Source organism: Peromyscus leucopus, chromosome 2, assembly GCF_004664715.2.
Source record: "Peromyscus leucopus breed LL Stock chromosome 2, UCI_PerLeu_2.1, whole genome shotgun sequence".
Classification (NCBI taxonomy): domain Eukaryota; kingdom Metazoa; phylum Chordata; class Mammalia; order Rodentia; family Cricetidae; genus Peromyscus; species Peromyscus leucopus.
Genome location: NC_051064.1, coordinates 23,614,084 through 24,190,799, shown reverse-complemented (window position 1 = coordinate 24,190,799; position 576,716 = coordinate 23,614,084). Strand labels below are relative to the sequence as shown.

The following is a 576,716-nucleotide window of genomic DNA, read 5'->3' as shown; positions in this document are numbered from 1 at the left end:
GAAAGTTCATTGAGAAGAGCCACTTTTTTTTTTTTTGGTGGGGGTGCAGGGAAAGGGTAGATGTCTGGTCCCTGGGACTCCTATGGGTAGGGCCTAGGGGCTAGAGACCTGATCTGCCAGTCTGGAGATTGGGGCTTACCTGTTCCTGGTTGGTGTAGTGTAGGCTTATGATTCTGGTGATCTGGTTCGGTGGCTGGGTGGCACCTTCTTTTGTGTTCTCAGGTCACATTTTGCTCATTCGTCAACTCCTCAGCTGGTCTTGTTTCCTCAGACTGCACACTGTAAGATTCTGAATCCTCTTCAGAATGTATCTCAGCTGAGCAGGTTGTTTAGTAGGGTAATCTCACCAACACCTCCAAGTTGTTGGGTTTCACAGGATCGGCAAAAGAAGAGCCACTTTTAATCAGAAGGATTACTTAGGAAATGTGTCTAATTGATTTTACTATTGACAGTCAAAAACCTAGTACACTAGATAAGTAGTATTGGTCACAGCCCCGACTTTGACAAGCACATCTATGCTGGTATATTTTGCAGTTGAGAATATCCATGTCCACACTGCTTCTGAGGTTAGTTATTGTCAGAAGTATTGCACAGTTTTTTATATTCACAGTTTGTCCAGTTCTGATCACTAATATTAATTAGATAAAAATATGACTCACCTAGATAATATTAGCCTTACATCAAATTAGCAGTTTTTTACCCCTGAAAACGTGGGCCAGCAAACAAAACTTTTCTTCTGATAAGCTGATTATCTCAGATATTTTGTCACAGTGACAGAAAGCTAACACAAACATGCAGCTAAAATGCCTATTGCTAGAAAGACACTAATGCCAGTAAGGTGTTCAACATTACCAAGTGTTCTGAGCACGTATGCTCAAGTGCTGAGAATTGTATAGTTTCTATCAAAATCCTTGAGACTGCTATTTTTTTCTTGTAAAGTAAACCATGACTCATATCATCTGTCTTTCTTTATTTTTTAATAAAGTCAAGGTTTCTCAAAATATACAACTCCTCCCAAGTATTATGTAGTGAATTTCATTTTATTCTGCTTTTCCAAATTCAGATGCATGAGGTATTTGTAACACTAATCTTGTATCATGTGTCTTTGATTTATTTGAAATGACCATACATTCACCCTACAAAAATTTTGAGGGGGACTTTTTTTTTCTATGAACTATACTAGGCTTTTTCTTTTGGGCCACCAACCAGCTCCCAAATCATGACACAGAGACTTATTAGTTATGAATGCTCGGCCTTAGCTTAGGCTTGTTTCTGGCTAGCTCTTTTGACTTGAATGAACCTGTTTCTCTTTATCTACCTTTTGCCTCATGGCTTTTTACCTTTTCCTTCTATATATCTTACTTTTCTGCTGTCTCTATGTCAGACTGGCTGGCGGCTGTCTGGTTTCTGGCCCAGGCGTCTCCCTGTTCTCTCCTCTCTTCCCCCACCTCTCATTCTTTCATATCTCAAGCCCAGATTTCTCCTCCTTCTTATTCTCTTTGCCTGCCAGTCCCACATATCCTTTTACTGCCTAACTATTTGCAGTTCAGTTCTTTATTAGACAATCATGTGCCTTAGTCAAGCAAGGTGAAACAGCAACACATCTTTTAGTAATTAACAAATGCAGCATAAACAAATACAACACAGCCTTATATCCTTAAAGAATGCAGCAGAAAGAAATGTAACACACCTTCACATAGTTAAAGTAATATTCCACTGCATAAACAAATGTAACGCATGTTTCCATAAGTATTTGCCAACAATGGCTGTCACATAGGACCAGTAAATGCACTGTCACAGTTGTTCAGACCTTGTGGCCACTCTCCCTTTCACCACACTGTTTACTGTGCATGATTCAAACTCCACAGGAAAGGGAATGAGTTTATGACATGTATGAGTAGTATGAGTATTCTAAGAATAAATTTTGAATTTCACTTAAAACATCTGGTATGGGGCCAGTGTGGGAATATGTTAAAGCTACAGCTTTGTATATCACCAGTGAGCAGGTGGCCATAGCTTTATATATCACCAGTGAGCAGGAGGCCACAGCTGACCTCACTAGTGAGCAGGCACAGGAATACAGCAGTTTTCTCGTGTGCGATACTAGGTACAAGGTTTTTTATTTTTTAGAATTTGAGCACACAAAATTTATAAGTACTATATGACTGAGTGTGTATCCAAAGGAAATGACCTCAGGATATCAAAGGAATTCACACTTGCATCAGTGTGTGCATTCTTCACAGCAGTAAAGATAGGGAGTAACTGTGCTGTCCATGAACAGATGAATGGATGTGTGTGTGTGTGTGTGGAGTAACTGTGCTGTCCATGAACAGATGAATGGATGTGTGTTTGTGTGTGTGTGTGTGTGTGTGTGTGTGTGTGTGTGTGTGTGTGTGTTTATGCGTGTGTCCAGCACATTATTATTCAGGGTCTATCCTTTTGAAAGATTTTGATTTGTTTCTGTACTTTACATGTGAAGCATATCCTCGTAAAAACCAAATCCCCTGATTCTGTTCCAGTGCTAATGTTTCATGTACGGTTTTAGGATAGCCCTTTCTGCCTCTTTGGAACAAAGTAGACCATGAATGATAAACTACTTAGTGGATCTGTGAAGATAAATGCTTGCTTCCTCTCTGTTATGAACACAGGATATTCTTTTCTCTTGTAGAGGGTGGAATGGGATAAGAATAAAAAGTATTAAAGCAACAACATGGAGAATTCTCAACATTTTTTCTTTGTCATCCGCCTAACTCATAGTGTCAGAATATGCATTATATCCCATCATTTTGACAACTAAGAATGCAATTGAATCCCAAACCTGTGGTGTTTTAGCATCTGCCTCAGATTCTCAGCTCACATCTTCAGTGAACAGCCAATGAGCAGCCGCCTCTCCAAGAATGGCAGCTGTGATGTCTGTCTGCCTGACCCTTGTATTTTCTGCTGTGATGTCACTGACAATGTTTTAACAAATACTAACTTCAGAGCACAAAACTGCCCTGTGGAGGAGGAAGGGGCTACTTCATAGTGAGCTCAAGCCAGAGCATTTCCTCCCATGAGTGGTTGCCAGAGTAACAAGCACTTGTGCTAACTCTGATCTGGACCTAAGAGATTAACAGTGGAACTGTGTAACTTTCTCACTTACAAAGTATCCTAACAGTGAGAATAGAGAAGTTGTCTCAAAGCCTTCTCTCAAAGCAGCATATTTCATTTATTCTAACTGGATGCATTTTCTAAGTCCTTAAATTGTCTATTGATGGTAATTATACAATGATGACATTACTGGGCTGACTGCTCTCTGGAATAGAAAGAAAGAACACCAGCAAGGAGAATGTAGTTGCTCCCTGGTATCTGTAGGGCTGTGCTCTAAGGACACCAGAATAGCAGGTGCTCAGGCCCCCCATCTGAAATGGTATAACATGTATATAACACATATATCCCACTGTATACTTTAAATTGTCTCCATGACTTAAAATGCTTACAATAATACAAAATATCACATAATAGTTGTACTGAATTGCTTAGGAAACAATAAGAAGAAATCATTAATGAATTTTTATTATAAATGTGTTTTTAATGAATATTTCAATCAACAGTTGGCCTAAAAGACATGTACAGAACCCATAGATATGGATGATTGACTGTATAGCATCTATAGGATTATTGTATTCTAATATCATAACTCAGAGAAGTGACCCTGAGCTTCTAGTAGGCAGTACAGAAAAAGGCTTGGAGAGTAAAAATGCCATGCCATACTTAGTTAAATCACATTTTCGTTTTTTGCACGATAAGCCAGGCAAACTTGGTAAAGCTCTTTGAGAACACCAACAGTGGTTTCCAGAAAGTATTATTACCACAGATGTTACTGCGAGATAATCAAAAGAACACATCTGACTCGGGTAGAGAGTCCTTGTTTCTCTTGCTGATTCTATCATTTGAAGCTTTCAAAGCTGAAGGCTTTCATGATTAAGCACATATTATCCTCCTGGAAGATATTTCTTTTTTGGCAGATGAGATAATGGAACAGATCCACTACTTGTCAAGAGGAGTTACTGTGTCATTAAAAAGCCTTTAGCACAATGTTTTTCTCTTTCCATGCTGGTTGAAAAGATTTGAATGCAGAAGCACAGATATAACAATAACAATACAAAACCTAAATTGTCCATGGAAAAGCTTAAACCAAGTTAAAATTTTCCATTTGCCAAATGTTCTTCAGGCAATTTAAATGTAATTCAAAACAGGCATTCAGTAGCCACAGATGTGTGTTGTATCAAACGGCCTTTGTCTTGGTTGCATACATCCAGTTTCTTTCTGAAGATGATTGTAAAAATTACCTCTATTACCACAGAAGAAAGTATGCACAAATTCAATTATAAAATTTATACAATTAAGTTTTTTTCTTATTAACCCCAGAAAGTATTTTCACCCATTTAACAACAAAGTTCTTAGTTGTAGGCTCTTTCAAACCCGGGAACAGTTCTATAAAGGTCTTTTGCAGTGCTAGCTGAATTTACTCCATTTGGGGGCTCTGAATTAAAGAAGTAAAAAGAAAACCTCTTCATTTGGAGAACATAAAGAAGAACTGTTTTGCTTATCAACGGTGAGACTCTCACTAGAGAACAAAACTGGACACTGAGTATTTATCAAAGGATACTTAACCATGGACAGATGCAGCCCCGCCCCTGCAGTGTGCTGCCTCAGATTCTGTAGGAACTGTGATGACCTTGGGAAAGCAAATGAAGTCATGAAAGGTTTCTGGGAAGTTTTTGAATGTTAATGAAAAGTTTCTGTTATGAAAAACATGTCCTCTGAGACCTCCACTTAGCACCTGGGTTCTGGGCCTATGTAGATGCAATGTGTGATAAGACTGCCGTGAGAGAAAGATCTAGACAGGAAGCTCAATGGGGCTCTTCTGTACACGGCATCTGGGCTCTCAGGAGAGAACTCCTGAACTTCTGAATCATATCGTTCTGCAGTTTTGCACCTCAATGCGGAGAGAATGTTGCTGGAGTTTCCAGCCTTTGGTTGGCTGGGTAAAATTGTGGTTCCTCATTTAACTGGGGTATGTAACTTCTCTGGCTTTCATGGATGCTCTAAGAACATTAGGATACACCCAACAGGGCTGAGAATGTGGTGAGATTTTACATTTAGCATAACACCTGGCACAGAGTGAATGCTCAGCAAATAGTGGCAAGTGGCAAGGGCAGCAAGATCAGTGGCATGAAGGTCCATTCTTAGTTTGTGGAAGGAGGACTGGCACCCAGACAGAGAGACTTCGGAAAATTCTTAGTAAATAGTTATGAAGAATAAGAATACACTGTTTCTGCTGTAACACCTATGCCAATACACCACAGATTCCATTTAGATTGCCAAGGCAATGGTGGTTAGAAATCATGAGGTCCACTCTAAATCTCTCCAGTGGATTTTGGAGATTTCCATTCTAGAGCCAATCTTATTTTTGTTTTGTTTTGCTTCAAGAGAGAGTTTCTCTGTGTCCTGCCTGTCTTGGAACTTGCTTTGTAGACCATACTGGACTTGAACTCACAGAGATTTGCCTGACTCTGTCTCTCGAGAGTTGGGATCAAAGGCATGCACCACCAGTACCTGGCAAGAGCCAGTCTTACATTGTGAAATGGGAAGTTCCTCAGGAAAGCAGTGGGTTTGAAATCCATTCTCTTCCTCTCCTACCCCTCATACTCTTCCTGTGAATATCTGAAGGGTAGTTCTTGTAGACAGCTAAGTGTTTTTAGGCTGTACTTGTTGAGGATTGTTTGTAGTAAGCAAACAAGGGATTTCCAGATATGAGAACTTGCTTCCTAAAACAAGGCACATATGTATGCCAGGTGACTTTTGTGTATGGAATGGAAAAAGCATGCCTGAGGCAGCTGTCTCTGCAGAAATCACATTAACCTCATTTGCAAGTCAGAGATTGCACATGATGGTGTGGCCAGAGCGTGTCCACATTAACCAGGGAGGGAAAGGTCCCCGGTGTCTGCACTGAGGGCTCCAGAAACTGCCCTACTTCTATGGTTCACAGTGACTTTTGACTATTGTTAGAACTAGATGGTATGTGGGACTTCCCACTATGATGTTCCTGTTGTCTGAGCCTATGTTCCATGTAGCAAGGTTAAGGGATATGGAAATTCTATTCTTAAATTAATGCAAACCCTACAAAGGACGTAGTAGCTGGTATGTAAACATATTTTCTGTAAATATTTGATGAATGAGTGGAAAAAGGAATAAGAGAATACAGGGACAATCATGGGTGAGTGGGGACTTATTATCTTTTATAACTCTCCAGAAGATACTTACTAATAGAAAGAAAATACCAGACAGTAACTTCTGCATTTTCAGGAATTTCGGGCAATATTGGCTGAAAGAGAGAACAGAGGGTTCATCAGTTGCTCCCGAAAACCTCTAGAATCCAACTTGTGAATTTGTTTTCTATGAGTTATTTTAGCCAAGAAAATCTTAGTATGTTTTCAAAAGATATCCCCAAAGGAATAGTCTGGATATATGATGAGTAACAACTGGCCTGATTACATGTCATATGTGATAGGATTGTAGGGAACATGTCACGAAACATGTGTCCACGGTGACTTTATTGAATTGAATAATCATCAGAATGCACAAACTTAGATGCTAGAGCCTGGCCTATTTGACTCAGCCTCTTGCTTCTATGCCATAAACTTGCACAACATCTTTCTGTCCTAGCAACTGCAGAGATTTGTGCAATAAAAATAGTGGTCAAAGGTTTGACCATGGGTTAGATCTCCAGCACTGATTATTTTTTTTCACGCAGTAGCACCTTTCAGCACTGTGAAAACCAGTCAGTATGGATGAATCCTCTAGGTCTGTACCAGCTAGATTTCTCCATGTTCTATGACTCAAGTATGTGATGTTTTCAGGGATAGGGTCTTACTGTTGAGTTCTAGAGACTAAGAAACAGCAACGGCAATTATCTGTAATATTTTAAGGATGATGGGACCTCATTGACTAACAACTCAAAAAGAGGTAACTCATTTTTAATTTGTTAGCATGTGGTGTCTGGTTGGGGAATTGTCCCCTAGTTATATGGTAACTCCATTTAAACTCTTTATGTATGTATATGTATATATTTTATGATGCTTCTACAGTAGTAGATTCCTATATGGCTTTTTAAAAAGGTCTTTAATCATAGTTACCACTCTCCATCTTCCCTCCTCTGCCATACCCTCCCATACTCCATCACACTGAGTCCTTTTAGAAGGTTTTGGGGACAGAAGCATACAGAGACTATCCATACCCTCTGATAACAGTACCCTCTGTAATCCATCCTGAAGACTCATCTGAGAATGTTCCACAGTCACTTTTGACAGAAGTAGGAGAATCACAAGGAAGTTGCATGAAAACAGTACAGTAAACACAGGAACCAGTGATGATAGTCTATATTGTATATAACTGTACCTGTGCCAAAATTTGTAGGACTGGCTTTGCAGTGGTTTTTTTTCACACTGGCACCACCACCAACAAACAGGTTATATACTGCATTTAGACCTTATTGCAGTTATAACATATGAGGTCATAGGACATTTTCTGCTGCATGCTAATGGGATGGGACCACAATCCTCTTTGTGTTCTGCCACTGGCTTCAGCTTTGTTACCCAACACACAATTTTATGTAATCCTGAGTCAGCAGGATGTTTACAGATTAGCTCGATAGCAACTGATTTTAAGGAGACAGTATATGGAACCAAGCAGTTTATTATAGCAATAAACAAAAAGAATTGATATTGTTATATATTATATAACATAATATATTATTATGCCCTGTATGTAAAGTATTTATGTATTATACATTACTTTTATACTATAAATGCATATTAAAGACAGCAATAGAGAGAGTGCTTAAAAGAATTTTTAGGGTTCATAAAAGCATGAACTAGTCAAGACCTACTGAATATATTTTGGCATTTGAGACTCTGATAACTAGATAAATAACTAGATAAAATAACTAGATAAAAATTTAAACATCAAAGATTTTTCTCTTGGGCCAGTGGGGTTTTATTCAAATGAAGCCAAGTATCAATGAGTGAGACACTGTGGATCTTACTGGAGTGAATTTTGGGGGGAAAGGACTGATGTGTACACACACCCTGGGCTCCTGGTAGTGTTTTCAGTACTAAAGCTTGAACTATTGGCATGTCAGACGAATATTCTGCTTTACATTCATCTCCTGAAAGTGACTTTCAAGCCCCCATGTATGGTCTATCTGAAAGAGCAGGGTATTCATAACATCATCAAGTCCTTAGATGCATGGTACCATCAAGTCCCTAGAGTACAAGAGTCTACTGCAGACCTCAGCCAGGACATTCATGGTTCAGGGCATTGTATTTGGTACTATAAGGAGCCAGAGCTAAACTGGTAACACTTTATAAACTAGATATAAACAAGGCAATTGAAAATCCTCAAACAAAAACAGTTACCGATGCAATTGGTCGTGTTTGTTTTCCTCACCTTTGTCCTGTGGTTTTGTATGGTAGTTTTTTTCTCTTTTTTTAGTCATGGATTTATATTTTTTGTTTTCTTACTTCTAACTTTTTTTTCAATTGAAAATAGATTTATGGTGGTATTTTATTTGTACTGAAATGTGATTTTAATTGTATGTTAATAAATAAAGTTGCCTGGGGGTCAGAGCTATTAGAGCCATAGAAAAAGCATGGCGGTGGTGGCGCACGCCTTTAATCCCAGCACTTGGTACGCAGAGCTAGGTAAGTCTCTGTGTGTTCAGGGATACAGCCAGCATTGGAGACACACACCTTTAAAACCTGGAGGGCTATACTTACAGGCAGTGATGAGGCAGTCACGTGTTTGGGTTTACAACCAATGAGAGGGCAGAACAGAAAGACTATATAAAGACAAACACACAGGAAATAGATCTCTTTTGGAGAGATAGGACCACCACAGGAGGAAGGGTAAGATTTTAGCTCTGAGCTCTGACCTCTTGGCTTTCTCTTTTACATTGGTTCTGTGTTTCTTATTTAATAAGATGGTTGGTTACATCTACATAGATTCTTCTCTCATATAATACACTCCATCCAGAGTTTCCCTCCCTCTATTACTCCTAGCTCACACCCACTTCCCATGTCTTCCAGATTCACTCCCCTTCCGTTACCTTGTCAGAAAAGAGCAGACTTTTAAGAGACGACATTAAAAGAGGACAAAACAAGATATAAGACAAGGCAAAATCCCTTTTATCAGGCAGGGCTGGACAAGGCAAACCAAAAGGAGGAAAAGAATCTCAAGAGCAGGCTAAGGAGTCAGAGATATACCAGCTCCTATTATTAGAGTCATATAAAACACCAAGCCAAGGGTGTAACATATACACAGAGGACATGGTGTAGACCTATGCCTGCTGCTTCAGTCTCTGTGAGCCCATGTGAGCCCTGCTTAGTTGATTCAGTGAGCCATGTTCTCCTGGTGCCCTCCATCCCCTCTGGCTCCCATGAACTTTTCTCCATGTCTTCTGGGTTCCCTGATCCCTGAAGGGAGGGACCTGATAGAGACCTCCAATTTAGAGTTTCTGATAATGTCAGGTTGTGAGTCTCTGCACTCATTCCCATCTGCTGCAGATCTGTCTGCAGAATATCATTAGGAATCATCTCATTGACTTTTTTTGCCAGTTGTGTTTGGTCCTACCCTAGTCTTTGGGCTATCCAGCCTCTGGTTCCACGCCATTCAGGCAGTGTATGGCGTGGGCTCCTTTTCATGGTGTGGGCTTCAAGTTAAACCAAACATCGGCTGACTTTTCCCACAAGTTCTGTACCACCATTGTCCAGTACACCTTGCAGGCAGGACAGATTGTAGGTGGAGGTTTTTGTAGCTGGAATGGTGTCTAGGTTTCTCTTTCCCTAGCCTGCAAAGTACCTTCTCATGCTAATGAGTCTAGAAAGTAGAGGTGAAGGATCCAAGCCTGCACTAGCTCGACTTCCCTATGTTCAATGAGCTGTGTGGGAGTTGTGCTCAGCAATGGGGCCCTGATGTCAGTTTTCAGAGAGTGTCCTTCTGTCCTAGCATCAGCTTGTGTTGTTTAGGGATCTCCACAGGACTCCTCAGTAACAACTCAATTGAATATAACCCCATCCCACTACTGAAAGACTTGACTGGCTACACAAGATGGCCAGTTTAGACTCTGTACTCTCCAATACTAGGAGTCCTCACTAGGGTCATCCTCATTGATTCCAGGAAGTTTTACTGCACCAGGTGTCCACACTACTCCCAGAAAGGCCTCCAATTTCAGCTGTCTCTCCCCACACTCTCTCTTTCCACCCCCTACCTGATCTCTCCTTCTCCTGTCCCCACATGCCACCACTCTACCTGCAGAATATATTCTGTTTCTCCAACTGCTCAAGATCTGAAAATGCAAGTATGGTATACTTCTTGACTTGTGGTAAGGATCAACTGATGTCTAATTAAAGTACACAGTAGCTAAACCTACTTGTTTTTCCTCTAATATTTCATACTTCAAAATGTTTGTGAGCCAGGCCTGGTATTGCAAACCTGCAATCCCAGCTGTTTGGAAGGCTGAGGCAAGAGGATTGTGAGTTGAAGTTCTCCCAGGGCTGGAGTGAATTCAAGGTCATCTTGATAATTTATTAACATGTTGCTTCATAATAATAAGCATTTAAAAGAGATGGGGATGTAACTCATTGATAGAGTATTCATGTAGTCTATGTGAGGGTCTAGGTCCACTCCCTACTATAAAATAAAGAAAAAAAAGTGACTATCAGACACTTGTAGCCTCAGTCAGTCTTTCTGTCCAAAGCCCTGTGATTTGGAAGCAAGAATAAAAAGCTGCATTTGTTTATCTTCTGTGTTTGGTCTGTGTTTGTGAGAAATTTCACAGGAGTCTATAAGAATCTGACTTTGCCATGGAAGCTTCCTACCACCAGAGGATGAGTTAAGGAAAGAATCTTGTAATTGTGTCAGCCAGGATTTTAAGTAGACAAAGCGTCATCCCTCTAAAGTGTTTTGAAGTAGAGACATATTGTTGATTTGTTCCACATTGAACAAATAATATAAACAAGCAGATTCCTGCCTTTTGTCATATGTCAGGCATTCTGTCCTCTGTAAGACTAGAAACTTCATTGGAAAACACATCTGGTTTCTGAGCTCAGGCCTGTCCATCAACAAAACAGCCGATCTGAAAGCACCAGAAGGTGGGGCTATGCATTGGGCTACAGGCATTTTTCCCAATCTATTGCTGCCAAGTAAAAGCAGACCAGTCTCTGTGAATGGGGGAAATAATAACCAGCACTAGAAGAGAAAGCCACACTATGGAAAACTGCTATGGAAGGTTAAACATGTGGTGCTGAGCTACAGACTGTAATAGCAGTGAAGTTAGCAATAGGGAAGGGATTATTGGAGAGCACATTTTGGAATGGGAATAGGGTATGAAAAATCAAAGATCCCCATCATCAGAATGGGTGCTGACCATCTTCTACTGGCTGCCTCTCTGCTGGCACACAGTCCTGGAAGAGGGTACAGGCAGTGTGTTCTCACCCTCTATGAGGAAAGGGTTCAGACTGACATATTTTATTCATGCAGTACTATTTCTGAAAAGCTAAAAGTAACCTTCAGGGTTTTATCAATTTTAAAAAGACAAATCTTTTCTGCAGAGTTTTGGAAGCTGATGGGACTACTCAAATTTTTAAATATTTGTTTTTGTAAAAAAGAAATGACTGCTATCCAGTATGACTGCTAGTTTTTTCTCTTTCTTGATCTGTAAGAAATTATTCAAGGACCAAAGTAATTACTACACCTGGGATTATACATTATTAAAGTACATTCAAACTTGATCTCTCCTTTATTTTAAGCATAAATTAGAGACACTTAGCAGTTGTGTGGAAGGAAGATAAAGTCTCCATGCAGAAGAGGCCAACGCATTTGCTCAATCTGATTCAGTGAAGGAAAAAGAAGTCAAAAGTAGTGCTATAGCATTAGAATGTACACAGATACACCAACAAAAGAAAAGGAAAACAACGTCTTCTCATGTATGCTCCGTGAGCCTCACATATTCTCTTTCTCATTCTGTGGAAAAAGTATTTGTACTCCCATTTTACAGGGGAGAAAAGTACGATGTTTGGAAGGTTCTGGGTCTCAAAACAAAACAAAAAACAGCAAGTGCCAGACGTAGTGGCACACGCCTTTAATCCCAGCACTTGGGAGGCAGAGGCAAGTGGCTCCCTAAGAGTTCGAGGCCAGCCTGGTCTACAGAGCGAGTTCCAGGACAGCCAAGGCTACATAGAGAAACCCTGTCTTGAAAAACAAAAACAAAACAAAACAAAACAAGAACAGGAAGCAATAATGGAACACAGGAAGGTAGCAGGGCTTTTTGATTCATTAACCATGTTTTTTTTTTCTTTTAGAAAACTGTTATTGTTTTATCTTATGTATTCAAAAGTATTACCTATATACATGACTGTGTACTACATGAATGTCTTCAGAGGCCAGAGGAAGGTAATGGATTCCCTAGAACTGGAGTTACAGATGTTTGTAAGCTTCCATGTAGGTGCTGGGAATCAAACCTGGGTCTTTTGGAAGAGCAGCCAGTGTTCATAACCTTGAGCCATCTTTCTAGCCCAGTACTCATATTCTTCATAACCTCACTTGGCTTTATTATTTTCTGTGTATGAGTGTTTTGCCTCCATGTTTTATGTGTGCCACATGCATACCATATGTGCCTGGTGCCTGAGGTAGTCAGGAGAGGTGTCAGGACCCTTGGGACTGTAGTTAAGCTGGCTGAGAGCCACCACATGGATGCTAGAAACCCAACCTGGGTCCTCTGAAAGAGGAACAAATGCTCTTTTTTTAAATTTCTTTTTATTCATTTTATATACTAACCACAGATCCCCCTCTCATCCCTTCTCCCACTCCCCCCACCAACAAATGCTCTTAACCTCTCCAGCTCCAACGTTATTTTTATTAACAATAGTATATGAGGTGTGACTATTAAAAGTGCCTCTTAAGCATGTGGTCAGCTTTGGTAAAGACGATCTGGTCTATGAAGCTGGAATAACTATATCCTAGTACTGTCCTTGATTCAGGACCAGGTTAGGGAGCTCCAAGAATAAAGTTGTGTGTTTTGTGGTTCTTCTGATAGCTATCACTGGGACGTATTAACTAGGATTTTATATGACAAGTCTGAACTGTCCTTTGTGGTATTCTTAAACAAATGTGCTGAGTCTAGTTTTAAAGCCTGTTTTGTGTTTGTTTATTTGTTTACTTTTTTCTGTTTTAGAACAATACTTTACTCATTATTTTAGAGTAAAGTGGAATAAGTTGGTCATCATAAAAAGATCAGAGCTAAATAGTTTATGTTTTTATGTACAGCATGCTTCACATAGGGACTTAACTGGCCACAAATTTGGAGCTTGTTTTCTTTTCCCACCTGACATCAACATGAATATACAAAACAAAATGAAACCAACACCTCTTCCCATGTCATTTTTCTTTTTTCTTTTTTTAATCTCAGGAAAGTAGCAGATGCTAATTGAAATGCTTTGTCTTCCTTTTACCATGGTACTTTATTACAGTCCTAATATTACATAAGACAGAAAATCTACACACACAAACATTGCTTATGAGTACAGGGAGCGCTGGATGTGTTTTCATGAATATGGAGCATTTGGCTTTGCATTGGGCAGCATTGAGAAAAAAAATAAATCCAGCCCTGCCTCTAGAATACATCCAGCTACCCTTATCATTTTAAGGATGTTGATAATTATAGGCGCTTTCCAGACAGCTGAATATGTATGTATGTATGGTTGAGAGCTTACTGATAGTATTTTCCTTAAATAACTTCTTAAAGTTAGAGAGCATTTGTACCGGGCACACTTCTAAAAACACATGAAAGAAATGTCAGTAAGGGCCTAGTTTGGTCCCATGCAGATTCCCTGGCTGTCAGTCCAGAGTCCGTGAGCTTCCACCAGCTTGGCTCAGCTGTCTCTGTGGTTTTCCCCATCATGATCTTGAAACCCCTTGTTTATATGATCCCTCCTAACTCTCTTCAACTGGACTCCAGGAGCTGGGGCTAAGCCCTGCTTTAACTTGGTTTGCCAGACTTTGTTGACTACCTAAGGGAGGCCTTACCCCCCTCTGAGGAGTGGATGTGGGGGTGGAATGGGGGAAGGTGAGGGGATTGGAAGAAGGGGGAGGGAGGGAGAACTGTAAAATAAAAAAAATTCAAATAGAATAAAAAAAAAGAAATGTCATTGAGGTGTTAGGAGCCACATGTAGCAATGTTTCACTGTGGAGTACACGTGTGGCAATGGATCACTCTGGAGCTGCTGCTCGTTTAAAAGCTGGGTCAGATCTTGGGAGCTCATCACTGTTGTCCTACAACCTAGACTTCTATGCCACTGGCTCCTTTTCTGTTGGCCTCATGCAATCCACTTGATTCCTGGTAAGATAAGTGTAATATCTTCACTGAAATTATACTGCAAAATGATTCATCTCAATCATCATTCTCTGGTTTCATGAGGAGCTTGTAGCTGTGAAATCTAACAGATATTTTCTAAGCACTTTCAGAAATCTCTTCTCTGATTTAATGTTACCCAGGCACACTGGAAAACATTGGATGGCAACAGATGATTTGGCTTTTAGTACCGATGCTTCTAGCAAGCCCTGGGAAGGCCACCGTGGTCCCGCATTTTGTGACAGTTACCCACTGGGTGAACTTACCAAGAGAGAGTCATGTCTAATTGCCCTGTCCAGTTCCATTTGCTTTTGTTGCCACCTTGAAGTGTTGTTCTGGCAAGCCATTATTTAAGTCATTGATCTAAAAGAAAGCAAGGTACTCTTGTTACAAATCTTTTCAACCTTCTACTAAACATCTAAAAGCTGAGTTTTCTATGGTAATTTGAAGTTTTTCATATGATTTTGACTAACAAGAAAGAGTTAAAAAGGGCATTTCTTTGCTTGTCCATAGGCTTTTATCTCCACATATTAATTTAAATATCTTTAACTTTTTGTCCTTTTTTAATGGTTTGTTCAAGTTTTACTACTCTTCTAAAATCAGTTGCATATTTTAATTTTAGGTTTTAATGTATTTCCTTTTTACAAGGATAAATGATAACAATTTTTAAAGGGTGGTTGGATGAGAAGTATAGAATGCAGACATTAAGGGTTCTAGATCCTATGTTTTAGAAACCTCACCATTTTCCCCTTCAAAGAATTGTCTAAAGGGTTTCTAATCTTGAAACAATATTCATAACATTCAAGATCCACCTACTGCCTACTTTCAGGGTATCATCTTACGATTTCCATACAGGCTAGGACACTGAAATGGCCTTCCCAGTGCCCACGTGCAGCATGCACTCTGGCTTCTGATCTCACCATGCAACTATCACTGTTGTCCCTTGTATTATCTATCATAGGCAAACAGAGAGAAGGAGAAACCTCAGTGGGACAGCACTTCATATCTATTAGGATGGCTACCACAAAAATATTGCTAACAGGAGTTATCATGAATGTGGAAAGAGGAGACCCATGTGCACTGTTAGAGAGATTGAAAATGGTATAACCACCCTGGAAAGCAGCATGTAGAGTCCTCAAAAATTAAACATAGGATTACCATAAGCTCTCATAATTGTACTTGCAGGTGTAGATATAAGAGATTTGGGAGTAAATATTAATATCTTCCTATTCATAGCAATAGTGTTTTGAAAACAACCTGAAAGACCCCCGAAGGTAGTCTTCCCTCTGGAGAGACCCTCGCCCAGAGATCACACCGAGACCATAAGTCAGATGCAAACAGCAAGAGGCTTTATTCAGGAACACGGGTACCCGGGGCGACACAGTCCCTCAAGAGGCTCAAGAGACTGGCGCGCCGACGGGCTGGAGTGGAGGGTTTTTATAGGGTCTGGCAGCAGGGCACGAGGAGCATGGTTTACAGGGTTCTGATTGGACGATTCAAATGAGGCCAGGTTCAAGCTCAGGACAGTTCGTGGTTTTTCCCCCCCGAGCTCGACACGCCCGTTGACTTGGTTACAAGTTGTTTTTCTGACCTATAGTACCCTGTTCTGGGGCCAGGTGGCCGGCCTAGACACTCCGTGCTTTTCAGACCTTACTTGAAATGGTGTTAGGCTAAGCTAGTATGCTGGGGTCTTTCATTCCCCCATTTTCTTATCTCAGGGAATGGAATCCTCCATTCATGGGGAAGAATAGGGATGTGGCTCCATTTCCACCTGGTTGAGTCGTTGGTATTGTTGGGTCAATACCAAGGTCTGAACAATAGAAACACGTTCCCTGATAAATTGGACAAGTCTGTTTAGGATGCAGGGCCCGAGCGTCAGAAGGAGCAATAAAATCAGAAGGGGTCCTATAAGGGTGGAGATGAGGGTGGTGAGCCAGGGGGACCTTCCGAACCATCCTTCAAACCATCCTTGCTGTTCTTCAAAGAGTTTTTGTCTTTGTTCTAATCTCTTTCTTAATTTAGCCATGCTATCTCTTACCACCCCAGTATGATCCGCATAGAAGCAACATTCTTCTCTAAGGGCAGCACATAACCCCCACTCCTGCAGGAAGAGGAGGTCTAATCCCCTCCGGTTCTGCAGAACTACCTCAGACAGGGAGGTGAGTGACTTTTCCAAGGCACTCACGGATTCCCCAGTGCCTGGATATCGGTATGCATGGCAGCCTGGAGGTGTCTGAACTGGTTGGTTTCCATGAGGGCAGTGGTACCTGTGCCTATTCCGGCGGCGACTCCTCCCATAGTTAATCCACCTAGTATCAGGGCCAGGGTTAGCGAGACTGGCTCTCTTTTTATGCGGGGGACCCCTGTTTCATACCGGGCATAGATATCTTCAGGTGTACGGTAGACTATCTTGGGGTACAGTTCTATGAGCACACAATAATCGGCCGTGTTGGCTAGTATTGAGGGGAGATGCATGGTGTAAGTCCAGTGCTACAGGCCCAGTAAGTCCCGTTGGGAGCCACGAGATAGTGGGGTCCTGGAACAAGTGCCTGGGTGTGATTACACAGGTGTTGGTGGGTGTAGGGTACTGTCCCCAGACATAGTCCTTGTCCTGACACCTCGGAGATTGTGAGCTTATGCTGAGGTGTCGAGGCACATCCTGACGGGGGTGAAGAAGAATTGGTGAAGCTTCCGACTACGGCCACCCCCTCATAATAGGGAGGTGTGGAGACTAGGCATAACCAGCACTCCTGAGTCCGATTTGGGTTGGTAACATTGAGGGCTGAGTAAGCGCCCTCTATAAGATTCAATAGCCGGTCTCCCGTACCGGGCCTGGGTGGCTGGAGGGTGACTGGGGTTACAGTAGCATTCGGAGCCGTGCTTGGGCGAATGGCCGAATTGGGTCGGGGGGTAGCCCTCGGGGGTGCCGGAGCGGGTAGAGAGGGGCGCTTTTGGTCAGAGAGAACCTGGTTGGGACCTATAGAGGCGGAGGGCTCCGTGATTTTAAGCTTAATCGTAAATACGTCTCCCTGGTCCCGTCCCGTCATGTAAAGTCTAAGTCCCCATGTTTTACCTTTAATCCAGTCTTGTGTTATCTCCCTTCCCTTCTGAGTAAAAGATATATTCAGGGGGTTGCAGGTGAAATTTACACAGGGCCCCCCCCTTCCAGTAAGTGTTATCTCTTCCTGACGTGACAGTTCCCCAACAACGTCCTTGGGTAAGGGGACGCCATGAATGGCTTTCTCCTTGGGTAGTCCTTTTTACCCTAATGAGGTCCCAAGTGGATGAAGGCTTCCAATAGGTATTACCAGTTGTTTCACATCCCCATGCTTTACAGAAGTAACTTTCATAACCCCCACATTGTCTAATCATCTTTCTGTCCCTGTCTCGCTTCTTGTCTTTCTCACGTTCACGCTCCCGTTCTCTTTCTCTTTCTCTCTCTCGCTCTCTCTTTCTCGTTCCCGTTCTCTTTCTCTTTCTCTCTCTCTCTCTCTCTCGCTCTCTCTCTTTCTCGTTCCCGTTCTCTTTCTCGTTCCCGTTCTCTTTCTCTTCTTCCAGTTTATCCTATTCCTTGTTACTTTCCAAGCTGAGTTTCATCTTGCATTAGTCACCATATGATCTCTTGTGTGTGTCTCTGAATTTGCTGATCTCTCGCGATATCAAGTCTCTTTTGTCTTCTTCCATTTTTATAGCATTTATATCCTCCTTGGTGATGAGTGGGTAAGGGATCAATGGGGCCACTGGAAATCTACGAAAAATGTCCTCCTTCTTTTTCTTCTTTTTCTTCCTGGGGTGAGAGTCAGATTCCTGTGAGGGGGCATTTAGCTCACTGGAGTATTCACGTATTAAAACTTCAATAGCCCCTTGCACTTGCCGAAGCACTCGTGGTACACGCGGATGCTGCGCTCAGCTCCAGGCCCAGCGCCAGGCTGGCCGCCAGCTCCTTCTTGCAAGGCGGCGGATAGGCGCCGCCGTAGAGCAGCGCGTTGCACAGGCGCTCGGTGTCCATCTTGGTGATGAGCCCGCACGAGGGCGCGGAGAAGGGCAGGATGCCCATGACTTTGAGGATCTCCAGCTTGTCGGCGGTGCAGCGTGAGCAATAGATGTGCAGCTCATCGCAGACTGAGTTGATCTGCTGCAGTGAGAAGTCGCGCAGCACTGAGTTAAGGATCTGTGGCAGGCACAGACGCTTCTCACCTCCCACTATGAAACAAGAGATGGTCTCCCCTTCCAGCACGGTCTCACAGCGCTGGTGGAGCGATCCATCGGCATGAAGAAGGGCCCGGGTAGTACAGGCGGCGGCTCCTTTATCACAGCTTGGCGCCCTTGGAAGGTTTTGAGGACTGCCGCACATCTGTCCACTCCTGCATGGTGTTCTGCAGGGCCTGGGTCTTCTCTTTATCCACTTGGACATAGTCTACCTTCTCATCCGATGTGACAGATGATGTGGATGGCTTGCGGTGAGGGCTCGGGGAGCCTGGCTGGAAGTCCAGGGCTAGGTAATCCACACTGCCAGTACTCTTCTTTGGAGCTGGGCTGTTGGTGCCACTGGGAACAGGGGATGAGGGACGTAGTTCTCCTCGCTGTCTCCCGAGTCTGTACTGGTGGCGGCAGTACTGGGAGGAGCTGGAGTTAGCGGTGTGGTTGAGCCTGGACCAAGACTTGGTGAAGGGGAGCTCATCGATGACAGTGTTGTTTCTCAGGTCCAGGGGTGTTGGCTTTGCTTTCCGGTCAGGCTTGAGGTTGCGATTGACCGGGGTGGCTGGATCTCACTTCCTCGGCTGGGACCTCTATGGATAGGAAGGGCTGTGGATGGGTAGCCAAGCGGGTCAAAGTGATGGGGCCCTGGGCTCATGGGGATGTAGACACTTTGGGAATTGTCCCCTGCTCGTTCCATAGCCAGCAGGGTAGAAGAACCTGGGTTCATGGGCACATAGTTGTCATCAGAGCTGGCACTGTCTGATCGACCCACGATAGTCTTCCCTGGAGATTCAGCAGACCAACTGGCACTCTCTCCGCCTCGAGTTGGATACTCATAGGTCTCACAGGAAGAAGCTCGGTGGAGTCGGCTGTTGTCCATTGCGGGGAGGGTATTGCGTCTGGGGATAGTAGCAGCTACAGATCTACTATGTTCGCTGATTGGAGGTCTTTGCTGAGGACTGCCCCACCGAGGTGTTTCTGCCTGACTTGGCTTGGGGGGCGGGTGGGGGAGCTATGGCTGAGTCTCCAGGAGTGGCCATTGTCATGGTATTGTGGTTTTTGTCCAGTGTGAATGCTCTAGGGATCTGGTAGGCTGAGAGAGGGGTGGTTGGGACATCCATATTGTCCACTAGGAGGTCTCCAAACTCCCGGCACAGGGTGTTGCTGGGTGTCTTGAAGGTGTACACATCCTCAGTATCTGTCTCGGACCCTGTGAGGCTGCCCTTGGTGTGGCCATGTGAAGCCAGGCTACGGGGGAGGTCGTAAGTACTGTCTTTGAATTCTGTATTGTGTCGGCTTGGCTTGGGAAGGCTATAGAAGCCATGGACTTGACCACTGACTCCATTGACACAGTGTCCATTGCCCTGGGCAAGTTTTTGCATGGCTGTATCACTCTTCTGCCGGGTGCCCTGAGAGAAGCTGGCACTCCTCGCATTTTCTGTCCTTCGGCTTATGCACTGGTGCAAGTAGAGATACTCCTGAGGTGCACTGGTGGACAAGGCAGGCTGGATGTGGCCTGACACAGGGGGCTCAGACGTGAACAGAGTGGGCTGGCCAGAGTGTGAAGGGGCGGAGGACTTCCTTTCTCGGAGCAGGTGCTGAGTGGAGCTGCTGACCTCAGCTGGAGAAGAGCGGGAACCATGACTGGCTGAAGAAAGGTTTCTCAGGGAGTCTGTGCTCTCCCCAGCCTGATTGAAGCCGCAGATCTGGCAGATGCTCTGGACCCACTTATTCATGTCGGCCTCTGTCTCAGCCACCAGGTAAAAAGTACGCTCACTGGTCTTGATATCGAACACAAAACTGTCCTGCAGCTTTTTCTTGTTGAAGGTCAGGCCTGTATCCACCTGCTCACACAAGTTCAGGTTGATGATCTGCAGGGGTTTCTTGGAGTGCTCGTTCTTGTAGTATTCCAGAACATCTGGGTCGCCACTCATCCGGCCGCTCCGCAGTATAAACCAGCGTTTCTTCCAGGCATAGCGCCTCAACTTCTTCTCGGGAGGCGATTTCCTCAGCCAGCCGGTGCACACCACGTCGTCGCCGCCGCCGCCGCTCATGGTGCACGCCGTGAGGGCTCGAGGGCCGGGCACCGGAGGGGTTGGTGGAGGCAGTGGACGCGCTCCGGGCACAACTGCCACACACAGCCCACGGGAACTCGCAGATTCCCTCGACGGGGCGGGCGGGCTCCGCGCGCCCTGGGTTGGCGGTCGAGCCTCTCTTCTGCAGATCCGCGGACCGAAGTGGAACCCGAGCGGGAGCCGCGGGGACCAGAGCTGGCTGGCCTTCTTTCAGTGCACCCTCCCGGCCGCCAGGCGCGCCGTCCCGCCGCCTCGGCAGCAGTCGGGCTCGGCTGGGACTCTGCCGGGACCCGGAGCCGGGAGCTCGATGCCCCGCACTCCGCCCCTTGGGGACGGGACCTCCCACGAGCGCTCCCTGCTGCGGACCCCACGCTGCACGCGCACACACAATGCCCGCGCGCGGTGTCCGCTCCGCTCCGCCCGCTGGCGCTTTCAGTGAGCGGGGCTCTATCTTTTCCTTCTCCCTGCTCCGAGGAGGGAGCCCGGGAAGGCATACGGTGTCCCGATGGCAGCGGGCGCAGGGACAGCACGAGGACTGGCGGCGAGGCGTGGGTCGTCACCGGGCGTCGGGGAGGTTGTGGGTCTGCGGCGGGAGGGTGGGTCTGCGCTCCAGTCTCCGGCGAGGGCGGGGATCAGCACAGGGACGAGGCGCAGGGCAGCTCTGCTCCGGGGGGGGGACCCCTCTGTCCCGTCCCCTGCGCTCCTCCCCCACCCGGGGGCGTGCGGCGGGTTCGGGGGGCGCGGCCGCTGGGGAGGTCGCAGCCGGCGTCGCGACTAAAGCCGCCGCGGCCGGCACCGCAGCAGGGGCCGCCGCGGGCACAGCCGCCGGGCCGGAAAACCGCGCAGCCCCGGCCGGGGAGAGCGGGGAGCGAGGAGGGGAGGCCCCCCCAGCGCCGCCCCGGACCCCCGCGACCGCGCCGCGGCCGCGGGGACAAGAGGAGGCGAGGGGCGCACCGGCGCCCGCCGCCGCCACCATCGGAGCGGCGGAACGCGGGGAGAGGAAACAATACGCTGGTGGAGGGGTCAGGAGGGACGGGGAGCGGGAGAGATCCGCTGATCCGGCTTCCTATGACTGTTTCTAGGAGGAGAACGGTTAAACAGAAAACAAAAAAAGGCAGACAAACACAAATGAGACTAACACACGCTGTGCGGCTTCGGTGTAAAACCGAAAGCAAAAACTCAGATGGGGACACGGAGTGTTTGAATTCTCCGTCCCTTACCAGCACCACGTATTCTTCTGATTCGGGGGTGGCCCCGAAAAACCGTGCCCCAGAGGGGACTTCAAACCGTGCCCCAGAGGGGACTTCAGACCGTGCCCCAGAGGGGACTTCCCGAGCCCCAGAGGGGACTTCAGACCGTGCCCCAGAGGGGACTTCAAACCGTGCCCCAGAGGTGACTTCCCGTGCCCCAGAGGGGACTTCAGACCGTGCCCCAGAGGGGACTTCCCGTGCCCCAGAGGGGACTTCAGAGACCCGTGGAACATCTTCCAGGGTCGCAGTGGCGAAGTCCGAGCTCGTCAGCTCCTTCAGCCCCACTGACTCCAGACCGATTCAGGCGCGCAAACAGACAACATTCAACATTCAGACAAACCGACAACACTCAGACAGGACAGAGATGACATACACCAAGGCCGGCCGGCTTACCTCCTGACAGTGGGTCGGTGGTCCCGAGGTGGGGGGGTCTCCGATCCCGGACGAGCCCCCAAATGAAAGACCCCCGAAGGTAGTCTTCCCTCTGGAGAGACCCTTGCCCAGAGATCACACCGAGACCATAAGTCAGATGCAAACAGCAAGAGGCTTTATTCAGGAACACGGGTACCCGGGGCGACACAGTCCCTCAAGAGGCTCAAGAGACTGGCGCGCCGACGGGCTGGAGTGGAGGGTTTTTATAGGGTCTGGCAGCAGGGCACGAGGAGCATGGTTTACAGGGTTCTGATTGGACGATTCAAATGAGGCCAGGTTCAAGCTCAGGACAGTTCGTGGTTTTTCCCCCGAGCTCGACACGCCCGTTGACTTGGTTACAAGTTGTTTTTCTGACCTATAGTACCCTGTTCTGGGGCCAGGTGGCCGGCCGTAGACACCCCGTGCTTTTCAGACCTTACTTGAAATGGTGTTAGGCTAAGCTAGTATGCTGGGGTCTTTCAAACCCATTGTGGCTGTCTTCATAATACCCAGAAATTGGAAATTGCCTAGATGCCCATCAATTGATAAGTGAATGATGAAAATGAGGGACATTTATACAAGGACATTTTACTAAGCTGCTAAGAAAAACAAAATTATAAAATTTGCAGGTAAATTGATGGAACTAGAGAGGATTGATTACTCAGAGAGAGGTTCACACAGATGCAAAACAAAAAATATTTCATTTTTTCCCTTAAATGTTAGAGTTTAAACTTTAAAATTGTGTATTTCCGTCCAAATAATTATAGATGTTAGGTAGATAGTAAGGCACTGGGGTGAAGGAAAGGATCTTCCAAAGAACGATAAATAGAGGTAAGAAATGAAGAGGAAAATAGGATATGGGGATTAGATGGGAAGGGGCTGGGAGGACATGGTAAAGTAGAGAATGTGGAGAGGGACAACTAACACTAAAGGCCTTTCAAAAAGCCACATGGAAGCCTAGTATGCAGAAGTTTCCTTAAATATATGCATATATGAAAGGAATTAAATGTAATCACCATAAAGTGGAGGAGAAAGTGTTCCAACTAGATACCTTATGCTTCCAGGCAAAACTTCCAGTGACAGGAATGGGTTATATTTTGTTCAGTCTTTGGCAAAAAGATCCCCATAGACTCCACAGACATTACAGGCTACTGCCAAGGCTATTGATTACTCTCCCCAATCTGATGGTATAGTCATATTTCTGATGACATAATTTCCTTATGTCAACAAACATGGAGAAATTGCACGGGTGCCCAACCTGAAGCTTCACTGTTGTCAAACTTTTCTTTGGGTTGCCAGCACACACACACACACACACACACACACACACACACACACACACCATGGAGATGTATTCATTATGAAAGCTTGGCCTATAGGTTAGGCTTGTTTCTAACTAGCTCTTATAATTTAAATAACCCTATCCATCTACATGTTGCCATATGGCTCATAGCTTTTACCTCTCCTGCATGTCTTGCATCCACCCTGCATTCCTCTATGACTCCCTTCTTCTTCCCAGCCTCCTCTCTGCCCCCCAAATCCTGCCAAGCTATTGGACATTCAGCTTTTTATTAAACCAATCCAAGTGACACATTTTTACAGTGTACAAATTATTTCACAACACTTCACCCCTACTGACTAGCATAAATGGTGCTGAAAGGTACTTTGAATGTTACCAGAGAAGAAAAGTAACCATAGATTTCATGCAACTACACACTTTGTAACCTATGACAGTGACCTGCCTGCAATGATTCACTGGTACAAGAGTGACACAGATGTTTTGGGAGTCACCAGCTACTCTCTGTAGTAATCTTTCTTGTCAGACTGTCTTTGGACTGCCAACCTGCAAATAATGACCTGGAGACTTATTATTAATCATGAATATATGGCCTTAGCTTAGGCTTTTTCCAAACTAGTTTTATAACTTAATTAACCCATATCTTTAAAATTTATGTTCTGACACATGGCTCCATTACCTTTTCTTAGTACAGCACATTTGACTTGCTCCAAGTTTGCTGGCAAAATTTGAATGCCTAGATTCCTTCTCCAAGGACTAGCCCCCTTGCCCAGTCCTTGACTAGCTTTTCAGACTTTTTTGGAGGGCCTGATAATGGCACCCCAATGCCAGCTCGAAGCAGTTCCAGAAAAGAATACGTCGTCCCATATTCTTTGTTCAAAAAAGGCTGAAATGCTGGGTCAAAAGAAAACTCCCTGGCATATGGACAAGATGGCTAACTATACATGGACTATGCATGGCCATTACAGGCCATGAGTTACTAAAATAGGCCATGAGTTACTATGTGTAATCCCATAATTTTAAGATTAAAATTTGCCAAAAAGAAAATGGGGGAATGAAAGACCCTAACCCTTCAGGCTTACACCCCCAAGCCCCAGGAAATAAGGAACTAAAAAGAAAACTAGTTCCAAGGGCTACCTGACTCAGCCATTATTCAACTACCTCTGCAACAATGTAACAATGTAAAAAGATTTCTGTTAAGAGATGTACTCAACTGTGACTGGGATAGTTGCAAGTGTTCCAGGAAGGACCACTGTGGCCTTTGTGTAAACTCCACTCCCCTCCTGATACCCCCCTTGAGGTTTCAGGAAGAATGTACATGCGGACATGACTGTACCCACTCTGTAATCAGACCATGATCTTGTGAAATGAAATTGTCTGGGAATTGTAATCTTATGGCTTTCGTGGGTTTTTCCTTTAAAAGCCCCCATGGGACTGTAGTAAGATGCAGCTCTTGCTCTTAGGAGCAGAGTTTGCCCATCTGTACAGTTGCTTCAATAAAAACCTCGTGCTGTTGCATCAACTGGACTGGAGTCTGGGTTCTTGGGGCGCCCACTCGAGACCCTAAACCTCTGGGGTCCAACATTATAGCCTTAAATACACAGAGACCTTGCCTACTAAGTGATTGGATTAAGGTTATGTGCTGCCTGACTTCTTGTTTACTTAAAATGGCTGGCCTTTTCCCCATGATCTCCAGACAAGCTTATTTATCAAAGCACAAATAAAATATCACCACAGTATCTATAGCCTCATAAAAAGAGTTTGGCAATGTTCCTTCTGCTTCTATTGTGTGGAACAATTTGAAGAGTATTGGTATTAGCTCTTCTTTAAAATTATGGTCAAATTCTGTGCTGAAATCATCTGGTCTTGTTTTTTTGTTTTTTGTTTTAGTAGTTTTTTTTTTATTAAGAGATTTTTCTATTCATTTTAAATATCAATCACAGATTTCCCTGTCCTCCCTCCTCCCACCCTCAGCCTTCCCCCCAACCCATCCCCAATCTTACCTCCTACAAGGCAAGGTCTCCCATGGGGAGTCAGCAGAGCCTGGTACATTCAGTTGAGGCAGGTCCAAGGCCTCCTCCTTGTACCAAGGCTGCACAAAGTGTCCCACCATAGGCATTAGGCTCCAAAAAGCTGGCTCATGCACTAGGGACAGGTCCTGGTCCCACTGCCTGGGGGCCCCCTAAACAGTTCAAGCTAAACAACTGTCTCACTTATCCACAGGGATTAGTCCAGTACCATGGGGGCTCCTCAGCTATTGGTCCACAGTTCATGTGTTTCCACTAGTTTGACTAGTTGTCCCTGTAATTTTTCCAATTGTGGTCTTAATATCTCTTGCTCATAGAATCCCTCCTCTCTCTCACCAATTGGACTCCTGGAGCTCTGCCTGAGACCTGCATGTGGATCTCTTCATCTGCTTCCATCAGTCACTTGATGAGGGTTCTATCATGGCAGGGTATTCAGCCTTCAGATCACCAGAGTAGGTCAGCTCAGGCACCCTCTTGACTATTGTCGGTAGTCTATGTTGGAGTCATCCTTGTGGATTCCTGGGGACCTCCCTAGCACTCTGCTTCTCCCTGTTCCCATAGTGTCTTCATTTATCATGGTATCTCTTTTCTTGTTTTCCCACTCTGTTTGTGGTCCAGCTCAGACCTCCTGCTCCCCTAAGCTGTCATTTGTAGCTGAATTTTTCTCCACTCCTGCCTGGTCCACGGTCAGGACAAATCTTTCTCACCCACCAGTCCCGCAGCTGCTCAGACCCAACTCAGTAAACACACAGAGACTTATATTGTTTACAAACTGTATGGCTATGGCAGGCTTCTTGTTATCTAGTTCTTCTATCTTAAATTAACTCATTTCTGTTGATCTATATGTCATCATGTGTTCTGTGGCTTTACCTGTTGCCTTTACATGTTGCTTCCTAGATGGCAGGCTGGCATCTCCTCCCACTCCGACTTCCTGATTTCCCAATTCTCCTCTCTGCTAGTCCTGCCTATACTTACTCCCTGGCTACTGGCCAATCAGTGTTTTATTTAGCGATCAATCATCCACAGCAGTCATTTCCCTGTCTCTTGTCCTCCATTACACTCCACCCCTATTGTCAGTTTGCTCATGAAGATCTCATCCATTTCTCCATCGCTGGGTGATCCCTGTCTCTTTCCTAGGGTCCTCCTTACTAGCTAGCCTCCCTGGATCAGTGGTTTGCAGTCTGGTTATCTATTGCTTTAACTCTAGTATCCACTTATGAGTGAGTACATACCATGTTTGTCTTTCTGAGTCTGGGTTACCTCACTCAGCATAATATTTTCTAGTTCCATCCATTTGCCTGCAAATTTCATGATGTCATTGTTTTTCTCTGCAGAGTAGTACTCCATTGTGTATATGTACCACATTTTCTTTATCCATACTTCAGTTGAGGGGCATCCAGGTTGTTTCCAGGTTTTTGCTATTACAAATAATGCTTCTGTTGAGCATGTATCCTTGTGGTGTGATTGAGCATTCCTCGGGTATATGCTCAAGGGTGGTATAGCTGGGTTTTGAGGGAGATTGATTCCTAATTTTCTGAGAAACCACCATACTGATTTCCAAAGTGGCTGTACAAGTTTGCACTTCCACCAACAGTGTAGGAGTGTTCCCCTTGCTCCACATCCTTTCCAACATAAGCTGTCTTCAGTGTTTTTTATCTTAGCCATTCAGACAGGTGCAAGATGGTATCTCAGAGTCATTTTGATTTTCATTTCCCTGATGATTAGGGATGTTGAGCAATTCCTTAAATGTCTTTTGGTCATTTGATATTCTTCTGTTGAGAATTCTCTGTTTAGCTCTATAGCCCATTTTTTAATTGTATTGTTTGGTAATTTGATGTTAAGTGTCTTGAGTTCTTTATATATTCTGTATATCAGCCCTCTGTCAGATGTGGGGTTGGTGAAGATCTTTTCCCATTCTGTAGGCTGTCATTTTATCTTATTCACCGTGTCCTTTGCCTTACAAAAGCGTCTTAGTTTTAAGAGGTCCCATTTATTAATTGTTGCTCTCAGTGTCTGTGCTACTGGTGTTATATTTAGGAAGTGATGTCTGGTGCCAATGCATTTAAGACTGACTCCTACTTTCTCTTCTATCAGGATCAGAGTAACTGGGTTTATGTTGAAGTCTTTGATCCACTTGGACTTAAATTTTGTGCACGGTGACAGATATGGATCTATTTACAATCTTCTACAAGTTGACATCCAGTTATGCCAGCACCATTTGTTGAAGATGCTTTTTTTCCCATTGTACAGTTTTGGCTTCTTTGTCAAAAATTATATATTCATACATGTGGAGGTTAATGTCTGGGTCTTCAATTTGATTCCATTGGTCCACATGTTGGTTTATGCCAGTACCAAGCTGTTTTTATTACTGTAGCTCTATAGTAGACTTGAAGTCAGGGATCATGATGCCTCCAGAGGTTGTTTTATTGTACATGATTCTTTTGGCTATCCTGGGTTTTTTGTTTTTCCATATGAAGTTGAGTATTGTTCTTTCCAGGTCTGTGAAAAATTGTGTTGTTATTTTGAAGGGGATTGCATTGAAACTGTAGATTGCTTTCAGTAATATTGCCACTTTTACTATGTCAATCCTGCCTATCCATAAGCATGGGAGATCTTTCCATTTTCTGACATCTTCTTAAATTTCTTTCTTCAGAGACTTAAAGTTCTTGTCATACAGGTCCTTCACTTACTTAGTTAGAGTTACCCCAAGGTGTTTTATATTATTTGTAGCTATTGAAAAGGATGATGTATCTATTATTTCCTTCTCAGCCTGTTTGTATATAGGAGAGCTACTGATTTTTTTGAGTTAATCTTGTATCCTGTTACATTGCTGAAGGTATTTATAAGCTGTATGACTTTCTTGGTCGAATTTTTAAGGTCACTTATGTATACTATCATGTCATCTGCAAATAGTGAAAGCTTGACTTCTTCCTTTTCAATTTGTATCCCCTTGATCTCCTTATGTTGTCTTATTGCTCTGCAAAACTTCAATACTATATTGAATAAGTATGGGGAGAGTGGACAGCCTTGTCTTGTTCCTGATTTTAGTGAATCGCTTTGAGTTTCTCTCCATTTACTTTGATGTTGGCTGTTGGCTTGCTGTAAATTGTCTTTATTATGTTTAGGTGTGTTCTCTGTATTCCCGATCTCTCCAAGACCTTTATCATGAAGGGGTGTTGGATTTTGTCAAAGGCCTTTTCAGCATCTAATGAAATGATCATGTTTTTTTTTTCTTTCAGTTTGTTTATATGGTGTATTACATTGATAGACTTTTGTATGTTGAACCACCCTTGAATCCCTAGGATGAAGCTTACTTAATCATGGTGGGTAATTGTTTTGATGTGCTCTTTGAGTCTGTTTGCCAGTATTTTATTGAGTATTTTTGCATCAATGTTCATGAGGGAGATAGGTCTGTAGTTCTCTTTCTTTGTTGTATCTTTGTTTTGCTTGGAAATCAGGGTAATTGTAGCCTCATAGAAGGAGTTTGGTAATGTTCCTTCTGTTTCTATTATGTGGGGCAATTTAAAGAGTATTGGTATGAACTCTTCTTTGAAGATCTGGTAGAATTCTGTGTTGAAACCATCTGGTCCTTGGCTTTTTTTGGTTGGGAGACTTTTAATGACTGATTCTATTTCCTTGGGGGTTATTGGACTATTTAAATAGTTTATCTGGTCTTGATTTAACTTAGGTATGTGGTACCTATGCAGAAAATTATCCATTTCTTTTAGATTTTCCAGTTTTGTAGAGTAGATGTTTTTGATGTATGACCTGATGATTCTCTTGATTTTCTTAGTGTTAGTTGTTATGTCTTCCTTTTCATTTCTGATTTTGCTAATTTGGATTCTCTCTCTCTCTCTCTCTCTCTCTCTCTCTCTCTCTCTCTCTCCTCTTCCTTTTGGTTAGTTTGGGTAAGGGCTTGTCTATTTTGCTGATTTTCTCAAAGAACCAACTCTTTGTTTCATTGATTCTTTGTATTGTTCTCTTTGTTTCTATTTTATTGATTTCAGCTCTCAATTTTATTATTTCCTGGCATCTATTCCTCCTGGGTAAGTTTGCTTCTTGTTCTAGAGCTTTCAGGTATGCTGTTAAGTCACTAGTGTGAGATTTCTCCAACTTCTTTATGTGGGCATTTAGTGCTATGAATTTCCCTTTTAGCACTGCTTTCATAGTATCCCATAAGTTAGGGTATGTGGTATATTCATTTTCATTGATCTCTAGGAGGTCTTTAATTTCTTTCTTTATTTCTTCCTTGACCCATTGGTGATTCATTTGAGCATTATTCAGTTTCCATGAGATTGTAGGTTTTCTGTAGTTTTGGTGTTGTTGAAATCTAACTTTAAACCATGGTGGTCTGATTGAACACAGGAGGTTATTCTAATTTTTTTGTATCTGTTGAGATTTGTTTTGTGGCCAAGTATGTGGTCGATTTTAGAGAAGGTTCCATGGGTTGTTGAGAAGAAGCTATATTCTTTTTTGTTAGGATGGAATGTTCTATAGATATAGATTAATTCCTTTTGAGTAATAACATCAGATAAGTCCTTTAACTTCTCTGTTAAGTTTCGATCTGGCAAATATGTCCAGTAGTGGGAGTGGGGTGTTGAAGTCTCACACTAGTAATATCTGGGGTTTTACATGTGATTTAAGTTTTAGTAATGTTTCTTTTACATATGTGGGTGCCCTTGTGTTTGGGGCAAATGTTCAGATTTGAAACTTCATCTTGGTGGATCTTTCCTGTGATTAGTATGTAATGTCCTTCTTGATCTCTTGATTGATTTTAGTTTGAAGTCTATTTTGCTGGATATCAGGATGGCTACACCCACTTGCTTCTTAAGACAATTTGATTGGAAAGACTTTTCTCAGCCTTTTATTCTTCGGTAGTGTCTATCTTTGAATTTGAGGTGTGTTTCTTGTATGCAGCAGAAAGGTGGGTCCTGCTTTCATATTCATTTTGTTAGTCTATGTCGTTTTTATAGGTGAATTAAGTCCATTGATATTAAGGGATATTAATGACCAGTGATTGTTCATTCCTATTGTCTTTTGGTGGTAGTGTGTGTGTGTGTACTTCTCTTCTTTGGGCTTTACTTCTGTGGGATTATCTATTTCCTGTGTTTTTGTAGGTGTATCTGACTTCCTTATGTTGGAATTTTCCTTCTAGTGCTTTCTGTAGGGCTGGGTTTGTGGATATTTATTGTTTAAATCTGGTTTTGTCTTGGAAGGTCTTTTTCACTCCATCTATAGTGATTGAAAGTTTTGCTGGGTATATTAGTCTAGGCTGGCATCCATGGCCTCTTAGTGTCTGCATTACATCTGTCCAGGTCCTCCTGGATTTCAAAGCCTTTATTGAGAAGTCGGGCTTTATTCTACTGGGTCTGTCTCTATAAGCCACTTGGCCTTTTTCCTTTGCTGCTCTTAATATTCTTTCTTTATTCTGTATATTTAGTGGTTCAATTATTATGTGGCAAGGTAACTCTTTTGGGGGTCTAGTCTGTTTGGTGTTCTATAGGCTTCTTATATCTTCAAAGGTATTTCCTTCTTTAAGTTGGGAAAGTTTTCTTCTATGATCTTGTTGAATATATTTTCTGTGCCTTTGAGTTGGTATTCTTCTCCTTCTTCTATCTCTATTATTCTTTGGTTTGGCCTTTTCTTGGTGTCCCAGATTTCCTGGACATTTTGCATTATGACTTTTTTTGGCATTGGTATTTTCTTTGACTGACGAATCCATTTCCTCTATTGTATCCTTTACATCAGAGATTCTCTCTTCCATCTCTTGTATTCTGTTGGTTATGCTTGCTTCTGTGTTTCCTGTTTGTTTACTCAGATTTTCTATTTCCAGCTTTCCCTCTGTTTGTGTCTTCTTTATTGTTTCTATTTCAATTTTCATGTCTTGAACTGTTTCCCTCACATGTTTAATTGCTTTTTCATGGTTTTCTTGGCTTCTTTTAAGGGATTTATTGATTTCTTCCAATTTTTTTATTTGTCTTTTTGTCTTTTCCTCATTTTTTTATTGATTTATTCCAATTTTTCTTTGTCTTTTCCTCAATTTCTTTAAGAGAATTTTTCATTTTTTCTTGAAAGGCCTCTAGTATCCTCATGAAGCTATTTTTTTTTTGGTCTCTTTCTTCTGCTTCTTCTACATTGTGATTTTCAGGTCTTGCTGTTGGAGGAGAGCTAGGTTCTGGTGATGGCATATTGCTCTTTATGTTGTTGTATGTGTTTTTGAATTGACATCTGCCCATCTCCTCCTCTAATAGGTATAAGAGTTGCCCATGTCTGAGGGAGTTGCTATTGGTCCACTCTGTGCTTGTTGTGTCTGTGTCTCAGGCAGCCCCTCTGGGTCCAATTTTAGCTCTTGGTCTAATTGGAGCTAGCAGATTCTGTATCTCAGGGAGCTGCTCTTGTCTCAACCCAAGCTAGTTGATTCTGTGACTCATGGAGCTGCTCCTGGTCTTATTAGGGCTCCTAGTCCAATCAGAGCTGACATATTCTGTGTTTTAGAAAGCGTCTCTTGGTCCTTTGAGAGCTGGCAGATTCTGTCTCTGAAAGTCACTCTTGGTCTAAGGAGGGCTGGTGGATTCCCTGTCTCAGGGAGTTACTCTTGGTCCAGTGAGAGCTCTTTGTCCAATGAGAGCTGGCAGTTTGGTTCCAGGAATGACTTGGGAAATTACTGGGGTCACAAGTGGATGGATATTGGGGCAGGGTGTGTAGATTGCAGGGTCTGATAGGGGGTTTTGGTGGTGGGGCTTCCCACAGGAGTTTTCCCTGCTGGCTGGCAAGTGGAACAGAGTTGGGTGGGGGTTTCTGGGGACTGCCTGTGTCCCAGGGCCTGGCTGGGCTCTTTTTTGGAGGAAGATTTTTAATGACTGTTTCTCTTTCCTTAGGGGTTATAGGTCTATTTAAATGGTTTATCTGGTCTTGATTTAATTTTGGTATGTGTTACCTATCCATAAAATTGTCCTTTTGTTTTAGATTTTTCAATTTTGTGGAGTACAGGTTTTTGAAGTATGACCTGATGATTCTCTGGATTTCCTCATTGTCTGTTATTATGTCTCCCTTTTAATTTCTGATTTTGTTAATTTGGATGTTCTCTCTCTCCCCTTTGGTTAGTTTGGATTGGAGTTTGTCTATCTTGTTGATGTTCTCAATGAACCAACTCTTTGTTTCATTGATTCTTTGTATTGTTCTCTTTGTTTCTATTTTATTGATTTCAGCCCTCAATTTGTTTATTTCCTGGCATCTATTCCTCCTGGGTAAGTTTGATTCTTTTTGTTCTAGAGCTTTAAGGTGTGCTGTTAAGTTGCTAGTGTGAGATTTCTCCAATTTCTTTATGTGACCATTTGGTTCTATGAATTTTCCTTTTAGCATTACTTTCATAGCATCCCATTAGTTTCGGTATGTTGTACATTAATTTTCATTGAATTCTAGGAAGTCTTTAATTTCTTTCTTTCTTATTGGTGTTTCATTTGAGCATCATTCAGTTTCCATGAAGTTTAAACTTTCTTTAGTTTTTGTTGTTATTGAAATCTAAATTTAACCCATGGTTGTCTGATAAAATACAAGAGATTGTTCCATTTTTTGGTATTTGTTGAGATTTGCTTTGTGGCCAAGTATGTGGTCAATTTTAGAGAAGGTTCTATGGGGTGCTGAGAAAAAGTTATATTCTTTTGTATTAGGGTGAAATGTTCTATAGATATCTATTAAGTCCATTTGAGTCATAACAGTTGTTAGATCCCTTACTTCTCTGTTAAGTTTCTGTCTGGCTGACCTGTCCATTGGTGAGAATGGGGTGTTGAAATCTTGGAATTTTGGACTTTTATGAGGAATTCCAGAAATAGCAAGAACCTTTCTAAACTCTGTTTCTGTGGATATAATTAATTTAATACTAATTAACCCGTAAATGTAAAGCAGAGTCAATGAATTTTATAGCTCCATTTATAAACAAAATGAATTATAGAAATTATAATAAATTCAATTACTATCTCATTTTTGCTTTAACTGTCTGAAAAATATACTTATTTTCACACATGGAACATGCTTAAACAGTAATGCATTATGATCTTTCCCACATGGTGAGAAATGAATTATTTGTGATCACAGATGAAAGAAGTGGTGTAGAACTGAGAAATAGTTTATAAAAGTAAAATGATTATTTTGATTTGTCTTTCAAATGAGATGTGATGGCTATTCTTTGTTGTTGTTGTTTTGTGACAGGATTTCTCTGTGTAGCTTTGGAACCTGTCCTGGAACTTGCTTTGTAGACCAGGTTGGCCTCAAACTCACAGAGAGCCTCCTGCCTCTGCCTCCAGAGTGCTAAGATTAAAGACATGCACCACTATCCCTTGGCATGAAAGCTATTCTTGTTTGTCAACTTGACTACATCTGGACTCAACTAAAACCCAAATGACTGGACGCACCTGTAACAGATTGTTTTTTAATCATTTGAAGTGGAAAGATCCACTTCTATTCCTGATCTTTGAGGTGGAAAGACAAATGTTTAATCCATTTCTTTTGAGGTGGGATATTGGTGAAATTATTAAGGCCAATTTATGTAGTTAAGAGGAAGATTTATTTAGTGGGTAACTTACAAAAAAGGGAAAGGTATGTTGTGGGGTCTGGGGAAGGTGTATCAAAGTCCAGCGGTATTCTCTGGAGCTAGGTCAACCTCCACCATCAAGGGTCCAGGAACCCAGAGAGCACTCACCCATCCAGATCTCGGGTCTCTCGGTGCCTCCTTTGGCCCCACTTTGTAGGCGTGACAGTTGCCGAAGCCTCAGTGGGGGTTGGAATTTCCAGATCAAAGCTGGAATGGCTACCCACTACAGTGGGAAGATCCTCTTTTAACCTGAGCCACACCTTTGACTAGAAGCCTATATAAAGGACATAGAGGGAGGAAGATCTCTCTTTCTCTCTTTGCCTGCTTGCTCTTACTTTCACTACCAAGTTCATTCCTTCACTGACATTAGATCCTACATTTTCAAGATTCTGGCATATACTGAAGGTCAGCTGAGACAGTCAGCCTTGTGGACTGAATGACTACTTCATTCAAGGACCTTCCATTTGTAGACTGCCATTGTTGGACTATCTTCATCACAGCCTATAAGCCATTCTTATAAATCCCATTTACATATATATTCATTCTATAAATTTCCTTCCTCCAGAGAACCCTGACTAATACATAAAGTAAGATAAGGCTTTTCCATTCTGTAGAAATGCAGCTAATATTTAAGGAATGCCTAGAGAACAACAAGTGCTCATCATGATAATGGTATTTTTCTCAACACAGCCTGAAAAGAAGGAATTATACAACCTACTTTACAATGAGGAAAGACTGCTTAGAAGAACTGAGCAAACTGCCTATGGACAGATGTGGGAAGAGCTGGAGAGAGTTAGTATTTGTCTGCAAAGTAGAGGGACCACATAAGCAGCCAGCCTGATGCCCAGAATGCATCCAGCCAGCTCAGCCAATCACTTGCTTGATTTGTGTTTACATTGTATAAATTGGCAACTTAATTAAATGTTCTGGATCATGGAATTATATTATTTTGGGATGACAGGTTTTTTAATTAGAAAATGATAAAATACATAAATCAACTTTTAAGGTTGTTTTTCCATTAAAAATATTTTGGGGCCTGGAAGTACAGTTCCAGGCAGCAAGCTCCAAGGAGCTGCCAATTCCTTGCCAACAACTGCAGTCAGTGGGGTCAGAGTCATGCATTGCTATGCTTGGCTTTTTCATGGATGTAGGGATCTATACTCAGATCCTAGGTATTTATGTGGCTATTAGTTTACCAACTGAGCCATCTCCCCTGCCCCTGAAAGTATTTCTTAAGTTAAATAGGAGTCAATGGCTTGTTGGAGGACTCTTCCAAAGGGGAAAACAGTGTAATATCAAATGTTCTTTCTTGATACCCTCACTATGGATTTGTTCCAGATTAAGATATATCAGATTTTACCAGCCAAGACCCCTGAAAGGTCTCTGATGGCACCATGGCCCAGATGATCCAACATCCAGAATGGTTTCAGGGCAACTGGCTCAGACAATGCAGCCTCACAGACTTTCAGTCAGGACTTGACCATAATTCTTAATTTTCTCAGGATCCCCATAAGATTACCAGTACCCTCTATCAGCAGGCAGTAGCCTAGAAAACTTTGCCCACATTCCCAAAAGGTGGATTATGGATGCTTGTCTTTGTTTTGGTTGTTAGTCACAAATTGTTCTTGGTCATAATCAATATCTTTCTAAAAAAGAAGGGGATACGATATAGATATATAGGATATAGCTATTATAAGATAAAAGGGTAGATTATTGAACCTACTTTTATAGAGCAACAACATGTTAAGTTTTCTAGGTATATATACATATATAATTCAGTGAGGTAAGTAATCTTCAAACACTGCAGAGACCTAAAAAATATAACATTTAAAATGTTTTAAAAACTTGGACTTTCCTGGACAATGAGACATGTCTGTTCCTGACAACACCAATTTACTTCAGAAAAAAAAAAGATGGGCATTGAAGATACTCCACTTGGAGTTTATCTTCTTTTTGACAAAAATAGCCATTTGGGCAAGAAACTGTTCTTGCCTGGACTGCTTGACAAAATGTATCGACTGGACATACAGGACCCAAAAGAAGGTGACCACTGAACTTTGCAATTCAAAATGGTCCTTCAGGTTCCTACTTCACAGAAAAAACTGCCAGATAATCTCCCAAACACACAAAAAAACTGACTGAAAAACTCAAAACCTATGGGCTAAAAATGGATGCCCCAACATTACAAACTTTAGGTAACTGTCCAGGTAGCTAGCTGTCTCTGTCATTCTAGATTTTTGGAAGTTGCTTACAATGCGCTTCCTGTTTACTTTGGTAATATTATATCCTTCTGAGGTCTTTGATGTAGTTAAAGACTAGATAGTTATAATTATGGTTTTCCTTGAGATAAGGTAGATGTAAAACTTTAGACTCACAAATATAGTATAGATAGAATATTTTTTAAAAGTTTACAAATAGACTAGATATTATAACTGTAATTCTTGCTTGATAACTGTTTTGTTATATGTAATTTTAATAGGTTAAAGTTAAAACCCTTATTTGTTTAGACAAAAAGGGAAAAAGCCTGACACAATGTCTTTCTGTATGTTACAAATATGTGTTGCTCTGATTGGTTGATAAATAATGCCATTTGGTCTATGGCAAGACAACTTAGAGACAGGTGAAAAATTCAAAAAAAGAGCCAAAGAAAAAAAATACAGAGAGAAACGCCACCGAGCCACCCAAGAAACAACATGTAATGGAATGCAGGTAAAGCCACGAAACATGTGGTGATACATAGATTAATAGTTATGGGATAATTTAAGATATAAAAGCTAGCTAACAAAAGGCTTGAGCCATGGCCATACAGTTATAATTAATATAAGCCTCTGTATGTTTACTTGGGGCACGCCAGTGAGAGGGATTTGTCCCAATTGCCAGCAGGCTAGGATGTAAAAAATCTTCTGACTACACCTGAAAGTATTTCTTTTTTTTCAAAATTTATTTATTTATTTATTTATTTATTTATTTATTTATTTATTTATTTATTAAATTACACTCATGATATTAATCACATTTGTGGTATTCATAGATTACATTTGCAGTATTCATTCAATTATATATATATATATATATATATATATATATATATATATATAATTTTAAATGTTGAATGTCATTTCTTGAAGGGGATAGGAGGTCTTAATTACAGGCTTACAGCACAGTGGGAGGACCCCAGAGGGCAGAAGTTTGCTACTGATGTTTTACAATCTTGCATCTAAGCTGTTAACGCCCATTATTCAGGATACACAGACAAGGAACTTCCCTTAAGCATTCAGGAGGGTGGAACCAGGCAGGGAATTAGCATTGGGAGGATGTCAAGGTCAAGGTCTGCAAGCAAGGCAACAGTTACCCAAAACGGGGGCCAGGGCCCTACAGGTCCCCCTTTTATTAAAAAATGAGCTTCTGACTTGGGTTGCATGGGACGTCAGCAGGTAACCTTACCCATCACGGAGATGCCTGCCCAGGCCATACAGGTGCTCTGTCTTAGGTTGGTGAGTGCCCCCCAGGCATTACCCGTATCTGAATACTCATTATCATACCAGCTCAATTGTGTGTGAGCTGCATGGTTAATTGCTGCCAAAGATCTCAAAGTGGCACTGGGCTTGCAATCTGTGTGTTCAATACAGAAAAGACCAACAGAGGTCCTATCTCACCCATAGCTAGTAGGCTAAAGGCAACTGAGCCATTCCCTTCCTTAATGAGCCATACTGTAGGTTGGAGTCCTTGAGTTTATAAATTTATAATTTTCATAGCCAATCGAGATGTATATAACTACTGAATTAAATTTGTCATGCCCAATATAATGAACAATTAACTAACTGTAGTAGTTACTTTTGTTGCCAGGGTCTCCACTGTGCTAGCTGTAGTAAGCAATTATGAAATGGTAATCCCAGAAACAGTAGCAGCGGTGTGCGCCATTGTTATAACAACAACAGCAGCAGCAGCAATGTCAAATTCTCTTCTGTATTCTGTGGACATCCACTGGCATGGATACAACTCTAGGAACACGAACAGCCAAGACCCATTTTTCTTAATCTGAGCATGACTTTGGCTGGCAGCTCTTCTGGAGAATCCAATCTCATGGCTACAGTTCCTAGGCTTACATTAATGCTTGCCAAAGCTGGCCAGATTGGGCTCTCAATCTCCATTGGCATCAGAAGGGTAGATTTTTTCATGATGACCCATTAAGTCTCTGTCATGTTGGGCTTCAGCAGCAGCCACAGGGTGCATTCAGTGCTCAGGAATCCAAAGAGGAACCTTATTGTCCTGAGGAAACACATAAACCAAACTCCGGGGCCGGATTAACACTAGATTGGGTCTCCTCCACGTGCTAGGAAAAAGATCCTTCCATCGCTCCAGAGGGTGATTTGCAACAGGAGCCCTCCAGTGCATATCTGCATCGGATCCTCCAGCAGAATCCACTGATAAAAAAATTAAAATATATAAATTAAAAATATAAAATAAAATATATAAAATATATAAATTAAAATATATAAAACAAGGGAAAAAATAGAATGTGGAGAGGAATGATGAGTCCCTAGTTCTCCCTTTTTTTAACTTTAGTAAAATGTTTAATATTTCAATTTTTTCTATTTTTATTTATTTTTTATTGTTTAAAATTAATTAATTTATTTATTTTTCTATTACCATCTTGATAGAGTATGTATTCTTATCTTAATAGTGAGATGTTTCATTGAGGCTGGCTCAGTAATTGAGTAAAACCAAAATTTATTATAAGCACAGTCATCCTAGGGACCTCCATGCTATATATATAGCCTCCATGGTTCTATGGGTTATAGTCTGATTGTTCTTTATTTTATATCTAGAACCCACCTATGAGTGAGTACATACCATGACTGTCTTTCTGGGTTTGGGTTACCTCACTCAGGATGATTTTTTTCTAGTTCCATCCATTTGCCTGCAAATTTCATGCTTTCATTGTTTTTCTCTGCTGAGTAGTACTCCATTGTGTATATGTACCACATTTTTTTCATTCATTCTTCTGTTGATGGGCATCTAGGTTGTTTCTAAGGTCTGGCAATTACAAATAGTGCTGCTATGAACATAGCTGAGCATGTATCTTTATGGTATGAATCAGCATTCCTTGGGTATATGCCCAAGAGTGGGATGGCTGGGTTTTGAGGTAGTTCGATTCCTAATTTTCTGAGAAACTGCCATACTGATTTCCACAGTGGTTGTACAAGCTTACATTCCGACCAACAGTGGAGGAGTGTTCCCTTTGCTCCACATCCTCTCCAACATTGGTTGTCATTGGTATTTTTGATCATAGCCATTCTGACAGGTGTAAGGTGGTATCTCAGAGTCATTTTGATTTGCATTTCTCTGATGATTAAGGATGTTGAGCAATTCTTTAAATGTCTTTCAGCCATTTGTGATTCTTGTTTTGTCAATTCTCTGTTTAGGTCTTTAGCCCATTTTTTAATTGGACTGTTTAGTATTTTGATGTCTAGTTTCTTGAGTTCTTTATATACTGTGGAGATCAATCCTCTGTCAGATGTGGGGTTGTTGAAGATCTTTTCCCATTCTGTTGGCTGTCTTTTTGTCTTATTGACTGTGTCTTTTGCCCTGCAAAAACTTCTCAATTTTGAGAGGTCCCATTTACTAATTGTTGTGCTCAGGGTCTGTGCTGTTGGTGTTTTATTTAGGAAATGGTCTCCAGTGCCAATGCATTCAAGAGTGCTTCCTACTTTCTTTTCTATTAAGTTTAGTGTAACTGGATTTATGTTCAGGTCTTTGATCCACTTGGACTTGAGTTTTGTGCATGGTGACAGATAATGGATCTATTTGTAATCTTTTACATAGTGAGATCCAGTTATGCCAGCACCATTTGTTGAAGATACTTTCTTTTTTCTATTGTATAGTTTTGGCTCCTTTGTCAAAAACCAGGTGTTTATATGTGCATGGATTAATGTCAGGGTCTTCAATTCGATTCCATTGATCTGTATGTCGGTTTTTATACCAGTACCAAGCTGTTTTTATTACTATAGCTCTATAGTAGAGTTTGAGGTCCGGGATGGTGATGCCTCCAAGGGTTGCTTTATCGTATAGGATTCTTTTAGCTATCCTGGGTCTTTTGTTTTTCCATATGAAGTAAAGTATTTTTCTTTCCAAGTCTGTGAAGAATTGTGTTGGGATTTTGATGGGGATTGCATTGAATCTGTAGATTGCTTTTGGTAAGATTGCCGTTTTTACTATGTTAATCCTACCTATCCATGAGCATGGGAGATCTTTCCATTTTCTGATATCTTCTTCAATTTCTTTCTTTAGGGATTTAAAATTCTCATCAAAAAGGTCCTTTACTTGTTTAGTTAGTGTTATCCCAAGGTATTTTATATTATTTGTGGCTATTGTAAAGGGTGATGTTTCTCTGACTTCTTTCCCAGCCCTTTTATCATTTGTGTATAGGAGGGCTACTGATTTTTTTGAGTTGATCTTGTATCCTGCCACTTTACTGAAGGAGTTTATCAGGTATAGGAGTTCCCTGGTAGAGTTTTTGGGGTCACTTATGTATACTATCATATCATCTGCAAATAGTGAAAGTTTGACTTCTTCCTTGCCAATTTGTGTCCCTTTGATCGCCTTTTGTTGTCTTATTGCTCTAGCTAGAACTTCTAGTACTATATTGAATAAATATGGGGAGAGTGGACAGCCTTGTCTTGTTCCTGAATTTAGTGGTATTGCTTTGAGTTTCTCTCCATTTAATTTGATATTTGCTGTTGGCTTGCTATAAATTGCCTTTATTATGTTTAGAAATGATCCTTGTATTCCTGATCTTTCTATGACCTTTATCATGAAGGGGTGTTGGATTTTGTCAAAGGCTTTTTCAGCATCTAAGGAGATGATCATGTGATTTTTTTCTTTGTTTGTTTATATGGTGTATTACATTGACTGATTTTCGTATGTTGAACTACCCTTACATCCCTGGGATGAATCCCACTTGGTCGTGATGGATAATTGTTTTGATGTATTCTTGGATTCGGTTTGCCAGTATTTTATTGAGTATTTTTGCATCAATGTTCATGAGGGAGATTGGTCTGTAGTTCTCTTTCTTTGTTGCATCTTTGTGTGGTTTGGGTATCAGGGTAATTGTAGCCTCATAAAAAGCATTTGGTATTGTTCCTTCTGTTTCTATTGTGTGGAACACTTTGAAAAGTTTTGGTATTAGTTCTTCTTTGAAAGTCTGGTAGAATTCTGCACTGAAACTATCTGGTCCTGGGCTTTTTTTTGGTTGGGAGACTTTTGATAACTGTTTCTATTTCTTTAGGGGTTATTGGTCTATTTAAATGGTTTATCTTGTCTTGATTTAATTTTGGTATGTGGTATTTATCCAGAAAATTGTCCATTTCTTCCTGGTTTTCCATTTTTGTGCAGTACAGGTTTTTGAAGTATGATCTGATGATTCTCTGGATTTCCTCATTGTCTGTTGTTATGTCTCCCTTTTCATTTCTGATTTTGTTAATTTGGGTGCTCTCTCTTTGCCTTTTGGTTAATTTGGCTAGGGGTTTGTCTATCTTGTTGATTTTTTCAAAGAAACAACTCTTTGTTCCATTGATTTTTTTTGTATTGTTCTCTTGTTTCCTATTTTGATGATTTCAGCCCTCAATTTGATTATTTCCTGGCATCTATTTCTCCTGGGTGAGTTTGTTTCTTTTTGTTCTAGAGCTTTCAGTTGTGCTGTTAATTCATTGGTATGGGATTGCTCCATCTTCTTTATGTGTGCATTTAGAGCTATGAATTTTCCTCTTAGCACTGCTTTCATAGTGTTGCATAAGTTTGGGTATGTTGTGCTTTCATTTTCATTGAATTCTAGGAAATCTTTAATTTCTTTCTTTATTTCTTCCTTGATCCATTGATGTTTCAGGTGGGCATTATTCAGTTTCCATGAGTTTGTGGGTTTTCTATAATTTTTGTTGTTGTTGAGGTCTAACTTTAAGGCATGGTGGTCTGATAAGATACAGGAGGTTATTCCATTTTTTTGGTATCTGTTGAGATTTGTTTTGTGGCCAAGCATGTGTTCAGTTTTTGAGAAGGTTCCATGGGGTGCTGAGAAGAAGGTACATTCTTTTGTGTTAGGATGGAATGTTCTGTAGATATCTATTAAGTCCATTTGAGTCATAACATCTGTTAGGTTCTTTATTTCTTTGTTAAGTTTCAGTCTGGTTGATCTGTCTTTTGGTGAGAGTGGTGTGTTAAAATCTCCCACTACTAATGTGTGGGGTTTGATGTGCATTTTAAATTTTAGTAGTGTTTCTTTTATGATTGTGGGTGCTTTTGTATTTGGAGCATAAATGTTTAGAATCGAGACTTCATCTTGGTGGATTTTTCCTGTGATAAATATGTAATGTCCATCCTGACCTCTTTTGATTAATTTTAGTTTGAAGTCTATTTTATTAGGTATTAGGATATCTACACCAGCTTGTTTCTTAGGTCCATTTGCTTGGAAAGCCTTTTCCCAGTCCTTTACTCGGAGGTAGTATCTGTCTTTGAAGTTAAGGTGTGTTTCTTGTATGCAGCAGATGGATGGGTCCTGTTTTCTTATCCATTCTGTTAGCCAGTGTCTTTTTATAGGTGAGTTGAGACCATTGATATTGATGGATATTAATGACCAGTGATTGTTAATTCCTGTTATTTTTTGTGGTTGTGTTGTGTTGTCCTTCTTTGGTGTATGTTGGTGTGGGATTATCTATTGCTTGATTTTTCATGGATGTGTTTAGCTTCTTTGGGTTGGAATTTCCCTTCTAGTGCTTTGTGTAGGGTTGGGTTTATGGACAGGTATTGAATAAATCTGGTTTTATCCTGGAATATTTTGTTTACTCCGCCTATGGTGATTGAGAGTTTTGCTGGGTATAATAGTCTGGGTTGGCATCTGTGGTCTCTTAGTGTCTGCATAACATTTGTCCATGACCTTCTAGCTTTCATAGTCTCTATTGAGAAGTCTGGTGTTATTCTGATGGGTTTGTCATTATATGTTACTTGGTTTGGTCTTTTCATGGTGTTCCAAATTTCTTGGATGTTTTCTGTTACCACTTTTTTGTCTTTAGTGTTTTCTTTGACTGACGAATCTATTTTCTCTATTGTGTCTTCAGTGTCAGAGATTCTCTGTTCCATCTCTTGCAATCGGTTGGTTATGCTTGTTTCTGTAGTTCCTCTTCGTTTAGTCAGGATTTCTATTTCCAGCATTCCCTCAGCATGTGTTTTCTTTATTGTCTCAAATTCATTTTTCAGATCTTGGAATGTTTCTTTAATCTGTTTAATTGCTTTTTCTTGGTTTTCTTTGATTTCTTCCCATTTTTTGTTTGTTTTTTTCTTCCTTTTTTTTTTTTTTCGAGACAGGGTTTCTCTGTGTAGCTTTGTGCCTTTCCTGGAACTCACTTGGTAGCCCAGGCTGGCCTCGAACTCACAGAGATCCGCCTGCCTCTGCCTCCCGAGTGCTGGGATTAAAGGTGTGCGCCACCACCGCCCGGCTTTTTTTCTTCCATTTCTTTAAGAGAGTTTTTTATTTCCTTTTTAATAGATTTTTTTATTTCCTCTTTAAGGGAGTTTTTTATTTCCTCTTTAAGGGAATTTTTTATTTCTTCTTTAAGGGTCTCTATCATCTTCTTAAAGTCATTTGTAGGATTGATTTCTTCTGTTTCTTCTGTCTTGGTATGTTCAGGTCTTGCAGGTGTAGAATCACTAGGTTCTGATGTTGCCATATAGGTCTTTATGTTGTTGCCCATATTTTTGCACTGAAGTCTACTCATCTCTTCCTCTGCTCGGTGCAGGTGGTGTCTGTGTCTGAGAGTGCCTCTCTTGTTCTAATTTTTAGTCTTGGTTTAGTAGGAGTTCTTGGTTAAATTGGTGCTATTGGGCTGTTTCTTCAGGAGCAGCTGATCTCAGTCGGTGAAGTATATACTTATGACTCTGGTGATCTGGTTTGGTGGCTGGGCAGGGCCTTCTGTGTTCTCAGGTCACATTTTGTTCATTCATCAACTCCTCAGCTGATGTATTTTCTTCAGATTTCAAACTGTAGGGATCTGAATCCTCTCCCGGATGAATTTCAGTTGAGCGGGGTAGTCTCACGAACACCTCCAAGTTGTTGGGTTTCACAGGATCAGCAGCTGGGCCCTGGGTTGGCCTCTGATGGAGTGTTCAGATTTGTTCTGTTCCATCCTTTGGAGATACCTTCTTCCCCGGGTGTTGGGGTTAAAGGTGTCCCTGTTCCAAGCTCTTGATTAAGAGCTTGTTTTCTCTAGCTCTTCAGCAGGTAATAGCTCAGTTTCTGTTCTTTATTGCAACTGTGTTTCGGCCACCGCCTGCTGGGCCTGCCTGCCTGTGCACCGGGCTTGTTTGCCTCTGCCGGGCCTGTATGTCTCTGCCAGCTACCACCGGGCCTATATGTCTTTGCTGACCGCTGCCACCAGGCCTGTCTTGAAAGTATTTCTTAAATTAAATAGAAGTCAATGGCTTGTTGCAGGACTCTCCCAAAGGGGAAAACAGTGTAACATTAAATGTTCTTTCTTGATACTCTCACTCCATTTACTAAGGAGGAGATATTCCACCTGGTTTCCTTACCTTGAAGTTCATCTCCTTTGAAGTTTCATTGTATGGTACAAGTATGGCAAATACATGTCTCTGGCAGACAGTATTAGTAGATGACAGTACCCACAGAGACCACATGTGGTCTGGAACCCACTTTAGCACAATGCAGGGTGGAGTAGCCTTTACTCAGTGACTAAAGGAAATTCAGAGTGAGAAAAATGCCTCTGTAGGTTTATAGCACATGAAGTGCTGTACTGGAGGTCATGAGGCACTCTGTGACTAGGGAGCATTTATTATGGGTGATTGTTTTGGATCACTCTAAGCAGTCAGGTTTTGCATTTTCTCACTAATGATCCACTTGGGGTTGTGTTCTAAAGGAGGGAAGGTCTTAGGAAGAGTTATTGTCTCACCTTCTCATGGGTCCCTGCTAGGATCACTGAATCACTTAAGTGATAATGCTAATACAAGTTCGTCTATATAGCTAAGAAAGATATCTTGGTTTTCTGCTATTTATCTGCTTATATTATGGCATTTTTTCTCTCCTTCGAGTGACACATCATTTTATAAATTTGAGAATCATTGTCTTGTAACACACTAATTGCAACCTTGGCCCTTTTCACAGACCTCCATGAGCTAAAGAGGGTAGGCATCTTGAGACAAACCTTCTGACAATCTTCAGATAATATCTCAACTGAAGTTCCCTTGCTTCTGAGTAGAAATAAACTTGTGGATTACCATTAAATAGAAATAAAGTTTCTCAGCAGGGAAGAGTCATCACCAACAGAATGCACCAGTATTCTATTTATACCTCTGTGAAGGTTCATCATGTGGAAATGTAAATAAAACACCATCGATTTGGCTTTAAGCATTCATACATGAAATATTGATTTAGTCTACTTTTAACTTGAAATGTAAGATGAACATAATTGAACATGTCCATCAAATTCACTGATGGGCAGTGTACAGTTAGAGGCTCCAATAGAAATGTGAACAGGACACTGAATAACATTGCAAGAATATGGGGTACATGGTGGCTGTTTATGTTCATTTGGCTTGAGGGTGGATGGCTTGAATTACAAAGAACGTTGAACTCTTTGTTCATATATACACCTGAATGCTATACATATTTTCTTCCATGTAAACCTAAAGCAATGAAAACATTTTTTGGGGATTTATCACATGGCATCTTTCCTAGTGTTTCTGTTTTAGAAATCTTTCTTGTCTGTGTTACTCTTACTTTCTATTAACCATAAACATGTAGCCTGTGTGGGTACCGTTAGTCTCTCAGTGCTGAGTACCTGCACAGTCTATATCTGTAGCTCAGGAAATATTTGTTGAATAAATAAACATGTTGCATTTGGGGAAATGTTACTCTGGTATAAGGACTTCTCTCATTATTAATTTGCTTCAATTCCTAGACAGCTTAATTTTAAAAAAATCAGTGAATTCAATTGTCTGTTCTCCATGAAAGATCAGCTTGAGGAGAGATAAGTCAGCTCTCTTTATCCTGAGTTTTGGCACTTCTGGGAATGAACCAAGATGCTGCAGATGGTCCATAGACAAAACGATTAAAAGGAGCCAATGTTCTCACCTCTGATTTCTATGTGTTCACCCTTAAATTGTACTTGCCTGAGTGCACATGCCAAGCCTCTCCACAGCCATCATATTCCTTACTCTTTATCAAAGAAAGTTTCTCCTTCTAAATGCTGATTGTCACATTGCCTGGAGTATACAAACTCAGTGACCACCCACTCTGCCATTTTCACAGGGGCATTCTTGAGATTGAAAGTCAACTCTATCAATAACCAACTTAGGACAGTGTAATGTAGACAAGGTGAGCCAAAGATGGCACTGTTACAGACCCTGTGCTCTTGTGGTTATACCAGGTTAAAAAAAATATGATGCTAAGCATTTGGAGAGCAGGTAATGGGAAAAAAGTTAGTAAAAATTTAAAAGCATTCTTTACAGAATTGGTTAGCTGAGTATGTCTAAAGAGCTAAAGATTCCTAAAAATAACCAAATAAATAAAGACACAAAGACCAAACAACCAAAAATAGCATCATATCAAGATATGTGCTGATAAAGCAAATGACACATACAAAGATCTTTATACTAGCTATATATACAATATTTCTAGGATGGATTATTCAAAATCTTCAAGTATGGAGCAGCTAAATTGTAGTTTATTCTCAAAATGGAATTGTATATAGAAATGAAAAAGAAGAAGCCAATGCTTCATGTATTAGCATGGAGGGCTTCCAAAGACATAATTCAAGGGGATTCTGTTGTATGATTCCACTTTGAAGACTATTAATAGATGAAACTGATGCATATGTTAAGGATTAAAGTGACAGCTGCTTTGGGGGAGTACAGCCAAGGAAGGAGACAGGATAAATTCCGTGACTATCTGACACCTGATCTGGGCAGCAGTTGATGAGTCTGAATGCATTTAATATTCCATCAGGCTATATACTTAAGATTTACCAGCTTTGAGCTCAGTAGCAAGCTTTTGTGCAAGTGTGAGGACCTGAGTGATAATCCCCGGAACCCATGGGAGAAAACCCTGTACTAAAGAAGTAGGGATGCAGATAGTAGGTCCCAAGAGTGAGTTGTATGGTCAGCCTGGCTGAAATGGTGAGCTTTGCACTCAAGAAACCTGTCTCAAGGGAATAAGACAGAGAACAAGAGTGGGACACTTGATGCCTTTCTCTAGTCTGCACATGTGAGTGCATAGGTGTGACCCTTACATGAACAAACATGTATTCATTACATACACATCACACATACATACCAAAAGTTTGGAGTTTGGGTTTAGGAAGTTGTGCATGGGAAGATTTGCTGCTTAGCATATGTGAGGCCCTGGGTTCAGTCGCCTGTACTTGAAAAAAAAATGTATCTATTAACTTTAGAAAAGGTGCATCATAATAAGAAAGAGAAAGGAGCCAGACAGCAGTTAGAGGAATTTTTCTCAGTATTCTCTGGTGACCCAAGTTTCATTCCTACAACCCACTTGTTGAAGCACAGCACAAAGATCCTTACACCCACAGATCTTCAGAGAACCCAGGAATGTTAAGCACCCAGGATTTTTCGTTCAAGGGGAAAAACATCTAGCCCATTTTTTCCAAAAAAGCTAGACATTGGAAGTGATTGATAGCTTGGTGGTCTGCATTATCTGTTGTTCCAGGCTGTACCAAGCTCCTACAACTGGGACTGGAGATGAAAAGTAATCTAAATGACCTTTACAACCAGGGGATCCCCAAGCTCCCACAACCATGAACAGAGATGGCTAATAGCGCAAATGACCTCTAAGCTATCTATGTGATCAAGACCAGGCCATATCCTTCCCTAGGTCCTTTGGCTAATACAAGTAGTCTGGCTCTAGAACCTATAATCCTGGAAGAAATGACATATACTTAAGTCAAGTTTCAATGTAATTATGCCTATTTGTGCACCAAGGGTTGTATTACATAAGGAAACTTTTTTTTTTTTAAAAATTATACTGTGTTTAAATTTGCTGGGAATAAACTGCCTGGCATCAGACTCTTTAGAAGTCTTGATCCAGATTGATGAAGTCAATCTGAATAGAATTTTTATTCTTATCTTCACAGTTTGCTTCCCTGCCTGGACACCTGTGGGGGTCTCCATCTCCATATAAAGGTAGAAGAAAGAGAGTCAACTTAACAGAGCTGATCTCTGATCTCCACATGAACAATATGGCATGTCCATGCCCCCCGCCCAGATATCACACATATGTGTGTGTGCGCGTGCGCGCGCGCACACACACACACACACAGAATTAATAAAAAGTAGAAACTTAGCCGGGCGGTGGTGGCACACGTCTTTAATCCCAGCACTTGGGAGGCAGAGCCAGGCAGATATCTGTGAGTTCGAGGCCAGCCTGGACTACCAAGTGAGTCCCAGGAAAGGCACAAAGCTACACAGAGAAACCCTGTCTCGAAAAACCAAAAAAAAAAAAAAAGTAGAAACTTTTTTAGAAAGAAAAAAAGGGAATCAGGCCTGATTTCTAGAGTCAATAAAGGTTTGCTGGTGCTAAAATAAATGTTGGTGTTACAATAATGAATGGACAATCCAAAATTTTATAGGCAGGAGAACCATGTCTCATCAGGTTTTTTTTTTGGCCATAATTAGTGCTGTCTTGAATTCTCAAAAATTTCCTGTTCTCTGAAAACCATGCATGTAACAAATTACTCTGAAAACTTAATTAAAACAATTTAAACATAGCTCATGATATTTTGCATCAGGAATTCATGCAAGGCTCCCCTGGGCAATGTTTCTATTTCCATTGGTCCTCAAGGATAAAGGCAGCAAATGAGTTGGTTTGGAGGGCACAAAGATGTTTCACTCATGAATTCTGGTGCTTTGGTGGGGATGGCAGAAGGCTGGGTTCAGCTGTGCCAGTGGGCTGAGGCTCATGCATGAACTCTCTCCACAGTAGAGTCCTGTTGTACATGACTGTCTCCTGAGGCAAAGCAACCACCATCTTGAGTTCAACTGTGCTCACGTTTCAAGAGCTCATCCCAGCTAGGTAGATGGAGTCCCCCTGGCATTGCATAGGGCCTGAGATTCTTTCCTGAGTAGCCAGTTACTCCATCTGTCTGGCTACAAGAAAGCCCTCATTCCAGCTTCGTAAGGCTTTTCAGATGTGGCCAGTTGGGGGAGAGGTGTCCACAATTTTGTAAGTAACCCTTCCCTTAAGCTATCCACTGATTTTCCAGAGTGAACTTTGGTAGAATCATACTTCAGTTTGTCATTGAGACCTTGGAAAGAGGGGTAGATATTGCTCTATGTCTGTACCAGGACAGGAATTTTGGCAACAAGATCTTAGGGCAGTCAGACCACAAACATGTTCCCAGACAGGTAGAAGCAACTTGGACTTTTAGGATGTACCATTCACAACCACATCATGTCTTTCTGCTTTATTCTGCTGGTTGAAGAAGAGGTACATGAACCTCCTTTCTCAGAAGGAACACTGTCAAAGAATTTGCAGCCATATTTCATAAACTACCATGCTCTGCTTGGAACAGATCCAAGGAGAGCTTACAGCAAGTATGTACTCTTGATACCTTCTGTCTCAGGTTCATCTCACACCTCTGCACTGTGTGATAATAATTGATTCACTGTTCTTGTGTTCATTTTGTCTTACCAGTTGCTGACTACTGCCCATCTGTTTATCCTTTTGCTAAACATGTTCTAAAGAATCTCTGTTTGTTTGATAACAAAACTCATACTTCTTTGCCTGTCATTCAACAGCCTTTACCCCTGACTCTAACTTAACTTTCCTAACATATCTTCCAAAGCATCTAGAGCCAGATGCCATTCTATGAGACTCAGGAAATAAATGAACCACTCCTGTCTGGAAAAGCTGAAATTTAACAAAATACAATTCACAAGCTTTTCCCCAAAGTCACAGAGCAATAAAAGAAAGAAGTAGAAGAATAAGAATAGGAATAAAAAAGAGGTTGAATAAGAATAAAAAAAAAGAAGAGGAGGAGGAATAACAATAAGAATAAGAATAAAGAAGAGGAGAAATAAAAACAAGAATAAGAATAAAGAAAAGGAAGAAGAAAAAGAGGAGGAGGAGGAGGAGGAGGAGGAGGAGGAGGAGGAGGAAGACCCAGGGAAAAGAGATGCTCTGATTTGTCCAGCTGCCTGGAAACTTTGCAAAAGACTCCAAGAATACAAGTTTTTTAGTCCTCAATTCAGTAACAGCTCTGACATGTTTTTCATGCTGCTCTATGTAATTCCTCACCATGCTGCTATAAGTGACCTCCTCCCAGTAAACTGATTGGTTTGTCAGGTTGGACTTTGGTGGGGTTGTCACTTTGGTCTGTTTTTTGGTTCCTTATGTGGAATGCATAGATGTTTGTTCATGTCTCTCTAGTAAGAAACACAGCATGCCTCTAAGATGTTCATTCGTTCATTCAACAACCATTTACTGAAGGGCTGGTTTTTCATGCCCTTTGAGTGGCTGTGGAAACCAGTGGAAAAAGAGGCAGAAATATTCCTTACTCTAAGAAAGCTGACAGGTTTCTGTTGTTACTCACCATATCTCTTGACCTTCTCATGACAATTCACTAGTTTCTTTCTTATAGTACCTCAGAGCTTATGTAAGTAGCTAAACTCATAAGACCATGAAACTGTGTGACCTTGACATAGTTCTGCTTTGGAACTCAGGAGTTTTTTTCTGTATAGTGGGTTAATAATACCTCTCAAATAGGCCTATGATGTTAAAATTTTTATTAAATATTAAAAATTAAGGTAAAGCTCAGTGAACAGTAAACAATAAATCAGTGTTACTAACTATTGTCATTATTCTTAAAGAATTGTTCTTCAGAATTCTTACTGTATATGTACCCCCTTAGGCTGCAGAATTGGTGTACTGAGGCTGAGCAACATATCTTGCATAGTGAAGCTGTGCTGGAAGGAGTGGGAGATTCTGGGTCAGGTGGAATAGTTGGAGTCCTGCTTAACAACCCATTAGTGGAACCTCTGGCTAACTTCCATCTCCATACTTTGCTTTTTTAGATTTTGAGGTCTGCATAATGATATCTAACACACAGTTGTCATAGGGGCGTAATGAGGTCTGATTTGTAAATTGCCTAGTTAAGTGTCTGATGCATGGTACGATTGCCCAAATGATGATGATAATGATGCAGAAGAGTGTAATGATGATGGTGAAATGATAACTCTGACAATTCTTAGAATCCCTTCTAGTCACTCTGCTACACAATTCTGTAAGTGTCCTTTTGGATATCTTAATGCCATTATAATCATAGTTTCCCTAATTAGCATTATATCATATTTAATTAATCTCCTTTTTTATAATGTACTGTAAATGGTTTATGTCTTCAAGTTTCAGACTGTACAAATTTGCTTCACTTTTGAAATAATTAAGGTGCTTCTTCACACATGTTCACTACAGTTAATTTTAATAGTGCCTTCTAGAATAATCATCAAGGGTTTCCAAATTTTCCTATTATGTACCAGGGCATTAAACAAGTGAACTAAATTGATGCCTTTCCATGCTTATGTTATTATTTCCTTAAGATAAACTACTTGTACCAAGGAAATATCCTCGAAGATTTTTATGCATGCCCAGCTGTTTATTCTTATTATTTCTCTTACTGGTATGTTGTCAGTGTTTGTGTCCCCTAAATTTGTATGTTGATAACAGTCACCACTGTTCCAACATTAAGAAATATAGCCCTTGGAGCTAGTTAAATCATGAGGGCAGAATCTTTGTAAATGGGATTAGTGCTATTACAGCATTGGTCAAAGGGGATCCTCAGCTCCTTCCACCATGTAGGCCCATGAGAAAGTATGTCCATTAAATAAGAAATGAATCCTTACTAGCCATGGATCTTCTAGTGTCTTGATCTTAGATTTTCAGCCTCCAGAATTATAAGAAGTATATTTCTGCTGGTTCTTAGTGTCCTCTAACCAGATCTTATGGCATTTTGTTATATCCACTTTAATGGACTAAGACACTCACCAGTTAGAATGATCTGTTAAAGATGGCATTGCTGGAACTACACTGCACATAATCTTTGGCAAGGTTTGTTTTCTTCATTTGCCCTAAGAAAATTAATAGATATATCCATAGTACCATGGGCTTGTTTAAATTCTTCTATGTCTTCCATGGGGATTCCAACAACTTTGATATTGTCATATGTCATTGTCATCTGTCAGGTTCATGCTTGAGAATTCTACAAAACAAATAAACAGTGTAATAAATCTCATAATGTTTTAAGTAGGTTTACAATTTTTGTGTTGGGTCACATTCTGTCGGAGGCCAGCTCCCACATTTTCCAGGGTTCCTATGAGGAGGATTGAGAGGGATAAGAAAATATTAGATAGAAAGTTAGTGAAGAGGAGAAAGACAGAAACACAGGATAACTTTCAGGAGGACTTGGGTCAATACCCAACAACCCCTTCTGCTTCTTCAAAGGAGCTTTTTATAATAATGCCAAGGAACAGGGCAACAGACTTCCCCCTTGCTAAATCAAAGCATACTGCATAGCCAAGTTTAGACCTTTCCAAATACCTAGTAACCACACCCATGCTCAAATCATCCCCTTATGCAGCCCTGCTGGGTAAAGCAAGTTCAGATTCTTGAATGCTGAGTAAGTTCTCACAAGGAAGCCTCTGTAGGTTTCTACAGCTCTCCCTTCTTAATACTTTAAAAGGCTCCTCAGACCCATCAGACAGATAGGAGGTATGTGGTTGGGTTTTCAACCAATGAGAAGGCAAAACAGAAAGTCTATATAAAGACAGACACACAGGAAGTAGGTCTCTTGGCTGAAGAGGATAGCTGCAGCAGTGAAGGGTAAAGCTCTTAGCTCTGACCTCTTGGGCTTTCATCTCAGCATTGACCTTGTGTTTCTTATTTAATAAGACGATTACTTCTACACTCCCCTGTCCTGCCTGTGGTCAAATCATCCCCTTATGTATCCTTGCTGGGTAAAGCACACTCAGATTCTTGGACCCTGAGTAAGTTCTCACTAGAAAACCTCTGTGGGTCTCTACAACATTCATAACTATCTTTGGGTATATGTGGCCAACATGTCATAGATTGGACATGCTTTCTGGTATGGTGTTCCTTTGTTTAAAAATTATCATGCATTAATTGCACAAAATAATACAAAATAATGAATTTCTTTGAGATAATTTAGTACTTGTACATAACATAATTTGACTGTATATGCCCTTTTATTAGAATCTTTTACTCTTCCCTGTCCCCTCTGTCTCCCTACTAGTTCCTAATCTACATTTTTAACCCCCATCCACATTCCACACATAAGAGAAACCATGAATACTTGTTTTAGCAAGTCTGGCTTTTGTGCTTTATTTGATTACCTTCAGTTTCACCTATGTTCCTGCTCATGACATAATTTTATTCTTCTTTGTGGCTGGATAAAATTCTACTATGTGTACTTACTACACATCTATTCATTTATTGAGGGATGTCTAGGCTGGCTCCATATTTTGGCATTATGAATAGTGCTGCAATGAAGATGGCTGTGCAGGTCTCTCTGGGGTATAGAATTTCATTCCTTCAGTTATACACCAGTGATTGGTGTAGCTGGATAACACAATAGTTCTACTTAAACTTTTTGAGGAACCTTCCTGTTTATTGCATAGCGGCTGAGCTAATTTACATTTCCACCAACAGTCTGGCTTCTTTAGCAAAGTGAGCCCCACACTTCTGGTAGTGTACACCATTTAATGAGTTGCTTCTGTGGAATCCTCAGAAAAACATTTCTCTGCCCATCAGTGCTCTTCAACTTTAAAGATGATCAAGACCTTCAGCCAAGCTGCCTGTTGACTTTTTAAAGAGTAGATAGGAAGGTGATGGTGCAAAGTGACTGGAAACCAAAACTTGCATCTATCAATTACTTTCATTCCAAAACAAGCCTTTTTAGGGTCAGGGGTTGATATTTTCCAAATATGATGGACTTGGAGAATATAAGTTGAGAAGAAGCATACTTTACAACTGAAAAGAAAGAAAGAGCCAGATGAAAAGGAGAGTCCTAGAGACAATGTAAAGGACCATCCTGGCCATCAACCCTGCCTCTTAAGATTCTATCCCACTGTCTCCTAGCAGTTGGAAAGGAGTCAAAGGTGCCGTTAGGTTGTTCCAAGAAAATCATCATGGGGCAGAAATGAGAAAGTGAGGTATGACTACTGTTGATACTATTGAAAGACTTTGAGGGTCACCAGGAGAAAGGTGCAGTTTCAGTGCAGTTGACCCTCCATATCTGTGGGTTCTGCATACACCAAATCAACAAACTGAGGACTAACATGATTTACAAATTGAAGGCTTAGTATAGAACAGTTGCATACTATTTTTCATTGCCCTTTCTAGGCAAACAATACAAACAGCTATTTCCATAGCATTTCCATTGCTTTGGGCATTACAGTCAATCTAGACATGATGTAAAGTACACAGGAGGGTGTGCATAGGTTATATGCAAATGATATGTGATTTTATGTAAAACAGTTAAGCATCTCCAGAGTTTGGTCCCTGTGAAGGTCTTGGAACCAGTTCTCATGGGGCACCAAAGGCCAATTGTATTTTTAATTTACATGCTGGTTTTATGCTTTATTAATTAAGAAAATAGTATAAAAATAATGAAAAAGCATTGTTTTCACAAGCAATATGTGACATGTTGAATGACTACGGATTTCAGTACTCCAAAGACTGACATCCTAGGTATAAATACTGACATTTAGCATTTATACAGTAAAAAGCTTCAAAGTGGATGAGTCTGAGCTCTACTCAGCCTTTAGATACATTTTATTTGTGCCATACAAAATAGGCCAGATAATGTACAGTTTTTTTTTTTCAGTAGTTAGCAAGATTTGTAATTGGAGACAGGCTGGCTATTCTCCAGACTATACCTGCTTGTCCCTGGGCATACTGCAGGATGGCATTTCTCAGCCTCTGTTATAGAGCATATTCACAAGACTGAAGTTTAACCCATGAAATACACGTGAGCAGATATCATGGGCATCTTGTTCAGGCCTGGCTCATAATACCTACCATGTGCATCACTCTAAGCATTTTGTGCTTCTGTGTCTCTGCACAGCAACGTGAAAAACTTCCTTGTGTCCCCTTCCTGGCTTCCTCCTTGCTCACCCTATCTTGGGACAGTATTGTATGGGCAAGAAATGAGTTTGTTATGTGTGAGCCATTATATTTGGCTGTTCCCATCTAATGTGCTCAGTAACAAAGATTATAATATTTTTATCTTGGCACAGTTCACTTTCGATGTTACCTATGTCCTCCTAGGGTGTTACCCAATTCTATTTTCTTCTAGGCAGCCTCTGTCATCAAAAGAATGTATATGTGGTATTTTATAGCTCATTAGGTACGGCCACTTTAAGTTTTTCTTCAGACTTTGAACTATTCTATGAATTGTCAAACTAAACACCATGATTCATCCTTCAGCAAGTTAAAATTGATTTTAGTAAACATCACTGGGTGCTTGTCATAGTTCAGACACTGTGCTGGGATCACAAAATTCTAAGATGAGTCACAAGTGAAACATGGAAAACTTTGGCTTAAAAGTACATTTGGCAGGTCACATGAAAAAAATGCCTGATATGATTATGAATTTATCTAGAGTGAGCTCTGGAAAATCGTGTTGACACAAATGAATGCTAGAGCATATGACATTGCTAAAATCAGAAAATGTAAAAGATGGCTTTTTGAGGCTATGAATTCTATTTTAATAGTATTCTATTAGTTAATTTTCTATTGATAAAAATATCATGACCAAAAGCAACTAGAAGAGAAATGGGTTTGTTTCAGCTTATAGCTCATGGTCCATCATCCAGAGAAGTCAGGGGAGGGACTTAGTGCTAAGAATTGATGTAGATGCTATGGGGGAGCACTGTTTACTAGCTTGTTCAGCCTGCTTTCTTATATCATGCAGGGTAACTAGCCCAGGTGTGATACTGCCCATAGTAAGCTGGACCCTCTCAAATCAATCATCAATAAAGAAAAGTCACCACTGCCTTGCCCATAGGCCAATATGTTGAGGACATTTTCTCAACTGAGATTCTCTCTTCCAAAATGGCTACTTGTGTTGGCATATAACTAGCGAGGACACTGGTATTACAGGCATGTGCATAATGGGTTTATATCATGCTGGAAATAAAACCTAGGTCTTCTTGAATGCCAAATAAGCACTCTGCCAACTTACCAGTGTCCAAACAACACCCTCCAAGGTTATTATTATTATTATTATTATTATTAGATGTGTATTTTGCATTAGTCACTCTGTGTTGTTCCCAATTTTAGAAGGCATGTATAAGGAGGAGGGACATTGACCATGGAGGGGATTCATAAATTTAACCGGGTGACTTAGTTCAATTCATTTCCTGTTTGTCATAGTTTAGATCTAGAATGTTCCTCAAAGACTCATATTTTAAAGGTTTGTTCTACAAAGTGATGCTATTGGGAGCAAATGGACATTTTCAGAGATAGGACCCAGTGGGATCTCTTAGATGATTGGGGGTGTTTCATAAAAGCAAATAGTGGGACACAATTACAGAAAAGTCATCAGGTGAATGGCTTCTCTACTCCATATTCTCAACTCAATAAACTATGCTGACACAGTTCCAGAGCAAGGAAGCCAGTTGCTTTTGGACTGAAGTATCAAAACTGTAAGCTAGAAAATGTTTCCCTTTTTAAGTGGGGAAGCTGACTCATAGATTATTATTCTATGTTGTGTCAGCCCAGGAGACTGTGGGAGTTAACTGTAATGATGGGTGAGTTAACTTAGTACTATGAAGTTGTAGAAGTAATAAGAGTTTTTCTTGAAACACAAGAAAAGTCATTAAATATGTTCAGTTGTATCAGTGTGGGAGAATTACATATGAAGGTTTTATTTTCTCTTTATTTAACTTAAAAATCTGTCACATTTGGATTGTACACAATGCCACTAGGCACTGTGTCAATCTTCTCTTACATGCTGGTTTTCCTTCAGGTATTCTAGTGGGAAATGGTCTTGTCTGAACATGGTTGTTGGGGACTTTGAGGTCCAGGCAAAGTAATGGCTTTTCTTCCTTTCTTTTGCTTTTATTGAAAATAGTTTTTTTTTTCTCACATAATGTAACTTGATTATGGTCTCTCTTCCCGATTCCTCCCCATCTCCCCTTCCATCCAGATTCACCCTGTTTCTGTTTCTCATAGAAAACAGGTTTCTAAGGGAAAATAATAAAATATAAGATAACACAAAAACTAACACATCGGATAGAACATAACAAATAGGAGGAAAAGGGCCCAAGAGAAGGCATAAAAAGCAGAGACCCACTTGTTTGTACACTCAGGTGTCCCATAGAAACAATAATCTGGAAGCCATAATATATACACAAAGGATCTGTGTGGTAAAAATAGAGAAGAAAATTATATAAATAAAATTAAAAATAATAAGATAAAGTTAAAAAGGAAAATACATGGCAAAACATAATGAAACAAGGGACATCTAAAGATACCATTGAGTTCATTTTTCTGTTGGCCATCTACTATGGGGCATGTAGCCTACCTTTAAGAGTAGTTTGCTTCCTAAGAATCCTTTGGAGAAAACTAAACTTTCATTTGCAGGGGGTTATCAATTGGAGAGAGCTACTGGGTTAGGGAGTATCTACTTATCCTTCCAGCTCTAATAATCCATCGGGTGCAGACCCATGCAAGCCTTGTGCATGTTGCCTCAGTCTCTCTAAGTTCATATATGTGTTCATCTTACTGATTAAAGGGCCTTGTTTCTTTGGTGTCCTCCATACCCTCTGGCTCTTATACTTCCCTCCCCTCATTTCTGTGGGGTTCTCTGAGACTTGAGGGGAAGGATTTAATGGAGAAATCATTAAGGGCTGAGTATTCCATGATCTCTCACTCTCTGTATAATTTCTGGCTCTGGGACTCTGTATTTGTTCCCATCTGATGATTACAGAAGCTTCTCTGATGATTGCCAAGCAAAGCACTGATCTATGAGTACAGCAGATTGTCATATGTCATTTTATTGCTACATTGTTTTAAAAACAATGGTGTTTGGTTTTACTGTAGGCCCATGGGCTATCTAGTCCCAAATTCTTAGTCACTAAAGCAGTGTCAGCTATGGGTTCCATCTCATAGAGTGGGTCTTAAGTCAAATCAGATATTGGTTGGTTATTCTTACAAGCTCTGTGGTACAATTACACTAGCATGTTTTTCAAGCAGGGCAGTGTTGTAGATCAAAGGGTTTGGGCCTGGGTTAGTGTTTATATTTCTCCTTTGCTAGTGTACAGAATACTTTCCTGTACAAAAGATACTAACACATTGGGATAAAGACTCAATGTAGACACTAGATCAACTTCTCCATGTTCAATGGGTTGTGTAGGTGATTTTTTCAGCAATGAGGTCTTTCTGTGTTTGTGAAGAGCAACCTATAGTCTTGGCAACAGCAAGCTTGTTTGGGAGTTCTCATGGGACCACTTTGGCCAAACATCTCAATGACATGTAACCCAATCCCAGCACTAGAACCTTCATTAAGGTGACAAGAAATATCTACTTGGGGTTCTGTCTCCCCCATTATTTAGACATTTCATTTAGAGAACCTTCATATATGCATATATTTTGGGAAGTTTCTACTGTATTAGGTTTCTATACTACCCCTTAAATGGCCCTTAATTTTAGCTGTCTCTCCTTGTATCTGTTCAACCATTAAAGCCTAGGCCAAACATTTAAAAGTAATGCCTTTTCTAAGGTCAAACAGTCAGGAGGTAACTATATTGTAGTAGTGAATGAACTAAATATGTAGTAGTTTTTGAGCCCATGTTCTAGGGTAGTAATTCCTTTTTCTTTGCAAATATTTCTTTGAAAACAAAAATGCTGTATGGTTATATTGATAAAAGGTTATAATATGAGAAGAAAGCAATATGAAGACAACAGCTGGAGAGGAAGCAACTGGATTTAGACCTGTGTCTGGACAGTATGGTCAGTCTGCATTTGGAAAGCTCTCCATAGGTTTATGTAGTTTAAAAATTGGTCCCCATCTAGTGGTGCCCTTTGGGGAGCTTATGGGGCCTTATTGAAGGAAATGTGTCAATGGGGGAAATCTTATGAGTTACCAGTCCTCAGCTTTGGCTCATCTTCTGCTTCTGCTTCTTGATATGTTGAGGTATGGGCAGCTTCATGCTTCTAGTGGCCATATCTGCGAGCTTTCATGAATCTTGTCAAGCCTTCTCTACCATCATGGGCTGACTCTTTTCAAACTATGAACCAAAATAAAGCCTTTCTCACTTATGTTCTTTCTTTCAGGTAATTTTTTTTTCATAGTGATGAGAAATAATTAAATGTACTAGAAGAGCCAGTTACATGATAGTATAGCTCTATTGGTGCAGTAGCTCTTGTAATATGTCTATTTCCTCTGAGTTAAAACAGTCTCTCATAGAGGGAGGCCTATTAGTATTTAAGAGGAAGATAAAACTTATAAGTCTCAGAAAGCTCCTGAAATTGATAAGACTCACAGGGTACCTGACCAAGATTCTATACGCAGTAAGCAATGGCTAAGGAGAAGAGTCTCTCTTATCAGCTAAGATGCTTAAAAGTTCTTCAGGAATCTACAGGGATGCAGCTTTTATGATTCACCACCCTTGCTTATATCAGTTTGTTTTTGTGTGTATGTGTGACATAGCTACCTTTGTGTCACCATGCTTTATAAAGTAACCCTTGTCTGTGTTCACTCCTTTAAGTAATCCTAATAAACTTGTTGGTTCAAACTAGAATTGACTGTTTGGTATCTCAGTGACACCATAGCTGGAGTTTGTAAATGCTTGTTCATGTCTCCCTAGGAAAAGTCATAGGACAGTTCTATTGATAGTTCTACATGATGACATACGGAGACAAGGGATACAAGGAAGGGTTCCTGGGAGATTATGGATGAGGTTATATGAAGGCTATGGAGGAGAGGAAAATGCTGAGACTCCGTGTTCACACTGGGCTCAACTTACAAAGTTTATATTCAACAATAATGAATTTCAAGACAATGTCAGGTCACACACACCCAATTATGCTATTCTAAGCATGAGGCCTTTTAGAACTGCAAAGGGCACTTGCCTATGAAGCTGGTGCCATCTGCTTCTTTGTGACTGACCTTAGTCCTTAGTGCTTCCATGCTATATGTTTATTATCTATCCTCTCCAATGAGAAGTTAACTCCAGTGAAGGGAGGACTTTGTTCTATTCTTCATGTGTCCTTAGTGCCAGCAGGATAAAAAGGATGATCTTCAATAACTCCAGACCATGGAGTAAATAGTGACTGCTTAACTGAACCTCATAATACCAAGAGTAGTCCCCACTTAGCCTCAGGAAACATATCCTAAGACACCCAATGGGTGCTGCAAATCACAGATTGTACTGACCCATGTTTATACTACGTGTAATAAAATTCAATTTATAAATTTTGCATAGTAAGCTATGCCTCATAACAAAATAAAGAAATTGTAGAAATGCATTATCATAAAATTTATGTGAGTGTAGTGTCCCTTTCCTGGCCATGGAGAGGGCAGTGTCAATCTGTCAGACCAATGACACAGCAAAGCACAGGGTGGGCGATTTCATCCCACTGCAGAGGATTGCACAATTTAAACTTCAGAAGTCATTTATTCTGGAACTTCCAGTTCATTTCTTCAGATCACAGCTGACTGTGGGCAACTGAAACAGTGATATGTAAAAACACAAATAAGAAGTGACTGATATATCTGAAACCTGAAAAAAAGTCTGTTCAGATCCAGCCTCAAAACACTTGTATGAAATACCATGAAAGTGGCAAGGTTAAAAGCATAAACTATTAAAAAACACTTAGATAATTTCCAGGAGAATGTATCCATGTTATTCAGAGATTTTAAAGTAAAATAAGAATGTTTAAGAGACTTCCAGGACTTTAAGGGAAGACTCATAAGATAATAGTATTAAAAGCTTCATAGAATACAATCAGTGTTCAAACTCTAGGCTGGTGGCATGGTCAATCAAATGCAGTCTTCTTTCAGGCTCTGTTACTTGTGTTCTACTGTGAAACATTCTTTAGTACCCTGATCTTGGAAGTCTGAGGACATACAAAAGAAATAAAAGACCAGAATTCCATCTATATTAACTTCAAAATGTGACTTTGAATAGATGCCACCTATAACTTTCAATTAATTTCTAGAAATATTAACTCATACTGGGAGGAGCAGTTTCCTTTGTGATAGCTGTGCAGAGCACTTGAATGAGATCCACAGTTACAAAAGTAATACTATGCACCAAAGAGAAGTAAGCACAGCTTTCTAGAGAGATCCAGGGTCAATGGATGAGAGATGTCTATGGATGCCTCCATGGAGATTCAGTGTTACCCACCCTCTGGTTCAGTGAGTGATCTCAGTCTACAGTAAAGAATATAGTTAAAGCACAAATAAACACAGACATTGGGATAAATTTAGTTTTTAGATTTATGATCAGTTGATGTTTCAGTTCCTAAAAATCTGCAGCATCATGGAGAAATTAAGACATTGTGCTAAGTTGGAGACAATAAAATTGACTTCTTCCCTTTCCAATAATTTGTATGAATGCCATTGCTAAAACAAATCTTAAACCAGAGAAAAATGTCCATCATGCTTCTTCTGGAAAATCTTGTTTCTGTTGTGAAGATTGAATCACATGCTCCTCTGGTTAAGATGATGTTATATCCTTATAAATCCTCTGCAAACTGAAAATATCATAGCTGAAAGGGTGCTATCTGCCAAGGCTCCAGTACATCAGAGCATAGTAGCACATCTGCTGCAGAACATCTGTGGGTCCCTCTCTGATGGAATTACTAACTGGGAGAAATGACTTTCTGCTGCTGCCCAGAATCACAAGAGAAGGTTCTCCCACTGACAGGCTGGGAGAAGATACCAATTCAAAGCTGAAAGATCATATTGTATGGGGTGCATATTGTCCTTACACCATGATAAGTTTGAAAAGGTGTAATTTGAGCCATCGTAATTTGGCAACCATTTGTACATTTATTGAAGTTTGTCTATGATTTGATTATGAAGTGTCCTCTGTAGGATTTATATGAAAGGCTGGTCTCTAACTAGAGTGATTATTTGGGAAAGTGGTGGAAATTTTAAGAGATAAGATATAGTTAGAGGAAGTAGAACACAGGGGTGTGTTTTTGGGGGCTGCACCTTGTCCATGGTACCTGACCCCTGTCTTTCCTTCTGCTCCCTGGTTGCCTGAGGATTGCAATTCATTCTTCCACATGATTCTGTGCCATGATGCTGTGGCTCATTTCAGTCCCAGATCATGGAGCCAGCCGGCTTTGGAGTGAAACCTCAAGAACCATTAGCCGTGGTTAACCACGAAACAGTTAAACGATTCCCTTCTTTTGTTTTTCTCAAGGATTTGTCACAGTGACAGTATAACACAGAAAATGTGTTGCCCGAATAGGGCCCTTGTTGTGACCGTCTGACCATGTGCATCAGAGGCCTTGGGTTGGCTTACAGGAGGAGTTTAGAGATGCAGCTAGAGAATCTAGAATGTAGTGGGGAGTTCTAGTGTATGTACAGAGGATCAGAACGCTGGTAGGAAAGTGGACAGTGAGTTGGTACCCCTGACGTTTTAGGTGGAAATGGGGACTCTATCAGGAACTGGACTAAAGGCCATTGGTGTTTCATTCTGGCAAAGAACTTGGCTATATTTTGTCCATGCCATGAGGCTTTGAGTGAAGCTGAGTTTAAATGTGATGAACTAATCAATCAGTCCAGAAATCTCCAAGAATCCCAGCATTTAGGCTATGTCATAGATTTTGCTGGTTCCTTTTAGTCAGGTATATGGGTAGAATTGAGAGTCAAAGGCAGAGTAGAAAGTTGGAAAAGCTGACATGTTGGCCAGAAAAGACTTGTGTTCCAACTCCACTCATGAGTGCCAACATGGCTATTATTGCTGTCATTACCTGTGGGCTCCAGACTCCCTCTTCTTCCCTTCAGTGCAGACTCACAGCGGGGCCTCTCTGGAGTCCTCTCCATACTTTTATTCAGCTTTGGACTAGAATTATGTTATTGTTCCAATTTATTATAAGTATTCTGGTTTCTTTGATGGATCATTCCTGGGTTCTTTGCCCCTCCAGTGCGCAGATAGCCATTGTGGACTACCCAGGAAACAATTGAGGAAATTAGTCCAACCAAACAGACTGGTCAACAGCTTCTAGCTGTCTCAGGCTTGACCGAGTTAAACAACTTAGATGCTTTCATTTCAGTTCATTGCTGTTTCCCTGCTCAGCCCTCTTCTTCTATGATGTTCTCAAAACTTAGAACAAAAATTCCAAGAATTCTGATTGACAGATGCATAGGAATGTTCCTGGCACTTTCACGATGATCTTAGCTGTGTTTAGCTTATTGACTGTTTACCATAACCAAGAAGAGAATTATGGAGGTTTGTTTATTTTATTAATTTTTTGATGCTATTCCCAACAATAGGATTAATTTTGTATTAGATTCTGAGATTTCATGTGGTCTTTACATCTATATTTACATATACCTACCTATACCTATAAATTCTATAGCAAGTTAAAATAAAAAAGGATGTCAGACATCAGGCAAATTATTGAGTTTAGCTAGAAAAACATTATAGAAAATAAAAAATAAATGTACTTACTAGGACAGTAAAATTTTTGCTTTAGATAAAATCACTAAAGATATTGTTCAGCATGTGGATGTAGCTTTATTTCATGAGACTATCAGAAAAATTATTTTGGACATTTTCTGTATTGTAACCATGGAGCTACACCAGGAAGACCTTAGAATTCCTCTAGATAATCACCCACAAGGTGTTCAGAATCACTGGTGTAGAAAATAAAACAGGTAAAGGACTGATGACTAAATTCACTTTGGATTTAACGAGGAGGGCTTGGATTTATGAATTACAAATGTGTTCCATATTCTAAGATATAGCACAGGAGATACAGCGAGAAGAAAAGGGGGAAGAAGGGGAGGGAGAGAGGAAGAGAGAGAGAGAGAGAGAGAGAGAGAGAGAGAGAGAGAGAGAGAGAGAGAGAGAGAGAGAGAGAGAGAGAGAATAAAAACAGACTGGTAGAAGCCAGACAGTGGTGGCCCATACCTTTAATTCCAGCACAAGGGAGGCAAAGGCAGGTGATTCTTTGAGTTTGAGGCCAACCTGGTCAACAGAGTAAGTGGCAGGAAAGTGCCAGAGCTACACAGAGAAACCCTGTCTCAAAAACAAAACAAAAAACCGAAACAAACAAAAAATAAAAAAAAAAAAAAGCAGGCTAGTAGGCTGGAGAGCCAGGGAACATCTGGTGTAGTCTAGAATCTGGAAACTGACTGGAACCAGGACACTCATTCCTCAGGGACCACAGTTGCTTGTCTTAGCATCTTCACCTGCTTGGATGAATCCTACTCACATTATGAGGAGCAGTCAGCTTTGCTCAAAGTCTCCTGATTTAGGTGTTAATCACTTCAGACAGACAGCTTTTGGTCAGCAGCAGACTAGCATTTGGCTGAAAACAAAATTACAGCCAATTCAAATTGCTCTATGAGATACGTCTTCACTGGCTATAACTTTCCTTCACTAGTTACCAAGCTAACAGGAGGAAGTGCTGGTGCCTCCTGGCTGCACCTCTGCAGGGCCCGATGGTCTATGACAGCAACAGTGCCTGTCATACTTCTGACTGGACAGCTCAAGAGAATCAGAAAGTATATAGTAACAGGCCTCTAGACCTTTGCACAACTGACGCCACGATGGAAGTATAATTTAGGCCATGGAGCCCAGCACATTAGGCAGCACTACCTGCCAAAACAAGAACAAAAACCTAATCCATCAAAGTCCACGGTTCTGGGAAAGTCCCTACATTTACTAACCTTACTTTTTGACTTCTATTCCTTCTACTGAGTTGTCTCAACCCAAGATGTGGTTTTTGTGTTTAAAACCTCATCTGAGGAAGGCTCAAGACTGCACTGGAGTCTCTAATACCCAGTGTAGTCTCTGGCTGTCTAAAGAAGACCTTCTATTGGCTTGAACCCATGTCCAAATAGTCTTCTGTGGTGGATACTCCATAACAAATGAACACTAGAAATTATTAGTGGGAAAGTTTTTTTTTCCCATTATCAGTCAGAATATTCAAGATATCAGGATTTTGTGTACAATGCCCTGGACTGAGGTTGAAGACACTAAACATCCAGGAAGAGAAGAAAAGCCATTAGAAGTGAGTATTAAACAATCTCATCATTATTTCTAAGCTGCAATATCCATCAATTCATGTGATTCAAACAGAGGGTCAGTGATTTTTACAATATCCAAGCGGTGTATTTATGATGAAGCAATTTACTTTAAAATATGTGCATGTGTACACTAAAATTTTAGCAGAACTTCTAATACTCCATGTTCCACTAATCAAAGGAAATAACATTGCTGTGCTTTAGTCTCCATTCTTTTCAGAAATGAAAAATTATCCAGCTATATCTGGTGTCTTAAGCCTTTTGTATTAACTACTCAGAAAGTTGAGGTGAGAGAATCGCAAGTTCAAGGCCTGCCTGGGCTACAAGGTGAGATAAAGACAATCTTGAGTAAATTAGTGAGATCCTATATAAAAATAAAAAATACAAAGGGATGAGGACATAACTCACTCATAGAATACTTTCCTAAGATTCACAAAGGATGGAGACACAGATTACTCATCAAGTGCTTTCCTAGAATTCACAAAGGATGAGGCAATAGCTCACTCAGAGAGTTCTTTCCTAGGATTCACAAAGGATGGGGCTACAGCTCAACCATACAGTACTTTCCTAGATACATAAAGGATGGGCTATAGCTCAGTCATAGAGTACTTTTCTAGATACATAAAGGATGGGCTATAGCTCAGTCATAGAGTACTTTTGTAGATACACAAAGGGATAGGGTTATAGCTAAGTTATAAAATACTTTCCTAGGGTTCACAAAGGATGGGGCTATAGCTCAGTCATAGAGTACTTTCCTAGATACACAAAGCCTCAGGTTTAGTTCAGTGTCACTCACATATACCACTACTGGATATTTACCCAAAGGACTCCAAGCTAATGTGTCACAGAAATAAAGGTACATCATTGTTTATTGCAGCACTATTTACAATTTCTAAATTATGGAACCAATTTATTTGTCTAACAACAGAGGTCTGGATAAAGATATACACATGTGATAGAAGTTCATTTAGTTATGAAGAATAAAGTTGTTATTTGTAGGAAAATGGATGAAACTGGAGGTAATTCCATAAGTGAAATAAGCCAGTCTCAGAGACAAGTCTTGCATGATTTTTCTCATTTGTGCTTCCTACATTTTATATTACACATCAAGTGTATGTGCTTATGTAATTAAAAAGAAGACAAATTGTTTAAAGGGACAAAGTATAGTAACAAGAGGTGGGGGGAAGAAAAGGATATTGAGGGTAATATGATCAAAATATAATATATACTTATATCAAAATTTAAATTTATTAACAAATTTAAATTTCAATGAATTTCAAACAGATTTTTTTTCAGGTCAAGACTTGAACCCCAAATCAAAGTCAAACAAACTGCTGATGATCTGGCTTTGAGCTGAATGTGAGTGAATATGACTTTTGTTTTCTGTGATCCCAAAGACAAAGAGGGAGCTGGTGAAGGGATGACTAAAGCTAGGCAGACAGACAGACACTCAGCCTGTCATTTGTCATTCCTAGAGAAGTCCCACTTATTTCAGCCTTCCCAGTAGAGTATCTTCTATAGGCAGTGGTATACAAGCTATAATCCTGTAACTCCACCACAGTGAGGTTAACTCTCCTAATTGGACTCTGGACCTCACACACCAAGGTTTAAACAATAAGTTATTTAGGTGAGGCCAAGGCAGTGTTTCACAGAACAGTATCAGTTCAAGAGTTGTGAGATTATAATGAATGGCTTCTCAATTAGAAATATTAAAGTAGGTAGGCTTGCATTGAATTTCCATCCAAATCCCTTTAGGTGTTTATTACAATGCACATAAATCTTTTACTTATTTTTGTGGTTGTGATGGTCTGATATTCTTATTAAGTCCTCATTAATGACAAAAAGTAATAATGTGATTCTATCTAGAATATGTATAAAGATACAAATATTTATTATGCTGTCAAAACAAACCAGTCTTTTTTGGAAAACCTGTGGGGGAGATTAGAGAGACACATCAGAAAAGTGTACTTTAGGTCAGTTGTCCATAGATCAGTAGTTCTCAACCTGAGGATTGTGACCACCACACAGGGGTTGCGTATCCTATATTCTGCATATCAAATATTTACATTATGATTCATAACAGTAGCAGAATTACCATTATGAAGTAGCAATGAAATAATTTTATGGTTGTGGGTCACCACAACATGAGGAACTGTATCAAAGAGTTGTAGCATTAGGAAGGTTGAGAGCCACTGCCACAGATGATGGAAATGTGGTTACATCAGACTTGCATCTACATACAAAGTTCCAGAGAAAGGAATATATGGAACAGAACTCACTAAAATGCCGAATGCCAAAAGAATAAGAGAAAGGACAGGAATTCTAAGAGGATTGGGTAAAAGATAATTCAGAGAGAAATGAATGTGAAGAGCAATGATTGCAGAATTCTGTAAAGAACTAACATCCCATTGATCAGAATGCTCCAGAAACCATGAAGAAGACAATTGCTGTTCTCCTAGTCTTTGTTTAATGAGGAATTATTAAATGTGGAACTCAGTGCTATGTACTAAGAACACAAAACAGTTCCAGACGGAGCTTATCTTTGAGAAAGTCACAATATGGTGCATCAAAGGAGACATGTAAATAGTTCAGAAGCATAAGTTCAATGGTCTACTATAATTCTATAATTACATGCTGAGGAGAAGAGCACAAGAGCCGGGGGAACAGGAATGCTCAGAGCTTTCTTGGAGAAAGTAATGTTGAACTGTATACTGAGAAAAGTGTCCATGTGGGAAAAGCAGGCAGAGACATTACAGAATAATGAAGAACATGGCTAACAGAGTAAAGATATGAGATTGCAGTGCCTGGCGGAAAGACAGATAAGTATGGTTCAAGAATATACACGTGTAGAGCTGAACACACACACACACACACACACACACTTATTCACACACCCATGAACACACGCATGAACACACATGTGAACATACATTGAGACATGCACATACACATGAGCACACATGCATATCCCACACCTCTACACTCCTACACACATGTACTCATACACACTCACACATGCACACTCACACATGTACCTCACACATATGCAAACACACAGAGGCACACTCACCTACATGCACAATGCACTTACACACACACACACACACACACACACACACACACACACACACACACACCTCCAGAGCACAGGTGAAAGTGTCACGGATATGTGCTATACAAAGTTTGAATTTCTCTGCACTGCAGTGAGTCATCATTGGAAGAATTTAAAGCAGGATTGGAACAGTTTTCCTACTTTGAAATGTCTCCTAAGTGACATAAATTGCTGGACAGTGAATATGAGGAGCATTTGTCTACAAAAGTCCAAATGATAAAAATGAGGAGCGGGACAGAGGAAGCAATGGTGGAAGGGAGGGGAAGACAGACCGAGGAGATCTTCTGAAGGGTTTGTGATAACCTCACTGCAGGGGAGAAAAGAGGAAGGTGGCTGAGGAGGTCTTCTGTGTTTCATCTTGGGATCAATGAGAAGAGATGGAAGGACAGATGTTTTCCACTGAGTAAGAGCATAGGAGGAAATGATTTATGGAGGATGGACAGGGTGAGTTTAATTTGGTCCATGCCACAAATACATTACCATTGCACCCATTAATTGAGAATGCCTTTGGTGGTGATAGAGATAGATGAGAGAACAGAGCAAAAGCTCTGAGAACAGAAAAACAAGACAACGAAAAACTGGGGTGTGATGGAGCAGGTCAATTTTCTGTCTTTCTGTGGTTGTAATAGATCTCTAACTACAAAGATAGTTAGTTCTTCATTGTAATTATAACTGAGAAAGGGGGTTTTAGGAAAGTGCTAATTTTAAAACAATCAGGAAGGCAGCTGGAAATATTTCTCTACAATTTCATTCATGCTAAGTGACTGGTCAGGGTTATTATGATATAATCCTTTAGGAATCACTCTAAATAAGTAAAACACAAAATGAAACTTAGAAACTAAAGAATGACTATCTTGCCATTATTTCAATGCTGCGGTAGGAATAGGACAACACAGGAAATATTTTTGTTGTGTTTTCTAATGAATGTTGAAACAAATTCATTGTGTGGGAGTTCATAAAGGCCACATACGGACGGCTTTGTCCTTGACTTAGAATCTGGTCTTCATTTTAATGTCAAAGTAACTCAATTCTCTAAACTTAGACATATTTGCAATTGTTTCAGCAACAATTTCTAGAATTGAAAACAAAACAAAAAACTAACAACAAAAAATCCATCTCTGAGGACTGCATGTTCTTAACAGCAGGTTTCTGTTGCCTCCCCACCCAAAGCCCTGCATGGGTGGGGGAACTTGTCTTCTATAGAAAACTTTATCTACTAGAGAAAATGAATAAAAAAATGAGAAAATCAGGCACAGTGTCCAGAATTTTCTGCACCAGCAGAGGTGTTCTCATATTTTAGGATGCTGAGAGAAGATAGGCATGTAGAACATCATTTGCAGGAGTAGAGCTATCTGACTGTATTTGGTGGAATCTCCTTAGAGTTCAATGGGATTGTTCTCTGTCAGTGTATCTCAAGAGATAGCACCCCAGAAAAACACTGCTATTTCATTTTATCTTACTTTGTTTTTGTTTTGTAGTCTACAATGGCCTTGATCTCATGATCTACTTGCCTCAGACTCTTGAGTGCTATGATTACAGGAATGTACTAGATGGAGAGCTGAAACATGGTGGCCAACTTGTAGACTCGAGTCAGGTGATGGAGGACAAGATGGGGCTGTTTGGGTTCAGACAACAACAAAACAACAAACCAAAATTGGAATTTGTGAGCCATAGTCTCTGCTGTGCCCCTGGTGATTTGTTGTGTGTTAGGCAATGGATTCCATTGGGAAGGATGGGAAAAATTAAAGAGAAGGCTGTGGAGATTTGTCTGTGTGTCTGTTGTAAAAATGCTAACCTGGATAGGACAGGGATGGTCTTCAATTCAATTTAAAGGCTCCTGTCAGATGCATAGAGGAGGCAGGGGCAGCATATCAATGGTTAGATTTCCCCAGAAGGTGGAAATATCTGGCAGCTTTATTGTATTTCTGGGTGATTTGAAATAAATTAAGTGATTTTTGGATGACTGATATCAATGGGAAATTGTAGATTAATATGGGAGAAATCTATCAGCAGGGAATAGGTTGAAAACAGATTTAGTGTTTATCAAACTCCTGGCTGGCTCACATTGTCTTTTTTTTTTCCCCAGAAAATTCTTTAAAATTCCATCTTTCAGTGTTTGTGTTCCTTCATCAAAGGACTAATTAAGTTGTTTGGAAGCTCTGTACTGAATGAAATCATGTGAACTCTTGTGCAGCTCTGGTCTGCTTGGGTCTCCCTTGATGTTGGATGCAAGGGTGATCATGTGGCAGATAAGGTCTCTCTTGTGATAAAAGGCTCATGTGGAGAGCAATTGTTTACTTTAGACAATGCTCTTTCCACAATGATCTTTGATGTGATTATATCCACTCACAGTTCCTTATCACTTTGGCAGCATCTTATACCAAATGTGACCCAACTACACTTACAGGAACACCATATAGCATCTTCCAGTCTTTCTTTGGGTGGGATAGCCTTTTGGCTGGGACAGCCTATGGGCTGTATAGCCTTTTTGTTGCTGAATAATTAGTTACATGAGTCACCAGAACACTTGCTTGGACACCTTGAAAAAATATGTCAACCAGCTTTTCTTGCTTCTAACAAATGCTTTTCCAGTCCTATTTCCAAGGAAGGCATACTATGGACCACTCCTTTATTCTTAGGGACACCCAAACCACTCATCTTATTTATTTGTGACAGCAGATTTATGGAGACAATGATATCTCTTATCTATGGCACTATCACCTGTGACTCCTAGGGTTCCATTTCTTGGCCTGTTGAGGACGGTGTTGGCTTTTTATTTCCCTGCACACTTCCGGATAGTAAACCTATGCAAGCACTTGTGCTTCTGTCCCTAGAACTCAAAACCACAATCTGCTAGTAATTTCCTTAGTTCACCTCTAATTTCTAGTTGTAAATTTTAGCCAGCCCTTAAACAGGAGTGCACCCTGTAGAATTTTATTTCATTAAAACTGTGAGAGCTGGATAGATGGAAGCCCATTATTTTCCCTGATTTATAGATGAGAAAGAAAGACAAACCTTGGAGTTCCTTTGTTTTGAAATGGCATGCCCACATGACCTGAGGTGTGTGAACCATGTGCTTTCCCTGTGACTCTCTTCCTAAAGATAGGATATGACTTCATAAGGAGGCTTCCTAACTTCAGTGTCCACCAAAACTTCTGGGACAGACCCAGAATTTCTGTCTGGCTTAGTGTACTTTCTAATCTTATGAAAACAACTGTCTCCCCTCTTTGCAACCCCTTCTCTCTCTCTCTCTCTCTCTCTCTCTCTCTCTCTCTCTCTCTCTCTCTCTCTCTCTCTCACACACACACACACACACACACACACACACACACACGCCATAAATGTCATCATAAATCTAAGTCATATGACAAAGTAAGACATTAATTAGAAATTACTTATTGCCACATAATTTATGTTGAACATAAATTGAAAAAAATGATCCTTTTCAGAGTGTAGAGTAGAACTGTAATGTTACAATACTGCAGCTTAGTTGAAAGTCCTGCAGCTGATAGAAGCTGTGTTAGGCAAAACCCACTCTCGCAGACAGACTTCTCTGCTCTCAAATTCTCCCTCTCTTGCTTCATTCTCTTCTACCCTTCAACAATATTTATAAGGGGAGTGTTACCAAGTCATACTGGTCTTTCACGAGCTACCATCTTGCTGTTAAGGCACAATGTGTTGTGAAGCTCTGGTTTGAATGCAAGACATTTCCCTCCTGCAGTTTGTATATAGTCTCAATTGGGTGAATTAAAAACCAAAACCAAAACCAAAAAAATTCTGCTTTCAGTGAGATGCTGCCTGGAAAATGAGCAGAAGCTCTCAGGGTGACTTTGAGTGTTTTAGTTGACATTTCTGCCTTTCCTAGTTGGAGTTCATTTTATTTAATTGAAAATAGATTTTTTTTTCAATAATTTCAGCAATGCAGTCTGAGTATGCTTCCCTACTCCTCCCATTTCATCCCAACCTCTCATCCCATCTGAATCCATACCCTTTTTGTCTCTTGTTAGGAAACAAGCAGGGATCTAAGGAATAATAATAAAATAAAATAGAATAAGACAAAACAAAACAAATTAGAGCAGAACAAAACAACCAAACAAGAAAAAGAGCCAAAGAAAAAGTTCAAGAAATATATGTGTACACACACACACACACACACACACACACACACACACACACACATTTGCACATACAGGACTCCCTTAAGAAGAGAAAACATGAAGCCATAATATGTATGCACAAGATCTGTAAGGGGTTTGTTTCTTTGTCTGTTTTTTGAGGCCCAAGACAACATCATGAGAAAAAGCCCCTCCAAAGATGCTGTTGAGTTTGTTTGGGATTTGCCATCTACTGCTAGGGATGAGGTCTACTCCTAAGGGCGGTTTGTTTTCACATGAAACTCCCTTGGAGAAAACTATTTTTTTCATTTGCAAGTGGCTATCGGTTGTAGACAGTTTCTGAGTTAGGGACGGGGGCATGGGTCCATTTGTCCTTTCAGTACCAGGACTCTGTCTGTAAAGACAGGTGCACGTCCTTTCCACGTTGTCACAGTCTCACTGAATTCATGTGTGTACCAACCCTGTTGCATCCAGAAGGCCTTGATTCTTTGGTGTCCTGCATTCACTCTGGCTCTTTTCCCCACCTCTTCTTTCCCCATCTCTTCTGCAGAGTTCCCTGAGCCCAGAGAAGAGGGATTTGGTGAAGACATCCCTTTCAGGGCTGAGTGTTCCAAGACCTCTCATTCTCTTCACATTGTCCAGCTGTGGGTCTCTGTATTTATTTCCATGTACTGCAGGAGGAAGCTTCTCTGCTGATGGCTGAGCAAGGCATTGATCTATCAGTATAGCAGAATATCATTAGGAGTCATCTCATTGTTATGTTTCTTTAGAAGAACAGTAGTATTTGGTATTCCTACTAGGTCTGTGGCTTATCTAGTCTTAGGTTCTTGGCCACATAGGCATCAGTGGGTATGGGTTCTATCTTGTGGAGTTGGCTTTAACTCAAATCAAATATTGGTTGGTTTTTCCCACAAGCTTTGTGTTGCTATTGTACCAGTATATCCTGCAATCAGGTCACCATTGTAGACTGAAGGGTTTGTAGCTGAGTTGGTATGTATCTTTCTCCTTTGGTACTGTGCATAGTACCTTCCAGTACCATGAACAATAGTCTGTAGTAGTGAAGGTCTAGGTAGGTACCAGCTTGACTTCTCTGTGTTTAATGAGTTGTGTAGGTGTTATCTTCCACAATAGAGACTTACTGTCAGCTTGTGGAGAACCACTGAGAGACTTTGGTAATAGCCTGGGTTGTTTGGGGGTTCCCATGGGACTCCTTTGGACAAAGCTTGATCAAATGTAACCCATTCCTAGTGCTGGAAGATTCATTTGACGACAGAAGATGCCCAGTTGTAGGTTGTCTTTCCCCTGTTACTTAGATATTTCATTTAGATCACACACACACACACACACACACACACACACACACACACACACACACAAGCTTGTATTGTATTAGGTTTTCATATGACCCCACAAATTTTAGCTGTATCTCCTATATTTCACTCCCTCACCCCTCCCTGTTTCATCATCCTATTCCAGTCCCTGTCCATCCATAGCAGTCTGTAGTCTGAAGGATTCTCCAGTCCTACCAAGTCCCCACAGTCCCATGACCCCCTTATAAAATAATCACTCAGAGACTTAATATTATTTATAACAGCTTGGCCATTAGCTCAGGCTTATTACTGACTAGCTCTTATACTTAAATTAACCCATAATTCTTATCTATATTTAGCCACATGTTTTGGTACCTTTTCTCAGTTCTGCCTTGCCATCTTGCTTCCTCTGTGTCTGACTGGTGACTCCTGACTCTTCCCAGAATTCTCATCTGCTCAGCCAGCCTATATTTCCTGCCTGGCTACTGGCCAATCAGTGTTTTTTTTTAAACCAGTGTACAAGAGCATTATCCCACAGCATTTCCCCTTTTCTGTCTCATCAAAAAGGATGGTTTTTAACTTTAACATAATAAAATTACATATAATAGAACAGTAATCAAACAGGAATTACAGTTACAATATCAAGTCTATTTATATTTGGCAAAATTAAAGAAAATATTCTATCTAGTCTTTAACTACATCAAACATCTCAGAAGGATATAATATTACCTAAGTAAACAGGAGAGCATTGTAAGCAACTTCCAAAATTCTAGAATGACAGAGACAGTTGGCTGCCTGGACAGTCACCCAAGTTCCTCTGTAATGTTGGGGCATCCATCTTTAGCCTGCAGGCCTAGAAACTCTCAGTCACTTCTCCCTGTGTCTTGTAGAATATCTGACAGTCTCCTCTGCAAAGCAGGAAACTGAAGGACCATTTCACCTTGTTTTGGCAAATTTAGTGGTCATTTTTCCATGGGTCCTGCATGTCCAGTCAATATAACATATTGTGAATCAGTCCAGGCAAGAACAGTCTCTTGCCCAAATGGCCATTTTTGCCAAGAAGAAGATAAACTCCATATACAGTGTCTTTGATGTCCATATTTCTCATTGAAGTAAATCGGTGCTGCCAGGAACAGACATGTCTCACTGTCCAGAAAGTCTACCTTTTTTAAACACTTTCAATTCCATATTTTGTAGGTCTTTGAAGTGTTTGAAGATTACCTACTGAATTAAAATATATCTATATATGCCTAGAAAACTTAACTAACATGACTATAAGTTTGACTATCATAGATGACTAATTATTAATCTGTATTTCTTAATTATACATTACAATTTCAAATGAGCTGTACAAACATAACACTTTATACAAGATTAGAAATAGACATATAGTATAACAAAATTAAAATCCATAGCAACATAAAGCATTTTAAACAAGCTGTTATTCTTTATCCTATCATATCTGTACTATCCCCCTTTCTTCTTTAGAAATAGATGGACATCTATGTTGTTTCCAATTTCTAGCTGTTGTGAAGAAAGCAGCAATGGAAATGTTGGAGCAAGGGTCTCGGTAGAAGGATGATGTATCATTTGGTTAGATGCCCAAAGATAGTATAGGTGGATTTTGAGGTAGATCAATTCCTAGATGCATAAGTTTGCACTCCCATCAGCAACGGATGAGTGTTACCCTTACTCCAATCCTTACCAGCATGAGCCATAATTTGTTTGTTTTTTATTTGTTTTGTTTTTTATTCTGGCCATTCTGACCAGTTTAAGATAAAATCTTACTGTGCTTTGATTTGCATTTCCCCAATGAGTAACTAAGGATGATAGACATTTAACTGCTTCTAAGCCATTTGAGGTTTTGTTGTTGTTGTATTTAGAATTCTTTGTTTAAATCTGTATCCCATTTTTTAATTTGGTTATTTTTCTTAATGTTCAGTTTTTTGAGTTCTTTATGTATTTTGAATATCAGATGTGAAGTTGGTAAAAATATTTTCCTATTCTGTAGGCTGCTGCTTTGTCTGAGTGACGGTACACAAGCTTTTCAGTTTCATGAGGTCCTATTTGTTAATTGTCCATCACAGTGCCTGTATAATTGGTGTTCTGATCAAGAAGTTGTCTCCTGTGCCAACGAGTTCAAGGCTATTCCCCACTTTCTCCTCTATCAGGTTCAATGTATCTGGAAGACTTAATTTTTGTGTATTAAATTTGTATTCTGCTACTTTGTTGAAAGTGTTTAGCAGCTGTAGTAGTTTCCTGGTGGAATTTTAAGGGTCACTTATGTATACTATTATATCATCTACAAATAAAGATACATTTAGGCTAATGTTAGCTGTGAGTTTGTTATGAATTGTTTTTATTATGTTTAGGTATGTCCATTCTATCTATGGCCTCTTCAGTACTTTTGTCATGAAGAGGTGTGGGGTTTTGTCAAAGATCTTTTCTACATCTAATGGGGTGATCGTGTGATTTTTATCTTTCAGTTTATTTATATGGTGGCTTTGTGCATGCTAGCCTCAACCAACTAATCTACAGCCATAATCCCAGGAAATTTTAATGTTAGAAAATGATTGAAAGCAAGTAACTGAAGGTTAGGGCACTAATGATTGTTTTGTGTTGAGTGACAGACCTAAGTCGTGTACTAACTTCTGTTGCATTGACCATTTCCAGAGAATGTTCTCCCTCCTCCTTCCAATGGCTTGGCATGGTGGGTGGATCCCAAACATAGTCTTCAATATCTGTCATGCATCTGGGAATCTGCCTGATTTTTGATCACAGAACACTATCTCCTTGCCTTGCTTCCACCATTCTTACCTCGACTGAGACCACTTTTCAGCTAGGATATCTTGAACCTGTTTCTCAAAAGGCATCCATTTCTTGAACAGCCTTTCTAGTAGTTTGGGACTCAGGATTTCCATTTGCTGAGTGGAGGCATTTAGGAAGATTGTGTATCCACAGTCAGGAAAGGCTAGGAACAGAGGAAAATATTTATTGCAAGTAAACATGTTAAACTTTCCATTTCTACAACTTAAGGCTTCTTCTACATGTCCTTTCTAAGATCTTTTTCTGTACATATATCTGTAGTCCCATCCAGGGCTTGAGATCCATGTGCTACTTTGGCATATGCCATAGCATGATCCTTCTTTAGTTTTCTTTCATGCCATTAAGCAAACATCAGGACTAAATGCAAAATAGGAGGAGTGTACTTATTGCTTGTGTCATTCTTATAGGAAGACTAGAAACCTGGAGTACCCTGAATACCTGGGAGGAGGGCCTGGTGTCTTTCTCCATTTTGCAGCTCAGCATGGAATTCTATGGTAGTGACTTGTGAGTGCAAGGAAGGGTTCTACATCTGCAGAGACAGAGTCTCATGAACACAAGCTTATTGCTCTGCTCTTTAGCTCTTGTTCATATTTCTTCAGGTCTTCAAGGTAGATCAGGATCCTATATAGCAAATATAAATAATTCTTTCTCTTTGAATTTCATTCACCCAGTTTCAATTTTACCACTAATGTACTATGGTTCATAATTTAAAAGGAAGGACTTATGTGCATATAGCATTTTCAAAAGGGAACTCAGTATCTATTACTCTACAGTGTCTTTCTGCCCTTTAGCTTACATTCTTTGTAGATGATAAGAGCTACATCTTGAAGGGTATTTTTCTGACTTTTCCAGAGGACTTCTTTTCACACTGACTTGATTTAGAGAATTTTTATTATCAAATCGAGAAACATTTGTATAACTAGAAGCTGGAGGGTTTCCCTCCAGCAAGTCTGTAGAGAGCTCTATACAGAAAGAAGAAAGGTCAAATATGAGAGGGATTTCCTTTCCTTGCATACTCAGCCAAAGAACTGAGCTATGAGCAAAGTCTTCAGAAGAGAGAAGCATTGGAATTGAGGCCCAGGGACAACACAGAACAGCCCTCTGATCACCAGAGCCCAATGGAATTTACCCCCTGTCTCCTTCCCTGTCTTCCTCTTCTTTCCTTTCACATCTTCTTTTCTTGAGACAGGGTTTCTTTTGTTTTGAATATCACTGTTTTAATAACATGAAATACAAGTACAAAACATTTTACAAGTATACTTTTTCCTACATGGAGATGGAATACCATGCATGTGTTTTTACCAGAATCTGTATCACCAAGTACTTTTGCCACAGTACCAATAGCTTTCCAAAGATTTTATCATTCCTATGCAGTTTTATCACAAATAAAAAAAGCTTACAACTCTTTTCAAGCAATGTAGATTTACATTTATGTTAATATTCCTGTCCAAGGTGCTTTGGAGAACTGTTACATAATATAAAATTACCTTAGCTTAAAGTTTTGAATGGGTAGTGCTCTCACATTGATCAAGTCTCCCTTATACTGTCATTGCAGAGACACAGTGCACTTATTTGGGCTCAAAGTTTTATATATGTCAACAGCCTTCAAACTGTGTAGGAAAATAAATAATCATTTTCTGAAAAGGTTAGAGTATCATAAAAGCTACTGGTTAAGCAGAAATGCATGAAATCCCATTTACAGAACACAACAGCAACAAAGGATGATAATGTCCTACAAGTACTAAAGAAAAACAAGTTTACAAATATTAAACTGTCTTTCTTGCCTTTAAAAGGTTTACTGCATCAAATGAGAGTGAAATCAATCAATAAAGAAAAAATTGTGTAAACTGTGCTGGTGCCCAGCCCTCAGCAGCCTCCAGAGCATTCCTCACAGTTTTCGGCCATTTCAGTTAGGAGTTGTCTTATAACAGATAAAATAAAACAAAAGCAGCATGACTTTGTAGGGAAAATATGAAAAAAAATACTGTTAACTTCATAAAATATCTGAAAATAATTTTTGTTTTCATAAATAAATAAAATGGTGTTTTTAAAGTTTCAATTATTCTTGCTGTTGAAAAAAAAAGTTACATCAATCTTTAAGGATAAACACTGGCTTATTTAACATGCTTGGAAACCTGAACCACATTTTCAATTGTTGGTGTTATGCTTTGTTCTTGGTAGAATCATCTTTGTTTCTTCTTTTTACATCCCAATTATAAACCCTAGCCATATTGACTTCAGTAGTAGTAAATTGATCTTGAAGAAAGTCAAGGTCTTCCTCAAGAGAATCCAGATTCTTTGTGGCAGCTGATAAATTCTTTTCCAACAATGCCTGAGCTTCATCAATATCATATTCAAGCATTACATTAGCCCCAAACCACAGGCACACTTTATCAGTAGGGGGAACCGAAACTTTGCAGTACAGGTTATCTACCAGTAAGAATCTGGTCTCCATTGAATTGGTGAACTCTTTTTTTCTTCTGCATGTATTTTAGAATTTCCAAAGTCTGTTTAATTTGAGGAATCTGACCTTTCAGCCTCTTTTTTTTTTTTTGAGCAAGGTTGAGTACCATAAACCTATACTTCTGATATTGTTCATCCAGCTTCTTTAACACTGTATCTGCAGTCTCATTCCCAGGCTGCTTCATGAAAGAATCTACATCTTCCACAAACACCATTTCAGGAATCCCTAGGTGGAGCCGCCACCCGTTTCCAGCAGCAGCTTCTAAGCCACATCCGTCCTTAGCCATGGCTGTCTTAAGAAAGCGAGACAGGGTTTCTTACTTGCCTGGAATTTGCTAACTAGACTAGAAAGCTCCAGAGATCCACCTGTTTCTATACCCACAGTTCTGAGATTATAAGTGTTCCAAGCCTTATTATTTATTTATGTAATTTATTTATTTTATGGTAGATTCTAGAGGTCAAACTCAGGTCCTTATGATTGAAAGTACTTTACCAACTAAGCTTTCTCCCTAACTATTGTAGTTTTTTTGCTCCTTCCACACCTCCATAGAGGGTCTTTATTCCTTGGACCCACTGACAATTCAGTAGGTTTCTCCAAATGAACAAGTGGATGAAAACAAATAAATGCCTCCCCCTTCCCAGGATAAGTAATGCCTTATCAGATGTTTGAAAAAAATAGGCAATTTAAAATATGGATATATATATATATATATATATATATATATATATATATATATCGAGAGAGAGAGAGAGAGAGAGAGAGAGAGAGAGAGAGAGAGAGAGAAAGTTTTAAGAAAAGTAATTATTAAAATAACAGCTCAATGGTTCTGTTCTCACTGGCAAAATAAAGCCCATGTCCCTCAGGCTAGTGTGGCTCTGTGTTTTCTGAGTCATTATGGCTGGAGGTTGGCATTGAGTTTCTCATTAGCTCACTCTGGTGAGAGACCTGCCTTGCTCATATTTGGAAGTATTTAACATATACTTTATTATTATTACTTGCTCTTTTTTTTCCCAACAAGCCAAATAGGGAAATAGCAAGTTGTCTTAAGTTGGATTTGCCAGGAAACAGACTCTAGGATGGCTATATGTTTGTAAAAATATGATTAGAGAACACACTGGGCATCATTTCTAAGGAAGGTGAAGGAAGGAGGAAAGGAACATAGGATGACCCCACATGGTCACCTCCAGCTGAAACTGGAGAGCCCTGGGACTAGGATGGATATGTGGTCCCTGAAGAGCAGGCACAACCCTGGAGAGTTGTGCAGTTTTTTGAGTATGCTGTCTATAGGGTTAGTGCTACTGGAAGGTATGGAGCATTTAGACTATAGTGCTTCCTGGGCGGTACTTAGGTTATCAGGGTATGTACTCAAAAGGACTTGTGGAACCTCAGAGCTTCTGCATTCCTCTTAACTTCCTATATTAAGATGGGAGTGTCTTTGCTCTGCCACACACTCCTGTGCATGTTCTGCCTCCTCAGAGGCTTTGACAAATGGAATTGCTTGATCATGAACTAGAAACCTTAGAAATATGAGCCCTTCTAATAAGTTCTATCTCAGATAGTACCATATAGTGGTAAAAATTGACTGATACACCTACTGAACTATTTGTCTGGTTGATTTAGGAATTAAGATTCTCCTATGTAAAGTGCATATGAATATGTGCACTTGTATTTTGACATACATAACTACATGTATTATAATATCTGCATTATCTGTATCTATCTGTGCATATTATTCTGGAATGCTCAGAATTTATGGGTCTTCAAGGATATTTGAAAGCATACAAAAGGTCAGAGAGAAGAGGTATGTCTTAGTTTCCTTTCCCCTTGCTGGGATAAAATATGAAGACAAAAACAACATAAAGAAGAAACAATTCATTTAGCTCCAAATTCCATGTCGCAATGCACCATTGAAAGGAATCCAAGGTAGCAGGAATTTGAAGCAATTGATGACATCACATTCATACTGAAGACCAGAGACATTAAATTAATGCATACATACTAGTGCTTAGCTCCATTCTTATACAAGCCAGAATCTCCTGTGCAGCAAATGATGCCACTCATAGTGGGCAGGCCTTTCCATCTTAAGGGAAATGATCAAGATAATCCCCTACAGACATGCCCACAGAACAATCTAATTTAAATAATTCTTCATTGAGATTCCCTTCTGTAGGTGGATGTTTTCCTTTTTGATTAGAAAGAAAGGGGAAAATGCTGTGGGACATCCTTCTGTATGCTGTGAATGTGTGTTAGTTTCATTGGTTTTGATTGGTTTCATAAAGATGTTTTCGCCAATAAAGCCAGGCAAGATAAGGTTAGGTAGAAAAACCAACCTAAGGAAGGGATGAAGAAGCGCAGAGTTGGAACAGTCACCAGCCAGATGCAGAGGAAGCAAGATGAGAATGTCATACTAAGAAGAGGTACCAAGCCATGTGGCTAAACACGGATAAGAAATATGGGTTAATTTAAGTTAAAGAGCTAGTTAGTAATAAGCCTGAGCTACTGCCAGGTATTTGGGAGTTGCTGGCAGGACAGAAACATCCTTCCCAGATGATTCTAGACTTTATTTAAATTTTGACAATCAAAACCAACCATTTCCAGGTACCTTTGAATTAGTTTTTAAGTGTATGAGTTAAGAATCATATGCCAGATATAGGTGTCTAGGACAGAGTGTGCAGCCCTGGCTACCTAAGTATAGTGACAGGGTGACCAAGATAGCATTTCCCTCAGTAGTTCATGACCACTCTGGAGTTTGGAAAGTGAAATGAGTTCTTAGATCAGAAAAATACTTTCCTTTTAGAGGGGTCTTTGCTCAGAGGTCTTAGTACATAGAACCACCAAGTTCTAGGGAATTGTTCTCTGTATGGCAAAATTGGAGGCAGAAAGCTGCTCTGTGGTGGGTGAGTTCCTGCCATTGAGGGACACATTTTCATGTATGTAAGATCTTGCCTCTTCTGCATCATGCTCCCTTATCTTTCATGGGCTTGCTACCAATCTCTGATGGTTAGAGTGTTTCTGATTTGATTTTAGAATGAAGAAATAGAAACTCTATGAGTTGAAGTCATAAATGGACTGTGTACCTCAGAAGACAGGTCTGCATATATCTGGGTTGCTCAGGATGGTCTCACTTCGGTTTTTTCAGTGTGTTGGTAGTACCCTCTTCTTCACAAGGGACTCTTATTTTACATTGTACCAAATCTGATTTTGAGCTCGGGCCTCTTTTAATGAATTTTGTTCTCTGACAATTACATATATGTAAATAACACATTCTGGGTCACCTCCACCCTCTCTTATTTTCCTTCTAATCCTGCCAGCTTCCCTTTTTCTTTACAAATATCTTTCCCATATGTTTTGCTTTTTGTTGTCTTTGTTGTTTTAGTGTACTATAGAGTAGGGTCATCTGTGTGACCTAGAATTTGCAATGTTAATTAGTAAGTCACATCAAGCCTGGAGGGTTTACCAGTGAATGCAGTGCCTCTCTGAGAATCTGTTACCATCTATATAAAGGAAAACATTTAATTGTGGTGGCTGGCTTACAGCACAGGGGTTTAGTCCATTATCATCGTGGAGGGAAACAAGGCAGAATGCAGGCAGACAGGAGCTAGAGAAGGAGGTGAGACTTGTTAAATCTTGACTCACCAACAACAGGAAGTGATCTGTCTCACTGGGCATGGCTTGAGCATATATAAGACCTCAAAGCCTGCCTCCACAGTGACACACTTCCTCTAACAAGGCCCCAACTACTCCAACAAAGCCACACCTTCAAATAGTGACAGTCTCTTTGGGGGCCATTTTCTTTCAAACCACCAGTTGCCAATAGATCATCAGTAAGTTGTAGGTCCCTGGGAGCCTTTTCTCCATCCATGGCTGACCATTAGGAGGTCCCTGACTGTATGGGACAAGGGCCAGTAGGCACAGCTGCTGAGAGCTTTTGATTGCCATGGTGATGGCATGCTTAGATGAAGACCTTTTGCAACCCTTCACCCTATCTCATAGCCCTCAGAGTCTTTCTGCCTCCTCTTCTACTGTGTTTACTGAGCCTTAAGGGAGTGGTATAAATGTCATGTCTAGGGCTGAACACACAACTATCCTTTAATTTCAGGGTCTTGTGCAGCCATGGGCCTCTCTGTGTTTACCTCTTTTCAATGCAGAGAGAGGTTTCTCTGATTAAAGCTGAAAGCAGCCTTTGGCTGTAGGTATAAGCACTGGTATTTAGAGGGTGGCTTGATGAAGAGGGAAGAGGAGGAAGAGGAGAATGAGAGAGGGGAGGAGAAGGAAAGAACGCTGGAGAGAAGAGAGGAAGAGAAAGAGAAATGAGATTGGGAAAAACTCATATTTATAACTTGTGGGGGAACAGCAAGTCTCTTTTGAGCTTCCACTTTTCATTAAAACACACAGATGAATTAGAAAATGACAGTGTTCCTGTAGAAAAACTAACACATAAATCTAAAGCAAAGGCAGAGCCAGGAAGGGCCCCCACCCCCACCCCCAGTAGCACAGACAGCCTGCACAGGCCTGGCTGCGGTTCAGCACTGAGCAGAAATTGGAGTCTTCAAGTAACATTTTCTTATACAGCAGCAGGGGATAGAATTGTCAGTTAAAAAGATGTCTCAGTAAAGAAGTAAAAGCCTTGGAAAAGGCAAAGAAAAATTGCAAACAAACCAGGAATCAATGAGCTGTTGTTTTTCTTCTCCTGAATTACTTCCTGGGAGATTTAGGAGAAACTTGAAGTTTCAGGTTAAATATGGCACCCATTCGGAAGGATCACAGGGACATGTCTCATCTTCCAGGCTAGATGGAGTGAGGATAGTGAGGTCAGCTCCACTTCCACCCCAGTTTTCGGAATCTGTCTTCAGAGGCATGCTCAGGATTTTTTTTTCCTCCTTGTATCCCCATGGGACTGTGGGATAAATTTAGTGTGAACAGAACATGTTGAAAGGAGACATTTTTGTAGATCAGTTGGTAGAATGCTTGCCTAGCATGCTTAAAGCTCTGGGTTCGGTTCCTTGCCCAGCACTGCACAAACTGTGGATAGTAGTGTAGATGTAAGCTCAGCATAGGACGTAGAGGAAGGAGGATCAGAAGTTTAAGGTCGTTCTGGACTATTTTCCAAGTCCTAAGTCAGCCTGGAACCTATGAGGCTCTGTTTCAAAACAAAACATTATAAAATGCAAACACATCACCACAAACAAACATCTTAAGATGAGCAGGTAGCCAAGTATCCTCCTTTCATTTGGGTCACTGATTTTACTCCATTCTTTACCCACTTTCTCCCTGGATCCAATCTTGGAAAGACTCAGGAATGGGACAAATGTGTATATAGTAACCTGAGTTAGTGTGCTAGCAATTAATTATTGTATCAAAATACCTAAGGCTGGTATTTATATTAAATAAAAGAGGCTTATTTAGTTTTGAGGCTCAGGGAAATGGTACCAGCTCTTGTGAGGGCCTTGTGTCCCATGGTAGGACACTGTGGGACAGGAAGCAATCACAGCACCAGTCAAGAAGTCAGAGCAGTTTTAGAGAGGTGGCTGCAAATGGACTAGTTCTCAGAACTGTTTAATGTTTTCCAATACCATACTCCAATGACTCAGGGCCCCTCTTTACCAACATAAGGAGGCTTAAAGTCAAGACACATTCAAATGTTGGCCATGGTGACCAAGGTTTGCTTTTATATTTTCTGTTACCGGTTATAATATTACTGCTTTTAATTATCTATCCCAGAAATGCCTGGGTTGAAAATAAGTCAGCTCTCAGCTTAAAGAAAAAGTGTGTGTGTGTATGTATATGTATATGTATGTATAATCACTGTATAAAATTTCTAAGCAAGTTTTTTGAGGCCTTCCCACCTTAAATTTTTTCTTAAGATTTCTTTTTATTTTGCATGTGTGGATGTTTTGCCTGCATGGGTGTCTGTGTACTACACTTGTGTCTGTTTCTGGCACAACAGCAGAAGAGTGTCTGAGTCCCTGGAACTGGACTTATAGACAGTTGTGAATTATAGACAGAATTGAACACAACTAGTGCTGTTAACCACTGAGCCATATCCCCAGAGCCTCCAACAACTTATTAATCTTTAGCATCTGTTTAGCACCCTCCTGCCTTGTGACTGGGATGAGCCTTTCTACCAGTCAGGATGTCATCACAAGTCTGGTGAGGTTAGAACACAGTGTTTCTTCAGATATAAAAATAGTAATCTGGAAATTTCCCCATCATTCTTCTCCAGCTCAGTCACAATAAAAAAGGGGAAATGTCATATTAACACAGAAGAAACAAAAGGGAAAAGATGGAAGCCTTGGTCATCAAAGCCATAATTAGATGTTTGCTTAATGATTTTGGAAATCTCTATCTCGAATCACAGTAATAGATTATGTCTGCAGCATAGGAGATCTTAATTGTTTCTTCCATGTTATCTTCAAAAATTGCACGTATAAATTCTTGTGGACACAAAATATTTTTATGAAACCATGGGGCAGTGGCAGTTGGGGTAATAACTGGGAGAAATGAATTTAATCTAAAAATGGAAACTGATGAGTATAATGTTCCTGGACTTAAATGCCCTTGGTTATCTGGCATTTTGGCTTAGAAATAAAAAATTCAAGTGTTATAATATTTAAAATATATAGACAACAATATATAATATCAAAATGAAGATCAGAGCTGGAGGGAGGGCTCAGCAGTTAAGAGCACTGGCTGCTGTTCCAAAGGTCCTGAGTTCAATGCCCAGCAACCATATGGTAGCTCACAATCATCTGTAGTGAGATCTGGTGCCCTCTTCTCGACATACAGGCAGAACACTGTGTGCATAATAAATAAATAAATCTTTAAAAAAAATAAAATGAAGATCAAAGTACCCATCATCTGTCTTATAGAATCTTAACATTAGGCTGTACACTTTGAATACACATTGTGTGTGTGTGTGTGTGTGTGTGTGTGTGTGTGTGTGTGTGTGTGTGTTTGTGTGTGTGTGTGTAGCAGGTACACTTCCCCATGTGTATAAGAACATAGTGGTCAGAGACTGACATCGCATGTCTCTCTCTACTGCTCTCCATGAGCTCTCAGTGTACTGTTTTAGCTATGGCTGGCCAGTGAGCCTGTGGTGGGATCCACCTTCCTCTGCCTGCCTCCCCGGTGTTGCTTTCCAGATGTGTGACAGTGCCTCTTGCTTTTGTGTGGGTTCTGGGGTGCTAACTCTGCTCCTCATGCTTGCACAGCAAGCACTCTCCCCACTGAATCATCATCTCCTTAGCCCTGCGTACATTTTTAAAAAAGAAATAAAATGTCACATAGACAGCCAACATTGCTGTTTGACTCTTCATTGCCTTCTGAGAGAAAGATGCTTTCAGAAAACCTTCATCATTCTCATATATGTTTTAAGACTTTGCACGTACATGTTGCTACAGTCAGTGTGTATATATATATGTATATGTATATATATTGCTGGTCAGTATATATTATTGTATTATATGCTTTCAACTTTACATAACTGATATTGTGTATGTGGCATTATTATCTGTATTTTTAAATTCAATATCAACACATATAGTGCTGGATTATTCCCAGCATTTGTTGTTGTTGTTATATGAAATATGGTTTTGTTTAGTGCTCAGGCTGGCTTGAAACCTGTCATGGCCTCCTGGAGGCTTAGATTATAGGAATACATCGCCATGCTCAGTGTCTAGGTCAAGTATAATTGACTATAATGAACTGTATGAACATTCTATATTTTGTTCACTTTCCTAGTAATGAAAATTTAGATTGTTTTTGGTCTTAGCAGTTATATGCAATGCTGTAATGAGCATTTTTCTATTTCTCCAAGTACACACGTCATTGCATTCTTAAAGAATATATGTAAAACAACACTGGCTACTCTCTCTCACCCCGAGCCAGCCACACACTCACACTGCTCACTACTGCAACTAGCCCTTCCTTTCTCAACCCTCTTCATCATCCTGTCTGATGTGAAACCTCTCCTTCCACCTAGAATTATCAGCATTCATTATTTTTCCCTCTGGTCAAATAGTTCAGCTCTTTCTTACCCTTACTCTTAGATCCTGGTTTATCTTTGCAAATACAGTTCCACTGTGACTGCAGAACAGAAAGTGGAGGAAAACCAAACCATGTCTTTTCATAGGATTTACTTAGTCCCTTAGCTGTGAATGTACAAAGCATGTTCTTCCCCATGTTTGCAAAAGGACTTCTTGCGTCGTTTCCTGAAAAGGAGCCTGGAAGAATAAAATGCAGTATTCAGCCAACACTTGATGTACATGTTTACCTGGGACTGGACTTATGTATGCTGGAATGACCACGAAGCTGCTTTGGAATTAAGTAAGCAGCTCTCAGTCTAGTGGAGGAAACAATCCAGAAGCAAATATTTATGTTTATTTTTTTTCCAAAAGAGGAACAGTGTTGAAGAAATGTTAAAAGGGGAATGTGCACTTCAACCAGAGAGGAGAATTCAGAGAGGAGACACAAGAGAATGATCACAAGGTGCTGTACCTTAGAGTCCTGAGTATTCAGGACTGACAAATAGTTTAATCATCGAATTCTAGAGTTTTGGGATGTACAGTTGAAGAACAGATGCAGGCAATGTGGATTGTTGCCAGAGTTTGTGTGGCTGTGTATACCTGCTTCCTATAAACAAGGGAGGAGCCGTGGGAGTTTGAATAATGACTCCTTGTATTAAAAAGACACCAAAAAGCTGGGTGGTGGTGGCACACACTTATAATCCCAGAACTTGGAAGGCAGAGGCAGGAGGATCTCTATGAGGTAAAGATCAGCTTTGTCTACAAAGAGAGTTCCAAGACAGCCAGGGCTACACAGAGAAACCCTGTCTCGAAAAACAAAACAAAACAAAACAGACACCAAAAGCTGTCTGCATGCAGAAGTGAAGCCCCATGTGTCTCCATAGTGAGGGTTCATAGGACAATGCATAGAGATGATGCAATGGTCCTGGGCAAGAACAGACAGACAGTAAGTACTTGAAGAAATTTAAAAGCTGAGCCAAATCCAGTGCTTAAATAGCATCTCACCTCTATGAGACATGGGCATGAGAAGAAGGATCCTGGTTCAGAGGCAAGGGATGTCACAGAGCCATCATTCAAGAATCAGGGTTTGGTTAGAGGAAGGCACCTCACTGAAAGTTTGTGAGTTTGTTTTAGACAGATCTTCTAGAGGCATAGAGTAGTGTTGTGCATTTGTGGGCCGTTGAACTGTAACTGAGTATTTAGAACAAGTAGGACAGAAACCTTGTAGGAGGGTTTCAGCATTGTTAAGAGCAGCATAACTGGTAGTCAGGGACGATCATGGGTATTTTTAAAGAACAGGGTCAGTAGGGTACCCAGAGGTTGGCATGGTGGATGCTGCCAATTTTATTGGAAATACTGATTCTCTCTGCCTTCTTTGCCAATAGAACACTGGTTTGATTGGCAGAGCAATGAGCAGTGAGTGATGACCATGTGAAACTTGTAAGATGCAAGTGCAGCTCTGCTGGAGATTCCCAGAAACTTGGTGGCTTTCTAACAGGCGGTGAAGCTGTTCATTTGCCCTCTCTGTTCTCCTTTCACCTTCCTTCCTAGAGTCTTCAGGAGGCGACAAGAATGAAAAGGATGTCTGCTGCAGGTTGACAGTGACAAAAATGGGTTGTTGAGTACCCTCCACTTCTCACCTGTTTAGCTCTGAAGGTCTCGTTATGTATGGCAGTTGAAGTATTTTAACAGATGATCTAGCCAAACAGTGGTGGAGCGTGTTTTCACTGTCAGTGTATAATTCCTCCTGTTGACACTGCACCCGCATCAGACAGTCTTCAAAGCTGACGGCAAGTGTAGCTTGGCCTCCCCCTATCTAACTGTCTGTGGACTCCTCCATAGGGATGCCCTGGGGGTAGCTGTGACATTGCAGGTGTATGTACATCCTTCTTGGTTGGATGTGTCACACTAGTGGGAAATGGAGCCTGAGAATCTACTAAAGTTTGAGAGATAAAATTGTAGTGTGTGATTCCTCTACAGCACTTTCAGAGTCACGCATGGAGGCATATAGTTTACATTTATGGGCAGCAGCTACAAGTAATCTCATGTCCATTACAGTGAGGGTGTGTGACTACGCTTAGAGCTGGAGGAGTTTAAGGAACTCACTGAAGAGCTAATTCTAAACCTAGTGGTCAGCAACACCAGGCTTAGATGCCAGCACCCTTTAGGTTGATCTTAGTGACATCATTCAGTCTTTAGTGCCTTTAGGTTTTCTGAGGGATTTGGATATAGTGCTGCATGCTTGCAAGCCTAGCAGCCAGAAGGCTGAGGCAGGAGGATTACAAATTTGAGGCCAGCCTAGAGGAGGTGATTCTTATTAAGATCTTGTCTCAATTGCCTCACACCTCCCCCAAAAAGTCTGAGAAAATGGGAATTGTCTGGGCTACTGATAACTGAAGGGGAAATAGTCAGTAGTGTCCTTCATTTTCCTTAGCACCGAGTGCACAGGTGAATGCAAATACCTCTTAGGACAATAAAGTCAGCAACTCCAACAAAGGAAGGCTGGGAAGAGAGACTATGGGTTGACAGCCAAGTTGGATCACTCATCTTCTGTGTTTTGAGAAATTAGTCAAGTTTTCACGGTATCCTATAGTTCTTACTTTGCAGTTGACTAGAGTCCATCATCATACAGTTCAATGCAATATTTTATAGTTTAACTTAGAAGGTCTTTTTTTCTTCTTGTGCTAATACAAGAACTGAGCCCAAGGTGACAGCAAGCAAGCCATTTATGAGAGGGCCAGGCAAATATCATGACAGGCTCCTAATAACTCAGTTAAGAACTAGGTCCTTAAGAACTATGCCCCAGTTCCTGCACGTACTAGGCCTGGGCTAACCCCTCCCTGCTATAGGAAATAACCAAATAAGGACAGAGCCTGGGACTTGACCTGGCCTCCCCCAAAGTGGAAAAGCTGTAGCCCTGATCAGTCCCTAACTAGCCCTGGCCAATTTGAAGATACTAATATGATTGCCACTTGTGTAAGCCAATCATATCAAATGACCTAGTTGCCCTAGGACCTCCCCTTGGCTGTGCTTAAAAAGAGCCTACATGTCCCTCTCAACGTTGTCACTATTTTGTACAGGTGAGCGACTCCACATGCATGTGGTTTAATAAACACTCTTGGTGTTTGCATTGTGACTAGTGGTCTTTTGGGGGACTTCTCATAGACCCTAATAGTCTACAGCTCTTTACAACATCCCAAAGTGGTAAAGATTTGAGTTACTTATCTGGGCTCTCTCTCTCTTTCAACATACATTCTCTGAAGTGTTGTTTTCTATTCTCTCTCCAGGATGGTATGTTGTCCAAATGGAAATATTCTCCAAGCAATGACATTAAAATAAAGTGAGATAAAGAGCCATATCTGACAGAGCCTGTGTGGGGCTTCACTGAAATTGAAATGATCAAAACTAGCATCATGGAGAAATGCAAACTCTCATGAAAATATGCATAAATCAAATCTGTCCAGCAATTCTAGTGCCATTTTTAAAAGTAAATCCCCCTTAGAGAACTCATCAGATCCACTGCAGTCCAAGAGATTGTTGGGCAGGAGAAGAGATGATTAAAGCCAGAGGCTCAGCGAAATTCTTTACACGTACAAAAAAAAAAAAAAAAAAAAAAAAAAAAAGAAAGAAAAAAGAAAAAAAATGAAAACAACCCTTTAGGCAAAATGCTAAAAATAGGCTCATTTTGGTGCAATGAAGCTGTTTGAATAAATGAAACTAATAGTTTTTATCTAAACCATCTGTGGTGTGAAATGGGAAGTCATATAGAAAAGTCCTTGGAGACTGACTGCACTGCATTGTAGGAGGAGAGAAAACTGCGTGTTCTCCATTTATCTGGGAATTAACAAAGTGATCAGCAAAGGAAAGCTGGGGGCCAGTGGGAGCTAGTGGGAGCCTGCTGCAGGCAGTCTGGCTCCTCCAACTGTGGAGGCCCGGAAGGTGAGTGTTCTCAGAAGCAAAACCAGCATCCTGTCAGGAAACTGACACATTATGGAGAGTTGCAGATTCTGTCTCCTGCAAGGAAAATAGATAAACAGGAAATGAAATGAAAGGAAAGGAGGAGGGGAGAGGTAGGGAGCAAGAGAGGGTAAAGAAGGGGAGGGGAAGAAAGAAGAGCCAGAGACACCAGGATGGGAAACAACTGGAATCTTTAAAAAGAATTAGGGAGCTGCAGTTGAAAGGACTGTCATCGCTTTTATTTTCCTTTGCTAGAACCATGTCCTGAAGGAAGAGTCTCCACTCAGGTGGGTAGAGCCCATGCAGCACTTTGCTTGTGAGCAAGAGGATCTGAATTTTGGATCCCCAGAACCCAAGTAAAAAACAAAACAAGCAACAAACTCTTTATGGTGGCATGCACTTAGAGTCCCATTACAGAGTGTGAAGAAAAGGAGATGGCTGGGCTCACTGGCCAGCTAGCTGGGCTGCCTACTCTGCTTGGCTAGTTTTAGGCCAGTAAATGATTTTTCTGAAAAAAGTGGACAGTACCTAAAGAAGGATGCCTGAGGTTGTCCTCTGGCCTACACAGATACACACACAGACATACACAGACACACACACACACACACACCCCTCATATACGCACTCATACAAAAATCTTATACATGTACACACGCACAAAATCTCTCATACATACTCACACACATTCACATACAATCTCACACACACACATACACCATGTCTCACATACACTCTCTCAAAACTTCACTCAATAACTAGAATGGCTTTGTAGGCACACAGTTTTAAATGTTATCTGGAATTGAAGTTCAGTTTAGAGACAATGTTCTTTCTTGCATAAAACTCTGGCTCAGATTCAAGTTTCTGAGTGCTACCTTCCTTTAAAAACAAAAACAAAAGTATAGCATAGAAGTGGTATAGTCTGTGGGAGTGAATTCTGAGACTTTCTCTTAGGCTGAGGAGATTGCACACTTCTGTCAGATAAATAGAACAGGATAAAAGTGCGGGCTATGGCCAGCCTGGGCAATCTCTACACGCACCTTAGCCCAACAATGTCAGTTTTCTGATAAAACAGAAATGGGACAGTAGCTCCTACTGAAAGTCAGGAAGAGATTGAAGTGATCAACTGTTGCTTTGGTGTGAGGTTCAAAGAGGCCTTGGACAAAGTAAGTGGATGCATATCTGCCCAGCCCATTCTTTGGCCAGATTTTTCTGAGGGATGCAGCCCCCTAGGGATGGCTCTCACCTTAGGAAGTGGCCACAAGTATCCACACATCCAGAGTTACGTTAGGACTTAACTGCCCGCTGCCCCTCCACAGTTGATTATGAAGTAACTTCTGCATTTGTCCCCAGGTTGAGCTTCGGCTGTAGAGCCAGGCTCACCCTGGCTGGCACACCTGGTGCCTATTGTGTCTAGTCACTGTATTTCTCACATCCACTCATGGTGTGAGGAAAGGTCTGGGTAGGCAGAGAGATACATACTTGGGAGTTAGCAGCATGGCTCATTTGTCTATACTTTGGGTTCTGTCTAGATTTCATCTTCATTTAAACATCAAGGATCTGACTGCACCAATAGCTGGCTTCAAAATATAATTCCATGGGATTCAGTGAAGTTTTAGCACCTGTTTTAAAGTCCTTTTAGAAAGGCCAGCTCTTAGTTCAATTCCTCCCTGTGCTATAGTGCTTTGAGAAATGCCAGCAGAGGAATATTAGGGACCACCACTTCCTCTTGAGTCTGCTCTGATAGCTCATCAAAGCCCAATGCATAGAGAGGTTGAGATGAAGCCTCACCACAGTCATACTGGGAAGACTGATATGGCTTCCACCACTGTATTTTACCTTTGCAGTCTGGTGTTTAGAGCACTGCAATGTTGTTCTTTCCACATCTTGTGAAAGACCTTGGGTCTTGGCCCGGTACACATCTCAATTTGCTTTTTCTTTTATAGACATCAAGTGAAGTGGCCTCATACTGTAGTTTTCCACTGAGTGAGAGCAAGGGATGTGTTTGTCAAAGGGCTTGTCCTTTTTGGGAATCTCAGAAGGCACCCCATCCCATGCCTGTGCTGTGGACTGATGGATACATTCCAACATATCCTCCATTTTTCCTTGGCTGGTCTCTTTCAAGAGATGCAGGCTATCGCAAGCAAGCTGGGGAAATAAGATGGTGACTTTTGGAATTCCAATGGCTCTAAACCTTTGACAGCACACCTCCTTTTAAACAATTTTTTGTCAACAGCAGTCGCAGGCTGTGGTTTTCTTGTCTGTGTGAAGTAACTAACAGCACAGCACTTTACCGGGGAGCCCTGTTCACCTAGCACCCAAACCACCCACTGGTTTCCGGTCCCCTTTATCAGCTAAATCATCAGGCCTGAGCTGACATTTCAGCTCTGAGTGGCTCCCAATCCCCACCAAAGGAAAAAAATGTGGCAGGAGGAGGGGAAGCTCATTTGGCAGTAGCTGTTCTTGCTGTTTGGCCTGGAGAAAGACGTTCAGAGTGGTGCAAGATTGTGCGGTAACAGCTGGCGAGCACCGGGGTGTGAGGCTGCTTTTCAGTGATGACAGCCACTTACAGGAATGCTGCCAGATACAGCTGTTTAAAAGCCTTAATAAACAGCAAGTCAATACTAATCTTTGCCAAATTAATCTTTTCCCTGACAGCCCATCACAGCAATTATGTTTGGGCTTATTGTAAACACACAATTGTCAAACAGGGACACAGCAGACTTTAAAAATACTGTAGTTTTGTTCACAGAATGTTTAGAACGTTATTTTTATTTTCTCTGTAGAGTGTCTTTCCATTTTATTGTCTGGTCATCCCCCCCCCCCCATTTCTGGCTTCATGTCAGTGTGAGTGAAATTTCACCTTTCAAAGCCTTTGCTAGCAAGTTGTTGATAAATGTGAAATAATCATGCAGATGGGTTTCTGTAATTAGCCCAGGCTATGATGATGCTGACATACAACCCATCACTGCTCTTGGGTGTCCATCGGGGCCAAGGGCTTCGACTTCACTTTGCATGTCCTCTGAGGCTGGATACAAAGGTTTAGCTAAGTATAAAACAGCCAAGGCTGCCTGTACACTCTAGATGCCACAGCCTCTAAGTCAGTCCTGAAGGTTTTTCTTCTCTTGAGGTCCCAGCCTCCTTCCCACTTTTCTTTCCCAAGTACCTGGAGATATATTTGTTGGGAAAGGTTTTCCCACACAGAAATGGTGCCTGATGAAAGCATGAAAACTGTTTTTGACTATCTTTTAAAAGTAGTATTATTTCTTGTGTCGTTTAGGTGGGATCCAGAAAATGAACCTTTCTTTATGTTCCAAGTCTACCCACAGTGTCCTGTTCTTCTGTCAGTGTTTGGATTTAGCATCCATACATTCATTTCCTGAGATTTCTCTCTTGTTCTCAGTACTCCTACGTGTCTAGCACCTTTCCTTCTCCTTCCCTGAATTTTCTTGGTGTGCCGATGGTGTGTATCTTCTGCTTGTCACAACTAGAAAAGAAATCCTCTCTCTCTCTCTCTCTCTCTCTCTCTCTCTCTCTCTCTCTCTCTCTCTCTCTCTCCCTCCCTCCCTCCCTCCCTCCCTCCCTTCATTTCTTTTTTTCTCTCCCCCTCCTCTCTCCCTCCTTTTCTCCCTCCCTCTCTCCCTCCCTCCCTTTCTCCCTCCCTCCCTCCCTCCCTCCCTTTCTCTCAGGAAGTTTTATTCTGTAGTCCTTGTTGGCCTGGAGCCTGCTATGTGGACCAGGTTGACTTTGAACTCCCATAGGTCCTCCTGCCTCAGCCTGCTGGGATTAAAGGTGTGTGCCACCATGTCCCACTTTTTCAAACTTTTGTGGCCTTGGGTTTCTTGATTAAATATTTCTATCCTTTCCCCTTCATAATGCTTCCCTTTAAGCAAATATTCAATTTGTTTCTATATTTAAAAGGAAGTATCATACAATTTATGTTGAAGTTAATTTGTGGTATTTTCTTGATGCTATAACATTACATTTGCTATGCAATATTGTGTGCTGTTGTATCCCAGTTAGAGATATGAAAACCACTGAATTTCAAGGACAGACAGACAGACAGACTCACACACACAGAGCGCGCGCATGCTAGGTCACTTGACTGTGAGTGATTTACATACTTAGAGGCTGAACTTACTTCACTCTTGGCCTTCGCTTTGCCACTGTTTCAGTGTCCAACCACAAGCAACAGACTTAGGGAGTTTGCTGTGTTTCCATCCTCACTTCCAGTGAGAATTAACAGTAGAATAATAATGTAGGCCAGTTCTACAAACAATATTATGAGAATGACTATGTGTAACAAGTTTTCATGTTTTAGCAGACTGCTGTTTATCATGAATTTTATATACAAGGTCCCTCTAAAAACGACACTGTGATCTACTGGAATCTCTCAGTTCACTACATTCTTTCACAGGTCATAGATTTCTCAAATGGATTCTAAGTGGAGTAATGTATAAACAATCTGTCAGTTACTTTTTGAGTGTTTCCCACTTAGTGCTTTGTAAAGTACCTCAAATTGCCTTAGAAATTATATTTAAAGCTATAGCTGAAAGCATAGTTATTTCTAGTTCCTACATCATCTTCTGGTGGACCATATGAAATGGGTGAAAACTGTCCATGTCACATGGGTCAGCTAATGACTTTTCATTGAGAGGGGCAGCTCTTGCATGGAAGACGGAAATAGATGGTCACACTAATTCTAGGTTTTGCATTCTTAAGTTTAAAAAATTTCTTGGCAGTGAACCTGAGCTAGGACAGTACACACTGTAATCCTGGTATTCTGTTCACACTTTATGGCCCATGTAGAAGGGTTTCTTGACTTTAAGAGGCAGATAAAAATTATCCTAGAAGACAACTTCATCTTTAGCTGTGTTCCCTAGCTGAACCCCCTGCAAGTCATTGTCTGACTCATTTCCCACTGTCACCTCACTCTCTTTTAGATGGAACTCAGGGTTTTAGAGCATCATTCCTTCATTCTGTTAGAGAGACAACCCAGTCCCCCCCACTGGCATTTGTTTCTTCCTCTGCTTAGCTAGAATTCTGATTTTGGATATACTCGTGAACATACTTTATGTTCAGTACCATTGTTGAATCTTAGAATGACTTTGCTCTCTACTCAGGAATCACTGCTTCTCTGGGTAATGAGTTAACTGAGTCTAAGGTGTCTGTGTCAAAAGACAGCAGAATTAAAGGAGTGGATTTCTTTGGTTGGTGAGAGACACTCATGGAATTTTGGGAAAGAACCTTTGAAGCCATTACAGCTATTAATGCCTATTGTACTCAGTCACTTCTGGCTTGAAATGCACGTGAGATTCCTCATTTGACCTGGCATGTCCTTTAGAATCTGAGGAATCTCCAAGTAGAATACTTCCACATGCTCTAAGAGTTTTACTGATAATATATTTTCTTAATTGGTATATTTGTTCTTCTTGTCTTGATCATGTGCCTTTTGGGAAAGGCTGTGTACAGTCTCCTGGACAAACCTCTTGTCTTAGCTGGTAGGATTCCTTTCTCAGTTTACACTCAGTGCAGGAGAAAGCTATACTGTTTCATAATATAATAAATAAAAGACATTAGTTAATTAGTAGTGCTCATATATTTCTAAAATACTAAACAACCAAATAATAAACTGTGAACTTAATCACATGAGTTCTTATACAATATCAAGACAGGAAAATTCGAGCTCTCAGCCCCAGTCATTTTAATGATAACATTGGATCTGCATTATTTATTAGTTATTACATGCTGAGTGATTCAGTGTTGTACAATGCTTGAAAATCATTCCAAAGCAAGCAAGCTTTTTGTCTTTTTAATTCTGACTGGATTACATAATGCATTTGTATTTAAATTGCTGAAGTTATTTCATACATTCCACCAAACAGCTATTCCCTTGATTTCCAACCAGATTGATTTACGTGATACAATCCCCCTGGAAGGGAGACATTTGTTCACCCTCCCTTTTGTTGTTGAAGCTATGCAAACCCCTCTCTCAGCAAATCTCCAGGAGGGACCTAGGGTGTGTGGAAAGGAAGGGAGCGGAGGGCCTGAGAGATAGCGGGACTCTCAACTTCTAGCAACTGCTTTCAGTTCTGGCTGCTTTTCCGATTTCTTTGGCTGTCTGCTTACTCACCTTTCATTTCTAGGTTGATTCTAAAGACTATGCCTTCTTTTGATCTCTTCCTGAGCCCTTGGTCAATTCTTAAATTGTTTTCTGGATGCCATGAGAAGCATGTGACTTGAGGAATTTTTGGTGACTCAATTTGAATTTTTTTTTTTAATGGGGAGAGCATGTTTTGGAATTGAGAAGTGAGAAACAGCTCATTTTTAGGAAGAGAGTGCACTGGTATTTGTTTAGGCATGGAGTGTGTGAGACTTCTGGGGCGTTTTTCTGTTGTATTGTGCAAGGAAAGAAGGTTGCTAAGTAAAATTGTATTTCGTTTATGTCAACAAAAGATATGCAGAAGTACGGATTCATTACTCTAATTTGCTACTAAATGAAAAGCAGATTTGGTTTTATTCATGTCACCGTAAGAACTAAATAATAAGTATTCACACCAAGCATGGTTTTTTTTTTTGCCAGCAAAAATTAAAACAGCAATGAAACCTCTTTCAAATACTAACAAATTTACTTACAAACACCTATATTTATTATTTCATAAATAGGCGCAACAAGTTCCATAAAAAAAAAAAAAGATTAAATACAGACACGGTATGAGGAAACAATAATACAGAGCCATAAAGATGATCGTTTAGCGCTTTCCAACCTGGTTCTGCAGCTAAGATACCGGGTGAGCATTTGGCAGCTTTATACATAAAAGGTCTTAGATAGATGACATTTACTAACTGTTACACAAAAGTGATACAAAAAAGGATTTTTTTTGCAATACAAAATAAATGTGTTTGCGCTTCCCTCCCTCCACACTAGGTTCTTCTTGTCTGATCAATAAGACAAAGCCAATTTGTTTTTAAATTAAAATCATTTGGGAATATTTTTTCAAGTATTTTGAAAATATAGAACTATTAGTCAGTTGTTTTTAAAAATGAAGTAAAAATATGAATGTTTGCCAATTTAACCCCTCTGTGAAATAAACAAACTGGGGTAAGCCAGTTTCAAATTACAATTTAGCTACAAAAACATTCACATTTTATACTCTAGGAGAGTGTAACATAGATGCTATTTACAAACTTGCTATGACTGCTACATCAAGCCATTTAAAAAGTCTTTAGTAGTTTCATATAAACACCCATTATGAAAACCAATGAAAACCCAGGACCATTACCCCAGACATCTACCGTTGCTAAGGCAGTTACTAGAGCGCAGTACTTCACAGCAAAACCAACAGAAATCAGAACGGTCCATACTTCCTTCAGGGAAGAGGAACAATGTCCATAAAAGATTAAAAAAATAATAACGAAGCATGACTATTTCTTCCAGAGTGGGTGACCCACAAGCTCACATGGTCCTAAGTGCTTAGCAACTTGTATTTTCTAATAAAATGAAGAATTGCCTTGAGTGTACAAAGCAATCCATGATGAAAAGACTTCCCTGAATTCCTCAGTGGAAATGAGACATGTTGAGATTTTTCAGGTGAGGTACAGTGCTTTGTCCCTCTGCATGCCCCTGTGTGGAGAGAAAACATTGTTACAGGAAGATCAGAACCGCGGTGGGTGGGGGCGGGAATAGGGGGCAGGAGTGGTAAGGGTCGTATTATTTGTTCTAGCTGGGGGGACGGGGCAGTAAGACGGGCGCGGGGGAGGCGCACAGGTGGTTGACCTAAGTCCACAGCAAAGAGAAACGTGAAGGCATTTGTTCTTGGAAAATCTAGAAGATGGCTCCACACGTTTTTGGACCTTACTTTCCTGAAGCCTTCCTGGCCACGGAAGCCTTGCCCATGCTGAGGCTCATGCTATGACACCCTCCACCACCAGGTGGCGATGGCCGGCTGCTTACCCACTACTGCAGTAGTCGTTATTCCAGTCCACCGGCTGTGGGGGAGGGTTTCTGCACCCAGAACGCACATACTCCATCGCTTGGGTGACAACTTGTGCGGCTGTAGATGTAGGGTTGATAATAGTCTGATAGTCAGGTTGAAGAGTAAATCCCTGAGGGGAAAGCAAATCCACACTTGAGAAACGCAGTGCCTTTTAAAAGCAAGCAAGGACATAGTTACTCACGCCTGCAAGCATGGTAGGCCACCTCAGTTCTGCAGGAACCCGTGGAAGCACCCCTCTCCCCCGACCTAAAGTAGAAAAGAAGCACCCACCACCTCATTATTCTTACCTTTCCTTCGTTTAACCACGTGTCAAAATCCTTTCATTACACCCTTGGGCAGATAAATTGAGTTGGGAAACAATTTAAAATATAGAATAGCCAACTCAATCCAAGCAAAGGGAGAATGACCTTAAGCCCCTCACGGTTGATGTTTTCTATCAACCTAGAGACACATTAATAGTTAATCCCCAGAATAAGCAGCAGTCTTCCTGAAGCATTCGGGCAGCAGGTGGCTGAGTGTTTTATTAAGACTACACCTATTCACATATTGTTCTCAAAACCCCTTTCTACATTCAGTCACAATGGGGCCATCTGCTTCTTCTTTTTATTTGTATTTCTCTATTGGCTGAAAATTTCAACCATATCGGTTGTTGGACTAATACAGGGGAAGAGATGGAAAACAACTTGCCATTGGAAAACACGGGGAATAAAACATGTAAAGACAGCAAACATTTTTAATTGAAAAGTCTCTTAGCTGGCAAACAATATTCAGATTTCTGGAGGATTTTTTTTAATGCACTAGTATGGTGAAGTGTTGACTTTTAATGCCAGTAAAGCTATTAAAAATGCAAGGACAGACTCTCTGAAGCATATAGCTGTATCTGGTAAACACAAAGCATTATACACAATTTATTTTTGGCTTATCTGGTGAATTGAGGAGCAGCATAAGCAGGCTTTGCTGGAAGTGACCACAGAAAGCAACTTAATTAATCTCGTGGTTGTCTTTGCAGCAGATTCTAGCCATGGTTTTTAACACCCAAGAAATCAAGATTACAAATGCACGGTGCAAGTAGCTTTGGAGCAAAATGCTGTTGATGACTCTCCTTACACTCAGCATGGGGGTAAGGGGGTAGATTTTTAACTAAAGGCATTTCCTCAGATTTTACTCATGTGTGGTTGGTCCTTCACATAGTGATTTGAAGACCACATCTCAGATCAATTTGCCTTAACCTTCTGGTTGGCTTTAAGAGGTCCATTGATTTGCTGTTCCAATGACAAAGACCTGCAGACCCATGGCTATGTCTACTCTCATGAAATTGTGGAGAGAGAAGGAATTCAGGATGATGAGAAACAAGTCACCAACAAGCCCAGAGTTTAGTCATACTGGTTGTTGCTCCAATGCAGATTTAAAGCAATGGAATTCCTAAGTAACAACTGCCTTGTAGGAAGCATTCCTGAATAGAGACCCCTCAGGCTGAAAGCATCTTCCTGGGGGAGGGCAGTTTCACCTTTCTTTAGGTCTTCTTGGATTTCTAATATGGAAGGAGTCTCTGCCCTCAGTGAAATACCTTCATTCCTCTGGTCCTGTCCTGCTGCCTACCTTCTCACTTTCTTTCCCTGGTGTCCTGTAATGCTAGGTGGAGAGCAGGAAAAGGTTCTAAGAAACCCTGTATTGGTTTCTTTCACAATTGAGCCCATCTCCAGGGCGGCTGGGGGACACTGTGATCAGTGTTTGCAGTGTTTACTGGGTCATCCCAGGGCCTAGCCTACAAGAGTGGCTCAATAAATCATGTTTTTCAAGAAATAAAGACTATTTGAAGCTACTGTAAGAAAGTAAAAAATGAACATGTAAATGTCAAGACTTATTTGACCTTTTAACTTAAAGTTCTCCATTGGATTTTCCATACAATTGACAAAACGTAAAAGCAAAGAAGGCTCAAAATAAAAAGTAACTGGAAATATCCCAAGTTAGTTGAAGGTCGGACACATGGAAGAGTAATGCACACAGTGGAAATAGTTCCACAGGCTAAGTCAGAATGTAAGGAAAACACTTCTAAATCTCTAGCTTAACATAAAGCCACATGTGATCTACAAAGGTCCAAGATGGAGAATTATGCTACCTTCAAAATCTACATTTAAATAAATCACTTCTGCCCAAACAACTAAGGACCAAGAAAAATATAGATATAGACCAAAGTAACAGTATTTAACATTATTTTACTTTCAAGATAGAAACGGAAACATTCCCCAGAACACTATCTAAAGAGATGCTGAGGTCAACCCTTGAGCTAAGTACACTTCTGTTATAGATGTAAATAGGAAACAACAATGATGATATAAATTTTTTGAAAAATGTTTGCTTAGCAGTCTAATTAAACGAGACTGAATATTTTGCATTTTAATGCTCAGGAGAAAAATCACCAACTGTTTTGTAGCATGCCTGGAATTTTAAATTTCATTTTCTGGTGCCAGATTGAAATAAAAATAGGAAACATGATAAAGATTAATTTGATGTCAGAAGGGACATTTGCTCTTTAATTAGATTCCTGTAGCCCTCACAGTTTTGTTTTGCTACCTAGCAAGTCTGAGAAAGCCTGTAGCACCACCAAGCAGTGATCCTCATAGTCACACTTACTGCAAACTAATTTCATTTCCTGCCTGTCTGGAGAGGTATTTTCAACAGGCATCAATGTTTTGTCTTTATGACTGATTTATTCATCAATCTCAATGTGATTTTAAAAAAAAAAAAAACCCTTAAATTACACCCAAATCCTACAGCAGCTGTTTATTACACAAGGAAATTGAAAATCTGTCTGTGATACCTTACAAAGATTTTTTCTTAAGGTTATAAAGGAAAGTGACAGATATTAATGATTTTTTTCTCTTGACCTCATTCCACAATAAAAGTGCACTGAGAGACAGAAAGAAAACTGAAACAAAAAAAGTAGGACCATGGACTGAGTGTATAAGATATTCTTAAGAAAATAATGGAACTATCATTGCTGGTACACTAACAGGCATTTGTTGTTGTTGTTGGAAACATTCATTTTCAAAGGGATAGTAAACTATCTAGAGTAGTACTGAAATGTGAGACCATCTTTAAAAAGTACAATAGCCATCAGCTTTCTTTTCTCTCTTTCTTTTTTTTTTTTTTTGGTACTTAAGTAGGAATGTGGTAAACACACTAGGAAACAAACGGCTTCAGGTTGAAGGTGGATTGGATGATGAACCCGGCAGGTCAACTTGATCTACAGGCTAAAATCTCACTCATGACATGAATAGCGGGTGCGACAAACTGTTGAGAGTGTACCGCATCACATCGATTGGTGCCAACTTCTCCATCTTGACTTTAGGTGCAGATACAGTCCCCATCTTTTTCATCTCCTGGGACCTATTCTTCTGGTTACTAGTCTTTGCTGGAATGTCCTCACACCCTTCCTCCCCCCCCACCAGTGTTTAAATGTTGCGTTTTCTTTGCATCTGTGGTCTCTGAAGCCTTTGAGTGGGCTGTGAAGTGCTCTCTGCCATTCCTCTATGAGCTGGTGTCTTCTTGTATCTTTGCCATTGGATTTTGACTTATTGTCTTGTTACTATCACTTCTCATGCTCCAACTCCAGGAAGCATGAGCCTCTTTCCCTGGATTCCTAGATCACTTAAGTTTAAGAGTACAGGCCATGCCTGGCACATGTTAGGATTTGTTTAAATTATTTTTTATCATAGTAAATTTTTTAACTTCCAGCTACACCCAAATCTACAATTTCTCCAAAAAGTATAGCATACTATTATTAGAGGTTTATTATTCCACAATTATTTTATTAACTGCCTATATGTTCAAGGCATTCTTGAGAGTGATTTTAGTAATGCTGTCTTTGTAGCTATTTTTTCTTCATTGTGAATTCCGGCCATTATCTTTTATTATGAGCTCTAACCCCAGACACTTTTTGAGATACACAATAAATACCTCATTCAAAACAATATGAGTTATCCCCCCATATTTAGAATCTGTATTGTGAGATAAATCTCGAGGTTTTACAAGTAGCCCTTTAATTCTCAAATAGCAGAAAACTATTAATGATGGCCATTACCTTATCCAAGGTGTCAACATAAGGAAAAGAAGGAGCTATTCCTGAGTAGATAAATTAGGAAAGGGTCTCCTTTCTGGATAGGTCTGTCTCTTTCCCAGCGGGACTCTTTCCTTTACGAAGAAGTAGATGAACTACAGCATAGTGATCAGCACATGCGCCTGGAGCCCACAGCACCTGCAAGCTGGTGTCAATCCATTCAAGTGCAGGTGACAGCCCCACACTGCTTATTCTTCAAGCAGATACCATTGACTCACTGAAATACAAAGGCATTCAGTACTGTTCATTTCCTTGTGAGTAGTGTCTGATGCACAGGGTTCTATCCTTCTATCATTCTATCCCATGGACATCTCTTGGTCATAAATGCATTTAGAGACAGGGCCAGAGGTTGGAAATTGTTACCACTGTGGTCTTCCTTCCAAGTGACTCAGCTTCAGCAACAGGTTATGGTGGGTAGGTAAGAAAGTTAGCTATTCATATATTTGGTTTAGGAGCCAAGAAAGACAGTGAGACGATGAATTCCTTTATGTTTTATAAAAGATTTGACTTTGCAAGTACCTAAGATTGAAAAGCCCTCTAAACTCTTAGAAGACACAGACTTTCTGAAACAAATCTGTTAATAATCTACAAGAAAGTGTGAGGCTGAGAAGCAGTCACTGAACATTCAGAATGATGCTTCAGAGTTCTGGTCTGATCTGGATTTGAACTCCAGCTCCCAGCTTGTGAGTTCAGTACTCTTACATGCCAAGCCTCAGTTTCCTTACCCACCAAATGAATACCAACACTGCGAGTTTTCTGAAAATTTAAGTGCTAGGTACTGGGTTTGCTGTAGTCAGCTTTCAGAAACCTGTCTGTAATAATCATAATAAAGTACATTTTAGGCTTCCTAGACATGGCTCGTACTTCTGCCTCCCTGTCCTTACTCTTCCTAGGGTAAGCATGTATTCTGTGTACAAACAAGATATGAATTTTGCAGGAGACCATGCTTATGGGTTTACTCAAAGCTCTAGGAAAAGCATAATTGAGTGGTAAAGATGGTGGTTAAGTTGGCTATGACTGGTAGTTTTTAACCTTTGTCTATTTTCTAAAGGGAGCTTTCAGGGTTTTTAAATATTTTATGTTCCATCGAGTTTATAGATGCTCCGAATTCTCAAATCATGAAAGAGCATTAAAATCTAAAACAAAAAAAATCTGAAAAGAAAATTTGATTTCAAATAAAAACTAAGCAAGATTAGCCAGATACCTCTCCTGTTTTCTTATTTACTCAGACACACACACACACACATACACACACACACACATACACACACACACACACACACACACGCATTTGCAATGGTAGGGATTATATCCAGGGCCTGTCACATGATGGCAAAATACTCCTCTCATCCCAGGCTCCTTGTATATATTTCAAAATGAAGCTCCAGTTACTATTTGGTTTTTAGTGTTTTTAGGGCTCTACTAAATCTGGTATTGAATCTGATTTCATTTATACCAATTATTGAACTCAAGGGTCATCCCAGTCAAGAAAGCCTCATTTCCTAATGACATTAAGAAGCAATTACAGACTCTGTTTCAACAAGATCCATGATACACATGGCATCTTAGCACATGTTATCACTAAAGAGACTGAAACCAGAAACAAAGGGGCTACCGGCAAAGGAACACCAAGTTGATATATCTTGGGAAAGAAAGCAGTGATTTGAAGGCAAGTGCTATCAATGCCTGGGATGGTGGTTCTGACAATTGGCCACTTGTAATTTACACTTTCCAGAAGTAAGTCTGTCAAATGCCTGCAGTTCTCTCTCCATTTCACCCTTCTCTCCTTTGCTTGATAGACAGTCGCCCTCCAGAGGTACACAGAACCTAAGTGAGAGACTTACTTGCTGCATGGTGGGCGAGTGTAAGGCAGACTGGACCTGCATGGGAAGCTGGCTCCCAAGTGGCTGCTGCATGGCAAGCGGCTGATGCTGCTGCATGCTGAGATGCTGGTGAAGAGGTGGGCTGATCTGGAGGGGTGGTGGTGGGGACACAGCCATGTTGGCTATGGAGACAGTCACTGGCATTTGGTTATTCGGCTTGGGTGCTATGTTTCTGGGGAGGCTTGGGTGTATGGCGGTGAGGTGAGGATTCATTCCTGGTTGTTGGTGATAGTGAGAGCTTAGGTACAGAGCTGAGTGGGCCTGGCTGGGCCCATGGAACACTGACGGCTTGGAGTTGACCAGCTGGGGTGGCTGAGATGTCTTCACATCAACAGGATCACTGTAGCTCTGCAAAGAGAACAAGGAGAGCAGCATTAGGAGACAGGTCTCTGAGCACCGTGCTCTCCCAGGATGTCTGTGAATTTTCTCATGGACTTTCATGAGAATCAACATCCATGACTATTCCTGTTTCTCTTATCTAAGGATTCTTTCATCGTTATTTTTAACATAACTTATACAACACCGACTTTCTAACTCCTTTATGAAATCTAAAGCATGCTGTAATGACATTTCATTCCTTTGCCTTTGCCTAAATGCTCTGCTCTGACTGACTATTTTGGTCATCCAAAGACAGATAAAAAGATGCAGAAGGACACCATTATCACCTTAAGTTATCTCACTTTCAAAGTCATTCAGTTCAGCTCTCCCACTGATTACATGCTTGATTTCTTCTCTTTGTGTTCTCACAGAGCCTTGGCCCTAGATATTTCCACAAAGAAAACAAAGCTGGCTGATAGCAGTGGCTACAGAAGAGGTCTAAAATACCTTCCAAAAGTCATGGAAAATCATACTAATATGTCCTCAAAGGAACCACAGAACTTACCTTGATTTTTTTTTTAAAAGGAGATGGTGATAAATTGTTCCCACTAATGAAGTGGATAAAAATAATCTCTCTTTGGTAATTTAGACACCATCATAAATTAATATAATCTTGCCCTAATTTTTTCCACACCTAATAACCTTTTAATTGATTTAAAAACCAGACGTTTCAGTGGAAGCTGAAAGGAATCAAAGATTAACCCTGTGGGATTACCTCCTGGAAAAGAAACTAGCTCTTCATTTTCTGAGAGAAGAGATGGATGGAACAAGTGCAGAATGTGAATCTAACAGGAAGGGAAAGGGTTGATTGTGCTTCCAGAGAAGAAGGCCACCCTTGCCAAACCAGTCTTGGGAACTCACATACATTTTTCCTTTGTGACCTTGATGTGGTGCCTCTTTGGTTCATAAGTCAGCTTTGTGCTTAAGCTCTCCCCATCACCAACAGCCAGGGACGAATCCTTGTTCAGCAATGCAGGGACCATGTGTCCATGAGGACCTTGATGTCCCTCCTGCTCCAACAATTCTACCCTCTAATCCATAGCCCATACTATCTATGGAAGTCAACTTAAGCTTCATTATCTTAGGCCATTCTGAAGCACTGTGAGCAGCATAATTCAGGCACTCCCAGGGATGCAGGAAAAGTAAATGACTCACAGCAAGTATGATGCTCATGTGTGTGCTGGATTCCATGCCTTTGCCTATTTGTGGTTGGTGATTCTCAACCCCACATGTACAGTCTTATAGGAAGGCTATATATGATCCCTTTGAAAATACGCCAAATGTGTGAAGATGTCATGATGAAATAAGGAAACAGATTATTACTGTGACCCACAACAGGGCAAAATGCAGAGACTGTCCTCGTTGAGTGCTCAGTGCTGATTACTACATCTGCAGCACAACCCCTATACTCAAGGCTCAGGAAACATCACAGAAGAGGGGGTGGAAAGACTGCAAGGGAAGAGGACCAGGATGTCTGATTGGAAATAGTGACTTCTAGACACAACACAGATGCTGAAACCATAAAAGCTCAACAGTATGGCTGCCTAAAAATGACCTCCACAATTACAACATTAATTAATGTGCTAACATCAATGGATGTGTGAAAATGTCTTCATGAAATAAGAAAAAAAGCTATTATAGAGATCTACAACAGGTCAAAATGCAGAGAATATCGACTTGGAGGGATTCAATTCAGACAGCTTCATTATCATAAGCCAGTATTCTGTACTGTGAGACACACATACACACACACACACACATACACACACACACACACACACACACACACACACACACACACACACACATCAAAACATGAGAATCTGGGAATCAGGGAGGTTAAATTTTCTATACAGAGCTTATAGAAAGGTATACCCAAGGAGTCCTAACCACCTGCCACCCCCCAAGGGCATTTTCATTAGTAGAATTGGAATATTCTACTGTATTCCCTGTATTCTATAGTAACCTCAACATGCCAAAAAGTGTTCAGCAAGAATTTGTAAAAGGGACTGCAGATGGAAAGTGTTTATGAAATGTAGCTTCTGAGGGTGCTTCCAAGGAAAGAAAACTTTGAATTAGACTGTTTTGCTTCTGCTTTTAAATTCTTGTATAAAACAGTTAATGATGCAAAGCAAAGTTCAAAGGGTTAACTGAATTTTTAACACAGAGAATTTTAGAAAGCTATATATTCATCATACACTTATATATCCACACATACACATATCCACACACACACAAACCTACTGAACCCTTTTTGTGTTACTCATATGCACACGTGTTTAGGGCTGGCCACTTGGGAATTGGCTTGTCCCTGGAGAATTGGGATTCTCCCTTTCTCAGCTCTCTTAGCATCCATTGAATGCCTATAGCTTTCCATTTAGCCTTGTGAAATCTCCCCATCTATGGTGACGAGTTAACTAATATAATTGTACAGGTCTCTTTTAGGCAGCCATAGTGTTAAGCTTTGGTAGTTACAGCATCTGTGTTGTGTCTAGAAGGCACTATCTCAAATCAGCTGACCTGGTCCTCTTCCCTTACAATCTTTCCACCCCTTTTTCAGTGATGTTTCCTGAGCCTTGTGTAGTAATCAGGGCTGGGCACTCCACAGGGACATTTTCTCATTTTGCCTTGTTGTGGATCACTGTAATTGCCTCTGTCAGCTTCAACACAGTTTCTTTAATGAGGGGTACAAGTGACACTTAGCTGTGGGTAAAAGCATTTAAAATACAGTTTGAAACAATACTGGTTTAGGAAAAGCAGTCATAGCTTCTCCTCTAGGGTCTGTGGCCTTCCTAGATACAGTTCCGTTGGCTATGTTTATAGTACCAGGGATGAATTGCCCCTATTGATCAAGCCTTAAATCCAATTAGACAGTTGCTGATTCCCTCCAATATATATGTGCCATTATTGCAGCACTTGGGATATCTTGTCAGGCTGGTCATGGTTTGTAGGTGTGGATCTGAACAGAGAGTTCTCAAAAGAAGAAGTAAAAATGTCAGAAACATCTTTAAAATGTACTCAGCATCCTTAACAATCAGGGAAAGGCAAATTTTTAAAAACAACTTTGAGATTTCATCTTATGCCAGTCAGAATGGCTAAGATCAAGAAAACAGCTGACAACAAATGCTAGTGAAGATGCGGGAGAAAGAAAACCCTCATCCACTGTTGGTGGGATTGCAAACTGGTGCAGCCATTGTTTAGATTAATGTGGAGAATTCTTAAAAAGCTAAAAATAGACCAAATGACCCAGCTCTACCAATCTTTAGCATATTCCCAAAGGACTTGACATCCTATTCCATAGATACATGCTCAGCCATGTTAATTCCCATTCTCTTCACGATCACTGGGAAATGGAAACCTTTTAAATGTCCTTCAATTGATGAATGAATAATATAAACGTGGTACATATGCACTATGGAATACTATTCAGCTAAAAAAGAAAATGGAATCATGAAATTTTCAGGTAAATGGATGGAATTGGAAAATATTATGTGAAGTGAGGTAACCCATACTTAGAAAGATAAACACTGCATGCATGTTCTCTATTTGTGGTTCCCAGCACTGAGTCTTAGGTTTGGGTACATGACCAAAGTGACCATGGAGGCTAAGGAAGCAGAGGTACCATGGGGATGAGGGTGAAAAGGAGTTCTAAAGAGGTGGATAAAAAGATATAGGTGTTATGAAAAAAAGAAATAAAAATGGTGGGGGGGGGCAGGACTGAACTGAGGAGGGCAAGAAGGAAGAGTAATACAGAGCGAGTGGAAGGACAGAGAGAGAAATAACACTAAATAAGCTGGAAAAAACCTACGAAAATACTATTTTATAAGCTTACTTAAAATGCACATATAGTGTGTGTGTGTGTGTGTGTGTGTGTGTGTGTGTGTGTTGTTTAAAGGGAGTTATGCCACATGAGGACATAATGTTTCCTCTCTGAGCCATAGATTATGTAACAGAAGCTCCAGAACCAGGTATAGAAATCCTCTCTTTGAGTTATTAGTCAAAGGAGTCGAAGAGAATTCCTCCAAAGAATAAAGGCTCCTGCCATTGCCCTCTGTTGCCTCCTAGAACTTGAAAATAAGACTCCCATTGCTCAAGACAACATATATTTGGGACAAAGGATTTAGAGGAATTGATCTAGAACTTTCTGGAGGTAAGAGCTATGGAAGAGCTTTAAAGTATGGGAGGGTTTGGGGTTGGGGATTTAGCTCAGTGGTACAGTGCTTGCCTAGCAAGCACAAGGCCCAGGGTTCGGTCCTCAGCTCCAACCAAAAAAAAAAAAGTACGAGAGGGTTCTTTTCCTTATTATTAAGCACAAAACATTATCAGCCATTTGTCATTTATGTTCTTTACAATAAAGAATGTAAAGACCAGCTTGTATCGTAAATCTACTTTGGAACACTAGGAATATTTACTCACTAGGGCTATTGTTTTCTCAAACTAAGTAGATTTCTAAAAACAATTTGGAGAACACTTGAAATGCAATTTTTGACACAGAGGGAGAACATTAGGAAGCTACATGTTGCTGTTATTGTTATTTTTTTCCTTACTTCATAAGCAGTTTAATTTCACATAGTAAGTAACATGTTGGGTCATTTCTGTATCCACCACAGACATTCAAGGATGAATTCTCTTACTAAACTACTGTTGGACCATTCTTATATCTACCACAGACACTCAAGTATGAGTTCTCTTACTAAACTGTCTTTTTACTAAGATGTCATTGATGAACAAAGAGATCTTTTCGATGGTGGAGACCTGCTTCTCTATGATTCATGCAGCTACAACAGTTTAAAACCACACATTTGCTGAATCAATGTATGACTGGCTGTCCTTGAGCAGTGCCCTCCTCAGGTGCTGCTGTTCTTGCTGAGATCTCTTACCTAGACATATCCTCCTGTTTCCCAGACTGTAGAAGGACCTCAGGCTTGAAAATACCGCCATATGTCCAATTGCTTTGCTGTGTTTGCTTTTTTACTTTTAGCATGAACTATATTCTGCCTGAGAGAGAAGGCATGCCGGTTCTTCACACTGGCCTTTGTTCAGATACACCACTCTTCTACTTAATTGTTGATTATTAAACAAATAAATACAACTTGCTCAGTCCATATACTCTTACTTGTGTGTTTTCAGGGCTGATAATTGAGAATTGGATAAAGAATAGGTGTGCTATTCCCTGGGGAACAATTTCTCCTGCCCTCAGCATTCCTTAGTTGCCTGTAGTTCTTTGTCTCGGGTATAGGCTTGTGAGTTTTCCCCCTCCACATTGGCATGTCTTATTCAGCTTATGTTTGGGCAGCCATGGGTCCTGACAGGGATGCTTGCAATGTCCCATCCAGCTGTGGAGAATTTGTCTTTATGCAAAAATTAACCATTTATTTATAGATGGGGAAAAGCCAAATTTTAGCTCCAATTTCAACCAATTATTAATTAGACCAGTATAACTTCCATCTATTAATTATAGAGTGACTTGTCTTAGAGGTAGGTAGAATACATTCATTTTAAATAGCAAACAGTCATGAATTCATAATCTCACTAAATAGAAATATGATTAAATCATATACTTAGTATTCTTTCACTGTTCTTCCAATCAAAATGCAAAAGCAATCCAACTGTTCTGAAAATGAGGTGTGCACATATACGGTCTCCATACCTGCCAATTAGAAGTCAGAATTACTCTTTCATGTGTTCACTATTTACGTTTGGTTCTACCTTCAACCTTTTCTCATTTTGCAGTGTCTCATGGCCATTATCTGAGAAACATGGTGTTACTAGTATAAACTGTAAATCAGTCAAAGGATTTGATACTTTTAGAGGAGAGATGTGTTCTTTAAACATTTTTTTTCAGTGCTGGGGATTGGACACAAGACCTCTGGCATGCTAGGTAAAGGCTCTACCACACATCACGTCTGACCTGTTACTCATGATTGGTATCTAACAATGCTCTCTGTCCTCTTTGCATTTGAACCACAGGATCTGGTTGACATCTTCTTTAGGGAAAACAAACTAGTAACAACAGAGACTTCTAGGCCTTATCATGAAGATTTCCTTTGATATGTGCAAAATGAATGAAGGCTATAGCACTGAATGCCCTGAGAAGAGTTCTTGGTAAGCAAGTTGATGACCATCCAAGAGAACTGCATTCTCATTTACTTTGTCTAATGAAGATGATGCTGCAGAGTGTATAAATGCCCTCATTCTGGCACGATGTGTGCTATAAAAATGAAAGATTGCAAAAATAATTGTTATTTAAAATAGCAAAGTATAAACACAAGACATAAAACTCAGTGGAAGCAATAACATAAGAGTTGCTGGACCAAATCAAATTAATAGTCCATCTAATTTGATTCTTGTTTTCAGTACTGACCAATACTTGATGCATTGAAAATTAAACAAAATTTATGCACCTCCTCTATTGTACATTGTTACTTCTGGGAAGCAAATCCTTCTTGGCCCTTGCAGGTGATTAACTTACACCCTGAAGCATGAGATTTTATTATCTTTAAATCACGATCTTGGCTCAGAGCTTCAAATTTTATGTTAACAGTCATAAAATGATCCATCCCATTTGCAAATTCACACTTCCTATTTGTATCAATTGCTCTCCACAGCATGATTTCTGTGAGTTTATCTCATTCTCCAAAAAGAAAACATTTCTTTGTTTCTAATTTACTCTCCTTTAATTGAAACCAGGTCTTGAGTTTCTTTATTATTGATGATAGCATTAGATACCTTAATTAATTTGCTTAAATACCATCCTGTTCTATATGTTTTTTTAAAGAAGTGTTTTTTACTGTGCTTTCTAAGCTTAGACACCCAATCCTTCTTAAGGTCGAGAGGAAATCTCACTGGTTGCAGCAGTAGTAAGCCCCTGTTTTCCCAGTGCAACTACAGTGAGGTGGGCAGAGACAGGAGAATCCCAGAAGCTCACAGGCCTGGAGAGCCCAGCACAGCCAGCAGCAAACAAGACAGCCTGTCACCAACATGGTGGGTGGGGAACCACACTGAGATTGTCCCCTATCACATGCATCACTGTGGCATGCACCCCCTTACACAAACATGCACACATGCACACTGCAGGCACACATGCACCACACACACACACACACACACACACACACACACACATACACACACACACACACACACACACACACACACACACACACATACACATTGACTTGCCCATTGTGCTGCCTAGTTTTATGCCAACTTGACACAAGCTAGAATCACTGGAGCAGAGGGAACCTTAGTTGAGAAAATGCCTCTATAGGACAGGGCTCTAGGAAACATGTAGGGTGTGTTCTTAATTAGTGATTAATGTGGATGAGCCTAGTCCATTATCCCTGGGCTGGTGGTCCTGGGCTCTATGAGAAAGTAGGCTGAGCAAGCCATGTGGAGCAAGCCAGTGGGCAGAACTCTTGCCTGGCCTCCTTGTCAGCTCCCACCTCCAGGACTCTGGCTATGTAAGTTGCTTTTGGTCATGGTGTTTTGTCACAGCAACAGTACCCCTAACACCACTTTTACATAAAAGGATGTGTTGAACATACAATGGGCGGCTTCAAACAATGAAGTGACTACTTCTACTTATCAGCACAAGGTTCCCAAATACTTTCTCCTGAGCTGGCATCTGAACCACCTTCTCAGACTGCTACTGTCACAGGAGATATTTGGGAATTTCTCTGCAGGAATTCTCTTTGGAGCCTGGGGGACACTATTTTACACATCCTCACACAGCTCTTTTGTCTTTTGGTGGTGAATTCAATTTTTGGAACTAGCTAAAAGTGAGTTGAAGCCAAAGCTGTGGGTTCTATCTTGGTGATGTTGGGAGAAAAGAATTAGGTGTGAAAATAATGTAACAAGATTGGTTTTCTAGAGAGCTTCATAAACGTTTCCTTACTGCAGTTCTACACAGGAGTTTCAAAAAAAAATCTCTGGAACCCTGGGAGCAATAAAAAAATGAGTTTCTGGCCTCCCAAGGTGACTTTTTTGAATGCAACACTCATTTGGGGAATATAAATCCTGGTCTATGTGGTGAAATGAAAGCATTTCCATTGCTTTAAAGTTCCGTATTGCTTTCAACATAATGATTTAGACTCATGTCTAGGAATTTCTTAGTCTATGGAAAAACTATATTTCCTTAAGCTGTACTTAATAGCCCAATTCAATATGACCTTCCATAGTGAGCAAGGCTGCCTAAACTAGGAAGAGTCCACTCTCCTCAGGGTCTTCTTCACAGGATTCAAAAAGCCTACTTCAGTTATGAAGCCTATGCAGACAGATGTATTTTTGTTTATGTTTATAACACTTTTATCTTTGTAATATGATGGAGCTACAGACCAAAAAATATTAATATTAAAAAAATTAAATAATTAAATTAAAATTAATAAAAATTATTTTTGTAACCTTTAGAGTATCTTTATAAAAAGGTAACTTTGCAACCAAATTGAAACTACAACCAGATAACTTTTCAACGAAACACAGTTCTTTTCCTACTACTATGCATACTTAACAATAATATTAAAATGTAGTTATGAATTATTTGTATTTACTAAGAATTTCCCTTGCTCAACCTAAACCAGGCCCTGACTTTTAAATTAAAAAATTTATTTTATTGTGGTAAGAGCACTTAACACAGCATTTACTCTTTTCACACATTTTTTATGTGGATAAAAGTTACTGCCTATTGCAGGCATAGCTAATTCATCTTGCTAGCTGGAACTTTATGCCTGTGGGCTAGCAATCCCTCTTTCACCCCCAGGAACTAGCAACCATTTTTCTTATGTTTTAAGTCTATGACCATGACTATTTTAGGTTCTACTGTGGTGTCATCCAGAACTCGGTCCTTATGTCATGAACTTACTTCATTTAGCATAATGTCTTCAACTGTAACATTAAGTTACATAGATTTCCTTATTTTATTCTGGAAAGCTTATTTAAAAGGCCGTGTGATATTCTCTGCTTAATACTGGAGTGAGCTAAACCTTAGGATGTCCAAGTCACCGTCTGAGGACAAGCAGATAGGAAATGGTTAAGCTAGAAATGGAACTCAGGTTCCTTTGCCTTAGTGGCTGCTGACTTCTCTGCCCCCTTGCGCCTGAATATTTTTCAGATTGACAATGATGTCCTCTATGAAGTCCTTTAAAATCGTTCCTTTAATGACTATAGAAAAACAGATGAAGGTACCTCAGAACCCACTCTAGCTGCTTAATCACAACCTTCACTTTTGCTTTTAAAAAGTTTCAAGGAAAAGAGATTGTCATATCTAACACTTTGAGACTTTGACAACCATCCCTGCCCTGGGGCATCTCCTTTAAAATGCTCCCTCACTTGTTAAAGCAAATGCAATGTGGGTAGCACTCTGCCCAGTGTCCTGTGTGAAGTCAAACATCCTCAGGTCTATTTGCATGAGTATAATAAATGTAAATCCTCCTCTCTATTACTATTTTTTAACCTCAGGCCTTCCAGTATTTTTCCTTTTAAACGTCTTTTAAATAATCATGCTTATATTAGTAATTCTGGGCTTTCCCAGCACTGTTTGCATACAGAACTCAAGTTGAAGCCCCCAGCCATTCTGGCATACTTGGGCAGTAGTAATACCAGTAGAGGCTGGTATTCTGGTTCTTTTACTGCCCTACCTGACTAAGTAAAACAGTACTCACTTGGAGTGCTGTGATGCTGGGTGGGGATTCCAGCATTGTGCAGGTCCCCCTTCCTCAGGCCTCTGGTTAGACTCTGACAGTGGTGGCATGGTGTTGAAAGGGGATAGTCTTCTAGATGCCAGCCTCGTTTGAGCCAAGCAGCTTGCCTCTTAGTAATAGATAAGAGCTGGCATAGAAGTTTTTTTTTTTTTTAGGAACAATAGAAGAGGTATAGTTACTAAGAGAAAAGCCTAGAAGCTCTGGAATAAGACTCCACTGTGAGTTCTCAAGGTAGGCAAGGCATCTGATTTCTGCTTGGGAGTAAGACCTAACCCTACAGAGTACGGTGGTTCTGATGTCAACAGGATTCTGAGAAAAGTGCCTAACATGAGTGGTTTATGAGGCACCACTCAGCAGCAAGAAGCCATTTCTACTTAGGCTATTATTGGGGGGGAGGTTCCAAAGTTGTATCAGGACTGTGACTTTGAAGTACAGAGGTGAGAATAATCACTTACTATCCTTGGGATATTTTCTTTTGGGTAGATTTCAATTTCACTCAAGCCTGGGGCAGGATGAAGGGGCATATGGATACATCCCATGTAATAGAAGTAACCTGAAGACAAAGAAGTGCCATTGCCACCACACAGGTCACTGATATTTCTATTTTTGATTATAGTCTGTTAGAAGCAGCTAATTTTAGAGAATAACTTCAAGTCTTCTGAGTATCAAAAAACATTCCACAGGGACCTGCCTATCTGTGTTTGTCTTTCAGCACCTTCCAGTGAGCCTGACATGGAGCAGCATGCTGCAGGCCTGGGCTGGTACACAGTTTGGCTTGGAGTGGAAACAGTGTGCAGTAGCAGACTTAGTTATGGCCACACATGGGAGAAATCTATCAGCTCAGCATGCATGAGAAATGGATACACGAAATAGAAAATAACCAGGCTAAGTGTGGACTTCTAGAGATGAGAAATGAAGAGGCTGGCAAGGACCCAGGAAAGCAGACGTGAGGCTAACACAGTGATTCATGGATGGATGAGAGAGAGAGAGAGAGAGAGAGAGAGAGAGAGAGAGAGAGAGAGGATGCCATGTCATGCTATAACTTCAGGACAATGGGGACTTGGAGGGTGCAGGACAGTGGTGTGTTTAGGGCCCTGAGTAACATGGCCCAGAGAAAGACAAGGATCAAACAGAAGCAATGCCATCCTGACAGGACTCACTGTTTTCTTCTCAGGTGGAATGCTGGTAATTAAGTCTATTCCAAGGAACAAAGCATGTGGATTAAGGGAGCACTTTCTCATAAAGGGAGCTTTTAAATCTCAGTTTCCTTTCAATGCCCATTCAGCCCCCTTCCTTTGCACTGAGAATAAATCTTAGCTCCTTTCCCTCTAATCACGCAGGTCTGGCCACACTAACCTCCTCTGAGCTGCTGTCTTCCATTCCCATTGAGCATTTTGTTTCTGTGAGGTCTAGCCTTCTGTGGACCCTCAACTCCAAAGGCATGTTTTTCAAGAGGCCTCTGCAATCAGTCTAGCCAAGCTTTTGCAATGTGGCCTTGGAGTAGACTTCCATGACCAAAACATGTGTTTTATAGAAAGAGTCTAGGTTGCTTGTTGTCTACTGCCTGTCATAAGGTTACATACACATGATCGGGAAAATTTGCCAACATATCCATGAATTAGTAAACAAAAATGAATGGAGCCTGACTGGCACATGGTGGGTTCTTGGAATTATAATCACCTGTTTGTTGCCTTAAATTTATAATATGGTACAAGACTATAACATGAAATGACAGATGTTTCCATTTGAGTGGTCCTTCTTTGCCTTATCATAATTAAACTGGAAAAGCACTAGATTTTTAGACATGGTGTGACATGCTCTGGGAGGTAGATTGTGGATTTTCTGTAGTTGTGGAGAAGGCTATGTACCAAATATTTGCTCAAATGTGGCATTTCAGGGTCATCTCTCTGACCCATGGAGACCGATTGAGACTTTCCTTCAATTTGTACACACATCATAGAGAACCATACATAAATAGAAATTCAACAGCTCTAGCAAAATTCCTAAAGAGAGGAAAACTGTCAGAGTAAGCGGTAAAAAATGTGCTTGGTTTCTTAAATGTAGAAATGGCAATTTGCAGCATTTATATAAATTGCCATGTTCTGAGTGTTGCAGCTTGGAGACTGAACAGGGAGTAAAGCTGCAGCTAATAGCAAATCTGGTGACACATGCTTTGGAAGTGAAGGCTTAGTCAGTACTGTGGCACCATTGTGGCAAGAGGCATGCCATTAGCCAGAGGGCTTTGCATGAGGACTGATATGTCTCGTGTTGATTTTCTCTCATGGAAATCACTCTGGCTGCATTCTCTTATATTTGGGGCATATGAATTTGCTGACATTACCGTGGCTAATGGTGAGATGGAGCCTACATGTGATGGGGGCTTCCTTAAAATTTTCTGAGCGGTCTCTGATTTCTAAATGTACACTGAAATGTGAGTTCAGTTGAATATACAAGTAAGTTTAAAAGGAGTTAGACAAATTAGAAAGTGGGGATCTGGACTGGCACAGTAAGAAAGAACATCATTGTTTTGATGTGAAGCAGGTTGGAGAAGAGCAATACCGTGCTGGCATCTTTATGCATTTGTAGTTTGCCTTCTTTTCTCTCCCTGCACTATCGTGCTCAGTATTTCCGTTGATAAACACCTAATGTATGTGCCTTTTAGAGGGTTGCTAGAACAGAAGTGGATATTTGTGGATAAAAAAACGAAAGCATTTTTTGTGGACAAATGCAATGAAGCCCAGAGCCTATGGCCACAATGGACAACATACTAGCAATCTGAATTTGACAAGCTGCTATGTCAAGTCCTATATGCAGCCCTGTTGCTCTGTAGTCACCCCCCTGAGGACTCTACCAAAGGAAATGTGTTTTTAGTAACATGAAACCAAACAGAGTCAACTTTCTAGTACATGTAATAAGCAAGAACTAACATATAAGATATTCTAAAACACAAAGTATTTTTCAGTACACTCACTTAAAAACAGAATGATGGGACTTGGTATCCTGGTACCAATATAATGAGACTAGAAATTGAAGTGGGCAGTATCTCCTCAGGAGAGGTCCACATAGTAGAAGGAAGGTATGGGTTAGACTGGGGTCAGCTTTTGATTAAGACTGTGAATATAACACCAGTAGCACAGACACTGAGAGAAACAATCAATCAATGGGACCTCTCAAAACTGAGAAGCTTTTGTAGAGCAAAGGATATGGTCAACGAGCCTACAGAATGGAAAAAGATCTTCACCAACCCCACATCTGACAGAGGACTGATATCCAGAATATATAAGGAACTCAAGAAATTAGACATCAAAATGACCAACAGTCCAATTAAGAAGTGGGCTTCAGAACTAAACAGAGAATTCTCAACAGAGGAAACTCAAATGGCTGAAAGACATTTAAGGAATTGCTCAACATCCCTAATCATCAGGGAAATGCAAATCAAAACAACTCTGAGATACCACCTTATGCCTGTCAGAATGGCTAAGATCAAAAATACTGAAGACAGCTTAAGCTGGAGAGGATGTGGAACTAGGGGAACTCTCCTCCACTGCTGGTGGGAATGCAAGCTTGTACAACCACTTTGGAAATCAATATGGCGCTTTCTTAGAAAATTGGGAATCAATCTCCCCCAAGATCCAGCTATACCACTCTTGGGCATATACCCAAGAAATGCTCAATCATACCACAAGAGCACTTGCTCAGCTATGTTCATATCAGCATTGTTTGTAATAGCCAAAACCTGGAAACAAAGTAGATGCTCTTCAACTGAAAAATGGATAAATAAATTGTGGCACATATACACAATGGAATACTACTCAGCAGAGAAAAACAATGACACCATGAGGTTTGCAGGCAAATGGATGGATCTAGAAAAAATCATCCTGATTGAGGTAACCCAGTCTCAGAAAGACAAATATGGTTTGTACTCACTCATAGGAGGATACTAGATGTGGAACAAGGATAACTAGACTGCTACTCACATCACCAGTGAGGCTACCTGGAAAACAGTACCCCAAGAAAGACACGAGGATCGCCCAATGATGGAGAAATGGCTGAGATCTTCACGAACAACCTGGACATGAGTGGGAGCAATGAAGGGTGACGGTCGAGGGAAAGAGAGTGGGAGATCCCAGCTGGATCAAGAACAGAGAGGGAGAACAAGGAATAGGAGACCATGGTAAATGAAGACCACATGAAAAAAGGAAGAAACAAAGTGCTAAAGAGGCCCACAGAAATCCACAAAGATACTCCCACAAAAGACTGCTGGCAATGGTCCAGAGGTGGGAATGGGGGGTGTGCTGGGGGGAAGGGGAGGGGGGCAGGAAGGGGGAGAACAAGGGAATCTGTGGCTGTTATGTAGAACTGAATGGTATTGTAAAATAAAATTAAATTAAATAAATAAAGAAAAAAGACTGTGCTGTGTTTAACTGCAAAACCAACAATCCACAGGTAGATGGTGTCTGCCAAAGGCCAGCTACAGCTCTGGTCTTCTAAGGGTGAACATATCTCCATAACACAGAGGTTTGTTTAGGATGTTCTAACAAAGAAAATGGTATGGAAATGCTACCATGATTATTTATGCTTTTAAGTGACTATTAGAGTCTGCATGGAGATGGCCACAGTCTGTCACAGTGTCACACAATCACATGTTACCTTGGATACGAGGCTGGCTCTGTATGCTGCTAGTTGCTTCAGGTACTCCTTCTTTGCAGCCTCGGTTTTCTTCTTATAGACCTGTGACAGCAGCAGAAAGTCTTAAATTAGACCAGGCATTTGCTTTTGTTTCAAGGGACAGACAATACAGAATGGTAATTGTACACACATACAGATAATTTTATAATAATATATAGCTCCCAAAGAGTGTGTTTTCTTCCTGAAACAGGTTTGAAAGAAGGAGAATAGACTCTGTAAGAAAAGAATCAACAATTGTAAAGTTTTGCATTTTTCAGAATGTGTATGAAAAGATCTGTGAGCACAGAAATAAATGGCAGCATTGATGAAGGCTTCCTGAGGAGCCTCGCCCAGGAATAAGACACTCATATTTATACAGCCGGCAGTAATTCAACAACATAGTAATATTCTAACTTTTGTGCTCCATGCCAAACACAAAGCCAAAATGGGATTCAGGGATGATGTTTCCTACTTAGTATGAAAATCAACAGACAGGTATTGGCAGTTGTGGGATCATCACAATTTTAAGAGCCTCTAAGTTATATTTCCAAGGATTTGGGAGTCAAGAGTGGCAGGCAAGGGTACAGTGGGACTGGAATGGGATGGTGAGTGGCTAACGACACAACCTGTCACACCACATGACATGCACATCATGTACTTTCCAACAGGAACATGGATGACATAGATGACAGCCATGTGGACCTCATAAAAGTCATCTGCAATGAACAGACATTCAGAGGCTTGAAAACCAAAGTAAAAGCAGTGGAAACTAAGACCTGAGAAGTGACCAGCCAGAGGTTACCGTGCTTTACTTAAACAGAGGATACCCTGGAATATAAAGGAGTTCATCTTCTTCCCTGAGGCTGAGTTTTAAAGGTTGCGAAGTTCTGCAATCTTTAAAAATCAGCCTAAATGAACAAAATCCTCTTCAACATTTATTGTGGAAATGGAAATGTGCTCCCCCTGCTGTGACTGTTAGCCAGACTCAGGTTAATATTGAAAAGTGGTGTAGAATCAGTTGGGGCAGTTAAATAAGAATATGCCTACGGCCAAGAAGCCTGCAGTAGAGGGCAACATTTGCTTTCTAGAGACAGGGGTTTGCTGTGCCGGACTCTGAAATTTGACATGTGAGAAGTATTATTTACTCATGAATATTGTAACTCCAGCAGAACATTTTGCCCAGGTAAACAAATAACTACACTTGCAGCCAGGTTATAACAAGACCTACAAAATAAATGTGATTATTCCCCTTAAAAAGAGGGAGGGGAAGCCTGCAGCTTTGACTTTCCCATCTACAATTTTACATAGAAAAACTAATTAAAGCAAAGATGCATTAATTAGTGCAATATTATCATTTGGTCATCCCACTGTCTTTACTAAATAAGAAACCAAAGAAGAGCAGAAATCCTATTTAGGAGTTTTCTATTGTTTGTAATAAAATAGTTAATGTGTCTTTTGATGGAAGCACAGGAGTGTCATAGATTTACAGGACTATTGCAGAATTCAAATCCAGAATCTTCTGCTGAAATTCACATGTGACTACAAATGGCTGCTAGAGTAAAGCATTTGAACATTATGACCCTACTTGGTCCAGCCACATTTAGAAACAGAGTACTTCTGATCTTTATTGATTGATTGCTTTTCTTTTCTGCTAGAGATTCCTCCTACTAGTTTTTCCTTAAGCCCGTTTCTCCATGACATAATTTGTAAATAATGGTTTTAAGCACACTCTTTACTCTTATTACCTTAAAGTGGTTCTGAGGGGGCTGGAGTGAGAGCTCCGTGGTAAGAGTGCTTGCATACTAGCATGAGGGCTTGCTTTTGAATCTCCAGACTCTGTGAATCTCTCAGCATGTCTGTGCATGCCTGTGACCTCAGCATCATGGGGTAGAGACAGGGAGATCCTGACAGCAGAGCTTGCTGGCCAACTGGCCTCACAGAAATGGCAAGCTTCCTATTCAGAAAGAGACCTTGTCTCAAGGCAATAAGGCAGACAGCAATAAAGGAAGAGGTACAGAGTCCTTTTCTGATTTTTACATGCATGCATAGGGGCATATGTGCCTTCACACTCAAGTACAGACACGAAACACACACACACACACACACACACACACACACACACACACACAAAATGGTTTTGAGAGCTATTTTCTCCCATACATACAGACATCTTAGAAACTTTGAGGAAAACATTTAGTAGACAAATCTTTGAAACTTCCAAGTGTCCTAAATAATTATATCATTATTTCAATTAATATGCTATACTCTGTGTCCCATTAGCTAATTAGCATTCATTTAGCTTTTAGAGATAATTATAACATATGTTGGTCTCTAGCCTTGCCCAAAGTATTGTTTCCTAAGTAGCAAAGGTAAGGTGGCATGATTCTAGCATTTCCTGTCTTTGTTTCATTTGGTTTCTATTGGAACCACAACAGTGTAAGCATCCAGCTAAAATCACACAAAGTGTTAACATTCCTGCAATGTGTTGATTAACAACTCGGACAGAGAGGTGTGTAACTCCCCCATTTTAGGCTGAACATACGGCGTGGTTCTACCCAGGATCGATGCTGTTATGGGATACCTGACTAGCATTCAGAGATCCCTGTTTCACAAATGGCTCCCCAGTGGCTATTGATGATGGGCTATGTTGGGATCACCGTGTAAGTGCCCAAACACCACTTTAGGGACACGTAAGCTCATCACTTCACATTATGTGGATTGATGGGTCCACATGCTCCCAAATAGCTGCAGATGTTCAGAGGGAGAATTCAAAGGGGGGTCATTTCAGGAAGTGTATTTCTATAATTGTGTTTAAGGGAGGGTAGCCCAGATCAGAGCGAAAAATCTGAGGTTGTCTACCCAGTAATAATTAGACCCTCCACCTTCGAGAACTGCTTAATGGTTCCAATACTACACACTGTGTGTGCCTCTCTGATGCTGCTCTCTAAAACTGGACTAGGGTGCTGTTTGAATCCTATATTAATGGAAATGTCCAAAGACCTCAACCCGAGAGAATGATATTCATATATAAGAATTCCACATGTAAAGGAAGTAGGGGAAATTCTTACTTTAGAACAGAAATTTCAAGATAACTGGTAAAAAGTTCCTAAAAGATGTTTCAAAACTTCCAAGTTATGGATGGAGAAAGCCCTTCGTTTGCAGAACCCAAAGGGGTTGTGGGATTGCATTCAGCAGTGAGCAATCACCTCAGTGATCAAATGCACAGGCCTGACCTGTGAGGATGGATCTGATTTATGTCAAAGTCAAGTTTGGGAAAGACACAGTTTCTCTCAGGAAAGACAAATATTTTAAAGGTATGTGATTCATACAGTAAATATTAGTGTTCTGCTGAGCTACAAAATGGCTTCCAAATGGGCCACAGCTGTTTGAAATAAAGTCCAAAGTTGGCCAGAAGTAGATTTAAAAATCATAATACATCATTTATCATTTCCCCAACTCATCCAAACACTTTTGAATTCATCCTGCCTTAACATAGTTATATGCTGTGGTTTGTTATTCCAAGAAAGCCACCATTTCCTATCTAAGGCTTGCATCTTGTTGGTTAAACTAAAACATATATAACAGCTAACCCAAAACACACATAGATAGACATCAGATAGCAGTTCTGGAGAACCCAGATCCTGTTCACATGATTCTGTGACTCACCAAGTGCTCTAAATACCACTGAGTATGTGTGTTTTTATAGGCTGATAATCCCTAATTAAAATCAGCAGTCCAATGTCAGTGAATATGACACTCTTAAACAGAAAATTTTTTTATGCAATCTGTCAGTTCACTCTTGCATTCTTCTTCCACAAACAATCCTCCCAGCTAATGGAGAAAAGCAAAATCTTATAAATACCAGCTAATTCCCTCTTCCTTCCTTCTTTCTGGCTCAGGCTCATAATTGCTAGTCAGTTTTCTTCAACAGTTGTTACAGTCATAGAAGAAAAGGTACAAAGTCCTTCTCACTTTGAATTCTACTCAAACCCCATTTAAAACTGACAAGGTGTTTTCCTTTTTGGATAAGTACAAATGTCTCTTTTTTCCACTACCATTTTTATTTATAGAAAATGCTTAGCAATGAATTATGTATGAATAAGAATAACTTTATCACAATCTCAGAGACACAGTTCAGAAACTTCTTGTGCATACCCCCTTTCAGGGATGCCATTGTTAAGGTCAGACGGAGAAAATGCATCAGTCCTTGGCCCTTAAATGTGGTTACGTATCCATCTTGTCTAACTTGCTTACATTTTCTTAAGGATGCCTAACTGGAAAGACTTAAGGTAGTATTCAGAGGATCGAAAAAAATTACAGGATATGACAAAAATCTTGCTATTGATTCCTTCTGAAGATGGTGTGATACAACTGAAGGGTCTCGGCCATGTTGATGCCACCTGTTCCTGGCTGGTACGTATCAGAAACAGGCAGTTTGGCTTTAGAGATGGCGATAAAACATATCTGCTGATGTATCCAATGAAGACGACTAGCTGAGTATCATGTTGTTTAGTTACTCCTAATCAATAGCCTGGCTCCTGTGTGCCTAATGTATTGTGAAGCATGAAGGGCACAGAAACAAAACAGCATTTGAATTTATGCGTTGGTTACTTATGTCTTGTTGTTGTTGTGATCAGGTACTTTATTTTATATATCATCTTTAGTTCCTCCAACAAGAATGTTGCCTCGGTATTATTTTACAGAACAGGAAACACAGACACACAGACAGACAGACAGACAGACACACACACACACACACACACACACACACACACACACAGAACAAAAAACAAACAAAAAAAAAAACCCAGTGAAATATGGCAGAATCAGGAGTGACAAAGTAATCTGGTGGCAGGCATCTGTGTTTGCTCACTGTCTCCCCCTAGCTGTGAAAATATCCTCAGATACCTCTTGAAATTAGAAATTATGAGAGTCTCATGGCAGAAGCCCAGCATACAGGATAGCATCTGATACATAATAGGTGCCCAGGAAACACAGCCAGACATCAAAAGATAGGACAGGATTCTGAGAAATGTGTCGGCAGGTGATACTGTCACAGTGTTGACGTAACAGAGTTCACTTACATAAAATAAGAAAGCTGCAATGGCACAAGACCACTGTTGTCCACGTAGCCCATGTTGACAGAAGTAGTATTATGCAGCCTGTGACAGTATTTGTTGAATAAAAGTTCCTGCAATGGGGTTTCACGTTTTAGGAGTCAGCATAAGCATGGATGGTAAGGATAAATTTCTAAAGTGCATCTTCTAAAGTAAAACATACCTCACTGGGAACAGAGAATTTATAGACAGATATGTGACCTATCCCAAACATATGTGCAAGTGATAAGTTGTAAAAGACTTGAATGGAATGAATATCATATTGGAGTTATCTCCTCATCAAAGCTATGGAAACTTTCAAATGAATTATTAGCTCCCACTGTGTATAGTGTATAAATATTCACACACCTGTATTACTCATGTTTATGCCCACAGTACTGTGAAACATTCTCATTAATATATCAGCATGTATATGTACATATAAATAATTGGCTTTAGAAGTAAAATATGCTTAACATTTCAAGTTGTAATCTAATTGCTCACTTGCAAATTTCTATGAATATAATTTTTTCTTACATGCTATGGTCTTTATTTTTTGCTAATTAAAATTTTCTTCATATATTATTTGAATATTATGTTTTTCAAGAATAATTATTTTTTAGATTTTTATTGTTTCTTTCTGAGATTATCATATGAGTACAATGTATTTTCATCATATCTCCCCCTCCATATCCCCTCCAACTCCTCCTGTGTCCTTCCTGACATCTCCCTGTCAAATTCATGTCCTCTTCTTCTATGAATGTGTGTGTGTGTGTGTGTGTGTGTGTGTGTGTGTTAAGTCCCACCCTGTGTACTTGGGTATAGAGCCTAGGTTTCTGAATGAATAATTGCTTTATTTATGGTATATGCTTCATCTTTTAGAAAGTAGGAAACACAGCATGCTTATAAGTAAATGGCTAAGATAAACTTACATATATGCCAGTGCTGTAGTGTGGCAGGGTTTGCATTAACCTTAAGTATGGCTGGCATAAAATCCAGACTTTGTCCTAAGATAAGGGGCAAAAACCACAGCAGCATTTATATAGTGGGTGTCTGAGCACCAATGAGGAGTAAATGATTTGATTCCGAGGGCTCCGAGAATTTGTCAGCTGCTTCCTAAGTATAATTCTGGCTCTTCATATCCCTGCTGCTTCTAATTTAGCAGGACAGGCTCATAATTGAAGCAAATTAACTATTTACACTTGCCCCTCTACCAGGGAAGAAGACACAGCAGCAGGAAGAAGAAGGAGGAAATTACATTCTCCCACTTGTGTCAGATCTGCCCTTATATAAACACATTAACAGTAATTTCATGAGGCGTCAAACATAGGAATAAATACTGAGAGATAAAATAATGAGGTGCTGCTATTGAGCTGAACTGCTGGGGCTAATATCCTTGGATATGAATTATGCATCCCGAAAGAAGGCATATGCTACAATATTCAAACGCCTTCCCTGCAAGTGATATCTGCTCATTAGGCTGTGCATCTCGAGGTAAATCCACTCTCTTCTTCCACGACAGGAGTAGCATTTACAAAAATACACTCTCCAGGCACCGTGGGCTGCGGTTTCCCCTGAATACCACGAACCCGAGCAGGCTTTCCACTCCTTTTTTAGCACAACAGCATGTTTATTTAGCTCTTGGCTGCAGCTTTAAAGCCATTTAACGTAACATAAACAAGAACATTTTGTTTGTAATTTGCTAAATGTCTTACAGCCCGACTGTGTCTCCAATTAGGAACTTAAGGTTCATTTAGTAATTTACATCTGGTTCTGATTTAAGGTGGCTTTCCTTGACTAAAAGGAACTCAAGAACCCTTTCCAACTCTCTGGGCCAACCCGTTCTGTTCAAAGCTGACCAGCCCTTTTATTTTATAGACTTTGAATTGTCTGACATTGTCATCATAAGCTCAGGTCCTATACCAGGGTGATCAGCATCAGAGCATTACAAAATCACAGAGCAATGAGAAATTTGGATGAAGCCTTATCAAAAAGATGTTGAGGGTTGCTGAAATTCCAGGGAGCCACGATTCAAGAGGATGGTATTGTTTACTTATTTTTTCTTCCTCTGCAGGTTCCAGTCAGGGAAAGATAAGTAGCAAAACCGGGCATCACAGCAATACTTGTGTTTTATCCCCTTTCTCCATCTGGTGCCTTTTAAACAACTTGGTATGCTTCTGAAATGGGTTCTCCATTGTCTTGCAAGTTATTAGCATTTAAAACCCCCAGTTGGAATCCCAAGCACAATTTTCTCTGCATTCCAGATTCAGTATTGTCTTCTCAAGTATTCAAAGGGAGCCATCTCTGAGTGTGTCTAGTGTCTTTGGAGGGAAAGATTCCTGAAGGAGGTCCTGTGTTGCTTGAGAATTGTTGTTATCACTTCTATTAGCTTTCTTTTGATTTCTCCTCCTTGAAAGCGTATTGGGGGAACCAAAGTACCTACAGTTTCTTGCTCAGCATGGATTCTAAAAACTAAAGACCCATCCGACCTCCGTGCTGACTTTCTACTCCTGCATGGACTCCACACTGAGCAGGCATGCAATGGAAACACAGTTCTCTATTAGGCATGTTCCTACTGGTCGGCAGAAAATTATTCAATTATAATCTCACTAATGATGTTTTCCCATAAATATTGTAATTTTCTGAGTCCCTAATAAGTCATTGATAACTGTCCATTTCCCCCAGTTTGTGTTTATTTTTGTAGCCGCTCACAGTTTTGGGCTATTATGGCAACAGGGTTTTCAAGCAAGCAAAGCCCATGAAATCCCCACCTCCTACCCAAACTGCCTACACAATGCAAAACCATCCTGTGGGCTTGTCTAAACTAATTTAGGAGTGTTCCTTTAAAAACACAGAGCAACAGTATTAAATGAGAGTTAAGTACAGTTACTTTAAGTTTGAAGCAGATACTATAGTGTGTCAGCGCAATGAGTCAACATAAAGGGAATGGATGGTTGGTAATGCAGCAGAAATAACACCTTGGGATAACTTTGACATTTTTTGGATCTCCAGAGTGCCTTTTAGGCAGGCATGTTTGCCTCGCTGGCATCTCCTGCAAACAGTCTGCCATGGTGCAGCAGAGCAGAGGCCGGACCAAAGGATGCCAAATGCTCTGAATGTAGGCATGGGCGTGGGTCCTATGTGTGTTGTATGTAGTGTTGTAATCCAGCCATTTGAGAACAATGCAGTCTGTGTCTTTATTAAGCAAGAGCATCTCTAGATGGAAAGAATCAGCACTTCTGAATTCCTGCTACATCAACAGGGAACATCATGCATGGCCACAAACCATCTCAGGGTGACCTAAATTGCTCACAACACCTAATTTAGGTAATTCTCAAACAAGTACTCAAATTTCAAAATACTTGAATCTTTCAAGAAACCTAAGATAGAAATATTTTCTTAGACAATCTTGGCAAAAATCTGTTTTAGTCAGTAGATTTTGATTCTAGGATATGAATCATGTTGTCCAACTATTATATAAGTCTGTTCTTTATTTACTAAATACAGTTTCCTTCCAACACTCCTCCATAAACCTCAGTTACCTCTATAAGCAAGAACCCAGGGGGAGACTCATTTTGAGTTACTTATTAAGTGAGAAATAAAATGCAAAAGAGAAGGAAAAACACCTTGATGTTATACGTGTTTGATTAAGAAGTCTTGACTATTACATTGTAACTGTAATCACATCTATTCTGAAACTTAGAGTAGGGGATGGGAGTAATGTCCCCTTTTAAGATGACAGTTGATAATAGCAATTCTAATCCTCTCACTCTCATATGCATATCTACAACTATATAATCTCTCATATGCATATATATAAAATCTCTAATATGCATATATGTAATCTCTCTCTCTGCACACACCACACACACACACACACATACACACACACACATACACACACACAGACAATTAATCTTATACAGCTAGGCAAAAAGAATGTTCAAAGATATTTTAATAATCCTCTCTTGTTATATTAAAAAAGCAAATCATCACTGTAATAGAATCAATGGATGAAACTTAGATCTTTATACTTGCTGTCTTAGGAATTATCTGGTTTTGACTGCATGAACATTTTTTTTATCCACGAGAAATAAGAGTGCAGACAGTTATTTTTATATTGGAAATTCAAAGGATAGCTCCTGGGAGGTGAAAAGTCTTTCTAACTCTGTCTTGAAAACTCCGGGCTTGAACCTAGGGAAGTCTTAGGACAACTGGGACCATAAAGACAGGTAGGAAAGGAGACTAAATGTTAGTCTGAGAAAGGGCAGAAGGCAAGGCAGAACAAAGGGGAACCATGTATTCCTTCTGATGAGTGAGAGCTGCTGTGCACAGTCCCTGGGGAGAAGGCACTTTCTGGAACTTCCTCCAGGAAATTGAATCTCAGAGTGGTAGAGGACAAGGGTTGATGCTCAGGATTTCCAAGAGTACATGGAGGATTAGCAGAACAGCAGAATAGGTAGGCATGGATCAGAGAAGAGGGACAGGGCTGGGCTCTCTCATCCTAGTGTGCTTTGACCATCAGTGAGCAATCCCTGCTGACTGGAGGGAAGATACCTATACAGCTGCACGCTCACCTGGAAACCTCATCTAAGATCTGGGAGTATGGAAGAAAATTGAACTGAGTTAGGGACCATCTAGAAACTGGCTCCCAAATCCTGAAATGATCATGTGAGGTTTCAATTAGAATTAAACAATACAATGTTACTTGCTCTATTTACAGTCACATGACCACATCCATTAAGTGCACAGGGTTCTCACAGTGCGTTCACCACCATTAATGGCAGCTCTTAGCACCTCTTACTCTATAGGGAAGGTTTTGTTGGCATTACCTCTGCCTGCAATCTTGAAGACATAAGAAAATGTGTAGAAATTTCAGGTTGTGACAGCTGTGGAGCCTCCATGGGACTGGACTGGGCCTTCCGCATAAGTAACACAGTTGTGTAGTTTGGTCTGCTTAAGAGGCCCCCTGGCCTCTTAAGTAGGATCAGGATCTATCCCCAGTGCATGAGCTGGCTTTTTGGAGCTCATTACCTATGGTGGGACACCTTGCACAGCCTTGATGCAGGGGGAGGGGCTTGGACCTGCCTCTACTGAATGTACCAGGCTCTTCTGACTCCCCAGGGGAGACCTTGCCTTGGAGGAGGAGGGAATTGTGGGTGGGTTGTTGGGGGGCAGGCTGGTGGGGAGAAGCAGGAGGAGGGAAGAGGGGAATCTGTGGTTGGTATGTAAAATGATTGGAAATTTCGAGTCGTGAAGGATAACTGACTTAGCAGTAGTTGGCAGGTGGGGATGGGAGGGAAGCTCTGATTCTTGGCATCTGCTTTTATCACTGCAGCCGTCACTGCTGCGATGTTTGTCAGGAAGAGAAAGGTTAAATGGCAATTTCTCCTCAGAGTAGCCATGTCCCAGCTACATAAGCCAGAGGGATCAACAGCAGAGTGGAGACCTATTTGTCTTGTTTATTTGCCAAATCTATTTTATCTGGACAGTGCTTGGCAAATATATGCTCAAAAATATTTGTTAAATAAGTGAGAGAACTTAATTTTCCTGGCTCTAGTTCATAGATTTTGGACAATTCATTATAGACCCATGAGTACTGAGTAGAACAAAGGAGATAATTCAAATGTCTTTTAATAGTGTAAATCCTACTTATAGTATATATATATATATATATATATATATATATATATATATATATAAACTAAGATTCCTATAGAGCCAGTACAGTTTTCTTTTTTAAAGTCCCAATCCACGCTCCACTGTGTGTGTATGTGTGTGTGTGTGTAGGGAGGGAGGGAGGGAGGGACAGAGGGAGAGAGAGAGAGAGGGAGAGAGGGAGGGAGGGAGAGAGGGAGGGAGAGAGGGAGGGAGGGAGGGAGAGGAAAGAGAGAATGAATTTGTACAAGTATGGTCCTGTGCATGCCAAGGCGCATGTGTGGTAGTCAAAGGACAATTTCACGTGCTGGCCATTTCCTTCCAAGTTGTTTGTGGCAGGGTCTCTTTGTTGTTATCTGCTGTGAATGCCAGCCTAGCTGATCCCTGAGCTTCCAGGGATTTCCTGATTTCTGCTTCCATCTTACTGTAGAAATGCTATCATTTCTGGCTTTATATGAGTCCTGTTCTTTACGAGTTTTGAACTCAGGCCTTTACACTCGAGTAGCAAGTACTTCAAATATACTTCCCTGGACATGGTGAAGAGCCACAAACATTTCTTTCAAGAATCAAATGTGACCCTAAAACATGATTAGTGCAGTAATTTTCATTTCACAATAGCTGTGTTTATGTTGTCATGTTGATAATTTATTCATTATCATGCTTATTTAATGTTTGTGGCAATAATTCTCCATTTTGACAATGACCATCTAGTCTCTAGTTTAGACAGAAGATTGGTATTGCTTTTTCATGTGGGTAAGCTCCATCTACTTTCTGAAACTTTACACCTCATCTGCTTCAAAATCTCCTAGGTGACTCATGGCACTGCTGGTATGTCTCACATGTCCTTCCCTAAGCATGGCCCTCAGTCACACCATGGACATCCATAAGTAAAGACAGGGAAATCAGCCATCTGGTCCCACTTAACACAGCCTGGAAACATGGGCAAAATATATGTGGGGGGTTGAATAACATATCCCGGTAGTCTTTAGGGAAGGATGGAGGCTCTTAAACTTGAGGTCCATTTTGCAAAGAGCAAAAAGTGTTTGATGACAATAGGGTGAATCTGAGTGCTGAAGAGAGGCATGGACAATTTTCAAAGGCAAACTTTTAGTCTCTATGCTCACACTGCAACATTAAGATATAATCCTGGCTGGGGTAAGTGGAAGTCTTTCCAAAAGTAGCTATTCTGTATAAACTCTGAAACAAGGAAACTAACATTCTACTTATGAAAGAGTCTGAAGGGAGTATAAGATGAAGGGCCCTCTGTTAAAGTCTGGTTTAGGTGGGATACTTTCTAAGTCATGCTTATGGATGGCATCTGACCATTTTCCCTGGTGCTCACCAAAGCTCTTTTTGAAGCCCCCTATATTCTGCTTGCAATCAAGCTGATTCCATCCATTTCATCCCTTCTTACCTGTTTCTGCTCTTCTCCAAGGCCATCCCACATGGAAGCTACAATCTTAGAGACTTCACCAAAAGTAGCATTTGGATTTTGGCCCTTGATGGCAGCCTGAGTGTCACGGAAGAACAAAGCATAGGCAGACACAGGCTTCTGGGGTTCATTAGGGTCCTTCTTCTTCTTTTTTTTGGGAGTTTTTGGTTTTTTTCCCATATCAGAGGCAGGCCGCTTCTCTCCACCATTGATCTGAAATAAAAATCAACACAGATTATGGAGGAACTGAGAAAATTGTTGGCTGAATCATATTTCCATTCTTCCTTGACACAGACACAGAATGCCACCCAGACACCCCCCCCCACACACACACACACAGATATTTCTATAAGAATGGAGGGAATTGCTGGTGCCATTTTACACATAAATCTTCATATTTTGTTCGGGGTAGAAATCAATGGTAGAATGCTTGTCCAGTGTGCTCAAGTACTTAGATTTGATCCCTAGCACCACACCACAACAAAAAACTACAAACAAAAAGACAATGTGTGCATTTCATTTAGTCTCCACACTCATCCTTTTCTCAGTTTAATTGACCCAGCTCTAACATCTTTGAAGCCTTTGGTAATTTTCACTGGGTATGCCATGCCTAGCTTGAGCATCCATGGTTTTACCTAACTTTGCTTTCAATCTTCTGTAGAAGTGCTGGGATTACAAACATGTGATAATATATCTGCCTTTACATGAGTTCTGGGGATTTGAACTCAGGTTCTCACATGTGTCAGCAAGCACTCTACTACTGTTAAATGCTACTCTTTCTCTCCCTTCATCATTTCTCTTTCACTGTAGCTGTGACAGCAGCAACCTTCTCTTGTAGAGATCTTATTTGGCTTACCTTCTTCCGTGGAGTTCTGACTTAGCTTTCTAATTATGACTTTAAACATTGGGTCAGCATCTCTAACAAAGTTTAATTGTTCTTGATTTTAACTTAGGATGATGGATGTGGTTGGGGGTGGGAATCCAGCAAGGCTTATGGTTTACAGAGTAGACAGGCTCTAGGATCTAGAACTTTCTGCAATGATGGCAAAATTCTTTTTTTTTTAATTAAGAATAATTTTTTTATTCAAAGATTCCCCTTCCCTCCTCCCACCTCTCCAGCCTCCCTCTTCCAACCCATCTTCCATTCCCTCCTACAAGAAAGTAAGGCCTCCCATGGGGAGATACATTTAGTACAGGCAGGTCCAAGCCCCTCCCCCTGCTACAAGGCTGTTTGAGGTGTCCCATCATAGGTAGTAGGCTCCAAAAAGCCTGCTCATGCACCAGGGATGGATTCTAAGCCTACTGCCAGTAAGCCCCTTAAGCAGATAAAGCTACACAACTGTCTTGCTATACAGAGGGCCTAGTCTAGTCCCATGCAGCTGTTGATCTAAATTTCACGAGTTCTTACTAGTTTGGTTTGGTTGTCTCTGTAGGTTACCCCATCATGATCTTGATACTCTTGCTCATAGAATCCCTCTTTTCTCTCTTCGACTGGACTCGTGAAGCTTGGCCTAGTGTTTGGCTGTGGGTCTCTGCATCTGCTTCCATCAGTTACTGGAGAAAGGCTCTATGATGACAGTTAGGGTATTCACCAATCTGATTACTGGGGTAAGCCAGTTCAGGCACCCTCTCCACTATTGCTAGTAGTCTAAGCAGGGGTCATCCTTGGGGATTCCTGGGAACTTCTCTAGCACCCGATTTTTCCTATCCCCATGATGTCTCTATCATGGTATCTATTTCATTGCTCTTCCACCCTGTCCCTGTTCCAGCTTGACCATTCTGTTCCCTTATGTTATCATCTCCCATCCCCTACCCTCAACTGCCCACCCCTCATCCCCAGTTTACTCAGGGAGATCTCATCTATTTGTCCTTACCAGGGTGATCCATGCATCTCTCTTTGGGTCTTCCTTGTTAGCTAGCTTCTCTGGAGCTATTGATTATAGTTTGGTTATCTTTTGCTTTACATCTACTATCTACTTATGAGTACATACCATATTTGTCCTTCTGAATCTGGGTTACCTCACATAGGATGATATTTTCCTAGTTCAATCCATTTACCTGCAAATTTCATGATGTCAATGTTTTTCTCTACTGAGCACTATTCCATTGTGTATATGTACCACATTTTCTTAATCCATTATTCAGCTGAGGGGCATCTAGGTTATTTCCAGGTTCTGGCTATTGTGAACAGTGCTGCTATGAACATAGTTGAGCATATGTCTCTGTGGTATGATTGAGCATTCCTTGGGTATATACTCAAGAGTAGTATCATTGGGTCTTGAGCAAGATTGATTCCCAATTTTCTGAGAGACCGCCACACTGATTTCCAAAGTGGCTGTACCAGTTTGTGCTCCCACCAACAGTGGAGGAGTGTTCCACTTACGCCACATCCTCTCCAACATAAGCTGTCTGCAGTGCTTTTGATCTTAGCCATTCTGACATGTGTAAGATGGTATCTCAGAGTTGCTTTGATTTGCATTTCCCTGATGATGAAGGATGTTGAGCAATTCCTTAAATGTGTTTTGGTCATTTGAGATTCTGTTGAGAATTCTCTGTTTAGCTCTGTAGCCTATTTTTTAATTGGGTTGTTCATTATTTTGATGTCTAGTTTCTTGAATTCTTTATATATTTTGGAGATCAGCCCTCTGTCAGATGTGGGGTTGGTGAAGATCTTTTCCCATTCTGTAGGCTGTCATTTCGTCTTATTTACTGTGTCCTTTGCCTGACAAAAGCTTCTCAGTTTCAGGAGGTCCCATTTATTAATTGTTGCTCTCAGTGTCTGTGCTACTGGTGTTATATTTAGTAAATGATCTCCTGTGCCAATGTGTTCAAGACTACTTTCTACTTTCTCTTCTATCCGGTTCAGTGTAACTGGTTTTATATTGAGGTCTTTGATCCACTTGGACTTGAGTTTTGTGCATGGTGATAGATATGAATCTATTTGCAATCTGCTACATGTTGACATCCAGTTAGATGGCAAAATTCTATAATCTACACTGTCCTATTTGGCTTTCACAAGCCATACGATGGTAATGAATGCTTAAATGAATGAGAGGAGTTGTATTCTTTTTCAAATTCAACTAGAGACCAGTACCCAATAACTAATACATTGAAGGCTTTGCCTGCAAAATTTATATTCCAGAAATTTTTGGAACAATTTAGATGAGCATTTTACTCTGTTTAAAAATAGATTCAATATTTTCCACTCTTCTGAGATTATTTAAATTGTTATTCTGACACAATCAGAAAAGCTATACTGAGTGTGCTTACGGTACTTACATGTGAATAACATTTTTTTTTTTTTTTTGCTAAGTAAAGATGATGACATTCAATCCATCTCTATAAAATAAGGATTCTAGAGAGGATTTCTTTCCAGCTCTAAAGTCTTGTGACTTGAAAGGAATATATAATGTTGCTACCTGTGAAGATCCCTGTTCACGCGGGCCTGTCCCACTGACCCGAATCCTGTTTACATGATCTCCCAGCAGTGGCCACTCTCACAGCTGTCCTGACCCTTATCTTCTGTGGCTGTTTTGTGCTTTTCCTGCTTGTGGATACTGTATGACTTATTCACATAACACGATTGGTATTGCAGGTGTGTAAGATAAACCCTACTGTGCATAGGACACACATTCTGTCAGGAGTCGACCTAGGCTCACACCTTCCCTCAGTTAACCATCATCTCTGTTGTCTTTCTTAAAGCAATTTTCCTGAGCTCCAATTTTCTACCATAACTTAGTTTCAGATCTATTTTTTATAATTACTGTAATGTACATATTTATATATTTTAAAACTTTAAAAGCATATTCAAATACAAGTGATGAAACCTTAAAAATTAACTCATCAAAGAAATGCAAAAACATCATCTTTGTTTTTGATAACGTAAAGTTAGTTTGAAAGATTTGTTTAAGTACTAACAAGAAATATGAAAAAGCTTAGTGAATTCTTTGGCATTGTTTTCATTTGTGAAAGATAGAGACCTGAGAATGATAGTTAAGATGACAATTATTGACAATTGATGATTGCCGTAAGTGGACAGCTGGTTTTCTACAGGGATTTGGCACCTGAGTGGCTATCCATGGTTCCACTACATGTCCTATGTCCTTGTGCATACACGCAGCACTTAGTGGACCTAGTGGGTTTCAAAAGAGTACATAAAGTTGGGAGGTGTGGTGGTTTGAAGATGATTAGCCCCATAGGTCCATATATTTGAATGTTTAGTCACTAGAGAGTAGAACTGTTTGAAAGGATTATTAGTTAGAAGGTGTGGCCTTGTTGGGGGAAGTGTGTCACTGGGGGGTGGGCTTTGATTATTCAAAGCCCACTCTAAGCAAAAGTCTCTCTCTGCTGCCTGTAGACCCAGATGTAGAACTCTCAGCTACATCTCCAACAATATGTCTGCCTGCATGCTGCCATGCTTCCTGCCATGATGATAATGATTAACCTCTGAAACTGTGAGTCAGTCCCCAGTTAAGTGCTTTCTTTTGTAAGATTTGCCTTGGTCATGGTGTCTCTTCATAGCAATGGAACAGTATTAAGACAGGAAGGAAAGTGAGAGAAGGGACAGGAGAGGAATTAGACAGAGACTGGGGGAGTTGATCACTATACATTATGTGAATGTATGAAATTATTGAACAGTAAAAAAAATGTTCCACTTGAAAAAAATAGAAATTGGCTACTCTGAAATTGTCTACTCCAGGAGATCAAAGGACCCCACAGTGACACTATGTTCTGAACCAAGTTAAGGTGTTCTAGATTACATTAGTCTATAATCTGAGGGGTGAGCCTAAGAAACTGCCGAGCCTCCTATAATTCTGTCAGAAGAGAAGGTCAAACATGGCTGCCCATGGAGAAGCTTTTAACAATACACCTAGGCATGGGATGCTGATCTCAGTCAAAACATCTCAATTCCATTCGACTACCTGACACATAAATGTACTGAGGGAGAAACAAGCTACTCTTTCTCTCTGCTAAGACTACACATGCTTATATTTTTCTCCTTTTTATAACCAATTCCTCAAGGCACTTTTCTGTGCTGGCTGTGTACTGTCTCTTATCATCACTTCTTGGTGCTTCCACCTCTCGTAGCTTATCATAAAGTCCCCATTGCCTTCACTGAATTATCCAAGTTCCTTGGGAAGGTGCTTCTCTTGGTCTTGGGACACCAACCCTGAGGTTCTTCTCTTATTTTGCTGGCCTTGCTGGTTTTAGAATCATTTTTTTTTTTTTTTGGCTCATCTTTCGCTATATGGCCATTTTGTGGTAGCATGCTTTATAGGGTTCTGTGCTGTAAACTCTATCCCCTTATGAATCTTATAAGCACATAGGCTTCTATTACTATCTGTGGTTGGATGATTGTGAGGTCTGGACTCCCCTGATTTGACATGCATATAAGCAACTATTATTTGATGTTGTTATCTGAAAATCTTAATTAATTGTCAAACTTAAGTCAGGCTCCTGTGTTTGCTGAGTGACCTAGATTTCTATCCATAGCATGTAACAGACTTCTAACTATACAATAATGTGCATATTGTTGCCATGCTTTTTTTCCAGCCCCAGTGGAAGTATTACCAAGGTAGGGTCTGGTCTAGTTTTGCTTACACTAGCACTTGTGTGGTTCCTGAAACACACAGTAAATACTTAACAGTTGCTATAGTACTAGTAAATAAAGTAATATAAACTAATACTTTGACAGGAAGGATGAATTAATGTAAATACAAATGGTTTCTGTTACAGGAAATTACTCACAGACTTGCTTGAGCACTTTAGGAGAATAAACAAATATGCAGTAAAAGAAAAAAACATGAAAGGTTTTATTTAAAAATTATTTGAAATATTACTAGCAATTTCATTTTACTATAGGATGTATCTTTGTGATTTTATTCTTTATAGTTTTTATGTCTAATTTTATAATTTATAAATATAAAAATTTATATTTTTTGTCATTTACATTCATAACAATACAATCTTTAAAAAAATAACATGAGTCCATGAGATTGATGATGAAGAATGTTAAAACTGAGTGTGTGAACCATCTTTCCTAGAGAAGTATAGTTACCACTCCTTATCAGTACATAAATCCATAGCTGCATACAATGCAGAGATTACTGGATCATGGGGAACCCAGACCCAACAGATGCATCAACCTCACAGCTCCTGCATCTATGGCTCAGGGGACATGGAGGAAAAGGGGGCTGAGAGCTTGTAAGAATCACAATACCAGGAAGTCTGCTGTGAGCCAGTCTTTCCTAAAAATAGCTGCATAAACAAGACCAGAACAATGGCTATTTCATTGACATGCTTATGTGAAAGGAGAAAAAGTTCTCAGGGTCCCACCCCTAGACAAAGAACTATAGGCAACTAAGGACAGCAGGGAGAAGAAGAAAGAAGAATTAGCCTCTCCCAGGGATGAGCCCCCTTACTACTTGTCCAGTGCAGAGTGGTCAGCTCTAAAACTCAGCAGGTTATATTGATATGTTTGTGCATACACATATGTATGTCATAATCAAAGAAAAGGAGGCTATAAACTTGAGAGTGGAGGGGACATGGGAAAGCTTTGAAGAAGAGTAGCTGAGAGGGCATGGAAGGAGAAAGAGAGGGGTAAAGTGATGTAATTCTATTTCAATTGAAACCATATTAGCAAAAAATGATATTAAAATGGAGTAGTCAAAGTAGGTAAGTATTCAGCTATGGATGACTCCTGAGGATATGGCCAGCAGCATGGTCATTCCAATAAGCAATCCCATAGTATATATTTAAAAGTTGCTGAGAGTATATTGTAAGCATCCTCATTAACAACAAAACAAACAGGAAAAAATAAAACCCAATAACAAGAAAACAAAAATCAGTGACGAGGTAAGATAAAGTGGTGGGTGTTAATTTTCTTGGCTGTTGTAATTATTTCATAATGTACATATACATCAAATAATTATGCTGCATATCTCATATATAATTTTATTTGTCAATCACAGTTTAATAAAGCTAGAAATAAGAGAGGTGATTGTGATATTTAAGGGAATATTTCATCAATGGTGGGAATAATTAGAAATGGAACAAAGCACAGATAAGTACATGCTTATTCATGGATAATATTACCTATATAATTTTAAAATTTAATTAAAATAGTAATGACTAGACAAATTGAATTAGTTACAACTGACAATTATGTCACTCTTCCCAGAAAATAAGCAAATGTTGAGAGATAAATCTATCATGTAATACATTTTTTATAAAGGATTTCCCCAAAATTATTTAAATAATTTCCTTCCTCCAACCACAAAAATTCAGGCTCATTCATTGTAGTTGAAAGTTTTCCTGTGTCCCATCCAGTCTGCAGCTGCTCAGATCCAAGTAAACACACGAAGGCTTGTATTAATTAAAACTACTCTGCCATTAGCTCAGGCCTACCACTAACCAGCTCTTACACTTAAACTCAGCCCATTTCTGTTAATCTATATGTTGCCATGTGTTCCATGGCTTTACCTGTGTGACATTACATGCTGCTCCCTGGACGGCAGGCTGGCATTTCTTGACTCAGCCTTCCTCTTCCCAGAATTCTCCTATCCTGCATATGCTTCCTGCCTGGTTCAAACTTATAGTCATATTAGGTATGTTTTCAAGGTCAAGCAGAGATATATTTTAGATAGACATGTCATCTTCAAACACTTCAAAGACAAAGAATATAGCATTTAAAATGTTTTTAAAACTTAGACTTTTCTGGACAATGAGACACGTCTGCTCCTGGCAGCACCAGTTACTTCAAGGAGAATGATGGACATTAAGTAAACTCATATGGAGTTTGCTTTCTTTGTGGCAAAAGTTAGCCACTGGGCAAAAATGTGTCCTTGTGTTGACTGATTGACAATATGTTATATAAACTGGACATGCAGGACCCATAGGAATGTGACCAGTGAACTTTGCAAGGTGAGGTGGTCCTTCAGGTTCCTGCTTTGCAGAAGAAACTGCCAGATATTCTACAGGATACAGAAAAAAGTGACTGAGAGACTAGGCCTATGAGCTGAAGATGGATGCCCCAATGTTACAGAGGAACTTTGGATGATTGTCCAGGTAACAAGCTGTCTTTGTCATTCTAGATTTTTGGAAGTTGCTTACAATGCACTTCCTATTTACTTAAGTAATATTATATATTTCTGGAGTTTTTGATGTAGTTGAAGACTAGATAGTTATAATTTTCCTTGGTTATAATAAAATACAATTTCAGAATAAAACTGTAGATTCACAATTATAGGATAGATAGAATATTTTCTTTAATTTTGCCAAATACAAACAGACTAGACATTGTAACTGTAATTCTTGCTTGATAACTGTTCTATTATATAATTTTACTATGTTAGAGTTAAAACCTTCCCTTTTGTTTAGACAGAAAAGGGGAAATGCTGTGGGATAATGCCCTTGTACACTGATTTAATAAAACACTGATTGGCCAGTAGCCCAGCAGGAAGTATAGGCAGGGCCAGCAGAAGATGAGAATTCTAGAAAAAGGAAGGCTGAGTCAGAAGTTGCCAGCCAGAAACAGAGGAAGCAAGATGACAAGACAAAACTGAGAAAAGGTACCAAGCCACATGGCTAAACATAGATACGAATTAAGGTTTAATTTAAGTGTAAGAGCTAGTCAGTAATAAGTCTGAGCTAATGGCCAGGCAGTTATAAACAATATTAAGCCTCTGTGTGATTATTTTATAAAAGGCTGAGGGATTGTGAGTGAGAGATTTGTCCTGACCACAGGGCCTGGGTAGGACCGGAAAAATCTTCCAACTACATTTCATTTTAAAATTGGTTTCATAATAATTATTCTCTTTGTTTAATATTGATATTCTATCTTTTAGGATGACTGATGTGGTAGTTTGAATGTAATTGGCCCCCATAGTCTCATAGGGAGTGGCACTATTAGTAGGTGTGGTATGATTTTATTGGAGTAGGAAGGGCCTTTGTTGGAGGAAATGTGTCACTGTGGGGGCAGGCTTTGAGATTTCCTATTCCCAGGATACCACCCAGTTTCTGAGTCTATTTTCCATTGCCTTCTGATCAAAATGCAGCCAAGTACCATGTTTGCCTGCACGCCAACATACTCTCGACCATGATGATAATGGACTGAACCTCTAAAACTGTAAACTGCTACTTCAATTAAATGTTTTCCATTATAAGAGTTGGCATGGTCATGGTGTCTCTTCACAGCAATAGAAACCCTAAGTAACACAACTGAATAAGGAGAAGAATCTGTAACAAAAGACACTCAGTGATGTATAATGAAATAGAGACTATAATTCTGAAGCAATGCATAGCACATTCTAGGGAACCCTAAACCATCCATGTAACCAACCTTTCCAGTTAGCTGTCTGCAGGTTTTCCATACTTTCTTGGCTTGGTTTTTAGGGTTGGGCAAACTTTTTGTCTTAATGTCAGAGTTTTGTTTAATAGAAGAAATCATTTCATGATTTCTGATTCTGTATTCTGAGGGTACAGGAGACATAATCTATGTGCCACAGGTATTCCTCTGAATCTTTGGGGACATGTCTGGTATTCCTCAGAAACAGCTATGAAGCTGTGATTTCACCCCATCCTTAAGACCAGGTCCCTTATATTAGTACATCATCTTTGTTTTTGCTCTGGCTGAAACAAGAGCATACCCATCTTTCAGTCACCAACATGCCAAGCCTTCCCCTTAGAGACATACTCAACTCACTATTTCTCAGAATTATCTTCCATGCATGAGAACTGACAGGCATATGAGAGGACCAATCTAAAAGATAGCCATTCATTACTCATTACTCAAGATTTACTGTCCTTCCTTCAATAATTAATCTAGGTCATCAAAGTGATCTTGGGTTGTAATCTTCCAACTACTTATAAAATTGCCTGCATGTAACTCAACTATGCTTTGAAATAATGCCACATTTTTCACTATAGATACACATGAAGGAGAAAAAAGGTATGCATGAAATATCTTCACTTTTATAAAAAGAAAATGCATTTTAGAGAGCATTGCTTATTGTGTTGTTCAGTGTTTTTGTATAAATGATTATTTCATAGACGTGATGGCTTTGCTTTTTAAGATGTAATAAAATAGAATGAAAATTCACTGTCATGGCTTGATGTCTTTTGTATTCTAGTACTTGGACAGTGATTGGTAAAGATATTTGCCTCACAAACACAAGACACAGTCCTCTGATGTGTGGTTTGTGTTGTCACCACTTTCGTACATAAGAAACATGCAGAAATGAGTGATCCCTTTAGAGTCTGTTTAATGAGCTGGGAATTTGTAAGGGGCTCAGTTTCCAGTGGTAGCTTTGTTTCTCATGTGAAAGGCACGTGGTCACTGTCCATATGCAAAGCTTGCTTGGGAAGAAGCATTGCTTCAATTTGGAACCACTTACATGCCAGTAATGGATTGTATTTTGAAAAGTACCTGACTCTTTTGACCGCAAACTATTTAGAATGAACATAAGGATGATGAATATGGTTGAGGTGAAAAAAATTAGCTAAATGGATTTACAATATGTCCCTGGGTATTGTCTGGATTTTGGTTTCATACATTTATGGATGGAAGCCTGTAATTTTATACCTTAACTTTCTAAGAAGTTTTGGGTTCTATAGTACCACTGTCTCATAGAAATTTCTAGAATGATAGGTATGTTCTCTGCCATGTCCAAATTGTAGCCACTATCCACATATAACTGTAGATCACCTGCCTAAAGTGGGTACAACTAAGAGTTGAAAGACTTTACATTTAATCTTAACTCATTAAATATAAATCTAAGTAGTCATTGATGACTAGTGGCTATTATACTGGATGGCACAGAAGTAGCCACTGAACACTTATTCTAGAGTATCAACTTATTAGGGTTCTGTAACTAGAGAATAAAACTCAGTTCTACTGTGTTCCATTTAGATCAAGAGAGATCTTATTATGCACAGAATAACATTCCACAGAAGACAGGTACATTGAAAATAAGACATCTTATGAATCTTTGAACCCTCTTTTCCATTATGTAGCACCTTTCAGTGACTTACCATACATTTCTGCTCTTACATTCTACAGCACTGGGCAAAGGTTTATCATTGCAAAGCAAAGCTTTAAAGTCCATTTTAAAACTGTGTGAAAATGATAACAACTGACAACATGACTGAACTGAAGCACTAATGCAGCCCTGACTACCTACAGAGTTATTTCATATGCAATTAGAGCAATAGTGAACAAATACATTCAAAATACATATATTTTGTACTCATAAATAAATATTACCCAAAAGCTTTCTTCAGTTGCACATGCTTCCTCTATCTTACTTAGAGAAAGATGTATTCATCATAGTTCTACAATATATTTAGGCTTTTGATAATCCACCTCCTGTCATGTATTATTGCTTCGTTACAATGGTGCATTTAACTTACTTATTACCAGAGAATAATAACCTTTTAATTTAAAAGAAGCATGTGCTTGGAATACTTCCTAATCGAGAGTTCAAGACTTCAGCAACATCAGGGAAAGAGAGCCAGGAGTGGGGCTTAGTGTTGGAGCACTTGCCTAGTACCAAAAACACCCAGGGTTTATTCCTTAGCAGCACACACACACACACACACACACACACACACACACACACACACACCAAGGAAAGAGAATCATCTATATTGAAGCATCTCTGGAGAAGTTAGAAATGTCTATAAGCATATTTAAAATAAACTGCCATGGTCCCAAAGCCTTTAATGGAGCCAGGAGAGCTCTTTAATGCACACTATCTTGCAGTAATTACTGCAGTTTAAAATAGATTTTAATCAAGCACCATCTGCACAATAGGCTGAACAAATGGCATAGAACTTCACTTATAACTCTTATCATCTAAGGTAAACATTGTAAAATCTTCACCACAGAAATGGGGAACACCACAGCACTTTCGTGATGTCCTGTTTCTAAAAGTGAAAATTCTGCTGCTTATGTCCCTTCTCTTCTCTTTCTCAGCAGTGCCATCTTATCCCCTTATGCGAATGAATTCACATAAGCATGGAAAGTGAGCCATCTAGTTACCGCAAAATCAGCAAGCCTGTAGCACTTCTTTCATTTTACAGTTGGGTTTATTATCATCATTAATAATACCAGCACATTCAATGAATGACTCAACACATCAATTATATGAAAACATGTATAATGGGCTTTAGTTTTGAAATGGTTCACAACCATGGGGTATTGTAGCAATACTGGCTTATAAAGGAAATTCATTTTTTAAGGATCCTTGATTCTAAAATAAAACAAAAAATAAAACCCTGAATATTTTTTGGATGAGTTTAGCGAAGACACTTGGTAGCCTTATGTGAAATATAAACTTTGGGGTATTGTCCAGCAAAAACTATTCTAAAGCAAGAAAATGGTTGCAATTACACATACCTACTAGCTTTTTGTGTCAGTCTCTGGGATCTTTGCTAAATCTGCCTGAGTAGAGCAACGTGCCTGCTTCTTATTCCTCTGTACTGTGGCTCTGCCTTACAAATAACACAAGCTGTTGAGGGAAGGGACAGAGGAGGCAAATGCCAGGTGGCTAAGGCCGAGCCTCATGTTATTTTTATTCCATGAATTATCAAATGTGCTCAGTCATCTAGAATATGTCTAAGAACATATGCTCTTTGAAAATACTACATCCTAGCATAATTTGAATTGATTTTAGAAACAATCATTGGACAGGCTGAATTTTAACATCTTTCCCTTTGCTGGTTTATTATGGACACCATTGATGAACATGTGTGTGTGTGTGTGTGTGTGTGTGTGTGTGATGTGCATGCATTCGTACACACATACAGAGGTGACAATGGATCTAATGACATTATTTAGCATACGGAAGAGGAGAAGGTCAGAAGATCCTCACTGGGGATTCCAGCGATTGCTCTCTCCTGTGCCTCCCTCAGCTGTAAGTAGTCTCTGGCAATGACACAGTATATGGAAAGTGGAAGGCTGAATGGTGCAGCTTCATTGAGGTTGTTATACTTGGTGGAATGTGATTTGTGGTAAGGTAGCTATTTGGGGGTCTTCCAGGCTTTTGTAAGTGTAACCTATTCATTTTCTTTAAGTAAACCCAGTTAACTTACTGGTTCATTAAGTCGGACTTTAATGGAATCTTACTTTGATCTGTTAATACCCTATCTGGAGTGAGTAGGTGTTTATTTGCCTTTCTCAATATAAAGTTAACACAAGAATACATACATATAAAGATGAATGAAGAAAATATTTACTAATTTAGTTGGCATGAGCCTAAGAACTTTGGAGATATACATATTATATCATGTGAATTATTGATAAGTAATTACACAATAAAACATACCCATATGGAAAATATTTTACTTTCAAGCCCAAATTTTAAATATTATAACCCATTCCTTGATAAAGTAATGTGTCACTTTGTTCCAGCACTGTTTAGTTTTATTTACTGTGTATAAAAGACTTTCTAGAATTTTTACTGTGGTCTAGAAGTCTCTTGCTTCTAGAAAACTGCTAAAAACTACTTTGAAGGCTTGCTTGCTAATGTAGTGACTTACTTTAGTGCATGGATAAAGCATGTGAAGGAGACTCACCAAGCACTTGCTTTTCTGAGTCTACCTGGTATGGCAGAGCACATGCACAGAGGAATCAACAACTTTGTAAGAATGGTTATAAGCAGAAGCTCTAAGTGGAAACAGAGAAGCATGAAGATGATGAAGTCAGCTTTCATTCAAAGGTATTGCTGAACCATTCACAGAAGACAAAGCCCAGGATGTTTATAGCAATGATCTGTTAAAGACACGATGTAAAAGAATGACAATCATTCATCTCAAGGCTGGAGCAAAATAATTCTCTTTGCAGGTGTCCTCTCAAACCCTCATGGCAAATGCTCTGAGAAGAAAAGTATCTTGTGATAATCTCTAAACAGAAGCCAGCATTTGCAAGGGGTTTTAGTGTCAGGTGGTCGGGTGGTTGGGAGAGGTCAGAAAGCTTCAAGTTAAGTATGGTTCTATAACATAAAGACCCAAGAGACTCAGCAGAAGCAAACTAAAACTCTTTCTGGAGGAATATGTTTTCAAACCATGCCTAAAATAAGTTTTATGAAGTTCCAATGAATAAAAACCCATACTCAAAAGCAGAAACCAAAATAAGGCAAGATTAAAACCAGAAGAAGTAGACCTCCTACTTCATGAGTAAGAATTAGACAAGGGAGGGTATGGTGGTTGAATGAGAATGGTCCTCATATATTTGAGTGCTTAGTGCTCAGTTAGTGGAACTGTTTGGGAAGGATGAGGATTACCTTGTTGGAGGAGGTGTGTCACTGGGAACTGTTGGAGGAGATCTGTTTGTGTTGATTGCTCCGAGACCACCAATAGAGTCCTACCTTGATTCAGAGAGCGGAGATTGTGTTTTGGTTGCTCTATGGATCTCTCAGGTTTATTCCTTAATATTTATCCCCAAGTTTTATTTTTTAATAAATGATAAAGAAATCTCAATAGAGTCAGGCTTTCAGTTTTCAAAAGCCCCCACTAATCCAGGTTAGTTCTCTCTCTCTGCCTCCTACTTGCAGATGAGCATGTAAGCTTTCAGCTACTGCTCCAGTGCCACACCTGCCTGCTGCCATGCTTCCTGCCATAATGGTCATGGAGATTAAAACTCTGGAACTGTAAACCCCAATAAATTTTTTATCAATTGACTTAGCCATGGTGTTTTGTCACAGCAATTGGAGAGTAACTAAGACAGAGGGTATGCAACAAATATATGAATAGAAGAGATTAAATATATGATGAAGATATTAAATAACTAAAAATATTAAAGAAAATATTTAGACATGAGAAAATAAAGCTAAAATACATTTGAAATTGCAATCTCCACAGATCACTTTAATTTCAGATTAAATATAGCTGAAAAAAAACCAACTAAGATATAAAAGTAAATAAATTAATTAGAATCATAGTATAGCAGGTAAGGAAGTTGCACAAAGCATGCTGGGGGTGGGTTGTGGAAGATGAGAAGTCTAGCACTATTCTTCTCAGAATTACAAAATGAGAAGGGAGTAAGAGGCACTAACCAAAAAAAAGTGGTTGAAATATTCCAGAAATGATGAAGTACAGAGTTAATTAAATTCAAGATAAATGTGAAGAAACCCACATACATCACCTTGAAGCTGAAGAACACCAAAGGCAAGAGATTTTCAAGTCAATTAGAGACAGTCAGGTTACTTTCAAAGAAAGATGGAAGCAGTAGATCTCAAAAGCAACAATAGAAGCCAGGGCTCAAAAGAATAACACAACAGCCTCCAAGTGCTGAAAGGTAGTAACTGTCAGTCTAGAAATATACCCAGCAGAAATGCTCTTTAAGGTAGGCATGCTCCAAGAAGACCCATGCCAAAAGAATACTTTAAAACTCAGACAAAGTAATGACAGATGTAAATGACACATATAAATAAAACTGGAGGAAAAGAACTACATAAAACAATGTACATGATATTTTATAAATTTTATTACACTAAGGAATTTTTAAAATTATAATTAAGATGAACCTTAACAAAATGTAAATATATAAATCAGAAGGAAGGCATTTGGACTTAAAAATAACCTAAATAACAATGTACAGACATCAATTAATTTACACCTTTCATGTACAAAACCTGTGCAAGCCCAAACCAGATCAAATGCCAGTGTAGAAAGAGGAGTTGGGCACACAACCCCACTCTTAGCCGTGGAGCCGTTGGCACTTGTGAGCTACCAGGAAAGGGAGAATCAGTTTTCTCTAAGAGGGTAGCTACTGACTGGTAAGTCAGCCACGATCCCGTGGAAGACCACACAGCAAGAATATTTTGGGAGTACAACTGGCCTTGAAGGGATTATATAAAGGACATAAAGGTGGTAGATATGGAAGGGGCAGGAGATTTGAGATGGTTTAGAGAAGTGAACATCACCAAAATATGTTACAGAAAACTCACAACTCTCAGAGAACTAATTTTTAAAAAAAAAGGAAGAAAAAGAACATCAAGTTTCTAGTCTTAAAATCAGAAATAATTGGATGAGAAAAATAAAAATTTTAAAGAAGACAGAATAAGTAATATAAAATGTCTACAGGGCAAATAGAAAGTAACCCACTGAGAAGGTGCTATAGGCCTACCTGTTTGTGTAAGTGCTATAACTTCCATTTCAGAGTAAAAGATCATCAAACTATGCATCATTTATGAGACACATATAAGCATTTCAATGGAAAATGAAAATAAAGGAAGAAACATATCTACTGTGATTTTTAGTGTATAATTAAAGGAACAACTATATCCAAAATACATGTGTAATGCTAGATTCTCTAAGTGTCTTGAAGTGTCTGTTAACCTACAGGAACTGGATTACAAACTTGGAGCCACAAGCCTGAGTTTTTATTTCTTTGCCATTTCTCTGCAGGTCTCATTTGTGACTCAAAGCTGTCAACGCCGCTTCAGAGCAATCAAAGCCATGGGTGGTGTTTGTAAGGTGATAATTAATTCTACTGGTATATTTACAATATTTTTTCCTGTCAAAACAGACTATTCCATTTAATTGTTCAATTAGATAAACTGGAATCAATACATAATTGCTTAAAGACAGCATGGTGTGCTAAGAGGGACTCTGAAAGCTGCTTTCTCTGGGGTGGAACTCAATATTCCTGTTTGGTTCACTTGTTAGAAATGATTTCAATGATCTTTTTACTCAATGCTATTTCACATTTAAGTAGAGTTGTCATAATACAACATTACACACAAACCCTACACACACATATAAAGGTAAAAAGTACTGTTTATTTCTTCACTGTTGTAAAAAATGCCTAGGCACTTTCAGCAGAGGATTTTTCTAGCAGTTTAAGACATGTAAGTTAAATAAATGGCAAAGAAATTCTGAATCGACCGTGAGCAACAGCATTCAGGATTGCAGTAAGGGGCTGAATTTTCTTGAGATGTATGAAAGAACAAAAAAGCCATTTTAAAAAAACAAAAACAGGAATGTTCATGAGAAATCCATCTCTTTACCCCATCCCCACACCAAGAGCTTAAGAGTCACTGCTAAGAACCATACAGGCTTTTGAGATGTGGATATTGGGTGACTGGATAGGAAACTCACTGGTAAAATTTTACACACCAGCTTGAAGGTTTGAATATACAAATGAATATACAAATCCATGCATTGGGACAATTATAAGCTCTATTCCTAAGGGGTTAACAGTGAGTGGTATGATGCAGTTCTAAAAGTCTTAGGCTCCTGTCCACTTGACCACCCATGTAAGTTGAGGCGCATATAGAATGTTACTGTAATAAAGACATATCTTGTATACGATTGATTGTTAGAAGATGCTACAAATTTTGCATGAATTATTTGAATTGTCAGGAAGGAATTCTGGTAAAGACATAGTACTGATCCACGAATTGGTCATTACTGTAGCTAAACATTGATCTCACAGTATAATATAACACATATATCTGTCTAAGTGATTGCCTAGAACCCACAAATCTCTGGCCACAAGCATATGGTTGGTGTTCATATTTGGGTCCAGGCAACCACTGGTTGTTAGGTACTAGTAGAATAATCCATATTTTGTTAGGAAAACTGTCTTTGTTATCTAAATAGTCAGTTGATATTCAGGCTTTCATGAGCCCAGTGATTAATTTATTATTAATTAGCCTGCTTTTTTTTATTAAGAGATTTCCTATTCATTTTACATATTAACCACAGATTACCCTGTCCTTCCTCCTCCCACCCCCCAGCCTTCCCCCCAACCCACTCCCCATTCCCACCTCCTCCAAGGCAAGGTCTCCCATGGGGAGTCAGCAGAGCCTGGTATATTCAGTTGAGGCAAGTCCAGTCCCCTCCTCCCTGCAAGGCTGAGCAGAGTGTCTCAGCATAGGTACTAGGTTCCAAAAATCTAGCTCATGCACTAAGGACAGATCCTGGTCTCACTGCCTGGGGGCCCCCTAAACAGTTCAAGCTAAACAATTGTCTTACTTATCCAGAGGGCCTAGTCAAGTACCATGGGGGCTCCTCAGCTATTGGTGCACAGTTCGTGTGTTTCCACTAGTTTGGCTTAATTAGCCTTCTATTAGTACTTCTCTCTGTCTGTGGACACTACCTCACTTACCACAGGACTGTGAGGGTAGAAGAATCAGATATGTGTGCAACGAACCTAGGATTTGTACCTGGGATTTGATTTGGGGAGTCTGCAAAACATGGAAATGACTGGCAGGAAAGTGGAAGTTTACACTCACAGATCTGAAGAACAGGAGGCACAGCTGAGCACACACCACCTGGGGAGGGACCCCAGTCTATGAGGGACAGACAGGACCAGGGCAACACAGGATCAGAGCATGTGGTGGCAGTTTTGTGGGCAGGAGTTGGCAGGCTCCTGTGTGGGCATGCTGAGAGAGCTGGGGAAAAGCCTCGTATAGTGTCAGGAGATTCTGGGCTTTCTGGTTGGGTCTTTGTTGGCTGGCCCCGGCCCTAGTATGAGGCAGGGGAATACTGAATTGGCATGTGAGAGCTCTGGGTTAGCTGGTTTGTATATCATAGGGGGCTCACAGTGGAGTCATTTATGGCAGCGAACTGTACAGCTGTTCCAAGATGAAGAATTCCCAAATACTAGGGCATCAAGAGTACAGAAATAAGACAAGACTGCCAGTGCACTGTCAATGCTGTCAGTAAATTGAATTAATCTACGGATTACAATTTATCTGAACTATTAAGAGTTCAGTGTATATACTGGCAGTCAGTCGCAGAGATCAGATCCCATAGCATTTCCTTTAGCAGTATGCTGGCAGTTAACGTCTACCAAACATAATTCTTAAGAAAGTGAGAAGACAACAGGGTGGCTGTCACATCTGACTGTTTGTTAGGGAACTTCTTGAAGAAATGAAACAGGGGTCTTGGGGGAGGCTTCAGCAGGGAAGAGCTTGTACTGCTCTTGCAGAGAACCTTTCTGGCATCTAAGGCAGCTCACAGATGCCTGTAAATGTAGTCCCTGTGAGATCCAGAGCCTCTGGCCGCCTATGGTACCTGTACTCACCTGCATATTGTCCACCCACTGCCTATACATAATCAAAGAAAAGTAAATCTTTAAAAAAAGAATGCAGATAGAAAGACAGCATTTGTGTTCTGGTGGACATTTCCACAGTTGGTAGACACACATCCTTCTCACCAGGATAAATCTGGGCAAGGTTTCAATGTTAATTAGGGAGGAGAGGGGAGGGGAGGGGAGGAGAGGGGAGGGGAGGGGAAGGCAGGGGAAGGCAGGGGAGGGGAGTGGAGGAAAGAAGGGGGAGGGGAAGGCAGGGGGAGGAGAAGGGAGAGGAGAAGGGAGGGGAGGGAAAGGGAGGGGAGAGGAAGGCAGGGAGGGGAGAGGAGGGGAGGGGAGGGGAGGGGAAGGCAGGGGAGGGGAAGGGAGGTAAGGAGGAGGGGAGGGGAAGGAAGAAGAGGGGAGCAGAAGGGAGGGGAAGGGAGAAGAGGGGAGGGGAGGGGAAGGCAGGGGAGGGAGGGAGGGAAGGAGGAGGGGAAGGGAGGGAAGAAGAGGGAGCAGAAGGGAGGGGAAGGGAGAGGAGGGGAGGGAAGGGAAGACAGGGGAGGGGAGGGGAGGGGAGGAGAGGGCAGGGAGTGTTTGATGTTTTTGGGGAAAAACATACAAGGTTTGGGTGCAGTCATTTAGTTTTCTTTTCTCTTTTTAAAATGTTATATTTTAAAGAAACAATTCCCTTAAACAACTTTAAAGAAATTTAAAGGAAAATTCAGCCAATTTCCCTCTCCAAGGGCATTTGAAAAGCAATTTCCCACACAAATAAAGACAGGCATCAAGTGATAAAGTCACAATGAACCACAAACCATTAGCCCAGGTCTCTGTTCTGCAAAATCACATCTACTCTGTGGAAGAGTTGGGTCAGGTGATCTGAGGCTGTCACCTAACAACATCCCAACACACATTCTGAGCCTCATTCACACTCCCCACACACACCGGCAGCACTTCCGCTTCTTACAGTGCAATGGGGTTGGAGAGACAATTTAGCAGGATGCTTTCCCAGCATCAGTTGGATCTCCAGCATTCCACAATGGTGCACACCTTTAATTCCAGCACTCAGGAAGTGGAAACAGGGCCATCAGAATTTCAAGGTCCTCCTAAGCTACACAGCATCTCAGGAGTTTGAGGCTAGCCTGTACTACATGCGATCCTCGCAAGGAAAACAAATGGTCCTACAGAGAAAAATGTTTTTGGAAGGAAGTAAGGTAGGCTCGGTTGCAGAAGTCAAGTACAACAACAGCGTTTATTTAGCCTTACTCACTATGCAGACCATCCATTCTAAGAGCAAAAACAGCCTTTGTGGTATATAGAAATGTACATTTAGTTTGTGACCTCATGCTTCCTTACTCAGGTGTCTGCTCCTCACCAGTGTTTCTCAAGGGGAAGATGTAAACATGCCCTCCTTACAGTGCAAAGGCAGTTCAAACACAGACCATACCTTGGAGGTGTCATCGCCTTCGTCTTCATGCACTGAGCTAGAAGGCGAAGGCGTTGCTGACTTGCTCCCAGGGGGAGAAGGGGAGTTGTGGGGAACGTTGCTGCCTCCCATGTTCAAACCCAACTGTGCACTCAGCTGGGACTGGTTGATGGTGGTCAGCTGACCGTGCTGCATCATGCTTGCCTGCTGTCGGATGTCTGGGGGCTGGCCTCTCGGCCTCATGGCTGCCATCTGAGGATGGGAGCCATACTGAGCTCCTTCGGTGGTCCCGATATCTTGCATCTAAAATAAATTAACAAATAGACACATTTTCAGAAACATGCTTCTTGAAAGGTTCTTTTATTTTTAAATTTTGACTTTTTGACAACGGCTCTCCCTACGTAAGCCCAGGCTGGCTTGGAATTCATGATCTTCCTTCTTCAGCCTCTTGTGTGCTGTGCACACTATCATGCCCAGCTAAAAAATTTTTTTCTTTAATCTGCAGATGGAAAGATGCCCTATTAAGCTGTACACACAGTAATTTTCTCTGTAGTATAATAATTCTAATACATACATTACCCCCCAAAGAATAGCAAAAGGTAGAGGTTCGATATAGCTTAGTGGTAGAGGTCGTGACTGGCATGGGACAGGCCCTGGGTTTTAATCACATTACCACAACCAACCAGCCAAAACCAGAATTTCATAATTTGGTCAACCTCACGTTTCATTGTTATTATATTTTGGTTCTGATAAGTAGACATCTAATTAATTTATAGTTACACATTATAGCACTGTATATATTTATGTGATGAAAATATCAACATGCTGGTGCTTCTTAGAGTACCATCCAAATTACAAAATCATTAGTGATTTTAGCATCACAGTCATCCATTAAACCATGCATTTTAATTCTGATCATTTAAGGAAGTTTTAGGAGACAATAAGGGAATGAATGTTCTCCGTTTAAATATTTTTTATATTTTTGAGGGTTTCATACATGAGTACATTGTACTTGCATCATTTCTATTCCTCCTTCTTCCAACTCTTCTCATATCCCCATTCTGTATTTATTATATATAATATACACATATATAAACATACATATATAAAATATGTATATTTAGATATAATATAAATGTATATAAACATACACATATATAAATATATATGTTTGTAAAACCTGCTTAGTCCATTTAGCATTGCTTTTATATGTTTAGGGCTGAGCAGTGGGGATCAGATAACCTGTCAGTGTGGTTATCACTTGAGAAAACTGATCCTTCTTCCCTCAGCAGCTCCTAATCTAGGGTTGGGGCTTGTGGAGTTTCCTTCATCTTTGTTGGCATGCCGACTGCTGTGACCATCATTCATGTCTTGCTTAGGCAACTATATTTTTGAGATTTCAGGGGTGCAGCATCCATGTCATGTCTACAAGACACTCTCTTCCTGCAGGTGCCCTGGTTCATTTTAATCCTTTATTGAGTCGCAAGAATGCTCTCCTAACTACTGTTCTCAGAATGCTTATAGACAGTGTTAACCAGTTGATTGACTATTGCAGTGACTTGGCTGCACAGACAGATTTGAAAGCAAGGCTCTAAAACTGCAAGGTCTCCATATTAATCCATTATCTGGGTCACTGCTTTTCAGCCTTAACGAGACTCACTCTTGTAATTCAGGCAATGACTTTCGTCTCGGCAGGATTAAAATTAAACGCATTGGGGGATGAAGTGCTTATCATTATCTGGAGGTCAAATGCATTGTGTAAGAGGAGTATGGTGGATTTCACCGAACATTTCTCCATCAGTTCCAAACCTAAGGCAAAAGGTCCTGGTCTTATTAGTGTAACTTGTTTAGTTTCCTGTTAGAGGGCTTGTTAAAAAGTGCTCAAGACAAGAGAACAAGAGAGAAGAAGATGGACAAATGTGCAGTGAAGGACTTGACAGCTAAAAGTACACGTGGAACTGAAAAATCTAATTAAAGCTATCTGTTGTTGCATAACAAAAATATTCCACATAGACAAGATGCTTAGTAATTACCCATCTGAGATGTCATTACAACCTGGAAAAACATGTGAGGGCAGGCTAAGGAACCTGGTCCTGGCCTTTGTTTTTGTTTCTTTTGTATAGCAGTGGAATTATTTCCCATCAGTGTACACAAGCCATCTCACAACACTGGCTAGATCCCAATGAACAGAGAATGCAGCTGTGCAGGTCCAGAGCCTCTGGTCTTGCTTTCTGGCAGGCTCTCATTGGGCCACTTCATCATGGAGGCTATTTTCCAGCTCTTGGGCAGGCCCCACTCCCAAAATTGCTGCACTTTGGCTTCCTGTTGGTGAAACTTAGGTCCATTCGCTCCACAAGTTTCCCAACTTCCTAGTCTAACCAACATTTTTTAAAAAATAAACTGTATTGCTCTAATTCTTTAAAGGTAATTCTTATAATTCATGAAGCACTCCCACAGTTATAGGAGAGATGCAGCATTCACAGATACTTTGCCATTTTCAGAGGGCGCTGTGAAAATCAGAATGGGCTTTTAGAAGAACAGGGGACTTAAACTATGGTTTCTAAGGCTTGCTCTCAAGTGTATTGAACGTCTATGCATCTTAGCATTTAGAAGAGCATGGACAAGCATGGGCATGGAAAAGTGGCTGCCTGTGAATGAACTCTGCCCTACTGCACAGCCCACTCTCCAACACTGCATCAGGTAAAGTACTCAGGTACACATTCAGACTTGGGAATCTAGAGAACACGTTTCTTAGCTCAGCAAATTAGAAGTATTTGCCAGCAGAGTCAGACTTGACCTAATCATCTCTCTAACAATATGGAACAATTTGATACCTTGATTTCTTCTTCCCATGCATCTCAGGTTTCAAAGCACACATCTGTGTGGCATGTTTTGAGCCCATTTTAACTCATCTATACAGAAATCTGGTAGTTTTAACCTGCTGCTACAGGATTATGATTTCCAAATTGATTTTCATACAGAGCCTCTGGATTTGTGGCAATGAAGTGCTCCTTAAGAGGTTTAATCTCCCTTATCAGCACCAATTTCTTCTACTGTTTTGCAAAAGACTTGTTTTCCCCCTTCATGTTAATTTGTGTTAGTGTAGGTCTATATTCCTGCCCCTTCATTAAAGAGGAAGTAGCCTTGGCCACGGTGGAGCAAAGGATCATTGGGTAAGGATGGTGAGGTAGCTGGCCAAGCAGTGGCCTTTCTCTGAGGTTCATTGTGTTCCCAGTGATGCAGGTCAGGCAGACAGCAGTTTTTTTTTGCTGCCCCCAGAGACAGTTGTCCCATGTAGAGGGTGACAAGCATGGCAAGAGACAATCCTCAACCCCGCAGGCCCCACATGCTCATAACAGTTGAATCCTAGCGCCACTCTGACATTCCAGATCTACAGAAGTGCATGGGTGTTACCTTGCTCTCATGGGAGCCAGTGTGAATTACTAATGGTTAGTATGGGCAGAAGGTTACAGTGAATGGATTCTAGTTATTGAAAATAATAATTAGTAAACTCACACAAGTTAACAAATGCTTTCTTTTATTACCAGTTTCCTCCTGAAAGGCACTGGTTGGTTGTTACTCCTTAATGTCAAATACAGAATTTGAACTAGCCAGTTGCACTTTTTTGTTATTCACCATATTTTAAGTTCATAGTGAATAATGTAGTATAGTCACACTTAGTAGTGACAATTTTTTCTCTGTTCTATTCTTGTTGCTGCTGGTGAAAGTGTTGGATGATGAGTTGGAGAAAACGTCGGAGCCAAGGGGCAGTGCTCCGAGGTGGCTGGAGAGCAGGAGCAAGAGGGGCTCCAGTCTTTGATTCAGTGTAATTCCCTAGCGTGGGGGTCTTCAACGTGGTCATCTCTGCTAAATTTTCATTACTAGGACTATCTTTTGTATACTGCTAAATGTAATTTTAACTAATACACCCTAACTGGTTATAGACTAAAGAATTCATTTTCTTCACCATTGTGAAGAATCCAGCACAGATCTTGTCATGATAGCAGGTATTAATCCCGTTTCCTGAACTGGGATGAGGAGATGCTGTGGGTAGGTACTATGGCACTAACGACACTGGCTCCATAGACATGGCCCAGCACTTCTTCATCACTTCGGGATTTCATTTGCTAAGCCCTAGTTCCCAAACTCACTAGAGGTAATGTCTAATGTGTATAGTTCTCACTTTCTCCTTTTTAAAGATTAGTAAGCCTTATTTTTTCTTGGCTAAAAGTATTATATATTGTTGGTATTTTAACTTCCTGTTTATCTTATCATTTGGGAAATATACTTGATCTGAGAATAGGCTAGATTTCATTCTTTTGCAAACCTGATCTGTTTCTTTAAATTTTCCTAGCTGCTTCTCCATACTTATGAGAGTAAAAATGCCAGTTAAAGTAATGGAGGAAGAACTACTATAATGATGAAGAGGAATTTCATGTGCTTTCCTTCAAAGCCTTTTCCCAATTAATGGAAATCCAAAGTTCCATTATGATCAATTAGGAAAGCAAAGTAGACACTATCCATCCCTTCTGCCTGATGCCCTGCTCTGTGATCGACCTCCTGACTTGCATGGCACATTCCTTCTCCTATGCTAAAAGAGTTCAGATTGAAGATAGTGTTCAACTGGGAAACATCAGGTACAAAATTCGACACACATTTCAACATGTGTGTATCTTTTGATTTTCCTTGAAAATGGAAAGAACAACACAGGTCCATGTTGCCCACCTAAGACTATAGTTTTAAAACATTATTTTGTGCGACTGGAATACCTCTACCCCCAGGAAACCCTTGTAATAGTGTTAGCTATATAGTGACTAATGGTGTTGAAATTGCATTCTAGAATGACACAGAACATTGGTGTTCAAAGCTATGTATGTATCACAATTCTTCTGTCTGTTGATTCTTTGAACATCAGGATCCTTCCTGGTCCAATGTGGGAGCCTGGAAAGCTATCATTATCTCTGCCTCTAGCAGACAATCTATAGTGAAACAATTGTACACATAAAACTCTAAGGACACCTTGTCTTTCTTTGTTCAGATCCAGCTGTTTAAGTGAACAGCAGTTGGTGAGCAGAGCTCAGGAGCAGGGCTTGCCCTGAGGCCCTGTCTGCTAATATGGCTCACCAGCTGCTGCATTCTGTGGTCTATGCAAGCAACTCCTGGATTTGTGCCAGATCCAGCAGCAGCAAGAGAACATGAAGAATCTCTGAAGCTCTTATGCTCACCCCTGTCTGTCAACATTTGACACCCTTCGCTGTGGAGTGCTTTCCCCAGGGCCATGAAAGACCCTCGTGGCTTTGGCTGTGACAAGTGCTTGCTCTCAGCCCCTTTTATGTACATCATCAAACACATACCATTCCTAGCAGCTAATGAAAAGCTTTGGAGCCTTGCTTTGGGTTGTCCACAAAGCCCTGCATGATTAATTAGGGCTGGAAGGCCAATCAGTTTCAGTTTTGATTCTTAAGGAATGATACACTCTAAGAGTCTACAAGAAGAATGTAAATGTTGATATTATTTAAGTCCTCAATTTGATTATGTATTTTACCAAGGATTCAATTAATATGTAAATGTGTATACCAGAACAAATGTGTGGGTAAATGTAATAATCAAATTTTATTTATTATTTTCATAAATACATTTCCAAGAGAGAGCTTAATTATTTACTGTATAAACAAATTAAGTAAATTATCCTAATGTGATCTCCTTGTGTGTTCCATTTATTATTTGTAAGTACATAATTTATACAAATATCAGCATTTTGCTATTAGGTGTTTGACAATGAACACCTATTGTTCAAATTGATATTGTCAAAAGAGATAAAATACCTAAATACTACAAAAACTGTATTTTTAAATATGAACAAAAAATGAATTTTGCTTTATTTTTTAAAGATTTATTTATTTTTATTTTAAGTGCATTGGTGTTTTGCCTACATGTATATCTGTGAAGGTGCCAGATCCCCTGGAGCTACAGACAGTTGTGGCTTCCATGTGGGTTCTGAGAATTGAACCCAGGTCCTCTGGAAGAGCAGCCAGTGCTCTTAACCACTGAGCCATCTCTCCTGCCCATGGGGGAAAAATGAGTTTTAGGAAGGATAGAACATCTAAATGAAAATATTTTTATCTATAAAGTTTCAAGTTTAGATTAACTTGATTTCAACTCTAAATTTCCAAAACCAATTTTGCTTTTGAATTTAGTGTTTTGAATTCTTTCTTTTCTTTCAAAACACATTAGGAACTACTAGGGTTCACATTTCTTTTCAGTGAAATGTCACCCTAACATGCAATATTTCTAGTTAGGACAAGTAGCTACTGGGAGGAACACAATTTACTAGACGTTACATCACTGATACACAATGCTCTCCAGAACCGCTGCCCTGGGGGACTTCTAAACCACTTCAAGAAACACAGGTCCACGCTGATGCTGTGGGTCTCTCTAGTGCTCGCCCTCCTGCTTCCTCAGCCCAGGTCAACCCCAGTCATGGAAGGGACCCTCATTACTCAAGAGATTTTTGCATGTGAGAAACAAACATCACTGATGAGGATTACAAGAACTGAAAAGCCTCTCCCACAAGATGACCCAAACAGCAGACAGTAAACTGTGGGGGACCCCAATACTCTCAGTGGCTTTGCTGGGCCCTGGCTCTTCTCTCTAGAGTTTGACTTCTATTTCTCTTACAGGGGGCAAACATGGAGAAAAGACTCTGTTACCCTCACAAGTATGTCCAGATTCCTTGCACAAACAAGTGAGAAGGCAATCTGTTAGGGTTTACAAATGACATGTCCTCTCAGGCTTACGGCTTACATGCTTGAGTGTCAGCTCATGGAGTCAAACTGAAGGTTGTATAGCCTTTAGGAAGTGAGAAGTAACGGCTGAGGTAGCTTGGTGGAGGTAAGCCTTAGATGGTCATGCACATTTCCGATTCCTGTCTGCTCTCCCTATATCCTGGCTGCCACCATGTGAATAAGTCTCCAAAGAATGCCTAGTCACTGTGACCCCTGCCATGCTTTCCTGCCACGACATACTATGCTCTCTGAAACTGGGAGCCAAAGGGAACCTTTATTCCTAAAGATGGTGGAAGGTGCTTGTCACAGAGATGAGAAAATTAGCTGGCAGACAGCATGACTCCTTTTCTTTTTCCGATAGAGGTGGACTGCTGTCATGGAGGCACTGCTCATCCAACCAGACTGCCTCTGGGAAAGTCAGCTATCTCAGTTCTTACTTATTTTACCATTTTCCCACACCTTTGAAAAGGGAGGGCTTTTCAAATTCTTACTATGCCTACTATGTGGCAGGCATTGCTCTTGGTTCCCAGCAAACTGAAAATGGTCAACTGACGGAAAGCTTTGCTCTGTGCATCTCAGTTTCTGGTCTGAGAAACACAATGCAACAGTTGAATGTCATTGGTGTGATAGTGATGAGTTTTATAAAGAAATCAGGAGAGAAGAAAATGGAATATTTGGCATTGAGTATCTCAAAGTAAGGATTAACTAAGATAGAAGAATGTTTCCCTAAGATTGAAACTAGCTTCATTGTTGTGGCTCATGCTGATGTTTTATTTTTGTTATTGTGTTGGATGAGTTCTAATTCATGGAGAGCTGCTGACACAGACCAGGAATCCATACATCCAAGAGCAGCATCTGTGAGGACTATCTCTGGAATAAGTAGGGCAGCTTATGGCCACAGAGCCCAGGTGCCACTGTGAGAAAGTACACAGCCTCAATGAAGGTTGGATTTATAGCCTGTTTTAAACTGCTCCCTGATAAGGCTAAAAGGGTACCTGGTTGATAGACAGTTTAACAAAACTGTAATGTATGTAAAGGAATTATGATTCACAGACATCTTTCTCATTCACAAACCCTAGCCATACCCTGTCTCCTGTGCAACATCACCATGGGGTTATGGGGTGTGCCTTTTAACCCTTAAGTTATCAAGTGTTTTTGACTTGGGTTGAGAAAACACATTTCTGAATGCATCATTAAGATACTAATGTGATTAATTAGTAATTGTCCCCCAATGTGATTTTTAAACTATTGACAATATCGTCAAGCTTGACTAAGCTTTAATAGGCTTCAGGGCTCCCACAAATAAGGGAAACACGCCAATTGCAGTAGCTAAGGTTTACTTTACATCACCAATGAGTGTTTCTCATAATTCCAATTCATGGCAGGACATAATGGTTCATGGGTGAAATACTCTATCTCATCTAGATAATTTAGGGGACCATGTGATCTACCATCTGTTCCCCAAGACTTGTGAATTAGTAGTTTCTACAAAGTTGTATCACTCTGACCATAAGAATCTATAGATATGCTCTTGGTACTCCTGATTAGTCATGAAGTTGTTCTTTTGTGTGTCTTGTGCCTTTTGTATATGTATTACAGTGTGGGTAGTGCTTTGTTCACAAGAAGTGTTACGTTGTATCAAGCCTACCCCACAATGCTGATGCCTGTTCACATCTCCTTAACTTTAATGTGCACAGAGACAGGGTAGAATAATGGTGTCTTTTTTATTATTATTAAGAAATTTCCTATTCATTTTACATACCAACCACAGATCCCCCCTCCTCTCTCCTCCTGCTCCCAGCCTTTCCCCCGAACCCACTGCTCATTCCCACCTCCTCCAAGGCAAGGTCTCCCCTGGGGAGTCAGCAGCGCCTGGTACATTCAGTTGAGGCAGGTCCAAGCCTCTACATGCTACACCAAGGCTGCACAAGGTGTCACACCTTAATGTCAGGATACTTTTGAGGACTGTGGCATCTATATCCCAAAGAATAGCTTGGGAGTGCAAGTGATGAGGAACTGTGAAGTCCTCTGAGGTTCTGCTATGAGTGGTGGCTTACTGACCAGAACTGGATCTGCATCTTCTCGGCAGCCTGCACCAGCCACCACAACACTCCACACTATATTTAGACCCCATTAACTTGTGTTCTCATCCTTTCTACTGGAATGTGGATGGGGTTCTGGTAGTAATGGAGATATGAGTGGCATGTTGACCTCTTCACATCAGTTCAGAACAGGGACACTGGAGTTCATCTGGGGGCTCTTAAATCGCTGGCAACACAGGGCACCTGGTCAAAAACACATCTCAGGGAGCGTAATTAACACTTTGCCTGCATAAAAGAGCTTCCTGGGCAGTTTTTGTACTTTTACAGCTTATTAGAAATTTGAAGAAAAGTATGGCTTTAAATTAGACTTTTATTATGGAACTCATCCAATAATCCTTTTAATAATATATTATAAAACATTAAAATAGCATGAAACCCAGATAGGAAAAGGCTAGGAATCTTGTCCTGTCGAGCATGGTATTAATAACTTGGGAAAATCAGTCCAGGAAAATTATAATTCATTCAGTTCCTTTAAAGTGTCTGACTCTGTAAGTGACCTTAAGCTCCTTTAAAACAATTATGTTTCAAATATTTGTCTGCCGAAATTTTATAGCCTGTTAGAGAATTGCATAAACATAGTTATGTACAGTCTCTATATTTTTTGGTACACCTGATTTAGTTAATATTACCATTCCTCACTCATTTATGCTTTTACATACTTTGAGTCATATAGAGTCAAAGTCTCAAAACTAATCTGAAAAACTACTGACTGCTATTCATGCTAACATAATAACCCTTTCTTTAAAACAACCGCCAATAAATTTCATTATAAGAAGTTATTAAAAGGGTTAAAAACCTATTAAATGTCAAATAATTTTCTTGACTCAAACTTCTAATAAAGAAAAGAGAATAGGCTTTCTTTCTGAATTATTTAAATCTTTACTGACTGTGCATTGAACCATGAAATTAGAAAAGTGTTATTAGAAATGTTCACTGGTTTTTATAAAAGTTGGAGCACAGAATGTATCAAACCATATTCTTTAACAAGACTAGTTAGAGCAGTGAGTTTCTAATCCTAAGCACACAGTTTCTCCTGATAGAAAGGTCATAATTAAAACTCTATCCTGTAAAGTGGTGATAATAAAATTATGACTAGAGGAGCTCACATGTTCATTTAGAATATGGGAGATACATGCTCTAAATTTTAATTTGGGCAAATATCCTCTTTTTAAAAAAATTTTCCATGTTCAGTAAAGAGACCCTCTCAATTAATGCTTAGGTTTTAATAGTAGTTAATTTTAAACAAGTGTTAGGTTTGGATTAATCCTGATTTATAGGTTTATCACTTACCGAAGGCATACTAAAATTAGAGACTTATGATCTAAAAAGTTAAAAAAATCATAATGATATTAATCTTGTATACAGGTTTAAAATACATATGGTAGCAGTTCTTTCTTTCTTAACTTTTATTCATTCATTCATTCATTCATTGTTTATTTATTTATTGAGACTCGAGACAGTTTTGGTTATGTAGCTCTGACTGGCCTGGAACTCACCACATGGACAAGGCTGGCCTCTAACTCACAGAGATTCACCAGTCTCTGCCTCTGGAGTGCTGGGATTAAAGGTTATGCCATAATACCCAGCCCCAATAGCAATTATTAATAACACAACAAACATCTTTTCTTGATTCCCAGAAAACAATACTTAGCACACACAATTTAAAATGGTGTGGACCCAGCAAGCAGTTTCCTATCCATTATCTGCTTCCTTGTTGGTACATTCTTAACCTTAAGTAGTCATGGCTCTATGGTCTTTTATAAGTAATACAGATAGATACTGTATTTTATATATTATTATATATTTTAAATACATATTTATATTTTATAAATAATACCTATAGATACTCATTACACACCAAGCAAAGTACTCAATGTTGCGGTGCACCACACTATTGATCTCTGTAACAACTAGGGAGATTACCACCAGCATTAGTGGTACAGTGCCATGGAAGTCCAAAGAGACAATTCTGCAGCCCCATAGTAAGTGAAATTAGTCATAGGCTGTTTGATCTCCAAGCTTGATCACAACCATGACACCTGAACTAGTCACCTAGTATATGATCTCATGGTCACATGTTCTTGTAACAAAAGATGACTGGAAGGACTTGCCAGTAGGTTATGACTAGGACTCAGGGCTACCGAATTTAACACTGATTCCTTGGTGGGAAATTCTATTTCAATTTGTTTTCCTAACACTTTCTGCCTGGTACTGAAGGGGATCCTGGGAAAAAAGGCAGGTAGGAAGCATCTTGTGTTCAAGGGTCTCCTAGGCAGCCAAAGTTGTACATCAGAGGGGTTCACTGCTGTGATCAACAGTATGCCACATCAGACATGTGGAGAACACTGCTCTGGCTATAACAGAAGTGCAGAGGACATTGCTCCATCAGGGAAACTGCATTGCAGTAAGACCCCGGTAAGCACTCTCTGATATGAAGAACACTGTTGAGTGTAGGAGAATCCATTAGAATGGAACAGGTAGAATTTAGCCTATACATGTGGATGGTTACATTTTCAGAAAAGCAATGCTGTCTATGAAAATATGAAATGTTGTTTTTAAAAGTTCAATGTGTAATGAAACCACTTATAAAAATGTGACTTAGAGCTGCCAGGTAGGGAATTGCATGTAATTGTCAATGTTACAGCTTTGAAGTCTGGATATCCTCTTTGCACAGTAATAACCAGTGTTACTTTAACAGGGGGACATTTACTAGTTCCTAATTTGAGACTAAATGTTCAAAAATAGCACAGTTTTTTTTTTTTGCTGGATTTTAAAAACAGTTGTGGCAAAGCCACCCTGATTATGTTTACCCAGATCTATACAGCACACATTCTAATAGCTAAAAATATCACCACATAAATTATGTTTTTATAGACTGTCTGACTCAATCCTTTCAATAAAAATATTTTCATTTTTTATTTACCTTTTATTTTTATTCTTTTAAATTATTTTTTATGTGAATGGATGTTTTGCCTGCATGGACGCCTGTGCACCACATGTCTGTCTAGTGCTCAAAGAGGCCCAGAGATGACAACAAATTCCCCAGGGCTGGAGGAACAGACAGTTGTGAGCTGCCATGTGGGTGCTGAGAATTGAACCCAGGTCCTTTGGGACAATAATCAATGCTCCTAACTGTGGTGCCATCTCTCCAGCCTCCAAACCTTTTACAGTTTGGTTTCTCTTGTGACTCACATCATCCTGTAATTACTTGGTAGAGTATGTTATCAAGGAAAATTCAAGCAAAGTGCTATGTAAAGGAATGGAGTGCTCCAGCCTTGATGTGGCTCCATCTGTCTCCTAGATTCTTTGTGAAGCTTTTGAGTACTCTGGGACACAGGGAAAAGAGTATTTAAGCTAGATCTCTTGTCAGGATTGGACACTCAGTGTGTTGCTTGCTTAGAAGTGATTCACTGTCTCCTTAATAGTAAAGACTAAATAGATGCTTCCTAGGTTTATGCCACATGATGTTAATGTTTGAATAGAATGGGTCTCCAATTCCCTCCTATACTGGGGCTTGGTTGAGAGCTGAAAGAACTTTTGCAAAGTGATTGGATCTGGAGGTCTGAGACCTAGTCCATGGATTCATAATATTATGGCATTATAGGGAACTGGTGAAGAGAAGGAGGTGAGGCTGGTTAGAGGAAGGATGGCACTAGGGGACCACCTTTGATAGCTTGTCTTGGTTTATTCCTATAACCCTTTGACCCCATTTTCTTGGCTACCATGATGTGACCTGAGTTGCCTTGCCACAACCCTGCCATTGTGATGGACTGAAACTGTGAGCCAAAGAAAATACCTCTCTCTTTAATTTGTTTTCTCAGGTTATCTTGGTCACAGTGTCACAAAAGCAAGCAACTTTTAACAGAGAAAATTTTCTGAACCTATTATATTCAAATTTTGATGAGTGGAACTCTAGGCTTAATCATTAGGCATCTTCTCCCATCTACTCTTGGTGAGGAGGTGCTAGTGGGTGAGGTTAAAGAGTTGTTGACCTCAGATGCAGGGAAGCCGACAAAAAGCATTTCTGTACCCCATAAGTTGTCAGAACTGCATAGCAGTTATACCAGAAGAAGGGATAAACACAAGTGTTAGTTATAAGAGCTCTCAGATGTGGTCCCTGGTACTCCATGGAAGCTAACTCAGAATATAAATGCAATAAAAGCAAGTGACCTCTAAATGTCCGGACAATATCCATGTCATCTGAAATCATAACTTTAGTAAGATACTCAAATCTTCGCAGGGAAAGGGCATCTTCTTCAATGGAGTTTGAGTTAAATTGAATATCCTAGTATCCTTTTAGTTTTTATTGTCTAAAATTGTTCTTAAATAACTCTTCTTTTCTGACCCAGCAAATCATCTGATTTCTAATAATGGGTGGAGGTGTGCCATTTTCCTGTGTCTTGCATGAGTTTAAGAGTAAAGTGGGAGGTTTGAGCTGGTACAGGAACAGAGTGGGAGAACAAGGAAAGAGATACCATGATAAATGAAGGCACCATGGGAATAGGGAGAAGCACAGTGCTAGGGAGGTCCCCAGGAATCCACAAAGATGACTCTACCATGGACTACTGGCAATGGTTGAGAGGGTGCCTGAGCTGACCTACTCTGGTGACTGGATGGCTGAATACCCTAACTGTCATCATAGATCTCTCATCCAGTGACTGATGGAAGCAGATGCAGAGATCCATGGCCAGGTCCCAGGCGGAGCTCCAGGAGTCCAGTTGATGAGAGAGAGGAGGGATTCTATGAGCAAGAGATATTTAGACCTTGACTGGAAAAAGTACAGAGACAACTAGCCAAACTAGTGGAAACACATGAACTGTGGACCAGTAGCTGAGGAGCCCTATGGTACTGAACTAGGCCCTCTGGATAAGTGAGACAGTTGTTTAGCTTGAAACTTTTGGGGGGGGGGCAGGCAGTGAGGCCGGGATCTGTCCCTAGTGCATGAGCCAGCTTTTTAAAACTTAGTGCCTATGGTGAGACACTTTGTGCAGCCTTGGTGCAGGGAGGAGGGCTTGGACCTGCCTCAGCTGAATGTACCAGGTTCTGCTGACTCCCCATGGGAGACCTTGACTTGGAGGAGGGAGGAATGGGGGATGGGTTGGGGGGGCAGGCTGGGGGATGGGAAAAGGGAGGACATGGGGATCTGTGGTTGGTATGTAAAATGAATAGAAAATCTCTTAATTAAAAAAAAAGAGTAAACATTATCATTTCAGTCGACCTGCAGTTCTGTGGTTATGGAACACTGGACAGACCAGATTAATTATATGAGGATATGTGGACACATGCTTCCCAGTAAAGTTGTTCTGTGTTTAAAGCATTTTGTAGCAAGAAAATGAAAGTGTGCAGGGGGCAGTGATAAGAGAGAGGGAACAGGGCAACAGTCAGGGAGAAGTCTGTTTGTCTGGACTCATAATGGATTATTTTAAGTTACCAAGGGAAAATATTTTAATCAGAAGCACCATTAAATTAATTTTATTATTTTCTCTAAATTTTAATAATAGCAAGGAAGGACTTGTTTTAACACCAAAAAGAACTGTGATGACCTTAGAGGAGGTCTAATGTCCATTTGAGTTTAAATTCAAATCATGTCCCAACAGTTTGGACTTGGCTATTCAGAGGACTGTAGAGAGGGGCCCATCATCAAGTGTCGGGTCAGCGGTAAAGTCCAGCAGGGGCAGAACCTTGGTCATCAAATAGGACGTTAGTCCAGATTCTGAATAACTGCTAGACTCATATACCCAATCAGTTCAAAGCCATAGGAATAAAAATGGTAGGAATATTTATTATGAAAACCTAATTGCAACAAATGAACAAACAGGAAAGAGCATTCCATTGTGTGTACATTTTGGACACATCTTCATGCTTTCTGGCCTTTTCTTAAGCAATGCCATGAGGCGATGTCAACTTAAGTGAATTTTTCTTAAACGATAACCTAACTCCTGAAAAAAAGAAGTCAAATGAAAGAATGATCGTAATCAACTATATATATATATATGTATAAGTATATATATTTAATAATTGGCTATTATATATAGTATATATATTTGCCAAGTTCACTGTCCTCTTACTCTTTTATAATAAAATAATCCAAATGCCAATGTCAAATTGAGTGGCCTTTAAAAGAACGTTAACTGTGTGTTACTGCAAGGCAAGGTATTTCTTGTAAGTTATGAAAAATGCACTTTACTTGTGGGTAATATGTGGTTTAATGACATGGAAATAATTTCATGGTTCCTCTGTGTTGTATTTACATTTTTTGTTTCTAAAACATATTTAATATCTCTACCTTAATTATATGACTCTTGGTGGCAGCTCCAATAAATAGAAAAAAACTCAACTGATCAACTGAAGGAAAGGGGAGACATTCATATAATTAAAATCTGGAACTTATCATAAATAACAAGAAAGAATACCCACCCAGCAGTTTTTAAAATTAAAGTCATCTGATCATTTATTTGCATCTACATTTATGAAAGCTAATAGAATTTCCAGTACCTATTTATTTTCTGATGGAAAAGAAACACTTTTGGAAAAGACAAGCTCAGAACTTTTTGCAATAGTACACTATATCTCGTTACTTCTTTCACAGGCCAGGGGTATTCTAGTTGAAGACTGTTTGTGCCTATCTCTTACAGTGAAACTGGGAGATATTTTTTCTTTAAGTTATATCCCTTGCTTCCACCTTTCTTAGCTTCCTTTGGCTACTTTTTTCTATGGGTGATGCTCAGGTCCCAGAACAGATGGGGACTAGCAGAGTGGAGTGAAATGAGTAAGTCCATCTCCTTGGGTCTCACCCAAGGGCAATCTTCTTGGGGAGATTTTCTCTGGCCTGCTCATCAAACAATCCATTCTTCCCATGCTGGCATTTTTCTTTTGGTGGGATAAATACAATCTATACTCATTTCAGACAGGGCTCTGTAACCTTTAAGATGCGTCTAACTTCTCAGGGATCCAATTAAAATATTGATGTGATTCAGAAACTTCAGGGAGGTGCCTGAAGTCTACATTTCTAACAGACTCCCCTTTTTTCAGGAGGTAGACCTATCTTGTACCTACTGGATGAATACTGGATAAACTGAAGTTTGAGCAGTAAGAGCAGACCAGTGTGGTTCTTGACTCCCCTTTGCCAGCATTTCGTGAACATCTATGGGAGCTGTTTATTGCCCAGGAATTTCTTGTTAGTCTAGATCATACAGAATTGTGTGCTGATAATATGGTACTGTAACATGACTCTTATTGGCAGTATTAATAGGAAATTATCTACTTTTGCCACTGAGTTATTATTTTATTAACAAAGACAAGTGATGAGGAATTCTTTATCTGGCATGACAGTACATTGCTTAATGTCAGAAATTCTTCTTTTCAAAATATTTCAAAGGTACTTCATAGTACTGCTTTGAAGGTCTGTAAAGTTATTTAGAATTTCTTAGCACTTTAGTAACTTCAGAAATAATTAATTTAAAAATGACACAATTTTCAGGATACAACCAAAGGAATGTTTAGAGAAAAAGTCATTAGATGTATTAGAAAATGAGAAAAATACAAAATCTATCACCTGAGCTTTTGCCTTGGGAGGCTGGAGAAAGAAGAGCGATTTTACGAGAATAAGTAGAAGAAAATGGTAAAAATCAGAGGATGAAGCCAGGAGCTGGCCTCAGAGAGCGGTGGTGGCTGTGGTGGTGGTGGAGGGGGTGGTAGTGGTGGTGGTGGCCGTGGCTGTGGCTATGGTGGTGGGGAGTCAACAAGGAGCCCACCTCAGAAAGTGGGGAGGAGGAGTCAACTAGGAACTGTGCTGGAAAAGTGGGGCAGGGGAGTCAACAAAGCAAAATAGGTTCTTTAAGAAATTCGTGAAATTGTTAATGCTCTGCATAGTCTAAGCAACAATAAGGTGAGAAAGAAAACTGTGAATACCAGAAACAAAGAGGGGCCCTCACAACTGATATGCAAAAAGGCTAATTGAAAGGGAAATGTCAATGGCCATGCTTGTCATTTCACATCTCAGAGGAGATTCAAAGATGCACTGAAATTAACAAACAAACAATAAACACAAACTCACATTATGGGAAACAGATAAGATTAAATACCCAACACCCATCAAACCAAGGGAATCTGTAACCAACAATTTCCCAGAAAGAAATCACCATTCCCAGAAGTTTTTACCAAATTTTATGGAAGAAATGTCTCAGAGCTCTCATAATGCTCTCTCAATTTAGAAGCAAGTGAAAGACTTCACAGTTCATTCTTTGAGAACATAGAAAAGGAAAATTACAGACCTGTTTCTGTCCTGTTCATAAATGTAAACTCAATAAAATATTCACACATTTAATCCAACACTACATGAAACAGTTATACTCCACAACCAAGTGGGGTTTTAAATCTGTAAGAGTAATCAACATTAACATATCTCTCTATGAAATCTAATGTATCAGTAAGACCAAATTTTATGATCACATCTGTACAGAAGGAAAGGCATGTGGCAAAACCAAACATTTATTCGTGATTTAAGAAAAAAAAAAAAAAACTTCAATAGGAAGGAATTTTCTTAGCCTTATTGAAAACATAGTTAATAAAAGCAATATTGATAGAAACTCTCCAGTTAAAATTACACTGGAGATGAGAAACTGCTTTCCCTCTAAGAGCAGAAACATGCCAAGAATTCCCCTTACTAACCTGAATGAGTACTGTATTGAATGTCTGGCCAAATGTAATAAAGGAAGAAAGTGATTACGTAGATGGAAAAGAATGAATGAAAATCCCCTTCTCATCACAGATGGAATGCTTTTAAACACAGAAAATCCACAAGAACCCTCATCAACAACAATACCGACCTGAAAACAATAGCAAGCATAGCAGATGTGGAGGGTGTGGTGCCTCTTTTTATGCCAGTCACGAGAAATTGCACACTGAACATTTACAAAGACCATTTATAAGAGTCTTCTAAAAATACAATAGCTTGGTATAAATCTAAAGAAACATGTTTCAGTCTTACAGAAAGCTACAAACCAATGATGAAAAAAAAAAAAAAGAAACTCGATTTTGTCAAGTTCTTTTCAACTTCATGTATGGACTCAGTGAAATTCCAATGAAATCCCAGTGAGCAATTTTACAGATACTGGAAACTGAAATGACAGGGAAAGCAAAGGACCTAGATCAGACAATAAAGTCTGAAGAAGAACAAATTTGGATCTACATTGATAGACAGAAAGATTTGCTGCAAGGGTAAAATAATGAAGACTGAACCTATGGTAAAGAGCAAACCAGATCAATAGAGATCAGGAATGGATCCCTGCAAAGACTGTCCTGGTCTTTGGAAAATGATCAAAGGGAATTCAAAGCAAACGATAACTAAATAAAAATGGTGATGAAAAGGTAATTCAAAGCAAATGACAATTTAAAAAAGTGGTAATGACATTGTGTAGGCTTATCCAACATCAGCACTTTCCTCTCTGGTCTTACCACTTTGTATGTTTGCACACCTTGTGCTGGCATACACTCACCATCTGTGGCATTTTCATCTTGACCATCTCCGTATCCGGTTGAGAATCAGGTAATTTTGCTCAAGTGGTACATCTTTACTGTACACATTACAGGACCTTATTATAGATACCAATACCTTTAAAATACTAGTGATTTAAAAAATACTAGTAATTGCTTAGATATCCTACGGTTTAACTCACTATTCGATTTAGCCTCAGCCCCAAGCACTTTAGGTAAGATACTATCACAGCCAATAAAATAGTGGACATTACATGAGAATGGTCTTTTTAGTTCTGCTGTAAAACTAAAACAGCCACATGACAGTGAAAAATTCTTTAACCTCTCTGCATATTAGGTCTCCTGTGTAAACAATATAGAGGTCGCACAAAATGACTCTATGTTTGGGTCTCTGTTGTTGCTGTCACTAATAATTCTGTGGCTACAGAGATTGCTCAGCAGTTAGGAGCACTTATTTGCTCTTGTAGAGGACCCAGTCGCAGGCTGTTTGATCTCCAAGCTTGATCACAACCATGACACCTGAACTAGTCACCTAGTATATGATCTCATGGTCACATGTTCTTGTAACAAAAGATGACTGGAAGGACTTGCCAGTGGGTTATGACTAGGACTCAAGGCTACTGAATTTAACACTGATTCCTTGGTAGGAAATTCTTTTTCAATTTGTTTTCCTAACACTCTCTGCCTGGTACTGAAGGGGATCCTGAGAAAAAAGGCAGGTAGGAAGCATCTTGTGTTCAAGGGTCTCCTAGGCAGCCAAAGTTGTACATCAGAGGGGTTCACTGCTGTGATCAAGAGTATGCCACATCAGACATGTGGAGAACACTGCTCTGGCCATGACAGAAGTGCAGAGAGCTCTGCTCTGGCTATAACAGTTCCAGGGAACCTGAGGGAACCAGACATGTACATGCACAAACATACATGCAGGTAAAACACTCATACACATAATATTAAAAAAAATAAAGTCTTTACAAAAGCAAAAAAAGGTAATGAAATAATTGGATACCTGTAAGCAAAAAAAAAAAAAAAAAAAAAAAAAGTAAAATAGAATCTTCCATTCAATATTGATAGGATTGCAAAGTGGTACAACTATCCTGGAAGACAGTTAGGCAAATTCTTATAATAACTCTTGGTGATTTACTCAATTTACTTGAGATTATATCCACATCAAAACATCCACAAAAACATTTACAGTAATAGACTTAGCTATAAGCACCCAAAAATCCTATCATTGGTGAATAGATAAATAAGCCATGATGAATCTTACAATGAAAGTTATTCAATGACAAATATAAACAAGCTCTCAAGCCTCAACAAGACGTGGAGGAAATTTTGATGTGTACACCAAGTGAAAGAAGCCCATAAGAAAAAGTTGTGAAGTATTTTATTCCAAGTGTGTGAAATTCTGGAGAAGGCAAAGATTGCTGAAGAAACACCGGCTGCTAGGCATCCAGGGAAGGAGAAGTAATTAAATAGGTAAAGCCAAGAGGTTGTTGTTACAGCACAGCTATTCTGTAGGATGATACTACAGCGGTGAACACAAAGTATCAAATATTTGTTGGAACTCATAGAACTCAGCTTCATGATAAGTGAATCAAAATGCACAAATTTAAAAACTACTTATGGGCTAGTAAGTACCAGGATGGGCTGTGTAATGCAGTTAATGGGTCTTCAGGTGTTGCAAATGTGTAAATCTCACTGAGCCTGGGCCACCAAGTGAGTTCCAGGAAAGGCGCAAAGCTACACAGAGAAACCCTGTCTCGAAAAACAAACAAACAAACAAACAAACAAACAAAACAAAACAAACAAACAAACAAAAAACTCACTGAAGGCATAAGCTACTAGGGTGCTGATCTAAGTCACTCAGGAAATGCCTTCCCAAAGACTATAGGGAAAAGAATTGTCCAAAAGCACTGCACCATCCTTCCTAAAGTTATTTCCTGTTTGGATACTGGGTTACATTTCTGACATCACCACATATGCCATGGACTGGAACAAGGAAATAGATAGTCAGGGGATGAGGTTAGCCAAATTTCCCATTAGAGTTTGGAGAAATTATAATAAGAAAAGCAAGGGAAGGAAGCTGTGCGGCAAGGATTGTTTAGCTTAACCAGATGGTTATGATTGCATCATGATTCTTTTTAAAAGTATTTTTATTACTATTTTGGGAATTTCATATAATGTATTTTGATCATATTTACCCCCAAGTCCTCTTCATAACTCTTACCATGTCACTCCACCTCCATACCTCCTCATATTCATCTCCTTTTTTATTTTAATAATCCATGGGCTCTAGTTTGTGCTGTCTCCATATTCCTGGGTATGTGGCCATCCAATAGAGTGTGGCTGAGCTACCTGAGCTACACCTTAAAGACAGCCGAGTCTCCTTCCTCTAGAACCCATCAACTTTTGGACATCATTCTTTAGGAATACAACCCACGTTTCCTCAAAAACTGTCTGGTTCTAGGCTAGGAGCGGAAAAGATGTGGTAAGCCTGGAGTCATTTGTAGCATCAGGCTGAAAGTTATCAAAATACAAAACCAAATTACACATAGAGATGTGCATTGCTGGAGGAACGTAAGAGCCAAACCAAGATCTCCCATTGGATGAATGGAACAATTTAAACAGAAATTAATTCCTCATTATTAGTGAATCATAATGCAAAATATGGATTTACAAATCCTAAATGATTAAAGTAAATGGTTGAAGAAATAGATATATTAATGTGGTGGGATATGAGCGAGGAGAAGCCTTCAGTGCAGAAGAATTCAAGTAATGTATGTGGACATTCACCTCTAAGGAGGGCGATGTAATCCTACATGTCTTGTGGGTTTGCTGTACAAAATGACTTTCTCCCAAGGGGATGGGGACGTGAAAATTGATCAGCCACACCGTGGAGAGGCTCAGCAGATACTGTTGTGGAGGAGAGCAGGTGGGTGTATAATAGGGGTCCACACTGATACTGATGTGTTGTGATGAGGTTGGCAGTTCTCTATGGTTTTCTTGTCACAGATACATTATCTCAGTCTAACTGTTAGAAAAACATCAGACAAATCCCAGCAGTGGAACAATCTAGAAACTTCTCAAAGAGCTTCCCAAAACCGTCAAGGTAATTAATACAAGACCAGTTATGTACGCCACAAAAAGTGATGAAACAGGCTGTGGATTTGAAAAAGAACAAAGAGAGGTATGTGGAAGGGTTTGCAGGGAGGAAGGGAAAGAGAAAATGCCATGATTATATTCTAATCCAAAAAGAGAAAAAGAAACAACCTAAAAAACAAGGGAAGTCTGAGAAAAGGTCATAGCTTAGAGAAGTTTAATGATATATGAAGAATCATGGATGGGTTCCTGGGACCAAAAGGAGACATTTTGGGGAAGCTAAGGCTATCCAAATGAGATAGGACTTTAGGTAACTGTGCCTCAACGCCGGTTTAAAACCTTGACATATGTGTCTTACTAATTAATGTGAGGTGTTAAAAACACAAAGCTAGGTCTAGTGTATTTGGGAACTCTCTGTAGATATGTACAGTAATTTCTAAATGAAAACCTTCCTGAAAATAATGAATTCATTTAAAAGAAACCAGCCCTACTTTTACTTTCCAAAAGTTGAACTCTGAACTAACATGAAACCAAGTTAGTTTCCAAACGTGTTTATGACTGCTGTACTCTGTGATGTGATTAAAACATGTATTCAAATCCCGTTTAACTAGATTGAAACAGACTGCATGCAAATTGGATTTCTATATAATTTAGCTGTAGGAAGACTGAATATGGATATCTTGCTAGTAAACTTGTTTAATTTTGACAGTCTACTATAAAGGAGAGGAAAACATGTATGACATATGACTTCAAGACTCTTCTTTCAGGTTGACCAATAAGAAACTTCAGGGTTTTTATTTTATTTTATTTATTTATTTTTTTTGTACCACTGTAAATAAATCTAACTGGGAAAATTCTCAAAGTCACAGTTTTAGAGATGTTACTCATTCAACAATGTCACCGAGGAACCACTAGTAACTGGATATTCCTCTGCATAATTGTCTTTCTTACCCTGATCTTTTTTATCTTGCTACTACATTAGATTATTTTCTAGACTTATTTACTTGTATTTTATGTATCTGAGTGTTTGCCTATATGCCCTGTGCATATGGGAGACCACAGGGACCAGAGGAGGGCATTGGATTCCCTGGGACTGGAGTCATAGCTGTGGTGAGCCCCCATGTGGGTGCTTGGAACCAAATCTGGGTCCTCTGCAAAAGCAGCAAGTGTTCTTAACCTCTGAGACATCTCTCCAGTCTCTTATATCAAAAAGTTTTAATTCTACATACAAATAAGCTCTCCACATACTTTAATCTCATATATGTGAGTGAAACAGGGCTTGTGCTTGGGGTGTTGATTCTCTTGCCGGTCACTGAGCAGACACTAAACTTCAACTACGTATCTGTAGATGATGCTTAACTGAACATCTGACTATGTGGCTGTCAGGAGGTCCTTAAATCCTGAAGATTTCTCCTGCACATAAAAATAGAGAGCAGAGGTTTCCTGAGTGATTCCACCTTACCAAAAGAAATACAGAACCTGAAAGCTAAGAACTTTCCTCTTGATGATACATGAGGGCCTGTTGTTGGCCAGGCATGGCAGAAAACTGGGTCCTATCATTAATCACAGAGAAAAAAATGAAACAAAAACAAACAAAAACCCCAAACACATACTAGGGTGTTTCCTCTACTGGACAGGCCTCCTATGTAGGGATTCATGCATTTGTACCTCACATCAGTTCTACCAGATCTCTGGGGTCTGGCACTGTGTTAATGCTTTCTACCCTCCACTCCTTGACTTTTTAAAAATAATTTGTTATTAAGTTTCTAGTAAGTTTTACTCTTTTTTTTGTTTCTGTTAAGTATGAGTATCTTTTAAGAATAATGGGATTTTTATTTTGTTTTGGGGCAAGAAATGTATAAGGGCTGTTTTGCGTACATGTGGGTAGACAGTGGTAGGAATATATGTGTTCCCAAGAAAAATTTGGCTTCCTGAGACTCTGTGGATATGAAGGTAATGCTGGCTCTGGATTCACCCACTCAAGGCATTTCTGAGCCAAGATTAGAAAAATCAGAGCCAAGGATGCATATCATCCACTATGTCTTCTTGGGAGAGGAGAATCTATTTGTAGTGGACTCCATTTCTAAAGAAGGATGCTTGAAAATTTCAATAGATATTGCAAGATGCAAAATGAAGGCAAGTTTAATTTTAATCTACTTTAATTTAAAACACGATACCATGCTATGAAAATCTTTCAGGGTAGAAAAGCAAGTTACTAAGGGTGTAAAAATATACAGAGTCTAATATAAAAGGCTGGGATTCCTGCTATTGCAGGCAGCTCCCTCAATGGCTGGATCAGAGCTGCAGAAGAAGAACCTTTTAAAAAAGTACCTTAGCTACTGTTTGTGTTTCTGTGACCACATACCTGGAAAAACAACCTAAGGGAAGAAGTTTTACTTAGTTTGTGTATATGTGTGTGCACATGTGTGTATGTGTGTATGTGCACGTGTGTGTATGTGTGTGTACATGTGTGTGTGCATATATGTTCACATGTGTGTATGTGTGTGTATGTGCACGTATGTTCACATGTGTGTGTGCGTGTGTGTATGTGCATATATGTGCACATGTGTATGTGTGTGTATGTGCACATGTGTGTATGTGTGTGTATGTGCATGTGTGTGCATGCATGTGCTTGTGTATGTGCACATGTGTGTGTGTGCGCGCGCGCGCGCGCGTGTGTGTGTGTGTGTGTGTGTGTATGTGTGTGTGTGTGTGTGTGTGTGTGTGTGTGTGTGTGTGTGTGTGTGTGATGATAGTTTAAGGGATAGTCTATCACATCCTGGAAGGTCCGGTGACACAAGGAAGCTGGTCTCACTGTATCTGCAGTCAGGATGGAGAGAACGCACAGGAATTAGGGCAGGGTTAAGCACCCTCAAGTCCCATCCTCAGTGGCTCACATCTCTCTGTCTTCCTGTTATGTTTCTCAAGGGACACCTGAGCTGGGAACCGAGTGTGGGTATTTCATTTTCAAACTACTACAGACAAGCAATAAGCACTGAATGCTGTGGAAATTTGTCTTTTCCAGGCAAAAGTATCAAAAAAAAAAAAAAAAACAAAAAACACCCCATAATCTTTTTGTTGTTCACATGAATGCAACTGGCCCATTTTATACTAGAGAGTTGTAATACATTTTGTGTGTTGTGTGACTTGTTAAGAGTCCAAGAGTCAACACAAATAAAATGCAGCACTTGCTTCTCAGAAGACTAACACACACCCAAGCTCGGGGGTTCCAGAAAAGCTCGGAGTTCCCTGGAGCACACAGAGGAAGACTCTTGTTCGAGAAGTGAGGACTCATACAGAGGTGTCTGAGTGCTCCCAGCATTTGCACTGTCCTCCACTGTCCCTGGCAATGTTGGGCCAGTGCAAGGCCTTCCTGGGGATGCCTCGGTCTCTCCTTCCACAGCACCAGGGAAGGCAACTAAAAAAATCTTTTTTTTTTTTTTTTTTTTTTTTTTTCGATTTTTTTTATCTTCTGTAAAGGCAGAAGTAATGGTTTATGGTTTGGTGAGCACACCTGTGCCTTACTGTCTCAGTTAAGTCTGCTAATAAACCTTTGTAGAAACTCGTCTTAGGTCACTAAAGAGTCACAGTCCATCAGGAGACCATATCTGTGTGTGGAAACGACTAACACTCTGCATCTCCCTTCTTTCCATCCCCCTCAAGAGTGATTCTCTGAATTCAGAGATCATTTTGTTCAAGCCAGGCTTCAGAATCACCTCAGAAAAGTGACTGCCAGCTAGAAGAGCTAGAAAAGATACTCTGGAAAGCAGATTCCAATACTGTGATTTATGGTGTTCTAGCTGCTCACTAGAATAAGTAAAATAATTGTGTTTAAATACATGTGATATTTTGATGTCATTCCCGACGATGTGTTCTGTATAAAGGGAAAGAAGGAGATCATGTTCTAGCAAAATTTCTGGAAGGGTTTAGAAGGTCAGTCCCAATGGACAACAATACATTTTATGCCCTGGGTTTTGTCTTTAATTGGCTGAGGGCCAGAGAGATGGCCCAGTAGGTGAAGGTGATTGCTGCCAAGTCTGACAACCTTAGTTCATTACCCCAAACCCACATGGTGAAAGGAGAGAGCCGATGCTGGAAAACTGTTCTACACACACACCCAATACATACGTATACATGCATACATACCCACATACACACACATATATGTACACAAACATACATATATACATATGCATACATACATATACACACAAACAATACACACATACATGTGCACAACACCCATGTACACCCACATAAACACACACAAATACACACATATACACACACAAAATATAGACATGCACATACACATATATGCACATATACACACATATATACATACATATTTATACATAAATATATATATACATACACACAATACATGCATATACATGCACATATACCCACATATACAACCACATACACACACAAATATACACACATACATCCACATACACACATGCACACAAAAATACATACACATACATACACACACAAGTATTAATCTTAAGAATTTTTCCTAAGATACAGGGTAAGACATGATGATACCTGACACTTTGTGGGGACCTGTGGCTCCACAGACAGGGTAGCATTGATTCCAGAAGGCTGTGCAAACAGAAGAATGTGAGCACAGTCAGGTTGAGAGTCTCACTGAAGGGCAGACTGAGGCTGGGCATGTAGCTCAGCAGTTGAGCACTTTCATGTCTGTGTGAGTTTTGGGGTACAAAGTTCAGCTCCTCATACCATGCATACCTCCACACGACAGGACAGGCCTCCACACAACGGGACAGACCTCCACACAACGGAACAGACCTCCACACAACAGGACAGACCTCCACACAACAGGACAGACCTCCACACAACAGAACAGACCTCCACACAACAGGACAGACCTCCACACAACAGGACAGACCTCCACACAACAGGACAGACCTCCACATGACAGGGCAGACCTCCACACAACAGGACAGACCTCCACACGACAGGGCAGACCTCCACACGACAGGACAGACCTCCATACAACAGGGCAGACCTCCACACAATGGGACAGACCTCCACACAACAGGACAGACCTCCACACAACAGGACAGACCTCCACATGACAGGGCAGATCTGGATTCTTATGTATGCATTGTTCCTTTACTTTGTATATTCAACAGTAAATATTAAAAATATTTCACGATGCCTTATCTGTCAATTGTAGCTATTTCATCAACAAGATACTTTTATATATAGACATTTTAGTTACAGAAGCATTCTCACAAAACACTCATTAACATATAATATAGCTTCTTTTTGCTAGTCACATGTTTTCCAGCTTTGCTGAGGTGTTACTGACATTGTGTGTGTGTGTGTGTGTGTGTGTGTGTGTACATGAGCAATTTCCTCATGTAACTTTTCAAGACAGCAGATCTCTGACAGCAGATTTCAAATATATAAATGCTTCACATTTATTTTTTTAAATTTTTGATTGTATATATTGGTTGTGTGTGTGACACAGGGACATTTTATACAAGTATGTACTGTATGTTCAGGATATTCCCCAATATAGACTTTTTAGTTGGTAAGCTTGTACTACATGATACATTAAGGGAAGTAATGGATGCTTTAAAGTGCTCTGTATGCCAATGTTTTCCAAATGTCTGTTATATGCTTACTTTATGTATTTCACGATATTAGAATTTGTGCATAGGCTGTTTGATCATGAGAGTAAGGTTGGGTGGGCCTCTTTGGCTATCAGAGCAGAACACAATGTATTTCGTTTAGAGGCCGTCTGCATCAGCTTTGGCACCTGCAGGTCTCCTGGGTAGAGGCTACCATTAGGTGCTCATTGATCTGGGGTCACACAATTTTCTGAAAATAAGTGGAAAAGACTATAGTGAATGTGGGGAGCCAGTCACAGCCACTCACGTTTCTCCTCACATCATCTGCGACGATGATAGTCTCATTGCTTCCCTTTGTTTATGTGATCTATTTCAAAATGTGGTGTGAAGTGGGTCCGAGTCAACATGGCATTTCCTGGGGAGGCAGAGGCTGGTGGGTCCTATCTGTGTGTATCCAGAGGGTAGCCAGGAAAGTCTCCATGTCTACATAGCAGCAGAGAAGGATACTTCAAAGGTTCGAGCAAAAGCTCATGCTTTGGACCTTGACTATACTATAGTCTGAGGAGTGCCCATGACATGCCAGCCACCCTGCTTCATGGATGGCAATACACACAGTTTTGTCTAGTGGATGCAATTCTTTCCTCTTCAAGATGCAAATGCACACAGAGGATGTTCTTTTAGACCTTCCAAGGACTCTCCGAATTCTAGTTAGTGTGGTCTCTTCAGTATACTGTATTTTGAACTTTTAGGTTGAGGTACATTAATAATTTAGCTTTGAAGTGAACTCAAGTGAAATGATGTAGAATTAAAAGCATCACAAATGCTGCTGAAATATTTATGGAGACTGCATTTTGACTAAAGGACTGCATTTATGGAGTGATTTATGCCCTAATTCCTGAGATTCCAGCTTACAAAATGAGCCAAAGCTGGGACCAGATTTCACAACTGTGCTTTCCACATGGAAGGATTGTGCATGCAGTGGCCTTTTTTATTAGTTCTATAGTGGCACAACTAGATGATGTTCTATGTTTGCTTTTAAAAAAAGTCATCGACACACGCATCTTCATTTTGCTTTTGTAAAACAGAAACACCAATGTTTTTCCAGAACTAAGAACAGTCATGAACTTTACCACAGTAGATGCTGTCAACAAAAAACATGTGTGAGCCAGGCATGGCAGCTCCTGTCTGCAATTCCAGCAGGAGGAGGCTGAGGCAGGAGGATCCCTATTAATTAAAGTCAGTTTGTGCCCCATAGTGAGTTTCAGGCCACTTAAGTAGTTTGAGATCCTATATCAATCAATCAAACAAACAAACAAACAAACAAACAACTAACCAACCAACTAACCAACCAATCAATCAATCAATAAGCAAACAAATATACAAACAAACAAAGAAAGAAAGAAAAAGGAAAAAGGCAAGGAGAAAAAGGCATTAAGAAAGTAAAATGGTAAAATTAGGTACGAAAGAAGGATAGGTAGGCAGAAGGACATGTGGGACAAGGAAAAGAAAAGAAATGGGGAGCTAAAGGGAATAAGAGGGACAGGGGAATTAGAAGATAAGGGAAAGATAAACACACTAACACACTTTGTTAGAAAATATTGTATGCTGATTAAAAGGAAGAGGAAAAGCTGGTTGTGGTGGTTCATTCTCATAATCCCAGCACATGGGAAACTGATGCAGTAGGATTTTCATGAGCTCAAAGCCATCATGATGTATGTAATGAGTTTCAGCCCAAATGGAATTACAAAGAAACATGTCCTCATAAAACCCCTAAGAAATGTATATATACATGTTTGTATGCATGTATGTATATTATTGCCATGAATGGAACTTTGGACCTTATTCATGCTAAGCCGCACTCTGCCACAGTGCCATACTCCTACCTCATGAAAGACAAGAAAGGAAATGTGTAGTGGGTAGCTATTCCAGCTTTGATCTGCAAAGTTCCAACCCCCATTGAGGCTTTGGTAACTGTCACACCTACAAGGTGGGGCCAAGAGAGGACCCTGAGGTGGCATATCTGGATCTCGGGTCTTCAGGGTCCTCTCTTGGCCTCGCCTTGTAGGCATGACAGTTACTGAAGCCTCAATGGGGGTTGGAACTTCCAGATCAAAGCTGGAATAGCTACCCACTACAGAAATGCACATGATAATTTTGGTAGTGTGAGAGGCAGTGTAGGGACCATCACACCTCTCCGTAAACCTCCTTCATTTTCTGTGGGTTCTCTGTTGATTACAAATGTATTTTCTTCCCCAAACTTGTGAAATAGAGAATCAACAGCCTTCTTAATAACTCTCAACATTGCATGCTGTGCACACACAGTGAATCACAGCCTGCACATAATCCAATAAAGCTCACACCAACCAAAGACATGTGCAGTCAAGGACCTGAAAGAACATTCTTCAGGTCACAGTTCAGTCTCTTTTAACTTGGCTTTCACAAAACAAACAGATTCTTCAAGCAGAAGGAAATGCTTGTTGCCCGAAGAAACATGAAGTGTGGTATATTAAAATGTGCAGGTGAATCAAATTCGTGCAATCCCCGCCCAGGCCTGGCTCACTGCAGAAGCTCAGGGACCTTAGGAGAATGCCTGAATGTTAAAAATGAAAAGCCTTAGAAATTGTATTTATTTATTTTTCTCACTATATGCTCTGATTGCTTAGGGTAATGAGGATGCCAGAAAGGCTGTCTTAGACCACCCTTCCTGGTCAACAGAACAGCAACCAAATGCCAATGTCAAGTGTCAAAGGTTCCCAGAATCCAGCATCCACAGGCTCTCTCTGGAGTGTCTAAAATCAGCTCTGAGGTGCTTCACGGAGAAGGCGGTTTTGCAGTTTTCATTTCATCACATTTGATATTTTCCTTCTTTCTCCTTCTTTCTTTTCCTTTTTATTCACATCTTTCTTCTCTCTCCCTTTCTTTTTTCTCTATTTCCAACCTCCCCCTTGTCTCTCCCTGCTCTTTATTTTGACTTTTACAAAGGCCATCTTAGAACTCACTATGCAGATTAGCCTCAGATTTTCAGTGATCTTCCTGATTCTGCCTCCCAAGTGCTAGAATTGTAGGTGTGCACCACCACACCCAGCTCAGATGATCACACCTTGACAAGCATTCTCTATCTCTTTATAAGAAGTTGGGAAGAGACAGTAATTCAAACTTAGGTGGTTGATGAGGACACGAGAGCCTAGCATCTCTTGACTCCTAAGTTCACACCAACGTCCAGGGCATGGGCTAGTAGAGGAGGAAAGCAAGGGTTGTTGAGGAGAGCAGAGGCTGGTGGAGCCCAAGGCCATGCTTCAGAAGCATCCCAGAGAATGTGCCTCAGTAATAGACTCCCTTAAAATTCTAAAAAATATATGTATTTTTTTTTTTGCTTGCCAAAGACCCTTTAGAATCTTCCATCTCTCATCCTTCTCAATCTTCCTTAAGATCACTATGGTTATTCACTTTTTCCTTTTAGTTGACTCTGAAATAATTCTGAATGAAGAGGTTAATTTGGGAATAAAATGTGTCATTTGAGAGCAGAGAAATCATCAGTTAAGCTCTGTTTCACAACAACCCTATGTAGCCTATATTCTTGGCTCACCACAGTCAGCTTGCTTTGTCATTTATAAGAATTCTACATTTCCCGACTGTTCCCAGGTCCTATAACATCCCCATGGCCTTTGTGTAGCTTCCAGCTATCGTATAGATGAAAATAAAATTTTTCTTTTCCTCCTTCTTTCCTTACTTGTTTTTGACACTAGACAGATCATCATAAGAATTGTACAGCAGAAGAAAAGTGAATGAAATCTCATTTCCATTAAAAGCTACATTCATGTGCAAAGTCTTCCAATTAGAATTCTATAAAACTGATGGTACTTTGATATTTGAGACACAAACTATATTAGACTCCTGGTGTGATAGCTAAGAATTTTTGTGTTTCTATGGTAATTTAGTTTAGACAGTTTTGCCATAATGGTTAAAATGAAATACCAATTAGTGCACATAATTTAGAAAGTATACTCTAGCCTTTCAGAATTTTAACTAAAAGGCAGATGCCCTTCAAATAGAGTAAAAGTGGATTTTTTCCAAAGGGGCATTGCCACAATTCAAGAACACCTTTCTAGTTTCTGCATAGAGATCAAAAGGAATTACCTAGTTTTGTGACTTGGAGAACATGTGAAGAAACAGTTTTTCAGTACTGCTGTTATGTCAAGCAAAAACATTTTATTATAAGTGATAAAAAACTATGGCCCATAATGCTCAGCCATGCAATCCAGTCATCTAAGAAGTTCCCTACAGCAGTTGACTAGTCCCTTGGTAATCATCACATTACATTTCATGCAAAAATCAAGGAACTTCCCTGTGTCAAGGGAGGCAATTCTTACAAACAAAGTCAATGCAACAAAAGTAAATCTTGGGTTTGTAGTTGACTAAACTGCAAAGCAAACCAGGTTCTCCTGAATAGTCTTCTGTGACTAACCTCAGGACACAGAATTTAATCATTTAGACCTATGAATTAGAAGCAAATGTTCTCTTCACTTACCATACAGCCCATTTCTTTATTCTGTTTTTTTTTTTTGTGTGTGTGTGTGTGTGTGTGTATGTGTGAGTGTGTGTGCGCTTGTGACCGAAGAAATTTTTATTCTGTTTTGTTTTCATCAGTGTCTTTAAAACTATCTTTTAACTTTTAAAACTATCAGGCTACTTCACAACTTTACAACTTTAGAACACAAAGACCATTCCCAGGAATCCTCAGCAGTCTACACAGCTGCCCGACTAGAAGGGAAGACTATTCTGGGAGCACTGAACACTGTAGATCAAGTACAGAAGCCCTGTGGACCAGGACACATGCAGGACTGTGCAGCAGGGTATAAGTTGGTCTAGTTAGTGGATGTAAGGAGCCCCAGGCAATGGCCAGGAGGAACGTGTGGGCAGGAACTTCAGTATCCCATGTGTGCTGGGAACTGAACATGGGTCCACTGCAAGACAGTATGTGCCCTTAACTACTGAGCCAACATCCACAGTTCCTAAAGTTGTGAGCTGGAATTAATAAGCCCAAATACTCTGATGTAGTTGTGAGGATTAAAAACAGGTTATGCTGGAGGTCTGAGAACTGTGGTGTCAGACATTTTTGTTATTGTAAGGATACTGCAGAAAGCTTATTGATGGTGTAGGGAAATCACTTTATGAGCCTCTTGATGTGGTAAAAGTCACATGTTGGGGGCACTTGGGGGCAATAGGAAGACACTCTGAGTGGGTTCAGAGAGAAGTAAGCTACAAAGATGCAGAATAGATACACAAACTTTAGGATGTCACCAGGAACAAAGTGTTTTATGATGGAAGTCACAAAGATTTTCCAACTTTAGTGCTGCTAAATGAATACATTGCAGGTAAGGTTACTATCTTAGCATTGCCATTTCATGAGAGAAAGGATTTCACACAGAGATTCTAACCTAAGGATGACCTTCAGACCCTTTTGCCTCTATATCCTGAGAACCGGAGTTCAGACCTGTGCCATACCTTGCTGAGGCTCACATAATTGTGTGACTACCTGTGACTGACAGACTCCTGCAATCTACCATACACATCTCATGGATCATGACAACCTCAAATGTAACCCCTCTCCCAGCTACAAAGTCTTGATTTTATTAGGATGGTGTGGTATGGAAGAAGATTGCCCTAGCACATGTCTCTGGTTGAAATCTTGCTTTCCTAAACTTGCTGACATATCCCCTGCCGCTCCCGATGCTGACTTCATCTTTCATTGGTCAGGCAGCCACAGCAGAAAACAATAAGAAAATAAATGCCAATGACACTTATGAGGCATTTTCTAGTGGTTCAGCTTTGCTCCAAACTACCTTAGCTGTCTCTGGGATTTAACAAGAGTTGAGGCTTACGTATGAGACCACAAGAAAATGTGCTCCTGAAGGCTCAGATCTGCTATGCTATGGAATTATCTAAATGTGAAGGTAGCTCAGTCCTTACAGTCAGAGTCATCCCTTCTCAGAACACGAAATGAGTGTCAACTAAAAAACAAAACAAAATTAAAAAACAAACTAGAGTTTGAAAGGCAGGATCAAATTTACAAAGAAGAAGGGAAGTTTATTCCCATTCCTGTAAGTGTTAATGTCACAAGCTGGACAGATGCACAAAGACAGTGTGGTGGTCGGTATTACTTCACTGGGGAGAGTAAACTGGGCACCACACTGTCAACACCATAATTCTTCAAACTGTTTCAGGAAAGTTTTATTGGACGATGAGATCTAGCACACATGAGATAACATATCCACCCAATTGGTGGGACCATTTTAAAGGTACAGGGAAACCATAAAATTCACTTCCAAATAAAACCAATAGATAAAGATAAACCCTTAGATTGAGGTGAAAGTTTTTTTTTTAAATCATTTTTTTTATTATGACTGTGTGTGTACATGAGTGTGTATGTGTGTGTGGGTAGATGGAAGGAGGACGCACATGCCAAGATCAGAATACAACTTTGAGGAATGGATTCTCTCCTTCCACTTTTAGGTGGGTTCTAGGGATTGAATTCAGATCATCAGGGCCTTTACCCACAGAACCATCTCACTGGCTTCTATGTGGAAGTTCAATATGAATAAGAAACAAAAAGACACACAACAAGCCTGGCTCTGAGGTCAAATGAGAACCAACTTGCTTTGTGCTCATTATTGAAACAAATTTTAAAGTTATGTGTATGTGTGGAGATACGTTCACATAATGATGGATATGATGGATGCCCATGGAAGTCACAGACATCCATCTGGAGCTGGAGTTACATGTAGTTTTGAGCTGACACACATGGGTGCCAGGAACTGAACATAGGTCTTCCACAAGAACAGTATGCTCTCTTAACTACTACTGAGGCATTTTTTTCTTCCATCCTCTTATCATTTCTTCAACAAAGTCCATAAGCACATTTGCAGAGGTAAGAATGGTGCTAGACTCTCTGGAATTAACAATCACAGCCTAAAAGTTCCTATTAAAATTCAAATAGCTTGGTCACCACCTGACTGTCCAGCACCCAATGGGTCACTATCACCTGTGACTTGTGAACATTAAAGTCTTTAGCCCCACTTTTCAGTCATATAAAGCACTTTAATTTAGGGACTTGCTTGGTTTTTATAGATCAAATATACTTAATATCTATTTTATTAGTTTTTGATATAGTTCATCAAAAACTTAAGATGATGCAGTCAAAATGGTGTACTGTACTACTTCACTTTCTATGTGGCCAATAATCAAAACGCTGTAACCAAGATTTTACACGGCTTTTGTTCTATTAAAAGCACTTTCTATGTTTACAAGTGGTGACAATGACATCATCCAGTTACTTCTCCTGCTCACAGAATTTTTCTCCCAAGCTTAAATCTTATATTGAAATTCATCACTGTAACAGCCTTGTAGAATCAAAGCTACATTTTAAACCCAGGATTTTAGTTTCTGATCAAAACCTGTTATATTTGAGACATTTTTTGATGTTTTTTTTAAGTTTGGAAAAGTGACCCAAGTACGAAAATGAAAAAATCATTCATTTACATTGTATTTTAGGGAAAAAAGTACCACCGAGTTTAAAGAAACTGTAATCATGAGAAATACTGTATAAAATAAATTGAAACTTCCAATAAGACATCTGATTGACTTGAAAAATAATTGGTATCTTTCTACTTAATCTACATGAATGTAAACAATAAATCTTCTCTTAAACAAAGACTGTGTGAATCTTCATTTATCTTTTAAGACAAGAGAACAAAGGTTGTGGTCTAATGAATGGAAAGAAGCAACAAGGTCAGGTTTAAAAGCCTCACAGGTCAAATGTCTGACATCGCTGAACATTTTTTTGAAAAGCCCTACCATAGTAATTTCTATCTATTTTAGTCAAATCTCAGGGGTCCTGCTGAGGCTTCTAGTAGGGAGAAAGAAAACACTGTAATTTAGTAACAGAGACAAGCAATGGGAATGACAATACCCTCTTAGGATGCATTCAGCAGCATCTTAATAGATTTGGATTAGGTAAATTTGAAAATAATTTTGAAGCTTTAGGCTTTGAAAGTTGACAATTCCTTGTGTTGGTAAAGGGAGGAGGAACAGCATATACTTTTATTTTGCATATGCATCGATTTTACCCCCAAATGGATGACCTCTGTCATCTAGAGAGGTTATTCATAGATCCAGAGAGCTGATCAGGGTCATTAGTAACAATAGTAAACTGATCATCATTGCAATGGGACCTGACAAGTTTCTTTTCAAAGTGGATTCTAATGTATTGATGCCTGTGAAGTTCATTACAGCAGTAATAAATCATTAGTCTCCACAAAGTGATTTATAAGTCTGTTGAAGTGCATTATAATAGGCTACCAAAAAGCTTTGCAGACCTAAGGAAGCCTTCTCCCATGCTCTCGCCCACACTCTTATAGCTAGGAGTGGCCACCAATGACACAGCCAAGATTATGGCAACCACAGCTGCCTCTTGTTTTCTTGAAAAATATTCAAATTTTAATTGATCATATCCTTAATCCTGCTTTGAACTACTACTGTCTTAAAAATAATTTTAAATTCCTTTTCCTCCATTTATTCCATAAAGGTGTATGGCAACCTTTCCTTAAATTTCAATTTTTCCTCTAGTCAGAATTAATTCTGTAAAGTTATTTGCATGCATGATGATATGCAAAGTAAATACATTCCGAAGCATTTAACGTTCTGAGCTGAGAGTGTAATAAAGCAATTCAAAATGCAGCATGGGCTGAAATGCTTATCTATAAACATGTGCAGAAATGTTTCTACGTTCCTGTAATGGGCTGGCAATGTGCAACAAGTGCTGCCAAGCTGACCCTCTGAGTGACACCGTGGACACACACTGGACAGAGAGAGCCAACAACCTCCAGTTGTCTCCTGATCGGCACATGCGTTCTGTGGCATGCATGCAGAGACCACCATGAAAAAAATTAGTAAAAAGTGTAATAAAATATCTCTATTTGTTATAAATGAAGATATTAGGTAATTTAATTACAAATTCAATTTTAATCTTATACATTTAAATTTCTAATATTATAAATATTTTAATTGAAAAATTAATATTTTTAAGTATAAAAAGCTTTTATTTATATAGAAATAAACATTCCTATTAAGATTTCAACAGCATTAGATGAATTTTTCAGATATTATGTACCTGTCAGAAGAAGAGGAATGAGCTAAAGTTGAAACAATATTCACCTTCTACAGAAAATAGGAAGGTTTTCTCACCATAAGCACAGTTAATTATTCTAACAGACGATGCATACTTAACTCATGTATAGACCAAAAACAAAACAAAATAAAAGTATTATCTGCCATTTGTGAGTAGTGCAGAAATAGAAGTAATTTTGTGACTATTAATACCTTGTTTTAAGAACATCTTTACTCTTAGTATTTGGATGGAATCCCACCCATTGCTGCTGCTGGTTGAAAAGCTGGCACAGATGTGCTCATTTCCAGTCTCTTTCCAGCTGGTTAGCTGTGAGGTAAGTTGCCTCTTGCCCTCTCCCTGTCCCCATGCAGGCTGTTGAACGTTTCTTCAAATGAGACTGTTCTAACAGGAGAGCACCGCAGTTCAGTATCTAGAGTTCTCTGTGTTGGTGGGAAAGCAAACCCATACCCCTTCAAATCAATTCTGAGTTCAGAATGACTTGCTGCTTGTCCTTGCCCACCATGTGTACAGCTGACTTCAAGACAAAGTTGCATGGGCCTGTGGTAAACGGGTAAGCAGGAGCCATCTCTCTGCGATGGGCTTCCTGTTAGTGAAGGGCGCCGCTGGACAAACTGCCTTTCAGAGGTCCATTACCATGCAAGGTTTCCTGAGTTTGTTCTTCAGTGGTGACTTGTCATATTGATCCTATGAACATGGACTGGAACTTCCTCAATGTACATGTATGTATATCTGGATATATCCCTTAGGTGCTTCCTAAGATGGGGAATTGGGGCCACTTTGGTTTTGCTTTGCTATCAAACCTTGACTCCATCTACAACCTGCTTTGGAGATGTTAACCTTGAAGATAATTGCATGCCAAGATTCCAGTGTTTTCACATTTTTGTACACCTCTCATTCTTTATCCCTGATGACCATCCCAAAGTGCATTCTACCAATTGGTTGCTACTGCAGTCTACCGCAGAGCAAGCTTTTGGACTTGTCAGCTGAGATGACCTCAAGAGTCTACATCATGAATGAACTCTCCCAGTCTCATTCAGCAGAATGCAGTCTCCAGCCTGCTACTGCCACCTGACACATCATAAATGTCTACATGTGGTGATATTGTGTTCCCCAAAATATTGTGCACCCTAATAAACTTACCTGGGGTCAGAGAACAGAACAGCTGCTAGACAGATACAGAGGCCAGAAAATGGTGGCACACACACCTTTAATCCTAGCATTCCAGAGGCAGAGATCCATCTGGATCTCTGTGAGTTCAAAGTCACACTGGAAACTGCCAGGCATGGTGACACACGCCTTTAATCCCAGGAAGTGATGGCAGGAAGCAGAAAGGCATATAAGGTGTGAGGACCAGGAACTAGAGCTGGTTAAGCTTTTAGGCTTTTAACAGCAGCTCAGCTGAGATTCATTTGTGTGAGGACTCAGAGGCTTCCAGTCTAAGGAAATAAGATCAGCTGAGGAACTGGCGAGGTGAGGTGGCTGTGACTTGTTCTTCTCTCTGTTCTTTCAGCGTTCACCCCAATACCTGGCCCTGGGTTTGTGTAATAAGACCTTTTAAGTTTTGTGCTACACCTACACTCTCATTGAAGTGCCACACATAAAAAAGGTCACAATAGACATGGGGTCAAAAAAATTTTATTCCAAAGTGCAGCCCACTCAACTACTTTATCAAATTATTTGCTCAATTTATTACTTTTGTTATGAAAACAACTGGAATAGCTGACCCCACACTTACATCAGAGGGGAATCCCTGCTAAGGCTCAACTTGTAGACTTCACATACCCGTGTCTGAAGAGGGTTTCTAAAGTAGGGAGACCAGTGACAAAGAGGAGCATTTTATTAGCATCCTTGTGTTGATATTCATCACTGAGACTGTCTCTTATTTTAATTTTTTTCCAATGATTGTCATCTTTTTAGTCGTCCACTTGTGGAGAGATAAATGTCTACATACTTAGCAATTATAAATAATCGCACATGGTGTTCAAGAGGTAGTTAAGTGGCAAGACAATGAAATGTGTTCATCAAACAGTTGCTGTGCAACAACCATATAAGAAAAACCATTTCTTTGTACCAAATTTGTATTAAAACTATCTATTGTTTGTAGGAGGTTTGCAACAGTCTTTTTGTAGATTTTCCAAGCACCTGACAAGATCATCATCAAGTAAAGAGTTTTGCCTCTTCTTCCCAATTTTTCTCTCATTAGTTGATTTCTTTTGTGATGTTTCATTGCTTTGTGTGTTAAATGCAGTTGTTGCAAGGGGGCATCCTGGCCTGGGTTATTTTTACTGCAAGAGATGATCTAATGTCTCCCTTGTAACACAAGGCTGATGCTATGCTCAGATAAATGTATTCCATTACATTAAGGAAGCAATCAGTGAGTCCAATTTTATGAAACTTTAGAAATAAAGAACCGGATAATATGCAGAGTGAGAGACTTTGGAGCACCCAGTTCTAAATGGGAAGTCTTAATCAAATCCCTCCTCTCAGGATTTAGGGAGCTATGTGGAAGAGGGACCAGGAAGGTAATAAGGGCCAGAGGCAAGGAGGACTCCAAGGAAACACGCGGTGTCTTCCACAGACAACAGGACTGATTCACATTCACAAAGACTGTGGCAGCATGTACAAGGCATGTACAGGTCCCAGTCAGACAAGGTCTTAGCACTTAGAAGAGGAAGTAGACGCAAAGTTCCATCCCTAACCAAGACACTATCTGCAATTCATACCTGCAGCCAAGGGAAAATAACTTTTCTTCAGTGGAGTCCCAGGAGGTCTATCAACCACACCCCAAGGCAAGCCTGGTGCCCTAAGGAGTTGGCAACCACAAAATGAGCTCACAGGGCTTTCTGTGTGCGAATGTGTGAGAATTTTGTTTTGTCATTTTTTTTATTTGCGCATTTTTTGTCTTACTGTTTTTTGTTTGTTTGTTTTGATTTTCTTCTTTTTCCTTTTATTACTTATTTTTTGATAAGGAGAAAGAATATGTAGTTGGGTGGGGAGCAAGGCAGGGGGGAATGAGAGGAAGAAAAAAACAGGGTCAAACATATTTTATGAAAAAATATGTAAAGAAAAAGTATTAATGTTTTCTAAAATGACCAAGTATTTAGCGTGTGAGTACTATGGTGCTAATGCTTTTTCTCATACTGAGTGCATCCATGTAATAAATCTTTCTTAGTCAAAAAGCATTCTTATTATTAATTTCTGTTTATTAACATTGTACTTAGCCAAGCTTGGCAGCATAGGTCTCTAGATAAAGCTACTTAGACGTGAGATAGGAAGACTACAATCTCAAAGCCAGCCTGGACTACAGAGCACTCAAGGCCGCCCTGAGAAACCGAGGCGTAGTCTCTCAGTAGCAGAGAAGACAGGCCAGGATGGAGCTCTGCATCGAGTGCCTGTCTGTCCAGTCTGCATAAGGCCGTGCACTCAATTCCCAGGCCTGCTGAAATAAAAAGCAAATAGAAGCTTTACCTAGGCTTTTCTGTTGATGTAGGTTGGTCTGTCATTTGATATCTTTGGTTCTATTATGGTTATTTTAAAAATAATGCTATATTTCCTTCAAACAAACAAACAAACCGTTGCAGTTTTCTCTTGATGCTTTCAAGTAGCTTTGACACTTTAAATATTTGTTACCACTCCTATTTAAACCGCTTGTGAACGGTACTATTTTGTGAACGATGCTATTTTTATTAGTAGGAAAACAATTTTGACAAGTTACTAATTTCTTGTCATTAGCTTTTAGCTTTCCCTGGGGGAGGGTGAGTTTTTAAATAAATTGTATCCTTATAGATATTCAAATCTGTTTACCAAAAATTAAGCAAAGTAACCTCTTATGGGTCTTTCAGTTTTCTCCCATTCTCTGTTTATTTTATATATATATATATATATATATATATATATATAGAGAGAGAGAGAGAGAGAGAGAGAGAGAGATTTTTTCTTTTTCTAAACTAATCTATTTTGCTATACTTTTTAAGAACTAGAATTTATTTTTCAGTTCTTTGTTTTTTTATTCCTAACATGTATTTTTCTGCTTTTATTTTTAATAGGCTTATTTTTTCTTAAGCTTACTTTGTTCCTTCCCTAATCTCCCTAACTTTTAAATTTAACTTTATAATTCCATTTTATGAACTTTATGTCCCTATTGGTATAACTATTCAAGGCCACAAATCCTCCTATAAATAGAATTTTAGCTGCATTTTCTACATCCTGCTCTATCTTATTACATTTTCTTAATTTTGAGAAAGCCTCCAATTACATAGAAAAGTCAATCATAACAGCAACATAAGACATAACTGTTAATAAGTAGCTAGCGACAAGTTTCACAGAACTTGTAAGACATATAAAGAAAACCTATTATAACACTGTTGAAGGTTACACCTGCTCTTCGAGAGAAGCCTGAATAGCACCCAACGCCGTTTTCTACAAGTCAGTTTGAAAACACAGTGCGGTACACAGCGCGGTGCCAGAGGGGACCGCAGCACTGTTTTGGGTAGGGGTTGGGTTGTTGGTCAGAAGGCACAAGCAGCAGAATTTACAGAGGTAGCCGAGAACAATGGACAAGGGGTAGGACTAACAGACACTAAAAATATTAAAGTGCTTGAAGGAAACCACGAGGGTAAAGTTAGAACACGAATAAACAACGCGGAACAGAGACCCGAAACAGACCCAACCGTGTTACAAATCCAGCTAGACACCGGCTGGCGCTCAACTGCAGAACCAGGGCTGGCCTGTTCAAGGAGTGCCTTGGAGTTGGCTGGGGAGCCTACAGGAAAAAAATTAGTGTCCTTACCTCCTCCTCAACACCAAGATACCTTTGAACCCGTTTGCTCCCAAAGACTTCTTAATTATATGAATCAAGTTTGAGTAAGTATAATTATATAGCCAAGTTTGTGTGACCAATCAGATTGGCCAAAATCCAAGACTGGATGATGTGAGGGAAAGAAGAGCGCCAGCCTACAGACAGTGTCGGTGTAAATCAGTACAGCACACAGAAGGTGCATTTAGGTAAACCTATTAGGGCAACGAACAGACATTCTAAAATCCAGAAATCCCACGGCTGTATTTGCTCTCTTACACACAAAAGTTTACACAGGCTCCCCCTTGCAGCTTTGTGTACAATAGCAAAACACAGAGAAAAAAAGATGTTTTAATAAGATAATAAGTAATTGAATTGTGAAGAATTCACACAATGGAAACCGCAGAATAAAAACAGAAGATGAAGTAACAGCTGTCATTTCAAAGATGACCAAATAAAAAAGACAGGAGTTATAGGACGGAGAGACAGCTCTGTGAGTTAAGTGCTCGATGTGTAAGCCCGAGGACCTGAGTCCAAACCCCCAGAACCCATGGAAAAGAAGACGCTGGGCTCAGGGTAAACATCAACAGCCTTTGTCTCTGGTGGGCAAAGACAGACGCTCCTGAGGCTTCTGGCTAGCTACGCTAGCAGCCTCCGAAAATCGGTGGGTTCAGTATGGGGAAAAACCGTAAAAGTCTAAATTAGGAAGACACCTGACATCATCTGCCTTTTCCATTCCCAATCATGGGTGTGTATGGCTCTCTTATATGTGTGTGTGTGTGTGTGCGCGCGCGTGCGCGCGCGCGCGCGCGCGCACACACACACACACACACTTAAATCTTTAAGTGAATAAAAATAAAACAATATAATCTAATTTTAAATTTTATTTTGAATTTATTTGTGTCTCTGTGCGTCTAGGCATGTGACTGCAGTTGCCCTCAGAGGTCAGGCAAGGGTGTCAGATCCCCTGGAACCACAGTGACAGGCAGCTGTGAGCTGCCCACATGGTTACTGAACCCAGCTTCACTTCAAGAACAGCAAGCACATGTAACCACTGAGTAGCTCTTCATTCCCAGTACATAATCTTTATTTTAAAAATGTGGGAGCCGGAAGAAGACTGCACACGCAGGAAAGAGACCTGGTTTCTGTTTGTGTGGAAGAGGGGTAGATATGGGAGAGAGATGTAGAATAAAAGGACGTCTCCTGGGTCGGGATTAGGTGACTGGAATTTCTATAATTAATAAACATCTACACATAATTTATACATAATTTTAAAAGAATTTAACAGAAATATGACATTTATAATATGCAAAAAAATGTGAGTGACAGAGAACTCTTGCACAGCTGCCTGCCTTCGGTGATTTCTTATCTTAAGGCTGTACACAATGGGAGCTGAGGCTCAGGAAGTGAATTGCCAGGCCCAGAAGATTGTCCCAGGACAATTTCAATGTGTAGATGCTTGAAAATCCCTGTAATATTGCCAACTTTGTATTCTAACACCAACAAAAAGTTCCTCATTGATTATTAAGACTTTAAGATTCAAAAACTATGACTAAAGTGATCTTTTAACATTGTAAAAATGAGGTTTCTGATTAAGAAAACCCTAGAGGCTATATATGTTATGACATATGACTCACAATTTTCCAGATGGATATGTATTATTCAGAAAGGATGGGTGTGAACATGGAAAAATAGGTTTTAAAAGCTATGCTGGTGGAAAAAATCTGACAAGTAAGGTTTAATCATTCCTCACTTTTTACAAAATATTTAATGTCTATAATTTTGATAAATGTCTCTTTGGCTATTATTAAAAGGATATATTTGTTGACATATCAATTCATTAAATAAATGAAAGGGATCATGTACAACATGATGTTTCACACTGGCAAGAATTCAAACAAGGATCCCATGTGGCTGTTACATGCAGAGTGCTTGTGGTGGGGTAGAGAATGGAAGGCATGCCTCCACAATGAAGGCAGGATGTAAACAATGGAGGTATGCAGCTAGAGTCAAAGGTGGAATGTAAACAGTGGAGAGAGGCACACAGCTAGGAGTCCAACTGGGAAGAATCTTAGGAAGCAGTGGAAAGACAGAAATTTCCAAGTCAGAATAATTACAGGTGGGTACAAAAACCCAGAGAAGGTTTTAACATGACAAGGTGTTTAATTTTCTTAACATTATATTGGTTATAACATGTGCAAAGCAAGACAAATGATCTTTATTAATTCATAGAAGTAGAATAGGGCCGTATGTGAGATTTTGGAAGTAAAGAGATGGGGCAAACAGTTGAGAAAAACCATACTCTTGGGAAGTTACTAGTTTCATTTTAAGAATTAGAGTCCCAAATACAACTACAAGTAGAAGGAAGTTGATCCAAAGTAAAAGGCCCAATAGTTAAAGCTGCTAATCTAGACGAGGACAAATAAACAGGAAAAAAGGAGCAACATCATTATCATCAACAACAAAATCTAAAAAAAATGAAGTAAAATGGCCTCTTGGTCAGATGTTAAAGGAAAAGAATAGTAAGTCAGTGGTGTGCCCTGCACACTCCGTGAGACATGGAGGCAAAGACCACCCAGGAACGTGGGTCATGAGAGGTGGTGGAAGGAGTCAAACCACACCCCAGTCCTTCCAAGACCCTGCTGCCCTCCATATTGCTTATGCAAGAATGGGGAATGAGTGAGATCTGAGTATATCAGGACAGGAATACAGAAAACTGAAGGATATCTCCCCAGGTTACTCTGATTCCCTTGTGAGATGGAAGGTCAGCTCCACTGTGGAGCTGGGAAGCTAAGTGTCTGGAAAGCCCGATTTGAACATGATGCCAGATGCAGGAAGGATGTGTAGTTTGTGTGATGTTTAAGTCTTATCTTCAGACTTTCCTTGGGGAGAGGTTAGAGTCTATGTTTTTAAACTTTGACACAGAACAAGGCAGTTTCCTAAGTAAACAGGATTCTCCCATCAGTGTCACTGAGACTCTGCTGCTCATTTTCAAGACTGTGAGTGTTTGCATTCAAAGCACACCATAGGTGAAGGGTGACAATAAGCCAGCCATTTCAGCCATTTATCATCCTCAAAACTGCTGTGCCTCATAAGATTTTACATTTTCACTATCGAATTTTTTTTTTTTTTTTTGAGACAGGGTTTCTCTGCGTAGCTTTGCGCCTTTCCTGGAGCTCACTTGGTAGCCCAGGCTGGCCTCGAACTCACAGAGATCCGCCTGGCTCTGCCTCCCGAGTGCTAGGATTAAAGGCGTGCGCCACCACCGCCCGGCTTCAAATGTATTTTTATGTACTTGTTCACTACTCAAACTTGAAAACTCTATGCCAAAGTTAGAACTAGAAGAACAATTATCTTTATATTTGCATTCCTTCCTTGTAATAGTCAGTGTTTTGGTTCTCACTGTTTCTTCATTTTATGACACACATGCCTGCAGGAATGATGATTGGTTCAGTTTTGGAAAGTACAAAGGTCTGCAGGAGGCAGCAGTGAGGAGGGAGGTATGGAGGGAGAGAGAAAGGGGGAGGTAAAGATAGATCTCCAGTCAATCAATCAACAAGAGCTGTTTTCTTCTCTACATAAAGCGGTACTACTTCCCTGGTGCCTCAATCTAACCGGTTAATATGAGCAAACAGCCTTTAAATGCCCCAATACTGGATTAAAATACACTTGGATTATGGTTGCATGATAGATGCTAGGTATTTTGTGTCTAAAACAGATAAAGAAGAATGTGATCTGATTTGGGGCTCCCTTAAAAGTATCACAGTACTAGAGAACTCTGCCTTTGCAGGATCTTTGGTGAGTTACTGTGAGCTAGATAAAAATCACACCAGTTATGACTGATTCAGACTCATTTTTTGTGTGTCAATGTCTTGGCTAAACTTGTGGATTGTATAGTTCCCAGAAGATCTTAGGAGAAGTACCATGTTGCCCATTAATGTCTCATTATCTTCAGCCTTTTTACTTCACCTATTCTACATGACCTTGGCCAGTCACGTAATCTTCCAGCTCTCCCATTTGCTTAGCTATAAAACAACCCACTGATGCTCCAAAGACTTACAGAGACAACCGTAGGGGTTAAACATCAAAATTACAAGGACGTCAGCAATACTAAAGGAAATGCGGCAGAACTGTGTGATTACCTGCTAGCATATTCAAGACTGAAAATATAATTTAGATTGTATAGCACACATACTTTTTAGTGTATGTGCACAAAACACCTTAATTTGCTATAAATAGATGCAATTATAACCTTTTTGGGGCTAAATTAGTAGCTCTCTAATAAAATAAATTAGCCCCCCCCTTTTTTTTTTGGTTTTTCGAGACAGGATTTCTCTGTGTAGTTTTGGTGCCTGTCCTGGATCTCACTCTGTAGACCAGGGTGGCCTTGAACTCACAGAGATCCACCTAGCTCTGCCTCCCGAGTGCTGGGATTAAAGGCGTGCACCATGGCCCAGCTGACCTTATCTTCTTAGAGTAGGTTGGTTATCTTGCCTGATAAACACTAACAAAGTACTTCATAAGGTCAAGTTGGTTTTCCACTGAAGAAAATAACAAAAACCTTCAAACACTTCACTTGAAGATATAGCTGAATACTGGTCTCACCTTCAAAACTGTTTATAGTGGAAATGTGAAGGCTACCAAATGAAAAGGATAAATTGTAAGTACACATAGCATCGAGTTCAGCATGTGCCGCCTTCCCAGTTAGCTGATGAAGATGGGGCTTCCCTGGGTCATGGCTGGGAAGGCCACTTCCTCTAGAAGGTAACTGCACTAGCTTTAAGAAAGTCAAGACTGAGCACAAAAGCCTATTTGCCAGCATTACCATAGGCACCAGTAGCGGGATCTGAGAGAAGAGCATCCTTTGTTTTTAACTATGCTAAGAATCTTCCTAAATTGCACTCATGTGCTTAGAACTAATAGTGAGCTAAGGGCACTGCTAATGTTTGATGGAAGTTGAAAACATTGCCATGGTGTGAGACCATGGTCAGATTCGGATTTGGGGAATTCACGATGATTATACATGCTGCTACAGGCAGGGTTTGTACCAATGTTGTAACATTTAGTCCCCCATATACCACTGAAACTCAACAGAGAACACCTGTATTATCCCCACTTCTGAGATGATTGAGTAAAGGACTCTTTGGGCTCACTGTCATCCAATGTGAAGAATGTAGTCTTAATAGCATGGGAGTTTTCTTCACTCTTGGGATCACCATTTTTCTAAAAAAAAAAAAATCGATCATGCTGTACAAGGAATAAGAGAAAGAGCTATGCTTCATGTTGCTTTTGATGTAATGATTTATTCCTAAGAACACTGCTGGCAATAATTCGCTTGGGAATTATCTTTTCTTACATGTGCATTATTAGCAATTCTGGTGATTTATTTGGAATGTGACCTTCCTATTTTTAAAGAATAGTATTTGAAAAACAGAAAAATATGACTCTGAATTCTCTCTGTATAAACAAAAAGATTATAGTTCTTTACACATATCCATATTATATATAGGTAAATTCACATGATATTGAAACCTTCCATTTTTGCATATATATTATGTAAAAAAGAATCTAAACACTGAAATCAATGCACACTGTACAGAAGATGGAACTTTGGAGAGGTGTGAGCAGTTGTGTAGGGTACTAGTGACTCAGGTTATTACCACCCAGACCCTATTCATGTTAGATACAAAGCCCAGGAGTTCAGGCAGGTTCATTCTGTGTCTTGTTTAACTTTTGTGGACTTGAAGATCCCGTGACCCTGCTTCCTCCTGTGCCAAAGCACTGGCTGCTCTCTAACTGTTATTCCCTTTTACCTCTGAGTAGGTAGGGATGCTCTGGAAAGAATACTAGTTAAGCAGATAGATCTTCAGTTTGTTTGTTTTGTGGAGCTGGGAATGAACCCAGGGTGATATCCATAGTAGACCAACAATCTACTGTTGAGCCCCATTCTAGGCTAGTTTTTACATTTACTTTTTGGAGACAGGATCTCACTAAAGTCCTCATCCAGGCTGTCCTGAACTCAAGATCCTCCAGCATCAGCTTTATTTGAATTGAGTTACAAGCATGGCCAGCAAGCCTGGCTCTAGCCTGGGTTTTAATGCTTGCTTTAATTCCCCTGAGCACCAGTTTCTCTGTCAACAAAACATGGCACTCCTGTGCCTGTCTTTGAGAGATGCTGTGAAGACTAAATACTATAATGAAGCCATAGATAACCCAGCATGAGCCTGAACTGCAGTTCACGACTTCAGTGTATAAATTATTTTACAGAGGATTTGAAGAATACCCTGTAAGTCTGATTCAGACATTTTGTTCACTCTAATTTTTCCCTAGCCCTAACGTTAATAAGATTCTAGTGTCCACATAGCTCTGAGTCCTAATATTTCATTTTCCCTCCATTTGGCTATGTCAAAACCTTGAGTGTAAGTGCTGTGATCTTTCTGCTTTGATCTGGGCTGTCGCTACATGGATGTTTGAGCAACAGACCCCTGGCTACATTAGGATGTTGATAACATGCAAAGAGGGGGAATATCATCCTCAACTTCTGGGCAGCCAGTTCTGCTGCCATGGCTCACATAATAGATCACAGAAGAAACATTTCTGAACTGGCCTTTAGAATTTCATATTACTGCAATTATGGTTTCAATTCATATTTAACCACGAGAGGAGATGCCAGTGCAGTAAGTCCTTCTGTACCATGTGTTGCCTTAGCACAGCTGCTGAGAGTGAACCAGACGATAGGTTGCATAGAACAGGCAAGGCACTCACTTGCATCGTACACAAAGACACACTGAGACTTATTTTAGCACATAGTCCTGAATCACGGATGAGACATATATATTCTGTCTCAAGAGGCACAAAGGCACTTGAAACATGTCTTCATTTTTTGTTGTTGTTGATTTTTTGAATTTTTTGTTTGTTTATTTGCTTTTGTCAGAGTCCATTTCTTTTCTTAGACCACAGCTGTGAATGCTCAGAATATCACCTCTGAACCCACAGAATATTACCTCTGGATGTAATAAAAATATATTTCTAATAATTGCATCCACCTTCTAATATCACTACTGACTGTGAAAAATCAGGTCAATTAAACCTTGGACTACATAATGACTTCTTAGAGATAGAACAGTCTAGAATCAAGTTCACCTATATGAAATCATATTTTCCCTAACTTATGACTACCATTTTCATTAATTATCACTTATTTCTTATTTTATACACATTTATTTTATTTTCAATTAATATTCAATTTATTTTTATTACCCCCTTACCATCTACATGGCAGCATTCTAGAATTCAGATGCAGAACTCCTGGATACTATAGAACACATTAACATGTCAGTAAAACAATACCCTGTGAAGACACTGTCTTTATAGCACGTTCCGTAGGACACAAGCCATATATCACAAGAGCATGTCAACCACAGGGGTGACAGGAGCCTATCCTATGGAGAAAGGCATCACTCAGAATCACACTGCAACACCAAGGAAAACTCAGCAATGTGTCTCTGCTTCTTTTTGACCTTCTGTTGTTGCTTATTTGAAGATCCTGGCAACTGTCAGTGATGGAATATTCATGAGGCTATAGTCATTCCAAGACTAAAATGTTAGATTCTGCCACTTTTTCATAGATGGCTGCAGAAGTGGGATTTCATTTAAATAGAAGTCTTTAAAAAACACATCCTACACACATGAGTCAGTAAGAACTGTGGATGAACCATGAATGTGATTTCCATGAATGATAAATCCTGCTTGCCTGCCTACCTGGGACATGTCTACTTCTGTTTTTAATGTTGGTGGTTTGACAATCTATTAAAAGATTGGGAAGCTCTTGATTGTTCCTATAGAGAAAAAATTCATTGAATATTTCATATTAAATTGAATAGTAATTTGCCATGATCACATGTGATCTTATAATGGAGCCCTAAACTATAGTAATAGTAAAACATTTGAGAATAAATAAAAGCATAAACATACTTTCAGGCACCTTTCTCCATTAACAATCCTTCTGCTTGTAAGCACATGGTAAACACACGCAGGCAGTGTCTCATAATTCTATGCAAATATCAGCAAGAGTTTTCAATTTGGCTTCCTCAATAGCTACATAGGATTATTATGAGTGTAATAGTTTTATGTTCAAGTGGGATTCTACTTTATTAAACTCATTGTTAATCAAATCAGTCAAGCTCCCTCTGGAATTTTAATTTACACCTTTGCAAAATATTAGTAGTGATTAATGTGTGATTTATTCACATGTTTGATTATTCATATACAGCTTGAAAATGCAGCTTTCACTTTTCTAAGCTGTCTTCATTTACCTTTAGTTATGCTGGAAAGCTATACATGTAGCCCTTACAGGTTACAATTAATTTTTGTAACATGACTGTTAATACATTCATGATCAAAACAAAATATACCTAAATATTAGTTTTGAGGAAGAGACTGTTATTGCTTCTGAATTTCAAATGGTTGAGATATTGTAGCAAAGTAACACATGGAGAGTTTCAGTTGGTGCAAGCGGGATGCCCATGAGAACAGTTTCTAACACTGAGACTACAGTGGGCATTGAGGGTACATCTATGTGTGGCATACTTATCAGTGTTCACATTTTGCACGAGTCCAAGTTGTTCTGCATCCAGTCCAGTTCTTGCTCAGAAAGAGTCCTGTGATTCCCTTGCAACGCCAGCCACAGGAATTGGAAAATCTACTACCACTCAGAATAGCTTTTAAAGACTTCCACCCCATGTGTGACTTCATAGTTGCTTTTCCACAGGAAACCCCCTGTCTACTCCAAGGCTCAACACTGCAAATAAACTCCAACTCAGGTTCTATCTGTGTTTATTGAGCATTTATCACATACATGATTAATATCTGATCTTGGGGTTGACACACTACAATGGGCAATACAATTTCCTTTAGAGACTATTGAGGTCCTGAAGGCCCAACAGCTTGGCTGAGAATCCACAGTTAGATGCAGCCCTGATCTTGTCCTGTACTCCAAACCCAGTGAGTTTTGCTTGAAACCTTCCCTGCCTGTTTAGTTACAGCTCCTGGACCCCTTCCATTAGAGTCTGGATGTGAACATTGAATGCAACCATGTACATGGACTTCTTGGTAAGCTGTGATGAGAAGAAAGGTGAGGGCTAACCTGCTCTCTACTTATCTTTACGTCTTTGTTTTGCACTGTCTGGTTAATGAGAGTCCATCTGAGTTCATGCTTCACCAGAGAAAGGCAGCCCTAGCATAGCATCATTTTAGGAAGAACAGGCAATCATGGATGCAGGTAAGCACCCCCATTTTCAATTCTTATCAGAATCTAGGCATTAGAAACAAGTTCTTTTTTCTTTTTCTTTTTTCTTTTCCTTTTTTCTTTTTGGTTAAAGATAATACTTTTCTCTGTTTTTGCTGAGTATTTTGTGACCCATTAAGCAGAGAATGATGTCTGAATCGCACACAAAACTGTGGCAGGGTTCTTAGATGAGAACTTCACCTTTGAAAAAGAAAGCTGAGTCAGTTGTTTAATTCTGAAGGGAGGAACCTTACTACCTCATTTTAGTTAGGGTAAGACTAGTTAAACACCCCTTACCAAGTGGAGCCAGGAAGCTGTGGTGGGAAAGTCTGTGCTCTCTGATCAACGTTACTGGCTGAAACCAGAGCCACATTTACCTACTTGTATATGCTTCAATGAATATAGGTTAAAACCCAGTTGGGCTCTAAAGTTGACTCCAAGACTGTCATTTCAGAATCTGATCCTTTCATTACTAATCTATATGTATGAATTATTTCCATTTACAGTGATCAATATTATTCCCATTTGTCCCTTTCTCTCAGAGTTCACTTGCTCTAGACATGGCTTGAATAATCCATTTCCTCCTGGACAAAGAAGCACAGGCGGCAAAAACACTGGAATAAAACACTCCCTTTTCCAACCAGAGGTTAGGTTATCATAATGAACCATGTACTCAACATTCATAAGCAAGATGTTACATAAAACAGCCACTGGACATGTAATGGCTGTCATTTAAGAAATACAATTTCCAGGCACACAGAAGTAGATGAATAAATGTGCTATGTTTGGCCCAGGCAGATAAAAATACATTATAAAACATCCTAGGTATATATATGAAGACTATAGTGAGATGAGGAGCCAAAAGAAAATTGTAAATGAGTATGTATATTAATTCGTATCTAACTGTTTCTGCTTTAAGCTATTTTTTAAACTGCTTTGCCAGCTTTAGGATGTTTACAGTTTCTAGGGACCACTTTAAATTATAAAAGCAATCATACCTTATGTTTTAAATATGTGCTAATACCATCTATTCATGTTTTCTGGGTGCATTTCTTGGGACAAGAGACTTGCAGAGCAATACTACATAAGGCATAATCTAATCACTGTAGAAAAAAGTGCCTAAGAATGATATTGAGATTATATGTATATGCATATATACATATATGCACACACACACACACACACACACACACACACAGCCAATGTGTATAGCATACCAGATAATGACCACAATAATAAATAAAGAATAAAGACAAAGGAAAATGAGATAATAAGTGACTAGTAAAGTTTCTGATAAATATTTAGATTTTTGTTGAAGTGAATTTTCACACATACTAAAGGGAAAGATTTAAAAAGAAAATCTATTCTTCATATGTGCTTCATAGACTACAGGATGTTTCTGTAGCTCACATAACTAAGAATCCATTATTTCAACCTTATAACTTGGAAAGCTTCAGCAGGATTATGAATTCTATCAGAGACTGTTCTTAATTAGAAACCAATGTAGAATAGCTTATCAAATATTTTATTTCTTCCATCAAAAATCCACACAGGATTGTTTGGTGACTTTGCTTTGAAGAAAGTGTCTTTTATTACTTATTTTAGTACAACACATTAAAATCAAATATCTCCTGTAGCAAAACGATTCAAGTCCCTGAAACTCAAATAATTTTCTAATAAAAAATGCATGAGACAAATAAATGCACTTTATGTTCCACAAGAAAAGGCAGTTTCAACAGGCTAATGCTCAGAGAAAATTCATTTTATCAACCAGCCATTTCATTCTTTGGTGCTGTTACAAGCTCCTTCCAGTTGCTAGGCAACCATAATTCATAGTACCTTTTAATGGATACTCTGCTACTGCTGAGAACATTAAGGTGAAGAGAATAAATGCCTTGGGTGAATCTTGAAATCTTTCATTATGCATGTCATTCTATTCCTGTAATGCTATAATGCTGAAATGTTTCTGTGGCAGGAAGCACAGTTGCAGTAATTGCATATTCCACTCATATGTGTTTTGTAAGCAGAGCAGCACGTACTTGTCTGAAATGAGTTATTTCAAACATGATTGAAATTGGACTTTTCTACTTCTAAAGGTAGTAAATAAATCTAAAGAAAGAAAGAATGGGTTTAGAGTAAAATGTCTGGAAATTTCCAGGAAGAATAAAGAAATCTTACAGCACAAATCAAAAGTAATCAAGCTGGTTCAAGCTTGATCAGGGTGGTTTATAAATATGTGGTACATACAAGTTGAAATGTAAAAATACAACAATAGGCAAGGAATAGCCTGCAAGCCAGGATACACAGGCGGGTTTCACAATGAAGTGTATGGATGCAAGAGACATTTGGGGTCTAAATTTTATAGAATAGGGCTAGCATGTACTGGTGTGTTTGCTACAAGTCATGGCTATAACACATTGGGAAATATATTATATGTTAATGTAATATTTTGTTGTTTGTAAAATACACTATTTTGGTTTAAATCATTTTTCCTGATATTGATGCCTTATCTGTATTTATTTATTTATACATTGATGCATCTCATTCTATCAAAACTAAACATGGGTTTATAACTCACATCAATCTTCCTTAGAATGCATTTCACCTTCCACTCCACGACTTTTGTCCATAGTAGGTGCATGTATCCCTTACAATGTAAAAATAGCCTTTATCTGATAGATTCTACATTTAACTCTTTATTTTTTCATTTCCTTATTGGCCACCATCAATCTCTGGACTGAAAAAATGAGAACTGTAGCTCTGTCTTTATGCATGAGTGACAAATGAATATTTCAATCACCATCTAAGTGCTGATTTGGATCTTCAATGGTCCAGCTGGAGGACGGCTATAGGGCAGGTTTTTTGCCTTATCCACATCTGTGGAATCAGAATCTTTGGGAATGAGCATTGGCAGGGGAGACATCTTCTTGGGAACTGAAATGCAAGCTCAGAAGAGAGTTTCAAGTCTGGTGACTTCTCCCAGCCAGAATCCTGGTAATGCTCCCACTCTCATCTGCAGGGACATTCCTTGTAAAGATGACTTACACATTCTGGAGAGATGAGGGCACTGATAATGCTATTTGTTAAAAGAGGAGAGGGTAAGATAGAAATATTCCTGTCCTCTGGACACTGGGATTATTTAAATTTTTTTCAACAACTGATTGCATTATGGCCACCACTTCACAGGGAAATGTGGTCTGTTATGTCTTAAACATACTGCTACACTTAAGGCTAGAGATTTTTTTTTATGTGAGATTTCATTGTACTTGAAAATTCAGGGGAACTTCATGCACATTTACTTGCTTAGAATAATGCCAGCTACACTAGTTCTGGATAAGTGTCATCACTGTCACAAGGCCTTAAAATTACTTTAAACTATCTTCTGCCATCCTATTAACTGTTGGCTGGTAGCCCAGGCTGAATTCTGACAATGAAAGTAGCTGTCCCAAATAAAAATAATACTGTTTACCACCAAAAAGTATCTTTGGATGGAGCACAACCTTTTGTGAAAAAAATACCAACTGAGTGACAGCATTCCTATAGTCCACGTTAAGCAGCGATCATAGGAATAAACCACTGCAGAATTAAGTCAGAGCAAGACTACGGGGTCAAGACAGAAGACAGTTGTGTAAGCATGGGAGCCACAGAAACACAGCATTAAAAACATCTCCAAAATGGGTGCTGAGGGAATTGACCGTGTCACACCTGACCATGACACAGTAGACTTGCTGCCTTTGCATTTGGTGTTAAAATTACAGGTCTCACTCACATGCCATCGGCATCCCATAGCAAAAGTACTTCTTGTAGGAGGGGGTGGTTACTCAAAAGCCTTTGGACAAATTCCAACAGTGTAATTATATCCCATCTAAGTTCCCCCTGTAGCTTCACCTGGATAAGGTATTTTTCACTTCTAATCCAAAGCTCATGTGCAGTTTTTCTCTGCCCTGCTAACCAGATGTTGTGTTCTGGTCCCTGGCAGTATTGGAAGTGGAATCAGATGGGCTTCCCAGTCTTAATAAGGGATCTTTTGAATGATGGCTAATACTTGCATTACTGAAATCCCCACTGAAGCAGGGGTACAAGCTATACTGAGAAATTTCAAACAGAGGACAACCATGGTTATCACCTGCTCTTGTGTCCTTCCTTTGAGGAAAAACACACTGAATTGTTAATGAGCTCACACTGACCCAGGGCCCATTAGGTGGACTACAAATATTTCATTAATGAGCTGCACCAAGTTCTATAAATGAGTATTCTCAGATGCAGAACTCTTAACCTGGATTCCAGTCTGCTGACCCAACACTCTCATCACAGTGTTACTATGATCTCTACATGTTTCTAATAAAATGGATTGTTTTATGCTTGGCCATAATGTTGAGATGACCAAGCAGTATAAAAATGACCACATAGGGGCTCCTAGCAGTGGGATCAGGACCTTTCCCTGGTGCTTAAGCTGGCTTTTGGGAACCCAACCCCCAAACTGAGTTGCCTTGCACAATCTTGATGCAGGGGGAGGAGCTTGGTCCTGCCTCAACTTGATGTGCTGTGCTTTGTTGACTCCCATGGGAGGCCTGTTCTTTTTCTGAATGGAGACAGAGAGGAATGGATGGGGAATTAGGCAATAAGGGTAGTGGTGGTGGGGGAACAGGAGGAAAGGAAGGAGGGGAAACTGTGGTCGGTATGTAAAAAATTAATAAAAATAGTACTGTAAAAAATAGTCACATAGGTAATTCTAAAACCTTATTCAAGCATAGGAAAGATTATAGGGGGGCCTAGAGAGATTGCTCAGTAGTTAAGAGCACTGGCTGTTCTTCAGAGGACTCAGATTCGATTCCCAGCATCCACATGGTGGCTCACAACTGTTTGTTACTCCCATCACAAGGGATCTGACTCCCTCTTCTAGCTTCCACCAGTACTATATGCAAGTGATGCGAAGACAAACATGTAAACAAAACAGCCATACACATATAATGACGATGATGATGATTCCATGTTTAGAAAACTGGGTACAGATCACATTCTAGAAAAAGATGCCTGCTGTGTTCTAGTGAGAAAATCATTAAAAAAAATAGTGACTTGATAGATATAAGCAACGTACTAAAATGCTGGACCAGTAGACTGACAATGTAATAAAATGCAGAAAATGCTTTTATGCTGTTAGTTGTATGGCTTGTTTTTTTTTGTATTAGTTAAATAATGTCTTTCATGCCTAGCTATACATGTCATGATTGGAGGGGGACTACCAACACACACACACACACACACACACACACACACACACACACACCACACCATACAGTGTTTACTGCTCAGTATACTGCTGAGATGCAAGCTATAGTTCCCAGCAGTCCACACAACACAGCTGTCCGTTAGATCACTTGCGGATTTTCCAGATTACAAAGAAAGCATTTCATTCTTCCCTCCTCCCTCTGCCTCCTCAGCCTGCTAGGGCTCGCACACTGCTTCCACCCCTGGCAGACTCTGAAATGCCACAGTTACCTGTGTTCTGTTGACACAAAATGACAAGCCCTACCAGTTGATTCCAGACTGGCCTAGAAACACTAGCTACCTGCCAACAGCCACTTTCATTTTTCACTCTCAGGCAGTGGCAGCAGAGGCCTAACTGTGTTAATGGTCCCATTGTCCATGCTTCCTGTCCCCACATGGCATGGGCTAAGAAGGAATTCTATTCAACATTTCGGCAAGCTCACCATGCCTCTCCCAGGGGAGGAGGCCTTTGAGCATTTACTGAGCAGATAAGTGAAAGTACCCAGAACTGAGTGGATGGAACGATTGAGCACTTTGTGGACGAAGCAGAAAAGGTTTAGAGTGTACACCTGTTCTCATGGTTGTTTATCAGGATATCACATCAGGTCATGTGGTGGTTTGAATGAGAACAGCCCCCACAGGCTCATATATTTGAATGTGTGGTCCCCAATTGGTAAAACTGTTTGGGAAGGATCAGGAGGTGTAGCCTTGGTAGCAGAGGTGCCAATGGACTTTGGTGGGCTTTGAAGTTTCAGAAGCCCACTCCATTTCCAGATAGTTCTCTCTGCCTCCTACTTAGGAATAAGGAGGCAAGCTCTCAGCTACTGCTCCAGCAGCATGCCTGCCTGCTTATTGCCACAATCTCTGCCATGATGGTCATGAACTCTAAACCTCCAGAACTGTAAATCCCCAATAAACTCTTCTATAAGTTGCCTTGCTCACGGTGTTTTAGAAGCAATGAAAAAGTAGCTAAGACAATGTATAAGCATCTCATTCACCAGTGTTGGGGTTTGTAGGCAAAGGAAGGGGTTGATGAGATGGTCAACAAGGCACTTCCCAGATCTGAAACACATAAAAAGTTCACTTTTCAAGTTCTTTTTGTATTACACAGACAGTGCTCAGTGAGAAGAGGTGAGGTGATGGAAGGGTAGTGGTTATGCAAGCAGTGAGACAATCCCTCAGCGACAATCATGTTTATTAATTAAATCACTACTTTTCTAAGCAGCTATCTCACTGAGGTCTCACTGTCAGACAGACAATGCTTACTGGCTGAACATTTTCTGATCTGTACAGTCTTTATTGGAAAGACAATTACGGTCTACTTTGATGAGTCTTGCTCTCTTTTGAAAATGAAAAAGTTCTTGCAGCACTCATGCTGTGCAAGGATGATGATTGTCATTTCCAGTGGAGTTTATCCTTGTGAGCAGAGCATGGTAGGGATTTAGAAATCTGCTATTGGCTCTGCCGAACTTCCTTCTGATTCTAGAAATTGTTCCCACTTTCTCACTGTTGTGTGCACTGGATCTCCAGTGCATGGGAGCACTCAATGAGAGGCATGCTCGCACTGCTCCTTTGTGTTGTCAGAAGAGTTCGGGTTGTAATTTGGAGTCTCTTTCATTAGCCAATCATCAGTGTTGGCATGGTGGCAGCTTAGTCACATGTTCCTGAGGAAGATCAGGCTGCCTTGTCACAGCCCCAACGGAGACTTGAAGCCAGAACTCAGAAGCAATGTATAAGTTTGTCTAGCATTTTCAGACCATTCTCCTTTTAATTACCATCAAATTAAATTTCACCCCTTTTCATTCTTTGTTTAAGAATGCACTTTCCTAGGAATGTAAAATATTAACAGATATTTACAGTCTGCAAAAGCTTTCTATCAATCCTTCCATGAAACAAATTTAATTGTAATCTCAATATTAATTTGAACTTGACGGGGATGACTATTACCTAAATAGAGAAAATGAATTTTTTGTCGAGCAACAATGCTTTCTTCAGCCCTCTGTCTGCTCCAGTATATCTACCGAGAGGATCATAATAACCCAAGAAGAACATGCAAAAGTCGTATTTTAGTTGTGCAATGAAAAAATAGTGGCTGTCCAATATCATTTGTCAAAGTAAGAAGAAAAAATGGAAAAACAAAAACAGAGACCCATCCAGTGAAGGTCACAGCCAATAACATTTCAAATAACAGAGAAGGAAGCTGGGGCATCGGATGGAAATTGCCTGCCGTCTGCTGGAGAATGTTAATGGAGTGCTACGTCACATTATAAAATGTTTAATTGTAACCCCATTTTAATAACAACATCTGATTAAATGAAAAGACGCCTTGCTGATCGCAATTACAATCTGTCAAACTGCATATTTATTTACAGTTTGGTTTTCTAAAACCACAAGATAAAAAAATAAAACTCTATTCAGCTTGTCAGGAAACTATAATTATTGTGTACCCTTCTGTCAGTTTCTGCATAAAACTTTTGGTCCTAAAATGGATCTAATTATATCTACATCAACATTTTTATAAATGCAACATTTTTTTCTCCATCTCAGTGAAATCTTTGTCATTAACTAGGAAAAGCATATTCTCTCTTTTAAAAAGGCATTAGCTAGGCTTGTTTGCTTTCTTGCCTTCAAGATGTTATGAAATAAAACATCCTTTTCAAAATACAAAAATATTTGCTTATGTCTCCTTTCTTCTGGCATGAGATTATGAATAAATCCAACAGTTTGGGGTTTCCTGACAACATGAGTTTTTATTGTCTAGGGTACCATGAAATTTCTTCAATCTGTAGCAACAAAAATATAAGTCTTTTCATAAACATAACCGAGATGCAAAGCTTAGAAATCTACAGACACCAGCAGAATTGAGATGCTGGGAGCCAGAAGGGAAAGATTGTTCAAATGGGACAATCGAGGTCTTCCTTTCTACGGTAAGCCTTCTGCCTTTCCCTGCTCACCGACTCCCAAAATGCCCAGTGGCTGCACTCTTAGTTAGCCACCTTGTCAGAGAACTAATGAAATGGTGGGTATAGCGATATATGCTTATAAACCCAGCATTTTGAGGTAGAGACAGGAGGCTCACCACAAGTTCAAGGTCAGCATGGGTGATGAAATAATACCTTGTCTCAAACAAATAAGCAGCCAGCAAACAAACCATAGATGTGTCCCAAACACTGGACACATGGCACCGCTCCACCTGCCTTCCATAGACGTGCCCCAAACACTGGACACACTGAATCACTCTAGCTGCCTTCCATAGACATGTCCCAAACACTGAACACACCGCATCACTCCACCTGCCTTCATCTCCTGCACATCCATGTGGATGAAAGAGTCACTGATCTGGTCCTTGGAATTTGCACCCAGATGTACGTGAGTGATGATGGTAAATGTGCAGCTCACTCTGGGAACTGCAGCTATAGGCTTCTATTTTTTTGTAAAGTGAGTAAATTGGTTTAAAGATGCTCCAGCAGTATTGTTTGTGGGAATGGAAGTGTCACACATGATATTTCAGAACAAGACTGGACTCTTCACCTGTCTGACCACTTAATCCAGCATCTATGATGTCCTCTAACAGACTGTTATATTAGTCAAACCTAGTGTAACTAAGTGAAGATAGAAGTGTTAGGTACTTTTCTGTAGCTGTGATGAAACACCGTGACCAAGGCAACTTAGAAAAAGAATGGTTGATTTGGGTTTACAGTTCAGAGGGTGAGAGTCCCTGACAGCAGGGAAACACGGAGGCAGGAAGTAGGCCTGGCACAGGAGCAGCAAGCTGGGAGCTCACATCTGGAACCATGAAGCAGAGAGAGCCTTCTGAAGCTGTGAGTCACAAAAACATTCTTCTTTAAGCTGTATTAGCCAACTGGTTGAAGAAATGAGAGAAGTAAGTAGTGTGCTTGGCTTTGAATTGGGATTGTCAGTGGTTACTCCAATGGTCTAAAATTCCACATCCACACAATGTAAATGTAAGATGTTCCTGACAAATGCTTTTTAAATCTATGCAAATATTACCAAGACTCACAAAATACAAATGCATTCAGTAGCAGCATTACCAAATCCTTTGGAAGTCAGGCTTTAAAACTGATAAATCTTGGAATTTCAGCAACTATTAAGTCAGAGAAATTAGATAAACTTTAGAAATTAGAACATAAACAGTGGACAGGTTCAAGGGCAACATAACAAAGAATGCACAGACATTTCCTGGAGCCTGTGTCTGTGTCCAGCTGGCATGTTCTGTAGCACAGATATTCTCAATCTAGCAGGTGGCTCAGCTTGCTGAAACACGTTGTGACAAAATTACCCAGGAACTGGTTTCCCTCTTTTTTTTTTTTTTTTTCCTGAAATACAACCCTGAAAGCTTCAAGTAAGTTAAAAAGTATGGTTTGATTTTCCAAAATGTATGTTACAATCACCTTTTAAAGAGATCATTTCTTCCTTAGTGGCCAACCCCTATAAATTCTAAGCACAGAGAAATTAAGCCTTGTAGAAAACTTATTCATATTCTTCAATTTCAGCTGTCTCCATTCTCTACTCTAGGCCTTATTTCCAATCTGAAGCTATTGCTATTGTTTACCATGGAGATTAATAAACAGTTGTACATTGCACGATACTGGTGAGGAAGGACCACGGACACCTCTCCTCCAAAGAGCATTTTTATACATGGGATTTTGCTAAACATTCCCCAGTTTACCCTCGTCCCTTTTCTTTTGATCTGGAAAAATATTCCTTTATATGATGCATTTTTAAGTCTTTTTTACTTTCACTGTCAAGTTTCCTGACCTCTTGAATATCTTCCAAATAATTTGGGGGAATTTATTTCATTGTTTAATATGGGATCAACTGTTTCAAACGGCTCCCTTAAAAAGGTTGACTGAACCTGTTTTAGGTGAGCGAAACTTAGTTTGGGACAAGGGTAGTTATTGACTTTAATATCAGGTCCATAGCTTCATAGGTCAATATAAATATCCAGACACATCAATGACAATACTTGAAGTAGAATGGGGATCAGCTGGTTCTATCTTAAACATTGCTTCAATGATGTACTGCTTCACTTACTATAATTAGGTGTGTGTGTGTATGCATTTATATATATATATATGTAATATATACATATATATTATCTGTATTTTCTGATTACATTCATTTACTATATTTTAATAATGGTTTAAGTTAAGGAAATGAATCATTTAATTATAGATGAGACTCTGAGCAAAATGCTGCTGTTCAGAGTTGATTAGATGATACACAGAAGCTGACACTGATCATTTTGGACTTTAGCATAGGATGACAGAATCATCTCGAGCAGAACATGGAAAAATACACATAATACTCAATTACTTTTCAGTGCAACATCCTGTGCCGCCCTAACTCCAGGCTTCTGTAAAAATAAAAATGGAGTATTCATGATCTAGAAAACAATACTGAAATGGAGTTAAATGCTTTCTTCATTTTTTTTCCTGGTTACAGAATTTTATGGTGTTTGTTTCCTGTATATGCTATTCTATTTTGTTATTTTAATGAATTTATATATTGAAAAAAGAAGTGCTTTTTTCAAATTTTTGAAATGGTTTTAAACTAGGTTTTTGCACAGTCTGATTAGTCTTATAGGCATATGGGAATACACTTAGTTAACAGAACCGGATTTAATTCTTTGCATCTGTCATTATTGGGTTATATCTTCAAAAAACACTAGATCATACTCTGCCTACAATTCTTCTCTTTGCAGAAAATGGCAGTATTTTTTCTTTCCCTTTTAAAGGGTAGTTTAGTTATATTCTGGGTTTAGTTATATTCTGCCTGAAACTAAAGTATAAATAGCTTTTATTTCACCTTAATCCACTCTTGAATAATGATCCTCAAATTTGGGTGTGTAGCCAATCACCTGTATGTCTCAACACCCACAGTTTCTGATTCAGAAATCTGGATAGGGCTCACAAGATTACATGGAATAGGGTCTAAGACATTGGTGATGCTGAAATTGCCATGGTTTCTGGGCAATGAATGCTCCTGGACCCAGTAGGGAAAATGGCATAGGGATTCCTGGCTTCCTCTCTCTATACCACCATCATTTTTATACTAAATGAACATTCCTTCTCCTTTTCACTCCAATGTGGTGGCTATGATAACCTTTTGTCCTCGAGGTTATGATTTAAGGTATGGCTTCTTGTTCCAATCACACTTTGATCTTATGTGAGAGCTAACATTCAAGTGTGAATTCACAGGAAGACAACAGTTAATTTTACAACTCTAATCACATCTCTCTTATCACAAACTGCCCATGGCCCCCACTGACTAACAAATGAAGCTCAAATGCCTTGGTCTCATATTCAAGGTTCTAAATGAACTGGCTGTAATCCAATTTCACCTTCTCATCTGCATCCATAGAATTGGTGCTGGGTGAGATTTCATTTTTGTTCCCACTCAGTGTATGATGCAATAAAATGGAAACTTTCTTTGGTCGGTGTCTCTGTCCTTTTTGTCCTTTCACCAGCATTGCTTACAAGACAAAGTTTTATTTTTGCAAAGGCCGCATGTCATACCCATTTCAGAGCACAAAGATGTAGGATGGTGTTTCTAAGAGGTACGCAGGGAGGCAGCACAGTGTGCAGGCACAGTGAATTTTCTTTTTCTATTTGCTCTTCTTCTCTTCCTTGTCACAGTGTTTTACCTGGAGGTCATTGTAAAGCCACCTGCTAACTGCTTACTGCTGTAGATGGCATGTTTATGGATCACTTCCTTAGTGTACATTGCATAGACTCCTCATGCTGTCACAAGAGCATCATAGCTCCCTTATTCTTATTATAAATGTAATTCTTACTACAAATGTAGAGTTCTAAGTATTTTTATTATCAATACTTAAAATTATGAGGGCATTTTACAAAGCTCTACTCAAAATGCAAGAAATATTTATTGTTTAATTATTAGATGCTTGCAATAAAATATACATTGGATTTACTTAGTTTAGATTTTAGGAACCACTGGCTCAAAGTTAGTGTTCACTTAGTCATTTTTCAAGAAAAATCTAAATCACCTCCTAGTTCTTAGAATTATAGGAAATACAGCAGTGAATTGAAAGTGTGCTTAGTGGAGTGGAAAGAGTTGGAGTGGCAGGGAGCCCATCTGACTTTACTTTGAAGTTGACTAAGCCACAGAAACGGGCACAAGTACTGTCAGAATGGTTACCTACAAAAGTGGTGAAGGCCATGTTTTAGGTGTTTTGCTGTCAATAGCTATACCTCGTTTTCTAGAAGCAAGGAGAAATGATGAGAAGAATCCAGAAAGTGTTAGGAGGTATGAGTCTAGTCCTTTCTTACTAACTGTACAATCTGAGGCACTTTTGATTATCCTAAGAAAGTGATGCACTGGGCTGGGGTGTGAGAATTTTTCTTAGTGATCTGTGGTCTTTTGAATAAGAATGGCTCCCATAAATAGGCTCATATATTTAAATGCTTAGTCAGCAAGGAGTGGCATTTTTTGAAAAGGATTAGAAGGTGTGGCCTTGCTGGTGGAAGTGTGTCATTGGCCATAGGCTTTGAGATTTCAAAAGCCCATGCCAGGTTCAGTGTTTCTTTTTCTTTCCCTCATCTGTCTGTCTGTCAGGACCAGGATATAACTCTCAACTAGTTCTCCAGCACCTTGCCTGGCACCATACTCCCTGCCATGATGATAGTGGACTCACCCTCTGGAACTGCAGCAAGATTTCAATTAAATGCTTTCTCTTGTAAGAGTTGTCTTGGCCATGGTGTCTCTTCACAGCAATAGAACAGGAACTAAGACATAAGCCTAATGATTTGATCTTATTTTTGTTCCTGAGAGACTTGAAACATAAATAAGAAGAATTTCCATGTGTTCTTGCAAATTTCTTTTAGAGACAGCCTGTGTATACCTCTGACTGCTTATTCCACATGGACTCAAATATTCTAACCAGAAGAGTGGTTTCCATTCATAGGCATTTTTGCCCCAAACCTTTCACAGTGTCTGTAGAGTGCATTGTTTTTATCGCTATGGAGTGAAGCTTGATGGGTTCAGACCAGCACCGCAGCTAAGATCCTACAAGGCAAAGGCACTATCTCCCTCCATCCGTATTTATGAGATTATTTAACCCAAATAAATTACTCAACCCCAAATGCCAATTGTGCCAAATCAAGAATTTCCAGCCTAGGTATTAAGTTGTATAACACCTCGGAGAGAGTTACTTTGAGGATGTGTGCATCATGAAAGTGGAGGTCAGAGTTTGGTAATGGGTGTCTTCCTCAATCACTTTCTACCTTATATTTTGAGACAGAGTTTCTTCCTGAACTTGGAGCTCAGCAGGACTGGCTGGTCAGGGAAGGCCAGGTTTACCTCCAGTGCTGGGAAGAGAGGTGCAGACCACCTTGGCTAGCTTCAACAGGGGTGTTAGGGATCCAGACTCAGGCCCTCCTGCTTGTTGTGTGACAAGCTCTCTACTTAGTGAGCCATTATCCCAGGCCCTACTTTTTAGTTTCTGTAATAGTTCTGGGAATATAAAAAGAATTCAATATAAGTTTATTAAATCTAAAAAGCACTGCCTAGTTTAAAAAGCATGAGATATTCTCAGCTCATTAGTCATCCCTTTGAGATAAGATTGTACAGATCCTTGTAGAGGCTTGTAGGTGACTCATGGATGGATGACGCATGAGCTGACTGATTAAGTTAAGTGTCTAGTCATTGCTGAGCACACATCCTGCTGTGTGTAGAGGCAAGAAGCCTAGAAGGGAAACAGAACCATGAGGCAGTGCTTATTGAGAAGACTCAGCACACAGAATTGCAAATGAAAATGCAGCCTGGGATTCAGCCTTCTCAACATGTCGCATTAGCTATGCTTAATTTTTAAATAAAAATAAAATTTTATTTCTCATTTCCTTAATTTAAAATGGTCAATTTTTGAAAGTCCATTACTGATCTATTGACATCAAGCCTGAAATAACAATAAAGTCACAGAAAAGTCCACAAATAAGTACAAAGAAATACAAAGTTGATAGAGGAACCCAGAGAGGAATGGGTAGGACCCATGTGTCACTAACATTTCTTTTGTAAATTTATATGATAAATTTCCAAATTTACTGGTAACAAATCAATAAACAGAGAGTGTTGTAACCAGAAAGCTATCTACTGGACTGCATTGGGTCCAGGAAGTCAGGTGACTTACCACAGGCTTTGATCCATCCACTCATTCAACATGGCCATCAAATCCAAAATGAATCCTTTCACTACTCAATCAGCATTGTGCTCCAAAGCATTTCCCAAGGGCCAAAGTTAGAAAAGCAAGGAAAAGACTTCAAATATTTTTCGGACTTTTTCTATATATTTTGTAGATACTCAAGAAAACCATTTGCCAGTCTACCAGATCTCATCAAAACTTACTAATTTGAAATTTTTATCATAAAAAAACAGGTAATTAGAGTGCCTCTTAACTTCCTTTTAGAGCCTAAAAGATTATGGCTTCAATTTTCAAAGCCATTTTATCAGATATAGTCATCTTAATATTTATACTTTAAAAGTGCACTATGATTCCAGTCAATAGCATCTCTTTTCTTGTGATTACATGGACCCAGATTCTTGTTATTAAGACTGTCATCAGCTGCCTTGGGGTGGTAAAGAGTTTTGTGCCAGTGGCTTCGTTCTTGGACTTCCCTCTATGCAAAGACAGAGATGCTATGACCTGTTGTCATCTGAGAAACGGAGGCAGGAATGACAATATGTTTCATTTAAGTTCATCCTAAATGCAGGTACTGTACACAAATAAGTTCACAGTGGAATAATTAATGTTGTTTGTGGACCCCCCCCCCCCCCCGTTGCAATCATGTCTGTAGGTTTTCTTGGAAAGTCCTAAGTGTTTTATTGTTTGTATGTCCCTAGGAATGAAGTTTAAAAGTAAGAGACAAGAGAAAAGAAAGACAGAAACATTTAAACCATTATGTCAGTGTATTTGCAGTTTGTGTGTGTGTGTGTGTGAGTGTGTGTGTGTGTGTGTGTGTGTGCAACTCCTATACCTGCTTCTGTGGTATCCATTTTACTAAAGTATGAAGAATGAGTTTTCTTATAGTACATTTTTCAAGGACTCTTTAATCCATTCAGAGCGACATTCAGTATACATGTCATCCAACATGAACCATGAACCTGACTCTGCCATGTTCCTCTTAACTCTGAGGTCTCTTCAAGGTTACACAGTCAAGTTCTTACCTGCCACAGGGCTTCCCATCTAGCAGTGGGAGGCACATAGCATTCTCTAAAGAAACCACATCATCTCAAGAGTCAGTGTTTCCAAGGTGGGTATGTATGCATTTCTGTCTTACTACATGTGCTTTACAGTGTTAACCAACATCATGAAAGAGGACAAGTGATGAGGTGTGAGCAGCAGGGCAGGGGCAAAGTCACACTGTAGACTCAAGTTTTCAAGGGCTGACATTTGAGTGAGAACTAAATGTGATAATCTTGGGCAAAAGTGTTCCCAACAGGGAAGAGCAAACACAAATGTCATCAGGTGGGAGGCAGGAGACTGAGAGCCAGGGTGGCTGCACCTCTTAGGGATGCAGTAGTGTGAACCAGACTGGAGATTAGAGGACCCAGGAGAGCCTAGAGATCCTGTTCAGAAATATGGAAGATTTTTCTATTTTGTTCTTGGTGAAAGAAAGGAAAACCAATTGTAAACCATGCTAAGAAGGTCACAGTAATACAAGTGGAAGATGTTTTGTGGAAGGAGGAGTGTGAGAAGAGCAGATCAGTTTGGGTGTCATGACACAACCCACCAAGAAGAGGGTGATTTGGATCGTGGTAGGAACCAAGAAGAAGGCACAAAGAGGGCAGACCCCACTCATTTTGGAGGTAGATGGACAAAGTCTTGTCATGAGCTGGTTGTCTGGACTGAGGCACAAAGAAGAACAAGGGATGAGCTCCAGGTTTTTAGCAGAGGGTCAGAAGTGATGGTGATTCATTTCATATCATCACTCAATAAAACTTCCTCATTTCAAAATAGGTTCTTCATTTCTTTCTGTCAGTAATTAAATATGCCTTGCAAACCATGTACAAAGTGTACCTTCATTAATTAAGGTTTCTACTGACTACCCAAACCATATTTTAAATTCTATTGCATCACAGTTTGAACTGTTTGATAATTTAAAAAAAATATGTTTTATTTTTTAAAGTTTATGTGTGTGTGTGTGTGTGTGTGTGTGTGTGTGTGTGTGTGTGTGTGTATGTATGTATGTGGTGAAGCCTATGTGCCTATGAGCGTCCATGGAGTCTAGATGAGGTTGTCGGATCCCCTGGAGCTGGAGTTACAGGCAGTTGTAAGCCATCTGATGTGGGTGCTGAGAATTAAACTCAAATTCACATTCTCATCAAGAGCATTAGCTGCTCTTAACCGCAGAGCCATCTTAATAGCCCCTGTTGTTGTTAGCATTCAGGCATTATGCTAGCCTGCCCTTGGGGACCTAGCAGAATACTTCACCAGCCATAACCACGTCCTATGAGAATGTGTTTGCTAGCATTTCAGGCATCATTCTGTCCCACCCCGTGGGTCCTCAGTTGTAGCCACTAAGAGCATCCCCTGAGTGCATGCACTGTCAGCTTTCAGACAAATACCTGGACAACCCAGGTTGCTATGTCACTACATCATCTGTGTATATTCACTAAGCCTCCTTTAAAAGTGACCTCTGCCCATTCCTGATCTCTTTCCTGCCATTCCTCTGAAGAGACGGGCTGACCTTCCAACCTGCCTCTCCTCTCTTTCCCAATAAACTTCTGTTGTACAGAGCTCCTTCTAACCGCTGCCAAACTACACCACCTCTTCCATAACTTCTGAGTCTATACTTTTTTTTTTTTTTAAATTAGGCACTTGAAAGCAGGAACTATTCCCATGTTAACTTTCCTGTTCACACCACTAGTCAGCACAATGTCTACCATGGAGTTACTGAGGCATAATTCCATTTCTCTCATGACAGTCCTAGTTGTAGGCCTGATGAGAATTTAGTGACTTCTCACTCATTCTGTGTTGACTTGGACAACAATACAATACAGTACATGCCCAATTGCCTAGTTATTGTGAGTTGCAGCCCTAAAAGGAAGACTGGGGTTCAGTTTTGGAGTCAATTTTGGAAACTATCACACTAAAAGCACTATGGAAGGACTCTGTGAATGAAGAACTCAATGCAGAAGCCATGACCTGCTTTCAGAAGTTCATGCTCTTTGCAGTTGGAAATGGGGTACAGAGTAACGAATTGCAGATACTTGATGAGTTCTTTGCTTTGAACATCTTTGTGTTTAAGGTAAAAATAATTTATGGTGGTATATTTGATTAACTATGCAAAAATGTGTTACATTTGTTTATGCAAGAACATTGCATTTGTTTCTTGTGGAATATTTGTTTAACTATGTAAAGATGTGTTGCATTTATTTAATTACATAAAGATGTGTTGCTGTTTTAACTTGCCTGCCTAAGGTACCTGATTGATCTAATAAAAAGCTGAATGGCCAAGAGTGAGGTGGGAGGTATAGGCAGGACTTCTGGGCAGGAAGAGTAAGTAGTAAGAGGAATTTAGGCTCAGGAAGAAAGAAAATGAGATGACAGGGAGACACCAGTGTCCAAGCATTCAGACATGGAAGAAGCAGGAAAGTAGAACATACAGAATGAAAGAAAAGTTTTTTTTTTTTTAAAAAAAGCAAACCCAAGGTGAAACATAGATGAATAGAAACAGGTTAAATTAAGTTAAAAGAGCTAGTGGTACAAGCCTAAACTAAGACAGAACATTTATAATTAATAATAAGTCTCCACATCTTTATTTGGGAGCTGGTTGGTGACCCAAAGAAAATTCCAACTACAGTAATTGATAGGAGTGTAATTTCTGTATATTCAGTGATAATGAAGTTTGTAGAACATATATGGAGAGATTTCCAAGATATGTAGTAAATATGAATTGCCTCACCTCCATATTTTTACACTTAGTAGAAGAGGATTTGAAATGGAATGCCCTGACTACTCTCAACAGAACTGTTGTTTACAAGCATTAGCTCAGTGATTATTAAGGAAAAGCACCTGTAACCAGGCCTATTCCATGTCCAAGCATTTAATTGCTTTCTTGGGGGTATAACCCTAATCACTTTCTCTTTTTGTTCATTTTATTCCTTAATGGTATCTCCCCAAGAGCCCTCTGGCCAAGATCCTTTCTCCCCTGTATAGTACAGCCCTGTGTTCATGGAGGTACTTATCCAATAACGTGTAATAGGGGGAATCCACTCTTTTATGCATCATGAAGTTGTCACTGAGGTGCCTGAGGGAACCCTTTTGTGATCCATGATTTAGTTACATGCATTTGTCTCCCGATGGGTGTTTGATATTTTCTCATTACCAACGTATTTTTCTCAACATTTTGATAGATTGCCCTGGGAAATTTAATGCCTGTATTTTTTTTTTTCTGAACTATTCAGAAAAGCACTTGTTATTTTCTTTCTTTGTATTTTTGGACTAGTTCTACCTTTTACATTTTGTTTTTTTATAAAATCATTCCAGAATGTAAGACAGCATTCCAGGATATAAGGCAATGTGAGGCCCAGGACCTCTTTTGCTGGAACAATCAAATTTCAACGACGTATCCCGTTACCTTGGTATGCCCTCCCTGTCCCCACCTAAGCTTCCAGTGACAAGGCAGAAGAGAGCTTATATTTAACCCAAATGCTGCATTCAATAGCCCTAATCCTTCATATGTTCAGAAAATTTGAATCTGTTATCTTTTAAATTAAAAACACCAATAAATTTCCAATAAATCTGGGTAAAAACCATTACTGTGAAAATTATTTCAGTGTAATTCTTATATTCAAAATTGTTTCAATGTAATTCTTATATTCATATATATATATATACATATATACATGTATATATACATATACATGTATACACACACATACACACACACACACACACACACACATATATATATATATATATATGAATTTCAGCTTTTGTAAGTCTTCACATTTATAAATTACTGGGTATAGTCTCATTTTATCCTCATTGAAACAGGGTAGGGGGAAGTACTACATACCAGGCATTTTTCCCACTTTGCAAACAGGAGACTCAGGAATGCTTTGCTTCAGTTTCTGAACCCAGGGAGGCTTCATGTGTCTAAGCACTTGGAATGATGGTATTTTTGACACTGCCAGAAAAATTTCTCAGAGTAATCAGCTTAAAAAGAGGGAAGTTTTATTTTTGGTTAATAGTTTTAGAGGTTTCATTCCATGAGTGTTCTGCTCCATTGCTTCTGGGCCCGTGGAGCCACACTGAAGCACAGTAGGAGCTCACAGTGGAGTGTGTCTAATCATCCCAAGGCAGGAAGCAGAGGGAGATAGACAGAATGTTATCAGCTTCCTATTATCCTCTTTAAGGACATGATCCCAATGACCTACCTTCCTTCCACTACCTCCCTGCAGAACCAGCAGCTGTGTATAAGCCTTCCACACTGGGTCCTTAGGACCCTGAGAGCCACAGCATGCACCACTGTGTTATGTTTGGGATTCTGTATCTTCAGGTGTGCAGAGTCTCAACATTCTCTTGAATTTTCAGAACATATGTACTTTCACTATAGGTTTTTCAAAGACTCCTCTCTCTCTCTCTCTCTCTCTCTCTCTCTCTCTCTCTCTCTCTCTCTCCCTCCCTCCCTCCCTCCCTCCCTCCTTCCCTCCCTCCACCACCAGTGTGTGTGTGTGTGTGTGTGTGTGTGTGTGTGTGTGTGTGTGTGTGTGTGTCAGGGGGCAGGGGGTAAGAAGCCTGCACATGCTATGGCAAGAATGTGAAGGTCAGATGAAAATTTGTAGAAGTCTGTTCTCTTCTTCTGCCATGTGGGCTTTTGGGACTGGACTCTGGTCATCAAATTTGATGAAAAAATATCTTGAATATGGAGAAATCTCTGCATCTCACACTGAGAAGTATCTTTTAAGTTATTTTGAGAAGTAGATTTTCTATAGTTAATGTCACCTGGCATTATGCTGTCATTTTGGTGTGCTTTAGCCTGTCTTTTAACTTTAATTTAATTTTATTGTTTATGGAACAGGTCTTAATCCACAGCCAACAATGGCTTCAATGTCACAGCATTCCTCCTGTCTCTACTTTCCATATGCTGGGATTACAGGAACATGCCACTGTAATTGGCACTTGCCACCAGAGGCATTTAGCAGGTATTGACAGTACTCCACTCATAATTTAAAGTGTGTTCCTCCATATTTGAGGATTTGATTTCCTATAGTCCCACATTTTCCCCATGTCTTATATATAACCCTCACCTTCCCACGTGAATCCCCACGATGCCTGATAGTACTTATTATTCTGAGTCAGACAAGATTCTGTTCTTGGAATGGAATTTCATCATCATGTGGGGAGTCCATCCAAGACCAGATCCTACTCAAGAATTTCCCACAAGCTGCTGAGTTTCTGAGCTGACTTTGATTTCCATTATTGTGAACATCTCACAAAATCTGACATATCCAGTCCCTAGAGTTCCTCTTCTAACTAAGCATGGACTTGGCAGGCAGCTAGCTTCTGTTTTGTGGGAAGACTTCAGTGGAATGTTGCTAGAGTAGGATGTTGTATATATGTGATGTATGACATACAATGTACAGAGTGGGATGTTCTGTGTATGGGATGTATAACATACAACGTATTGAGTGGGGACATACAGGAGAGGAGAAGGCTAGCAACCTGTTTGTCTGGTCATCTTATGGGCACCAAAATTCCATATAAGGGATGTCCTGAGCCCTTGGGAAATGCTTGATTTTAAGATCCCAGTCACAATATGTATCATTATTGGATAGAAATGAAGATTATTTGGTTGAAGTTCATTCATAGAACATTATTTCTTTCACTTTTTATCAATTCCCTGCTGCACATAGTATTCAAGTTTTTGAGAAAACTCCAATTGGTAGGAACATATCAGAAAAAGTAGAAGAATTATAGGCAAGTTACCTAGTGTTTCCTCCTTTTTGCTTTTGAAAAAAATTAGATGCTTTTTGTATTTTATTAAATTTCTTATAATATGATGGAGGGGAAGTAATCCCTCAAGGTTGGTCAAATACAGCTGTGCAGTGCTGGGTGCCATCCCAACTCCTGGCTTGAGGCATAGCTAGCTACAGGAGACCTTGCCTGTGAGCAGATTCTGCTGATACTTTAGATGGCACTGCCTTCCTTGCAGAAGAGTGGAACAATTTCAGTCCATGGGTGTGTGGTCAGTTTTCCTCAGCTGCAATGCTAATGCATTATATGTGGTATAGAGAGAACATCTAAGCCCTACAATATCAGAAATTCCTTTCTTGTATCTCAATTCCCATAGCCACAGAGTAACCTAAACATTATTGTTGTCACATGTCCCCCACTTCTTTTACAGATAGAGGAATTAAGATTCAGGGAAATCATGTGATTTGTCCAAGTCCCCAGGCCGAACTCCGTGCATATCCATTAGTCTCAATGGAGTATTGGACTGCTCCTCCTACACACTCATTATTTCAGCAATGCAAAAATAATGTGAGTTTATTTAAAGAAAAATATATGAGGGCAGAACTATGTGTGGCATCTGGGTTGTCATGTTTAGCTTAGCTTGAGCAGCCAAAGCACCAGCTTCATCAGGACTCCTGTCTCAAGACCCAACGCAAACTCACTACACTGCTACCACGTGTGAAGCCAGGCCCTTACCCAGTATACATGCTGAGGACATGAATTGTCATCTCCTGGATTTTAACATATATTACATATAACACTTAGCAGATCCGTGGCAAAATTAAGACACCCAAAACATCCAGTGAAGGGAAGAAATGATGTAGCGAATCATGGCCTCAGAGAAGACCAAGTCTTGTCGTTTGCTGGGCCAGCTTCATGTCATCAGAAGGTTTCTCCTCTGGTCCCACCAAGCCCCCACAGTCCCATGGCCCGTTTATAAAATAATCACTCAGAAGCTTATATTAATGATAACTGCTCAGCCATTAGCTCAGGCTTATTACTGACTAGCTCTTATACTTAAATTAACCCATGGCTCTTATTTATGTTTAGTCATGTGACTTGGTACCTTTTATCATTTCTGCCTTATCATCTTGCTTCCTGTGTGTCTGGATGGAGACTCCTGACTCAGTCCTTCCTCTTCCCAGAATTCTTTTTGTCTGCTCACCCCACCTATACTTCTGGTCAGCGTTTTATTTATCAACCAATCAGTGCAACACATATTTACAGCATACAGAATGACATCCCATAGCAGCCTCAAGTGTTGTTGGAATCAGAAATGAGGTGGCTTCAGGGAGAGCAAAACCAGGTGGATACTAAGAAAACAGTGCATAAAACAAGGAGGTGTTAACCAAAGGTAACATGGCTGTTGATGACCACATCACAGTAGCTGGGTTAGTTCTTCCTTTGTTTGTTAATTCTTGTGTGTGTGTGTGTGTGTGTGTGTGTGTGTGTGTGTGTGTGTGTGTGTGTGTTTCAAAATGCTAACATTACTACTGGCAGTTTTATTTCATTTATTTTTTTTTTAAGGGAAAACCATTAGTAGTATGAATCCTTATGACTTTTTCAGACATTCTTACAATTATTTTACTCTTTTTCTGTTTTTATCTTCCTCCTCCTCCATACTAGAGCCTCCCCATTTTTCCCATCTCCCCAGATCAGATCATGTGTGCCCAGCTATTCTATTGCCCCCAATACCCACCCCAGCATTTTTTTTAATTGAAAATAGATTTTTTTCTTCCATGTAATATCCTGATTATGGTCTCTGCTCCTTCTCCTCCTTCTATTTCCCTCTCATTTCCTCTCCCACCTGATTCTATCCTCTTTCTGTCTTTCATTAGAAAACAAGCAAGCTTCTAAGGGACATTAACAAAACAAAATAAACAAAATGAAATGAAACAAAATAAAATAAGGAAAACAAACACACGGGAATAGGACAAAACAAATAAACAGAAGGAAAACAGACCAAAAAAAAAAAAAGACACAAGAAACAGATACAGACACAGAGACTTGCACACTCAGGAATCCCATAAAGAACATAAAACCAGAAGCCATAATATATATGCAAAGAACCTGTAGGGTAAATAAAAGAGAGAGAGAAAAAAATACAAAACAATTTTTAAAGGATATAATTAAAAAGAAAAATGCAAAGAAAAATGCCTGACAAGGCATTATGAGACAAAGAACTCCCCCCACAAGATGCCCATGAGCTTGGTTTCTGTTGGCCATCCACTCTGCTGGGCATGCAGCTGACCCTTGAAAGTACTTTGTTTCCCTAGTGAGAATCCCTCGGAGAAAACTAAATTTTCTTTTTCAAGTGATTATCAATTGGAATAATATCAAACATTCAGGGTTAGGAACAGGGCCATGTGTCTACTTCTCCTCTCAGCTCTAGGATCCTCATCTAGTACAGATCTGTGCAGGCCCTGTGCATGCTGCCTCAGTCTCTGGGAGTTCATATGTATGTGTTGATCCTGTTGCTTTGGAAGGCATTATTTCCTTGATCTCCTCCATCCCCTTGGGCTCTCACACTCTTTGCCTCCTCTTCCACAGAGGTCCCTGTGCCCTGAGGGGAGGAATTTGATGGAGATAGTGTTGGGAGCTTTATTGAGGTATGTGTGTGGCTAAGTCCTCACATATTCTTAACCAATGTTTTACCATTGAGCTATGTATCCAGCACTCTTTTGTTCACTTTTAACTAGGTTTTCAGCTGTATATGAACTGTATCCAAGACAGGCCTTGAATTTGTAATTCTCCTACCTCCCTACCTCCATCTTCTAAATTGGGCCTGCAGTTCCAGGCCTGCACCTCTAGACCTGCTTGGTTTGATTTTTGGTAGCCTTGGCAGAACAGCATTTTTATCAAGTATCTTGAAGAAACTGCCATCTGGAGAATGGAAGAATTGTCTCACTCACAGAAATTCCAAGTTTCAGTGTATGAGGGATGGTCCTATCTCTGCTTAGAAACCATCAGTCATTTCTGCTGTTGAGTAGACAGTGTGATTAGATAGACAATTGAAATACAAGAAAGGAAATTTTTTTCACTGTATAATGTTTTCAGGGTTGGATAATTTTTTATTAAAGATTATGAGGGTTGTTATTACAGAAAACAAAACTCCCTGAAATGTTGAAGAATAATGCCTTTCAAATATAACATGTTTTGATAAAGTATCTTGCTTATCAAAACCAGAATGCTAACCTGAATTGTAAAGAGGAGTTTAGTGTTTTCTGTTTAAATAATACTTCTATTTCCCTAGGGAATTTGTACAGTGATTAAACTTGGGGATGTTTGACTATTGATTTTATGACTACACATTTATCAAGATGTTCACTACACTTAATAGATAAAGGAAAAAAATCTGTTCTCTGGATGACTACAATATCTGAAACCTTTTAAGGGATCAAAACTATGAGAATCAAATCTAATATCCTTGTGATTCAAACAAATGTCCAGTCCCTGCAGCTCTTTGTACTTTCCTCTATAAGCATGTACCGCTGCAGGCAGAGTTAGAGTATAAATGGTTAATACTCAAAGACAAAGATTATTATGTTCCTGCAGGTAACACTTGTCCACATCAGGGAACATGAAACTTTCAAACCAGAAGAAAAAAAATTAAAGTGGAAAGAAAAAATGAAAAATGTAATAGAAAAGCAAACCTGATCTTAAAATACTCCCATGTGCTCTGGATAAGAACAGTCAATGAATAATGAAGGAAGTAGCGTTTTGAAATTAGACTTTTTCATTGAAAACACATAGAATGATTCTTCCATGACTCCATGACAAAATGATTTTATAATGCAACATTTTAATGCCAATAATCCACTGAACAAACCAAGTAAATGGTAAGTTAAAGACAGAATCCTTTTGAAATTAAGTAATAGTCAACATTGGACATCCAGGCAAATCTCTCAGATATACTCATTTTCTACATTCCTGTTTCTCTCCCTTGCCTGAGATTTTGGGGAACCTGAGAGAAATGAGTTCCTTTTAAAGTAATAATTTTGTAAGTAATATAATATTTCTTCATAAGACTACCTCTCCTCAGAAAATTAAAGTATTTATCTAAAAAGAAGGATCAATGTATATTGTAATTAATTGACAAACACATCATTTTAATTGTTGTATGAGTTAGAGTAACTAGCAGAAGTCAATTAAGACTACAAAGCTGAGTTTATGTTTAGGGATGAAACTGCTTTAATTAAATGCATTTAGACCCCATGAAACATGCTATTAGTGTTTTTAAACACTGCACTGTTTGAATTGAGCACGATGGCAGATGCTTATCATCTTATTGCTTAGAAGGCTGAGGTAGGAGGATCTGACTTTGAGGCCAGCCTGGCCTACAGAATGAAACAAATGAATAAACAAAAGGAATATTTATATCATTTTAAAAGACTGAATTGCCTCTTAGAGACAGGTCCCAAATGAGTGCTGAGGAAAAGACCACACATGAAACCTCACCCAAAGCAGTAACAGCCCTGTAGGTACCTAGGAGAAACACAGCTTTTCAGTGGGAACCACTGGATCCATTCATACACTTAGCCAGAAATAGTTGTGCTAGGTTTTTGTTGTCTGTTTGTCAACTTGATGAAAGTTAGTCATTTAGGAAGAGGAAATCTCAGCTGAGGAAATGCCTCCCCCAAATTGGACTGCTGACAAGCCTGTGGGTATCTTCTTGATTAGTGATATGATTGGTCCCATGCCACAGGGGGCCAAGGGCAGAGTGTGTCCTGAGATTTGTTCAGCAAGGCTATGGACTCACAGGAGCAATCTGTGACACAAGAGGGTGACAAATTGCTAACTTGTACTGTTATGATTTAAAAACGCTAGAGAATGGAACATTTCTTGGACCCGAAACAGTGAGCAAGCAACAAGTTCTAAAAGCAGGCACTACAAACAGAACTATATAATCACACAGGGACTCCACACACACCACCGTGGGCTCGCGGGGGTTAACCCAGAGTCTTAAGTCAGCTAAGCCCAAGTTCTGTCACCGAGTTACACTCCAGGCCCATGGTTCTGTTCTCTGTTTCTTGTACTTAGCTATTTGTGTTCTCACTCCTCTGATGCTGATCCCAAATACCCACAACAAGTTAGAAAGCATTCTACAACAGCTTCAAGGTGCAAGGGAAGGAGCAAAAGCTTGGCTCAAGCCTGGAAGTTCCTGTATAGTGTGGCCTACTGAGAAATGTTTGTCCACAGTAGTTCAGTAACACCGTTTCCTTTTCTCTTTTTTTTGCAGAGGGCTATTTAAGTAATGGATGCCCAAAGAGGGTAGGGTGTAGGAGGGAATTCCTTGAAGAGCAACCCTATGAAAGCCTTCCCAGATATTTGCCTTTAGGATGTAAAATGAGTTATACAAACACAAGTTGGAAAATTGCTGGCCAGATACCAAGGCTGCAAAAGACACAGCACATAAGAGTGATGGATGAATCAAAAGTGAAAACATCAGCAATCAAGGATGCTATTTAAGACCCTGTAGAAAATCCTTGAGGTGGCAGAGAAGAATTTTAAAAATTCTGAAATTATTCTGCAATCTCTGTAAGTCTGCCTTCCGTTGCTTTCAGCATTCTCTAGAATTATAAATATTAAAAGAAATAATAACAACAAAAAAGCTAATCTGATATACAGGTTGAAACACAATGACTTTTGAGGAAAAGTTGAAGATACTGGGTTTACTTGGCTTAGGCAAAACTCAACTACCAGAGAGACTTAATAAATGTCAAAGACTTGGACTCATCTGCTCTCCAGGCATTTCGATGGGGCGGCCCACAGAGCAGGCAGAAACTGCACTAAGAGATTTTGGGTTAACTTTAATAGGTATTTCCTGGAAGGACTCTAAATCTCTTACTGCAATTTAACATAGTGTTACAAGGTTAATCAAACACAAACAGGCTACCAAGGAAAGCTGTGGAATCTTGGCTCTTGGGTAGGAAACCACACATCTCAACTGGTTTAGGTTGACAGCTGCTCAGACCGAATAGACTGCAGTGAGTAGGCCCCTGTTTGCTCATAGAAGATCAAGTAACTGACTTTATAGTTTTTTGACTTCTACTACATATGAGTGAAGTGCAGATTCATGTGAGTTCTAGAAATGAAGAAAATGTGCAAGGCCTGGACCCCAGTGAAATCTGACTTTGATTGCTTGGTCTACATGGGGAAGTGTTGTTTCTAGATTGGCTCCTTTTCCAGACACGATTAATGACAGCCCCAGGTTGGAATACTTTATCATAACACTAAAAGACAGCCCAAATCATTAACATACTGAAGCCATAGAAGTGCTTATCGGTCCCACATTCAAAATGATCTGCTTTGAACAGAGAAAAGGCTTGGGTGGAGCTTAACATTTAAACATAAACACATCTAGTTTGGGTCTTATTAGGAATTTATCAAACACAAAAACCGAAAAAAAAAAAAAAAACACTCATTCCATAAGTGTGGTCAAATATAGGAATAAAAAGGCAGACATTTTTTCATGGTATTAAAGTAGTTTAGGAGACTGCTCTCTTTGTTCTTAGATACTCAAAAAGAATAATTCCTGTGTGGGGGCATACTGTAATTAATAATTTTGACAATTTATGGCATAATTCTAAGTAATTATCTCTATACTTTTCTTCCTGTCGTGATGGGCAGCATCATTTTTTTTATTGCCTTTCTTGTGTTTTTTAGAGAAAGAAACAAGCTTCTATGACAGTCCCTCCATTTTAAATGGATGCATCCATTACTCCATATGGACATGGGGTGTCCTAAAAGGTCTTAAGCTCCATTCACATTACATACTTTATGCATTACATGAGAGAAAATACCTCAAGATTTTTGAAAATATTTATTTTTAAAAAACAGCAATCAAATTGTCTATAATCACATTTTTCTGCCTGGCTTTGAAAGCTGCATTATTCAATACGTCAGTGGTCCTTCCCATTATGGCAACATATTAGAAAGCCATGCTGTTCTCATGCATTTGAACTCCTTCATGTACGGCACTCCCCATGGGCCCAGAAGAGCACTCTTGCTTCCGTTTCATGAGTCCTGTATGGTACCTACTGAAGTGATGGTTGTCAAAACAGTTGTACAGTGGCCTTTGAATGCAAAGTGTGCCATGTCTGCATGCTAAAAATGACAATAAATCTGAGTATATACATTATGCTGGCTTTTGTTGCCTGGAAAAAAGAAGGCATTTGGGAAATAAACCCCCCAATTTTATTGCCTTTTAACATCTTTTTTCCATTTTATACTCCAGAACTTGAAATTTGAAGCATTCAAAGAAACTGAAATCTCCTTTGTTGCTTTCTTCATTGTAAATTTCCTATAATGTGCCATTAGAAACTACACTCCACAAAGCCAGGCTTCTAAATGAATCCTTTCTGTGAGGCCATTTGAAAACTTCGCACGGTTTTTCTTTGTATGAAAGAGCTTCTGTTGACTGCACAAAGAACAAGCAATCGCCATATACAGGCCAGGCCAAGCAGCCTGGATGACTTTATACAAGGTTGCACTTTTCGCTTCCACCAATCCATGATTAAGCTCAGCAGTGACTGTTATCAGGCTGAGGAGCAAAAGAGGGGCTCTTGGTTTTAATTTGCAGAAATCAAGGGGTTTTTCTGAAGTCATGAATATTTACCACGGACATTCATGTACTTATTTTTCTTTCTTGCAAACTAGTTTCTTTCTAACAACATGAAAACCTCATCTATCAACACAAAGCAACATCACTTTCTTTAAAAAGATTTCATTTATTTTATGTGTATGAGTGTTTTGCTTGCATGTATGTCTGTGCACCCACAGGCATGTACTACCCATGGAACCCAGAAGAAGGCACTGGCCCCCGTGGAAACTGTAGTTACAGAGAGTTTTAATCAATCATGTGGGTGCAAGGGATGAAACCTGGGTCCCCTGTGCTCCTGACCACTGAGCCACCTCCTCCATCACTTCATTGTAACAGTGAAATGACGTTAGTCACTGTTCAGGAGCTTTATAACTGAGTGACCTTTGAGGGGAACACTTAAAACATTGATATGACCAAAGCCAGAGCAAGAAAGAGCAGCCAGATACAACGGTGTGCACCTGCTATCTCACAACTTGGAAAGGAAGACTTCAAGTTCAAGGCTAGCCTGGGCTACACTGTGAGTTCCTGTCAGAAGCTCAACAAGGAAAGGAGAGGAGAAACAGTAAAGAAAGGTCACTAAGTAATTGTGATGTTCAATCCTGATAGTCAAAACTCTGCAGAATCTAGAGTTACCTACGAGACAAGCCTCTAGACAGTGGTTCTCAGCCCCCCTAACACTGTGACCCTTTAATACAATCCTCATTCTGTGATGACTGCCAACCATAAAATTATTCATAACTGTAATTGTGCTACTGTTATGAATAATGGTATAAATATCTGATATGCAGGATATGTGCTGTGTGAACTCCCACAGGCTGAGAACTGCTGTTCCAGGAGTATCTGCAATGGACTTTCTAAAGTGAGATAACTGAGGTAGGAAGACCCACCCTAAATGTGAGTGGCATCATCCCACTGGCTTGGGTCCTGGACTGAATGAAAAGGAGAACACAGCTGAGCATTTGCATCCATTTCTCTGTTTCCTGTCTGGTACAGTGTGATTGGAGTTTCATGTTCCTAGGGCCACACCTCCCTCACCATGATGGACTGTGTCCTCAAACTGTGAGCCAAAATAAACCTTTCCCCCACTTAAACTGTGTTTGCCAGGTATGTTGTCACAGCAACAAGAAAAATGACTAATTTAGTAACTAACTACGGTGGCAAGTCTAGTGAAACATAAGAGTCTGGACAAGGGGTGTGTGGTCTCAGAAAGAGTCAGGAAACTGCCAGTCTGGAAGGGATCAGAGCCATCAATCAGTCAGTTGTGGGTTTCTGCCTTGGAGAGAGGATCTTTTGTTCAAGGATGCTTTTATAAGAAATGAACCTAAGAGCAACACCAGGAAAATTCTGCCTTATTGTTGTCCTTCGAGGCTCTAGGGAGCTGAGTTTGTGCCACTGAGCAAATCCACCCCTGCTGGTATACAGAACACATCGGGTTTCTGCTGGTTAACACGCCTGTCTGACACTCTTGCTCCACTTCATTTCTAACCAGACTCCACTTTGCAGGAAGTGCAGACAGATCAGCTCCCCACTATCAAAACAACTCAGGGGAGTTTTGAAGAATTGGAGCTCTTGCATATTGGGTCATGAATGGCTGTTGAATTTGAACATAGAGAATAAGAACTAATTGGCACCCACCCACCAGTGTGTACTACAGAAATTCTACCTGCTTTATAGCCTGTTCTTGGAACAGAGAGACTTTAAGAATATGTAATCTTTTTAGGAGTGCCAAAGACTAAGTTGTTGCTGGAACTCTAAATAACTACTGAATAAGGAGTCCCAGTAGACTATAAAACAGCACAGGCAGGAATTTACAATAAATAAATAAATGGAGGAAAATTTTGGAAGGCTGAACCCTCACCTTGTGTATGCTGTGCACTGTACAGGATTATGTTAAATTGTAGAAGGCAATACACATTTTCTCTGGTGAAAAAAAGTTTTTAAACCGAAAGGCATTCTGGTAGAAGAGATTTAAATCTATTGTGAACCAGGCATCATTTAATGGTTATGATCTACCTTAATGATTATCACAATTCAATATTATATTATGTCTTTCTAATTTTATGCTTACTGTTTTAAAAGATGAGGTGTCACTGAACTGCTCAGGCTGGCCCCAGCCTTTGGCTATACATCATTCGCTTTTCTCAACCTCAGAAGCACCCAGGGCTACAGCTACAGCCATGCAATCGGTGAGGATGCTGGAGTACCACACCCAGCTACAGCCATGTGACAGGTGGGAATGCTGGAGTACCACACCCAGCTACAGCCATGCATTTGGTGAGGATGCTGGAGTACCACACCCAGCTACAGCCATGTGACAGGTGGTGATGCTGGAGTACCACACCCAGCTACAGCCATGTGACAGGTGGGAATGCTGGAGTACCACACCCAGCTACAGCCATGTGACAGGTGGGGATGCTGGAGTACCACATCCAGCTACAGCCATGTGACAGGTGGGAATGCTGGAGTACCACATCCAGCTACAGCCATGCAATTGGTGAGGATGCTAGAGCACAGAAAGTTTATTTAAGTGGCTCAGCATTATACAGCATATAGGTGGCAGCCCCAGGATTTGAACCAAGGCAATCCAGCTCAAAGACAGAAATGTTAGTTGCGGTAATACACAAGGGTACTCCAAGCAAGGAAAGACTTCTTTAGTTAATTGCAGGCTTACTGCTGTCTTTTTGACAGATGTGAAGAAGATTAAGGATCAAAGTATAAATAACTCTTTGAAAACTCTTCACTCTCATGCATTTTAACTTCTCTGAAAGTCACACAGGCACAGGCTTGAGAAAACCTTTTATAAAAGCAACACTTACATAATGCCTTCTATGTGCCAGTCAGTGAGTGGTCTTAGCAATCTGGCAAACTCCTTTAACCCCACAAGTAAGGCCTATCATTGTCCCCATTTTCCCAGAAAATGAACCTAGAATATTTACGGGCTGAGCCACTGATCAATCGCTGAACTACTCTGAGCCTCCATTTTTCATTTGTAAAACTCAGATACTAATACTTCATACAGATATTTTTAGCTGTGGACTAAATGTTTTGTGTCTGACATGCTAGATGCTTGTAGGAAACTTATTAACAATAAGACTGTCACTCTGTAGCCAGTAGCAATAAGAAACAAAATATATACAAGAAAATTTAACTTTAAGACATGTTCTCACTAAAAACGATGTATTATAACATATCTAACAGTAATATATATAACATATTAATGTGTTTATAGTAAGCATTACAATATTTAAAATATATGCAATCTCTAACTAAGAACTAAAATATTTTAATCTCTTTCATTCATTCAAATGCTAAAGTTCTAGAATGGGAAAACACTGACACAAAGATGGAATCACAACTGTAAGAGCAACAGGTTCCACATATTGCATCTGGAAAATACAGTTGGGGCTAGTTGATTCTCTATCTAAACCGCACAATGTGGCTTCCAGTCATAGGATTTTCACAACTCACAGAAAATTCCTCACTGAGAATCTACAAATGTTGATGTCAGTGTTGGAGAAGAGCTTGAGAGATCTCCAAATGAACATAACAATTTCTAGGACTTTAACTCGGAAAAATTTTTCTCCCACACACATTTTAACCTCTCCAAAAGAGTCGCACAACAAGAGGCTTGTGAAGCCCACAGTATCTGATTTTTGTAGCTATTAGTGTCCTTAACCCAAGCTGCCCTTGTAAACATATGTCCAAGCCTGGAAAATTCACTAAAGTTCTGCTGTTTCTTCACTTGATTTTAAAATCAATTTTCTGGTTGGCACACGAAGTTTGTAGACCACATGGGTTTCTCTGTGATGCTTTGCAACATGTGCTCACTTGTGTGATGTTGAATTGTGTGCTTGATTTTTCATTTACTTTGTACAATGAATATTTCTAGCTGCTGCACAAACATTGTATAGATTTGTGTGTGTGTGGGGGGAGGGGTCTTTTGTGATGCATTGCTGTACATGTGCTCCTGTGTGATATTGAACACTTTGGTGAGCTGTGAACCCATGAGCAGGAGCAAAGTTCTTAGGAAAGAGTTTTAGTTTTTGCCAGAAAGAATGATAACGTGTGAAGAGATAGCCTTAGACAAAAAGTCTTTTCCAAAGAAAGTGACCCAAAATGGGGACTTATAAGGAGCTGTTAATCTTGATATCCATATCTACTTGAGGATGATATAATAAAGGGATACTAGTCTCCAAACCCATTCCCCTGTCCTCACCACTATCCCAGTAAAGTTCTTCCAATTTCTCATGTGATCACCAGATCTATACTGCATAAGATAGTGGTCACCAGGTACATGTGGCCTATGTCAAGATCATAAAAATCAAAGAAAAAAAATGCTCTTGTAACTCTAGACACAGGGGGTCTGTGCCCTCTTCTGGCCTCCTCAGACATTTCACACACTTGATGAACAGACATTTATGCAGGAAAACATATGTACTCATAAAAATAAATAAATACCTACTTAAATAAAAAATGTAAAAGATGATCTTGGCATACATTTTTTCAGATTTGCATATTTGCATGCATTGTTAAGTATTTAACTTCAATTTTTAAGAGGGATATAATCTAGATAGTCTAGCAATGGTGATACTTTTGACTACTGACAATACTACACGAGTTTTCTCTTCTTGGCTGTGCACGCCAAGCCTGAGCTCAGGTCGATCCACTGTGTGGTGCTAGGTTTTGTCTCCCAGAAAAGCCATATTGGGGTTTCTTTTGACTGTCCTTTCAGCCATTCCAATCCCCTTATACTCATGTTCATCACAAAAATTCCTGTGAAGCTACACAACACAGTCATTTCTGCACACATCAGGGTGAATGGTGGTATGGAACACTCTTTCAGAACTCAGAAACAAGGTTATCAGTTTGTTCCTTGTGAACCTGTGATAATGCCGTTTAGTAACGGGAGACTGACAGCAGTTAGACTGTCAACTGGTCAAACAATGAAAGCCAAGGAGCATGAATGAGAAGTCACTGTTAGCCTGTGAGGTAGGCTGGTGCTCTGTTCCAAATTCCTCCCAAGGCTGCACACCACTGACCTTCTTTGTTCCCACTTCTTGGAGTGTATACCAAAATTATGTTTGTAGATGACATTAAAAATCAGAATAAATACTTTCTTGATAAGCTAGTGTTTCTTAATTATGGGATGCTCCTTAGAAACACAGATGCCCAGACTTTGCAGGAGGGCCTGAGAGCTTGGCTTTTTGCTAATTTTCAAGGGGATAAGACTTTCATCTTTAGACACTTCAAAGTAACAGAATGTCCCATTGACTGAGACACCTTAATGGAGATCATTTCAATCAGCAGAATTCTACTTCCAAAACAGAAACAAAACAACTGCTTCCTTGCTACTCTCCAAAGCAAACGTGTAGAATTTCAGAGAGCAAATAACAAAATTGAGGCTGACATAAGGCACTGCTCAGAAGAGACAGGGATCTTACTTGTTGCTAGGAACCCTACACAAGCCCAGAAGCAATACCATTTATAGTGACCTTTTATCTGAAATCTGGCAAGCCATTTTTCCTAACAGCATCATCAACAGTGTTTAGTACTTTGACAAATATGAGTGATTACACAAGTAATTCACTGATTTAAATATAAAATATAAAATGACTTTAGAAAATTACAAGATCTACAGAGACCATTGCTATAGCTAAAACCTCTCCCTGGTTTTAAAAGGCCATTAACACAACTTAAAGATCCTTGCATGGAGCCATCCCTTGCTTTTCCTGAGACTTTCAAGCCCAGCACATTAGACAAGCCCATCCTTACCACAGAGATGGAGTTGGAGAGCAGTGTGCCATCCTGGCTCAGCATGTTGGACACGGTGATCTCTGGCAGGTCCATGTTTTGTGGATGGAATGGGAGCAGGCCATTGTGGTTCATGGGGTGACACAGAGAGTGGTACCCAGACTCCACCTCATTCAGGTGCACCAGAGAGTGGTCAGGGAGGGAAGGAGGTGTGATGGGTGGAATGTTAAAGTCTTCACTTTCCAGACTTGGACCAGGGTAGGACTGAAAAGACAGGAGCAGCACAGATGGAAGTTAGTGTCCACTTGTTCACTCTTGTCAAGCACAGGAACTCAGGGGCCCTGTGGATATACCTACCAGAAGCATTACAGATTTGACTAAGATATCCAAACACTGGGTTCACCCTGGTGCTTGTCTCTCTTACGTATGGAAGAAGATGCCCATGAGACATCCTCTGCCCGTGAGACATACTCTTTTCGTATAATACCTGCTTCTGTAATGTGGCTTTGTTTTCCTAGGAAGTTGAACTCAAACAGATTTCAATGATCTCATTAAAATTTTCTAGAGTATTAATCTACCTGAATACCCCTTTTCATGAGAATTGTGGGGAAAAAGGCAATTTATAAAATTGTTTCATCAAACATGTTTCATTAGACTCCCTACTGCTAAGATTATGGGATGTAGTAAAAATGAATTCCAGAAGTCTGGGGCAGTTGCTTTTCAGTTTGAAAACCTAGCTGCTTATAATTTTTTTTTTTTAAAGTTATTAGTTAAGAAGTAAGTTAAGCCTGTGCTGAAGGGTGTGTTCACTGAAAGTTTGTTATAGTTTTAAAATGCCATTTTATCATCCAAATAAAAATGAAGATTGCTCTCACAACTTCAGAGAACACTTAATTTTATCCTAAAGGCTAATAGCACTGCAACCATTTAAATTCAGTCCCTTCCATGGTGAAAGATATAAACAATATTAATATTATATAATACTAATTGTAAAATGAAAGTTAATCAGTAAGATAAACAGCACTGGCACATCAGAGGCTGTTCTTTTATAAAGTAGCTTGAACACAGGAAAAGATCGAAGAGGAAAAGAAAGATTATATGAACACAAGCCTGTTTAAGAAGAGAAAGTGGTAAAACTTGAAAATGATAGAAAAAAATAAACATTGTTAGCAATTAACATCAATATACAGGGTCAGAAAGAACTTATTTTGTTAAACAGGTGTCATAATATGAGAAGAAACATTTTGGCTCAGATAATTCTTACAAGTCAATCTTTCAAATTCAGGGGGCCTTCAATTTTTGTGTGCATGAATTACAAAGATACTCTTGTCTAACTGTACAGTGACTGCTACAGTGTGTAAGATTTGAAACGAACAGGCAGAGCAGAGGAGCCAAAGAAAGTAGTGTTCTGTGTTCATTGGGTGTTCAGCCAATAAGCTTTATGCCTCCCTGTCCAAACGCCTCGGGTTATTTTTTCCAGATGGCGTCTATTTGTCTAACAGAAAGAAAATCTTCAACTTGCACTTGCTAAATGTTGAACAAGTTCTGATGTGTTTGTTTAGGTGCCGTCAGAAGGCACAATTAAAAGGAGAGCTACTTGGAACATCTGGAGTCTGGAGGTGGTCACAGAGAAGAATGCACAGGTATCATCTGAAGACTCTGCGTAGGAGAGATTTGCATCCTTTTTACAGAAAATTTGTTTTAAATATACAACATTCTGCTTAAAAGAAGCCACTAACTCTTAATGTTTAGTCACTACTAAAGTCTTTTATTAATAATGTAATTTTTAATGTCCAAAAAGCATGTTAGTGACCTGTGTCCAAATTATAAAATTGATTAACCTGGACATACAGACTTAGCTTGCAGTTCATTGTCGGAGTATTCAATATAAGATACAAAACGGCCCGATGAAGAATGAGAAAGAATGTATATTTAGTCACTACTATTCCATATAAAGTACAGGGAAGGCCTTTTCACTATCTCGTCTTTATGCAAACCTTGTAACTACTTTCTCTCTGTGTGGCTATTATTCCTCCTTCTCCTGATGAGGAAACTGGAGTCCTGAAGTTCCTTAGTGGTTGACTTAGTCCATGTGTGTGGGATGAATAGAAAAGGAAAGAGGCCATTTTTTTCTCTTCCTTCCCTCCTTTCTCTGCCTTTGTTGTGATCCAACCCAGGGCTTTGCAGATGCAAGTCTAATGTACCTGAGCTCCAAGGCTAATCGTTACCATTTTATCTGGCTGAATAATACAAAGCACCTTTGTTTTACAAAATTACATATCAATAGCATGTTTTTCCTTGTCCCAAATCCTACCCACCAAGATTAAATGTTTACTTGACATAAGCACAAGAATTCACAATCTGTCTCTCCACCAGTACTGCAGATAATTTTTGCAATACAGTGTTTAAGAGGTTAATTGGTGCCTGTTTGAAACTTTCCTCAATAAGGCATAACTAATACAGAGGTAAAGGAAAAAGCTGGTTTTAATTTCAGAAGTGCCATTAACCCTCTGAAAATACTCAGGGATATTTCACCCAGGGTATACCATGACTTTACATTCTAGAGTTTCTTCGGTAGTTAAATCTTAATTTGTGGAGTTTTAAAGGAAGGTTTAATTGGTATCGACTTACACTTGGTGATAACAATTGCACTGCAATTTAGCTAAGCTACATGGTTTATTTTCATGTAATTACACATTAAGGTTATTTAATCCGTACAATTATATGCCAAAACCACAGACTCCACAACTTAACTGGTAATGCATAGTTATGTGGGTCAAGAATTTTAACAACATAAGGTTACTTAGCAGCTCTGTCCCTTACATTAGAAGCCATGATGTGGTTTTTGCCATGAGCCTATTAGAAAGTAATTGAAGCCCTATAAAAGTACCATTGTAATTGTTTAAATGTCCATATCTGCCAGAACTTTTAAAAAGTGCAATGGAGGACTAATTTTTTTAAATGTGGAAATGAATTAATCTCCAACACTGGCTTCTATGACATGGCAAGCATACCCTGATTCCAGACCTTATCTGTGATGTGTTTAATAAGTGAGATTTATATTATACCCAGTTTGCAGTTTGAGAGGATACAGCACAATAGGGTGTGATTCAGTACTTATTCTCACTCCACATGAAAGTGCTTGTTAGAATCATCATTAAATATTTGTTTAATGAATAAAAAAGAGGATCACCAAATGCATGCATTCATGAATCAATGAATGAAAGAATGATTACTAAACTGAGTCTTTAAAAACATTAAGTTGGGGAATATATTGCAGTTTCACAGGCCTAAATAACTATCTTATATTCCCAAGACTGCCCTGGCCAGTTCATAGCACAGAGGGAAACAGTCATCTCACACTGTGCCAAATAGCCAAAGTGTCCTGTGAGAAGAGTGGTGGGTTCAACAGACCAAGGAGGGCTGGACAGAGGAGTCTGCAGTCTGTGACTGCATTGTCCTGTGTCTGAGTGTCCTGTGACCTGGTCTGCAAGTGGCTTCCTTACCATTCCAGAGTTAAACAAATGATTCATAATGCAGAGTTTATGATCTCTGGCTTTCAGAGCTGTTGGAGCCTAATTCTCTGCTTCTCATGAGGGCACCTTGGGTGACAGCTAGGGAGCCTGAGGTCAAGTCAAGGCAAGTCTGATGTCCCATCCTCAGAGAGGGTCTGCTGAAAGGAGTGAGAATTCCGATCATAACAACAGAACATTCCAGAAAGACCAGCCTGAAAAGACTAAGGTAAGGCCATCCTGCTGACAAAGGACGAGCTGTAGTGCTTGCACATTAATATGGTCCTTTTCTGTTTCTCATTTATTTTTCTCTTCACATTGTGGCCTGGATTTCAAGCAGTCAACCATTCTAAAACCCTCCCAGCAACAATGATCATGTGATCCTTTCTAAGGTCTACATATTCCTATAAGGCAATAATACCATTTTTTTTTTTTTTTTGCTTGAAATAGAGGTTACCTAAGAGTTTATCCCATGTTCTAGGAGAATCCCTTGGGCTGGGGTCTGGTACAGAATTCAGAACAAGATAGGTATGGAGTTTCAAAGTGATATTGACTTCTTGGTCACCATCTATAGTCTTATATCAGAGGTCAGAATCTAAATCATATATCTCCCTTGTCCCCAACAAATGTGGAAGTCACTTTTATGAATAGAAGAAAGTACTTAGGGATAGTGAGGGAAAATGCAGTCCTATACTTTCCATTTAGTGTTGAGATTTACCTTGATAAAAGGTAAGTTAGAAATAGGCATGCAAATAAACTAATCTAAGCACATCTATGACAATCCAGTGATGCAAAGTAACTCAAAACCCCCTTGACTACGGGCTCTTCACTGTGTACAAACAAAAGGAGCTCCCAGGGCAATGCAGGTGCTGGGCCTCACTGTGTCCTGCAGAATCCAAGCACTGTTGAGTCCAGGGTGGGACAAGGTGTACTAGCATGAGGCTCAGTTAATTTTGAAAAAAACAGATGAACCCTTCAGGCTGCAAGGGGATTGTTTAAATCATTAAAGTAGCAATTTAAAAATGGTATCCTCCTCAAGAGAGTAAGTTGGTAGTTGTAAATAACAGAGTCCATGGCTATTGCAACTCATTTTTTTAAAGCCTCAAAAAGGAGTATTTGCACATTTTACTGAGAAAGTGCCACCTAGCTATCTGATGAAAAGTGGACAGGTTGCATATGGTAATGATTCCTTCAGGGACTAATCAGAGTTGTCACAGCATGTTGGAAAGATTGGCAACTATGGAGTCCAACAGGTAAGTTCGCATCTAGGGTCTATGGTGTAGGCATGTGTTTGTATGGACATGTGCGTGTATGTGTATGCGTGCGTGTGCGTGTGCGTGTGCGTGTGCGTGTGTGTGTGTGTGTGTGTGTGTGTGTATTTGTAGAGGTCATAGATCAATGTTGGGTGTTTTCTTCAATCCTCCACCTTTACAAAAGGATTTATTATTTTTAGTTTATATGTATGGGTGTTTTGCCTACATGTCTGTGCAACCTGTGCCAGCATTGCCAGAGGAGGCCAGAAGAGGGCACCAGATAAACTTGGAACTGGACTTACAGATGCTTGTTAATTGTCACTTAGGTGTTAAGAACTGATCCTGGGTCCTCTGTGACAGCAGCCAATGCTCTCAAGGGTTGAACTATCTCTCCAGCTCCTCCAAATTATCTTTTGAAACAAGGTCTCTCACTAAACTTAGGGCTTACCCATTGAGTTGGCTGTTTAGCCAGTGAGTTCCCATGATTCTCCTGGTTCCATCTTTCCCACTCTAGGAAGCACAGGCAACTACACCTGGCTTTTCCATGACTGGGGATCAACTCCAGTCCTCATGCATGGGGGCAAGCATTTTACCAACTGAGCTATCTACTCAATCCCTAAATTGCATGTTTTAAATCAAAGGATAAAATAATAGAGAACAGAGAGTGTGCAAAGAAAACCAAAATGCTGGGATTGACTTACTGGGAAAAGGCCAACAACCTGGTTCCTTACGGAGCCCTGCAGCCATGCAGCCTGACTGTTGAGTTACCATCCAGGCCAAAGGGGAAGGAATTTGTGAGCCAAAACGACTATGCCAAAAATGCACAAACAATATATTGCCAGACTCCTGGTTGTGTCCTGAATTCTGGGTGTGTGTGGAGGTCTTCCCAGAGCAGTTTTTGGCAAAGAGGCAAATTGCTAAGGAAAGGGTTCAATTCTAAGCTTACAACCAAAGAGACCAGGGTCAGGAAAAATCCAGAGAAACTTTCTGGTCAACTTTTGAATTGATCTGCTTGCATGCCTTTTTAGTCATTTGATTAGAGCCAACATCCATTCCACACGTGCAGCCTTCTCCAGCCCCCATTTCAGTGTAACAGGAAAAGAGTTCTTGCCTAATTTCTGGAAGGTCTCAATCTCCTGACTGTTTAATTTCATAGGTGCTCACTTCTTGAGCTACTTTGCTTTATATATTCCATGCCCTAAGTATCCTGTTTACATTATTTTCTCCATCTGCAGCCCACATTTCCTTTGCTACAGCCTGGTCTTTATTCTGCATTCCCATTCCACATCATTTCTTCTGCAAATGGAATGTTAATTTCACTGACTTTATTTTGGACTGAAGAGAATTCAGGTTTTCATATCGTCCTGCTAGAGAGTTAATTCATGCCGACCAGAAACAAATAATAAAAGAGTTTCTTCCAGCTTTTGTCTTTTCTTCACTTTGCAAAATCTAATTCTCTACCAGTGAGGCACTGTATTTTGTGGGTCCTTACCACATATTGCAATCATTATGCATAGCACTCAATCTTTGGTGACAAGAAGTCCCATAACTCAGAAGAATTCAAAAGATACCATCTTGTACACATCTTTAAATTATGTGATGGACTCATGCAGTCATGCAAACACCAAAAATATGGCTAGAGTTATAGTGCTGTAAAATATGGTTCTCATATAGAACTTTATTTGAAAGATAAATAAATACTACTGCCATCAAACGTATATAGGATGCCTTAATTTTTAATCTGTAACATAATTCCTGAAAGTCAAGGACAGAAAAAATGCCAGTGTTTAAACATGTTTTATCATCTATTATTGAGCATTATCTCTGTGTACTTCAAATAACTCAATGGAAAGAAAAGTGAGCTGAGAAATTTAGCAGGAAAAAAAGCCAAAAAAACAAAACTAAGCTAAACAAAAAACTCTAAATATAATCCATATACTTTCTGAAGTTAAAACACTGCATTGCAGAGGTGATTTTCCCCAAAGGCTTTGAACAGCATCAACTCAATCTCTAATTTCTTTTGAGAAGGCCTTCAGAGTTAGATCCTTTTTTCTGATTCTTTTGTGTTCGTATGAACAAGGGTTGATAGCTTGAGACTATAATGTATTACTGTGGAAAGCTTTGGTCTGTTACATAAATCATCTTAACACTCAGCAAGAATTGTCTAACAGTGCCATTGATGTGCTCAAGCCAACGATCCTGAAAACAATTTTTTTTTGTCTTTCTTCACATGCTAGACAATAGCAATAAATCATCTTCATTTAAAAATACACAATCTACTAATTTTTCAAACAATAGTTATCAAAATAAAATTTTTGGCAGAAAGCATAACATTTATTTTATTTCTGTTCATTAATTTTTAGAACCTTGTTAAAAAAATAGATAGTTAATGCTCATTCAGTATGGAAACATTTGCTGAATGCCTACTCTGATGTTTAAGACGTTCTGCAAAAAGCAAGTTGAGCTACAAAAAAAATCAGAACACAGTCTGTAGGAAGGAGCAAATTGGGAGGCAGAATAGGAAATCTAAGCCCCCTGTAAAGGCCATATGCTTGAAATGTCAAACTAGGTGATCACAGAAGGCGATGGAAGGGGAATTGCGCAGAGCAGGAATGTTGAAGTGCTGCTATCAGTAGATTACACAAATCATAGGGCCTGTAGATCAGATATTTCTGTCCAAGTGTGATGAGGGAGGACTATGTCATGGCTCAAAGTAAGGCTTTCCCCAGAAAGGCCAGTATCAACAACCAAAACCAAGTGGGTTATTGGCTCAGTGCAGAGCTCTGCTAGCACTAGGTATAAGATCACAGCTTGGTTATGAAAAATCAGGATGCAAAGCCTGTGTGAAACCAGAAATGGGGTCTAACTAAGCATACCCAGAGAATCTAGGAACTAGGACTGGAAGAGCTGAGGTCATAAGAGCTGAGGTCATTTGTACAGCTTCAAGCACTCTGGGAGTCACAAGGCCAGCACTTACACCAGATGTGCATGGGACCTGGTTGCCTGACCCACTGTTTGTCTCTCATGGCTGTTACTGGTAGCAAAGGGCTTCTTATGCCATTATTTATTAATGATCTTGGAATGGGAAAGAGAATTGCTTCCTCTTAGTGTGTCCTCACAGTATGTTAGAGGACATTTTAAAAACCAAGCATGAGGTGTAGTTGTCATAAATAATGGAAAACAAAAGCAAAAACAATAACTGATTTCCTGACAACAATGTGCTCCCACTACCCACATGCGTGATGAGGGAAAGCTGAGGAGTTCCTTCAAAACCACAGTCAGGGTCACACCTGATTTTCAGTGACAGACCACCATTCCATGTTTGCTGTTTACTGGGCTAAATGAAGGATTTAATTTCAATTTTAAATATATAATCTTAGGTAAAATGTAACCTATACTTTTTCAACAGTTTTTTTTTTTTTTTTTTAGTTCTTATGACCGAATACACTCAGAGATCTTGTTTTACAAATTGTTTTATTTTATAAGTAATCTAAGTAAATCAAGTTTTGAAAAAGGAGAACAGTCCTGGAATGTATGTCTTCCTAGAGCCTTTTTACTGCACACTTGATATTTCATTTTGACCTTTTATTTTCATTTTTAATAAGGAAAATCCTATCACAGGGATCTGATTTAGGAGTTAGAAACACCATACACAAATGTCAGATCACCTCTTAGTAAGAACAACCACTTTCTTTTCTCCTCAAATCCCAAGTCTATACAACAGAGACAATAGTGGTCAACTCATGAAGAGGTTGTCATGGTGAAGTAAGAAAAAGGAAAGAAATGTACAGGCTATGGGTGATGCCCTAGTCCACAAGAAGCAGTCAATACCTGTAAGATATATTTATTTCAACACTGTGTAATTTAACCTCTTCACATATAACATCATGAATGACTTTTAATGCTAATGGACACTATTTAGACCATTGTTCAAATCTATGTATATTATTCATCATTCTGTAATTTATTTCATTAGGTTTTAATTTTGAATATTTAGACTGTTCCAAGTTTTCCTGTTATGAATCACTGTGATGAATCATATCCATCTATTTCCTTAGGAGAATATTCTAGAGTTCTATGTTTATGCTTAAATGGAATCACAGAATGCTACGAAAATTTCATGTTTAAGATAGTGTGTTGAAATCTAATGAATTTTGTTCACTTATTAAATTTTTTAAAAAGTATGGATTTCTCCTGTTCCAAAGTATGTGTAAAACAAGCAAATCCATCAGCGTTTTGGGGCTGCAGTCTCCTTGTCTGCAGTGTATGTCTGTGGTGGTGCAGACAAGACTTGTCTAGTGAAGAGGAGGAGGAAGCAATCACTACCAATAATAAACCAAATCCTGATGCTGCAAGTAGCCACCTTACAGAAATACAAGGCTTTTATATGTGAACAAAAATGCATTTGCTGATTTTATTGCTTAAAAAGTTCAAGTAGCTACTGTTTTATCTGGTCGAACCTAGTAATTCTCAAAGCACCCCATGCATGTGACACTGTGCAGGTCTTTTAATTCGGGAAAGGACTGAGGCTAAGATGCCAACAAGTGACACAATTTTCAAATAAAATGAAGCCTCATCTAACAAAGATGGAGGCTAACCTTCCCAAGCCTGAACAGCTCATGTGAAATTTACTTTTTGGTGTTTTCCATGTCACTTAAACTGTCTCAGCCCCCTGGAGTGGTTGTAAGGATTGAAGGGGATGCTGGCAAAGCTTTACCTTGGTTTCACTGGCAGAAAGCATGGCTGACAGTCACTTTCATTTTTATGAATCTAATTCTTTCTTGACACAAGGAAGGGGTATATTAAAGCTTCCAGCAAACTTAAATGTCCTACTAAAACTCATCATCTGCTTCAGAGCATAAGAAATAAAGGAGAAGGTGAATGGAACACAAAGGCAGCTGAGTAAGATGGCCAGCCTTGCGACTGTCTCCTCAACAGAGAGGCTAATGTAAACAGCTATGCATCACTAAGCTGCCCTCATGAGAGCATGGGACCTGGGAAACTGGCTAAGTCCACAGTTTCAGAAGTAAAGTCCTCCTTCCAGTATGGACAGGGATGAGTTCAGCTTCCCACAGGTGAGGGCTGTGTGGAGCCACCAGCTATCACCCCTGTGTCCTCCCAAACCTTTCTGCTTTGTGATTTCAGGACCTAAGAACTCACAGTAGGTTTAGCTCTTAAAGAATGCCCTTCCTGCTGTATCCAGAAAAGCCCCCATTGTTGGTCTCAACCTGTGACCCTCCGAGATCTGGTGAACTGCCCCATCGGAATAATGTGGTGCTGGTCTTTGCGGTCACTTATTGGGATTTCCTGTTGATAGGATCAATAGCCAGAGCCCATAGACAGCAAGGTCGGTATGGAGAACACAATCCAAGACATCCACTAACCAATGCCAACCTATTAGGGTTTCTGCAAAATATGTTAAGTATCTAAACTATTAAATAATATAGGTCACATGAAGTATAGAAAAATACAGAAATCAATAAAAATTAAAGTGAAACCTCTGAACTTCTGGGAAGTCCAGCTAGTTCTGTTTCCAAACCCAGGAACTGAAACTACTTAGGGAAACTTAACACTTCTGAAAGGTGTTTGGGGCGGCAGGTAAGGGGACAGCAGAAAGTACCAGAGACCTGGGGTGAGTGGAAAAAAAATCCCTCAGGCCTTAGCATTGTACTTACACTAAAAATGAGCATAATATTTCCTACTTGACATATTAAAGTTTTAGTGATTTTTAGAACAAAATGTAATTGCCTTGGAAACAGTTGGTATACACAGGCATCATGACTCAACACACTACTGTTCTGACACTGAAATGCCACTATGTTTTTAGGCATTCTTTGGTGACAAGTTTATTATGAGTGTCCAAAAATATAGTGTGTTATAAACACACACATTTTATCACAAAAGTCATACTCATCTATGTGTCAAAGAAAAAGAAATTCAAAGTATAATTGTGAACAAGGCAAAAAATTAGTTTCACACTGTATCAAATGCTGTTGTGTGATGGTCAGCTGAGCTCTATGGCACAGGCCTCTTTCCATTGCCTGCATGGCATGCGGTCTCTAGAGGTTCTCCCACGGAGAAAACCTAGCTCCAAATGGAGCTTGGCATTTCCAGGATCTGTTTTTACCACTAATGCTGCTCCATTCATGTGTTTTCATAATTTTTATCACTGAGATGCATTTCCCTAATGCCTGAAAAAACAGACTATTAGACAATTATAATGAAATGCTCAAGCATGCCCAGCAACAAACATTCATTTTCTGAAAGTAAAAAATGAGTCTTATATTCACAAATCCCACTGCTTGGAAATGTATATGATACACAACATTTAACCTGTCAGCAGCCTCATTAGTGTCAATGAGCAGAAACTGGCAATCAGGGGATGGAGAGCTTCACATGTGTTTATGTTTTAAAATGTTCCTGAAATAGCTCTGCTGGCAGGGTTGAAACACAACACTTCTCCGGGACAAATGGATTTCAGCCTACATTTTATGGTCTATCTACATTTTTAAGAAATTTGTATTTCACACATGGATCATCATTGTAATTAACAGAGTCAACAGTCAGCAACATAATAATAAAATGAAATAAAATAATAATTAATAATAATAATAAATTTAAGTTTAACTATACTGGTACATAAATGATCCAGAAAATATGCAGGAAGACTGATGTGTCTTTAATAAGCATGAGCTTAAAGACATCTATTTGTATGGTGTCTGTATTCAGTATCCATACTACCATTAAGACATTTTCATAAAGTAGAAGAAATATGTGAGCTATTTCAAGATATAATGCAGAGAAACAGACTTCTATGTAAGAAGCCAATTTAGGAATAAAATAACATAAACAATAGTAACTTGTATGTTTAAGTGAGGCATCTTTTAAATTTTGAGTAATGAAGATGTCAAGCCAAATGCTAGAGTAGTTTAACTTAATTAGGTGGCCTATTTTTCCAGGCATCCTTTCATTTCCCATTGAAAACTCAGCTTGTATGCAAGGCAACAGGAGCAATTTTGTCTTGTAATGAATACCTCAGGGACTGCACAGTAATCATGTGAATGTTATACTGAAGACTGGTTTGAGTAACTAGTCTGTGCTTGTTAAGATGCCAGAATCTATTGGGCTAACTAGATTACTCAATGCATGCAGCTTCATCATTTTATTGGGCCAATGGTCAAAAAGTCAAGTCAACTTTACTCCAGAAAAATTTCCAAAAGGAATCAATCTAAAAGTAATCAGTCTAATTTTTAGTTCAAATTTATGTCAAAATTATGGACTTTTTATGGCCCATGATAAAGATTTTTTTTCTTAAAAAATACCACCCTTTCTAGGTTCCTTTTCCCATGTCTCATTTACACTCTGATCTACTAGAGTGTTTTCTTATTAGGAAAACATACAATTACAAAATAGAGTCATTGGCATGTTTGCAAATTTTAGAACATAATTCTAAGAATATGTTTTGAGAAAATATTGGTGCAAAGATGAATTTGGAGAGCCAAGTGGCCGCACTGCTGTGGGGCTGTTAGCCACAAACAGCAGCAAGTTGCTGCAGTGTGGGTCTAGTTATTGTCTAACTCACTGTCATGTTAATTCTGCAAGTCTTGTTCTTGAAATGACTCTCCCAGGAGAAGGGGACACTGGCATCCCAGATTAAATATGTCCTAGCTTATCCCCAGACAAGTGGTGATACAGCAATAAACCAAGTAATTCGAGGTACATTATGTTTCCACAATACAAGGTTGAGAATCTTTGCAAATGGAAATCTCAGAGAATCAATGTGACAAAAACACACATAATATGCTTACTTATTTACTTATCTTTCAACAAATGGCGCTGCATAACTCTGACAGTTCAAATATTATTCCAGGCACAGAAGACTCATAAAGAAAGAAGAGCAACAAGTCACACCTTCAAGGGTTCACAACAATACAGGGAAGACAAGGCCAGACTCGGGGGGGGGGTCTTGTGCCACAGAGTGAGAAGTTTGCTCCTCCACAGCAAAGATGTGAGACACCTCCAAGACCTTGAGGTCCACCTCCCAGTAACACCGAGGAGAAGCAGAAGGTGGAGGAAGTGAGCAGGTTAGATGAATTCATGAAGGATGGTGATCAGAGCACAACAGTATGGTTGAAAGAAGAAAAAAGACTCAAAAGTCATGGGGGAAAAGTAGAGTCCACACTACCTGGGTGAGTTTGGTCCAAGTGATGAGGAAGCCTACACAGGACTGTGCTCACAGATTGGGTAGTGATTTTGTCAGTATGAGAAAAAGAAGTTCGACGTGTGAGAATCTGAAAGCTGGAGGGCATGCACTGCACCTTGAAGAAATGGTAAATTGGAGTCTGCCAGGTACAGTTCCCCAGAAGAGTCAGAAACCAAACCGGGGCTCCCAGGTAGAGTTTTCCCACATGCACAGATATTTTGGAATTTTCATTTGTACTTGATATGTAGTTTGAGTCAGGGCTTACTACTACCGCAGGGAAACAGTGCTGCTATACTTTATTGTTTCGGTTAGCCTCCTGAATAAAGAAGTATGTGAGGCAATTAACTTATAGAGGGAAATGTTTCTTTTGGTGCATAGTTTTAAAGGTTTCAGTGCATGGCTGACAGCCCCATTGCTTTAGGCTACTGGTGGGCCTGCTGGATAGCAATTGAAATCAAGAGAGAAGGGGCTTATGGTCCCACAATCTGCACTAAGGGTGTGTCCTCTATGACCTAAGGATCTTCCACTTGGCCCTATTTCCCTTCCAGATAGTACTATTATCCAGGAGAGCATGGGAGGTGACGTTTGGACCTCTAGGGACAGTCATCTAAAGCATAGCGTTTACTACATTTTTGAGACCTTGAGAGTTTGATAGCAGATAAGAGACAAAATTCTAGTGCAGATTGGAGATTGGAAGGAAGCAGAGAGAAAATGGATCAGAAACTGAGAAGAATGTAGAGTATGCTCTTAGATCTGGGAGCTTAACATTTAGGGTTCAGTATTAGACTCTGAATTAGTACAAACAAGTCATTCAAGCAAAGTATAACTCCCCAAAGAGGAAGCAGCTGATGGAAAGGAAGAAGAAATGGTAGAAGGAAGGATGCTGGAAGCAGGGTGGGTGGCATGGGAGTGGGGCAGACAATCATATAGAACAGAAAACAGTAAGTGTTCTGAAGGTCAAGGGCAGGGATGAAATAGTTTCTAAAAAAAAAAAAAAAAGGTTTTAACCATGAAACCTAAATGCCTCCATTACTGAATATCAGGAAAAAAAAAAAAAAAACTTTGAAAATCCCCCATCAAGCGACTCTTCCTTGTATAAAAGCACTCATCCTCCCCATCTTTTCACACAGACCTGTCACTGTAAGGAGCAGAAGCAGGGACCTGGAGCACACACAATACTGTCCCTAGGAGTGGACACCAGGGAGCAGAGTAGGAAGATGTACCGTGAAAAGGAATATTCCTGAAAGGCTTGTAGAAGAAGAAAGAATGGGAAGCAATGATGCACAGCAAGGGATAGACTCTCTCAGGGGCCACAGAGAGCACTGATGAAGACAACTAGGTGGTCCCCATCCCTGTGATGCACTTAATTCAGAAGGCCACTGACACGTCAAATCAAGACACATCTAAGATGCTGTGGAAGGTACTACACTGCAGCTGGGAGCCAGCGAGGAGCTTCATGTGGTAAGCAGTAAGGAGCACTCCACAGAAGGTGTATCTGAGAACCTGGAGAAGGTTCTGGTGGAAATCCAGCTCAGGCAGGAAGCCCAGCACCACCATGGCATGCTTTCTGGTATATCAATCTAGATAAATATTAAAATAATTTTTTTGTATCTATTCAAGATATGCAGTACAATGTGGGGCGTCAACATAAAATGATGGTTACTGCAGTGAAACAGATAAATGTGGCCATCATCACAGAGGAGCCCTTATCCTTGTGTGTGGCAAGAATATCATCTACTCATCTGGGAAGATCTTAAGTATGTTAACAATGGACTTCATGTTGGATCTCCTGACTTGTTCTTTCTATGTGTCTGCTCCTTTGTGTCTTAATCTAACTCTGCTGACTCTCTCAAGCATGACAAGAAGGATGTTCCCTTCCCACCTGGCTCTCCTATAATCTCTTCACATCTTCCCTCAAATTGGAAAAGAACAATCTTGCAAGGTCAAGAGCTATCCAGCAACAATGGTCCCTTTGGACAGGGCTTGGAAACACACAAACAGAAATATTGCACTGCATGGAGTAAAATGATTGCATTCAGGATTAAAACAAGTGAAATGGTGTTTAAATCCAAGTCCTGAGTGCCCAGAACAGTTACACCTGTTAGAGCAGAAAATAGTTTTTCAAGTATGGCACCAGGGTGCAGTGGCAATGTTGCAGGCTTTTCTTACATACTTGTCAGTCTCATGATCCTGGTGTATTCAATTTAAGACCTATCAATTACCAAGCCATATGCAAAAAATTTTAAGAGTCTGTATACACTAGCTTAAGAGGTAGAGAATGCACTCAGCGGATAGGGGAAGGAGCCCTTTGAGACTATCTGAAAGAATATCAATAATTTTTACAGTGTACTTTCATTTCTGGAGCAGCTCCAGCATAGGCTTTCTATAAAAATCATCTCAAGTTCAGGATTATGCTATATGCTTGCAGAAGCATCACAGCAAAAACACTGTTCCATATGTTGCTACTTAGCAACGTAGTCTGTAAGTCCCACAGCAGGCACCAAGCAAGCTGAAAACTAAACAGGAATTATAATGTTGAGTGATGCAATGAGGCAACTTGTCCTGGATTACTAAACTACGCAGCTGTTTGATGTTAGGTAGGAAACGGAACAAAACTCTTTTCTTTCCTACAGGGTGACTAAGATTCTATTTATGGCTGCCTAAAGGATACTTTGATTAAAATTCCCAAAAAGAACACCAAGTAATGAATTCTTGAACACAGTATATTGCAGGAAACAAAAAGAATGTTAAGTATAAAATTTAGCAAAGGCCATTGACTTGGGTAATATGTGACGTTTATTTGCATCTAGGGTATGTACTGTCTTTCATTGTTCTAATTTTTAAAACACCTCATTTTAAAAAAGAACAAAACAAAACATTTTCATACATTCTGAATTATTTAAAAAAAAATACCTTGCTCCTGGCTCACAAAGATGCCATATCTTTAGAAAGCACAAAATTATTTGGATGTCTTTATTCCTTCATTGTAAACAGTCACTGTATTGGAAACATTCTTAAGAACTCCTGATGAAAATATTAAGAAAAAATAATGCTGTTTGTTTGATTTCAGTAAGGTATTAATATTCTGCACTATAGTCAAATTTAGAAATCTAAGGAGCTGAATTGCAAAGATGCATATATTCTGAAGTTGCCATCCTTTATCCAAAACTCCTTAAGACGGACATAATGATTCTCTGCGAGTGAGCAGCTGCTTTATAACAGTAATCATTTATTGAGTTTGTGTTTCTACTGTTTCAAACAAATTCAATTAGCCTTCACACTTCAAAACCCTAAAGGCCCAAAGAGATGGTACTGGCTTGCTTTAATCTAATAGTAATACTAAACTTGTCAGTACAGTTTTGGGATTGATGGTTAGAAGCAAATTAATAGTAACATTTTTCATTTTTTAATCAAACAGTCCGATTCAGAACTACCTATGGGTCCTGGAGGGTACTTAGCAGAATGAATTCAGTAAAGAAAGAATTCTACATGCAAAGCGTGCCTTTCAGAGAGGTTCATACACTGATCTTCTCAATAGAATGGAAGCCGACAGAATCTGGGTCTTTGAACTTCATGATGATCTTTATGGTTGGACAATATAGTGGAGTGTCCAGAATGTATGCCAGACAAGGCAGTGGTCACAATGACTTCTAAATAAATTCTGAGTTCATGGAGACATGTGCCTGCCTGTTTTTAGTTAAGCAGAAGACATTTGCTCACAGAGAACACTCCTGTTATTGCGTTAGATTGTGTTTTCTGACAACAACCATGAAAGAAAATGGCTTTGTATGTAGCCACTTTGCACCCCTCTCCTCTCAGTGATCAAACGAACTCAGGCAGATAAATAGGTATTGAAAACTGCTACCTGGGAGTTTATGCTTTCAGGAGCTGGCTTTTGAAATCTGAGGCAAATGTGATTTTTTTCCATTGAAGAAAAAAATAGGTTCATGTCCACAAAATGCTCCCGTGAACTCTCCCTACTCTCATTTATTCGCTTATTTATTTTTGCTTATAGTGTTCAGATATTCTATGTTATCCCGGCACCCTAGGGCAGTTATAATTTTGCTTTAACTGCCCTCTCTGGATTAGAGGGCCCGGTTTTAAGTATCTAAAAATAAATAGGCAAGCATTTACTTTTATAAATGTAACCATTTACATTCCCATTCCACTTTTGTTGTCACTTCTCATGATTAAATACCTTGTCAACCTTTCCTAGGGAAATGGACACAAAGGTGCCCTTGAAAGATTTCAATCATGTTTGTGCTTGGGGACCTAAAAGCCACTCTCTCCCCTGCCCCCCAAGAAAGTCCTAAAAGCAGCCATCTAGAACTCACTAGCCATAATACCTCAGTGATGAACATAATGCGTGTTTGAAAATGGCCCTAAACAGTTGATAATTGAAGCTATTGGTGGCATGTGTCGCTTACAATGATAAACTCATCCACAGTCAGAAACACAAATAACTTGCACCTGTAAAGACTTTATTTCCTAAAGGTAACACAACTGTTTAGGAAAGCTCATGCTGGCAAAACAGCTGCTTGCCATTCTGGAGGGGAAGCAAGGTAGCATCCTCCAACAAATGCCAAAGCTGGTGCTTTATCAGCTCCATCTCATTAACTGGAAACAAGGCTTAAATGCTTTGTTTATAAATTATGATTATTCCTGATTGCGGCAGTTACTGATAGTGCTACTCATTTGCAATGCAACTCTTTGAATTTGTTTAATTACAATTTGAAACAAGGCAGAGAAGATTAATTAACCCACCTGGCTGGCTGGCACATAGTCCTGGCTCGGCTCTGTCATGCTCATATACATGTTCTCACCGTCAAACTGCGAATGAAATAATAGTAAACATTGAGCAATCTTGACTGTGTGTGTATGTGTGTGTTTTTCTCCACCCCCCCCCCAAACTGGAAAACAGTAGCCATAAAAAATAGCATGGCTGAGAATATGAAAATCTGTCACAGTCAGTGAGCCACATCTTTCCTCTGATGCTTCTGTTGTCATCTTCCCTGACCCTGCGTGTCAGTGATTTGGAGTAATTAGTGCTCTAGTAATTACAGCAAGCGAGCAAGAAATGAATGGTTTCCTTTCATCTGCAATCTGTTTTAAAACAAAATGGCTCATTTTGCACGCCATGTATACATACTGCAGTTGGGCTGTAATGAAGTATTAAATGAATGGCATGCTTTCTGAAAAGAAAAAAAAAATAATGGAAAATACAAGGAGGGGCAGCCCCGTGCATTCTGAGTTAAGCTCTCCAAAAAGAAAAAGTGCAGAGTTTCATAATGGACTAAAACTGGCTTCACTCTAACAGTCTTTTGATTAGAAAAGCATTCTAAATTTATAGTAATATTTGAAGAAAGCATGTGCCACCATAACCGTGGCTAAGAACGGAATATAAGAATAACAAAGAAAACAAATAATAACATACAGGTACCATGATCAAATTTCTTTTCCTGAAATTTTTCAAATACATAGAATGAATATAAACAGGCCAATGCATACAAATTGACCCATATATTTGCAAGTTAGGAACAAGAGTGAAGGAGGGTATTCACAGGGCAGCCCTGTTGCAGAACTATGAAACAAGCCATAGCATTGACAGCAGCAGAGTACACTTGGCGATGCTGGGTTTGAATCACTCCATTCAATCTGTCTCTATCTGGAGTCTCTTGGTAAATGGGGAAAGTATTCCTCTTCAGTTAAAGGAAGATTTTTCCTAAGGTAATCATCACATGGACCAATATAATCAGCTTCAACACTAGGTCTGGATATGTGCTTAGTAACCGGCTTTTGAGACAGAGGAACTTGCAAATGTGAGAATCTACTTTTCAAAACAAAACAATCACTGATAGAAGTACAAGTTAATGAAAATAATGAACATTTTTACATTCCACTAAACTGATGAAGGCAAACAGAAAGCCATGAGTCAGAGACAGTCTATTCCATTACCTATGGATTACTAGCCCCATAAGAAGGTTATACAGGCCCCCCACAGAGGTATCAGAGCCTCTACTATAGTCAGCAATAGTGAATTGTAGTGGTAAAATGCCCCCAAATGTAGCACAAATCTTAACGGGTCTTATTAATAAAATCAAACCTGAAGCCAGGTATTAGGGTGAATGCAGGAAGATCAGAGAAGCAGAACAAGCCACAGCTAACCTCACCTCATCAATTCCTTAGCTGATCTCGTTTCCTCAAACTGGAAGCCTCTGAGTCCTCATCCAGAATGAATCTCAGCTGAACTGCTGCTAAAAGTCTAAAGGCTTAACCAGACTCTAGTTTCTGGTCCTCATGCCTTATATACTTTTCTGCTTCCTGCCATCACTTCCTGGGATTAAAGGCATATGTCACCATGCCTGGAAGTTTCCAATGTGGCTTTGAACTCAGAGATCCAGATGGATCTTTGCTTTCAGAATGCTAGGATTAAAGGCGCGTGCTACCACTGCCTAACCTCTATGTTTGAAATTGTGGCTATTCTGTTCTCTGACCCCCAGATAAGTTTATTGGGGTGCACAATATATCAACCATACCCTAATGACACTGGAGCACTCATTAGGTTCATCTCAAATACTGAAAGGATTTCTTCATGTATCACCCTAAAGACACATTTCATATCTTGCACACTACCTATTTCAGTGGTGACAAGATCCTTTGTTGAATGACATGGTTGTTTGTGCAATCCAGAGGTTAGCACAAGTGGAGAGGAGAGTTGTGTGACTCAGCTGCTCCATCAACTGGCTCAGAGGTTTTGAGTCCTATTGACTTACCAAAGGATGATGTTCCATCAGTCAGGTGAGTTCCCCTAAATACCAATCACCCCACATATCCAACACTTCAAATTCTGACAAAGAGCTTCACAGGGAATTCTCCAACATGGCCTGCTGTGGGATACACTGGTTTGTTTGCAAATGTTTTCTATGTTAAAATGCCAAAGAACCACTTAAAATATGGACAGTTTTTTTGACTACGACAAACTAAATGCAACAGAAGTACTGAAGTGAATCAGAGCTCTGTGGTCCATGCATATTCTAGAATGTGTTACTTTCTATTTCATCTTCTCAAACTCATTTTCTAAATCTGGCATCATCCTCAAGCCAGCTAGAGCTTTGAAGTTTTGGTTTTAATCTATCCAAAGTGTAGGCTAATTGAATATGTTCATGTTACTGTTCTGGATGAACACTTTCCCTCAAAATGTACCAAAGTTAAGTGATTTTGAGCCAAGGCTGAAATAGCATTTCACAATTAAAAAGTATGCAGTTATAAACATTGCAATTTTTTTGTATATTCCATGTCCCTTCTACCAATAAACTTATCTACTGATATGCATTAACTAATTTAATTTTTTGACTACTAAGAGTTGGATTTTATTATTAATACTTGAATAATATAAATGAACATAGAAAGGGGCAGAGCAGTTAGACTAGACACTAGATACAGCTTCTACCAGGCATTTCTGGTATTAGCCATGGCTGACTAGCACATGCACTCACCCACCAGAGCAGATCAGCATATTCTGAGTCATAATGGTAAGTCAGCTACCAATTCTGAAGATAGTGTTACTGCAACTAGTGACAGTTCAGGTTGAATATCCCTAATCTGGAAGTTGGAAAGCCAAATTGCTTTTAAATTTGAGATATTTTAAGCACCACAATTACATCACAAGTATAAAACTCTACACATCTTTCTACAATAAAAATAATGTAGGTACATTAAAAATAGTATATGAAATTGCCGTCTGATTATTGATATATAAGTAAATGAAATGTGAGTGTCTTGCTTACATTTAGATCATCTCTCTCTTTCACACAGACACACACACACACACACACACATTTCAAAATCTGGAAAAAATGGGAAAGTTGGAACACCTTTTATCTCAAGTTTATAGAAAAGAGCTATTGAACTTGTATCTCTACACTCTTGAGACATCACCCAGAATTTCCATGGTCTAATGGGGGACTTTTGTTAATGTCCCAGAAGATTGAGTGTTTAGTGATAAGCTTGTTGGAATGTCACTGGATGCTCAAAAGACTGTGGAGGTTATAGTGGTTAATTGTAGGAGTTAACTGACTGGGCCTCTGGGTGCCCAGGGATCTGGCAAAATGGTTTTTTTGGGTGTGTCTCTGATAGTACTTATGGATAATGGCTATATTTGAGTAGGTAAACTGAGTAAAGCAGACAACTCCCAATATGCATGGGCCATATCCAACCTACTGCAGGTCTGATTGCTCTGGTCTGGTGCTAAAATGTGACACTGGTGTTTTTCTACCTTCGTAGTCAACAGAAACACTGGCTTTTTTAAAGTCTCAAGCTTGTCAGTAGCTCTCTCCAGGCTTTGGCTTGCCAATTGTAGATTTTTGAGTTGCTCAGCCTCTGTAACTAAATGGGTCAATTTCTTATAATCTACCCCTTTACAAACACACACACCCACACACACACACACACACACACACACACCCCTGTGGGCTCCCCTGGGTGGGTCTGGATTTCTGGGCAAGTGCTATAGTAAGGGATGGACTACACTAGGTAGTGGGTGACCTAAACGCACCCTGGTTACTCTTTGGGCCCCCATAATTTAGGGTCAGCATTAGATCATCAAAAATGTTTATTATCTAATTAACAAAATTCAAATCATACTTGCTTCATTAAGCAAATTATCTTCCCAAAGAAAGTGACAGAGACTTTAGAAGAGGGAGGAGATTCAGTTTTCAAACAAGGTTTTGATGGATTTTTGCTTGTTTTTTCTTTGAGTGGAATCTAGGACTTGGGGCATTCCACAAATATGCTACCACTGAGCTACATTCCTGGCCCTCACAAGTGCTTTGAGGGTGATGCACTCCAAGTTTGCAGTAGGTGAAAGCCAGCTGAGGGGCTGGGGAGATAACCTGGTCAGTTAAGTGCTTTCCATGAAAGCGTGAGAACCTGAGTTCAGTCTGCAATGCCTACACAAATGCCTGGTGTGGTGGCATGCACCGTTAGTCCATGCCACCTGTGGAGGTGGAAACAGGTAGACTCCTGCCTAGCCTAACTGGTAAACTCCAACTCTCAGTGACAGACTGGGTCTAAACTGTAAAGCAGATGGCATCTGAAGAAGGATACATGAGGTTGACCTCTGGCCTCCACAGGCACACACATATGTACCTGTACATATGAAAACAAGTATGCATGTGTGTGCACATACACATGTGCAACTGATTAATTTACAAACAAAGCCCTTAAGAGGAAAAAGAAGCAAAAGTACAGACAGGAATGGTAAGGGTGCCATCATCCAAATGCTGTCTCTAATTCCTCAATATTCTGATTTGTAAGACTGTATTTAATATAAGAAACATGGGTTGGCTGGGAACCGGGAGCCCGACTCTATATAAGCAGGCTCCCTCTGTATGAGTTGCAAAACAAATGTCTATACATGCCCAAACAGGCCTCCTCCATATCCTTGTGGTTGAAGGCTTGCAATTGGACCCTGGCTGAGACAGCGAGAGGGCAATGGTATCCTGACCCACTCTTCACCATCAGGCTGGATTTTCTTAGCTCACCACACCCTGTCCCAGAGCTGCTTCCAGGGGCTCAGCAGGCCTCCCACTACTCTAACCGTCGTAAAAGGCATCCCATGTTATGGGCTTACGGCCAGTTGTCATTTGAAGTAGAATTATAGCTCACAGAGTCCTAGAATTTTGGGTTTGGAAAGCTCCCTAAAGACATTTATCTGAATTTCTCACATCGTGATGGAAGAAATAGATGCTTTGTTAGTCACATGGACCATCTGGGAATAGAACCAAGGTCTGGATTCTGAGTAGAAGAGCTTTCTACTATGATATACTGCTTTATTTTCTATTACCCATAAAAGGTGGGAATTGGACTGTACTGCTACAGATGTTCCACAACCTGCAATGGAGTTATGTCCTGATAAAATCATTGTCAACTGAGTAAAATAATACATGGGATACACCTAACCTACTAAACATACCAGCTTAGCAACAAAACACACTGCAGAGTGCTGATTGCTTCTGCCTATGATTGCATGGCTGACTAGGAGCTGTAAATTGTTGTCGCTGCCCAGTATCGCAGAGAAGACTGAATTGCATGTTGCAAGCCCAAGAAAACTACAACATTCAAAATTAAGACTGGGGGGCTGGGAATGCTGTTTAGTAACAGAGAACTTGCAGAGCACACACAAAATCCTGGTTTCTATCCCTGGAACCATTAAATAAATAAATACCACAATTGTGGTGTCTACTGAATTCATATTGCTTCTGCATTCTCATAAAGCAAAGAAAAAAAGTGTTAACTTGAACCATCTTTAAGTCATGGGCTGTCTTATACGTAATGTATATTTGTGTATTCACAGATCTGAAGGCACAGCAGGAGCATTATTACACTCTAATGACCCTAATTCCCTCTACATGGATCACATATTAGATAACCATTATTAGATTATTAGTAATTACCTCAATAAAGTTGTTTCATTAAACATAACTAACTGCATTTGCCCATACCTTATGTTTATCACAGTTAGTATTCTTGGAAGTCAACTGAATTTAGGCATTACAACTTTTCACAATGTGTATGACCATACTAGGACTTTTAATTTCCATGTTTTCTCAATTTAAAACCTGCAGCAAAGTTTGAAAGAATAAATAGACTTGACTTCTTTAAATCTAAATGTAAATGGCATCAACTCAGGATTAGCTTTTCTGACCAAAGGCTTTTATATTCTTTATTGTGTTTTCATTTCAAAGCACCAGGGGATGCAATCACATAAAAAGTCATTTATAATCTTCTACTACAGTTTTTGGAAATTGTTTTTAGAGGATATTAACCAAACCCATAATCCCAAAGAGCCTTTCAAACTAGGTAGACATTATTTCTTCTATTTAAAAACAGAAAAAAAGACATCTAGTGCTGTGTGAAGCTGGCCAGTGATGAGAAACAGTGGGCAATGTGAGGCTCTTAAAACAGGGACACAAGAGACATCTGAGTGAGAACACGAACTGCACACCAGTCACTGGCTCTGGACCAGAACATGGCATCTTTTCTTATGGAAACCATGGAAAGAAAACCAGAAAACTGCTCCTGAAAGAGAGAAGGAGAGAGAGGGAGACAGGGAGAGGAAGGGATGGAGGGAAGGAGAGAGAGAGAGAGAGAGAGAGAGAGAGAGAGAGAGAGAGAGAGAGAGAACCCCAAAGAATTCATGCAAAGTTACCACTCTGTGTCTATGAAGAAAAATGCACACATTTCTAGTTTTCTATAGAGACCTTTGATTACCAAAACAAACAATGGAAATGTTTATCATACTGATGCGTTAATATGACATTTTTTAGAAAATCCATCATATTAATCATAAGAAGGAGTAATAATTTTCAAAATAAAATTTCCATTTCTGTACTGTTTGGTCCAACATTAAAAGCTGCATTTCTTTCTTTCTTTATTGTAATTAAAGAAATAACAATTTTGGGCAGCTAGTCCAGCTTTTTGCTGTTTTGTCTGGATGCAAACAGAGCTGGGGATTTAGGTGAGTTTTAAAATGCTTGGATAGCAGATACAAGACCTTAGGTTCAATCCCTGAGCCAGAAGAAAAAGTCCATATGGAATGAAACACCTTAAAAGCTAAGCATGGAGCAAATGCATGGAGACAATGTCAACAGTTATGAGGCTAGTCACATGCATAGCCACAGGGATCCAGTATCATCCCACTCCTCCACATCCACAGCGTCCTCTTTTGCTCAGGAGGGACTGGAGGCACTAGATGGGGAACACTTGTCTGTTATCTTCCAGGCTCAAGGTTGCACCTGCTAATGTGCAGCAGTCACCCTGCATGCTGAACCCTATGAATGCATTGGAAACATGCTTGCACAGGCAGAGCCAGCCTATGATACAGGCAAGGAAAAGAACATAGCTATTCTGCTTCTGCTTTCTAAGTCTGTGTGTTGCCACCCAGAAGTTCAAAGAACTGAAGTGGAAAGGGGGACCACTGTCACCTCTGGCTCCTGTGACTTGAACTGGAGTGATAAAGAATGCACAGTATTGCTGGAATAGCATGGCATTGAGTAGGGGAGAAAGAATTCCAGACAAACCACAGCTTACAACCTGGCTTCTACTTTGAAGTCACACATATGTTCTCATCGTATTTCTGTCCTAGCAGAACATTTACTTGGGGACTCATTGCCTTTGCTAATGCTGAAACCTGAGATTTTCATTATCAGCCTAACCATTTCTCTAGACCATGTCTTGTGATACATCATATCAGTGGTTTGAATCTTATGGAGAGAAGCCTCTAAATTTCAGGGTATGGCTATCATGCAATGGCTTTGATGTCCTGATACTTACAAACAAATGTACTATGCTCATACCTTCTGATCATCATGGGATTCTTTTAGTAGTACCCTAACAAGCTCCCCATGGATAACAGTAATGCCACTGTGGTTAAACCAGTTTTAACTTCTTCCTTTGCAAGCACTTCCAATCTCATCAAATATATAGTTTCCATCACAGCTGTACAGTCACTATTAATTAGCCCTTATTATATAGATGATAAGGAGTTTGTGTACTTCTCTGAGATGGATTGAATCTCAATCTCCTATCAACTCTGTCTTCCTGCTCCTCGGGCCTTAACTAGTAACCTTTGCATCCGAGAATGGCTGACACCAACCCCATAGTCACAAAGACCTTATTCCTAGCCACAGCAGCTATGTGTCCTTGAGCAGGATACTAACCTGTATGGAAAAATTCTGCCTTTATGTGGGGGCCTGAGGAAGCTGACCCACAGCATCCACGGGCGTGGATGCAGTAGGTTAGGGTGTAGGGATATTATGAAGGGAGGAGATGATTGCTTGTGTTTCCTGTGGTCTTCCTGGAAATGGATCTGTTGTGTGATTTGTTCCCTTTATCTCTTCTCAGACTTACCTTTCATACCAACAGTCAGGCTGCCCAGGGCTTTCCTTGCTAGGGTTAACCTGAGAGCTTGCATTTACTACAGGGTGGGCTACAGCAACTTCTAATGCACTAACAGTTAAGTGACTGCTCTGCAGGGCTACACTAATCTCACCCAGTGTCTGTTCTGTTTTCATTGTAATATGGGTAAGAGTCTTTAGTTCTCTCTTCCATTCTTATGCAAAGACAGAACCAGTGTAGAAGCCCATAGGTAGAAGAAACAAGATCACCTACATTATGAACATCATTCCACTATTTAAAAGCAAAAAGTTCAAGTTTCTAAAAAAAAAAAAAGTCATCTACCCCAAACCTTCAAAACCAAGTGATCAATTTTCATTATTCATTGTGTCAGAAAGAAAAGACTGTGTGGATGAAAGCTTAACTATCAAGCTATTCTGCCAAGTTTAATGAAAAGTCATTCAATTCGATCAAAATACTCATGATACACTTGCACATCTTTACAAAATATGCACCTAAAAACCTTCAGGATCAGCTAATAAGGAGCCAATGTTTTCTAATACTACTCAGGGGCCTGGTCTCATAAGGAAATACCCGCATAATTCTGAAATTCTATAAAGCTTGAAGTGGTAAAACTATGCTGCTCTGAGAAAGCACAGAGCCAAATGGTTGCTTTAGAACATTCCTTGGCCTCCTCATCTTGTTTTAGGCCGATTTTTCTGGATCTATGAAAGGAACACTTGAGAAGTGCATCAAAGTTGCTGGCAACTCTTACCTAAGCTAACTTACTTCCACATCCTATCATTTATCACCAAGTTTGCCATAGAACCTAAGTACTACTTCAGTGCAGAACAACAAGCATGAAGCCAATTAGCCTGGCGTGGCTGGCTCCTGCACTGTCAATTTCCCTCTGAAGAAAAGGACATTTCCAGATTCTGACATGTAGAGGAAAGGGTGTGAATATTTTTCAACATGCGTCTGGTCTGGAGGAGTTTGTTCACTTCTGGGAATCTCCAAGCAAAAGAAATGTAAGCCTGAAAGAAATTCAGGGTGTTGAGAAAATCATGGGCATTGAGTGACTGGATGCATGTGAGTAACAATGAAGTTCTATTCAGACTAGTTTAGGGACAGTGAAGATATGCTGAGGACAAATAGTGATTGAGTAATTTTGAGATTAAAAGTGATTCTAAAGAGTAACTATGGATGTTTAGGGTTTTGAGCTGTGCAGTTTCATCTGTCTGTAGTAAGGACTCAGACAAACAGCATTTGGACTGAATTGACAATTACATTACAGGAACAGACTCAAATATTTAAGTCTAACAGCAGGGTAGATGTGGGAATGTATGTTGGTGCACCCAGAGAGTCTAGCCAATGAGAAATGCAAGTGGTTCCACTGTGACACATTTTGGCCACTCCTTCTCTTTTTAGAGACAGTCTTTGGTATTTCTTTAGAGTCTGGAGTTCCTCTATTCTAAGTGAAAATACGATATTTTAAAATACTACAGGAGAAAAATCCTCCAAGTCACTGGGTTTGAGGATGGTTCTGCTAACCCCTTAAGGGCCACGCTCTTCTTGGGAAATAGAAAGTCATGGAAAGGCAAGCAATTGTGTGTTTTTCTTTAACATCTTCAAATATCATGTGGTTCCATACATTTCTACTATTTCCTTGGATGATCTCATGACCTTATAATCCAATGGGACTTTCTTTGATAATTTTTTTTATCAAATAGAATAGATCAGTTTTTTGTGCTTCTGTTTAAGTTTTATACATCAGATATCCTCTCCCCAGGGTACGCTCATTACAAATGTTCTGAATTCAGATCTGAAGGTTCCCTGTGCTCATCTCCTTGCAGAAGATCTAAATATTCCACACAGTCATTCATTCATCCTCCTGCTCTCATTTCACATTTCTGGGGCTATGTCCCAACTCTTTTAGCCTCTCATTTGCAGAACATGACACTTTGTCTGGGACACACTCCAGCAAATGTTGGAACTCCTGTGTGAGGCAATACGGGTACTTCCACTCAAAGCCTTGCTTACTCTATCGTGAGGGGCAGTTAATTTCCTGTGTCTTATTTCTGTAATGGCACCTTTTGTGGAAAAATTGAGACTGGAAGATAATCCCATTTGATGCTGACAGTCAGACTTACTAACATGGCCATTGCTACACATCAAAATTAAGTGAAAATCCATCATGCACTTCTAGAAAACACTGTGATAATGACGCACCATTTCTCAACCAGATGCTCATTTAGCATGCACTTAGGTGTGCAGGGTGCGCACACACATGCGCGCGCACGCACACACACACACACACACACACACACACACACACACACACACACCATGGTACATGCAGTTTTTATATCATTTTGCTGATAAGCAGAATGAGTGCTAGAGAAATTGTGTTAAGTGTTTTAGAATCTTTCTGTGTGCATTTTCTCTTCACTTTTCTCTGATAACTCTGGACTCTGCTTGCTTCATGATTTGTTCCTGTCCAGACAGTTGGGCTCCTATGCCTTCCCAAGAGCTCCTCTGCCCAGAATATCTCCCCCAGCTTCTTATTCTTTCTCTCTTTATTCCTAATAATGCAATGATCACTGAACTTATCAACTGACTTGGAATGTATCAGAGTGTGAGAGATGATACTACTACTAATTATTAGCAACTGAGCATAAACTTGGATTCTCCTAACCAGGGACAGGTTTCCTACCAAAAGGCACACCTTGTAGATGTCATTGATGGCATCGCTTCTCTGCCATTGTGTAAGCGCTCTGTAGCACCCTGTGCTTATGCCAGCCTGTATCGCACTGTACTGTCCCTGACTTCACTCTGATATTGAACTACGGGCACCATAAGGTCAGAAACTTTCTGGCCTAAACCTGCCATAGTTTTACTTCCCCAGTGCCATTACAGGAATGAGTAAATAAAAGTCAGTGCAATAATATAGCAACTATAGCATTGGGAGCATCTCAGGTCTCCAAGAGTCTCCAATAATGTTTATTTGCTATGACTTAATTTCCAAATAGTATCTGTGTATGGAGACTGATCCTCTGGGGGCATGGGGCAAAGGTGCCCAGATCATATATCAATTTTCTATTGTAAAACCTACTGTTCTACAGAGATTAACTCTCTCCAGCCACTCTATAGTTGGATTATTTTGGAAGGGAGCTCATTTTGCAGAATCTCAGACAACAGTTACAAGGTTTGTGGTAGAGAGCTGTCCAGGCTTCAGGTTCCTTGATCCTGGCATTAGCCAGAGATCAGATTATGGCCAAGATGCTCCCGGTCAAACAGGTGTGTGTTTTTACACTCAGCATGCAGCCACAAGTGAGCTCTTCACTACAGCTAGACCAGCATGCTGATGACACTCTGGCAGGACAGGCAGACCAAGGGTGCTTCCTTCTTTCTCTCTCGCACATGATTTAAGGGTAATTTGTGGATCTTGCCCATGCATAGGTATGGCATGACCGGACAGACATGGGAAGAGATGCCATCTTGGAGAGATCCCAGATGGGAGTCTGGACCTAGTGTTTCCTCTCAGATTGGCTTTGGAAGGAAGAGTGAAAATTATAATATCCTTCTGCGATTTTGTCAGATTCAAACGACATGTACAAATGTTTTTATGAATTATTAAGTTCTATACCCACATGTGCTGTGCTCTGTTGTGGAAACCATGGGACTTCCCCACAGGCAAGTTTGTTTAACGGTTTCCATCAGTGATTGGAAACGTTAATAAGAGGAAAGACGTAGAAACAATTAACTCAGTGTGCCTAAATTTGTCTGTAACAGATCTTTAAGACAGAGAGTTACATGTGGACCTAAGTTTATTGCCATATGTACAAATTCAGTCCAACATTAAATGAGATGATTGTGGGAAAGTAAAGGAAGGAAAAATAAGTTAATAGTGAAGTAGTCAGATCAATAACTTGCGGATCACCCCAGATGTGCATGTGTGGGCAAGGAAATGCACATAAATATGTTATTCACACTTGCACATACTTTCCTCTTGTGTGCACAAAATGTTTTTCTCTTACAAGTTTTTAATCAGCTAATATTTAACTCATTTGTAACTGTGCTTGAAGGCAGCACTTGAGGTGCACTGCTAAAAACCTTCATGCAAAACTTCAGAAGTCTGGAAGGGCAAAGGCATGCACAACTCTTCTCTCATAAACAGGAAATACTGCTCACTTACAGCAAAAATATGTCATATCTCATCCACAAAACTAATTTATCCATTAAGCAAATTCATTTACATTGAAAATTAAGATACCAAGTAGTTTCTTCCTAAAATACAGGATTATGTGCCTCAGTGCAGTGGTACAATGTGGGATGGCATAATTGTTCTATACATTTTATTTTTCATAGCTTAGTAGTTGTATGCATGAAATTACCCACAAGCTAATGATCACTATTTGTCATTGAACTGTATATCCACCATTTGATTTTCTAGTTCAACAATTACATGACCTAGCTAGACCCTAAGGTGTTTTAGTTATCAGTGACCACTCTTCTATTGCTGCCATAGAAGAAAGAACATCACATCTAACCAGCTCTGTTCTGTTATTCACCTCTGCAAGAAGAGATGCATTATTAATATCTCTTGCACATTTCATATTTGCTGTGAAAGATTTTGACATAATATATTTTTATAGCCATTAAGTAAATTAATATTAATGTTAGATTAAGTGGTTTCCAGATTTTTTTTTGCTAGAAATGCCTTATGAATAGTTCTGGGCAGAATGTACATATTTTAAATATGTCTAATGAGTCTTGTCTCCAAGAAATCCTTCTATGTTACTTGAGACATTAAACTTGAAGAAATAAGTTTAACACACTGAAGTAAGAAGAGGATAGAAGCTAAACACTAGAGAAGATTAAATGATCAGAATGAATTTTTATTCTAAAGAGCAGAACAATGCTGCCTTTTCTTCAGAACTAATATACCTCTCCTCCAAAAGTCATCGTATTGTGTCTAATCCTCATTTCACATAATTTGAGAGCAAAGCACTCTGGACACATGGCAGGAAATAGGCCCACAGTGATTATTTAAAATCCGTATTTTATATTACCTGCTGCATTCCATTTTCAGGCAATGAACCAACACATGTGAAGGTCCATGTGTATTAATGCTTCCGAAAGCTAATGTGTTTCTCAAAATGCATACTATGCAACCTTGATACACACTGTAAATCGTGTTTTTTAAAACAGTGCATTTCACATTGTTACATTGTTGATGGAAAAGAGTTTATAGATATGCTTTTGCAGAAGTGCCTATGAGGTGCCAGGCATCTGCTATTTTCTCCTTAACTTCTCTTTATATTTTCTCCATTAGCAGCCACTGAACACTATATTCAGCCAACTATTCTTTGATGGTTAGCCTTACAAAATATATGGTGTAAGGTGTACCATTATTTAAAGGGTTATTAGTATTTGCTTCTTTCTTTTTTAATTTAAAGTTTTGTTTTGATTTCTTCTTTAGTTGCTTACACATAGATGTATCTATCCTTAATAAAAATATTGTGAGGGACATATGATGCAACTCACACCTTCCATGGAAGTGATTCTTAAAAGAGATGATTTTACTCCACTCTGCGAGGGCATTAGACATTTGCTAATACGTAGAGACAGTTTTGATTGCTGAATGATGGGTATTTCTACAGTTAGGAAGCTGAGGTTCAGGGGTTATATTCTACAACGCACAAGACAGACCTCCAAGAATGGTCTAGCCTCATGCCAACAGTGTTGTTGCTGTTGTGAAAGTCTGATCTGTGTTGAGTAGCTTGTACTCATTTTCATGACACAACCTAGAGGAAAGGTGGAATGAACTGTGAAATGTCTCATGTGAATAACAAGGGTGGCTGCTTAGATTCTAGACCAGACAATATGTCATTTTGAAAAATCACACAGACACGGTCCTAACAATAAGATATAACCACAGAATTCTCACCTGGCCTGCAGCTGTTCCAAGTCTTTGGGGGATGGTACTCAAAAGAATTATAGAGCCTTGAGGATCTTAGATACATAGTCCATCAATTCAAGATGAACAGACATTGTACCTCATACATACTGCAGTTACAGATATTCTGAGTAAACATAGAGTAAGAAAATGAGTTCCTCAAACTATATACAAAATTGTCACTTGTCACGGTTAAAACCTAAAAGCTCTAAGAAAAACTAATAAATTTGTTAATTAGGATTCTATTTATTCTTTCCTGTGCAAATCTAATCATTTGTTTGCAAGATGCTGCATCTTCATTAAAGTCATTAGTATTCCAAGTAGATGGTTGTACTAATTTTCTAAGTGGAACTGGAATTTCACTACTGTGTTTCCAGCAGCTCTTACAAGTGAATATTCCCACATAATATAATCTGTTTTAAATGAGCAATCTTGCCAAAAGGTATGTGGGAAAATAGGCAATATTACTAATTCTGTCAGTCAGGCACACCAAGAGCCCAGCGAGGTAGGACTTCTTCTTAGTTAGAATAGGTGTTACCAAAATGAAAAAAAAAATACAAGTGCTAAGACGTGGAGAAAAACTATATTCATTTTATATGTAATAAAAAAAGAACACAGTATTTGTCAGAATGGATATTAGTTCAGCCCTTATAAAAAAGCAATATATAGGTTGCTCAAGACACCAAAAATAGAACTAGCCTATGCTCCAGAAATCCTATTCCTGGGTACAGGGACAAAGAAAATGGAGCCACTGTGTTGAAGAAACAGCTGTACTGCCTGCATTTTGCAGCAGATTAATAATAGACAAACTGTCCATCATCTGAAGATTGAATAAAGAATGTGTCACACTATGGAATACTATCTAGTCACAAAAAGGATGAAATCTCATCATTTGTGACAGCGTGGATGAACTGGAGATAAATAACATACAAAAAACAAGGACCTCTTGATCTCACTAGTATGTAAAGTCTGAGAAAATTGATCATGAGAATAGAATGATGGATATTAAAGGCTGGGGAGGGTCCAGAGGAGGTGATGAGATAGATCAATTAATGTGAGAAACGAGTTTCTGACATGCAACCATATAGTATTGTGACTTAGGTTGATAGCATTCTGCGTGTTTTTAATAAGCTACAAAAATATTTTCACTACAGAAAAATGACAAATGCTTTAGGAAATAGCTGTGTTTACCCAGATATGACATAATGTTTTGGTGTATAGAAACATCATATGGCAGCCCATAAGCTTATCAGTTAAAAATTGAAAATGGGCAATTCCTTACAGCAAACAAAGACAGTTAAATTAAACTCATAGTATCCAGGAATGGTCTTATTATATACGGCAAACATTATATGTTGCACACATATAAATATATGCAAATTTTATATGTAATAAACTACTGAGAGGGACTATTCCATTTTAAAGAAATAAAGTCTCTTCTACTTTTCTAAGGAAATAGAATCTATATCAAGTTGTCTCCTAGAAGAGCAGGTTTGGGACATATTCTACAGCTTTCAGGCAATGCATTTGTCTCTGCAGCTGTGACTAAATTGGTTGGTAACATTATGGGTGTGGACTTCTGTTTATCTGCTGGGTGGGTAGAGGAGGAACCTCAGCAGTAGGTGGCCATGGCTATGGAGGGAGCCTTTAGCTGGCCCCTGGCAAACTGGTGAGGAGAGGATCTCTTTGTGGACAGCCAGTGGTGAGGTGGAGTGCACAAGGCCACTTTGGTCTGAGCAAAGCACACGTTGAAACAGGTGGGAGAGTTCAGAGAAAAAGATGACATCAAGAATTCTGGGAAGGGTTGATCTGAGTTCTCTTCAATGTCTTAACCTCTCGGGCACTCTCTATGCTTCTGGGGGGCAATCCTTCAAATGGTTCAGAGAGTTTTCATTAAAAATACCATGAATTTGCTGGCAGAGTATGTTGGTGATCTTAGGGGATGTAAGCAACTTAGTGTTTAGCAGTATTCAAACATTCTTAAGTAAAATGCTTTATGTATATTTTATTTTTAAAATAGCTAAAAAAAAAAATCTTAAGGAGCGATCATTTGCTTATGGCAACAGTGAGCTACATACAGCAAGGATTAAGGATTCCCATGCACCGCCATCTACACCCATCACACTTCCATTAACAGCATTTCCCCCAGGGGTGGCCATCAGTCTACACTCACCTGTTGTCACTCTAAGCCCACAGTTTCCATAGACAGCTGAAGCTGGTGCTGTATATTCTATGGGTTCTGAGAGATGGAGAATAACACGTGTCTGCCATGGTAGTGTCATACAGGAAAAAAAGTTCTGACTGTGAATTTCAGTTTAAGTATTTTTGTCTACACATCTTATGTTTGAGAATTCTTCACAGCCAGTCCTTCCAGCTCTGCCTCCAGCAGGTGCAGGTGCTGAAAACGAAGCACAAGGCCTAACTCTCTACATACATGCTGCGGCATCTGCTGGTACTGAACATTCGCTGAAATTTTTACGAACTAATAGGAGGGAAGGGCTATGGAAATGGCAACCCTTTAATCTCTGCTCATTTAACACGATAATTTTCTAGAAATACAGAACTAGATAGGGAACTTCACATTGATTAATATGTTGGAGGGTAGATTCACAGAGCCAACACTAGTAATCACCTCTCAGGCTGCTCATACTTGCACTGAATTTCCAGTTGTCCCCAACAATGATTCTAGGTTAGTGTCCAGGAATGTTCACAAATGACTAAATTTGATAAAAATTTCATTTGTGTTTCAGGTATGTAGATACAGAACAAAGCAGAGTAGAGAACTGTGATCATCCTATTAACCCGATGAATGTGGACAAGACTTAGTACTTCAAACCTTTAGATAACATTTTCTGTTCTCCCTGACCCAGTTTGTTAACTAGATAACTGCCAAGATTCCAATTTCATTCTGTTCTACAGAAAATTATTTAAAATTATCAGTATCTTAATATTTTAGCATTGAAGTTGTGTCTCTAATTCTGTGTTAGCATGTAAAATGAAGGATGGAAAGAAGAGACATGGCCACAGAAATCTTCTCTTTGTCTCAAATGGCTGGCATGAATTGAAAACAACACTGCCAAGCACCCAAGCATGGGACCTAGATCAGCAGCCTCGAAGCAGGATGGCAATTCCTGGTCTGCCTTGTTTTGTGCCTTTCATGACTTGTCAGTGGTCAGTCTTTCTCTTTGCATGGTGAGGAAACCACACTGCTGATTTGTGGGTCACTAAAAGGACCAGAAAAGCCAGCATATATCACTACTTTAAATGGAGCTCACTTGGAAGTGCTCTCCCAAATGCAGTCACGTTCCATATAAATGTATTAATAAGATTAAGCAAAGCTGGTCTGGGGAGATGGCCCAGAGGGTAAAGTACTTGCTCCATGGACATGAGAACCTGAGTTTGGACCCCCAGAACTGACATAAGCCTGATACAGTAGTGCCTATCTGTGATGCTGGAGTTCTTATGGAGAGATGTAAGGTGGAAACAGGAGAATTTCCAAGAGCTCATGAGCTGGATAGCCTGGCATGTGCACGGCAAACAAGAGACTCCCCGCCCTTTTAAACAAGGTAGAAGGCCAGGACTAACAGTCAATTCTGTCCTGACCTCCACATGTGCACCGTGCCACATGCATGCCACATTCACAGAGAGAGAGAGAGAGAGAGAGAGAGAGAGAGAGAGAGAGAGAGAGAGAGAGAGAGAGAGAGAGAGAGGGAGAGGGAGAGGGAGAGGGAGAGGGAGAGGGAGAGGGAGAGGGAGAGGGAGAGGGAGAGAGGGAGAGGGAGAGAGGGAGAGGGAGAGGGAGAGAGGGAGAGGGAGAGGGAGAGAGAGAGAAATAGGAAAAGCAATGACCAAAGTTATAAAGAAAATTTGAGATGATGAAATTGTTCTTGAAGATAGGTTCATTACCATAAATTTAACAGGGTATTTCATGTTAAATGAAACTATTATTTTTAAAGAAGAAGACTACTCAAACAGATAGCCTTGGGCTTATAGAATATAAAGGCAGTAAGACCTACAAAGGAAATATGATCATAGATGGCAGTCAAGTGTCTTCCGTGTCTCATCTTCCCTTGAGTGATGTCCTTCTTAATGCTGGGTTCAGAAAGAATCTGTAAAGCATCTTACCTCCATATTGGTCCACAACCTGTCCCCCCACATCCACTGTAGAGGTAGAGATTATGTATGTCACACTGGCACTGGCATCTTAAAAGGTCTAAGTAAGAGGCTAGAATGTAGCCACATTTAGGATATCTCAAGACTGCTCCTAAACCTTTTGTTTTCTCCCTTCTGTTCCTTAAAATCAAGTCCAGTGAATGGGCTCACCATATGATCCAGCAATCCACATGCTGGATACACACTTAAATTTAGAAAATGAAATCAGCATCTTGGAGAGATGTCTTACTCTTATTCATTGTAGCACTAGTCATGGTAACCAATAAATGGAATTGAGTGTCCATCAACTGATGAGTAGATAAAGGAAAGAAGGTACATATGGGAAACTGTGAAGCCACAAAGAGATCAAACCTTGACATTTATGAGAACGCTGAGAGCTGGTGAACATGAGAGTGACTGAAGTAAGACAGAGACAGAAAGACAAACACCGCATGACCTCACCTGCAAGTCTGGGCCTCAGAGATGAGAGCAAAATTGTCTCTATCACAGATGAAGGCAGGAGTGATGGGGAAAGGCTGGCCAACAAACGGTGAATTGTAATAAAGCAGAAATGAGTTCTGGTATTCTCTTACACAATAGGCGACTAAAGACAATAAAATGTACTGTAGTCTTTTATAAGCTACTAGAAATGATTATGAGGGTTGTTACCACAAAGAACAAATGATTTAGGAAATATAGATGCTACCTGGTTTAAACGTTGCACAGTGTCTGTCAGTTTGGAGATGACACCAGTCAAGGACTGTGTTCTATTTCTATGTCTCAATAAAGAAAAATCAGGTTCAAGTTGGAGATGTTGCTCAGTTGGTGGAGTGTTTGCCTGCTATGTATAAAGCCTGGGGTTCAATCTTCAGGAACTCCCACCACTGGCCATGCTGACATGTGACTAATCCTAGCATTCTGGAGGCAAAGGCAGGAATATCAAAAGCCTAAGGCCAGCCTGGAACACATGAAACCCTGTACTAGAAAAAAACAGCAATGATAAAAGAAAGGAAGGAAGGAAGGAAGGAAGGAAGGAAGGAAGGAAGGAAGAAAGAAAGAAAGAAAGAAAGAAAGAAAGAAAGAAAGAAAGAAAGAAAGAAAGAAAGAAAGAAAGAAAGAAAGAGAAAGAGAAAGGGAAAGAAAGGAAGGGAAGGGAAGGGAAGGGAAAGGAAAGGAAAGGAAAGGAAGGGAAGGGAACGGAAGGGAAGGGAAGGGAAAGGAAAGGGAAGGAAGGGAAGGGAAGGGAAGGGAAGGGAAGGGAAGGAAGGGAAGGGAAGGGAAGGGAAGGGAAGGGAAGGAAAGGAAAGGAAAGGAAAGGAAAGGAAAGGAAAGGAAAGGAAAGGAAAGGAAAGGAAAGGAAAGGAAAGGAAAGGAAAGGAAAGGAAAGAGAACTAAGCTCAACCCAAAATAGCCTGGGTATCAGTTATCATTTTGTTCCTCACTCTCACTGTTCACTGACTGGTAGTTTCTTTTTAAAAATCTATCCAAAAGCTGGGCGATTGTGGTGCATGCCTTTAATCCCAGCACTCGGGAGGCAGAGGCAGGCGAATCTTTGTGAGTTTGAGGCCAGCCTGGTCTACGGAGCGAGATCCAGGAAAGGTGCAAAGCTACACAGAGAAAACCTCGTGAAAAAAAAAATCTATCCAATGGTTTACTTCTTAATTCAGCACTGTATTACCAGTCCATTTTTCTATTCTCATATAATGCAGAGAGGGAAAAAAGCCAAGATAATTAAATCTCTTTGCTCCATGGTCTTACAGCTGTTTATTTGGTCCAGTCCATCTGGTTTTGCCCATCTTCAAGCTTATTCACTATTCACCATTAAAAAGAAACGTTTTGATGATTTCTCTCTATTAGTATCTTCTCAGTTTAGCAAATCCCCCAGCTACTTCAAGGTGTGAGTTTCCAGGGAGAGGTGAAGGCTGATTCTTCCCAGAAGAGTGTTCCACGGCTCTTCTCAACTGTTCTTCTATAGTTACCATCTGCTCATCCTGTGTATGTCTTAACGTTGCTACTTCTCTACTAAAACACCTCTTATTTCCACACCTGCTCTTGATTGCCACATTTCTGTTGCTGGTGTTTGCAAAAGGAGCTTTTTATTTTGTGGCTGCCCTAGTGTTCACTAATGCCTGTATGGACTTCCTAAAAACACAGGTGGAGGTACAGACCACGGTCATGCAAGAAGAGAAGCATCTCTGTTGTAAAATTCCCTGCCTGGAATAGGATTCCTTATCTTCCTCCTTCTCCCCGTTGGTAGCCACACAAGAATCTTCAATCTTCCCTTTCATTTGTGTATAATCTCATCTTTTCTGAGTCTTTGCTCACTTGACCTGGGATGTGAACTAGATTCCAGAGTTGGTCATTGCAAGGAAACTTCTGTAATCCTGTTGTTTTGATTTCCAGCATAATGCTTTATTAATTCTTAGAGTGCTTCATACAATGTGTCTGATCATATTCACCCTCTCCATTCCTCCTCCTAACTATCCCCAGATACATCCCACCCCTTACTTCCTGTCCTCTTCTTCTATGTGGTTTTGCAGTCAAGTCCAGTTTGTACTGCCCAGATAATCCCAGGTTTGGGGCTGGACACTGGAGCATGGTCAGTCTAATAGGGGGCACAGCCTTCAAGAAAACTGATGTTCCTTCCTCTAGAAGCCATTGACTGTCCATAGCTTGTTTGTTTTCAACATCCTTGGCATTTTGGTTTTGCTTTCTGGCTCTCTGGGTTTATTTGCTTTACTTTCTTACCCTAGCATAGTTGCTGTCCCTAACATCACTCTCCTGTTTAGTACCTGCTTCAAAGACACAGTGCAGAAGCAATCAAAAGGCTCGGCTGGTTAATTCCTCCTCACGGTCATGTTTTCCGCTCTCATCTTGGCTCAAATACCACTGTTCACTTTTTCCGAAGAGTTGTCACCACATGTTCCACTTTGTCTATTCCAAATTTCCTCTGATCATTGCAAGCCCCATCTAGGTGACCTCTCTGAGGACAGTATACTCTCTTAGTTCACTGAAGGGTCTCTCTGAACGAACTAGCAACTAGACCTGCCCAAGGTCTCAAAATTTTGTTTGAACCCAAAGTCTTTTCTTTGCTCCCCAGTTTTAGCCCCAGGAATGTAATCTTTTCCCATTCTAAGAATAATATTCTTCTTTTCCCCTTGCCTATCTTGCTCGATTGGCATGCCAACTCAGTTGTTGCTTAACTTTCTTTACCTCTTCTGCACAAAAAGCCTTGGGATCTTGTTTTTCTGTTACACAGACCACCAGCTCATCCCTACATGTAACTACTGCCTCAACCTCTCCACTTTCTGGCATCACAGTATCACCTAAAGACACTGCTGCATACATTTCCCCACCATACTTAATTTCTGAAGATTTCTTTGGTGTCTTTACTCCTTGTCTTCATTCCTCATTCTTTCTCTCACCCAGAAAACAAAGTCAGCCTTCCTGATGAGGTCTCCGTTGTTGGTTCTGCTACACCACCATTCTTTGTCCTTACACACAGCTTCTCCCAGATCAAGGGCTTATCACACCATCTTTAACTAAGATGAGTTTCAGAGATATCTTTGTAGAAGTAATACCTTTGCCACCTCCTGTTTTCATTGTCACCCTTTGCTGAATATCTGACTGTGTATATAGCTCAATTCTTCTTCCTCATATATTGTTAGTATTTGGTCTTGTTTGTATTTGGAGCCTGGCACCTGCTCCTAAATCCTTTAAACATCTTGTGAACTGCTCTTTCTTCTTTATATACTAATTTGCAGCAGATAGCTGCCAGACATCCCAACCCTTTACTACCTCTTGTTTAGACTTTTGCCATCCTCAGCAATATCATCATCTAATTTTTCCATATCCCTGCCTGTGCCCCATACCTATCATCTCTGTCTACTTCTTTCCTCTATCTGCATCTTCACCTATATTTTCATCTCTATCTTCATCTCCATCTATATATACCTCGATGCTAGGCACTGAACCCAGGGCCTTATGCGTACTAAAAGTGCACACTACTATTGGTCTACATCCCCAGCCATTTCCAGCTTCTCTAATGCAATCTATCAAACTAAATCTTGAGGATAATTTTCTCAAATTTCAGCCTCGATCATGATTACCTGATCAGAAGTATGTCCTTACTTCTCACTGCCCAGTAAATAAAAATGAATTCTTATTCTGGTTTCCAAAGGTTCTTGCCATTGACTCCCTTCTTAGTGAAGCTGGTGCCACTGCCAAACCAAGCTGTTCCACATGCCCTGTGAAGTCACCATTGCTATCACCTCAACATTCATTCATGTGGGCTCTCCACTTTGAATGTACCCATATTTGACTATCATTCTTCTGCATATTTCCCTTATTCTCAGATCACAGTGATATTTAACTCTCTTCTAAACCCAGAAGATGTTATATAATATACCCATATTTCTATGATATTGTCATCACTGTCTCCTGACACATGTGTGTGTCTCACTCCACCTATTTGCTTCTAAGTCAGCCTGTAGGACTCAAGAATAACTCGGTGCGGTGCCTGTGCATATGCCATTATGCAAAGTGATGGTTCCTATACATGACAGAAGGCAGAGCTCCCAGGGAGCCAAGTCAAACACAGATGGCTGGACCACTCCTGTGTCTGAGTCAGCAGGACAGGGATGGGGCCTGATAATTTCCATTCTTTGAAGGTTCACAGGCTGTACAGCTCCTGCTGGTCCAGGGGCCACACTTTTGAGAGACACTGGCAAAGACTTCTGAGTCTGGGTTAAATGTAGTTTCTATCTCTTAGTTACATGGAACGTCAAATAAGTGGGCATGTTTTCTCTATGCCAAGTTCCTTCTATGAGAAAGTAAAACCACAATACTGCCAAATCCACAAACATCAGCAGTGGCTGTTGAAATCAATCACTAAAAGTTTGTAGAAATCCACATAATCAAATGTCAAATGAAGAAAAATAATTAAGCCATCCACATTGGAATGTCAAATCCGTTTTGGTGACATTTCTCTATGTGCCTTTCTTCTTGCTCCAGGGTATGTTTTTGAGTTTTATTCTCTAGGGAAATAATCACTTGCATTTTTTTTCCTATACTGCTGCGTCTTTTTTTTTTAAAGTGCAAGAAAAACCAATGATATATTTAAAATCAGATACAGCAATATATCCCACAAATTTCCTTTTTGTCTACAAAATGCCTCTGAAGACAATTTGGCCCATCAGCTGAAAGGCTGCGTTCCCCACGAATGAATGACGTGGTTCCCTCTATATGTGTTCCTTAAATTTATGGTCAGTACTAGGATGAACTGAATTTTTCTCAAGAGAAAAACTCAAGAGAGTGTTAAAGAACTGAATGGCCAAGATAAATGATATTTTAAAAATATTTATGAAAGTCAAATTCAATGTAAAATATCCATCATGACAGAAGAATGTGTTGTAACACTGGATTTGGCAATGATTTTGTAGATTTACCCAAAAATCATGGGTAATGAAGGGAAAAAAAACATAAATTGGGTAGCATCATACTATAAACTTGTATGTTCTTAAAGATATAATAATATGAGAGAAAATATTAAGGAGTTCATGTGAAGGATGTAAACATATTTCTATCAACTCAGCAATAACAAATATCAAACAAATGATTTTAAATTAGAGACTTTTCCCATCAAAAAAATAGAAATGAACAAAAGCACAAACAGTAATGCCCAACACTAATCAGTAGGCATCTTCCTCTTGCCTCTGCAAGAAGAATACAGGCATGCACGCGTGCGTGCGTGTGCGCACACACACACACACATGCACACCACACACGGAGAAATCTTTCTAAATTTAAAAAAGAAAGAAACAAATAAAAAGAATTGCAGGCATGATGTAGAATATATACATATAAACACCCATGTTCATAGCTATAGTCTGCATAAGAGTCAAAGGGAGGGCCATCCAGGACTTGATTGATGGACAGACAGATACACAAAATGTGGAATGCAAGGAAATATTACTCACACACGAAATGAAAGAAATTCTAACACATGCTTATTAGGAGTGAAACCTGGATGCTGTGGATATTGCTCTATATAAATAAAACACTGATGGCCAGTGACCAGGTAGGAAGTAGTTGCCAGGCAAGAAGTAGGAGAGACAAGGAGGGAGGAGAATTCTGGGAAGCAGAAGGCTGAGGGGAGGGACACTGCAGCCACCGCCAGGATAAGCAGCATGTAAAGACGCCGGTAAGCCACCAGCCACGTGGCAAGGTATAGGTTTATAGAAATGGATTAATTTAAGATAAAAGAACAGTTAGCAAGAAGCCTGCCACGGCCATACAGTTTATAAGTGATATAAGCGTCTGAGTGATTATTTTATAAGTGGATTGTGGGACTGCGGGGCTTGGTGGAACCTGGAGAGAAGCCCTCCAGCAACACCTGGAGGTCTTCTTCTAAGTTAAACAAGGCACTTACAAAATGTCAGATGCTATGTGGATATACTTATATGACATTTCTAACTAAATTTATAGAGACAAAAGCATGTGGCAGTTACCAGGAGCCTGAGGAGGAGGGAATGGGTTTACTACTTAAGTGTGGAGTGTCAATCATGTAAGGTCTAGAATCTGGTGGCCCAACAATGTGAAGTACTTAGCATTACTAGACAGCACTTCTAAAAATGAATAAAATTAGGGCTGGAGAGATAGCTCAGTGGCTAAGTGCCATGGCTGCTCTCTAGAGGACCAGGCTTCAATTTCCAGCACTCACATGTCAGCTCTCAACTGTGTATAACTCCAGTTCCAGGCAATCTGGCACCCGCTTCCCACAGATATGCATACAGGAAAACACAAATGCACATAAAAATAAATAAGTCTTTAAAAAATTACTAAGATGGTAGATTTTTGTTTCGTGTATTTTACCATAATTTTAAAAGACAGCTGAAAAAAATCTAATGAACCAATGATTAAAATGTTAAACAAGGAGGATGCAGTAATGGCTCAGGATTAAGAACACTTGCTGCTCTTACAGAAAAGCAGAGTTTGAAACCCATAACCCATGTGGCAGCTCAGAACTGTCTGTACTCCAGTCCCAGTGGATATGACACCCTCTTCTGGCTCTGAGGGCAAAGCATAGGCATACGTGCAGGCAAAGCACACAAAATATAAAACAATTTTTTAAAGTTGAATGGCATGTTGTATGGTTTGATGGTAGAGATCAGCTGGCCACAGAGCTGCTTGCCTTGCTGGGTTCTTTGAATGGGGTTTTAGCAAGTATCAAGTATCAGGGGGGCCAGGAGCTGCACAGCAGCCCGCTCCTAGTCAAAGCTTCGATCTTCTTCCTCTGAGAGAACAACAGGGTCTGCAATGACCCACGAGGCAATTCATCTTTTAAGGGACAAATTCTGACTATTGATCTACATTTTGTGGGCTCTACTTACTGCACAAATATGAATCCTCATAATGATAAATGGCATATTTTAGTTTCAGCATACTTCAATAGCTCATTTATAAATTCTCTCCAGTCTTTATAAATATAGTACTTAAGGTTCATCATGTAAATTTCCTGATGGGGAAACAGTAAGGCCAGACCCAGCACTTCAGCCAAGTACTCACTGTTTTGCTAATCAGAGAAAGCATTGGAAGCACGAGGAAGACCTCACCAGGATTAGAGCCCAGCCAAGCACTGGTGATGTCACCAAAGTGTGCCTGAGAACTAACTCAGGCTTTAGACAGTCTCAGTGCACTCTCAAACTTAAGTTTCTGCCACTTGAGTCCTTCAGTTGCAAGGGAAACCACAGCAAAGCAAGGGAGAATGTAATTTGCTGTTTTCTCTATGCAGTTCAAAATAACTCGGAGCAGTATGGATTGCATGAGCCTCTGGAATCAGGAAGAAACTTGAGGAATATGCTTTCTATTTTTTTTTTTTTTAGTTCCGACTCAGAGATATCTGAATTACGTGTTCTATTTTCTTTATTCCTGTTGAGCACAGACATTGAACTGTATATCCAAGATCTTTTAGGGATATAAAGCAAAAGCCATGCCACGCATTGTGCTCCTGTAGGTAATTCAGCATTTGAGCAGCGGTCAAGAGATTTATCAAAATGCCTCCGAGGGAAGCAGAGTTCATGTCCTGGCTCATCAATAATACATAAATAAACTAAACAATTAGGTACAAAGTGTTTATCTTGTCAGACAACTTATTAGCCAATAAATGATACTCTCTCTCACAGCCCTAAGTTCTAGGAGAAAAGATGAATGAGGACAGGAAGAGGGTTGGACTATGGAGAGAGAAGGGAGCACCTTAGACATGCCTGTAGTCATCAGGGATCCTGCCTGTCTCTTATCCTGTGGTGGAGAAATGAGACCTAAATGTGAGAGGAGGGGGCCTCTGCTAGAAGCCCACAACCTCAGTCATTTCCTTCTATAAGGAGATGGGAGAATCATGGGTAGATCATGGTGAAGTGGGTAAGGTCTCAAGTTGGTCTCTGAGACAGAAAATGGAATCATTGAAATAGTTTTAGACAATGACCTTAGTCAGACAGTGTCCATCACTTGTGTGAGGGTCTAATGAAGCAGAGTGCCTGCTTACGGGCATGGTATAGCAAAAAGTCAGTGCCACACAGACCTCCCTGAGTACCAGGGAGGGTAGTGGCCAGAGGAGAGGGAGATAAGCAGGGACACCCAGACTCCACAGAGGAAGGGTGTGGACAGACAGAGCCCCTCCCACCTAGCTTTGCTTTTATGCATAATATAGTTGAGTTTGTGTTCCTAAAGTTAGTTTCCTCTATAAATACAAATACCCAAAGCACCAATTTTGAGGTCAGCTGACACTCCTTGATGTGGAAAGGTGCAAAACTAAGTTAACACACTAGTTGCTGGACTAATTCTGACTACAGCTGGTAGAGGGCTGGAGAATCTCAAGTAGACTCCATGATGGAACATTCATCTAGCCTGTGCAAGTCTGGATTCACCCCCTAGCACAGCAGAACATTGTGGGGGAGGGGGAAGGTAAAGTAAGACAGAAAGTGAAATAGAGGAAGAAAAGACAATCCAAGGAAAGTTCTAAATCTGTGTTAAAGAGAATGGCACAGAGTGAGAACTATCCTCGAGAGCACAGCCTCTAGGTGGGTGTAAAGGTAGCCAGCCTATGTTTATTAACGAATGGTGGGACACTGGGTAAATTTTGTCCTTTTTAAAAAAAGACATTTATTGTATTGTACGTGTATGAGTGCTCTATCTGCATGTCTTCCTACACACCAGAAGGGGGCATCAGATCCCACTGTAGATGGCTGTGAGCCACCACGTGGTTGCTAGGAATTGAACCCAGGACCTCTGGAAGAGGAGCCAGTGCTCTCAACCTCTGAGTCATCGCTCCATCACTGATTTTGTCCTTTTTTTTCTATTTCTTTTGGAGTTTAAAGACAGTCTCACCCAGCTCAGACATGTCTTAAACACTAATGTAGTCGAAAACTCTACATAGTCAAGTATGGCCGTGAACTGCTCTTTCTGCTCCCACCAGTAAGTGGGAGGATAAGAGGTGTACAGCAGGATGTGTGACTGGGAAATTTCCTCAACTCTTAGGATATTGGTCAGCTTTGGCACTACACTCCTGTGACCAAAAAAAAAAAAAAAAACAGGCATGGGGGAAGGGCAGAAGCCAGGTCAGCTAAAATGAGGTTTATTTACTTCTTTCAAGTAGGGCAAATCATGCAGTTCATGCCTCCCCACTCCTGAATATTAATGGAGATCTCTGCCCTGAAGGTTTTCCTTGTAAATATATAGCAATTAAAACTCAAAAAGAACTTGGTTTCTTATATCCTTGGTAGTAATTAAAAAATCCTACCTGAGCCAGGCCTTTGGAATACCCAGAGCCTTACTGATCCAATTCCATTGTGCAGTGTGATTAGTAATAGCAGATGACTGCAATGATGTACAGATGTTCTCTCTACAAGCACCTATGGATGGATTGTGATCAAGAACTCCAAATGATGAACTACTCTAACAATTGTACCATTGCGGAGACGGAAGAGAGGCAGCTAAAGGCTGTGAAATAAACAGGTTTTACCAATAAAACTAGAGGATATGTGTGTCTCCTTGTACCATGCTGGGAGCTGCAACTCCAAGCTATCCAAATGGGTTCAACCTCTGAATTGTTACTCAGCTATGATGTTTGGAAGGCCAGCTTTAGTAAGCATGGTTTTCATCTTGAAGGCTTTCACCCTATGATGAGTTCATGGTACCCCTTCTTATATATGTACCCTATACTGAGCTTTATATGCTCCCAGACTAAAAAGTAAGTCTGAATCCATAGCATATCAATTCATCTAAATTAGAGACCCATAAACTACTGCTGCCAGCCAAATCTGGCTTGCCACCTGTGTTTTTGATTGCCAATCCGATTTATACTTTATGCCACCATACCGATGCATCTTCATCTCTGGCACCTCCATGGGTGCCTTTGGACCATGGGGGCAGAGCAGCCATGGAACTTGCACAAACACTTATCATCCTGCACTTTTCAGGAAGTTTGCCAACTTTCTAGACAGGTCAGGCTAAAACCCTCGCAAAGTTGTGACTAATTGTTTTGACGAATTGGTCACCCATGTTCATCAGGGTGCACAATCCTTAAAGTGGGACTCATAAAACCAAGCCTGCTGGATATTAGGAACTATCTTGTAAGAATGGATACAATGAACCAATGAATTTGAGAAAGGCTGAGAAAACGCTGGGAAATAATCCCAACTTAAAAAAAAAAGTTTACTATAGATTCCCGTTTTCAGTCTGCCAATATGCTCCAGGGATATTCAAGATGAAGTGAGGCCACTGTTTCTTCAGCACCCCCATAATGCATCCTAGGAATGGTACACAGTGCACACTGAGAGCTGATTCTGTTGTCTCTATAGTAACTTATAAGGCAGGAATTTGAAAGGCAGAGCAGATGCCAAGGCTGAGATGCTCACATTTCTTTGCCTGATCACTGGATTCTTTATTTATAATATGGATTAGACCAAGTTCTTCTCCAAGAGCCCAGCAGAGATCAGTGAGTTCATCTTAAGCTGAAAGCATCATTTAAGATGAAACCTGCCCTTATTAGACTGGCCTTCTGAACATCTTAGTTCTTTAAACAACAGAGCAGGATATGGCTTGTATCCACCTGGCTGACTTGGGGCTGAAGTTCTTCTGTCCAGTATTAAGAATTTGATTTAATACCCAACAAAACAGAGCAAAAATTTTTTAAATTAAAAAAAATTATTTAAAACCTGAAATCCAGTTTCTGCCAAATGTGGATTTTATTTGTTTAAGCAATTAAAATAAAATAAAAAATAAAATAGCATTAATCTGAGCCAATGAAAAACTGGGGACCAACTCTATTAAGCATCACCATGCTTTAGAAAATGTAACTCTTCAGACATGCTGACTGTGTTGTGCAGTGAAGTGTCTATCTCACGTCTATCTGGGACTCCACAGGGGCCAAGTGGGTGCTCTGGTGTGGGGTAGCCACTGAGACAAGGAGTGCCCCTCGGTGCAAGGCTGTGGCCCAGATTTGGTATATTTTCTTTGCAGCTTTGCACACCATACCTTGAATGGTTTTTTTGCCATTAACTATGAGATAAATGTCGGCTTGAGTCATTGTTTCTCTAGTGTTAACAAAAGAACATATGCCGTTGCACTGGAATCTCATTAGGCCCTCCTAATATTGGAGCTGCAAAAGCTTTTGTGTTTCTGCAAGGAAAAAAAAAAAAAAAAACCATACCCGTATTCCCATTAGCTGTATTTGACAATGTGCTAGTTATTAATATAAACTGTTTTCAAATGAAATGTTCTACAACCATTCATCTACTTGTAGTCAGGAAGGTGGGAGCACATTGTGGCTAGTATCTCACAACCAAAGCCCCAATAAGGTACGAGAGCCCTAGTGGCTGTGTCAGCCCTAAGGTTATTGTCCATATTTCAAGACAATAGCATGAGCGTCCTTGACAATGAGTCCCAGAAACGGCTGAGGCTCTTAACCATGCCACATTCAACTCTTAATACTTCATACTGTTTCAAGTCCTAATAAAACACTATAATGTAGGTGTTAGTTTATGTGCATTCTTCAAAATTGGGAAACTGAGACAGAGAGCACATAAAGAGCGGATCTGTAGCCAGGCCTAGGGATGCAGTCTTGTAGTCTCAGCTACTTGCTGTTACTTGGCATCTGAGGCAGGAGGACTGCAAGTTTAAGAACTGCCTTGGGTACAGAGTGATTTCAAGGCCAGCTTTGGAACCCTATGAGACACTACCTCAAAATAAAATGGGAAATGACAGCTGGTAGGCTCAGCAGTCAAGTGCTGCTCCAATAGGGAAGGCTTGAAGTTAAGCATTCAACACCAATAGAAAGAAAAGGGGAGAAAGGAAATGGGGAGGAAGAGAAGAAAAAGAAGAGGCCCGAGTCCTATACTAGCCAGATAAAGAGCCGAGAGTTCACAGGCTTGTGTCTAGAATTTGTGCTCTAATTCCCTGGTCATGATCTCAGGGTCTGCTTGTCTTTCCAGGACTTGTTTCATTTCCTGGATTCCATGAACTACTCTGGGATCCTTCTTCTGCACTTTCATTTTTGCTTGGATTACCTGCAGTTGGTTTCTAGGCCTTGCGATAAAAGAACCAAAGAAAGCACTCATCTCTTTCCCAATGAGGTCTCTTCTCTAAACTGTGCGTGAAAGATGCTGAAGTCCAGACCTATCCAGTGCACCTTCAGTTGCTGCTATTGTGTCACACAGATGAAATATAGACTAGTGCCAAGAGGGACGAGACTGGCTGCAGAAGGCATAGAGGAGCATCCTACAGACCACAGCTCCTTCCTTTCCACAGCTGGCCAAAGTACCTTTAAGCCATTCAGCAGCTTAGTCTGCAGTTGAACAGATACAAGGCTCCTAACACTCAGGACATCCTACAGTTTCCTCTGTCCACATAGGGGTCAAGGGCAAAGCTGAACATGTATTCTGGCTATTCCTTTAGAACAATAGTGCCTTTTAAATTTTCCTTTGTCCAGTGGTGTATTAGTTTTTAATCTGACATATATTAAGGGCTTTAAAAATATTGAGTACATTTCCAACAGAGCCCTACAAATTTTCACATGAAACATTTACACATGCTGGACATTGAGGTAGAATGTGATACTAGGCTCAAATTCAGGTGTCATGTCCCTGAGTATAAATACTTAACCTCCATACCACTGTTCTATCTCCAAACCACAGAGACGTTTCAGAGTTGCAAGTCCAAATTGTCTTGTTTAGTAACTTTGAAGGAAATTTGCTAATTCAGGACCCAATCAGTAAGAAAACTAAGCACTAGCCTTCCAGCTAGAAAGGAGAGACTTGCCCCTACCTCACAAAGCAACCGGGGAGTCCACGACAGCGCACTTTCTCAGGAGCACCCAACAAGGCATTCATTGACTGTTTCATTTGTGTCTAAGATGTCTCCCAGAATCCTTCATCAAATGCTTGGTCATTACCTTACGCTGCCATTAGGGGGTGGTGGAACCTTCCAGACATGGGCCTCATGGGAGGAAGTTAGGTTGCTGGAAGCATGTCTCTGAAAGCAATATTGGGAACCAGCTCCTTCCTCTTCCTGCTTCCAGCCACCACAAGGTGCACATTTACCTATTATACCTAAATAAAGCATAGGCCCACAGTGCAAATGGAGGCTGAGACTGCTGAAACCCTGAGCCAGAGTCAACACTTTCTCCATTAAGTTGCCTTGTCCTAAGTGTTTGATCGTGGTGACAATGAGGGAATGTAACCTAGGGAACACTGAGTACACTAAGCAAAGCCTCCGGCAAATTCACACAGCTCTTCCTCACTCTTCCTCATCACTTGTTTCCTTGGAGTGTTTTCTGAACCATACCCCTCCCCCTATCCATAAAAGCCTCATTTTGTTCAATGTTGTACCTTTCATTTGTAAAGTCTATCTTTTCCTACTGGCTTCAAGAAAATGTTCACCAGGACTCAGTCTACAGCAGTGGTTTTCAAATCCCTTGTCAAAATTTAACAAATAAGATCTGTTGAAAACAATTTCAAAGAAACATGCAGGACCACACTCCAGTATGTTCTGGGTTCTCTCCTTATTTTGGTGCAGGTGTTTCGTCTCCAGCAATAAATTTATCTGAAAAATCTCCTCTAGCATGTGTTGGTGTCACAGGCAGACACTCGGGGAGATGATGCATCTTGAGGCTTACGGACAGTTAAGGCTCTTGTAGCTGCAGTTCAGGCAGAGAGCAGCATCGGTGTTCATACTGCAGCCCTCACTGCAGAGCAACTGCTGCAGCAGGCGCAGATCTGAGCAGGGCAGGGCTGGCAGCAAGGGGCTCAAGCGGTAGCCCTGTTACACTAGTTGTACCTGGCAGGCCATGCTGGCTCTGGGCAAAGATTAAAGAAAAAGGCCCCGAGCAACCTCAGGCTATCTGTCTCTGCTACACACGCTGCCAGCTGCGACTTTGTAGTTTATGTAAAAATAGTTGTTTTCTGAAATGTAATGAAAGCGAGTCCAAGGGTGGCAATTGGAGACTGCAAAAAGCAAACCACCTTCCAACACAAATGCCTAAACCCACAGGAATTCTAGCATTGACTGACAGCCAGGAGGCAGCCATATGATGGTTCCCTTGATGTCTTGGTCAGTCTTTGTACACAAATGATTGCTACAGGTAGGAACTATCTGGGTGTTTCCCAATGGGAATATTGTTAACATTGGCTTATTCTTTTTTCTCTCTTTCATAGTGGCACAGAATGTCTGCCTCTGCAATGGGCAGGATACCCTCATTCAGATGTTGCCAAGCCCTTTTTTTTCCTCCTGAAATGCTTATGCACACAGAGAGGGGGGGGAGGAAGGGAGGGAGGGAGGGAGGGAGAGAGAGAGAGAGAGAGAGAGAGAGAGAGAGAGAGAGAGAGAGAGAGAGAGAGAGAGAGACTTATGGATACAGCTGGGTCTCAGGGCATGTCTCAGGACTCAAGACAACACAGCTTCAACTCCCAGTTTAAAAACAGCAAAACAAAACCCATGCATACTTTAAACTGCTAACATTGTTTCAGGGGTTTGGTAGCAAATATGTTGTTGTTTTTTTCTCCCAGATGGACTCATGGTCACCTACTTCATATAAAATTCTGAACTAACATTAAGAATCTTGAATAATAGCTTTTTTAGGAAATTGTGGTTATTTCTTCTCAAGAAAAAAACAAACAAAAACTTCTAATTGTAGTTACTAAATATATAAAAGACTTTCTCCTCCGGGGGAAAATATCTAGAATTAAATACTACTTATCTTTTGTGTGTATTTACACTTGCACATTTGTGTGTATGTCTGTGTGTGTGCACTCATGCATGTGACATCCAGGGGATAACCTTGAGTAGCCTTCCTTGGTGTTATCTACTTTTTGTTTTGCTATACTGGTTATTTCTGAAAGAAGATCTCTCACTAACTCTGAAAGTTGCCAACCTGACTAGTCTGGATGGATGGTTAGCAAGACTTGGGATCAGTTTATCTCTGTGTCTCAAGCCTGGCATTGCAAATATGGACCACTAAGTCCAGTTCGTTCGCTCTTTCTTTCCTTCTTTCCTTCCTTCCTTCCTTCCTTCCTTCCTTCCTTCCTTCCTTCCTTCCTTCCTTCCTTCCTTCCTTCTTTCTTCCTTCCTTCTTTCTTTCTTTCTTTCTTTCTTTCTTTCTTTCTTTCTTTCTTTCTTTCTTTCTTTCTTTCTTTCTTCTTTCCTTCCTTCCTTATTTCCTTCCTTCCTTCTTTCTTTTCTTTCTTTCTTTCTTTCTTTCTTTCCTTCCTCCCTCCCTCCCTCCCTCCCTCCCTCCCTCCCTCCCTCCCTCCCTCCCTCCCTTCTTCCCTTCCTTTTAAACAATTCAGGGCATTGATCTGGGCCTTCTTGCAAGCACTATACTGACTGAGTTGTTTTGTGTGAGCCTTCATTTTGTTGTTATTTAAGCCAATGAACTAGAACTTTGGTCACAGCTAACAGCCTGACATTTTTCACTTTCCTTATTTAGAAATAAAAGTTTAAAAATGAAGCGTTGGTAAACTATGAGGCAATTTGCTTTGTTTTTTACTGCATTCATTTGCAAACTCTTTTGCTGGATACCAAAGGTATTTTCACACTGCAGAGCTCCTACTACCAGATGATGACCTGTCATAGGAAGTAGAAAAGGGAGCCAGGACACTGTTCTATGTATGGCCTGAAACTGGGGGTGTCACCAGGTCTGAGAACAGGAACTAGGCACACAGACTGGAACTAGAACCTAAGTGAGGGATCTGTTTGTTGACAGGATGGTGAAGGACTAGCATTGAGGACCTCAGTAATTTGCATGTGAGAGACCCAGACAAATCACTGACCAGAACTGACCACTGATAGAAAGCACTTGATATGCATTAGAGTTTGGTGTCATTTGGGATATTAGGCATGTGGTCAGGGAGAGCAATGGCGAGATCCACTCCACAGGCTCCCTGCCTTCTGTGGGTACTAATACGCTGTTGCTGAAAGCTTCCACTAGGTTTCACATAATAAGGAACCTACCATCTGCTCACAGGATGTCTAAAGCACTGGCTAGGAGTTGATGGGGGAGCCTTACTCGCATGTAAGACTCAAGAACAGCAGAGTTGTCATGGAGAGAAATGGAATGCCTACGTGGAGGCCAGGTCTCTTCTGAGAGAAAATGAGAATGGGGATGTCACTCAGAGGGAGAGAAGATGGGCTTCTGGGGCCAAGACTGCTTGTGCTCTGGTCAGGGCTAGGGGCAGGGCAGGAGGATAATTTGAGAGGCACTTTGAATTTAGGGTCACAAACATTTGCTCTTGAGACACTAAGTGTGCTCTTACATACACTTTGTACCCTCAGGACATTAAGGACAGTGCATCTGACAAGCCTGGTATGGTCTATGATGACCTAAGGGGAAAGGCATCTTACCACACTTCCTTCTTAATACAGAGATGAAGGTTCTGTGCCTGGTTGGGTGATCAGTTGCCATGGTAGCAAAGTAGTCTCTAAGTATAGATTTCACAAAATGTTCTACCTATGGAAAGAGTTTTCAAAAATAGAACACAGTCTATAGTAACCTAGATCCACATTTGCTTGCCAACACATGTCAGAGATTTCCAGAGACCTGAACTGAGACTGGAACAGTGAGAAAACACAAAAATGCACACTGGGAAATGGCCTCTCTTGCTGGTCAGCCCTCTAGGAAGACACATTCAAACGATCATCTTTTTGGTGGTTTATATATCCTGGTTGAGAAACTGCAGCTCTGGAAGAAGAATCGCTAAGTAAGTGTGTGTGTGTGTGTGTGTGTGTGTGTGTGTGTGTGTGTGTGTGTGTAGGGGGTGCTGCAGAAGAATCCATTCTATCTGCACATGAGGACAGGTACAACAGATGAGCACACACACACATTTCCACGAAGGCCAGTAAAGTTATCGTTCATAGACTGTGCTTTCCAGATATTAATGTGCATATGCATATACACACACATTTCTTTTTATTCTTTTCTTTTAATTTAATTGTTTTAATTAAACACTAAATCCTGCTAAGCCTATTTGGAGCACTCAGCCTCTGTGGTGGAAAGGTTCTGCAGTATAGAACTCAGTGTTTCTGCCCCGACTCCACAGCTCACTTCTAAGCACACTAGTGAAAAGAATGTTGTGGCAGTTTGTTTTAATTGTAAGAGCACGCGTGGGATGTAAGGACATGAAATTTAAAGTAGATATAAATCAAGAAAAACTCCTAAGACACTGCCTACTCACACAGAGGGGGCCTCAAACTTGGTTGCTTTGAAGGAAGCTATCAGTTTTCCCTCTTTGTCTGGGTCTTATTCCCACACAGGAGGCTCCACACTCCAAAGCTGGGTTAGAGTGTGGAAGAGCTGATGGCTCCCTACTACTTTCAGGTCCCATCCATCAACCTCTTTCTTGCATTCTTCCATCTTGCAGATCCATAGTCCCTATGCATCGTGCCATCTTACATCATATTTCTATTCAATAAGTAGATACAAAACTATCCCTCCTGAGAGACAGTTGGCTCCTCAATGGTGGGGACATGTCTTATATTTGTTTTAGTCTTTTATCATGTCCACCATCCTTTGGTACTTCATTTATTTAATTATCAAGTAAGAAATAATTGCCATCTCTACAATTAGAGATGTAAGTCCAAGTGTTTGGCATTTCTTACAAGTACCCATTTAATCTCCCTTTTTTTCTTCTTAGTATTCATAGTTGAAGTCCAAACAATAACTTTCATCATAGACAGAGGCTTGGGAGTTAGTTCCCAAAGATTAAATTTCTATTTAAATTTCTCAAATATAAAACTTAGTTCTAGCACACCAAACTTCTTCTAAGCTTACTGTTGAAGACAGCAAACTGCAACTGACAAACTATTGTACCTTTAAAAGACAGACTAAACATGATAGGTGACAATCATTTTGTTTGTTTTAATGTCACTATAAGTGCTACTTATTATTGATATCAAATAGAGTCAAAACAAAACAAAAGCAGCACATATGTTCTGTTGGTAAAGATCTCAACACCCGTTGCTTGACACAGATGATTAAAGTGCATGATTTAAACAATAGCACTATGGACACATACAAAACTAATTATCTCCAAAATGGAAAAATGAATGAGTTTATTTTACGTGGTTAAAAACATGGTGGATTGGAGACCAAAAACCAGGCACATCCCTTCCTGCACTGGTCATCTTTTCCATCACAAACAATACACTTTAGCACTTGGCATAGCAGAGATGCACTTGCCTGAATGAATCTTTACCAACAGGTAAAATATCATTTCCATTACTTGGTGCCATTTCAAACCTGAGTTGACTCACTCAGTAATGGGATAGAGTAAAAAGCAGTTGTTTGCAGTGGGGTTTTTCCTGGGACTGGGGAGTGTTTTAATTTACTTGTCCCAGATGCCACATTTCATCTGGTAGGTATTCCCTTCATTCCGGAGCCATTCTCCCCTTACTCAATAAATATGGAAATCTATTCCTTGTCCAGTTTGAACATTGTAATTTTTAGAGCAGTTTTACTCTTTCTGACAAGCATATTTCCCCTCTCCCTATAGTCCTAAAGAACGTGAAGGAATGCATTCTTTCCTGAATGCTCTGCACGTGCAACACCCATTTCTAGGTTTAAATTGTGTGTGGGCATCTTCTCTGTCTTCCCCACAAGGTCTCCCAGTGTCCTCCCACACCAAGAAGGTGAGCGGAGGTGGAGGCTGTGGAATGAATGAGCTAGGGATGGCTGGGTGCAAATATAATTTCTACGTCCAATTTTAAGTGTTCTCCTTCCCAGGGTCTAACCTTCTAACCGTATCAAGCACACAATCCCTTCTATCACACAGTCACTCAGATTCCATCCTGCACACAGACCGTGGAACCTCTGCCTCCACCTTCGCTCCACCCTCTGTCTACTCCCCCTGCCCCCACCCCATCACCTGTCCCCCGCCCAGGGCTAAGGGCAGAACTCAGGGCTCTTTTATGATTGGCATGTGCTACATGATCAGGCTGTACCCCAGACCCGGTTTGTCTTTCTTGAAATTCTTGCTGGAAAATGGAGAATTTAACAAAACAAGCAAAATATAACCAAGTAATTTAACAAAATAAAAATAAACAAATAAAGACAATACCACTAATATTATTTGACTTCCTTGTATCTTTTTAATGAGGAAGTACTGATGAGCCAGATATGGCTGATGCTTGTTCCTAAGCCCAGCACTTAGGAGGCTGAGAGAATAGAATTTGGAGTACAAGGGCAGCCAAGACTACAGAAGGACACCCTGTCTTCAAGGAAATATATGATATTTTTACTTAGAAAAGAATATCACGACATGAAATAAACTTAATAGGCAAAGGATACCCATGTTTGTTCCCTTTGAGAAAACTATTCTTGTTTTGTTTAAGCAAAACAACAGTGAAATGGTCATGCCAAATTTCTGAAGACTATGGTCTTTCCTGGAGTTAACAGAAGCCAGTTCCAGAGGCTTCTGCTGTGGCCTTTACCCCAGCCTCTACCCTGCCTGTCCTTAAAACCTCCACTCTGATATGCCTCCATCCTGCCCTGACCCTACATCCTCCACCTCAACCTCCAACCTGCCCTGGAGACAGTGCTCATAGGGATCAAACACTGGTCTGATGATCCCGAGTACAGAACACAGCTCTTTCCCTAAACACCCACAGGATGAAGCTGGATCTGTAAGTGTCCAGGAGGATGGCTGGTGAGAACTGTGCCACATGGTGAAGGGCTGACAGTGTCTGTGGTTACAGATGCAGCTCGGAGAGCAGAGCAAGCAAGGGCATCGGCGGGCTAGAAATTACTCTTAGGAGGAAGACTAGACAGCCAGCCAGTTCTTCGACCATCACTCTCAGCTGACCAAGTCTTGGTCTGTGGCCCTAGGACTTGATGAGTCTTTAACAGTTCTAAAGCCTATCATTAGATTTAGAGCTTAAGCTGGGGATTTCGCATCTGTGTTCATCCACTGATTCTACTGGGCACCTGTGTACTTCAGCCTGCCTCTGTTTAAAGATGCCAGGCAAGTAAATTATTTGTCTGTCCCACTTAACATGTCATGTTTGCAGATGACAGTTTGACAGTATCTTGCTGAGCATGCAGAGTATATTTTTAAAACTAAAGATTCAAGCTGGGATTGTAGTTCAGAGGTAGAGCAGTTGACTATCTTACACAAGGTCCTGAGTTAAATCTTTAACACTAAAAAATAAATAAAATAAAGTTCCAGAACCACAGCAATTTGATCATCAAACTAATATTTCACAAGTGATTTCCTTGGGCCCTCCCTACATAGAGTGTGCATTGTAAGTATAGATATTATTTATAGTAAGAGTATAAATTTCAAGATTACTTCTTCCTGGGGTGTAAAGATCACATAAGTAGACTATAATGCCAGATATAATACTTTGATTATTTTAATGAGATTATCAAAGGTAAATATGTACATTTAATTTAACACAAAAATATTTCATTGAACGTGAGAATGAGAATTAGTCTCACCCCAGTGAAATAATAAAGTAAGATTTTCAATACATTGTGTTATTAATCACTAGCAGCCTGAAGGGCACCTGTGATAGAAGTTCACAACTTGCACAGCCTCTGGACCCACAGGACTTTCTGTTTTGAAGGTCCAGAGACTGAACTGGATATTTGGCAGCATGATGGCCTGGGGACAGAGGAGGAGGCAAGCTTCTGAAGGTAAGCTTCTGAAAGTCTCGTTCTTTGGAGAGAGTGCTCTAAGAGCATCAGCTACTAATTCTCTTATTAATTCAGTTCAATCTGTTGCTTTTGAGCCCTACCAAATGTTTTCTTTGGCAACGTGTTTATAATCAAAATGTTTGCTTTAAAATGAAAACATTTGTGTTGGTGACAGGAGTTTCCAAGAGTGGCTATAATTCCCGGTGAGAGGAAAGAAACGGAATTCTAATTGCTACAGTGGGGTTTTGTTCTTTCTTTTCCCTTCTCACTGGTAGATTAGACTTGCTCAAAAGGGAACAATGTGTCTTTGCTTTGGATATTACAGACATTACTGAAAAAAAAAATAACTGATTTTAAAACAACCCGCATGTCTGGTTCTTTGAAATCGAAACTAGTGGAGGAAATCTAAAAACACATGAAATGTGAATTCTTTGATCATTGGAACATATTATATATACACACTCCTCATGATCGGAATAGGATAAAAATATTAAAGCATAGGATGGGTGTTGGTTGTGCACACTTTTGATCCCAGCACTCAGGAGGCAGGGGCAGGAGGATTTCTGTCAGTAGACAAGAGCCTGTTCTGATAGCCAGTTCCAGCTCAGTCAGAGATACACAATGAGATCCTGGCTCAAAAAAAATTTCTTAAGCACTCTGACTTGAAATAGACATTAATTTCATATGGAGTTTCAATTGATTAGTAATGGCTGATATGAAGGTAGTGAGTTATCGCAACTGATTATTCACAGTCAGTTATAGATTGATTAATAAGAATGAAATATCAAGGAAACCGAGAAGTGGAAAAAATTCTGAAAACTGAAACCTAGGGGTTAGAAGAATTGTCCAGATTGTTGTGAAAAAATTGTAGACTCTGAAGGGATGGCACAGGAATGGAACAGCTAGGATCAGGGACTACACCCAGCTTCCTTGAAGATGTAGGTTAGATGGAACAAATGGATGCTCCAGTAAGGTGCTGGAGACAGACTGTGTGACAGAAGACAGACTCACGCCTTTCTGTAAAGGTGCCCTGTGTGTGTGTGCGTGGCAAAAGCTGGCAGAGCACATCAGCAGAGGCAACTGTGCCCTCCATGAATAGTTCCTTAAAGGGAGTGGTATGGGGGTCTTCACATCCAAGTCACAAAGTACAGCCTCTTGAGAATTTCTAGAGGAAAATCAGACCTTTTGAACTAAAATGAGTTGCTATCATACCTTGAATGCAAAAAAAACCATAGCCAAGCCATTTTGTAAGATCTATATAGAATCTTATATAATAGACACAGGTGAGGCTGGAGTGACTTAAAACTCAAAATAAACTCCTAGCAATGGTGGATACGTAGTCTGAACTGGCCATCTCCTGTGAGCAGATTGGTGCTTAGCCCAATTGTCATCAGAGGCCTCATCCAGCAACTGACAGAAACAGAGGCAGACCCAGAGATAAGCATTAGGCAGAGTTCAGGGAATCCTGCAGAAGAGGAGCAGAAAAGGTTATAGGAGCCAGAGGGGTCAAGGACACCACAAGAAAACCCACAGAATCAACTAACCTGGGCTCATAGGGGCTCACAGAGACTGAATCGACAACGAGGGAGCCTGGATGGGACTCATCTACACTCTCTGCGTATATGTAACAGTTGTGTAGCCTGGTCCTCTGGTGGGACTCCTAACAGTGGGAACAGGGGCTGTCTCCAATTCTTTTATAGGCCTTTGGGATACTACTCCTCATACTGGGTCATCTTGCCCAGCCTTAATACAAGGGGAGGTGCTTAGTCTTACTGCAACTTGATATGCCATGTTTTGTTGATACTCATGAGAGACCTGTCCTTTTCTAAACAGAAACAGAGGAGGAATGAGTTGGGAGGTGGGTGGGAACAGGGTAGGTGGAGGATAGGAGGGAGGGGAAACTGTGGCTGGGATGTAAAATAAAAAAATAAATAAATAAATAAATAAATAAATAAATAAATAAATAAATAAAAATAATGCAACATAAAATGGTTTTCTTAGAATTCTGTAAGTATAGAATTTGAGACAATAAAGTGAAGGTAAAATAGGAATTCATATTTAGTCTGAATCCTAGTAAAGTTTTCTTTTCTTTCTTTATAACAATTAGGTATCCTTTTAAAATGCTGTCTTTATGGGGAAAAATTTATTTAAAGAGATCAACTACATACATATTAAATAGTGGGAAAACAGAGGAAATGAGAAGAATGGGTATATGTATTCAGCTCTAACAGATACTAGCTGAGGGGCTATAAAAATAAAGCAAAATCAAATTGATTGGCAGCAAGGGAGAATGATATTAAAGAAAAAAATTATAAGAAAGGAAAATTGTGTCTATGGTTATACACTCTAGAAATAATAAAGTAATTACAGCGAAGATCCCGTGGGATAGAAGGAGGTGCTAGAGGCTACAAGGATGACATTTCAAGTTCACTGGGAAAATGCGCTAGGTGCCATGCAGAGCTGCAATCACACATCGTCCCTTCTAGAGGATGTATACCTGACTTCAGAATTCTCCTTAAAAACATCCATCACATCGGCCCAACAGTGTAAGTTGGCCTTAAGAATCTTTTGAATTATTACTAGAATCTGTAATATAATTTAGCCAGGTCACTATATCACTGGATGAACAACCTGCTTCATCAGATCGGTAACTTCCATGAACTCTTTCAGGATTTCACCTACATGGAAGTTGAGGATCTGCCATATTTGACTTCTGTATAGCAATACTGGTTCAGTAATCAGACACACACATTAAAGCGCTCGAGACCACACAGTAAAGAAATCTGGTTTTGTCACACATCTCAACTCTCAGAGTAAAATTTCAGATCACTAAGGAAAATATGAAAGAATTCAAGAAATTAAATTCAAACCAGCATTTTGGTTATGAAATTGAAAAGTGATTTCTTATCTACTCTGCTTGTTTGTCTTTCTACCCATTTTACCACTAATCTACTTAGAGTGTCTAAATGAGAAAGAGCATATGGGCTCACAAGAGAATGATGACAGCAAGCTTTGGTGACGATGGTGGCTTCTGCACAAAACAAACAAACAAACAAACAAACAAAAACAAAGCCTTCCCTGACAGTCTCAGGTAGTAGTGAAACTGCTAAATAACTATAAGAGTAATGTTGCTCTGCATCAGCCTCAGTTATTCACTTCCAATGTAGCATCAAAGTGTTCACACTGTCTAAGACAATTAGGGAAAATATCAAGGTGTCATCTTTTCAATGTAGACTATGATACTAATATATCAAAGAAGCAAGAAAATTCACCTAACAGCTATTTGGTGTTTCTTCTTCTAATCATATACTAATAATGCTATGCTCTACATAGCTTCAGGGATTGACATAACTGAAGCAATATGGGAATGAAGAAAGGACAGACACTTGAACAAAAAAGCTGGGATCTGGTGAGGTTTGCTCATTCTGATGGAAAGCACCAGTTGATACCTGGGACCTTCTCTCTCTCTCTCTCTCTCTCTCTCTCTCTCTCTCTCTCTCTCTCTCTCTCTCTCTCTCTCTCTCACACACACACACACACACACACACACACACACACACACATGTATATATGTATATATATGAATTCAGGAGGAGAGTTTATGGTACAGAGCTGAACAGAGAGACAGGGTTAGCTAATCTCAGTAGGAGGTTCTGTAGAGGGGTAGTCTCCGGCTATAACCATCCTGGAGGAGGTAGCTTTTGGTTGATAGTTTTTGCACACACTGGCTAGTTGTTCATAAACTCTGGCACTTGAACCAGAGGGAGGCTTTGTCATGCCTCTGAGCTTCAAAGTTTTTTATCACTCCCATTGTTCTGAGGCATTGTGGTCCTTGACGTATCTACGTTCTCATCAAACAATATTCTTAGGAAGGACTTCAACTACATTATGCATAATAGTTTCAACTGAGTTTTGTAACACTGAATATTTATCTCCTTCACTTCTTTCTGAGACACAGTTCCCTCTGCCACTCCAAGAAAACCATACTCAAACACAGGCAAATCTGCTGGTGGAAAAAGTAAAATCAGTAACTCAGTGTGGTCCGTCAGCCATTTCTTTTGATGGGTCTTCAACTGACAGGCTGGCCATGATTAGATACATGGTAGTATGTGCCTGACACTGTTCCTTGGCAGTTCACAGATGCAAATAAGAGGCAGCTGTGGGCTTTGAGGATGGACTCGACTTTGCAGGTGAAAATAAAGACCTTTAAACACACGAAAGCATTAATGGAACAAAAGAAATGAGATTTAGGAATATTATTCTTTTGAATAACTTTGACCTGTCCTTTTTTTGTCAGAAGTTATTATATTCAGGAAGCAATTAAAAAACTATGTCAGTCAAGATACAAAATGATATATTAGAACAAGTTGAAAGAAATTGGGATTAATAAGGGATAAAATTCTCACAGGAGGAACATATACATAAATAATTGAGGTTTCTTTTGTCCATAAAAATTGCTTTCATTTTCAAGAAATTTTAAAATCACCTTATTTAAAATATCAAAGTATTTTATTTTAAAATGTAGGTAGACAATGAGACATCAACATTTAAAAACACTACCTCATCATTCAGAATGTATATTATATCATCAGGTAAATGAAAATTGTATATTTTTTGTTTCATAAGCTACAAAAACCAATCAATAAGATAAATGGATTCATCTTTTTTTGGCAGGAATAAATTAGTCACAACTTAAGCAATTTAGTTGCAGAATGAATAAACCATAGTTCAAGTCAGCAACTGTCCTTCCTTGACAGCATTTGATGGTTGGAAATGGTGTCTCAAAGGAACGAAAAGGGACATACACATATTAACCATGCAGGTGAGGAAAGATCTACTTCCTCCAGTGAGGCCTGAGTCGTATTGATGTTTAAATGCGCTTGCATATTTTAACTGGAAGTCTCTAATTACATTTTGATAAAATTGATCCTTTGGTTCATCTTCTTCTGAAATGAAATACACCTGATTTGTTCTAAATCAACCACAGTCAGAACAAACTCCAAAGTAATTACACTGTTACTTGGTAGCAAAATCCCTCAGCTGTATTATTTCAACATACTTGAAACTAACAACTTATACGCCATTATTTTCAACATGCTTTTCTCATTTGCTGACTTATTTATAACTGAATAAGAATTGAATTTTCTTTTTCAGATCAGATTGAAGAGAACATTGAGTTCCCATGACTTGTCTCCAGCCTAGCTTACACTCTGTTCTCACCTGGGCCTGGGGCACTGTCAAAGAGCCCAGTGATAGCTTTCTAGTGTGAGGAGGAAGGGCACTGTAGTCCATGGAGTTCAGAATTCATGAGAATTATGGAACAGCACAGTGCTGGAATCTCTTTTTCAACAATGAAAGGCAAGAAAGAAAAGAGAAGAAGAATGAATAAAATGTTTAGATTTTGAGATGTTAAATGATTGAAACAGTTTCTATTTAAATGCAAATTTGACTTTTTAAAAGATGAGACTGCCAGTAACTGCACCCTAAATGGTAAAATGAAAATCAATTTGAAATATGAGATGAATAACGTACATGTGGACTTTCTGAGAGTAAATTTTATTATGGAAACCCTGATGTATTTTCTTTTGCTCAATCCATCTCAGATTTTGGACAGCCAGGTCCAGGATGAAAGGCAAATATTTTTTAATATGTTTAAACGCAAATGTGGTCAGCTCTTGGACGCTTTTTCATTCATTTCCGATTCTACAAAGTGATGATCAACATCATGATGTATATGAAAACAGAGGACAAGAAGAAGAGTTTAAGGGCAGCATTATAATCACCAATACTCACTACATGTATTTTACGATGTGGGAAAAAAATCACTTTTAAGAAATGGAAATCACTACATTCTATTGATTCAAGGGCAGAATACTGAGATATAAGTCAGAGAGCTGACACCTTCAAATACATAAAATGTGACATCTGCTCTTACAAATGTACTATATAGGCCATAAATCACCATAGAGAAAAACAGTTCAATGTCGTTTCAGTCTCTGTAAGCTATGGTTTACAGCTGAGAGATAAAAATAGTCAGACTGTCTCTATGACATCTAAGCCACTTTTCTGTTGCAGTGTCCCAGGTTCTAATTTATCTCTGTGGTTGAACAACACGCAATCAATTGTGAACAACTAGTGTAGTTTGAGTCCAGTCAAGTGCAATTTTCTATGGCTTTATCTTTCCCCTCACTGAGGTGACTTTTAGAACTACCCACAGCACACAATCTTAATCTGTGGTTGTCTCAGTTTGTCAAGCTTTTAGTTGTGATTCTAAGTATTGAATAATGGTACTAATCTCCATGTCACATTTACATTTCATGAAATACAGACTTTACCACTTGCATGCACTATAAAATTAAAGATCTGTAATCAAGAATGCTTTATTTGACTGAATGTGAGACCAGGAAGAATATGTAAGTCTTGGCTTCCCCACTTAACTAACTACAGAGATTTGAAAAGATATTTTTTACAATTTCAGAGAGATGAGGTGCCATCTGAAAAAAATGGATGAAGCTTCTATCTTGCAGGGACAGCTTTATGAGACCTAATGCACTAATCGGTACTTGGCAGATAGTACAGATGACGTAGTCAGCAGTCACCATTACCATTAATGCTGCGTTATTTCCTACTATTGCCTTGTTAATATAATAGGATAGATGACTTTTCAGTAAACAATAGTCCTTGTTCACTTCTTCCGGTACCCAAAGAGATTCAGCGCTAGCCTATGCCTGGAATGTATGACTGTATTTTGATTTTATTTTGCTTCTACTTCATTATTTTCAGAAACTGCTTAGTGTAATCTTAACATGAAAATGATCATGGGTAGTTTTTAAATTTTTTTCTGTAATGAAAATAATTACAGCATGTATTAGAATCATCATTTTTTTAAAATATACTAGATGTTAAATTGATCTGAAAAAGACAGTACCTTCTAGAAATCAGTTGCTATTGAGTGGGCAGTGAAGTGCTGTACCCATGATGGTATCCTATGCTAATGAATAAGGACTTCAAGGACCACATTGTTGAATTTGGCCAGTAATAATTTTCTGAAAAAAATTGTTACACTAAAACATAACTATGAGGCTTTCTAGTAGAATTCAACAAATAGCACAACTGGCCTTCCAACTTGTAAAAAAAAAAAATCCCTTTTAATCAAATGAATCTGAATCGAAGTAAAGACCTGCTGATCAGGTTGGCTTGGGATAGACAGGTTTGGTCATGGAACCCTAATTGAAACACAAGGTCTTTGCCACCAACTGCAGTGAAGCCGCAGGCCAGTCTCCTGGGCTGGGGCAGAGAGCGCCACTGTCCTGGTGGGTCTCAGGCCATTTGTCGAGTTGACTGTTTTCTTCCTCAGATCACTTTGTGCATAAACCCACCAGCTCTATCACAGGCCCAGCGCTTGGCTGCCTTCCTTGCCTTTGCTGGTCACAAGCAGACAGAATGGTTGTGTAAATCACTATCATGTGACTATGTCTACAGATTCATTTTGCACAGATCCTGCCTAATGTCTGAGTCAGTGTGGCACTGTGGGCCAGGGTCATTTTTAGTCCTTGGGAAACAAGAGGTCCCACATGTTCATTCATGATTTAGATCCATTGTGCCTCATGTTCTCTTCCTTTTTCCACTTGAACTCCTAAGTCTCTAGTCTTGGCACATGTGTACAAACATACATTATGTGGCCACTGAGAAGGAATAACAGAAAAAAAATTCACAAGAAGCTGGCTTCTGTTTCATGAAGTCTCTAGGTTACTTGACTGGCATTTCTATGAAATTCTGTTCTCTAATGGATTCATTACTTTGCCTTTGAGAAAAGAAATCTCACCATCATGAGGCATGCTGTGAGAGAGGAACCAGAAGAGAGACAGAACAAGGTAGAATTAGATACACACACGCACAGTGTTGGTCCTGGTAAGTTCCATAATTCTACCCATAGTCAAAGACGGTGAGAAGTGTGTCAAGGACGTAGGTCTCATCTCTTTGTTCTTTACATTGCTCACAGATCATCAGTAACGTTCACTAATGTTGACAGCAATACCTGCAGCCTTCCTTTTAGGCACAGTCATTAAGTTGGGTCTGAGGGAAAGCCCTAGTCTTTAATATTGCAGCTATACATTAAAAGCTAATGGTAACAAATGAACCAAAATTTAGAATAAATGGATATTTTTGTGCATAGATCTCTACATCAAAAAATATTTTTTAGAGAAAAGGAAATATGTTTAAATTCAAGAATTTCTGTTGGCTTACCTAATGCTCTAGTTCAGTTTGCCTCCTCACTGTCGGGGAAACAGACCCTCTTTTGTCTCGGTTTTATGAAGTCTAAAGCTAAGGGTCTGAGTGTGGCTCAGTGGTAAAATGTGCTTATCCGGTACTAGGAAGCCATGGGTTCAGTTCTTCCTCCATCCCCCAAACCATAAAACCACTAAAAATAACGCCAGCTATGAAATGCACTATGTACATAGTTGTTGATGGAATTGGGAAGTAAAGTCTGGGGCTGCTGACACAAGAGAAACTGGCAGTTGCTAGCCTATTCAGTGGTGCCTAATAACAGTGAGCTTCTTTCTCTCAGAGCCTACAAAAGAAACACTGCTCCCTCTGTGTCACCATGGTTGGCACTATCACCAGTGCTTGGCTAGAAATATGGGGCCATCATCATTGCTTGCAATTACTGTGACGGTTTGAATGAGAAACGGCCACCAGAGTTTCAAGCATTTGAATACTTGATCCTCAGTTGAAGGCATTGTTTGGGGAGCTTAGGAGGCATGACCTTGCTGGAGGAAGTACGCCACTGGAGGCAGGCATTGAGGATTTTGAGATCCATGCCATGCTCTCTGCTCTCCTGCTTGTGGTTAAGATATGAATGAGCCTCCAGCTCCAGCCACCATGTCTACCACCTGTGCTCCACAATCATGAATTTTTATCCTTCTGGAACCACCAGCCCAGAGAACCCTTTCTTTTTCTAAGTTATGCTGGTCATGGTGTTTTATTACCACAATAGTAAAGTAATTAATACAGTTAGGCAAACTTTTTCTACGACGCTGTCATTTGTCATAGTTCAGTGGAGTCAATTCCTTGAAAAATCTCTTTAACCTACTGAAAATATGTCCAAATTAGAGAGAGGGGGAAAGAGAAATGGCACTTAAAACGGAGGTTTAAACTTCGGAGCTTTCCATGGCTGTATGTGTCACTGTTTTGGGGGCACACAGAGTTATGAGGCATTTACTAAAGTTAAAAGGCTCTAAACTGGCAAGTGCAAACCAGGGACTCTGGGGAAAGTCTGACTATGAAGTTGATCTGTTATTAGCTATAGCTGAGGTATTTTCTTTCTTTAAAAAAACTCTACCTGCTTCCAAATTTACCATGACACATCCTTTTAGTTATTGTATGTCCAGTGAATTTAAAACTTAACAGCATTAATTTATTTTATGAACTAAGATTTTAAAACTTCATGTCCATTTTTTGTTTTCTTTTAAAGATTTACTGTGTGTGTGTGTGTGTGTGTGTGTGTGTGTGTGTGTGTGTGTGTGTTTGCCACATGTGTACAGGTACAAGTGGAGGTAGAAGGCATCAGATCCCCTGGAGTTATAATCACAGATAACAGTGAGTCACTAAACATGGATGTAGGGAACCAAACTCCAGTTCTCTGGAAGAGCATGGAGTGTTCTTAACCACTGAACCATCTATTCAGACCTGTTTTTAGCTTTTATGGACAGGGTCTTGCCCTTACGTCTCAATCTGGCGTGACCTCACTTCCCACCTGCCGCAATCTCCTGAGTGCTGAGGTTACAGGTACGTACCAAAGCTCTTACTAGTTGCTTCTCTCAGTGAATGAAAATAGCTTTAATCAGCAATTATTTCCAACTCCTTGGGCTAACCTGTAAAATACTGGGTAAGCTATCTGTGCCTTTGTTTGGACAAGGGGGCTAAGTCATATCTAAATGTACAAGTTGTCTCAGTTGTCCATATTCTGAGGTCAGTGCAGTTGCAGAATGAAGTAGCTTAAGAAACTGCACAGGTTTGAGTTGCTGAGTGATAAGATTAGTCAGGGAGGAAGAAGAAGCATTGGAGATTTGTGGTGGTATTGTGTTCCCCAAAATGTTGTGTACTCTAATAAATTTATCTGGGGTCAGAGAACAGACAGCCACTAGATACAAAGGCTAGAAAATGGTGGCACTCACACCTTTAATCCTAGCATTCCAGAGATACAAATCCCTTTGGATCTCTGTGAGTTCAAGGCCACATTGGAAATAGCCAAGCATGGTAACACACGCCTTTAATCCCAGAAAGCCAGCCTTTAATCCCAGGGAGTGGTGGTAGAAAGCAGAAAGATATATATATAAGGCATGAGGACCAGAAACTAGAGGCTTTTGGCTGGTTAAGCATGTGGCTGGTTAAGCTTCAGGCTTTCCAGCAGCAGTTCAGCTGAGAGCCATTGGGATGAGGACACAGAAGCATCCAGTCTGAGGAGACAAGACCAGCTGAGGAATTGGCAAGGTGAGATACCTGTGGCTTGTTCTCTGATCTTCCAGTTCATCCCAATACCTGGCTCCGGGTTTGATTTTATCAATAAGAACTTTGAAGATTCCTGCTACAGAGATTGTTTTGAGTGCAGTTTTCATGCAATGAAGAGAGAACGTATGGCCTGGGAAGATGGCTCAGTGGATAAAGCATTTGTTGCACAAACTTGAGGACCTCAACTTGAATCCCAAGATCCTATGTAAAGCTCATCCTGGTAATGCATGTCTACAAACCCAGGGCTCCTGAGGCAGAACAGGAGATAGAAACAGGTGAATCCCTAGCTGCTCATGAGCCAGGTAGCTCGGTGTTCTCAACCACAAATAAGAGACCTTGTCTCAAACAGAGAGGAAGGGTGAGGACTGACAGATGAGAGTGTCCATTGACATCTATGCCCATGCTATGTCACACACACACACACACACACACACACACACACACACACACGCGCACGCGCACGCGCACACGCACACGCACTCATGCACGCACGCACGCAACATGTGCACATTATAAAAAGGCAAAAAGACTGCAGTTCCATGTCATCTGAAGAGGAGCTGGCTGGGTTTGTTCACTGCCAGGGGCTCAAACCTATGGAAGACAGGTGCCACGTGACAGGTCCTCCTCAGATTGCTGCAAGGCAGACCCTTCTACACAGAGACCCCATTTACACCTCCTGTAACAATCACTGCTGGAGAAATCACTGCTTCCTCGTGTTGACCTGGAGTTTTACTGGCAGTCAGATGCCAGCCAAACAAGGTAGGAAACAGACACAAATATGCAGAAAAATGTGGCTAAAAATCTGACTAGCTCCAAGTAATTTGTAACCCAGTTTTAGAATAGATGTGGAAGGAGAGTGGGATGGCTCACTTAATTTTGTAGGTAGTTGACTTGGAATATTGGAGTACTGTAGAGTTTCTATCAGAACTATCTCTTCATTTTAGAAAGATCTTCAGTTTATGTCCAAACACAACTAGAACAAATCTGATGAACACCAACCAGTAGGTGGTTTATTAGGTCACATCAGTGGAAAATTTTGGCTCAGATAGTGAAAATCTGGAAGCTCGATGTTTTTTGTGAATAAAATGAATATGCAAAGTACACTTAATCAAAATATTATTGCAAACATTAAAGAAAATAACATGAATAAAGTGAGTAGTAAGTTTCTAATGCTTAAACAGTCATAAGTATTGAAAATTATGGTGGCTGTTATTATTATTATTCATCTATTAACATGGCCATCACAAAAGAATTTAAACACTGGATGACATGGCTGAAGTGTTTTAGGGTAGACAGCCACTGGCAAGAGACTATGAAAACATTACAAGTAATTGTAAAGAATTAGGAGGTCATTCAAACTGAAATACAAATTTTCCACAATGCCATCGTTGGGCTAGCTCCCACAGTACCATGGATTCTGTGGGCTGTGATCCCAGTCGTATCACCTGTTCACTGCAGGAGATCATGAAATCCATTTAACCTCTCTGAGTCGAAGTCCTCACAGCCCTCTTCAATGAAACTGGGATAATAATACATACCACATAGCATTATCAAGAGGATCAACTATAATAATGTGTTTGACAATGTTCTATAATGAGTCAAGTGCTATTATCAGCAGTTTCTGCGCCATGAGAACACATGTATATTCCTCCTACCATCACAACTCCTATTAAAAACAAATGGGAGCTAATTGAAAAGACTGGCAGGGTTTTTGACGAAGGATCATGGTATATGTCAACTCCATTAGCTTCTGATATGGTTCAGGTCACTGGTACTTGTGCCCATTTGCATAGTGGCCTCAGCATCTGAATAGCGCAGACAGCTTTGGGGAATGAGACAGAGCCCGGGCTCTGAGAAAAGAAGTTTGCCTTGATACTAGACAAACTCAGGGAAAATCGTCAAGTTAATTTCAGATGTGCTATATTTTTAGATCCCTTTTCACTTGGCTCCTGAACCACATTAGACTTGACAATCACACATGATTTATCTAAAGCACATAAAGATACAGGTGGAATCCGGGCAGTGTAACAAAGGCCAAGGTAATAAAGAGACCTAGGATTAGTCTGCCACCAATGTGATTTCAATCCATCAAAAACTCTTTCTCTTGGGGGTGGGGATCCTATTTATTTCTATTCCATCTCCTAAGCACAACGAGCAGCTTTTCTGTGCAGAATCCACCCTCAAAAGAAGCTGTGCTCCCCAGAAAAGCCTGCCAGCAGCACAGTTAGACCTCACAGGAACCCCAGTCCCAGGTTTACCAACACTGGGGAAAGCCTTAGCAGGGAGAAGAGGCAAGGAAAACTGCTGTCTGTAGGTTTGATTCTTAAGAAAACCAGAGCTGGGGCTGGAGAGATGGCTTGGTGGCTAAGAGCACTGGCTGCTCTTCCAGAGGCCCCAGGGTCAGTTTGCAGCACTCACATGGCACTTTACCACTGTCTGTAACTCCAGTTCCAGAGACCCAACACCCTCACACAGACAAGAATGTAGATGAGCACCAGTGCACAGACAATATAAACAGATAAATAGATAGTTATAAACAATATAAACAATATAGACAATATAGATAGATAGATAGATAGATAGATAGATAGATAGATAGATAGATAGATAGATAGATAGATAGATAGATAAAAGGAAATCAGAGCTTCCATGGATAGCTGGGTTGGCAGACCTCAGTGAATTCTTTTTCTGGTATCCTTAAATCTGATATCCAAGCATGTTTAGCACATCTTTCAAGTTATGTTTCAGTTTGGGTTGCAGGTTAGCATTTCTATCTCTTCCAGTCTGATCTTCCACCAGGTATTCAACCTCTCCCCAGTCTTCCTCCCACTCTCCCAGCTTGTCTGATAGGAATGGCTGTTATTAGGTCTCAGCACTGTTCTGTGTTTACTTGCCGGTGAGCTGACATGCAAAAGCTCCCATCAAGTTGCTGAATGCAGTCATTTCCAAAGCCGCTTCAGTTTCTCTCCCCTCTCCTCTACTCAAGAATCTACACATACCACCTGCTCCTTGGCAGTCACTACTGAAGATGTGACCTAATTAATGGCTTGCCTTATGAAAATACGTTCTGCACAAGATGAAGGCAAACAGGACATGCAGAGGAACTTGTTAAAGAACAAGATGAAGCTTCAAAAAACTTCAAAAGGGACGCACACAACATGGCTGGAGCTGACTTTATGCTGGAATCACACAAGGCCACTAAGAGTCATTGCATTCTCTCTTCCTTCCTGCCACATACTCCCTTTCTCCTCTTAAAATAGAAGCAACTAACCTTTTGTTTCTCAAAGGGGCCACAGAAAGCATATACAAATGACCTAGAATCCAACATAAAGATTAACAATGTGATGGTGTACTGAGCCAGCCACCCATCTGATAGCTGGAGCATGCACTGGAGGAACTGGGATTCTCAGTTTAAAAAACAAACCAAAGAATATGCTTAGGGAAGGAGGAGGCACACTCAGAATGCAGATGGTTCAACTCTAAGTTCTGAGCACTTACTGCAAGTGTTAGAAGTATGTGAGGAAGAATTAGGCCTAGGAGGCCTAACGCACTGGGTATCTGGAAACTGGGCAGTAGACACCGTCCACCAATGCTCAGGGACCTGACTCAGTGTCTTGGCTGTGGCTGGCAGATGACTAAAGCCACTACTCACAGATAATTTTCATTTTTGGAAAAATAAGACAATACTCAGTCTTGGAGCTAGAATCAGGATATTGGTTTCTATCCAGGAAAGACATCTTGGATTGACAATTCATGGTTCTTTAGCTGAGAAGTTAGTTCATATACATCCTATAATGATATCTTTCACTAATATAATTTTGATCATGATCACAACACATTTTTCAAAGCATTGTCTTCCTACAAACACCACACTTCCCCTTTGATTTAGAAAGTGCAGAGTCTGAGCAAGGCAGGAGAGTTCACTGTCTCTCACCTTCCTGGAAAGGAAACAGAAACTGGAGTGAAATGACTGCCTCTGGCTTTTCAACTGGCTGCCAGAAGCCTCCAGTTCCCAGGCACTGGATTCTTTCCCCACCCACCTGTGTCTCAGAGGTTAAAAGTGTCCCAAAATAAACTGCTCAGGAAACACAGGTGACAAATCACACAAGCCCATGGCTCACACCTGCATCAGTGTTCTCTCAACAGACCCACACTCCACTTCTCTTGGTGACAGTGGCTCAGACTATTTTCTCTTTGCTTCATATTCTTCCATGCAGTGATTAGCGACCAGCATTGCCTCAGTTATAGAATTTCCATCAGCCCACTGGTAAGACTTGCTATTCTTTATTGATACTTTATACCCTTTACTCTGGAGTACCATTCCCACCCAGCCAGAATCTAAGGGACAGTGAAAGAACTTCCTGTTTGGGATTTTCTTGAACAGGGCTTCTATCAGTTACATAATATATTTCATTTATAAAGGTGGGAAGTAAATCATTTTAGTCTGGCAAGGTGCCATATGAATGATGAATGCAATCCCTACTTTTGGGAGACTGAGGGGGATAGATCTTGAGTTCCAGGCTAGCCTGGGCTATCCAGACTATCTCAAACAAGACTAGACAAAATAATTCTGTAGTTTAAAACACCATAGGCTTTGAGCATTAATGACTAGTTAAGCAACTCATGTGTGGGCCTAGTCTGCCTCCAATTTTCTCCATCTGAATTTAATTGTAACTCAAAACATTTGTATTTAATTCAATTTCGTTAAGTGGTTTAAGCAGGAAAAGGAAGTCGTCCTCTTCCTTATTTGTGAGTAGAAATTGGGGAATATTTTGCAGGATCATACCTCTCTCCCAAGGAGTGGAGCATCAAAGCTACCTTGACAAATCCAGTAGGAATCTATTTCTAAATCCATTGTCCCAAGGGACTAGTTCTGTCCTCTGAAGGTTTTATTACAATTGATTGAAGGGGAAGAAGGGAATCATTGTCTATAAATACAAAATGCACAATGATAGCTGAATCTCAACCAGGTATCTTGAAAAACTCAACTTATTAAGAATACATATTTAAAAGTAGTATAGTATATTAAAACAAGACCCTGTAGGATCCTCTATAGAGTACATAATATGTTAATTAATGAGGTCATAAATAAAGCAAAGACAACAGGAGTTGTTGCTGTGGCTTCCCCAAAGTCCCTTCTCATCCAAAGCAAGTTAAAAGTGGGGTGCTACCTGGTGAAATGACCAGTCACCTTTTCTCTCCTGACTGATCATTTTATGTTTTTCCTGTCCTTTCTGCTTCTCATACCTGAGTGCAGTGCTTGTCCACTCCCTCTGGGAGGGAGAAGAAGAATGCCTATCCTGACAGAATGAACTCACAGAGCCGCTGAAGTGAGAGTAGCTTCCTTCTGCAGATGAAGCCATCCCAGTCTAGCTACTGCCCACATCCAAACTCTTGGAGACACATAGAAAAACCCAGTGTGAGAGACACTGACAGCCCACTCCAAAGCATCAATGTCTTGGTGATAAAAACAATGATCAATAGAGAGTAGCTAAATGTTGCCTGGAAGACCCCAACTTCATCTCACTACTATATTTATGTTTAGTATTTACTATTATTCATTAAGTATTTCTCCAATCATAGTGGTGTGATTATGTACAGAGGAAAAGCATGAAGGAATTGTTTTTATATGTTTATAATGCAAAATTTACACACATGGAGAGAAATTAGTAATACTGCAGTTATCAAAGGAAACAAGCCCAATTAAAGAAATAGCTACTCCAAAACCACATGCAACTCAAAGCAGAAAAAGACAATTCAAATTTAATGAATGCCTTTAATATTAATTACAGAATTCTTAACAATACATTGGGACAGCTCTCTTGGAGAATTCGGCTTACTGTTTAACAGTTTCTGACTAATTTTATTAACCTGTACATCTGAGAGGATCAACCCCCTCTGGGTTTAATTAGAAGGAAATTCAATTTGGATCTAAATGTCAACAGTGGTTACTAATTATGGCAACGCCTGGGACAGGACGGCCTGGCTGCAATCAGGCAGTTCCCTGGTAACATTAACACCTTTCTGAGTTCCGAGAGAGTTCGGATGTTTTAAAAATAAATACAATTCAGCATGGGACATTGCTAATATCATGAGCCCCTACTGCTAGGTGCAGACATGCAGAAGAGGATGCCAAATTAAATTACAGGGATCTCTCAAACATATAGCTGAATAATAAGCAGCTACAAAACTAGGTCAGGGTTGAAAAGCTGGCTCCGAATGCCCCTCCCCCAACATGCAAAATAAATACCCCACTATCTCTGAATAGAAATCATTCTTTTGTTATGCCCTTTGTCAAGAATACATTATTGCAAAATGATATTTATTTCCACAATCTTCACAGCTGTGAGCACGACTAAATTAATCTTCCTAGAACTGATTTCATTTGCAATTTCATGATTACGATTATAAAATGTAAATTTATTACTTAAAAAAGAAATGATTATAAAAGACATAGATAGAAAAGACAGTTCTTTATCTGTTAGCTTGTTTCGCACGATACTAATGAAATAAATAGCTTACTAACCCTGGAATAAAAACAAACAGTATAAAGGTGATTGCAAAAAAAAAAAAGTGAAATGAAAGCTACAAGATAATTTTAAAAATCAGCTCTTTTAATGGAACACAGAGTGATCATGTGGCTCAGGGAGGACCAGAACAGCCTGTTTGTCTTCGGAAGTCTGAGCACTCATGGTCAGCCATCTGAGGTGTTTCTGTTGCTCCACTGGCGTTGAAGACAATACAAAATTGACTTGGATATTACCGATCTCACCCCACCCCAGCTTTCAGTTTTATGCTTTTAAATGTTAATCACTAAAGAAAACCATTTTCCAACTGTTTAATATTGATGACACAAATATCGAATTAGTTTAAAGAAATCCATATGTATAAGATTCATTTCTTTTAGTTTTAGTAGAATTTAGTTACTAAATTGGTCTTTTCTTCTTTAAACTATATTGTTTCTCATAATTAATATATACATGCCTACTGCATGTGCAAGAACACACGACAATTTAAAAGTAAATATTATTCAATTACTGCTAGTTAAAAACAATAATGACAGGGTTGGATTTTTGTTTTATTTGGTTTTCAATATCCAGGGCAAAATAAACCATGGAACTTATGAAATGTCTTCATTTACATAACTCCTTTCCCAAGCTTAAATGATCCCTTTCTTAAAAATATCAATTTAATTTTCCCCATTTAAAAACATGACTCATGAATCCAGGCAAATACAATTAACACGTGCATTTTATTAAATATATTCAAGTGTCAAATGCCTATTTACAGAAAGACCACTAATGATAACTTAGGCTCAACTAAAATGGATGTCAATAAATGGTTCTATAAGCACTTACAGTCATAATAGATGCAATAGCATCTCTGAATAAATATTAACATGTAAAACTGCTATTTATCATGTCAGTGCAATCAATAGAGACCATATTTCTGGACTAGGAATGCATCAGTAATCTTTCTGCATTTGCTGGAAATCACAAAGCAAAAATGCAAGCACTGTCACAAGACATTTATTGTATTCAATTGGATCCAAACTAGCTGCTGAGGAAAAGGCAATTTAAGCTTGTGCAACAAAATAAGCTATGTATATATGAATAAATTATTTTTTTACTATGATTCCTTTCTATTTGCTTTACCTGCCTAAGATGCTGGGTTTTCAATAAAAGAGTTCTGCATATGACTTTCACAGCTTAGTAGAGTGTGAGTCTGGCAGAGCTTCTCCCAATCCAAATACTTCCTATCACTTCCCCTATGATGAAGGCTAATCAACACTGGCTGAGGGTGTCTATATTGCTTCTTTACTGTTCACAGCCACAATCACTTCATGAGGACTACAGGCTTCTTCCCTTAAAGAGTCCACTCTTCACTTCGGGGAGGCGGGATGCCTCCACCAGTTCCTGTGGATCAGTATCCTTCCACTAGGACGTCACTGTCTTCTGCAGTAGTTGCAATAAACATGTGCTGCTTATCCTACTGACCTGCTTAGAAACTCATACTACCACGTTGTTTAGAAAGAAATGAATTTGGAAAGGCCATGTCCATGTACACTGTGCTTTATCCTTCTGTCTCCTTCCTCCCATTCCCCTTCCTCTCTCCTCACCCTCTTTCTTTCTCCATCTCTCCACTCTACTGTCTCTCTCCCTTTCTCTGTCTTTCTGTCAGTCTCTGTCTCTGTCTCTCTCTCCAGATGGTGCTCAGCACCGATAAATCTTTGTTTTTTCATTTTTCTCCACGTATCTCAAAACACTACCACCCTAGCCCAGGCACCATACCACCCCCTAGGAAGAGAATGACATAACAAGTTGAGCTTTGGTGCTTAACTGTAAAGCTTCAAGGTCACTCTTAAACCAGTATTTAATGACTTTTCTTTCCTTTGCTAAGGTTGCCTTTGAGGTAATTTTCGTAGAGGCACGTTGCTATTAAACACCTGTTAGGTGCTAGATCCCTCAGAAGAATGAAACACACTCTTTAAAACTTAAGTAAAAGAAATAAAAGGACAATGGCATTAAATGCATGATAGACAATGTAATAGACATGCTTCTTATACTGGCTTTAAACTATAATTTATCAGGTCATATTATTCTGAATATCACATTACAAATTCGGAACAGGTGTTTAAAGCTATTTTCCTACACAACTAGATGTTAACTCTTTCTCTCTGAATTAACTGAAGCTTTGCTTAAGATCTGATAACAAAAACGGAAGTTGTAGAACCACAGCTCAATAATAAGGTAAATGGAAAAACAGTTGGTTTCCGTCTCTCTCAACTGCTTTCCTTGATGTGTTCCAGTCAAAAAGAAAAAGAGAGAGTGTGCCTTCTCAATTGTGCCAACAACCACAGGGTAAATGGTAAACACACTCTGCTTTTTTGCACTCCCTAGTGGCACAAAAGCTTCACTTTTGAAAAGTTTTCAGGTGACCTAATTTTTTCATTTTTTTCTCTAAGACCCTAACTTGAAAGCCAAAACTATGTGAACTCAGAAAGCCACATGGTTCAACAAAATTGTTTCATCCACTAACATGACAATGTTTTAAGGAACTCGGCATGACTGTTTGTTGTCAGATGCCATCGATGGCAGCTTTACATGCTCCTCAGAGAAGCTGACAGAGCTTCATGGACAAAGGCTCAAGTGAGGAGAAAATGTCTGAGGTGCCTGTGTGGGAGGGTGTTTGGGGTAGGCTCTGAAAGGAACCCCATTTTTGCCCCTGGGTTCAGTGACACAGAGGAGCCCCCATGCTTCATTTTTGTATGAAGAATATTCAAGAATAGCAATTCTCAAAGTAAGCTCCACTGTGGGATAACTTATGTTTGAACAGGTTTACTATGTTGGGGCTGAGAGGTTAAGACAAGGTAAATGGGCATGAGCATTTCCCAGGGGTTCTGAGTGACACAAGAGCTCTGGATCCACATCTGTGTGAGCATCTCCCAGGAGTTCTGAGTGACACAAGAGCTCTGGATCCACATCTGTGTGAGCATCTCCCAGGAGTTCTGAGTGACACAAGAGCTCTGGATCCACATCTGTGTGAGCATCTCCCAGGAGTTCTGAGTGACACAAGAGCTCTGGATCCACATCTGTGTGAGCATCTCCCAGGAGTTCTGAGTGACACAAGAGCTCTGGATCCACATCTGTGTGAGCATCTCCCAGGAGTTCTGAGTGACACAAGAGCTCTGGATCCACATCTGTGTGAGCTTCTCCCAGGAGTTCTGAGTGACACAAGAGCTCTGGATCCACATCTGTGTGAGCTTCTCCCAGGAGTTCTGAGTGACACAAGAGCTCTGGATCCACATCTGTGTGAGCATCTCCCAGGAGTTCTGAGTGACACAAGAGCTCTGGATCCACATCTGTGTGAGCATCTCCCAGGAGTTCTGAGTGACACAAGAGCTCTGGATCCACATCTGTGTGAGCATCTCCCAGGAGTTCTGAGTGACACAGAGCTCTGGATCCACATCTGTGAATCACTCTTCTCCTCTTCCTGGTGTTCCTCAATTGTAGAAAGAACTAACGCTGACTTAGTATGGACTCACTCTCCTGAATTCCGACTCTATGAACACAATTTTTTTTATTTTAAATAATGTCCACATAACTAATACCCTTCTTATTAAAAGGGCACTGAATTACAACCAGAAAGCCTATAACCACTCAAGACTGAGAACAAATTTGTAATTTTATTACTTTTTACATACTAGTAATTTTTTAAAACAAGTAGATCATCAAGTTTTATCTTCTCAGAGTTGATCTACTAGATAATTTAACTTACCAAAAACAGTTCCAAAGACTCCTGAAAATCTGTTTATATTATTAAACCTTGCAGTGCACTAAACCACTATTACTATGATGCTTTGGTTCCTTAATATATAGTTGGGTAACTATGCTTCATAATTTTTTTCTTAGGTGAATGCGATTAATTGTCTCACCAGGATGACATTTGTTGCTTATTTTAATAGTAAGCACTCATTTGCTTCTCTCAGTATTAAGAACTTGAACATTATGCTTCTTCACATCGAGAGGCATTTACATGATCTGTTAGAAAGCTAACAACAGACTACAGGCTTATAGCCACAATAACTTTCAGAGTTCTGCATTTCCAACATGCCTGGTTAAGAGATTTGTTAGTGTTCAGCACTAAAGCTAGGTTATTAGCAAATAAGTAAGTGGAACAACAACAAAAAGTCCACAGCCCTGATCTTATCAAAATAATTACAAACCTTTAATGTCCCACTAGGGACAAAGAGAAAGAGAATGTGGCCCAGAATGAGTATTGTAATGGAAACAGACAGAAGTAGGGCAGTCGCTCTGCCTTTAACAGGAGACACAAACTACTGTTGAAACTACAAGACAATGAAAGACTGCCCATCCAAAAAAGAAATTTTACTTCCTGTCTCAACTGATAAAGTGTTTATAGTATAACAGAAACAAGTGATCATTTCATAGGTGCCTTTTCCTACAAATGCAATATCACTTAGAACAGACATACAATCCATACGCAGGTATGGCTCCATCAAATATAAGGAGAATGTGCTTAATCTGTGTGCTTTTCTCTTTTAGAATCATGGCTTATTACTACCTCACTCAACAGTTGGTTTCTTTACTCTAGCTTGTAGTTTGGGTACTTAACATTTAGGAAATCCACCTGCCATATACAAAGCTTTCATTCTCATAAAACTTGTTTGTATCTCTAACGAATCTTCTTTCACTCTTCAAATTCAAGTGAGAAGTAGATGAACATAAGAGTGCATAGTAGGTGCTGTTTGTGAAAATAAAAAGCAAATGAATGCACACATATTTATTTAACCATGAGTCATTTCTGCAATGGTAATTTTCACCACAGCTTGGAAGGTTGTATAGGCTGAGCTTCCCTAATCTGAAAATCCAAACACAAAATACTCTAAAATCTGAAATGTCTTGAGCTCCAACATAAAACATGTGGAAATTTCATACAGAGAAACCTTGTTTTACATATAAAATTATGAAAAATACTGTAAAATTTAACTATCCATTGTAAGGAATACACAAAATATTAGCAGATGTCATGTTTAGACTTGGGTCCCAATATGCAAATATTGCAAGATCTGCAAACATTCGGCTGTCTAAAATACTTCTAGTCCTGAGGCATTTTGGGTAATGGATACTCAATTTAGCTAAAAAGTTTTACAGGTGGTTTAAGGACTAGCCTTCAAAAGCAAATACTAACTGTGTTTCTTTCATTTACTTCCACTAAAGTTACTAAAGTTTGTTTCAGTTTTCCACTTTATCCAGTTTATCTTATATTTTTAATTATGTGTGTGGGTGTGTGTCTGTGTATGAGTACACATGCCCACAGAGGCCAGAAGCCAGAGATTCTCTGGAGTGCAATTACAGTTAGTCGCCTGACTTCAGGGCTGGCAACTGAACTCAAGTCCTATGCATGAACAGCAAATGCTCCTAACAGCCAAGCCCGCTCTCCAGCCTTTGGAGTTTTATTTCTAAAAAGAACACACAGATTTTGTTTGTAATATGAAAACTTCTGGTCAGTGAGGTAACACAAGGACCTTCACAATCGGGAGCAAACCCATTTTCATTGCATTTGAGATAAACTGAACTGTCTGTCACTGCTTTGACGGTCCCTACTGGGGCACCTTCTCACTGAGAATGTTTCTTTTTATCCTCTCCGTGGGTCCAAAACTTAATTCTATTTTCTATACCAGCTGGAAGTTAGTGTTTCCCATGGACACAGCAACATTGCACTAAATGAATGTAATGGAGGATTTAAGCTATAGCTCCCTTCAAATCCCTCAATGCCAAGTGCTTGCAGGAAAAGGCATCTGCCAGTGACATCTGAAGAGTCCTTTGTTTTACCTGAGAGTGTTATAACCCAGGTCCCTACTATGCACATTCACTGAACTCATTATCAGTTTACTCTAAATATGAAAGGCCAAGATTCAGGTTATAATAATTTACAAAGGAAGCCATTCCTTTTACTAAAAAGAGTAAAATGGTAAAGTATAATATTTTGAACAAATATTACATCTGAAAATGTATCTAAAACTTCCTAACAAAGGGATAATTCATTCTGACTGTTTTTATCTGTTAAAAATCTTTCATGAAATCCACTCTGCTTCCCCATTATCTGAGCTGCTTTTTGTGGGAGGTAAGGTACTGGCAAGGGATGGGTTGGAGACAGAAATTTAGTAAAAGGATTCTTTGGTAGCTAATAAACACATGGCTATTGTCCCTGAAAACACTGCCATCTGTTGTCAGAAAAAAAGGTCACTTGTTAAATTTTGCTAGGCAACAGGTTTTCTACAAATGAAGAAAAAACTATCTGACAGTTTTTCTTAACTGAGTAGGTCATCCTGGGAGGGGGGGAGGGTCACCATGGAGAATACAATTGGAAACATGTCCATGTTCCAAACCAGCTCTCCAAAACAAAGTAACTCTGTGTGCACACACCTCTGAATAATCAACATGCACTGGTATATGCTGTTTAAACTTCCCTTCAAATATATGCAAAATGCCAACATTATGATCAAAATTCCAACCATCACAGCTGTGTTAATATTATCTTTTTATTAACTTTTCTTAAAAGTTTCCATTAAATTTTATGATGTGATAAATGACACAATATTACCTTGTGGATCCATCATAAAAGATAAAGGAGAAAAATCACCCAAACCATCATCCAGCCGATCTGTAGTAAAGGGGTTTTAAAATTCTGTATGTAGCATATTATCTTCTGTTACAGACATGCATATTCCTCACGGTGGGATCACTACAGAATCCACTTGTCACTTCCTAGTCTCTGAGGTTTCCACATTTTTTAATTAGGAAATTTTAATTTGCACCCTGGCTTAAATGGAGAAGCCATCATCGCATCAACTGAGTCTTTAAATTAGGCTGAACATTTTAGCTATGGCTTAGAAACTCTAAGCAAACAACTAACTAAGGTTGATCGAATTTATGAGGTCAATCAGTCTCATCCTGGCCTTTAAACACACTAATTCACATTTTGGTCACCCAAACTATGTCATTAGTAGAGACAGGATCCATATAGAAGGTTTAAGGGATACTGTTCTAGAGATTATGCACCCTGTTTGCACACTACAATTCTGCAAGGCCCTTTCTAGACCTCAAAGGCAAAAAAGGGGAGGTTATATCTTGCCAGGTTCCACTAGCCAATAACAATAAAGCCAAGATTCAACAATCACTCTGAACTTACAATTGTAGCTTTGCCCTCAGCCTCACACCATCTTCACACATGTGGATTTTGGCATGGTGGTAGAGTGGTCTTTCTTTAATGAATATATGCCCCACAAAACACAGAAACTGTACTGTAAACTCATAGTGAAGAGAGAGGTCATACATGCTGTCTAAGTGGGAGGTAATCATGAAAATGAAATTTAACATTCATGTTCCACAATGGTTCATAAAGTAGAAACAGAAAGTGGAGCACCAAGGTTAGGCAAGAGAAAGAGCCCGAACAGCATACTAGCAAAGCTCAGCTTGTAAGGCTTGGAATTGAGATTTTGACTACCCAGTCAGAGGAGAAAGATGAAAACAAAATGTCTTCAAAAGCATACATTCATGTGGAGACAGCTAAACACCAGCTACCAAATTAAGCTGAGACTCTCCTCACCAACAGTGATGTTATGTCATAAAAAATCTCAGTGGTGAAAAAGACCTCTATTGTGCATCATTTTTCTAGTGCAGGAGAGGGAAATCAGGGCCTCACTCAGTTGAGGCGGGTGTTCTACCATTGAACTACACAGCCAAGTTTCACATTCTGAAGCTCATTCAGTGTACCTGCTTAGCCATCCCAGTCTGCTGGGAAGGCAAACATCTTTGTGACACTTTTGAGCCTGTAGCTAACTGAGCTAATGTGTGTTCACTGCATCTTGTACACTGCTGAGGATAACTCATGAATGTGGCTTAGTAGTTAATGTCCTACCTGTGCTTGTGGCTGTGACACATAAACCTAACATGGTGTCACACACGGATCTTCCGTACTCTCATGAACTTGGAAAATATTTAAATAGACTATTTTTATTGCAAGCCATTTTAAAGTTTCTTTCTGACTCTGATTTTCAGCATTTGATAACTATATAATACATAAAAATTATGTATTTTGTTTCATCAATCCCTTAATCTTACAGCTAGAACATCCTACTTGGGGGAGTGAAGAGTTTTGCTCGAAATACCATCTTTACTTTAATAAGAAAACATGTCCTTAGAGTCTCAGGCCACAGCTTTTTCCAATTTCTAAGGACACTATTGTTTTTTCATAGTGAAAAATTTCTAGTGGTTACAATGTAAAAACTTGAGATCTGGTTTACAAGGACAGGCTCCTGGGATTCTAACATTAAGGAGGCTGAGCCAGGAAGATCATGAGTACAAGGTCAGCTTGCATTACATTTTGAGCTCAAGGCCAGTCTGAGATATACAGTGAGACTTTGTTTCAAAAAAGCAAGCACACAAAAGACTTATTTTCTAGGCTTGGAATTTATTGCTAACTGCTAATCTAACTTAATAGCTTTGGAAAATAAAATAAATTGGTTTTAGTTCTTTGGAGCTTGATATTTCCATCTGTGAGATGGGAGTAACTATATTAATTCTACTGAGTAGCACTGTTGCACCAAGTCTATAGGTTCTGTCCCCCCAATAAAGCTTTGTCTGAAAGTGATTACAACCATTCTGGTCACAGCTTCGGCTTTAAGAAACAAAACCAAACAAAGAAAACCCATGAATTCTACATGTTTCTCACTTTAGTTAAAAAACAAGAAAAGTGAAGAGGAAAATTCAAGTTAGGCATAAGGAAGAGAGGGGTTTAGTTTTTACGGCAATCAAGGGCTTGCTTGGGTTGTGAGTGTGGCTCAGGAACAGAGTACTAGTCTAGCACACCAAAGGTTCTAGGTTTGATCCCCAGCAGAGACTCTACCTAAAAGAAAGAAGCTACATTTAGAGAAAGGAGATCTCACATGAAGCCATCTCTGCTTTGAGGCCTTTCTCCTGCCTATCTCACCAGAGCCGAGTGTAAACTGCTTGGAGGCAGGACACACAGCTCTTCTTCAGTGTATCCGCAGTTGTGAACACAGAGTCTGGGAAGCACGCAGCATGTGCTTGTTGACACTGAGAGGAGATTCTGAAAAGCTGAGTTGTGTTTGGCTTTCAGAAAGAACAGGAATTCTGAAGTACCTGAACTATGCTGAAAAGATACATTTCTAAATGCATTACACAATCACCACTTTAAAAAGCTTATGGATTTTTTTTTTTTAAAATCTGGATCACTTTTGGTTGGAGCCTTTGTTAGTCTAACCACTGAGTATTGTAGTAATGCCCTCATGCCTCCCTGCTGCTGCAGTTCTTAGACGTGAGTGTTTTGAAGCAGGTTGTTCAGGAGCCCATGAATTTGGCAAGCTGTCACATTTCTGTGGTCGACTAATGAAAGGCCCAACAGTAGTGGCCAGCAGGGTTCTATATTCTGCTGTTTCTAAATGCAGTAATGTAAGGAGCCTCACAGACGTGGCCTGACTGCATAGGCACAGTGTCAGGCACCTGAGCTCTCTCCATTCTGGCTGCTACTTTCAAAAAACTAATTTATGTGTGTTGATCCCTTAAAGGGGAAAAAATAAGCTAGAGAAACAGAAGTGTTAGTGTCCCATACAATTTGGAGCAGTGTGTCCAATGATGCACTCTGTTTTAAAAGTAAAAATATAAGTGCATAAAAATTCCAAAGCTAGTCCAATTTGTCAAAGTGGAACTATTCACTATAATGCTGAAGTGTCTTAAATATCGCTCTCAGCAGAAACTGAAATTAGCTACTGGAATCCCTTCTAGGTTTAAAAAGTATGTCACCAAGCTTACCAGAGTCCACTAGCTTCTGAAATGGCACAAAAACACGGGTCATACTTTATCTTCTTTCTATTCTTTTTGGCCAGTTCTTGGGTTCAAATACAGGCCTTATATGTAAAATGAAAGTATTCTACCACTGAACTTTATCCCTTCAGTCTTTTTAAATATTCTTTGATATAAAAATATTGTCTTTGTGGGAAAAAATGAAGCAATACGATTCTTAGTGATAATTCAGAAAATTTTAGTAAGCCCATAGAGTGAAAATAATTGTAACTGTGACTCAAAAGGACCAGATCCTTGTAGTTCAGCCTGGACACACCAGTCACAATCTACAACTGTCAGACTGATATTCTGCTCAAAATGTGTGTTAGTTAGGGTCTTTAAGGGTGAAATACCTGATTCTATTCCATTCTCATAAAAGATATTCATTATAGTATGTATGGGTGTGAGATGATGTTTATATAGTTAAAAAAATCACTAGCTACCTATTTAGTTCAGTTCTGCAGATATTCACTAAGCATGTATCCTGCACTGAGTATGAGACTAGGTCTAATCTCCCCTCACAAAGTTGCAAAGTCATATCCCTAGCCAGGCAACCCATAAGACCTTCCTAAACACACTCTCAACCCTCTATTCTGACCCACTCTGTGGCCACCGTAACCCTGTAACTGCAACATTTTAAGCATACCAACCCGACTCCTCTTGACAGAATTTCCAATACATTTTCTCTGTGTCTCTCTGCCTGGTTCCCAGGGTCCTTCTGATTGTCACTAGTCCCCTCAATGAGGACTGAGGATCCACTCCTTCAGGCCCAGTTCCCCTGCACAGGTCCTTCCCCAGGGAGGGAGGTTCACTCACTGTGCTCCCTTTTACTCTTCACACACACCAGAGAGACTGCAGTCACTGACCTCTGTCAAGGTACATTTCAAGAGTGGAAAAAAGTAATAATAAAGACTCTGTAAAATAGCCTCACCCATTCCAGTCTTTCAACAGCATTGTTTGCACAATGTTTGCCATAGTTTAACAAGCTACACAGTTCTCCATACTGCCCATGGCATTGTAAATCTGTACTGGAGTGGGAGGTGGTAAAGGTGCCTGTTAGCAAGTCTGATGACCTGAGTTCAATCCCTGACTGCAGTCCAAATGGGAACTAACTACTACAAGATATCCTCTGACCTCCACACTCATACCTTGACATGTGTATACACACACACACACACACACACACACACACACACACACACACACACACGTACACACGCCAGAGTGAAAAGAATGGAAAATTCATACTGTCCATGCACACACTACATTTTGATGCACAAAACATGATTCATTTCTCTCTCTGACTTTTCTTTAGGTGGGGTCTCCTGTGGTCTTCAGTTGGTCTCATATTTCTAAGCTCAAGCAATCCTCATACCTTGGCTTCTGAAGGTTCTAGGACTGCAAGAACATGCCATCATGACCAGGACAGTCTGAGATTCTGTCATGGGATGACTTATGTCCAGGTTGAGAGCTGACCAATCTTAAAGAACAGATTTTAGAGATTAGCAAGTCAGGGACTAGCGAGTAAATTGTACAAGAACATCAGTGGAAGTGCGAAGCTTTGTAGGTAATAGACGCAAATGCCTCACTTTCTGAAGCTTTCTTGAACTACATGTGCACACTTCACTGTGACATTCTAGAGACTGCCAGGATGGCTTTCAATCTGATAAGTGAGCTCTTTTTCTTTAGCAATCTGGGTTTGGATAAGGAAGCTTACAAGATCTAGAATCCACTGCTACTGTCAGTGCCATAAGCTTATAACCCTTGGATGGTGAGAAACACGATTAACAGTGCTTGCTGTTTGAGTGACATTCAGATACCTACCAGGCCTAAGACAGAGTGATTGTATCATTTCACTTCTCAGTTTCAAACTACAGAAAAGAAATAATTCTTTACTCAAGTCTCAAGTGAAAAAAGTTGCCTTCTAGCTCTGTTTCCTGAAGAGCATCAAATATTTGGATGCAAAAATTCCATGTGAGTATCAGAAAATTAAATGTAGCTACAGAATTCCTAAAGAAACAACAATAGCTAACAAAAAGAAAAATAAATATATATCCTTGTACTTCAAAGATATAGGGGCATGCTTGGGGGCCAGCCTGGAGGAGGCATGCTTGGTGGAGGAAGAAGAATTCAGAATCCTTTTATGATTAGAAAATTCTGAGACTAGTGTCCTGTTTGCAGCTTTTATTTGGGGTCTCACCAGGTAAGCAAACCTTCTCAGGAACAGACTGGGTGCAATCTTCTAGTGAAACCCTTTTCTGGGTTTTCACTATGATCAGCTGTTCAAGGAGGCACAGCAAACATCTAGCCCTAGAATCCTGGATACTATGTTAGTAAAACACTACATTACATGGGGGAGGCGCTCCAAATGTCATATCTCCATGCACAATCTCCACTAGGAAGAAACTGGTATCTACCCAAGAGATTGTAGAATTACACACCATGAAATCATCCTTCGATCACACTTCAATCAAAAACTGCCATCTTTGTGCTCTGCACACATTTTTTGCAGTCTACTATCTGTGTTTCTGTGTCAGGCACATGACCTGCATCTTTATGAAACACTGATGAGTTTTGTTTTTTTAAGTTTTTCAGTGACTTAAAGATGGTTTAAAATATAGGAATGTTTAAAACCAGCTTTTCAGTCTGACAGCATCAACTAACTGTGTTGAGTCTAAGCACCTTTCTAAAACATTCTTTATTTGTTGCTTAGATTTATCTTCCCATGTTCTCTCTCATCACTAAGCCAGTTATGAAGGAATGATTGTCATTGCTCCATCTGATTTCTATGGACTTCGTTAAAATCATCTCATCACTCACAACACACTCATGAGATCAGTATATTGCCAAGAAGTGCACAAAAGATATTTCTGTGGACCTCCCATCAGGCTTATGAGGAGTTACCCATACACATACGATCCTCATCAGGGATGAATACAGACTTCTATGCATTTGAATGGGGCAATAGATCCTGTGCCGCATAGCTGCGACCCTCTGCTCTCTATTCATGTGTTTGCAGTAAGCTAGATGGAGGAGAGTTTCATATTTCACTGCTCCCATGTGAATTATTAAGCATCATCTCCCAACATCAGATCTTACAACTGTGTTCAAAGTGAGACATCTTTGAAATCTTTTGAAGCATGACTTCATAAATAGATAATATACTTCCCATTAGAACTAACCATATGGATTTGTATTTGTTACTAGATTTTATTTGTATAAACATCAGTGAGTGCCCCATAATAAGTAATTCCTTTTCATAATGCTAATCAAAATATTTGTGCTTCTGTTATTTTTAAATCAATTAGACTGACTTTATCATCTCTCCATAAAATACTTTTAAATCTCTCTCTAGGTATGCTGGGTATGTCCTTACAACTCTTAATTTAAACCGATGGTAGCAATGAGGACCAAAACGTTAGTTGTTCTTTGTTAATGCCACAATTCAGAATTCTTTCTGGTTTGTTTTGTGTTCAACAAAAACTTGGGAAATGTATTTTGTTTCTTCTTGGGCACAAAAAAATGGATTATTTGAAACAAAATATTTATCATAGACAGGTCAGACTATTTTAGCAAATGAATAATATTGGAGAAATTGAATATATTCATACATGAGTATGTGTACATAATGTACATGAAATGCATTTAATATGTGCACATAATCCATATCAGAGGGACAAATCAGTCTAGAAATCTGACCAGATCAGTGCCTTCATTTGTCTGCAACAGCCCAAACCAAAGTAGAGCTTTTGAAAGAACTTTGCTACAACAACAGCAGGTTTCATAATATGCCTATGAGCAAAGCCTGCTCCAGTTTTCAAAACTATGCTGGAAAGACAGTAGTTTGTGCTCTACCGAAGTTTATAAGTAGTTAAGTTTAGAAATATTATACTAACCCTAAAATAGCTTTTACAAATAATTTTTATCATTGTGTCATTTTCTGCTTGATCAGCCAGCAGCTTGGAAAATCTGGAGATTCACCAAGTTGTAAAATTGTGAATTGAGGTTGTAGGAATTTTACTTTGTTTTCATCAGCATAAAATAGATAATTGCTCATGAGGGAGTAGAAATGTTTTCTAACTAAAGTACTTTCCCCTGGAGGGAACTGTACTGTCATTTGTTTTTACTTTCAAAATGAAAACAAATAGAACTCCAATTTCCGAGGACAAGAATGACTTCAGCCCACTGCTTTTCCCCAAACTCTCATATATTCATTTTTGGTTAGATGGAATATAGATCTAGTCCCCGCCCTCCCCCTCACCTCCATGACTTCTATTGCTGCAAAATGTATTCACTTGCTGTACAGTAATTAACAGCTCTTGACTGGAAAACTGCCAGCATGTACAACGTGACACTCTTCCTTTGAACACTAACAAAGTGCATAAGTAATTTATGTTGGATTAAATATCCCTAACAGGGACCCTTAAGTAACCCAATCACTTTAAACAGGCTCCACATGCATGCTCCTGAGCAGTGAAAATGTCAGACAGTGATAACCCACTAATAGCACAATTCTAACTATATTCCAGCCATTAGCATTTTATGACATCAATCCTCATTAAACCTGGCAAGGAAAAAGATACTAATGTTTCCCAATTTTACAGCCAAGGTGGAGAGAAATGGAGAAAATGTAGACAGGTGCTGTCTCCCAAAAAGGATTAACATTTTTTAAAATGTGGTAGCAATTTTCTGTTAGTACCTTTGTTTGCATTGAAAGGGAGACAACAAAGAGGTAATGGCTACAAGGACCTCGATGGAATCCAGCCAAGAGTGAGAGAAAAGACTGGTATTTCAGCCATTGTGCACACTGCTAAAGCACTGTGCCAACTCATCTTCCAACCCATTATATGAAATTTAATTTAACCTGCTATGCAATTAATTCAGATGTTCAGCCTATTTTTCTCATGGCAGAATCCCTCACACAATGCCTTATTTAAATATTAATCAGTCCTCTTTCAATTAGGACTAATTTGCTTCACAGGGTTTCTCTCATCTTCTGATTGCAGGAAAATGGAGGTAACTTGCAACGTTTGAGGATAATTAACATGGTATTTTTATAATACTGATACATCAAATGGGACCTTAATGAACCCCGCTGATTCCATTTAGTAAAGCATGCCTCAAAGTTATAATCAAGAGGGAAGCCATTGCCATCTGTTTAAAATACTAAGGAGCACAATTTAAACACAAAATGCTTATTTCTCTAAACTGTCTATTGGAGAGGTCTGCAAAAGTCATTTTTCTAGGCAAACTAATTGTACAGCATTTTAATTTGAACCTTTTATTGCACATATACAAAACAGTGACATCTTAAGATGTAGGGGCCCTATTTAATTAAATGTTGACAACCACAGAAATAAGTAATGTTTGTTAATGCTACTTTTTAAAAGCAGGGTGTACAGTTACCGCTAAAGCAATGGCAGTCTGTGCTCACAAGCTGTATATTTCTAATGATTCTAATATTCCACAGCTTTTACTTTAATATTTAAAGAACTTTTCTGAACAAAAGTCACCGGCATTCTGTGAAGTGGAAAGACAGCACATGCTGTTCTTTGCTTTTCACGTCACAAGGTAAACAGGTGAACGTTTACACATGGCCAGTTGTTGTCAAAGTGTTCCATCTGCTTCCAGGCAGGTTGAAGGTCAATGTTTTAGGCTTTGCACTGTTGTTCTGGAGTTCCTTGGTAACATCCAGGTCTGTGACGCTATTGGCTCCCCAAGTCATTATCAAAGCACTCAGTGTGCTCCAATGGCAATAAAAGGGGATCAATAACAGATTGCTTCTTTACAATGTTGACACTGGCCCCAAAGATTTCCTCTGTTGACACGGGATGGCAGGCAATGCCTGTATGTATTCAACATGTGAATCCTCATCTTTCCTCATTTTTTTCCTCTCAAAACAGAAAAATGTTAGATCAGAATCTCTGCAACTAAAGTACCAGTTGAGTGTGTAAGATGTACTCACAATATGCAAGATCTATTAAGAGTTCTCTACTTACTGGCCACCCTACGGTATAAAACATATCCTAGTTAAGAATGAAAGGTGAGCAGGACAGCCAACAGATATGGAGAGAAAAGGAAAAAAGCACACACGCGCACACTCAGTGATTAGCTAGATTGGGAAAAGGGGACTAGGTTTAGGCATTATGGAAAATAAAACCCATAACTAATGTAACGATATTTCATCAGTCTTAGTAGTAAACAGAAACAGAAACCAAATGTTCTGTTTTTTCAGGTCTGAAACCTTTAAGTTCCAAAAGCTTATCATCCCAGTGTATGCACAGCAGTGTTCATGACTCAACTAGATCAAACACCTCAGCTATTATGTATTTCAATAAGATCCTTATGCTCATTCATCCCACACTCCACTGCATGCCCTATTATGGGCACTGTCTCCACACCTATGAACTGGTGAACACAAAAGAAACAGTGCCATCTCCCACCCCCAGTCCCCCACGCCCTGTACCCCCAGCTCAAGGAGTTTAAATTCTAGTGGGAAGCAACTGTTGATTCAAACAGTAAGTTATTTATGGACTATCTTCCATCACACAGATTCAAAAGGAGTCCAAAGTTGGGGTAAGGGTGGGGTTTAAATAGGTAAGGATCAGAAATGGAGAGTCAAGCAAGGTCTCTCTGAGAAGAAGACATTGTCCAAAATGTAAAGTCAAGGAGCCAGCCTCAAGGAAGGCAGTGCTTGGGTGGGGAGACTGCAGTCTTGCAATTGGATGAAACAAGCTGGTCAATGTAGTTAACATTAAAAATGAATGCATAAATAGGCCAGAGAAATATACAAAGGGGGATTGGAGGGATAGCTGAGGGCTACAAAATTCACAGGCTTGAGTTCAAGAAAACAAGTTGGTCTCCAGACACACAAGTACAAGGAAACTGAGGCCTGAAAGTCACTCAGCAATTCCATCTGTTCTTCCCAGCATACAGGGGATATAAGAAGAGGAAGAGGGCAATCAGGTTAAACCAGGAAGCTTCTGCAGTGAGCTAAGGAAGTTGTGCTCGAGGCTAGATGAGCAATATCTGAGAAAAAAAAGAGGTGCATCAAATATGGCCTTGAAAGTTTGGGAGAGGTGCTAAAGGTCTTACAAAGATTCTTAAGTAGTTGAGGGTGTTTGAGCAAGGAGAAATTCATAGGAAGAATTTGAAATTATCTTTCAAGCTGATATGTGGAGATGAGACTAAAATCAAGTCTCTCAAAAATACTTGTTTTATATAATATTTGGTGTCAAGTTTACATTATGATGAGATATTTGTGACTACTAATGATTCCATGAATGAGATAAGGGGGCAAACGAGACAATAACCTCATGGCTGGAGGTACAGGAGCGGGTACAAAACCAATGATTACCTAGACTGAAGAAAGGAGATTCCTAGTCTTAAGATCTGGCCATGGATAATTCCTCCAAGTTTCACTAACAGATTTTCCAGTTGGAACCTGGGAGAACCTAGCTTCTAAATGTCTTAGCTTTCGATGCCTCCATCTCCCTTAATAATAGTAAAAGCTTGCTTAGTGAGAGTGAGGATTCATTTGAAATTCACCAAAATTCTGTGAGGTAACTACTATCCCAATTTCACAAAATAGGAAAAGAAAGGCTGAGAGTAGTTATGACTCCTAAGCCACCCTTCCCAAAGGTTGAAGGTTTGGCTAAGCGCTTCTGCTCCAAGTTTTCTAGACATCTTGTCTTTCACTTCAAAGCACCAGAGGACCTATAATCCACAATTCTTTGATATTTGTTCTGTGAGACCTTTGAGGCCAGGCATCATATCTGGTTTGTCCTCTATTCGTAGGCTAGTGGTACTAGAAACGGTTAAGCACTCAGTAAAAATGAACTTAGTAGAAATGAACTCTGGTGTTACCAGTGGCTGAGAAGAGAAAGAATGGGAGGTATTGTTTAATGGATACAGATTTCAGATTAGGTAGTGATGGCTGTACAATAATGTGTGTTTGTAATGACACACAACTGCACATGTAAGAATGGTACAGGTGGTGAGTGTTATTCTAATGTGAATGTGACAATAACATATTTTTATTAAAGATCACTGTCCACACACCACTACTGAACAACAGATATAGTCAGTTGGTTTTAGTCCAGGAATGCATGCAAGTGTCTTCTTGGGAAAGAAGTAATAATTGCATATCCAACATCTCCACTATGTCAGTAGAAGAAAATTCTTTATGTCAGAGTCAAAACTGATGCATTTTCAAGTAGTCTGTGTAGCCTCTAGAGCAGTGACTCTCAGCCTGTGGGTCTTGACCCTTTTGGGGGTTGAATGATCCTTTCACAGGGGTTGCCTAAGACCATCAGAAAACACAGATATTTACATTATGATTCATAACAGTAGCAAAATTACAGTTATGAAGTAGCAGCAAAAATAATTTTATTGAGCCGGGCGGTGATGGCGCACGCCTTTAATCCCAGCACTCGGGAGGCAGAGCCAGGCGGATCTCTGTGAGTTCGAGGCCAGCCTGGGCTACCAAGTGAGTTCCAGGAAAGGCGCAAAGCTACACAGAGAAACCCTGTCTCAAAAAAAACAAACAAACAAAAAAAATAATAATTTTATTGTTGGGGGTCACCACAACATGAGTTGTGGTGTTAGGAGGGTTGAGAACCACTGCTCTGGAGGGATCTAGTGTGCGTGAAGCAAGGAGAACAGGGTGGGGTTACTCCTAGACTCTATCAGACTAGGTCGCCTTAGCAGAGATTTCTTTAATCACCTGTTAACATCTCTTGCCCTCTCAGAGGAAAGCAGCTGAGCTTCTGAGAGAAACAAACAGAAAGAAAATGTACAAAAATTTGAAAGCAATCGAGATTTTGACTCATGCAGAGACCATGTGTAAGGAGACTTTATAGGGATGTGCCACAAGTGCTGTTCTGTCTGAGTGACAGAGGCTGACTTCTTGCAAATGCCCATGACTTCTTCAAGCTCTCCCATCCAATTACTTACCCCTCACAGGCAGGGAGATGGTATCTGCTCACAGTTTAAAGACAGAATGGCTGCCAATGGGCCAAGAGATCATTAATAAGTTAACAGTTACCAGATAAGATCGAAATCTAGGCCAGTCCTATTTTAAAGTAATCTCTACTATAATTACTAATACCAGCTGCTGCCAAGATGCAAACCAACTCCAGGGAAGGTGAGGCTATGGATCCACTCTCGTCCACTGGAGCTCACAGCTGATGCCTGCCCCCTTCCCTGTTCCTATTCCTCCTCAACTCTCTCATTCTTAACCCAAAGCAATGCAGAATGCTAAATCGCGTTATGAATGAAACTACTTTTTACAATACCCCACCCCTTAAGAATAAAAACTCCCAGGCTCAGTCTGATATATAATCTAAAAGCACAAGTTTGGTGTTTGGCCTGAAACATGAGGGAGAAAAATATACAGCTCTCTGTACCCTCAATGTAAACAAATCTAAGGATGAATTTATAACCGGCATCCATCAACACCCTCATCCCATTCTCCAAATGACTGTTGGAGCATGAGAAGAAAATGATTAAGTGAGAAGCAAACACAATAGAAAGTCAATACACACATACATAGCTCTCATGCATTGGAAACCTCTCAGACGGCTGGAGGATGAACTTGTTTCATCCACCCCCAACCCCAAATGTCCTCTGTGGTAAGAATAATTTGAGCAAGTTTAGACACAAAGTTGAAAATCACTGAAGTCCTTCAAGGGTGTGTTGAACATTCTGGGGAGGATGTAACCCTTCCACATCCCCAGCAAGAAACACAGCAGGCAGAAGTGACAGGCCTTCCTCACCAATAGCTCAAAGCAGCCCTTTCTCCACTAGTCTACTCCACTACTAAAGAATTTAAATATTTCCCAACTAACAAGTCTATTTAAGATTTCAGAGCACTAAAGAATATACATCCCACAATGTCACACTCTATAGATTTAGTTACCCCAAGTCATCCATGGTTTCAGAAAACTCTAGAAATAAACAGCTCACATGTTTTAAAGATCCTTTACTACAATATATTGTTATGTTTGTCCTATTTTATTTGTTATTTTAAATATCTTACTGTGTCTAAGATACAGATTAAGCTTTAATATAGAGGTATAGATAAAATAATTGTTCATGTGGACTCAGTACTGTCTATATAGCATTTGTCTTGGAACATATCTCCTATAGATGATGGGAGATTACTGCACTGTAAAAAACACATTCTGGGGCTCAGAAGATGGCCCAACAGATAAAGTGCTTGCTGAAAGCATAAAGATATAAGTTCAAACCCCCAGCACTAATATAAAAGCCAGGCAAGGGGGTGGCTGCCTGTAATCCTTGAGAGGCAGAAACAGGGATCCATGGACAAGGTGGATAACTGAACTAGCTGGAATCGGTGAGCTCTGGGTTCAGTAAAGGACACTGCCTCAATAAATAAAGAAGAAAGTGATCCAATATCAACCTTCGTGCATATCAACATTTACGTACTTATATGCCTATATGCATGCCAACACATGTAAATGCATGCACAATACACACACACACACACACACACACAGAGAGAGAGAGAGAGAGAGAGAGAGAGAGAGAGAGAGAGAGAGAGAGAGAGAGAGAGAGAGTCCTACCTATATCTTCTGGAATGTCAACCTGTATGGACATCGTTCTTGGTGTCCTTAACTCATATTTCTGAATGCTCATTATACTCATGTCTTGGTTAAATGAAAAAAAATATTATGGAATGTTCTCTACCATTAGCTCTTATGGCACACTTCCTGTTGCCTGTTTGCTATAGAAACTAACAGATTAGTACTATCCATGAAAGTATGAGCCCATATATTCCACCTAATAAAAAGACAGGTTTCTATTGCTAAGCAGCAAAAACATGTGTACAGCTGGAACCAATCACTTAATGTGAATTATCATGACCTCAGGAAAACAGTAATTCCTGGGTTATGTCCATTGTTATTTTTTTTATTTGCTTAAGCAAGTAAATAAGAGCCATACACTGCACGGCTGATCTATAATGCCTCGGAGCCTAGAGTCGCTGGCTTTTCTTTCACTCATTCATTTACTCAATAAAATGTTTACTGAAAAATGTGGCCTGCAGAGGTTTGAGTCCTTTTGTTGGAGGATATAAACTGATATGACCCCAAATCTTTCTTCTGTGATCAGCCATGATAGCAGTATGACTAGTACTCATAACAACAGTGAAGAAAGGACGGCTGTTCACACAGGACACTGAGGACAGCTGACCTGCGGAAACACCATATCAACCATCCAGCCATCAGGCACAGTTCCTGTTGCTCGCTGGAATTCTCTCAGGCATTGTAACAACACCCTTAGGCTGTGCTGTGGTTTGGTCCTTCGATGTTTCCCAAAGGCCCGTACTAGAGGCTCGGTCCAAGCTTGTGGCAACCGGGGAAGCCATGGGACTTTTAAGAGGTGAGGCAGTGTGGGAATTCTGAAGGTCAGAGACAGGCTCTCAGAAGGTGTGAGACATCAACCCTCTTGCTGTTTTGCTACCTGCACAGGAAGCAATTAATTTTGTTCTACCACACATTCAACTGTGAGGTACTGCCTTGACCCAGGTGTAAAAGGATGGGGCCAAGTGATGATGGACTGTGAGAGCCAGAACAAGCTTTGCTCTGTCAGTCGACTTTCCCATGGCTTTGTTGTGATGGTGGAAACCTGACTAGTACAGAGGGCCACCATTATGCACACTTCAGAGAGGAACAATTGGCCCAGGGAGGTAAAAACTCAGTCATGCAACTCGCCTTGGCCACAGCTGGTAAGAGTTCAATCTGCCCTTGTTTGCAGCACAGGCTTTATATTTACCTATATCAGTCATAATCAGAATGTTCTGGAAGCTAGGGAAACAGAACACAAGTCAGAATAGGGTAAAGTGAGTACTGGAGCAGTTCCTATGAGGGGTGCTCTTTGAGTTAAATGTTAAGTGTGAATGAGCCATTTACTGAAAGAGTTGCAGTGTAGCATGTTCCAGAGAGGGGGCATCTTAAGGGTATGGAGTCCAGAAGCAGCTGAGCTCTCTTGGAAAGCACCGACTGCCAATGATGGCCTGCTGCTTACACTGTGAACAGTAGAGAGAAGCCTAGAGAGCTAGTCTTCTAATAGGGGCACTGGCCAGCAACTTGTCCAGGGGCTTAGGGCCTCTGTACCTCTACTGTGTCTCATCCAGAGTTCTGCAGAAAATGATTTCAATTTTTAATCATTTTAGGACCCTCTTCTTCTTGGCTACCACAATTTTTTTGAAGTCCTAAAAGCACTACATATCCAAACCTTTACCTCACAGCCATCTCTGGACAAATAATGAGGTCCTTTCTTAGCTTGTCAGTGAAAACATTGTATTGACCAATAAAACTAAAGTGCGTTCTGCTTTTTTAAGTGGTAGGTACTAATATTTCTAGTATAAAACCACCTTACTCATAACTGATTTTATTAGTGGTATAATTTGGAACTTATTCTTTGGTTCAGTGTGTGTATGTGCCCTTTGGTGTACATCAATGAAGGAACTGGCTGTTATTTGTGGTGATAAAGCTATGTTGAGTCACTTGCTTCGCCAGCTTTGACAGATACAGAAAGACAGAACCAAATGTTCTGTCTCCTGTGGAAGTCTAAAAAAAAAATGACCTGCACATGAATATACCGCTGGCCATTGAGAAGAGGTGCAGGCCCAGGGCTGACTTACAGGGCAGCTGGCTTTGATCAGAACATGCTGCAAAGTCACACTGAATTGCAGTGACATGCATAGTGACAAAAAAAGGATAAAATTAACCAAACATGATTTTTAAAATGCTAAGTGAAACAAATGAAGACATTGATTTATTTTTGCTTGTGTTATCTTACTATCCTTTACAAATGCATGGACTCTTGGTATGGAGAGATAGATCATCCTTAGAAGGACATATCTTTTAAGGCTCATAACTTAAAAGATAAGACCATGGGCCCTGGGTGCCTTTCCCAAGCTTTCACCCACTGTCCCCTCAAGAAGAGGCCGAAAACAATCTTTCTTTTTATGGGGGTGTAGCCCAATGAAAGAAGCCCTGAGTTCAATCTCCCACAAACAGAAGGATGACTTCTAAAATGCATGTGATGGCTACTAGGATGCTTGTGAGTAAGTACTCACAGTTGGCCACATAGACTCTGTGATCACAGAGGATAAAGTGCTTGCTTGGCAAGTGTTGAGACCTTAGATAGAGTCCCTAGCCCTGCCCCCTCTCCTCAAAAAAAAAAAAAAACCTGACAAGGATTAAATTTGAATAATGTATATGTACATTTCCTTTAAGCATATCCATAGTTATGACTGTAAACTCAGGCAGTTTGTTTTAATTGAAGTCTTTAAAATATTAAAGCTTCAGGGGCTGAGGCTGTCACTCAGGGGCAGAGAGGCCCCAGGTTTGACCTTCAGGACTGAACTCTGCCGTAATATATCATGTTGAGCATATCGTTTTGCTGAAGATTTTAATACCTGTCACTGTGTATGTAAGGTAAGAGTTTCTAAACTTTCAGGTGAATGGAGCCATTAAGCAACAAAGTTAGTTTATTTGTTTTGTTTAAATTATTAAGTTTTGATTAATCATTTTGTCTTATAGTCATTTTGTTTTGATTAATCATAATCATTCTCACTGAATCCTCCAAGTTATTTTCTGACCTCTACATATTCAAAGCTCTACACACACACAAATAGTAGAATATAATAAAAATTAAAACAAAAATACGCTTAACAAGAAACATTTTATTTGCTTCAGATATCTCCCCTCCTATGTAGAGCTGAGTTATCTTAGTCCATTAAGACGTGGGGGCAATAGTATCATTTCAAAACAAGAGTAGCCATTTCAAACAGTTTACAGGGCTTAATTTTGCTCACTTTGATAAGGCAGAAACCATAGTGTCATTGAAAGTTAAGATTATCTTGGTACCAGTGACATTGTATTAGAATGTAAAATGAGGGAGGAAGCTTGGTTGGGGCAGTATTGACCTTGGCCTGTTAGAAACTGAAGAAACAGTTCCTCCAAAGGGGTCAGTGCTTTCTTATCCTCCAAGCTCTCCGATTAGCAGGGACCCTGAAAACGGGATACTTGGTGCTTGGGCTACCAGCCTCCTCTCACTCTCTGACACCACTAGCCTCTCCTCTCCTTGGCAGTTTTGACCTGTTCTTTTTCTTTTTATGTATTCCCCTTCAGCTGAGTCCACTGGAAAGCTAAATCTGAAGTGACTAATAGGATGGCATCCATAAAAGCCAGCACCTTGGCTCTCCTGTTGCCAGAGATACATGTCCAGAATCCTCAGACTGCTCTTAACCAACCTGGAGCCTTAGGCAAGTGCATTGACATTCACTAGTAACATGCTTTCTCTCTTGATCAAATGGCAGTTGGGTTAAAGGACCTCTGACCTCCCTTCCCAGTTTCAGAATTAAAACAATATTCTCAAAATACCCAGAACTCACTTAAGAGCTGCAGTGATTTGTAAGCCCACATAATGTCAAGTCACGTCAGTCATTCATTAGGGGGACTCATCTAAAATGTGTGAACAAGCCTTATTAAGCAAACCATGTCAAACTCAGCCAACCTGAATCAAATGATTGGATATGAATTTGCAGCAACTGTATTGTTTCTGTGCCTGTTATGACTGAAAGGAATGATTATCAAATATTTTCTGAATTGTCTCCTAATGAATCTCAAAGACCATCATAGTGGGAATAGCGATCATCATGTTTCTCCCTTTCTTCGCCCAGTTGGCTTGGGAGTCGCTTATTACCCATTAGTGCCAATGCTCCCTGCTTGATGAAGGAGATCTCTAGCCTGTAGAAATAAAGGTCTTAGCATCTTGTTTATATCGTCCCTCTTCCGCACTTGTGACACATTTTCTTGCCCTCTCCCAACAGTCAAGGTCCCTCCACTGTCCAGTTTCTTTCTCCTCACAAAAACATGCAGCAAAATTTAAAAAACCCGTATGTGTTTCCACTTGGTTTCAGATAGGGAAAATTAATTTAAATACAAATCTTTAAAAGATTGTGTTCTCAAAGAAGAGACAACTATTGTTTATTGAATCAGTGCTTTGTAATTAGCATTTTATTCTGTTTGCTGGCATAGATTCACTCCTGTAATGTAGAAATAAAGATGAAGAAAAAAACTCAACTCATAAAAGTGCAACAATTTTGATGTTTCTGCTTAGCAGGAATTCACAGAGAATTTCAAACAATTATTTGAAAAATAATTAAGAACTAATAAGAATGTGTTTCTGCTACTGGAGCACGACCCATCCCATACTGACTTCTCTCATGAGCACTAGAACTGGAGAGGGGCTCAGGCTGCTGCCCCAGGTCTTCTACAGTTGAGGCCTACTACAGACTTCTTTCTCCACAGTGAGTGCTGGGCTAAGTAGTTCTGTGGAATGTAGGCTTATAAAACACAGTGTTGAGGCTGTATGTAAGCTTCGTCAGAAACCAAGTTTGCTAGCTGAGTTAAACAAGAAACCCCATTCAGAGGCTTCTGAACCAGTTCATTTTAGATCTCTTTCACATGCTTCTTTTCACAAAGGGAGTATAGTGTTTATAAGCACTAGCAAGGTGAAGGAGGAAAGCTGGTCTCTGGAAAGTGTCGATTTCCTTCCCTCTCAGAGAACTCAGGGGTGCCTGCCATCTCAGAGCCTCCTCTAGCCTCAGTTCAGACCTCCCAGAGGCAGAGCAGTAACCTCCAACCCCACCAATGATAGTGTTTGTCAAGGTCAACAAACACTAATTTGAGTGCTAATATTCAGCGCTAAGGCACTACTCATTAGCTAAATAAACAATCCATTTGGGTGTACAACTGTCAACAGGACCATAATCTGCTCACATAGGGATCGACTTCACACACATGCCCCACACAGAAACTCAGCTGCACACTGCCACAGGCTTGGAGCAGACAAAGCCTACTTTGACAAAACGCCGAGGTCTTTTGGGAGAGATATCAAATCAGAATGCCTCTGGAACCCACAGGCCTGAGCAGAAGCTTCTGTGGTCACTGCTCTGAGGACAGCTGGGGGGACCTGTCATCTCCTTGGCCTTTCGTGGTCCACTCTCCCGGCTCTTCTGTGATTGCAGAAAGCCAGACGTGAGCAGCAAGCATCCTGGCTTCAAAACCTGTAGGCTTTCTGCAACTAGGTGAAGTCAAACAAACCTGGCTGCCAACTGTTACTGTCCTATTCTCGGGTCACTCCCTGGCAATGACACTTTCTATATGAAATACCAAGGAGCCCAAAGTGTTGCCTGCAAGTGTAGGGTATTAGAATGCTTCATTTGCCATCACATCCACTTTAACATCCCCCAAACACTGATATGGAGTGCTAAAGCCATTCCAGAGGTCACCAAATCAAAGAATTCCTAAGGTCAGAAGAAACTTCAATGATTTAAGGTGAACATTCTTTGTTATAGCCTAGCCACCTATCCTTAGTAACCCATAATATGAGCAAGGAAGGAGCAATTGAGAATAACCAACTTTGCTACAGCAGCTACTTGTTTTTGCACTCTGATGAAATGGCATTGAGGATCAGAAGTCCCACATATAGGTAGGTGTTCAGTGACTTCTTCAGACTATCAAGCCTATATATCTGTTCTTGATGGTAGAGCCCTAAAATAAGTCTATGTGCTTAATGATATGTGTGTGTATCCACAAGAAACACACACACACACACACACACACACACACACACACACACACACACACACATCAGTGTTGATAGCAGAGCCATTACTTGATTTAAACCATGGTTGGTGCATGACTCTATAGTAACATGGCCATTTTCCAAACAAGCATACTAGAATTTAACCATAGACATGGCTTTTCAAAGTAAAGATTTCTTGATAAAATTCTGATGACTTCAATTGCCTAACAAATCCTATATCAGAATTACCTTCTTGAGTGTATGTAAACTTTTTAAAGATGTATTAAATTTAAACAAATCCTCCTGAGTCGATCAGATATATGCTAGTATAAGAATGTCATATGGGTAAAATCCACAGCATTTTTAAAACCTTCTTACTGTGTTAGATCTTTGAATATTTTCCTATTGTTGTGCTCCAGGCCAAAAAATATTCAAAACTAAACTTAGTTAATAGAATAGGTAGGTCATTTATTGGACATTAGACCAACCTCACAAACTAATGTGGACTGAATAACAAAGCTAATTTTTTAATACATTCTGACTCAAAAATTCTTTCTCTATAGACAACTGCAGAAGAGCTACTCTTAGTGGCTTCCAAGAACGACAATATTTGTATAGCTGTTGTGCATCGTTATTTGGAATCCAGAGTCTCTGCAGGAGTGTTGGCCATAGTACGGGCAGGTCACTTCTGACCTCCTTCCAATTGCACCTGAACAATCCCATTACTCCTCTAACCAAGTAGGGCAGTTCTTTTACTTTCTTTCTCATTTGCTTATGGTCCTGGGCTCTGAAAGGACCAAGTAGGTAAGAATGGAGTCTTGGTCAATCACGTGAAACTGATGGATGCTGGTATTCAAGCCTGAATTCACTTAAATTCTGATACCAAATACAGTAGAGAGGGCCTGAGATGTGTGAATGGATACTTCCTGTCTGTTTATGGCACTGGACCCCAAGGGATGCCCTAAACCATAAGTCTTACAACCACAAACTCCACTCTTCCTTTTTTCTGTTCCCTTTTCTCTTGGGGGCCCAGCAGATCCTCTCTGTACATAGCTATTTCCCCGAGCTGGTGTTGGCCAAACACTTACAAACCACAGAATTATGTTGAGAGGTTCACACTCATTCCACGATGAAACTGTGCGGCTGTGTCATATGCAGAAAGGTTACGCTGGTATTGTTAAAACTTCAGAGGGAGGCAGAAAGGCCATTTTCCTTTTTACGGCAGTAGGCACATGGGAGTGGGGTGTTGGTGGAGAGCAGCCACCAACTCTGTGTGAAGCAACAGTGATGCCAAAACTGCGAAGAATTCACAGATCTGAAAATACAAGCAGCTAAAGCCAATGCCACAGTTGGCAGAGGTAAGAGCTGACCACCATCACTTGGCCCTACATGTTCAAGCTTCTTCAAGAACACCGCTTCCTGCCTGTCCAGGCTGATGCTGACCAAGGAACACTGATTCTCTGTCCGGATTGGCATAGGCCAAATCAGAGTGCTTCTGGGACAGATGCAAGGTACATAAGTGGATATTTATAACATTTGATATTCAAAGCATTTCAGCTAGTTTCCTTTAAAAGAACATTTCATGCTTAAAATAATTTCCCTGGATATATACAGTCTTCTTTCACGTAGAACTGATGATAAAAATAAATCTATATATCTTTTTATTGTGCTATAATAGAGTATTTTAAAATTCTACATTAGGACTCTCTCAAAATACAAACTGTTTTCTCCATACACATAAAGACTGGGCTGGAAGATAATGGTGCTTGGCATCATGTTTTCTTCAAGGAAAAAACATACACCAACTGCCTACCAACACATAAAAAAGTAGAGAATCGAGAGCCACAGATTGGCTGCATGAAGACTGACTGGCTAGCTGCAGTTTTGTTTTCCTTTTTTTAAAAATTTAGGTCATAGGACCATTTAGCCCTTCACATAACATTCTTCTGAGGAAAAATGGTACACATTCATTCACCTTTGAACTGAATTGTCTTAAGATAATAAAGTGTGGGACTCTCACTGTTTTCTTGCTGATGAGGGTAAAACATCATCTCACTTTTCTCATACATAATTTCATTCATTTTTCAGCTTACCTTTTACATACTTTTATATGATTTGCCTTTTTAATTTCTCTTTCAATCACCCACAGATATGTATTTTCTTAGTTATTTCAGTGAGCTATATTTAGAAGCTAATATGCTAAATTTCATTGAAATACTTAAGAGTTTCGACTCCCTAGCACACATATGCTACTTTCTATGTTCATACAATGTGGTAATAAGGGAGTTTTCAAAAAGGTCTTGGAAGGTAAGATTTTATGTTTTGAGTACTTCACAGACAAGCTTTGTAACTGGTGTAAAAATCATTTTGCTGCTGGAATGCAGAGGAATCATGCTTGATGTTTAATGCCCACAACTCTGCTTCCAATGTCCAGTCTGCTTTAACAGTGTCATGGACTGGGTCATTAGGTGCAGAATACCACAAGGTCACATTGAATAACACTCATGGTGATTCCCAACCTGCACAAAAACTAAACACAGTAAGTATTCGAAAACATTCTACTAGATTCTCCAATTCTGGGGTGCTGTGCTATATTCTCGCTCCTTTTCCTGCCTGGAAAAAACAAGTAGTCACGTCTAACATAAAGAGTAACCAATAATTTAAGAAAAGTTGACTTTGGCAGAACTCAAATATATATATATATATATATTTGCTGGCTGAGTATCTTAGGTTATTATGGAATGAGGCCAAAATAGTTAAAGGACTTCATTTGCGTTTGAGCTTCAAGGATTTACCAGGAAGTCACCCAATGCATTCTGGGGTGAGTTGGGCCTTTCCTGGCACTCTTGACTCTGTCCTGTCTTTGTGTTAGCTGACAATTTCTTCCCCTCATTGTTATACAATCTCATTTAATCATTCATGGAGCAATATCACTACAATACTATATTTATGGATAGCCTACTACATACTAGGTGATTTTCTACTTAATAAATATATCACATAAAAAAAAAACAAACCTGAGAAACCCAATTCAAAATCAGTAATAACAATAGAGAAACATATTGTAATTTAAATATTTAATTTAATGTTCTTATGCTATTTATTATTTATTTCAAGATAACCAAATTCTGCTGATGCACACTCTAGAGCAACACTGTGGGTAAGCTGCAACTTTAAAGAAGTAAATAATAACATAATGCTGATGAAGCTCAGAATTGCTGGAGGTTCATAACTTACAATTAGGAAGTGATCAAGGAAGGAACCAAATTATCTACCAGCTGGAAAAGAACATTCGGAGCTTGTGATCCCAATAAACTGGCTCTATGTCCACATTCAGTAGCATGCTTTCCAAAGCACAAAGAGGAAGACACAATCTGCCACTGCTCACAGGTGTGATACCCTGCACCGTGGCATGGGCCAGCCTGGAAGGCACTAGCAGGAAAGGAAGCAGTAACTGCCTGAGCTTCAGGTTTTTGTTCACTGCTAACAGCTGTACCTAGGAACACTTATTGCAGACCCAACCATGTGCGGCTTTTTAAAAACATGTCAATTTTCACTGAACAATTCCACAGCTAACACAAGATCAAACTCAGAACTGTATTTCCAGTAAATGTATAGGTAGTTCAGAGAATTTTAAAGTTGGAAGGGGACTAAAAGATACCACCTAAACCACTTTACTCAAAACATTACTGAGTGACACCTAAATAATGTTATTCAAATTATCAGAAAGGCAAATGCAGACATTGATTCAAATTTCTCACTTTGCATTATAAATAAAAAGAAAAAAAAGGAGTAGTTTGTCTACCAGCAAGCTAAGTTGCAATATGTGCAGTTTTGAATAAGTTTCATGATACTTTTAAAAATCCAGCCCGAATTTAAAATGATACTTAGGAAGATATTAATAGCCATTAATTACTTATACAGTAATGTAACTTCAGAATATTTTTTGAAGTAATCCTTAGAGAAAATAATTGCTATTTTACTAAAGGAGAAAGAGTTAATTGTCTCCTGCCCACAAGATAAAGATGAATGTGATTTTAAAGATGCCAGGTATAACTATTCAACATCATAGAATTAAAAATCTAAATCCTCAAAGCATTCCACCTTATAAACTTTCTCTTTCATCACAATGAAAACATTTTAAGTGGTAAAGCAAGATGGCGGCCAGATGCACTCCTGTGGTAGATACTCAGCTCCCCACAGACACAAAGTAACTTCACAGAGGCTAAGACATCAAGTGAGAGACCACAGCACCTGGTGTAGAAATTGTCTTTACATATTGGCTGGCCTCAAAAGGTAGCTAGCTAGTCCTGCTCTTGACCATTCTGCAGTAATAACTAGAAGGTGCTGGGCTGGTGAGCTGCCTGGCTGTCTCCTCAGGCACTTCCCAATCCTGCACACTCAGCTCCACCATCTGTGAAGACATGGAAACACTAAGAAATGCATAGAACTGCAAACTGCACAAGGAAGTTTCTGTCTGACTTCAAGTCCATGTGCCTCCTCACAGAGCAAGGGAAGGAATTTCGTTGGATAGATTCTCCTTACTTACACTACATGGAGGGAGCCATAAAAGAGAACAAGAGAATCTGCTACCTTCTGATTTTCCCCCAGGAGCATTATTTAAACATTTAAGTAAAATCCTCTACTAAAATTAATTTGTATTTCTATCATGTAGCACACCACTTTTCATGTTTATATAAGCCTGGGTAGCAACAGAGGCATTAACACATGAAATAGAATTATTGCAAAGAAATTAAAATGTTTTTATTATTTCTTAATTTACTCAAGGACATCATAAACAATCCTAAGGTAGTTTGGATTCTAATTTGGGAGTTTATTTTCAATGATTGTATAAGCAAATCAAGGTATCAAGCAATTACTTTTTGATCAAATAATGGGATTTTTTCAAAGGGAAGAAACAAGTGAGTTGTGTAAGGGAATACATGCTGAAAGCATCTCCTGTATTTAAACCTATAGTAAATATTAAAATGGAAAAGCAGTATGCACTTTCAAGTTATAAGAACAGTTAATTAATCATTCAACCACTAACAAATGTGATCAGACTTCACTTGGCAATTATGTGGTTATCCAGAGAATCAATAGCAATTAAGCAGGTAATCAATAGACCTTCTCAATGGGTAACAATGACCAAAGTTTAATACAGTACGTCTAAATAAGCCACAGAAAATATACATTTTTATCAATATACTCAGCTGAAAAGACTTGAAAATCCAACATCATGTTCTACTTTCTGATAAAGATGGAATCCAGTGATCATATCTTGGATACATCGGTGTTAATTATTAGAAGCCAGATTTAGAAAAAGAAACCCTTGACTGAATAAGATACCTAAAGCAGGCCAATTGCTAAGCCATTATTCACCCTGCTGAACACTCAGTGTGGTGGGCCTCCCTAGCTCTCCATTTTTCAAATCTATAAATTATTTTAAATCCCTTGTTATAAAAAAGGTTTCAATAGAATTTCAAACAATGGATTTCAAACACTCAGGTAGAAGAGCATTTGCTGCTGGCCATGGGTACCTCTATGAACTCCTGAGTTAAGCTGCTTCTTTGGATCACAGAGTGCTTTATAGTTTCCCCAAAGAAAGTGAATCTGTTTGAAATATGAGTATTTAGAAAGTTGCCTCTCCTTTGGAATGTAGTCAAAGGAGAGAAGAGTGGAGTGGCGGGGGTTTCTATACTAAGCAGGCTTTGAAAATTAAAAGCAGAGAAGTATATGTTCTTGTATTATACAGTCACAAATGGAAACGATAAAACACACCAACGATTTCAGAAGCCTGGTATCGATCCTTGGATGCTTTTCAAGTGAGTTTGCTTTGCGTCACCTGTTTCTTTATGGCATTCAGCCTTGTGCTAAATATAGGAGAATTTGGGATTTGTGTCTTCTGACACTATATTGTCATTGTTGTCCCCTATGAAGGTTTTCGATACCTTAAGCATGCTGATCCATGAGAGCATAGCAAAACCAGGGAACTGACAAGGGAGCTAGACTTATTGAAACCCACATAAAGTTTTATTTTCTCTTCAGTTATTGTTGGTGGGTAATGTTTGTGAAAGTGTTGCCAGATACTCAAATATGGAAGATGATATACTATAAATACCCACAGGTGCCACCATCTCAATGTTCAACACAGTGGACTGGGAATGTGGCTCAGCAGGGCAACACTTGCCAACTATGTGGGAGCCCCCAGTTGATACCCAGGAAAACCAAAAACTTTTATGTTTTGGTCCATTTCTCTTAAAGTCCTCATACCAATAAAATAAACTCAAAACTGCATTTTGTTTAGTTGTTATTGTGCCCTACTGTAATGTCAAAACTAGCTTAATTCACCTGTATTATCAATTCTACAGCACCAACAAAAAGAGGAAAATCCCATACTTTCACTCTTAAACTGACTGTGTTCTAAAATCATCAAAAAGCTTGAGTGTATTTTCAGCCTTTACAATCTCATTTTGATAGAGTGCAAATGAGTTTATTTCAGACATGAAATACCCCCATCCCCCAAGAAAAGCCAAACGCCTGTGGTTGCCTTCTGCAATTGAGTGCTTACATTAGTCCTCACGAAGACACCAGAGCACTCCCTGCTTCAAACATTAGTCATTCATTGTCCAATGCTTATGGAAGCCTATGGTACAAGAGGCTCTGTTCTCCAGGTGGATCTTATGAAAACAGACCAGGGATGCACCCACATGGTTCAAAGCACCAGTGTAGCTGCTCAATCAGGATGCTGGTACATCTGCACAGAGAAAGGCTGTAGCTCCTACACCCCAAACATTTTACATGAATGTAAAGACAGTGACCACAGTTAGAAAACAGGTCTTTGGATGAGTTATTGGTGCATTAAACTAAAAGCAATGAAATGTATTTGGTTCTTTTTGTAAAAGAAAAAGTTTCCTACTGTCTGATGATTACATTTCTTTTAGTTATTGTATAAAAAGTAGGTGAGATCAAAAAAAATACTGTAAAAATGAATGAGTCTCAAGAAATCTGTAAAAATTTGGGACTATGTTAATCTCACAATTGTTACAAAGACTGAAGCATCTTCAAGATGTAAATAGAACAGATAACAGTAAAAATAAAAACACAATTTGCATTTTAGTGTAAACTAGTATCATCTAACCTTATAAACATCGTTTTGCTCCCCAACTCGAGTCTTAGCAAACAAATAAAGAACATAGTTTTTGTTTGTTTGCTTGTTTTAGTATTAAAAACTTTTGCCAAACTCCCGGATATTCGAGCTGATATTTTAAAAATACTTGTTGGGTGAAATTAAATCTTCAGTTTTCCTATAGAAATAAGAAAATAGTGCCATTGATGGAAGAAGCAGGATTAAGAAGTAAAGTCTCAACAGCACTTGGACTTAAATTTGCCTTCATTATAACTGAAATGGAGATTTTGATTGGCACTAGTCAATGAATAAATCCAAGGAGCAAGTCTGAACAGCCATAAACCCATTTCCTTTCCAGCTGGTGTTTTTGTCAAAAGTGTTTATTCACTTAGAGTCTTAACATCTCTCCTAGAAATAAGAGGATATTACATTTTGACTATGTAACAAGAACCTCCACTAGGATCATTATAACATTATATATATATATATATATATATATATATATATATATATATATATATATATATATGTTTGCTTACAAGTGAATGGGACAGTTATGCCAAGAAGGCATCTCCTGCGTTGATTTATAATTTGCTGAAGTCACTTTTCAATACAGTTACATTTGCCAGGCATGCACTCAGCTCCCAGGCTCTGAGACAGATCATTATAACCCAAATTAACCATACAAAGTGGAGACAAGTTACATTAATTTAGCTCACACCTTCCTTGTTCAATTTTAGATAGCCTACATCTGACTTGGCATAGTATCAGAAATTTTGGAGATTTAATTTTCAGAATTAATTCAGATGTTGATTTTAGTTGACTGACTATTCTTCAAACAAAAATTGCCATTTTACCGTTTACTAACAGGCTGTAAGGTGTTCCCCTGGCAATTGTCTTCTTTCCATTGCATTTCCATGTTTTTAAAAGAGGCACTGTAATCTGCCTCAATAAGCTGACTTCTGCAGTTAATAAGTGCATGGTGCTAGGCAAGCCAGCCACCACCTCTGCCACCCTCCATCTCTTCTGATTAGATTAGCCTGGGCACTATAGGACTGAACTCATCTCAGTTAGAATACATGGTAGGTTTCATAAAGGCAATGTGAGATGAAGTATATTAATACCTGCAAAGTTCTGAGAAACAGGCCTGGCAAACAGCAGTTTTCAAACAGGACTGCAGGGAGCTGGAGGCCTAGTTCAGTGGGAGTCTGCTTGCCAGGCATGAGCCCTGTGTTCCACTCTCAACATCAAAGACAAGCATAAGGAATTTTAAATGTACTCTATGTTTATGCCCCTTTTATGAGAGCAAAATCCAAGCCCAAACAATGATAAATGCAGTTCTAAATGATTCAGGGCTTACATCTAAAATATTTCTTTGACATCCATATGGCAATAAAACTAATGATAATTATGGCTTCGAACGGATGCTTGATGACAATTCTTAGATGAAGAAACATCATTTATATGATCAAATCAACCATTGTTGAGGTAAGTGATTAAAATTTTGTTCAGTTATTTTACTTAATGTGCAAATATGTTCTCTTATGTTGTCTAAGCTATTCAATATTAAAATCAAATACCAGAAGCAAAATTCAAGATTTCTTCTCCCTTTCAATCTCTTAATGTGTGATAATAAAAAAAAGTGTTATTTCCCATTGAACTATAATGATCTCCCACCCCTGGCAAATAGATCAACAGAACACATGCTCTATTTGCCCAGTCTGCTCTGCTCTCTGTCTCTCTCTATTTGTCTCTCTGTCTCTGTTTCTATCTCTCTTTCTTTCTCTCCCTCTTGCACATACACACACACACACACACACACACACACACACACACACACACACAGGTACATGCACGTGCACACATTCATAGTATTGCCTCTAGAATCACAGTAGGTTTGTCTGAGAAATATATTGGTCTGTATCAACTAGAAAAAAAACCATAAAACATAATCTTGACTGTTGTTTCATTCCTTTTATAAGACCAATAATTCAGTTGTCTGATATCCAGAAATGCCGTCTTTACAGCACTGTCTGTTCCGTACTGACATTTTTATACCTTTTTTTTTCTGTAAGTGTCATGTATTTCAAACAGTGTTGTGGGAAGAGTTATTGCCCAGGACTCCCTGCATTCCTAATGGAATCTGGAAAATGTGGAGCAATGCATACATGGTACTGAGAACATGTGCTCAGTGTTTCAGGCTTTGGACCTGATCATGAGCTTCAATATATTCAAGTGCTCAATGTATTCCACTGAAAGGCAAAACAAAAGGATTCCCTAATGATGATTTGGATAACAGTTTTCTTAGAATTATAGTTTCCCAAAACCAAGCAGTACTCTCACCTGCTCTACGTAAATTGAAATGCTATTCTACAGTTTAAAAAGAGCCTCCGTAATTTGTGTTTTCAGAAAGAAGATGAGGAACAGCTGTATTAAGCACCACTCTTACTCTGCATTTGAAGCCTAGGACAAATTTTAACTATTTTGGGTGGAAATCAAAGAACGATGGGACAGTGGCAAGTTTAATCACTTGAACTAACTTGAAAATCTCCCACTCAGTGTTCATGGCTCAATATATGAAGACAAATGCCCCAACCATCTAATAAACTACCACATGTTAAAGCTACAAATTCACAACAGAAAAAATACTTTAATTATTAACCAAATGATTATATTGTAATACCAATAAATAATTTATGCTATGATTATATCTACTATAAACAAGTCATGAATAGGCATGAATAGGGATCATTAGCATACAAGGATCATCCTGATCTTTGCTTCCCCTCCTTCTGGCAGAAGAAAACATTTTTACTTGCAGGTCAAGTTCAAAGCCTCTTCCAGTTTTTCACATGATAAACCTGCTTTCCTTTGCCCTGGCCATCTATCTTAGAGTATGCTGCAAACTGCTTCTGTGATTTGTATCATGTAACTTAAAAATGTCAGGATCAGGATTCAATAATTAAAAGGCAAGAAAACTTGAGTTTGGTATTAAAACTCTTACTGAGACAAATATATGGTTTCAGAAATATATTTAGCAACACTTCCAAGAACAATAAAAAAAAAAAGGTAGTTCTGAGAATCTCTTAAAGGCTAGCCCATTATAACTTTGAAAAAGGAAGTTTCCTCACCACAAACCAAATACATTCCTCTAAATGTACACCGTTTCATAAATTACACAAATGTTCTCTGCCATGTACCACTAGCCACCACACCTCAGACAGAAAAAGAAAGAATGAGGCAGAAACAGAGAATGAAAAAAATGAAGAACGAGCAGAGAGAGAGATTGAGAGAGAGAGAGGGAGGGAGGGAGGGAGGGAGGGAGGGAGGGAGGGAGGGAGGGAGGGAGAAGGGGAGGGAGGGAGAGAAAAGGAGCAGGGAAGGAACAGAGGGGGAGACTAATCTAGCTGCCTTCATTTTCAGCTTGCACTTTCCCAGGCTCTCTTCTCAGAGCTCACATCCTCAGTTGTCTGTCTTACTCTGAACTCCATCCTGGACCTGAAGCTGCAGCAGGCTGGCTATACTATCAAAGGGAGAGGGCCGCTCAGATCAGCGCAGACAGGCCACGGGGGACAAGTTCTTACAAACCAACAGGAACCTACTCTTGGATCCCCACCAGCTTGTGGGGACCCAAGGAAGGCTTTTCACTGTGTGTCCCCTCAAAGACAGTGTTTTCTCATACCTGGGCTTACAAGGAAAGTCCAAGGTCTCCCAAGTGTCACCGTCTCTTCAGTTTGGCCTGTTATCACCTTGCAAATGCCGAGTTCTAGCTAATGAGAAAGATGGCAGTCCTCACTAGAAGGTGAGGATTTCTACTCAGCTAAGATGGGTGAGTGAGCTTTTGAGCCTACAACCAAAGGAAGAGAAAGAGAAGTGGAGCCCCTCTGGACAGGAAGTTCTTCTCTTGTTAAAGGTGCCATTGGGAGCAGGGGGGTGGGGTGGGATGGATGTGATAGTCCTACCTGACATCATAGTCAAAACTAAATCCATTGAAGAGTCAAATATTCTAAAGTCAAAAGTAAAACCACCACAGTACAAAGTGCTTTAGTTTCACAGTGCAGGAGGCCTTCCTAAGCATAACACACAGCTCTACAGAGCTGTGTTTCTTTCTCAAACCCACACGCTGGATCTACAATTATTATAGTACTCACTGGCTTTATAAGGACTTTCTAATCACTAGCCTGCAACTCTAACCAGCCTACAGGGAGCAACATCCCAGGGTTGAAGGGCAGTGTCTTTAAACTGCCAGCAGAAACATCCAGGACAGCCTGTATGTTTCTTGAAAAAGCTTAAAGTAACTCAGTGTTACAACCTGAACTCAGAGCAGTTTGTCTGCCAGACAACATAGAGCGGATAGTGAAAATGAGTAATTTTAAGTGTTCTCCCAAACCAATGACTGCCAAAACTATTTCAATACAATTATATAGAAGCAATGAGGAGACTGTTGAGTAAAATGTCTGAGACTAAAGTTCTTCTATGCTGGGTTTTCAATGTCCTTAGAATTGAAGGTATGTGATGGTCAACTTATGACTCTGACAAGAAAAATGCTCTTTGTGAATACTGCTATTCTGTTATTTTCTGACTTAAAACTAAAGTGTATTTTGTGCAGAAACAAGAAAAAATGTTCTGGCATATATCATTCACTACATGAAGGACCTGCACATAAGTGCAGAATTTCCGACCCTACTGTATCAACAGGAAAGCCACATCCAACTGGTTCTGAAAGTGTCAGAACAAGAAGACAAGTATGCATGCTATGTGATTCTTAGTGAGGAGCAACAAGGAAAAGTGAGAGCCAGGCATCTGTTGGGCAGCAGATTAAGCTTCCCCAGTTCAACTACCCATGCCAGGAGAGCTGAGGAGGTCTGCACATGTCTGCAAAAGCATGAGGAATCTGAAGGGCAGACAATATATACATCGCCAGACCTAGCCTTAGCTAAGGATAGAGTCTGAATGTTACCCATAAGGAAGAGGGGGAAAGATGGATTCTGACTTGTAAGCGAAGTTGTTAACTAGTAAGTTTATATTTTTAAAAATTCAGAGGAAGTATTCAGCATAAAATGAAAACCACCACATAAAACTTGATATTTGTAATCAGCTATCTTGTAAAAATAATCCCCTGCAGATATCTAGCATCTGGCCCTACAATGAGCTCTCTCCACAAGCACTGCTCATACACAAGAGAGATGCTTCATGGCGCACAATGCACATGTGGACTGTAAGAAGAGGTCATGTGTGAAAGGGAAAGAAAAGCAGTGTCCGGCACACCAGACAGAGTAAGCATTAACACCTAGGGTTTCACTTAATACTCACAACACACACCTGAGGTTAAGAGGTATCGAATAGCTTGTCAAAAAGAAAACTGCAGAACTCTAGAACCTATGTCTGAATACAAGTAAATAACTTCTCAATCTCTCTCTCCCCTCGCCTTGTGTATGTGCCTCAGTCTCTCTGTCCCCAACACCTATCTCTTCATTTCTCCATACAGTACTCATGTGCATAACAGTATGCATATGAATAACATATACTTAAATATTATAAATGTAAATGCTGAAACAAAATGCACCTTGCGTGGTAGAATTGCTTATTTTTTGGTTTCAGTTTTCACATTTTCTGCAAGCAATATGAAGTACTTGAATAATCAGCTACTTCTCCAAGATCTGTAAGACCTAAATCATAGAACTGGAAGCTTGAAGTGCTTTATCATCTAACATTACTATGAACACTATCTTTTTGAGTAATGATGATTATAAGAGGCAACAATTCTTTTCAGTCCTTTGAGTCACCCTGCTGGATACAGAGTTCACATAGAATGCTCCCAATACTTCTAGTTCTAATTCGAGTCAAAAACAGAAGAAGGAATTTGTCACTGGAGAAGACCCACAGGATGTCCTAGAACATGCACTACAGTTTACTCTCTGCTCCATGGGATAGAAAGTCTAGACTGTAGATGGAAAACAATACACTCCTTTTTTGCAGACTGGTTTGTGCATTATGTGCCTATTTTTCATATAATAAATGACATATGCCAGAAAACATCTTATCCTTAATTTTTATACAGGAAAGAATATCTGACTTCATAGATTCCATTTTTTCTACATCAGAATAACAGTGACTGAGCAGCTGAGTACATCATCTCATGTCAGCGAAGTTTACCTGTAGTGGGTCCACTGAGAGGAACAGAATGTTCCAGAGCTGCTGAAAGTGGCAGTGGCATTTGAAAGCCAGGGCAGCTGTCTCCTGGAGACCCACCTACCATGGTCTTCTGAGAGCCAAGCCTGGGGAAGAGCTTTCTGGTAGCAAGAAACACCTTCCAGGAAGCCATTCTCTTTTCAGTACCGTCACCTTTTACCAAAGGAACTTTCAGTGGACACAAGTACATGAAGGTATAAAATCAGTACAGAAGTTAAACGTTTACTCATAAGAAGTCATGTATTAACTTTAGAACAACCCATTGATGTGCACAGAGTTCTAATGATTAATGATGAAAACTATTCTGCCTTCTAGTGAGATGGAAGTGCTGACTTACTGTTACATAGAGTTAAATCTGAGGAGGCTGGAGACATGGTTCAGCAATTAAAGGCTCATGCACTCTTGGAAAGGACTTGAGTGTGGGTTCTAGTACTCACAATGGCAGGCTCACAATTTTCTGTAATTCCAGATCTAGAGGATCTGACACTTTTTCTTGCCTTTGTGGACACACACACACACACACACACACACACACAAACACACACACAATTTTTAAAATAAGTACTTTTTTAAAGAATTAAATTTTGAGCTAAGAACATGACTCAGTCAGTTAAAAGCCTGCCGCACAAACACGAGTACCTGAGTTCTGATTCCCAGCATGCCTAAAGGGCCAAGTACAGTGCTACATGTCTGTAACCCCGGACCTGGGAGAGCAGAGACAGGTAGACCTGTGGACCTCACTGACCAGCCAACCCAGTCAAACTGCTGAGCTCCAAGTTCAATGAGACACCCTTCTCAAAAATAGAGGAGAGTGAGAAAGGAGGACACTTTACATTGACCTTTGACCTCCACAGCCATGTACATACCCAGATACTCACACGTACATATGCTCGTACTGACAGAAACAGATAACCATAACACACAGAAAACAAACAACAACAACAACAAAAAACCTCTGGCTGGATTTTTGTTATTGAAGGATGTGGAGCATCTTCAATGGGTTTTGAGCCAATCAGTATTTTGATTTTATAATCACCAGTGCTGAGAATGCTATGAAAAATGGCAGAAGTGTATTTAAGTCTATTTCTGAAACTATTGGAAATTCTGCCATAACCCCAAGACAAAGTCCACTCAATGATTTTTTAGTGAAATTCTCCCAGAAGGAGGTAAGCATGCCCCCTGGCACCGTTCTCTCCACTGCCATTGGCCCAAACGGCTGTTATCTGACAAGAGCATTCTGTACCCAGGAGACTTCTGTCTGTCTGTTTGCAATTAACAAAAATCAGGCAAGTATGCAACCAGTGAGCTACACCCCAACGCTTCCTTTGACTTTTACCTTGAGATGGGAGTTTCACTATACTATCCAGGCTGGCCTTGAAACCACTCTGTGGCCCAAGGAGGAATTGAATTTAAGGCACCTTCTAACTGCCTATAATTATAGTTCTACACCATAATGCTCAGCCTTTTTACTTAAGTGTCCATTAAGAGTGCAAGTTTTCTTGTGTATGTAAGGGGTACGGTGGGGAGGCGTGCCCACATGTGTATGGAGGCCATAGGTCATTATCTACCTTCTTTTCAAAGACAGGGCCAGGGTCTCCTATTGGTCTGGATCTCACCAATGGAGCTATAAGAGCTCCCCTGCAAACCCCAGGGATTTTTTTTTTCTGCCTCCTAAGTTCTGAGATTATAATAAACACTACAATATCCATTTTCTTTACCTGGGTCCTGGGGTTGAACTCAGCTCCTCGTGCTTTCAAGACAAACACTTTAGCAACTGAACAGTGGTCCCAGCCCTTGATAAAGAATTTTAATAGAACTCATGGTATCTTTGGGATAATCAGTGCTGTCATTTTGTCTTGCTGGTCAAGCACACCTTGACGACCAAGGTCTAAGCAACTACCTGGAACTTTCGAAAGAATGAGAAACCAAGACGATAAAGCATTCCTTAACAGTAGGAAGGATCTGAATTCATCTTGGTACATGTGGTACAGAGTAGTTCTGCTGTTTGTCTTAGAGAAGAGGCAGCAGTGTTTGAAACCAATACTTGGCATCAATAAAAATGCAAGTAGGGGCCAGGTGACTGTGGAAGGAATTGTTTTCCTTATGGAGGATGTAGCTTGGTGATAGCACCGGCCTAGCCAGGTGAGGCCTGGAGTTAGAACACTAGTATGAACACAAAGCAAAAACAACAAAGGAATTATTTCCCCAAAACAACACCAACAAAGTACCAGAAAGCATCATCGCTTCCCATTTCTATTTTTCTACAATAAAATGTAATTCCTTTTGAGGAGCCAAAGCAAGTGGAGCTCTTTAATGCTCAACTAGAGAGCATTTGTACTTCCTGCCTCAGGGTTGGGAAGCAAACATTTAGCTGAAGGGAAAAGAAGAAACCTTTCCCTGTTCAAAAATTACTTTATGGAGAAAAGCCATGTATTTAGTAGAGATGCTGAATGGAAAATGAAAAAAAAAAAAAAACTAGTAACACACGTTCCTCCTCAAACATTATCAATGCTAGCATTGTTTCTTAAATGTCCATACACAGCTCTACTGTCAAATAAGATAACGTGGGTTTATATCATTATTCAAGAAAAGAATTCCGTATCAGGCTGCCCATATTTCAGTGCAGAAGGATTCCATTATTTGTCAAGCAAAACACATTACTCTTAGGAAAACAGAAAAGTTGACCTTGGCAAAGAGTTAGTGAAACTGTTCCCTCTTGATTTTCCTCCATGTAGAGTGGGGGAGTGCACATTTTCTGCTGCTCTGAGGCATTGTTTCACAAAGAACTTTTGATACTTTGGCCAGAACTGAGTAGAGAAGACAGAGCTCACATCAGTGTTAGGAAGCCTGAATTCTTATCTCCACCCTTATGTCATACTGTAAAGCATCTTTTAAGAAGGAAAATCATTTAGACATTTGTAACAAGTGAGTCCTGGGTCCATGTGTCCTGACCCTTTATGAGTTCCCTTGGCTTGCCACAGTTCTGCTTCTTTCCCATAAACTGACAAATTTAAAAACACATTTGTTCTTTGACAGAACTCTAAATCCATATAGCTCTTGCCCACTTTATTGACATATTGTTTTGAAAAGTTTCTCTCAGGTGGCATGACCACTGTTTCTATAATAATCAGCAACCCAGTGTTTCATTCTAAAGTCTAAGCAAAATTGTGAGTCTGTCTATGGAATTCTCATGCCAGGCGCCACACACTTACTTTTCCTACCTTTTTTTTTTCTGCTCTTCTCTCTCTAGCTTCCAGGTCTGCTAATGTTCTTGATATTAGCACTTTGTGTGATGATCATAACATCGAAAGAAAATGTTTTGAGGACCAGTACTATGTCTGAAGCAATCAGCATGCTTTGTAACCATCTCCTTGGAAACATCATCAGTTAGAAAATTCCACTATGCTTACTTATCAGTAAGGAAACTAAGTCTCATATCTATGGCTCAATAGTAAGTTATCAATTGCATCATGCTTATCATTCTTCATATTTTATGTTATTAATGATGAAAAATTTAAGCATTCAGAATCATCCACCTAACTAGAGATCATCTCTCCTGTTGAGAGAAAAAACATGTAATTGAAAAAATGCAATAGGATTTTTATGCTGAGTATTTTTTGTGAATCTACTTAAAATCTTCAATAAAGCTGCATCTTTTTGGATTTACTGAGAAATGAGTCAGCAAAGATTACAGGAAATCACCAAGAGATTATACAGTAAGAACGATAAATTGTCAACAATGCAAAAATAGAAGATGAAAACAGAAACTTTTTTTTTTTTTTCAAAAGTGCAAACCAAATCTGTGCTGGAGTGTGAATGTGTCTATCTGTGCATAAAAACCTGGTATGAAATGACTGGTTCTAGTTTTTATCAATGGTGAGTGCCTCTGCTTCTAAATAATCAGTGAGGATCACTGGCAATAAATGCAACCAAAGCGACTGGTACTGATTGCTGTGGTGGAAGCATTTGATAAAAAGACCTCATAAGCAGCAGTGCCCACAACCAGCTCATTTAGCTTCTGTGAGTAGAGACCCACATTGTATCTCTAAAAGATTAAGTTCAGTAATGGTTCAGTAATTACCTGGCATTTCCTGTCTTTGATGGTCAACCTTTCCGAAATTTCCTTACCCCAATATTTAAATAAAATTTAAAAATGTTTATGTGCAAAAATCCCCTCCCTTCCCCTACCTCATAGTCCTTTACCACTAGTGAAAGCTCACCTGGCCTTTGTTTTTCTTGGGTTTCAGTTTGAGGCCGAATGACTGGGTAAGCTATTGGAATGAAGCCCATGGTCACTTCACACTGTATACTATGCCATACAAATCTAGACCAGAAGAACTCAGAAGGTCTAGAATTACCACCCTTTGAACATCACTGAGGAAGAGGAAGGTAGAATGGGACAGAAACGATCCTGCTCTGGCCTGTGCCTTGCATGGGGGCTCAAGAAACCTAGCTAAACAGCCAATCAGCTAATAGCTAATCTATTTTTATGCTCTACAGATTCTGGCTTTATTTTCTTATTTCAGGTTTCTTTTAAATTTTGCTTCAATATTTGCTCTCAGTTTTATTAATTCAGAAACTTGTTTGGATGAATACTTTTCCTAAACAGTCTAGTAGGCAGCCCCAGGGCAGGAGTATTTCAGCGTCTCCAGCATGCTTCTAAGCCCGGAAAAAAATCTGTCCCACTTCCAAAGGATCCTCCTTGAACAGAAGGAAAAGATTCTATCAAAACTTAAATCCAAGTCAGGGAGAAAGTGCTAGTGATGATTTCAGTGTAACCCCCACTCCACCCAGCCTCTGTCACACTGCATTTCTGCCTCCTCTTCCTGCTTCTGGCTCAATCATATACATCCTCATCTATTTCACCGCACTCCACCATGGATCTTTTCTGGTGTTCCATTGATGCAAATATTCTCACCAAATATCTTGAGAAAACTGGGAGATTTCAGATAAGACAAAGATATTCTTTCTCCCTTAAGAATTAAAGTTAAGAAGATGGGCTGGGAATATGGCTCAATGGCTTAATGCTTGCCTACCATGGATAAGGCTTTTTTTTTTATTGCAAACATCTATTTATTTTACAAACTTAAGATTTTTTAAAATTCTTCTTTATTAAGAATTTTTCTACTCACTCCACATTCTATCCACAACCCCCCCTCCTCCCTCCTCCAACACCCCCAGCCCTCTTTCCCAAGCCACCCCACAACCCCACATTCCCCAAATCAAGGTCTCCCATGGGGAGTCAGCAGAGCCCAGCACACTGAGCCTAGGCAGATCCAAGCCCCTTCCCACTGCACCAAGGATGTGCAAGGTGTCACACCATGGGAATAGGAAGAGGCAGGGTGCCGGGGAGGCTCTTAGGACTCTACAAGGTTGACCCCACCTTGGTCTGCTGGCAGTGGTCCAGAAGGTGCCTGGACTGGTCAACTCTGGATAAGGCTCTTAACAAAAGCTAAAGTCAAGAAGGTGCAATGTACAAGCTGGAAATTAAAAAGCTAGACAATGAGAGGAAGTGGGCAATGGCAAGAAGAGTGAAAAGGAAGAGGGACTCAATACCTCGGAGGTTATGGAATCCTTCTTTCTTAGGGACTTAGAGAATGAATATAACCATGCCAAGGAGCTGGGGAGAATAGGCCAAATACAACGGCTTCAGGAGAAAACATTAAGACTGGGTGCAGGATGGTGGCTTGAAAGAAAAATACTCAGGGAAGAAAAGTAATTAGCCCGTGTCATAAAAATAAGACTTAGCACACACATTTTATCCCAACACTTTCAGTGGCAAAGGAAGGCAGACTTTTGTAAGTTCAAGTTCATCTGGTCTACATAGTGAGTTCTGGGACAGTCAGGGTTACATAATGAGAACTCTGTACAAAAAGAAAAAAAGGAAAAAGAATAGAAGCAAGATACGATCATAATTGGGGTTTAATAAATAAGAGTGTATTAAGTTCAGATGCCACAGGAGAGTAAAGGCGATGGCCTCTGCTTCAAGCTGTGTGGGCCCGCGTTCTTGGAGGCAGCTGTTAGTCGCTCTATGGAGACAACTTACAGCGTTATTGTGGACAGGTTGTCTTCTCCATTTAAAAAACCAAGAACCTGTGCTAAGTGGTTAAAACAACTACAAAACTCCCCAGTCTATTACTCTTGATGAGACAAGTCAAGGACACATTCAGATATTCATGTTTCCCCAACAATTACAAGATCATTTGCAAGAGAGATGGCATGTGGGAGAGAAAAATTAAATATAAAGTCATAGAATCAAAGAAAATAACCTGATCTCGCAAGTTTTATGTCAAAGATTTTTTCCCCTGGCAATATATATTAACTTTTCTAATCAATTTGATGTAGTACCTTTAAAATGAATTTAAAACCATATACATCTTTCAAAGTAAAAGTGGGGGAGTTGGAAATATAAACTCTATTTTTATATCTACTGGTTTGAGCACAAATAAGCTTCACAAATTCTGGAGAAAGATATTTTTGTATTAAGAAGCACATTTTTAGGTGATATTAATTACAGGTCTCTAGCACTGAAAGCAGGCCTATCCCCCAATAAAAGGACCTAAAAACTAAGCATGTAGATTCTGTAAGAATCTCAAGTTAGACAAAGAATAAAGCACTTAGACATGAGAGGATTTGCTTGTTAACTGATCCCATGAAGATAAATAGCAAATTTAAAACCCCACGAATTAACTGCTAATGACTGACTTTTCGTGTGATTCTCATATAGCAGTAAAATTTGCAAAATTATCCACTGCAAATCATCAGCTGCTGGTCAGACATTTCTGACTAAGGATGGATTATGTGACTAAGGGTACATCATTTACCAATAGTGTGGCTATGGACTTCACCTCAACTGTGAAGGAGCATTCCAATTTTGTGTATCTAAACATCATACTATAATCTACATGAGTGGAGGTGTCTACAGACATGTTTAAGTAAAGCAAAACAGTCTTAATTCTTTCTGCTATGATGACGCATGCAAGTGCTACCCATTCCTGGAGGACCAATGCTGTGCTGGACGTACTAGAGAATAAAAGCTTTTGGAAATGATACAGGTTTCAAGTCCTCTGACTAATTCCACTGGGATCATTCAAGAGCTTGGATGGGGGAGCTGAGGGCAAGGAAAGAGAGAACCCAGATATCACTGCTGTTGTAATTATTACATTCCCTATGGTATGAGATACTGAAAATGAATGTTTCCTTTCTTAAAAGGATAGAGACCTTTCTTGCTGCAAAGCCATTAGCATATATAATGCACTTGTCTGGAAATCATGGCTTCTCTGTCAAGCGTGGAAGACCTTTAGGAACCTGGGTTATTGTATAACCCTGAATTATAGAAAATGCATAATTTGCAGTCCTCCAGTTTTCCAGCTTATTTAAAAGAACCAGTTTAAGCAATTTCACCTATATCTAATGGCTCAGTTCCCCCCACAACAAGTAAAAGTGTTTATACTATCTTAATTCTGTACAAAATTTTTGTAAACTTACAACTGAAAAAGCATATTAAGGTATTTCATCTATGCCAGTATCTGTGAGTAGTAGCTGATAATTTAAAACCAAATTCTAGAAAGCTGTTAACACTTCTTTCAACACAAATAAACAAGTCTCTCGGAAGTCAAAACATATAAGACTCCTGAGCAGCTTGCATGATCCTAAAGCACGTAGAGTCACGGAGATTAAAGGCCACCAATGTGCACCTTCCGTACGAAGCCATCTCCTCCCTCACCTCAGAGACAGGAATCGCACCTCCGCAGAGGCTACGCTTCTTTCTGATTTCAGTTCTTTCATCCCCAAAGTGGAATAAAATAAGAATTGCTACTTCCCTTATTCGGTTTTATTTCAACCATTGTCACTTTAACATATTTTAAATAGTCTGTATAATTTTTTTTAAGTGAAAGAGCTATTCTGATGTTAATTTCGATCAATCTTCCAAACATATGATTCTGGGTTTTTAAAAGGGGCCCACTAGAGGGGCTTTTTAAAAGTGAACAAAAAAGCACCCCGAGGCTGTCCAATCCACATTTAACCTACTTACATGAAAAGGGAACTACTTTGGTTAAGAATAACTTGCGCACGCTCAGGTTCAAACTAAACAGGCCAGCGTATTAGTGAGGGAATGAGGCAGCAAATAGCTCCTTTCACACGAGCAGAAGAATACTGTGTTTATTTAAAATAGTTGGCACAAATTCTCATTTCAATTAAATTACATTTACTAAAATAACATTTTCATAATTAAAAACATGCAAAAAGTCATTTTTTCCCAAAGTGCTAACAAAAAAATAATCACAGTAGCTTAAAATGGGCAAAGGGGTAAGATAATTGTTAAGAATAAATGTGACTAATTTGGGTTACAATTGCACATTAGTTCAGTGGTTTTCAGTGATTCAGAAGCCATTATCATCCTCTGTTGCTAAGTAAAGTTAATACAAATAGGTACCAAGTTTTGTTATGAATGCTTTTTTACAGGAAGTAACAGTACAAGTTCATATCTTATATTTTTATTGCTGGTATATTACAATCACAGAATATGATCTTAGGTTAGATTAAAACAACTTGATCTGACCTCTTCCTTTTACGAATGAGGAAACTTAGATCCAGAAGTGTTAAATGCCTTGTTCTTAGTCAGTTAGCTAGTTAGAACCTGTGCTGGTACCAGACAGTTTCCACATTGCAACTCTGCAGCATGGAAACAGCCATAGCTCACAGGAGCCAGAGGAAAAACGACAACAGAGTGTACGTCTCTGTGAATTATGGTGGAAATGAAATTCCACTGCAAGTCTGTTGACTTCTTCCACTCCTGCCTATTCCTGAAAGCTCCTATGTGAGCCAAAATTCATGTTCCAATGAAAACAAAGATTACCCAGTAAATCAGGTTAAGTCTCACACACTGATAAGGCTAATAAGTGAATAACATGTCCAATATTTACCAATGGTAGTTTGAATGAGAATTTACAAAATTTTCCAAGAATAAAACAAACCTAGTGGCAAAAGCTGAATTCTTCCATGTAGACAAAGGATTGTGAAACCAGTCCAATGTTCAAGCCATCAGGAAAGGTACACAGGAAAGAAGGAGGGACATTTAAATGAGGAGGCAAAGTATACCAAACCACAAGGAAAACAGACCCACCCCTTCCTACTTGGATCTTGCTGAATGGCAGTCTTGTAGAGAGTGCAAAGCATCATATGACCTACTGGTGCCAAATAAAGTTTCCATCATTCAGAAATGACTTACAATAGTTTTATACATGTATAGCCTAAGAACTTAATGAACAAATACGTCATGGTGAAGCCTAGACAAACTGTACAAAAGGAACAGTGCTGAGCTTTCATTAGCCTCCTTCTCTATTATTAGGTCACATTCAAGCAGAAATAAGTGAAACCATCACACAACAGTTGCTTGTTCAGAACAGATTAATAACAGAGTAAATGTTCTTGTAATCTTAACTAGTTGCAACACACACACACACACACACACACACACACACACACACACGAATAACCGAAGAACAGCTACATGTTGAATCCCATAATGCTGAATATTTGCAACACTAACACAAAGAGTTGCTATGGTTTAAGTATGATGTGGCTGCCTCCTCTGCTACCCAGTTTGCATGTCTTACAGTATTTTAAATATATTTCCCAAATCTTTGCACTGAAAGGTCCCCAATATTATTTTCATACCAACTTCTTACTTTTGCTGCCCTGAGTAACGTTCAGTGGAATACGGTGAGAGGCCTTTTAGACTCAGAAGGACTTGACTACTATTAAGAAAAAAAAGCAAACAAAATTTCTCCCCAAGAGTCTAACTTGCAAATTAATTTCCTTGTTCACTGTCAGTTACTCTCAGCTTACAAGCTGGGGAGTCAACCTCATTAAGAACAAATGCTTATTGTGACTAAAATACAACAAAACCCAACCTTAATAAAAAAAAAATAATGCTCAACATTTCATAGCATCCAACCCAAAGCAGTAAACATATCCATATTATGCAAAGCATGCTCCAGAGAACACTAATGTGCTTGGGATTATTAATAGATATTGGGGTGAAGGAGGAGAGCTTTGGAAAACATTGAGGTGTGTACCAAAATACACAAGGCCTTTTCGGCAGCCCTTGGGACTTTTAATTCTATTGCAAATCCAGAAGTGGGGGGTGGCAGAGGAGAAGTAATGTTATCACTTTTAACTTTGAAAAAACTGAAAATATAGAAAAACAACTTTTCTAGAACTCTATCTGTGTATACAAAACAAAAAACAAAGATAGACTCTAACAATTAGCCCAGTTTAAACCCAGAAATGGGCTGGGGTGTGGCTTAGTGATAACACTTGCCTAGCATGCCTATGTGCAAAGTCTTGAACTTGACCTCCTCCATGGCAAAACAAACCAATATAAATTTAAAATCCACTATAATAAAAAGCACAGAACATGACTATTTCTAAACACATTCCCTCCTTGCTTCCAAGTCTTGGAAACTTGACACAAACAGTTTCAGAAAGGTGAGCTGGCCAAAGCTGCTCAGGTAAATGGCTGAGACAGGCCATCACACCACAGTCCTGCCTCCTTCCATTACCTACAGTTGCTTCACCCATGATTAGAACCATGACAAAATTTTTTTTAAAGATTCCTTCTTTTCTACTAATTTGCCCCTTTAAATTTTTCATACCTCTTTCTCTGGTCAAAATGTTATTATGCTTCTTTACTTTCCAAGATTATAAAACCCTTACCTATCATTTCATTTCTGGTATGAAAATGTGAGGTTATAGTAATTGTGACATAGAAAAGTAAGTAATCTAATCATGGGATTTAATCAATCACTTGTGAATATTATACAATAATGGAGTGTGCTCATGATTTTTAAAGGCTCTTTTGATTAATAAATAATAAGTAGGTGATGTTACTATAATTATCATGCATTTATAAATATACTTCATTCTTTCCCATTTAACATTCATATAGACCTTTCATCCTTCTTTAATTTATTTATTTGTTTATTTATAGAGTTCTAGAGATCAAACATGTATGTCAGGCAAACTCACAGTGGAGCTCCACCTCCAAAGCCTTGTAATATCTTTGTGTTTGTTTTCATAAACACTACAATGAATCATGCTAATTTCAGCACAAAAATTTTTTAAACTTTTTGCTTCTCATTTTTTTTTGAGTTAGCATTCAAGGTAATGGGTTCAGTTGTATCACTTTTACACCTCTATGTTATTATACTTTGTTATTATCCATTCCCTTGTGCCAAACAACAAAGACCTTTCTACACAGAACTGAGTACTGGCATAATAAAGCATCAGTGGCTTCAGACCCCTATAGTTTTCTCATGGGAGAGAAGGTTTTATAAAAGAAGAGATAGAGGATGAAAAGGGAAAGGAGGAACACAGGAAGAAAAGGGGAGAACATGATGAGAAGAAGGAGGAAATGCAAAAGAAAGGAAAAGGAAAGGCTGCTACTGCTGCTGCTGCTGATGGTGATGGTGATGATGATGATGGTGGTGAGGAGGAGGAGGAGGAGGAATGCCACAAGAATAGGAAGAAAACTTTTACTAAGACCTACTTCATACTAGGCATTGCAGACATCTTCAGTTTTTGTCCATTTAATCTTTATACAACCCTATCTTGGAAAGATCTCCCCTTTAAAGAGGAAGAAACAGAGGTGTGGGCAGGTGAAACAACTTGCTACCATCACATAAATATTGGCGCTTAGCCACAAGCCCAGCTAAGCTGACTGTGAAACATGGACTTATAACCACAACACTACACTACTGTCTGCCCCGAAGATATTCACACAAGTACCTATGAACTATGAACCCAGTGGAGTTGTATGAAGCCACTGTAGGGTCTGTAAGGCATGGTAGATAAACTTCTTGGAAGGAGGGATGTGGAAGAGTTCAGGAGAATGATCTAGATGGAGCATGGAAAAGACATTTGAGTCACAGAGGGTTGTGCATGTGGATTCAAAGGGTGGGTTCACACATGAAGGCTCCAAGGCATTCTTCCTGCTATAAGAGCTCTTGAGAAGCTGAGATTGTGCCAGGGGAGCCTGTGTGCCTGGAAACATAGTCAATGGCAGGAGGACTGTATACTTGTGGGACCCAGTGCAAAACCACAGCGTAGACTGAAGTGTCAACAGTAAAAAACAACCAGGAATGGCAAGTGAGACGGAAAGCTGTTCATTAACATGTAGGCATTAGTCATCTACTGAGTTTGTTGATTGCTTTCATTTTTTATTTTTTCATTAATATGAGATAGGGTTGCCTTGAACTCACCATGTAGCTGAAGATGGCCTTGAATTCTGATCTCCTTCCTCAGCCTCTGAGTACTAGGATTGCATGTCTCTGGTATCATACCCTGCTAGTTCATTGGCTTAAGGAGGTGTTAGATGTGGAATGACTACCTTCCCTCTTAGGACCTAGCTTGGGTTTACTGTTAATGGATGTAATTCCCCACATTAGCGATTACAGAGAGGAAACCAGCTGAACTGGGGAAAGGTTTGAACTTTGTGTTTTAAGATTCAAGGTATTCAATTACAGATGCCTGTTGAATATGGAGCTTTAGAAATGAGGTTGTAGAAAGAATGTTAGAGGCATTAGTTATGCACAGCAGTTGAAGCCACTGCTTGAGATCAATTAACATGGAAAACAACACACTTACAGAAAAGAAACCCCAAAGTGAGCCCTGGGCAAGGCTGACACTTTATAACAATAGCTAAGAACCTCACCATTTACAAGTTATGCATATGTCAGCTTCAGAGAGACCCAGAATAGACCCTGACTTTGAGTGAAATGGGATTGGTTCACAGAACGAAGAGGTCTTCCTAAGATAAGGACACTGGGAAGAAAAATCTAGAAAGATGTAAGATGCAATCACAGTGCATGGCATAGTGGGTAAATCCCAGCAGGGAAGGGTTCCAAAGGCAAAGTGTTCAGTGCATTTGGTGACATGGAAATCACTGTTGAACTCTGAGAATGACAAAGGCCAAATAAATCGGTAGGGTAATGAAGGGTCAACGAGGTAAAGGCATACTTCCATGAGCACCCAACCTTTCCAATGCTTGGAGGGAACTGGAAAAAGAAAAAAGAAATAGAAGAGAGAGTTCAAGAGCCAGCTCAGTTCCCGTCCTTGTAGTTTCAAGATTAAAGGGACATGCACACATGCATATGATGAGAGATAAGAACATGCAGAGACCAAAGCGGGAGACACAGGCAAGAGAACACTGGCAGACTGACCAAAGTTCCCACGGATGAGAAAAGTCACTTCCTGTTGCTGTGGTAAAGATGCTGACCAAAATCACCTAGGGAGGAAATCCAAATCCCAATCTACGACAAGGGCAGCAACCCAGGTTAGGCAGGTGCACAGAGCAGGAACTGCAGCAGAGACCTTGGGGAGATGTTGCATACTGGCTTACTTGTCGGCTCACCTTCAACTACCTTTTTCACACCTCCCAAGGCCACCTGCCCAGGGGTGGTGCCACACACAGTGGGCTGTGCCCTTCCACATCAGTAATTAATCAAGGAGGAAAAATGTTCCACAGCCTTCCTTACAAGCAATCTGGTGGGGTCATCTCATGGTTCCCTCTTTCCAAATGACTGGTTTGTGTCAAGTTGACAAAAACTAGCCAGCCCAGAAGAACACCTCTTACTCAGGTGGAAGAACACCAGAAAGGATGAACACTGGTGTGGATGGACAGGATGAGGTGTTCTTGATAGACAGGATGAGATGTTCTCAATAGACAGGATGAGGTGTTCTGGATGACAGGATGAGGTGTTCTGGATAGACAGGATGAGGTGTTCTGGATAGACAGGATGAGATGTTCTGGATGGACAGGATGAGATGCTCTGGCTATAAGGCTGGCTCTTTCTCATGCAGCATATTTGTAGCCCTTTTGGGAAATGAGGAGGCAAGTGTACCATTAAGTTTTGAAAAGTGATAAAATTGTGCAGTTAATCTTGAAGTGAATGGGAAAGGTGGTTGATGTTGTCACAAAATTATGTACTAAACAAAGGTTTTTAAAACCTTATATGAAAAGTAAATTGCAGATAAAGGTAGAATATATTTCAACATAGAGAGCTGTTCCCAATCTCTCACACAGCCCTACAGCCACACATGGGAACCATTATCAACTACCTACCAATTTCGATTTGTTAGATACATACACACATACATGCACATATATGTATATATATGGATGTATTTCCATGTATATATACAAACACACACACACACACACACACACACACACACACACACACACACACACACATCCTTTGTGCCTTTTAGTGATTATGTGGAAAGTCCACAGACATGACAATAGCTTGTAAAGGGAAGGCAAGTTTAATGTCTGCTCCACTGGAACGAGTGGAGCAAACCACTTTGGTCTCAATGCTGATACTCAGTGCACTCATGAGTGGAAACACTCCCTCAGTTTCATGTGCAGCAAAACACATGTCAGCTGCTTGGGTCTTAGAAACAGAACAGTTTGCAGAGCTTCCTGTGAAACACTCCAGTCTGATGTCTTCCCCCTCAGAGAGAGGATGCTCTACTCTCAATTAATTGTTCAGTTGTCAAGTTCCAATAGCAGCTGGCTTTAGTTATGCTTTAATTGAAAAGATGCTGCAGTTGTAAGAAAAAGGTATTAAAAAACTATTTAGAATATACAGAAAAGCAAGTGATAAGATTAGAGACAAAGACTAAAATCCCTCGGTAGGAGACAGCCATGCAAATGTTCAATTAGGGAAACAAGAGTGAACGGACATGAGCAGTCACCTATGAGAAGCACCCAGGAAGTGGGCTGGGACTGCGTATGCAGAGGCTTGCTGTCCAGGCATCGTTTGGATAGTGGTGTCCATCTCCTGAGGGATTTCGTCAGATCATTTACTCTGTCATGCTGTGGTGAGGTTCTGAGAAACTATGGCCTGTGAAGACCAATCTGGACAGCTTAGGAACGTAAAATCCCAGTTGTTCTGTAACTTCCTTTCTTTTTTTTTTTTAATTTTCATGTAACACCTTCAAATGGAGTATTATGCAATACTCAGATAATTTTGTGATGTGATTAAATAAATGAGATTAAATGAGAATAAATAAGTTTTTTTTTTTTTAAACCTGGACTTTCATTTTTTTAGAGACCAGAGTTTCCTCTGAGTTTTTAGATTCTTCCTTTTACCCAGCCAAAATCCACTGTCATTCAAGGATCCATTTTTCTTTTCTTGCAAGTGCATGAATAAATAGATCTATATGCTATCCAAAGATGAAAGCAAGATTTCTGCATTGCTAATCAATGCAAGAATGCTTGTTAGGATTGTATCATTCCTTGATTGGCAAGTCATACTGACCTGGGCATAAAATATGGTGCACTGATGTTCTTCAGACATTGTCCCTGTGAGACTCTGTTTCCTTTTCTAAGCACTTAGTAGAGGTTTGCCACTGATGGACTCTAGTAGATCAATAGTGTCAACCACAAAACATAGGAAGGGATCCAGCTAAAAATTAAGGCCGGTGGAAGATGACACTTAATTCCCAGGCAGTGGTGGCACACACCTTTAAATCCAGCACTTAGAAGGCAGAGGCAGGCAAATCTCTGTGAGTTCAAGGCCAGCTTGGTCTACAAAGAGAGTTCCAGGACAGCCAGGTCTGTTACACAGAGAAATCCTTCCTCAAAAACAAAAACAAACAACAACAAAAATAAGAAGCTGACTCTTCAGGGCCAAGGCTGTAACTCAGTGGTAGAGCATGTGTCTAACACACACAAGGTCCTGAGCTCAATCCCCCGCACTAAAACCACTGTGAAATAATGATATGCACGTCTTATGCCAATCATCAGGAAAGAGCTCAGGGACTTGGTGCTTACCCTCTTGCTCTGCACAGAGTGACAAAGGTACACACCACACAAATGTGAAGATACAAAAATCCACATAGACCATGATACTATCTTTCCTAGCTATAGTATCTTAGGTTTGAAAACATGACAGAGCATTTTTGTCATTTCCCACCTAAAATTATTTGCAACTCTTCCATTTTTATGTCACAGTTATGTCAAGTGCCCAAAATTTAATAATATTTTAAACAGAAAAAAAATCTATTACTGACACCATCTAAAAGCTTGTAGTAATTTTATTTTCTGTTCACATTTTCATTAAGCTTCCTATTACTTTTCACTTGACATTTATTTAACTCCATTGTTGAACTCTAATACATGTATTTATAATACTGGATATCTATGTAATTATGCTAACCTACACTAAAAATTTGAGTGGGCAACTACTTGAAAATAGTTTTATGAACAAGTAACTCATCTGTCATGGCTCTCCTCTAAATGCTTAGGAAGATCATGGCTACTGTGAAACTAAAGGCAAACCATTCCCCTTCAGAGCATACACATTGTCCATCTTTTACTTCACTTTATTTTATGTTATTTTACTTCATTTAATTTTTATGGCATGCTGGAGATGGAACTCCAGGCCTCCTACATGCAAGCATACTCAGAAAAAATGTTTCTCAAACATGAAAAGGCTGCTCACCGCACCCTTGTCCTTTGCCTGTTTTTTGATGGGACTCATCCCAGCATAGTGACAAACTGGAGTCGAATTCTGAACTGAAGTTTCAAACACCCAAAGCCTTCAACCTTACATCTGGAGACACACAAAGCTCACACCCTTTCTATCCAGGATGCATCCAAACCAGGATGAAAACCCCCAAATGAATACCTGTAGCTTCAGGTGTTCACTGCCTTATGGAGGTGTCAGTGCCACACAAAACTCTTTCAATTCACCGCATGCTTTCTTCTGGTGGTCTCTTTTTGTTGTATTTGTCCCAGCAGAAAACCCGAGAGGGTAGAAGGAAAAGCTGTTTTCCCCTTGACATCTATAGAAGTCGGCAGCATGTAGTAAGCGCTACAAGTTGGACTACAGGTATATATCCGCCTTAGTAATCAAGGCCCGGAAAGGAAGTCAGCAGTGGAAGGACAGGACAACCACAGGCTTGTCAAGCCTGAATGATGCATAAGGGATCCACAGAAGGAGGCAAAAGCCAAGAGACAGGAGAAACCATACACCAAGAGAAAAGAATCTTCCAAGGATGGGCCAGCCATGTCCACTGAGGACAAAAATGATACCTTAAGAGCTGGAAGAAGCCAATGGATTCTTCTGAAATTGCATGCTATTAAGAGGGTGATATGAAAGTTGGGTGATGAGTTGCTTAGCAAAGTTCAGTGACAGTCATTCATCAGTGCAAACTAAGGCAAACCACTGATCACAGTGATGCAAGGAGGCCCTTCCTATAAGGAGATGTCACACAGTTAAGAAGGACTAAGAAGTTATGAGAGTCATAAGGATACTTCATCATGTGAGCTTTGTCTGAAAATGGGGAAGAAGGATTTTACACTAGTGAAAGTAGAGCCAAAGGGAAGTTAATTACTTAGATTTTAAAAAGTAATTTGTAATAATGCCAACAAGATAACACATGTGCACGCGTGCGCGCGCGAGCAAACACACACACACACACACACACACACACACACACACACACACACACACACACACACACACTGAAAAAACAAAATCTGAAATCCATGTCTGGTCCCAACAGACATTTTGGGTAAAGACTATTAAACCAATGTTTCTTCACTTTACTCTTTATCAAGAATTTGGGAGGCAGATAGAGACTGGCTGTAAGATTTCTTCTGTGCTCTGTATGCTGCTGATGGAGCTCTGGCCCACAGTGTCAGAGCCCTATGAACTTCACAAGGTCTCTGATGAAGCCTATTGCAAGGGGATGACCACTTACACTAAATTACAAGTGTTCCCACTGCAACTGAAAGTTCATGACTGTGGAGGACTTGATCCTCTCTGCCTATGATCACTCTGCTTGCTGATAGATGCTCCAGGTCTAAGCTGGAACTGAGCTCCTTTCTTCCTAGGTATGTCAGGAAATAATTCTCCTGTTTTTTATTTATTTGTTTTGTTGTTGTTGTTACTGTTGTGGTCTGGTTTTCTGAAGCAGGGTTTTGCTGTATATCCTTTGCTGCCCTCAAACTCACAACAATCCTTCTGCCTCAGGTACTCAAGTACTGCCATTACAAGTGTGAATGAACACTACTAGATTTTCTCATGTTTTTGTGGGCACAAATAAGGTCAGAATGTTTCTTCAGCTCATTTTCATCTTTGAATCTGATTCTTGCTCTTTGCTCTGATTCTTGGGCCCTGGGTAACATGAGATACATCCATGCACAAGACACTTGCTATTATTTGGTAAAATATGTGATCTAGCACCAGTCCTATCTAGTGACAGCTGAAGGTTCCAGAAAGACTTGGAGAAAGACTAAGACCTTTTCCACACTCTGTACTTGAAAAATTGACCTTTTATTTACATGGTTAATACTGAATGAAGTTCAATACTCATTGATTCGTGCTTGTTTGCTAAAGGCTATGGTGTAGAAAATGTGCTATTAAAAGAAAGGAAATGTATTTATTGGACTATAAAGAATACAGGCAATTGAAAATCCACTATATATGGAACACTCTTCATGCCTTAATCATGGTAAGACAAATGTTAAACACAGTAAATAGAAATTAGTCATTTATCGTGCAAGCCTGCTTGAGTTTGGAAGGCATGCATCAAAGCAGAGAGAAGATGAATCAACTTTACAAGCGGAAAAAAAAAAGATGATTAAAAATAATGAAAATAAGCAAAGACTATTGTCCATGCCAACAGATAAATCCTGAAAAATGTTAGCAATGTCACCAAAAGTCATTAAGCTTAATAGTATTTGTATGATGCCCCAAGTCTGGTACACAACAGTTTTGGACCCATCTGATCATGCTGATAGTGCAAAGAGAGCAAGCATGTGGCTTGAGCAGTGCGTATCCCTGCAGGACTACAGAAGTGAGTGCCAGTCACCACTCTGCAGAGAAGCCTGCAACAGCAGCCTCAATGGTGGGTCTGAAGAAATTGTAACTGTCATTTAACTATCGAGTGCAGTATCTGACAGTACACATGGAGGGATCTTTAATGAGAACAATTTAATCCTGTGTAGAAAGGGGGCTTGCAAGTTAATTCAGGATCATAGCATAAATAAGATGCCGCAACTCTCAGTATAGCCCCTACACATGACCCTCTTAAAGACCCTAAGCAATAGCTCCATGCACCTAAGGGTTCTGTCACAATGTAAAAGAAGAGGGCTCCATGCATTGACAGCAACTTCAAGTCTCATGTTTTGATCGCATGCTCAGGGCACCATTCAATATCTATGAAAAAGTATCTTCACACAATGTCTAAGAAAAGCAGAATAAAATGTTTCTGAAGGTATTAATCATGTTGTTTGTGAAAGCTCTAATCACTGTGACCATCGGGCATCATGTTCAAAGGCAATGGATAAAATTGAAGCAAAGGAGTAACAGATACTCCTTCCTGTTTTTAAAAGCTGTAGGTAACTGACAATGAGAGTCATTTGAAAAATACTATATGGCAGACCTTCCACAGGTATTCCAATACTGTACCTTCATGAATACCATACCTATACAAAAGAGTGTGTGTATTTTTCTTTTCCCACAACTTAAATTAGGCCACAAAATATTTAGAAAGAGGATGAAAGACAAAATTGTTTTTCCTTAAGCTACAATAATCAGGTCTATATAATTTGGTCCTCTGAGCTGAGTATCAGTTTAGTTTCCTGTCAGCTAAAGCAGTAATTTAATCAATTCTGAAAATATCTCTGGGAAACTGAAGCATCATTTTTGTATACTTCACCACAGCTTTAATCCCATCCTGTTCTGTTTCATGCTGCTCTATTAGACCATTTACTGCTGATTTTTGGACATTAGTTCAGTTTTATATCTTAACATTTAAAAAGTTTGTTTGTTTGGTTTGGCTTTAATTTAGAAAATACTTATATTCTTTTCTGTCTTTTTTTTCCCACCAATTGGTGAGTGACTAACACCTTAAGGTTTACTTTTAAGTAGTCTTTGAGGAAGACTTGGGTAATCAACAATCATTCTTCATTGGGTCAGTCTGGCTGAGGAGTAAACTTTCCACAAGCTTTGGCTTTGAGACCACCATGGGGATGGTTCCCTTTTGTACTGTGAAATCAACTTGGGATCTAAAGAGGGAGAGTATTGGCCAACAATATGATAGTACAACTGTAACTATCCTAACAAGTATTTGTGGACACAGTCTAGTAACAAATACCCATACGCCCTTACACCTCTATCCTCCACACACACTTTCAGCATGCATTTATTAAGCACCTTGCAGATGTGCATGCAATGCTAATTGCTGGGGGAAATGAGCATGGCATGGAATTCTCCCCTGACTGAAATAGAAGCTACTGTCCTTTCCATGTGCCATACATACCCCAGAATACAGGTCTTTTACAAACCAATTTTCAAGCACAATATGTTTCATTTTTGTCAGCAAACTGGTGACTTTTTCTTTTAATATATCTTCACTTGTGTATCTCCGCACTTATGAAATTGTGATTTTCTCCATAAATGAATGAAAACCATAAGCCTCATCTCTTTCTTTCCTTTATTCTGTAATTAGAGAGGAATCCAGTTTCAACACTACTCACTCAGACCCTTCACTGCTTTCCTTCTTTCTTCTTAAGTGAATTCAGTGAGTCAGGTATTCTCATTGAAGAGGCTATTTTTGAACCTCTGCTGCTATAAATGGAGCTGAAATGGGGATGGGGGTAGAGAAAGCTGACTCCAAGGAAGGACAGCCTTGCCTTTGTACCTTGATGGACAATCAACAGCCAAACCAGGGAAAGGAATTCCCAGTCTAGTTGTCTTAATAGGCTAAAATTAGAGAGGGAGTGGGGCAGGGGACCACAAGGAAGGAGAGTGGGGGTTTCCAGGGAAGCAGCATCAGTAAACTTTATAATTCTTCATCTTAAAGCCCACGCTTCATTGCAATATTGATTTAAGTAAAATTTCAAATCCTTATCTAAATGCTAGCTTCCCTGTTTGAAATACTCCTTAATTCTGTACATAGTGAAGGCAAGGGGATCTTAATAATCAAATGGGTCTCTTTCTTATCAACAATTCAAATGATATTTTAAGAGTTATTCAAATATATTTGGTTATTAGACAGGTTTACTATGAAAATAAAATCAAAACGAGTGCCTTGACATTTCAGTTTTTAAATCAACACTACAAGGAACATTTATGGAGATGAAATATATTGGCAATATGAGGGCTTGGAAATAAATGTTATTAAGAAAGCTTAGAGGATGATTGTATTTTATTTCCGGAGGGGAAAACAACAACAATTGAACTCTGCTCTTGTCTTCTGTTTCAACATCATGTCTCTGTCCTGCCTCCTCCTGTAATAAATATTCTCTTGCCAGTCCTGTTGCTGACAATAATGTAGGTGAACTCTGCACCGTGTGCGTCTGTCATTATTAATGACCATGGGAGAGAGAAACAATAACTCACTCCTTTAGGTACCAAAGGGATAAAATGCTGTTGAAATTTCCTTTCATTGTTTTCTTTTTTCAGAAGAATATTTTCATTTTTTCTTTCTAAATTCACAAATAAGAGTAGCAGAACAGAAACCTTCTCAGAAGTTCTTTCTTCACGTTTGAACATTGTTAGAATGGCAGACACTTGTTGCAAGACTAATGTTAATTTATAATCATAATACCATGCTAGAAAGTTTTAAATACCATGATACATGTAATGCTTATAATACTTGGATTATTAAAATTTTTTATGACCAGAACATTTTGTTTCTTTATCAAAGGCTTAAATAAGTTTCCATATGGCCACACCACAGAATGTTCTCACTAAAATGCTTATCCCATTCATTTTGTTTATAAAATACATATATAAATAGGTCTTTTGGTATTTGTTCTTGAGCTATAAAAAGCTTTAAAATGCTGTACTTTTATTGTGAAATTGTATTGAATTGTTTGTGTTTGGGTTTTTTTTTTTGAATTATCAAATTAGAAACAAAATGCTGTAGAGATGAACAAAGATCTTTCACTCATGTCTTATAAAATGCATGGATGATAGTGTTCACATCATGATGAAAACAGTCTGAAAGTCTGTATTAGTACCTTCTTAATTATAGAATAAGCACCATTCTGAAAGAATAAAAATATACCTGTGCATGTGAATGAGTTATTTCAAACTGATTCTCAAGTGACAATATCCTGTTAATTTTCTACTTTAAGCTAGACTCTATCAATATCTCTTACTTCTCCTCAGTGATAATGAAATCATCATGAGGGTTATTCTGGCTTAGTAGAAAGGGACTTTTCTAGAACATAGATTTAAGGTGTCATTGGACTTGGAGGAATCACGTAGGGCCACTAAAGGTTTTCTGAGTCTTGCCTGTCTTCTCACTGGCTTCCACAGTGCTTTACAGTTTTACTGACAAAATTCTAGAGATGTCAGCTCTTAGCAATGGTACATTTTACACTGTTAGTAGTAGCTTTTGTTGGGGGATGTAACACTAGAAAATAAGTTTGTGTTTCAACAGACTTCTAGAAGATAGCAAAATATTAGTAAGTTTTAAACATTCCTTCCCAGAATCCCTAACTAAAATACTATTTTCTAAATGAAATATGAATTTAACTATATCAATAAAATATATGTAATTGTAACTCCAGACCTTAAGTCTGCCTAAATAACAAGTCATGTCAAATAGGAAGACAATAAACCAACAAAGAAATGTAAAAAACACATAGGGGACCCCAGGTAGGTGACTGAAAAAGGTCCACGTCTCACAGACACCATGCTTAGCAATGGTCAAAAAGCCTTTGACCTAAGAAACAGTCTATTACCAAACCTTAAGGAAAAAATTCTTTTTCTCTTTGATTTGCAACAATTAGTCATATCTCAACACTACAACTTTCAGCTTAGTGACTGTGTTCAATAACCAGTTTCACCACATTTATTCTTAAGAAACACTGAATCTAGTCAAACATACTTGGTTGATTTGGAGTTAGTCGTAAGATGCCAAATCATCAATTTGAGATTGTTTTTTCCAATTTCATTTTGCCTCTAATGCAAACATTCTGAAGGGTGGCAGCAGACTTTGTGCTGAAAGTACTTCTTGTAAACTTCATTAAACGGTCTCGTGTTTTCCTTATTATTAAAGGAATAAATGAGGTTGGGGGAGTGAGACATGGGAAAGGTAAAAGGAGAGGCTGTTCGTCACAACTCCTTCTTCCTCTAGGTGTGCTCTTACAGGGGGATATCCAACCATCCCACCAAGATGATAGAGTTGGAAAGCCTTGTTTGTTTCTTGAGCGGTGGGATGCTATGAGGGGCACACCCTTCCAGTACCCAGCTCTTCCCCCATTCTCATCCTCTGCCCAAAGTCCATACCCAGTTGGCAGAATCAATCCAAACAGCTAAATTGCTTTCTCTGTCACAGCTTTGTTTAAACAGACCCCCCCCACCCTGAGCATAATAAAGTCTGTGTTAGAAAACCCATTCTTTGGCCTCACTTAACTTTTAACTAAGACTCAGAAGTTATCGATAAAGGTTTCAGGGACATAAAAGTATTTAATCCATCAAACTTCTCTGAATCAAATTAACTTGAAACACTATCCTTAAAACTGCAAAAACATTGTGATACTAAATATTCAATATTATCAGTGAGGTAAATTGGCCTGGGTCAAATGGGCAAATCTAAAAAAATGAGATTGCTAAATTTCTCAGCCTGATAGCCTAGTAATAAATAATGTGCTTCTATTCAATCTGTACATTAAGTCTTTTATGTGGCCTTAAGGCACTATCTGATGGCCATGCCCATTACAGTGTAGCCATAGAAACTGACACATTTATTTCTTGGATTAGTGTGCCATTGAAAATATTAATATGAAGCAGTAAAAGGGGATTTAATCTAATCTACTGACGTGAGGATGAAGTTAGTAAAAGGTTGAGTGCTCTGACAGGAAAGGGAAGATTATTCCTGCAGTAAGATGCTTGTTAGTGGTTAGAGAGATCATCTAAACAGCCTATGACTTATTCGGCATGTTCACATTTAAATAGGCATCCTCATACCCAGCATGTAGCATGTTCTGCAGACTGAAGAATGCTTTGAAAATGAAATACATATTTTTAAGGATGGTGATAGCTAAGCTGGACAGCTTTTACTTCTGAGCATACAGTGAAGAGCACACTCCTGACAGGCACATAGGAAGCACAGGGCCCAGGCCCAGATTGCTGAAATAAACTGCATTTTGTTTTGACATAAAAACCTTTGTGTAGCCCTTTGGTTATGTCCAGGTATAAAATACAGCCACCAAAGGAAGAGGCACCATCAAAGAAGGCCAAACAGGTTTCACATGTTCAGAGAAAACCAAGCTAATCAATTTTACCTTTGATTTTGCTAATTTCTCACTCAAGATTAGACCCCAATAAATATTCTTTAACTTGTGGGACAGACCACCACGTGTGACACTGGTGCCTCCCGATGATTCACAAGACACCAGCTCTGGTCCTGCTTTCCTCTGCTGCAAAGTACATAAATTTCCAAGATATATTCTGACAGAGGAAGCATTGTTGAAGAGCAAAGTCCAGCACTTTGTCCTTGAGATGTTAACACCGAATGCCATAAAGTATTCAAATAATAATTTACTCAATCTTTCAGGGTAATTAATTAAAATGCTGGAGATGTTGAGGAAAATCACCTTGAGCTCAGATGACTGAAGGGCCCTCCTTCTCTCTCAGCATGCAACCTGCCCCAGCAGACCTACCACATGCTTTCCCAGTTATGGGGTTTGATTTCAGAAGATAATAAATAGCCAGGATCTAATTTTGCCATGTCACAACCGATTATGTTTCACAAGAAAAGGTGGAGCGCTCACCTACCAGATGAAGGTGAAACATAAAACCACTTTTATTTATGTCATGTGTCCAAATTCAGCTCAGCCCGGCCCTGGGTACTGGGGAGCATGTGGACTTTCACTGTCATACAAATTTATGTATCTCAAGAATGTGTCAAATATAAACATAAATTTAATCAAAGGGATGGAAACCTTTATTATATATAAAAAACACATTCTTGACATCTAATATAAATTATTTTAATGTGTATTTTACCACTTTTCAGAAGGTCACAAAAAAAAGAATAAGACATTAAACAGAAAGAGCCTATGACTCCCCTTAATTTTAGCGAACACCAGTAGTCTATTCTAGAGGCAGGCTTATTTTTAAAGAAGCTTTTTTTTTTTTTTTCACCAAAGTTCATTGTAGTTCACTGTCTTAATCAATCACACTATTGAATACTCCTGCGATGATAAGAAGAAATGTAAGGGAGACTTTGTCATAAACATTTATATTTTCAATGGGACTATCATCAGGCCTCAGCCTCTAAACTGCCATGTTAAATTAGAGAATTTCTGAAGCTGTTAAACCAAAACAAATAAGCAAACAATCTGTGTCTCGATCATCAGCATCATTGCCCTAGCATTACCCTTTGGGTACAGAATCAAAAGCAAAGTTGGGACATCATTGCTCCTGTTTTGGTTCATGTCAGGAGAATAAACAGGAGCCTGATAACAATAGAGTAACAAGCCCTGGGTATTACTCAGCTGTTCCTCTTAGTTGGCTAGGCTTTGGACAGAATTTTAATGATTAAAAAAATGCATATGATGAATAAGGATGTCATTTTCAATTAACGTGAACAAAGGATCATGCCCATATTTGGCAAATGTGGTGATTGTAGTGTAAGAGAAGCTGGAGCATTCACAGACAGTGCCTAACTGCTTGCAAATCAAAACAAACTGATGATATTTGCGGAGCCTTGTAGTGACATGGCTACACATTGGTTTTTTTTGTTTTTTGTTTTTTTTTGGTTTTTCGAGACAGGGTTTCTCTGCGTAGCTTTGCGCCTTTCCTGGAGCTACAAGCAATAGACCACACTAATGACCTTTTATTAGCTAAAAACAATACTAGTTTAACAGTAACCATTAAACGTAGTACTTATAACCTAAGTGGACTGTGAAATAGCTTCCGGCATCCAAGTTTATTTAAGATAAAGTAACTACAGAACTAAAAAAGAATTTGTAATAGCACTCTTTGATAAATCAAAAATCAAGGTCTTACTAAACCTTAATCCTTTTTATCCACTTTGTAAAAAATCTACCAAGAGAGCTTCATCTGACATGTATGCTTAACTTAGAAATTCAGTGCCTAGTGTATGAGTTTATGACATGAGCACGTGAGTACATTAGAGAGATGCAGAAAACAGAGAATGTCCTAGGGGATAATGGCTCGACCCATTATCTTCTGGCCCCTTCCTGATGTATAATTCTTATTTCAGGACCTGTATCAAGCTCAGTTGGATGCAGGATCATCATATTGACCTCAATGGGCTCTATCATAATCTGGAACAGTTAGAATTCCTGCAAGTCCCTTGTGTAGTCCCTATCTTATATAACAGTACTGTCAGATAGGAATGACCTCTTAGATTCTGAGAGAGCTAGGGGATTTCATTCACCATTTGCTGGCCTCTAGACACCTGAGAGAGGCAACACAAGCCCACTTCATCCAAACCACTGCACCAGTTCTGTGCGCTAATACTGTACTCCATTCTGATAACTGAAGCCTGTCCTGTTGGCATTCTCTAACTGCAGCCCATCAGTGTGAAGTTCCAAAGACGCAACTTGCTGCCATCAGTACATCATACTGTCAGTGTTAGTGTGGCAGACACTAAATTGCTGTTCCTAAACCTGCTCTGTTGGATCATACAATATTCAAGGACTGGCCATCCTGATGGAGTTCTTGGAGTCTTTTTAGAGCTAGCACATGGCTAGGTATGGTGGGACATGCCTGTCGTTCCAGCACTCAGGAAGCTAAGGCAAGAAGATCGCCATGAATTCAAGCCCAGTCTAGGCTACACAGCAGTAACAGGTCATCCAGGGATAGATAACAAGATGCTTCCCCCACCCAATAAAAATCAAGTATGTTGTAAGTTTCCAAGAGATGCTTACCGAATTCAGTGACGATAACTCCATTTATTTGCCCTAGATAAACTCACTAGGAGCTCTTATTAAACACAAGGTACTCATAGTTTCAGCAAGATCTACAAAGTCGAGAAGTTGGTAATGCAATTAAAATTATTAACTGCATAATAATGGCCCTAGGACTTTTTTTTTTTGAGCCAGTATTTCTTCTTGCACCCCAGGCTGGCCTCAAATTTGTCATCCTCCTGCCTCTGTCTTCCAAGTGCTAGAATCACAGGCTTGTACTGCCACCACACTAGGCAGTCCTTTGACTCGTAAGTTTTGTTCAAATATAAGGACCTTTCGTAGAAGTCATTCCCTCAATTCTCAATGCAGGATAAAACCAGGCACCATCTAATGTATCTGTGTGTATTATCTACCTTTGTTTCATTTTCATTTCTAATTAAATTTAGAAGAGTGAGCAGTGAGATGGCTCAGCAGGGAAAAGCCCTTGCTGTCAGTCCTGACAACCACGCGGGACAAAGAAACAATTCCATCAAGTTGTCTTCAGATCTTCACACGTGTTGTAGCTCATGCACGTCACGTACCTGCTACACACACACACACACACACACACACACACACACACACACACACACACACAGAGAGGGGGGGGGGCGCAAACCAGAGGATGTTGCTTCACTTGCCTATTAGTACTTATTTTTAACAGAAATATCTCTGGAGGAATGAGAGGTCCAGCATGCTGGCAGAGATTAGATATATTTATCCTCAGGTTGAGAACTTCTCCAGGAAGAAATCCAGCTACTCACAGCCACTTGGCTCCATGGGTCTTTAGTACTACTCACAGAGCCTTGATTCTGTTCTGGTTGGCCATTTTCATTCAGCTCACAGCATATATCTCCAAACATTACATCTTCAAGGCAGCTCACCAACCCTATGGCATAACTTTCAGCTTGTAACTCTGTCGCTTCTGAGAGACGCTGGCTCCAGAAGGCTCCTCAGGTCAGTGTGACCCTCCACCTTTGTTCTCTCTTGGGTCCCTCCACTTGCAAAACATCAATGTCTCTTTATCCACCAAAGGCGGCCCCCTCCAGCTTCAAGGAGGCCTGAGTCTGTCTCCCCAGCCTTGTCCTCTCCTCCCCAGAGGTCTGTCCTCTCGCTTATCTTCACATCTCTCCTGTCCAACCCTAATCAGCGCTTTAGGCCCTAATTCATCCAAGTACTACTCCACTGTTTTCCTAACCTCCTCAAGTAAGTACTCTAGAAGAGTGTACAAGTTGCTGCTCTCCACAGTCTCTTCATCTCATTCCTTCATTCTCCTCAGTCGGACTTTAAAATGTGTCATTTGTTTATTAGTTTCATAGAACTGACAGTGAATGTTATGGCAGTCTCTGGCCATTTCTACAGTTTTATCATATTATAATAGTTGCTGTTGATGACATGTTTCCTGAAAGCCTCTGGATGTTTTTGGTTTCTATACACCACTACATACAGATGTGTGTACAGGTACACTGAAGTTGGTAAATCAACAGTCAACTCTTAACTGATATTCCTTCTCCCCTACCTGGAAGTCACAGCACTCTCCCAGTATATTATCTGACACCACTCTTCCTCACTAAGACTTTAAAATGGTCTCTTATTGGCATCACAAAAATGCCCATCTTCAAAATAACTCATGAGGAAAAGGCCTTGCCCCACTATCCCTACTTTTCTGGATTTAGCCAAACTAACTTCCAAGTAGTTCCCTAAACACTCAGGGTATTTATGGCCTATGCCTTGTCCTTGTCTTAGTAATCTTGCTGTTGCTAGGATAAAACACTCTGGCCAAAAGTAACTTGGGGAAAAAAGGTTTATTTAGCTAATACTTCCATGTCATAGTCCATCATCAAGGAAAGCTAGGGCAGGAACTGATGCACAGACCATTGAGCAATGTGGCTTATTGGCTCAGTTCCTTTGGCTTGCTCAGCTTCTTTTCGTATCTAGCTCAGGCCCACCTGACTCCTCAGGATGGCAGTACTGCCCACGTGGGCTGGACCAAAATTCCCCCACAGACATGCTCACAGGTTGGTCTAATGAAGACAACTCCTTGGTTCAGGGTCCTTCTTCCCAGGTGACTCTAATTTGTGTCAAGTTGATGAAAGCTACCCAGCACATACATGAATTATCTGTTCTTTGCCACAGAAAGTGCTCTTCAATTTCCAGGCTGGTTTAGGGCCGCCTTCATGTGCCTGATGCACTGATTTCTCCATGACTCACAGCAATGATCTGTCTATGTGTCTCTGCCCTAACAGAGTGTGGGTCTTTCTGTACATGACTGCATCCTCCTTTTTTTGCACTCTTCACACTAGGATGTAAACATGGAAGAGCATGTGTACCACTGTATGATGACTTGGACTGCCTTAGTCATGTACCTAGGCATGGGAAAGCTAGATCAGATAGTAGTTCATTACTTTTATTTGAACTATTTCAGTTTCCAGGAAAGCCTTTGTCCAAAGCTAGTGAATACTGATACTTCAATACACATTTTTCTTAAACCAGAAAAAAAATAATTAAATATTTAATTATTTAAAATTTCATTGTGGAGAAACCTGTTTAGAAAGTTTGCCTTAAGTTTTTTGTTCTCCTAACAGACTTTTCTACTGTGATTTGTTTGCAACCAGATCTGTTTGCTTTATATACAAGATCTTGTTTCTGCATATATGGTCACAATTAAATCCTGGAGTTACTTAGTAGGTATAATGTGTAGCTATGAGTTGTAACTCCTCTCCCCTAATAATTCAGCTTTATATTTGAGACAGGGTCTTGCTATCAAGCTCTGGCAAGCCTTGTATTAACTAAGAAGCCCAAGTTGGCTTTGAGCTCATAGCAATCCTTCTGCCTCAGCACCCCTATGCAAATGATGAGATTAGGAGTATGTAATACCATGAACAACCATAATTCAATCCTTTAAAAATAACTCAGTGGGGATCAATGGTAGACTGATCAAGTTTAATTTCCATGTTAGTAAGCACCAATAACAAGGTTTCCTATGGACAGTATCACATCATTTGCTGTACCTATTGACTGTATTGACAAATATAGCACCAAAATATCAAAAATGTAATGGTAGTGTTACAGTAATCCAGCAAACAAACAAGATTTTCAATTATTATCTGCTGAAAAGCAGAATGAAAAGAACATAATCTATATTGTTCTAATTTGGTTAAAACTGCATGTTTTACATACTTTGTAAGACTAGATGAATATTAAGAATATCTCAATAACAAATATTTATGTCTAAAATAGTGGAAAGGACAGTATGTACACTAAATTTATAGGTGTTCTTTCTTTCTTTTTTTTCTTTTTTTCTTTTTTTTTTTTTGGTTTTTCGAGACAGGGTTTCTCTGTGTAGCTTTGCGCCTTTCCTGGGACTCACTTGGTAGCCCAGGCTGGCCTTGAACTCACAGAGATCCGCCTGGCTCTGCCTCCCGAGTGCTGGGATTAAAGGCGTGTGCCACCACTGCCCAGCTTATAGGTGTTATTTCTATAGGTAGAATTAAAGACAAGAGTAGAAATGTTTCAACTTTTTACTTTGGTTGTTTCTAAAAATATTAAATATTATCAAACATAGTATTACAAGCATTACAAAATTATAATTTTCTAGTTAATAGCATAACATTATGAAAATATAGTCTTATGATGTGTTGTTATAATTGTCTGTAGTAATATATTATTTATATATTTATATATATATAATATATATTTATATATACATAATATATTACATAGTAATTTTATAGTAATATGCTATAATGGTAGTATATAAGTATCCCTTAATTGTCGGATTTAAAACTTTATACTACTAGTTTCATTATGACATTTGTTATATTGTATGATGACTACTAATATTTAATTTAAAAAAAAAACTTTCTATTTAATTCCTTATTTGCCATGCTAGAGTTCAAACTCTGGGACCTGAGGCATGTTAGGCAAGCACTCTACCTCTGAATACATCCCCAGCCTTAAGATATTTAAGAAATGCAAGCCAATAGTTGGCCTGAGTTGTGTAGAAGGACTTTAGAAGTGGGGCTGAGCATCCAGACTTGGCATTTCAGAAGAATGAATCCTCTTCCTTAAAGTCTTCTAAGCCTGAAGGAGCTTTACATTTCCACAGACAGCTTCATAAAGGAAACACACATTCTAGAAACTTTCCATTTGGGTCTATGCAGAAGGGATACCTCACCAATCTTTTGTCTTGCAGATGCCACAGTATTTAGATGTACAAAGGCCACAGTTACACTGTTCTGCAAGACAATGACACAGATGACATGGAATACTGGCTACTGTTATTCAAAGTTACTACTATTTGCATTTCTTTGACACTCCTACCACCAAATTCAACTATTATGCATCATTCTACAAATTTCTTTTGTCAACTGAGGGCAGGAACTATGTTGAATCACCTTCTATAGTTGTATTATTCTGTGTTGAATTAAAAATAGAAGTAATCATTTTAGGGTATAATTTGACCTTGAAACTAAACACACACACACACACACACACACACACACACACACACACACACACGAAAAAAATACTTTCTCAAAAAGTTGTGTGTAGTAGGTGGCTTTCCATAAATAAATAAATAAATTCAGATCAATATAGTTTAACCACATTCTAGCACATTAAAAAAAAATCACATCTATGATTTCTAACATTCATGAACCTCAAGTGGATTTCATAGAAGGCATTGTCACTGTTAATTGCATAGGTATTCAGTTCTCCCACGAATGCTGAGCTGGCTAGTTTTATGTCAATTTGGCACAAACTAGAGTCCCCAGAGAGGAGGCATCCTCAATTGGGAAAATGCCAACTTCCATAGGTTTTTGTAGGCAAACCTGTAGAGCATTTTATTAATTAGTGGTTGATATGGGAGGATCCAGCTCATTGTGGGTGGTGTTATTCATGGATGGTGGTCTTCGGTTCTACAAGGAAGCAGGCTGAGCAAACCAGTAAGCAGCACCCCTCCAGGGTCTCTGCATCAGCTCCTGCCTCCAGGCTCCTGCTCTGTTTGAGTTCCTGTCCTGACTGCCTTTGATGATAAACTGTGATGTGGAAGTGTAAGCCAACTAAAGCTCTTCCTCCACAACTTGCTTTTGGTAATGGTGTTTCAAATACTTGCACAAACGCACTGAAATAATGTGAGGGGCCAATGACAATTAAAGGATAATTGTTCATTATCAAATTACTAAAAAAAAGTACAAGTCGAATGGTGATGTCTCTCTCACACTTTTATTATCACCTGGTAAAACAGACTAACATGTTTCAAAAAAATTACTTCAATTAGTTTAATTTTTAAATACCCACTAGCATTCCCAACAATATCAGTGGCAATTTGAACAGCACAGACTCCATTTCCATTTCTGACACATTAAGAGCTACTCACCCATCTTAACTTTATACTATGGCAGTTTACTTTTGACTAACCTCAAGCCAAAGCTAAAAGTGACATGTAAAGACAGGGTCTATCTCATCTCCAAGGTGAAAGGCAGCCCCTCTCCCTTTATCAACAGATTGTCCTGTAATATCTTAGAAGCAGTTCTTCAAACCCTGTGACACATATCAATTATGGGTCTATAATCTAGTTAAGAAGCTGAACTCAACCCAGAAATCCACAACAAAGCTGATGTGAGTCCTGCTTTACTGACAATGGTTAAAAGATCATTTCCGGCAATCTTGGAGAAAATGAAAGGTCACTAGAGGTATAGAGGTGCACAGGAGGCAGGCTCCTTTGTCAACTTGCAGACCCTAGAATACCTTAGGGGAGCTGCTGAGGAAGCACAGCCAAAGCCAGGTGAAGACACTATTCTCCCTTTCTTTCCTACCCTGTATCCAAACAGGATGTCCTCCACAAACTGGTTCAGAAGTCCCCCTGATGCACCAGTCCCCTCAGGCTTCCTATCTTTTCTTATATATGTCACTGATTATACCAGATTGGCTAGAAAATTAGAGTATCATTTTAACTCAGAAGACAACACGTATTTACTAGGATGCATATGATGCCAGCATTTCTGATCAAATAGTTTATAAAGGATGGTAAAGAAATCTCCAGTGCTTTTGGGGGGGATTGAAAGTCAGCAACTTTCAGTTTCAGAATGTGTAAACATAATGGTTTGTGAATATGTGACAATAATATTATGTTTCCTTGTCTTATACATAAAAGTTTTCTTTGGTAATAACTAAAGGGATAAATGGGTTTCTTCCGAACCAGTTTGCCAAAGTGTATCCACCATCCTTCATGAAGGTGTTTCTAAATTTTTATCAAAATAAATCATTTGTATTTACCTTAGCAGCTAAATTAGACTTGGCACTACCTGGTCAAGGGAAGGAGATGTGATCTTGATGCCGCTAAGGTAAAAAAGTGTAAGAGTCACAAGGAGCCAGAATGAAAAAGGACAACTGAGTTGAAACATCCAGAAATGTGGCCCCATGAGCTGCTGAGGAAATGGGCCACCAACCTAGATGGTGTAGAGAAAAACCCAGGAAACTATGCAAGGTTCCTTCCTCTATCTTCTGACACTTAATAAACTACTTAAAAAATGATTTTTTTCCAGAACATGTTAGAATTTCTAGGATATTTGCTTGTATGTGTGAACCAAAATGCTGAAGAACTGGCTGAATAACTAGATAAGATCTATTTTTCTTTGATGTTATTTTCTATGCATTTTTTATTTTTCTAACATATGTTTTTCCCAAATCAAGAACATGTTGAAGTCAAGAACTCTGCCTCTTCGGATCCTGATGTGGTTGTTTATGAAAGAACAGTGAGTTGATAGATGGCAGGTTGAGTTGGAAAGTCTATATTCCCCACTTAATATAGAGTCAGAAATTCTGGGATTTGTGACAGCAACTCTAGTAATGGTGTCTGTAAATCTACCAAGGAGGAGGTAATATGTTCCCTGGCTTGTTCTCAAGCCTTAAAATCCCTGGGTCCTTCCCAACTCTCTGGATCCTCTAAATACCTGTCTTCCAGCAGCGTTCTGGCTTTCTGATGCCCAGATTCCCTTTCCAACTTACAAATGATACATTAGGGAAATACCTTCTCATTTACCACCAATAAACTCAAGTTGCCTCTGACCACACATGGTTCGTGTATATCCCAATCCCAAACAGTGCAGTTTCTGTTATCAAAGTTACAACAGAACAGTAGAGATCACTGTCAGCATGTGCTAAGAAAGTGCTGCGCCATAGAAACTTTCTTTGCTATGCCTACTGTTCATTGTACCCAATACAACAGAAGTGGTGAGGTCTCTCCTTATAATGACAAGGTTAGATGTTTAAATTTGGTGCCTATCTAGAAACAACACTGGCTGATTTTACTGTCAGAACCTCTTGGCCCTGTGGAGCCCACTCTTCAATGAAGCGGTAGATTCCCTCACCCTTTTTATTAAATAATCCTGAGGTGGTCACCCTTCATGTTTTCAAGAAACGGAAAATTAAGTAACGTGACCTCTTTTGTTGTTGTTGTTGTTTCGTTCTATCATTGGTTCTCAGGCCCTATGATTCCATTGTCATCATTCTATCACATGGAGATACAAATGGGATAGTTTGGTGATCTGCTGTATTATCAACCAGTCAGAACAGTATGGGGGTGTGCCGGAAGACAGCAAATGGGTCTAGAACCAAATAAAGTCACAATTATGATGTTTTTAACAGGATATTAATATAATTAGGCATCTGAAAAAAAAACGGAGGGTCTCAATTGTCTGCATATTTCTAGACATTTTTCATTCTAGACTTACAACAGTATGCACAGCTACAGCATATGAATTTAGCTCAATGTTTTCTCATTTTTCAAAGAACTCAATATTGATATTGGACAATGAGAAATCATATAAGGTAACTACATTCTAGTAATTTCCCATTATTTATATTTTAAATTCCACATCTTTATTGAAGGGTGCACTAATATGTAGGTGTTTCAATGTTGAGTTTGGCAGTAAAATAAAATAGTGAAGGATAACATCATTGAGGAGGGGAAAGGTTCTATCACATGGTTCTAAAGTATGTCAAACCTCCTTTTGGAAGATTCTAGAAGACCTGGAAACAAACAAACAAAACAAAACAAACAAAAACCACACAAATGCATCTCTTTGTAATATAAAAGAAAGATTTTCATTTTTGTTATTAAATGTAAGTGTACTCCATATTAGAATCTATGGTATTTCAGTTCTATTTAAAGACCTAGGGTGGAGTTTTATGTTTTTCCCCTGTAACATGCAATTGTGAAGAATGGAGGAGCTTTTGAGCAAATTATGTGAGTAAGAAATTTTAAAACCACCTCTTTTTAGGGGAAAAATGCTCAAACATAGTGACATCGTAATTCTCAGGTTGCTACAGACACAAAAGCGCACTGTTAATATTATGTTGTTTTCATTTTTTCCTCTTTGACAAAGATCACAAATAAAGATCCCACATCCTAAAACACATGGGCCTGGTTCTGCATGCTGTTGTAATGAAGTCCTTTGAATTATTATAAATGCTTGAGCATTAAAAATTCATCAGCAAGGAGAGAGAGGGGCTTGCTATTTGTGGTGTTCTGAATTTAAACACAACCCACTAAGAATGGCTGATTGTCCCGAGGAAGCACTGCTGACAGCCATCAGCAGGCCTGTGCAAATGGTATTTGGAAAAGGTAATAAGAGCTTCGGGAGTAGATTTCAGCCGTATAATAAAGTAATTGTGAAAGTGTAATTGCAGTCTGCTTCCATACCATATTAGGGTAAGGAATGAGATGGTAAGAAAACATGAGATCCACAGAATTATTTTATAAGCCTGCAATGCCTGTCTCAAAGAATTCAGAGACTTTATCAGAAAAAATAATTTTAAACTGGGCACTGGTGTATACCTTTTGAAATCTATTATGATGAACCTGAACAAAATGAATGGTGATTATGTTACCATTTTATAAACATCCTGAACTTGTGAATGGCTTCCAGTATAAAAATGGCATTGGATAATGCTGAGCAACTGATTTCAGCCCATGGAAATATCCAAGGAAAAACTGAGTATAAATCTTGTTGTTTATTTTTGAATGATACCTAGTTCAAATTTCAAAAGACTTAAATATTTGTGTGACTAGAATTTCAATTTTTAAAAATTTATTCCCTCAGCTACTTTGAAAACAATCACTATTGGCTTATGTTACCAAGACACAGTACCCACAGGCATGCGTGCTCTCCAGGCAGGACCGTGGGAGGGACAGGGACTGCTGCTTCTGCTCCCACTCTTCCCACACAGACTAGAGGGTGAACAGAGCTGAGAAAGGAAACTCTCAGACGGACAAGGGGACACACCATATACAGTGGTCACAGTTCTCACTGGGAATATCAAAATTCTCTCTTCCAATTTTGGTTCACTCTCATCTTTCAGTAGAATCATGTAGGTAATATCTAAGCGTATCATGTCTGTAAGTGCACAACATTTTTTCTCTCAATTTCAGCACAATTCTTGGCACATAACAACTTATCAGACAATATTTAGTGAGTAAATAACTAATATAGAAATGTACACATAGCCAGGTTTCTGTCAATGGCAGCCACAAACACAATGGTCCCAGAAGATATTATCACCATGTGATGGAGCTGTGTTAAGTATACTCTACAATGATGACAGAAGAAATCTTCTGACTGCATGTCTTTCAGAACATACTCCATTACAAGGTGATGCTTGGCTGTGTCTAAAAACATCATCCAATTCTCCAGAAGTAAGTCCATCCAGCCCTGTGCCACAAGCTCCCACAGCCACAAATACATCCCAGAAATCAGATAAACGGATTCTGTTTCTCACTGTCATTTGAAAAATGACAAAATGGAACACCAGTTTTGTTCCATTTCAATGGGAACTTGGGAATAAATTCCCTAACTAGTAGCTATATACAATGTACCTTCTTCCAGCCTGCCATTTTAGACAGAAGTTTGAAATATTTTAAGTATGAAACAGTTATCCTGATTTGGGTTTAAGCAAAAATCTAAAATGGTCATTGGTATATCATGAATTCTTGGGGACAAAACTTTCATGTCTTAGGAGGGAATTTCCATTAGTGTGTGCTTATCTACAGACAAACTACAAAAAACAGATGAGGGCCTACTGAGGTAAGGGGGCCTAAAAGATCAAAGGGAAGGACTTTGAATGGTAAGTTCCAGACATAGAAATATTAGTATCTGGAAAATTCTCCATGCACATACCTGGAATCTACTCATGTCAGCCATCAAACCAGAGCTCCTGTCTTCCAAATACTGCAAAGTCTACCTAAGTGTATCTTTATGATGAAGAGAATGGGAGAGAATAGAGCCTTCTGTAGGTAGGAGAGAGTCTAGGGGAAGGCATTTAAGCAGTAACTTAACAGACTCATGAAAGTAATTACAGTCACGTTAAAAACTACATCTGCAAGAAGTGAGAAAGTGTGAGGTTTAAGGCGTGTGTGTGTGTGTGTGTGTGTGTGTGTGTGTGTGTGTGTGTGTGTGTGGTGTCATTGTCTCTGCCATCAGGACTAAGTGTGGTCTAACATTGTCTCCAAACCATCACAATTACTCTTTGAGGTTTTCACATTCCTCTCCTTTGAACTTTCCAAATTCTTAGCATGTTAGGTCCTATATTGGCACCTAACAATACAAGAGAATGCTTGAAGATCTTCATCCATCACCAACCATCATCACTTCATTCTGTGACAAAGGCATTTTATTCTCTCAACTGCATCAAAGCTGTCTGACTTCCTCCCTCTTCCTAATTGTCTGCCTTCAAATCATAGTAGAGAATTCATGGTGGTAAGGGAAAGAGCTAGGATGAGTGAAATCCTCCATTTTTCTTTGGAGGGAAAACCTACCAGATGTCTAATTGTTTTAATAACAACTACAAAAAGCCATCCTGTCACCCTATGCTTCTCAAACTCATTTCTTGAAGTAAAACACTATGCTGAGGAATGGGCCAGCTTCCTAGAATAGAATAGTTTACTAAATTCTAAGTGATATTGAATATAAATTTACTTCAAATAGACATGGATGTATTGCAGAGTATAACATGGCATCCACTTTTCTTCAGTGCTGGAGTCTCCGGAATTCTAAGCCAGTGCTCTACCACTGATCAGCATGCAAAACTGCCCCCAATCCACACATTTCTCAGAAGATGCAAAGCTTTTTAGATGAATGGTGGAGGCTCTTCCTGTCTTCCCTACTTCAGCCCCTCGCCATGTAGATTCCCTCCTATCCATTAAGCTACATCAGCTTAAAAAATCCGAGACAAGGCAAGAGGATACCAGAAAAGTCTGAGATACAAAAAAATGTTGATTGAGAGGTCTGAACAAATTTAGACACTTTAATATATTGCATACTTTTATTAGCATTATTAACTAATAGTTATCACTGAGCAAGAAGTTTCAAGTGAGTGCTACTAAGAAATTTCAGTAAATATTACATTATAATTAGAACAGGTTACTAATTAACCTGGTCATTTGATATACTATGAAGACTCCATCAGGCACACTTATTGTCACCAATATCTGGACAATCAAAAGTACTCATACATAGAAGACAGTTCTGTAGAGTGCATTAAATAACTCTACCTTTTGACTAAAGTAGAAATCTTCTAAAATTAGTTACTCATCTATAGCTATAAAAGTCATCAAAACTTAGATCAAGGCACAATCATTCATCTAGCATGTGACCCATCTCAAGAAGTAAGAATTGAGAGTCTTTTTTTTTTAAATCACATGTTGGTCTTGAACACATTATGGTCTTGCCTTAACATCCCCAACGGTGAGAGAATAGGTGTGTACTTCTATTCTTGGTAAGTCCATTTGAAACAGGGAGTCCACTGACAATAAGCATTTGATTTCCATCCCAACTTCCCCTTTCTCATTCTGTTTAGGTCAATATGCTCCTGACTGCTCCCGCTTCTGTGAGTGTGTCTCATTCCAGGGAGCCCTTCCCTTTAACTAGCTTCACCTTCCACAAGTCTCAATCCATAGCCTCTTTCTAGTAGTTTAACCCACCACATCACATGTCCGACCTTCCATAGCCGGTAGTCTCATGTCTTCATTTTCAGGGTTTGGCATACTTTGGCTAGAGTTGTTATAGCTTTTTTTTACTAGGGAAAAACTTTTGATGTGTGAATAATTAACACTGCCACATCCCTCAGAAGGTCAGAGTTCTGTCACTCCCTATGTCCTCCCACTTTCTTCCTACCAGGAGGGAACAAAGGCTGAATCTTAATATCTATGTTGAGTTTAGTTATTACATAGACAAGAGGTAGGTTTTCTTCTGTTCCCTAGCTACAACACCATGTGTTCATAGCTCCCAGAGCTTGTTCCACTTGGTTTCTTCACAGTTGTTTTGTTGCAAAGACTTGACCTCAGGCAGACTAAGCATGTACTCAAACATTGAGTGGCACCCCCAGTCTCTGTACTCAGCATTGAGCAGCAAACCCCGTCTCTGTACTCAGCTATTGAGCGGCACCCCAGTCTCTGTACTCAGCTATTGAGTGGCACCCCCAGTCTCTATACTCAGCATTGAGCGGCACCCCCAGTCTCTGTACTCAGCCATTGAGCGGCACCCCCAGTCTCTGTACTCAGCTATTGCGCGGCACCCCCAGTCTCTATACTCAGCATTGAGAGGCACCCCCAGTCTCTGTACTCAGCTATTGAGCGGCACCCCCAGTCTCTGTACTCAGCTATTGAGCGGCACCCCCAGTCTCTGTACTCAGCCATTGAGCGGCAACCCCAGTCTCTGTACTCAGCTATTGAGCAGCACCCCCAGTCTCTATACTCAGCATTGAGCAGCAACCCCAGTCTCTGTACTCAGCTATTGAGCGGCACCCCCAGTCTCTGTACTCAGCCATTGAGCAGCACCCCCAGTCTCTATACTCAGCATTGAGCAGCAACCCCAGTGTCTGTACTCAGCCATTGAGCGGCACCCCCAGTTTCTGTACTCAGACATTGAGCAGCACCCCCAGTCTCTGTACTCAGCCATTGATCGGCACCCCCAGTCTCTGTACTCAGCTATTGAGCGGCACCCCCAGTCTCTGTACTCAGCATTGAGCAGCACCCCCATTCTCTGTACTCAGCATTGAGCAGCAAACCCCGTCTCTGTACTCAGCCATTGAGAGGCACCCCCAGTCTCTGTACTCAGCATTGAGCAGCACCCCCATTCTCTGTACTCAGCATTGAGCAGCAAACCCCGTCTCTGTACTCAGTCATTGAATGGCACCCCCAGTCTCTGTACTCAGCATTGATCAGCACCCCCAGTCTCTGTACTCAGCCATTGAGTGGCACCCCCAGTCTCTGTTCTTTTCTTTTTAAGTTGCTTCATGTCATTTTGAAAAAAACAGAAGTCTAAAACATGACTCAAAGAGTCAGAAGTAACTCTCTTCTTCAAATTTTAAGGCCAGTTGAAATGCTACCTCCTCCAGGAAGCCATAGGGGATCCTCCAGCATCAATTCCTTGCCTCTTTCCTGGCCCTCACACTATGACTTCAGGTTTTCTGTCACAGCAGTTATAACTGCAATTCTGTCATGGTTATCTGCTAAGACCAGTCTGGGGCCAGATCTCACTCATCCCTCAGCCTCAGTCTTGACCCCTGCACATTCAAGACAAGGCTGACTTGTTACCAAGACCAAAGCTATAGAATAGGTGTGCTCCATATAAAAAGTCTACGTAGAATGAAATACTTCATTTCACCTGTGTGCAAACACTTATATGGGGTCTGCACCAGACCAACCTGAACATCAGAGTTTATAATGGAAATGGTACCAGGGCATAAGCTCAGGAGCTAACATGGGAATGGCCTTAATACATTTTCTGCTACAGTCTCTGCTTGATAAAGTTTATCTATCTATCTATCTATCTATCTATCTATCTATCTATCTATCTATCCATCTATCTCTACCTATATATCTAGCATATATATATATATATATATATATATATATATATATATATATATTTCCCCCACCTTTGCCTGAGCTCTCAGGAAGGAACACATATGAATTGGCCTTTCAGAACATTAGGAAAATGTCACCCCATCCAAAAAATGGAACATATAAAACACAGCAGAATTTTCTTTGCCATTTTAAAAGCATGGTAGTACCTCCCTTTAGTCACCAACCCACACAGCAGAGCATAGGAAGGCTGAATTATCAGTGGCCATTTTGTATGTTCTAAAATATGCTGACATAAAATTTCAGAGCCCAGCACAAAGCTAAATCCCCTCAGAGCATCCTCAGACTGTGAGGTCACCATCCTACCATTATATAAAACATGACCTTAACATTGACCCTTTTCTTGCCTAATCAAAATAATACAGAAGAACAGCTTTGCTTTGAATCTACTATCCAAGTGCTAAACTTCAACATCCTATGAAGTGCAAAAAGCAGACTGTGCCTTCCTTAAGAATCCAAGCACATGGGAGGCAGAGGCAGGCAGATCTCTGTGAGTTCAAGGCCATCCTGGTTTACATAGTGAGACCCTGTCTCAAGAAATAAACAACAAAAAATAAAATTCTCTTCTGTTTTTACATTAATAAGCTATTGATTCATCTGGGGTTATTGTAGCTAAAGTTTCCTTATGAAGAAACTTTTACCCCATTTTAAAAGCACATATGTATCATATTGTAGACAGTTCAACAAGATAGTGGACTATGCCCTCTACTGCATCTCGGCAAAAAAGTGGTTATTGGAAATAAACCCCTAGCTTTTACATCATCAACCAAGGAGGAATTTTTTCTGAATCAACACTGCTATGTTTATTAATAACATTTTACAATAAGAACTTCTTTGCTGTTTAAATAAATTTAAATACAGTATGAATTTTCTACATCTCAGAAATACATTTTCTTGTCTCTGCCTTCATTCCCTACAAGGTCTGTTCTAAAGACCGACAAGTTATAGGCAGGTAACTGACCTCAATATGTTTTCCCATTGGCTTAGTATCTTTCTTTCTTTTCAAGGTACTGTTAGGGAGGGCTTCACATAGTGCGTGCCATAAGAAAAATATGTTCTGGCAGACTTTCCCCAACTTGTAGTGAAGAAGAATTTACATCATCCAAGCATATTATAAGTGCAGAGTAAAAGAAAGAAATCTCTAAATAGATTTTTGTTCTACTTTCAAACTCTGAAGCTAGGAGAACACAAGTGTTTCACTTCAGAAATGAATAAAGAAAGAATGATTTCAGTACACACACACACACACACACACACACACACACACACACACACACACCTTTCTCTTTTGGAAACTGCACATAAAAGAGCACTTTTTTGGCATGGCTGACCTGCAGAGATATGGAGCTAAGCACAGTTCTGAATTCACTCACTCTGATATGCACACATGATACGCAATTAAAATCTCCATTCACATTCCTGCCTGCTGTCAATCATGAGGAAAGCCTTTCTGACAACGCTCAGTGAAGCGTACCAGCGGACGGCTCCACAGGAACTTAAACAGTAGCAGCTTTGCTTACTAGCAAGAACAGGCTCTGTTCTAAGAAATCATTAGGCTCTGAAGGCCAAACTCTTTCATTAAAAATGAAAATGTCAACAAGATTGCATCTGGAAAGCTATGTGATCTCACATCTAGAAAACAGAAGCTATGTTAAAAAAAATTCTAGCCTTTGCAACTGGAGGAATCTTTAAAACCCCCTTGTCCTGTTTAGAACTATGAGCAATGATCCTACAGAGCAGAATGCTAAAGGAAACTCTTCTACTTCATTATGGTTTGTAGTTGAATTCTAAAATTTTCAAAATAGATTAGGACTCCACATCCACATGAAAAGTGACCATCCAGTTTATCAACCAATAGGGAAGTGACTTTTGAAATCATGAGAAGAATATGTAGCAGGTGAGAAATATTGTACCCATCAAAAATCTCAATTTATAGAGCTCTACAGAAAATGTTATGCACATAAATTCTTTCCAGATGGACCTGGAAGGAACTCTGCTCCTGCTCATAAGTTAGCGTCTGTTGAACATCGAACCAAAGACTGTGTGTCCTTCCTAATAGTGCATTTGAGTGCTTTAAAGTACTAAGTCCACAAAGTGGTGCAGGGAAATTGAACACAGGGGGTGCTTGTTGGTCTGCTGATGTGCCTGTTGTGAACAAATAGCCTTGGATTACAAATTTGAAACAAGTTAATACTATCAGATGTTGAAATATTTGTCTCCTTACTTCTCAGGCTCTGTAAGTCAGAGAACGCTTGCATCCTGACCATTAACAGTCATGACAAATTGCCTTGCTAATGAACGTTACACACTGTAAGTGCCATAACTGATTAAAGTACAATTTCCCACTACCAGAGAGAGACAGAGAATTGGGGGCTCCAGCAGTGGGTGACTCTGATACTCTGCCAACAGGCCTCCAGGGCTCAGTGAGATGTTTAGAAAAACACTCTCCATTCCATATGATCGAATTCTAAAAGCCTATGTGTATACAACAGGTTTTTAAACAGCTTAGGTTTGAGCTGATGAGCCATGAAAAATAGATGTGTCTTAACTATTTGGCCTCCTTGCAAGTATATGTTAGAGAATATTTTTAGTGTGGGTTTTCTTTTCTCTTGCTCTTGCTTTCTTTTTCCCCACCCCCCAAACATTGCGTGTGCTTTGCATTTCACATAAAATCTTTCTTTTGTCAGTTCCTTTGTTGGTGCAAAATTGGCAGCAGTTCAAATTCAAAGTACTCCTATTCATTTACTGACCAATGTCATTGTAGTTCACATCAGCCAGGCAGCTAAGCTCTACAAACATAAAAGACTTGCTCTACCACTGACGAATAATGTGTACATTTTTACAGAGCTTAAACCTTAATGCTTTCCCTGAAACTAACAATACAGTATATCTTATCATTCCCCTTTCACAAGCAGGCAGCTGCTGAAACGCTTGCCACTTCAAAATATCAATTGCTTGCCAGAGTTGTCCTCAACACACCCTGTCAAACTCATGTATACTGTGCAAGGAAAATGGTGCAGGGCTGAAAGCTAGAAATTGTGTCAAATTCTGCTGTAAGGGTATGATGTGCAAAGAACAATGTATGACAACCGTAGAGACTACAAACAATGGCACTGAGCCAGGGACTTCATAGATCACAACTGTGCCTGTACATATTTGATTTTCGGCATTATATATTTAAAGCATGACAAATGCACCATTGTACACTGGGTTTCCCCCATGAAAGCTCCTCCCACTAGCAGTCTTCATGATGGGAACACAGTTTTGTTTTGTTTTACTCCTCTGAAAATATTTAAGGTTCTCTCTCTCTCTCTCTCTCTCTCTCTCTCTCTCTCTCTCTCTCTCTCTTTCTCTCTCTCTCTCTCTGTTTGTGTGTGTGTGTATGTGTGTGTGGGGGTGTGGTCTGTCTAACTGTCTCACTCATACACATACTCACTCCCACTCAAGGTTATCAAAATAAATAACAAAAGCCAGAAAACAATAATACAATATGAGAAAATGAGGTCTTATTCACTTAACACTTTGTCTTCTCTCCAAGGTCACAAAAACAAGAGTTACCTTACATGAACAGAAGGCAAGGAGACATAGAATATCATCATGCCTATGAATTGTTGTCTGCCTAATTTTAATGTAGATAAATGCTGGCTTACTGATTTGCACAGTTTTCAAGCAAAATGAAAATCCCATGTGAATATAATCTTTGTAAGCAGAAAATATGGCTTAGGAAGCTTTTCCTAGTATTGTTTCCCTATGCCAAAAGAACAATTAAGAAAACAATATTTTCCTACTGCCTCAGGTCTATGGACTAATATTAATTAATTTCTCTTTATATTATAAATATCTCTTCCCTTTGCCTGATTTACTGAGTGCTTGAAATTATTCCAGTTACATAAAAGCTGTTTTACTCTTAAATGTCTCCTTAAATAACATGTAAAGTTTGACTCTTCTTACTTTCGTATGTACCTTCTTAATTACAAAGTGGCTCATTGGACACTAGTTCAGTAAATGAATGTGGAAAAGAAAATATGTTTATGGGAGAAGATTAGTATGAATATATATTAATCTCTTCTATGACCCAGCTTAGATTACAAAACCTTTATCACACAAGTAGCTTGGAGTGGAATTAACTGACTAGAGGCTATGGAAAATGAACAGATACACTATGAAGGTCTTAATAAATATTTTGGAAAGAGTCTAGGTGGCTTAGGTGCTTAGGGGTGCTGACCTTTGCTGTGTTGATTAGCAGGACAATGATGCATTATTAACACGCAGCAGCTGTACCTGAACTGCTACCACGAATATAATAGCCTTTTATAGCCATCAGGGGAGTGAGTAGGAGGCCTTTATTAACCACCAGACATGATTAGTACATTATGTGAACTTTAACAGGCAAATTATCTCTTATTGAAATATAATGTTGGATATAACTAATTGTAAACATGATTTTCAAAATGTCTCAGTGATATATTCCAGTGTCTTAGTATCACTTGGCTCATTATTGGTTGGTAATGGATGAGAAAAATATGTTTCATTGTGGTATTAGAGGCACTCCCCAAAAGGGAGAGTGATATACACAAGTCTGACTTTAAAATTCTCTAGTATTACAGGATCAGTGATATTAGCATGCATGAAAACTTTGTTTTCTCCAATTAAGGACTGTTCACAAACTGGAAAAGCCACCCTGGGATTTCCCTCTGCCTTCTTTTTATTACTTTAAGCAGTTCTTAAAAGATTAGTTTTGCAGTAAATTTTTTAGAGTTACCTTGAAAAATAACAGCATAATTTATTTCAAAAGCTTAATTTTGGGAGAGGAAAGATTATGCCATTAGCCTTAGTAACTGAACATAGCTCTGAGAGTCCATTATGAGCAGTCTTTTTATGCCCGAGCAGAAAGTCATTAACATAAAATAAATCATTAGCTTTGATATTAAGCTTTTACTATCTGCAGGTTTCTATGATTAATGTTCATGACTGCATCTGCCAAACGATAAAATATACTTTTGTTGAAAGGTTATCTTGCCTCTTTATTATTAACATTTCTCTTTATACAATTGTTACTGGCATTTTAGGCTAAGAAGTACTGACTTGAAAGAGAACTGGTGTTTACTATGCTGACAAGATACCAATGCCTGAAAAACTTCCCTGCCTATTCTCTATGTCAACCATTTCATTGAGCTAAAGACTTACGGAAATCAGGCAGCACACAGTCTTCTAACATAACTGTAGTTTCTGTAGACCTAGCTGACCCATTTGCTAATTCATTATTCATATAATATTGTAAATATCTGACTTGTCTAACAAAGGAAAGGGCAAAGAGGTGGCCTTGATTCCCTGAAGTCAGGAACTTTCCTTGTCAGTTGCTCTAACCCTTTATTCTATCTATTATCTATTGATAATCAACTTTTGATTATCAATAGTTCATATTTATTGAGACATGGACACTGCAGATCAGGCACTTGTCCCCACCTTTCTCAGCAGGTGAAAAGCCTCTGACTATGGAGAAGAAAAAGGAAAAGTTTCCCAGAGAGGCTTACCAATATTTGAGGAAAGGGATCACCACCTGCACCCATGCAAATGCCATCTTTCTTATTCTCTCTTTTGCCCTCCGAAGATATTATCTCTTTCACTACCATCCAAAAGTTTCACTAGTCTGAAACTTTAGAACAGTTCCATCAGGGTAGGAGAAACAGAAATGAGACAAATCTCTTTTTACCAAAGGATCACAAAACAATTCATTTCTATTGGCTTCTAATTCTCATAAGGCTCAGTGGATTCCAATAGAAGTTATTTTCTTTCCTGGACACATGGAAGAATGAGACACAAGGTTTTAATATCAGAACTTTGAGCCAGTCTCAGAACAAAGTTAGGTTTCTCCAGACAATGACTAGCAGAGCAGGAGGGAGTCCCACCCTCTCAGGATTGGGCTTATTTTGCCTAGAAGTAAATGAAACAGGTTTATGAGGTCTCATCCCAAACTACCAACAAAAAGAAATCTTTTCTTGAGAAAGGCCTGGAGTTTTCCTCAGAAAGACCTACTTCTCTAGTCTACTAGGTTATAGCATATGTCCAATTAAAGCCCTGGCATTCAAAAGCATCTTTTCCCCTGAAATATGGCTAAGTTTCTTAAAAGGGAGTAATCACTGGGGATTCCTAGTAGCTGTGATGATTTCCTTAATTGCTGTTCTTGTATACATTGATTGATGGAGTCTGCCAGTGAGGATAAAGTCTCCCATGCATTTATGGCCAGAAATAGACTGAGGACCATGAGAAACACAGAAACACACTCACAAACTCAAACACATTTATTACACAAATACTGTGCACTCACAGTTTCTCTGGAGAGGCACTTATAGTGGCATCCATGACCTCAATCAAAGGACATTTAATACAGAAGATTATTTTATCACTATTATGGGTCAGACACATGAAACTTGTAAATACACATGGTTTCTTGAAACATATAATGTTTTCTTAGCCACTGGCAAAGGTTCTTTTCAGCCAAACATGCCTTTGTTTCATTAGGAATCCTTTCAATATAGATTTTGTAAAAGGCCACAATTTAAGGATGAGAAGCAATAGACACTGGGCTAAAGCAGGAAAAACGAAAGAAATGGACAGGAGAAAATATCTCATGGTACCAGTGTGTTGTGATTTTGGGACTTAAATACACATCAGTGATGATTTTTTCCTGAGTAAAATGAAAAACTTAGACTGATTTCAAAAATTATATTGACATTTTCATCAAGTGAGGCAAATTCTTAAGAGATCAAGCTGAGGAGGGCTGGGGAAATCCTGCTCCCTCCACTATGAAAGAACAGAAGTTTCTTCCTGGGAGGACCTTGCTCCTGCCTATTCTGCTAGCTTGATTGTACAAGCACACAGTGATATAATGTCCCTGTTCCCAACAGGAAGGTGCTAGGGAAACAGATGCTGAAACCAGGAGAAGTTCACGCAGGTTAATGCAGATTGCACATCACCAAGCATGATGGAAGTACTGCTATAATTAACAGGCTGTTGGCACTTCCATTATAAACCACATTTCTAAGCAGTCTATAACTCAACTGTTTTTAATGAGAAATTGCTCTTCAGAATAAAACTTGGCATAGACAAATTAAAACAAAAATTCTCAAATTCATTAGAGCAGATATAAGCTGCATCATTTGGCATGCCAGGTTCTACTAAAGTAAATCACTACTAACCAAAGAAGATCAGGGACTACTGATGCAGAAAACACCTCAAAGAGAAGGCAAATCAACAACAGCAACAAAAAAATGTATCCTTAAAATTGATAAGAATTAAACATTCAGCTTAAATAAAGAAAATAAACAAGTATTGTTTAGACACTTCAAATGAAAGCTTCTTCCAGGCAAGAACTATGGTTGGGATGATTGGGGGCATCCCAGTATCTATGGCTATGGTGGATTGCAGTCTTCCTTTCCTTACAAGTATCAACTCTAGGATTGGGCTGCATTAATTTTGTTCTAAGCAAAAGTGTTTAATCAACTTATGATTATCAATAGTTCATATTTATTGAGACATGAAACACAATTCCTAATTATGACTTCCTGGAAAAACTTAAAATAGTTAAAATTCAGAGTGGTCACATGATCTAAATGTGATGTAATTAGTTCAATAAACTGCACAACTAACTCTTTCCATTTTAGTTTTTTATTAGTATAGGAATATGAACAAATAATAAGTATTTTCTCTCTGGAAGAATAACATACTTAACCTACTGTATGTGCCAAATGAGGGCCATGATCCCAGCTTTGTTTTGTGTTTTTGTTTTTCAAGACATGGTTTCTCTGTATAGCTCTGGCTGTCCTGAAACTTGCTCTGTGGACCAGGGTGGCCTTAAACTCTGAAATTCCCTGAATCTGCCTCCCAAGTGCAGGAATTAAAGGCATGTACCACCACTGCCTGGTCACAGTCTCATTTTTATACTGTTCTGGAGTCTAACAGAAGCTTTCTTGCTGAAGATGAACTTCATGGAGCATGTCTCTAAACTCTAAGCTTATTGGGTAGTAGGAAGAAGACAATGGCCTAGAAAAAACAGTCACAGTTATTTTTCCCCTACAGCACCACATCTGGGCTTCTCGGCCTATTACAGTATGACCGCAGTGTTGGGGTGGATAGAGTATTTTAAAAATTAAGTAAATGCCTCAATTCTAATTAGCCATAAAATACAACAGGAGTCCTTCATGAAGAATGGATAGCTTACCATAACTATGGTAATGACAACGTTCACAGGAAGGGGAACAAGGCAGCCACAGCCATCAAGTCAAAGGCCCACAAAAGAGAAGTGCTGAGAGTACAGAGCATACCTCGCAGGAGCTTAGCTGAAAAATGGGCAGGGCAGCATCCAGGCCAGGCTTGTTCAAAGAGTGAAGGCAATGGAGAGGGCACCCAAACACACCTTCTCCTCCAGCGTCCTAGGCTATCCCACCTGAAGGGAGCCTATCACATGTACAAAATAGTGTGAAAAGGCTACAAATAGCCCATGCACCAAACCAGCATCCATTTCCCTACTTCCTCTGGCTTCAATTTTATTTTTATTGCAGTCTTGTTCTTAATCTCTTTGCAAGCACATCACAAAACATAATTTCAATCCTACATTACATATTCAAAATAGATATTAAGTACTACTTTAGATTTTTATACTTAAGCAAACTATCAAGTCTCCTTAGTATTATCATCTAGTAACTGTTAAGATATACAATAAATTTCAGAATATTAAGCCACACATGTTATGTTAAAAATATCACCTCTGTAGACCTTATAAGTGTAATTTTAGCACATTTGAAAACTGGAATTGGTGACACTAAAATATCTCACAAAGTCAAGATAGCTACATTTAAAGGTTTTTGTATGATATCAGATTTAATGCTCTAAACTATATGATTTCTTAGTGTATGCTCTTTCTTGTCTAAATAAATAAATTCATTATCCATCTTGTAGAAAGTTCCAGCCTGTACAACTCCCAAGGAAGCTTTGATTATACAAATGATGTACAGATCATCAATACAGATAGAGAGACAGAGAGATAAAGATAGATATCGATAGGATTTCTAGTAATTATGGACAAGACTAATGAATTCTGATGCTCTAAATTGCCTACAACTGTCCCTTCTTTCCCTTCCATCCTCTTCCCTCCTGTTTCCCCTCCTTCCAGCTTCCTCTCTTCTTACAGTTATTCATCAAAACAGGAATAATGGCTCCATCTCAGGGTGCTCACAAGTCCTGTATTTTAGGCACGATGTGATCTGCCACATTAGAGCACAATGCACGATACAATAGAAGAAGGAAAATAAATACAAAAAAGATTTCATAGAGACTATGATTAATATTATTTTACTCAAAAGTTATCACAGGTGTAACATCTGTCCACAAACGATCCTTCTTGAATTTACATGGAAAGAGTATTCACTTTCCATCTTCATTGCAATCAAAAGCACAGAATTCCAAATGACGACCAATCTTTACTTTGTATGTAACTAGTATTAAGCCCGAGTTTATGTGTGGTCTCCCAGTTTTTAAATCCACCAATGGAAGACTCAGGACATGAGCCCATAAAAGCAGCTTCTGGGAACAGTAAACCCTATGATTCCCCTCCGACTGCTGGCCGAGGTCAGTATCCCTATCATTAGCCAAGCCATAACATAATTGTATTACTGATCCTTATGTGTGGGCAGATACTGAGCAATAACTGAATGCACCACATCATTGCAAAAATGAAAACAGTGCCATGTCTTTGTACCATTTTAGCATAAAATCAGTGAAAACAGTCTTTAGAAATGACACTGCACTAAGAGATTGAAAGCTGTTATCACTCTGTAGGTATACGCTCAAACTGATGATTTGACATCTTCAACTAGAACAAAAAAAATAGAACTATATTTTGCTACAGAACTCTAATCCAGAGCTCATTTAATCTAATTTCTTTTGGTAACATTCAGTTCAATTAAAGGATACACTGTTACTTAAAATAGTCTAATTAGATGAAACTCTGCTCTGGTACCCATCTTTCAATGTCTACAATAGAACTATGCTTTCAGTTGCAAGAAGTGAAGGCTGTTTCCTCCAGCTTGCATGCTTCTGGCCAGTCTCTGAGCTCCACTGCTCTTTCAAAAGCTGACCTACATAGAACACGCACCATGCCACCAGTTCTGGCATAAGGGAAGGGATACCTCACTCACTTGCTATAACCGACATCATTTGCCTTGTTCCCCCAATGGGCTACGTGAAAGTGAAGGCCAGTTTGCACTGTGATATGTTCATCATGCACCGGGTTCTTACAAAAGAGCACTGGGTTAAACTGCTTCCAAATGTGCCCCCTACAGGGTTTATTAACTGAAAAATCTAAATAGTGTTTTGGCAATGTACAGAGCAGTGGGGATGGGAAGTGTCAGTGAAGTAAAACAACCACATTTCAATGCAGAAAAGCTCAGAAAAAGGATATTCATTTTCTCAATTAGGGTCTCTTCTGACACTGAGAAAAAAATGCCACCGGAAAACTATATTTACAGTTGTAAGATACCAAAGCACAGAAAGTTATGGTTCCACTGAGACTTAGCACAGCAACTTTAAACAGTTCAGTGTTGACAGGTTTAAAATAAAGATAATTAGTAATTTATGATCTTATCAACCTGTTAAAAACAAATAATCTAAGAAAGTGACTGTTATTTCTAATAAACAGCAATTCATTACACCTCAGAAGGAGAATTTTGTAATCTTATCTCTATGGGAAGTTTGATTCAGCTTGGGTTTTGCTACATATACATACAGGTTTCTTTTTTTCACTTTTCCAAACTTCTCCCCTTCTTCTACATCTCTACACATTACTGAAGAATGTGCACTAATTGACTCAATCCCAAGCAATTCAAACAGTGGATCTAGGCAGGAATTTTATACCAATGCAAATCACGATGAGAGCAGGAAACAAGTGCCCAAGCTTTGTGGGACCTTGCAACCTTCTCAGTACATTTAATACAGTCAAGGATCAGTGACAAATATATTTGATAGACTGTGACCCAGGGATGGGCAGGAGAAGAGTCCCTGGAGAAACATTTCCATGAGGTCTTTTTCTACAAGAAGAAACAAGTCTTATGACTTTGCATTTTTAAAAATCCATTATTCTCTGTGTAAGTTAAATAGGAGACTTGCAACTAGTCTATAGAAAGGATGGCTAATTTGCATTTAAAAAGAACAGTTTGCTTCTTACACACAGGATGACTTAAAAGGAACTTCAATGAGCTAGTAAAGAAATGGTGAAGACTTTCAAAATTAATTTATTCAATTCACAGCACAACCCTCTAAAATTATTTAAGGCACTTAATTGGAAAATGATTTAATATATTGAAGTAATTCCTGATTTTCCAAAGCATTTAACTTTTAAATTAAATTTGACCCTACTTTCACAAGAATGACTAGTGAAATGTGTATTCAAGTCATTACCTTCCTTTTTGGAGCCTAAGTCACTGATAAATGTAATAAGACTTGTACAGTTTTATTGTCAAAAATGGTACTGATTTTTTTTATTCTGGTAGCAACTACAGAACAGGTCTTTAATCTCCAAGACAGACCTGCTACTTTAAAGAAAAAAGTAATAGTATTCTTGTTATAAAGCGAAATAAAAGTAACAAGCCTTTTATTTTTAAAAGGGTTTTAAAGTCAGAACAGATTTTTAGACTGCAAGAACAGCGTTGCCAGCAGAGTAAAACTTCATCGCACAAACTCCTGTGTTTACCGAAGTTCCCAGTACCTTTCAACTTGTATCTAGCTCAAGAGCTTCCTATGCGTATGAGTGTTTCTATTTTACCCCCTTCCCTAACTTCTAATCTCCTTTGCACACACCTCTTTTACTGAGTATTAAAGTGGACAAGGCACCCAGTTGCTTCTCCACAGGGGTAATGTCTGCATAACTCACAGTTCTCTCTCTCTCTCTCTCTCTCTCTCTCTCTCTCTCTCTCTCTCTCTCTCTCTCTCTGTATGTGTGCGTGTGTGCGTGTGTGTGTGTGTGTGTGTGTGTGTGTGTGTGTGTGTACGCGCGCGCGCGTGCGCGTGTGTGTATGTGCAATAACCAAGACTGAGAGCTGAGAACTATTAGCCTGTTTCATGTTAGGGAACCCAGGGGCCAGGGGTATAGCCCACTATACACCTCTACAACACATGTAAAAGTGATGACTTTCCAGGAAACAAATGCTGGGAATCCCAACGATGTTTCCCAGGAATTCACCTACAGGTCGATGAGAAGTGCCTGAAGGGACTGGGAAAATTTGGGGGTGGGGGGTATCATCCAGACATAACTGGGAGTCCAAAAGGCCTGCCACGTTTTTCAGAGAACTCTCCCCACCAACCTCTGTTGGCCAGTACTACTTAGACATCTTCAACAAGACCCAGGCGAGGACAGCTGTGGCCTGTGACTGCTCTTGGGAGATGATCCCTCCGTGTTCCTCTCGGGTTTTGCATGCATGAACCCAGGAGAGTAATACTTCCCTAGAACCCCCTGACTGTCCTGTCCTTTGGCCAAGCCGATCTCTGGAGCAGCTTCGGCCAGTGTTCTCTTTCAGAGTCACTAGCATGAAACGCCTTTCTCCTGTCCCGGTGACCCTTGTACTGGTAGTCAACCGACTCTAGTGTAGCCCAGCTTCAGCCTGGGGACCAGTATCTGAGCTTTATACTTGAACGCGAAGTGCTACCTTGGCTTCCAGTAAACTTGCTATTTCCGCGCACCCCAAACGGGAGCTGTTCTCTCAAATCATAATCCGACTAGCCCACTGAGCCCTGGGCCACAAGGGCCAGCGTCGGAACTCCGGCTCTGCTGCCGGAACAGAAAACAAAAGAGTTATAGAATAATTTTCACCGGAACGCCGGAGCCTCGGGGGTCCGGTACCCCGACTCCTGGCTGCTCCTCTGGCAAGTGACCCGGAGCAAGGAAGCGATGCCACGAGCCCCCGCTGCCCAAGAAAGGGAGGGAGAAGAAGGAACTAGAAAATAAACTGAATTCTCCTACTCTCCCTCAGTTCCCGGACCCCAGACACACCCCCAAAGTATTCTGTGTGTTCTCTCTCGATCGCTCTCTCATTTTTAATGTCTCCCGAAAAACCTAAGCAGGGATCCTTAGTGGCGAACAGCAGGAAGGAAAGAATCCAAGCAAATCGTGTCACTTTCCGCACAATCGCGTTGTTTGGCAAACCCCGGGAGCTGCTCCACAATATTTACTACCGGAGCGCACGCAGCGCTGCCGCGGGCTGCGACCGAGCGCGCCCGGGACGGGCCTCCGCGAGCCGGCCCTGTCCGCCCTGCCGGCCCCAGCGCGGCCCGGCCACCGCCGCCCCCCTCCCGGGATCGCGCCGCCAGAATCGGTGCAGACAAAAGCAGAGCGTTCACCTTGTTGCAATAGTAGGGGTCCAGGCAGGGAGAAGGTCCCAGACAGGGAGCGGCGGGAGCAGCAGCGGGCTGGGCTGGAGGGGGATAAAATCTTACGTCCATTTCACTCTCACATCAAGCAACTCCTTTTCTTTTCCTTTTTGAAAAAAAAAAAAAAGTGCTCAGCAAAAAACAAGCTTAGACGGAACAGAGAGAGGCGTCTGGGCTCAGGAGTAAAAGAAACACCTTCCTTCCCTCACATCCGTTTGTGGTTTGTTTAAGAAGAGAGAAAAAAAAAAAAAGAAAAAGAAAAAAGAGAGGAAAAAAAATAGAGGGTGGAAAAGCGCTCAACTCTCCCCCCGAAGCCGCGGCGCGCACCCGTCCACGCCGAGCGCGCAGCCTGCCTGGTCCGCTGGGCCCCAGCGCTCTCGGCCCCGCCGCTGCCGGGCAGGTAACTTCACGCGCTCATTGTCCCCCCCGCCCGCCGCCCCATCCCCGCCTCCCGCGCCCCTCGCTGCCCGGCACTCGCGCTCGGGCTCGAGGTACTGGGCGTTTTATTGGAGACTCTGCCTTGCACTGCTTTTAGTTTTTCTCCACGTTAGAGGCCTGGGATGGGGAAGTGGGGGGAATCCGGGAGAAGATAGGGACCGAGGAGACTAGCGCCCCGGGACGGGCGGGGGTGCCGACAGCGGCGGGACGTGGCCCAAAGGCTGCTGTTTGGGCCAGGGACCGGGCCAGGGAGGAGCGCTGGGTGCGGAGGAGGGGAGCGCTGCCCAAGAAGACGTGGCGGGACCCCGGGCAGCGTCCGCGGGTCCCCAGTCACCACCTCCGAGTGGGTGCTGTGGAGGTGGATAAAATCACACAAAGGGGCTACAGAGTCGGAGCACGGGCTGACTGGGGCACCGTGGGGAGCGCGCAGCAAGGGGGCGCTGTGGCGCACCCCGCCCAGCACCCCTCAGCCCCTCCCCTAGCCCCACCCTTTCTCTGAGCCCCCTACCACTTACTCCTGCCCGGAGTAGCTGTATTGCCATCCTCTGCTCCCCGCGGGAGGTGGAGGGTTGTGTGCTGAGTGGTGCTGCTCCGGGTTCTGCAGGGAGCGCGACCTCTGCGAGATGTGAGTGGGCAGCTGTCCAAGGGACCCTAGTTGATCTCAGGGCAAGAAGCAATGATCCTGGGGTTGGTGCTCAGAGGGCTGTGCGTCCTGCCTCCATACCCTGCAGGAGGGTTTTCAGAGGCAGAGCCTGCTTTGGGTACTCACGAAAAGACCCCAGGGGTGCTTGGAAGGGTAAACAAGGAAACAGTTATCAGCACACCATGAACTACAGGGAACACATCTGGGTTTGTTAGTTGTCTCTTGGAGTTCTTTCATGGTAGGACTCCCAATAGTACTCTTGGAGCCCCCACCCCCACCCCACCCTCCACGACCTGCAGCCCTCTTCCCATTTTTCTCTCAGTCAGTGGGATAAGGATATCATCAATATTTTACATTACTTCGCCAAACCCAAAACTTGCAGTATTGGGAGAGTTTTGGGGCCCTTGGTCACTGTCCAGCGGGCACCCTCTACTCCCGGAAAAAGTCTTCAGAAGGAAGTCAAAGTGGGAATGGGCAGTGTTTACCTTTCAAGAGTAAGTTCCTCACTGCCACACACCTTAGACCCTGCAAGGAAGCCCAAAGCTCGTCTCCACAAGTTTCTGGAGCCAAAGAATATATGGCAACCGTCTTGCTGTCCCCATACCCTTTTAGAACATGGTGGGTAGCTAGCCACTCTCTAGCTCTCTACCACTTTCTCCAGATCTCCCCCTCCCCATTATTACAAGCACCAGTCAAATGCAAAGACCAGGAAACTATCAATGCCCTGTAAGGATGATGATTTAGCATCTGTGGGTCTCTCCTCTTGGCAAAGGCCTTGGGGAACCTATCTTTAGACATTGCTCTCCACCTCGTGCAGCCTCTTTTCTCTTAAGCTTCTATCTTATTTTTACAGATAGCAAAAACACAGTTTCTTACCTCCAGACTAGTGTAGTGGAAGTTGAGGTGAGAAAAAGAAGACAGGAAGGCTTTCACTCTGAGTTTAAACCCTTTGAGTCACAAAATAAGAGCCAGAAAGTGTCATCTTTCCTGGAATAGAGGTCTTTATAATAAAATTTATGGCGAAGTTTTGTGGTTCATAACATTGACTTTAAAATTCATTTGTAGATGTTAAAATGTGTGTGTGTCCTCCCAGGATAATAAAAGTTTTTAGGTTTAAATGGAACATATCTAAGTTTATCTAAGCTTAACTTTCTGTCATCAACAGATATTATCAACAAATGATATATAAAGTTTTAGCTTTACAAACTTTCTTAGGATTCATAATTAATTTCTGTTTGGCCCTGTGAACTCCAGAAAAACGGACAGGCTTGCAGCTGGAATGGCGTTACTGTGAGGGTCCTAATATTTTGGACATACTGGATGTGCTATACCCACTTCTTTCCACTACCCACATGCTAGGGACCTGTGTGTCACCCCTGCAAACAATTAACAATCGAAAGTGTGTGGAGTCACAGTGGATTGCTTGAGCTTTGCATGGGAAGGAATTTGAACTGTTGGGATGATTTAAACACCCGAACATGGTCATCTCAATATAATAATTAAGAATACCCACAACTTTATAACATTCTCCCCAAGGTCTACAATATACTGAATGGTGATATTCTATTCCACTGAAGGGAAATTTGAATAGCTACACCTTGGAGTGAATATTACTTTAAAAATGAAATAGTTCTCTTCATAGTATGTTAAGGTTCTCATTTATTTCTCCAGTCGTTTATGTATATAGTTCTAAGCAAAGACAGAGAGACATACAAAGCTTTATATGGCTTTGGAAAACAAAACAAAACACCACTTAAAACTGGGCATAGCAGGGACTTACTTAGACATCCATCAAGGGGTAAACGGATAATGGAAATGTGGCTCTTGTACACATTTGAAATCTGTGCAGCTGTAAAGTAAAAATGAAATCAATAAATTTTCAGGAAAATATATGGAACTAGAAAGTATTGTAGTGAGTTAACTCAACAAGACAAAAACCACTTATTTTCTGTCATGTAGACCCTAGCTTATAGTAGTCATATATAGGTATAAAAGCCAGAGTGAGCATGTATACAGCCTATGAAACTAGAAAAGAAAGTAGGGGGTGGGACTAAGAGGTGCTGAGGAAGTTGGAAGGGTGATAGAACACAGGAGACAGGAAAACTGAAAAGACAGTAAGTGGGTACAGCGGAAGGGTACAAGGAAGGAAGGTCAGAGAGATGGGAAGAATGGATAAAAACACATTTTGTTTGAAAATGCCACAATGAAATTTAATACTGCATTATATGCTAGTTAAAAATAAGTCAGAAAAAAAGAGGTGAAGGCAAAGGGATCAAAAACTTCAAGGTCACTTTCAGCTACACAGAAAGTTGGAGGCTAGCCTGGGATACAAAAGTCCTTGCCTCTCCACGGCTAGGCCCCTGGTGGAGCGCTGGCAGTCTAATTAGCGAGAAAGAGGAGGGTTTATTTTATTTTATTTTTTTTTTTGGTTTTTCGAGACAGGGTTTCTCTGTGTAGCTTTGCGCCTTTCCTGGAGCTCACTTGGTAGCCCAGGCTGGCCTCGAACTCACAGAGATCCGCCTGGCTCTGCCTCCCGAGTGCTGGGATTAAAGGCATGCGCCACCACTGCCCGGCTAAGAGGAGGGTTTATATAAGCGAGAATTGTTGAAACCAAGGTTGGATAAAGCACAAGGACAAATAACCAAATGAATGGAAACACATGAACTATGAACCAAAGGCTGAGGGGCCCCCAACTGGATCAGGCCCTCTGAATAGGTGAGACAGTCGATTGGCTTGATCTGTTTGTGAGGCATCTAGGCAGTGGTACCAGGTCCTGGGCTCGATGCATGAGTTAGCTGTTTGAAACCTGGGACTTATGCAGGGACGCTTGGCTCAATCTGGGAGGAGGGGACTGGACCTTCCTGGACTGAGTCTATCAGGTAGATCCCAGTCCTCGGGGGAGACCTTGATCTTGAGGAGGTAGGAATGGGGGGTGTGCTGGGGGGAAGGGGAGGGAGGAAGGAAGGGAGAGAACAAGGGAATCTGTGGCTATTATGTAGAACTGAATAGTATTGTAAAATAAATTTTAAAAAAAGTCCTTGCCTCAAATAAAATAAGTAAACAAAGAAAATCATGATGTAAAATAGAGCACACTGCTGAAAATGGTTCCTGCTCTAGAGGAGTTACAGTTTAGAATCATCTTTTCCAGATGTGTTGGGTCTGTGAAGTCATCCCAACAGCTTCAAAAGTGCTCATGCCTGGCCACCGCCCCATGAATTCTGGGTCCATTCATTTAGAGATGGACCTGGTCTAGGGAATGGTTAAAAGTTCTCACCTGGCTTCAATCTTCGGGAAAGATGGAAACCACTGATGCTAAGATGAGCACACAGGAAATGGTAAGAGCAGGTTACTAGTAAGACATGTTACTAGATATGCAAGGATGTCCTTTGTGTTGGTCTTCAGATACCATGGAGGATTACCACTATAGGATACCTTCATGTGCCCTGCCCATCCGGAGGTGGATCTTCAGCATTTCCTCAGTCTCTCTAAGTGAGCATCATGAACTATAATGTGTTCCTCCAGGTTACAAGTCTTCACTGGGATTAGGAACTTTACATATTCTAAGAGGAAATGTTTGTCCATGAGCAAGGCCTCTTCTTGCTAATTTTAGTGTCATAAGACCAATACTTTGATTTGTAAAACACCTACTATGTCTTAGAGCAGATATAGTATTTTTACTAAATATTTTTACATTTAGTTTCATGGTCTCATTTAATTTGATAATCGTATAAATTACATTGGAAAGCCTAGCTAAAACATAGCCAGCATTTGATTTTGCTGTTTCAATGTCTCCTGAGTTAATACTAATTATTATTTTATAAACTGTTTTGTCTTCAATTTTGCAGACATTTGCACTGACTACATTTTGCGTTTACTGATCCTTTCTATTATGTACGCAAGCCCTGAATCTTACAGGAATTTCTCCAAATCACATACAAAGAAGGTAGACTTTGGGGAAAATATCTTCTAGACAGCAAATCCTATCTGTGATTTATGAAAATTTTGTAAAAATCATTTCGCAGAAAATTGTACTTCCTGCTCAGCATTTTTTTCTTGGAGTTTGCAGTTTCTCTTCAAGGATAGAAGTCCTCTGTAGATAGACTATCAGAATAAACCATCACATAGAGGGACTAGCTGTGTAAAGCTAGGCAGTAAAACCAGAGTTCCACTGAGCTGGATTACATAACTAAATTAGGACTCAGTCCTTTACTGGTGTCTTCTAGATATAAGGATGAGAGATTCAGGGCTAGATGATTCAGCATCTTTTCAGTAGAAGACAGCCCACTGCACTTTAAAAGCCCTGTATTTGGCCCCTTTGTACAGCTCCTTGTAAAGCACGTTAATACAGGTATGCTCGGATTTGCCTTCCCAAAGACATTATGGGAGAAGTTCTGTGTTTATTTCATGAGACTCTTAATCAACACTCAGTCCTTACATTTTAAAGATCTCAAAAACATCATTAATGGTTTTGATGGGAACCTTTACATTTTCTCAATTTCCTGGTTAGAACCTCTGCTGTCCAGGGTTATTTAACATTTTTTTCTAAAGTAATTTAAATGTAAACTAGAATGATGTGCAATAAGTAATATCTTACAGTGGAGGAACAGAAAGCACTGAAGTTTATTTCCTGGGGAGACGAAGGAGAAATGACTCGATTGTAAGTCCTTCAACCAGAAAATAAAGGATTTCAGAATGATGAGGAAAGTTTGAAGGAAATGCTACTGGGTGCACAGACACCTCACATGGCACTAAATGACTCATAAAATGCAGTATTTCTTACATAATATGGGAAGTGTGCCATGCATGTACATCTCACCATCGAGTGTGGTACAGTACTTTGATCTTCAACAATATACAACATTTGAGGCATAATATCGGTAATAGGACTATTCAGCTCTTTTACACTGCAATAATCCAGTTCTCTCTCATCGGGATAACCGTGAGGACAAATCCTTTCAAAATCAGAATTAGTTCCTTGTAGAAGAGTGAGACTACAATTATCCCCTAAATAGGAGCAGCTGCAACATAGTATGGGCCCGGAGCATGACAGTGAAGTGGTTTTCCAATGCAATTAAATAGATTTTTTTTAATGCAAACTAAAATTCTGTTAAAAGTCAATTGAAAGGTGAGTAGGTGTGGAATTGCTGAGATGAAAGCAAGAGTCATTTTACTTACCTGAGTTAATATTCCTGCCTGAGCAAATGTTATTTTGTTGAAAATGGATAATCAAGCCTCATATTTCCCCATGAAGTGGGGCCCCAAATGGAATCGGGGGAATACAATGGAAATATAATTTTGGTTTATCTGTGAATTGCACATCATATTTTGAAATGTTTTCATAGCTACATTTTGTTATTGTTGGTTTTCAAAAAGGTACATGTCAACTGCAATACTTCAATTTTAAGAGAGAAGGCAATACCTGGGTAAAGAAACAGAAGCCACAGAATGTGAGGGCGTCAGTACCCACATCCAGAAAGAGATGAAGAGAGGTGGGAACTTGTTTTTTCTTCCAGATGATCAAAGGATTGGAAAATAAGGGTTTTAAGAAAGATTAAAGGGCCTATCTAGAGAAGCAGATGCAGGGAGACAATGTAATGCCTTAAAGTCCTGAGTATCAAGAGTTTGATCAGCAGTAATAGAGGACAGCACCTCCAAGAACTTCCTGTGTGAGCAATGGGATACAACACTCAGGACTCAGCACACAGGAAAAGAATGCTCTCAGCACACCTTTTGTTTTTGTTTTGTTTGGTAGACAGAGTCTCACTGCGTTGCCCATGTACCCTCACACTTCCAGGCTCAAGTGATGCTCTGTCAGAGTTGGGACTAGAGGTGCAGGCCACTACTTCCTGCTTCACAGTATTGCCTTTGATGTTGGAGTCAGGGCTCTAATAGAATCCATTGTGATCATTGACAGCCTGTAAACGTTTCTCAGTAACCCCGTGAATCCCAGATTCTCCTCTTGAAAGACGTTGCCTTGGCATAAGACTAAGTGGACAGAGTATCTGAACATAGCTGGACTCATCTAAAGAGTGTCAGTGTTCATAATTGTGTTTGTTTAGGGCTGAGTGCTTGGGCAGTGGCTTATCGCTGGAAAAGCATGATCTCCCACACACACTTTTTCTGTAGCCATTGATTGCCGCTAGTTGTTCATCTAAGGTGGGGCCTTATGTGAATTCCCCCATCATTGTTGGCATGTCAACTGGTGTTGTAGTCAAGGTTATTTTATAACAATTTATTTTTATTATGTTTTATATTATGTATATTTCTTTGTGTTCGTGTGTGAGTATATGAGTTCAGGTGAACACAGAGGTCTCATATCCCCTGAAACTGGAGTTTCAGGCAGTTGTGAGTAGCCTAACATGAGTGTTAGGGAGAGAACTTGGGTACTCTGCAGGAACAGTACATGTTTTCAGCCACCGAGGCATCTCTCTGGCCTCTACCATGTTACCTTTGTGAAATACATACATGTATCCAGAAAAGTATAGAATTACACATAATATATTGCAAAAGTAATTACATTTGTATACACTAGTAACAAATAACTGCATCTCAAAAATGCCTGTAAAATAAAAAGAGAAATACTTAGGCACGAGTACCACAAAATATTTGAGATATATACACTAAGAGAAATGAAAGAAGGCCAAGAAAAAATGAAAAGAACATCCTCTGTTTATAGTTTGGGCACCTCAGTATAATTAAGATGTCACCTTTCCTATTCCAAGAAGAGGTATTTCTCTTGGGCACACAGCCTTGGCATCATTTTCTTTTGTAGGCTCTACAGGTTCTCCCAACTCTCACATCTGGGTGGCACATAGCATCAGGATGCTAACTTCCTGGTCACTTTGCATGTCTGATTTCCATGACAAACAGCATATTGGAGCAAGGATAAAGCTCTCTGCTGTGGTGAGCTTTTGACCTGAAGAACCTCCCCTTTCTCAACAAAAGCTTTTGATATTGCTTTTCCTCCAGTATCACTCTACACCTTTCTACCATGTTACTCTAAACCTCTTAAAATGATGCCATGTTTCTTCTTTGCCCCACACACTTACTTTCTAATGCTCAGCAATCTGAAATTCTGCTCCTGAATTGCTTCCCACCAAAACCTTTCTACTGAGCTTTATAACTGTTCATTTCCAGTTTCCTGATTTCTTCTTATTCATCCCATTATCTGACTTCACTGGAGCTTTAGAAGTAGATTTCCCCATGAGATGTGAGGCCTACTAACCAATGGACACAGCTTTACTTCTCTGAGAAAATAGATAGTGAGGAACATCTATGTGAAAAGAACCAGGAGATGATAAGTCATTCTCCCATTAAGACACAGAGATGTTCAAGACAAAGGGCAGGCCATGGAACTCAATAGCCCAGAGGACAATTTCCAGGAGAGAAGAGTAGGCTTTTTCTGATCACTTACACTGTTGATAATCCATTCAACAATCCTCCCACTGGTGTGCACTTTGCCTGACACAGTGCTAGGCTCCAAGTTTATAAAAGTTCTGCTGCACCCTTCTTTTGGTGGCCATCTTCTACCAAAGTTCCAAGTACTGTTCATTTTAGGATTCTTCTGAAACCCATGTCCTTTTTCTACATTCTGGGTCCAAGGGACCTTCTTCCAACTACCTACAACTATATCCAGTTGTACTTTTATAGGTCCTAAACCCATCATGCATTTATGCACACATAATTTGATAGAAACAATGCATATGTGAATTATTACCACCTACAAGATACATCTCATTCAACAGTAAGTGCTTGGTATCCAGCTATGAAATTAATTATAGCTCTCATATTTTATCAGCTTTCATCTGGACCATTGGTATGGTCCAGCATTCATTATTTCTCATTGCCTGCATTCAGATCTGTCTCCTCATGAGTCTAAACCAAACAGTCTAAAAGACACTTGGTGCATAGACTGCCTTTGTTAAGCACCTACCATCGTCCCACCCACACATACCATTTTTTGTCCTGCAAATGCTTGGATGCTCAAGAGCCTTTGCAGCTATTGACCGCTCTGTCTAGGAAGAACTTCCTCACCACTGTGTTTACATGACTACACAAACTGTGTTCAAGCGCAGATCAGATAGAACTCCAGGAAAGCCTTGTCAGCTGCTCCTCCACATTTGCGGTGAATTTTCCCTTGATGCTGTTGTAATGATTTGTTCATAAACTCTTCTTCATTCAAGTTTGTATCTCCATCTCCTCTGCCCCACCCAAATCTGGATAAAAGTAAGCACAAAAACTAGTTTGAACAGCAAATAGTGTCATTTAGGGACAGTGTCATTTATTTTATGGTGAATACAGTGCTCTGAGAAGACTCTGCCACTTCCTTCACTGTGGTTTATCTCTTCCTCAAAGAAACCAGAATGTGTTTTTTTTAATAAAATGATTGAAAAGGTACACTGAATCTCCAATTTAATTATTTCAATTCTGCAAAGAGGCCTTTCATAGTGGCTGCTGCTTGGTAAATGTGATAAAGTTCAAATGCATTCTTAAAAAAATGTAAATTAATTTATAAATTTCCATTCAAAGTTTGAGCTTGCTATTTTCAAATAGGAAACCTCATAAAGTTACTTCCTATTGATGTAGTATCTCTACATCTAGAGTTTAAGATAGTATTTAGTCACCTTCTGGAAGTTTCCAGAGGTCCTTGATACTCATCAGAGGGAAGGAATGTTGTCTATGTTTGGAGTTCAGTAAAGTTCCTTCCCCTGGGAATCTAGATTCTGATCAACTTCTCTGTCTTCAGAAAGCAAGTGGCCCCCATTCTGTCCACAAGCTCTTAGCTTTTCTAGACTGTTCGTCTGTGGCGTTCTGCCCACTTTCCCTTCTACATCTTACCAGACTGCCCCCTCTGCTGTGTTCACTAGTGCTGCTATCTCCTGGAAATCTCCCTTGGGCTGTCCAAGTATTTGTCCTCTGGTTCCCTAGCAGACTTGGTGATTCTTTAATGGAGCATCTTTTATGTGTTTTATTCTGTCTCCCTTTTCAGCTAGATGAAAAGTCATAGAGTGAGTATCATGGTGTCCAGTTAATCTCTGAGGCGCTTGTAATATCTGGCATAGTTTCTTACCCACAGAAAGTCTTTAATAATTATTCATTTAATTGAACTAAGTTAATGTCAAACCACTTGCTTTTTGTATGTATTGACAAAATAATTACAACAAACTCATAACAATGGTAAGCAGTAGAGACAGAATTTGAATACAGGCACATACAGTTCACTACACTTTGAACCTCTGGACTTTGTTGCCTTGGCAACAGATGAGATATATTGCAAAGTTGTTAGTACAATCATATAAACTGGCTATAGTTGCACAAATACAAAAATTGCTCGAATAAAGCTTAGCATATCCTTGACTGTGTGAAAAGTAGTGTGTGTGTGTATGTGCATGTGTGTTTGTGTGTGTTTGTTGAAAGACAGCACAGTGGTTAAGAGCACACTTTGTTTTTGCAAAGGTCTTGGATTCAGTTCCCAGCTATACGATGATTCATAACAGTCTGCAACTATAAGGGATCTGATGCCTCTTTTGGTCTTTGCAGGTTACTGTACACATGTGACACATACACAAGTGTGTATGTATGTATACTTGTATGTGTGCATTTTATGGTGCTAAGTATCAAACCTGGGACCTATTAGGTAAGCATTTTACTACTGAATTACAACCCCAACTGTTTGCCAAATATTTTCATTTTGTGACATCAATTTATTTACCAAGACTCAATTATCTATTACCTACTTCAATTCCTTTTAAAAATAAACTTTATTATGAAAAATCACAAATAAAGCCCTTTATAAACTTCAACTAACTATACCCAAATTCTATGCATCTCAGTGAATTATAGTTAAAAATACCTATTCTAAAGGTATAAAGCTTCACATTGGATTTTACACCTTCACTATTGAATATATTTTTATGCACTTGTCTACTACAAACAAATAAAACCCCATAACAAAGTTAGGACTGGAAAAACAATTCGCTTTTTATCCTCTTTCATAACTGCCCATTACATGCAGTGTTTTTTGTTCTCTCTTCTACATGCTATATTGAAACCTTATGTACATTTGCTACACACATACATATATATTATTGGTTAGGTTCTGCATATGAGGGAGAGCATGCACAAGTTTTTCTTTCTGAGATTGACTTCACTTAATATTATTCATTCTAAGTAGTGCCATTTTCCTGAAAATTTTGTGATTAAACTTTCCTCTAGAGCTGAATAGTATTCATATATAATTTTCATTTTCAATACTTCTGTTGGTGGACAAATATATTGATTCCAACTCTTTGCTATGGCAAATGAAGCAGCAATGAACATGGGGGTTCAAATTTCTACTTTAGGGTATGGGAAACTCTGGGGGTCTGCCCAGGAGTAAATTAGCTATGTCACATGGTAGTTCTATTATTTTTTTCTGGGAAATTTTCAAACTTATTTCCACAATGACTGTAGAATTATATTAATTTATACTCTTCACCAACAGTGAATTGGGATTCCTATCTAGCCATATACTCTCAATACTCTCAACAATTTTTGTCACATCTCTTGATGATAGCCATTCTGACTGGGGTGAGGTGATGGTGATGTGGTGGTTTGAATGAAAATGACCCTACGGGCTCATAGGACATGGCACTATTAGGAAGTGTGTCCTTGTTGGAGTATGTGTGGCCCTGTTAGAGGAAGTATGTCACTGGGGTGTGGTTTGAGGTTTCAAAAGTCAAGCTAAGCCTAGTAACTCACTCTTTCTTCCTGCTGCCTGTGGATCCAGATGCAAAACTCTCAGCTACCTCTACAGCACCATGTCTGACTGCACTCTGCCATGTTCCTGCCGTGATGATAATGGACTAAATCCCTGTAAGCCAGCCTTCAGTAAAATGTTTTCCTTGATAAGAGTTGCCATGATCATAGTGTCTCTTCACAGTGATAGAAACCCTAACTAAGATAGAAGTTGGTACCAGGGACTGGGGTATTGCTGTGGTAAGTTTGATCATGTTTTTGTTTGAAGGAATATGGACTTTGGGACTTTGGGTTAGGAAAATAGTGGAATGCTTTAAGCATGGCTTAATGGGTCTACTAGCTGTAGGAGCATGGAAGAAAGTGGTGCTGAGGATGATTTGAACTGTGGGGGCCCAATTCAAGAAGTTTCTGAGAAGAATATTAGTATATGGCCATTGTGTGAAGTTGTGAAGGTGAAACCTGAATTTCCTTGGAGCCCCCAAGATGTTGGAGATGTCAAAGTAATGGGATACCTGCCAAGGAAAGTTGGTAACACAGAATGAAACCAGCCCAAGAAATGTGTTCAGTCAACAAAACTGAAAGGAGTTGAAGATCTGAAGAGAGTTTTGACATCAGACATGGAATTTGAAATTTACCAAGCTGATTTTGGGTCTTGCTTTGGTCCAGTATTTCCTCATTATGCTCTTGTTTTACTATTGTGGAAAGGTAATGTATATCCTGTTCTATCGTACATTGAAGTATGTGACCTGCTTTTTCATTTGATTTTATGGGGGATTACAGTTAAGAGATTGCATGAGTCTCAGAAGAGACTTTGAACTTGGGACATTTAAACATTTCTGATACTGTGATAGACTATAGGGACTTCTGAAGTTGGACTGAACACATTTTCTTTGCATTATGATGTAGTTATAAACCTATGGTGTCCAGGGAGTAGAATGTGGTAGACTAAATGAAAATGGCCCCGTAGGCTCATAGAGAATGGCACTATTAGGAGGTGTGTTCTTGTTTGAGTAAGTATGGTCTTGTTAGAGGAAGTATGTCTTTGGGGGGTGGGCTTTGAGGTTTCAGAAGCTCAAGATAGGCCTAATGACTCACTCTTTCTTCCTGCTGCCTGTGGATCCAGATGTAGAACTTTCAGCTACCTCTACAGTACCATGTCTGCCTGCATTCTACCATGCTTTCTGTTATGATGATAATGGACCAAACCTTGGAACTATAAGCCAGCTCAAATAAAATATTTTCCTTCATAAGAGGTTCCATGGTCATAGTGTCTCTTCACAGCAGTAGAAACCCTAATTAAGACAGGTGAATTTCAAAGTAGCTTTAACCTGCACTTTCCCTAGGGATATGTATCATTTTTGAAAATAGTTACTGGCCACTTGTGTTTCTTTTATTAAAATGTCTGTTCAAATTCTTTGCTCATTTATTGGCTAGCAGTTTTATTCCTTGGTATCTAATCTGCAGTTCTTTGTAAATTCTGAATATTAGTTTCTTGTCTGAAGTGTGGCTGGTAAAAATCTCTCCCATTCTGTGGGCTGTTTGCATGCTCTGCTGACTGTTTCCTTTGCAATACAGAAACATTTTAGTTTTCTTCAGTTCTTTAGATCTTCAGGTAGAGTTGTGAAGACATATCACAAATTGTCTAGAACTGGGCTGAGTCTCCCCAGCCTGCAGACATGGGATACTGAGAACAATGTGATGATTCTGGGAGTGGAGTCAGGGATTCAGGTTTTGCCATAAGTATAACTTAGAGCTCAAGTACTTACCTGGGCTTTTGGGGTTCAACAAACAGAGAGGAAGCTGTAAACCATCTCACTCTCAGTGTTGGACCTTGAAAATTCAATATTATCATTTAAAATTTAACATTTCCTGTGTTAATCCCAAAGAGGGGAGGAGAAAAACCACTGACACAATTCATCATGGCCAAATTAATTAAAGTAAGCAATTAATTAAAGCATGTTCTTATTTTATTTTATTCATATACATAGGCTATCTCCCCCTAAGATAGCCTATGAGAAGTAGGCATTGGATGTGAGGAAGACATGGGTTTTATATCTCAGGGGTAGGGGGTCTGGTGGGCAAGTAGGTGGGGTTACAGAAGCATAAGCATAAGAAGTTACTTCTAACAACCTCCTGAAACAAAGACATGTTTGCAGGGTGGGCATAACAAGGTAGTCATAACAACAGGTAGTCATAACAATGTTGTCATAGGTGGTCATTTAACCTTTTGAAACAAAGGTAGGGCTGCAAAATGGTTATAAACAACTTTTTGAAACAAAGACATGATTGCCATTTCCTGAAACAGGCAATACAAAACCATTTGCAGTTAATGTTACAGGTGGAGTATAGCCCAATCCTTGAAAAACACAGGTTTAATCATAAACCAGAATGGTCCAAGTTTTTCATTATTATAAGATGGTTTCTAAGCCTAAGATGGAGGCAGGCTGATTCTTCACCTGTACCTCCTTACAAAGCAATTTCATGAGAAAGAACTGACTGAAGCAACGGGTGGCACTGGATGTTATCTCTGCATTTGGGATGCAAAGGAGCCTACATTTCCTGTGTGACCTGTGGTAGGAAAAGGAATGGGATGAATCTTTCATAATGTCCCTTCAGCATTGTCTTTTTGTTGTTTTTTCTTACTTGCCTTTGTTTATTTTTACCACTTCATAGTCTTTGTCTAGATGTCTGTCCTACCTTTTCTCAATGAAGAATCCTTTTCAGCCACAAAGACTGATCTTAAAAAGTGTCTCTCTTAGGGTTTTCATGCAAATCAACATCCATTTTTCTTTTAAGATAATTTGAGAATTCAAAATCATGACAGGACCAGGAGACTACAAATCAGATTAGTGCATTTGCATTGCTAGGTCATCAGACAAAAGAGGAGAATGCTACAGGAATGTAAAATAGAAACACTACTTTCTCGGGAACTGTGGGCTGTAGTCTGGTTATCCTTTGCTTTACGTCTAGTATCCACTTATGAGTGAGTGCATACCATGTTAGTCCTTCTGAGTCTGTGTTACCTCTTTAGTCTGTATTTGCTAGTTTCACTTATTTACCTGCAAATTTCATGATGTTATTGTTTTTGACTGCTGAATGGTACTCCATTGTGTTTATGTACCACATTTTCTTTATCCATTCTTCAGCTGGGGGGCATCTAGGTTGTTTCCAGGTTCTGGCTATTATGAATAATGCTACTATGAACATAGTTGAGCATGTATCCTTGTGGTATGATTGAGTACTCTTTGGGTATATGCTCAAGAGTGGTGGGTTGCATGGATCACCCTGGGAAGGGGAAATACATGAGATTTCTATGAGTAAACTGGGGATGGGGGGTGGACAATGGAGGGAAGGTGATGGGGGATGCGAACATAAGGGAATGAAATGGTCAAGCTGGAATAGGGATAGAATGGGAGAGCAATGAAAGAGATACCATGATAGAGGAGACATCATGGGGATAGGGAGAAACCGGGTGCTAGGGAAGTTCCCCAAAATCCACAAGGATGACCCCTGCTTAGACTACTAGCAATAGTGGAGAGGGTGCCTGAACTCACTTACCCCAGTAATCAGATTGGTGAATACTCTAACTATCATCATATAGACTTTCTCCAGTAAGTGATGGAAGCAGATGCAGCGATCCACAGCCAAGCACCAGGCCAAGTTCCAGGAGTCCAGTCAAAGAGACAGAAGAGGGATTCTGCTGTGGGAGGTTCTGTATGGCAAATGTGTCGCTCTGATTGGTTAGTAAATAAAACACTGATTGGCCAGTAGTCAGGCAGGAGGAAGTATAGGAGGGACAAGGAGGAGAAGAATTCTGGGAAGTCGAAGGCTGAGTCAGAGACACTACCAGCTCCCACCATGACAAGCAGCATGTGAAGATGCCGGTAAGCCACGAGGCACGTGGCAAGGTATAGATTTATAGAAATGGGTTAATTTAAGATATAAGAACAGTTAGCAAGAAGCCTGCCACAGCCATACAGTTTATAAGCAATATAAGTTTCTGTGTTTACTTGGTTGGGTCTGAGTGGCTGTGGGACTGGCAGGTGACAAAGATTTGTTCTGACTGTGGGCCAGGCAGGAAAACTCTAGCTACAGGATTCTATGAATAAGGGGCATCACGATCATGATGGGGAAACCTACAGAGACAACCAAACCAAATTAGTGGGAACTCGTGGCATTTAGACCAACACCTGTGGAGCCTCCACAGGACTGGAGTAGGCCCTCAGAATAATCAAGACAGTTGTGTAGCTTGATCTGCTTAAGGGCTCCCTGGCAGTAGGATCAAGATCTATCCCTGGTGTGTGAGCTGGCTTTTTGGAGCCCACTCCCTATGGTGGGACACCTCACACAGCCTTGAGGCAGGGAGAAGGGCTTGGACCTACCTCTACTGAATCTACCAGGATTTGCTGACTCCCCTTGGGAGGACTTATCTTTTTGAAGGAGGGAATAGGGGTAGTTTACGGGGGGGGGGGAGGCTGGAGAGGTGGGGGGAGGGAAGAGGGGGATCTGTATATGGTATGTAGAATGGATAAAAAATTTCTTAATTAAAATAATAAGAACACTATTGTCACTTTAATGCTACACTATAGGGTACCCCAAAGTCTGAGCAGAGGTTACTCCAAGTTTGGAGGAATTTTGGTCTCTTTCCTGCTCTGGTTGGAGAAGGGACTCAGACTTAGTACACCAAGGCTACTTTAGCAGGCACGTTTGCCCTTTATGATCTAGGTGCTAGAAAGGAAAATTAGGTTCAAGGTGTTTGCTTATTTGGGGATACATCATTCTCACCTTGTTTACTCACATGAAAGAGAAGGGCACTGTTAGGTCAAAACAAGTTGATGGAAGTAGACACGTAGACTGAGCACAGATCATAGAGTCTGGTCTTAGTCATCATACAAACCTCACTTTGTTCCTCATCCTATGAGGTGGCTTTAGAATTAGCCTCAGAGCTACACAGTCTCATACCACAGAAAGTAAGGGTGGGACAGATATTCAGCTCCAGGAAGCTGAGGTGATTCTTCTCAGAGGGAAGTCTCTCTCCTTAGTCTCACAAAAAGTCAACTCCTCAAGGTTTATTAGCATATACAGACTTGTGTCTCACTGCTGAATACTTCTGCCTGCAGCCCCTCATTCTGGAAGTCTAACAAGATCATGAGCTCCAGGTCCTACCTGTTCAGGCTTAGGGTGACTGTGTTGGGAGAAAGCCTGATCCAGAGGCTGAAGCTGGGCCTTGAAACCTCCATCTCTCTATGTCCATTCTGCTCTGAAAATTCTCTAAAGTCTTGAAAATACATCAGGTTTCTTTCATGATTTTTCTTGTTTAGTGTTGTGCAGACTCAGCAGTACTAGTCAAATGAATAAAGCAGTGTTCCTGAAACTGTTGCATAGCACCTTTGAGTTGAGAGGTCTAACAAACAGGTCTAAAAATTGAAGGGTTTATTCAAGTCTTTGAAGAAAGGAATTGAAGATGACAGCAGAAGATGAAAAGGCCTTCCATGCTAGTGGACCAGTACAATTAACAGAATAAAATGACCACCCTACTAAAAGCAATCAATAGACTCAATGCATTCTCCATCAAAATTCCAACACAATTCTTCACAAACCTTGAAAGGACAATTCTCAACTTCATATGAAAAACAAAACAAAGCAAAAAGCTTAGAATAGTTAAAACAATCCTGAACAATAAAAGAACTGCTGGAGGTATCACCATTCCTAATTTCAAGTTGTGATAGAGAGTAATAAAAATGGTATAGTATTGGCATAAAAACAGACATGTTAGTCAATGGAAGCTAAATATCAAACCCACACACCTATAAACACCTGTTGTTGTTTTTTTTTTTTAAATAAAGAAGCCAGAAATACATACTTAACAAAAGACAACATCTTCAACAAATGGTGAGGGTCAAACTGGATGTCTGCATGCAGAAGAATGCAAGTAGATACACACTTTTCACCCTACAAAAAGCTCAACTCCAAATGGATCAAAGACCTACCATAAAACAAGATATACTGAACCTAATTAGAAGAGAAAGTAGGGAATAGCCTTGACCACAAAGGACAACTTCCTGAAGAGAACACCCATTACATAGGCACTAAGATCCAACAATTAATAAATGGGACTTTATGAAACAGAATTTTCTGTAAGGCAAAGGACACCACCAATTGGACAAAAGCAGCAGCTACAGAAAGGGAAAAGATTTTTACCAACTCCACATCCCACAGAGGACTAATACCTACAGTATATAAAGAACTCAAGAAACTACATATAAAAACACAAATAATACAGTTAAAAATGAGGAACTGATATAAACAGAGAATTCTCAATAAAGGAATCTCAGATAGTTGAGAAACACTTAAAGAAATATTCAACATACTTAGCCATCAGGGAAATGCAAATCAAGACTACTTTGAGATTCCCTCTTGTATGTGTCAGAATGGTTAAGATGAATAGCTTAAGTGACAGCTTATGCTGGCGATGATATGGTAAGGGGGGCACTCATCTATTGCTGGAAGTGCAAACTTTTACAGTTACTATGGGAATCAGTGTGATGGGGATCCATCTTTCTCAAAATCCAGCTATACCACCCTTGGGTATAGACACAAAGGACTCTTCATCCTACCACAAGGACACTTACTTGCTCAACCATGTTCATTGCTGCATTATTCATAATTGCCAGAAACTGGAAACAACCTAAATGTCCCTCAACAGAAAAATGGGCAAAGAATATGTGGTACACTTACACAATGGAGTATTACTCATTGTTAAAAACAATTATGTGAAATCCAAAGGCAAATGGATGGAACTAGAAACAAAAATCATCCTGAGTGAGGTAACCTAGACACAGAAAGATAAATATGGCATGTTTTCACTTATATGTGTGCATTAGTCATTAAATAAATGATAACTAACCTACAATCCATAGACCCAGACATGTTAGGTATAGTGGAAGGAACTAAGGGGGACACATGGATGTCTCTGGGAAGTGGAAATAAAATAGACTTTATAGGGAATGGGAGAGAAGCGGTAATAGGATCAAGAAAAGGAATTCTTGGAAAAAGATCTGGATTGAGAGGCATTTGAATGATGATATGGAAACCTAGTGCAGTGGAAAGAAACTTCCTAAAATATATGAAGGTGATCCTATTAAGTCTCCTAATCATAGTGGATACAAAGTCCCAACTGGCATCTCTTGTCAGCAAATGAAGCTTCCAATACCAGGACTGAGTTGAACTGAATTGAGTTGTTGGCCAATGGGAGTCCTGTGGAAATCCCCAAACAACCCAGGCTCTCTGCAAACTGACAGCAAGGCCACATTGCCAAGGACAATACCCACATAACTCATTGAACATGGAGCAGTCAACCTGATGCCTACATGGAGCCTTCACCCCTATGTTCTAGAGTCTTTCATGCAGGAAGACACTCCGCAGGCTACCAAAAGAGAAACATGGACAACAGCCCAGCCACAAAATCTTTGACCTACAATTTGTCCTGCCTGCCAGATATTGGAGGACAATGGTGGCACAGAACTTGTGGGAGTGTTCAGTCCATTTCTGATTTGACTTAATGCCCACTCCATGAGATGGAACCCATACCCCACAATGCTTGGGTGAGGAAAAACCAGAGACTAGATACCTTAAGAGACCCTATGGTAAAACGAAACTCTACTGGTCTTAAAAATAATACAGATCAGTAAAAGGACTCCTAATGATATTATGACTTATTTAGCCATCATCAGAGAAGGTTCCTCCTGAAGCAGATAGAAACAGATGCAGAGACCCACAGCCAGACATTATGCAGAGAGAGTCCTTGGCACACACAGCTCTAATGGGATGTCTCCACCAAATCCCTCCCCTCAGGGAACCCGCCAGAAGAGGAGGAAGAAAAAATGAAAGAGCCAGAATGGATGGAGGCCATCAGGAGAACAAGGCCCTCTGAACTAACTAAATAAGGTACACATTAGCTCACAGAGACTGAAGCAGCAAGCACAGGGCCCACATGGGTCTTCATCAGTTCCTCTGCATGTGTATTATAGCTTAGCATTTTTGTAGGAATCCTAAGTATGTGAATTATCTTTATGTGACTCCTAAGTGTGTAATGACTGTGTCTCTGATTCTTGTTCCTGCTCTTGGGGCTCTTTTCCTTCTCTTGGGTTGTCTTGTCCAGTCTCAATGTGATGGTTTTTGCTTATCTTATTATGTATTATTGTGTCATGTTTGGTTGTTATCTCTTAGAAGCCTGTTGTTTTCTAATGAGAGACAGAAAGGAAGTAGATCTCTAGAGGAGGGGGAGTGGGGAGGAACTGGGAAGAATAGATGGAAGGGAAACTGTAATCAGGATATGTTGTATGAGAAAAGAATCTATTTTTAATAAAAGGATAAAATGAAAGAAAAAGATTTAGGGGTTTCTTAGTTAGGGTTTCTATTGCTGTGAAGAAACATCATGACCATGGCAACTCTTATAAAGGAAAACATTTAATTGAGGCTGGCATACATTTTTAGAGGTTTAGTCCATTATCATCATGGTGAGAAGCATAATAGTGTACAGGCAGACACAGTGCTGGAGAAGGAACTGTGAGTTATTCATCTGGATCTGCAGGCAGCAGGAGACTGTGAGCCACATTGGGTGTAGTTTGACCACATGAGACCTAGAAGGCTACCTCCACAGTGATGCACTTCTTCCAACAAGACCACACCTCCTAATAGTGCTATTTTCTATGTGCTAAATTTTCAAATATAAGGGTCTGTGGGGGCCCTTCCTTTTTAAACAACTGTGAGGGGTTTGTTTTTGCTTGGTGTAATTGAACCCAGGGCTTTGCCTGCACATGCTACACTAGCAATCTACCACTAACCCATACCCCAGGTCCCCATAAACACTGCTCGTATTTTCAAGGCTTTCCCTCTTACATCCTCACTCAGCTGGAAGACAGTTTTTCAGATACGATGTCTTCTATGATACCATGAATTATTATCCATACATAGGACTGTTCCCAGCTAATGCAGAGACTAGTCTCTAGGGCAGGAATTCTGACTGACATTGTACATCATCTCCTGCTAATGCTAACCAGTAGATGCCCATTAAGAAATAGAAAGACATAAGCCATATACAAAGCCAATCACCCCAGGAGACAATCCAGAAGAAACTGATGCAAGAGAAATAAAAAAAAATCTTTGCGGCTTAAACAATAATGTATTCTGAACCATATTTCTAAATACTTTCTTTAAATCAACAATAAAAGAGAGCAAATATTGTTTTGAAAATAAGGGAAACAGTCAATTTACCAAAAAATTCCAGATAGCAAGCAATGTGAGAAAAATATGTGATAGATTAGGGGGAGAAAAGTAAGTGAAACTGCCCATAGCATTTTAAATATATAAGTGAAATCTTAAAAAAAAAAAAAATTCCATGACACTCGCCCCTCCACACACAAAAAGAGTGAAAAGGAAAGATTTATGTACAATGGGGAGCATGAAGGGTTAAGAACAAGTCATAAAACATCCTTTATGTTTAAGCATATTATTATTTAGCTACCCAGGGCTTTCATAACAAAATGTTCCTGGCTCAATGGATTATTATTCCCTTTTACACTTCCAGACTTGGAAATTTACTTTGTTGTTCCTGCAGGTGTGGTTTTCCTGAACCCTTCCTGTCTTGAAGTTGACTCTCACAAGGTCTTCCATTTGTGTTAGACCATATCCTAAGCTATCCTTATGTTGTATAGGATGTTGACACACCCTAAGAACCTCATTTATCAGAATTATTTGTTGATATATGTGCCATTTGGAGCTTTAGGTTTGAACTTCATTATATGAAAGTTTTAAAAATACATTCCAGTTCAGAACAGTGAATGATAATGGCTACAGATAAATAACCAAATAAATAATAAATTAGTGTACATTTTATGAACAAATCAAATAGGTAAAACTTATTTTTAGCAATCTCTATGGTTTGTATGGGTTAAATAGGGAACATATATTTCTATACAATCTTGAAAGTTCTGGAATTATAATTTGTTCCTTTTAAAGTTATTCAGGATTTTTCAAATCATAACAAAGATAATAGAAGTATTACACGCAGAAAACTTTTAATCGTCACAGCAGAAAATGACCGCATGTTCCTCTCCTCACACACACAAGGAAACTGCATTTTCTAGTTGGATTCACAGTCAGATGGAGGTTGCTTGAATTTGGGCTGAGGGGACAGGGTTCAAAGAAAATAAGCTACTTCAATGTTTAGCCTTAAAATAACTTCCATTGCATTTTTAATTCCACATCTCTCTCTTTTCTTGGCAGTTGATCAAGTTCAAGGGATATAGCCACTCCCTAGATGATAGAAAAACATGGAGTCATAAGTTGCCTTTGTAGAGTCACCGTGTGGAGCAGTGCTGGCCACAGTTAACCTAGCCTGCATCCAGCTTCCTTTGTGCTAAGCCACTGGGCTCTAGGGTTATTGTTCCAGCAACTGGAATAAATTTCTATGACAAATATATCGCCATCCCCATGACTAGCTCCAATCTAGAGGATTTTGTTCATTAAAATAAAAAAAATGTGTGCACCCTTTGAAATAGATGTTATTCTTCTCGGAAACAAATTTAACAACTGGTTTTGAGTACACAGATGAGCTTGTAAGCACAGGATTGCAGTAGGAAGAAAAGTCAAGTCCATTTTCATATAAAAGAAAGAATTTAAATAAATTATGACACATTGGTTTATTAAGCCCATGGAGCTATAAAAAGCAAGGAAAGCTCTGTGGAGTGACCTGGAAGAATGCTAGTTATATACAGTAATTTGTTCAGGAAACCTACAGGCAGGCAAACATTTATAGCACAATTAATATTTTTTTTTACTAAGGTCACATGCACAAATCCTAATGAATTTAAGAAAAAATTAAGAAGAATAAACATATGCCTTTGTTCAAAATAATTACGTTAAACAAGTAGATTTTTAAAGTAGCCTAAATTCTACTTCACTTTCTTATACAAATCCCTTGCCACACTACTTTGGTTTCTTACCTCATGAAGTAGAATCCATTTCTCTTCTGTCCGGATTAGAAGAGGAGCTAACAGAACAACAGAAAAATGGCAGGAAACATTATGCATGAATTCCAAGCCAAAGACTTAGCTGACTTAGGACACAGCCTCCTCTCTTTCTGAGCTATGTCAGTTACAGTGGGGCACGTTTAGGATGGCAAGGTGGGGGAGACAAAGTCTGAATATTGATAACAAGTACTCAAGCCACCAAGTCCCCCTGCCTGAAACTAGAGAGGCTGCCAGCCTCCTGCAGCCTCTTCCCTGGGCTCCTCTCCTGTCCTGCCTCCCCATGCCTTTCCGCCCTCTCTTATCCTCTGATCTTTTCTCTCCTCTCCTCCCTCTCCCCTCTCCTCTTCTCCCATTCCCCTTCTCATCTTCTATCCTCCCTCCCTCCCTTCTCCTACTCTCTCTTCTTTCCTCCCTTCCCCTCCTCTTCCTTCTCCTCTCCCATCCTCTTTCTCCTCTCCTTCCTCCCCTTCCTCCCCGCTTTCTTCCCTTCATTCTCTACTCCTCTCTTCTCTACTCCCTTCCCTTCCTTCCTCTTCTCCCTATTCTTCTTCTCTCTGTCTTTCTCCTTCCCTCAGCATTAGATGATGATTCCTAGATCCTTTCCTGTGTCTTCCTCATTCTCCTCCTCCTCATACCCTCTGCAGCAGTTAGGCCCAGGCCTTCACCTGCATGAGGCAAGCTCTCTCCCACTGAGCACATGCTCAGCCCTTCTCTCTCTCTCTTTCAGTAAACTCAAGATTTTTCTTAAAAGTCTTCATAAATGGTATAGAGTACTTCAATAGCCCATCACGTTGCCCTGTGGTGTTTGAGATTAGGAAAGATATTTCTTATCTACCATGAATTAAGAAGGTGAATGATCCCTTCAAAAAGTCAGTGTACTGGTACAAGTAATGTAAAAGTTACCATGATAAAACAAAATGATTCTCTAGATAAAAGGGTTTTAGTAGTTTGCTTTTCTCCCTGCACTAAATTTCTCATGTTTTTATGTTTTAAGTTCAAGAGTATGTATGCATAAATACATAAGTATTTTGAAATAGAAGCATGTGTGTATGTTTTGTACATATTAAATATGCTACTGATATTTACTAATTAATATGTATTAATAATGTAAAACATTATCTTTTATATATGTATATATTTCATTTTGGCCTTTGGTGCTGCTTTCAGAAAAAAATGAGTTATGTGTATGTGTTTTTATCCTTGCCTGTAGCATGCGTGCTCAACTGACCCTCTCTTCCTGGCTTTTTTTCCATTTCCAAGAATTGGAAAAGCATACAACTCTATTTGGAGTAGTGGACAATTTCGTTGGGACAGCCACATTTCCACATGAGTGGCCCTCTCACAAGCAGTATTCTGAAGAGTTATGGCAGTGATGGGAAGACAAATGGATGTCTGTCCTGTGGGTGCAGCACATGGAAAGATGTTTTTTAGAAGGAAAGGCTGAATTCTTATGAATGCAGTAACTGGTGCTAAGGGAAGCAGGTGGGCTCACCAGTTGTATTCAGTTGTGATCAGTCATTACACAGTTGCCCAGCATTTCTTTAAACAATGATTAGCAGATCCTTTTCCGAAGACAACAGAAGCATGTGATGTGTTGAGCACCTTCTTGTTACAGAAAATAACAAGAGCTGAATGATTCTCAAATAGCCTTGTAGTGAAGAACAATAGGAACAGTACAAAAAAAATTAGAAGTCATTTAAACCAGATTTCAATTTGGTATTTTTCTTTTCAACAGAAAACATGGCATTCCACTCAGGCTCATTGTGATTCTTCAGAACGGTGAAATGGGGATCTTTCATTTGCTACAGTGTGTGTTTGCTGAGCAGAAGCCTTCATTTGCCGCCACGTTTGCTCGTATCATTATATAATGGTCCCCTTGTATGCCAGTTAGTTCATGGGTATTGAAGTATGCTGCACTCAGGAGCTAATCCTTCTCTTTAACACAGTGCTACATACAGAGAAAGAATCACAAATGTGAATGAAGTGATGAACAGAGCCCAAACCTGGATGACTAAAGCCACCAACTCCCCTTACATGGTAACAGGTCAAATATCACATCCTGCGTTTATGCTCACCCTCCTGAGTAGTCAGGAGATTGGGGCAAATCCTGGATGTATATTACTTCTTACCCACCACAGCATACAGTGAATTCTAAACTGCTACTGACTTTCTAGAGAGAAATTTGTCAAAATGTATGGAAAGTTCAAAATAGTTTAACCATTTGATAATATGGCTTCCAAGATAGTATTTGAAGGAATAATAGTCAGAGATATAAAGGTATCTGTACACTTTTTATACTTGTAAAAAATACTAATTTTTTGAAGTAGTTCAACAATAGAATTGTTAGCTAAATTATGCATCATTTCTATGCTTAAATGTTGTGAAGCCAATAATAGTCACATATTTGAAGAACATTTAATGATAGAAATATTCAAGGTGAGTTTTGTATTCAATAGGTTTGTGTGTGTGTGTGTGTGTGTGTGTACAAAAGAAAGAGGGCAGACACACATACACACAGAGAGAGACAGAAAAAAAGAACACAAACTTTTAAAAAGAAACTTCCTAAAAACAAAAGTGTTGTAGTGCATGATGGAGTTTCTGACAAACACAAATGATTTTTTGGGGGGGCGGGGCTAGAGAGGGCAAGAAGAGAGGAATTACAGGGCAGTCACTGAAGTGAGTCTCTCTGGGGAAGTGACTCAGCTTGTTTAATGAGTCCTGCCTGCTGAGGATGGAAACAGACTCTGAGGTTGGTAAATGTCACTTGTGAGAAAACTGAAAGAGCTCCTGGCCAGCCTGCATCTCCAGCAGCATGGGGATAAAACATTCCAGGGAGATAAGGGAATGCATGCCTGTCCTGTTTAGGGGTAAAGAAGAAAAACACAGGAAGAAAAGTATTCTATGTTCTTGAAAGAATATGGCAACTTGGATTTTTTTGACTGAGTTTGAGGCCTGAATATACATTACCTGTAAATGAGTTTCCAGTGCCCATTTGTGTGTGTGTGTGTGTGTGTGTGTGTGTGTGTGTGTGTGTGTGTGTGTGTTGCTTATGCAGGGATGTACACATGCAGAGACCTGGTGAAGATTTAGATACCTTGCTCTATGATTCTCCACTGTATTCTTTGAGATAGGATCTCTCACTGAACCTGGAGCTAGTCCTGTGGCTAACAATTCCAGTTTTTACCTTGTACAGGTGTTGGGAAGACTGTGCTTGGCTTTTTGGATGAGTGTTGGGATCTACCCTCAGGGCCTCATGCTTGCACAAGTATTCTTACCTACGGAGCCATCTTTTCAGCTTCACAATGCAATGCAAATTCTATGCATATCACTGTTTGCCTCTTTGATCTGAAAAAGGCCAAGGGATGTATGTTAAACTTTCTCATAAAATTAGTTTTCTAAGTCGAGTATTAACTACTTTGAGGCTGTTATTCAGTCTATAATTTATATTATGAAGAACTATTATTTCTGAAGATCTGTTCTGCCCCCATTTTTCTATGTGCACATGTAATTTATGATCTGTAGGAAAGTGATTGTATCAATATTTGCTTTTTAGGTTTACATTCACATGTGTTTGTGTGTGGGCTTTCAACGACATTTGTCTAGGCATGGCTATAAGTCAGCAACTACTTTTGACTGTGTTTTAATACAGATATTACAATGAATATGAGTCCTTTATTATTTTGCATCATGAGATTTTGAAATGGTATGCTTCTTATTTAATTAGATTTATGTTATGTTAAATAATTAATTTATGTTATGGCTTTCCTTGCAAATTAGTTTTGACACTCAGTTTTAATTTAATAACTGTTTACATAAAGATGACTAAGATTTTATTCTGTGTTTAACTCCTTTCAGGGTGCACTCCCAGCCTCTTGTTCCATCTGCCTCCACTTGAGATTGTCACTGTGACTATCAGGTTCATTGGGCATTGAGTTTCTAGTTTTTGAGATAGTTCTGTAGAAAGTGCATATTTTAAGTATTTGCTTATCTAAGAATTATTTTTCATGTTTCACTTGATTAAAATTTATTGATTATTTAAAAGTATTGGTTCTCAACCTGTTTGCTGTAAAATCTGTGTTCTCATGACATTTAGTGTTGCAGTAAGAAGTAAACAATTTTGTTCTTTATTAATGGATGTAAGAAAAGCAACCAAAACCCCACATTCCTTTCTAGTCAGAACTCAATCTTTTTTTTTCATTGTCTCCCTTTCATTGAAAATAGATTTTTTTCCTCATACAATATATCCTGATTATAGTTTCCCCTCTCTTTACTCCTCTTAGTCCCTCCTCACCTATCTGTAGCCACTCCATTTCTGTCTCTCATTAGAAAAGAATAAGCTTCCAAGAGATAACAAACATCGCAAAATAAAATATGGTAAGATAAGACAAAAATCATCACACCCAGGCTGGACAAGGCAACCCAAGACAAATAAAAGAGCCCCAAGAACAAGAATAAGAATCAGAGACCCACTTGTATACACACTTAGGAGTCCCATAAAAATTCTTTTTTTTTTTTTTTTTTTTTTTGATTTTCGAGACAGGCTTTCTCTGTGTAGCTTTGTGTCACTCTGTAGACCAGGCTGGCCTCGAACTCACAGATATCCGCCTGCCTCTGCCTCTGCCTCCCGAGTGCTGGGATTAAAGGCATGCGCCACCACCGCCCAGCTCATAAAAATTCTAAACTAAAAGCTGTATATATATATATATATATACTATGAAGACCTCTATTAAAGGCATGCGCCACCACCGCCCAGCTCATAAAAATTCTAAACTAAAAGCTGTATATATATATATGTATATATATATATATATATATGTATATATATATGTATATATATACTATGAAGACCTCTGTATGCCCTGTGCTTGCTGCTTCAGTCTCTGTGAGTTCACGTGCCCCTTGTTTAGTTGATTCAGAGAGCCTTGTTTTCCTGTTGTCCTCCATCCCCTCTGGCTCTTACACTTTTTCTTCCTCCTCTTCTGTGAGGTTCCCTGAGGGGAGGGATTTGGTGGAGACATCCCATTTAGAGCTGTGTGTGCCAAGGACTCTCTCTGCATAATGTCTAGCTGTGGGTCTCTGCATCTGTTTCTATCTGCTTCAGGAGGAAGCTTCTCTGATGATGGCTGAAGAAGGCACATTATCATTAGGAATTATTTTACTGATCCTTATTATTTTTAAGACCAGTAAAGTTTGGTTTTACTATAGGTATCTTGGGGTATCTAGTCTCTGGTTCTTCCTCACCCAAGCATTGTGGGGTATGGGTTCCATCTCATGGAGTGGGCATTGAGTCAAATCAGACATTGCTTGAGCACTCCCACAAGTTCTGTGCCACCATTGTCCTAGCATATCTGGCAGGCAGGACAGATTGTAGTTCAAGGTTTTGTGGCTGGGCTGTTTTCCATGTTTCTCTTTTGGTAGTTTCCAGGTTGACTGCTCCATGTTCAGTGAGTTCTGTGGTTATCGTCCTTGGCAATTCGGTCTTGCTTTGTAGAGAGCAACCCACTGTCTTAGCAACAGCCTGGGCTGTTTGGAGATTTCCATGGGATAACCTTGGCCAGTAACTCAATTGAATGCAAGCCAGTCTGGTACTAAAAGCCTTATTTGACTACAAGATGGCCTGTTGGGACTCTGTATCTCCCATTATTAGGAGATAAATGTCTCTTTTTTTTATCTTAGTTTTTAAGTAATGTGTGTATTAGGATGTATGTGCATGTGAGTACAGGTATCCATGGGCTCTAAAGATGTCATAACCAATACAACTGGATTATAGGTGTCACAGCCCAAGATGACAGGAGTTACAGCCTGATGTGTGTGCTGGGAATTAAACCCAATCCTTTGTAGAAGCAGCAAGTGCTCAGGAAGCACTGAGCCAACACCCCAGCTGGGCATGGATTTTTAATCTTTTCAATTAAAAAATAGTAACCTAATTGGGTACATGTGAAGGTCTCAAATTGAGGCACTGTGACCTCCAAATTGTAGTCTGATAATTTTTCTTCAATTATGTCTTTGATTATAGCTTCGGTATCTACTGTTACAGTTTGTTTGTCATTGGCAACTTCATTTGCTTTTCGAATGCAATTGTACCTCTTCTGTGTTTTCTCTCTCAGCATTTCATTTCATCTTTCTCCCTTTGACACCCTCTTGGATGCTAAAGAGCTTCTCAAGGTCATGTGCACACAGTGGGAAAGACAGCTCTGGGTTATATTTACTCAAATGGTATGAACAGCTCCAAGCCTCATTTTCAAATTTACTACAGAAAGAAAACTGTGTGACACACCATTTGTCAAATTTATATACATGCTATAAAAGGAACTTGCTGGCCTTATCCTGGCTGGGTCTCTGCCTTGTTGGTCATGTGAAGTCTAGAATGTTCATCACAGGCTCCTCCTCTTCCACCTCTGCACACCATCTTCCTTCTCTCCTGAACACTGGCTTCAGAGAGGGTGCCTCCTGTGGTACAGTGACTTCACTATGGGTTCCTCTCCCTCTAGGTGCTCCAAAGCACTCCTCTTCCTGGTTGAAGACTCTCAGTGAAGTCCTCAGTCAAGAGACCAAATGCTTTCAGAAATGCAGTAAGCAACATGAGAGGAGGAATTGCTGTAACAATTTGGAATTTGTTTTGCCCACAGAGGAATCATGGTTGTCCTTCGATTTCAAAGCATATAGCTCTTACACAACAAACTCAGGTCAAGTGATTTTTCCTTAGTCTCACTCACATATTCAGTGAAGTACTGGTTTCCTGCCTCTTCAAAAAATAGTTCAATGCAGCATTTATTTATTTATTTATTTACTTGTTTGTTTATTTTACATCCCAAGCAAAGTTCACTCCTTCTTCTCTCTCCAGTCCCTTCCCCCACCTCTCCTCTGCACCCCCATCCATTCCTCCTCTTCCTCCATTTCTATTCAGAAAAGGACAGCCTTCTCATGAATATAGATAAAATATGGTATATTAAGTTGCAATAAGACTAAGCACTTTGCCTTGTATTAGAGCTGTACAAGGCAAACCACTATGAGGAATAGGGTTCAAAAAGCCAGTGAAAGAGTCAGAGACAGCCCCCACTCCCACTGTTATGAGTCCCATAAGAAGACCTAGCTACCCAACTGTCACATATATGCCGAGGGCCTATGTCAGTCCCATGCAGGCTTCCTGGTTGTTGGTTCAGTCTCTGTGAGCTCCTATGAACCCAGGTTAGTTGATTCTGTGGGTTTTCTTGTGACATCCTTGATCCCTCTGGCTCCTACAATCCTTCCTCCCCCTTTTCACCAGTATTTCCCAAGCTCAGCCTAATGTTTGACTGTGGGTCTGCATCTGTTTCCATCAATTGCTGGATGAAGCCTCTCTGATGACTGTCAGGCTAGGCACCAATCTCTGAGTATAGTAGAATATCAATAGACATCATTACATTAACATGTTTTTGCAAGCCGTGTTTGGTTCTATCCTAGGTCTATATGCCATCCAGCCTGTGCGTCATGGCACTCCAGGCAGTGGGCTCACTCTTGTGGCACGGGTCTCAGGTTGGACTGGTCATTGGTTGGCCACTCCCATAATCTCTGTGCCACCCTTACCCCAGTACACACTATAGGCAGGACAGACTAAGTTGAAGGTTACGTGGCTGGGCTGGTATCTCAATTCTTCCACTGGAAGTCTTCCCTGGTCACAGGGGATGACCAGTTCAGGCTGCTCATCTGTTGTTGCTAGGAGTCCTGGAAGCAGTCATCCTTGTGGATTCCTGGGAGTTTCCCTTTCACCAGGTTTCTACCTGACCCTGAAATGTTCCTCTTCCTGTCTACTCTTCCAGTATTCTCCCCCTCCCCCAACCCCACCTGATCTCTCATGTTCCCATTGCTACCTGCCCCCAGTTCACCCAAGAAATTCTTCTATTTCCCTTTCCCAGGGAGATCCAAGTATCCCCTTTGCACTCTCCTTGTTACCTAGCCTCTCTGAGTCTATGGATTGTAGCATGGCTAACCTTTATTTTACAGCAATATCCACTTTTGAGTGATTATATACCATGTTTGTCTTTCTGGGTCTAGTTATCTCACTCAGGATGATTTCTTTCTAGTTCCATCCATTTGCCTTTGAATTTCATGATGTCATTGTTTTTAACAACCGACTAATACTCCATTGTGTAAATGTTCCAAATTTTCTTTGTCCATTCTTCAATTGAGGGAAACCTAGGGTTTTTTTTTGCAGGTTCTGGATATTATGAATAAAAATTTAATGAACATAGGTGAGCAAATGTCCTTGTGGTATGATTGAGCATCCTTTGAGTATATGCCCAAGATTGGTATAGCTGGTTCTTAAGGTAGATTTATTCCCAATTTTCTGAGAAACTGCTTTCCAACTTCCAGACTGGCTGTACAAGTTTGCATTCCCACCCACCAGCAGTGGAGGAGTATTCCCCTTACTTCACATCTTCTCCAGCATAAGCTATCAATAGTGTTTTTTTATCTTAGTCATTCTGACAGGTAGGTGTAAGATGGTATGTCAGAGTCATTTTGATTTGCATTTCCCTGATGGCTAAGGTTGTTGAACAATTCTTGAAGTGTACCTCAGCCATTTGAGATTCCTCTGTTGAGAATTTTCTGTTTAAATCTGTACCCCATATTTTAGTTGGATTATTTGAGAGAATTCTCTGTTTAAATCTGTACCCCACATTGTAGTTGGATTATTTGGTATTTTGATGTCTAGTTTCTTGAGTTCTTTATATATTTTAGAAACCAGCCCTCTGTCAGATGTGGGGATGGTGAAGATCTTTTCCCAACCTGTTGGCTGCTGTTTTGTCCTATTGACAGAGTCCTTTTCCTTATAGGAGCTTTCCAGTTTCATGCAGTCCCATTTACTAATTGTCGATCTTAATGTCTGTGCTATTGGCATTCTGTTCAGAGAGTTGTCTCCTGTGCCAATGTGTTCAAGGTATTTCCCATTTTCTCTTTTATCAGGCAATCCACAGATTCAGCACAATTCCCATTAAATTCTTTACAGGCCTTGAAAGAACAATACTCAACTTAATATGGAAAAGCAATAAATCTAGGATAGTTAAAAGAATCCTCTACAATAAAGGAAATTCCCAAAGTATCACCATCCCTAGTTTCAAACTCTACTACAGGACTATAGTAACAAAAAACATATGCTATTGGCGTAAGAACAGACAGGGGATCAATAGAATAAAATTGAAGACCCAGACATAAATCCACAAACTTATGGATACCTGATTTTTGACAAAGAAACCAAAATTATACAATGGAAAAAAGAAAGCATCCTCAACAAATTGTGCTGGTGTAACTGGATGTTGGCATGTAGAAGAATGCAAATAGATCCATATCTATTGTCCTGCACAAAACTCAAGTCCAAGTGGATCAAAGACCTCAACATAAATCTACTTACACTGAACCTGGTAGAAAAGAACATGGGGAATGCAGCATTTGAAAGTGAGCACTCCAGAGCCATTCAGAGCATTTAGTTACTGCCCACCAAGTCCCAAAATGTCTATCACTCCCAAGTTACATACATAACAGTTTCCAATTATTCCTTCTTCCCAAGTCAAAACAATCAATAACTTATGTATTTCTTTTATGGATTTATTTATTTATGGCATTTCATATAAACATCATCTTTTGTGTCTGACTTTCTTCATTAGCATAATTTGTGGGGAGGTTATTTATAGGTTAGAATGCATCAGAACTTTTATAGTAGGATAATATCCATTATGCAAATAAGTCACAGATTATTTTTCTACACATTAATTCTTGGGCATTTGGTCTGTTTCTACCCTATGTTAATTGTGAACATTTCTGCTTTCAGAACCTGTGTATATGTGTTGAGACAATGTTTTCAGCTCTTTTGCATAAAAAGCTGGAGATGGCATTTGAAGGCACATGAAAAGGAAGTGTTGTATTGTTTGAAGAATAGCACAGGCTCTTCATAGCTGTGGCTATGGCATTGTGCATTCCTACCAATAACCCACAGAGGACCTAAATTACCTCCTCACTGGCATATGACAAGTTCCATTTGAAAAAATATATGTACCTTGTGTTTACTAAGTAGTATCTTATTGTGACTCTGACTTGCATATCAGCCTCTTGCATATTTTTGTAGAAATGTCTATTCATAATCATTGCTCAATTTAAAAATATACTGGTTTTCACAATATTGATGAGATGTGACATGTTCAGTTATCCCTAGGATTTCAAAGCTTTTCATATATTCTAGTACTAGATCTTTTTCAGACAATGGTTTACAATTTTTTCTTCTGTTCTATGGAATATCTTTTCATTTCCTCTTCTTTCAGGTTAAAATAACAATATTTTCTTCTTTTTATTGTTTAAAACCATTTTTAAATTTAAGTATATTTTGATCATGCTATTTCTCTCCCCCAATTCCTTCCAGATCCTCCCCCCCCCCAACACCCATACAGCTTTAGGTTCTTTTTCAAGAAACAAACAAAAACTCAGCACAACCATAAAACTCTCCAAAGCCTAGAAAACAGACTAAAACACAACCTTTCAAAACAAACAAACAAACAAAAAAAACACCCCCTCCAAACTGTAACCAAAGCACACAAAAAAGTGAGGAGTCCATTACATGTTGGTCAACTACTCCTCATCATAAGGCTTGCCCTGGAGCAGTTAATATACCCAGTGTCACTCCATTGGAGAAAACTAATTTTCCCTCACAGCAGGTATAAATATGGCAGTTTAGTCATTAACCTTTACCCTAGTAACTTGATTTTCATTCATTCATTCATTGATTCATTCATTTTTTAAAATTTAACAAAATAAAATATAATAAGATAAAACAAATAATGTCACATCAAAATTGAACAAGACAACACAGCAGAAGGAAAAGAGCCCAGGAGAATGCACAAGAATCAGAGACCTGCTCATTTGAACACTTGGGAATCCCTTAAAAACACTAAACTGGAAGCCATGATATATACTCAGAGGACTTGGTGCAGACCCATGCAGACTATGATGACTTAAAAATCTGTTTTCTTGGTGTTCTTCATCCCTTCTGGCTCCTATAATTGTTCTGCCTTTTATTCAGAGTGGTTCACTGAGCTCTGAGACATGCATGGGGGGAGGGTTGATGGAGACATTTCATTTATAGTCTGAGTGTTCTGAGGTCTCTCTCTGTTGATGACAGTGTTTGAATTTTTTCCAACTTGAGCAGGAGGAAGTTTCTTTGATGATGACTGAACAAGGCCCTGTTCTGTGACTTTCACATAGCAGTTCTCAACCTGTGGGTTTTGACGCCTTTGGGGGTCAAATGACCCTTACACAGGGGTCACATATCAGATATCCTCCATATCAGATATTTATATTGTGATCCATATAGCATTTTATTACTACATTATTTTTTTTTTTGACCAGTATTATTTGGTTTTACATTAGGACCCTTGGCTTTCTAGTATAAGGTTCTGGTCATCCAAGCTGTGTTGGATGTGGGTTCCATCTCATGGAGTAGGCCTTAAGTCAAACCAGTTATTGGTTGGTTACTCTCACAAGCTTTGTGTCACTGTTGCCCTAACATAGATTTTGGGCAGGACAGATGATGTAGATCAAAAGGTTTGTAGCTGGCTTGATGTTTATGTTTCTCTTTTGATATGTGCAGACTACTCATTTCTGGACGAAAGACACTGGATCATAGGAGTAAAAGTTTTATGTAGGCAACAGGTCAACGTCTCCACATTCAGTAAGTTGTATAGGTGCTGTCTTCAGCAATGGGGCCTTGCCACCAGTTTGTGGAGAGGAACTTACAGTCATGGCAACAACCTGTGTTGTTTGGGGATTCCTGTACAGCAACTGGGACTAACAGCACAATCACATATAACCCAGGTGACAAGAGATGGCTAGTTAGGACTCTGTCTTTCCCATTATTTGCCGATTTCATTTAGATCACCTTATTATATGTATATATTTTAGAACACTTTTAACATATTGGATTTCCATACCATCCCTCAAATGTCCCTTAATTGTAGCTGTCTCTCCCATATTCCCTCTTGTAATCCCCTCTCCCTCCCAACTTGATTCCCCTATTCCAGTCCCCTTCTATCCATAACTATGTATTCTATTTCCCTTTCCTAATGAAATATATCTATTCCCTCTAGTCCAGTGGTTTTTAACCTGTGGGTCAAGACCCCTTCGCTGGGGTCACATATTAGATACCCTGCTTATCAGGTATTTACATTATGATTCACAACAATAGTAAAATTATAGTTATAAAAGGTCTCCGATGACACCATGGCCCAGATGATCCAACATCCAGAGTGGTTTCAAGGCAACTGGTTCACACAATACAGCCTCACAGACTACCCCATAGGCCTAAAATTTTCTTTGCGTCCCCATAAGATACAGCGCCTCCCTCCAGCAGGAAGTAGTAAGAGATGCTATGCCCAAATTCCCAGATATACCAAGCTGGCTTTAGAGGTGGAATTGGCTCACTCCCCCTCTAAACCCAGACATATTGCCTTAAAAAAAAATGGTTAAGAGATTCTTGTGTCCCAAATCGGAAGAGCCCTCTGGTGTGGGACAAAGAAAAACCAATATTTTTATTTAAAACAGGTTGATTATAAATGTGATCTCTTTCTAAAAAAGAAAAGGGGATATGATATAGATATATAGGAGGATATGGAGATGATAAGATAAAAGGGTAGATTAATGAACCTACTTTTAAAGAACAATTTGTTTAAAATGTTTTACATTGGTATAAATTTTAGTTTATTGATACAAACTTGAAGTTAATTTTGTTATACTGTACATATATATTTCTATTCTTGTTTGAGGTATTATATTTATGTAACTCATTTAAAATTGGATAATTAAAAAATAGATTAATAATTAGTCATCTATGATAATCATATTTGTAGCCATGTTAGTTAAGTCTTCTAGGTATACATAGATATATTTCAGATAGATAGGTAATCTTCAAACACTTCATAGACCTAGAGAATATGGCATTTAAATAACTTAGAATTCTGTTGACGTGAGACACAATTGCTCCTGGCTACACCAATTTGATCCCAAGAGAATGTTGGGCTTCTAAAACATTTCCATTTGGAAGTTTGTCTTTTTGGCACAAAATGGCCTACTGGGCAAAGAACTGCCCTTGCCTTGATGGCTGACAGTACAAATATAATGCTGTTCTTTCTGGATAAGCGGGACACAAGGAAAGCGACCACTGTACTCTGCCAAGACCGGGTAAGATGGTCTCTCAGAATTCCTGCTTCTAAAAATGGTCTGTCAGATACTCTAGGCTTGTAGCCAATTTAAATGCACCAACAATGCTGAGAAACATTAGGTGACTGTCCAGGCTGCCAGCTGTCTTGGTCTACTTTTGCAAGATTCCCGAAAGTTGCTTGCATCCATCTACCATTTCTCAGGTACCATTATGTTCCTTCTCAGGTCTTTGATGTGGTTGAAAACTAGATAGTTTTAATTTCCTCAGTTATGATAAAAGATAAGTTAGATATAAAACCTTAAACTCACAAATATAAGATAGATAGGACATCTTCTTTAATATTGTAACTATAATTCTTGCTCGGTAATTGTTTTGTTATATGTAATTTTACCATGTTAAAGTTAAAACCTTCCTTTTTAAAAAAAGAAAAAAAGGAGAAATGCTGTGGATATTGCTCTATATAAATAAAACACTGATGGTCAGTGACCAGGCAGGAAGTAGGTTGCCAAGCAGGAAGTAGGTGGGACAAGGAGAGAGGAGAATTCTGGGAAGTGGAAGGCTGAGGAGGGAGACACTGCAGCCACCGCCAGGACAAGCAGCATGTAAAGACTCTGGTAAGCCACCAGCCACGTGGCAAGGTATAGATTTATAAAAATGGGTTAATTTTAGATAAAAGAACAGTTAGCAAGAAGCCTGCCACGGCCATACAGTTTATAAGTGATATAAGCATCTGAGTGATTATTTTATAAGTGGATTGTGGGACTGCGGGGCTTGGGGAACCTGGAGTGAAGCCCTCCAGCAACAATAAAATAACAATGAAATAACATAGTTGGGGGTCACCACAATATGAGGAACTATATTAACCGGTCCAAGCTTTAGAAAGGTAGAGAACCCCTACAGTCTAGTCTTTCATTCTGTACCGACCCTCTATGGTTCTATGGACTGTAGCTTGGCTATTATTGACTTAATAATTGACTTAATCCACATATAAGTAAACACATTCCATATTTTCTTTATGGGCCTGGGAAAACTAACTCAGGTTAAATTTTTTTCTAGTTCCTTCCATTTTCCTGGAAAATTTATGATGCCATATTTTAATTGCTGAATAATATTCTATAGTGTATATATACTTTATTTCCTTTTACCATTCTTCTGTTGGGGGACATCTAGATCATTTCCAGTTTCTGGCTATTATGAATAAATCAGCAGTCAACATGGCTGAGCACTTGTGTCTCTGTGGTAGGGATGAAGCATCTTTTGGGTATATGCCAAATAGTTGTACAGTTGGATCTTGATGTGGATTGATTCCCATTTTCTTGAGGAACCAATACACTGATTTCCACTAGCAATGGATGAGTGTTCCTCTTACTCTACATCCTCGCCCTCCTCCTTTAATTTGTCCTGATCAACTGGAGCATCCTGGTACTACTGACACTCAGACACCACGTCATCATGTTGCTGTTCACCTTCTTCATCTTGTCCATGTTCTTGCCGGTGTACCGGTGCTGGAAGACTTTGCACAGAAACATGGCAGTGAACTGCTCTGAGATAGCTTGAATAGCTCCTGGATCATTGGCAACCAGTGCTGTTGCCAATGAAGGCAGCTGATATCTAGGAGCCTCATGAAGGTGTGTCACAAAGGGCTGTCTCCATATTGTTGGGAATCCACTCCACAAAGTAGCTACTGCTCTTGTTATGCACATTGAGTGTCTGTTCATCACCTCCTTCATGCACAGGTAACTATGAAATATGGCAGCCATGGTCAGGGAGTGGCCATAGTACTTGAAGTCAAACATCTGCTGGGTGAGATCAGGTACATCCAGGGTGTGGAACTCTGGCTGCCCCTAAGGTAATGAAGCTTAAACAAGTGAAGGCTATGTATCTTGCTACAAAGATGTGATTCCCCATAATTCTCTTTGTTGTTAATCCCCCCGCCATTTTCTCTGCCCTCTGTACTTCTGATAGAGTTTCCTAAGATAATTATGATTGACCTTGAATTTGTAATCTTTTTGCCTCATCCTTGGGGAGGATTTGCAAAAACATCATTAGGCCTGACTCATGGTTTTATTTTCTATGGTGTAGTTATCTATGGCCAAACATAGTATGAAAAAAATTAATAGAAAAATCTAAAAACGAACAAGTCATAAGTTTGTAGTTTCACTGCAGCAGAACAAAATTTCATATTGAGCCATTATATTCTGCCTAGAACAAATGTGAATCACCCTACTTCATGGTTTATCTACCCTTAATATGCTTTATTGGATTGAGGCAGAGATCATATACATGTAACTTTTAATGCAGCATATTGTTATAAAATTTCATTTTCATTTACTATATCTAATTCATAGAATATATAATTTACAATTAAATTCTGTCTTACCTATGTTTGGATACAGTTTCAAGCATTTCCTGTGGTCGATCTCATGTGGAGAGAAGAAGGTAGTAGTAAGGGAAAGAATATGAAGAGGGATATCCAAAATGAAGGGCCATCTGAGGGGTCATGTGGAAACCGACTACAATAGAAGCTTCTTAAAATTTATACACATATGAATGAAATCTAATTGAAATCACAAATATTTGAGGAGACAGAGCCCCAACTTTGCATCTCTTGCCACCCAATGAAATCTCCAGTGCCAGGAATAGATTGCATCTAATTAAGTTGTTAGTCAAAGGAATCCCATGGAAATCTCAAAACAAGCTAGGCTGTTGCTAAGGCTGTTGATTGCTCTCTACAAACAGATGTCAAGGCTCTGTTGCTAAAGACAATACCTACATAATTCATTGAACATGGAGAAATTGAGTTGGTACCTAACTAGACCATTTATCCCTACTGATTAGTGGACACTACCAGATGAAAAATGTAAACATCAACTCAGCTACAAACCCTTGATCTACAAGGGTGACTTGCCTATAAGATATGCTGGCAATGGTGGCACAAAGTTCTGGAGTAACCAACTACTATCAGATTGGATTTAAAGTCCACTCCATGATATAAAACCTATGCCCAGCATTGCTCCAGTAGCCAAGAACCTGAGACGAGATGGGCCATGGACCTCGGAGAAAACCAAATTCTAGTTTTCTGCTAAAGAAATATAACAATAAAATGACTCCTAAATACATTCTATTATAATCATTGATCAGTGTCTTGCTCAGCCATCATCAGTGAAACTTCCTCCTGCAGTGGAAGAGAACAAATATAGAGACCCAAAACTAGACAATGTGCAGAGACTGAGAGACCCTGGAAATACACAGTCTTAAACAGGATGTCTCTATCAAATTCTTCCCCTCAGAGCTCAGGGAATTCTGTGGAAGAGAGCACAGAGAGATTGTAAATGCTAGTAGTGATGAAGGACACCAAGGAGACAAGGCCTTTCAGACACAACAGGGCTCTCTCTCTCTCTCTCTCTCTCTCTCTCTCTCTCTCTCTCTCTCTCTCACACACACACACACACACACACACACACACACACACACACACACAACTAAAAAAAATGGTGCAGTGTGCACAGGGCCTACACATGTCTAACCCAGATGGGGGTTCAGCTCTGAAAGGGGAAGTAAACACAAGCCCCCATTCCTAACTCAGAAGCTATCTCCAATTTTGACAACCACTCACAAAGGAAAAATTTATTTTCTCTAACAGTGTCTTACTGAATATACAAACCACATTTAAAGGCAGGTCCCATGCATGTCAAAGGATGGTTACCACAAAATGAACTCAGTGGTAGTTTTGGAGGTATTTTGTTTTGTTTTGTTTTGTTGTTGCTGTTTGTTTTTTGGTCTGGGCATTTTCTTTACCTTATAGATCGTTCTTTTGCTTGTATGTTTTGGTTTATGACTTTCCTACTCTTGTGGGATTTCTGTGTGTGGAATGTATATGTTTCTGTATCTGCATGTGTTTCTCATGCTTTCTCTTTGCCTCTCATTTTCTGTTTGTTGGTTTGTTTTGTTCAGTTCTGTTTCGTTATTTTTGCTTGTTTGTTTTCTAATGACAGAGAGACAGAAGTGTATGGATTTGGATGGTGGGGGAAGTGGTGAGGACCTGGGAGCAGTTAGGGAGGGGAAACCATGATCAAACTATATTGTATGAAAAACAATCTATTTTCTATTAAAAAAAAAAAGAATATGGAGACTGTTGTGTTTGGAAGCAAGAAGGCTTCTTGGGTAAGTGTGGCAAGAACTTCTGAAACCCTGTAGTCCATGGTCAAGAGCAGATCTGGTGCCACAGCAGAGAGTAGAGCAGGCATCTCCAGTGGCTCAGGCTGACAAGTCTGAGGGCAGCTGCTATGGCAGCTGAGATGAGGGATGGCATTCGCCAGGATGTAGGTAGCCATGGTGAACGGAAATATCCTGCAGCTTCTACCCTCCCATGTGCGTGCTGGCCAGAAAAGAATTCTGGGCAGACATTCAGGAGACCCTAGCAGAGCAGATTGGAGTCGAAGACCTGTGTGAGCTCTCTCACATAATATGAATCTCTGGATGTTGACAAATTCCGTTATAGAACAGCCCCTCAAAAGTGGTATTTTTACTTCATTCATACATAGCTGCACACTCCATGCTTGTGATACTACTGACATAATATTGTGACAAATAAATACAGATAAATGTACATCAAATTAATGAATAAAAGGATAATAGAAAGGATCTCTCATTTATTACTATTACTAAAGTGTACTGGGAATACAAGAGTTAATAACTTTTTTGAAATGGAAATCTTTCTGTAATTTAACTACATGGTTCCAGATTGCCAATATGTGTATAAAACACAGCCAAATGTTCCTCAGTTCCCAGTCGTATCTTATCAATGTCAGTTGAATACAAAGCCTCGTTGTTGAGAATGTTTCAACAGAATCTTCTTTCAGACATAGTGAAAATCTGAAAATGAAAACTCATCTTCAAGTCTGCTTTGCATATGTTAATAAAATATACAAAAATCCAAGTTTGCTTCAATGTAATTATTAATTAAAACTTCCAACACAGAAATAACTTTTTTCTGGTTTTAGCCTGATAGAATGAGGGAATGTAAGGGCAGTGTTTAAACACACTGATAATATCATTTGGCAGTTTATTGGGCTCTGATCCACAGTTAGAAGAGTTACCCTTCATCTTCATGGGTAGAGGGACAGAAACTGACAGAATTCACAGTGCATGAAAAGTCTGGTCATGCTTTGGGGAAGGCCAATGACTTTGTACAATTTCTGGGACTTCTAGAAAGTAGAAGCTGATCATTTTAAACATTAGCTACAAATGCTCAGCTCCATTGACTCAGAAGATGCTACGTGTGACAGAGAATGAGTCACAGACAAGAAGTAGGATTTCCACTCCAGGTAATGGCAGAAAAGTCATGTTTCTGAGCTACAAAGAAATCATAATATTGGTCAGTAAGATTGTACTTGCACATTTTAAAGAACCCTGCCTTAAAATAATATTTTTATTTTTAGTGCATGTGTGCACGTACTCATGCACATATGGCACACACACACACACACACACACACACACACACACACACACACACACAATGAGGCCAGAAGAAGGCACCAAATCATGTAGAGCTGGATCTGCAGGTGGTTGTGTGGCACTCCTACGTGGTGCTGGGGACACTGGTCTAAAACACTGCTCTCAAACCATCTTTCCACCTACCCTCCCAGCTTTGCTGTTCAAAGTCACACAACCTACAGATTCATATGTTGTCAAAAGCATAAAAATTCTGCCAATAACCAACATCAAAAGGCTTGTAACTAATATTAACTAAAAGTCTGCTTAGAAAACCAGCTGTTTTGATATGTTTTGAGTAATTTTATTAGACATATTCGTATTCAGATAGTCCTATTGTTCAAGTGAACATCATATAAATCTTACCTGAAAACAATAATAGTAAAATAACATTTAAATTATGAAAAGTCTTATTTGTTATTTTAAGCATAATTCTTGATGCTTTGGAAATTTCACATCATGCACCCCAGACCCACTCACCTCCCAGTCTCTCCATATATGCCCTTCACCCCTGCAATATGCCTCCCCAAATTAATTAAAAACAAAACAACAAAAAAAAAACACCTTGCTGCTCCATCCTTCCAACACTTCTTCATTTATCCTAGTGGCATCAGGAGCTGTGGCGTGTCACACAGTATACCTTTTTGTCCAATCAGCCCCACCTGCAAAATGTCTACTTCATGTCTGGTTCAAGGCCTCTGGTTTCTGGTACACTATCCTCACTGGGCCCTCATCAAGATGCCTCTTGAATATCCTGTTGTTGCCCGGAGCCATGGAGATCCTGCAATTACTGTTCTGCAGGCCAGTCCCTTCGAACACTCCAGCAGGTCATAGATGGGGCAGATGTTAGGGTGGGCCAACCCAAGGCCCAGGATGTGGGTCTGGGTTATAACTGAATTGGTCAGTCAGGGCCATTGGGATATCCCCCTTAGGCAAGGAGCAAAGCCAGCTCTCCTAGGCCCATGCCATTGGAGCCAGATATACCACACCTGGTGAGGGGTGGGACCATCTCTCCCAAGCACCGGGGTCAGCTCTCCCACGGAGAGTTGGCGCGAGATCTCCTACTACAGTATCCACGAAGGGGCACTACCTGCTATCCCAGGGCTAGTTAGGGATAGGGCTGCCTCAACACGGCCCTCGGATTTCAACAAGCATGGTTCCTATGATCCCCTACAGTAACACTAGCCATGGACATCAGCCCATGCCCTGGCTGCTGTTGGGCCATGGACCCAGACATGGCTGACGGCAGCAGCCTTGGCCCAAATGTCATCTTGTCCTGTGGAGGCACTCAGATCAAAATGGCCCCAGTGGAGGCACAGCCCTTAGACACCAAAATGGCTTCAAGTGGCGGCCCACACCCTGGGCATCCCCATGGCCTTGGTGGGAACATGGGTCATGGCCGTCCTGAAAGGCTGTAGGTAGCATCCCAGGCCCTGATGTCACCCTGGTCTCTGGTGACAAGCAAGCTGCCAACATCATTCCTCATAGCTCTTGCTTCTTCAGAACTGCCTCTTACCACAGCATACTAACCATTCCGCTTCTTTTTCTCTCCCACTTCACCAGCATATTCTTGCCCATTATATTGGGACCCGGCCAACCAATGCCACAGGGCATGGCCCCTGAGGCCTATGGATGCTTCAGGTAGCAGCCCAGATTATGAGGACCCAGGCTGCACTATGGGTATCTTTTGTCTGCCTGCCTGAGCTGCATGGCATGGGGGGGGGGGCTGTGGATCTGAAAAGGATTTTTTTTTTATTGAGTGTGGTATCATTCTTATTATTTGAAATGCTGCTAAAAATCAACTAAGAGCCAAAATAGTTGTGAAGTCTTTTGAAAAACATAAACTCAGTAAAAACAACCCCCCCCTCCTCCCAAAAAACAAACAAAAATAAAAACAACTTAGACTTACTGGTAAAATTAGCATGGGAGAGAAATTTCCATCTCTAATGGCTCTGTGTCAAGGTGAGTTACAATCAAGAAAGGAAAAATGCACAGTAAGTGTGCTGGGAGCAAAAGGCAAGCAGTGACTTATTGTGGGTGAGGGGGGTCCGCTTGAGGAGTCAGTCTCAGTGCTGGGACTGCTCATGCAAACTTTTAATGTGGAGCTGAGAGATCTCCTCCTTCTAATATACCTGGCTCTTCTTGATTCTACAGCCTTATCAACAAGGCTCTGTCTTAGTTTGCTTTCTACTGCTGTGATAAACACCATGACAAAAAGCAACTTGGGGAATAAAGTCTTAATTCATGTCACCATCTATCACTGATGGAAGTTAGGGCAGGAATTCAAGGCAGGAACATGGAGACAGGAGCTGAAACAGAGACCATAGAGAATGGCTACTTACTGGCTTGATTCCTACGGCTTGCTTAGCTTGCTTTCTTATACCATTCAGGAAGGTATGGCACTGCCCCCTGTAGGATGGGCCCATCCAAATCAATCACTAATCAAGAGATTGTCCACAGGCCTGCCTACAGGCCAGTTTGGCAGAGACATTATCTCAGTTGAAGTTCTGTCCTTGCAAATGACTCTAACCTATGTCTAGTTGACATAAAATCTAACTGGAGCGGCCTCCCAGCCCAGCTCTTCTCCATTCTTGTCTCTCCACCTCTACCATTCCTTCTTTTAGAATTATTTTTTAATTTGTGTGTATGTTTAAGGGCCTGCATGTGTGTCTGTGCACCACATACATGCAGGTGTCTGTGAAGGCCAGAGGAGGGAGATAGATCCCCTGGAACTAGATTACCAGCTGTTGTGAGCTAGTCTGTGGGTGATGGAAACAGAAGTTGGGTCCTTTGTAAGAGCAGCCAGTCTTCTTAACCGTTGAGCCATCTCTCCAGCCCTCTACCATCCATTCTTGAAAAAACCCACCTGCAGGTATCTTTCAAAACATGACTTAGAACAAAGCCATTTTCCTTCTTAAAACTCCCTGAATGGAGTACATCCCCTTCACAACAGATGCATCCAGCCTAGGAGTTCTTATTTTTATGGCTCTTTCCGACTCTCCTCTCCATCTTGCTCACTAGGCCTTAGCCACACAGGGCTTCTAATCCTTAAGTACACCAGTTTCCTCTGTGCCATTGGGCCTTTGCTCTAGCTGCTGGCTTCGCCTACACAGATCTTATCAGGGTGGCTTCTTTCTCACTATTTAACTCCTGAGTTTGAGAATAATACTGCTGGAGTTTCATTTAATGTCTCCACATAAAGTCCCCACATGGTTCTGTGACCTTGGCCACATTTCTCTGGGACACATCTATCCTGGCCACAGTGCTGCTGCTTTCTTACAGTTCTTGCCCTGTGGACTTGCTGTTGAGATGCACATACTGTCTGGGCTGCCATGGTGGAAAGATCAGTATTCTATCTCAATGTGCAGAAGCATCCTGTGTCTCCTGTGTATCAGTCCCGATGCTAGGATTTGCACTGTCACCATTTTTACCTTCTTCATTTTTGCCGGAGACTTTGACTGTTATGGACTTTAAAAAAAACCAGCATTGTTTCATTAAAGTTCTTTGTTGTTTCCCCATTTTTCAATGGTCTTCTGTGACTGGTTATCTTCACTTAGTGAAATGTTTTAAAAGTTGTTCTATGCTGTAGAGTCTTATCAGTAATTTGGTCATTTTTATGACAAAATAATACTTCATTCAATAGACATTTTTATTTTTGTTTATTCATTCTTCATCTAGTACACTTTTGAGTTGTTTCTGTCACTCATCTCTGTGTATTCATATGCAAGTTTTGTACGGATGTATGTTTCTGTTTCTGTTTGGTATGTATCTACAGGTGAATGACTGTGCTGAAGGTCAATGCAGTGGTGAACACTGTGTGTAACTGTGGCTACATTTACAGTCCCACTAGCACCTCTGATATTCTACACTTTCACCACCACTTGTTGCCTGCTGTTTTATTACTTTTTTTAGTCAAGGATTATTATTTTATCCTTTTATATTCACACTAGTGAGTACACACAATATTTCATTGTGGGTTTGATTTGCATTCCCCTAATGATGAATATCTTGGGGGTGTATTTACATGTGTTTATTGGTCATTTCCATATCTTTGGAGAAATTTTTTCCTAATTGATGTCTCATTTTGGTGTTAGGCTCTCTTTCCATTTATTGTTGGGTTGAAAGTGTTGTCTATGTAGCCTGAAAACAAGTACTCTACAGTATGTGGTTTGCACATGCTTCCTTCCATTGGCAACTATCTTCACCTTCTTGATGGTGAGCTCCAAAGATTACTTATTTTGTTATTGCCATTGTTCTTGTTTTGCTTGTAAAAGTCCAAATGATCTATTCCTTCTTTATTTTTTACATTTTTAGTGTTGGGACAAACAGATATCCAGATGCAAAAACATGAGCTTAGACATGATACCTGACATTGTGCCTGATATTTAAACAAACTGTCTAAGAACTGATGCTAGAAAACTCTTGGATGAAAGAAAGATCACTCTTGTGATCATGGGCCCAGCTCATTGCTGCTTCTTGCTACTTGAACTCTTTGCTCTGTTCTATAACCATGTCAAGAGTCTACAGTTGTCCATAGCAGAAAGAACAGTGACAGACTGTGCAGTGCCATCTTTTCCATAATGGAAGCTCTCCCTAGCAAGGATTTCAGCTGCATTAGTTCCAGTGTGTCTTTCTGCTTCCTTGCTATCATCCACTGGGACTCAGTCTATCCCACTTACCTTCTGTTTAAGGGACTTAATCTCAGGTCAAGAAGGGGGCTGTGAGGAGCTGTCAGGGAGCTGCTCATGTCTCACTTCTTTCCAGCTAAGTTTCTTTTACAAAGGGAAGTGTCATCAATCATTGCTTTGTTGGGACAGAGGGAAGGAAAAAAGTGATGGGTGCTTTAGAGTGAGGGTTACAGTGTGCCAACTGTTGTGGCTCTTCTCATATAGCCTTGCTACAGTTGCTGGGATCTCCATCTTCCCCAGTCAGTTTATTGATTGCAAGAAAGGAGGCCAGGCACAGAATTCATTAGCTGAAATTCTGCCAGGCTATGATTTCTTTATTTGCAATGCTGAATCTTATAATGCTGCTGATTATTCTTTGTGTGAGAAGGATGAGATGAGACATTAGCATATAAAGACTTGGCTTTTGTTGTGTTATCTGCAGATTAGCATTGCTTCGAAGTAGGCCTTCTGTACTATGTTGGTTTGTTGCTTTGTTTGGAAATGATGTTCCAATGTAGGATAAAACACTGAATTCTTAGAATCTTATACAAAGCCTTTTGTGGTATAGCTCAAGCCCACATCTCAGACTGTTTCCACTCTATCAACCTACTTTTACTCTTATTTGGCAAGTTTTTTTACATCCTATTTCTCATATCTAAATATTCATCCCTATACATTTCTTCAGTTTTTAAGAGAACACCTCACCTTTTCTGTCTGTGATGTTCACCTTTCCCAATGACCTGCATGTGGTTGAAACACTCTGAACTAGCTTTGCTGAAGCCTTTTTCTCATCTAGGAAACTCAGACTTTTAGAATATGAATCACCAGTGTATTGACAGCAGGGTTTTCATAACAGGCTGTGGAGTCCTCATCACATAGTGTCTATAGGATACTTAGATATTGGAATAATAGTCAATATTGGTGGGTTCTCTATATTCTGGTATGTGAACCAAGTGAGAAATTTAAGTCTAATAATATATATGAAGACATAAAATTATGTACATTTTGTAGAAAATGACAGGGACTCACCAAATCTATTTTCCCAAGCAGATAATTAAGCTGTTTAACTATATTCCTTACCACGCTAGCATTCAGATGGGGCATGTGAATAGCTTTAGCCAATGGAGCTCAAGCATAATCATAAGTGTCCTGTCTAGACTGAGGCACTGGAAGCAACTGTGTCATCTCTTCATCCCACATGCTCTCTCACCCTGTTCTCACAACCTCCCAGCTACCTGTGACCTTTCAGTTCTGTGGTAAAGCTGGTGGAGAAACAGATGATATAATGAGCACATACTGCACTACCTGTTTCCTGATCTTCGTGGAACCAAATTGAAATGTACTATTCCTCTCAGCCTGTAAGCAACTGTGACTGACACGTTTCATTACTTATCTGAATATTCTCACAGGCATTATCATCTGTACATATAATCTGTGATTTGAAGAGTGTCGAGAGGCTTTCTGACCTCTCACACTTTTTGTAAACTCTACATACAATAAGATTATAAATATTTATTTTTAATGTCATGGAGGATTAGTACCCGAAATCCAGGCAAAAAGAAGACTCCAGGAGTCTTCTAAAATAACTCAAAAATTGTCATTAATACCTATTTGTATTCATTAATTTTAGCATAGAAACCAATATTCACTTGGCATCTAGTACCTTTTAGAGAATAGATATACATATGAGGAAGACATATTTTTTGTTTCTTGTTTATTTTATTTTATAATTTAATTTTACATATCAGCCACTGATTCTCCTGTCCTCCCCCCTCCCCCCAATCCCCCCCATTCCCACTTCCTCTAGGGCAAGGACTCCCCTGGGGATTCAGCTCAGCCTGGTAGATTCAGTCGAGGCAGGTCCTGTCCCCTCCTCCCTTCACCCAGGCTGAGCAAAGTGTCCCAGCATAGGCCCCAGGCTCCAAAAATCCAGCTCATGTGCTAAGGACAGGTCCCAGTCCCACTGCCTGGGGGCCTCTCAAACACTTCAAGCTAATCAACTGTCTCACTTATCCAGAGGGCCTGATCCAACTCGGGGCTCCTCAGCTATTGGTTCATAGTTCATGTGTTTCTACTAGTTTGGCTATTTGTCTCTGTGCTTTTTCCAATCATGGTCTCAAAATCTCTCGCTCATACAATCCCTCCTCTTACCGATTGGACTCCCAGAGCTCCACCTGGGGCCTGGCCATGGATCTCTGTATCCACTTCCATCAGTCATTGGATGGGAGTTCTACTACAACAGTTAGGGTGTTTGGCCATCTGATCACCAGAGTAGGTCAGTTCGGGCTTTCTCTCGACCATTGCCAGTAGTCTATTGTGGAGGTATCTTTGTGTATTTCTGGGGACCTCTCTAGCACTTTGCTTCTTCGTATTCCCATGGGGTCTTCATTTAACACAACCTCTTTTTCCTTGTTCTCCCTCTCTGTTCTTGATCCAGCTGGGATCTGCTGCTCCCCTAAGCTCCCTTTCCCTTGACACTTGCCCTTCATTACTCCTCCTCACGTCCAGTTTGCTCATGTATATCTCATCCATTTCTCTGTCGTTGGGCGATCCCTGTGCCTTTCTTAGGGTCCTCTTTACTAGGTTTCTTAATTAAGGTATCATTCTGTATCATTCTTGAGTACTTTAAGGTTCATAGCAAATTTAAATAGAAGGTACAAACTTTTACCATATGCTACACTTGCATGACACATGGATGGGTTACTTGCCCATTAACAACATTCCTATCCAGTTGGTACTACTGAAGAATATGGGATGATCTATTAATATCTAAAGTCCATATTTAACACCATGCTGTGCCTTCTATGGATTTGGACAACACATAGTGACATATATCTGCCATTAAAGCATCACACAGAGCATTTTTCTTTGCACCTAACACCCCTGGTGCTCTGTCTATTTACCCCCAACCTTAGAAATTCCAGAAATAGTCTTTTTCTTTTTAAGAATATCATATAGTTGGAAATACATGGATTGTAGCCTTTCTATATTGGCTTCTTTCCCTTAGTGATGTCCATGTATATTTTCTGCATATCTGTGTGCCTTACTAGCCCACTTCTGCCCAATACTGAGCAGTACTCCATTGTCTAGATATAGCATACTACTCTGTCCATTCATCCATGGAAAGACATCTTGGTTGCCTTCTTGTTTGGGCAATTATGAATGAAGTTGCTGTTAAACACCAATATAAAATTTTGGTGTGGACATACATTTTAAACTCCTTTGAATAAATAATACAAGATATATGATTGCTTAATTTTATTTAAAAATGCTTAGTTTTGTAATGAACTGTCAAATTTTTGTCTTAGTTAACTTTAATTGTTGACTTGACACAGCTTAGAGTCATCTAAAAGGAAAGCCTCAAAGGAGAAATTGTCTAGATTAGTGGCCTGTGGGCATATCTATGGGAAAATTATCTGGATTATTTATACAGAAGGGCTCATTGTGGGTGGTACCATACTTAAGCATTTGACCCTGGTGCAGGCCTCAGCAGTGGACAAGCAGATGCTCTCAGGCTGCGTCTCGACTGCACCACCACTGTCACAACTCACTTGATTCTGTTCCCCCAAGACTCACTCAGCCACCTAAACCCATGAACCTGGGTATCCTCCCAATGTCCAGCCCTCTCCTGCAACCCCAGCAGACTACAGAGGCACAGGTACAACCCACACCAGTTGTCTTAACAGAGTACTGACCTTCCTGCTGAACTGCTTTCAAAGACTAGACCAGAAACCCCAGAGCACATCCTGTGTGCCCCCCTCCACCTCAGCACCAGCAAGCAGGTGAGAGACCTGTCTCCAGGCTGCACCATCACCACTGCAATCCACTGGATTCTGTTCCCCCAAGACCCACTCCTCCCTGCTGCCCAAACCCACACACCTGGTCATCTTCCCCATGGCCATCCTTCCTCAGCAACCACAAAAGACTGAAGAGGCACAAGAACAACCCACCCCGGTTGGAAGAACAGCACCCGCAAGGCAGCTGGGCCCTGACTCCAACTCTGGTGGAACTCCAGTGCTCTGATGTAGTCTCCAGCAGCCAGCAAGCAGGTGAGAGATCTGCCCACATGTTGTTTGTTTTACTCTTTACTCTTTGGGCTCTTTGAGGGGCCAGCCACTTAGCTCCCAAATAAATCACATTTCTTATGAATGCCCAGCCTTAGCTTGGCTTGTTTCTAGCTTGTTTTTCTTAACTTAAATTTTTATCACATCTATCTTTTGCCTCTCGGCTTTTACTTTTCTCTATTTCTGTATAATTTTTCTTTCATTCTTATTCTGTGTCTGGGTGTGTGTTTGGTGGCTGGCCACTTCTTTTCTCACTCCTCAATCTTTTCTTCCTGGGTTTCTTCTCCTTTTTATTCTGTCTGTCTGCCAGCCTTGCCTATCCTTTCTCCTGCCTTGTTTTTGGCTGCTCAGCTCTTTATTACACAAGTCAGGCATTTTAGACAGGTAAAGTAACACAGCTTCACAGAGTTAAACAAATGCAGCATAAAAGAATGCAACACATCTTTGCATCATTAAACAAATGTTCCACATCATAAACAAGTGTAACATATCTTTAACTAATATTCTACAACACCCACAGGCTGCACTATCACCACCATCACCACAACCCACTGGATTCTGTTCCTCCAAGACCCACCCTGCCACTTTACCCCACAAACCTGGTCATCCTCCCTGTGGCTAGTGCTCTAGTAGACTACATAGGCAGAGAAACAACCCATACCAATTGGAGGAACATATAAGCAAATACCAGCATAAGAATACATTCAACAACAGAAAGGACAATATGATACCACCAGAACCCAGTGGTGTCCTACAACAGCAAGACTTGAACATTCCAACAAAGCAGAAGCACAAGAAAATGACCTTAAAATAACTTTATGAAGATGATAGAGGTCCTTAAAGAAGAAATAAAAAATTTCTTAAAGAAGTTGAGAAAACAAACAAACAAAAATTGGAAGAAATAAAAAAAATCCACTAAGGAAAGTCAAGAAAATCAAGAAAAAATAAAGTCAAACAGATGAAGGCACCAGTTCAAGACTTGAAAATTGAAAGTGAAGCAATAAAGAAAACAAACCAAGGGAATGCTGTAAATGGAAAATCTGGGTAAGCAAACAGGAACTACAGATGCAAGTATCATGAACAGAATACAAGAGATGGAAGAGAGAACCTCAGGCATTGAAGATATAATAGAGAAAATAGATTCATTTGTCAAAGAAAATGTTAAATTCAATTAATTCCTAACACAAAATATCCAGGAAATCTGGGACACCATGAAAAGACCAAACCTAAAAATAATAGGGATAGAAGAAGAAGAATTCCAGCTCAAAGGCACAGAAAATAAATGTAAAAAATTATAGAAGAAAAAAAGAAAGACATGGCTATAAGGTACAAGAGGTTTATAGAACACCAAACAGTCTGGACCAAAAAAAAAGTCACCTTGTCACACAATAATCAAAACTCTAAACATACAGAATAAAGAAAGAATATTAAGAGCTGTAACAGAAAAAGGCTAAGTAACATATAAAGGCAGATCTAAAAGAATTACACCTGACTTATGGAGATTCTAAAAGCTAGAAGGTCCTGGATAGATATTTGCAGGCACTAAGAGACCACAGATGCCAGCCCAGACTACTCTAACCAACAAAACTTTCAATCACCATAGACAGAGAAAACAAGAAATTTCATGACAAAGTCAGAGATTTAAATAATACTTACAGAAAGAACTAGAAGGAAAACTCTAACCCAAGAAAGTTAGCTGCACCTATGAAAACACAGGCAATAGATAGTCTCATACCAACAAAACTCAAAGAAAGGAAATACACACACACACACACACACACACACACACACACACACACAAACATGCACACACTACCACCACAACCACCAAAACAAACAAAAAACCAGAAATTAATAATCACTGGGCATTAATATCTTTTAATATCAATGAACTCAATTCACCAATAAAAAGACAGACTAACAGAATTGATACAAAAGCAGGATCCATCCTTCTGCTTCCTACAAGAAACACACCTCAAATCAAAGACAGATATTACCTCAAAGTAAAGGGTTGAGAAAAGATTCTCCAATCAAATGGACCTAAGAAGCAAGCTAGTGTAACTATCCTAATATCTAACAAAATTTAAAATTAGTCAAAAGAGATGGAGAAGGACATTTCTTATTCATCAAAGGAAAAATCCTTCAAGAAGAAGTCTCCATTCTGAACATCCATGCGCCAAATACAAGGGCACCCATACTTGTAAAAGAAATATTACTAAAGTTAAATTACACATCAAATCCAATACATTAATAGTGGGAAACTTCAACACTCCACTCTCACCAATGGACAGGTCTGCCAGACAGAAACTTAACAGAGAAATAAGGGAACTAACAGATGTTATGACTCAAATGGACTTAATAGATACCTACAGAACATTTCACTCAAACACAAAAGAATATACTTTCTTCTCTGCACTTGATGGAAGCTTCTCTAAATTGACTTCATACTTTTTCACAACATAAATCTCAACAGATATAAAAAAAATTGTAATAATACCCTGGATCTTATTGGATCACTTTGGGTTAGAGTTAGTGTTCAAAAACACAAACTACAGAAATTCTTCAAGAACATCCCTAAACATAATAAAAATAATCTTTAATCCATGGAAACTGAACAACTCTCAACTGAATTAACACTGGTTCAAGGAAGAAATAAAGAACTTAAAGACTTCCTAGAATTCAAGGAAAAAATGAATGCACAACATACCCAAACTTAAGGGGCACTATGAAAGCAGTGCTAATAGGAAAGTCCATATTGCTAAGTGCCTACATAAAGAATTGGAAAAATCTCACACTAGTGACTTAACAGCACACCTGAAAGCTCTAGAATAAAAAGGAGCAAACTCATCCAGGAGGAGTAGATGGCAGGAAATAATTAAACTCCAGGCTGAAATCAATAAAATAGAAACAAAGAGAATGATACAGAGAATCAATTAAACGAAGACTTGGTTCTTTGAGAAAATCAGCAATATAGACAAACCCTTATCCAATCTAAACAAAAGGCATAGAAAGAGTATTTAAATTAAGAAATTCAGAAACAAAATGGGGGACATAACAAAAGATACTAAGGAAATCCAGAAATTCATCAGGTCATATTTCAAAACCCTGTATTCCACAAAATTGGAAAATCAAAAAGAAATATATCAATTTTCTTGATAGGTACCACATATCAAAATTAAATCAAGACCAGATAAACAATCTAAATAGACCTATAACCCCTAAGGAATAAAAAGCAGTCATTAAAAGCCTCCCAACCAAAAAAAGTTCTGGGCTAGATGGTGTCAGTAAAGAATTTTACAAGAATTTCAATGAAGAGGTAATACCAATATTTCTCAAACTGTTCCACACATTAGAAACAGAAGGACCATTGCCAAATTCTTTTTTATGAGGCTACAGTAACCCTGATACCCAAATCACAAGAAGATGCAACTAAGAAAGAGATTTACAGACCAATCTCCCTCATGAACATTGATGCAAAAATACTCAATAAAATACTGGCAAATCAAATGCAAGAGCATATCAAAAAATCATCTACTATGACCAAGTTGGCTTCATTCCAAAGACACAGGGTTGTTTCAACATATAAAAAATCTGTCAATGTAATCCACCATATAAAGAACCTGAAAGAAAAACAAAAAACAACACATGATCATCTCATTAGATGCTGAAAAAGCTTTTGACAAAATCCAACACCCCTTCATGATAAAGGTCTTGGAGAGATCAGGGACACAAGGAACATCCCTAAACATAATAAAAGCAATATACAGCAAGCCAACAGCCAACATCAATTAAATAGAGAGAAACTCAAAGTGATTCCACTAAAATCAGGAACAAGACCAGGCTGTCCACTCTCTCCATATCTTTTCAATACAGTACTCTAAGTTCTAGTTAGAGCACTAAGACAACAAAAAGAGATCAAGGGGATACAAGTTGGAAAGGAAGAAGAGAAAATTTCACTGTTTGCAGATGATATATTATACATAGGTAACCTACAAAATTTTACCAGAGAACTCCTTCAGTAGTGTGGCTGGATATAAAATGAACTAAGAAAATATTAATAACCTTCCTATATACAAATGATAAACAGGCTCAAAAAGGAATCAGAGAAACATCACCCTTTACAATAGCCACAAATAATATAAAATATCTTGGAGTAACTCTAACCAAACAAATGAAAGACCTGTATGACAAGAACTTTAAGTTTTTGAAGAAAGAAATAGGAGAAGATATCAGAAAATGGAATGATGTTCCATGCTCATGGATTGGTAGGATTAATACAGTAAAAATGACAATCTGACCAAAAGCAATTTACAGATTCAGTGCTATCCATCAAAATCCCAACACAATTCTTCACAGAACCAGACTCAACTTCATATGGAAAAACAAAAAAATTGAGGATAGCTAAAACAATCCTGTACAATAAAGGAACTTCCAAAATTATCACTATCTCTGACTCAAGCTCTGCTATAGAGCTATAGTAATAAAAAAGCATGGTATTGGCATAAAAACAGACAGGTATATTAATGGAATTGAATCAAAGACCGTGACATAAATCCATATACCTATGAACACCTGATTTTTGAGAAAGAAGCTAAAATTATACAATGGAAAAAAAGAAAGCATCTTCAACAAATGGTGCTGGCATAACTGGATGGCATCAGGTGGAGAAATGCAAATATATCCATATCTACCATTTTGTACAAAACTCAAGTCCAAGTGTATCAAAGACCTCAACATAAATCCAGTTACACAGAAGCTGATAAAAAAGAATGTGGAAAGTAGCCCTGAATGCATTGGCACAGGAGACCACTTCCTCAATATAACACAAGTAGCACAGACACTGAGTTCAACAATTAATAAATGGGACTTCCTGAAACTGTGAAGCTTTTGTAAGGTAGAGGATACTGTCAATAAAACATTCCTATAGAATGGGAAAAGATCTTCACAATTATTGTGTGATATTCTGATTGTGTTCTGACAAATAAAGCTTGCTTGGAGTCAGAGGGCAGACCGAGCCACTAGCTGAACTAAAGTAACTATAGAGGTTTGCAGGACTGTAAGCAGAGAGGAGACAGGAAGTAGTAATATGTGCAGAGAAAGGATCTTGGCCTCTTTTGGATGGAGGGACATTAGAGATAGGAGGTGGCTGATGGCTGCTCCCTGCTTCTCTGATCTTTCAGGCTCTTACCCCAATATTTGACTCCCAATTTTTTATTGATAAAGTTAATTAGACTAACACTTCACTATATCTGACAAAGGCCTGGTCTCCAAAATACATAAAGAACTCAAGAAACTAGATATCAAAATACCAAATAATCCTACTACAATGTGGGGTACAAATTAAAACAGAGAATTCTCAACAGAAGAATCTCAAATGGCTGAGGTACACTTCAAGAATTGTTCAACATCCTTAGCCATCAGTGAAATGTAAATCAAAATGACTGAGATATCATCTTAGACCTGTCAGAATGGCTAATATCAAAAACACCATTGGCAGCCTATGTTGGAGAGGATGTGAAGTAAGGGGAACACTCTTTCACTGCTGGTGGGAGTTCAAACTTGTGCAACCACTCTGGAAATTGGTATGGCAATTTGTCAGAAAATTGAAAATCAGTCTACCTCAAGTACTAGTTATAATAGTCTTGGGCATATACTGAAAGGATGCCCAATAATACCACAAGGACATGTGTTTATCTATGTTCATAGCAGCATTATTCATAACATCCAGAAACTGGAACACAACCTAGATGCCCCTCAACCAAAGAATGGATAAAGAAAATATGATATATTTATACACTGAAGCATTATTTAGTAGTGAAAAATGACAAGAAATTTGCAGGCAAATGTATGGAACTAGAAAGAAATCATCCTGAGTGAGATAATCCAGACCCAGAAAGACAAACATGGTATGTACTCACTCATAAATGGATATTAGCTGTAAAATAAATAAACTTTCATTTTACTGACATCTAACACATCAGTTCTTTCTTTCACGGACAACACTTTTGCCATCAGTACTGATTTATCATTTTTCTTGTTACTTTCTAGGGTCTTTACTATTTTGTATCTTACATCTAGGTCTATGATACAGCTTGAACCAATTTTTGTAGGGTCTTTAGTTTTCCTGATGTGTGTCTTGTTTCTATGTAGTCCATTCTTCTCACTAGATACAATGTAATAATATTATCCTTCAGAAAATCCTTCAAGTTGTTACTTATTGTACCAAAGTTGACCAAAATCCTTAATCTAAATGGCCAACAGGTCTTCTATTTTCCCATTTCTGTTACATATCTGCCTTCATTTCTTACCTTCTCTGCTCCAGCCATTTCTTCTTTGCTTCTCTGGGGCATGACAGGTTTTCTTTTACTTAACAGCTCCTTTTGAGGACATGTCTTTCATTAACTCTAGTTCTAAGTCAAGTATCAGCTTGCCAAGAGACCTATGCTAGATTATCCCACTTAACACTACACTACCAGTTCTTAGCTAAGATTTCTCTCTAGACATTTATCCCACTCCCTAAATGTATGTCTGTTTGCCTTGTCCTTTGTGGGAGTCTAGCTCCCACCTTTTTGAAGGGTTCTTATGATGAGGAGAGAGGAATTATAAAATATCAGACAGAAAGAGAGACCTAGCCGATGAGAAGAAAGACAGAAACACAGGACAGCTTAAAGTGGGCCTGGATCAATGTCCATCAGCCTTAAAGTTTTATTCAAAAGGCTTTTTATAACATGTCAAGGGGGGGGAAGCAAAAGACTTCCCCCTTGCAAGGTCAAAGAACACCATACAGCCAAGTGCAGACCCTTCCAAACACCTGGTAAACATGCCCGTGGTCAAATCATCTCCTTATGCAGCCTTGCTGGGTAAAGCAAGCCCACATTCTCTGACCCTGAGTAAGTTCTCACTAGGAAACCTCTGTGGGATCCCACAGGTCCCTCTTCTTAATAATTTAAAGGGCCCCTTAGACCCCTTACATGGACTGTGTTTGTCTTAGGTTGCCTTTGTCCCTAAAAAGCTTTACCCACCATCCAAATATACTTTCCACCAAGTGTACTCTGTCTTAGGTTGGCAGCTAACAAGAAGGAATTACCTGGCTCTGACTATCAACCTCTGGCAGGAGAAGGTGCACAGCCTAATTCTACACAACTCTGAATCAGGTTCCCACTAAGAGCTTGCAAATAGCTGGAACAATCCCAGCAATACTCCTGCTCCTTATGACTGCTAGGCATCCTAGTAAAGGAGTAGAGAATGATAAAGATAGAATGTCCTTTGGGAATGGGTCTAAGAAGACTACAGCAGTCTTGGGTGCACCGAGCCCCATTTTAAATCAATAAACTCCTGATGCAACCACATTGAATGAATCAGTAAACTTCTGATGCAACCATATCAAATCTAAAGAACTACTTAGAATCATTATTAACAGGTTAGCATCATAATTCTAACATGAATATTGCTATGCACAATTACAGTTCTTACAAACTTACACCCCAAAGCAAACTCTCAATAGAATTATTTACGCCTTAGCAAACATCCAAAATCAGTTTCTGAATATAACTATACCAAACATAGAGTACATTAACACAAGTTAACATTAATATATTCAAGGGACAAGACAATATTTTTTTAAAAATTTGAGAGACTGAGGAATATTAACTCCACCTTTTCTTTATAATTTTTTTTTTGAAACAGGGTTTTTCTGTGTATTTTTGGAGCCTTTCCTGGAACTCACTCTATAGCCTAGGCTGGCCTCAAACTCACAGAGATCCACCTGCCTCTGCCTCCCAAGTGCTGGGATTAAAGGCCTGCACCACCACTGCTCAGCTTCTTTATAACTTTTAAAACTGCTTCTTGAGCCTGGTTAGAAAAAACATATTTTTCTATTTCTATCCGATACCAGTTCCATTTCTATACACACAGTTTGTGAGTCACCACAATTAATAAAGTATATATGGATACAAAAAACAATTCATAAGCCATCACAGATGATAGAGTTTATATGTATAAGTAAAGTCAAAATTATCCCATTGCAATTGAATCACTCCTGTCCTTCCTATTTCTTAAGTCTGAAAAGCTCAAAAAGACAGTTCTGGTACCTTAAAGTTCATCTCAGTGCTCGAAATCAGGGCCTGGCTTGTCAGCTGCCCTGAAGTCTTTATATAGCTGTCAGAGTGTAATGACTCTGAATCAAATAGCTCCAAGTATGAGGAATTCCATTACCAAAATGTATTGCAGCTCCCCTTGCCTGCAATCCAGTTCAAACAAGTATCTCTGAAGCCTCATTCTCAGCCACAGAGGTACTTTCAGTTAGCTTTCCCCTAGGTGAAAACTGCACCAGGGCAAAAGCTTCTGTCATAATAACTGAGCTGTTGCTGACCTCTTTGAAAGAGCTCTCTGCACAGCCAGCAAACAGAAGCTGCACCTTTTACTGCTGGCTCTATTCAGCTGTTTACAGTCCCAATCCTGAGGTCTGATGGTTCTCAACTGCTTCATGACACAGGGGCTCTGGGTGCCTCCCAGTTGCTACAAGCTGTACCTACCTCAGGTCCCATTACATGCTCTGTTGTTGGCCCCACACTCAGCATCCTGGGTCCCAGAAGCCTCTCTGAACTGCCCTGCTTGCAAAGCTAAGTGCTGCCTCAGATCCCCTGGCTCCATCACATTCTGTTGCTGGGAGCTCCAGCTGCTCTAGGTCCAGTGTCTTTGCTGTTCATCCTGGAGCATGGCTCTGCCTCACCTCCACATTCCCCTGGGCTCCAGCTCATCTCAGCTGCATATCTGACTGCTTCTGTTCTCCCACAGTGTCTCTACTGGGCACTCATCTCCAGAAACTCTGGCTCCATGCAACCAACCTGCTCTGGCCCTGGAAATTGAAGTCTCTGCTGTTGCTCTCCAAGTCACTGCCTGCCATTCACCTCTCTCACTGTGTGGCATCTCTGCTCAGCTTGTCAAAGTTGCTTGTAACTTCAAGCCATGTCTCTCTGGCTGGCTGGCTGCATTCTCCTGCCGTGGCTTCTTCCCAGCAGAAAGCATGCAGAACCCTGATGCTCATGCTGGCTCGTTCAGAGTCTATTGTTATTGGTGGCTTCTGTAGCTTCTGACACTGCTCTGACTACTAAGTTTGCAGTGGCTTCTATGACCTGGACATTGCTTTCTGCGCCCCAGGTCCCGTCCACCCTGGGGGGTGTGCTACTCTTACCCTAAGTGACTTTCTTATTAAACCTCCACAATATCTTTAGACCTAAAGTTTATATTCTCCAAACTTCAAGAAAAGGTTTTTACAAGAGAGAGAGAAACAGAGAAACATAGACAGAGACAGATAGTGATACATTCTGCAGCCTAACTTTACTTTGCTTTATATTTACAATTTGACTCCCAAGGAATAGAATGCCACCACCTCAACTTAAATCATTAATTCATTACTGGGTATGTCTCCCTGCTTTGTGGACCCCCCTCTCTCTTATCCTTTGTACCTAAGTCCTACATTCTGGTGCCACCTGTGGGAGTCCAGCTCCCACATTTTGAAGGGTTCTTAGGAGGAGGAGAGAGGGATAAGAAAATATCAGACAGAAAGAGAGACCTAGCCAACAAGAAGAAAGACAGAAACACGAGATAGTTTTGGGAAGGCCTGGGTCAAAATCCAACAGCCTTGAAGTTTTATTGAAAAGGCTTTTTATAACATGCCAAGGGGAGAGGTAAAAGACCTCCTCCTTGCAAGATCAAAGAACATCATACAGTCAAGTGTAAACCCTTCCAAACACCTGATAAACACGCCCATGGTCAAATCAACTCCTTATGCAGCCCTGCTGGGTGAAGTAAGCCCACATTCCCTGATCTTAAGTAAGTTCTCACTAGGAAACCTCTGTGGACTCCCACAGTCCTTGTACTTGCTACATCATATAACTAACCCATTCACTATTTTTATTATTGATAGACACCCACCACCTCTCTTTCTGCTAGAATACAAGTTTCACAGTGGAAGAAATCTTGGTCTTTTTGTTCATGGATGCATTCAAGACATCCAAGGAAAATGTCTGTCATATCATACATGCTAAGCATATATTTATTAAGTGAATGAGTAAATATAAGAAAGTCAATCAAAGGTACCAGAAAGCATAATTTGTCTTTAAAATTTTATTTATTCTTTAATCAGCACACAAAATATTATGTTTTATTAGGATATCTGAAAATGGTATGTATGTGTGTGCATGTATGGTGTGTGTGAGAGAGGGGGGGGGAGGAGAATGTATGTCATAGGTGCAGGAGCCCACCAAGGACAGAAGCATTCCATCTCTCTGGAGCTGGAGTTACAGAATGCTGTGATCTGCTTAGCATGCACTGGCAACCAAACCTGGAGCCTCTTGCAGGAGCAGGATGTGCTCTTGACTGCTGAGCTTTCTCTCCAGCCCCTCATTAGGGTATTTTCAAACACACCTTGTTTTTGTTGATTCTGCTTCTTCAATTCTTCTCTCCCATCGTCCAGCCCTCCTTCTGCCTCTCTTCTACTGTTTGCACCTCTTCTTAGCACAAAGAATCATTTTTAATTGTTAGTGGTCAGTTATTTTTTAATTTGAAAAGAAATAATTCAACACATGATGGAAACATTCATAAAAACATCTAAGTATGTAGACCAACAGTAAACATGTAAACACCTGGCATTATTTTTCCAATCTGATTAGAGAGACTTTCCCAACAACAGAAGGCTAAAGCATAAGCAGAAGCCAGCACAAGAGTCTAATTAGATTCTACAGTGCTGAGTATGAACAAATCAGGTTCTTGAGACTGTTTTTAACATCCATTAAAATACACATTTATATTAATATCATAAATCACACTTGGAATGTATTTATGATTTGCTTTATTAGCCCCATGGTTTCATTAATGTGGTTATTGATTGCATTTAAATTATTATCTAAAAATTGCTTATCCTTATAAATTCTTAGCCAATATTCCTTCAGGTATATTCAATGTTCCTTCAAATGTTCACGAGGATTTCATAAGAAGTGAACTCTGGGTTCAGGGAAGTTAAGGAAACTTATCTGAACTGTGTTCCTTACTGCATGTGGAACTTGTTGTAACTGCATGTGGCTTAGAACTTATCACGAAATGTATTTGGAAGACAGCATTTCCCAAATGTGTTTGATCCTTGAAGCATACAATCAAAGATTGTCTCAAGTTTTGGGAAATGATGGCACAACTAAAAACCTGCTCCAGTGTCATATTCATGACCACACTTGTGCTTATAAATTTCACATCTTCACCAAATGATGGCTTACCAATAGCTTCTTGTAGACCTGAGGCCTTCGAGTTTACAGGTGTGTGGGTGGGATACATAAAGTTAGAAGTGTCAAGATAGAACAACAGCTAGAATTTGAGAGAAAGATACTAAGTAGAGAAGGAATAGAAGCTTTAACACAAAGTTTGGAGAGAGAGAGGGGGAAGAAATTACAGTGAATACTTCTAATGCTAAAATCTGGATTCAGAATGGAGATAGTGAAGCCTGGGCCTGACTCAGGGGAGGTGAGCCAGACTAGAGCTTCTTGCCCTCTCCTGTCCAACATTTCTTTAAACTACATTGGAATTAAATTTCTTGTGGAATCAATATTCATACAATCATGAATTTTCCTAACAAAAGAGCAAGTTACCTCTGGAAATCAGATTCTTGTGGCATTTTCTACTCTATCTTCACTAGTCAGTGTTCAGTTTCAGATTCCAAATGGTATCTGATTAATAATGTGTGTAACACCATTGAAAATGCATAATGTGTGAGCCATAAATAGTTGCTTAAAGGCAGTAGTAGGAAAAAGAGCTTGCCATCTGGTAGAGATGACCACAAACTCTCAACAAATGTCAGTTATGTTTAGTGGGGAGATAAAGGACAAATTTTTATTAACTTGGTTTTGTCCCAATATAAACAACTTTATTTTGGAGTTATAAAACTAGACCATACTGAGATATCTTTGGGCATAGAAAAGTGCTCATTGGCCTTTGATTATGCCATCTCATAGCCTGCAATATATATATATATATATATATATATATATATATATATATATATATATATATATACATAGTTGATATTTAGTCTGTTCTTTTTAGATAACTTTTAAACAGATTTGATTGAAATTTGTATAGAAAGAATGTTTAGGAGTGGGACGTATATGTTGAATGAGAACTGTGGTGTTTTGTAATATGTCATCTAAGGTTTGTTACTGAGTGGGTCTTTTCTGTGTTGCTGGAGGATATAATCAATTGGTGTCTTTCCATTGTTGGGCTATAGTCTTCACTGTTTCTACAGTCTCAATATTCACAAATGGATAGAGTATTTTTTTTAATCCTAGTGGCTTCTGTTGGCTTTTAAAAGCTTGAATTTCAGGGTCAGAGCATGGTCTATCACATCACAGCCATGGCTTAGTTCATTACCTTCTCTTCCTACCTTTTGGCTTAATGTGGGAAACAAGAAGCATGCAATTAAGTGTGAAAGAATGAAAATAAATGATATTGTACACTGCACACCATGCATTACCTGGCAGAAATACTGTTTGTAAAGTTCCAGTGACCCTCTAGAAAATACATCTCTACCTCAGAAGATGCTGAAAGTAAGACAATGACCTAGTGACAAGATGCTGCTTGTAAAGACCCTGACGCTCTAGAAAATGTGTCTCTATCTCAGAAGATGCTGGAAGTAAGACAATGACCTGGGTTTTTGCTGCCACCTAACAGGCTTATTTTTGTCTTAACATACTCACATTTGCTTTCTGGCTTAGAAAATAAAACCAAAGAAAATTATGTTTTATACACTATACTTGCTAGAGTTTGTCAACTTGACCCAAATTAGAGTCACCTGGGAAGAGAGAACCTCAATTGAGGAATTGTCTCCATCAGATTGCCTGGGAACATGCCTGTGGAAATTTTCTTGATTTAATAATTGATTTAGTGAATTCTCTGTTTAGCTCTTTAGCCCATTTTTTAATTGGACTGTTCAGTACTTTGATGTCTAGTTTCTTGAGTTCTTTATATATTGTGGAGATCAATCCTCTGTCAGATGTGGGGTTGGTGAAGATCTTTTCCCATTCTGTTGGCTGTCTTTTTGTCTTATTGACTGAGTCTTTTGCCCTGCAGAAGTTTCTCAGTTTCAAGAGGTCCCATTTATTAATGGTTGTGCTCAGGGTCTGTGCTGTTGGTGTTTTATTTAGGAAATGGTCTCCGGTGCCAATGTGTTCAAGAGTGCTTCCTATTTTCTTTTCTATTAAGTTTAGTGTAACTGGATTTATGTTTAGGTCTTTGATCCACTTGGACTTGAGTTTTGTGCATGATGACAGATATGGATCTATTTGTAATCTTTTACATATTGACATTCAGTTATGCCAGCACCATTTGTTGAATATACTTTCTTTTTTCCATTGTATAGTTTTGGCTCCTTTGAGCTACAAATGGCTGAAAGACATTTAAAGAAATGCTCAAATCCTTAATCGTCAGAGAAATGCAAATCAAAACGACTCTGAGATACCACCTTACACCTGTCAGAATGGCTGCGATCAAAAACACCAATGAAAACCAATGTTGGAGAGGATGTGGAGCAAAGGGAACACTCCTCCACTGTTGGTGGGAATATAAACTTGTACAACCACTGTGGAAATCAGTATGGCGGTTTCTCAGAAAATTAGGAATCGAACTACCTCAAGACCCAGCCATCCCACTCTTGGGCATATACCCAAGGAATGCTGATTCATACCATAAAGATACATGCTCAGCTATGTTCATAGCAGCACTATTTGTAATAGCCAGAACCTGGAAACAACCTAGATGCCCATCAATGGAAGAATGGATGAAAAAAATGTGGTACACATACACAATGGAGTACTACTCAGCAGAGAAAACAATGAAAGCATGAAATTTGCAGGCAAATGGATGGAACTAGAAAAAATCATCCTGAGTGAGGTAACCCAAACCCCAGAAAGACAGTCATGGTATGTACTCACTCATAGGTGGATTCTAGATATAAAATAAAGAACAATCAGACCACAACCCATAGAACCATAGAGGATATATATATATATCATGGAGGTCCCTAGGACGACTGTGGCTTATAATAAATTTCAGTTTTACTAAAAAAAAAAATAATTGATTTAGGAGGTCCCAACCCATTGTGACTAAGCCACACCCCAGCGGGGAGAGTATTCCTGGGTCATATAAGAAAGCAGGTTGAATAAGCCACGGAAAATAGGAAAATGAGCAACATTTCTCCATTACCTGTTCTTCAGTTCCTGACTTCAAGTTCCTGACTGAGTTCCTGCCTTGACTTCCTGAGTGATGCAGTGTGATGTGGGAAATGTAAGTTGTAAAAACCCATTCCTTCCCAAGTTGGTTGTAGCTAGTGTTTTATTAAAGCAACAGAAAGCCGACTAGCACACAGACCCAAATAAATTACAAGTGTAATTCCACAAATGTTGAGGCCATTCATTCTTTTTTGATCTGTACAGCCTCAATAACTGAACCTTACAATAAGGGAAATATAGTCACAGTGACATATTTCAGCTGGTTTGTGTAAAGTTACTTCTATAAATAGTAATGACCTAAGGAAATAACTGATTCATTTTTGTACAATCTCTTGAACTTTCATTCTTCAAATAAACATCTTAAGCCTAATTACTTATAAAAATGGCTTATCAATATACATTTTACTCTATTTAATTTAGGTCTATTTGGTTCAACTGATAGCAGCACATGTAAAATAAAGAGATACAGACAGATGGATGCTCCATTGTATTCTATATTGGGCAGGACTACTCCTTTGTTGCTGTGGATATAAATAAAACACTGATGGCCAGTGACCAGACAGGAAGTATAGGCGGGACAAGGAGAGAGGAGAATTGGGGAAACAGGAAGAAGGGGAGAGAGACACTGCAGCCACCGCCAGGACAAGCAGCATGTAAAGACGCCGGTAAGCCACCAGCCACGTGGCAAGGTATAGATTTATAAAAATGGGTTAATTTAAGATAAAAGAACAGTTAGCAAGAAGCCTGCCACGTCCATACAGTTTGTAAGTGATATAAGCGTCTGAGTGATTATTTTATACGTGGGTTGTGGGACTGCGGGGCTTGGTGGAACCTGGAGAGAAGCCCTCCAGCAACACTTTGTCATGCTGTGCCAAAAGCAGTAGTGAAGTGGTTGGACTAGGGCTTTGGGTGCCATGACCAAGCTGTTAGGAAACCTGAAAGTGATTGATTTCATATTAAGATTTGATCCAAAATATAAAGGCATCTTCTAAATGTTATGTAAATTCAAGAGGAGAAGGACATTATAAGCCACACTACCTCATGTGTACTGCATAAAAATGGAAGAATAGTTTGTCATATGAAATATTTGAAAAACATATGTAAAAGAACTAATGAGTGGTTTGCATAATGAAAGCTCATTGGTGATATTTGATATAACTCAGATAATGTAGAATCAAGATAAAAATGAGCCCAAAGCAGGTTGAAGTATGGAAACCCTTGACCAGCATGCCAAAGATATTCTGCTTTGGGAAACTACCTCTCTGAAACAGAATGTGTGTGTGTGTGTGTGTGTGTGTGTGTGTGTGTGTGTGTGTGTGTGCGCAACATCTACCCTACACCTCTTGCCCAGACCTTCATGTCACAGTTTTCCAATTCTGTTCTTTTTAAATTTCTAGTTCTGAATTAGTGCAGGGGACCAGGCCCTTGTACACTATGTATATCTATACCTATATCTATATCTACTTATATCTATCTATCTATCTATCTATCTATCTATCTATCTATCTATCCACACACACATCCAGAGAGAGAGAGAAAGAGAAAGAGAGAGAGAGAGAGAGAGAGAGAGAGAGAGAGAGGGAGAGGGAGGGAGAAAGAGATAGAGAGAGGGAGGGAGGGAGGAAGAGGGGGGAGAGAAGTAAGGACTCAGTAATAAAACAGTACTTGGAATTTTTAAACATTTATTATAATGTACATTGCTAATGTCAATATTGCTGTCAGAAGTGACCTAATATGAATGTTTCTGTTACAAACCTTTTCTTTACTGTGGGGAAAATTTTAGTATTACAATGTTCAATGAGAAGAGAGAAAGTAGAGTGAAAATATCTATGAAATCAATGCTGGGATGGCCAGGTAAGCACTAGTTTGGAACCTCTTTATCTATAATGAGTTCCTTCCCTGGGCTTCTTGGAGCAATGCTGGAAAGTGCCTCTCCCGTAGTTCCTCTTTTTGGTTGTCTTTCATACCCAAAGTTGTATCATTAATGATCATTTGTAGTGTACAAGGGCCTGGTCTCCTTGCACTAACTCAGAACTAGAAATTTGGAAGGATTATGACTGGAAAATTGTGACATGAAGGTCTGGGCAAGAGATGTAGGGTAGATGTTGCCAGTTGCCAACATATATGAAGACATGTGTACTCTGGAAGAGTGCTCACTAACAAGTGGCTTACCATAATAGGAATTTAATAGAGAAGAAGGTAACATGACTTTATCAATCAGCCCATCTCTCCATTTACCTTTCATTATCCCTTGGGTTCATGAACAAAGTGGCCTTGGTCCAGAAATGGAGGTTATGCATAGGCTCAGCAGCATGGTCTTCCACTCATCAAAGCTGATCTGGCTAGCAGCAGAAGCTAACAACTGAGTCCTTGTTTTCATAACATTCCATGGAGGGTAATGAGTGAAAAGTCTGGTGGAATATGGATCCCATTGTACCCCTTCCAAGATGCATGAATGCATCCTGGTTAGATATGTGACCATGCTTTTAGGAGTTATTAGCAAGATTCTCCAGGATTTATGCTTATTGTGAATATTGTGAGTCAGTAGTCATATCTTTCATATACAAGATTCATGGATTTGAGAATCAAGAAACTGGAACGACTTCACTCAGTTAGTATTCATTGTAGAAGTCTGGATTCCTTTTCCTCTTTCTTAGGATACTTCTTTCCTAAGGGTCTTGGCTCTAAAAAAGAAGAATGCCATCACAGAGATGCAGGATGGTTATGCTGAACTGGAAATCAACTCTGTCACAGTTTCTAAGAATTTGTGAAATTTCAGATTTATTAAATTATTCCTTGAACTCTGACCAGGGAATTTGTCTTTTATAACTTATATTCAGAGAGAGAGAGAGAGAGAGAGAGAGAGACAGAGACAGAGACAGACAGAGAGACAGAGAGAGGGAGGTGGGTATGTATTAGCATACTCATTACTTGGTCAGATTTTAGGAGAAAAATTACAATAATTTCTCTTATTTATAATACAGCAACATGGTAGAAAACCACAGGCTTTTGGCCAAATGAGAAGCTGTGTTCAAATCAGGTCCTTGATTGAGCCTTAGTTTTCTCATCCATATAATAGGGACAATGATGCTCTGTCATGAGTGTAAAATATTTCAGTAATCAGTCTGCCATAGTTTCTGCATGCTGTCTATGTGGACATCAGGCATATAATCCCATTCATGCTCAAAATAATTATCTGTAATTAGGTTAATTAATACTTAGACCTATATTAATGACTATAGTAATTATTAATTGTAGTTTCTTTCAGTGTCAGAAATTTGGATGACAAATTATATGGTGCCTTTAATAATCATCACCAAATGCAAGTTCATACCCTCCCACTTCTTGTTGATGGTTGGGAAGATAATCATTATGTGGAGTTGAGGAGTCATGTCACTTCTATCTGATGAATGTAGATTTTAACTGGTAGCTTCAGCTCTTCATTTTATGGTAAATATAAACAGCATGCATGTTTAAATCTGTCCAGAGGAGACTCTTGATTTTTTTCAAAGGTGACTTATTAGGGTGAATGTTTGGGCCTCACCCACACCCAAACAATGAATCACTAGTCTCCAATGGGATGATATCTGATTATTGGGCACTAGAAAAGAATTGTCTCTGAATAACATCATGGGGTTGTTGTTTTCATCATGAAGTTGGTGTCTCTATGAGACGAGCAAGAGATAAAAGACCGCATGAGAACACAGTTATAAACTGTAAGCCTGGTGGTAGTGGTGCATGCCTCTAATCCCAGGATTTAGGAGGCAGAGGCAGGTGGATCTCTGTGAGTTCAATGCCAGCCTGGTTTACAGAGAGAGTTCCAAGACAGTCAGCACTATTACACAGAGAAACCCTGACTCAAAAACAAACAGACAGACAGACAGACAGACAGGCAGACAGACAGACAAATAAAAACAAAAATAAAACAACTGTGGTAAGTCAAGAGCCAGCCATGCTGGCACCCCAGTCCTATGTCTCTAGTGTTTGGAATGCAGAGGCTGAGAATTAAGTACCCATAAACTGGCTCCACAGAGTATTTTTGCCCCCCAAAAAAGAGTTCCTAAAGAACTTAAGATAAATCAAACACACTTCACCATTAAACAATGGGGTGGGAATTTTTAAAGGTATTCGGAGAATTGCCATGACTTCATATCTTAAAATGCCTCGCCCATTCAAGATTTGTGCAATACTGTACAGGTCATTCAGTTCAGGGGCCTGCTTTGATTTGCTTTCAATAGTCACCTGGGTTGAAACAGCGTGTAGTCCTAGCCACAACCTCAGAGGACACATTTCTCTCCTTTCTTGTTAGGCAATGTAGAGAAGGATGATGTGTCAGGGTATTTATAGAAGCCATTAGCATGATGAGGGAGTTCAACAGATGACTGATAGCTCTTTAAAAATACAGCCTTAAGAAGAGAAAGGGAGAGGCTTGTAGGGTGTCTTTTCCAAATAGCATATTGCTATATTTGGGTGGTCTGAGGATTATGACAAATGTCAGGGATTGTGTCTTGCACAGAACAGCTCATTACAGCTGAGCACACAGAATGCCATGCTCAAGGTTGAGTGGGTGATTTTATTGCAAAGACCAATTTTCAGATTATACAATTTAAATTTTTTAATTATCTGTGAATCTTAGGGATAACCTTCCCATCCTTCTTCATAATGTTATAAAAATAAGCCATGCTTTGTCTCAGCAAACTAAGAGCTCAAAACAAGGGTTCCAGTGCCATATTGATTATGTCTTCCTCAAATGTTAATTTTGACAATTCATGTTTCAGAAGAATTAATGGCCCAATCCTGTGGTCACTCAGCATTTCTAAATCTCATTAGAGTTAATGAATTCTGAAAATTAAATAATAGAGAGGAGCTTTTCAGTTGGTCTGAGATTTTGCTATTTAAGAAAGCAAGACCTATTGGTAATGAACACTTTTAAAGGTGGCTGGATTCCTATGCAAGATCTTTATTGTTGGGTTCATGACATCGACAATGCAAAGCACAAAATGGAAAGTATTCCTTAATATACAGAGTGTATCTATTTAGATTCCACATGTCATATTTAGAGAATATGGAAGTCCAGTGAATGGGCAAAAGCATAGTCCACAGCAATGGAGAAATAGAGCCATTCCACAGAAGGTTGTATTCTTGGAGATGATGCCAAGAGAGATGTGGAAATGTGTATAAGCAAAGCATTTCAGTGAACGCAAGAGCTACGGTGCTTCTCATGGGCAAGTGGCATTATTATCTTATTTGGCTTTTGCATTTTTTCCTTTATTGAGTAAGTAATTGCAAATAATTTTCTATGTGTGTGCACAATTTGTTTTATTTAGATCTTTCAAATTTTTTTCTTTAGAGAACATTTATGAGATAATATATCTTTTGCATTTCTAGAATTCAAATATGTCTATAACATTTTGGTAGTCTAGAACCTTCTGTAGTGTATAATCATCTTGAGTTCTTTATTCTTTTTCTTTATAGGCAGTTATAAAAACAAAAGGGGAAGTGTGCTTCTTAGCCTTCTGATGTATGGCTAGTCATGGCTAGTGACTGGGGTAAAGAGAAGCTCAGTGCCTTGGCCAAGGTCACTTTCAATTAGGAGTGGCAATGCTCCAATTCTTCTCCAATGGTTTTAGACAGATTCAGACACACTGAGTGAACTCAAAAACCACTATTACCCATCCCATGGAGCTACACTTTATATTAGCTTAGAAGAAGAATGTCAGAATTATGAAGCAGAGTAGTATTTTTCCTAAATATTTTTATTATAAAGAAGAAACTTATAACTGGAAGCACTATGAGCAACATTAGGCAAAATATTTCATGCTTCAAGCCAATGATGATTTACTATGGGAATAAATAAGCTCCCCCAATACTTGCTTAGCTGCAGAAAGCCAGTCAAAGGTGTGGGGTGGCCCAGTCACATCAGTGTGATCCATGTATTTGTGCATGAAACTAAACCAAAAAGAAAAGGGAAGACATAATTTACACAATGGGATAGTTGCTAAGGCAAGTGTCTAGGACCAAGGGAAACAAAGAATTTTCCTTAAAGTTCCACATTGTCAGAAATGTTGTCTTCACAAGTATTTCACTAAAAATGACTACAGTGGCAGAAACACATTTTGATCCTTCAGCTCATGGCCCTCTTCTTAGACTCAACTGGAAGATCTGTAAAACACAGCATTTCAAGTTGTTCAGAAAAGTGTTTTCATCAATCATAGTTAAGACTGGGAAAACCTTCCCTGGCTGTGTTGAACTCATGGCATATAGACTCACTCCTACCTGGGACTTCCTATTTGGAATAAAGTTAAGATCAGATTGCACTGTTATGGGTCCTAAGATCAAACCAACATCCTGCCTCATGCATAAACTCTCTGTCTTATTAAGTCATATTCTTTACACCTCAGATGGAAGAAACTAATAACAATAACACTCTTGACTGTTCAAGAAAATATGTGTAGTCTAGGACATTTGACTTTCCATAAATAAAGATGACCCCTGATGAACATTTCTTCACAGATACACTTTGAATGAAATAAAATTTAAAAAAAAATCCCATTTTATGGTGTCCAAGGTTGACTGTCCACATTCCAGGCTAACACTTCACTGCCATACTATATTCTAGCCTTAGCTTTACATTTTATTTTGCAACAGCGTCTCTTTAAGCTGGTTAAACTAGTCTTGAACTGTTGCTAGGTGCTAATGGCTCCCCCAGTGGAGGGAGTGAGAAGGTGCAGCATCAATGGCACAGACACTGGGAGTCAAGTGAAAAGCAAACAGCAGACTCATTTATTCAGTAATGGGTAAGACCTTATATACCCTTCTCCCAGCACCTAGTCTGTGGCCCGATCTAGTGACATTGTGTGGTCCCTCATTTTCTAGGCATAATCAGGAGCTCTGACAGCTATCTGGTGACATTGTGTGGTCATACCTCATTGATTGGGCATAATCAGGAGCTCTGATAGTGATTTGGTGACATAGTATGGTTGCCCCTCATTGGCTGGGCATGGTCAGGAACTCTGACAGTACCTGTTGCTAGGCACTCAGGCAGACTCCAGGTTGACTCATAAAGAAGTATATTATGTCCATGCCCCTGGCTTGAACCAATTTCCTTGATTCTGTGGGCATATCCTACTACATTGAACTTATTTGGAGCTCATCCTGTAGCTGACACTTGGACTTGAGACCACACTGTGTCAGCCCACAGAACAGCTGGGATTCCAGGCCTGAACCATTCTGTCTGACTGCAACAGTATTTTTTTTTATCAAAGTATGTGTTATTTAGTCCCAGAAATTTCAGTGAAAATATCACAGTCCTGATACAGTATTTTAAAGATGTGAACATAGACTCACCATATATCTAACCAATGCAGTTTACCATTCACTTGCTATACTGTTAAATGGACAAGCATTCAAGTGAATGAAATTAACAAAAAATCCTCATTTTAAAGGAGTTTAAGTCCTGGTGAAAAGCTGTTGGATTCTAGCAATGCAGCAGTTATCTTTGTTAGAATGCCCAGTGCATGGAAAGTCCTCATGCCTTCTCCTGTCTCTTCATACTACAGTCTACTTTCTTCTCTGAGGAAGGGCCTGCTTGTCAAATGACCTCTTGTGGCATTAAGATGAAACAATGTAGGAAGAAAAGAAAGTGAAAGCTGAGATATGTGGGAAGAAAGGATAATGGTGTGGTTTGTGAGGGCAATATTTTAAGAGTAGGAACAAAGGAGATTTTTAAGTGCTTCTGGGTAGGAATTACAAGTTTTCCCAAGATATCTCACTAAATAAAAACATGGATCTATCATGAAAGTGAGGGTCCATGTGCTCTTTTAACTGCTGCCTACTTTGGAGAAGAATCTTAATTGATCTTCTCTAATGTTTACTGGGGATACACAGAGATAGCATGGAACAAAACTGGAAAACTAGAGAAACAAATTCGACAGTGCTAGAAGGACTAAGAATCTTCTAGATGTAGGAATGAGGCAACTGTACTTTGAGGCTTCACTGCAGTTAATTGTGTGTTTTCACTTGATAGTATCTGCAAACTTCATTCACACTGTAGCACTTCAAAGGATGTGTAATATCCCACTGTATTGTAGGCCATACTTTGTTTATCTGTTCATCTGTGGACATTGGAATTCCTTATACTTCTTGGATATTATCAACTATGTTTTAACGAACATAGTTATAGAAATGCAAGCACTGACCCCCCTTCCCCAAAATAAATCCAGGGTTTGTGCATGCTAGGCATATACCTTACTACTGAGCTACATCTCAATCCCTGAAAATATTTCTTCAAGATCCTGACTCAATTCCTTTGAATATATACCCACAAGTAGATTTGATATGTCATATGGTCATTTTCTATTTTTATATTTTTCAGAAGCTTATGTATTGTTATTTTTGTTTCAATTCATTATAATATTTCTTTAGAATTTGTCTTCAATCTGTTTGGAATGGACTTTGATTTGTGGTGTGAATCAGGCAGCAGGCTGTGTATAACTTTACTACACCTATATGTTATTTTTATAATTCAACAGAGGTACACATGCTCTCTGACTACTCATGTGTCTATCTACTTGCCTGTCATCTGTCACCTATCTTTTATGTGTCCTTATATATAATTAATCCACCCAACACTTGACTCTATTCTGTAGCCACCCTGCCTGCCATAAGCCAGGTAGCTCTTCAAGCCACTGTAGTCTGCCTAGCACTCTTGTGCAGTGGTCTAGTCCTCAGACAGTGCTATACTGTCTAAATTAACACAGGTTTGTAATACTTCTCAATATGTTGTAATCCAGTCTACAAGGTTTACTCATTTTCTTCAAAATTACTTTGGATATTTTTATCCTCTGTGTTTCTATATGAGTTTTAATCATTTTTGCCATGGTTCCCCAGGACGCATATTTTAATGAGAGTTCATTGAATCTACAGATTACTTAGGGTCAAAATGTCATCTTTGTAATATTGATTTTTTAATCTATGAAAATTATGTAAAGTTTTGAAAATATTTTTAATATCTTTTAGCAGTATTTTATACATGTTAGTTAGATACCTCATGCATCTTTATTTTTGTTCCTTGAGTCATTGATGGTATTACAAATGATATTGCTTTAGAATGTCATTTTCTCTTTTAAATTGATTTTAAATATGGAAATTTTGTTAATTTACTTGCTAATTCTAGTAATGTCTGCAGATGTGTGTACATACACAGCTGTGTCTTCTGAAATAGTGACTGTCTTCAAGAATTTTTCTTATTACACTAATAGAGTCTTTGGTCACTTGTTAAGTAGAAGTGGCTATTGTGGTGGCCACTGTGTATTTATTTCCAAGTCTTAGGAAAGTTTTTAAGATCTCATCATTTAGCACACTGTTTGGTATAGTTTGTTGTCTTAAAATACTTCTCTGCCATACTAGAGCTACATTCTCTTTCTGTTTTACTAAAATATTTTATTGAACATGTGTTAAACTTAATCATGTTTCTGTACAACTAATGATATAATCACGATTTTTCTCAGTTATAGCCCGTGACATAAAAAAGAGCTATGGTACTTAACTATTGATTCCACTTGTGCAAAAAGTACAGTTAAGATTAGATGTAAGCATTCTAATGAAAAGGATAATTGATTTCTTAACTAATGGCTATTGTGTTTTCTTTCTTCAATGGTGAGTCCTGCTTCTGTTCTTTTGGCTCTGGCTTGTATCTGAGCAGTGTGTTGTTGTTGGTTGCTTTTGCTCTTTTGGGGGGTCCACCACCCAGCTCCCAAATAAATCACACATAGAGGCATATTACTAGTTATAAATGCCCAGTCTTAGCTTGGGTTGCTTCTAGCCAACTTCTCTTGACTTTAAATTAGACCATCTACCTTTTGCCTCTGAGTTTTTTCCTTTTTCTATTTCTTTGTAACTTTATTTCTTCCTTCCTTCCTTCCTTATTTTGTTTCTTTCTTATTATGTATCTGGCTGTGTGGCTGGCCTCTAGCACCTTCCTCTCCTTGTTTTCTTGCTCTTTCTTCCTTTCCTCCAAGATTTCTCCTTCTATTCATTCTTTCTGCCTGCCAGCCCTGTCTATCCTTTCTCTTGCCTTGCTATTGGCCATTCAGTTCTTTATTAGACCATCAGGTGTTTAGACAGGTACAGTAACACAGCTTCACAGAATTAAACAAATGCAACAGAAAAGAATGCAACACATCTTGGCATCATTAAATAAAATTTCCACAGTATAAACAAATGTAACACATCTTAAAATAATATTCTACAACAGAGTGTTAAGAATTATTTCTGTGAAGCAAGTGAAATTCATTGCATCTGTGTCTTATGGTAGGATTAGGAGGCTGAGTGTAGTAGTGGGACCATAGAAGTACCATGTGTAGTGCTGTACAGTACTCAGTCTTTGTGACTTGCCTTTCACTACAGTTCTTGAAATGTTTCTGCTGATTACTGACTGCCCCTGTCTCTGGTATTGGACCCCAGACTGCTTGGCTATGGCTCCATTGCATGTTTTGTTCTTTAAACTCGTCCTTGAGCTAGGACACCCCGTCTAAGTTTTCAGGCACCAACATCCTTTAAACTGGCAGGATTACCTTAAGTGCTGACATTCATTGCTCTGATCTGACCATTTGTAAGTGGATGCAATCATTTCTAGCTATAAGACCTCCAAAATCCACAAATAGCTGAATGTTTTCCATAAAGTAACTCAGTGTCTATATCCAACCTTTTGCATACTTAAGCTATCTCAATGACTTGTTAACATACTATAAATACCTCATGAATAGTTAGGAACAATAGGAACAATAGGAACAATAGGAACAATGTCAAGTGAAGTCTGTACATGGCCCATACAAACACTGTATTTCAATCTTCAGCTCTATGAATTTGTTCCAGTGTGGAACCCAGGAGTGCTTAACTTGTGGGTGTAACAAAGGAGCTTGAGTACAGCCAAGGTCCTTCGGCCATTTAGATTTCATGATGGTTAATTTATTTAACCAACTCATCTCTAAGTTCAACATTTGATCTCCTTTATTTATTTTATTTCTCACTCTCTTTTCTCCAGAATGTTCTGTGGTCTTACATAGTTTTTAGACAAATTTTAACTTTTTACTTTTTTAAAGATATCATCTTGCAATATCTTTAATTCCAGTACTCAGGAGGCAGAGGCAGGTGGAGCTCTGTGAGTTCAAGGCCAGATTGGTCTACAAAGCAAGTTCTAGGACAGCCAGGTGTTATAGAACAATCCTCTTGTACACTGTAAATATGTGTCACTTGAATTGGTTTAATAAAATTCTGACTGGTCAGCAGCCAGGCAGGAAGTATAGGTGGGGGGAAGATGAAGGGCAGAGTCAGGAGTTGCCATTCAGGTGAGGAGGAAGCAAGATGAGAATGTCACACTAAGAAAAGGTATCAAGCCACGTGCCTAAACATATATAACAATTATGGGTTAATTTAAGTGTAAAAGCTAGTTAGTAATAAGCCTTAACTACCAGCTGAGCATTTATAATTAAAATAATTTTCTGTGTGGTAATTTGGGAAGTGGTTGCCAGGTATTTGGGAATTTCTGGCCAGACAGAAACTTCTGTTTATATATGGCATGCAGTATGGGGCCAAAATTTCCACATAAAACCTGACAACCCTTAAAAAAGGATTCTAGACACACAAGAATGGGGTCAAGCATGGGTTTTTGGTAGCTGCCTTTTCTCTGGAGAACTCAGTTTGCTGGTGGCAAGCAGAGGCATGGCTTCTTTAAGAGAAGGCTTTCTGGCTCAATGCTAGCAGCGAAAATGAGCAGCTCTTTTGAGAGGCCCCACTACCAAACACTTATATAGTATTTATGAGCAGCCAGGGGCATGCTGCTTGGTGGCAGCATGGACCCAGAAACTTCCCAGAGTTGGGGTGGTAAACATGTTTCCCAGAGCTGGTGGTAAATGTGCCTCTGCCATGAGACTAGCACCATAGAGAACTGAGGGAGAGGAGCCAAAACAAGCATGCCATGATCTAAGTTACACAGCAGGCTTTTTTGCTCATGGAGACAGAAATGTTTACAGATGCACAATAAGGACAAAATGAGACAAAAAGAGCCTCTAAATGGATCACAGTGTGTTTAAAAAATATACATTGGCTTGGGAGAGAAAAGAGAATGTACAGACACTCATAAAAAAGAGATATATAGTTTAAAAATAATAAAATCCTAAAGAGGGAGTAAAGTAATATAAAAAAGCCACATAAAGTTGGAAAATACACATAGAGTCTGAATACTGTTACTGTGTTGTTTTTGAATTGTTTAACAGCTGAGGAAGGAGCAATAGCTGCTAAGAGACATTTGATTATAAAAGCAGCTGGATTAAACCAACCAATATATTTTAAAAAATATCCTGACTTAAAAATTTAAGCCAAAGATACATTGATTTGGGAAAGAGGTTCTGTTTTTTGCCCCCACAGGAAATGAGAGGCTTTGGATTTATTATTGGTTAATAAAAATCAGGTTTGATTGAGGAAGACCACCTGAAATCCTAACTACAGACATGGAAAAATAAACCTGAAGTAACTACAAGACATGTAGTGTGTATTTTATCTGCTCAGACATAAAACAAAAAAAAATCTTTGACTGTCTTACAGTTTATATTTGTATTGATAGAGATATATGATAACTTTAAAAGTTCATATATTTTCAGATCAAGGGTAGCAGACACCAATAAAAACAATGGTCCAGATGATCCAACATCCAAAACATTTTCATGGCTGCTGATTAAGATGAACCAGCCTCACAAAATTCTACAGTCAAGACTTAACAATTATCCTAAATTTTCTCAGGGTCCCAAAAATACTATCAGCACCCTCAATCAAGAAGAAGTAGTCTAGAGAATTTTGCCTATATTCTCGAAAAAGTAATTATGGATATTTGCCATTGCTTAGGGGTTGGTTACAAGTTGTTATGGATAATGGTCAGGAAAAAAACTGAACAAAGGAGATTTGATTCAAGGATCTTGTTCTTAAGAGAAAAGGGTGATATAGAAATGATAAGATAAAAAGGTAGATTATTGAATTTACTTTATTCCAAAAAGCAATTTTTAATCTTACATATTTTACATTGGTATGTAGTTTGGTTTATTGATACAAATTTAAAGTTAATCTTGTTATACTGTATGTATATTTCTACTCTTGTTTATGGTATTATGTTTATGCAGCCCATTTAAAAATGTAATATAGTTAAGAAATACAGATTAGTAGTCATCTATAATAACAAACTTATAATCATATTAGGTGTGTTTTCAAGTTATACTGAGATATATTTCAGATAGAAAGGCAATCTTCAAACACCCTGAAGACATACAGGATACAGCATTTAAAATGTTTTAAGAACTTAGACTTTTCTCAACAGTGAGACAAGTCTATTCCTGGCAGCATCAATTACTTGAAAGAGGATCATGGGCACCAAAGAAACCTCATATGGAGTTTGTTTTCTTTATGAAAAAAGCTAGCTATGTGGGCAAAGAAACTGCCCTTGCCTCAGTTGCTGGCAGTTACTGTTCATATTGGAGCAGCAGGGCACAAGAAAGGTGACTGCTGAACTTTGCCAAGATATGCTAAGACAGTCCTTCAGAATTCTCTGCTTCAAAGGGAAGTCTTTCAGACATTCAAGACTTGTAGGCCAGAGGAACATTACAGAGGAACTTTGGCTCACTGTCCAGGCAGCTTGAGGTCCCTGTCATTAGGTAACATTTCACCATTCTGGGGCCTTTGATGGAGTTGAAGAATAAATAATTTTAATTATAGTTTCCCTTAGTTATAATAAAAAGTAAATTAGGTACAAAACTTTAGATTCACCAAGATAAGATAGATAATTAAGTATTTTCTCTAATTTTGCCAAATGCTAATAGATTAGATAATGTTGTTATTATTCTTACTCAATAACTGTTTTTGTTTTATGTAATCCTATGTTAAAGTAAAAAACCTTCCTTTTTAATTAGACAAAAAGGGGAAATGCTGTGGAATAATCCTTTTTGTACACTGTAAAGATTTGTCACTCAAATTGGTTTAATAAAATGCTGATTGGCAGGCAGCCAGGCAGGAAGTGTAGGTGGGGCAACCAAACTAAGAATGCTGGGAAGAAGAAGGGCATAGTCAGGAGTCACCAGCCAGATGCAGAAGAAGCAAGATGAGAATGCCATACTGAAAAAAAGCTCCCAAGCCACATGGCTAAACATATATAAGAGTTATGGGTTAATTTAAATGTAAGAGCTGGTTAATAATACACCTGGGCTATTGGCCAAGCATTTATAATTAAAATAATTCTCTGTGTGGTAATTTGGGAAGTGGCTGCTGGGTATTTGGAGTTTCTGGCCGGACAGAAACTTCTGTTTGCAGGATTGCTACACAGAGAAACCCTGGCTTGAACACCTCCAACCCCACCACCAAAAGATGCTTCAGAACACATGTCATTCAATTTACAATCACTACAGAGAAAAACAGCCCTTTCACTGTCCAAGACCTAAAGAAGTCCAGTGTATGCGCATTTCCATCCCTGTATGAAGAAATGATGATTTGATATCTTGGCCTCTACTGTCTATAACTGATCACAACCCAACTCAAAGAACAGACTGACACAGAAGGAGGAGGGAGAGAGATAACTCACCCTAAAAGGGTCCAATATAATCGTATTTTCAATATATCCCAGGGAACATTCAGACAGCTGGGATTTCTAAGAAAGATGTTCAATGGAGGCCTGATAAAAGTTGTATGGAATTTTCTATTCTCATTAAATAGGACTAATAGATATTTATGAAGGTCTCTCCCCTAGCCTTCTCTTCCCATGAGGCAATGAAGATAACTAAGCTTGAAAATCCCTCCACAGGGTTACTTATGGTTATGTACATGGAGACCTAGGGTTCCTAGGCTTATACAGAGCACATGCATGTAAAAGACTCATAGACTTTCACCTGTCCGAAATGTCATTCTCTTTTGCTTACAAATACAACTAGGTTCACACACATATACACCACACACATACACACATATACATCACACACAGACACACATGCACACATACACCACACACACACATACATACATACATGCACACACACAGGAGAAAGAGAGAGAAGGAATTAGAAATTAAGATATATGTTCACTTGCTCTCATAAATAATAAGATGTTCAGTTTTCAGTTTATTGTAATCGTTGGATGAGATTGATGACATTTTGCAAACTGAATAACTTTTGTTAAAGTTTTGAAAATATGTTTCCTTAGAATTTTATACAAACATTTTTTGTGTTAAAGCTTTGTTAAAACTAATTATGATATAACTATTACCTCAAGAAAAGCAGTGCTGTCCTAAGAGTACATGTTTCCTGTGCTGTCTTATAAAAGCTAACTAAAGAACAAGTAACACTTTCTATTTACCTTGCTTCAGGTGAATAAATAAGGTGATAGTGAAACAACTTATTTTTCTCAGTAGCTAGGCACAGAGTCAACCTCTAATGTGGTGATGAAGCAAGGAGCATGCTCTTTTTTGCTTTTTGCCAGTAGTATGGAAGGATCTGTTCTCCAGGGAAAGCAGGTTCAGCTAAGACTTGCAGGAAACACCAGGCTTGGGGGCTTTACTCAGATATGCACTCCCTTAAGTGCCTCCATACGCATCCTAACATGCTTTAGGAACAAGTGACTAGACCTATGGCCTATTGTAAGACACTGAAAAGAATCTGTTCTGAAGTTACCAAACACTATGCATCAGAGGGTAAAGGCACTTGCAGCCAATACTAGTCACCTGAGCTCAACCCCCAGGGCCCACATGATAAAGGAGACAGCTAGCTCCTATAAATAAGTTGTTTTCTGACCTCCATGTGGGCACAGTAACGCCATTGTAATTCCCATCAAAATAATGAATAAACATTTAATATATACAATTTGTATTGAGATAAGACGTGCAATATAACATTTTCTGTCTAAACCAAATTTAATTTTTTTAAATTAAAAAATTGTTTTTTTACCAACAAACTATTTGTAATATAGCTGCTGGCAAGGGAAAAAAACCACTGCTATCCAAATGAGTGTCACTGTGTACGTCAGCCATCAAGCTCCGTGGCAGGTGCCATGCCCAGGAATAGTTGGCGAACGCAAAATGAACTTTGTGGTTTTTTTTTTTTTTGTTTTTTTTTTTTGAGCGTGCGTGTGTGTGTGTGTGTGTGTGTGTGTGTGTGTGTGTGTGTGTGTGTTGGGGGAGGTTTGCTTAATTTTGGCATTTTTTGTTCTACTAGTCCTTTGTTTTGATTTTCATTTTGTAGGCTGTTATTATTATCACTATTTTGCGAAAGAGAAAGAACATAGGTTTGGTGGGAAGGGAGCTGGGGAGAATCTCTGAGGTGTTGGGGGAGGGGAAATATGATGAAAATAAAGCATTTTAAGTGCACAGTTTGGTCGTCTTAAGTGTCTTTATATACTGTGACCATCAAGATTCCTCTGAAGCTGTGCCATAAATGGTACATCTGGAAGCTGAACAGATTTTTGTGCCCTTAATTTAGTGTTTCATACTTCTCAGAGAATAACTATTTGTGGTTTTGACTCATTTTTTATTTGTATTTTTACTCTTTGTAACTGTTGAGTTTTACAAATTCTTTGCATGTACTAGATACTAGTCCTTTAATGTGTGCATCATTTGTAATTATTCTCTCCCAGTCTGCAGCTCATCTTCCCACCTTTTCACCGAGTACTTCAGAGAGTTCTGGCAGCTGCTTCTTCAGAGATCAGCAAACCACAGCCCCACAGGTTTTTTAGGTGTTTCCCATATTGAGCGCTTGATGCAGCCTTGCTGAAAGAGTGACGTGAGAGAGAGAGAAGCTCCTAGACTTACTTATAACTTGTGCTGGAGCCCTCTTCTCCTGGCATCTCACTCCTGTTGGGTTTGAAAACGGTAATCTCAGATTGTGTTATATCTCTACCACTTCAGTGACACACTGCAGGAGAATGTGGGAGAAACACTACATTTCGCCAGGCCGGGAGGTAGAAAAAGGAGGAGAGACTAAGAAGACAGGGGAACTAGGTAAGGTACACTGATTCAGGGATTTGTGGGGGCTTCCGCTGGCCTTCTGGGGCCCCTGACTTTGTGCTTTGCTGATGTTTGCACCCTTGTGGTGTAAGCACAATGTGGGTGTTGCTGGCCCCTGAACCAAGGCCGTAGAATAAAGCCGGCTTAGAATTCATTGTTCTTTCCTCTACGTACTGAAAAAGCCAGCTTCACTTACAAATGCCCTTAACAATCATTAAAAGTAACTCTTTCCACTGAGTCTCTATTTTGAACCTTTTCCATCATGCAATGGTGTGTACAAGCAGTGATCGAAGCCAGGCGCCTCCGGTGAGAGCTTTCCACACAACGCCAGAGTTTCCATGACACAACTTTCACAGAAACCATTTGTTTAAACTTGAGTATTCGGTAGAGATTTTTTTTTTCCCGGAAATACAAAATGAGGTCACAGAATTCCTGGCAATGTGAACTACATGGAGCGCGTGTTCAAGATCACTTTCCACCCAGAGCTCCTGCCCCATGTTCTTCAAGGCATCCTCACCTTGAGACTTGGAGTTACTGAATCAATGACTTTGGTAACATATACTTGCTTTGGAGTCCACCATCATGACAGAAGAATTCAAGTTCCTGTAAGATTATCACAAAGATTTTTAACAAAAGGGTTTAAAGAAGTATGGTGAAAATCAGACTTTGTGTGAGACAGGATGAGACTATTTGATATGTGGCTATCTTCCTGGCCTCCTGGCCTACTAACAGCGTAGCGATCAGTAAACATCACATTAATCACCTGCCTCTTTGCTACCTCTGATCACTAGACTGCACCTTTTGAAGGCAGGGCTTTCTATGATCGAGCGTGAGATATTTTTAAGTAAGCAGCGGGCTTCGCACAAGGCTAACATTTGGCATTTTTTGTGGGAGGAACGGAGTGGAGTAAACGGGAGGAACACATTTTCCTCTGCCTGTGTTGGTCCCCTGCTGCTGTCTGTGTTCAATTCCATTGCTATTGTTGCTGAGATGTCTCTGTGTAGCCCTGAATGGCTTGGAACTGGTTGTGTAGAGCAGGTTAGCCTCAAACTCACAGGAGACCCACCTGCTCCGTCTTCCCAGATGCTGACATTAAAGGCAAGTGCCACCATACCCAACTACATTCACCATTTCTACACTTGAAACAATAGCAATTTTGATATCTCTTAAGAATTTTATCATATTTCTGGTCAATACTGGCCCCCAAAATGTATTTTGAACATGACATGAGGGTGGAGTAAGATGCATATAGTAATATGTATTTTATAGGATTATACATGTTATAAATATGTATAATCCTATAAAATACATATTATATAAATAAATTATAAATATACATACATTTATATAGTTAAATATATACATATATATAATTTTAATGCATACACCATATGTAATTTTTTTACTATTTGAGGAAAAATCATTTCTGACTCTGCTTTTCTACTCATCTAACTTTAGTATTTCTATTTAGGACCTATAGAAAAATAATGTAAGAAAAACTAAAATCACACCAACCCTAGTCTCTTTGGGACACTTGTTTTTAGGAGAAGTTTTGAGACCCTCTGTTTATTACTCTATCTTGCTGTTTTCATAATGAGCTCAGTGTGGTGATATTTTGTCTGTGTTCTAACAAATAAACTTATATACATACACACACACACACACACACACACACACACACACACACACATATATATATATATATATATATATATATATATATATATATATATATAACTACTACATAAAGACCAGGCAGTGGTGGCACACACCTTTAATCCCAGCACTTGGGAGAAGGAAGTGGGAAGATCAGGAATTTAAGGCCACCCCAGACTACACAAGATTGATCCAGTCTAAAAGAGAAATAGTCAGGCAATAGAGGCTCACATCTTCAACCTCAGCACTTGGAATCTCATGCCTTTGATCCCAGTACTTGAAAGGCATAGGACTTTAATTCCAGCACTAGGGAGGTGGAGACAGGAAGTGATATGGCTGAGCAGAGAGAGGAATATAAGGCGGGAGGAGACAGGAGCTCAGCTCCTTTCAGGCTGAGGAGTTGGTGAGGTGAGGGGTGGCTGTGGCTTGCTCCTTTCTCTCTCTGATATTTCAGCATTTACTCTGATAGTTTTATTATTAAGACCAATTAGGATTTGTGCACTACAGCAGAGTCCTGTTGGTGGAACACAGGTACAGTCGTTTCATTGACCATCATTGTGACAGAATCTAGAATCATCGAGACAAGCTTGTGGGCACAGCTGTGAGTGTTTTTTTTTGTAGAATAATGCTCATTTCTGAGGATGTCTTATGCTAATTGTTTAGGAAAGACCCACTTAACCGTGGGCAGAACTGTCTGGGTAGAGGATCCTGCACTATACAAAATGGAGAAAGCAAGCTGTGCGCTCTTATGCATTTCTTACTCTTTGTTTCTTGAGTGTGGATGGAATGTGTCTAGTTGCTTCAAGTTCCTGCTGTGTTGGTTTCCCCACAATGGTAGACTGTACCCATGAATGTAGTCCATGACCAATCCTTTCCTCCAAAGTTTACATGCTGAAACTTCAGTCACCAGTCCAATGGCCAGAGGTGGGGTTTAGGGAGTTGGAAAGTGAGCTCTGACTGAATCAGTGGATCAGTCTATTAATAGATTCACAACTGAGTGGACTAGTGGGGAAGCTGGGGCTGCTTTGAGGAAGAGCATCACTACGGTGGAAGGTGTGTCACAGCAACTTCTCTTTGGCCACTCTCTATGCCTCTCCCTCCCGTCCTGGCCACTGCCAGTGAGCAGTTTCAATTGCTGCACTCACATATGTGTTTACCAAAGACCAGAAAGCACTGGCAGCAGGGACATGGACTGAACCTTTAAAAAAACACAAGTTAATGTAAACTGTTTTTTGTTTAAGTTGCTTTTCTTAAGAATTTTGTCACAGTGATGAGAAAGGTAGCAAATATTAGGGGAGATCCTTTCACTTTCCATTCAATTTTTATCATGACCTTGAAACTCTTCTAAAACATAGTCTATTAAAAATGTTGGGCTTGTCTGGGATGTCACTCAATGGCAGATGACTTGTCTCACATGCCCAAGGGTCTGGGTTGAGTTTCCAGTATCACACACAGAAAGTTAGGCAATGTGTAACCTTATGCTATGTCTTCCTGTAATTGTTATAAAATAAAACCACTTCCCCTGGAAAATTAATGAGTGAAGTATTTTTGCTTGACATCCTTAGTATCAGAATGTACTCACTTTAGTTACAATGGAAAAATATATGACTTTTATTTTCCCAGAAATTATGTTTCATTTTATAATTAGTGGTTTAAAAAGGTATATGTAGCAAGGGGCTTTTTGAGATATTGAATAGTCGGTCTGTCTCATATACAATGACTTACTGTCCAGATTCTCCAAGTCCTGTGCTAAGGATTCTAACACGTGAGATTTAAAAACTCTAATTTGTTATTTCTTCATGTATTAGGCAGCTGGATTGCCATTTTCTGTGCATTTCACACACACACACACACACACACACACACACACACACACACTCCCATATATATAAATAAATTATATGTTGTAAATATATATAATTTATTTCCCACAACTCTGAGAGTAGGGACAGACTCAATACTCCAAACTCATGACATTTGGAATAACTTTAACTTCATATTCTGTACAGAAATAAAGTTAAGACAAAATAGGATATAAAAGTCATTTAGCCAACGTCTTCTTAAAATTAGTTTAATTCATTTTTGAATGTGTGTGTGTGTGCGTGTGTGTGTGTGTGTGTGTGTGTGTGTGTGTGTGTGATTGTGGTATGTATGATGTATGTGCTGTGTGAACATGTGTGCATGCTTATGTGAAGACAGAAGAGAGCACCAGGCCCCTCTCTATCTGCCTTATTCCTTTGTGACAGGGTGTCTACAGAACTGGAGCTAAGCTGATGGGCAGTATTCACCAGCCAATCTTCTGCTTTCATCCCCCGCAGCACTGAACTTTCAGGAACATGTAGTCACCCACCACAAATGACAGGAACTCAGATTCTGTCCTGTCTGTGTGGCAAGTGCTCTACCCATTGAACTTTCTCTCTACTCCCGGAATACTAAAATTAAAATGCATCATTTAGATTATTCACAATTAAAGAATAAAGTAGGAAAGAAAGGATATTCAGAGAAATTATTTATAGAATTAGAACAGGTTATTAAAGTTAGTAGTCAAAGTAAAAGATGATACTAATAAATTTAGGAGAAAGTAGTGATAATTAAGCTCTTACTAACTAACATTGAGAATGTGTAAGTGGACCTTGAAGCCCTGGGTGATGTATTTTATTTTATTTTATTTTAGAAGCAGAAAGAGGAAAGTTGTGGACATGCTTGCTAAAATGACCAAGTAGAGTTAAAGTCCTTGGAAAAGTTCAACTCTAAATGCTTAGTTTTAATGACCTCCGAGGGAAGTCCCAGGCCCTCATTAATGTGGTCCTTTAGAAACCTCTGCCTCAAGGAGAGGAGCAGCTTCCTCTTTAGTTTAGGTCTGGAATCTTCCCCAAAGGCTCTAGTATTAAAAATCTCAGTCCCTGGCTGGCACCACTGGGGAATGATGGGATCCTTAAGAAAGGGGACTAAGTTGAACATTAAGGGAGTGCTTTTAATGGGACTGTGTGTTCTGGCCATGACCTTAGGCCCAAGGAGTGGCACTCCCAACCTGTGCTACCTTGTCGTGGATTCAGAATAACATGGCCCACCCATCCTAACTGAAATGTCCCAAATGGAGCAATTTTCTCTTCAGAAGTAGATCATCTCGGGTGTCTGTGCCTTCCTGGAAACATACTGTCACCATGTGCTAGCTATGTTTCAGAAAAGGAAGGGGCTGGGAGCAGAGCTCAAGCTACAGTTGGCATTGATGTCTGAAGAATTTGTCCTGAATTAGTCTAAGCTGCTATTTCTCTCTTGGACCCAGGCGGACCCTACTTCACTGCATGTCTACACTCTTTCTCAGTTCTGTCAGGGTGCAGGCTAGCAGTCTGAGGGAAAAGCCAGAATGGTCAAATTCGGCAAGCTGTAGGGTAGGAACACCTCTATTAAGAGAGTCTTCTTTGTTGGATCCTGCCCTCACTCTTGCACATGCGCAGCTTGGGGTCTTGCATCTTACGTCATCAGGAAGCACTGGCAACTACATTGGCACAGAGTGGTCAACCAACCTGCACCTGAAAAAGTCAACTGCAGATTCCAAGCTCTCTCTCTTTCCTCTCTCTCTGTTCCCTGCTCTGCTCTACTGCCTCCCCCCACCATCTTCCTCTCTTCTTTCTCTTTCCCCCTTTCCCTCTTAATAAAGCTCTAAAAACTAACACTGGATTCTGTTGTGACCATGACCATTCCATGCAGTAACCAGCCCCACCACCAGCGCCGTTTATCTTTCATTCTTGCCCCAAAAGACAGCTGGGGAAGTTAGGTCCAGAAAAACTGAAGCGGAAACTCACAGTCCAGATGGTCAACCATGTGAATTATAATCTTTAAACCACTGGATAAAAGTCATTCCTTTTTGTAAAGATTTATTTTACATTCAGAATTATGTACGTATATGTGTATGGACAGGAGCTGGAGGTTATGTGCACATGAGAACTCAGGTGCCCATGGAGTCTAGAAGAGGATTTCAGATCCCCTGGAGCTGGAGTTACAGGTGGCTGTGAGCTACCTATGGGAATGGGTATTGTGGGTGCTGGGAATGGGACTCAGGCCATCTCCTAGAGCAACACAGTACATGTTCTTAATGCTGAGCCTTTTCTGCAGCCTCCAAGGCTTCGTTTGTGTTTCCTTTTGCTCCACTTCAGATACTATCCAGACTTAAAATTGTGAATGATTTTATATCTTAATATTCAAATGATGGGATCACATTATAGAAGATTCAGTCCACTGATATTTCTGGGTATTTTGAAAAGATCTATATATATATTTTATAATTTACATTTTATACTCATAATTTATTTTTCTCCAATGTGAACTTCTTTATTCTTTCTTAAAATGGGATGTGAAATATGCATTTTAATGTGGGATAGAGTTCAGAAGCATATCGTTGCTTTCTCAAAAATTTCTGCAATGAATAAATAATCATAGGCTTAGCTTACATCACTGTTGTAAGATTTCATTTTAATTATTATTAATTATTTCCCCTTGGGTGTGAATTACTAGCCTGGGTACTTTCCTTCCTCTTCTGTTCTGTTCTGTTGACCCCTATGTTAAGGAGATGGAGTCAAGGCATTGTGACACAAGTCCCTCCATCACGGACTGCTTCTGCCACCTCCCTGGAGCTGCTCTTCATAGAGTTTTAAGCAAGTTCTTTGCATTAAGTTTTGTCACATTTGTCTATTTTATCACGTGTGTGTGTGTGTGTGTGTGTGTGTATGTGTGTCTGTGTGTGCACATGTGTGTGTATGTAATGCATGTGCATGGAGGCAGAAGACAGCTAGCATTACGCAGTTCTCCTCTCTTAAGAGTCCTGGGAATCAAACTCTGGTCAGCAGGGTGGGCATCACCATCTTACCCACTGAGCCATTTTCACTAAAATTTAAAGAGGAATTTGTATCCCTTCCCCTGTCCTAGTTTCAATGAACTTGGCAAACAGCAGATTTCAGGTCTTGTTAACTCTGCTTTTTATGCACTTCACCCCTGTTCCTTGTGCCCTGAGGGTTCTCTGTAGTAAGCCTCTATGCAGTTCTCGTCTTTTTTTGTCTCCGTGGACAATCTGAGTTCATGTCAACCTTGTGTCTCTCTCACCTGCTCTGCTGAGCTGAGCCTTTACTTCTTGCTATTCCTCTTCTCCCAGTTTGTCCTTAGAAGCCCTTCACTTAAGTCCACAGCTACCCATCCTCTTCCTCACGACCCTTTTCCTACAGTCATCCAACGTTGGGTCTCTAATGCTGTCCCTGCTTTCTGTCCTTTCCCTGTGTAGTGTAACCCCTTAGACCTCCCTGCTTCAAGGTCTGCAACTCTGTCCTCATATATATTTTAATGATCACTAATTAAGACTTCTGTGTGATCCAAACGAATTTTTTTCAAGAACTTCCTGACTTTTTCTACTTGGATTTCACTGACTGCTTCATGAGATTAACAAACAGGAAGCTTAACCCTGAGTTTCCAGGCTCCTTTTCTTCAAGTCAGACTCCAGCAGTCCGGGAGTTACCATGTCACACTCTACTACTTCACATCTTAGCATCTCACCTCCTCTTCAGTCTGGTGGATGCTACTTCCTCCACAGCTTTTGTGTCTCTCTGTCTCTCTGTCTTCACTGCCACCAACCTAAACTAGCTTCAAATAACCATTTGCTTGTACACTCTAAGCATCTCTTACTAAATAGTACCCACCCACACCTCTTCTAGCTCCTTTGTCCATGAATTCCTTCTGGAATTCTACAATCCAGTTGTCTCTTCACCAGGAAAAACCCTTGGTTTCATAATGGTGGAGGTCTGGGCTTCCTAGGCAACCCCAGAAATCCTGAGTTTAAACACTCCTTTTGTTCCCAGGGTCTTCAGGCCTGGGCTGGGAAAAAGTGTTCATGATGCAGAAATGGAACTCCCATTTCTTTTCTCTGTGCTCTGAGAGGACCTGCTCTTTATGTCACAGCAGGTACATTTGCACTCTCAGTAGGTTCTAGGTTGTGTAAAAGCTGATACTGTTTTGTTGCTTGGAACTCAACCACTGTTTTTATTAAATGAATAAAAACTTGCATTTCCCAAACTCAGATGGCATCATGCTCTTTTCATGGTGGCAGCAAGCCAAGGTGCAGGAAGTCCTCCACAGAGCTCAGGGAGTTCTGGTCAGCTTGGGAGTGCATCTTTTGTCTATTTGTATGTTGTTTCTTTTATGTCAAATTTTTTCATTTCATTCTCTCTGATCATTTAATAAAGTTTCCCTTTTAAATGTCAAATGACTCCAAATGTCAGGAGTTGAGAAAAATGTGTGTGTGTGTGTGTGTGTGTGTGTGTGTGTGTGTGTGTGTGTGTGTCTCCTTTTGTTTTGCTTGGCATATGCTAGCAGGATATGCCATTCGGAGTTTTTGCTTCGCTTTGGTGTGTGTTGTCAAATCTTACTTCAGGGTTTCTAAGCCCATCAGTTTTTATCTTCATTATTATTTTATTTATAATTGAGATTTTTTTTTGTGTGATCTAAACTCATCTATGCAGCCATTTTCTGAATTTTTGAGAGTCTCATAGTTGCACATAAGATTCAAGTGTGAGAATGCAGCACTGTGGAATAGTGAAGGAAGCAGAGTCATTTGTCCCATAAACTGTCCAATGTGGATGGCTCTGCCCTCTATTTAGAGAGAAATTTGATCCAAGTCTGATATTGCAGCACAATGGAAAAATTGCACATTGGAGACCTGAGCATCTCGGTTCTTTATAATAGTGAATTCCATCCTCGAGTTCTTGTTAGGATTATTTTTATGTATTACTGATGTTCTCATTTACAAGTTCCCTTTGTGACTTGGAGTATTTTCTACTTATTGTTTAGTGGTTTCCCTTTATTTATTTATTTATTTATTCATGTTTTATGATCACAAATTCATATAAAAACCAACATAGACCAACGTGGACATGCTACAGCTTATCTATGCTCATTGGCATTTTGTAGAGAATTTATAAATAATTCAGAGGGAATTTTGTGTAATTAACAAGAAAAATGAAAGGAAAAGGAAAGCTTTCTTCCAAATGCACCAACCATTAATCCATAGACTCGAGAACAGTCCTCACCTGGGTTAAGACTTTGCATTCAAATTCTCATAACCGTGTAAGAAAGCTCAACGCCCACACCCCAGGATCTTGGTCCTCTTCAATTTTCTCTAATTTGTGTAGTGAATAACCAAATACTCATAATGTAATTAGAAGATAATCAGGCTTGTAATTATGTTAATTGCTGGAGACTTACATCAATCCTCCAGCAAAGTGATAGGATTTCAGGGCAAGTATTAATGTGGCAGGAGAATGAGAGGCCTGCACAAGAAGTGGGTGAAGCAAAGGCCTGTAGGAGGGGGAACTGACGCCCACCATTGACTTGTATCATTTAACAACCTGCAGAAGACAATGAAGGCATACATGAAAAGAGCCTTCAGGAGAGACCCGGAGAACATGGGGGTTTAGGTTTCAGCTAAGCATCCCCTTTTTGCAGTTTTCTCCATGAGTAATTATATTGTCTACTTACATTAATTGTAAGAAACCTAACTCAATGAAAGCATGAGGGATGAGGGAGGAAGGAGGGGGCAGTCAGGGAAGGGAACAGAGAGAGAATTATTTGAATTTGCTCATGTTACTGCTGTCTTCCACAGTATGAAAAAGAACAAAGTGGAATGCAATGGGATGCTCATAGGCTGGGCCTCTGCAGTGAAAGCCACCTCTCTGCTTTGCAATGGCCAGCAGTTAAGTGGGAAAGTACCCTTCAATGGTTATGATCTGTGTAGCCCATACATTTAATTGTTTCCTAAAACAATGCATAAAATTATAAATTCATGCTTCTCTGTTTCCTTCCTAGTTGCAGGAGAGCCAGGCCCCATGGAGACTTTGCTACTGCACTCTTCATGGATTCCTGCGGGTATGCAATCCAAGATCCCTTCTTTGCACCCAGACTGCTGCGTGCCATGACAGCCAAGAAAGGCTTGTGGCTCCTGATGATTGCCACTTAAAAATTCTCCAGTGACACATTTCTATCCACCAAGGGGTGAGAAATTCCACTGCTCTGCAAAGGCTTGGATTGTTATTTAGAAATAGCACTAACAGACACTGTAAGAACATGATATGTGACATAAAATAGAGTCTATAAAAATAGAGCCTAGACTGCCTTTCAGTGTGCACAAACCAAAACTCATCCTTTTCTCAGGTAGATGCAGAGAAAATGGCCTAGTATCAGAAGTAGGACTTTGAAAACCAAACCTCTACCAAGGCTACTAAGCGTGAATAAACAGTGTTCATTTCCATCAAAGCTTATATTTTACACCTTTAATGTCAAAATAAAGTGACAAATTTGGGTTTATAGCTCACCATATGCTTGCAACTTCTTGGCCATTTGGGAAGCATATTGAAGCTATAGAGTGTAAAATTAAGCTGTAAGAATGTTGTAAACTGAGTTAAATAAGGTGTAAGGTTAAATTACACAACATTCACTCATTTTCTGCTATGGCTTTGATTAATTTTTTTAGCCATTAATGAAAACACAGGTTTTTGGATTCGAGTCATTAAATGACCAACGTAATTAAATTTTACTGGGTACTAGGAAGCCACAAAGGAAAATCCACATGGAACTAGAACCACTGAAGGAGTTTGTTTGTGGCAGTCAACAAGCAATTTATTTGGAAATAAGGATGATTATATCATCAACAAAAGAGTAACCTCCAGTTATAAATGTTCCAGAATAAATGAGGGATTTGAGAAAAAGCCAAAATTAGTGAAATGGAATGATTAGAAAAATATATTTCTCATAAAAACCAGAAACTTTTCCTGTAACTTATTCATGGCAAATTGTTCAAAAAATTCATTAGGCAAGCTGATGCCTTTGGAAGAAGAGGTAGACTTTCTCATTACAGTAACTCCACAAATGTGTTCTCTCAGGAATACCCAACTCGGCAACTAATCAAACACAGCCTTTCTTGCTTTTTATCATTCTCTAATTTCAAATTTTGTCATTGGCTAGAAACCTATTTTCAGTGTGCACAGCAATAATTGAGGTTGAAAAATTTGTTTAGCTTGCAAACCATCACTGCAAATCATATGCAGATTTAGAGTTAAGTCAGTTAATGTTTTACTATGATTTCCCATAATATAAAAATGTTAATTTTATCTTTTAACCTTCTAAGTTTAAACAATGAGAGTAGCATTTATGATTGTATTGTCACGGACTGAAGGAGAGGTTTCTTATTCTAAAAAAAATGCAAATGAAATCTATTTTAAGTATGAAAAGGGTTTTATGAACTTAAGTTTCTTTCTAGTCCCTGCCAAAGTCTCAGCATGATGGAAGAATCAATGGCAGAGCGTTGTCATGGTGACTGTGGTCCAACTCAGAAGGACTAGGTGCATGGTTTCCATTATAAACTACATGTTGGTAAATGTCATATGCTACTTAGAATTAGTGGTTTTAGGGAAGCAGTTGAGGTATAGCACTGCTTGTGTTAGAACCTCACATTTTAGTCTAACTGGGGCTATAAGAAATGTTATAAAACAAAGATGAAAAGCAATGAAAACAGTGCTTTGCTCTCAATATTCTCCCTTCCTTTCCCTGACCAGCATTCCTGACCTGCTCTGTTGCAATTTTCTTCTATAAGTAACATATTTGAATATCTTTAGATTTACTGAAATTGCATTCAGTGTTCTTTTACCTCTGCACAAGGTTTTAGCTTCTATTACTCTACGCTGACTTATTTCCTTACTTGTTAAAAATATCTCAAATGAATGATTAATGCAGCAGAGTATAACTCAACCTGTATTTAAAGTTTAAAAGATGACTGAGCCCAGATGTCCTAATAGCGTTAATAAATTGAAGAAAAGTGCTAGACATGAACACTGAAATTACTTCACTTAAGAACTATTATTTGTCAAAATCAAGCTTATGGCTCTGGACAGAGACATTCAAAACATGCTTCAAATATAAATATTTCATCACTGTAACCTGAAATCTTCTTTGAAAATGCTAGAAAGAATTGCCTTAAGGTACGACTCAATTATTTAAGACTTATCCCTTTTCAAGTTTAATTTGTAATCCTAAATGATATTAATAGTCAAAAGATATTCAGAGTTAAAAATGAAGGTATATCATTGACCTGGTTTTTGGAAAACTATCAGTACATTCCGTATTTTGTTTATTTCCAAAATTCCAACTTGAGAGAAATTAATTTTCCTTACCAAGGAAAATTCTTGTAATTATTTCTTCTGATTAACTGTAGATGGCTGAGCAATTACTTAAAGAATTTGGTTTGTCAAAGAGTGGTCCCACTCACTGAGAAAAATGTTTCCATAAGGAAGGAGAAATAAGCCGGGAAGAGGTGGCACAAGCCTTTAATCCCAGCACTTGGGAGGCAGAGCCAGGTGGATCTCTGTGAGTTCGAGTCCAGCCTGGTCTACAGAGATCCAGGACAAGCACCAAAGCTACACTAAGAAACCCTTCATCAAAAAAAGAAACAAGAAATAATAAGGTGGCCTTCTAGGCAGTATAAATAACTTTAAGAGTCATGTAGGCACGCATTGGTAAATAAAATGTTTCACTGTAATCAATCTTTAATATTTGATCTGAGAGGCATTGTTAGACAACCCCCTCTTAATGGCTGTATGGTCATCAAGTTAAAGATATTTAAAAATTAGATAGAAGATTGGGTTAAAAAATAATAAATAGTAATGAATATTCATTAACTTTACAGTCAATGATGTTCAGAAGTCATAATTCTTGGATTATAGGATTGCAAGAATTTAACTCCCAAACACACTGAAAATTGGAAATAAATCTTATGTATCAATGTTACATAGAAAAGTTACATGAATATATAAAATGTGATTTTGTTTCATACAAAAAATACCATTGTGTAGATGGCAGCATGGTCATTGAAAGATGCTCTCTCTCCTTCATTGCAGTGCTTGGGGTTAGTAGCAGGGCTACTGCAATCACCTACACTTTTATCAGTCAGTTTAAAACTGGCTGGATGTTGGATTATCATTAGAAAATGATTAGAAAAAATGATATTTTCACAGGATTGACAACAAAAGTATACTTATGAGTTATAAGACTTGTTAATTTCTGAGCTATTTGGAGTCAAATTTTCAAATCATCCCTATAGAGAAATCCTTAAATAGAGGAGAAATTAGGACAATAATTAAAGCATTGAAAACAATGGTGCCTTTGGGGATTATGAATTGCCAAACAAGGTTGTTTCTTTTCAGAGGTTTTCTTTAAAGGGAATGAGGAGAGCAGCTTCATTGTGTCATTGGAACCCTTTAATTACTATTTTTGTTACAGTATCATGCCTGTAGTAGTATAGAATGAGGAATCCATAAAGCATTTTGATTAACCACTTTAAAATTGTGTTTCTACAGTTAATGTATGAACTGAATTAGAATTTATTGAAGATAAAAATGTCACTTTAGATATGTGATAACTCCTGCCGTCTCAAATGAATGATAATATCTCAAATGGATGATAAAAGATTAAGTCCATTTTAAATAATAATTCATGTAATTTAGAAAGCAATTGACTGGGTGGAAACGAGGTTTGTTTTTAATACTTCTGATTTTCCTATAAATGGAACAGCATAGTGGTACAAATATTGTCCTAAATAGAGGAAAACAAAGCAAAACAAAACAACCCCCCCCAAACAACCCCCCAAATCAAACCTTGCTTCTCATCCTCTTTGCTGTTCACTATCTCTGACCACTCTCAGACAATTTTCTTCCAGCCTACAATTTTCTTCAGATGCCTGAAATGTCACCAGAATATATGACTCTATCTTATATTAACATACCCTTGACAGACTTTAATATATAAATTTAGGCACTCTATGAGATTAACCACAAAGCAATAATAAATTAGAACAATGCAACAATATGTTTTACTGAAAGTTATTTATTTTAAACTGTTGAGATGTTTATTTCTGGAATTTTCCACTTAATATTTAAGACTGCTCTTGGATGTAGGTTAACTCGGACTTTGGGACCTATTATTTTGTTCAAGAATCTGATGCATAAGATTAGGATATTAGAATGTTTTCTTCATTTGCAGGTTTCTGCTCTGGGGTCATCCATGAGTGCATGGGGATGGTTTCCCTCTTTTACGAGAGAGCAATTAGCTTCTAAGAGTAGGGATAGTTAACACCCTGTCTACCTTGGGTATTGATCTGCACTATAGACATTTACTTTTATTATAGGTTTAATGGTTCTATCCTATAAACTCTGAGAAGCTTAAGACACAGGGAAGGGTGAGGATGTAGCTCTGTCATATCCTGGATAGATATATACACACAGAGAGCAAATAAAAGACACAAAAAGAAGTTTAAAATTATATAAATCACACACCTCCATAAAATTACATATGGAAAACACCACTGAGCACTATTTAAAATTTGGTCATCACATGGTTAAAAGAACTTTCAGCAAGTGACAAGATCTGCATTCACACTCTATATTCAGCAAGTCTCTTTCTGACTAATGTTATTTTCTGCTTTTCCAGGAAGTAATACTTCCTAAAGACTTCCATGTGATATAAAGTCCTTTGGGAGGTTAACTTGTGAAGTCGGGATACAGCTGAGGGTTACTTGAATACTTGAGTAGTCTGCATGAGGCCCTAAGTTTGATCCTCAGTACTGCACATAAATGTTTATTCTGTGCCATTCATTATACATTAGAAGGACATAATTTGGTTTTAATTTTATAGGAACTATAGTTAAGATAATTTGAAATTTTAAAGTGTTGGAATTATTTAAAATTTGGTGACTTTTAAAGTTAGATTGCACTTTACATTATGAAATAAACTTGCGGGTGAGAATATGGGCTGGAAGGTTTCATTTTTTTATCTTTTGTTTGGATGTCAGGTTGATGAGGGGTTGAAGAGTAATCTAGACTCTCGTGACAGTAGAGTCTAGAGAGGGACTGTCTAGAACAGGTTGGTTTGCGGGCAGTTTTGTGGGGTAAGACCCAGTCAGACATGCTGCACCGTTTCCTGGGATTGGTTTTGAACTGTAGAGTAATAGAGTTGAATAGTAGGCATGCATATGCTAGACCACCCCGCCCCTGGGTTTTTCGAGACAGGGTTTCTCTGTGTAGCTTTATGCCTTTCCAAGATCTTGCTCTGTAGCCCAGGCTGGCCTCGAACTCACAGAGATCCGCCTGCCTCTGCCTCCCGAGTGCTGGGGATTAAAGGCGTGCGCCGCCGCCGCCGAGCTAGTCCATTTCTCTCTTCTCCTGTGTGTAGTGATATGATGAGCTGCCTCAAGCACCTGCCACTGTGACTGCCCCAGCATGATGGGCTGGAACCTAGAATGGTAAGCAAAAATAAACACTTCCTCTCTTAAAAAATAAAATAAGAATTTAGAAATGGAATGAATGTGTACTTTTTAAGTGTTTGCAAAGTTGTAATTTGTGGTATATATAATCTGAATATATAATGAAGTATGTTTTTAATCCTTGTGACCTTAGGCAAAATCCACTAAGACTATTTGAACATTGTGTGAAAAATGTGCTGGGTACTCTAGTTGGGACACAGATGGAACTGAGTATTCCCCTTCCCCCTCCGATCTGTATTCTATCACCTGGGAGAACCAAAGATACTAGCTCTGCGGGCTTGGTAGTCACCATGGAATGATGTTTCCTGCTACATCTCTTTATTTACTTCATGAGAAAACATTTATCTTGCATTATTCTTGAAAATAGTCTTACTGAATGTAGCATCACTTTTTTTTTTTCATGGAAAATTTGATTATTCACTCTGTGACCAGCCACACTAGCCAAATGAGTGAGCTTCAGGCCCAGTAAGAGAATCTGTCTCAAAAAGTAGAGAAATGGAGACACTCAAGATAGACCTCTCACTTACGTACACACACACACACACACACACACACACACACACAGAGAGAGAGAGAGAGAGAGAGAGAGAGAGAGAGAGAGAGAGAGAGAGAGAGAAAGAGATGCAAAGACATGTATATACACAAATGTTTGCAAACACTACACATAGATACACATTATTCTTAGCACCACACACACACACACACATGCACACATACACATACAGGCAGGCACACACTCTGCCACTACCACTACCAAGAGCAGCAAAACAAATACTCAGTAGTTCAGTCATCCTGTTAGTGTTAATTTATTGAAATAATCTCTGAATTAGTATTTTCTGTCAATGTTTTGAACTCATACTGCACCTCTACAATGATTGCTTCAATGTTTTCTTATATTCCTACTGAATTTGCTCTGTCATCTCTTTTTAGGAATTTAATTATATTTTTGAAAGATTCCACAGTGTTAAATGTTTCATTTTTTTCCACAATGGCATTGGAACAATTGCAGATGAATCCACAAAAACAATGAATCTGCACACAGATCTTAGCCTTGTCACAGAATTCAACTCCACGTGGATCATAGAACTAAAATATAAAGTGTAAAACTGTAATACTTCTAGGGAAAGGAAAAGCCTTAAGTGACTCTTGGATTGAAGATGATTGGTAAGATAGATATGGAAATATGACATAAATGTGAAATTGGCTCACTTGTTCTTATTAAATAAAAATGTGCAGGTGAGAATGTGGTTATGATAATTCTGAGATAACCCATAGGCTGGGAAAACTACTTTATAAAATATGATAAAGGACATATATGTAATGTATTCGAAGAACTTTTAAAATGAATAAGAAAATTAACAATAAAATTAAATTGGACAACATATTCATAGACAAATCATCAAAAATGGAAGACAAGTCTTGATACACTATGCATACCAAATAAAACTCAGCAACATTTGCCATTTGGAAACTGAGGTTAAGGAGAGTAATTGAAGGTGCAAGACTCCCTGAACATGGGTAGCACCTTCCAGTAGGCTGAGGGTAAATGGCACAAATGGAGGGACTATGGAAGGGGGATTTTGTTCCCTGACTTCATGCTCTGCTTCACGCTCTGAGTCAGGGTAAGTGTGTCAATTGCTCCTGTCATCGCCGGAGACTCTGGAGTCCTCAGCCTTTCAAAGTAAACTCATAATTTGAGTTTCAGCTTTCAACTGATTCTGTACCATTGCAATCCACCATCTTCTTACAAGGTTTCTAGCCTCTTGGACTGAGCATACATTGGGCTCAGTCTTTCCACTGTGCACTCCTAGCCCCTGACGTCTAAGCCAAGTCAGTAAAGCTCTGTACCCCCACCTTGGGAGACTTTTATTCCTTTTTTTATTTAAATTTTTTTCTTTCCTTTTACATACCAACCCCTGCTCTGCCTTCCTCCCCTTTTCCTACTTCCCCTACCTACTCTCATCTCACCACAATCCTCTCCTCTATTTATAAGTACAAGCACTGCATATATTTGCATCACATGTATTGGCTTTAAAATGTCATTTAAAAATGACAGATTTTTGGTGCCAAGACTTTCTGTCTTTCTGTGTATTTGAAATAAACCATTAGGTGAATAGGTTGGAGCAAATTTTCTCAGTACTGAGAATTACAGATAAACAATGGGAATGGGCAAAATATACTCAAATGCCAATGAATTAGAGTTAGAGACATTTAAAGTCATGTTTAGGGTAATATGTGTACAGATGGGGTTTGTGGATACCATACATTCATATGTTAGTATATCATGTATTCCATTACTCTGTTATTTGAGACACTGGACACAATGATACCAAATTAACAGTAGGCACATTTAGTGCCCAGTTCTTGGATTCTTATATCTCCTTCTAATCAAAGGACTCCTTGTTGAAAACAGTATTTTGGGCTATGACAGGAAAAATATAAGCACATAAGCTCAGAGTATCATGTGTCAGAAAGCAAGGAATTACTCAAAACAGTCAAGGCACACATGCACACATGTGCATGTGTCTGTTAATAGGAAAATGTCAAAACAACCACAAGAATCAACAGAAGAACCCTCAGTTGCTAATCTGAAATAATTTGAGGAGTGAAGTAGTACTGAGTTATAACCCAGGGTGTGTATAATATATTTGTGTGGGAATAGGATGGATACAATCAAAATAAATTGTACATATATGAAATTCTCAACAAATAAACCATATTTAAAAACAGTAATTCAGAGAGTAAATACATAGAAGAAGAAGACTTAAACCCCTCAGGCAGAGGTATTCCATATAATTTATAGTTCTGCACCCTCAGGAAGGGGAGCATAAACTGTCAAGAACAATGGGTAGAAAAAAAGAAGAGTTTTATGGTGTAAAAGCCTGGCAAGCACTTGATGAAGGTTGAAGGCATCAGCAATGATGTTTTGTGTTAGTGGACACATTTCACATCTAACAATTGGCCTTTCATCTCTGTAATAGTCCTCTTCAAAATTATAATGCTTACTTAACCAAGAGCAAATCTGTAGATATCCTAACAGGAAGATGTGCATCACATTGCTCTGAATTGAAACATTCTATCCTGGAGGGAGTTACCAAAGGCAGACTCAGAAAGTAAACAAAACTTACAAGGCTCAAAAGTAAGGCACTCAGAAGTCTCAGGGAGCCCCTGAAACTTACAGGATTCACACAGTTCCTCCCTGAGGTCATATAAGCAGCAGCAATTGCTGTGGAGAAGAGACTATCTAACCTTCTGAGTTGTTTGCAAATTATGCAGGGAGCTCCACAAATTGAGCTTTCTTGAGTAACTATCCAGGCTGAGATAGGCTTTTCAGTGATACAGCCATCTTTGAGAGATTTATGCTTCTGTAGTAACTCCATAAACTCACTGGTCCACTAAGCTAGATTTGTGTGGAATACTGTGTTTTGTGTGTCATCAGTGACTTATCTGGGATGAATAGCCATCCATTCACATATTCCCATAAAAGTCACTCAAAGGATAATCCACAAAAAAGCATTCCCTGAACTCCTCAAAATGACCATTCATTAAAAATAAGAAAAGCTGGATGTGGTGGTGTACACCTTTAATCCTACCATTTGGGAGGCAGAGGCAAGAGGATCTCTGAATTCAAGGCCACCCTGGTCTATAAGAGTTAGTTCCAGGAGAGTCAGGACTGCACAGAGAAACTTGGTCTTGAAAAACCAACCATGAGTTCCCCCCCCAAAAAAAAAAATTAAAAAAAAAGGGAAGAAAACTCACAGAAATTGTCATGGTTAATAGAGTCCTTAAAAGATATGATAGCTGTATAAATTGTTGCATGCTGCATAAAATCCTGGAAATAAAAATGAGAGATTAGGGGAAAAGGGAAATTTGAAAAAAAAGTATTGGCTTTAATTGTTAATAATATACCAGTTTGGATTCATTAATAACAAGAAATGTGCCATAGGGGTACAGAACAGTGGTAACAGGAAGAACTGAGTGTGGGGGGTGAGGGGCTCTCTGGCCCTGGCTCCACACTAAGTGGAAATAGACTGCCAGGCCTTTAACCTACCTTCTTTTCATGTCCTCGTTGTATTGTCACTGTAGCAAATAAATTCTAATTCTTTAATTCTCTATTGTATTTAGGGTAAAATACCATTTCTCCCCACATTTTAGACTTAACATTTTTTTATTACTAGAAATTCTTTTTCCTTTAAAAAAAAAGTGTCAGTTTTCACTATTTTCAGTGTCTTGGAGACATTAAATGTATCTCTTTTCAGTCAGAATCACCAAGTATAATTAAATAGTATCCCAGCAATTTTAACAACTGTTGATGTGCGTTGCATCCATTATCCACAGCACCAGCTTTTTTTTTTTTTTTGGCGGTTGCGCGCGGAGGGGGGGGGTGTTTCTCTGTACATGAGTTTTGGTGACAGATCACGGTTTATTGTCATCCTTGAAACATCTTTGTAGGAAAGGGTTCCTTGGAGACTAGAATGAAGTGTCCTCATTTAGAAGAACATTGTCTATTTCTTTGATTATCCTGAGACAGTTAGCAGTCAGTAGTTGGAATTGACCTGGATCTCTTTGGTAACTGCAACCCAGGCTATAATTCTACATGTACCACCCTCAGATTTTTTATCTTTATCATCCATCCTTCTCTATTGCCTCCACCCTACCATGTTGTGTGATGAGGAGTGTTTACTTTGGGCTTATCTTGAATTAAAAGTGTATTGTGATTTGAAAATTCTCTTCCTATAAAGAAGTTTTCTGTGAAATTCACTGGCCCTTACCTTCCCTCTGTCTTTCCTATTGAGATTGTCATACAGAGACCAAGTTTTCCAGCATAGGTACATTCCTCAGAGAAGTGACTATAGTGTTTTGATTGCCTGGTTCCTTTTCAGCTGTCTTTTCACCTGGTCCTTCTGTTTTCTTTCACTCTCTGGATCTTGCTTTTGAAAATACACTGTCATTCTTGTGGATTCCTGAGAGCCTCCCCAGCATCCTACCTCTTCCTATTTCCATGATGTCCTCATCTATCATGGAATCTCCCTCCCTGCCCTCCCACTCTGTCCCTGTTCCAGCTTGACCCTCCCATTTCCCTATGTTCTCATCCCCCACTCCTCGCCCTCTGCCATGCCTCGACACCCAGTTCACTCATGTAGATCTCATCCACTTCTCCTTCACAGGATCATCCATGTGTCCCTCCTAGGGTCTTTCACTGTTAGCTAGCCTCTCTGGAGTTGTGGGTTGCAGTCTGGCCATCCTTTTTCTCACATTTAGTATCCAGGTCTGCTGGCAGTGGTCCAGAGGGTGCCTGGACTGGTCTACTCTGGTGACCAGCCTAGCAAATAACCTAGGGGTCATCATAGAGCCTTTGTCCAGTGACTGATGGAGGCAGATACAGAGATCCATGGCCAGGCACCAGGCTGAGCTACAGGAATCCAATTGATAAGAGAGAGGAGAGATACTGTAGGTGAGGGACATCAGGATCATGATGGGATGATGTGCAGAGATGACCGGTCACACTAGTGGAAGCCCATGAACTGTGGACTAGTGGCTGTGGAGCCCCCATGGGACTGGACTAGGCTCTCTGGAAATGGAAGATGGTTGTTTGGCTCGAACTGTTTGGGGGACACCCAGTCAGGGGGATCGGGATCTATTCCTGGTCTATGGGCAGGCTTCTGGAACCCGGTGCCTGTGGTGTGATACCTTGCACAGCCTTGGTGCAGTGGGAAGGGGCTTGAATCTGCCTAGGTTCAGTGTGCTGGGCTCTGCTGGCTCCCCATGGGAAACCTCAATTTGGGGGATGTGGGGATGCCGGGTGGCTTGGGAAAGAGGGCTGGGGGGTGGGAGGAGGGAGGAGGGAGGAGGGGGGATTTGTGGATAGTATGTGGAGTGAGTAGAAAATTTCTTAATAAAGAAAAATGAAAAAAATCAAAAAAGAAGAAAAAAATAAAAAATTACACTGTCATTATTTTTTCCTTGCATCTTATTTTGTAGATGATGTACCAAAATTCCACGCGTCAGTGTTAGATGGTTGTAATCTTAGGATGAAGGTGTTATTATGGAGGACTTGGGATGGATGTGGACATAATAATATTCTTAAATGATTTCAGATAGTCTCAATGCAACTTATTCTGCATGAGATGCACATTTATCAAGTCAAACATAATGCAGCTGAGTTTTAGTAGCTGAATTTCAAATAAATCCAATATTATAATGCATGTTTCCTTGAATACTCACCCATTGGGACATAAGTACTAAGAGGAGAAACCTTTATAAAGTTACCTGCAGTGTAACATATGATACCTTAACCTTAAAAACATTCTAAATACAAATCTAATTTGTTATTTGCAATATTACAGAAACATATACTTTAACTTGTATAATAAATGAGATTTTAAAATTTATAAGTTTAACTTATGGGCTTGATAATATGTAGATTTAATGAAAGAGAGAATATTTATTGTATACTGCTCTAGTTGACAGTCTGAACTTGGGAGAGCTGGGTCCTAAAAATGAGGTGGACTAAAGTCTCATGCAATAGCCAACTTTATTCAGAGCATCAGACAATTCATACTCTGAGGGTTAAGAAGAGTCACCTGAGTAAGGTGTACAATCAGAAGAACAAGCTACACATGGCAAAAACATGTTTTTCCATGGAGTATATGAATAACAGCAGTTAAAGTAAACTCAATCCTATCCACTACACCTGGGAAGAGCATGAACAATTATGTGTTTTGAAGAAACTAAGCTCACAGACTCGTGTCTTGTTTTCTTGAAATTTTCTCACAAGCACTCAGAATTCCCATATGACTCCATTCTCAGACTGTGTTCTAACAATTTATTAACAATAATTAATCTTTTCAAAAAACCAATTTGTGGACTTTATATAGATATGTTACTATGTCTATTTTGTTGATACTTTTCTCTTATTTTTTAAAAAAGTTATTTTCTTGAAATTTTCTCTTTTTTGTTAACTCAGACTCTTAGATGGCATTTATTTTAATTTTAAAAAGATTCCATATTTCTCTTAATGAAAAGTGACTAATCCACAAAAGTTAATATGTAATCTATTATCATTTGGCTAAAAGCTTTCTTGCACTTTTCTGAATAGTGTGTTGTGTAGGAATTAACTGCTTAATTGTGAACAGTTGGTGATTTTTCTAGCTATTTCCCCCCATTAATTTCTTGCTTTAATTCAAATTCTGGAAGAGCATGTTCTGAGGGAAAGCAATCCTTCAGAAGTTGTAAGCTTCTGTAGGAAGAAGCATATGGTTAATTTTGGTAAATGTTCCACATGTACATGAAAAAAATATATTTTACTGGTGGTAAAAGACGTGTTTTCTGTATGTCAATTAACTTACATTTGCTAATTAAGTTCTATCTATAGATGTATTCCCTTCTTCCATACTTGTCAGCTGTTGAGAGTGTATGGCAAAGACCGCCATTAAGATTGTGAATTTATCCATTCCTTTTACATGTATCAGATTTGTTTCTTTATTGAGCACATATTTATTTAGAGTCATAATTTTCACATGGATTAATGCTTATGCCATTAAAGGGTCCTCATTTTTATTGCTAGAAATTCTCTCTAGATTAAATTATGCTTAAATATTAGTATAAAATATATTTTTTATTAGTTTTCTTAACTACAAAGTGTTTTTTCAATTATTTTTCTGAAAACTTTTTTATTTCACCTCTACTTCTGGTGAATATTTTTGTTGGTTATAAAACTGTAGGTAACCAGTTATTTTATAATTTTTTTATTTATGGGTGGATATATATATGAGTGGGATGGCCCACAGAGAAAGGTATTAGATACTCTGGAGTTGGAGTTCCAGGTAATTTTGAGGTGCCCAAGGTGGGTGCCGGGAACTGAATCCTGATCTGTCAACCACTGAGCCATCTCTCCAGCCTGCTGATTTATCAACCCTGAGTTGTTCTTTGCATATGGGACCTGATAGTCATGCTTCACTGTGTCCCACTTCTCTGTTCCTATTGAGAACTCATCCCCTCGTCTTCTTCCTTCTCTGAAAGTAGTAATTCTTTTCCTTCAAATCTGTGGCCAGCCTATCTGCCTTTCCTCACACTCATCTTCATTTCTTAGCACTTGTGTGATAATAAGACAAATGATATTCTTTGTATATGTCACAGAGGCATCCAGAGGCCTACAGAGGAATATGAGTTGATACCTTTCTTCAGTTCAGATACATCTCTGCCATCATCTCTTCAATATATTTCACATTCATTTTAGACATTGGATATTTTATTTTACAGATATCCCAAGCAGTTTGGACTTACAGGTGTGGTACCTGGCTATAAGTTTTTTTTTTTTTTTTAATTCTGGTTAATTCCATTATACCTTTAAATTTTCCCCAGCCCTACTATAAACTATTGGGGAATTTCTGCCAACTTCATATTATGAAGACTTCTAATCTTATCATCAGGTGCCTTCTCTCTCTCTTTCTCTCTCTCTCTCTCTCTCTCTCTCTCTCTCTCTCTCTTCCTTTCTTTTTTCTTACTTTCTTTCCTCCTCCTCCTCCTCCCCTTCCTCTTCCTCCTTCCTCTTCTTTTTGGACAGGGTCTTATTATGTAGCCCTGGCTGGAATGGAACTCACTCTGTAGACCAAGATGTCTTGAAAACTAATATCTCTGCCTCTAAACAAAGCAGAGTTCTCTGCTTGCCTCTGCATCCCTAGTGTTGTTATTAAAGGTATGTACTGCACACTAGGCCTCAGGTGCCATTTTTATGTACCATTACATACTATGATGTTTTATGGATGTGCATGCAATGGGCTCACCAGTGCCTGGTACCTATATCTCTGGTTTCACTATATCTCTCTGTAGCCATCTCAACAAAGAAAGTCCCATCCTTGTTTTCATCTTGCTGTTTGTCCCTAAGCTGATCAAGTAAAACAAGGCATGATATCTGAGAGATAATCAAGAACTCTTTATTTGCAAAATATCTCTGCTCTGGATGATTGATTGATAAATAAAACACTGATTGGCCAGTAGCCAGGCAGGAAGTATAGGCGGGACTAGCAGAGAGGAGAATTGAGAGAACAGGAAGCCAGAGAGAGGAGATTCCAGCCTTCCATCCAGGGAGCATCATGTAAAGGCAGCAGGTAAAGTCAAGGAATGCATGGCGACATATAGATGAACAGAAATGGGCTGAGTATAAGAGTAAGAACTAGACAATGGTAGGCCTGAGCTAATGGCTAAGAAGTTTAAATAATATAAGTGTTTGTATGTCTATTTTATAAGTGGGCTACGGGACTGCTGGGGTTGGGCAGGATCCAGAGAGAAAAACTAGCTACAAATGGTGCCCAATGGGTTGGCAAGCGTTTCCACCTAAAACCTGAGAATAAAGATTCTAAAATGGAGCTAAAAACAGCTTCATAGTTGTCTCTCTCTAGTTGGTGGGTTCCTTACATGCACGTTTGACTGGGGAATGAGTCATCTACAAGTGGCACATTACACTGCATGGTAGATTTAGTCTTTGCTAGTACAAAAATAAAAGAGGTTTCTGGGCTCACACTGTTTTGGTAGAAGCACAGAACCACCGTTTCTAAGAGTTTATTGCTCCCAGAGCTCGCAGTGGCCCAGAGCTGGTGGTAAACTTACCACCTCCGTGTTAGGAAGCTGAGGTGGGAGGAGCCACCAGCCAAAGCTGCTATTTTAGTCCTAGTAATGCTGCAGTTTAAAACAACAGATTCACAATAAAACAGATTCAGATAGAACAAGACTTAAAATGCTTTGCAATGTGTGTAAAAATGTACGTAGGCTTGGAAGAGAGAGAAAAAGGAAAATATATATATATAGTTATATATATATATATAGTTATATATAAAATAGTTTTAAAAAATAAAGTCCTTAAAGAGATAGTAAATGTAGTATAAAAAATAAGCCACAAAAAGATGGATATTACATAGAGAATCTGGATTGTGTTGTCTTTGAGATTTTTAATTGCAGAAAAACATTTGATTGTAAAAGCTGTTGAGTTAAACAAATATGTATATTTTAAAGGTACCTTGACTTCAAAATTTGGATGTAAGGATATGTTGCTTTGGAAAGGAGGCTCTGCTTTTTTTTCCACATAAAGCCAGGGGCTATGGATTTGTTCCAGATTAAGATACATCAGGTTTGAACAGCCAAGACCCTTGGAAAGGTCTCCGATGTCACCATGGCCCAGATGATCCAACATCCAAAATGGTTTCAAGGCAACTGGCTCAGACGATACACCCTCAGGACTACTCCATAATCCTAAAATTTTCTTTATGTCCCCATAAGATACAACACCCCCTTCCAGCAGGAAGTAGTAAGAGAAACTATGCCCAAATTCCCAAATATACGAAGCTGGCTTTGGAGATGGAATTGACTCACTCCTTCTCTAAACCCCCGCCCCCCAAAAAAAAACTTGAGAAATTCTTTTGTCCCTGGCTCTGCCTCCCGAGTGCTGGGATTAAAGGCGTGCGCCACCACCGCCCTGTGGATTTTAGTTTATTGATATAAGTTTAAACTTAATTTTGTTATACTATACACACACACACACACACACACACACACATACACACACATATATATATATATATATTTCCATTCTTGTTTGAGGTATTGTGTTTATATAACTCATTTAAATTGTAATGGATAATTGGGAAATACAGATTAATAATTAGTCTTCTATGATAGTCAAACTTATAGTCTTGTTGTTTTCTAGGTATGCATAGATATAATTCAATTAGGTAGATAATCTTCAAATGCTTCAAAGACCTACAAAATACAGCATTTAAAATGTTTTAGAAGTTTGGACTTTCTAGATAATGAGACATGTCTGCTACTGGCACCGATTTACTTCAGAGAGGAGGATGGGCATCGACGACACTCCATATGGAGTTTATCTTCACCTTGGCAAAAATAGCCACTTGGGCAAGAAACTGTTCTTGCCTGGACTGCTTGATCAACTGGACATGCAGGACCCATAGGAAGTTGACATCTGAACTTTGCTTGGAGAAATGGTCCTTCAGGTTCCTGCTTCTCTGAGGAAACTGCCAGACATTCTATAGGACACAGAGAAAAATGACTGAGAGCCTCTAGGCCTGTGACTTAAAACATATGCCACAACTTTATAAAGGAACATTAGGTGACTGCCCAGACTACCAGCTGTCTCTGTCTACCCTAGAAGACTCCAAAAAGTTGCTTGCATCCTTCTCCTGTTTCTCAGGTAATAGTATATCCCTCTGAGGTCTTTGATGTGTTTGAAGACTAGATAGTTATAATTTCCTCAGTTATGATAAAAGATGGGTTAGATATAAAATGTTAGACTTACAAATGTAAGATAGATAGGATATCTTCTTTAATATTGTAACTGTAATTCTTGCTTGATAATTGTTTTGTCATATGTAGTTTTACTATGTTAAAGTTAAAACCTCCTTTTTTGAAAAAAAAGAAAAAGGGGAAGTGCTGTGGATGATTGATTGATAAATAAAACACTTATTGGCCAGTAGCCAGGCAGGAAATATAGGCAGGACTAGCAGAGAGGAGAATTGAGAGAACAGGAAGGCAAAGAGAGGAAATGCTAGCCTGCCATCCAGGGAACATCATGTAAAGGCAGCAGGTAAAGCCAAGGAACACATGGTGACATATAGATGAACAGAAATGGGCTGAGTATAAGAGTAAGAGCTAGACAATGGTAGGCCTAAGTTAATGGCTGAGCAGTTTAAACAATATAAGTATCTGTATGTTTATTTTATAAGTGGGCTACAGGACTGCCAGGGCTTGGTGGGACCTGGAGAGAAAAACTCTAGCTACATATCTCAGACATTTTAAATAACCCATATTTGTTAATTTCTGCAAAGAGTCCTTCCTGTAACTGGAAAAGGAACTCATGGGGAAGTGACTTGGTAGCTGACTCTGAGCTGTAACACAGTGCCAGCTTCCTAGCCTCACTCCAGCCCTCCTTTTCCTACTGTCCAGTCCTTCCTTATTAGGTGAAATACATTCCATGTTTGAGTTCCATCATGATGCTGCTTTTAAGAACTCTTGTAGACCCTACCATCAATCCAACAGCTGTTAATAATTGCTCGCATGTGCAAGACACATTGCTGTTGCTGATGTTTTTGCTAACAAATCATTTGTTGTACCTTGAATAGCATTGCAGAAAGCAGCAGCTAAGTCATTTCTGTAAGTACTTTTTTCCCTTGTTATAATAGCTATAATTGCTGTAATAAAGCCAGTCCAGTCCAGTGCTCATCTGTTTGAAAATTTCAACAATTTCTACTCAGAGCTGGGATTTGAATCCTGAATTCTAATCTAGAGCACTTTATTTCTTGTATCACTTCCAAAATATCTACCAACAATTTCAGGCAAGATTAAAATTAGAAAGACAGTGTGACAAAAGACCTTTGATACTTTTTTTTTCCTTAGGTCAATTAATAGCTTTTCTGCCTTTGCTCCTCATGTGCCAGAGATCTGCCTGAAACAGGCCCAACCAAAATAGCAGTTACCTAAAGGCGTGTTGCCCTTTGAACTCTGTCACATTCAGCATATACCACAGCATCAGGACCAGAGAGGATGCTGGCAGGAAAAAGTTTCCTATCAGTTGCTTTATGCTACACACTGTCATTGCTTAGAGACCTCTCATTTAAAATTACTGAACCATCCTAAAATTCATATGGAACCCCCCCACAATCTTTAATAGAAAGAGCTAAATGAGAAGTATTACAGACATGATATGGTACTACAACCTATAGTAATCAAAATAGCATGGTATTACTATCAGAATACATACATGAACCAATGGAACAGAATGGAGAGCCCAGAAGTAAAGAGTGGCTTCCACAGATCACTAACCTACAGTCAAACTATTGATGATATGCTTGTACATAAGGGCAATCTCCTCAACACTTGTTGCCAGGAAAATTGGATGTCTACATTAGGAGGTTATAAGAGATCTCTTACTCTCATAGCACGTAAAAACCCACCACAAAAATATTGACTAGCTGGAAAATCATCAGGGATGGGCACTTAGCTTCAAGTTAGATGAAATGAATGTTTTTCCAGGACTCACATGGAGGAAGGAGAGAGCTAAATTTCATAAATTGTTCTCTGACTTCCACATGAATGAGTTACAAACAGACTCAAAATAAATAACAGTTTGAGGAGGTCAGAGGAAAAAGTTCAACCATTAGAGCACTTGACACAAATGCACAGGATCTGAGTTTGGTCCCCAGACCCCATGTAAAAAATTGCATGTGGTGGCTTGTGTAATCCTAATGCTGGAGAAGTGGAGACAGGAAGATCCTTGGGGCTTGACAGCCAGCCAGCTGATCCTAATTACTAGTGTAGAGTACTAGAGAGAGACTCTGTCTCATGAAACAAGGTGGGCTGCTCCTGAGGAAAATCATCTGAGTTCAACCTCTGGCCTCCACTTGTATGTACACATATGCATACACTCCTACACATTTGTGCATCTATACACACATAAATGCTTGTGCACACACCAAGTCAAAAATTTAGATGTAAGACATAAAACTATTGGACTACTAGAAGAAAACATGATGAAGTCTTTTTGATATTAGAATGGGCAAGAATATTTTATAAACCATAGAAATACAGGAAACAGAAGAGAAAAGATGAAGAAAAAGACAAATGCCTCAAGCAAAAATCCTTCTGCATAGCCCAGGAAACAATCAAAAGAATGAAGAGACAAATTACAGTCTGTGAAAATGTTTTGCAGACAATATATCAAACAAGGAGGCTAGTTTCCAGACTACAACAGAGTTCAAACATTCCAGCAGCTAAGAAAAAATATGCCAAGCACCCAGATTGAAAATTGAGTGTGATACATTTTACAAAGAAGAAATAAAAATGGTCCTTGGGTATATGTGAAAATTTTCTCCGACACTGAACATCAGAGAAGTGAAAACCAAAACCTCATGAGATATCTTTATTCTGTTTGAATGGCTATTATTAAAAAGATGAAAGGTAAAAACTGATGAAAAGAATATAGAAAAAACTTACCTTTGCAAACTTTTAGGAGTGAAAATTCTTACAGACATTGTGGACAACAGTAGAGCTTACCTAAACAAACAAAAATAAGAGCATCACATAGTCCAGGATTCTTATCACTAGATGTATACCCAAAGACAGCTTCCATTTTGACTTTAGGACTATACAAACTAGTCAAGAAATATAACCTGGGTTTGGTGGCATACATTGTAATCCAGAGCACAGTGGCAAAAGACGGGAGTCACTATGAGTTCTTGAGTCATCTTGAGCTACATAACAGGAACTTGTATCAAAATAGCTAAAACATGACAAAGAAACATGCAAATGTCAAAAGATTCATGGCTGAAACATGGTTAAGCCATAAAAAGGATGGAACTCTTTCATTACAACAATATGAATGAAACTAGGGGTCATTGTGTCAAGTGAAACAAGCCATGGAGAGATAGCTCCCACAGAAATTCATTCATTATGCTGAGTCTGAAAGACTGATGTCACAGAAGAAGATGAAAATAGAAGATGTCACACAAGAGTCTGAGAGACTAAAGGGAGAAAGGAGGAGAGCTTAATTAACAGACAACACAGTTCTCTTCTATTGTGCAGTAGCAGTAGGGTAAGCATCTGGTTGGTCAACAGACAACAGAGTTCTGTTCTATTGTACAATAGCATAAGAAGCTGGTTGGTCAACAGACAGCAGAGTTCTGTTGTACTGTGCAGTAGCATAACAAGCTGGTTGGTCAACAGACAACAGAATTCTATTCTATTGTACAGTAGAGTGAGCAGCTGGTTGGTCAACAGACAACAGAATTCTGTTCTACTGTGCAGTAGGGTGAGCAGCTGGTTGGTCAACAGACAACAGAGTTCTGCTCTGTTTTGTAGTGGGGTGAGCACCTGGATGATCTCTAAACTCTGTCATTTTGCATCTTTACAAAAGCTTCATTTTGTAAGTATGGTTGATCAACCTGCTGGCCATTGGTGATCATTTTACTCTCCAGTTCCTTTCTATATGCTTAAATGTGAGGGAGGGGCCGACTGTTCCAACCCTTTCATTACTCTCTGATCCTTCCTGTGGCCAAATTTCATTCTGAAGCAAGCTGGTGTATGAATTGTGTGTGTGCTTGTGTGTCAACTCACCAGCACACACAAAATTCAAGCATGTCGCAGATCCCAGGGACTTCAGGATCTAGCTTCACACATTCCTGCATCCTTTATGAACAAGATTTCTTTCTATTCTTGATTCATTTGAGTCTACTCCCAGGGTAGAGCATCTGTGTTAGAACTTTTCCATGAAACCTCCTCATGGCTAACCTGCATCTGACTTAGGTCTTTATCAGAGATTTGTGTGGCCCTTAATTGACAGTGGGTCCCGTGATAAGTAAGAGTATTATCATCATTTACCTTTTCCTAACATTTATCATATTATACTGCATTCAGTCTAATTGTTTGCTTACTCATGCAAGTGGCATGAAGAGACCCTAGCCTGTTTTGTTCAATGGCCTATACCTAACACGTTGAAGAGTGGTTGTTACATAGAGAAGATCAGGAAACATTTATTAGATACATAAATGAATTGAAACTCTGTATACTTAGGTGGATGAAACAAATGCATTGGCAGCATTATATTTACACTGTCAATTGTAGCAACAGGAATACAGAAGAAACACACATTTAAAAGGTATTTCTAGAGCCATCTAATGAAGGATTTAAGATGAAAAGTTGTTTTTTTTTTTTAAATACTAGCTGTTGAATTTGAGGTGTCAAATCGTTTATTCTAAAAAGGGAAGCTTTAAAATAATTCCCACTTTTATATTCCATGCTACTATTATTGCAGTAAATAGCACTAGGTGGGGAAGCAGGTGGTCTTAATTCTATCAGCAGTAAATCCCAACCATTAACCATTTGATGAGACACCAAGTCTACGTAGTATAGAATGCTCTTACCGATAATAGATTTCATTTTTAATCTTCTCAGAAAATGTAGTCAGCTCTGTCCTTGCCTTAAGGGTCATTCAGAAGCTGGATTATAAAGGGCCATCTCCTGCTCTGAGCAACCATAACAGTTGGGTGAGTCCTGCTTCCCTGTGGTCAGGGCAGGCAATCAAGTTGCTCCCATTACTGCTCCCATATGCAGGTGATGAAAGATGAGCAGAAACAAACACATTTCTGCCAGAGCACAAAGTTCCAAACTTTTCACTAAGCTTTTCTCTTAAGCGGTGAGTCATAAAACTCATTCAAGCTCTCTTGATCATTTTCTCCCATAGGGAAAGGATGAGAAAGACAAGGCTCTCTAGGAGATCAAAATGCAGGAGCAAATAACTTTAATGAAAAGAACAGCAGGCTGAGAAAATGAGTTGAACAAGTGTTTGAAGCTCTCCTGCATGTCCAGCTCTGGGTAGAAAATAGAAAAGGGCATAGACACTTTCCTACAAGGAGTGCACTTGTATCCTGTAGTGACAAGCTGCTGTTCTTGGAAACTTAAAAACGGAACTTACCAAATGGATAGCATGCCCCAGATAATTAGCAATAATTGTCTGCCTTCTCTGCTGACACATTCTAGAGCTTCTTGCAGGCACTCCACATTTCTGACAAAGCTGTTCTGAGAAGATGTTGTACTTCAGGCTTAGTTTCTTTCTCCAGGTGATCATGGTGTTCATGGCTATCTACATGTACAATCTTATTTTCATATGCTATTAAGTCTTTGTTGGAAGGAGGAATGACCAATTTATCTCTTCCCTCCCTCCCATTCACACTTCATCTTCAGTTTGTGCATTCAGTAAAAGCAAACATGTGCTATTCTCTTTTGATGACATCATTGCAATATCCATATGTTTGAGTTAATTTTTATAATTAAAATTGTTACAGTCAGTGGTTATATTTGAATTAGGTAGAATTTCTAAAGTACAGTTTTTTTTTGTTTTTTTTTTTTTTTTTTTTTTTTTTTTTTTTTTTTTTTTTTTTTTTTTTTTTTACCATTAATGAATTTTACCTTCTGTGAATTCAAAAAGACAGGCAGGTCATTAAAACATAATCACAGCTTCTAACTTTCAATATCACAGATGGTCAATCTTCATCATGAACTACATTTTTATTTAAATGGCATGTTTTTACTAGAATATTACTCAAACCAGGAGTTCTATTCCTGAAGGAAAAAAAATTAACACCATATACATCCATGGCACTCAAACTCTGTGACAATTCCTATGAGAATTGTCAACTCAGTACACTTTTAGTACTACCACGTGAGTAAAGGGACACTGCATGTAAGATGTTTATGCTGGCCCTTAAAATTGTTTCCTTAATAGTTTACAAAAATTCTTTATAGTTTTTCTTTGATATTGTTACATTGATTATTTTAACATCTTAGAATAAATGAATTGACAATTAAGGAAAATTTGTGAAAGAAATTTTAGGAAAATATATAAGGAATTCTATTAGAGACTGCTAATTACCTTTGAGTCTTTGTGTGGTTTGGGTATCAGGGTGACTGGCCTCATAAAATGAATTTTGCTGTGTTCCTTCTGTTTCAGTTTTGTGGAATAATTTCAGGAGTATTGGCATTAACTCTTCTTTGAAAATCTGGTAGAATTCTTACTATAACCATCTGGCCCTCAGCTTTTTTTGTTAGGAGAATTTTAATGACTGCTTCTATTTCCTTGTGGATTATAGATCTAGCATAGATAATATATAAGTTTAGAATTATTGTGGTATAATGATATTGAGTAATTTTAAATACATTTATATATTGATTATATTTAAAACTTACTAGTCTGTTTGCATGATTAGAATATGTAATTTTCCCCTTCAGTTCTGATGGATCATTTTTCTGCATCTTCTAAAATATTCCCACATTTTAAGAGTAGAGTGACATGGGATGGACTTTCCTTATCACTGTGCGTGACCATGGAGAAGACATCGACAACACCTGTGTTAAAGATCAGGCAAGGCAGAGCTCTAATATTAGAGAAGAGGAAAACCAGTGAAAGGATTCTAGAATTCCTCTGGTTTCCCTCAAAGGCACATTCCTATTTGTGATACAATGGCAGATGCCAAATGGAAGAGAGATTAGACTCTGGAAAGACTGAGGAGAGTGGGGGTTGTAGGACAAACTTCCAAAGAGGTGACACTACACAGAAAAATGAAGTTGAGAAAATGATGTGCGAGCCCACTGGAGTACTTATACTTCAAACGCTGAGTGAATGTGCATGAAGCGAGGCAAAGACATTTCAGGAAACAGAAATGGAGAAAGCAGAGACACAGGCTCACATCAGTTGACATGAAACATTCTTTTTCTTACCGACTGAAGAATTCAGTAGTGGCTCCTCAAATGATAAGATATTCAGTTAAGCAATGTTCAGGGTAAACTAGATCCACCCTAACAAAGATGAAGGTGCCTTATGTAGAACAAGTCATTTTGTATATATACCAGAACACCCACACATAAAAACCAGAACTCAAGTATGTAACAACACTACATTGAACATCTGTTTTGAAATTTATTAGCTATGGTAGGAAAAAGGAACTGTATCCATAATTGAGAAAGAGATTAGCCTAGAGAAACAGGTTCTGGAAAGGAAAAAGATGATGGGATTGACAGTAGATGATTTAAGGACAAGGTACTAAAATCCAGCTAATGGACAAAAAATTTAGAAGATAAATATAAAGACATGAGCAATGGTGGATTCTCATTTAAGATAGAACATTAATGACTAGACAGGATGCTGCTGAGCTCAGGCTCATCAAGCCATATCCTCTGGAGTACTGGGATTACAGGAAGGTACCACCAGACCAGAGATGTTAAAAATTAGGATCAGAAATGAGAAATGTTCTACATGTGATTTATAACATAATAGAGACTGGAAACAAGACAAATGATCACAAGAACACCAGTGATAGACACTTAGTAAAACAAAGCACAAGAGAAAAATCTAAATGCAAGAAAATCAGAGATAATCAACTATGAACAATATAAGTGGTCTAACTCATTTGCTGTTGGAATTCCAGAAAAAATGAAAATTTAAGGAGAAAATTAAGTGAGGGCAAGGCATTTCCAAGTTTCCAGTACCATGGTCAATGTACCAAAGGACTGTATACAAATAATAAACATTAAAAACCAAAAACACAAAGAAAAAGAAACATTGTGTCCCAAGAATTGCAAAAAGACTGCATGCCAAAGATTGTGAAAACCAGAAGACAGCCAAATCATAGCACACACACACACACACACACACACACATACACACACACACACATTCTCACACACACACACACACACATACACACATTCACACATACATACACACATTCATAACCACACATTCACACACACAAACATATACACATTCATACACACACACACACACACACACACACACACACACACACTTGAATTTAGAACCTTATATCCAGTAAACAGTTGTTTCTTACCATAAGAGAAAGGCTTCTTTGTAGACATACATAAGAAAAACAGACTGAGGAGACAGTTCATGTGGTGAGAGTCCTTGCAGTCTATACATGAGGACTCATGTTCAAATTCTTAGTATTCACGTAAAAATCTGGGTGTGGCTGCATGTGTGCCCATAACTCCAGGGCTGTGGAGAAAGGACACAGGAGGATCACTGTTGGTTGTCACCCCAGCTCCAGGATCAGTTAGAGACCCTGAAACAAAAGAGTAAGGTGGAGAGTTACAGAGCAGGACATCTAGTGTCTTCCTGTGACTTCCATGTGTGCTTGTATGTGCTCCCCATCACACATACATGAACATACACCACCCACCCCACCCACATGGGGGTATTGATGACATTAGACCTGATCTATAACAGGTGTTGACTTAGGTCATCAGTATAAGTTGTCAAATGTAAGTCTACAGGAAAGATTTATGGAGTATCAGTGATCATAACTATTATAATTTGTTCAGAATAAATATTCACATTAATTTTGTTTTAAGCAAGATTTCACATTAGTGCCAATTATTGCCACTCTGGATCAGATCTAGTTAAATATATATGTATATGTATATATATGCATATGCATAGATACATATATACCTACATATATGCATATTTACACACACATATATCCATATATACTATACACACATGCATCTGTACATGCACATTTACATTTAAATGGCACTGGTTTGACATGAATTGATAAACTAGTGTGACATTGAAAGGAAAGTGTTGGTGAATTGATGGAAACATTGATTGAAGTGGAAGAATTCATTAAAATTTGAATAAAAACAAAGCTTGGCAAAAAATAATTTTAAAGTGTTTTCTTATCTATTTATTTAATTCCTCAGACAGTTTCTCTGTATAGTGCTGGCTGTTCTGGAACTCTCTCCATAAATCAGGTGAGGAATATCTCTGCTATAACCATCACAATGCCATCACTAGTCATCTGTTGCCATGTTTTTCCAGACTTCTTTCTGTCAGCACACATGGAGTTAAAAAATTTTTACAAAGTTTAAGTTAATATCATACTCACACTATGGGGTATCATAGTGTAACTTTCTAAACAACAACTTTCTAAGCAATAGGTAATTTAAACTTGCTAATTATTCCTGAATGTACATGTATTATAAATAGTTATATATGCATATGCACCTATATAGTTATGTGTGTATATGCATATATATGTAGGGTTTGTTTGTGTTGTTTTCTCAAGACAGGGCTTCTCTGTGTATCCCTGGCTGTACTAGAACTCACTCTGGAGAACAGGCTGGCCTCAAATTCAGATATATAAACCAGAAATGGTTTAAAAATTATTTATAAATGAGAATGAAGTACATGTTAAAATGAAACTTTTCAACATTTAAAACAAGGCAGAATAAAGATTCAAAATATACTTTTTTTAGATTTCCGCACGTGTCATTTATCAACACCAACTGCCAAAAGTACTTCTTTCAAACACTTAGTCATCAAAAGCAGCAGATTCAAACATGTTTCTTTTTAGTGGTTAAAGTTGGGATGAGTTGGGAGTACTTCTCAGCTGTAGAGAGCTTGCACTTAAGGTCTTGGGATTTAATCTCCACCACTTAAAAACAGAAAAATGAAGTAAGAAAAACTGAAAAAAAAACTGAATGTTTTTATCTTGATTTTTTGTTATATTGATAAATTTAAAAGATTTACCAACACACACATATCACTCTGATATCTTTTTTAAAGATATATGCCATATTTTGCCCATTGAGTAAATAAAAAAGCCTCTGAGTATTTTTTCAGTGGTTTGAAGTAAAGTATCTAACATGGATATTATGTAAGTCTATGATCTTTAAAATAATGAAGTAGTAAATCTCTTACCTTTGGTATTGATTTTTAATAAATATAATAAAATATTTCCTATGGTAGACTAGCCTGTGTGTTTATTTAAACTCATGTAATCCTTTACATTTAATAATTTCTTGTAGAAATTCATCTGCCTGAAAAAATAAAAAAATACAATTAGTATGCTATATATAAAAAAGACTTATTTCTCTATCACTTTAGATTTGACTTGTGTCTCTTTCTATTATTATATTTGTTAAGAATTTTTCCATTTACCACCAAATCCTCTTAGATTTGCCTCTGATCTGTTCTTTCCAGCTTTCTATATCGTTTTCTTCTCATATAGGCATTGTCATTTCTAAAAATGATAGTTTTCACCCATTGCAGATTGTTGATATTTTTCATAGTACCTCAATGCGTAAGCTACATATCTTTTTCTTTTTTCTTTTTTTAATTTGAAGGGACATGTGTTTCCACTGTGGCCCAGACTGGTCTCGAATTCACAGCAATCCTTCTACCCCAGCTTCCTGAGTGTTAGGATCACAAGTATGAAGCATCACTCTGAACTCAAATTTCTAAATTCTAACCAGCCCTCTCTGTTCTGGCTTCATAGTCACATTTGGCACTTGAAAGAGGAGGCAGCATGCAATAGAGCTTTTTTTTTTTTTTTTTTTTTTTTTTTTAATAGTTACTGGATTCTACCATACAGCATTGAAATGTAGTTTTCATTTTTATATTTTTTCTTTTTTATTAAGAGATTTTTCTATTCATTTTACATACCAACCACAGATTCCCCTGTCCTCCTTCCTCACCCCCCAACCTTCCCCACAAACCACCCCCTATTCCCATCTCCTCCAAGGCAAAGTCTCCCATGGGGAGTCAGCAGAGCCTGGTACATTCAGTTGAGGCAGGTCGAAGCCCCTCCTCCCTGCACCAAAGCTGCACAAGGTGTCTCACCATAGGCAAAAGGCTCCAAAAAGCAGGCTCATGTACTAGGGACAGGTCCTGATCAAACTGCCTGGGGGCACCCTAAATAGTTCAAGCTAATCAACTGTTTCACTTATCCAGAGGGCCTGATCCAGTTGGGGGCTCCTCAGCTATTGGTCATGTGTTTCCACTAGTGTTTGGCTAGTTGTCTCTGTACTTTTTCCAATCACAGTCTCAATATCTCTTGCTTATAGAATCCCTCCTCTCTCTCATTGATTGGGCTACTGGAGCTCCTCCTGGGACCCAGTCATGGATCTCTGCATCTGCTTCTATCAGTCACTGGATGAGGGTTCTATGATGACAGTTAGGGTATTCAACCATCCAATCACCAGAGTAGGTCAGCTCAGGCACTCTCTCGACCATTGTCTGTAGTCTATAGTGGAGTCATCCTTGTGGATTCCTGGGGACCTCCCTAGCACTCTGCTTCTCTCTATTCCCATGATGTCTTCATTTATCATGGTATCTCTTTCCTTGTTCTCCCACTCTGTTCCCATTCCAGCTCGAACCTCTCATTCCCCTATGCTCTCATTCCCCATCCTTTGCCCTCCATTACCCCCCTTCACCCTCAGTTTGCTCATGTAGATCTCACCCATTTCTCCATCGCTGGGCTAAACATTCATCCTTCCTAGGGTCCTCCTTACTAGCTAGCCTCCCTGGAGCTGAAGGTTGCAGTCTGGCTATTCTTTGCTTTACATCTAGTATCCACTTATGAGTGAATACATACCATGTTTGTCCTTCTGGGTCTGCGTTATTTCACTCAGGATGATATTTTCTAGTTCCATCATTTCCCTGCAAACATCATGATGTCATTGTTTTTCTCTGCTGAGTAGTACTCCATTGTTTCCATGTACCAGATTTTCTTTATTCATTCTTCAATTGAGGGGCATGTAGGTTATTTCCTGGTTTTGGTTCCCAATTTTCTGAGAAATTGCCATACTGATTTCCAAAGTGACTGTATAAGTTTGCATTCCCACCAACAGTGTAGGAGTGTTCCCCTTGCCCTACATCCTCTCCAAAATAAGCTGTCTTCAGTGTTTTTGATCTGAGCTGTTCTGACAGGTGTAAGATGGCATCTCAGCATCATTTTGATTTCATTTCCCTGATGACTAAGGATGTTTAGCAATTTCTTAAATGTCTTTCGGCCATTTGAGCTTCTTCTGTTGAGAATTCTCTGTTTAGCTCTGTAGCCCATTTTTTAATTGGACTGTTAGGTATTTTGATGTCTAGTTTCTTGAGTTCTTTATATATTCTGGAGATCAGCCCTCTGTCAGATGTGGAGTTGGTGAAGATTTTTTTCCCCTTCTGTAGACTGTTGTTTTGTCTTATTGATCGTGTCCTTTGTCCTACAAAAGCTTCTCAGTTTTAAGAGGTCCCATTTATTAACTGCTGCTCTCAGTGTCTGTGCTACTAGTGTTATATTTAGGAAGTGATCTCTTGTGCCAATGCGTTCAAGACTGCTTTCTACTTTCTCTTCTCTCAGGTTTTGCAGTTTCAGAACTACTCTTTGTGAATATCACATGTTAAAGAATGAATTTTGTCATTCCCCCCACTTGCCATCCCCCCCCCCCGAAGCCCTTGTCATCTTACTTTGGTCCCTCTTCCTCCATCCCTTCTTTCCTCTTTCCTGTTTGTTTTGGGTCCCATCGAGTTTAATTATGGTTTTGTTGTCTGAGCAGGGTAAGTAACCATAGAAATATTTTGAAAATATATATCCCACCTTTATCTCATGTGAGCTCATATGAAAACATTCTACCTGTATAAATTTCTAAATATTCCCCAATATTATCTGACATAATTGTTATGGTGAGGGATGTGCCCATGAGTTTATATTTTATCACATGCTAAGAGCTTCATCTTACTGTGTTTGGTTTTGAAGGAATGATCTTTACAGTTTGTGGGTATCACATCTACTTTTCATTCTGAACATCTGTGTACTTTCAGTAATGTTTGGAAACTGGAATGGTATGGGACAAGGAGTGATTTTTAAACACCTATAATAGAAATGGTTTTCAATATTTATTTCATGCCATTGCCATAAGAGCCTAGCACAAAACTTCAACCTATACCAAGTATATTTAAAGTCAGTGACATCTCATATATCTTTAGTGTGAGGAGTGTTGGAACTCAAAGTCAGTGTGTGTAATGCCAAAGCAAATTGCTCTTTGACTAAATTACAGTGTCTTTCCAGGGGATATTATTCCTATCATGGGTGTGATGTATATCTAATTGTCTTATGTTTACTGTATTATTCATTTCTTGGCTATCTGTATTCAATTTTAATGGGGGGGTTAGCTGGGATAAGTGGATGCTGTAATAGAGTGGTAGGTTTTTAGAAATGTGTATCCCTTGGGCAATCATTTTAATCTTTCAGTAAGTTACTTCAGCTATGAACTACTCCTGCCTGTGATCTGTTGAATATTAAAAAAAATACATATTTTTTATTTTTTGAGAATACAATATAATTGTATCATTTTCCCCCTTTCGTTTCTTGCTTTCACATCCACTCATTTACCATGGCCTTGCTCTCTTTCAAATTCATGGAGTTGTTTTTTTCATTAATTGTTGTTACACACACACTCACACACAGTCATAAATACAAAGTGCCACTTGCTCAGTCTGTATAATGTCACTTGTATATATGTGTCCAGCACTGACCATTTAGTACTGAATAACCAATTGGTGTGTTTTTCCCTGGGGGAAGACTATGTCTCTGGCTCTGAGCATTCCTTAATTGTCTGTAGTTCTTTGTATCGGGCTGAGGCCTCCTGGGCTCTCCTCCTGTTCACATCCCCATGTCTATTGTTGTTATCCTTGCCCAGCTCATGTTTAGGCAGTCATGTTGGTAAGATTTTATGGGCATCGCTTCTGCCATTCCTAGGAGACAATCCCAGAGCAAACTCCCTGTTCCTCTGGCTCCTATAGTCTTTTGTCCTCTCTTCCTTGAGCCGCTGACTTGGACTTCACAAATATGGATTTTTGCTTGTTTTTGTTTTAGGGCATTGGGGATTGATCTGGCTTTATTCTTTCTAAGATCCACAAATACATCTTTGAGAACTCAGATGTAATATTTTTCCACATTGCCTTGATTGTTAAGGGTAGTTAATAGGTGTTTACTGCAGAGTCTTTAGACTCTGTTACAGGTTGAGACAAGTCACAGTGTTTTCATATTTGATGCTGTCTAGTTTTATTGCCATCATATATGCTTATACATGTACCTTATCAGTTTTATTATTCTGGCTTGAGTCTCTTTTTAATATATATATATATATATATATATATATATATATATATATATATATATATATGTTATTAAATAAAATTCCAGAAGGTATTTTTCATAAACCTCATTATATTGTAGTGTGTATAATATGAGGATTTAACAAGGCAACTCCATGTAGTTAAAAAGGTTTATTTTGAGGTAACTTACAGCCAGTAAAGGTGTTGGTTACAGGATCTGGGAGAGGTGAGGTGCAGTCCAGCAGTGTTCTCTGGAAAACTCTGACTCAGTCTGCCATCCAGCATCCAGGATCATGAGGAACCAAGAAGCCTGCACATCCAGATAGTCATGGATGTTACCAGCTGACTCACTGGGGTGGTGCTTCAAGGTCAAAGTTAGAACAGCTACACACTACATGTGTATTATGTATTATAGTATGCTAATTCCATACTACTAGTAACTGAAAACTTTAATTATATCTAATGTTTATACAAGTCAAATAGCAGATAATGATGTATATTTTAAATTGCACTTATGGTACAACAAATTCTTCTTAGAATTCCATCATGCAGTGTGACCTTGGCGTGGAAAAAACTAGCTAACAACTCTACAATATGCATCAGATGTGGGCACCATCACTATCAACATTTCTGTGTATGGTATATTCCACTTTAGGCTAGACTTTTATAAGGAACTATTTCTCCAGAAATATTCTAAGCCTTCTACTCCATAGAATTTGCATTCTTTAATTAGTCTATTAGGCAGTTTAAGGCTGCTACTGTGCTGATGACACGAGAGATGAGAACTAACTTGTTCTCTGGATAATGACTCCCAAAGTCAGGTGTACTTGAAAAGCACATTTGAAGAAGGATTAAATGCTGTGGTATAAATCTCCAGGAGACTGCTCATTACTGATACTTTAGTCTTTCCCATCCCTGGAATTTCATCTTATATTTTCTTGAATTTGTTATCTGAATATTTGTGTTATTCTGAAAGTGGTTTGTGAAATACAGAGAACATTTACTTCCCATTCGAGTATTTCATAATAGCTTCTAAATAGGAAAGTTGTGAGAAAATGTTCACATATAATGTGAAGCTATTGAAATTTTTCATAAAAGGCAAGAAAAAGCTAAAAAAAAAATCTCATTTCACTTAATGTATTTCACAGATTGCCATAACCTAGGACTCTTTATCATTGGAAAGAAAATACTGCTTTTCTTCAATGGGAAACAAACATATTTGCATCATAAGAGAATAAGGAAGCTGTAAATACAAGGTTAACTTTGGGTTACTATGCAGACTGAGCTAACTGTCATAACCTTCAGAGACATTTGGGGAATATTTTCACACAAAAGGTGAGAATCTAATTATTTATTCATTAGAATGTATGATTTACTTCCCACTTTAAAAAAATATCAAAATTTCAATGACTTCAGGTCTTCTAGGCAAATTAATCATGTGTCCTGATGACCCTTTCATAACACTAGCCCATACCTCAGCATTTCTGGCACTCCATATCTACATAGCCCAGTCAACACTGGCCTTTCCTTTGATGTATTCATCTCTAACATACTGTGACTCTCCAAATAAGAATTTATAAATTCCTCTACTAACAATTATATTTTTATTTTCTTCTAGAGAAATCATCATTCTTATAAAAAAGATTGTTCTTGTCAGTTTTATACATTTATACAAGTTATTTTGATTATAATCAACCCCCAGTTACCCTGGTTAATCCCTTCTCCCTTCTGTTGAGTCCATTCTTCCTCCTAGCCAGTCTCCCTCCCATGACCTTGTCTGTATTTCGTGCAGGTCATATTCAGGTAGTCATTGCTACTGTGTATTCTTGATCGCAATGATCATATCATATCCAGCAGACAGTACTTCTCACCCCCTTACACCCCAATCTCAGGCTCTTATGGTCATTCCTTACCCTCTTCCATGGTGATCCCTGACCCTTGAAAGGGGGTGTTATAGATGTCCTGTTTAGTCACTTGTTCTCTGAACTTTGCACAGTTATCAGTCTCTGAATTATTTGTCACTGTCTGCAATAAAGAAACTACTCTGATCAAAACTGAAGACAGCACTATCTATGAATATAAACATACATCTTTAGAAGGCACTTAGATCACATGCCCATTTAGCAAAACATAGGGAAGAAATCTTCCCTAGATCCTGTGACCACTCCAGCTGTAAGTTTTGACCAAATTTACAGTACTGTGCATGTATTTCCTCCTACACAGTGGGACTCAGATTTTTTTTATTTTATTTTACAATACTATTCAGTTCTACATAACAGCCACAGATTCCCTTGTTCTCTCCCTCGGATTTAAGCCGAAAGAGAATGATTACCCCAGCCATTTCACTGTTGCATCAGTGGGCACATCTTGCCTGACAGGTTGATAAGAAATTATTCTTTATGTCCACTGTACCATCTAAACTTGATTCTGAATTTTCATGTTCATTGTCATTTCCCTTGAGTGATCTGTTGATGGGAGATGTCTTCTAAAATGGCTCATGCACTAATGGCTTGGTATTCAGCTGATGGTGATCTTTTAGAAGGTTCTGGAAACTTTAGGAGGTAGAGCCTCACTGGAGGAAGCAGATCATGGAGGGCAAGTCCTGGGTGGAGGCTTTATCTTGTAGGCACTGACTGTTCCTCTGTCTCTTTGCTTTGTCTCTATCGTGAACTGAGCAGCCCCTGCCACATGAATCCATGGCCATAGCATTTTACCCCATTACAGATCCAGATTTAACATAGCCAATGGAATGAAACCTCTGAAACTATAAACTAAATGAACCTTCCCTGTTTTGAAGTTGTTCTCTCAGGTGCTTTGTCAAGGCAACAGAAAGGCTAAGATACACTTGTAGCTAGAGTTTTCCTGCCTCACCCACATTCAGGACAAATCTTTGTCACCAGCCAGTCCCACAGCCGCTCAGACCCAACCAAGTAAACACAGAGACTTACATTGCTTGCAAACTGTATGGCCATGGTAGGCTTCTTGCTAACTGTTCTTATAGCTTAAATTAATCCATTTCCATAAATCTATACCTTGCCACGCGGCTCATGGCTTACCGGCGTCTTTATATGCTGCTTGTCCTGGCAGTGGCTGGCAGTGGCTGGCAGTGACTCCTTCTGCCTTCCTGTTCTTTTATTTCTCCTCTCTGTTAGTCCCTCCTATATTTCCTACCTAGCCACAGCCAATCAGGTTTTATTTATTGACCAATCAGAGCAACTTGACATACAGACCATCCCACAGCACAGCCAAATGCAGACCATCTCAGACACCTGCACTCAGGCCCATAGTCCTAATCATCCTCTATGCAGACCTGCTGGGTAAAGCCACGAGGAACCCAAGAACCAGCTCCCACAGGACATACAGAACATCCCACAGCATACACTGCCTCTTTTTCTAGTGTGGACTAATTGAGGATAATTGATTTATCCTTTTGATTACATGCTATTTCTTCTCCCTGTTAATTTATTTTCAAAGAATCCCCATATTCTGAAGTCCACTGCTACTCTTGTTGTTCTGTTAAGAGTTGATATGGTTATTTTGATGAGGAAATCTCTGATTGGCCCATGCTCATTAACCATCTCAAGACTCTTAGTATTTCTAAGAACATGTTTCTTCATTTCTTGAGAACTGCTGTCCTCAGTATCTCTAGCAAATGCAGTTTCTTGCTTCTTTTTAAGTTACTAGCTCGATTCTGATTGCCTTGTCTGCTCAATTACTCAGGCTTCTGGGTCATCTGCTGTGCATGTTGTTGCTGTCCATTTGCTTGCACTTACATCTTTATTTCCTGTATTTGAAAAAAAAAGGCTTATTGTAAGAACTTCTAATATTTTAGTAAGTCACAGAATAATGATAAGACCTTCAAAATGAAGGGAGTTTGTGTTGATCTTGAGGACAATGATTGCCAAGGTTTGAGGCCAGGGATCCGCACTCACGTGAGAGTGCAACTCATTTGGCTGCCATAGGGTCACTGAGAAACTGCCTAAGGGCCAAGCCTGACTTTCCCATGGCCTCTGAGTCTCATTTCTCCCACTGATTTGTTGATGCAAGACAGGGTACCCTGTGAAACTGGAATTTCAGATGAACAATGAATTATTTTAAAGTATTAAAATGTCCTAAATGTTGTAAGAGGTAGAATCACACTAACAAACATTGCTTGTCTGAATTCAAATATAGTGGGCAGCCTGTCGATCTGCTTGCTAGCCTGGAACCCTGCATCTGATTTCACCTGTGCCACTTCTTTACCGTTCTGCTCAATTTTCATCTCTGATGAGCATTTCTGAACACATCCTTCCCATCTGCCCAAAGGTGTGCCTTGGACTCTGTTTTCCTCATGCTAGGGATAAGATTGGCTTGTCTCTCTACTTCCTGTCAGTATTCTCCCATATCTCTCAGGCCTTATCCAACTATGACAACACATCCTTCTCTTGATTGCTGCCTTTCTTTAGATCAAAGTCTTTGTTCATGCCCTGGATTTCTAGTGGTTAAAATTAAACTTTTCTTTTAATGTTTAACTCAAGTATGCCCTACCAGTCTTGTACACATTCCTGTCTTGTCTTGTGGCCACTTTCCTGTCTAATACAGTGCCTTTACCAAAGAATTCCTTTGGTCTGAAAGGTATTCTTTCAGAACTGTAACTACTGAGATTTCTCAATGACTATAAGACTGTATACCATCCCTGCTTTTAAAGATATATATTTATTCTTCTCTCATATATTGCATCCCAACCACAGTTTCCCCTCCCTCTTCTTCTTCGAGTCCTTCCCCCAACCTCTCCTCTCCCCCAGATCCACTCCTCTTCTGTTTCCCTTAAGATAAGAGCAGGGCTCCCAGGGATATCGACCAAACATGGCATAACAAGTTATAAGACTAGGTACAGACCCTCATATCAAGGCTAGAGAAGGCTGGTAACCTATCTTTTCAATACCCCTTCTCTGATTCCTCATTGGACCATTGCACATTCTAGGCCCTAGGGTATAACTGCTTAGGCATTTACATTCTACTTTTTAATGGCAAGGTTCAAGCCTCTTTGATCTTGTACTCACTTCTGTAAGCAAGTCACAGTAGAGCAGCATATAGATGCTTACTGGGGAAATAATCTCAAAGTCACCATAGCTTTGTTTTTTGTTATTGGTTTTGTTTTCTTCAGGTAGGGTCTCCGGTATAGCCAAGCTGGCTTCAAACTCACAAGCCTACTACTTTAGCCTCTTGAGTGATGAAATTACAGTCATATGCCATGCTAAAAATTCACCTTGATTTATTTCCCTTCCCCGAATGGGTCACAGGTATGCTAAGAAATAGATTTCTATCAGTCCAAGACAGTTATCTCCAGCCACCAGCAGCCCATGCTTCCAGTATGCCATCTAAGAATATTTTTTATGTATGTTGCAATGTGGAGAAGATTGAGAACCTCTGCTTTCTGAGTTCCACTTGAATAAATGGGTAGGATGACTGTTATATTCCAGTACTTAAGTGTAATTGTGTGGCTTTACTTCACTATCCATTTCCTAAAAGTATAGCTGAGTTGAAATTGTCCATGAAAACCATTGTCTTTATTTCATTATAACAATGATTCTCAGGCCAGGAACTGTGGTAAGGGTTATGGGTGATCTGGAAGAAGCTAAACGTGTGTCCTTAAAGAAATGTTAGTATAGCTGGAGACAAGGAGAAAATGCCAGAATTAAGAGTCAAATACTTATGGAGACAGTGGTAGCAGACCCAGGTGCCAGATGTCTAAGGGAGGGCTGGCCAAGAGGGTGTATAACAGGAGTTGGGTCTTTAAAATGTGATCCTGAGTCTGATAGTAACAGGGGGCCTAGCTGATACTATCTCTCCATTGTAAGAAATTATTTAATTATTTAAAGGAAACCAGTTATAAAGGGTTTTGTGATAGGAAGCAAGGCTCTCAAGAAAATGGCAAATTTCAAACTTGATTTACTTGAAAAGTTGACACATAATTTGAAACTGCTTTTTAATAATTATCCCTCCCTTTTCTTTGTCCCATGACTGAAAAGATAGGAGCGTCATCCATAAATAAACATAAATACAAATATAAATATAACTGCCTTTTCCCATTTGGTCAGGGCTTGGTTGTTTTTATATGTTTATTTGCTACAAAAGCATCCTTTCTTGCTTGCTTTTTGCTTCCTGATTTCCTCTGTTTCTGATCCGAATGACTTTAGCTAAAGAAAGGAGCAGACCAGAAATCAGGTTCCTCATATTCAGTGGCAGGGGGTCCTATGCGATCTTTGCCAGCTACTGGTTTTGATCAACCATCACAAAGAAGATGATGAGAGGGGGCAGAGGGCAAGAGGAGAGCAGTTCGAAGAAGCACTTGAGCTCCTGACTCTATGACCTCTGGCCAGTGGGTTCCTTTTCTCTGAGTACTTGGTCAGGAGTTGAAACTCAGGAAAGTGAGCTGAAGAACTGGAAAGCACTACCTGCTTTTTCATTTTTTTCTAAATTGGCCTCAGCAGCAGCAGCTCTAATGTGATGCTGGGAATATGTTTCCTTTTAAGAAACATTTGCTACATGGGCTACTTTGACTTGTGGTTTATCTTAAAATGAGTCAACCTCCCTGATATCTTAAAAAACACTCTAGTATTACAGGATTAGCTCTCATCTCCAACCTGAGTACACAGCATTAGCTTCCTGTAAATTACTATATAAGCTCAAAGCCATTTAGATCATAGAGCACTTGATTCTTTCCAGGCACAATCAATGGAATTGCATCTTTCTCCCTGAGATAGATAACCTCGAGTTTTGTTCTTTCTACATGGTACATTAGTGTATATTATTGTATCAATACAAGTTGTACATTAATGAATATAGAGCTTTGGTGGGAAGGATATTTGTTTTGCCTACAAGGAAGCCCATATCATTATTAGACAATTGATTTAGATGGAAGTTTCAGTTGAGGACTTAACAGATTGGGAGGGGAGCCTAGGTTTTGGGATTGCTCATAGGAGATTTTCCTAAAATGTCTTAGAAGGAGAAAAGAGTTGATTGTCTTTCTTTCCAAGCATCTGTTAGTGCTATCCAAATTATTTCCTCTGCCCTGTTTTCATCACTCTCTTTCAATAACCCGAACATAATAGGTCCATAGGAGTTGAGGAATATGTGCTGACAATGAGCTGCACACAGAGAATCTGAAACTTCTCCAACCTTCTGTTTAGATTGCCAGCAAAACTCATACACTCCTGGTGTGAATTCTTTTTGTTTGTTTGCTTGCTTGTTTTTGTTTTTAAAGTCAGGGTATTTCTGTGTAGCCCTGGCTGCCCTAGGACTTAATCTGTAGATCAGAGTGGTCTGGATCTCAGAGATCTGTCTGCCTCTGCCTACTGGAATTAAAGGCATGCCCCACTGCTGCCCAGCCTTATTTGAATTCTTAGGGCATGCCAAGTAGTAATGCATTGAGTAGACAGATGGACTGAGATTATGTATTAGCACAAATTTTCTTTCTTAGAAAATGTTTCACTAAAATCACCATGTATCACTTGATAATCATAAAATAACATCAACAAGGGGAATTTACAGTAATATGCAAGTCCATAAAGAAAACATTTTCATTAATAATGAATATTTATTAATTGATTGAATAGTTCCTTATGCATTCCACAGTGTAGGGAGCTCCTTCCATGAAAACAAAGACTAGGCTGAGAGCAAATCTCGGGAAAATAGCATAAGCAGAAAGGGGCCACCTTGCTTATGAAATGCACTAGATGCAAATTCACAGATTTTAAAAAAATCCATGCCTATGATAAACGTAACAACGAATTAGTTTGAGCAGAAGCAGATAGTTTGACCTAAACAGACAGAGCCATATATTTTAAATTAATTGTGTGTATGTATATGTGCACACATGTGCCCATGCACCTCCAGTCATCAGGCTTAGAGACAAATGTCTCTACCCTCTGAGCCACCTTTGTAGGCCAAGCCATAAATTTCTAAGACCAAATGAAAACAGAGAAAATATTATCACATTAGTGGTTTCAGCATTGTTGGTCAAACAATAGAACAACTCACAGTTTTCAGTAAACTGAATGAGAGCAATTTATGACAAATATAGAAAATAAAACTGGGAATGCTTCAACCGTTTACTAAGAATGAGACATCCATGGGCTACTCAGTCTAGTTGCTGTAAGGGCTAGAAATAACAATGTATCTTACTTTTGTTTCTTTTCTGTTTTCTCAATTCATTCAAATTTGGATATATTTCATATAAATACTCTCTATGTGATTTAACTCTACATGAAAACTGCATTGTCTTGTGGTAGTGTGTCCTGGCAAAGGCATTCTCTGTGCCTCCACACATACCTTCTCTTACCTGGTCCTGTTTCTTTTCTCTGTCTCTTTCTTTTTCCCCCCACTTCTCTTCCTTGCTGTTCCTTTTCCTTTCATATATATTGTTTGTTTGAGATCCTCTTGCCCCCAGCTCCCAAGTGTGGGGATAATAGTTATGCACCATGATGCTGGGCTATTGTTTGCCATTTTTTAGTTTGTGTTCACCATTGGAGTGGTCCTAAGGCAAGACTTTGTCCCAGGAAGCAGAACACAGCCTTGGCTTACAGATGATGCAGCTTGACACTATTGATCCCACTTTTCCACCTTTCTTATTACATTCTGAGCAAAGACATAACATATAGTACCACACATTTTTGTACCACTGCAGATTAATATACTAGCAACAAAAAATATTCAAAACATTATAAACTCCTAGGTTCTTAGATATTAATATCCATAATAAGCATGGCAGACAGAAGATGAGACAGTTTCTGCTAACACTGCCCATTTCCCAGGTTTTCTCTATAGCACTGTACACTCATGACAAACAGAGATGGGAAAGCACCAGTGATATTCCTCAGGTACAAACATTTTATCTATCAGAGTTTAGATCCTGAAATATTAGAATCATAATAGATCACTGTAAAGAATAGTAGATCTCTTGTAGGCACAAAGACCCTGCCTGGTATTCCATATGCCCATTTCATGTATTTTAGACTCTTTAAAGCAGTCACATTGAACTTTCCACAGAGTGCTCAGCAATCCGGCCAGTGACTGACAACCTCAACATGCAGGGCCAATTCTATTCATATTTAGAGATGAATAGTCAAGTTCTTGACATAATTCTTGATGAAAAAGACCATATTTCAGAATATCTTTTTTCCATGGCCTGGAATTAGGAATTTTGCTGCTCAATATTTGGCAATTTGTTTAGAGTATAAAGGCCTCTGGCTCCTAAAGTCCAGTTTGCTGCTCCCCCGTGACCCCCTATCACTGTTGCAGGGCACAGAGGATGGTTCCCCTGTGCTAACTCCTAGTTGGTTCTCTAGCTCCTTGAGCAAGAGTAGGAGGCAGTTCCATTCTGGCTGTTTTGCTGCTTGTCAGCAAACACAAGAAGCATCTCTGTTGGCTGACAATGGCAGTCAAGTGTCTGCATGATCAGCCAGAGAGCATCAGATTTAGTGTCGCCTTAGGCAGTACCTGAGGTTGTCATGGCATGATAGATGGTGTGCTTTCTTGTTTTGGAAGCTAACCCTACATTCAAGTTAGACTTGTTCTCATCCACTCCCCAATAGACCGGAGATATAAAAGATTGATTTCTCTCTCTCTGTCTCTCTGTATCTCTGTCTCTGTCTCTGTCTCTCTGTCTCTGTCTCTCTCTCTATTTCTCTCTCTCTGTGTATGCTGGCAACTTCATTTTCTCTTTAAAAAAGAATACATATATCTAGACATTTTTTATTTGTAATTTTAGGTACTGAAAGAAGGAAACCAAGAGTCTAGAGGAAAGGGCAATGGAAGACAAAAAGCTGCACTCATTTTCATAAGAAGTGGTTATTGCATTGAAAGAAGTTAAAGAGAAGATTGTTGTGAACCATTGCTGAATAGTGGAATTGAACAGAAAGCAATTCAATAACTCCCGTGACAGCAACGAATGGACAGCAGATCTAGAGAACAGAGATGCCTAACATCTCATTTCAACTTGGTTACTATGACATTAAAAATACTAGACATAAAGGGATAATTCAAAGTGAGAATGCTTAGAAGATTTGCATGTAGACATAGTGCTGCTTATTTCTTTTCTTAAATATTTCTGTCATATTTCAAAGAAAGCCATATTTAGCAAAAATATCTAATTTAGAAAGGTATTGTCAAATGGGTTTGTAATGAGAAGGTACCTCCAGTTGTAAACATTCCCAGCAAGGGCCTGTGAAGTCCTTTCAGAAAGTGTTGGACTGGATTCATTTCGAGTTGCCATTGCAGTTTTCAAATTCGGATAAAGTGGCTTATCAATGCTGCTGTTTCATGACTCATCTCTCATTCAAAAGAACTCTAACAAGCAGTAAGGGTGTCATTAGGCAAATACAGTAGACTAATCAGAATGCTAGCATGCCTAATGTCTCTCCCTGTAGCTATGTGGATTTTGTCTCTCTTCTCATCAGGAGTAGAGTTCTGCCTGAGGCCCAAGATATACAAAACCAAACATGTCTCAAGCACTATGACATGTGTCCTCTCAGCCACTCTACAAAATGAACACTATCATTACTGCTGGCTTACAAACAAGAACATAGACATAGGTTGATCAACTGATTTGCTGCAGGCCCTGCACCTTATATTTGATTCCAAGGGTCTCCTGAGTTTCATTATATTTCTCATACCACAAAACCTTGACATAGTCTCTGTCACATTTTATATCTACAATGTTTCTCAAAGTCCCATTTGCTAAAGTCCTTATCATCAGGTGTGCACTCTGTGATGGGGTGGTAGAACTTTTAAGAGATGGGACTTAATGGAAGGAAATGAGATCATTTGGGTACAAAAACAATGCCATCACACAAACATTTGCTGAAAGCTCTGAAGCCTTGAGCCAGAAGAAACCTTTTCTTCTTATAAGTTGATTATCTCAGGCATTTTGTCACAGTGACAGCAAGCTGAGTTCTCCAGCCCCCTACCTAGTCTCTGTTTCTACTAGTGACTGCCAACATTTTATTCTCTCCACAGAAGTCAGAAGAGTTCTCTTACAATGGAAACAAGATCCTTTAATTTCCTTGCTTAAAATCAGATGGTGGCATCTCATTTCACAGAGAATAAAATTTCATGCATTTGTTGCTCTGACTGTAATAAAAAAAGTTTCATAGGGTTTGGCCCTTTTTAGGTTTATGGCTTAATGTTCAAATGTTTCTGAGCAGAACTACTCACACTCTCATTCATTGCTGTCTTCCAGCGTATAATATAACATGTTTCACAGTAGTGTTCAAAAACAAGACACTGACAAGTGTAGATAGAAATCGGAAAGTCTTACTCAGTATGTGGGTCAGCTTTTGCAATGACTCTTCTTATGAGAGTCCAGCTCCAGTAAGCCAATAGAAGCCTCATCATCACTTTCCAGAACACCACCCCAGGTGTTTCCTCCTGCTTCAGAGCTTCATTTACTTTAGATACAGAATATATATTCTGACCAATCTACATTTCTACTCACACCACTTAATCCATACTCAGGCATCTTGGTGGTGATGATAGAGAATCTGTCCACTTGACTTTTCTTTTCAACTTCTAAACTCACTACTTTGCCAATTTAAGTACCACTAAGTCTCAGGATGGATTCCCTACAAGTAAAACCATTTTGCTTATTTATTTATTTTCAGAAAGAAAAGTTTACATTTTATATGTCTTGATTTCAAGTTAAGCCATAATGATCAAAACAATGTCACTAAATTACAGAGATCTACCCTCCCCTCAGAACTCATGGAACCCTGTGGAAAAAAAGAGTGTAAGAACAAGAGGGGATTGAGGACACCAAGAAAGTAAGACCCTTTGCTTTATATCTAGTATCCACTTATGAGTGAGTACATACCATGTTTGTCCTTCTGGGTTTGGGTTACCTCACTCAGGATGATGTTGCTGGATGGCTTCTCTCCAGGTTCCATCAAACCCCACAGTCCCATAATCCACATATAAAATAATCACTCAGACACTTATATCACTTATAAACTGTATGGCTGTGGCAGGCTTCTTGCTAACTATTCTTATATCTTAAATTAACCCATTTTTATAAATCTATACCTTGTCACATGGCTGGTGGCTTACCAGCATCTTTACATGTTGCTTCTCCTGGCGGTGGCTGCAGTGTCTCTCCCTCAGCCTTCCGCTTCCCAGAATTCTCCTCTCTCCTTGTCCCACCTACTTCCTGTCTGGCCACCTACTTCCTGCCTGGTCACTGACCATCAGTGTATTATTTATATAGAACGATATCCACAGCATTTCTCCTTTTCTTCTTTTTTTAAAAAGGAAGGTTTTAACTTTAACATGGTAAAATTACATATAACAAAACAATTATCGAGCAAGAATTATAGTTACAATATTAAAGAAGATGTCCTTTCTATCTTATATTTGTGAATTTAAGGTTTTATATCTAACTTATCTTTTATTATAACTGAGGAAATTACAACTATCTAGTTTTCAACCACATCAAAGACCTGAGAAGGAACATAATGGTACCTGAGAAAAGGTAGATGGATGCAAGCAACTTTCGGGAATCTTGCAAGAGTAGACCAAGACAGCTGGCAGCCTGGACAGTCACCTAATGTTTCTCAGCATTGTTGGTGCATTCAAATTGGCTACAGGCCTAGAGTATCTGACAGACCATTTTCAGAACCAGGAATTTTGAAAGACCATCTTACCCTGTCTTGGCAGAGTACAGTGGTCGCTTTCCTTGTGTCCGGCTTGTCCAGGAAGGACAGCGTTGCATTTGTACTGTCAGCCATCAAGGCAAGGGCAGTTCTTTGCCCAGTAGGCCATTTTGTGCCAAAAAGACAAACTTCCAAATGGAAATGTCTTAGAAGTCCAACATTCTCTCGGGATCAAATGGTGCAGCCAGGAGCAATTGTGTCTCACGTCAACAGAATTTTAAGTTATTTAAATGTGGAAACTCGAGCCGTTGGGTGCCATTTGTTGCTGGAGGGCTTCTCTCCAGGTTCCACCAAACCCAACAGTCCCACAATCCACATATAAAATAATCACTCAGACACTTATATCACTTATAAACTGTATGGCCGTGGCAGGCTTCTTGCTAACTGTTCTTTTATCTTAAATTAACCCATTTTTATAAATCTATACCTTGCCCCATGGCTGGTGGCTTACCAGAGTCTTTACATGCTGCTTGTCCTGGCGGTGGCTGCAGTGTCTCCCTCCTCAGCCTTCTGCTTCCCAGTATTCTCCTCTCTCCTTGTCCCACCTACTTCCTGCCTGGCAACCTACTTCCTGCCTGGTCACTGGCCATCAGTGTTTTATTTATATAGAGCAATATCCACAGCACCCACCTACTTCCTGTCTGGTCACCTACTTCCTGCCTGGTCACTGGCCATCAGTGTTTTATTTATATAGAACGATATCCACAGCAGGATAATATTTTCTAGTTACATCCATTTGCCTGCAAATTTCATGCTGTCATTGTTTTTCTCTGCTGAGTACTCCATTGTGTATATGTACTACATTTTCTTAACCCATTCTTCAGTTGACGGGCATCTAGATTGTTTCCAGATTTTGGCTATTATGAATAGTGCTGCTATGAACATAATTGAGCATGTGTCCTTGTGGTATGATTAAGCATTCCTTGGGTATATGCCCAAGAGTGGTATGACTGGGTCTTGAGGCAGATCGATTCCCAGTTTTCTGAGAAACCACCATACTGATTTCCACAGTGGATGTACACATTTGTATTCCCACCAACAGTGGAGGAGTGTTCCCTTTGCTCTCATTCTCTCCAATATAGACTGTCATTAGTATTTTTGATCATAGGCATTCTGAGAGGCATAAGGTGGTATCTCAGAGTCATTTTGATTTGTATTTCTCTGATGATTAAGGATGTTGAGCATTTCTTTAAATGTCTTTCAGCCTTTTGTGATTCTTCTTTTGATAATTCTGTTTAGCTCTTTAGCCCAGTTTTAAATTGGATTGTTCAGTATTTTGATGTCTGGTTTCTTGAGTTTTTTATATACTTTGGAGATAAATACTCTGTCAGATGTGGGGTTGGTGAAGGTCTTTTCCCATTCTGTAGGCTGTCTTTTTGTCTTATTGACCATGTCTTTTACCCTACAAAAGCTTGTAAGTTTCAAGAGGTCCCATTTATTAATTGTTGTTCCTAGTGACTGTGCTGCTGGTGTTATATTTAGGAAGTAATCTCCTGTGCCAATGTATTCAAGACTACTTCCTACTTTCTCTTCTGTTAAGTTTAGTGTAACTGGATTTATGTTGAGAGTGAAAAGTGGCTACTGGTGCTTAAGGTTCCAACACTCGGGAGGCAGAAGCAAGAAGGTTTTGAGTTTAAGGTTCCCAAAAACCCAGCTAAACAACCAACCAACAACAACAACAACAAAAAAAACCCCAAAACCAACCAACCAACCAACCAAACAAACAAACAAATAAACAAAAAACAGATTTGTTAAGTACATGCCACATACAAAGCAGCTTCTCCACATCTACTATATTATTTTAATAATTTTGAATGTAAGCCAGGTTTGATGGTGCATACCTTTGATCCCAGGAGGCAGTTGCAGGTAGATCTCTGTGAGTTGTGTTTGAAGTCATCCTGGTCTACTTAGTGAGTTCCAGGCTAGCCAAGGCTACATAGTGAGACCCTGTCACAAAAATTAAATTAAACTAAAAAGGCTCAGGGAAATCTGTGGAAGAGGAGCAGATTCTAAGAGCCAGTGGGGATAGAAGACACCATGGAAATAAGACCTTCTAGACACAACAGGACTGATGCACATATGAACTCACAGACTATGGCAGCATGTCCAGAGACTGCACAGGTCTAAGTCAGATGGGTCCCAGTGCTGAAAGGGAAAGAGGACACAAGCCCCATCCCTAATCTAGAAGCTATCTCCAATTGGGAACTGCTTGCAAAGAAAAAACTAGTTTTCTGCAATGAGTTCTCACTGGGTGCATAAACCAAACTTAAGGGCAGGTCCCATGTCCAGCAGTAGTTGGCCAACATAAAATCAACTTGATGGTATTTTTGGAGAATTTTGTTATTGTTGTTTCAAAATGCTATGTCTGGATAACTAAAAAATAATCTTTCAAAAAAAAAGAAAGGAAGGAAGGAAGGAAGGAAGGAAGAAAGAAAGGCCCTCTAAATGAATAGGATGGATGCACATATGAACTTACTTATAGAGACTTAGGTAGCATGCACAGGGCCTGCATGGGTCTGTTTTAGGTCTTTTGTATATCTGTTATGGCTTCCAGCTTAGTATTTTTATGGGATTCCTGAGTGTGCCAAAGAATGGGTCTTTGTTTTTTGTGCCTTCTCTTGGACTCTTTTGCTTCTGTTTGTTTATTGTTTCCTATTTTAATGTGTTATTTTTGTTTAATCTTATATTTTATTTTATTATTATTCCTTAGAAGCCCATTGGTTTCTAATGAGAGAGAAAAGGGAGTGGGTCAGGATGGGAGGGGAGATGGGGAGGATCTGAGAGGAGCAGAGGGAAGGGAAACTCTAACTAGGATATATTATGTGAGAAAAAAAATATATTTTCAATAAAAGGAAAATAAAGCCAGGGCTCTAGACCAATAGAACAGAATGAAAAGCATAGCTATAAACACACACACACACACACACACACACACACACACACACACGTCATATATAGCTAACTTATTTTCAAGAGTAACTCTATAAAGGCATAACTAGGAAGCCTGTCTTCTTTTTCATTAATTTAAAAGTTATGTATCTTATTTTATGTATATGACTGTATCCTGCATGTAAATATTATATGTATATATACCACGGGTGTGCCTAGTACCCAGAAAGGTTAGACGGGGAGTCTGAGTCCCTGAATCTAGAGGTATAGATGGTTGTGAACTACCTGACCAAACCTGAGACCTCTGCAAGAGCAACAAGTGTTCTTAACTGCTGAATCATCATTCAAGCCTTAAGAATATCTTCTTGAGTTGTCATGATAGAACTCTCATCCAGTGACTGGTGGAAGCAGATGCAGGGATCCACGGCCAAACCCCAGGTGGAGCTCCAGGAGCCCAACCCACAAGAGAGAGAGGAGGGATTATATGAGCAAGAGATATCCAGACCATGACTGGAAAAAGCACAGGGACAAATAGCCAGACTAGCAGAAACACATGAACTGTGAACGTGAACCAATAGCTGAGGAGCCCCCAACTGGATCAGGCCCTCTGGATAAGTGAGACAGTTGATGAGCTTGAACTGTTTAGGAGGCCCCCAGGCAGTGGACCGGGACCTGTCCTTGGTGCATGAGCTGGCTTTTTGGAACCTAGGGCCTATGGTGAGACACTTTGCTCAGCCTTGGTGCAGGGAGGAGGGGACCGGAATTGCCTCAACTGAATCTACCAGGCTGGGTTGAATCCCCAGGGGAGACCTTGCCTTGGAGGAGGTGGGAATGGGGGGTGGGTTGGGGAGGAAGGCTGGGGAGGTGGGAAGAGGGAGGACAAGGGAATTTGTGGCTGGTATGTAAAATTAAATTAACTAGAAAATAAAAATATTTATTAAAACATAAATAAAAGAATATTTTCTTTGATAAATAGTTCTGGGGAAACAATATCCCTATGCAAAAGAAAGTTACTGCTCCTTTATTTGATGTCATTCACTAAAATCAACTCATACTACATAAAGGACATAAGGTAAAACTCAAATCAAAACATTCTTCTAGAGTGGAAGAAAACTGGTGGCATTGGCTTAGGGAAAGATCTTTTTCTTCCACTGCCGAATTTGGGGCTAGAAAGGCAAAAATAAGTACATAAAAATGATATCAGACTAACAGGAAATAGGAAAAAAAGGAGTTAACTGCAGACAAATAGGGCATGAAACCATGGTAAGCAGGAGTAGTGGCCTATGTGGAAATGGGGCTACATGTAAAGGGTACAGAGCACAAGCGAATCAAAGAGTTAATGTGCAATGTTAGCTGGAGTGAACAATATTGTGTTGTGGAGTTTTGTTACTTCTTTACTGAGCAAATGGATCTCATGTGCTCTTGTCACCAAATAGCACGGGTGACCGTGTGATGACAGATAAGTCAGAGTCTGTGATTAGTGTCCTGTTTTCCCCTGTGTAAGCACACGTGAGCCTGTGCTCTGCACCTCAAACATGCAACAAAAGGACGTGGAAATCCCTGAAACAGATGTAACTGTCATTCCACTCAGACTTTCACATATTCTAGTCTATTTTTTAAAATGTGTGCATGGCCCTTGAGTGGATAATGCAAGATTCTGTCTGTTTTCACATTCTACCTATTCCTCAGGTTTTCTGACAGGATATTTTTAGCTTTAAGCCTGGATGCCTTCATCCCCTGCTAAATACAGAGCCCTTCTCAGCTTATGGCAAGTTTCAGGAATCATGACATCCCAGAAAATTCTTTAAGTGGACCCCAATATACTTTCTTTAAACTTCTTTGCATCAGTCATATTTAGCTATGGATCAAGTCAGACCAGCATTCTGCAGACTAGGACAACAGTGCTTCATTATTCATCTCGAGCCTCTGGGGTTCTCAGGTGGACCTCTTCCTGTTTCCCTTGAGTCCTGCACATAACAGCATACAGCTGTAATGGTGGGGGGCAGGAAGGGGTGAAATGACTTTATGTACTGGTGGGGCAGTGGGTACTGACCTTGGATAGGCTTCCAGATTGCCTTCACATATACCCTCAATCGTCAATTGTTTAGAATTTTTCTCCACCTCATTCTTTTTCTTTTCTCTTCGCCTCACACTACTTGTCTTAGGGTTCAATTGTTGTGTCGAAACCATGACCATAAAGCAAGTTGGGAAGCAAAAGATTTATTTGGCTTATACTTCAACATTGCTGTTTATCATTGAAGGAAGTCAGGACAGGAACTCAAACAGGGGCAGGAGCTGATGTAGAAGCTATGAAGGGGAGCTGCCTACTGGCTTACTTCCCCTGGCATGCTCAGCCCACCTTCTTATAGAACCCAGAAGCAGTAGCCCAGGGATGGCACCACCCACCATCAGCTGGACCCTCCTTCATTGATCACTAATTGAGAAAATGCCTTCCAGATCCATCTCAAGGTGGCATTTCCTCAGCTAGGGCTCCTTCCTCTGATGACTCTAACTTGTGTCAAGTTGACATGTAAAATCACCGAATACATTACCCCTTTCTCTTTTTATCTTAAATAAAGGTCTTGTTTGTTACGCAGGTTGACATGGAGCTCATCCTGACTATCCAGATGTGTACCACCATGCCCAGTTTGGGGAGGCTTTTCTTAAGTAATTAACCATCTCAAGGAAAATTATCAGATGCAATTAAGTCTGATGATGGGATCTCAGAGTGGCAAAGCACCATGTCCTTTACATTTTCTTGGTCAAAACAATTCACATTGTTAGCCTGAATTCAATGAAAGGAGATGGGAGGGTATGTAACTTCCTGGAAAGAGAAACAGTCTCATCAAAGAGGTAAGCGTGCTGGACCAGGAGGCATTTGCAGCTGTGTTTTTACAATTCGCCTTTATTGTTTTGGGTCAAACAGTTTACTTCTGTTGAAGTCCCAGGAACCAACTTCAAAGTGTAATGGATTTTATGGATCATGATCCAGTTGAAGTATTTTGGTCATTTTGGTCTAACTAGCTAATAATAATAATAATAATAATAATAATAATAATAATAATAAATAATAATAGATAGCCATCACCTCAGTCTCTTCTCTCAGATTTGGATGCAGGATGTTTGGCCGGAGCTGTTAGAATTACCTGCCACTGGGACACGTGCCTGGCCTGTATTATTTCAGTTCAAGAGACAAAATGTAACTTAAACTAGCTTACACTATAGAACGAAACCTGCAGCCCTTGCAAACTGGCTGTGTATCAGGTTTGTCAATGACAAACACATTTCCTTTTGTTTTACTTTTCTTCCTCCGTGTCATTGACTTCATTCAAGAAACCTAGATTAATGTTGGCATCTCTTAGAGGCACCTGTATATGCATACGAAAGTCCAGCAAGAGACATTTGTGTTATAGACTTCACATTATCACAGTATGCTTAGGGAAGACGAGATGGCTCAGTTGGTAAAGCATTGGCTATACAAGCATGAGGACCTGAGGGCAGGTTCCCTAATATCTTTGTAAAAGCCCGCATCCATAATCCCAGCTCTAGTGGGCAGTGGTGGAGGACAAGTGGAGACAAGGCAGGCAGAACCCCCATAGCTCATTGACCAGAGGTCCAGCTGAATTAATGATGAGCCCTAGGTCTAGTGAGACACTTTGTCTCAAAGAATAAGGTAGAAAGTGATGGAAGGTGCCACCCACTGATTAAGGGACACAGATGAAGAGACATGCAGGGTGAGGTTGAGAGGAGGATGTGCACCATGCTCTGGAAATCCTCATTTGTTGGTCTATCCAAAACCTCTCCAAACCCTGTTACTCTGAGGTTTCTAACCATGCTGGTTAAACTCATGGGTCCTTGGGTGATGATCTTAACTTTAGTTCCTGGACCTTCTATAGAAGCTGAGAGGTGAGCTAAAAGTTCCAACTCTCACTTGTGCTCATTGCTGAAGAATTTCACCCCTTCTGAGACCATTACAAACCCTCTCTGTTGTCAGTCTGTTAAATGGAAAAGTGGAGGGTGGTGTGGTGGGGGGGGGCGGACCAGAGAGTACAGAAAGTTTTGTTTGAGGGTTAGTCAACAGATTTAGAGTCAGTGTTTATCTCTGACTTGATCCCCAACAGGTCCTGATGTGACTGGCCCCATGAGGGAATGGGACAGAGGACTTTTAAAAGAAGGGACAAGCCTTCTGTAGGTTATGTTTTGTTTCTTTGTTTGTTTGGCTGGTTGGTTGGTTTGGTTTTGGTTTTGGTTTGTTGTAGGGAATAACAAAGAAATGGGTCAATAATGGAAGAGGGCTATCAGTTAAAGAAGAATTATAAATCAAAGTTTGCTTTGGATGTTGGAATTGTAGGAGAGTGGGGGCTGTCAATTTGCCTTCTTTTGTTTTCCTTGTTTGCATTTGCCTGTATTTTCCAAATACCTAAAATGGTTATATTTATTTTTAACTTCAAAAACAACATAGTAGAAGAAAAGAGTGTGAATGAATTCTCCCTTTTAATCATCAGTATCCCCGGTACATGTCGTAGTATTTGTTAGGGAGATGATTAGTCAAAACATGTGCCACCTTGTTTATCCATTCCCATCAATATTACTTTAGTTTTCAACGCTGGGGATCCTAAGTAACAACATCAAGAGACTAGCGCTAAAGCTGCCACAGTGTGGGTGGAAATCCAGGTATCTGGCTCAGCCTCCCCATGCCCTAGGCACAGGGGGTGGGGCTGCCACCCATGAAGCAGCTTCAAAGTCTGGAAGCCTTTCAGTTCAGTGGCCATCTGCTGTGATGATTGGGGTCACCTACAATTATGTTTGAATGCAAAGTGACTTCAATACGTGGTAATTTCAGTTTTGTTGTATGTACTGAGAAGCCATGGCCTTGAGTTCTTTGCTTTTCTGATGACCTCTGCAGTTTTTATTACCCATACTAATTCAAGGAATCAAGGGTCCAGACAGGTATTAACAGACTGACAACAGAGAGGGTTTGTGATGGTCTCAGAAGGGGTGAAATTCTTCAGCAATGAGCAGCATTTCCAGCATCAGGGCAGTTGGGCACACTGTGCTGTCACATTTTGTAGTGAAACAAATGAATGTTTTAAAACCATTTTAAAAGTTGGTTTAGTGCACTTTAAACACATAAAATTTGGCTTATGTGTTTAAACATGAGTTTTACTTGTTCACTGGTTCTAGAGTCTACTAAATATATATTTGGTGTTGCCCCCTCCATATCTTGTCATAGTTGTTTTTCTTTCCTACATCTGGTCAACAAGACAGCCCAGGGCTCATCATTCTCCTTGTCAACTCATCTTCTTCATGGAGGCAAACATCAAATTGATGGCTCCAGCCAGGGCTGCCTCCCTGAATGCCAGTATCTGGTTTCTAGCTGGAAATCTTACTAGGCATGTTAACTTTAGCAAAGCCAAGGTTAGCTTCTCCTCCATCCCATTCTTTCCATAATGGTTCTGATTTCAGCAAACAGCAATCCATTCTTCCAGGGACCTAGACCAGAAACTGTAGCTTCTGTCTCTCCCATTTTTCTCACACCTTCCAGTACAAGCAATCCATCAGCAAATCACGTCGGCCTTACTCATCATGTGTTCCGAATGCAGCCATTTCTCACAACTTCCTCTTCTACCAGTCTGCTTTTTACTGTCTCTTTTCTCTGTGTTATTGCAATGGCTTTCTGAAAATCTCATGTTTTCCCTTTGCTTGGCTGTGATCTAGAAACCAGAAAAGGTGATTGCAATACTTGCTTGTTTACAACTCCATTAAGCTCCGGGCTCTAGTCATCAGCCTTCTCTGCCAGGGCTCTGGGCTAAATCTCTAATCTCATCTCCATTATTCCTTCCATTGCTTTTGGTGTTCCACCTGAAATGGCCAGCTTCTTTTTCCTTAAACACAGTGTGTCTCTTTCTCCTGGCATTTGCTCTCCCATCATTCCTCTTGTGGGGAAGTCAGAACTTTTCAGGGTTTTTTCCTCCCATTTCCTTTATATCTGTGCTCAAAGGAGTACTTCTTTGTTTCATTTACTTCTTTTGTGGTACTGGAAATGAGGCCTTGTGTATGTTAGGGAAGTGTTTTACCAGTGAGCTATATCCCAGCTCTTAGTTTTTTGAGACAGGGACTCATGATGCAGATCAGGCTAGCCTTGGGTTTGCGATTCTCTTCCTAACTCGCAGTTTCTGGTATTACTGGTAAGCACCATTGTGCCCAGATGCTCAGAGAAGTTATAATCCAGTAAAATAGTGAGTTTTTCATTTGTTTCTGTCTCCATTAATTCACCAGCAATGCTTTGACTGTGCATGTCTTGCATATCTTTTGTAGACTTGAATTAATGATTTATTTTCAATGTGCTATTAAATTTGTGTGTGTGTCCATTGAAATTAATAATCATTGATATAGAAAAAACATTTGAGAAAATCCACCACTTCCTTATAAAAGTTCTCAGCACAGTAGGAATAGAGAAACATTTATCAACCTAATGAATAACATTGACATCACCCCTAAGCTAACAGGGTACTTAGAAGCTGAAGACTAAATGATGTTCCTTATATCAGGAATGAGATTATACATCATTGTGGGGTGGGTGTCCTTAGTCACAGTAAGGCAAGATGGAAAGATGGGATGCATCTAGATTAGAAAGAAAGAAAATCTGCTGTCGGTGCTGATGACATGAAGATTTGCATGAGGGAGCCAGTGTAAACCACAAAACACACACACATACACACACACACACACACACCACCACCACCACCACCAACAACAACAACAACAACAAACAACCTAAACTTACAAGTGTGCTTAGTAAGATTGCAAGATAAAAGAACAGTGTACAAATAACAGTTTTATTTCTTTCAAAAAGGAAAGATGTATCAGACAGGTATGGTAAAAAGTACAGAAACTAGTGATGAATTCTAAAAATGAGCACTGCCAATGACAATAGACTGCCTTTTATAATAGACATGTCACAGAAGATGTGAGGAGGCCCTAAACTTCTGGGATTGATCACACTCATACACTCATTATCAGACACCACTTCTTATGTGGTTTTGGAGTCATTATGTTAAAAATCTTTTAACAATGTTTACATTTATGCTCCTGAAGTATGGTGGCATGTTTTCTTTGCTTATGCTTTCCTTTTGGTAAAGCTAACATAATAGGATGAGCAGGTAATTTTTCTTTCTTTAACACTATGGAATGATTTGTGTAAATTTGGTATTACCTCTTCCTTAAAGTTCTAGTAGAATTCACCAGGGAGTCCATTTGAGTTTTCTGTGTACAATGGTTTCTAAGAGGACATGTAGCTTCTCTGGTAGTATAGGAGTATGAGAAGTCCTCCCTTCCAGCCAGGCTTGCTGACCCACTCCTCTCAGAGTGGCCCACTTCATCTAATTGCCGAGCTAATTGGCAAGAAGCTGTCCTTAGTGTCCATCCTTCACTACCCTCTCCTGCCACAGAACCTGTGCTGATAATGGCTCTCCAAACAAAGGTTTAAGTCTTGTTGATGTTCTCTAGTTATCTAAATTTTCATTATTGCATTAATTTTATCTTCATCTCCTTTCCCTTCCTTGCTTGCTTTTGGAAGCTTCCCTCCTTAATTTCTTAAGGTGCATATTGAAATAATCAGTTTCAGACATTTGTTGTTTACCTTTGTATTTGATATTAGAAGTTTTCTGTAAGTCTTGATTAATAGTGTTTCATAGACTTATGAACAGAATACTTTTGTTTTTGTCCAGCTTACAATACTTTGTCTTTTCATGTTTGTTTGTTTGTCTGTTTTTCTTTGATGCAAGGTCTATTTATAAATGTTAGCTCCAAATAACTTTGAGATTTTTTAAAGACATTTCTGCCAGTTGTTTTTAGTTTAATTCCACTGGGGCTAAGGTTAAGGAAAATACTTAGTATGACTTTAATCTTTTCAAATATAATCTTTGCTTCTTGTAGTTTATTCTTGTTCAAGTCATTTTTAAGGTTGTTTCCACCTCTGCCTATTGTTCTGCACATATAGAATTTAGCTATATTATTTAGTATGCTCAGTTCCCAATTCTAACCCTTATGCCACTTCAAATTGTTTGCAATTATTTTTCTCTTTATTGTAGGTTATATTTTTTTTCTGCTTGTTTGCAGGTGTTAACTTTTCATTGGGATATTGTGAATTTTACATTTTTGGGCATTGAAAATTTTGGACTTTTTGCAACCATTCTATGCTTAGTTCTCAACCAATGCCATACTTATTGGATATGGCTACTTACTCCTTAACCATGGAGATTTTTTTCTCTAAAGTGCATCATTAGGTGTTTAGTGTGTGAATGCCATAGGAACACAAACTAAAAGGAATGCATCATCAGACAATACAATCATATATATATATATATATATATATATATATATACATACATACATATATATTCCTATGTGTATTCATTGGCTAAAACATCACTGAATGACACACTGTTGTATGCAGACCCTTGAGGCCTTGTCTTTAGCACTAGGTAGGTACGGTGCAGGGCTTAAACTAAGTAAGAATGTTTTCTATTACAGTATTAGTTTTTACTATTTCCTGTTTACCCAGAGCTCCATGACGTATGCATGCTGTGGCATGGCTGGTAAAAATAGGTGTTATTCCCTGTGTTAAGTAAGTGTTGCTGCATGATGCTCCTATCTACTACCATGAGGCAGGTCTTTCCCCAGCTTCACATGTCTGGTCAAGAGGAATTCACTGGTCTTGAGAACAGGAGACCTGGAGATTTCTCTTGGGATTTCTCCCCTTTCCTGTGCTTTGTCCTGGTAACTCAAATGGCATTACTCTCGCTGGCATCAGCTCTGTCTTCTTCACTTGTGGATGAGGTGGATGTCATCTGGATCTTTCCTCCCTGCACTATTGACTGAAAACACCCACTTCAGTCACCCATTTGGCTTTCTTCACCTCCCCCTGCTTCCTGGCTCACTCCATTTGCCGTCCAGAGTTTTGTATCCTCAACACGCTGCTTTACATGTTTCGCTCCATTTTCCTTCTCACTCCCAGTAGTGATACGTTTCTTCTATCTGTTATTGCTCTTTGGGGGTGTGTTGGTTAGATTTGTCAACTTGTCAAAATAGAATCACTTGAGAAGTGGGAGCCTCAACTGAGGAACTTCCTCCATCAGATTGGCCTGTGAGCATATCTATGTGGGCATTTTATAGACTGATGAGTGGAGTAGCAGGGCCCAGCCCACTGTGGATGGTGTCACCCCTTAGCAGGTGGTCCTGGGTGAGATAAGAAAGCAGGTTTATCAAGCTAAGGGGAGCAAGGCAGTAAGCCAAGCCCATCCATGGCCTTTGTTTCAGTTCCTATCTCCAGATTCCTGCTTTGACTTCCTGCCTTGATTTCCCTTCATGATGACTACAAGCTATAAGGTGAAATAAACTCTTCTTCCCCAGGTTGCTTTTGGTTAGTGTTTTATCATAGCCACAGAGAGGCAGAGAACAGTGGCAAATACAAGTTTATTTGTTGTTAATAATATTTGTTATTTTATCTATTTTATTTTATTATAGTGAGAAAATCCCAGTGGATTAAGCTACTATAAGGCCTGAGACTTCCCTCTTGTTCTAGCAAGTTTCTGTTTAATTTATGTAAAAATGTCTGTGACTCTTTACAAGGAAGCCAGTCACTCATCTACAGAGTAGTAAGTATGTTAGTAAGGACACATCATGCCTTTTACATGACGTGAAATCCACAAAGCTTTATACCCAGAAAAAAAAATCTAGTCACAGAAAACAATTAAATGAGGAAGAAAATTGCTTTTCCAGTGTTTTAATTCTCTCCCAAAATTAAATGTTGTTATTTTATTTACATACAACTCAGATATTCACTACAAACTACATGTGCCTTTTTCTGATTGTATTACATTCATTTATCTAGTTTCTTTGATTGGAATAGCACATTAATAGTTAGGTATATTATAAGGACTTGTATATAACATATTCACCGTTTAATATTAATCACCTACTAAATTCTGTAGGGATTTTGTTAATCACAATTAAGTTTTCTCATTGTTTTCATGATATTGAGTAGGTCTAGATCTTGGGTTTGTATTTCAAAATCAGGTGTAATAAAATATTTTAGAAATGGGTTCAGACATTGTGGAACTTGTGTCTAAACTCTGAATAACTGATGTATTTATGAACAAGTCAGTAAAATCTTTCTAAGCCTCGGTTTTTTTATCTGTCATTAAGTAGTGTTGCATAGATTATATCTAATATTAATTCCAGTTTTGAAGTGAGCTGTGTGTGCTTAAAGGTCTTTTTCATGTATTGGCAGTACACAGAAAGGTTCAACAGGAAGCTTGGCTCATCCCTGCTGCATGACGACAAGGGAGCATTTTCCTGACTCTCACATTCGCCAGGCATTTACATTTGCTTGCTGGGTGTTGTCTGTGAATGATTCTGTAGTATGCTGGAAGAGAAATTCTGCCTTCAGTGAAAGAAAATGTGAATCATAGACTTGTATGTTCATGTTCCATTTCTAGGCCACACTTTGTAGTAAGTAAATCTATTTGCAACTATCCTTGGGGAAGCCTGAGTACATTGTATGGTTTTTATGTTCAAATATTAACTTGTTAAACAGTGACAACACTGATTTCTATCTTCTTTTGAATTGTTAAAATTGATAAATGAAAACCATAATTTGTGTAACACCATTCAATAGCAAAAATGTTTACATGTGTTAAGCAAAGGGAAACCAGCGGTCTTTTCAGCTATTTGTCTCTATATTTCTTTGTGACAAAAACATACAAACTCTTTACAAACTTTAAAACATACATTCTACATTAGTGGTATCTGTAGTTACCTCCTCATGTGTCTATAGTTACCTAATAGAATAACAAGAAATATTTAATCTGTACAGTAACTTTGGCAGCTCCATTTTAAAAATTCTTTCTAAGACAGGTTCACCCCAGCCTAGCTTCCCAAGTGCAGAGTACAGGCATGCTCCAGCAGTCCTTGTTATTACCTTTTATTAATATCAACTGTGGGCAGAAAACCTAAGTAGGTGCTCTCAAGTCTTGTGTAGTCCTGCCATAAGCATTAGAGCTGGTATGTAATATTCCAATTAGGGAGCAGAGACTGGCTCGTACAGTCCTACTAGCTGAGGCCATATTTTGAGTTTGTTTTCCCTTTCCTTCTACTTATATGCACATACACATATGGTACTCTGAGATAATGAGATTCTTTTCAGTTTAGGCTGCCTAGAGTTAGACATATGAACAAAACACCTCCACAGGATTTGCTTCTTTTAGTGGCGTTTACATGGGTAGATGTGTTTTGATTTGCCTTTGTGTAGCAAATACTGTGCTATCTGGGCCAAAAACATTTCACCGTGAGAATTAGAGACTGTAAGCACAGCTGATTCTCTTGAGTGTTTTGGGAAGCTGTACAATTCTGATGACTGCCCATCAGGCACTGTCTCCCTTCATTGCACAAATGGGCTGAATTTCTCTCATATCCAACTTGATAAAAACAAAATACAAAACAAACAAAAAAACCCAAACCCCTAGCCTAAAATTCCCCATCTTCCTGAAGCAATAAGTATACAAAGGGAAAACAAAAGTGAACAGGGGAGATGTGTAAGGGAAAAACTGTGGGCCCATTACTTTCATGTTGCTGTGACCAAGTGCTTGGTGTAAATTTCTAAGGAAAGAAAGGGTTTCTCTTGGCTGACAGTTCCAGAGGGGTGGGTCATGGATTGCTAGCTCTTTGTACATGATCAGAGAATCACGGTGGCAGGATCATGCAGTGGACAGGGCCAGGACAGGTCCAGCTACCCAGTATAACTTCAAACACATTCCTGTACACCTTCCCGCAGGGAAGCTTATATCCTGAAGTTTCTCAGGATCTCTCAAGCTAGCAAGCTTGGGACTAAGTATTCAAACATGAACCTGTGGGGGATATTTCATCTTCAAAGCTAGACTTTGTGTTGAGAAACTGCATAGAGTATTTTGAAGTTAAGTCAGTGCTCATCTACGTGCCCTTTGGTCAGAGTTTATCTTTTTTAATTGCAGCAGAATTTGTCCTTAACTCTGAAGAACTTTGTGACAGATACCGTTCTGTTTTAGGAAAATAAGACACATCAAAAAATGTATGCCTTGATTAAGATATGATTGAGGGAGGCTGATACTTGCTTTAAATATGCATGAGGCTGGGGTGTAGGTCTGTGGTAAAATGCTTATGTAGTATGCACAAGACCCTGGATTCTGTTCCCAGGCACTGCAAATGATAAAAACAACAACAGCAATAATAATAACAAGTTTGCACTTGTGAAGTTGTGACTCTGAGATGAAAAGGGATGATTTAGAATAAATTTGAGGATATCTTGGAAACCATTTTCTAAGTTTTTTATATGGTCCATTTGCACAGGTTTATTTGCTACAATCAATAATTACTTAAGAAAATCAGCCAGGCGGTGGTGGTGCAGGCCTTTAATCCCAGCACTCAGGAGGCAGAGGCAGGCGGATCTCTGTGAGTTCGAGGCCAGCCTGGGCTACCTGGGCTACCAAGTGAGTTCCAGGAAAGGCGCAAAGCTACACAGAGAAACCCTGCCTCGAGAAACCAAAAAAAAAAAAAAAAAAAAAAAAAGAAAGAAAAAGAAAAAGAAAGAAAATCAGATTATTTTACACTTTTATTTTATTTTTATATATGTGCATGTGAGTGTGCATGCATGTGTGTGTGCGTGTGTGTGTGTGTGTGTGTGTGTGTGTGTGTGTGTGTGTGTGCTTGTGTGTGTCTGCAGGTACATGTAAAGGTCAAAATGGGCATCGGGTCCCCTGGAGCGGGAGTTATAGGCAGCTGTGAACTGTCTGACATGTGATCTATAGGCATTCAACTCCACATCCAATTAGCTACTTGAACAAAAAAGGTAACTTGGAGTTGGGAATGGAGGAAAGAAAGTAGTGAGCTAGGAACTAAACTATAGTCTTGTAGAAGACCAGCACGGGATCCTAACCACTGAGCACTCTCGGCAGCCCTTATTTTATACCATTAACACTCACATATCGGTATCAGTCCTATTTCATAGCTGAAGAAAACAGCATACAAGACAAATTACACAGCTAGGAAAGAGGCCAGGATGTTGAACCAACTTGCATGAAGTAAAGGTCCCCAGACCTCACTCCGAGACGCAGAATCTGTCCTAAGCTCACCTTGCCCTTGTGGTGTGCAGCCCACTGGCAGTCCGGGAACACCTAGGGACAAGAGATATCCTCATGTGGAGGTGGTCATTCTCTTTCTGGTTAGTGACCCCTTGTCCTCCTCTAGATTCTGTTGGCTGAACAAGAATGAGGCTCTTTCAAACCATCTCTACTTGTTGGTTCTTCCTAAGGAAGGCCACTTACTTTTCTTTCTCCATTCTCAATCCAAAAATGCCTTTTATTTTTTTTAGTTTGAGGAAATAATATAACTCAGAGTTGCTACAGGTGTGTCACAACTAATAATGAATGTTTTCTCCCATAAGCATCCTGATGCACACAAGCCCTACTGTGGGCAACACCTGGCTCTCCCACTGCCCTTTTCACAGTGCTCTGAGGAACTAGTTTGTGTGAGAAAAACAAACCTTGCATCAAGGAAACATGGAAGCAGCCAAGTGCCCTTTAACAAGTTTGGAGTCTTTAATGTGCTAATCTGCTTTTTTCTTTTCCAAAGGAGAAAGTTACAGTGCAGGATGCCCACAGAGACTCTTGGCCACACCTAACTACTCTTGTTCACTTAGTAAAGCCTTTAAAGGGAATGGTGTTCTGTACAAGAAGCTGTGAATCTTGCTGGCTTAACCTAAAGAAGCAGTGGGGATTTCCTAAGCCTTTAATAAGCAAGCAGGGGAAGTACTTTGCGGTGTCCCTATTTGAATTTATTGCAACAGATTGTACTTGGGGATGTTTTTCATAAGGATGATTGCTGAGTATCACATTGAACAGACCCTTTGAAAGCAGCACCCCAGCACTGTGCTACATGAATGTCCGTGGCTGAGATGTGAAATGGGAGATGAGAACTGACCTCATTGGAGATTGAAAGCCAGGTGTGTATCTATGGCCATTGTATCTATCAGAACAGGTCAGGGCTCTTTTCCTCCTGGAAAGGCTTCATGGAAAAGGTGAGGTTTAAGCTCACTTTTGTAGGAGGGGCAACATTGGCAGATGCTCACTGAGTCCTCTAGGCTTGGCATGAAATGTATGAGGACAGATGGTGACTCACATCCTAGAGACGGTGAAACTTTGATTTCTGCTTCCCCTCTGTCCAGGCCTGTATAATCAAGTTGATTCCCCTTTCCAGAAGAAGAGGGGCGAGGCATGGGGGACAGGAGCATATCAACCTGCCCTAAACTGTTTGACATGGATAGCCAGGCAAGTACTTCTTTGTTGACACTTGAACCTGTCCAAATATGAAGGCTTGAAAAAAGACACTAGAAAAGGTGATTCATGAACTCCCACTGAGTTCGTAGATGCATTCGGCTAACAGAAGAGCCATGGAGGCACAAGAGCACAAGGTAGACTGCGGTTGAGCTCCGTACACTGGCAGAAATGACAGTACCTGGCAAAGGGACAGCTCTCTCCTGTGTCTCATCTCACACTCCACACTCTTGCCCATTACTGTCCCTTTATTCCTTCTCAGCAGGTTCTGGGCACAACTCCTGCTAATTTTCTCCATAGGAGGAAAATAGCCTTTTAAGTAAAAACAGGATGATTTATTCTCCCTTGTTCAAAGGTCTCTAATAGGTTTTTTCTGCCTTCAAATGGTTGCCCCTCTCTCCTCATAGGACACTTCTACCTCCTCTCTGCACTTGACTTTCCAACTTGAGTCTTGGGGAGTAATTGTTTTCTGCTTCTACTTCTTCTTTGCCCATCAAAGTCTTGAGAAACTATGACCCGAAAGGCTGGTTTAGACCTTTGTCTTATTCTCTTAAGAGCTTTTAAAGGAATCTGTAAAATGCAGGGCTGAGGAGATAGCTTCATGGGTAAAGGTACTTGCTGTGCGAGCATGAGGCCCTGAGTTTGAATGCGCAGTATCCATGTAAAAATCCTGGCATGCAGCATGAGTGTGGTCTCCAAGTTCTTGTATGAGAGAGGGGAAGTAGAGACAGGATTACGTACAGAAGCTTGGGGGTCAGCTAGCATGGCACACACAGCACAGAAACAACAGAGTTCCTGTCTCAAACAGGATGAAAGGCAAGATCAATATCCGAGGCTGTCCTTTGACCTATCACAAATAGCATATGTTTGTCTGAATACACACACACACACACACACACACACACACACACACACACACACACTGCAGCAACAATCAATTGCAGTCACTAGACCTCATGTGCTTGGTTTCATGGGATTTATGAGAGAAGTTAGCTGATTCCTGATCTAGATCATGTTCTCTACTAGGGCATTCCAGTTATTCTTTGTGTCTTATGTACCTGGATTTATGATTATGTTCTAGGGAGAACCTCATCTTTCTGGCTAACCTCTCATCTCATATCCACAGGGACAGGGCCATTCATGAGGGTGGTTGGGTCCACAATTAAGAGCCTAACATATAATGTCTTACTAACCTAAGTTCTCAATATATATCTATGTTGACCTTATGTTTCAGTGTCCCAGAGAAGACTTTAAGACCACTGTTCTCTGCTAAGGCCACTCCAGGTGAGTGTCATCCCTGTGCTTAATTAGTCACTCTGTACATTAGGAAACCAAGGTCCATTGTGGGCTTAACATCTGCACTCATGCTCTTCTAGCACAAGTGGACTCACCTGTAGCATGAATCTTAAAGAGTCTTTATTAACAAAATAAACCTGAGCCAGGTATTGGGGTGAACTGGAAGATCAGAGAACCAGAACCAGCCACAGCTAACCTCACCCTGGCCAACTTCTCAGTTGATCTTGTTTCCTCAGACTGGAAGCCCCTGTGTCCTCATATCCGAATGGCTCTCAGCTGAACTGTGCTGCTAGAAGTCTGAAAGCTTAACCAGCCAAGTGCTTCTAGTTCCTGATCCTCATGCCTTATATACCTTTCTGCTTTCTACGACCACTCCCTGGGATTAAAGGCTCATTTTCTGGGATTAAAGGCATGTGTCACCATGCCTGGACGTTTCCAATGTGGCCTTGAACTCACAGAGATCCAGAGGGATTTCTACCTCTGGAGGGCTAGGATTAAAGGTGTGAGTGCCACATTTTCTAGCCTTTGTATCTAGTGACTGTCCTGTCTCTGACCCCAGATAAGTTTATTAGGGTGCACAATATTTTGGGGAACACAATACTACCACACTCACCTAAGGAAGTGGCCTTATATCTCTAGGGTGGTTCTTGATAGGCTCCAGTTGTAAGTATTCCAGACCTGTATGCTAGCCCCTAAAACACTTCACAGGGGCATGAGGCCATCATATTTATCTGAACACTGGTGATCTGCATAGTTGAATGCTTTGTCACTGAAGCCTAATAGAGAGACACATTTCTGCATTTCACGAACTGGATTGCTGTTGATAACTGTCTTGCTATAACCACAGGAGGTACATGTTAATAATTCTCTACAATCCTATTCAATGATGACATCTGTTTAAGCATACATTATAAAAGTCAGATTTGCTTCCAGATACCATATTAATTTGTTACTTTTCTGAGCAAATGTGACTGCACATTTGGTTAAATATTTACAAAATGTAGGTGAGTGAGCAGCAGAATGAGTTAAAATTAAAGCCAAATAGGACCCATGTTTTTTGAGGAAGAGTTCCATTGACTTTGTTTTTGTGTGTATAATAAATTGCTACAGAAAATGAGATATGTTCAAACTGTGCTCTTCATAGTCACTGATTGAAAAGGGACAGTTCCATTTTCTGCAGTGCAAAACCAAGTCATTCTTATTAAAAGGTCACAGGAAACTGAAGAGAAATGTCAGGCACACAGACTGACCTATTCAGAATATAATCAAGCTTGCTTTAAAAAGACAACATCTACATTATGAAGGGGAGAGATCTGATTGTATTCTCTATACCTTGATAATGCAGTTAGTACCGATAAGACCTTGAGACAATCTTGCCCTTCAGAAAAACGAGTGTTTGTGGTGGGTGTGGGTGGGTTGAAGGAACCTCGTGATGTAATGTGGCTAAGATCATCTCTCTAGCCCATTTCCTTTTGCATTACTGAACTTACCCCTTTTTTCACAAGATGCACGTTTTTAGCTCCATAACTTTAGCTCACTTTATTTCTTTATTTTTTCATCTATTAACTAATTTCATAAATGGTTGATAAAATTGGCCCTCTGGCCCCGGCAGCAAAATGACAGCTGTGCAGCTCCCATCTTCTGCTTGCCCAGTGGTACCATTTATTTATTTATTTATTTATTTATTTATTTATTTATTCATTTATTTATTTACTTATTTATTTTTTGCAATGCATCTTCTGGAAGTCTCCCATTCTATTTGAAGAGACCAGCTGTAAAGGCAAGACAGTAATTTCATTTTCATGCCAGTTCATCTTTGGCTTTTCTCCAGATTTTTAATATTTAGGGCTTGATTTTCTGGCTGCCTCCTTCCTGGATGCACAGAGCTCCCATCGACTCCATTATGATAAGCAGAATGATGTTAAACTTCAATGGTAAACAGAAGGGCTCTTCACTTCAATGGGAATTCTGTGTGCATGAAGAGATATTGTCCAGTGAAATCATTTTATTTCATATCAAATAAATAAACATAATGGTATCAGGAATGAGAATTTGGTGTCATTTGGCATATGTCTAAGATAACATGAGGGCCATAGATTCTACTCCCTTGGTTTACAATGACTGTCTGATAAACAGACTTGATTTCCTTCCTCACTGTTCTTACAGAAGAGGCCCAGATGCTCCATCCTTCTTCTGGTACGACTCTTTCTGAAGATGTACACAAATTTAATGTTTTTCTTGTAAATATGGGCCCATCAAAGTGAGTCAACTTCAGAATTTTTAATATTTGATATTTTTTCATTGGTTCAAATTTGCATGGCCAACAATCTGGTGTGTAATTTCCTCCTGGGCTAACACTGTGGCAAACTGACATAATGAGGATGGTGTTGTTGGGTTAAGTATTGAGGGTGCTAACAGACTCATTTATTTAGGCATGCATAATTAGTCAAGTCAGAAGTCTTAGAATGCATTTTAGCTGTTTTGAAATATCTGTAAAATTGTGTTTTCATAAAATAGCAAAATGGTTTCTGCTAAAACTGCTAATTTATTGCCTTCAAAATAAAAAGAAAACCCAAATTGAAACCCAGGCAGAGTAAAATCTTCATGTTCCTCACAATAAGAGCTTTTTAGTTAAATGGTAGTGTATATTGATTTTTACATAAGAACTATTAACTAACAAACTTAGCTTACCTTTGCCGACTTAGGCAAAACTTTTCCATTAGATCTATTTGTTTAAATGATTTTTTTCTGATCAAGACTTTCAGGGTTTTAAGTTTATTTTATTTGTCCTTCTAACAGGAGAAACCCGACAGCTTCCTATATCAACTTTTAAGAGAAAACATTGAGAAAGATTTTTGCTTTTCCACTTTCTCTCACTCCTTGAATTTGAGTTTTTCTTAGTGATTTTATTTTATTTTATTTTTTAGTACTGAGCTTCTGTGTTTTCCCAACTCCATTTCTGACTATCCTTTTCCTGTAAGTTGATTAATCTCAGAGCCACTGAAATTTTTACTTGTGGATGAAAACCTTCTGTGTGCTTTCCAGTATCTAGCACAGATTACAGTACGAAAATGAACTATTTTTATTTTTCTAGTACTTAGCTTCTGAATAGTTTTTAAAAAGCACTTTTTTTTTTCAAGTGATTTGTCTACTAAACTATTGGGGGCCTAGATCAGAGGCTCCATTGCATACCAACCAGAAGATAAGTAATTCATCAGTAGCTATTTCTCATTCACACCAGGAAGGCTTCCATTAGCCAGGAGGAAAATGGTGCTGAGTAATTAGTGAGAGAATTAACATGAAGATTTAAATTTTAAGGAAAATATTGATTTTCTCAGGTTATGTATACAACAGACTTACTCTGCCCACTCATTTTAACCTATGCTTCATGAAAAAAAAATCATTTAAGAAGCCAGCAAGAAAATCATCAGGAGATATATGGTCCCTTACTAACAGCCAAAAAATCAAACATATTTAAAGAAAAATCAAAAAGAACAAAATACTTTGTCATTTCAAATAATTACCATTGCCCTTGTCATTTTCTCCATATAGTTATTTTTAAGCCATTTTTATTCTCTATTATAATAATTTTTGAAGGACTGCATTACTTCTGGGCTTGTGCTTATGTTATATTAGTCAGTATGACATTTTTCATGCTTATACCAGCAGTTTTGATTATAATATCTAAGTAATATGGGGATTTGATGCCTCTAATTTTGTCTTTTTACTCAAGATTGTTTTGGCCACTCAGAGTACACACTGATATGAAAGAGCTAAGAGGAAAAAGAGGTGCTGTATAAACTCTCACTGTTGCTTGCTTTGTTTCCTGTCACAGTAGATGAAGGAGACCCAGTGAGCACCAAGTTCGAGTGTTAACTGTGGGCTTTCCCAAGCCGCTCTTTTAGAATCAGCAGGTTCAGTTGCTCTGCCTGGACAGGTGGGTGGTGCAGGGACACTCTTCTCTTGCTGATCTTTGACAGTCTGTGTACCCTCCAGCTTGGTAGCAGTTAGCAGCAGTAGGCAGCTGGGAGGATCTGTAAGAGGCCATGCCCTAGGTTCGGAATAGGGGTGAGGGTGGGAGGGTTTCTTTAGTCCCACAATAATGACTGCTCCAGCTTGTGTGGAGCCCTGGGAGGTTAGGACTCTGAGGCCCTTGACAATAGTTAGGGTTATAGTTCACCTTTTTGTCCACACTCTAGCTACTGTTTCTACTTCTGCTGCAGTTGGCTCCTGCTGCCTCTACTGTGGTGCCAGCACCCTCCTGCACCATAAAGCTGCTTTTAGCTCCTGCATCTCAGCCCTTCTGCAGCGATCAAAGCTGCACACTATCTGGCTCCACCTCTACTGTAGACAAACTGCCAATTGCTTTAGTGTCTGTGGCTGTTCCTCCGTCACCACCATTACCTCTTCTTTTTTCATGATATCAGGTCAGTCCATGCAGCTAATAATAGACATCAAAACTGAGAAGATATGGTCACTTAAGGGAGGCCTTTTATTGAGCCTAATATTGCCATACCAGGGGAGACAGCACAGGAAGAATTCTCCTAGCAGGATCACAAAGTGAAGGAGCAACCTGATTATCCAACCAAGGGATATTTGCACCGATCCCAGCAGACCTGATTATAAAGTACTGTTTTTACACCAATCATGACATTGTCCAGGTTGTAAAACCCCTCAATTAGGGCTTGGATGGAATGCATCCCTTGGGCACGGATGAAAACGTTTGAGGGAAACTTTAGTGCAAGCTGCCAGAAGCAGCTGTGACTGCAGCAAGTAGCTTCAGTCATCAGGTAGCTTCATCAAGGCATTTGTGAAACATTCAAAACATCTGCTGCTGGCACAGGGTGATGGAATGCTGGACAAAACATCAGGGGAAAGTCCAGCAACTGTTGACTAGAGAGTCATATTGCCCCATCTCTCAACATTTTGCTTATTTATAGGAAAATAAGTATCAAGAGAAATGTTAATAATATGTAAATACTTTAACATCCATATTCTCACCACTATTTAACATGCTTCCAACAGTGTTTAGCACTTGCCTAGAATCCCAGGGAAAGATATATGCACCCCAAATTGTCTCACATTCATTCTACAGACCATCAGTTTCCACATTTGTAACTAGTCATTAATAGTTCCCAACAATGCAGACACTACGTAATATAGCGCAGTGTTTTTTTTTAATGGCAGGGACAGTTTAAAATGTTTTTCCTTCTCATTCCACAGTTTTAACTGGATTAATCTTCATTCAACTCTCTGAGTACACTGTTCTCCTAATACTAATGGGGGCAAACTGAGGCAGAGGGAGGCTACCTGACAGAGCTAGGATTACAATTCTGGCAGAATGCTCAGAATCTCTCTTTGCTTTGCATCCTATGACAACGATAATACTATGATAGAACTTGAAAACAGTATATCACACTAGGAAAATGGGAATCTGATCAAGAAAGATTAATTGGTATGATTACATGCTACATTCTCTAACTTTTAACTTCAGAATACTTCTGTTTCCTGTGTCCAGGAAGTTGGGGGCTCCACCACCACTTACAGGCAGGCTGTAAATTAAAGGGATTTTCTTGCACTTCTATGCACCTCTGAACAGTGTGGGTTCCCAGCAGGTGCTCTCCAGAGGTACTACCTGCTTACATTCTCTGTCATGACTGTCTGGTCAGGTAGTCTTGCACAAAGGGCCTCCAGGTCCTGATGCTCAAGAAACTCCACAAGTTTGGTGGTTAGAGTTTGTGTCTAGGTCTTCATGCCAAGATGAGGGAAATTTTAATTAACAATTAAATAGCTAGGCACAGTGCTGGGATTCTGAGGCAGAAGGATTGTTTAAACCAAGTTCAACCTAGGCAATGTTGCAAGAATCTATATCAAAAAATCAATCATCAATGCACAGCTCTTGCCATTAATAAAGAAAAAATTCATCTGATAAAAATTGTGATGTAGTCTCAGAGTTAAATGAGGTGCCTAGCAGAATAGACACACAAAAAACACTTCAAGAATGAACAAATATCAAGATAGGAAGGTCCTTTCTACTGACATCATTCTAAGTATACTGCTACATCAGTAGACAGCTGAGACTGGGTGTGACATATTTGCAGTCAAAGGTGTACCTCATTAAATCCAGCCCCACCTAGAACAATACAATCTGAGGAAGTCAACTCCAAGGAGAAAAGAGCATATTTCAGCAGTTAGCTTCTCCACTAAGGTCATAGATGCCAACCTTTCTCTTTTGCTGTGGATAAGCATTATTAAAGCTAGATGCTTCTGCTGTCTCACATCTAGGAAATGTACCTTACACAGCCTCTCTTGCAGAGCAGATTTGAGAAAAAAGTGCTTTAAAATTATGATTATACCCATGTGAGGAATATGCTGAGCAATGACTTTACTATTGAGCTCCATCCCACTACAGAGAACAAAATGTAAAACCCAGGGTCCCACAAACTTTCTTAAGGAATCTAGTGACAGTAAATAACTCCTCTGTGTGATGCTGATGTCATCTGCCCCCAAACAGGCATTTCCTTACCTTCTCCTGGGAGAATAAAGTGAAATATGGGGCTGGCAGAATGGGCCAGCAGTTTAGCTGTTAATCCTGGAGATCTCGATTTAGTTTTCAGAAACCACATGGTGGGCAGGAAAAGGAGACTCACCCAGCTTGTCTTGTGATGTCACATGTACTCAAGTGCTACCCTCCACATAAACATACAAACAAACAAACAAATAAAATCACTGGGGAAAATATTTGCAGCCCAAATACCCAACTTCATATTGCATACATCTGATAAGGGTGAAGTAGTAACACTAGAGATCAAGGATTTCTGGGCTGTTCATCATGTGTGCTCATTCATGCCTGCATAGCAAAACAGTGTGTTTGCATTTCTTACACTGTAGTTCTTTCAGTGTTGTATAGTACTTAGTTACAATGAAAATAAACATGCAACACTAACTGAAGTCAATAGAATTCCATTTCTGAAAGTTTATTACTAAACCACTTGTGAGTTAGGGACTATAGATATGTTCAGTAGGAGCATAGTAATTAAGTGTCTTCAATGTGACCAATACTTAATTTGGGATTAAGAAGCATAGCAATAAAAGAATCCATAAAATCTTATTTGAGTGTCTTTAAATAGTGAGATATGAGCATAAATATCACATTTAGACTTTATTTATGCTCTATTACATGCATTTCTAATGACACCTTGGTCTTTGTAATATCTCAGACAAATTTGTAAAAATAAAATTATCTTACCTTTATTGGTTAAGAAGTTTACTTTTGCCGTGTATGGTGGCGCACTCCTTTAATCCCAGCACTCAGGAGGCAGAGCCAGGTGGATCTCTGTGAGTTAGAGGCCAGCCTGGTCTACAGAGTGAGCTCCAGGACAAGTACCAAAACTACACAGAGAAACCTTGTCTTGAAAAACCAAAAAAAAAAAAAAAAAAAAAAAAAGTTTACTTTCAACTCCCTGTCTTTATTATTTAAATTACTAGTTCATTTTCTTTTTCCAGCTTTACTATACTTCTAGAATTATACCATGGGAACTCTGGGAATAGTACAGGCAGATGCAGGGATGCTCAAGCTCCATATTTAAAATGGAATTGTGCTTGCATTGAATCTGCATTATGTCTATGTACATTTTAAATTGTGTCTACAAAGTTAGAGCTGTATAAAGTCTGACCACATACTATCATTTTCTGGAATAATGGCAAAGAAGGTCTATATGCATTTAGCTCAGGCACAGTTTTTCTTTTGTCTGGATATTTTCAGTTGCTTGTTGGTTGTATCCATGTCTGAAGAACCCTCTGATGTGGAGGGCTAACTGTTAAACAGAGTCTGGGTCTCCTTACAGATGGTGAGAGACTGCCTGCCAGACTTTCTTGCCCCAGATCAGTCTGCAAGGAATGCTTGGGAAGTTTCATTGATTTGTACCATGGAGCTACAAAAGCTGAGACCCAAAGATATGAGTCTAGGTCTGTGCTTTTTTTCCCCACTGGACCTCAGTGGGCCTCAAGTGTTAGGCACTGAGCACTGACACTGAGTTCTGACTATTAAAACCAGCAGTTACTCAATAGCAGGGGATAGGCCACTGGCATGGTGCTACACACATGACTGTTTAACATGTCTACAGCTCAATTATAACCAAGCATATTTGGGGTGACGAAACCTTGTTGTTCACAATGAAGAATGAAACAGGAAATTCAAAAGTCACTGCCATCCCTTTTGTGGGTACATGACTAGGGGTAAATATATAACAGTTTTGAACAGAAGATTTGAAACTAAAGTGTGGTTATCAATGGACGAGAGGCCACATTTTGTCAACTTTTAAATATACCACCAGTAGGCATTACAGAGTCCTTCTGTGTGTTAGTGACCAAGTACTGTAGCATGAATCTTAAAGAGTCTTATTAATAAAATCAAACCTGAGGCCAGTTATTGGGGTGAATGCTGGAAGATCAGAGAAGCAGATCAAGCCACAGCTTCCTCACCTCTACAGTTCCTCAGCTGATCCTGTTTCCTCAGACTGGAAACTTCTGTGTCCTCATCCCAATGGCTCTCAGCTGAACTGCTACTCAAAAGCCTGAAACTTAACCAGCTAAAAGCTTCTAGTTTCTGGTCCTCGTGCCTTATATATCTTTCTGCTTTCTGCCTCACTCCCTGGGATTACAGGCTCACTTTCTGGGATTAAAGGCGTGCGTCACCATGCCTGGCTGTTTCTAGTGTGGCTTTAAACTCACAGAGATCCAGATGGATCTCTGCCTCTGGAATGCTCGGATTAAAGGCATGTGCTACCACTGCCTATCCTCTATGTTTAATATTGTGGCTGTTCTCTTCTCTGACCCCAAATAAGTTTATTAGTGTGCACAATATTTTGGGGAACACAATACCACCACAAAGTACCCCACATAGTTTATCTAAAGTTCAGAATGGGTTGTTTTGGCTCACAGTTTCAGAAGTTTCAGTCTGAGTGATGGAGAGGGTGTGTCGGGAGCACAACAGTTCCTGTAAGTAAAATCATGCAGAGAGCATTGTTGTTGGTTCTTATTTCTTCTTTTTTTTTTGGGGGGGGGCTGCCATCCTGCTCCCAAATAAATGATTTTGATGTACTATACAGGAAGCAGGAAAAAATAAGCAAAAACTCAGAACATCTGAGTGTAGGCTTATTGACATGCCATTATTTGTTAACCATGGGAGAAGAACTGTGCTACTATAATTATAAATGCCCAGCCTTAGCTTGGCTTGTTGCTAGCCAGCGTTTCTTAACTTTAAATTATCCTGTCTGCCTTTTGTCTCTCAGCTTTTACCTTTCTCTTACTTCTATATCTTACTTTCACTCCTACTCTGTGGCTGGCTGTATGGCTGGGTGGCTGGTCCCTGGCATCTTCATGTCCTTGTTCTCTTGCTCCTTTTTTCTCTCCCAGATTTCTCCTTCTATTTATTCTCTCTGCCTGCAAGCCCTACCTATCCTTTCTCCTGCCTCACTATTGTTCATTCAGTGCTCTGTTAGACCATCAGGTGTTTTAGACAAGCCAGTAACACAGCTTCACAAAGTTAAACAAATGCAACCCCAAAGAATTCAATACCTCTTTGCATTATTAAAACAAGTGTTCCACAGCATAAACAAGTGTAACACACCTTAAAATGGTATTCTACAATAGAGCATTCATGGAAGGCAGGTATAACCTTCCAAGTCTTTCACTAATAACTACCTACAGGCACCAAAGCTTCCTAAAATAATATCATCAGTTTAGAAATGAGCATTCAAACTATGAGCACATCTCAGCTATTTCAGAGACAGATCATAACAAACTGGTGTCTCAATATACATGTGCTTTTATTAAACCACTGTCAAGTGAGTAACGTAAAGTGGTTGTATTCATTTTGTGTGTAGTCTGGTGATGCAACCAGAGCCTTGTGCATGCTAACATGCTCCCTGCCGCTGAGCTACAGCTCCACGAACATCTTTAAGGAACATTATTTTAGAGAAGTAGTAAGTAGATTTACATGAAGTTGAAAAGATGATGGTGAGATCCCCCATGATCTGCACTCAGTTTCCTCATTACAAACAGCTTATTGTAGCACAGTTCTTCTCTCATGGTTAACACATAATGGCACATCAAAAAGTATACACTCAGATGTTCTGATTTTTTGCTTATTTTTTCCTGATTCCTGTATAGTACATCAATTTTATTAAGCTATATCTCCCTAGGTTTTTCTTGGACATGATGTTTTATCAGATTTTTCTTGTTTTCAATGAACTTAACAGTTTTGATTACTATATGTCAAAGGTTTGGAAGAATGTCTCATGATTGTTATTTGTGTGATGATTCCCCTATCATTAGTCTGGGTTTATTTGCTTTCGGAATACAGAAGATTACAGAAAAGTAATTTTTTTTTTTTAGTTTTTTGTTTGTTTGTTTTGTTTTTTGAGATAGAGTCTTACTATGTAGCCTTGGCTGGCCTGGAACTAGGTGTGTAGACTAGGCTGGCCTTGAATTCAAAGATCTGCCTGCCTTTGTCTCCTGATTTCTAGGATTAAAGGCATTTGTCCCCACACCCAGGTTATATTTGGTTTGGATTGTGTAAAGTATTGATGATGTTCATATACTTACATAAACATAGATGTATGTATGTATGTATGTATGTATGTATGTATATATATATATATATATGTATATGTATGTATAACAGAATGAGTACAACTCTTAAACACATTTTCCTGTCTATTACAATCAGCAGTTATTTGTATGTGTCATTAGGGCTCCTAGTACCTAGTATTTTAGTAGTTTCCACGTGTGATATTACTAACTATAGTCTTCACGCTGACCCTTTGATCTATAGACTTGTTTATCTTACAAAACTCCATTTCCCCACTTTTAGCCTCCTCCTTTTGGTTTGTATCCTTTCAGTGTTGAATCAGGAGCTCAGTTTATGGGCTTGAGAGGTGGCTCTGGCAGAAGACTTGTGTAAAGTCCCAACACCAACAACCAGTAGCTCACAACTGCCTGGAACTTCAGTTCTAGGGGATCTGATGTCCTTTGTGCTCTGAGAGTTTCTTCATGCACACACAAAATAAAATAAATGAATAATCATACTTTATAAAAGTGCACAGCTATGAATATGGCTGCCTACTGTTGATGCTGGCCTTGGCCACAGCCTTGAGGAGAGCTTGGCAGGTTTTTCTGCTATAAAATTTCTTCCCCGCACTTTTAGACTGAACTCTTTGAAATGGAGTATAGTGCTTGGTCCACACTAAGGAATGGTAAGGCCAGAGAATCTACACAAATTATTTAGAAGAAATTATATATAGTTTGTCTACTTAATCAATTAATAATATTAATATATTATTATTTTAAGGTTGTAAAATATTAGAGCAATTCTATATTTATTTTGTAGATCAGATGGCTCCAGATATGATCAATGGGAGTTCTTTCTGTCAACTCTCTGATCCTTTGTCATGTCTCCATCATTGGGGGGGGAGTCTTGCTTATTTATTTGTTTGTTTGCAACTGCCCCAATTGCTGGCACTGCAATACTCCAGGCTCATTTCATTTATTTTCTGTTTTAGGTCTAGAGAAAACAACTTCTCCAAGGAGTCTGCTTATTCAGGAATGGTATTAGAAATCAGGACCCAGGCTCTTGGATTTCTCCTCAACTCTAGGGCACCATTGCTCCCTAGATCTCTCACTGACAAGCAAGAAAATACACCTGAACATTTGAAAGTGTGTATACATACACCTATAAATATAACCATGTGACCATTTGTGTACATATTAGGTTAATAGGAATGTGTACTGACATCTCCAATTTTAATTTATCACCATATGGATAGTTCTAACTTCTCTTGTTATCTGGAGACTCTCACTCCAGCAGTGAGATGCCAGCTGCTGTCCATTTACCTCATTTAGTTCAACATGTTCAATTTCTAATTCAGCATGCATAGCTCCAATTTGTTCTCTGAAGTTATTTTCTCTATATGGTTTCTCTGTAGAGAAAAAACAAACAAGAGTGGTAAGTTGATTGGCATTTATTCATTTGAATTTATCTTCATAAACACAAATTTGTATTATTATTGTTTTCTGGTGTATATAAAAATTCTGAAATCAAAGAGCTGTGTGTATTCATTGATTAGATGAAGGTATCTGATTCATGCTTCCACTATTTGCAGTTCCATAGGCTCACTTTCAGAAGCATGTTTACATGTCATCTGGCCCAAAAGAGCCATGTTTAGTACCAGGCAGTGTTCACATTGGGGTTCGGGATTCTGACCCTCCTCCTGGTAATGTCCCAGCCAGATATTTCTGTGCATCCCGTTTCTAAAGACCCTGTGCTGCCATCTGTCAGCTGATATCCATATGGTATAGTTGCTAAGACCACTAGGGACCACCCTTTCCAGTAACACTAAGATTTAATATACAGTGCTAAAGACTCCAAAGCACTCTGAAATATTAGAAATATTTTGACTTGATGTGATTTGATAGCTAATGATGCAGTTCCAGGGACAGATATTTCTGTCCAGAAAGTCCTGTCTAGTGGTCCTTAACATTTGTTTACTTAATACTCCATTTATGTATCAGTCCAAATAATCATACCTTTCTCTGTGTTAAATGCCTTTTATTCCCTTTCTCGTAAATAGGAACTAGAGTCGTTAGGGAAACTACACTCTCAGTTTAAATGCATGTGTCTTTTGGGTATTTTTATTCATGTTAGTACTTAGTCTAAAAATCAACCACTTGATGTTGTTCAATAGCATCTCAACAACTGAAGCAAGGAGTTGTCAAAAATCTTAATTAAACGGATGTTCTGGCACATGTTCACACAACAGGAGTAATTACACAAAACAATCACCAACACCCACAAGTACCACTAGTGCCTGTATTACAGCATGCAAAGACCACACTGACAATCTTTCTGGATTAATTTGCCATTTTTTAATTAAAAATAATTGATGTAAAATACACCATATAGACTTTTGCTTTTCAAATCCTGTATTGTTAAATAACACACCAAATAAAAAATTTCTCTTGTGCACATTGTAGAACACTTCCTGCTTCAGAAAAGAATTGGAGAGTGGCATGAAAATTAAGTTAGTAGAAGAGGGGAAATCATGAGTGGAATGTATAGGAAAACAATTGCAGAAAAGCTATATTTTACGAGTGGAAAATAGTCCCACACCTAAAATCTTTAAAGTAAATGTCTTTGGAAATAGTTTGTGGTGAGTCTAAGCCTGGGCAAACAGTCAATGCAAACAAAATGACCAACATTAAAATTAAAGTGGGAAGTAACTACCTGGGAAACACAGGAACAATCCTGGAAAAGTGGTAAAAAACATTCCTGCGGTAGCTAATACTTGTTTCCAAATGATGGTCACTAACCTCATATCTATATTTTCTTTAGGGAGCACAGTTCCATCCACAGCTTTCTTAGTCAAAGAGAGATGCTCTGAGATTTTGCCCAGTTTCTACCCTTGCAGCTGAGAAATCTATTCCCAGGCTTAGCTCTAATGTGTTCACTCTGTACTTTCCCTATCAGCTTGCCTTTTGTATGGATGGATGACTGTCTCTGGTACTTAATGGGCATTTTGAAGTACTCTGGATAGTCTTAGTCTTAGGTAGAGATGAGGGGGTTGGATTGTATCCTAGGGTAGATCATTTTCTTCCTGCCCTCTTTTACTTCACACACACACACACACACACACACACACACACACACACACACACACAAATTAATGGCAGCCTCAAAAGGATAAAGGAGTGATGAGAAATGTTACTAGAGAAAAGTAAAGCAACATAACTCTTGCAAGGAGAGTCTGAAGTGAATGGTAGATAGCTTTGTTTGGGCAAATGTTTCTTGTTTTACTTTTTGGTGACCTAATTCCCAACTATGAAAGTCTTAGATTTACCCTTCACATTTCCTTATTTTTAATTAGAAAATTCATTTTATGTGTATCAGGGTTTTGCCTTCATGTATGTCTGTGTACATGTCCACATCTGGTGCTCTCAGAGGCTAGAAGATGGAATTGAATCCCCTGGAAGTGTAATTATAGATACTTATGGGACAATATGTAGGTGCTGCAAATTGAACTCAAGTATTCTGGAAGAGCAGCTAGTGATCTTATGCACTGAGACATTTCTCCAGCCCAATTTCTTAATCAGCAGCTTTTGTTGAGATCTACTGTTTTCCAGATGCCTTGCTGGAATTATTTTGTTCCTATAGAAGAAGCCATATACAGGGCTTGTAGGAGAACTCCTGATCTGAGTTAACTTAATGTTTGCCTTGAATGAAGGGATGCATGCAAAGGCCCACATGTCAAGCAGAGCAGACAACAGACCCTGTCTGAGGTGACAGTGATATTGATTATCTGGTAAACATTTATGGTACTCTGACTCTTCTGCTATAGAGTTTAAAACATCACCAAAGCTGATCTTCAGTGAGAGCTGGTGTAGATTCATAATTAATCTACTCACACTCATTTATTTAATATTTATTAAATGCCAACCACCAGGTAATATCTGAAAATTCATCATTTAACACAGAGGGCTGGAGAAGTAGCTCAGTGGTACAGTGCTTGCATAGCATGTGAGAGGTCCTAGGTGTCACCCTAGCACTGCAATAAATAAAAAAATATGAAACAATGACAAAATTAAATAAAAATATAGATCTTGCGAGGTCAAGATCATGATGGGTAAAACCACAGAGACAGCTGACCCGAGCTAGTGGGAGCTGATGGACTCTGGAATGACAGCTGGAGACCTGCATGGGACCAAACTAGTTCCTCTGAATGTGGGTGACAGTTGTGTGGCTTGATCTGTTTGTGGAGTTCCTCGCAGTGGGACCAGGACTTATCCAGGGTACATGAACTGGCTTTTTGGAGTCCATTCCCTATGGTGGGATACCTTGCTCAGCCTCAATGCAGGGTAGGAGAGCTAGGCTCTGCCTCAACTTGGTAGGCCAGACTTTGTTGACTAACAAAGAGAGACCTTACCTCCTCTTAGTAGTGGATGGGGAGTGAAATGGGGGGAGGTAGGGGGGTTGGAAAAGGAGCAGAAGGGGGAACTGGGGTTGGTATGTAAAATTAAAAAAATACCCAAATAATAAAAAATAAAGAAAATCATACACCTCTCCAAAAATAAAATATAGCCCTTGTGTCAGCCTAATTGTAACCCACCAGGAAGGAAATGGCTTGGTAGAATGCATATGATAAAAGATGTTAGGAAAAAATATTTCACCTGACTATACCTGTAAGCAATTATAAAACTCTTGATGTTTTCTTTAAAATATAAAGTGAAAAAACAATGCTTACATTGGCAGGTATGGTCCAGGAGAGACAATTCTGTGATGATTCCTTTGCCCTCATGAATGGATTAGTGTCATCATTTGGGGCCGTATCAGTTATGGAAAGTTTATCAGACAGGCAAGTTTAGTCTCTTCTTGTCCTGCCCTGTCTAGCAGTCTCTGTTGTCCACCACAGGCCACTACAGTGGACAAACCCTCACACGTGCAGTGCCATCGTGTTGCACTTTATAGCCTCCTGAACTTTGAGCCACATAGATATCTGTTTATTAGAAGTTACCCAGTTCTTGGTACTCTATCATAGCAGCTCAAAACAGACTAAGATGTATAATCAGAAGTTTCTCTCCCTCCTGCCAGTTCCTGAATACCTATTCAGAGACTTAGTATTAATTAAAAATGTTTGGCCGATGGCCCAGGCTTATTACTAACTAGCTCTTGCAACTTAAATTAACCCATTTTTATTAATCTATGTATTGCCATGAGGTCTCCTGACATCTTGTTCCTTGGGTAGCTGGATAGTGTCTTCCAGACTCCACCCTTCTGTATCTCTGCTTGGATTTCCTGCCTGACTCTATCCTGCCTTGTCATAGGGCAAAGCAGCTTTACTCATCAACTAATGACAGCAACACATATTTACAGCATAAATACATCCCACATCAAAGATGAGACCCCCAATTATGTTTCTTCTTCAATGAGGACTAAATGCATTAAGCTGGAAGGGTAGAAAATAACAAGCCACCAGGGACATGTCTGTCTCTAGGATTTTAGTAGGAAACAAACGATTGTCTGTATTGCTTAACAAAACTTGAAAAGTGTGCTCATTCCTTTGTCTGAGTGTATCACTCCAAGCAGTGTATGAAGAACTTGTTACCCATTGCTTTCTGTGAAGATCTTGGGAGTGGATGAGAAGAGACCCAACTTATTTGTGTTACTTTATTTTGGCAACTCAGTCTATTTAGAGAAATGGAGAGCCAATTGTTTGTGTTGTTTATACCATGATGCAAAAAGAACTTACTAGTGACTAATATTAGAATTCTGATTTACTGTGATTCTTTTTTGATCCAAGTTTGAATAACATACAAAGATTCTAATTATAAAGAGACAAAAAATCAAGTTTATAGATGATATACAATAGTTAATCAACATTATTGAGAAGAAAATTTCAATGAATAGACAAACACACATGCATGCACATGCTCTATCTTTTGAGGGACTGAGAAATTGATTTAACTAATTGCAAATGTACTATTACTGTCTTTAATCCTAAGACTGAAGAAAAGCCAGTGGTAAAAAATTCTTAAAAGATAGCTAATTGCTAAAAACAAAAAATATAACTGCTTAGAAATCATGGGATAGTAAAATTTACTGGTACTTTTACTGAATGTAACTGTTTTAGTCAAGTTATATATTTTTATAATTAAAGGAAAACTGTTTTCACTAATGGATGTTTAAGATACTTATTTCCTTCATTAAAATAAACGAGGGCAAATGAAACCCTAAAATGGACTCTTTGGCCATGGGGTATGAGAATGGGGGTGGGGGTAGTTTAGGAAATATCTCAAAGAAACTTGACTCTACCATTGTCCTAAAGCAAACTTCAACCTCAAATTGAAAACATTTGGGGTTTAATAAAAGGGGAGTCTGTGTAACTGTGGCTGATTTTTGCTTTGGTAATGGGCAGTTAGAAGATACCACGTGCATCCCATGTGTTACTCATTAGACAGCAACCAAGACTCCAAGCACAGTTCCTTTGTGAGGAAGATTTCAGGCAAGCGTCAGTTATGTTCTCAACATGTAGAAGTACAACTCACAGGGAGCTGCGGGTGCCATGCAGGAAGAAATAATGAATTTCAGTACAGAAGAAATATCCCTATACAGGAAGATTCATAAATATTTGCCATGTGCATTCTTTGGTTTGCTGGTCACCTATTTCTTGTAATCTCAGTGTTAGATTACACACCAATAGTATACAGTATTGTTACTATTGTGTGTGCATATCACTTAAGGGGTTTATTTTAGTAGATGAAATTCGTTACTTTTTGGATATCATAGTGAGTAGATGTATAAGATCAATGG

General features: G+C 39.6%; 2 protein-coding genes and 2 pseudogenes across 3 annotated transcripts; all 4 read right to left on the bottom strand.

Annotated features, from left to right (window-relative positions):
* Positions 1-18,305: 18,305 nt before the first annotated feature.
* On the bottom strand, positions 18,306-18,760 carry LOC114699432 (annotated as a pseudogene).
* Positions 18,761-18,762: 2 nt separating this feature from the next.
* On the bottom strand, positions 18,763-20,740 carry LOC114699441 (annotated as a pseudogene).
* A 58,364-nt stretch (positions 20,741-79,104) lies between these two features.
* On the bottom strand, positions 79,105-79,664 carry LOC114699440 (prefoldin subunit 3-like). The gene is given in 2 exon segments (XM_037202283.1): positions 79,105-79,445; positions 79,447-79,664. Coding segments are annotated over 2 exon segments (516 nt in total). The 5' UTR covers positions 79,648-79,664; the 3' UTR covers positions 79,105-79,130.
* Positions 79,665-97,627: 17,963 nt separating this feature from the next.
* Positions 97,628-406,484, bottom strand: Tox (thymocyte selection associated high mobility group box). Of its 2 annotated transcripts, XM_028878520.2 has the most exons (10): positions 406,399-406,484; positions 406,042-406,177; positions 255,504-255,569; positions 237,793-238,035; positions 152,816-153,097; positions 132,324-132,554; positions 120,138-120,218; positions 105,373-105,759; positions 99,366-99,517; positions 97,628-99,035 (listed from the first exon to the last, which is right to left on the bottom strand). In XM_028878520.2, the coding sequence occupies exons 2-10, from the start codon at positions 406,141-406,143 to the stop codon at positions 98,999-99,001; spliced, it is 1,581 nt and encodes a 526-aa protein (XP_028734353.1). In that variant the 5' UTR covers positions 406,144-406,177; positions 406,399-406,484; the 3' UTR covers positions 97,628-98,998. The 2 variants fall into 2 exon arrangements, with proteins under 2 accessions (XP_028734353.1, XP_037058324.1); XM_037202429.1 differs by having other exon boundaries at positions 406,042-406,461.
* Positions 406,485-576,716: the final 170,232 nt, after the last annotated feature.

Bases quoted from the DNA above. Each gene is read 5' to 3' on its own strand.
- Tox (XM_028878520.2), bottom strand. From the start codon at position 406,143: ATGGACGTAAGATTTTATCCCCCTCCAGCCCAGCCCGCTGCTGCTCCC. The intron at 255,570-406,041 runs GTGAACGCTCTG...TTTCATTCGCAG, and splicing joins ACCCCTACTATTGCAACAAG to TTTGACGGTGAGAACATGTA. The intron at 132,555-152,815 runs GTATGGTCTGTG...TTTTTATTTCAG, and splicing joins AAGGCGATGACACCTCCAAG to ATCAATGGTGGAGAGAAGCG.